The following is a 548,822-nucleotide window of genomic DNA, read 5'->3' on the forward strand; positions in this document are numbered from 1 at the left end:
GAACAAAATAATACTGCATCATCATTGATAATTTATTTATTTCTTGATAAAAAAAATATATATATTTTAATTAATGAAAAATTATATTAAACACGTGACACAAATGATTTTCTTGGAATGAAAATAAAGTTGTAAAATAAATTCACAAATACACAAATTAATTGATTATCAAGTTCCTTGAAATTAAATATAATTTCTTGGAATTTTTATCATATGTCCGTCACTTTATGGTTTATAAAATTGTATGATTGACACTTGAGATTAATTTAAACTGATATGATAATTTAAATATTTTTAAAGTAATAACTTTTTTATTTATTTCTTATTTGTTTTCTATTTTTGAATAATTTAATTTTATATTATTCGAGAGATTAGTATTTAATTATTTAATATTTATTTGTAAAATATTATTCGAGGTGATTTTAGATAACATGCAACCCTTTGAAACGCCTCGAAAACTCTGGATATTACTTCCCGCGTTAACATTGAGCTTTTGTGCTTGCATACTGTCGTCAGGGTAACGAATTTTTTTTTTATTATTCTATTTTTGCGCAAGTGCAAATAAAATTTCAATAATAGTAAATAATTTTAAACTTAAAAATTTTTTTTTTAATGTCTCGTTAAATATTTTTTAATATTTTTTAAATATTATAAAACAGGTTCAAATAAAAGATGAACTCCTTCCCGAGGTGTTAAAATCACTGAACCTTTATCCATTTCAAAAGGAACGACAGTTAATTTTGATGGTTTGACGAGCCATTTCTTGATGACAGTCATAATGCCAAGTTTAATTGGATATCCCGCAAATCTAAATCCTAAAACAATATGTAAATAATTTAAAATGAAATTCAATTAACCATCAACTGTACATACCAATACAATTTTTATTTCCTTGGCCGAAAGCACAAAAAGCCATTGAATGTCTCTGTGCCTTGGCTTCATCACAAAATCTTTCCGGATCAAATTTTTCTGGATTTGGATAATAATTTGGATCATGATGAATTGAATAAACCGGAATTGTAATTTTAATTCCCTCATCAATGACCATATCAGTTCCAGGTATTTTATATGGCTTTGATGTTTCTCTAGCCAGTGTTAGCAATGGTGGATTTTTTCTCAATGTTTCCAATACAACCATATCAAGATATTTCATATTATTAATCACATCCCAAGTTAATTTTTCATCATTATTATCATTCAATATTTCATTAATTTCATGTCTAAGTTTATCTTGAATTTTTGGCTCAATTGCAAGCTCCAATAATGCAAGTGATACAGCCGTTGAAATCATATCCATACCAGCAACAAAAAGTATAAATGATTGAGCAATCATAAAACATTCATCAAATTCACTATCATCATTTTGTGATTGCAATATTAAATCAGTTAAATCATTTTTAATGATATTATTATTTTTTCTTAATTCAATAACTTCTTTCATTGAATTTATAAAAAAATTACCAATTTTTGGATTAATTAAATTAACTTTTAATAATTTAAATAATTCTGGTTGAATTTCTCGTATTAATCTTTTTAACATACCACGAAAATCTGATGCTGATACTTTTTCACAAAATTCATAAAATTCACTGTTTGAATGTGTTAGGGCATTTGTTTTAATACCAAAACAACATGAACCCATTATATCAGTTGAAAATCTTCCAGCAGCATCACGACAATCAATGACATTATTATCAATGATTTTCTTCTCGAGATATTTACCAAAATCATTTGAACATTCAATCATATTTGTAAGCATGTTTTTTAATTTACCTGATGTAAAAGTTGGTGATAATTTAGCACGTACTGCTTTCCATCTTGGACCATCAATATTAAATAAATGCGCTGTTAGAGGATCAGTCATTTCATTCAACACAATACCACGTCCATAAAATGTATCAAAATCTTTGATTAATATTGTTTTTATTAAATCAAGATCATTGATTATTAGTTGGGGTTGATGGCCCTTGTAAACTCCAACGTATGGTAAATTTTTCCATTTTTTATATATTTTATCTACAGTCTCACCGACTGTTAATTTTTTAAAAAATATTTCAATGTAATTACCAAATAATGGCAATGGACGTGGACCTTTAATTCCACGATTTTTCCAATAATTTAATTTCCATTTTATGTAAATGTAGATTGCAATAATTGCTAGTAATAATGATGTTAAAAATTTTTGTTGATCCAAGTCCATGGTAGCGGAGACAATGTACTTGTTACTTGGTTCCCTGAGAAGACTAGATTTAAGACTTAAAAGTGCGCATTTAAATTAATTTAGAACAATGCCATCTGTTTGTTTTTATTTTAGACAAAAAAAATAATTTCTTCAATAACACAATACAGTTTGTTTGACGTATTATATGCGGAAAACTGTTATTATAATAATATTTTTTTATTTTTCATTCATACAAATAATATTTTTTATTTATACAAATAATATTTTTTATAAAATGATTCGTTATTTGGTGCTAATAATTATCAGTTTCAAAATTATTATTATCATCTTGAATATTTGCATTTCTTGCATCATAAATATCTAATATATTGTTTTGAATAATTAGCTCTTAAATTATGACTATACTTAATAGTGATTAGTGCTCTTCCATTAGCTACACTAGTTCCACTAGCTCCAATAATATCATTTTCATTTCCAGCCAAATTATTATTTGTATAATTTTGATAAACACAAGGTTGAAAATAATTATTTGGTGTTGTCATAAGACGATCACAATTTGTATCATCAATATTTAATAAATTTTGTGAATAAATATATTATATTTTGATAATAATAATTAATTATTAACATTACCATTGTTATTATTATTATTGCTATTATTCATTTGTCCAGATGAATAATTATTATATATTTCATTACGATTAAAATTTATTTGATTATTTATTAGTATTATTGGGAAAACAATTCTTTCAATCTTGATTATTTAATCTATAATTGTAACTATTATTATTATTTAATATTATTAGTATCAATTGGATCAATTAAACAAGTGTATGAACTTTTTAATTCATCATTAACAGTAAAATAAACAAAAAAAACCAATATGTAAATAGTTATGCAAATGACTAACAGATGGCCAAAAAAAAAGCATTCTCACATGTGGTGATGTCGCTAATCGTTTCTATATAATGAAGAAATAAATTTGTATCGTCACTAAGAGAGATGAGTGACTACACACCCTTCGCACTTACCGTGGCTACGGCTTTCCTTCGGGATTGGGTGCGTTGTACTTTAATAGTTTAATTGGTTTTGGATTGTAACTAACTGTTACTTTCCGTAGTATGAGGATGTGAGTATTCGGTCTTCTCTACCTGTTGTGTCACGGCCTTTCACGGTTGGACCAGGTACACTCGATAAGTCTCTCATATTTTTGCATTTTTATTTTCTATTAATAGAATTTTTTTTTTCTATTTGTCTATTGAAATTTGAAATTACAATTTACAATTATGCGGCTACCATATGTTTTCAACACCAACTTTATTTTTGTTTCACTATATTTAAAAGAGAAAAAGAGTTACAAATAGACACTTATAAATAAATAAGCCTAATATCTAATAACAACATTTATCAATAAATATATATGTATATAATTTAAAATTTGAAAAAAAAGAGATAAATAAAATAACTATTAAAACATATATGAAAAATTTATATTTATATTTGTTTATTTAGTTACATTTTATAATGTACTAGTAATATTATTTTATTCTTAGATTAAATTGGTTCAAAGACAAGATGAATACCATTTTTTGGAGATAAAAAAAATGAGCCTTTATCAATTTCATATGGTACCACTGTTGACTTTGATGGTTTGACTCTATAATTTTTTAAAACTTTAATAATACCCAGTTTAACTTGATAATGAGCAAACCGAAGTCCTAAAAGTAAAAAAATATTTCAAAATAATTAATAATACAATTTTTTTGGTTATTGAAAAAATAAAGAAATAAAAATAAATACCTATGCAATTTTTAGGACCATCCCCAAAAGCTAAAAGTGTCATAGGATGTCTCTGGGCCTTGGCACTATCAGTAAAACGTTCAGGATCAAATTTTTCTGGACTTGGATAATAGCTTGGATCATGATGAATAGCATAAACTGGTATATTAACGTTCGTTCCTTTTTCAATTGTCGTATTTGTTTCCGGTATTTTATATGATCTACAAGCTCTCCTAATGAGCGTTAAAATTGGTGGATTTTTTCTCAGGGTTTCTTGCATTACCATGTCGAGATATTTCATACTGTTAATAGTATCATAACTTAATTTTCCATCATTATTTTTCAATGTTTCAATAATTTCACTTCTTAATTTTTCCTGAACCTTTGGCTCAATAGCAAGTTCATAAAGTGACATTGAAATTGAAAGACTACTAGTCTCAAAACCTAAAAATAAAAGTATTTATAATTAATTATAGGGGCAAGCGGGGCAAAATGGAACACTTAAGGAAAAAATATAAATCGATGTATGACAATAGTATTTTCCGATTAGTTTTTCTCACTTATTAATAAAAAAAACAAATAATTTTTAAAAATTAAAAAAAAAAAATTATTATCATAAATTTATTTATTGTTGTTTAATAAAATGTGATATTAATCACAAAAATTAACTTTTTTTTATTTCTCTTCATGTATAATTACGAACAATGGCTTTTAAATTAATTTATCACCATTTTTCTCGACGAACAAAAAAAAACATATGAAAAATAATTTTCTTTGTTCTTAAAAAAAAATGCTCAAAATATTTTCAAAAAAAATTTTTTTTTTTATTGCATTTATTTTCTTCCGGCTATTTTAATAGAAGAGTGACGAAAAAATGAAAAAAAATATGAGTCAAAATATTTTTTTGGGTGTTCCATTTTGCCCCACTTTCCTCTATAAAAATGATATTTAAAAAACATAAATAATTTTACAAACCTCCAACAAAAAATACAAATGCCTGAGCCGTCATTAGACTATCAGTAAATTGAATTTCATTATTATTCTCTGTTTTCTTAATATTAATAAATAAATCAATTAAATCATTTCTAACAATATTATTATTTTTTCTAACATCAATTGTTTCATTAATTGTATCCATAAAAAATTTACTTATTTTTGAATCCATTAAGCTTATTTTTAAAGATGTAAATAACCACGGTGAAATTTCTCTTAATAAAAGTTTTGCCATCCTATTAAAATTTGATTCCAATACTTTTCTACCAACTTTACGAAATTCACTTTCATCATTTGACAATGCATTCATATTTATTCCAAATGCACAAGAACCTATGACATCAGTTGTAAATTTCGCAGCAACTTCTCGACAATCAATGACATTTGATTTTTTCAATTGATTTGATAAATATATTTCAAAATGATCAGCACATTCTACCATCAATTCAATCATGTGTTTTAATTTTCCAGCTGTAAATAATGGTGTTAGTTTAGCACGTATGAATTTCCATCTTGGTCCATCAATATTAAATAAATGTGCTGTTAGAGGATCAGTCATTTCATTCACCACAATACCACGTCCATTGAATGTATCAAAATCTTTGATTAATATTGTTTTTATTAAATCAAGATCATTGATTATTAACTGAGGGCTGTGACCTTTGTAAACTCCAACAAATGCTTCATGTTTCCATTTTGTATATATATTTTGAATCACTTGACCAGCTGTTAATTTTTTCAAAAACAATTTAGTAAAATTACCAAATATTGGCACTGGTTTTGGACCAGGTACACTAAGATTTTCCCAATAATTTAATTTTCTTGTTATGAAAAAATATATTGTCAAAATAATTGCAATAAATCCTATGATATATGTTTGTATTTGAAATTCCATTTTATCTTGTTTACTCACTATGCAAAATTTTATTTTACTCACTTGAAAGAGAATATAATAATGAGTTAAAATACCTGCTAACGTTGACAATATATAGCTTCCACCTGATGTAATATTCACAAAGATAACGTCTTGCAAAAATTAAGTATAAATTTATCAAATACATTTTAAGTACTCGGAAATAAAAAATGTGAATAATAATCTAATGAATATTTAAATACATAATTTGCATACAATATTTATTCTGTGCATATTAATTTCTGAATATATATATATTTTATTTTTACACATTAATTAAGATAGTTAAAATTGTATAAAACTCAAATTATTAATTACAAGGAACGCGCGTAAGATGAACACCTTCTTTCATATAGAAATAGAACAAGTGATATATCCTTTGAAATCATATCCATAGTAGCAACAAAAAGGATAATGATTGAGCAATCATATAAAACATTCATCAAATTCACTATCATCATTTTGCGATTGCAATATTCAATCATTACCATTGTTATTTGTAGTATTATTATTGCTGTTATTCATTTGTCCAGATGAATATTTATTATACATCTCATTAGTCATTACGATTAATATTTATTTGATTATTATTTTCAGCAGCATCATTCATTTTTGGTGTAGTATTATTGGGTTATTGCTACTCTCCCGTAGTTAAGAAGACCATCCAGAGTCTTCTAAGGCTTCTATAGTCTTCTAAACTCTATGGTCTTCTCTGCCTGTTGAGTCATATGATCTTTCACGGTCTGACTAGGTACGCTATAACGTCTCTCATATTTTTGCGTTTTTATTTTCTATTATTACAATTTTTTTTTCATCTATTTCTAATTTCAAGATTTGTCTATTAAAATCAGTTTGAATTAATCAAACTTTCAGCACCAACTTCATTTTTGTTACGCTATATTTAAAAGAGAAAGAGAAAGACAATTATAAATAAATAGATAATGTAAATAAACAAGCCTACAATCTAATGACAACATTTATCAATAAATATATATATATATATTAGGGTGGTCCTTAAAAAGGCTATGGTGGAATTTGATCACTCTCACCCCCTCATTTGGTTAGAAATATATTAAAAAAAATTCTCTCAAATTTTCAGAATTTTTACTCAACATTAACCCGTGCCGCAAAAGCTTTTTCTATTTTCGATTTCGGGATTTTTAGCAAGATTACGATATTCATAGAGACAAGATTTTATGAATAATATTAGAACGTCATTGCAAGCAAAAAATATTGGTCGCAACAGAACTTCGATATCTCGAATACTTTTCGAGGTATCGAAGAAACATGATATTGAATTTTTCTTTTCGTCATTTTTTTAGTAGATAAATAGTTTGGTAAAGAAAAAAATTTTGGAATCGCTTTTACTAGTATTTTTTACGAGGAATATTGTGGTTCAAACAGAAATATCGTACCTTCAACTGTTTTCGAGATACTGAGCTTTGAAGGTAAAATATATCGAAATATATTACTAACTTTTCATTGATTTAATATTTTTAAATAATTATAAATTTAAAAGAAATCAATATTAATAATGATTCTAGTAAGATTTCTTACGGAGAAAAACAATAGTGATGATAAAAATTTAATATCTCTATCCATTTTCGAGACATCGATTATTGAAAATTAAAAATATCGATATATTTATAAGATGACGAGTTATAACTAGAAAAAACTAGATTCCAAAGTCATATTCCAACTTGGAGAAAGAAAAATGTTTTGCTTACAGCCGCTAGATCTTTTCCCAGCTATATCTTGACCTTTGCTATATCATTTATTTAGCCTTAATTATAGCTAAACATACAATATCTACATCATTTTACCCGCTACGTTCTTTTCTTTAGCTACATCTTTTCCTCATCTGGATTTTTCACTTAGCCGCTAGATCTTTTACTTAGTCTTAATTATAACCAAACACACCCTTGGTAGAAATAATCTCTCCGGATTTTCTACGTAATTGAGACTTTCGGAGATATTATTCCAGAGTTTTTCCACATTTTCTCCGGATTTTTTCAGACAAAATTTCTTTTTTATTTTTCGTAGGTAAACTCTTATTTCTAGTTTTTTATTGATTTTTCCGATTTTTTGTGTTTGTTTTTAAAGCGAAAATTCCGGAAAAAATGCGGAGATATTATAGAAATAGTCTGGAGATTACTCCATAAATATCTCCGAAAGTCTCAATTACGTAGAAAATCCGGAGAAATCATGAGAAATCCGGAGTAAATCTGGAGAGATTATTTTCACCAGGGACAAAATCTACGTTATTTTACCGGCATAATTGCTTCCTTAGCTGCATCTTTTCATCAGCTAAAGGCCGACTGGCAAGAATTTATGGTGGGCAAGCATAGCTCTTACTCACTCAATCTGGTGGGCTCTTATGAAAAGAAATGTGGAAGGGGCAGCTTCACCATCATGAACTCTTGCCAGTTGACTTTTACATTATTTCATTAAAAACGAAAGTTATATCCTTTTATTCAAGTTGTAATATAACTATGGAATCTAGTTTTTTCTAGTTACAACTCGTCATCTTATAAATATATCGATATTTTTAATTTTCAGTAATCGATGTCTCGAAAATGGATAGAGATATTAAATTTTTATCATCATTATTGTTTTTCTCCGTAATCTTACTAGAATCATTATTAATATTGATTTTTTTTAAATTTATAATTATTTAAAAATATTAAATCAATGAAAAGTTAGTAATATATTTCGATATATTTTACCTTCAAAGCTCAGTATCTCGAAAACTGTGAAAGGTACGATATTTCTGTTTGCACCACAATATTCCTCGTAAAAAATACTAGTAAAAGCGATTCCGAAATTTTTTTCTTTACTAAACTATTTATCTACTAAAAAAATGACGAAAAGAAAAATTCAATATCATGTTTCTTCGATACCTCGAAAAGTATTCGAGATATCGAAGTTCTGTTGCGACCAATATTTTTTGCTTGCAATGACGTTCTAATATTATTCATAAAATCTTGTCTCTATGAATATCGTAATCTTGCTAAAAATCCCGAAATCGAAAATAGAAAAAGCTTTTGCGGCACGGGTTAATGTTGAGTAAAAATTCTGAAAATTTGAGAGAATTTTTTTTAATATATTTCTAACCAAATGAGGGGGTGAGAGTGATCAAATTCCACCATAGCCTTTTTAAGGACCACCCTAATATATATATAATTTGAAATTAGAAAAAAAAAGAGTGATGGATAATTAATAAATTAAAGCGTATTAATATTCTTTTTAAAATACTTTTATTTGTTTATTCAGTTACATTCTATATTATACTTGCGATGTTATTAAATTCCTTAATTAAAGTGGTTCAAAGACAAGATGAATACCATTTTTTGGAGTTAAAATAAATGAGCCTTTATCAATTTCATATGGTACCACTGTTGACTTTGATGGTTTGACAATATAATTTTTTAAAATTTTAATAATCCCCAGTTTATATTGATACTTAGCAAACCGATATCCTAAAAATAAAAAATAATATTTCGAAATAATTAATAATACAATTTTTGGCTAGTGAAAAAAATAGAGAAATGAAAATGAATACCTATGCAATTTTTAGGACCATCCCCAAAAGCTAAAAATGTCATAGGATGTCTCTGGGCCTTGGCACTATCAGTAAAACGTTCAGGATCAAATTTTTCTGGACTTGGATAATAGCTTGGATCATGATGAATAGCATAAACTGGTATATTAACGTTTGTTCCTTTTTCAATTGTCGTATTTGTTTCTGGTATTTTATATGATCTACAAGCTCTCCTAATGAGCGTCGAAACTGGTGGATTTTTTCTCAGAGTTTCTTGCATTACCATGTCGAGATATTTCATACTGTTAATAACATCATAACTTAATTGTCCATCATTATTCTTCAATGTTTCAATAATCTCATTTCTTAATTTCTCCTGTACTTTTGGCTCAAAAGCAAGTTCATACAAGGAAATTGAAATTGTAGTACTACTAGCCTCAAAACCTTAAAAATAAATAAATAAATAATTTATAATTATACAAGTACAATAATTATTAATTAAATAATATAAAATAATTTTACAAACCTCCAACAAAAAATACAAATGCCTGAGCCGTCATTAGACTATCAGTAAATTTAATTTCATTATTATTCTCTGTTTTTTTAATATTAATAAATAAATCAATTAAATCATTTCTAACAATATTATTATTTTTTCTAACATCAATTGTTTCGTTAAATGTATCTATAAAAAATTTACTTGTTTTTGAATCCACTAAGCTTATGTTTAAAGAGGTAAACAACCACGGTGAAGTTTCTCTTAATAAACGTTTCATCATCTTATAAAAATCTGATTCAAATAATTTTCTACCAACTGTACGAAATTCACTTTCATCATTTGATAATGCATTCATATTTATTCCAAATGCACAAGAGCCAATGACATCAGTTGTAAATTTTGCAGCAGCTTCTTGACAATCAATGACATTTGATTTTTTCAATTGATTTGATAAATATATTTCAAAATGATCAGCACATTCTACCATTAATTCAATCATGTGTTTTAATTTTCCAGTAGTAAATATTGGTGTTAGTTTAGCACGTATAAATTTCCATCTTGGTCCATCAATATTAAATAAATTTGCTGTTAGAGGATCAGTCATTTCATTCACCACAATACCACGTCCATTAAATGTATCAAAATCTTTGATTAATATTGTTTTTATCAAATCAAGATCATTGATTATTAACTGAGGGCTGTGACCTTTGTAAACTCCAACAAATGCTTCATGTTTCCATTTTGTATATATATTTTGAATCACTTGACCAACTGTTAATTTTTTCAAAAACAATTTAGTAAAATTACCAAAAATTGGCACTGGTTTTGGACCAGGTACATCAAGATTTTTCCAGTAATTTAATTTTTTTGTTACCAAATAAAATGTTGTCAAAATAATTAGAATAAGTCCTATGATATATGTTTGTATTTGAAATTCCATTTTATCTTGCGTTTACACACTATGCAAAATTTTATTGTCGCCTACTCACTTAAAAGAGAATATAACAATTAGTTAAAATTACTGCAACGATGAAAATATATAATACGTAGCTTATACCTGATGCAATATGACTTGCAATGATAATCAATTATACATTGATAAATGATAAGTAATTATCAATATTCGCAAAGTTAAACTTAACTTTTTATTCAACACGTTTTGCAAAAATTAAGCATAAATTTATCAAGTACATTTTAAGTGCTAACTCGAAAATAAATAATTCTAATAATAATTTAATGAATATACCTATTCAAAGACATAATTTACATACAATATTTATTCTGTGCATTTTCTGAATATTTATATATTTTATTTTACACATTAATTCAGCCAGTCAAAATTGTATAAAACTAAAATTATTAATTGCAAAGAACGCGCTTAAGATGAACACCTTCTTTCATATAGCAATAGAACAAGTGATACATCCTTTGAAATCATATCCATAGTAACAACAAAAAGTATAAATGATTGAGCAATCGGTAAACATTCATCAAATTCACTATCATCATTTTGTGATTGCAATATTAAATCATTACCATTGTTATTTGTATTATTATTATTTCTATTATTCATTTGTCCAGATGAATAATTATTATACATCTCATTAGTCATTACGATTAATATTTATTTGATTATTATTTTCAGCAGCATCATTCATTTTTGGTGTAGTATTATTGGGTAAACAATTTTTCCAATCTTTGTTATTATCTAATCCATAATTGTCACTATTATTATTATTATTACTAGTAGTATCAAATGGATCAATTGAAAAACTCTTATGAACTTTTTAATTCATCATTAATTTTAATTTTTGAATCTTCATGATCTTTCATGGTCGGACCAAGTATACGCTGACGTCTCTCATATTTTTGAATTTTTATTTTCTATTATTAAAATTTTTTTTTCATCTATTTCTAATTTTAAGATTTGTTTATTGAAATTAGTTTTAATTAATCAAACTTTCAGCACCAACTTCATTTTATTTTCGCTATATTTCCGAGTAATTACGTCTAATAACTTTACAATGTTAATTGTTTTATTAATTACATGATGTAATGAACCTGTGGTCAAATTTTCATCAAGTTATTCCATGTATTAGCCTGTGTAAATAATTTTCCAAGTTGTATGTGTAAGTGTGTATAAATGCATTGTCCCGCTGTATTTTTATTTTTTTCTAACACTAATACATCGAATAACTTTTTGAAAATTTGACCAGAGGTTTATTATTACATGACAATGATAAAACAATAAATATTGTAAAGTTATTAGACGTAATAGTTTATAATAATAATTATTTAAAATTAAAAAAATTAAAAAAAAAAATTTTTTTTTTGCTTTTTTTTTTTTTTTTCCGAGTAATTACGTCTAATAACTTTACAATGTTAATTGTTTTATTAATTACATGATGTAATGAACCTGTGGTCAAATTTTTATCAAGTTATTCCATGTATTAGTATGTGTAAATGATTTTTCAAGTTATATGTGTAATTGTGTATAAATGCATTGTCCCGCTGTATTTTTATTTTTTTCTAACACTAATACATCGAATAACTTTTTGAAAATTTGACCAGATGTTAATTATGATATAACAATAATAAAACAATTAACATTGTAAAGTTATTAGACGTAATTACTCGGAAAAAAAACAAAAAAGCAAAAAAAAAATTTTTTTTTTTAATTTTCTTGATTTTAAATAATTATTATTATAAACTATTACGTCTAATAACTTTACAATATTTATTGTTTTATCATTGTTATGTAATAATAAACCTGTGGTCAAATTTTCAAAAAGTTATTCGATGTATTAGTGTTAGAAAAAAATAAAAATACAGCGGGACAATGCATTTATACACACTTACACATATAACTTGAAAAATCATTTACACATACTAATACACGGAATAACTTGATAAAAATTCGACCACAGGTTCATTACATCATGTAATTAATAAAACAATTGACATTGTAAAGTTATTAGACGTAATTACTCGGAAAAAAAAAAAAAAAGCAAAAATAATAATAATAATAATAATAATAATAATAAAAAAAAAATTTTTTTTTTTAATTTATTGAATTTTAAATAATTATTATTATAAACTATTACGTCTAATAACTTTACAATATTTATTGTTTTATCATTGTCATGTAATAATAAACCTCTGGTCAAATTTTCAAAAAGTTATTCGATGTAGTAGTGTTAGAAAAAAATAAAAATACCGCGGTACAACGTGGTCGACTATACATACACATACAATTTGAAAAATCATTTACACAGACTAATACATGGAATAACTTGATGAAAATTTGACCACAGGTTCATTACATCATGTAATTAATAAAACAATTACCATTGTAAAGTTATTAGACGTAATTACTCGAAAAAAGAAAAATTTTTTCAATTTTTTTGATTTTAAATAATTATTATTATAAACTATTACGTCTAATAACTTTACAATATTTATTGTTTTATCATTGTCATGTAATAATAAACCTCTGGTCAAATTTTCAAAAAGTTATTCGATGTATTAGTGTTAGAAAAAAATAAAAATACAGCGGGACAATGCATTTATACACACTTACACATACAACTTGGAAAATTATTTACACAGGCTAATACATGGAATAACTTGATGAAAATTTGACCACAGGTTCATTACATCATGTAATTAATAAAACAATTAACATTGTAAAGTTATTAGACGTAATTACTCGGAAAAAAAAAAAAAAGCAAAAAAAAAATTTTTTTTTTTAATTTTTTTAATTTTAAATAATTATTATTATAAACTATTACGTCTAATAACTTTACAATATTTATTGTTTTATCATTGTTATGTAATAATAAACCTGTGGTCAAATTTTCAAAAAGTTATTCCATGTATTAGTGTTAGAAAAAAATAAAAATACAGCGGGATAATGCATTTATACACACTTACACATATAACTTGAAAAATCATTTACACATACTAATACACGGAATAACTTGATCAAAATTTGACCACAGGTTCAATACATCATGTAATTAATAAAACAATTAACATTGTAAAGTTATTAGATGTAATTACTCGGAAAAAAAACAAAAAAGCAAAAAAAAAATTTTTTTTTTTAATTTTTTTGATTTTAAATAATTATTATTATAAACTATTACGTCTAATAACTTTACAATATTTATTGTTTTATCATTGTCATGTAATAATAAACCTCTGGTCAAATTTTCAAAAAGTTATTCGATGTATTAGTGTTAGAAAAAAATAAAAATACAGCGGGACAATGCATTTATACACACTTACACATACAACTTGGAAAATTATTTACACAGGCTAATACATGGAATAACTTGATGAAAATTTGACCACAGGTTCATTACATCATGTAATTAATAAAACAATTAACATTGTAAAGTTATTAGACGTAATTACTCGGAAAAAAAAACAAAAAAGCAAAAAAAAAATTTTTTTTTTTAATTTTTTTGATTTTAAATAATTATTATTATAAACTATTACGTCTAATAACTTTACAATATTCATTGTTTTATTATTGTTATATCATAATTAACATCTGGTCAAATTTTCAAAAAGTTATTCGATGTATTAGTGTTAGAAAAAAATAAAAATACAGCGGGACAATGCATTTATACACACTTACACATACAACTTGGAAAATTATTTAAACAAATTTATTTGAAAGAAAGAAAAAAGAAATATTTCTAAAAAAAAAATAATATTTTACATTATAAAAATTATAGAATGAAAAAAAAAAAGAAAATCTATCCAATTTTTTTTTTCACTAAAATCTTGGGGCAACGGAGTCTGAGCCGGCCCTGCTAGAGCGGCCGATTCGGCGGCGAGCTTCAGCGTCATTTTCGCTATATTTGAAAGAGAACGACATAGTTAAAAATAAATAGATAATGTTAATAAACAAGCCTACAATCTAATAACAACATTTATAAAAAAATATATATATAAATAATTTGAAATTAGAAAAAAAAAAGAGTGATAGATAATTAATAAATTAAAGCATATTAATTTTCTTTTTAAAATATTTTTATTTGTTTATTTAGTTACATTCTATATTATACTAGCAATTTACTTTAATCTTCGATTAAAGTGGCTCAAAAACAAGATGAATACCATTTTTTGGAGTTAAAATAAATGAGCCTTTATCCATCTCATATGGTACCACTGTTGATTTTGACGGTTTGACTCTATAATTTTTTAAAATTTTAATAATCCCCAGTTTATATTGATAACCAGCAAACCGAAGTCCTAAAAATAAAAATAATATTTCGAAATAATTAATAATACAATTTTTTGGTTATTGAAAAAAAAAGAAATAAAAATAAATACCTATGCAATTTTTAGGACCATCCCCAAAAGCTAAAAATGTCATAGGATGTCTCTGGGCCTTGGCACTATCAGTAAAACGTTCAGGATCAAATTTCTCTGGGCTTGGATAATAGCTTGGATCATGATGAATAGCATAAACTGGTATATTAACGTTTGTTCCTTTTTCAATTGTCGTATTTGTTTCTGGTATTTTATATGATCTACAAGCTCTCCTAATGAGCGTTAAAATTGGCGGATCTTTTCTCACAGTTTCTTGCATTACCATATCGAGATATTTCATACTGTTAATAACATCATAAGTTAATTGTCCATCACTATTCTTTAATGTTTCAATGATCTCATTTCTTAATTTTTCCTGTACTTTAGGCTCAACAGCAAGTTCATAGAGTGACATTGAAATTAAAGTGCTACTTGTCTCAAAACCTTGAGAAGTAAATAAACAAATAATTTATAATTATACCACTACAATAATTATCAATTAAATAATATAAAATAATTTTACAAACCTCCCAAGAAAAATACAAATGCCTGAGCAGTCATTAGACTATCAGTAAATTCAATTTCATTATCATTTTCTGTTTTTTTAATATTGATAAATAAATCAATTAAATCATTTCTAATAATATTATTTTTTTTTCTTATATCAATTGTTTCATTAATTGTATCCATAAAAAATTTACTTGATTTTGAATCATTTATGCTTATTTTTAAAAGTGTAAACAACTGCGGTGAAATTTCTCCTAATAAACTTTTCATAATCGCATAAAAATTTGATTCAAATACTTTTCTACCAATTTTACGAAATTCACTTTCATCATTTGATAATGCATTCATATTTATTCCAAATGCACATGAACCTATAACATCAGTTGTAAATTTCGCAGCAACTTCTCGACAGTCAATGACGTTTGATTTTTTCAATTGATTCGATAAATATATTTCAAAATGATCAGCACATTCTACCATCAATTCAATCATTTGTTTTAATTTTCCAGTTGTAAATAATGGTGTTAGTTTAGCACGTATGAATTTCCATCTTGGTCCATCAATATTAACAATATTTGCAGAAAGTGGATCAGTGTCCTCATTTATAAGAATTCCACGTCCATTAAATGTATCAAAATCTTTGATTAATATTGTTTTTATCAAATCAAGATCATTGATTATTAATTGAGGACTGTGACCTTTGTAAACTCCAACAAATGATTCATGTTTCCATTTTGTATATATATTTTGAATCACTTGACCAGCTGTTAATTTTTTCAAAAACAATTTAGTAAAATTACCAAACACTGGTACTGGCTTAGGACCAGGTACACCAAGATTTTCCCAGTAATTTAATTTCTTTGTTATCAAATAAAATATTGTCAAAATAATTAAAATAAGTGCTACGATATATGTTTGTATTTGAAATTCCATTTTATCTTGCGTTTACACACTATGCACAATTTTATTGTGCACCTACTCACTTGATAGAGAATATAACAATGAATTAAAATACTTGCAAATGATGAAAATATATAATACGTAGCTTACACCTGATGCAATATGACTTGCAATGATAATCAATTATACATTGATAAGTAATTATCAATATTCGCAAAGTCAAACTAAACTTTTTATTCAACACGTTTTGCAAAAGTTAAGTATAAATTTATCAAATACATTTTAAGTACTCGAAAATAAAAAATGTGAATAATAATTGAATGAATATTTAAAAAGATAATTTGCATACAATTTTTATTCTGTGAATTTTCTGAATATATATATATTTTATTTTACACATTAATTCAGCCAGTTAAAATTGAATAAAACTCAAATTATTAATTACAAGAAACGCGCTTAAGATGAACACCTTCTTTCATATAGCAATAGAACAAGTGATACATCCTTTGAAATCATATCCATAGTAACAACAAAAAGTATAAATGATTAAGCAATCATAAAACATTCATCAAATTCACTATCATCATTTTGCGATTGCAATATTAAATCATTACCATTGTTATTTGTAGTATTATTATTGCTGTTATTCATTTGTCCAGATGAATAATTATTATACATCTCATTAGTCATTACGATTAATATTCATTTGATTATTATTTTCAGCAGCATCATTTATTTTTGGTGTAGTATTATTGGGTAAACAATTTTTCCAATCTTTGTTATTATTTAATTCATAATTGTAACTATTATTATTATTATTATTACTAGTAGTATCAATCGGATCAATTAAACAACTGTATAAACTTTTTAATTCATCATTAATATCAATTTTTAAATCTTCATGTTGTTCATCATTCCAGTAATTATTTTGATAATCATTATTATCTGAATTGGCTGTTAATTTATCAGAATCCATTATCATTTGTTATTTTTTCATTTGCTGATATTAATTTATAAATATTATTAATATATTTGATTGTTCATTTATGTTTTTATCTGTTGGTGCTTGTAGCATTTTTATCAACAGAACTGTTCACTTGCTTATATCCAATACTTGGTTATTTAAATTTTCAACTTCAGATACTTCTTCTTCTTTATATGTTTTTGGTGATAATTTATTTGCATGTGGACATATCAATTTCAATAGCATGCCACTTGTTATTGATATTTTTTTATCATTTATTGATGGACTTTGTCTTTCTGAATTATTAATAGAAATTTTATTTTCAACTAAATGAATATTATTTTTATTTGAAAATATTATAAATTATCAAATTATTTTATTTTTATCTTGAAAATATTTTAAATTTATATATTTAATTGAAATATGAAATTAAATTATTTAAAATTTAAGACAATCGAAATATTTCGATTCGATCAATTACCAAAAATTAAATTTTAAATTACCAAAGAGAAATTTTTAATTTAAAAAATATTCAATAAAAAAATATTATTTAATTTTAATAATAATTAAACAGTAATAAACAAAAGAAAACCAATATGTAATTACTAATTAGTTATGGAAATGACTAGCAGATGGCAAAAAAAAAAGCATTCTCACATGTGGTGATGTCGCAAATCGTTTCTATATAATGAAAAAACCAAGTGAAATTTTTACTAAGAGAGACGAGCAAGTACGCACTTACCGTGGCTACGGATTTCCTTCGGGATTGGGTCCGTACATGCACGGGATAGTAGTAGATTGCTACTCTCCCGTATCTTTTAGAAGACCACCAGAGTTTTTAAAGACTTTTCTATAGTCTTCTAAACTCTATGGTCTTCTATGGCCTGTTGAGTCATGATCTTTCACGGTCAGACCAGGTCGCTGCTGACGTCTCTCATATTTTTGCATTTTTATTTTCTATCATGACAATTTTTTTTCATCTATTTTTAATTTCAAGATTTGTCTATTGAAATGAGTTTTAATTAATCAAACTTTCAGCACCAACTTCATTTTTGTTTCGCTATATTTGCAAGAGGAAGAGACAGGCAGTTATAAATAAATAGATAATGTAAACAAACAAGCCTACAATCTAATAACAACATTTATCAATAAATATATATATAAATAATTTGAAATTAGAAAAAAAAAAGAGTGATAGATAATTAATAAATTAGAGCGTATTAATTTTCTTTTTAAAATATTTTTATTTGTTTATTTAGTTACATTCTATTATACTAGCAATTTATTTTAATCTTAGATTGAAGTGGCTCGAAAACAAGATGAATACCATTTTTTGGAGTTAAAATAAATGAGCCTTTATCAATTTCATATGGTACCACTGTTGACTTTGACGGTTTGACTCTGTAATTTTTTAAAATTTTAATAATCCCCAGTTTAAATTGGTAACCAGCAAACCGAAGTCCTAAAAATAAAAATAATATTTCGAAATAATTAATAATACAATTTTTTGGTTATTGAAAAAATAAAGAAATAAAAATAAATACCTATGCAATTTTTAGGACCATCCCCAAAAGCCAAAAATGTCATAGGATGTCTCTGGGCCTTGGCACTATCAGTAAAACGTTCAGGATCAAATTTCTCTGGGCTTGGATAAAAGCTTGGATCATGATGAATAGCATAAACTGGTATATTAACGGTTGTTCCTTTTTCAATTGTCGTAATTGTTTCTGGTATTTTATATGATCTACAAGCTCTCCTAATGAGCGTTAAAATCGGTGGATCTTTTCTCAGAGTTTCTTGCATTACCATATCGAGATATTTCATACTGTTAATAACATCATAACTCAATTGTCCATCATTATTCTTCAATGTTTCAATGATCTCATTTCTTAATTTCTCCTGTACTTTTGGCTCAAAAGCAAGTTCATAGAGTGACATTGAAATTAAAGTGCTACTTGTCTCAAAACCTTGAAAAGTAAATATAAACAAATAATTTATAATTATACAAGTACAATAATTATCAATTAAATAATATAAAATAATTTTACAAACCTCCCAAGAAAAATACAAATGCCTGAGCAGTCATTAGACTATCAGTAAATTCAATTTCATTATTATTCTCTGTTTTTTTAATATTGATAAATAAATCAATTAAATCATTTCTAATAATATTATTTTTTTTTCTAATATCAATTGTTTCATTAATTGTATCTATAAAAAATTTATTTGATTTTGAATCATTTATGCTTATTTTTAAAAGTGTAAACAACTGCGGTGAAATTTCTCCTAATAAACTTTTCATAATCGCATAAAAATTTGATTCAAATACTTTTCTACCAATTTTACGAAATTCACTTTCATCATTTGATAAGGCATTCATGTTTATTCCAAATGCACAAGAACCTATGACATCAGTTGTAAATTTCGCAGCAACTTCTCGACAGTCAATGACGTTTGATTTTTTTAATTGATTCGATAAATATATTTCAAAATGATCAGCACATTCTACCATCAATTCAATCATTTGTTTTAATTTACTAGTCGTAAATAATGGTGTTAATTTAGCACGTATGAATTTCCATCTTGGTCCATCAATATTAACAATATTTGCAGAAAGTGGATCAGTGTCCTCATTTATAAGAATTCCACGTCCATTAAATGTATCAAAATCTTTGATTAATATTGTTTTTATCAAATCAAGATCATTGATTATTAATTGAGGACTGTGACCTTTGTAAACTCAACAAATGCTTCATGTTTCCATTTTGTATATATATTTTAGCCAAAACACTTGGTTTGCGGCTAACCCTCAACAATTTATTTTATTTTGATATGTTATTGTCCTAAAAAGACCCATTATTTTTTTTTTTTCTTCAATTTTTATTGGCGCCACCGTCAGAATTTCATGATATCTCATAAGAAACGCCTTTTTTTTGCTGAATTTTTTATCACAGATTCATATGCAAAACAATTATTTAAGCCCTTCAATAGTTGGCAATCAATTTGTGAAGTATTTTTTTGATTTTTGAAATTTCAATTTTTTAAACTTTTCAAATAATTTTATTTTTTTTAAATGTAAAACGAAAAGCAAATTTATTCTTATGAAATTTTCAATTTCTTTTTTAGTTTTCGAAAAACCACATAACAATTCAAGCAGTAAAAAAGAGCAAACTATATTATTTCTCAAAACTAAAAAGATTTGAAAATTTCATGAAAGAACAAGATTTTCTTTTCATATTCTACATCTAAAAATAAAAATTACGAAAAAAATTTTTTTTCAAGAATGATTTTAAAATAAAAAAAACTATTTTCCCAATGATTCATTTCAGTGAAAGGCAAAATACTTGTTTTGCGTCATACCAGCAAAATAATTAATAATATTTTTTCAAATTAAGAAAAAAACACAGTGACAGGAAAATTTTGTAAAAATTAACGAAAATGCAATCATCTATGATTTTCATGCTATTTTGAATCACCGACCAGCTGTTAATTTTTTCAAAAACAATTTAGTAAAATTACCAAACACTGGTACTGGCTTAGGACCAGGTACACCAAGATTTTCCCAATAATTTAATTTTTTTGTTACCAAATAAAATATTGTCAAAATAATTAGAATAAATCCTATGGTATATGTTTGTATTTGAAATTCCATTTTATCTTGCGTTTACACACTATGCACAATTTTATTGTGCTCCTACTCACTTGTAGAGAATATAACAATGAACTAAAATACTTGCAAATGATGAAAATATATAATACGTAGCTTACACCTGATGCAATATGACTTGCAATGATAATCAATTATACATTGATAAGTAATTATCAATATTCGCAAAGTCAAACTAAACTTTTTATTCAACACGTTTTGCAAAAGTTAAGTATAAATTTATCAAATACATTTTAAGTACTCGAAAATAAAAAATGTGAATAATAATTTAATGAATATTTAAAAACATAATTTACATACAATTTTTATTCTGTGAATTTTTTGAATATTTATATATTTTATTTTACACATTAATTCAGCCAGTTAAAATTGAATAAAACTCAAATTATTAATTACAAGAAACGCGCTTAAGATGAACACCTTCTTTCATATAGCAATAGAACAAGTAATACATCCTTTGAAATCATATTCATAGTAACAACAAAAAGTATAAATGATTGAGCAATCATAAAACATTCATCAAATTCACTATCATCATTTTGCGATTGCAATATTAAATCATTACCATTGTTATTTGTAGTATTATTATTGCTGTTATTCAATTGTCCAGATGAATAATTATTATACATCTCATTAGTCATGACGATTGAGATTTATTTGATTATTATTTTCAGCAGCATCATTTATTTTTGGTGTAGTATTATTGGGAAAAAAATTTTTCCAATCTTTGTTATTATTTAATTCATAATTGTAACTATTATTATTATTATTATTATTATTATTATTATAAACTTTTTAATTCATCATTAATATCAGTTTTTAAATCTTCATGTTGTTCATCATTCCAGTAATTATTTTGATAATCATTATTATCTGAATTGGCTGTTAATTTATCAGAATCAGCTCCATTATCATTTGTTATTTTTTCATTTGCTGCTATTAATTTATAAATATTATTAATATATTTGATTGTTCATTTATGTTTTTATCTGTTGGTGCTTGTAGCATTTTTTTCAAGAGAACTGTTCACTTGCTTATATCGAACACTTTGTTATTTAAATTTTCAACTTCAGATAATTCTTTTTCTTTATATGTTTTTGGTGATAATTTATTTGCATGTGGACATATCAATTCCAATAGCATGCCACTTGTTATTGATATTTTTTTATCATTTATTGATGGATTTTGTCTTTCTGAATTATTAGTAGAAATTTTATTTTCAACTAAATGAATATTATTTTTATTTGAAAATATTATAAATTATCAAATTATTTTATTTTTATCTTGAAAATATTTTAAATTTATATATTTAATTGAAATATGAAATTGAATTATTTAAAATTTAGAACAATCGAAATATTTCGATTCGATCAATTACCAAAAATTAAATTTTAAATTACCAAAGAGAAATTTTTAATTTAAAAAATATTCAATAAAAAAATATTATTTAATTTTAATAATAATTAAACAGTAATAAACAAAAGAAAACCAATATGTAATTAGTTATGGAAATGACTAGCAGATGGCAAAAAAAAAAGCATTCTCACATGTGGTGATGTCGCAAATCGTTTCTATATAATGAAAAAACCAAGTGAAATTTGTACTAAGAGAGACGAGCTACTACGCACTTACCGTGGCTACGGCTTTCCTTCGGGATTGGGTGCGTACATGCACGGGATAGTAGTAAATTGCTACTCTCCCGTATCTTTTAGAAGACCATCCAGAGTTTTCAAAGACTTTTCTATAGTCTTCTAAACTCTATGGTCTTCTAGGCCTGTTAAGTCATGATCTTTCACGGTCAGACCAGGTCGCTGCTTGACGACTCTCATATTTTTGCATTTTTATTTTCTATTATGACAATTTTTTTTCATCTATTTTTAATTTCAAGATTTGTCTATTGAAATGAGTTTTAATTAATCAAACTTTCAGCACCAACTTCATTTTTGTTTCGCTATATTTGCAAGAAGAAGAGACAGGCAGTTATAAATAAATAGATATAATGTAAATAAACAAGCCTACAATCTAATAACAACATTTATCAATAAATATAAAAATAATTTGAAATTAGAAAAAAAAAGAGTGATAGATAATTAATAAATTAAAGCGTATTAATTTTCTTTTTTAAAATATTTTTTTTTGTTTATTATTAGTTACATTTTATATTGTACTTGCAATGTTATTTTATTCCTTAATTAAAGTGGCTCAAAAACAAGATGTATACCATTTTTCGGAGTTAAAATAAATGAGCCTTTATCAATTTCATATGGTACCACTGTTGATTTTGATGGTTTGACTCTATAATTTTTTAAAATTTTAATAATACCCAGCTTGAATTGATAACCAGCAAACCGAAGTCCTAAAAATAAAAATAATATTTCAAAATAATCAATAAAATTGATATTAATATAATAATAATCAATAAAATAAATAATTATAATACAATTAATTAATAATAAATAATAATAATACAATTTTTTGTTAGTGAAAAAATAGAAAAATGAAAATAAATACCTATGCAATTTTTAGGACCATCCCCAAAAGCTAAAAATGTCATAGGATGTCTCTGGGCCTTGGCACTATCAGTAAAACGTTCAGGATCAAATTTCTCTGGACTTGGATAATAGCTTGGATCATGATGAATAGCATAAACTGGTATATTAACGTTCGTTCCTTTTTCAATTGTCGTATTTGTTTCTGGTATTTTATATGATCTACAAGCTCTCCTAATGAGCGTTGAAACTGGTGGATTTTTTCTCAGAGTTTCTTGCATTACCATGTCGAGATATTTCATACTGTTAATAACATCATAACTTAATTGTCCATCACTATTCTTTAATGTTTCAATGATCTCATTTCTTAATTTCTCCTGTACTTTTGGCTCAATAGCAAGTTCATACAAGGACATTGAAATTGTAGTACTACTAGTCTCAAAACCTTGAAAAATAAATAAATAAATAATTTATAATTATACAAGTACAATAATTAAATAGTATAAAATAATTTTACAAACCTCCAACAAAAAATATAAATGCCTGAGCCGTCATTAGACTATCAGTAAATTTAATTTCATTATTATTCTCTGTTTTCTTAATATTAATAAATAAATCAATTAAATCATTTCTAACAATATTATTATTTTTTCTAACATCAATTGTTTCGTTAATCGTATCCATAAAAAATTTACTTATTTTTGAATCCATTAAGCTTATTTTTAAAGAGGTAAACAACCACGGTGAAGTTTCTCTTAATAAACGTTTCATCATCTTATAAAAATCAGATTCAAATACTTTTCTACCAACTTTACGAAATTCACTTTCATCATTTGATAATGCATTCATATTTATTCCAAATGCGCAAGAACCTATGACATCAGTTGTAAATTTCGCAGCAACTTCTCGACAGTCAATGACATTTGATTTTTTCAATTGATTTGATAAATATATTTCAAAATGATCAGCACATTCCACCATCAATTCAATCATTTGTTTTAATTTTCCAGTTGTAAATAATGGTGTTAGTTTAGCACGTATGAATTTCCATCTTGGTCCATCAATATTAACAATATTTGCAGAAAGTGGATCAATGTCCTCATTTATAACAATTCCACGTCCATTAAATGTATCAAAATCTTTGATTAATATTGTTTTTATCAAATCAAGATCATTGATTATTAATTGAGGACTGTGACCTTTGTAAACTCCAACAAATGCTTCATGTTTCCATTTTGTATATATATTTTGAATCACTTGACCAACTGTTAATTTTTTCAAAAACAATTTAGTAAAATTACCAAACACTGGCACTGGCTTGGGACCAGGTACACCAAGATTTTCCCAATAATTTAATTTTCTTGTTACCAAATAAAATATTGTCAAAATAATTAGAATAAGTGCTACAATATATGTTTGTATTTGAAATTCCATTTTATCTTGCGTTTACACACTATGCACAATTTTATTGTGCACCTCCTCACTTGATAGAGAATATACTAATGAGTAAATTACTGCAAACGATGAAAATATTTATCTTATATACAGCATAATTATGAAATAAATTTTCAAGGTTGACAAGGATAAATTCAACTTTTTATTCAACACTGACGTTTTATTATTATTCTTTTACATTTTATATCATCATTTTTATTCAATAAATAAAAATAATCACAAACCTGTCTTTTATTTTTCTTTAAATTATTCTTATTTATTTATTTATTCCAATAATTATGACCGTGAATGATTTTATATTATTCGTATGTATCACAAACTTGATATTTTCTAGTAATTATTTTCTTTTATAATCAAACCCAATGAATAAAATATTTCTACGCCTTCAAAAACTCGTCAACTTAAAATAATTATAGAAAATTAAATTTGTCCAATATTTCTTTTACCTAATTTAATAATTAAAATTCAGAGTGATAGAAATAAGTGAGTTAAAATAATTCAATGACCGTTTCATATCATATTGATATAATCAGGTGAGAAAAAAAATATCAGAAATATTTTGAAGTAAACAATTAACAAATTTTTTTTTTTTAATTTTTTTATCGATGTTTCAAACATTTTTGTTCATTTATTGCTATAGCTAAAACAATAATTGATAATGCAATTATTGAACGTGCACTTCTAAGTTATAATTCAGAAATTTTTTCAAGTGTTTATAATTTATATGTAATATTAATATTTATTATAATAATTATTGCTATATACTAATGACGTACAGTTACTTGTTTCTTCGAGAAAAATTGTGCATTTTAAAATAATATCAAAGAGGCTCAAAGACAAGATGAATACCATTTTTCGGAGTTAAAATAACTGAGCCTTTATCAATTTCATATGGTACCACTGTTGACTTTGACGGTTTGACTCTATAATTTTTTAAAATTTTAATAATCCCCAGTTTAAATTGATAACCAGCAAACCGAAGTCCTAAAAATAAAAATAATATTTCGAAATAATTAATAATACAATTTTTGGTTCTGGATAGAAAATAAATACCTATGCAATTTTTAGGACCATCCCCAAAAGCTAAAAGTGTCATAGGATGTCTCTGGGCCTTGGCACTATCAGTAAAACGTTCAGGATCAAATTTCTCTGGACTTGGATAATAGCTTGGATCATGATGAATAGCATAAACTGGTATATTAACGTTCGTTCCTTTTTCAATTGTCGTATTTGTTTCTGGTATTTTATATGATCTACAAGCTCGCCTAATAAGCGTTGAAACTGGTGGATCTTTTCTCAGGGTTTCTTGCATTACCATGTCGAGATATTTCATACTGTTAATAACATCATAACTTAATTTTCCATCATTATTCTTCAACGTTCCAATAATTTCACTTCTTAATTTTTCCTGAACCTTTGGCTCAATAGCAAGTTCATACAAGGACATTGAAATTAAAGTACTACTTGTCTCAAAACCTAAAAATACAATTATTTATAATTATGTAAATGATAATTAAAAAACATAGATAATTTTACAAACCTGCAGCAAAAAATACAAATGCCTGAGCAGTCATGAGACTATCAGTAAATTGAATTTCATTATTATTTTCTGTTTTTTTAATGTTAATAAATAAATCAATTAAATCATTTCTAATAATATTATTATTTTTTCTAACATCAATTGTTTCATTAATCGTATTTATGAAAAATTTACTTATTTTTGAATCCATTAAGCTTATTTTTAAAGAGGTAAACAACCACGGTGTAATTTCTCTTAATAAACGTTTTCCCATGGTATAAAAATTTGATTCAAATAATTTTCTACCAATTTTACGAAATTCACTTTCATCATTTGATAATGCATTCATATTTATTCCAAATGCGCAAGAACCTATGACATCAGTTGTAAATTTCGCAGCAACTTCTCGACAGTCAATGACGTTTGATTTTTTCAATTGATTTGATAAATATATTTCAAAATGATCAGCACATTCTACCATCAATTCAATCATGTGTTTTAATTTTCCAGTAGTAAATATTGGTGTTAGTTTAGCACGTATAAATTTCCATCGATGTCCATCAATATTAACAATATTTGCAGTGAGTGGATCAATGTCCTCATTTACAGCAACTCCACGTCCATTAAATGTATCAAAATCTTTGATTAATATTGTTTTTATCAAATCAAGATCATTGATTATTAACTGAGGACTGTGACCTTTGTAAACTCCAACAAATGCTTCATGTTTCCATTTTGTATATATATTTTGAATCACTTGACCAACTGTTAATTTTTTCAAAAACAATTTAGTAAAATTACCAAATATTGGCACTGGTTTTGGACCAGGTACACCAAGATTTTTCCAGTAATTTAATTTTTTTGTTATATAATAATATATTGTCAAAATAATTGCAATAAATCCTATGATATATGTTTGTATTTGAAATTCCATTTTATCTTGCGTTTACACACTATGCACAATTTTTATTATCACCTCCTTATTTGATAGAGAATATAACAATGAATTAAAATTACTGCAAATGATGAAAATATATAATACGTAGCTTATACCTGATGCAACATGACTTGCAATAATAATCAAGTAATTATCAATATTTGCAAAGATAAATTTAACTTTTTATTCAACACTAACGTATTATTATTATTTTTCATATCTTATATCATCATTTTTTTTTAATAAAAAAAATAATGACAAACTTGTCTGTTATTTTCCTTCAAATCATTCGGATTTATTTCAGATGAATAATTATTTCACGTTTTTAATACAAAATTGCTGAGCAAATATTTTCGGGATATCAATTTCTTTTATAATTAAATCTCAATGAATAAAATATTTCTATACGTCTTTAAAAAAAAACTCACAATTTCGTTGATAAAATAATATTGGTAATTGTAATTTTCTATGACGCATAAATTTTTATTTTTCTCACTATTTCTAAGAATTAAAATATAATAAAAATATTGAAAAATAATTATTTAAATTTCATGCTTTAATTGTTCAATTAAATAAAATACAGAATTTTTTTTTTTTTATTAATTTTTCCTCGTCATGTCTAGACACCACTAGACATTACGATTATTACTATAATTTTTTTGTTTGATATTAATAAAAAAATATTTAAAAGCTTGATTAATTTAATTTGCAAAAATTAAGAATAAATTTATTAAATACATTTTAAGTGCTTTTATAAATTCATTAGCTTTATTTACCAAGTACACTTGAAAATAAAAAATGTAAATAATAATTCAATGAATATTTAAGAAACATAATTTACATTTAATGTTTATATTCTGTGCATATTATTTTCTAAACATATATATTTTATTTTACACATTAATTCTGATTGTTAACTATTTTTTAAAACAAAAATTTTTAATTGCAAGGAACAAGCTTAAGATGAACACCTCCTTTCATAGCAAGAACGAGTGATGCTTTATCAATAACATATGTTTTTTTAGTAAATTCCGATGGTTCAATTATAAAATTTTTTACAATTGATATTAATCCTATTTTCGTTTGATAATTTGCAAATCTTTCACCTGTATAAATACAAATAAATTAATAAATAAATTTCAATAATATAACTGATATTATTTACATACCAATACAGTTTTTTGGTCCATGTCCAAATGGACTATAAGTTCCAGGAATAATTTCTGATTTTCTTTCTTCACTGAATCTCAGTGGATCAAATACATCGGGATTTCTAAAATATTCTGGATCACGTTGAAATGAATGTATAGGAAAAAAAACTTTTGTTTTTTTTGGCAATGTTATATCAGTTCCTGGAATTTTTCATGGTGCTACTGATTCTCTTACGAGTGATCCAACTGGTGAATTTTTTCTCAATGTTTCTTAAAAATAAAACGACATTTAAAATTGTATTAAAATTAAAAAATTATTATTTAATTATTTACCTTTTATAACCATATCAAGATACTTCATTTCATTAATAATTTCATAGCTTAATTTTCCTCCAAATTTACCAAGAATTTCTTTAATTTCAGCTCTAAGTTTTTCTTGACAATCTAATGCTTGTGCAAGTTCTCAAGAAGCAAATGAAAGTGTTGTAGATGATGTTTTAAATCTATTAAATTATTTAAAAATAATTATTTATTATCTGTATTATTTTTTGTTTATAATTAAATTTAATATTTACCCTGCTGCAAAAAAAACTACTGCTTGAGCAGCTAAAATATTATCACTCAAATCTAAAAGGAAAAAAATATAAAAATTATTTTAAAAAAATTACTGATAATTTATCAGTGATAAATATTTATGCCACCTACTTATATCAATTTCATTTTTATTATCTTTCATAGCCTTGAGTACATCCACAAGGTCACCACGAATAATATTATTTTTTTTTCTATGATCAATTGTTTCACTAATAATATTAACAAAAAAATCTAAAAATTTTGGACGACGTATATTTAAAATAACTCTTCCAATACCAGGTGCAAATTCTCTAATTATTTTTTTAAAAAAACTTATTCCATCTGTTGGAAATATTTTTTTTCCCATTTTACGAAATTCACTATCTTCATTTGTAATTGAATTTGTATTTATTCCAAATACACAAGAGCCAATAACATCAGTAGTAAATTTAGCTGAAAATTCTCTTATTTCAATGACATTATTTTTTTTAACTTCATCAATAAGAAAATTTTCAAAATTATCAGCACATTCAAGTATCAAATCAACCATATGTTTTAATTTTCCACTTGTAAATAATGGTGTTAAATGTGTTCGTAATACTTTCCATCTATGTCCATCAAGTGCAAATATATTTGACTGTAATGAATCATCATTTTCTGGTACATAAATACCACGACTTGGAAATGTATTAAATTCTTTAACAAGAATTAATTTTGTTAATTCTGGATCATTGATAATTAACATTGGATTTAATCCTAAATATACACCATAGTAACGTTCATTTTTCCAATTATTATAAACTTCATCTACATTTTCGATCAATGATATATTTCCAAATGCAGCTTTATAAAAATTTCCAACAATTGGCAATGGTTTTGGTCCAGGAATACCCAATTTAATCCAATAATCATTACGTAAATATTTAAAATAACACCAAGTTAATACAACACTCAAGCCAATTAACAACTCAACAACACCCAGCTCCATTGCAATTATTTAATGTACTGCGTGGCGCTTGAAAGGTAGTCTTTAAGATCAATGATAAATCATCTTATAATAATGCTTTGTTTATATAACAATCTACGTCGTTGTGAGTGTCATGTGACTTGCACAAATTACACTTGAAGATAAAAACAAAAAAAAAGTAAATGTGTTTTTAAATTATTCTTGAATGTCATCATTGCTGATAAAACATTGTATTTTGAATGACAACAATGATTTGAATTAAAAAATTGAATAAATTTAATTTAACTAATTTTTCTTTAACTTAATTTAATAATTAAATTTCAGTGATAAATATAAGTGAGTTGGAATAATTCAATGACCATATCAGCTATTGTTTATTGTAACATAAGATTGCTATTGTTATTGTTACTTAAATAATCAATAACAATAATAAATCAATGTCATAGTTGCTTCATATATTGTTATTCCATAACCAGTTAGCCATAAGATAGCTCTGTATGGTTGTTTAGCCAACATTGCATAAAAAATTGTATGAAATATTCTGGCAATAACAAATGTTCTTATCAACCAAGGTGATACAACAGAACATGGACCAGTTGTTAGCCAAATTGCTGTTATAATAAACCAAGGAAAAATATTTTCCATGTCATTTCTATGTGCTCTTCTTACTCTTTCAACATTTTCATCAACATCACAACGTAATCCTGATACTAATACATCCTCTGGATTTGCAACAACCTTTAAATTAATATAATTAATTAATTTTATTTTTGTTAATAATGAAAATTAAACTCACCTTTCTAACAGCACGTTGACTAACTGTTAATAATGACATGAATAATGTTTTTATTATTAATATTGATCCCCAAAAACCAAACTCTTTCATCAAGCTTTCATTTATAGAAATCATTATTTAAATGTTTTTTCGTTAATTAATTTTATACTTAAATATTTTTGAGCATTCAAGTTATGCGTGTTATGAAATATTATACAATCAGGCTACTAGGTTGACTGTAAAGGTGTTGTGGGTGTTTTGCTTTTTATTCACCCTATCATAATATCAATAACTACTTAGGTATAGCCTAAACTATATCTTGATTTGTCAAAGAAAACAAGTCAAGTAACAATGATGACTAATCAAATTTAAAACTCATATTTACGTAATAATAATTGAATGACTTGCATAAAATAAAAAAAGATGTTTTCAACTGTTAATAAACAATTTATTTATTACAGAATTTTTCACTACAAAATTTATTACCCAACCCAAAAAAATATTTAAAAAAATGAGTAGAAGAAAATGATAAATTCATCTTCATTATAAAAAATATAATTAAACAAAAAATTTTAGTTGAATATTAATTATTGTTATTGTTCATTTGTTTGATAATTAAAAATAATAAATTAAAGTTGAAATTGCTTGATAAATTGTGATTCCATAACCAATGAACCATGCAATTGCTCTGTGTGGTTGTTTTGCCCAAATAGCATATACAAATGTATGAACAATTCTAGAAATAACAAATCCTCTAATCAAAATCATAGCTGTCCAGTAAGATGGTCCAGTTGTCAACCAAATCAATGTCATGACAAACCAAGGAAGAATATTTTCCAAATCATTTCTATGTGCTCTTCTTACTCTTTCAACATCCTCATCAATAGCAGCTATTTTTGATGTTTTAGATTGTCTGTCTTCTGGATTTGCAAATACCTTTAATTTAAAATATTATTTAAAAAATTAAACTTTGATCTTTGATCATTGATCACAAGTTAAAACCGGTTATCATGCGTAAATATATATTAATTTTTTGATGACTTACATTTTTAGCAAAACGTTGACGAGCTGTTAAAAGTGACATAGCCAATGTTTTCATCACCAAAATTGATCCCCAAAATGCAAATTCTTTGAATAAATCTTCACTTATTGTAACCATTGTTAATTTTTTATATTTATATTCACTTGAAGAAAATATAAAATACTCTTTTACAATAGTTTAAGTAATATTATTGTATCAAGTTAACAAACAAGACTTGTTTATGTCACACAGATCAACAGTCTCTATCACCTGGTTGTCTCTTTTTATTTATATTTACTAAAGTAAAAAAATATGGCCACGAAAAAATACGTGGACAGTGGACACTCATCATCATGCACCATCAGCTGGTAATGTGAATCACTAGCTCCAAGACTTGTTTGAGTTAGAGAAAAAAATAAAAACAACAATAGTCATGATTTCTTTGGTAATCGAAAAAAAAAAAAATCTTTCGAAAAAAAGAGCAAAACAAGAAGATAATCTGTCTCTCTTTTGTTGGCTACCGCGTGATATTACTTGAGGGGTTTGTTGGGATGTCAAACAAGGGTTGTCACAAGGCGGGGATACAAAAAAAATCAAAAAAAAAATGAGACAGCTGAAGCAGAAAACTCCAGTTTGCTCCAATACGACGCCCCAGTATCATCCAACACCCTGCTGATATATATTCTTTTCTCTCCAGTTTATTCATCTCGGTCATCATCATCTTCATCACACATACATTGACATCTGTCCCTTTTACAACCATATGTACATATTCAACAGTAATCTGTACTTATGTTTGTATTAACAAAAAAAAAAATCAGAGTATGTGTACATTAACAGTACAAACATCACACAAACTAGATGTAATGTCAAATGCATTCATCTAGTGCATTCATCAACTAGTTTTTTTATTTTTATTTTATTTTTTCCAATATAAAAATCATATTTTTTTTTTGTTAATTTTATTAATTATTGTTGATGAATCATGACAGTTAAAGTGGTGTTGATTATTTTTTTTGTTTAATATATTTTTTTAATTTAGAAAATGTCAATTGGAGCATTGACATTACATTGAAGGATAAATAATAGGAAGACATTCACTGGAGTATAATCTACAAGGACGCCATATGTAGATTTTTTTATTTTATTAACATGAAATTATGACTCATGTTTTGTGGAATATATATATATAAATAAATTAAAAATACAAAGAATTAATTAATCATGGATTTTGTAATTATTTCGGTAAGATGATCATTTATTAAATCATTGGTAATTGTTTAATTGTATTTTTATATATAGCTATATGTATTTTATTTTTTAATGAAAAATAGATAAATGGTAGAGATGTATCAAATTCTAGTCATGAAGAAGCTGTACGTTATTTTGAAACAGCCCAAGAACCAATAACAATACAAGTACTACGTAAACAATCAAATCGTATTAATCAACAAATTGATACCAAATTAAATAACAATGAGCCAAAAAAATTATTAAATTATACAACAACAAGTGTACAAACAGAACTTGTTGGTTTAATAAATGATGATTATGTTGATAATTATTATGTATTTGAAGATGGTGATGATTATGATGATGATCAAGATAATGAAGATGTTGAAGTTGAAGAATATGATGAAATGACAAATATACGTGATTTTAAATTACGTGAAGATGTTTATTTTGAAGAAGTTACATTACGTAAAAGTACAAGTCAAGAAAAATTAGGTTTAACTGTATGTTATAATTATTCATGTGAAAAAGATAATAATAATTCTGATACTGCTGAAGTATATATATCAGAAATATTAAAAGATAGTTTAGCATCACGTGATGGTAGATTACGTGAAGGTGATCAAATATTACAAGTTAATGGTAAAGATATTGAGAGTAAAGAACAAACTGAACGTGTATTTTCACAAACTAAAAATACAGTTGTTATACTTGTTAGTAGATGTTTATATCAATCATCATTACAAAATTCACCTGATAATGTACCAGCATATCAAAATAGTATGATTGAATTATTATTGCAACATCAAAAACGTCAATATGAAAATACTGCATTGAATGATAATAATAAATGTGATACTGGTGTATCAACAACATCAACAACAACGACAACAACAACAACAGTATCATCATCACCACCACCACCAGTTCCACCACATATTGGAATAAATAATTCATTATTATCATCAACATCAACATCATCATCATCACACAATTCTCATACATCAAATAATAAAGATACAAATGAATCAATTAAAGAATCAATTAAAAAAATTGATGATTTAACGTTAAATATAAAAACAAGATCAACATTACATGGAATAAAAAATTTACAAACATCAAGTGATACTGAACATATTTATGAAACAATACCAGAAAGTGATAATGAGCCAATTTATTCATCACCATATGAGAGTAAATTAAATATACGTAAAAATGAAACATCAACAACATCAACATTAACAACAGCAACAACAACAACAACAACACAACATGAACATCGTAGTAGTAAATCATCAAAAAGTAATAGTTCAATTGAAGAAAAAGATTCATCAAGTGCTTATAATACTGGTGAATCATGTCACAGTAATAATCAACTTGTACTTGAACTACAAAAATCAACAGATTCACGTGATATACGTGGTAGTACATTGGTACTATGTACATCAGATAATAATACACCAACAACACCAATTAATTATAATCGTCCACCAAATTGTGATATTGCTGAAAATCAAATTGTTAGATCACTTCAAGCATCATTATCAGCACCACAATTTAATAATTCACATATTATTGACAATAAAAAATTAACAAATACATGCCAATATAATTGTTATCATCGTCCACAATCACAATATCAATATTATTATCATCAACCACAATATCAATTAAATACAATCAATAATAAAAATTTAAATACAACATGGAATAATAATAATATAAATAATAATCATTATGATAAAGATACAACAAGTATTGGTAGTAGTGTTATGTATACAAATGTTGATAATTTAGAACAAACAATGATGCTACAACAACAAATATTTACACAAGCATTAAATCGTAAAAATATAACAAAAGATGAAATAATTGATGATAATAATGATAAATCAAAAGGTAAATTTAGAGCACCAAATTTAACACAATATCATTTTATTGGTAGTCAACAAGTTAGAAAAACAAATACATTAAATATGCCTGAGGATAAATGTGATCCAAGAATGGAATGGAAAGTTAAAAGAAGACCAGATGGTACAAGATACATTGTTAGACGACCAGTTAGAAATAGATTATTAGATAATCGAACACTTGAAATATCAGAAGAAAGAGCTGGACAAACAACTGAAGATGACACTGTCTCGGAAATTAAAGTAATAAAAACACTTACTATTGTTATTGAGTTAATCATTGATTATGTATAATATATTTTTGAAATTTTATTTTAGTTGGGACGTTATTGGACAAAAGAAGAAAAAAAAAGACATCTTGAACAGGCACGTCAACGTAAACAACGTCATCAAGGATTACTACGTCAACAATTAAAACAACATGAAGTATTAAATTGTGATCATGTTGTTGTTGTTGATGATGATACAACACGTAAATCAAGTAGTCAAGATACTAGTGTTAATATTAATCAAACAAATCATAATAAAATTGATGATAATATAAATTGTGGAGGAAATGGTAAGACATCAATTGGTCTATTATCAGTAACAACTGTTTAATTATTTATTCAAATACACATGGTGTTTTTATTTTTTTTTCTTTTATTATTATTATATTTATATATAATGTTTTTTGTCAATCTTGGTATGTATAACATATACCTATATCAATGTACATAATAATACATAATATATATAATTATAAAACAAGCAAGGAAAAAAAGTTTAAAAAAAGTATATTAATTTTTTTAGAATAGAAAATATTTTTAATTATTGAAAAAATGATTGATTAATAGTTAAATTACTGAGTACTTTACGTTCAGAATCATTTAAATGTTGTATAAATGCTGGAAAACAATGATGACTTGAAAAATTAGTTAAAAAATCACGTAAATAATGATTTAAATTTAAATGATATATAGAATCTTGCATTAAATCTGGATCATCATCTTCTTTTTCTTCTTCATCATCAATAATACTCATAATAAATTCAGCATTATCACCAGTATCAATTAAATTATTACCATCATCATTATCATCATCAGAATCATCAACATCTTGTTCACCAGAACAATGTGCTTCAATGTCATTTGATAATTCATTAATAATTAATTTAAATATTTTAACAAGTATTGGTATATTTGTCCATTGAAATGGTTGTGATTGTGTTTTACTTCTTGTATGTATACCAGAGTTATTTGGAAATATTTGATCACCATTAACTGTTATTTCATTTAATCTTGAATCATCATTTGTAACACCATGTTCAAGAATTTTAGCTAATGCAACAGTTGTTACTTTTCTATCATAACTACCAAAAAATAAATGTTGTCTTGTAACCCATTCAACAAGAACAAATGCTAATGCACTTTGACCAGTTGGACCAGGTACTGTTGATAAAAAATTTAATACAGCATCAAATTCAGTATTAATTAAATGTGCATATACCATTAATAAACTTTGCATAACAGTAAGTGTTTCAGTTCTTTGCATTTTACTAAGTACAGCTTTAAGTAATAAATCAAGATTTTCACCTAAATTACTACCAACTTGTCTTATAAGTGTTGTTACTAAACGTCCAACAAATGCTGCTGTAAATTCACTTGATTGTGGATTTAATAATTGTGCAACAATTTGTAATATAAAATGTAAACCAGTACGTCCATCATTATCACGATGATCAATAACTTGACGTGCACCAATTGATAAATAAGTTCTAATAACTTCACCACCACTTTGTAATGTACTATTATCATCTGAATTTAATATACAATGACATGCTGCTGGAAATCCAGTTTCAACTAATACATGACTAAGTGGTCTTGGTGAATATTGTACTAATACTTGTAATACATCAAGTGCAACAGCACGTATACCATCTTCATGATTTTTTTCCAACGGATTTAATGACATCATACTTACAAGTGTTGGTATAATTCGAGTTTGTAATGATTCAATACATTGTTCATTTTCAGTTAACTCTTTAAATATATCATGACAAAGTAATAATATATCTGGATCACTATGATATTTTATAAATATTGCAATTGTTAATGGACATATTTTTGATTCAACACTTGCTGTAAAATCTTTATCAAGTGCTATTAAAACAACATATGCCTCAAGTATAAGAGTTAAAATTTCAGCTGTTGGTTGAGTTGCTAATAATGTAAAAAGACCTTGAAATATTGCTGGTAAATGTGATCTAACAATATTAACAATTCCAGTATTTGATGTTTGTGCTATTTCACAAAACCAATATACAGCTCTTGTTGAACTTATTCGTATACATATTGGTTGATTTTCTTGTAAACCATTTACAATTGCTTCTAAATATTTTGACATCATTTCAGGACTACCAAGACCAGCATATCTTCCAACAAGACATATACATCGTCCCAATAAAAATGGATGAGCACCTACAACAAATAAATTTATTAAAAAAATTAATGAAATTCAATTTATTAAATGTTTGTTTTTTTCTTTCTTACTTGGATCATTGAAAATTCCAAGAAGTACACGTTCTAAAAATCCAACAAGATCAAAATGTAAATTTCCTGATTGTAGCTTAGCCATGACAAATTCCTTGGAGATACTTAATCCAAGAATTGATGATTCACAAAGTTTCCATGAATTTTCATTTGTTGAACGTAATCCATTTGCAGCTTCAAAGTGTCGTGTTATCACTTCACATACTGCATTGACTGAACCATCATTATGTTGAACAAGAGCCTGTAAATACCATCATCATCATCATCATCATCATCATCATCATCATCATCATGTTCTTTTATATTTAATCTATTATTCTATTTAACTTACAGTCAATAATTCTTGTGCTGATATTCTGACATTAAATGCAAATGTTTGATCATCTTCTTCAATAAATTGACTTGGATTTGTTGTCCATAATTCAATTTGTTCATCAGTTATTTGCATAAATATCATTAAATAATACATTGTTTCTTGTATAAAACTTGATAATAGATTTGAAAAACGTTTATTTTCAATGATACTTGTGATAAATTCAAAAACAGCAATTATTAAATTATTAAAATTTATAACTTCACCTGTAACAATAAAATAATTAAGTTAACTATTATTTTAATTTAAAAAATCAATTAATTTACCATCTGAATCAACTTGTTTTTCATCAATAATATCATTTCCATTAACTGTTTCTTCTTGATAAAGTTTTGCACTTTGTACAAAAATATCCCAAATTGGTACTAATATTTGTGGTAAATAATTTGTTATATATTTTGGTAATTTACAAATAAGACAATTTATTGCTTTAATAATATCTGTTTTTAATCCAGTATCAGTTGTTTGTCCATTTGGTTCAGCCAATGATTTAACAAATTTTTCACAAAACATTGGAATAACTGGTTGTAAATATTGTTCAACAAAACCTTTTTGATAAATACCAGTTGATGCAACAAGACCAGTTATTGTTGTAAATATTTCAACAGCTCTACCACGTGTTCTTATTGAATATTGGCTATCACTTTGATATATTCTATACATTTCTTGTAGTATAACTGGACCAACATTTGGCAATTGTGTATCAGTTAAATCTCTAGTAAATTCAGTAAGTACTCTCATTGCTCCATGAACAGCAAATTCACTTTGACCACTTAAACAATTAACTAAAATATCAAATAAACCTGGCCAATTTTCTGGCCAATCCCAGTGTGCAATTGCTGATATTGCATATGCAACTGATGATCTTACTTTACTTATTGATTCATGAAGACCAAGTGGTAATAATTCTTTAATTTTTTCTTTTGTTGTATGTGTTAATTCTGGTGAACGAAATTTTTCAGCTGCTGGATTCCAATGTACTTCAACATATTGTTTTAATAAAACTGATGATAATTGTCGTATTGGTAAATGACCATTTCTATCAACAACAAATTCAGTTAAATGTATACCAAATTCATCTGTTACTTCAAGAGCTTGAATTTTTTGCTCAGCAGCTTGTCTTGTTTCACTGTGTGGTGATAATATTCCATTTAATGTTTCATAAAGTGCTTCTTTTAAAGAATTTTGTATTTCTTTTTGACTTGACATGTTGTTTTTTTTTTTTTTTTTATAGTCTAATTTTCATGTAAAAATATATTAAAAATTAACTCAATATTTGGCGGTTAATCTCTGTATAAAAAAAAAAGAAAACACATCAATTTTGAGGTTATTCATTGTTATTAATAAACAAATTATTTTGTATATTGTTTTTTATAGATAAATTTACTTACCTAAATTAACTGTTTTAATTTTTCCAACAAATTTTTTGTCAATTTATTGACAATAATATTTTATAAACAATTAAATTATTATCACCGCAAGTTGATGTGTCATGTGTGTGTCTGGATGTGATGTTCCAACATTCAGTAGTTGAGAACCGTTTGGAACCGTTGAAAACTTTGCCGGATATATCAAAAAAAAAAAAAACACGCTAATAATCACAAATGATATTTAAAATTTTTAACACTTGATAAATATTGTGCTAGCTATTTAATTTATTTAAACAAGTTAATTGAATGTCTTTTGTTGTTATAGAAATTTCAAAATAAAAACATATAATTATTTATTTTTTAAATAAAATCTGAAATTGTATTAATTATTAATTGTCATTTATAATTAAAAACCACGAGGTAGTCTACACGTGGTAATTACAAATAATTTATTGAAAAAAATTTCGATTGAAATTGGTCTTGTTTTCTTCATTGGATTTCGAAATCTTTGTTGGGTCCTAGGTGAATTCAGTTCCATGGTACCCCATGGTTACCCCCTGGGCCTGCCCTGGGCAATGTTTTCCGACCGTTTATATACATTACAATGTGTACCTGGTCACATCTGGTGGAACTGAATTCACCGTTTCCCCTTTGTTGTGTATTTTTGTGTTTTCGAAAAGAAAATTAAATTGCAATTTAACCTCAGCCTTTATTTTTATTTTTCATCATTTTATAATAACAATTTTTTATTACATATTGTATTTATTCATTAGGCACATATTGTTATGTACAATTAATAATTTTACATTCTCTTAAAAAAAAAAAAGAATATTATGAACGATCATTGTATATTAAAAATATTTTGAGCTCAGGATAATGAAATCCTTTTTTTTAGGCTCTATAGGCTACTTTTAGGTATTATTATTGTCTATAGTCTTTATATAAATTTTTTCAAGATATTTTATACACATTGTGAGTAGATTTAATGAAATTAATTTCACAGAAAATTATAAAAATAGTCATCATCAATCAGAGGCTGAGATTTTTCAGTAACATGATCATTTTCTGTGAGATGAATCCCATCAAATCCATTCCAATATGTTCAATAATCTTTACAGGAAGTATTTTTCTATTTTTATTTTAGAAAATTATATTTCTTTATAAATTTTTTTAGTTAGAAATCCAAATAATTATCACACCCCTTATTTAACTGGGATTATTACAATTGATTTTAAATAATAAAGTTTTAATTGTCATTGCAAAAATAATAATAATAATAAAAACAAACAATTATATTCAGAAATTAATTATCTGAAGTTATAGGAAACAAAAATTTACATTTAATTAAGTAAAACCCATGTGTAACATTTAAACTACGATTTTGTTGTTTTACATTTTTTTTTTTTTTTTTCGTTTTCTATTTTTCACAATTGATTTTTTTGTTTTTTAATAACTAATAACATGTAGTGTGTAAATAAAAAGTTAACTTGTTAATAATGAATTAAAAAATATTTGAATGTAATTAAAAAAAAAAAAAAAACTTATCAACACGAAATCGTAGAAATTTTTTAATTCTAATGGACGTGCTGAAATTTTCACTGCTTAAAAAAAAGAAAAAAAAATATATATAAATATTAATGAAAAGCATTACGACAGGTACAATACTATTAAGTGTTTTATTTACGTTTTTTTTTTTTTCTTCTCTTTTTTCTTTTTTAATAATCACCATTAATTTTACGACCAAAAAAAAAAATATATATATTTATATCTTATACATTACGATCGTAATTTATTTTCAAATTTTTTAATTATTAGATTTATTAATATTAATAATTAATATTTATTTTTTGAATACTAACAAGTTAAAAATAGAAAATATTGACCATTTAATTTCAACAAGACCATATTTTTTTCTAAAACTTGAAATTTCATTTTATAATTTCAAGAATTTTTAAATCTCTTATTTAAATTTTTGTTTTTTTAACTTTTTTATGTATAAAAATTGTAATTATATAAAATACTTGAACGTTATTAAATTTTAATTATTTTGTAGAAAAAAATATGCATTATTTCGTTGCAATTTTTAAATATTAAGTCCCAATTAATGCCAAATGTTTTTTTTTATTTAATTTAACAATAATTATTGTATTATCTCTTTTTTTTCTTTTCTTAAAATACAATCAAAAAATACTTGTACAACATTGTTAGTTGTTTTAAATTCTTATAAAAATTCACGTAATCGTTTTTTAAAAAATATTTTTTATTGTTACTTTATTATCTAATATTTTCAATTAGATGTTTGTTTTATTTATTTTTTTTTTTTCATCTTAAAAATTACTTAACTCTTAGGTTACTCCCCTTATTGCACAAATAACAATTGTCATCCCATTTGTACGTCTGAATCAGACTTGCAGTCTTGCATACCAAGTATGAAAGGCACAACACTTGCAACGCTAGCCCTACCAATAAGACCAGCAAAAAATAAATCTTCAAGTACACGTGGATTTATTGAACGTAATGGTGCAAGTCTCATTAATAATTTTGGTAGTCTTTCATTACCAACACGTTGTTGTAATTCTGTCCACGCTGCTTCTTGAAGTACTTCAACTTTTTTACGCCAATCATCAGTCAAAACATTATCTAAAAGCGAAGAAAAAAAAATATAAATAACATACTTATAATATTTTTAAATTAAAAAATAAATACACTTACCAGAACTAAATAAACATAGAGCTTTAAGATATGCATATTCCCTAGAATCAACTTGCATTTTATGAAGTGAACTAACACTTTCTTGTAGTCTACAAATATGTTCAGTTATCAATTTAACTCGATTTGGTGTTATTTTTTCATGTGCAATGCTTGCTTGTAAATGATTTATAATTGATGACAATATATTTGGAAGAGAGAGTGTAAATGCACATTGTGCAAGACCAAGTGTAAACATTTGTCCCCATGAACTTCTTACAAGTGTCGTTTGAACCTCAGCACTAAAAATAATTTAAATAATAATCATCAATAATATTGTTATTGTTGTTACAAAGTCGTTTTATTTCAAGTACTCACGGAAGTGCTTGAAATGCTGGTATTCCTCTGGCCCAATGAACAGTAAGAAATAATAACCTTGCTGCACTCTCACATATATAATGTATAGATAAATATGATGGAGTTGGAACTGGACTTGGTGCTCTTAACTCAAAAACAGTATTTCTTTCTAACAATACTTGACCTGACCATTCTTCATCATCAGGTTCTCTTGCTGTATGAATTGTCTAATGTAAAAAATAAATAACAATAATTATTATTATAATTATTGATAAAAAAATAAATATATAAATAATAATTACATCTCCAATGAGTTTTGCCATTCCTTCCAATGCATGTGATATAAGTAATCTTTCTCTAGCAAGTGTAAGTGCATCACTAAGATCACTATCACTACTTTGTTCTTCAACACTTAAATTTTCAGGTGTTTCCCAAATTGGTAAAGTTTCTTGTGGTACTTGTGGTGGTTCTTGTTTCATTTTATTAGCTCCACCACGATTTTGTATTTTAGCACCTGCTGTTTCACCAATAACCGGTTTACGTTCATGCTGTACAGCTAAAAAGCCCCAGGCTTACTTATTTATTTATTTCATTTCATTATAATTAATAATTATATATTTAAAAAAATATAATATTTAATGTAACAATAATACTCACAGTCACTACGCATACCCATTGCTAAACATTTTTGTAAACGACAATATTGACAACGATTACGATGATGTTTTGTAACTTCACATGATTTACTACCACGACATTGATAACCAAGTTGTTTACGTATACTACGTTTAAAAAAACCTTTACATCCTTCACAACTTATTGCACCATAATGTCGACCACTTGCTCTATCACCACAAACAACACAAAGTTCTAATGATAATCCAAGACCCAATGAACCACGTACATCTCTTGATAATTTAACCTTTAATTAAAAAAAGAAAAAAAAACAATGTTATTTATTAATCATAAATAAAAAACACATATATAATTTAAAAATAAATTAAATATATACGATAAGTAAAATCCTTGACATCAACAAAACAATACACAACGCATAAAAAATAGATAACTTTATCATCGACAAAAGAAGACATGAAAATAAAAAAAAACAAAAGAATTGTATTTAAATTACCTCAACATCAGTATTGTTAAGATGTTCTGTTGTATTATGCATGTGTACAATATTACGATGATGTCCAGGTATACGATAATCTCTTGCAATTTTATAATCAACTTTATCATCAATTAAATGATCTTTATGACTACCTGGATTTCGATTTCTTGATCTCTAAAAATGAATAATAATAACAATTAAATTATAATAATATTTGATTTCTTTATTTGGTTTGTTGGACCAAGTCCAGCCTCCAGGTGAAACTCAATATGCTTTTGGTCGAGCATGGAGGTCAACAAGAGATAACTCGTTCAACTTACTTCAGTATCCTGCTCAACCGTACAATCCATTGCTCCACGCAGCCTCAGGTCACTCAAATCTTCCGCTCTGTGTTCCATGTCAGCTTCCATCAAGATGTCACTGTCACTCGCCTCGACTTGACTGTCCATAATTTTTCCTACAGTATCAAACATAATAACAAAGAAATTTTATAACTTTGTATATACAAAAAACTATATAGAAACTGTTTTTTCTTTTTTGCATTTTTTTAGTGCGTTTTTTTTTTTTTCTATATAAAAGATATATTATTACTAAATAATAAAAATATAATATTCTTTTATTTTTTTTTTTTATTAACGTTATGGTCTTGTTGTGGTGTCCCGGATATGTTTTGCAACTTGGTGGAATATCGCGGGGTCGATGGGGAAATTGTTTCTTCGACCATGTAAAATCCTGCTCGAACTAGACATTTGTTGTGTTCTCCTTTCGTCGTATAGACCAACACACTCTGTTGAGTTTAAACTTTTAAGTTCTCTCTATTGCACTTCTCTTAACTATAAACCTCAATATATAACTATCTCTTTTTTGCTCTGGTCATTTAATCTATTCTCTTTCTCACTCAATCTCAAATCAAACTGTTCCCTTCGCTCTGATTTTCTCGCTCCGCTGCCAACACTTCGATCCACCTTATTACTCATTTTTATATATAATATTTTTTTTTTTTTTCTTCTTCTTCTTCTTCTTTTTCTTCTTATTATGATTTACCTCCCGCCCTCCCTCCTGCCTTGTATACTGATGACTTTTTGCCTTCTGTTTTCATTCCCTCCCAAGACGAAATATCATTTTTTTTTTTTTTTCGAAATTTCTTTTAGAAAATATTTTTTTTACTAATGTCATATTACGTGAGCTAATAATTTTTTTTTTAATTTTATTATTTCGTGGACCATGAGCAAGTTATTCTTGCTAAACCAGTAAAAAAAAAAAACATTAATTAATAATAATAGTAAAAAAAAAAATTAAAATTATGAGGAAATGGGCGGATTTATTTATTTTTTTTTTTTTCTTTTTTTTTACGAGTGACCTGTTACACCAGCTATCCGTGCGTTCTCACCGCGCCTAACCGCGAAAAGGTCACTTCTCGTGAGTTAAAAATGTTTTTGCCGGAGTAGCCATTTCGTGAGTGGGTTGAGTCTCGATGGTATGCCAGTTCAGCGGGGCAAGCGTCTTGGCTTGAGATAAAGTTTCGCTTTACCTCGGAAAAGAGAGCAAAAAGAAGAAGATGAAAGAACAAAAAAAAAACATATATATACGAAGACGACGACGACGACGACGATGAAAAGAAAAAAGTATTGAAAAAAAAGGAAAAAACGAGAAATAAAAAAATCTGAAAACTGGATCGGGTCGAGCAAAACCCGCCCAAGAACCACACAACTCGACAATAAAAATAATATAATAATAATAATAATAAATACACGTATAAAAAAAAATAAAAAAAATTTGTTATTTTTATCAATAGATTAAAGTATTAATATAGAAATTTATTTATATAAATGATAATTAATAAAATAAATATTAAAATTTTTAATAAACATTAACGACAAACCATAGACAATATAATCTCATATCAAAGACAATTATAATGACAATGAAGAGATACCTGTTGTGCCTAATTTACATCAACTTGTATTTGCACATTAACACTGATACAATTTCCGATCCACACACTCTCTCGCTTGATCGTCGTTGTCGTCGTAAACTGTTTGCTCGCGCGCACCAGTAGCAACTCAATTTATTCCGCCCGATATATACATATACACATACACACATATAAAAAATACATAAAAAGAAACAGGTAGAAAAAAAAAAAAAAAAAAATAACACAATTCACCGATAAATACTCCAAAAAAATAAAAAATTCCTAAAATTTTGAAAAAACACACACAAATTAATATTACACTGTCAATTTAAAAAATGAAAAAATTTAAACGTAGTTTATAAAAAAATGAATCCAAATATGTCAAATTTTACGATGAAAAAAAAAATTAAAAAAAATTTATAAATAAAAATTAAATACAATTAATAAAATGTAAACATATTTAAAAAAAAAAAATATATATAAATCAGTATTAATAATTTACCAACATTTTTCGGTGTGACTAGGGAGAGAACTCGTGAGACTCGTTGAACTCTTGACTCCGTTGATTTCGTTGATAATCGAAGGGGGCCAGGCCTTCGCAGTCGAGAGAATGAAGAATGAAGGAGGTGAGGCAACCTTGCACACACAGGCCCCGACACACAGGTGAACGTGTAGAGCAACAGCAGCAACAGAGCAACAGCAGGCGACGGTTTGTGAAGTAGGTGGTGTGTGCGGTGAAAAGAGGGAAAAAAAAAAAAAAAAACAGAGAGATGCTGTGTGGTCAAATTAAAGATACGAGAGAGATACCGTGCAAAAAATGACAAGGTAGATGATGAGGGGAATAGTAGAAAAAAAAATGGTGGTGGTGAATGAGCACGGTGAGCAGCAGCAGCAGTAGAGAGAGAATTATATTGTGCGAGGGGTAAGAGGAGAAAAAAGAAAAAATAATAAAAAAACCAAAACGAAATGAAAAAAAAAAAAAAGATATAGAGGGAGTAAAAAGATGGGTGAATCGGTGGTCGCCACTGTTGGTAGTCCACCGTCCGCACAGGTCACTTCTGTGTGTTGTTTGGCGTGTCGGTCGAGTTGGCTGGAGGACGGGGGCCCAGGTGCATTCTCGGCCTCTCATTTCAACTATATACATTGCCCCTTTTGCCCTCACTTGTATATATATAAATCCTACTTGAAGCACACACACATATACGCATTAATTGTATTGCCTCTGGTTGCCGCCACCACCACCACCTTCGTCATCATCGTCATCATCATTATTATTATCCCCGATTACCCCACCTGTCCCCTTATCTATTCATGCCACATGAATTACTGTAGGTGGTGCACACCAATATATACAATAATAATATCAAGACAACATCCTCCACCTCCTCCTCCTCCTTCATCATGAGTTGTTTTATCAAGTCACTCAATTCTCTCCTCCATGTGTACCTCTCAGCTACAAACAACTGCTCTACAAATCACTCCACATATTTACTCATTTTTTCGAAAAAAAAAAAAAACTACTATACGTGGATTTTTAAAAATTTTTTTATCATTTAAAAATGCACTTTTTTTTATTTCTTCTTCTTCATACGAATGGATTAATATATATTATTATATTTATCATTTTAAACGTATACATAGAAACATGCACATTCCGCTATGTATCGCTTGAGCGAGCAAGGTCGTGTCATTTTTGTGTCACAAAAAAAAATAATAAAAAAAAATAATAAATATGATAAAGAAAGGAGTAAAAAAAAAAACATGGATAATGGATAAATAATTTTCTTTTTTTTTTTACTATTTATTGATACGGTATTTTAGATATATTATATTTTTTTTTTCATTTTTTTTTTATTTTTTATTATACATAAAATATCTAGAGCAACTTGCTGGACTTGTGTTTTTTTTTTTAATTTTATTTTGGTACTATTTTATTATATAATTTAATTATAATTTATTGTAAATAGTTTTTTTTCTCTGGCTGTTAATTTGTAATTATTTATTTAATATATTCTGATTCTTAATTGTAGAAAAAACAAAATTGGTTTGTTATGCATTGTTACACCCTCGGTACAGTCAATGCAAAATATATTTTTTTTTTTAAATCTTTGTTGTTATTATTATAGTGTCTTTATATTTTTTTATTATTATTAGTCTAATAATGAACGTGGAACGTGACTGATGATTAAATTAATTTTAATTAATTCGTATTTTGTGTTGTTTTTATTTTTTTAAATCTAGTTCATTCAAATTTTTGTGGCTAATTTTCATAACGAATTATAAAATATTATTTGATATATAATTAATTGATCATTTATTATTACAAATTTGAAATTTATAATTATTTATTTAACGAAATTATTTAAATACTGAACTTTTTTTTTTAAATATAAATTTTATTGTTGCTTTAATTAATTATTCATCGAATTAGATCCCAGTTTTTTTTTTTTTTTCATTTTATTTATTTAATAGGTACTTTATATTGAACATTTAATTATATTTTAACATAAACTCAAACTTATATTTAACATTTATATTCTATACCTTAGGCTTTAACATATTTAATTAAACTTATTAAATTTATTAAATGAGATTTTTTTGTCAATATTTATTCTTAATTTAATCATGTATTTAACCATATGGTTTTTTTTTTATCAGTCGTACTAATCTCATCCATCACTGGAAGTCGAAAGCTTTACATTCAAATAAATTTCTATCAAAGAAATATATATTTTATATATTTTTTTTTCTTCAATATGCAACCACAATTATTATCAACATCTACATACACGCATTGTCTAGGTTTTGTAATTTAAACATTAATATCACGTAACATTGTCATGATGCAGATGAAAACCATCAGGAAACATAAATAATTGTATATATACTCAAGTGAAATATTATATAGTCAATGATGAGTAATTTTTTTTCAAACCATTCTCATCTAGACAGGCTTTTAAATCATGTTTTTTTTATTTGTGCAAAAAGCCAAGAAAATAATTTAAAAAAAAACAAAAAGACACAGGTAATAATAATTTGATAATTAACACCCAAATACTTCTTGACTTGCAAAGACCATGTAGAGAAATCCATCTTCATCTTTTTCACGTTGATACAGCTGAGCCATTGTCATGCTTCCACTTGCCATGCTTCTTGAGTTAACTAGCACAAAGAATGCTTGTGTTGGATGCAGCTGTAGTCGTCGTCTATAATTTATTTTAAAAATAAAAAACCGTTTATCATTAATCAAAACATTCATTATCACAGGTTGATTAAAGATAACACTCGCAAATTGCTTTTGAGTTGATGGAATTTTATTATAAATAAATTACAACTAGGATTGATCAACAAGCTGAGAAAATTATTCTAAAAAAGATTACATACTCCAAAAAAAAAAAAAAATTAACAAGTTAATGATGTTTATTTATTTTTTCCTTGATTTAAAAGCTAACGGTTATTGTATGTGTTGTGTCTTTTAAAATATTTCAAAAATTAGCAAGATTTTTTCTTTTAGTAATAATTTTCTCACTGTCAAATGTTCAAGAAAGCAAAACGTTACTACCTGATCAACCATGACAATATTTTCATTAGTAAATATATTTAATTCTTTCATTTTTAAATTAACACTTTTACTTGTTTTTTATATTTTTTTTTTCATTATCATTTTAACAACTAAAATTAGTCAAGTTCATGAATTTCTATCTCTTTCTTTCAACCTCCCCACCTCAAATAACCAAAGTAATATTTAAAAAAATTTCATCATAATATTTTAACACTTTTTAAGATAAATAAAAATCATCTCATTAATAATTCAATATAAATGATAATATTAAAAAAATATAAACAGCGAGGTTAATAAAATAATTTTTAATAACAGTTCAATATTTTTTATATCAATTGATAAATTTAATCATTATTCTCTTGAAAATAATAATAAAAAAATTATTGATTAATCTAAAAATGTAAATAATATATTGATTAATAATTAATAGTAATTTACCTTATTATTTTAATTAACTCAGCAACAGTTAAATGATCAGGTACTAAAAATTTTGATTTATCAAGTAATGGTAATTGTCGTTCACCATAATATCTTTCAACAATTATAGGAATTTTATTTGGATGTCTTTCACGTATTACCTCAACATCAGCTACTCTTTGTGCTGTAAAATAAAAAACAATAACAAATAAATTACAAATTAATAAATAAATTAACTAACAATATTTAAATCATGATGAAAAATTATATAGATCATGTAAAAGAGAAATAAAAATGCAATTTTTTTCTTTATTGTTAAACATTTTTAGTCATGGTCATTGTTCATCTAGGTTTATTACAACAATTTACTCACCAAATGATCGCTTTTCCTTGAAGGATTTCGGTGTCAAGCTCATTATTATTAATTTTATAAAAAAAAAAAAAATATATTATATTCACTTGTATGTACTTTAACACAACTGCGACGCACTTTTTTTATACAATTTGATTTGTGTGTTTTTATTTTTTAATAAACTCACGACGTCAGCTGTGAGAGCAAAAGCAAGCAAAAGTATGCCCCTGTCTTGTGTGTGCAATGAAAAATATTATTCTACGATCAAAATAAAGAGAGAGATAAATTGTACAATATGATACAAGTTAAAATGAATAAGTAAATATGACGCTAGATAGAGAGAAAAATTATTATCCGAGGTTTGGTTGGGTCATTTTACAATCAATAATCATCAATAACACGACCTCAACATTTTACAAAAGGTTATTGACCCAAAATAAAATTTAAAAATATTCTGCAAATTAATAACTATTATTATTAACAATATAATAATATAATATAATAATTATTATTAATTTTTAATCATTTAATTTTACTCTTTTTTTTATAGGTATATATTTTCATTTCGAATTTCGAAATGTGTCATGGTGTCTCAAAAAGTTACTCCAATTTAACGTCAGATAGCACTAGTGTTATATTCTTGACATTGTTGTTGTTTTTTTAATTACTCAGTAATTTTTTTTTTTTTTCTATTCTCTTTGTTTAATTTTGTCTTGTTGTCTTGCTTTTGTTGTCTTTCTTTGTCGACAAGTCGAACATTGTCGAATTAAAATTGGCTCTCTTTCTTCTTTTTCCTGTTCAACCACCCTTTCGGGTTTTTTATATACACTTAGTTGTATATATTTTTGTGTTCATATATAAAAAATATATATCTTGACAGAAAAGAAATATATATATGATTAAAGTGAGTGAGTGTGCGCGTGGGTGTCGTGTTCACTGTCGTCTACCAGCTTTGTCCATAATAAAATTAATAAATAAAAAATTAATAAATTAAAAAAATATTATAAATAATACATACAATAAATTTACATAATATTTATCAATTAAATAATTATACAAATAACTCATTCATCAGGTAAATAAATAAATATATAAAAAAATTTTTAAACTCAATTTACAAGTGATTGTGTGTGTGTGTTATTGTTGGAGTAAAAAAAATTTGTTGCTCTTTTGCCTTGTGTCAAAAAAAAAATAGCAATTATTATAAAAAATTAAAGACATTTTTCAATAATAAAAAAATTATTATGTTTATGTTAAATTAGATTAATAAATTTTTTTCAATCAAAGCTTTTAAAAGTGTCTCTTCGTGTGTGTCAAATTTGTATACGTATACAGTTAGACGAAGGCGTATTTTTAAAATAAAAAAATAATAATAATTTGAAAAAAAAAAAATATATACAAAAAGAAATTTAATAAATATAGATACCCGGAAACAAAAAATTACTGTCCATGAGATGATTGAATAAATTGGAGTCTTTTTTTTTTTTTTTTAATAAATTTTTTTTTCTTTAATTGCTTGATTTTTTGTAATAAAAATTTAATGAATTCAAGTTCATTGACATTTGTTGAGAGTGAATCACAAGAAACAAGTATTTATTATAACTTGATTAACATGTTTTTTATTTTTTTTTAACTATTAATTTATTATTTAATTAAAAAAACAAACAAAAAATTAAATTAAATTTTTTCCATCTATTTAGCGGCTGCAGTTTGATGAAAATTTATTATGGATAAATATGAGTATTGACAAGATGACACTGCCTTAAAATCTGGAGTAAAAAAAAGTTAATTTAATATTAAAAAATCTGCACGTGCTAAAAGACATTGTTGATTTCTTCAAGAAAAATCGAAATAGAAATAAAATGCACAGTGAAAAAAATGAGCAAAAGACCAACTTAAATGGATGATATAAAAAAAGGAGTAAATAAAAAATACATAATAACAATAATAAGATAAAAAAAAAAAATCTCGGATGTGCATCGTTACTTCTGCTTCTTTCCAGTCAGTAAAAGCAGGCAAAAGCAAGTAAAAGAGTCAGATATTTATCGTCGCGCCGCTGGATTACCGAGGACAACATTGTAACTAAATAAAATGTTAATGCAAGAAGCTGAACAAAGCCACTTCAATTTGTAATTCAACCAAATTCAACTATTCACAACAATCAGTACATACACAAAGTCAAATTAAAAATAATAACTGTGTTGATGAATCAATAATTACCAACTCATATTTGATTCTCTTTTGACACTTGTCTGTTTTGTTTTTGTCAAGTTTGACAATTGAAAAATAATATTAATTATTACAACAATTAATATATAAAAAAATGGTGATTGTGTGAGCTTGATAAATGTGTGAGAGATAAATAATTTGTGTTAATTGCGATGTTTTTACAAAAGCTACATAATAATATTGTTGATAATTATAAAATTAATTATTTAACATGTGAAAAAGTAAATAAAAAATTTCAATAATGATTACAAAAAATAACAGATAAAACAATGTGATTAATTAAAATAATATTGTGCAAATAAATCAAGGAAGAAAAAGTTGAACAAAAAAAAAAAAAACCACAACATTTGGTAATTATTGTTTTTTTTTTTCGTTATAAATATTATTTTATTTTTTGATTTAAAAACATACAAGAAAAAAGACTGAAAATAATATTGAAAAATTATTTAATATTTTGATAAAATAATGGAGCAAAAGCAGGAAGAGAGTGTCGAATGAGTTGGTGTCATCAAACTTGTGTTCGGCCAAGTGCCAACAACCTCACAAACATACTGAGATTAAACTCATAATGTGTTTGTCCTCGTGTACAATTGACTGTAATAAAATTAGACGTACAAAATCACGTTCAAGAGGTAAAAAAATTCAACGTATCAAGAAAAAGTTTGATATAAAATTGACCTGTTTAAACCAATATTAATAAATAAAATTTAATAAAGAGAGAAAGAAATATTAAAAACATTTTCTAGTCCATGTGCATTTAAATAAAAAAAAATAGAAAATCTTCACTCAATTGTAAAGAATACTTGAAAAATTTATCTATCGTGATATAAAAAAAAAAAACTTTCTGAATAATGAGATACAGTTTATTACAATTATTAATAAATAATCCATCAATAATTATTAAAATAAAAAAAATATTAACAATAAAATTTGTTAAATTAACATGACAAGCATTTAATTGTTTTATGTAAATTAAAAATATATTTACAACAACAACAAGTAAAAAAAAAAAGGAAAAGAACAACACAATTTATAATATACATTATTGTAAAATAAATAATAATAATTATTATTTATTATATTTGTTGTATTTAAAAGTACAAATGTCTAGTTTAACAATAACAGCAAGTAAAATCGAGATGCCGTTGTCACTACCAAATCCATTTGTGCCAATGAGCACAATAACAACTCAAAACTACATAACATCAAATGAAAATAATCATTTACCACCATTAAAAACAGTTGTTAATAATAATTATACAACAAAACAACAACAACATGTTGATTCATCACCAAGTCATTTGACCCATTCAAGTCACAGTGGTAGTACACATTTGCCAAGTTTAGGCTCAAGTGGAAATAATAGTTTACAAAATTTAACATGTAATTCTGATAATTTAAATATCAGTTTAAATTCACATCATTCAACAACAACAAGTGGTCATAACAGTCATAATTCAAGTAATCATAATATTCATTCAGCAACAAATAGTCCAATGGTTAATAAAAATAATAATCATCATCATCATCAGCAACAGCATCATCATCAACATCGTACATTAATATCATCAGCATCATCAGTAGTAGCAGCATCAGCAACAACATCATCAACACTAACAAAAACTACAACAAACACATCATCATCATCATTATCAACAACACCAATAACAACAACGCCAACAACAACAACAACAAATGATAAAAATACAAGTCGTATTATACCAAAAATTGCTGTTACACCAGAAATTGTTATGAAATTATATATGAGTAAATTAACACTTTATGAACAACATGAAATATTTAATTTTCCACAAATATATTTTATTGGTGCAAATGCTAAAAAAAGACCAGCAATTATTGGATTACCAAATAATCATAATTATGATAATGATCAAGGTTCATATATACATACACCACATGATCATGTTGCATATAGATATGAAGTATTAAAAGTTATTGGTAAAGGTTCATTTGGACAAGTTGTTAAAGCATATGATCATAAAATACATGAACATATTGCACTTAAAATGGTTAGAAATGAAAGAAGATTTCATCGTCAAGCACAAGAAGAAATTCGTATATTAGCTAATTTACGTGAACAAGATAAAGATAATACAATGAATATAATACATATGTTTGATTCATTTACATTTAGAAATCATATGTGTATTACATTTGAATTATTGAGTATTAATCTTTATGAATTAATTAAAAAAAATAAATTTCAAGGTTTTAGTTTACAATTAGTTAGAAAATTTTCACATTCATTATTACAATGTTTAGATGCATTGTATAAAAATAAAATAATACATTGTGACATGAAACCAGAAAATGTATTATTAAAACAACAAGGACGTAGTGGAATAAAGGTAATAATTAAATTAAATTTTGCATTAAATATTTTTAATATTAAATATTTGTCTTTTTATTTGTTTTCCTAGGTAATTGATTTTGGCTCAAGTTGTTATGAAGATCAAAGAGTATATACATATATACAAAGTCGTTTTTATCGTGCACCAGAAGTTATACTTGGTGCAAAATATGGTATGCCAATTGACATGTGGAGTCTTGGTTGTATACTTGCTGAATTATTAACTGGTTTTCCATTATTACCTGGTGAAGATGAAGCTGATCAATTAGCATGTATTATTGAATTACTTGGTATGCCACCAAGAAAATTAATTGATAATGCAAAACGTTCTAGACAATTTTTTAGTTCAAAAGGTTATCCAAGATATTGTAAAGCAACAACAACAACATCTGGTACAACAATATTACATGGTGGTATGTCAAGACGTGGTAAATTACGTGGTCCACCAGCATCAAAAGATTTAAAAGATGCATTAAAAGGTTGTGAAGATCCATTATTTCTTGATTTTATTAAAAAATGTTTACAATGGGATCCAGAACAAAGAATGTCACCAAGTAAAGCATTAAGACATGCATGGTTAAGAAGACGTTTACCACGTCCACCAGATGATAAAGTTGATAGTTTAAGTGTACAACAAATTAATACATTACCAGCATCAAGTAGTAGAAGTTCAAGTAAAACAAATTTATTAAGTTCAACTGGTCTTACTAATAAAATACGTGAAATAAGTGATCAAAGAGCAACAATACCAACAAGACATCCATCATTATCACATGCCATTACTACAAATCATCATCATCATCATCACCATCATCAACAACAACATCAACAACAACAACAGCATCAACAGCATCAACAACAACATCATCATCAACAACAACAACAACACAATTCAATTCATAATCACAATGGCTCACATGAATCATCACATGATAGTCACAGTTCATCTGGTGGTTCAAGCAGGTTTGTTGTTACTAAAGAAACTCTTATTGATACATGGCGGTAAAGCTTAGCCTTTTCTCGGTTAACCGAGTACAATATTTATTGCAAAAATAATAATAAATCATTTTATATAAAAATTGAAAGAAACATAATTAAATACTTAATTATTGACGCAGTTTTAATTAAAACTCAGGAGAGTATAAATATATTATTATCATTTGCATTTAATGTGAATTTATTTTTATTTTATTTTTTTAAGCAAATGCTTTAGAAAATATTAAATTCTTATTTGCATTAACGTGATGATAATGATGATTTTAGAAATTTAGAAATAACGACTGCTTTGTGGTAAAAATTTTGTGAATTTGTTTTTTTTTTTTTTTCGTAGAATCTATAGAGCCGTGATAAGGAACACAGAATGTTTTGTGATATAATACTTAGGCGTTTAATTGTAGTTTCAATGTTAATCAATTATGATAATTGAACTATTAAAATCATTATTTTAATGCGCTAATTATTAGAATAGTTAACTCAATAATTAATAAAAAAAGAAAAATGAAAAATACAAAAACAACAAAAGTATATATATATATTATATAAATATATAAGAGAGCAATTAAAAAATAATAATACATATACGTTAGTTTGCAAAGAATAAATAAAAAATAGAAAAAAAAAAAAAAAAAAATTGTTCTTAGTGATGTAGTTGAAGCGTAGTCAAGTCGGAAATAAGCCGAATTGACCGTGTAAGAATTTGTTGTATGAGCATCATCGTAATGTCGCATTGCTCAGTAGTTCACTAGCATATTTTTTTTTTTTTTTTTTAATTGTTTTTTCTCTTAGAATAGAGAATTAGAAAAGAAAAAAAAAAAAAACACTTTTGACAAAGACAACACATTATTGACGCATTTATAAGCATTTGCTTTTTAGTAGAAAAAATTATTTTAGAATGAAACACTTGAATGTTTTTGTCACTGCCAGAACCAATTTTTTTATCATTTATATTTTAATGTTATATAGCTGCATACCGTAATTATCAACATTAATAAATGTTTGAATTAACTGAGCAATATAAAAATGAATTTAATAGAAAAAAATTAAATAAAAAAAGGAAGAAAATTATTTATGCTGCGTTGGTAATGTGATGTCAAATTCGAGTTCGATAATGTCTTCTTGACATTGTGAAAAAAAAAAAATAATGTGAATTTTTATTAGATTAAAGAAAAAAAACCATTACACAGAAGTGTAGTAAAAATTTTATATGTATTTCTACTGACGAAACAAAAAAAACAAAAATGAAAAAAAAAAAAAAATTAATCAGGATTTGTTTAAGAGAAATTTGTACTGTCTTTGTTGTGGACTAGGTGAAAATTATTGTTCAACTTTTAATTTGATTATGAATACTGGATCGAAGATATATTCTTCCTTTTTTTTATTTCGTTGAGAAAATTTAGATTAATCATTACAAAATTGAACTGACTTTGAGACTGTTAAATCAGGTCTTGATGTACTATATCACGTGAATATTTGTAACATAATATAAGTCAATCATTAAAAAGAAAAAATTATAATTAACAATTACAAGAAAAAAAAACATCACAATTTAGAAAAAAAAAAACAAACATTATCATGTACTTTTATTGTTTTATATTTTTAAATTGTCCAAAAAAAAAAGTCTGGAAATTTTAATAATTATTTTGTAAAATTATCGTCCAAGCTCAATATGCGTATTATTTTATTATTTAAATTTTATTGTTTTAAAATAAATAAAAAAAGCTATAAATTTTAACTTCATTTTTCAATTTTATAACTGTGTTTTTTAATTTAATATTTTATATATTGTGAAAATAAAAATTGGACGACAAACCAGCTGTGAAATAAAAAGAAAAATATTTACTAATAAAATATGCACAAAATTGGATTAAATAATTGAGCGTAGACTGCCATTATAAATTTGTTGATTAAAAAGAAAAAAAAATTAATAATAATTATTAATTTAAAAACAAATATTACAGCCGACCAAATTCATGACATTTTTATATAATTATTTTTCTTTTGCACATGCCTTAGTTACATTGATAATCAGCTTTATAATAAAATTTGTCAATCACCAGCTGATTTAAGATGAATTTTTTTTTGCAATGAAATATGTACAGAAGAAATTATTATATGTAACAAAATTATGTTTATATTATTGTATTTATTTCTAACTGAATTGATATTAATGAATCATAAAATGACATTAAAAATAATTTTAAAATGAAAAAAACAAACTGAGCTTATTATTAATGTGAGAGAGTGTGTTGGCTCATTTGATAAATTAATTTCTATTCTATGTGTGTGGTGTATCAAAATCATAATCAACATTGTATATAAAAAATTAATGATTAATTTTTTTTTTTTTGTTTGTTTAATTATGCAATAAATTATCAGTTGGACATGACATTGTTGCTGATAAATAATTAAAACCAGTGAATACACACTGCTAAAACAAAGGCTGCTAAATGATGTCTCACACTCTCACATATTTATCTGCATTTTTTTTTTTTTTTTTATAAATATTATTAATCATTGATGAACAAAAAAAAAAACAGCTGTCATGAAATTATTAATTTTACAATGTAGTCTTATTATTTTTAGTAAATTAGATGATAATTTTAATAATTAACGTGATCATATAATCAATAATTTTTTTCTTATGTATTTTTAATTTTAAGTCAACAAAAAACATGGCTAAAAAAAAAAGTAAATACAATTGTAATATTGTTTTTTTTTTTTTTTAATTTCAAGTGATTAAATTTTATCATTAATTATAATTAAAATCATACTGTAAACAGTAATTTAAAAAAAAAATTATTATTTTTTATTTCTAAAAACAATCATGACAAGAATGAATGAAGTTGATAATTAATTAAATGGCAATTTAAAAAAAAAATTAATAATTATGTATATAATTGCCATAAAGTCACAAAATTAATGTGAAAAATTTTAAGTTTATTTTCTTTTTGTAAAACAACAATTTAAGAAATGAAAAAATAAATATAAAATACTGTTTAAAACAGTTTTAATAATAAAAAAAAACCAATTGATATTATTTAATTTTATTTTCTTTTAATTATAAAGCAGGGAATAATAATCCACCAAAATAATTATAATTTTTTATTATTATTTTTATCAAATTTTTTGTTTTTTACAAAGTATATTATTAAATTACTCAGTTCATTAATGAAGAAAAAAAAAAAAACAAATGTAACTGATTATGGAATGAAGCTTATTACTAACACATTGAAAAATTATAATTATTGAGTCCTCGTTGAAATATTAATAATCCATTGACGAAATATTATATTAATCATTAAAAAATGACAAATACTTTGAATAATATTAAATGTACATGCTTATTGACTTGTAATAATATTTTTTTAAACAATTGACAAGTATTGCCAATTAATGAACGAAATTGACAATGAATTTTTTCTTTTTTTTGTTGATGAAATTGAGGTAATTATTAAAAAAATGTAAATATATAAATTAGTCAGCTTTACGTGGTTTACGTTTTCTTGCATTTGGACTATTTGCAGCTGATTTTTTATCATTATCATCAAGTTTTTCTGAATCACTACCATCTTCATCAACCAAATCATCTTTAACACCTTCAATATAATCTTCATCATCAGATGTTTTATCCTTGTCATCTTTACCTTTGCGTTTTTTATTACCAGATATTTTAACTGGTTTTGGTGGATATATAAAATCAATTATACAAACAATAACCAAGCCAATAATTGCACCAAATATTATTGTTGCAATTGCAAATATAAGATAACTTCCCCATGTTGGAAGACCAAATTCTTCCATCAATTTATTATGAATTGCCTTTAGAAAAAAATGAAAAAAATATATAAATATAATTAGAATAATTATTATTATTAATTTTGTCATTTAATTACCCTTAAAACTTGTGACATTTTGAAAAATTGACTAATTACAGACATCTGAATAGATGTAGGACTTTTCCAGCTTGGTATTGGCTCAACTTTTGTCCATGTTTTAGCTCTGACAAATTCTACAAGTGAGTCTTTGTCTCTTGGACTTTTGTACTGACGAAATAAACCATCTTTAACACTGAAATAAAATAAATTTTTACATGATTGTTTTAATTATCCTATAATTCATATGTATTTTTTATGACTTACTGGTATATTGTAGGAAGTGCAGTGACCATAAATCTACCACTTAATCCAGGTGAATCAGTGACATCAACTTTACCAACATTAATACCAAGATCTTTTTTTATGTCTCCAAGATAATTCCATGTTGGATTTAAATCTTTACATGCTGGACACCATGGTGCATAACTGAAAATAATTATACATCAATTAAAAAAATGAATAGTTGTTAAAATTTATAGGTTAGAATATGGTTACATTATGTTTTTGTATTATTTATATATGAAAATTATTAATAAAAATGTACTTACAATTTAACCATCCATTCTCCAGTTAACATACGATCCCAATTGTCTTCATTGAGCTGGTGAACATTTTGAATTTGATTTTTTTTTGTTTGTAATGAAGCATTTGTCAAAATAATACATGACAATAGCCCAAATAAAATACTCTTCAAAAACATTTCTTTTTAATTAAAAAGTAATGAATTATCCTAATGAAAAATATTATTTTAACAAATTATCAAGTTTAATAGATTGTTTATTATTACTACAACAATAACAACAACAATTATTGGAGAGATAGAGTTGCAAATCAAAGCAAACCAGACAGCTCAGTTGCCAGATGCAGATGTTGGGGAGTAGGGGGAATGGGGATGTGCGGGGTACTCGGCGAATCAGCGATATATTGGATATTTTTAATCGATATATCGAGTGATCGATATTTTTTTTTTAAATCGTAATATGAATTAAATAATCCCTTGATGTTATGATTTTTTAAAATTGTTTTTAATGAATGGTTCTAGACTTCTTAGAAAAAAAAAAAATCAAAGTATCTTCTTGATAAATCATTGATGCTCATGTAAAATTATGATTCATATAATTTTACATGAGCATCAATGACTTATCGAGAAGATATTTTGTTTTTTTTTTTCCACGATTTATAATTTATGTACAATACTCACAAGCTTAATTGAAATTTATTCAAATTAATAAAAATTGACTGGTGTTATTTATTTCAGCCAATATTTGAGCATTGCAGATCTCATTCACACTAGGATCCTTTTTTTTATATAACTTATAAATTCTTTTTGACATAGACACTGTATCATTTTCATATGTTATTTTTGATGGCCACTTAAATTACTATAAACAATTTTATTTTTTAAATGATCTTGACTGGCAAGTAAATCATATTTTACTTCTCTCTTTGAGTCCAATTGTCCTGCCAATGCATTGTTACTTGTGTCTCTTTCTTTCTTTTGAAATCTATACCAGGAGGATGTTGAGCAACATCCTTGAGAGTCAATTCTCAACGTGGTGGAAATATTTCTCCATTATTTCTCCGTTGTTTCTCCACTTTTTCTGAAAACGATCCATGATTGGAGAAATCATAGAAATATTTCTCCACCATTTCTTCAACTTTTTTCCAGGAGAGATATTTTTTCGACCAGGGTTTTAATTATCTATTGCAAATATTGAATTACATATTTTTTCTAAATTCATTATTTAAAATTATAAATAACAAGATTTGTATCTAGTGAGATTTTTTTCCATGACCAGCAGTGTTTTTTTTTTTATTAATGTCTTTAAAAATATTTTTATAAAACAATTATTTCTTTAGTTTAATTTAGCAATAATTTCGTTGGCAATTTAATTCTTAATAAATAAAAAACATTTATACAAAATAATTAAAACACTATAATTTTTAAATAAATATTAAGTAAATTCATAATGTATATTAATTGATAAACAAAAAAATAGTTTTCATACAAAAAAAAATTAAACAGATTGATGCAAATATGAAAAAAATTAATTAATAATACTTGATAGTACAATTAAATTGTTTTACCATCTTTTTTTAACTTTTTTTTTACTACTTTTTGTTGATTCCAATGCAAATTGTTTTTTACATGATGATTTATCATCAGAATCACTAGAAGAATCAACAACAATTGCTCTTGATCTCAATTTAAAATTTCTTCTTCGATTCATCAAACGTAATGATGAATCAACCTTGCTGTCTTCCACAACATAACTTTTACGTGTTTTTTTAAATTGAGAATGTGATGAATCACTGCTTTCTGATGACTCTGAGTATCCTGCAATATTTAAAATGCAATTATCAACAAAAGTACATGATAAAATAATTATTAGAAAAATAAAACAATGTATATTTACTTTTTCTTTTTCTAATTTCTTGTGAATCAATCATCATTTTATTTCTCTTTTGTCGTTCTTCATGTCTTTTAGCACAAATATCTCTGTATGATTTTTCAAGTAGACATGTCGATGAACCATCAATCACACTTGTTGGATCAAAATCTAAAAATAATATCACAAATTTAATTATTACTTAATCAAAATATAAAATTAGATTATTTATTTTACCAACCATAACACGACAATTCATCACTTGCAATTGATGACTCATTTAAATTGACTAATGATTTTAGCTTAATTTGTTTTTTTTTACTTGTTTTTTCTTCAGCTTTTGAAATGTCAATTATCTCTTTACGTTTTGATAATGTTGATTCATGATTTTTCATTGATTTACTACCAGAAATTACTTTATTTTCTTTTACATTACAATTGTATCGATTTGGTGTTGTTGATGATTTATTTATTAAACGACGTTTTTCACGATATTCTCGGCGTTTTTTATATTCTTCAATACAAGCATTAGCTCTATCATCAATATCTATTGATGGAGTATTATTTAAATTTTCCAATTTCTTTTTAACTTTATCTTCATTTGATAAATCATCAACTCCAGTTGTTTTTTTAATAGATCTAGCTGGTGAATTTGTTAATTTAGCTGGCATCGAATTGGAATTTTTAATGTTACAATAACCATCATCATCATCATCTAAAATAACAAATTAACATTACTAATTTAATTGACATATAATTAAAATTATAATTAATATAAAATAACCTCTTTTATGACTGGGATTTAACATAGAAACATTTAAAAAACTATTATTTGTTTTGTTGAATTCATCAATGACATCAGGTGACACAATAAATCCTCGACGTCTGTGTCTCATGTCTGAAATTAATTGATAAATAAATGATACTTTTAAACAATTAAAATATCAAAATAACATATATATTTATTAATAAAATTAACCATACCAACGCTTAAATTGAGTATATCTTGAATTGATGATGCTCCTGAATAATCAACAGAATATTCAAAAATACTGTTGTCATTCTTGGCATTACTTGAATTAATATCATGCTCCATTGTTATTGTTGTTCTCTGTTATCAATCAATTGTTGTTATTTTAATTTACCATCCATTTGTTAAAGGGTAGACACACACGTGTGAATTGTGATGATAATTTTTACATTTGATAAAATAAAATTTGTTGTTGATACAATCCTGGTTATCACGTGATCCAAAAAGTCTCTTCAGTCTTCACATTTACTAATTTAATTTTTCCTTTGGATTTTAGTATAAATAATTGTTAATAAATATTATTTATTATAAATAATTAACTGTATTTAATTAGCTATATCCTGATGTTTTTTTAAATAAAAAAAAACGAGTAAATTACTCAAATTTTTAAACGTTCGAGGCGCCACTTTGGGGTCTCTGTCTCTCCCAGGTCTCTCCCGGATTGTTCAGTTGAGCCGCTACTGAAGTGTTGTCACGTAGTAGAAAAATCATCACCGCAACTCGATACCATGACTCATACACATACCACACTCTTACAAGTTATGTACAAGTATATAAAAGATATTAAAATCTCTCCACAAAAGATTAAATAAGAAAAAAAAAATTCATAAATAAAATATTAACAATAATAATAAATAAATCAACAACAATTAAGTGAAATTAAATTTTTTTTCTTTTTTAATTTTTAATTTATAAATCATATTGTTTATAATTATTATTAACAAAAGTGACAGTTTAAGTATAATACTAATGTGAAAGCGTTGATGAGAAAAAAAAAAAAAAATGTAAAAAAAATTTTGTAATACTCGAATTTATTTAATAAAAAAAAAAAAATTGGTATTATTATTATTGTGAATTAATTGAGGTGTATTTTAACAGTGATTATAAATATTTATTAAATTTATTTGATGAATATTTTTATGTGATAAATGCGTTTAATTGATTAAAAAAGTTATTAAAAGTTGAATAACCCTTTCAGGTATGTAACTATGTACATTGTAATAATTATCAATAAAAAATGAAAAAAAAATTTTATTGATTTGTTTTGAATAAATAAAAATGATTTATTGCAATTATTTATAGTTTTATTTATCAATATTTTATCAAGGTTGATTGCAAGGCTCACATGGAAGCTAGATCAAATTATTTATTTTTATTATTTTTTTTCTGTAATTCTGCAATTCATCCAATGATTACGTAGACACTGCAAATAAATTATAAATTATACTTAAAAAAAAAAAAAAAAAATCTTCTTATTAAATTTATATTATCTAATTTTTATTTTAATTTTTTTTTTTGTTATTTAATTTAAAACAAATATCCAAAAAAAAAAACTAATTTATTTTTAATTTTTTGGCTTTTTTTTTTCTCAATTATTTATTTTTTTTTTTTTCAGCTTTTGATAAAACCCAAGTGCTTAAAAAAAAAAAAAAGATTTCAAAATAAATATTTATTATTAACAAATTTTATAATTTTGAATATTTTGATAATTAATTTGAGTTGAGATAAGGATACTTCAAAAAAAAAAAAAAGCAACATCAACGATGCCTATCACTAGATGGTCCTTATGGAGGTCAATTTTCCCTATTAAAAATAATAAAATTAAAAAAAATTTAATATCTATTATTTCCATTAATACATTAATAATATTAAATAGTTATTTTTTCACGTTATCTTATCAATTAACAATTTTAAAAACGCTTATGACGTCAAAAAAAAATCTATTTTAAAAAATTATCTTCGCTATCATCACACATGCTTTATTTGTTTGTCAAACATATTTCATAAAAATTGTCAAGTTAAATAACGTATCTCGTGAATATTTAAAGCCATGATTTGTGTATTAATTAAAATAAATTTTAATTTAATTAATGTCTTTGTAATAATTTACAACTAAAATATTAGCTAACATTTTTGGTGATTGGCCAGCTTAAAGAAAAAATTAATCATCAAATTTAACAACATTTATAACATCATTGTTATTAAATAAAAAATTATTATTTATTATTATTATTAAATTTTATGTACGCTGATTCGTTACACTCTAATCTTGAGTTTAAATAAAAAAAAAAAGCCATGATAACAGTTCGATAAAGTAATGTCTTTCAATAACGAGGCAGTTGTGTTTCATTGTCATGCTCGCCAAAAGTATTTACGTATATAACAATATTTAAATATAAAATTAACAATTAAAAATATATAATTTACTGGATCAGTTAATTAATAATAACAAATAATTATAATGAATATTATTTTTTTGGGATGCAGGAAGTGTAAAAGACTGGATGTGACTGTTGAACAAAAAGATAAACGTAAACGTTCAACAACAATTGTAAATAATAGTGAAATTAAAGAAGAAGATATATCAAAAATAAAAGAAGAAAGAATTAAAATTAAAAAAATGGATTATCCATTAACAAATTTTGATGTACGTGTACCAAAAGAAACACAAATTATTGATGATTATGAAATTAGTAATCATGTACTTGGTCTTGGTATAAATGGTAAAGTTGTACAGTGTTTCGACAGAAAAACCAGAGAGAAATATGCATTAAAGGTGATTATAATAATTTATAAATAATTATCATGCTTTTTTTTTTTTTTTGGTAATGATACATTAAGATAATCATGATGATGATATGGCTGAAGCATGTTTCAAGTCTGGGCCATGAATCGTCATCATCTATTTATATAACACAAATATAAAATATATGATGATTATTCATCAAACAATTCTATATTTAATACCGGAAAAACAAATAATCTTCAATGACAAATTTCATGATAAAATTAATATTTATTTATTAATAATATTGTTAAATAAAATCAATGATAATTAATGGAATTTTTTTTGTTTGCTAATATTTATTTTTAGGTTTTACATGATTGTGTTAAAGCAAGAAGAGAAGTAGAATTGCACTGGAGAGCATCAAATTGTAAACATATTGTACAAGTTAAAGATGTTTATGAAAATACATACAGTGGAAATAAATGTTTACTTGTTGTTATGGAATGGTATATTTATTTTAAATAAAAATTATTTAAATATTAAATTGAATTATTAATTTTTTAAATTTTTTAGTATGGAAGGTGGTGAATTATTTCAACGTATACAAGATCGTCAAGATAGTGCATTTACTGAGCGTGAAGCTGCTGAAATAATGTATGAAATTTGTGTTGCTGTAAAACATCTTCATGACATGAATATTGCACACAGAGATCTTAAGCCAGAAAATTTATTATACTCTCGACAAGGTAAAGAAAAAATAATTTGTTTAAAAAACTAATAAATCTAGATTAATTTATGTTTTATTTTTATTTTTTTGAAGATCATTTGGGTATTTTAAAGCTGACTGATTTTGGATTTGCCAAAGAGACACATTTAAAGGATACATTGCAGACACCTTGTTATACTCCTTACTATGTTGGTAAGTTGATTAATAATATAAAGTAATGATTTTTTAAATTGAAAATTAATTTTTAATTTATTTAGCACCAGAAGTATTGGGTCCAGAAAAATATGACAAAAGTTGTGATATATGGTCACTTGGTGTAATAATGTATATATTACTTTGTGGATTTCCTCCATTTTATAGTAATCATGGTCTTGCAATATCACCAGGAATGAAAAAACGTATACGTCTTGGACAATATGATTTTCCATCACCAGAATGGACAAGTGTTAGTACTGAAGCACGTGATTTAATAAAAAGTATGCTTTGTACTGATCCAGCAATACGTTTAACAATTCATGATGTTATGAAAAATAAATGGATATCAAAACATACTGAAGTACCACCAACACCATTACACACTGGACGTGTACTTCGTGAAGGTGAAGAATTATGGCCAGAAGTACAAGAAGAAATGACACGTTCATTAGCAACAATGAGAGTTGATTATGATACAGCTAAACTCAAACAACTTGATCATACTAATAATCCACTTTTAAATAAACGTAGACGTGCTAGAGAACTTGGCACTGCTGTTTCATTTACTACATAATTATCTAGTTAAATATTTTATTTTTTTTTTGCAGCTTATGTCATTATTTGACAATATAAATATTAGATAAAATTATATTAAAAATTAACTGCTTTTTCATTACAAATGAAACACAAAAAATAAGAACAAATAATTGCCTCAAAGGTTTTTCGATAATAGTTTATATAAAATATTATTAAACGACAATAATTGTCAATAAATTAAATTACCTCATTGATAGTGTTAACTTTAAAATAAAAGAACAAATTATTTTTATTTAAAAAGTAATTTAATTACTAAATGAACAAATATTAATTTGAATTATATTAGATTTATAAAAAAAAAAAAAAGATAAAATTAATCATTGAGGCCTTAGAAATTCGAACAGGGTTTTTCTTTATTTTGTTTTTTTTTTATACACTTATTCATTAGCTTATAAATTTTTTTTGCCACTTATTTTATATACACACACTTTAATGATAGATTTAAAAGGAACAAAACACAAGAGAATTTATTTGTAGAATTTAATTGACATATAGGTATTGTAATATTACAATTAAAACAAAAAATTATTGTTACAATATCAACAAATTATTAAGTATATTTATGTTAAATATTGATATTTAATTAATCAATTAAAAACAACAATTGGTTCTCCAATGTTTACCACTTTTCAACCGTCCAATAATTATCTATTTTTTTCTTTTTCTTTCAACATTGTTATTTATGCTTAAAAAGCATGAAAAAATTATTAAAAATAATTGTGAATTTTATGAAAATATCACATTTAAAATATTGTATTTCATAGATATATTGTTAATCAACAATTTGAATTATAAAATATATATTTTATTGGAAAAAAAATATATATAAATAATTAATTTTATGTAAATTTTTCTTTTTTTTTTTTTATGTAGAATACCTTGATAGGTAATCATTATTAATTACCATATTGTTAATTAGAAAGTAAGACAAAGAAATAAATAATTACAAAATGTTATTGTATATAAATTTTTTTTTTTTTAAATATATTCCATTAAAATTATGTCTTCAAGGATATTTTACTAGTATTGATGATGAAATTATGAACTGGAAATTGTCTGACAATGATGCTTTAACAAAGAATACAAAAAAAAAAAAAAACATCATGAAAATTTTAATTGATTAATATGACAAGTGTTAATTGATTTTTCAAAAAAAATAATTATTTAAAATTTGAAAAAAAAAATATATATAAGGATGTTTCTGTTGGCGCCAAGTCATTTTACAAATAGAACTCAATTTGATCAAGACCAATTGAGGTGAGTTTAATATATTAAAACGCTATAAAATATTATTTATTAATTTATTATTATATTTTTAGAATGAAGCTGAATAAATTGTTGATAATAACAAAAATAATTTGTTATTTATTTGCTGTTATTGATGCTAAACCATGCAAGTATTGGTGTAAAACTTCAAGAGAATCATTTTACTGTTGTCCAGATGGAAATAATGAAGACATGAATATTAAAAAATGGAATGAACATTCCAACTGGCCATTTGGTATTTTTTTACTAAATATATTTGCTTCAACAATGGGTTTTCAATATGATCATGATAAGCCATCTTCAACAGAAGTAAAATATTGTCCACCACAAAGATCTCACTGTACTCGTTCGTATGACTGGGATCCACCAAAATATTGTGATAAACATAAAGACTGTTATCATTCAAACGAGGCATGTTGTTATGATGTCTGTATTGATCATCGAGTCTGTAAATTAGTTGAACATTAGGACTTTGTACTGTCATTAATTTCCAGTCATATAAAATCATCAATATATATTAATTTTTTTAAATATGTATTATCATCACTAGACTTGAAAAAAAAAGAAGGAAATATCCCAATTAATATTTGATATTAATCTATGAGAATGCAAATATGAACAAGCTCAAAGTTTAGTTTGATAAATGTTTGGTGGGAGCATTATACCATTCACTAGAAATTTTTCGACCTCGTCTTATAAACGCGCATGATTATTTACAGTATGATTCAGTTGTGTTTTTAAACTCTCACTGTTCGAACATTAGCGGTAAGTTATTATATTTTTAATAACACACAATATTATACAAAAAATTTAAAAATAATAAATAAAAAATCATTGATTAGATATTTGTTATGGCTATTTAATTTTCAAATTAACATTGTAATTGTTTATAAAAATAAATAAAGAATAGAGGATTTTAATTTGTCTTTGTTTTTATTATGTTTCTAATAAACAAAGAATGCATTTAATATATTTATATATTTTTTATATAAAAAATAATTTGGCAATCATTCAACTTGTTTAAAGTTCATTTTTACACCTGACAAATGCGTAGTTTGATTGATGAATAAAATTTAAATAATACATTACTGATGCTTTAAATTTCTTTGTGATGATTTTTTTGTACTGTAAACAACTCTCGTTTTTATTTAACCTTGTACTAAAATTATTTTATCAACAAATGTCTGTCTAACTGTCTGTTAAACTTGATAACAAAAAAAAAATATTAAAAGTCAATGTTCTTAGAAATTAAATGCAGCACAAAGTGCAAATCATTATCGGTGTTTAGTCTGGTATTATGAGCTTCTTACTTTTTTTCTTTATAGAAATTTTTTTCTCATATTTTATTGTTTCTAAAACAAGTCGTTGATAATTATCAATTATTTGCTCTATTTTTATATTTAACCTTGAGATTTTATTTTTAAATATATATATAGAATTTTTAATTATTATTTTTTTTAATTTTTATGGACATATTAATTATCTCATTATTTTTAATTTGAAAATACTCCAAAGTATTTAATTTTGTAAATAAATTTTCGAGTAAATATTATTGTTTTTGTGGTAATTTTTTTTTGCAAAAAAAAGAACAATTTTGTATTGATTTTTTTTTTAGATTTGTTTTTGTGTTGTGTGAATTATCAAGTCACGATTTTTATAAAAAATGACGCATTATACTAATGAAAAGTTCACGAATTAGAAACATGATATTGAAATATTGACGCATAGATTAAAAGTATTAAAACAAAAAAAAAAAAATTTCCACGTTTTATTAACAAATAAAAGTCATTAAGCAAAGTAGTCAAATTACGAAAGAGATAGATAATAAAAATAGTTAAATTTATTTCACAATAGTAACAAAACAGTAAAGAAAAAATAAAAAATATTTCAGTTAAAATTATTAAATAATTTAAATGGAATATAAAAAATAAAAAACATCTATGAACGCCCAACACTGCCCAACACAAAATGCAGCTCAAAGTGCAAATTCATCGTTGTTCCATTAAAAAGTCACGTGTCCATGGCTTGATGCCAATAGTATCTGTAGTTTGACCGGTTTTCCCAGTCATTTTCTCTCAGTCTAATATAACCAATGAATAATTATTGACAAAAAAAAAACCAATCCTTCAAATATATTTTCCACTTGATTTATTTGATAATAAAAAACAAAAATACTCATCAACTTGTTGATACAATTGTCATCAACATCATGAGCTATTGACAATAACATTCTCATATTAAAAAAATTATTAAAGTTCAAGGTGCATAAATTAGTTTCAATTTGTTTAAATTATTATTCCATAATTAAGACTGATGAGAAAACAATAGAATGATTAATCATTGATCAATCAATAATACCATTCAACAATATTTTCTAATAACAAGTGCAATTATTTATTAACATTATTAAATTTTTTTGATTACAGATTAATAGTATGTTTAAAGGATTCAGAACCAAGGACATAATACGTGACTACTGGCAGTCTAAATTGCTGGACAATTATCCAAATCATTTCTGGGAAGTTAATAACAAATTTTTTGTAAATAATTCATAAGGAGAAAGTCAATTTTAATAATTATTATAAGAAGTATATATAAATAGTTTATTGTCCATTTTATGGACACTTGTAGATAGTGTAAATATTGAAAAATTATTTTTATAAAAATCAATTAAACATAATAAAATGAAGATGGAAGTACAAAATGATATTTCACTTGGAAAAAAACTACTAACTGCTGGAACAGCTGCTTGTATTGCTGATCTAGCAACATTTCCACTGGACACAGCTAAAGTTAGAATGCAGGTGAGTTAATAAATAAATTAATTTATCAAAAAAAAAAATATTTATTGCTATTATTTGAATTTTTAGATTGCTGGTGAAGGTCTTGTTGTTCTTGCATCTGTTGGTGGACCACAGTTGTCTTTTAAAACACCTCAACCAGGATTATTTCAAACAATAACAAATATTGTTAGACTTGAAGGAGCAAAGTATGTTAAACAATAATTATTATTTATTAATTAACCAACAAGTGAACTAATTGAATTGTTTTTTTGTTTTGTTTATAGAAGTCTTTATGGTGGTCTATCAGCTGGACTACAAAGACAAATGTGTTTTGCAAGTGTTCGTATTGGTCTTTATGATACTGTTAAAGTTTTTTATACAGATATAGTTGAGGGTAAAAAAAAAAGTCTAAGTGGTGCTATGAATTTTGGTGTTTGTATTGCTGCTGGTATAACAACTGGTGCATTAGCTGTTGTATTTGCTCAACCAACAGATGTTGTTAAAGTACGTTTACAAGCTGGTAATTTAGGTAAAAATTCAACAAGATATCATTCAACATTTGATGCATATAAATCAATTGCTATGAAAGAAGGTGTAAGTGGTTTATGGAAAGGAACAGCACCAAATATATCAAGAAATGCAATTGTTAATGTATCAGAAATTGTTTGTTATGATATGGTTAAACAAAGTATATTAAATACTGGTTTATTAAATGATGGTATACCATGTCATTTTAGTGCAGCACTTGGTGCTGGTCTTTGTACAACAATTGTTGCTAGTCCAGTTGATGTTGTTAAAACAAGATTTATGAATAGTGGACCTGGTGAGTACAAAGGTGCAATTGATGTTGCTGAAAAAATGTTATTTCAAGAAGGATTTATGTCATTTTATAAAGGTTTTATACCAAGTTTTTCAAGATTAGTTTCATGGAATATTGTACTTTGGTTGACATATGAACAACTTAAAATACTTGTACAAACTAAAACTGTATCAACCAATAGATATTAATTTTAATAATCTATTTGTTTCTTTTTTTTAATAAAAAAAATTTCTTAGTTATCACAATTTGTGTAGATAATGCTTTGAAATAATTTAAATGAAAAATAAATAATATAAATTATCATTTGATGAGAAAATTTAATTAATCACTACAGCTTGAATCATCAGAATCACAATTGGATGATAAATCTTCATTTAAACAATTTTCTTCTTTTTCAATTTTCTCATTTACAGGAATTCTAAAAAAAAAAGAAAAACATTAAAATAAACTTGAATGAGATTATATTTAATTTTTATTTTAGTTCAAGATTTAAATCATCATGAGGTAATTAGTAAAGCAAGAAATTGTTAACGAGTTACTTTAGATTAAAACACATGCAAATTAAATAAATTATTTAAAAGATAAAATAAATGTGATTTAATCATGAGTATTCTCGCCTATGATATGTTGCCCAGCATGTTTATCCTGAAGGCATTTAGGTAGTTTACATTTCCTCATGATGCAGTTCATTGGACAGCATGATTTAACAGTCGATCTACATTTATCCAATGAATGTGAACAATAAATAATAATATGTAAAAATAATAAATATATATTAAACATACTTGTCGTATGTCCATTGATCATTGGACTCTTTCATCAATCCAATTGCCAGCATCAAATCTCTTCCAACATTTTTAAGATGTATTGTATCAAAATGCAAACCAGCTAATGATCCCTGATCGCAACCACAGAAGCTGCTTTCCATTGTATAACTTCTGTTAACAATACAAAAAAAAAATATCAATAAGATAACAAAAAAAAATAAAGAGCTACATGTGATATTATAATATATTTTAAAAAATAGATTATAAACATGCACATATAGATAGAAAAAAATTTTTTTTTTAAGCCAGTTATCTCTTCTGTGTCTGTGTAAATGTGTATGGTATTTGTGGCTTGCTATGGAGATGAAAAATATCAAGGCTTACCTCGCAACACCAAGGCGCCATATGGCGACCCTGGCCGTAGACTCACGGCTGCGATTTTCGACCTTGAAGGAACACAGTGGGAATGAAAAAGCAGCCGATGTTTTCTGCATGAGTCTCGGCAGCATCTAAAGATTCAAATAAAAAATATATATAAATAAATCTAATAAAAAAAAAACAACAATAAACAGTAATAACAACAACAATAATCATGATTTTAAAAAATGATGAAGATGATGAAGAAGATGATGATTATGAAGAAAAAAAATAAAATCTATACAGCCTGATGAAACAAGAATTCTATTTTTAAAATAAAGAGATGAGTATAATATATAAATAAATTAAATAAATAAATATAAATTTTTTATTAAAAATAAAAATATGAAATTAGGTATTGATTTGTTGTTATTGGTTTGGTGTAAATACATACTAGATATTGAACTGGTTGATCATTTTTAGCTCTATCAACTGAACTCCATGATGCTGATTTTGAACAACCAAATAAAAATACATTTTTTCTTCTTGAATGTCCATGATAATCAACAAATATAAATGGTGGATTATTTAATACACTTGTACAATATTCAATGAGTCCTTTTGTGTTGAATATTACTGGATGAATTAAACGATTGGGATTACTCCAACGACGATTAAGATCCTCGTTTGTAAGTCCATACCGGTTACTGGAAATTTATATAAAAATAGACAACAATTTAATATCTCATATATATTTTATTTATTTTTCATATAGCCAATCTGACCAGTACTCCCAAGTTCATTGCACGAATGCTATGCAGTTAATTTATTTTTAACTATAAAATAATAATAAAAATATATTTTTTTTATTTATTCAAATTATTATGATAATATAGAAGAAATAATTTTATTATTAATTTACTTTTTTATTTATTTAACGAGCACATTAGCGCCTGTATCCATAATTTCTAAAATTTTTATTGTTTATTATTGTTATAAAAAAATGCATCAGTAGAAAACCACAAAAAAATATGGTTTAATTCTTCAAAATGTCCTTTATTTAATGGATATTTCATAAATACTTTGCAACAAATATTTATTGTAAAAAAAAATATTGAAAATAAAAAGACCAGTAGAAAATTATGAAGTTAAAATTTTTTAAAAGTTGAAACAATTTTTTTTACAATAAATATTCGTTGCACAGTATTTCTGAAAAATCCATTAAATAAAGGACATTTTGAAGAAGTAAAATATATTTTTTTGTGGATTTCTACTGATGCATTTGTTTATAACAATAATAAACAATAAACATTTTATGTGTCGCGCGGTCTATCAAGCTCTCGTATATGTTATCGATTTAATCCTTCGAAGATCACTCTTTGTTTTTTGATTTATTTCGTTAGCAACAAAAAAACAAACTATGTCTCACTCACTCTTTTTTTTTTTTTTTGTTTTTTTGTTGCTAACGAAATGAATAAAAAAATAATAGAAAAAGGCAAATAGAAAGAAATTCATATGAGAGCAAGTGAGAGAAAAACAATGACCAATCAAATGTCCGGAAGACCGATGATGTTTGTCCTTTTTATATAAGGATTGTTGTTGTTTATTTATTTTTTCATGAATATAATTAACGAGTTATTTCAAGTGTATCAAGTTGAAATACTCAATGAAATTTTCATTCGTCATTTAAGGATTCAGTAATTGTTTAAAGGACGTTTCCGGTGACAGGAAGTCAACAAATAAAGGAAATACAATTTGCATGTGTTTTGAATATTAAAAAAAATAAAACAGTATACTGATTTGAAAAAAAATTATTTTAGCTATTTTTATTTAATATTATTCATCAATTGAAATACAATAAAAATATAAAATGATCAATGATCAATATTTACATTTTGCTGAGAATTTTATATATTTTATCATCATGATTTTGAGAATATAAAAATAATATTTTAAATTCAAATGAAAGTAAAAATTAGGCATCAGTCAAAAAAAGAATTTAAATAACTATTATAAAATATGTATTTTTATTTTCTAATAGTTACACGTAGAATGATGAATGCCATCATATTATTATTATGATAAAAAAAGTTAAAAAATATTCTCATGATTTTGATAGATACATTGTATAAATATAAATATATACTGTGCAAGAGTAGTTTAATTTTAAAATGATGATGACCAGAGATGATGTGGATAAGAGGCAAATAAAATTGGAATGAATATTGAGATAGAGTGGAAAATTGATTTAGCTAGTGGCAATTTTAACTTGCACCACGACATGTATCTCGAGTCAATGTACCAACATTCATTTTACATCTATCCCTGTATTTTTATTTTTTATTTTTTTCATATCTTTCAATGTCTCCCATCATTTCCTTCAACTATCATCATCTTTACCTCTCTTTATTATTATTATTATTATTAAAAAAAGGATAAAAATTTTTCTAAATAAATAATTTTTTTATTTTAAATTTCTCTTAGGTAAGAGATGTGATGTCAATGACACCAAGGTAGAGAGAAGCCTTGACCGCGAACTTTGACTCACACACTGTACAAAGAAGCCATGAGCCAGGTTGTCGTTTTTTTTTTTTGTTCCTTCAGGCTCTCTTTACCGAAGAAGGATACCTTCTTTACACTCAAGAATAAAATGTAAATATAAAAAAAAAAAAATCAGACAGACACCTAAGCAACGTGAGATCTTGAAAATTTATAATTGTTTGATAGAAAAATATATTCAATTATAAAATTCATTGGACGTGAACATTCAGTGAAAGTAATACTCTTTCTTTTCTACTTTTTTTTTCATTCATCATTGTATTTTTAATTTTTTTAATTTGTTTCTATTTATGTACTATTTTTTCAAGCTCATTTTGACTCTTGGCTCTACTCTTGAACGATCCGGCTCATTAGACTGGAGAGAAATATACACACATTCAGGGGTCAACCAACACACTCCTCCTTCTCCTCCTCTTTTTTTTGTTTAAATAAAAAAAATTTAATCTAGAAATATAAACTCGCTAATAATAATAATGATGATGATAAAAAAAAAAAACAATTTCAAGATGTTAAAAAAAATAGTTAAAGAAATAAAAAAAAGGTTAAAATAGTTGAAAGAAATAAATATATATATAAATAATAATGATAAAAATAAATAAAAAAAAAAAAAATTTGTATGCTTCAGGGCATGGAAGGTGAGTTGCGTGCTGTCCTGAGGAGAGGAACTCTTAAATTACGACGTGCAACGTCACGATGTGATTTCTCACAAGTTCCATAATCCTCTCAACGAAACAACGAGATAAGAGAGAATAAAAAAAAAAAATAACAAGAGAGTGCAAATAAAAATTGTAATCTTTAAAAAATAAGATTAAAAAAAATGGGAAATTAAAAGAACATATTGAATTAAATAAATTTCGTGGTTCAAAAGAGGGTAAAAGGGTTGAAAAAATATATAAAAAGGCAGGTTCATTAGTGATGAAGAAATACAACGTGCTTGGTTATTCTATTCATGAGTACATTCTTGGAATAACAAAGAACACCGCAAAAAAAAAAAACTATAAAAACGAAACACAAATTGTTCTTTTTTTGTGATCGTAAAGAACCACCTTTAGCAACCTTCACTATTTTATTTTATGCTGATTTTTTTGTCTTATTTTATTCAAAGATTTCCAAATAATAGTAATCTTTAAATTGTATAATATTACTCCAATTTTATTTAGTTAAATTTTCAGAAAAATAATGAATTTTTTATCTAAATAATTTCTATCAATTTTTTTAAAAATATACCTATGTAAAAAAAAATATAATAAGGATAAAAAAATTAATTAAAAATACGAAATATAAACTATAAACGAAAGGAGAGACCCCAACTCAAACGACCCATGGGTTTTAGAATCTAGATGATTTTTAATAATATTTTTTAGCAAACTAAAAAAAAAAAAAATAGAAAAACTTGACATCAGGCAATTATAGCTGGTTGGCCTTGGACAAAGCATGTAAATCAAATTTACGATTTTAAAATGATGACTCTTGAATTATACTTAAATTAATAACTGGTATATAAAATTATATTTGCCATGTCTATGTGATATATTAAATAAAGTAAAAATTCAATTTACAAATTAGCTATACTTGAATTAAATATATATTTTTTTTTATCAACAAAAAAAAAAAAAAAATAGTTAATATAAAATTGTATATAAATAATATGAGGACCAGTGTTCTCATTCTAGGCATCTAAAAAAGTGTTTGAATAAAAAAAAAAAAATATATATAAAAATAAATATAAATAATAAAAAAAAAGGCAAAGAATGCTGAAGGTCCTTGGAGACCCTTGTGGTTGATCTTCTCGTCCTCGACCGTGACGCTTTGTGAACTAGAATTGAGAAGAACAAACCAGGTTCTTATATATATTTTTGTTGTTTCTTCATCTTGTTTTTATATATTATTCTTATTATATTTCTTCTACTTTTTCTACTTTTTCTTCTTGTACACAGTTTATATACATGGAAATCCATGTGGCTCTTGAAATAGACCTCGAGACTTTGATATTCTTCAAGTCAAGCTCTATAGCTTTATGAGGTAAATATAAATCCTTCCTTCATCCAATGGAATTTCCGTTGGGGCCCTTCTTACTAGCCGCTGGCGTGAATTGCGCTTCTCCATTTAACATATTATATATTTTTTTTTTTACCATTACTTAAATTGCAAATAAAAATAGATAAAAATATATATTTTTTTTATTGTCTATTGGTTAATTTTAATTTAAAAAAAAAAAAACAATATATTTGTTTTATTTTGGCGCGATAATTCAAATGACTAGATAAATTTATATCAGCAACGCGAAATTCTTACGAAGAAAAGGATGTTCGTGTATACACGATGTGATGGTAAATAATAAAAATAAATAAAGAAAAAAAAAAACAATATATTGATAGGAAAAAAATATAAAAAAAAAAATGTTGAGAAGTGGCTCTAGCCCGGAGGAAATAATCGGAATGAAGAGGACGAGAATGCGATGCGGAGAAGATGGGGGAGTAAAAAAGAAAAAAAAAGAGTTATTTTTTTTTTTTTTTTTTGCAAGGGATATATTGCTTTTTGATTTTTTTTTTTCTGTTTTTTTAGTTAAACCACTGTATGTTAAAATAAAAACAAGAAGCAGTTTATGTACCTACTACGTGTACTTGTATTCGTATACTACACGATTCTTAGCTTATCGATGAAACAAGCATGCATGTACATAATATGTATACATAAATATATATAAATATATTTTTGCATTCCCACGAGAGTATTAAACAACAACTATACAACTATTTATAACCAAACATTCATTTCACATGTGTATCGATTAATCTTTTAAATATCTTTTATTTGCGAACATTCATTAACAATATTCAAACACTTTAAACTGGTTTATCATCTTTGCTACTTAATAATAGCTTTGTTTTTTTTTTTTTTTTTTTAATGAATTATTGTTTATTTGATAATTTCATTATTTTTATTATTGCATTAGATTTTTTTTTGGGTAAAAAAGTTAGTATTTCTATAGAAAATATTTGTCGAAATTTCTACAGATTTTTTTTCTATTTATCGGGGGTAGTTTAAAGTCCCTATAAATTTTTAAAAAATTATATAGTTTTTTTTTTTTTTCAATTTATTTATTTTATTTACATCATATACCGGTATTTTTATATTATGTAAAATATATTAATGATAATTTCAACACACGAGGGATAAGAGAAGTTGATAATTTTTATTTGATAATTTAAAAATTTATTCTCACGGAAAAATCAAATGATTAATTTGATCAATTTATTTATGTCTGTCTATTAATAAATAATAAATAATATTTATGGCTTTCCGGTAAATAATGCAGAAAAAATAATAATTAAATAAATAAATAAACAACAACGAAATTAAAAAACAAATTTAAATTTTACCATTTTTTTTTTTTTTTTTAATTTTAATTTTACATAAAATAAAATACATAAAATATAATAAAATAAACCCTTTGAAAATTTCATGACACGGTAAATAATAAAATAAATTTAAAAAATAAAAAAAAAATATAAACCTCTTTGTATATAAATAAATGAAAAAAAAAAAAAAAATAAACTTCAAGTAAATTATTCGAAATGAAATTTGCAGACGTATTTTTGGTTGAGCCTAATGATGTCAACGAAAAATATAAATTTTCAGTAATATATTAAATTAAAAAAGACGTAGAAATATATATATTAAATTTATTTATTATTAAAAATTAAATTATAATAAATAAAAAAAATGTTATATATAAAAAAAAGAAGAGAGAGAACGAGAGAGAATATTGTGTGTCTGGAATTTCTCACGCATCATGTTTTGAAAAAAATAGTTTTTTATGTATTTTTTTTTACTCTAGGTATTGGTCAAGTGAATCATCTTCAACGACTATGCTATAACTAAAATTTTCCCCCTCTTTTAATCTCATTCCATGCACACCATCTTCTCAGCCAGAGGACTCTTAAGGGAGCCCACGACGCTACGCGAGGCCAGTTTGAGAACGCGACCCTAAACACTAACATCCGGTACTTGTTTTAAATTTGAAAAAAATATTATATCATTTTTTTTTTATATAATATACAAGTTTTTATAATATTAAATTATTATTATCGGTTTTGTTTAATAATTATAAACAATTTTTTTAAATAAACGCTGATATCATGAAGATTGCATTGCTGCTACTCGCTATTTCGTGTCTTGCCTCAGGTTTGTAAAATATTATTTAATTTTTATCATAGAATAATATTAATTTATTATTTTTTTAATTAAAATATAAATGTGTATTGTTAATAATATATTTAGAAATATTTTTAATACCCACACCGACTTAAATTGTAAAATTTTTTTTAAATTTAAAAAATTATTTTTGGAAGACACTGTACTGTCTAGCTTTCTTGGGGTCTCAGTTTATCTTTGTATCAACATGTACTCTTGTGTGTGTATAGAAATAAATTTAAAAAAGAGTTTAGATAAAAAAAGAGAGATTGTAAATATAATATTTGAATGAAAATTAAATGCGTTGTTGGGATAACTCAATGACATCAACAGTTATACTGAATGATGGGTGAGACACATAATTTCGAAGGTGAGAGTTTGAAAGAAAAAGTACATTGAGGATCATTGACCTCAGAAAAAAAAAAAAAATAGATCATACTGATGAACAATTTGTTGCATTTTAAATTACATTCATTGAAAGGCATGCCGACGTTTCAAGGCCTTCAGGTCATTTACCACCTGTAACAATCTCAACTCGTCTCAGCCTCACTTTAACAGCAATTTATTTTTTTTATTTCCTCCGCTATTATTTGTATTCTTAAAATCAATTATATATTTTTTTTTTTTGTCAGTACAGTGTCTATCTAAAGAATAATAAAATTGATATAATAAAAAAAACATCTGGATTTATGCGGTTGATTTTATTCAACAAGTTGATTCAATAAAAAATATTTATCATCATATTATTTGTCGACAAGTATATTGAATACATCAATTAATAAAATAATGTTAAAAATAATTTTTTATATATATTTTTTTATTCAATGAAATTTTAAATAAATATTTAGTAGCTAGATGATGTTTGATGATATTTTTTTAGACACAAGTGGCTATGAATTACAATGCACAATTCATTGTCACAAGTCACAGTAACGGTGACTCGGAAGTAGCCTAATGTACGTGCCCTGACAAAATAATTTATCCATGACTCATTCATATTTTATTCAACATTAAATTCATAATATATATCGTTTTTTTATTTAACTATTATTATTATTTTTTTTTCTTTTATATTTTATTTTTGTTGCGTGATTGACATAACACATATCTTACGTCTGGTGTTACTAAATAACGCGATAAAAAAAAAATCCGGTTTTTTAAATGAACAAAAAAAAAAATATATATTAATATTAAATATTACAGCGCAAAGAATAACGACAATTCAACTTGATGGAGTACAATATTTTGTATCAAGAATGAATCCATACAGTCCAGAATTAAATTATTTTCTTGCTTATCAATATTGTCGTTCACTTGGTCTTCAATTAGCATCATTTGAAACAAGAGAAAAAGCTGATACAATGTCACAATATTTAAAAAATGCTGGTTATTCAAAATATGATTTTTGGACGTCTGGTAATAAACTTGGAACAAATATGTTATTATGGATGAGTACTGGTTTACCATTTAATTCAACATTTGATTATATGAAAAGAGCAAATAGACCATCAGATGTACCACCTGGTACTGAACCACAAAGAGTAGCACGTGAAAGGTAAATATTAACAAAAAAAAAACAATAAAATAATACCAAATTTTATTTAATATTTATTTTTAATTATTATAGTGGTGATAGTGGAGCAGCTGATGGTTGTGTTGCATTATCAGCACCAACATTATCCTGGGATTCACATGATTGTACATTATTGAAAGATTTTATCTGCGAGCAGACACGATGCTATTATTATAATTACGGTAGCATACCGGTTTCGGCAACTCAGGGGTAAGAGGTGAGACTTTTTATCAACAAAAAAAAAAGCCAAATGAAAAAGGCGCACGCCTGTTTCGAATCATCAAATTTTATTAATCATTTTACGTAGGTAGGACGCTTCGCTTCGCGTCCCACCTACGTATATTAATTTATTATTAGTAGTTGAATATTATTATTACTTTGTAGTTTTGTTTAACTTTTTGGATTTTTTTTTTTTTACCATAAAACAGCTAAATATTATTTACAATAACAGTATTCAATTTTTTAATTTAAATATTAATATTATTTAGTTTATTTAGCTTGTTTTTTTTTTTTCAATTTAAAATTATAGGGGTGCGCACTTTTCATCTGTTCTAACAATTCTAATAATATTGAAGATAATATATATATCTTCATGTAGATTTATCAATAATTAACTAACAAATATTAACAAAAAAATTAAAAAATTTAATAATTATTGTATTATTGATTGCTAGTAATTTGTTTTTTTTTTTAAATTTTAGAAATCGTAGATCATATGTAACAACGACAACAACACCAGAAGTTAACCAAGCAATTAATGAAGAAGTAGTAGTAGTAGAAGAAGAAGCAGAAGAAGATGTAAAAATAGAAGAAGTTGACAATGACAAGATGGTAACAGACGATAAAATGGACAAGATTAACGATGAAATTCACGAGACTGAAAATAATGATAAGACCGAAACAATTGAAACAAAGGATCCAGTTATTGGTAGATTAATGTCAACATCATCATCATCATCATTATTAAATAATAAAAATAAAAATGATGATGATGATAAATTATCAATAATTGATAAAAATACAAGACCAATTGATATACCAGATATAACAAGTTTATTTACAAAAGCAACAGCTGATGTTAAAACACGTATTGATCCAGTATTTGAAGGTTTAAAAACACATGATATACGTGCATTACAACGTAATAATCAACAAAAAATAATTGAATCAACATCACATAATCAGGATACCCAAGACTATGATAATGGTGAAACTGAAACACCAGAAAATGATTTACATGATTCTAAAACAATTGGACCATATGAAAGTATGCTTGATGATTCACAATATGTTAATGATCAACCAGATACAACATCTGATCATAATAGTAATAATAGTAATAATAATAATAATAATAATAATAAAGAAAAAGATGAAGAATCAAGCACAACTTTACCTGATGATAAAACCTTCAGGTACAACATTAAAGTTCGCTCAAATGGCAAAGTATTAGACCCTCCGTCCAATTAATTTTTTTTTTTTTTTTTAAATTAATATTTTACTATTATTAATTCACATTTTTTTTTTTAATTACTAGTATATAAATATAATCCCTAGAAATTTAGCTTTATCATAAATATTTTTTAGCATTCGAAAAAGAAAAAAAAAATTGTAGAAAATTGATTATTATTACTGGTTAGAGAATACAAGAAAAAATTTAAAGAATTTAAAAAAAAATTAATAACGTCAAAAGGGTAAAACAGTATTAGAAATTAGAAAAAAAAAAAAAGAAAATACTGTTTATTTTTAGGGTGACAAAGGGATTTATTAAAAATAAAAAAATTACGATTGCAAGACATAATGTTATGTGGATTATAAAGAAAAATAATTTTTTGTATAACATTAAAGTCATCCATTCGTATGATTTCTAAATGATATTTTTTTTTTTTTCTTTATAGAAAAATTCTCAATGAGACAGTAATAATATTTTATATTTTCATATGATAATATTGTTTATTTTCATTATTATATAAATGTATTTGTGCGATGAAGAATGTTGAGCTTTCGTATGATTGATAATAAAAATAATGATTAAATATTTGTTAATTTTTTAAAAAACTTACCAACCATTGATGACACCTTCAATGTTGAGCATTGGAACAATTTTAAATACATAATCATCACGTAAACTTTTGGCATAAATTGTATCACCAAGAAGAGTTTCAAGAGTTCCTTGCATCACCCAAGATGCATTACTTTCACCAGGATGTACCCTGGATGTTAAAAATATCAGCTTTCTTTGCTAAAATTTTAAAAAATAATAATTACCTCTAAATTATAATTTTAAACAAAAGTATCATACTTACATTGATTGGATTTGTTTTGGAATTAATTGAAGTTATTGTTAAAATTGGACACTCATTTTTATTAAGTGTATTACATAAATTATCATATTTAAAATAAATATCATTGCTTTTTGTTGTTGTTTTGGACCATTTCCATATGTGTCTTATTAATTGACTATAAGTATAAGGAAAATGATATGCAAGATAACAAATATCATGTGAATGTGGAAATGTAATAGTAAATGATGTTGTTAAATAATTTTTTCCTTTATTTTTTTTTCTATAACAATTTCTATAGTAACAAATATCAGTACCAGTTCTTGTCCATCCAATTTTACCTAATTGTGATTCAATAACACTAAATATTATTGGTTTCATACCAAAATTAAATTGTGAATTTGGTTTTTCACAATTAATTATATTAAATGTATAAGGAATATTTGAATCCATATTTGATACTTCAAAATAAAACCATTGATGTCGTGATGCACTATTAACATCTGGTGTTAATATTAAATCATATTCACGATTATTAATTTGTATAACTTTACGTAAATTACCACTTTCAAAACGTGATTCAAATTGTAAACATTTTGTATCAACAAAACGACAACCAATTCTACTTTCATCAATATTTTTTAATAATTTTGATTCACTTGTTGTTGTTGTTGCTGTTGTTAATGCATCAAGATCATATATTACATCTTGTGTTATTGAACAAGGTCTTAAAGATCTATCAATATTCAACATTAATTTAGCACGACATACTTTTCTATCTTTGTTATTTAAAGGTTCTGATAAACCTCGACAATCACAACCAGCTAAATCTGGATATGCTACTTTAACAAATGGAAGAACACTATTAACATTACTTGCAATGTTACAGTATGCTGTTTTATCATCACAATTATCATAAATATTATCAAAAATTTTTAATTTTATTCCATTATTTAAACTGATACTTTTTTCATCATTTATTTTTTTATGTATATTTATATCATAAAGTTCTTTAAAAAATATATTATACATTAATAAATCATCAGTTGTTCTGCTAACACCAGCTAAAAGCTGTCTCTCCTCAACATCAGATGTTAATTGTAGCTTTTTATTATCATCTGATGAATTTAGATCATCATCATCTTCATCATCTTCATCTTCCTCATCTTCTTCATCATCATCATCATCATCCTCACCTGAATCTGAATCACAATTAATACTGTTTGCTTGACTATCAGCATCACTACAACTATCAATACTATTTTCTCTTTTATTTATATTATTTCCATTTGGTATAATAAATTTAGCTGGTGACAATTCAAGTACTGGTAATTCTTTTTTTTCTAAACATAAATTTATAATACCACATACTTTTGATATAAGATAATCATATGATTTTTCTTCTGGACAATTAACACAAAATCTATATAATAATTGTAGTCCATTGTTAGCCTTGACAGCACGTCTTCCTGATTCTAAAAAAATATAAAAATAGCAAAATAAATATCTGTTTTTTAAAAATGCTAATGATAAAAATGAATAAAAAAAAAAAAAGAAAGATGCTGAGGTTCGTTCAAGATATGAGTGTGCGTTGGTTGAGGGGAAAACACTTTTGTTGCTTGACAATGATATTCAATGAATAATTCATTATACAAGAGAACAAAAAAAATACATAAAAGACCACCTCGAGTTGCATCAAATGCATGTGAGCTCAACACAAAAGCCAGAGAACAAAAATAAGATAAAAAAAAAAAGAAATAGTAGCTCAGGGCACACCTTCAAGTGAGTATGATTATTATTTTCATTGTTATAAAAAATAACTTACTTATTGAACACAAATGATGAAGAGTACAAAGTGAATAATTTGCTATTTTTAATCTTATTGAATTGTCATATTTATCCCATCTTTCAAATATACGAGTTAACGAATGTACCATTCCAACTTTGACAAATTTTGCACAGCATAAACCTGAAGAAAAAATTGATTGTATTGATTGTTCTTTGTCATTGTTTGATGATTTAATTAACTTACGATTTGATGTAAAATTTTTAAAACATTCAAGAAGTATTTTTAGTTTAAGATGAGGTGTATAGCCAATTGTAACAAATGTTTTTTCTAAAATAGAAGCAATTCCATCTTTGGAGAGGGTTTGAACAGTGTATGAATTTTTAGCAAGACTTCTAAATATTAAAAGTAATGGTAATATCATTCTTGAATCAGTATAATGTTGTTTCAATAATGTATGAAATACTTTAATGCCATTTAGGTATTTAATTTTAATTGAAAATTTTTGATCTTTTTGGGCAATTTGACCGAGTATCCATAGTAATTCTTGAACGAGAATTTCTGATGTTATTGTATCAGTATGCTGGGAATTTAATAGTAATTTTAATAATATTTGTGTACCACCGGTATTAATTATTTGTTGTATTGTTAAACGACTTGATGATTTTTTAGAATTCTTTTTCTTTGTTCCTTTTGTTCCAATTTTTAATAAACGTGGTGATATACATTCATGAAGAATTCCAGCTATACTACAATTTGATGCGTTATCTCTACATGTCTAAATTAATCAAAAAAAATACATATTAACAATTAATTAATATTAATATTAATAAAATTTTATTTACTTCTAGTATCATGATGAAAAGTTCAATAGCCCCGGAATCTTTTAGCCACAATATATCCAACACTCGTTCTCTTATTTTTTTGTCTAAAATAAATTATATAAATTTTAATTTATCACATATTAAAATTGGCAAATAAAATTATTATTTTATAAAAAAAATATATTGTAATTTTTTGAGAATTAATTGGATGAAGCTCAAATATAAATACAGGAAGACTTTTTGAAAAAAAAAACAACGTCGTAGATTAAAAATAAATTTAGAAAAAAAAATATAGTTAAAATATATACACCTGTTTAGTGATGAAAAAATATTTTAAAAAATATCTAATTTTAAAGGAGAAAAATTTTTTTAAATTTATTACCAGATGATGTGACGCGAGCATGAAGTTTCGCCAGTATGCTTCTTATCAATTCGCTGTTATCTTGAATTTTTGGTAGACATGATTTGAGCTTTTCAAGTAGTACCTCGTTAATTGGATCATCCATGTTTTTATTTGTCGTTGACATTGCACTGTGAAAAAACAATATTAATTAAATTTTTTAATTGATAAATTGTCTTTTTTCATTTTGAAGATAATTTTATATTTAAAAAATGTTCAAGATGCGAAATAATAAATTAATTTAATTGGCAAATAGACAAAATTTAAAAAAACATCATTGATTAATTGTATGAATTTATGACTGATGTCAGAGACCTTCTGAAGGATTTATTTATTTACTTATTTATTAAACAAAGATTATTATTTTTATTAAATTAATTTAAAAAATTAATTACATTTCGGTATTTAAAAAATTGCTATTTAGTTGATGCTTAATGTAATTTTCTTTATCACTGTCACGTGTACTTTTCATTGGAAAATAATTGAAAATTTATAACTCAAAAATTTTTTTACTTCACTTGGATAAATCCTGAAGTACCAGAAAGTAATTAATTTATTCTTACACAATTAGAATACACTTATCGTAATTTTATTCTACAATGTTATGACACTATTTATAAATATTTTTTTAAAGCTCAACCACTTTGCAAATAATTTACTTGAAAAATAATACACAAAAAAGTATCTCAAGATTATTAAATTAACACTCAATTAATTTAAATATTAATAATAAATTTATTAACACAAATAAACACTTTGAAATTATATATTTTTTAACAAAAAAAAAACAAACCTTGAGAATAGAAAAATAAAAACAAACAAATAAAAATTTAAATTTAAAAAAAAAATGTAAAGCTATTTATAGAAAAAAAAAACAATTTAAATATAATAAAAAAAAATTAATATGTTAATTAAAAAATTAAATAGTGTTTTGTGTTAAATATTAAAATGATAAAAAAATTTAACGAAACACTTGTGTCGGCTAGTAGAAACAGTTTGACGTTTGTCTCTGCCAAAACTATGTTTAAATCCCCTCGAAAATTTTGCTCACATGCTGCTAATGCTATTAATAAGATCTTGGTCTTTACGGAAATTCATATTACTTTTCAAAATTTACTTAATTTATTTTTATTTGTTTATTTATTTATTTGTCCTTGTATACCTTCAAGTTCAACAACCTCTATTTTAACATGAAAAATATAATGATGATGTCGATGATGATGATAATAATAAACAAAAAAAAAATAATAAAAAAATCAAATAAATAACCAGAGCAAATGTGAAGAAAGGCCACCAAGAACATCAACACTATCAAGATTATATTCTTGAACCACATAAACATACAAAAACAAATTAACTTTGAAAAAAATAATGAAACAAGATAAATAAATAATGGAAATATAAATCTAAAATTCAATTTGTAATATATATATTAAGCGAAAAAAAATAGTTGATTATTAAATAAATTGTCCATAACATAAAGCCAAAAATAGTTGACGTTATTATTATTTTAATAAACGAAATATAAACATTTTAAACTATTAAAATTATAAATTTTGACGCAGTTATTTGCTCACCTGGCAAATGTTGATCAAGATGTTTATCTATCATAAATGCAAACTTGACATTGAAATTTTTTTTTAATAAAATTTAGCAATAATTTATCAATATATAAGGATTATTTAAATTTATTATTTATTTTTCACTTTAAAAGTTTAGCTAGAAATAATTAATCCATATTGAAAGTGTCATCAATGATAATTTTCAACGAGAAAATAAAAAAACAAAACAAAAAAAAAACCGTCACACGCAAGACTAACCAATTTAATTTATTTTTTTTTTGTTTAAAAAATTATAAAAGTTTTAATAATGACATGCTGTTATTGTCGCGTGACAACACTTTTAAAATGATTCATAATTTTTTAAGTTCAAAAATTTTTTAACGCTAAATTAATTTACATACAATGTGAATTTAATTTTAATTTGTTATATTGTCAATTTGATGATTCATTGGTTATGGCACTTGTTGATGATAAAAATTTTGTTTATAAATATTAAAAGTTTGTTTTTTTGATAGAAAATATTATTGACGAGGTCATGATTCAACTGAAGAAGCATTGCATGCTGAAAAATCAAGTGAAAAATAAAAAAAAAATTTAACTATGTGTATAATCCATACATACATTGGTTATTGATTTTTCCTTGAAGTCGCAACTACTATGTAATATAATAAAACTTGAAAAATATTAAAAAACATATCTTAAATATTTAAAAAAACAAAAAATAAAATTTTATATTTTATAAACAACACGTGGCTTACAATGTCATCAAATAATTTCATCGATAAAATTTCTATCTTTCTATTTAAAAAAAAAAAAAAACAAATCAATCAAGTTAAATGATTTATCATTATTTAAATTATAATTTAAATGATAAATATAATTTTTGAATTACTCACTAACATGCTCCAAGAAAATGACAGTTAATTCTGATGATTTTCCTTTGATTTTCAGTTCGATAGATAATTTCTTGTGCACCAAGCATTTCTAGTCTTTTTCCAAATCTTTGCATGGTTAAAAAAAATTAAAATTTGTGTTGATAATTAAGTCTATTTAAAGAACAATAATTACAATCAATTTTCAGTTTTTTTTAAATTTAATTAGTGGATTTATTTGACAATAAAATAATCGAAATTTTTAAGGAAATTTTTATGTAAATCGAAATAAAATGAAAAAGAGAAAGACACGAGTTGATGGTTGTTGTAGAAACAATGAACAAATGAAAATTTATACCTCAGATTTTTTAGATTCACGTGTATGTGAATTGTGTATTTTAGCACCCTGATACTGTGCATATGCATAACTTTTAAATAATGTTAGTAAATACACTGATAAATTTACATTTGTATATATATTTTTACATCTTTGTGTGATGCATGAATCAAAGTACTTTGGATTTTAGTTGTTCGTACACGGTTTAGTTTTATCACGAAAATTTTAAAGGGTGCATTGCTCCAAATTAATTTCAATATATACATATATTTATATATTGAATTTAAATAAACCGCATTGTATAACTGCAACGCCATCGGGTGTTCCCATCTTGAGCTCTAATTTAAAGTAATAAAAAAAAAATAATAACAAAAACCAATTTATTTTATTTTAAAATTGATTTTTTATTTTATTAAATTGATATATATTATTTTATTTTTTATTTTTCAATAATCAATAAATCAATTTTTAAAAAATACAAGTACTAAATAGCAGGAGGGGGGGGGGGTAAACTTCCGTTGTTGCACGCCTGGGGAGGTCAGAGCACTGAAAAGTGATCAGCTATAGTTTATGCATGCTCTTGTAATTAGATTCTACAAATTACAATTTTTAAATTATTAAAATTATATTTATAAAAAAATAAATAAATAATATATTAATATACAAATTTATTATTTATAAATATATAATAAATCATTTGAAAATGTCTGACTCAGTGTAAGTTATTATAAATTATAAATTATCATTATCAGAACAGCGTGGCGGGGCGTCGTTATTTTTTAGGTTAGTTTTAAATGTATAATGTAAATTTTTTAATTTTTTTGATTATAGACAATATAATTCAGAAGATGCTGAAGAAAAAAGACAAAAATTGGTAAAAGAACTTGAAGAACTGGAAAAGAAAAGAGAAGAAATATTAAAAAGAAAAAAAAGGGCACTTGAAATTGAATATCTTGAAAAATCAATTGAAGAAATCGATGCAAAAAAAAGAAAACTAGATGATAGAAAAAAGAGAGAAAGGCACAATATAAAAACCTGCAATAAAAAAAAATTAATCCGTGAAAATTATGTAAAAATGATTTTAACAAAAATGAATGAAATGGAAAAAAAACTTGTTCAAATTCATGAGAATCTCGAAAAAATTCTTAAGGAAGTCGAAATAATTGGTAAAGTTCTATTATTATTATTATTATTATTATTATTGTTGTTACATGAATTAATTTTTTTTTCAGCTAAAATTATTCATGAACAACACAAAGTTGGTTCCAAAGACGCAAAAGTCTAAAGAAGGATGTTGAAGCTTAAATCATCAACTTTATTTATCATTTATTTTTTCATCTAAACATTCATTTAATCATCATCATGATAATAATAGTGTGAAAAATCATTGAATGATGTTTTTTTGTTCTATTTATCTAAACTCGAGTGTTAATTTTATTATAATCTCTTTTGTATTTTTTCTATTAATTAAACATTATTGTACGTCCATTATAATCACATAAAAAAAGAAAGAATAATATGGTTGTGATGTAAATAAATTACAACTAAATAAATAAATTACTCAGGTCAATAATTAAAATTAAATAAAACTTTGGTTCATTTGTTATCCTTTTGAGTTTTTAAAATTACTTTTTAATAAAAAAAAATTGTTATTTCAATGTTAAAATACTTGTTGTTACCTCTCATTAAACATGTGAATATAATTTTTTTAAATCCTTAATTATATTGAAGGACAATGTATTAATCCCAATCAATATTTAATCCAGTATAATATTTTTCCTTAATTATTTTTATTATCTTATCATAATTATTTAAATTTATAATAAAAATACAAAACTTAAACTTGAAAAATTCATTTTATGGATATTTTATTTGTCGAATAAAATATATGAAAAATTGTAATAAATTTAATCAATCGTGTATCAATTATTGAAATCGACAACAAGTCAGTATGTCATCATGGGATTAAATTACAAGTATAAAAAAAATTCACACCGGTCATACAAGCTTTTAATTATGCACGTCTCAATTGTCAATATACATTTATCCTTCTATATTTTTTAAATTTTTATTTATTATATTTTTAATGAATAAATATTTTTATTCTTCATTGACTTTTAAGCTTTATTAATGTTGAATTTTATCAACATTAGTTGTTGATTTTTTTAACTCACAAAACATCCAATAATTATATTTTTATTTCACATATTTTATAGTGTAATAATTATAGTAATAATAAAATATAAAGTTATTACACGCATTTTATTGCTTTGAATAATAATATTAAACGTCCCAAGATTTTATTTTGACAAATGTTAATTTGATTAGTAATATTATATAGACATGATCTACATGTGCCTTCTGGGTGTTAAGGACAAACAAGGAGTGTTCGTAGCCTTCAATTTTATCCATAAAAAAAAAAAAAAAATAAGTAAAAAAAAATATGTATATATGGAGAGAACCATACACACTTATATACTTGAATATTTTTTCTTGGGCGTTGAGCCTCCAAATGATAAAAGCCAAGAGATAAAAAAAAATAAAAATTTAAAATATAATAAAAATAAAAAATTCAGTATAAGATTATTTGACGGTGGGGAGGGTTTGGGTTCAGTTGGAATATATAAACCGTGTGCTAAAAGAAATTCCGGTTAGTGAAGCCACTAGAGTCATCAACAAGTTGATCAATTAAAAAATTAAAAGTAAACGTAAGTAATAAAAATAATAATGACTTAAAAAATGAAAAAATATTTCTTAATAAATAATTGTTAATTTAAATTTTTTATTTTTTAGAAAAATGTTGATGTTATTGATGATACTATCCACTTGTTCTGCTGATAAATTGCCAACAGAAATTGTAAGAATGCCAAAACAATTTGGTGATTTAACAATGAAACACTCAGACAGCTCATTTTATTCAACATTATTTCCAAAATATTTTATTATACAGGTATAGTAAACATATAATTATTATTCAATATTAGTTATTTAATTTAAATTTTAAATAATAGTTTGACAGGCCAATTGTATCACCAATATTTACAAATGAAGGACCAGGATTGTCTCATGTATCAACAACATCATCATCATTTAGCTACGGTGGTAGACCAATTTACGACTACAAAATTCATTTGAAACCGGTAATATAATTAATCAATTAAATTTTCAAATAAATATTTAAATTATTTATGTTTTTTTGTTTCATTTATAGATTTATAGCTTTCCAAATTTAAATCCAGTTTATCATCCAAGTTACGAGCCTCAATATCCACCTCAATTTCCACAGTATCCACAGTATCCATCTGTTCAAATTCCACAAATACCACAACGACCACTGCCACCATTACCACCATCGTCAACACCACCACCAACTCCGGCTCCAATGTTACCACCATTTAACAATGAAGACAATGATGATAATGATGATCGTATTGAAAAGCTAGATGAAAAAGTTGATCCATCAAATCCAAATGTTGAAAATTTCGATGACACAGTAACAATTGAATCAAGTGATTAAAATATTTTTTTTAAAATAATAAAATTTAAAAATTAAATTTTTTGTATATTACAAGGGCGATAATTAAAATTTTTATCAATCTCGTTTTTTATTTTTCATAACTCATTATATACCTCGAAGTCTGTTTGTATCACCGAGCGTTAAAACTTGCACAAAAAAAATCTATATTATCTTCTACTTATTGTATAACTTTGAAGAATTTATTGTAATGTATACTCGACGGAGGGTGAATGTCAACTGTACTACCAAGTGTACGACACACGCAGTATTTTTCTACCCCTTTTAGTATATGCCTTATTTCTTCTCTACTGCTGTTTAAATATTAAAAAATTAAACGCCGTTTATTCAGCTAAATATTTTCCCCTATTTTAGCGAATATCAACTATTATTTTATCCCCTTAAAAAGTACTTGTATGTGAATATAAAATTACTACTTAAGAAACATTGTATTATCGGAAAAATATTTTCCATACAATGTCACAATATTATTTTTCTATGTTTAGTAAATATATATTTTCACCCTTTTTAAACTCTGTATGTATACCAGTCAGCATAATAAATTAACTGAATGAGAATTTTTCCAGGTGTATTTAATTTTGTCCAATGTCATTTTGTCATTTTTGCAACTACTGCATATACAAGATAATTATTTTCCCAGAAATATTTTTCTATATTGATATTTTTTAAATAATTTTTCTGTCTTCAGTAAATATATATTTTCACCCTTTTTAAACTCTATATGGATACCAGTCAGCGCATAATAAATTAACTGATAATAGCGGATGAGAATTTTTCCAGGTGTATTTAATTTTGTCATTTTTGCAACTACTGCATACCCAAGAAATATTTTCCGTGTACTATTATTTTTTAAATAATTAATGTCAATGACATTATCAAGCATTATTTTCATATCTCAATTCTCGTGGGTGTTTTTTTTTTTTTAACTCACGTAATAGTAAATGTCGTACATTCATACAGTAACATACTCTCTTGAAAAATAATACTCGAGCTAACACAGTGAGTTGTAAAATAAAGAAATAAAAATTCAATACATCAACAATATTGTATATGAAAAATAATCAAGTACAATATAAAAAAAATAATAATTATTTATCGAAAATGGCAAAATCAAAAATACCGTTTGAATACCGAGCACTAGTAACAACAGTTGAATTTTTATTAAAATGTGTTGCAATTTGGCCATTAAGTGACGACAATTTTTATTCACGATTTGGACCATATTTATATATGTTTACACTTATTTTTACAATGTTTGGAATTTTTTATTCTATGATGTGTAGCTCTGGAAATATTGGTTTTTTAATAAAAACTTGTTTTTGGCTAACAGGTGATGCCAGTGTTTTATTCAAGGTATATTTTTAATATATTTATATTAATTAATATGTATATTCATTAATTTATTATATATTGATATTTGATTATTATTGTTAAAATAGATAATGACTATTCATTTTAATCGTAAAGAATTAAAAAAACTGTATGAGATACTAGAAACTAAACATTACGTTAAATTGCTGAAAAATTCAAATTTTAAAGAAACAATTTTGAAAGGAATGTATTGTAATATATTGCATGTACTTACAATATTATATAGTCTAAATTTGTTATCTTTTTCAATGCCATTGTTTGATATTATACGTCAATTTATTAGTGGTGTTCATCCAATACAATACCAATATTATTTTCCACTAAATTATCCTTGGTATCCAATATCACCATATGGATTCATGTATAATATACATTTTTTAATTGTATCAACATCATCTCTAACATTATCATTTGCATCATCTACTTGTGATGCATTATTTTTTTTATATATCATTAAAATAATTGGACATTTACGACAACTAACTTATGACATGAAAAATTTTAATAATAATGATGATGATTATCATGTTTTTACTCGTAAAGTTGTCATAGAACATGTTAATTTAATATTTTATTGTCATAAACTTGAAAAAATATTTGGACCTCTTATATTGTGGTTTACGATAACAAATGCTGTTATGCTTGTTGCTGCCACATATATGATAACACAAGTATGTATAATAATTTATTTTATTATTTATATTCATCAGGATAAATTAGTTTTTTTTTTATTATAATTTTAAAATGATTGATTTTATAGTTGAGTCACTTGTTATCATTTGGTAATACAATACAACTTTTTGCATATGTTTTAGTTAAATTGTTACAAGCATATATATATGGATATTTTGGATCATGTTTACAAAAAGAAGTAAATATATTTTAAATGTATATTATATGTTAATAATAATTATAAATCTTTTTTTTTTTTTTTTTAAATTTTAAAAGAGCGAAAATTATAGTTTATCAATATATTTTTCAAATTGGCTTAGAAATAAAAAATTTATGTCATCAATTGTGATAATGATATCACAAAAACCATTGATTTTTAATATTTGCAGTTTTTCAGTTTTATCTGTTGAATTATTTTTTGCAGTAAGTATTTTAATATGATTTATTAATTTTTTATTAAATAAATAACATAATATATCATTATTTTTACAGACTCTTAATACAACAATATCATATTATTTTTTATTGAAAACTCTTGATAATTGACTAAGTAATTTTATTTCGTTATTAATATAGTTTCATGTCGTATACATGTATGGTGTAATAGATCGTATAGTAATATGTAGTCATTGGTAGTTAAACCGATGAAAATTATGTGATCTAAATCACATGCACAACGAGCAACTAAATTTAAAAAAAAGAAAAAAAAAAATATTTTTTGACACTCTGTTTGTAAAAAACGCCATTACGCACCAATTATAGTGCGTAAAGAAATACTTTTACGCACGATTTTTTAACAAGAAATCGTGTGTAAAAGTATCTCCTTACGCACTATATTGGCGCAAAATGGCGTCCATATTACAAACCACGTGTCAAAAAATATTGTATATAACTCGTAGGTGAAGAAGGTGATCCTCCACGACTTTGAAAGTGTCAATACGAGTCACCAGGAGTTGAGAACGAGCCGAAGGCGAGTCAAAGCGACGAATCACCTGCTCTTCAACGTGACTAGTTATATAATATCGTGCAGTCCCAGGGTTATTATATAGTCATGGTGTTATTCATCTGAGATAACCAGTCGCATGGTGTAGTTAAGGTCTAGTTATGTAGTACTTGTAATTTTTTGACTACAACTTTTGTAGTTATTTCACAAAGTTATTTGTAGTTTTATGTAGTATGGTGTAGTATTTCGTAGTATTATGGAGTCATTCGCAATAATATAAAGAAAAAATAAAAAGAAAATGAGATCACAGTTCAAAAAATAAAACAATATTTTTTAAATGACATTAAAAAAAAAAAGTACAAATATTTTTAATGAAAAGTATTAAAATATAAAATCAAAAGAATAAAAAATATGTACATACATTTTCTTGATGAACACTATAGTATATATTTGACATATAAATATATAAAATGATATCTATATAAAATATTATTTGATATTATTGAATATATAGAATAAGAAAATAAATACATTCCAATAAATTTAATTCTATCATTAACACCCCTCATAAATAATCCCATCATATTATAATAATAATATTAATGATAATAATAATAATAATAATTAATAATAATTATTCAATAATGATAGTATTAATAATATTAATTAATATATCAATAATAATAATAATAATAACTTTAAAAGTGTAGTTATTGTAGTAAATGGTGTAGTCATTGTAGTATTGTAGTCATCATATTTGGTTGGTGTAGTCAAGGTGTAGTTATTGTAGTTATTATAACGTGTAGTAGGTGTAGTATTTGTCTTTTTTGAATTTTGACTACATTATGTAGTCATGGTGTCACTAAATCTGGCCGTGAATAGCCCCTCGTTTTTTCCAAATGTATGAAAATTACTATGTACTACAATATGAGAGAGAAAACAATAAAAGAGGTAATTATAAACAAATGCTAAAAAATTTTGACCAATTAGATTACGAATAAAATTCAGCCAAGTGTTCTTTTTATAAACGAGAATATTCAATATTTTCTACCTTAAGAAATAAATTTTTTACATTGAAACTTACTTTATTCTATTTATATATTATTATCAAAAAAATAAATGATATTTATTGTAATTGTTATTGAGTCAAGAAACTTATCAAGTGACTTTAACAAGAGGTCACATATGCATCAAGTTTAATCAACAGTCTTGTAGACTTTTCAGCGCAGTTTAATTATTGCAATCACTTTGAATCATTCTACAGTAAAAAAATTAATATTAATTTAAAATACCAATTTAATTACAATGTTTATTGTAATAAGTATTTTTTTATTGGGATTTTTGGTTGAGTTACAAGGACAAAATTTAACAAGTGATATGTCTTTTATTGAAAAAAATGAACGAGTTGACAGGATGATGGAGAGTAAGGATAAACCACAAGATAATTTAACATCAAAAAAGACAAAAATGTTTGGTAAAAAAAGCTACATAAGAGCTGGAGGAAATACTAATGGAACTGTGAAAAAATGGAAAAGAGAAATATCTGATTTTCATTCGAAAAAACAAGAATATGATAGGGCTATTAATCAAACAATTGATGATTATTATTCACAAAGAAAAGTTGCAATGGATAAATATTATGCTAGACAAAAAGAAATATTTGAAAAATTCAAGGCAAAGAATCAAGATGATGTTACTGGTGTTACAACAATTAAAACAACAACAACAAATGATGAAATACAGACAACAAAACAGCCAATTGATTCATCAATAGCACCAGTAAGTAAAGACTTTAAATTTTATAAATAACATTGATAATAATTGATTGTTTTTCAAAGGAAAATAGTGTGCTGGGTTATCATCGTGTTGGTGAAAGAACACATAAAGAAAATGAGAGATTATTGTATCAGCATAATCTTGGTATTGGTTTAAAGGGTAAATCTGAAATTGATGCTGCATTTGAAGTTATATTGGATAAACAAGTATCAATAACTTGTGTTGAATTAATTCCTTACAATACAAATTCAACTACGACAATGAAAATTTTAAAAGGTGGTGTTAAATATCATTTTATTAAAATTAAATTACAACCTGAAGAAAATCATGGGCTTTCTTATGTTATTAAAGTATGGGGAAATGATAAATAAATTAATTTTTTTATATTTTTTGAGATATTAAAATGACTAAATAATATATTCTCTTATTGATATTTTTATATTTGTTATTGTCACTTGATTAATCATCAACATAAATTTTATTTTTTCACATAAATTGACGAATGAATTTTATTTTATTATTAAATAAATAAATAACATTGTGAATTGAATTTTTTATCAATAAATATGACTATGAAATTGTTCGAAATTTGTTCTTAATTTATTGTGCATTTTTTTTTTTAGTTAATAATCAACTTTAATTATTTTTAAATGTAAAATATTATTAAGAAAAATATATGAATAATTTTAATAGATGAGGTGATATTTATTTATATACAAACATAAACATCTAATCACCTGATGACTCGTTTGTTGATGATAAAATTTAAAAATATACTTTGTCGACAATGGTAGCCAATCAGCGAAGCCCACGTTGATGAACTCTCGTTGATAATATTTTTCGAACACCTATAAATTCAGAGGTAATTTAACGGCGGTAACAGTTGGTATATTGTTGTGTCTCTCCCAAGAATAATCAATTTAATTTAATTTGGAAGAAGAAAATAAAATACTCAAGATGTCGATTCAAATAACAGTGTTGTTATTTGTGACGATTACTTTACTGGTTGCTTCACCAATAAATGCAAATTCAACAAGAGCTGATTATGAGGTTTGAGCTTTTCATTTAAATATAATTTTGCAAATAATTTATAAAATATAATTGTACTTTTTTATTGATATTTAAGTGTTTTTAATTTTTTGATAAACACGATTTTTTAAAATTTATTTTCAGACGACAAAGGATGATTATTATTCTGGCAATGCAACTACACTTGGATCTACAACAATTGATTCAGTAAGTTTTTTAAATATAAATTATCAATGACTTTTTATTGTTTAAAAAATTTTACGTTATTGTTTATTTGATTTATTTTATGAAATTTATTTTTAAAGATTAAAAAATATTCAGTATTTTCAATATAAATAATTGATAAATTCCAAGAAAATATTAAAATAGACTGCTAATGACTTGACGATAAGTTGTGTGTCCAATATTATTTTTATTTATATTTTTCGAAAACGAATGAGTCTCTTTAGCTGATAACAATACAAAGATAAAAATTAGAGTGTAATTTTTTTTTCTTCTTGGTCGATATAATAATTAATAATATTTTTCAACAATTCAGTTGCTTATTTCCCAACTTAATTTCTTTGTAAATTCATTTTTAGGGGAGAAATGGAATCAGTTATTTTAACAGCACCACACTTTCAACTCCAACCGGCAATTCATCAGTGAGTATTACAAATTTATATTATCAAATGACTGATTATTGATTACAAGATTTAACGTAATAGTTTTCATTTTATAAAATTTATTTTTAAATTCATTTACAGATTATCAATGGAACAGTTGCATCAAAAAAAAATGGAACTATACTAGGATCATACTATTATAACACTTCAACTACACTTCAAACTCCAACAGGCAATTTTTCAGTAAGTATATTACAAATTTATATTATCAAATAACTAAGAATCCACGTAATTTTTTATTTTGTTTTATTTTATAAAATTCATTTTCAGACATTCAATGGAACATCTGTACTAAACAGAAATAAAACTTATACACCATCCTATTATCACACTTCAACAACACTTCAAGCTCCAACAGGCAATTTTTCAGTAAGTAATGACTGATTATTGATTACACAATTTTACGTAATAGTTTTTATTTTATTTTATAAAATTTATTTTTAAAAATTACACAGTTATCAGTGTTTTTATTGAATAATTAATAATTTCCCAGAAAATTTTAAAATAGCCTGCTAATGACTTGACGATAAGTCGTGTGTCCAATAATATTATTTTTATTTATTTTTTTGAAAACCAATGAGTCACTTTAGCTGATAATAATAGGAAGATAAAAATTATAGAAATTTGAAAATATAAAATAAAACATAGAAAATAGTAGTTGATATAATGACAAGTTATTAATTTTTTTTAAAACTCAATTTTTGGTAATTTTATTTTCAGACAATCAATGGAACACTTGTACCAAAAAGAAATCAAACTTATTATTACACTTTAACACCCAATTTATCAGTAAGTATTAACAATTTATATTATCAAATGTCTAAAATTCCACGTAATTTTTTTCGTTTCATTTTAAATAATTCATTTTTAAATTCATTTTCAGGCAATTAATGGAACATTTGAACCAAAAAAAAATCAAACTTATTATTTCACAGTAACACGCAATATTTTAGTGAGTATTACAAATTTATATTATCAAATGACTAATTGTTGATTACAAGATCTTACATCTTGTTTTATTTTATAAAATTTATTTTTAAAATTTACACATTTATCAGTGTTTTTACTAAATAATTAATAATTTCCCAGAAAATTTTAAAATAGCCTGCTAATGACTTGACGATAAGTCGTGTGTCCAATACTATTATTTTTTTTTTTATTTATTTTTTTAAAAACAAATGAGCCACTTTAGCTGATAATAATAAAAATTATTTATTAATTTAAATACAATTTTTATAGTCGTTTAGTTTATAAGTCAATTAAATTTACAAAAATTAGAAAAAACTAATCGATAAACAATAAAACAATGACAAAAAAATATAAATGATCTTGAACAATCAAATGATGACATTGACAGTAAATTATAAAAATAATATTAAAAGTATTGTTATTAAATTTTTAATGTTTTTATTTTTTTCTTGCAAGTCTGCTGAACCAGATACAACAACTGCCCAGCCTCAATCAACTCCAAGTTTTGGTAGATACCAAGTAGAAAATAACAAAACCGACGATGATGAATATAACGAGAAAAAAGCTATAATGGAGGTTTGAAAAATTTTAGATTTATTTTTTAATTTTTTTTAAATAATAAAATTAAAATTTTTATATGTATTTTATTATTTTAGAAACGTCTGGAATCCTTGTTAGAACGTAGTCAATTTCCTAAGTTCATGAATGATCCATATGGCTATAATAACACCTCAAATGATACGAAAGACGTAAGTTATTTATTAATTTTTTTTCTTTTGATAATAAGCTGTATTTCAAACTGTAATTAAAATATTAAAAATTATATTTTTATAGAAATTCAAGCCAGAAATTACACTCGAACATCGTATTGAATTCGAACCACAAGAAACAACAACAGCAACTCCAGATTTTAGCGATAACCAAATGTTGAACGAAACAATCAATTCAACTGGAAAAGTATGTAACTTGTTTAAGAAAAAACTTAAAAAATTTTTATATAAATTAAATTAAAAAATATGTCACAATAAAATAGCAATAATTAAAATTAATTATCAACGAAAAACAAGTATTAATGTTAATTTTTGTTTCAGCAATACCCAAATAAATTCCAAGTTTTATTTGATCTTTGGTTGCTTGATTCTGGAAACGGTGATGTAAGTATATTTATTTTAACTTTGATATTTTAAAATATTTATTAAATCTATTTTTTTTTTTCGTTATTTAGAACATGGGCAAGGTTGATTGGAATAATCTTTCAATGAGTGAAATACCTGAGATAATATATGACGATTATACACTTGTTCAAAAAAAACAAACAATCTTAAACACATTTAATGTTTTGAGTAAATTTATTGAACAATATGTGAGCACTGATCAACCAGGTTCTGGATCATTATTAAGATTTTTCAATGGAAGTACCACAATGCAAGATCTCGTTATGATTGCCAATGTAACAGATTTTATTCAGCTCAATGGAACAACTGACGAAACTACTTCCATAACCAACTCAGTATGTTGTTTGTTGATTTAAAAGATTTTAAAACTTTTCATAATTATAAACTTGTTTTTTCTTTTTGTTTTTTCATTGTAGGATCAAAAAGAAATGGAAAAACATGGACAGAAAGTATTTCGTAAAATATACACTTACACTGAAGAAGAAATAACAACACAATAATAAATTTTAAGTTTTTAATTCAACTAAATTTATAATACATAAATTTAAATATATAAAATAAAAAGAAACAAACAATGGGGCAAAACGGTGGGCAACGTCCCAAAACAAAAATTTATCAATTCATAAATGTAATTAAAAGTAGTAGTAAATAAAGATTCATAATTAAACAATAGTAAAATTAATTATTACTATGATTTTTTATATGCCTGGCTAGTGGGTACTGGTGGTGGTGGAACATCTGGTATTTTATCATGTTTCTGTTGAGCTTGTATTACATGATTATTCTTCTGTTTATTAACATTATCACCATAATTTCTTGATGACAATGAAGCATCATCAAGAAAGGGCTGTTGTTCAATTGCCATTTGTTCTGGATAAATTGTATTTCTTTGTTGATGATAATCAACATAATAATTACCTGGTGATGTAAATACCGATGGCATTTGTTGATATGGATTATATCCATAATAATATGGATCATAATATGTTGAACGATAATTTGGATAAAAATTTAATGGTATTTGTTCTTTTTTTGTTTTCTTTTCTTCAATATTATTTGGTTTGTTTTTACATTCAACTTTGACATCATCATTAATACTTTCTTTGTTATTATTATCAGTATTATCATTAGATGTTGATTGATTTTGTTCATTTGAAACTTTTTCTTCTTCTGATGATGATGGTGATAATGATGATGCATCTTGTTGTTGAATATCAATTTTTTCAGCATTTGGATTATCAGTTACAAATTGTGTTTGTACTGCTCTTGGTTGTGGTGGTGATTCTGGTCCAGGAAATGGATTTCCATAACCACCATATGTTGTATAAGTTGGCTCATAACTTGGATTAATTGGTGAATAATAAAATGGTGGTACATAACCAATTGCAGTACGATGTACAACTGGTTGTATCACTGGATAAGCTCTTGATGGAGCTAAATTTTGATCAGTTGTCACTACGGCATTGTATATCTTGGGTATTTTACGTAATCCTGGATCACAATTTATAAATCCAAAACATCCGAGGACAATCCACATCTAACATTGTTTATAAATAAAATACCATGTTATTATTTTTTCTTTGTTTATATATTATGTATTTTCAAGGATTGATGATGTGATAAATAGGTAATAAATAGTTCAAGGATCCATAATAATATTTCAAGTTTTGAGTACACAAAATCATTGATGCAAAAAGAGGCGGTGATGTACTGTATCCGGTTAATTTATCTTAGCTTTTTATTTAAAACGATAATAGACATTTTTTATAGATCATATTGATTTTTTATTTTTTCAATGAATTTTCTTTTATTTAACATTATTATCTTTAGATTGGTCATGAATTGTGTCAAGGTAATTTGCCACTTACTCCTTAAAATATTTGAAATTTAAATTGTCTATTAAAGACAAATACTTGATATTTATTGTTGCATATAAAAATTCTATTGCAATGATTTATATATCGGTCACGTTGACTTTTTAATAAGGAATTCAAAGACCCGGATACAGTGAGAAAAAAAAAATAAAATAATAATTTTTTTATGGGAGATATTTAGTTGAGAAAAATGATAAAAGTTGATATAATTTAATGTCTTGTTTGAGTTTTAAACTTACCAGTGGAAGAGCCATCCTGGTGTTGATGAAATTGATAGAAATCGTTGAAGAACAGGACAAACAATAAGCTGATATTTCAATCTGATGTCTACGTATATGCCTTGCCAGGATAATTTATTTTTAAGAGGGGACCATTGCCATGTTTAACATGTTGACTAACTCCCACTTTAGTGTCTCCAGCGAAAGTACACCTTTCAGTACACCCTGTACACTCAACTTAAATTATTTAAAAACAGTACTTAACAATATTTATCCTGATGATTTAAATTATATTTATATGATACAATAAAAATTATTATTTTTTTTTAACAAATTCTACAATACACATTATCATGTAAAATTAATTTTTCATATTTAAATTTTTGTCAATAATTTTGGTATAATTTTAACAAATAATAATATATAGATAATTTTATAAAGTTTTTTCTTTTATTTACAATTTGACCATCATTTAGCCTTGACCAACTTGACACTCGTATTTATTATTTTTTAAAATTTCGATTTTTTAGTTACTTTCATCAAAAAGCCACAAGACAACTTGTGTATTTCAACTTGTCTTAAAAATTAAATGACATCTTGAATTTAATTATCATTATAAAATTATTTGTTAACTTTTTTTAATTTTATATTGACTCGATGGGAATATAACACATTCGTCGTAATAATAAAAGTGGAAAATTTGGTAAAAAAATAACAAGAATAAGGACAACTGGTGATAGCATTAGTAATAATACAGCGTATAATATTAGCCACCAAATTGGTGATAATCCAAGAACTGGAAAAAACATATCTCTTGATAATTATCCAGTCAAATATAATAAATATTTTCAATTGTCATCACAGAACAACATCAATATTATACTCAGCATTTCACCGTCTCTAAAAACATTTATACTTTACATTAATAAAATAGAATAATAATATATTATTTATTTAATTTATTGTGTGTTATTTCAAGTTATAAATAATATGTTTACTGTTGAAAGTATTTAAGATGCGGTTGTCCTTGTAACATACCATATCGTTGTCTGATGAAATAATGTGGCAACAAGAGCAAATCGTGATGTCAATTTCTAACAAAACAAAAATTAAAAATATATATACAATACTTTTGTGAAATACTATTGTACGTATTGTAGGTGAATTTTTTTTATATTTTATTTTTCATGACAATTATATATGCGTGACCAGTGTGTGTATATATAATTGTCTTATTTTTTTTTTTTATCATTTTTTTCTCTCTCTTTTTATTTATGTTTGAGGTAATAAGTTGACGTCATAATCGCACATCATGGAAGAGAAATTTTTCATTATTGCATAAGTGCAATATTTATGGTATTATTCAATATGCCACAAGACGGTAGTTTGCGGTTCATAGATTTTCTCATATATTTCCTCAACGAAATTATAACAAAAACAAATTTCGACAGTTATATTTTTTAAAAATTCAAACTAATTTTTAATTAATTTTAATTTGTATCACTCACTATTTAGCAAAGCTAATCAATGCACAATTTTGTAAATTTTCTTTTGAATATTTTTGGTATTTTTTTAAGGCACTCGTTGAGTTTAGATTAATTACTTGAACTGTTAGTAATGAATCATTACTACTGATGATAAATGAAATGAATTATTAATTATTTTAAATTGTTTAAATAATAATAATAATAATGTTATATAAATAAACAATGAGATTCAAATGCCCACGTGAGACTGAGTTTATAATTTTTAAAGAGTCTGAATCCTTCAGTGCTTTCCCTTTCTTTTCTGTGATTGGAAACCATTCCGACAAACAAGTCACTCGACTTAGGGTACACACGAAACTGTTGGTCACTCATTTTTGACCAATGCACACTAACATCAGACTCGTTGACATTGACCAGAATATTTTTTTATTTTTATATACCTGTTTTCCCTTTTTTTATACATTTTTTTTTTCTTTTTTCATACTTTGTTATCAAGAAAACACATTAAATACTGCAAGCTGAAATATCAATAAAAAAAAAAAACTCTTAAGTGTATTATAAAATTCAACATTAATTTATTTACATTATTATTATATGAAATTTATTTTTAAAAATTCAATAAACTGTAATAAAATATATTGCAGTTATAAAAAAAAAAAGAGATAATATAAATTTAATTTTTTTTAAATCAGATAAAAATATATAGGAAAACAAAAAAAAAACCTTTGTAATAGAATTTATGGATTTATAATTTTTCTGTTAATTCAGGAACAGCCTTGAAGAGATCAGCAACTAGACCATAATCAGCAACTTGAAAAATTGGTGCTTCTGGATCTTTGTTAATGGCAACAATTGTCTTTGAATCTTTCATACCAGCAAGATGTTGAATTGCTCCAGATATTCCAACAGCAATGTAAAGTTCCTTTAACAAAAATAAAATATAAATCAATTTAAATTAAATACTTTAAATGAAAATATAACAAGTATTTACAGGTGCAACAATTTTTCCAGTTTGTCCAACTTGTAAATCATTTGGTACATATCCAGCATCAACAGCAGCTCTTGATGCACCAACAGCAGCATTAAATTTATCAGCAAGTGTATATAAAAGTTTAAAATTTTCACCAGATTTAAGACCACGTCCACCAGATACAACAACTTTAGCTGATGTTAATTCAGGTCTATCTGATTTGCTTAATTCTTGTTTTATAAATTCAATTTGTTTTGATTTATAATCACCAGCTGGTGCATTTTCTTTAGTAGCATTACCACCATCAAGTGGCGCTGGTTCAAATGACGTACCTCTTATTGATACAACTTTAACATTATCCTTTGCTTTAATTGTTTGTATTGCATTACCAGCATAAATTGTTCTAACAAATGTGTCTGATGAATTGATACCAATAACATCACTAACTGGTGAAACATCTAATTTTGCTGCTACCTGTTGATTAACAAATACATTTTATTTTTAAAATTTAATTTACTATAATTATACTTAATTACTTACTCTGGGTAATAATGCTTTTCCAAAGGCACTTGCACCAGCTAAAATATGACTAAAATTAAATTGTTTTTGTGTTGCAAGAATTAATGGTGTCAATGATTCTGGTGTTAAACCATTGAATGCATCACTCTCAGCAATCAACACTTTGCTAATACCATTTGCCTTGGTTAAAGCTTCAGCAGCTGGTCCACATTTTGGTCCAGCAATTAACACAGTAATTTCACCACCAATTTTTTTTGCAGCTGTCAATGCAACTTGTGTTATTGTTGACACACTATCATTATTATGCTCAGCAATTACTAAAGTTGACTCCAAACGTGAAATTGAGCCAAACTTTAATTGAAAAATATTACATAACAATTAATTTTTCATAAATTAAATAAAATTTTTTTATAAATAATTCAACAGTAATTTATTATTATTGACATTAATATTTTACTCACCTTGGCGTGACTTATGACGGACTTTGAAATATTTGCAAACATTTTTAATATAATTTACTTAATATTAAAATATAATATTTATTATGCAGATAATTATCAAAACATACGGACAAAATAGTCAGAGAAAATATATTAAATACAATCTTATATTTGGAATAATTTAGAACGGTCCAAAGTGCATTCCAATTACAAAAAAAAAAAAATATACAACAAGCTAATAACAATAATAATATTGACAAGTTATTATTTTCATCCGAGAGACAGCTCTGTGTGTTGCTGCAGGAATTTACATTATCAACAAGAAACATAACCTCAAAAAAATATACAATAATGTCAATAATCAAGAGCATCCAAGTCAAAATAATTGTTGATATTGTTTATTAAATAACTTGGTATATTTATCATATTTTATTAATACAATAACAATACTAAAATTGAATTTAAATTAACAACGTGAATAAGTATGTATTGTTGTTTATATTTTTGAAATATAAACAGTGCTAAAATACAAAAAAAAAGTTGAATTTTTATGTTGTTTATTGTTGATAAAATAATAAATAAATAATATGGCTGATGTACGTGATATATTGGACATTGAGGGTCCAGCAGCAAGTGAATTAACACGAGAATCAATATTTGGTGATAAAAAAGTAAAACGTAAATATGATAATAATAGAATGCCAAAACGTCCAGAGGGTATGCATCGTGAAGTATTTGCATTATTATGTAAAGACAATAATGATGTACCACCAATGTTTCCAACTGATACTGGAAAAGGTTATAAACAAACAAAAGCTAAATTAGGAATGAGAAAAGTTAGATCATGGAAATGGACACCATTTACTAATCCAGCACGTAGTGATGGTGCTGTATTTCATCATTGGAGACGTCCAACTGATGATGGAAATGAATATCCATTTGCTAAATTTAATAAATCAGTACCAGTACCTGTTTATACAAATGCTGAATATAATGAAAATTTAGTTAATAATTCATGGACACAAGCTGAAACTGATCATCTATTTGATCTTTGTAGAAGATTTGATTTAAGATTTATTGTCATTCAGGATAGATGGGATTCAACTAAATTTCAATCAAGAACTGTTGAAGATTTAAAAGAAAGGTATGTTGATAATTTTAATGATGGAAAATTAATAATTTAAATTAATTTTGTTTATTTTTTGATTTAAGATATTATCAAGTTTGTGCAGCATTAACAAAAGCAAAATCTCACAATGAAAAAGTATATTTATTTGATGCTGAACATGAAAAACGTAGAAAAGAACAATTAAAAAAGTTATTTGAAAGAACACCAGAACTTGTTGAAGAAGAACAAACATTACTTACTGAATTACGTAAAATTGAACAAAGAAAAAAAGAACGTGATCGTAAAACACAAGATTTACAAAAATTAATAACTGCTGCTGATAATCAAGCTGATTTAAGAAAAAATGAAAAAAGACCAACAAATAAAAAAAGTAATACAACATCAAGAAGTAGACCAAGTAAAGCTGATACATCACATGTAAAAAAAATTATTATTTTTATATTTAATTTGCATATTTCTAATTAATTAATAAATCAATGCTTTTTTTTTTCTAGACACAAAAATTACAAGTTGTTGAATCAGCTGGTATTAAATTTCCAGATTTTAAAAATAGTGGTGTTAGTCTTAGATCACAAAGAATAAAATTACCAAGTAGTCTTGGACAAAAAAAAATGAAGGGTATCGAACAAATGTTGACTGAGCTACAAATTGGTAATACAAATTAAATTTTTAATCAAATAAATAATTTATACATCAATTATTAATTGATAAACAATTGTGTTTTATTTTTTTTTTCATTACAGATTTATCACCACCACCAACTGAAAAAATTTGTCAACAATTTAATGATTTACGAAGTGATATTGTGCTGCATTATGAACTCAAAGGAGCACTTGCAAATTGTGACTATGAATTACAATCACTGCGTCATCAATACGAGGCACTGGCTCCTGGCAAGGTAACAAATTTAAAATTACAAAAAATATACATTTCAAATGAGTATATATTAATTGTTAATTATTTCATTTAGACACTGACAATACCATCAGCATTACTTGCTAATAAAGAAGAAACAAGAGGCGATATTATTGATGTTGTTGGATCACCAATGACTGCCAATTCATCTCAATAAATAAAATAAAAATATAATAATTATTACAGATTAAAAGAATATTTGAATTATTTTTTTTTTCTTTTAATTAATACTTGTACTAATAATTAAAATTTAGTGTTCAGGTATCAAATGTAAATATCAATAAATACATCAACTAATTAATTACTTATAATATATATGTGTGTATTTTTATATTGTCGACAAAAAGTAACAATTTACGGTTAAACCGTATAATTTATCTACAACAATCTACAATAGATTACATTTTTTTTTTTGTTTTTTTCTTTATTACGTTTTTTAATTATATATATATTTTTTTTTCTTTTGTTAAAGTTGGATAGAAAGAAGACAAAGGTTGAGAGAAAAAAATGAAAAAAAAAAAATAAAAAGGACTCTTCTGTTTTATAAGCCAGTTTATCAGAAAGAAATTTTAATTGTTTTTATTTTTTAATTAGTTTATTTTCATTCTGTGATGAATTATTTTATATAATGTGTTTGTTATCTTGAAATAATCGATTGGATTCATTAACCCGGCATTGAATCTATTTTTATTTGAGTTAAATTTTTGATATTATTAATTTTAATGAAGAAATAAGTAGAAAATTTCGCCAATAATTAATTGAATGATAATTTTAGTAAGTATATTTTTTTATAATTTATCATGTTTTTTTTTTCTTTCAAATTTTATTGTATCTTTTACCGGGTTAATTTATTATCATTAATTTTTCAAGTCAGTCAATTGAATAGATAATATTTGATACTTTTATTAAACGAGATTTTAATTTTTGTTTTTTATTTATTTGAAAAGAGAGAAAGAGAAAGAGAAAGGAGATAAATTGGAAGCAAAGATATGTTTATAATTTATTGTGATTTTGATCTATTCACATTTATTATTATTAATATTTTAGTTGTTAAAAATTTATTTATTTGAACTCTATAATGTAAATAATTTTTTTAGAATATTATCCGCCAATTTTATTTATATTTTTAAATAACATTTTTATTTTTGAGTATTCATTTTTATGATAGGAGGGATATGATTGAATAATCTTCGATATGAATTCGATATAGAAAAATCTTTCAATAATAATTATTAATTAAAAATTGATCATTACTTTTGTTTTCTCAACTTGAAAATAATCGTATAAATTTTTTTTTACAATAATAAAATGTCTTTTTTCAAATCAAATGTTAAATATTATTAATTTTTTTTTTTTTTCACTTTTAATTCTACTTAATAAATAATAAATTTTTAATGATCATTTATATTTTTTATCGCAATATATTATTGATTTTTTCTTTAAAGAAAAAGTATTTTTCAATTATTTTCTTCTTTTTTTTTCATATCATTTTATTTATCATATAAGTTGGCAAGTTATCAACATAATTTATCGTATGTGTATAATAATTTCAAATAAATATATATTTTAATCAATAGACCAATAATTACGTTATTTATTGTTTTTTTTTTTATCATTTTTATCAAGTAATTCAACATGTAACATAATAAACCGTGTTCCACCACCTCCAACAACTTTTTCCCATCATTTTCCATTAAGAATTTTTTATTTTCCATCAAACACAACCAATTTTAAATATATATATTTATATTATTAAATATTAAATTTATTATTTCATATAAATAAATCAATTAATGAATTATTCCTCAATTTTTTCTTTTTGATATGTATATACAAATATACACATACGAATATGTACAGAATCAATTACATATATGTATATGTATATGTGAATATATGCATATATTTACAGAACACAATTTTTTTTTTTTTATTTAATAACTAATCGCAGCCACTATTTAATTACTATTATTAAAATTCTTCATTTAATATTTTCTTTATAATTTTTATAATACTATTTATTTTGCAAATTATTTTTCCTTGCTTTCATTTGTTTTTTTTTTTCGTTTTATTATTATTTTTTCTATATGCATATATTAATTTTACATATACATATATAAATTTTGTTAAATAATAATATTTTTCTATGATAGACAACAACAATTTAATCCTATATTGTATCTAAAATTTTTTTTTTTTCATTTTGTTTATATTTTCTTTTTCTTTTTTCGTATATGCCGTAAAAATTTTTTTGTATATAAGGATATATAATAAATGTTTTTTTTTATATATTTTTAATAATTATTTATTAATTTTTTTTTTGTGGTTTTTCTTGTTTTTTTTTTTTTATTAGAATTCGATCGCGCACTTTGGTTTCGCAGTGGGGCCAGTATCATAAATTATACGCGAATTTTTTTTTTTTTTTTTTTTCAGAAGATACTATGTAATTTAATTGTTGTTATTATTATTTTTTTTATTCTATTAGTTTTAATTGAAATACATGGAAACAGTGCTAATAATAATTTTGTGCTTTTTTTTTTTTCGAATAAAAAATACGAAATTGAATTAGCTAATTTAAAAAAAGTAGGCTAATTTTGAAATTTATCATTGTTATTGTTCTTTTTTGTTTGCGCTTTTTCTTATTATTATTGTATTTTTTTTTAGTCTGGGACCGATGTCAGTCGTTTTTTAAATTTTATTAAAATTACTAAAACACCTACATGTGTTTCTATTGTTGTTTATTTAATTATTTATTTTATGTTTTAATTTTTTGTTTGTTAAAAATTAAAATTGAAAAAAAAAACTATTAAAACAATGAAATTATATAAGTATAGGCAGTATTAATTTGTTACAATTTATGATGAAAGTTTTATCCGTTTTCTATACCGGAATTTATTAATAATTTACTCGACTAATCTACAAAATGATCATTGACCAGTCTTGAGATATTTTTTTTACATATAATATATTCGAAACAAGGAATCGCTTTGCTATAATATTATTTATGTTTTTCATCAAATAATGATGCTAGTATATATTTAAAAAATAAATAATAATAAAAAATACATTCAAATAAAATAAACAATTTTTTTGTTTATCAATAACAATGATAACTATACAATTATCGTTTGAATTTTTATTTCGATACTGACTCCGTAAACGATCGCTCTTATTTAAATATTTTGTTAATTATTTTTCAATTTAAAAAATGATATTTAATATATTTATTTATGTAATTTAACTTAATTATTTATTCAATGACCTTACCGCGTGATATATTAATTATCATTCTAATTATTATATTATTTAACTGTCAATTGCTAATATCCTCCCAAATATATTTTCAAGACCCGCGGTAAATCTTGAACAATATTATTTTCGTGGGTAATATTTTTTGTTCGTTATTTCACGGTTTACGAGTGGTCATTTATTTGATAAAATAATAATAAATATAATTATTATTAATAATCCTTTAAATTAAATAAAAATGAAAAAACTATTGTTTATTTTTCAATGTTTTTTTTTTTTCTTTCTCGTTGGTTCATTTACCATTAGATTAAAATAACAATTTTTAACGAAGCCTACAGAAATGTGTCACTCACATAACAAATGTTTTACATTACTATTTTTATTATTATTATTATTTTACATTTTAATTGCACTCTATTTTTTTTTTTTTTAATTTTCTTTTCTTTATATAATTATTATTAGTTTTTTTTTTTCAACAACATTGGTGGACGGGGTAAATTCTATTTATGCAATTAAATTTAACTTGAAAAAAAAAAATTAATTAATTAATTTTTAACATTCTAAATCACTTATATTATTTATTTATATAATATTTAATTAATTTTTTTTTATTTCGATACAATAAATTTTATTATTTTTACCTAACTACTGATAATTTTATTAATTTTTTATTTATTTTAAAAATTAATTTAAACGCAACGCTTTGTTTTGTATATTGTGCACATCATTTTAATTTTTTTGTGTCTAATTATTTTAATATTTAATCAATCTTGGAAACTTTAACGTTTAATAATATCTATTAATAAATATACATGTGGATTTCTATGATATATCGTCGTATTTAAAATTATCTATTTCTAAATTAATACGTCTCTCACGATATGTGCGTTCATGCCTTATAACGACAAATAAAACTGTTATTTTTCGTCTTTAATTTAACTATTTATGTTTGTTGTTGTTTCTTTATTATTATTATTTATTTTTATTCATACAATTTTGAATTATTTTTAGTTATCTACTCGCAAGTAACAGTGTTAACAATTTGATACTTTTGCTAGATGTTATATCGAAATTTTTCGGGATAGAAAAATCATCATCTTTTCGATTGTTTTGTTTTTTAAATATATAATATTTTTTTTTTTTTTAATTTTATTAATATAAAGTAATCATTTTAAAATTCATTATCACTATCAGCTTTTTTTTCTGCTTCTGTTTCGTGTCTTTGATATGTTTTTTTTTTTGGTTTCTAAATGCTTTATTCTTATTTTCTTAAGTATTTATTTGTTTGTTGTAACATTAATTAATTTTGTTTTTTCAAGTAGTTTATTAGACATCGTTAATGATGGGGCATTTGATGTGTCATTTATAAAATGTAATTTAGTGGTGAGTAAGTCACGCAATGAAAAACACGAAGCACAAGCAGTCGCACGTTTACTGATTTTTAAAAATATTTTTCGATGGTGCTATTGGTACTGTATACGGAGAAATTTACGGGGAAAAATAGAAACATATTTATAAAGGTTACAGAAAAAATTACAATGAGCTTGAGATGGTTATATTGCCAACCCCCTAAATATCCTCGTATTTTCCGTGAATTTCTCCGTATCAATTGATTAATGCCAATAACAATTTCGAATATTTTTTATAAATATTACATAACAAATTATGTAATATATTTAAATTATTTATTTATTCGTCTGAAAATTTTTTAAAACAATTTTCTAATACTGAGTTTTACAATATAATTTTTAAGATATTTTTTTCTTTTTATAATATTTTTCTTGCGATATACTTCGGGAAGATCTTATTGTGCATAATAATTTTTTAAATTGTTATTAAATAGTAATAACGATATTTTAGATATTTTTAATAATTATTTTTTTTTGTTAACTTGAATTTAAATGACGTCAATAATTTTTATTATATTTAAATTTTAAAATTTACTTTTTTTAGTATTTTGATAATTTTTTTTCCAACGTAATAATTCCTTCCCGAAAAATTTGATGATTTACCGAGCATCGCGACATTTTTTATTGATTATTTTCATTATTCATATTCGAAAAATCTTTCACAAAAATATTTATACATATTTTTTTGTTAAAATAGACGCCGACGTTTTTTTTTCTTTTCTTCAATGAACTTTATTAATAACCTTCTTTATTTAAATTTTAAATTTTCTTATTTTCCAATATTCAAGTACTATTGTTTATCATAAATAATATAAAAAAAAAATAAAAATAAAACACTGAAGTTACAAGTTGAATATAATATGTGTGTTACAAGAACGAAGGTCGAAAACATCGTCAATATAAACAATGTAAAACTTGAATAATAATAATATCATAAACTTTAAAAATTTTTTAATTAATAATTTAATATTTTTCTGTATATTTTTAATATATATTAATTAAAAAATAAACTTTAAATAAACTTTAACAATTTTTTATAATATATTTATGATTTTAAAATAAGACCACAATAATTATTAGGCCTGTCAACATTAATAATCAACAATATTTAAATTTTAAAATGAAATTATTGTATCTTTAACAAAAGTAAGGTACATTGTAAAATTTTAATATACATATATTTTTTTATAAACATTACTAACACTCGATGCACAATTAAATAGTCAAACGAATTTTTCATATAATTCTACAAAAATTCTAATAAATTTTACAATATATATTTTCTTAAATAATCAATGGCTCATTTAAAATTTAATAATTACTAAATATAAAATTGCGAAAAATTTATTTAAATATTATTTTTACCAGCTAATAATAATTAAATATATATTAGATATATTGTTCAACAGGAAAAACGTAAAACATGATATATCGACTTCATGACAATCGAGTGTTCTTTTATATTATTTAAAATATTTTAACCGGGGGCAGAGTATACTTTATAATTAAACAATGAATTTTTTTTTTTTTTTATATTTAAATATAACCCTTTTATTATTATTATTATTCTTTTATTTTATATTATCACGATCTACTGGACAATTCATGTTGACCTATTTGAACAGCAACTGTGTAACTCTCTCTAATGTAAAAAAAAAATAATTAAATTCAAGAGAATTTTAAGTAAATATTTGAGTGTTGATGATAACACTAATGTTAAATATAAATATAATTTTTTTTTTATTTTAACAATAGTTAACGATGGACCATCATTCTTGTAAAATATATTTGAAAATTAAATGAAATAATTGTCGTGGAAATTCATTGAGATTTGATTTTTTTTTTGAATTAATTTTGTTAATTTTTTATGTAATTTAATAATTCAATTGGAATAATTATTGTCGGCGTCTTTTGAATTATTTATATTATTTTCAATTTGCGTTTTATTATTATTTATTGGTGTTTGAATAATTTTTTTTCTCTTAAAATTTATTTTTATTTTGTTAATTTTTTAAACTGGACAAGTTATTATTTGATATTCAAACATAAGTGAAACAGCAACAAATACAAAATACAGTAGAAACATAGTAAAACCAAGGCCTCTATTCATTCGCCATTTGAAAAATGCAATACTCATTATCACAAATATCAGCATACCGAAGAGTATAGCGATGCTGCAGACCATTCCGACCGAGTTGACTTCGACTGGTTTTTGGTAGATTATACCATAAAGAAGCCACGGTACCGGAAGCCTATGATAATTTTTTTTTTTTTTTTTTTTTTTTTTTTATTTACATAATAAATAATTAAAAACAAAAAAATCTATATTTCAAATTAATATTTACAAATAATACAAGTAACTTGTAATTTGAAAAAAAAAAAAGCAAAAAATCAATAACTTAAATATTTATCATTCAAAATGAAAAAAAAAATTATCAATTAATATTTTTCTACATGTTAATTAATTAATAAATATATAGTTAAAAAATATTAATAATTTATTTAGCAATATAATTTATTCTTAACGAAATAAATTTTTTTTTTTTTAAATTTTTCTCTTGATTTATTACTAAAACTCGGCTAAATAATAATAAATAAAAATAATCCAGTAAATATAATTTATGTAAAATAATAAAATAAATAATAAAAAATGAGTTTAATAATTTTCGTAATAAAAAATATACATGTTACAAGTATTTTATGTATAAATATTAACTTTTTTTTAAAATAAAAATACTAAAAATTAAAGAGAATTATTCAAAAAAAAAAAATTAAATTATTACTATTAAATTATTATTATAAATTTTTTTAAATTATTAATAATAATTTTATTGTTAAAGTATTTTTTAAATTTATATATTTTGTATAATTATCATTGTTGCTTACCCAACAGTTACGTCGAATATATTACTACCAACGGAACTTGATACAGCCATATCACCAAAACCCTTACGTGCAACAATAACACTTGTTATTAAATCAGGTATACTTGTTCCAGCAGCTAAAAATGTTAAACCCATAACTTCTGGTGGTATTTGTATTGTATCACCAGCAACATTTGCCCACCAAACCATCAAATATGAATACGCAGCAATCCAAATAATTGATCCAATAAATGTTACTGCAAAAAACTTTTTACCTAAAATTTTATAAATAAATTAATTAAATTTTATTATTTATATTTTTTTAATAGATATTCTATTTTTTTTTTTCATTTTTTACCTCGTGGAGTTCGTGTGTCAGGCAAAGTCAACCATAGAGGAATTAAAATTGGTGCAACTAAAATATAAGTGAGTCGTTTTTTTGAACTACTTGGCCATGCCATGTCCAGTGCTTCTGGTGGTTCATCTTCTTCACCCTAAATTATTTCATAAAAATAATAAAATAATTCATTTAGTGTGTTAATTTTTTTTTTTTTTTTTGATGATAATAATTACCGATTCAAGACCAGCATCAAGACCAGATGATATTCCACCATTTGGAAGTTCTTGACTACCAGAATTTGTACCAGTTGTTGTTGTGGTTGTTGTTATACCTTGTGAACCTTGTTGTAATTGTAATGATGTTTCTTTTGCAATTGTATTTGCATAATGTGCTGATGTTGTTGTTGCAGCACCATTTTGTGATTTTGTCGCATCCAATAATACTTTTAACGATGCTATTGCATGCAATTGAGTTGCTTTTTCATCCACTTTACCTATTTTTATTTTTTAAATTGAGAAAAGAAAAAAAAAAACAAATAATATTAATTATTTTGTTTTTTAAAAAGATCATTTTTTTATTTTAACAAAATATATATTGTTTTATTATTTTTAATTACTTTTATTCTTTGAAATTTACAATATATATTTTCCACTTCATTTCGAATACTTACTTTAGTGTTATTAATTTATTTATTTATCATATATACACATAAATAATTATTGAATTTTAATTATAAATACAGAATAATTATTACATTTTTTTTTACACATGCAAAGCAAATAAATAAAAGTAAATTAAAACCAAGAAAATTGTTAATTTCACTTGATGAAATTCTCATCGTTTAATCCTCATTTAAAATTCTACTAAACTATTTAAATTTATCTCTAACATAATTAAAAAACCAAAATAGAATTTAAAATATCATTATTTTAGATATTAATTTTTGTTATTTTTATTATCTCACAGTTTTTGGCTGACAACCAAAAGAAAGAAAAAAAATCTTTATCAAATGATGAGTTGATGGTAGAGTATACACTGTGGGAATATCGAAAAACTATCAACGACATATATAAGATGTAGTCTCAAAGGATCAAGTAGAACAAGTCGTAAAAAAAAATGTAAAATAATATCAAAAATATTATAAAAAAAAAAAAATAGCAAAAAAATATAAGTCAAGGTTTGAATTAGGGCTATTAAAGTTGTAAAAATAAAACATCTCAAAAATAATCTGATACTATAGCAATAAACTCAGTGAAAATAAAACAAGTAATAAAAAACAATGAACAAAATATTAATTATTTTTTTTTTGTATGATTTAACACAGGGTTGTCGTGTCTACTAGTGTAAAATTTAAAGTTTGTTATTAACTACCCATACTACCCTTAAGTATTAACCAACCACCAAGTTATTTTCTAACAACGACAGTTAAACTCTAGCTCAATCAACTTCAGCACGAACAAACTCATCAACGTTAATTTATTTTTATTTAAAAAAATTAAAAAAACATAAAAATCATGTAAAATAAATAAATGATTATAGATTAAATATTAATTTGATAAATAGAAAAAAAAAAAATACAATTAAAGATTGATGAAAATAAATAAAAATTATATAAACGTTGATGAATTGAGTAGTTGGTAAATGGCATGATTGATATCTAAAAAAGAGGGTAAATTTGTAGGTATAAATGGTGAATAGAAAAAATAATAATAAAAATTTAAAAAAACACAAACGATGGGGCTAAATTGTAGAGGCGACACATGGCTCGGAGGGTTGAACCGTCACGAGGTGACCTGATATTCTCTTGGCGCATTCCACCCCCTCAACTTGAATTTCATACCTCAATTTTTTTACCCTCAATTCTTCAAAATCTATTGTATATTATTTTTATATTTTTTATTCAAAAATATAATGTGTATTATATTTTTAATTTACATCTAAAAATTAATTTTATTTTGCAAATTAAAGAGATTATAAAATCAAAAAAATAAATAAATAAATAATAAAGACAGTTGATTAATAATAAAAATAAAAAAATTATTAAGAAAAATAAATGTTTTATATTATTTAAAAAAAATATAAATATAAAACAGGAAGGAAGACTAGAAGGAAGCTTCGCGTTCACAAAATGTACAGTCAGTATGACTAGTCACGAAATCGATAGAGCAGTTTGTAGGTCAGGGTCTCGATACACTCGCTCCACTCACGACTAGGTACGTACTTGGATATACACTAAAATTTTACAAACATATATACTCTATATATATTTACATACACATATAAAAATGACAAGAAATTTTTCAAAGAGGGTTGTTGGTTGGTTAGAGAGGCAAAAGGGGTTCAGTCAATTCGTTTTTGCAAAAAGCATCAAAAAAAATATTTAACTATATATATTTATTTTTTTTTTTAACCCAAAGAGTATATAGATATACTATTTTTTTAATTTTTATTATTATTTTTTTTATAATATATACAAAGAAATTTTCACCTTCAGTTGAGAAGCTCATATGAGCCACACATTGACATCATACACGTCACTTGCCTTTTGTCTTTTGACCCCAAAGAAAATTGATTTTTTTTATTTTATATATGTACTATTTTTTTTTTTTTTTTGCTGATTTAATGTGTATATTACTGCTATTAATTTAAATATAATAATAAATTAAAAAGAAGCAAAAAAAATGAAAATAAAATTAATTTTTTACAGTGTTTTTTTACAATGATAGATAAAATATATTTAATAAATTAAAAATCACATGAAAAATTAATTTTATTTAAATAATATTAGCATAATTATAAATAAAACATGAGCGTGCTTGCAAGTAAACAGGCCATAGTGATTAGAGTGTTAAGGATATACCGGCATGGGACTGACCATCGTGGAGAGGATCAATCGTATGTATCATCAATTGTAAAAGACCATGACGAAATTTAGCATGACTTTCTCTTGAAGTATGAGATGGTTGTTCATATCCTTGTCCACTACTACTTCCACCTCGGCTACTGCATCCAGCATCATTATTTATTGCAACACCACTACTTCCACATGCACCAGATGTACCACCAACACTTGTTTCACTGCTGTTTGTTGCATTTGGATGCTGTTAAACAAATTTAAAAAATTATCATATTATTATTTTTTAATTTATTTGATATATTATTTAGATTTTTTATTTGTTAATATTTATTATTATAATCAAGCATGCAAAAAATTAAATTATTTATTTAAAATTGATATTAAATTTTTATTTTTATTCTTTAATTATTTAGATTGAGATAAAATTTAAAAAATATTATAATAGTTGATTAAAATACTGAGGTTTTGGGAGGATAAGTAGTGAGCTTGTTGATGATGGTAACTGTAGAATTGTAAAAATAAAAAGTAGGTAAAATCTCAAGTAAGTTGGGATATTTTTTATTTTTATTTTTGTGGTTTAATTGCAGTAAGTGGCCAAGAAGTCGGTCAGCTGTTTTTACAACACACTGACGTACATTGTAGATAGCTGATAACTGTGTTTCTTTAGTTCAAGTATATTGATTTACCTATAACTTTATAATAATATTTATAAAAAAATAAAATTATTATTAATTTAATTTTTATGTTTTTTAATACTCAAGTTTAACTATTTTATGATTTTTTTCTATGAAGATACAAGGCTTATTGTTAATGTCGATTAAATCAAGCTGACATTTTTTTTTATTTTTATATAATAACTCTTGATTTTTTTGGCTCAAGGATTTTATAAAATTTATAAGGAGAAAAGTTCACTGTTCATTGGAACAGTAGGTCGAGTGAGCTTTCAACCTTCAGAGGGGTTCATAAACGTGATCAACGTTGAATTACCAAACCAAGTTGAATAAAAAGAAAAATATAAAATTTTTTTTTTTTTTATAATTTATACTTACTGAATGATTGCCAAAAAAAAAAATAAATACTTTTTGCCTTTTTCAGATGGTCATCAAACCACAAATAAAAAAACATGAAAAATCTATTTAGAAAATGTACAAGTATATGCACAGATAAACTACTCAAAAAACCACTTGACTAAAATGAGAAAATTTTTAGAAAAAAAACTATATATCAACAATACATCTCATTTAAAAAAAAACTAGAAAACTCTCTTTTTTTTTTTTTGGCAATTAAGAATATGTTTTTAATTATTAACTTTTAACAAATTATATTTAAATAATTAATTGATGGAGTATTTAAAACAAGTGGTATGTTCTTGAAGATGAGTTAATGAAGTGTCTTGATAAACTGGCGAACAATGTATTATATTTATTAAAAAAAACAGCTTGAATTTTCGAAAAATTTTTGTCAAAGTAACTCTTGTTTGTAATTATTTTAAATTGATTGTCATAGATACACAGTGTCAACATAAATTTATTTATCAAAATAATACGAAATAATATATTGACAAAATAATAAATATAATTTTGTAAAATTTATGATAAGCCATGTTCATGCAAATAACTAAACAAGCAAGCAAGTGTAACTAATTACTCACGATAATTATGTCGCATTTAGAGATAAAATTAAAATTTTTTTTTTTTATTAATTTAAATATTGTTTATAACAAAAAAAAATATACACATGCAACTCACCAATGCCTGGACAGCGCTCTGGTGCTGCAAGCAAGAAACACCAAATTACAATTCAAAACTTTTTACGAAGGTGGGATAGACGCGAAGCGTCCTACCATAGTATTTTTTTTTCTTTTTATATTTGACTTTTATTCATCAAGCATTGTGCTTTAAATTTTTAAAAAATTTATTCTTTATTATTATTATTTTTTTGCACTTAAATCATTGAAAAAAATATAATATTTTTTTTTATTTTTTTGTTACTTTCTTTATTTCTTTTTGAATTGTTATTATTTTTTTTTTGAATGAAAATTTATGAAAGCCATGATAAAGTGTGCAATTAATAAGTTAACATGTGTGCAATTTTACCTGTTTATAAATGTTGTATATATGTGTTGATATTGTTGTTGTTTTTGTGTTGTGTATGTGTGGATATGTGTCATTGTAGAAACAATTTAATGATGATAATCGAACATTTTCTCAAATGCTTGTGGATACTTTATCGATCAGGAAAATCCAGTTTGTAATATTAACTGTGTGCACAAATAATGCGTCATTATTATTTACAAGTATATGTGTGAAAATTTTATATACTGTGCCTAGAACAATCGTTAATGCCTTAGTTTAAATTTAAACAATATTATTATATTTCCTTGAATTAATTAACTTGAGATTTTCTTTGAATTTTATTTATAATATCTTCTTGACATTAAGATACATATCTTTTTGACATGAATATTATTTTTCAAAGTTTTTCCTTAATTTTCAACAGATGTTACATGCATTTTTAATCAAGTTTTATGTAAATTTTCATTTTATTTTCTTCTGAAATTGTATAGATTTTATTTTGAAAAAAAAATTCAAGCACATTCTCACAGTTTTACAGTAAATAAATTATTTAATACATTTATGAAAAATTAAAAAACATCAATTACATAAATTCATATTATGTGTGTGTTGTAATTAAATTATAAAAAAAATTTTTTTCATAATTTTCAGGCATGTTAATACACATAATGTTAATTGAAAAAAAAAAGTGTAAAAATTAAAATTTATTATAATTATGAAATATATACTTGTATGACCGAATAAAAAATAAATATAAATTTTTATTTTGTTATAAATAATATAGTGTATATATTGTCAATTGAAAATTTTAATAAATATTGAATTTCAATGATATATTATAGTTTGAAATAAAGTAATTCAACTTCACACGGTAACTTGGCCATAGTCCAAACGATGTTCACTTTTATCGTTTGATTTATATTTTTATTTTCTAAAAATCTTTGAATATATATATTTTTAAAAAACTGTCCTAGACATATTGTGTGAAAAATAAAATCTGGGTTATCGATTTGAACAATTGGCCTGTTCAGTTGAATGATGATATTTGAAGAGTAAAAATTGTTGATGGGACAATTTTGTTGATGGAAAACTTGATTTTATAGGTAGCATATATAAAAAAAAAAAATAAAAAATAGATATATAGATAAATACCAAGAGAGAGAGGGAGAGTGAGGAGGGTTGAGGGTTGAGGGTAGCATCGAAAAGCAAATCGATTTGTCGTGCCACGGTTTTAGACATTGCCAGAACCAAGTTGCTGCATCATATGAAATTACAATATATATTTTTTCCAATTGTATAAATATAGCCTTATAAATTTTGAATCATAAATATATAAATTTGACTCATTCAAGTCATTCAATGTCTCACATGATCAACAAAAAGATTTATATCAAAGTTGTATATATGAAAAATATCTTGATGATTGATAAAAGATAATAATAAAAATACTCATTGAATAATAGATACTAATATATTTGAAAAAAAAATAATAATAAAACAACTTACTGATGGCATCAGCTGATCTGTTGATCTAACTCTTGTAACTTTATTTCTGTATAATATTCTCTTGACTAATTTTTCAGTTGGTTGATTCCATTTCATAAAACTAACATAGGCCATATAAATTGAAAATAATACAAGTGCTTCATACCAATGTATTTTATTATCACGAAAAAAATAAATAAGTGTTAATAAACTAATACTATAAAATGTACAATCACGAAATAATGGCCACCACGTTAATGTTAATACTGTTTTTGAAAATATTGCACACATACCAATAACAAATAATATATTAAATACTGCTGAACCAACAATAGTACCAATACCAACATCATCAAATGATACAAATACACCAATAACAGATGTAAATAATTCTGGTGCTGAACCACCAGCAGCCATAAATGTTGCACCAGCAACATCATCAGCAATATCAAATTTTTCAATAATTACATCAAGTGATGGTACAAAAAATTCATCACATACTATTGCTAATGCAACAAACATATATATTACACCAATTATATGAAATAAAACAGCACCATTTCTACGTTCTTCTCTTGTAAAAAAATCTTCTGGAAATAATGGTGTTTTTTCTGATAATTCTTCTGTATTTTTATTATTTATATTAAAACGTGATGAATTTTGATTTTTAACAAAATGTGATAAATGATGTAATGTTTCATTGTAACTATTGTATATATTATTTTTTTTATGTTTATTTATTATTGTTGAATTTTTATTATCATCAATTATATTTTTTATTGATGATTCTAATGATGTATTATCATCATTATCTTGGGCTTCATTTGGAAGTGGACGATGGCCCCTCGTGGGTAACATTGTTGTAAAAAATAATACAACTAATGTTACCATTAATTTAAAATTTAAAGACTTCATGCTTATTTTATTTTTTTAACTATTCACTATATATATACACTGACATCATCATCATCATCTTGATCATTCACATGATATAATAAAATTTAATCACAGACACAAAACAACACCCTATTATTTTCGTTAATCAATTTTCACAAATCACTGTATTTATTATTTAATATAATAAATAAAATAAATGAAAAAAAAAAAAAAAATTAACCAATCACTTTGTTTTTTTCGTTATTTAATGGTTTTTTTTTTTTCTGGCAATTGTGCCTGAAGCTTTTAGTTTTTGTGATATCAACCGCAGTAATGCGGACCCCGTGATCCTTTATCAGGGAGCCTCAGGGCTCATGTCAAGTCTCGGTAGTCGCATCTTCCTCAAAAGAGTACAAATAGGTGCGGCAGCTCCCTCTTTTATTTTAAATATTATTATATTTTTTTTTTATATTTTTTTCATACAAAAACACACGAAACCTATTCATTTGTTAAACAAATTTTCAGCAATTTTTATTTGTTTTTTTTTTTATTATATTTATAATTAATTTTTGAATTTATAATAAATATATTTATTTATTTAATTTCAACAACTGATGTTAGATTTGATAATTAATGTAATTATTAATTTTTTTAAAAATTTGACATTATTTACAGGAGCAGCAATACGACGGCACTGCCGCCGCGATGCCCGCCCGCTGCACACTGGTAATCATTTTCGTTAAACGTCGTATATAGTTTACTTTGTCAACGTTATCATCTACCACCTCGTACTTCCATAAACCAACTGTCCCTTTTGAATACAAAGCTCTCACTAAATTTCTATCTTTTTTTAAATCCACTGGACTTGGCATTACCCCCAACCAATATTTTTCAGCAAAAAAAAAAAAGCCTTTTTTGCAATCCAAGTGTGCAATATGAAAACAAAGACAATATACAAATATAATATATACAAGAGAGAAATGAAAAATTAAAAATATTATTTAATGCGCAAGCGTTATTCTGGACATTTTATATATCAAAAGTATTATCTATACAACTACTGGCTTTGGAAAAACTGCAAACTATACAAAATGAGGCAAAACTGGTGAACAAAAATGAAAAAAAAGCCCTTTTTTTTTAAATAAAAAAAAAACAATTTAATGCGCATGCTCATGGATTGGTCTATGTGCAAAATGAGTAACCCCTTTACCTCCTACCCTCTGTCTTTTAGCTCGAGGAGCCATTCGCTCAATATTGGATGGTGTATGCTTGTGTGTTATGTGGGATAAGGTATATTCTTCTTCAACAATATCCCAACAAACTCATCTCACACATGCAACGACAAGACTCTTTAATTATTGCTTTTTTTTTTCACATTCCCAATTTACTATTTTTTTCTTGCCCTCTATCATAATTATACTTTTTTTTTTTTTTTCAATCAATGTGTGTCAGTTGTAATTCTTGAATCATCCAAACAGAAGCAATTATTTTCGAGCTTTATAGATAATTTATCCTTCCAGATTTGTTCAATCCCTTTTTTTTTATATTTTGGGTCACACAAGGGACAAATTTCCCCAATTCATTGAAAATTTTTTTATATAAATTTTGTTTATTTTGATATTATTGTTTATCAGATAAATAAATTACAAAAAGCGATTAACATTGTCATTTTAATACCAGTAAACGAATAAAATAGGATAAAAATTTGGAGGGTTGTTTTTATGTATTGATGATCATGTGAGTGAGTGAATAAGGGATGATAGTATACAGAATGGTATAAGGGTAAGTGAGAAAATCATATCACTTGAAGGAGGGTTGAAGGGTGGATTGAAGGTGAATGTATATGACATTATATAAAATATAGAAAGGGGAAAATAAGAGAAGGAGAATATACAATCGATACTTGTCATTGTCAACGCAGTTATGGAAGCGCGTTAACCTAAGAAATCATACATAATAATTTGTTGTATAAATTGATGATATAATAGGTGAAAAAAATAAATATACTCAGTTGATGTATTTGAGAGATATTTATTATCTTTGACATAATTATGATGAGGGGAAAATAAGTTATTATATTGTTGACAATAGGGGTGTTATTGCTGATCAATCAATTGATTTATTTTGTTTATTTTGTCAGTTAATTAATTTATTTAATTTATTGATTGTTTTTTTTATTTTTTCAGTGGGGTTTTTGTGATTTTTATATATAAACTGATGGATTTTTTACATGCGATTTTTTTAATTATTTATGATAGTTATTTATTTTAATAATTAATTTTTTTTTTTTTTATTTTCATTGTTTTATTATTTATATTGATATTGTATTATATAGTTTCTTGTTTGTAAATAGGGATTATGGATAATGTAAAATTTTGATTATTTATTTTGAAGAAAATAATTATAAATTTTTGGGAATTCATTATTTAAACATGATAAAGAGTTATATATTATTTTTTTTAGTTAACATAAACATACTCTGTGACCGATGCTCGATAAGGGATGATTCTTTTTACAAGGGTGCAAGCTGAGCTTTAAGCGCCATCTCAGAGAATAATTATGACAATTTTAAAATCGATTTGTTGATAAAACTGTAATAAATATTAATTATATATTATTAAAATTTGAAACCGATAATCAATTGATAATTTTATTTATTAATCAATTGAGTTAATCAAATAAATAATTCATAATGATTCATATAAAAAAAGATGAAAATAAATTACATTTTTAATGATTATTTTTATTTGTTTCTTCATATTTTAGTCAAGATTATTTATATATTATTTTTAATGAAAATAATAATATTAAAAATTAAATAATTTATGAAAATATAAAAACATTTATATCAACAGCATTAAATTATTATTAAAGAAATCTTTTGAATATTATTTTTCACTGGTGACAGTTCATAAGAGATCATATATCAAAGCCACTGCTGGTCGTTATGGTAAAAAAAAAATAATAAAAAAAGGTCGTAAGAGCACCGCGGAATGGGCCAGCAATGGGTGGAAACTAGAACGATTTGAATTTGCATTTATTCCGGATTCCCCGGACAATTCGGTCAGGAAGTACGTTAAAATATATTACACTCTATATAATGCTCAAATATGAAAAACATGAATTTTTTCTAAGAGGTATATTAAGAACCAAAAAAAAAAAAAAAAAAGAGTTAAGCATTTTAGGAAATTTTATTTTCCGTTTTTAACACACACAGACAAACGGGGAAAATTTTTGTAAAAGCATCCGTCTTCGCCTTGATATTTGGCAATTTTTTAAAGCATTTAAAATGTCAAGGATTAATGATCTATACAAAAAAGAGCTTTTCCCTTGAATGATTTGTTTTTAAAAAATTTAATATTTATTGAAAAAAATATATTATTTGATTTAAAATTTAAATGCTAAAGTATATTAAATATTTAACAGCTGTTTTATTTTGAGTAGCATATAACTGACACACATGTTTTTGTCTGTCTCGTTTAAATTTTTTTGACCCCACACGTTGTGTTTTATATTTTACAACGATATATATTAATATAATCCATTTTTATAGTTTTGTAAATTTACTAGTACTCGTATTGACTGTCATCAAACACTATGTAATATAAATAATCAATATGTTTGGAATAGGAAATAAAAAATAATAAAAAATTGATTTATGCGTATTTGTTTTTACAATAAAAATTTTGTACAAAATACCGACGTTTGAACACAACTTTATATTTATGTTATATATAATTTTTATAATACTCAAAATCAAGGAAGCTTTCAATGTCGATTTCCGTTGTGAGTGAATACACTCTGTCTCGCAGATGAACGACAATATAGTTGGGATGTTCGTGATACGGAATAAAACGCCAACTTGAAGTGGAAAACGTTGCTCCAATTCAATAGTTTATTTTTTTTTTTTTTCCAATCGTCCGGGACCAATATTCGTTGTCGAGATAAAATGAAGAATTTTATTGAAACCTTCGAGTGCTTGGTAGGAAAATAAGAAAAAATAAAAACCAAAGAAACAAGAAAAGCAAACAAATAAAAAAAAAATTTCACTTTGAATGAGCAACGATCTTGAGTAAAGTTATACATTTGCAATACTTGAAACACAATATCACAATTTTTTTTATCAATTAAATTTATTATTTTCATATAATAAATATTATTGGTAACTAAAAAAATATAATACTTTGATGATAAATTCCAAACGAATAAAAAAAATAATTATTATTAAATTTTATACCAACCAATCGAGGATTTTTTAATAAAATATTTGATTTTCAAAAATTTGTACGAATAGTTGATGTTTTAGCCCCGAGCAATTTTAAACTAACCATATATTTTCCCTGTAGAATGTATAATAATATTATCTATACGATAATATTTTATTTTTTTTACTTTTTTCAATCACTAATCAAACAATAATACAACCAGTTTAATTTTCAACGAAAAAAAAAACCGAGAATAAATTGTTTTTCAATAATTTAAAATGAAAAAAAAATTATATTACAAATGATTCTGCATTGTGGACAAAATTCCAGCTATGAAAAAGTAATAAATAAATAAAAAAATGATGAATGAAGATGTGTAACAAGTGTAAGTGACAACGAGAATGATGAGATTTTTTAAACAAAATAAAATAGACAATTGATGTGTCATGTTAAGCATATAAATTAAAAATAAAACAACAAAAATAACAAAATAATAGTATACATAGTTAAAAGATATAATCATGAATATAATAAAAAAAAATTTATATAAAAAAAAAATGATAAATAGCATAAGGACATGGAAGGTTGAGATAAGACAACCGGTCGTGTATAATATGACGGTTATTCAAAAATTCTCTTCGACGCCATGACGGTATGAAGGGGTTGAAAGTGGATGAATATAAAAAAAAATAAGTCTAGGCAAGAAGAGTATACTTTTATAAGAGGGTAATGTTAGTGGTAGTGGTAGTGATGGTGTTAAAAAAGATGAGTTTTTGGTTTTTGCATGGCCAAACAACGAACCTTGCAAATGCTTGGCTGAAGCTGCGAGTGAGTTTGTGTCCACTGAATATAAAAAACATTTAAATAAAAAATAAAAATTTAAATGAGAGAATGAGGTCTTTTTTGTCTTCACATGTGTCATGCATAATATATGTACATCAAGGGTTCGTCAGTTGACGCAAAATATTTATAAACGCTTTTATTCTTTACCACAAGACTTGTAATCGTTCTCTTGAGAAAAAAATTTGTATATGGCCTTCAACCCCAAGGCGATCTTTTACAGATTCCCAAGTGAGACGCTAAAACAAGTCGATAATCATAAAGCTTCATTATATAAACACAAAAGCATTTTTTTTATTTTTTTTTTTTTTTTAATAAAGTAAACTGTTTTAAATAAAAAAAAAATTGAAAAAAAAAAAAAAAATGGAAAATCCATTTTCATCAAATATATGAAAGTATTAAATTTTTTTTTTTTTTTTTTTATGAAAAGTCTATAGCTTTTAAATATAATGAAAAATTTTTATAAAATAATATAATTATTATTATTGTTGACTATTGTATAAAACAAAAAAAAAAAAATCAACAAAATTTTTACACGAAATAAAAGATTAAATTTTAAATTTCATAAAAATTTTGATATATAAAAAATATAAGAGATGAATAAATGTAAAAACAATTAAATAAAGTATGAAATAAAAATATTTATATACGCATCTTTAGTAAAATATACAAAACAATGTTAAATTAGAGTCAAGTGCTGTGAAAAGAGTCTTGATAAACCAAGCGAGAACTCTTCAACTAAAAATAGACAAAAAAAGAAAACCAGTAATAAAAAAAAAAAAAAAAGTAAATGTAATAAAACAAAAATGAAAAAAAGAAAACCAAAAAATTAATGATAAGTTTTTGAAAATATATCATCTAGTTGTTTTGAAAAGTTTTTTCTTACAATACCCGAGGGCATCTTTTTCGCGCTCTGAGAAATTTCGACCATCACCCTATCTCTCCTCCTCCTCACCCAACTTTTTTTTCTCTTACATATCTCTTTCAACAAAAGCTGCACATACATAAAAAAAAACTACACCAAGATATATATATATTTTCACATAACACGAGTGGAATTCATGAAACACAAACGGGTGAGAATGAAAAGGCGAAAAAAAAACAACTATATGGAAAGAAGAAAAAGGCTTAAAAATAAAAATAAATAAGGGGGCAAGATGAAGAATATAAACCAAAAAAAAAAAAATAGAAAATAAAAAAGAAAAATCTTGTACCGCCGCACTGGAGCCGCGACGGCGCGAGTTGTGGTGGCACGCGGGGGCGTCATAGTTTTCGTTGAAGAGAGAAATACCAAGGGGGTTTTAGTGGGTGACGAGAGAGAGAGAGCAAAAAAAAAAAAAAAAGGGGAAACTCCGGGTCGGTGTTGGGCATGCTTCTGCGCGCACCAGCATCATCACCAGCATTACCAAAAAAATATCTATATATATATACAGATGTACATCACTGTACATCCTCAATATATGTATCTATATATATACATTTGGATTTGAGATGATGAGCAACGAGAAGGGAGATGACAAAATGAGGGACAAGAGGAGAGAATAATACTAGGAGGCTGTGGACTCAAGCGACGGCGCAAAAGCTCATGCTTAAAAACCGCTTGTTCGAACACTGAGTTGTCGCGGAGCACTTGTCCACGACGTATCACGTAAATAATTGGATAATTCATTTTGGATATTTTTTTTATTTTTTTTTCATTCATTTTTTTTCACAATATATATCCTTAAATATTCCCACTCTAAATATAACACAGTGTGTAAAATCTTTGTCTCATAGTGTTGTGGTGCTTTTTTTTTTTTGAAAAGTGTATGTGACATTTAATTTTCTAAAAAGAAAATATATTAATTTATAATTTAAAGCTGATTTTTAATTTGTTCAGGTGAATTTATTAAGTGTAATAATATTTTTTAAATTGACATAAATTTGATGAATATTAAGGAGGCAATGTATCCACTGGGTTTTGAATGAAACTGATCGGTACATGGAATTCGATATGTCTCGACATTTATACTCGGGGGACAATACGTATTGTATGTAGTGTGATTCGTGCCAGGTTACCACGAGTATAGTCACCAGGATTCCCATGTGTCATACTAACTGGTTCAACAAATGAAAAATAAAAAAAAATAAATAAATCACCAACCAAGAGAGGGAGAGACAGAGGATCAAAAAGATGAAAATTGTGGAAAATCTCTTGAGACTTGAGATGTGTTTGTAATTTTAAAAATCACTAACACACAAAGGGCTTAATCAAAACATAAATAATTATAATCAAAATAGTGCGTTAATTATTATAATTTTAAATAAACAAAAAAGTGAAAATGTGCACTAGTTGGATATGTGTTTAGTATATGTATATTTGTGACATGTTATAAAGTGAAAATGCAAATTAATTATGGGTGTTAAAACATTCTGCAGATGGATGTACAAAAGCTACTGTGAATGACACCAAAAACATATTGTTAATGTATATATAAATTAAATATACAAAATTATATTCATGGTATTTATAAATAAATATTTTTTTGTTTTAAAAATAACTCACCCCTACATACGCACTGTTCTCTCTGACATTTTTTTTCAATCTTTTAATCTCCGGTTCAAGTTGTTCATAGTTTCCTGAAAAAAAAAAAAATAATAAATAAGTTATATAATGAATCAGACATCAGAATATTGATGATAAATAAAAAAATTAAAAAAAATGAAACAATAGGTGATACAATAAAGGGTAACATGTCGAGCAAAGATTTTTGTTATGATTTTTTTTTTTTCTGCGGTATGGTATTCGACGATTTGAGGTATTTTCAATTGTTTCTGTAAATTGTAGAAATTCAACAAAACGGGGGTTGAGAAATTTTGGTGGAAGCATTATTAGTTGTGTTTGCTGTGGGTTAAAACGATAACCCCAATTTTGTAGCATGTGCTGCTGTTGCAACTATAGAGATTTTACTTCAATATATGTATGTAATATCAAGCCACGAAACTCTGTATTTCAAAGCTTACAAAATCTCGCTAAATTAAACTCACAAAGTTCATTCGTGCTTTTTTTCATTTTATTTTCTATATATTTTTATTTTTATTTTTTTTGTTTAATAGTGTCTTCAACAGACATGTAAAAAAAAATTAAAAACAAAGTGAAAATAACGATGTCATTACATCTAGAGTTTGTTAACGAAGGCAAACAAAATCCTCCTCATTTTTTAACTATTTCTTTTTTTGTTTTTTGTATGAAAATAAAAGTAATCGTTAAAATAGGATTTTACCCGTGTAGGAATCGCCAAGCATGGAAACATGGCCATACACTGGCCGATAAACGGCAGCCCATGATTGGTAGCCAAGCAAGGGCCATTAATGGGATATACTTGGCAAACGATCGGTCCATTATTGTGTTGCCAAGATTGGCAGTCTTGTCTTGGCCAACGTCTATTGCATTAATTGGCTGGCCATTTTAATGGCTGCCGTTCATGGCCGATCCTTGGCAAATTAATGGCTGGCCATTTTAATAATTCATGTAGCAATTCATGGCTGGCCATTCAATGGCTACCGTTCATCGGCCAATTCATGGCAAATTCATGACTGGCCATTAATGGCTGCCGTTCATCGGCCAATTCATGGCAAATTCATGGCTGGCCATTTAATGGCTACTGTTCATCGGCCAATTCATGGCAAATTCATGGCTGGCCATTAATGGCTGCCATTCATCGGCCAATTCATGGCAAAATCATGGCTGGCCATTAATGGCTACCGTTCATCGGCCAATTCATGGCAAATTCATGGCTGGCCATTTAATGGCTGCCGTTCATCGGCCAATTCATGGCAAATTCATGGCTGGCCATTTAATGGCTGACGTTCATCGGCCAATTCATGGCAAATTCATGGCTGGCCATTAATGGCCACCGTTCATCGGCCAATTCATGGCAAATTCATGGCTGGCCATTTAATGGCTACTGTTCATCGGCCAATTCATGGCAAATTCATGGCTGGCCATTAATGGCTGCCGTTCATCGGCCAATTCATGGCAAATTCATGGCTGGCCATTAATGGCCACCGTTCATCGGCCAATTCATGGCAAATTCATGGCTGGCCATTTAATGGCTACTGTTCATCGGCCAATTCATGGCAAATTCATGGCTGGCCATTTAATGGCTACTGTTCATCGGCCAATTCATGGCAAATTCATGGCTGGCCATTAATGGCTACCAACCATCAGCTAATTTTTGACAAAAAAAAAAAGAAGACAATAGAAAAAAAAAATTCAACAATGGAGCATTAAAATTAAATGAATAAATAAATATATTTGTATTTGAATAATCATCTTCAAAAAAGTCTACAAAGTCTACGAGTGAACTTAATTACTACAAGAGAACAAAAAACTTTCGAAATATATATATCGCGCTCGTGGCTCAGTTAGTTAAAGCATAGGTTTAGTGTAGGTTTAGGTTTTCGGTCGAGAGTTCGCGCCCCGCGAGAGGCAGGAAAAAAAAAACATTTATTATAAAAAAAAACAGAGTTGGACTCGATAATCTATATATGCAATTGAAAAAAAAAATATTTTTTTTATTTTTATTTATAAAAAAATTGATTTCGCAAGTAATGGGCCAATCTTGGCAAATGTTAATGGGACAATCTTGGCAAATTTTAATGGGCCAATCTTGGCAAATGTTAATGGGCCAATAATGGCAGCCAATATTAGAATGGTGTAACGCGCCAGGCCCGGCGTATGAGTGGCCCATTAATGGCAGCCCATTAATGGCAAAATTTCGCCATGCATCGGCCGTTACATGGCCGTGTTGTAGTCTCCTACACGGGTAGCTCAATATTGCAATAATTTTGTTGGATTATATACTTTGATACAATCCTTTGATGTCAGCTAACAATCAATACGCAATCCAACTAGTATTATGCTTCAAAAAAAAGTAAAATATAAATATATTTCCAGTATTTTATGCCTTTTATAAATATTAATCCAAACAGTTGAATAAAATTTGTAAAATCAAAGATAAACAAAAAAAAAGCTCTTTAATTACTCGAACCAGTAAATTTTTATCTGATTTATTTATTTTTTTTTATCAGGTATAATAATATTCATCAAATGCAAAATAAAAAAATCAACTATTCAGCAAAAAAAAAAAATGCATTATTTTTTATGTTATAACCATTGCCCACTGATTTGTTTATTCAAACCGTTGAATTAATTAAAAGCATGAAAAATGAAAAAATTTAAAAAATGTCAGAGCACAGAATAAAAACCATCAGACCAAATTAGCTAATTGTTAAACAAAAAAATTGAGTAGAATAAATATCAGCCCCACTAAAAAAAAAAAAAAAAAAACTCATGATTTATTTTAAAATTTACAGAAAGAAAAATAATAAAAATAAAATGTGAATCATGGTCAACGTAGGTTGACTTGCAGAGAAAATATATAAAAAGAAAAAAGCACCCTGTGGTATATTCAAAAAAAAAAAAAAGGTAATAATAAAAAGAAAAAAAAAAAATAAGTTGTCACGTCGTAACCAGAAGCGAACAATTAATAGGTTCAAGAGCAATCAAGTAAATCTACATGTTAGCAATGTCAATGCAAACTCGACACAGAAGGTACTTCATTATTCAAAAGTTGATTTTATATAAAATAAATTACTTTTAAAAAATCAAAAAAAAAAATAAAGATAATTGTCACTCATTGAATTTTTTTTTCTACAAATAAAATACATATTATTGTTAATAATGACAAATAAATAATAAAATTTTATTTTTTAAATTTATATAACAAAAAAGAGATAAATAATAATTCAAGTTTGTTGAATTATGAAAATTCCGTGGTATTTGAGTTTACATAGACACTTGTGTATTCACGAACCAGTTGAAAACGAATACCTTGTGAGAAACAAAGACGATATAAAATTGCTAGAATACTGTAACAAGTGTGAGACAATAGCCAACGTGAAAGAGTGTGTGTCCAGGGTTGAAAAAAAGCAGAGACATTTGAAAAAGTAAAAGAAAAAAATAGATATATAAAAAGTTTAAAAAAAGGAGTATACCATCGTGTTTGAGAAGGGGTTGGTGTATAAGGGATGAAAAAGAGAGAGCAGGAAGGAAAAGCCGTGAAAAACATGACGCCACGAAAGTACGTAACTTATGGCCTCGCATAAATAACCTGGCTTGAGCTCATACAACGCTTTGGGATCGATGCTGCTTTTCGGTACGTTCGCTTTTCGTATAAGCCCCTATTTATCCCGAACAAGAGTGCATATAATATACGATGAAAAGCCTGTGAATATATATTAAAAAAATAATAATCAAAAAATTAATAAATAAAACGCGAAGCGTCCTACCTACGTAAAAAATCAAAAAAAAAATAATTCAAAAATTGTCATTAAAAAACAAATATATAGATTAAAAAAACAATAATAAAACATTGTGATATAGAGTGAAAATAAATAGAAAAAAAAAAAATAGATTCAAGAAAAGTTTTATATATATAGTTGAAAAGGAGCCTAAAGTTTGTCGACATGGGACTGTTGATGTTGCTGGCTGCAACGGCCGTTCTCTTGGGTTACTGCCAGACGGATGAAAAAGGTAACGTATGGATATATGAACTTAAGACATACACATCGTTATGTACAAGTAAACGCCATTTTCCTCAAAGCTTATGTACACATAAATATAATAGATCCATATATAACATCTAGATAGTTGCAAGTTATATATTCTAACATACGCGAAGTTCAAAATTCAAAAAAGAATTTGAAAAAAAAATATTATAAAATCACAAGATGAGGTCAAATATATATATTATACCGTCAAATAAAATACGTGAAAATTGAAATTATACTGAATACCCACTGGCTATGTTGGAAGAAAATAAATAGATCCATGAATTTTTACGTTAAAAAATAAAAAAAATAAAAATGTAATTATTATATTTCTTCTATTTTTTTATCATTTCATTATTTTATTTTTTTTTCTTCACTTCAGTAACCTATTTTATATTTTCTTTTAGTATTTATTTATTTATTTTTTTCTATATCAAGTTAAGTTTTTTCTCTTTGCAGTGCATTTTATACTTACTGAAAGTTATAACGGCCACGATAACAGTCACTTTTCTTTGTATATATTTCAACGGTTTCTACGCGACTTTGAACAATACTACTGTATATCCAACACGAAGTATAAAATAGAATAAATAAAAAAAATAAAAAAAAAATAACCCTTGTCTAAGCCTTCTGGCTGCTTCTGGCTTGCTTTTCTCACTACAGATATATATAGTACCACTTTTGCTTAGTAAACAAACATTCGAATATAATTCGTTGAATCCTGAGAGAGCTACAAAAATATATACAAACACAAACATACTGCAAGCTACATTTGTTCAGCTCTCATATTGTTGCCTTTTTTTTTTTTTTCGCTACATTCTGTTTTTCCTATTTTTTCTCTCCCTTTTTTTTCGCGTATTTAAACATTATTTTCTACATTTCTGTTTGCCTGTCTAACCGAACAATGTGTGGCTGGTTTTTTCTGTATACAAGCATGTTTTTAGAGGTGCCAAACGAATTTTTATGAACGCAAAAAAATACAATAATAATATATAAAATAGACATTGACAGAAAGAGAAACGAGCTGTCATTTGTTTTCTATATTTTTTTTTTTTTTTTTTAACATTACTTTATACTTGTTTTACATTTATTTATTTACTTTAAAAAAAAATAGTTTTTGAGGTTTTTTTTTTTTATTCATTTCCTGGGCGGAAACTAAACATTGGCTGGACGTTTTGGATAAATTCACTGATGCGGAAATTTGAGACTGACCCTGCCCATATAACTTTCTTCTTTCTTTTGATTTTTTTATCTATAAATTTTCATTTTTTTTTTTTTTTTGTTTATGTATTTACAATACCAACAGTCAAGTTTCATTTTTTATTTTCATTTTTCGTTACAACACAAAAGTATATTTAATTTTTTTTTTTTTTTCATTCAACTTTGTTATCTATTGCCTTTTTTTTATTATTATTTTGATTTTATATATGCCCGGGATAATCTGATGGGGGTTTTTTGATAGTCGGTCAACCTGAAAAAAGGTCTTCACAGCATCAATTTTTATATTTTGTTGAGTCACTATTTTCAATTCACAAAATGGATATATAAATGTATTTGTAAAGTGTATATATAGTGGTTAAAAATAGAATCAATATTGGAGCCGGACATATTGCTACTGGTAGATGATGGAAACTCGTAAAATAAATATTCCCACTTCCTACTGTTATAATTGAATTGAGAAAATCTCATGTTGTTCACGTTCAAACGCCAATGTTTCATATAAATAAAATAACACACAAGTGCTTTATTACTTTTCACGTAATACTCAATAATATATATCGAAAAAATAAACAAATATTTATTCATAAAAATATGCAATACAAGTTATTAGTAATATTTATATAACTTATTACATATTTAATCAATTTTCATTTGCTTCTCAGTATTTAAATTTCTCTGAAATTATTATTTATTCATCAAAGCTAATAAATCCAAGCTTTTCGGAGAATTTCTTGTTTCGAAATAAATCAATAAATTTATATAGAAAAATGCAATGTTTAATTTGTAATTTTTTTTTGATCATAATATACCTAATAAAAGTCCTACAAGAGAATTAATAGAAAGCTGTTTTTTAATAAAAAGTCAATGGCAATAGAAAAACAAGATGAAAAAAAATTCAAGGAATGAGGTACAAAAGACGTGCTGTGAATGAGCCAAAGGTTTTTGCAAAAAATTCCAAACAATTGAAGAAGAAAGTCGTTGTTCGTTTATCGACTTTCAATGTCGTGGTAGGACTTGAGTCACTTCACAAAAACATCTAACAAGTCTGCATTTGAACGGTTTATCGTTGTATATACTTTATTTTCTCATAAAAAAAAAACAAACTTCAAAACCATTCAACAAAAATTCCCATATAACAATAATTTTTTATACAAATATAAATTTTGTTTTTTTTTCTTTCAATAAAATATATCAATATAAATGTTTTATGATTATTGTTATTTTGTTTTTGTATTTTAGTGTCATTATTTGGAGCAAGCTACATACATTTTCCAGTACAAGAAGCCAAAGGCAGTACCGATATAAGTTTTAGATTTCGAACACATCTTGCCGATGCAATTCTCATATTGGCAGCTGGAAAAACTGACTATTGTTTAATAAAGCTCGAGGCTGGCAGACTAAAGGTACGTTTTTTTTTTCTATATTTTATTTTACTTATTTTTTACTTTGATATGACTACTTTATTTTCAGTAAATTTTTCGAAAAAAATTCCCTTGTCGCCGATAGGCTTTTTGTTATATATTTTTTTTTTGTATATAATATATATACAGTTGAAAAACTCGTTTGTTCTTCATCACTGATGATGAAACGTGCCTTTTAAAAAATATTTTTTTTTATATTTTTTCATGTTCACACTTTAACATTACCATTATGGTTTTTTTTTCATTTTTTTTTTGTTACATGTTATTTTGTTTTACGTTTATTTTATTATTTATTTTTTTTTTTGTGAGTGGTTTTTGCGTCAGTAGATATGCTTGAAGACAAGCTCAAGCCATTCATAAACCGATATTCCAAGTTGGTATATATATGGCTGAATGGTTACTGCCTCAGTGCGCAATTACATTCACAAGCATTACCTTATACTTGTGCGGTTTGTATGAGTGCAACTTGAAATGACTTTAAATCGCCATCAAATATATATTCACAAAATCGTTGTGGATTACCATCACAAGTTATTAACTTGCCTTGCAAATAATACAACACCCCTCCCCCTCCCCATATACATATTAAACTTATTTATCAAAAAAAAAAAAAAAAAAATGACTTCAAGTATAAACTGTTTGAGAATAAGGATAAAAGTCTCATTTCATATTATCCTGTATATTAATGGTATATTTATATGTGGATACAGGAGTTAGTGACAACATAAATCCAAGAGTTGGTTGGGATTAGCTGGTTGGTCCGTGATAAACGATATTTGGTCGACGTGCTCGCCAATTTCGCATACTAGTTCAACACAAAAACGTATACTAAAAAAACAAAAAGGGATAAATAAATAGAAAAAAAAAAAAGGTGACAGAGAAAAAAAGGAGAAAATTGACAAAGGACAAAAAATAAAAAAAACCCAACAACAATTGGACAATAAAAAAAAATTACAGAGCAAATGAAAAATAAAATATATAAAACGAATGCGTTGATATATATTGGATTGCTGAATAGACGATACAGGTCAATTGGATGAGAAATAAATGGGATTTAGTGTTTGAGCTTTTTGGTAAAATTGAATTTCTATAATATCTGATGTAATTAGAGTAGAGAGAGAGAGAGGAAGAGTGAGAGTGAGTGATTTTGGTTATATTTACACAAAAAGATAAAAGGTAAAAGAAATTACTAAATACATGTACACCCTACACCTACACAGAGAGAGAGAAAATGATGTGGATGTGTTGGTGGATTTAAGCTTGATTCAAAAGTTTAACAGTAATATAAATCCTCTGGTATATCTGATATCCTTTTACAAATGTTCAACAACGACAATAGTTGAAAAAAAAATAAATACATATATAGAACATAATGTGTATGTGTTTATAGTGGTATTATAGTATTGAGCTAGCTGTAGGAAAATGGTCTAGGGATAGATATAAGGATATACTTTTCGTATACGATAATTAACTCTTAACGATCTCAGTTGGCACAGGGTCAAGCTGGTGCAATTCTAAAACGAATATCACGCTTTAAATTGACGTAATTTTCAAACTAAAATATCTTGTTCTTCTTCTAGGTTTATCTATCTTTTTTTATCTCACAGGATAATTAATCAAGCAGTGGCGTTAGTCATCCTCATCATCTATCCTTCTTTATTCTATCACAAATTATATACCTTTACTCATCTCACTTTTACAGCTCAGCCAGTTAAAGGAAGAAAGATTGAGTGAACCATCACAACGTAATGATACGGCTATCGAGCTTTCGTTAACTTCAAAATATATACCATGTATTTTCATCGTTTTTCTTTTGCTTTATCATCCACTAACTCTCTCTCTCTTTTATCACGTCATTCTATATACTATTTCCAATTTTCTCTATATACACAAATTAATATCAAATGAAAAATTAAGTAAAAAAAAAAAAATGCTAAATAGTTTAAAAATATGTAAAATACTTTTAAATCGTTACCAACTTTTTTATACTCTAAAAATTTCCTGAAATCCTTTCATCACATTTAGCCTTTTTTTTTTTTTTAACTAGAGCTTTTATTATTATTTTTTTTTTCATTTTTTAGGAGAAAACTTTTGCGCTATTCTGAACAAAAACTAAACACACATGCCACCTGGATACCAATCATCACATGGTGTATATAAAAAAATTGTCCATATAAAATCCAGATATAATTTTTTTTTTTTTTTTTGTTTTTCTGCAAGATAAATCGACTAGACTTTTTCACTCACTTCGTGAACATAAGAGATTTTAGTGGAACTAAATAAAAACAAAAAATAAAAAATATAAAAAAAAAAAAAGAAAAATCCTGTCATTTCCAGTTGGCAGGTTGAGCTCATTGAGTATATATGCCGATAACGCGACCAAATCGAATCGATTCCAAGCGATTTACTCAGCTGTCTGTATCTCTGTTTGAGAATAAAAATATATAAATAAATAAAAAATAAAATGCTATCATACTAGCACACATACATACTCAATATGTTAAAAATTTAAAATCATTGATTGTTTATATATTGATAATAAAATATAGATGTGTGTTTGTGTAAACATATCAATGATAAATTTACCAGTGAAATACAATACATATTGTTTATTGTAAACTAAATTCAATTGTAGTATAAATTAATCCACTGAAAATGTTGACAGCATTGTTATACTTGGTAAATGAACAATGACATGTAAAAAAAATGAAAAATATAATTGTTTTTTATTTGAAAATTTTATGTAAAATAAGAGTTATAATTAAATTGTACTTTGAGAAAATTTTATTTGATACAAAAGGGTTTTAATACACTTGAGACATGTATACATGAAATTTACTACATGTGAATGAGTGTATAAATGAAGAGGAATAAAGAGGAAAAGAGAGATTTTCCTTGACACTTAATATATATATGTACCTTTGAAGTTGTCACCACAACATACTCACAAAATTTCACCTTTACAAAGCCAAAGTGTATATAGTAATGTATTAATCTTTTTGCAAAGTGTTGGAGTGACACAGCAAGTTGGATTTGGCGCAAGCACAACTTTAAACCTATATATCCTTTGAAATGTTACTAGTAAAATCCTCACAACATTTACGTTGAATCTGCATAGCTATTCGCGTGAGCTCTTACAACTGTACCCTTAAACTTTATTCTTTTACTTCCGCCAAAAAGAAAAATAAAATACAAAAAAAGAGGTCGAGATTTTAAGCCTGGAAAATAAGAACTCTCTTCGTGAATTATTTATTTATTTATAACTAAATAAAGGTATTATATTATTTAATTTTTCTTTTTCCTTTTTTCAATTCAATTTGTTGGTTTTTTTATTTTTTTTTTTTTCTATGAACTATACAAGATAATAAACACATAAAATAACCAATATTCACATTTACGTTATCTAAAATATATTCAAAGAATAATCAATACTATTGAAAAGCCATTTTCACTATATAAAAATCGAATAAATTTTTGTCTATTATTACTATTATTTGTGTTGCTAAAATATATATTTTTAGCATCAAGTAAAAGTAATTGATTTTGAGTTTTTTTTTGTGTTTTAGGTACATATTAATTTAGGTGCTGGTGAGAGTGAAATTGCTGGACCAAAAGGATTGACACTTAATGATTTAAATTGGCATGAAATTAATTTAACAAGAAGAGAAGCAAATATGACATTGAAAATTGATGTTATACATACAACAAGAATATTATTACCAGGAAGATTTTTTGTTCTCAACATATTGTATGGTGTCTATATTGGTGGAAGAGGTGATTTCAACGAGCTATTTTTAGGTAAAATATATACACGCACATATACACTTAAATTTTATACTAAAGATTTTATAAATATGTATATAATGATGGTGCTAAAGCCTCGTTCAACATTTAGCTTTGGTGAAAATATATAAAAATAATGTGGGGAGGGATCGTGAGTGCATTAAGGGACTCGAGATCAAAAAGATCAAGCCAAAATTTTTTATTTTATATATATAAAAATTATTTATTTTTAATCTATTTATACTTTTTTTTTATTTTGTTATATTATTAGGGTAAAAAAAATATGAATAGATCATAAAATGAATAGAGTATATAGCAGTTCATTTAACTCTGAAAAAATCAATGACAAAATTATTGGAAAATTGTCGTTCGTTACGGGATTTACACTCCATTAACTATCGATGTATTTTTTATCACTTGAATTGATTTATAAATTATATATTTTTTTTTATTTTAAATTAAATATATTTGATAAATAAATATATAAATTGAAATTTGTCTTTTCTTTTTTTATTTTTGTTTTGCAATTTCCCAAGCGAAAACAGGCTCGTTGAAAAAGTAATCTTACCCAAGTGATATAGAAAAATAAATAAATAAAAAAAGACCTAGAAAATGAGATGGAATGAATAGAAACTAAAGAAATAAAAAAAAAAATACAAATGGTCCTCATGGTGTCGCGTTCTTTGCCGTCTAATTCAGCTACCCAGGTCAACGAATTGAATACGATCAGTGCAAATAGCAACTTTTTCTATATAGCACACAATATTCTCTTCTCAACGAAACAGCAAAATTCAATTTACATATTCATGATGATTCATTTGTTCATGGTCACAATGTACAAGATCAAAAAAATAAAAGTAAATTACTTTTTCAATTTTATTTTATACAACAAAAATAAATTATAAAAACAATATTTATCATTTATTATAAATCATTATAAACAAAATTAAAAAATTTATTAATATTTTTATAAATCATTTCTGTTTACTATTTTAATCTTCATTTTGTTATTATCATCAAATCACTAAAGCAAACAGACACTGTACTTAAAATATTCAACAACCAAAAAAAATAAAAATAAAAAAAATTTACAAATGTAAATGTAAACATAGAAATACAATATATATTAAATAATGCAACTCTGATATTCAGCAACAAAATGCATCAGATGCAATGTTTTATCAACCCCCCAAAACTTTTTTACATTTACATATACTTTTTTTTTTTTTTGTGCTATTCTTTTATTTTATTGTTAAAATAATTTTACATTTATTTTTGCCTCCATCATGCTCTGTTTTGAATTAACATTTATAAATATTTGATAAAAGTTTTTAGGCAGATAGTATAATATACAAAACGTATATCCCCATAACAAATACATAAAATAATCTCAGAATTATATATTAAGATACTCTATGAGAAAGTGAAATTTATACAGTAGTTTTGAAATTAATACATTTTAAGTAGTTTCTTTTTTATTAATTTTAAAGTTGACAACTTTTACATTTTATATATTTTTAATCCATTAATCCAATATTAATCGACAATATGACATCATGAAAACTATCTATAAATGAAAAGAAAATATAAAATAAAAAAGTAAGCAGATAATTAAAGATGAAAATGATTTTATGAGGAATTATTTCATAGAGATTTCGGATGTTTTAGAAACAAATGAGAAAGACAAAAAAGAGAAGGTCGAAGTACTCAGTAGTGTTGTAAATTTCAAGTAGTTTCTTTTTTTTTTCAAACTTTACATTTTTTTATGCTTAATCCATTGATCGTTTAAACATACAATGTAAAAAAAAATATAATAATAAAGTGCAGAGAATTGATGATAAAATTTTTTTTTTCGGAGGAAAAAAAAAGAGAGAGAGGGGTCGAAGAGAATCTATTATACCTTTACATTTATTATGCTTGGAGATTGGGGCTAATATTTATGATTACACTAGACGAGAAGGTACTGCACGTATACAAATATATATAAATATACGCTCCCTCGTGTAAATTATTCAGAAAGCTTATTACGCGAAGTAGCCATGGTGGGGTTAATGTGTACCATAAAAAAAAAAGTATAAATAAATAAAAAATTTAATGAAATGGTATATATATAAAAAAAAAATGGAAATATGATAGAATATAAACGATAATAAACAAAAAAAAAAGAAACAAAATGAAATGTTTGTTTGAATAAGATTAACGTGTGTTTATTTAAAAATTTTTATTTCAGTGTTTTCAATTTGAATTAATATTTATTAACTTGGCTATTTATTTATCCAATAAATGTGGGTAAATAAAAAATTTTATAAATTTAATTATTTATTTTAGGTCACACTGAATATATGAGAGGTTGTATGGCTGATATATTGTACAATGGTGCAAATGTTATTGAATATACTAAATTGAGAAAAGTTAATTCAGAAGCAACATCAGTAACTTGGGGTTGTTCTGGTGAATTTGATGCAACTGAAAAATCCGAAATAAGTTTTATTGAAGAAGGAGCATTTATATCAATACCAAAACAAATTCCACGTTCTGGATCAAGGTAAAAAAAAAACTCATTCTATTTAATATTTTCAATCAAACAAAAAAATGAAATGAAAAAAAAAATAAAATCAATATTAAAATATAAAACCACAATACATACTGATAAAAAAAAATTTTTGTTATTTTATATTTTTAAACAAAGACATCACTCATATGTCTTTTAAAATTATTTCATCTCTTTGTTTTATGAAAAAACAAAAAAAAAAAAAACTAGAAAATAAATTGTAAAAATAAAAAACCAATAATTGGTTTTGTTTGTATATTTTTTTTATTTTTATTTTTCATAATTTTCAATATGTCATATTTGAAATAAAGTAATGAAAATAATTTAATTTAAATAATTCATATTTACAGATGGGAATTTGAATTAAAAACAATATCAGAAAGTGGTTTATTATTATACAATGCTGGACAAGCATCACATGCTGATTACTTGGGTATTGAATTGATTGACAGTAAAATACGTTTATTAATGAATAAAGGTAATGGTGCAACTGAAATATTACATAAAATGTATGTATCTGATGGTAAATGGCACAAAATTATAATTGAATTTAATCCAAATTTTATTGGTATAACAATTGATGAAAATAGTGAAAAATTAAATCTACCATCTGGTGGTAATCGTTATCTTGATTTAGCTGATATATTATATATTGGTGGTACTGAATTAAATAAACGTGCACGTGCTATTGGTAAAGGTTTAAAATCTGGTGATCATAGTTTTATTGGTTGTATTAAAAATATGTTACTTGATAATAATGAAATTGGTTTACCAAATGTCAAGATAAGCCAAGGTATTGTTGTTGGTTGTATATGGACATATCCATGTTATAATATTAAACCATGTATTGAAACATCAACATGTACACAACTTGGTGTACATTCATTTCAATGTATTTGTGATCAACCACATTGTGTCAAGACCGGTTATGTTGAACCATCAAATGTAAGTTTTGTCTTTATAATAATATAATATCAACTTGTACAATATGTATACATGATAATTAGAAATTAATTATATATCATTGATATATTTGCCACTTGTATGTTCAACTTTTATCATGTGTGAGTGAGTGAGTGTCTCTCAATACAAATAGGTAAATTAATGTTTGTGGGTGTGATTGAACTTAACATGAAACCAATCAGTCCATCAGCAAGTATATATGCATATATTATATCCTCTGCATATAAACTTTATGTATATACATAAAGTTGACTGGCAAATTTGTACCAACGAATGGCTCTTTGAAATGAGACTGAGTGAGGACTTTGACAATGGCTGTATGATTCTCTATTTACCTTGCGTGGTTTGTGGTCGTTGTTGATGGCGAGAGTACTGATTTGCAAATTCCCCTATTCATAAAATCACTGTGTATATATATATTACATATATTACTTGACGTAAAACGGACGTCATCTACAAATTGATCGGTTCACTCAAAATACACACATGAATTTATTTAAAAAAAAAATATTATTATAAATTCAAGAGCTTTTATTTATTATACAAATGGTTTTATATATTTTTTTTTTTTTGAATATTGGCATTGTATTGCTGGAAAGAGGAAAAGATCATGAAAAGTCTATTATCAGAGTTTTATAAGATGTAGTCGTTGAGAGTGCTTTCAACGAGTACATATATATAAAATTATCGATAACTGATATCGAGTTCTGTGAATGTCTATCTGGTTGATTGGAATAACTCCCATTGGACGAACAAGAAGGCTAAAAAAATTGTTATTTTATTTTTTATTTTTCATATAATACAATATATGTTGTATTTTTTTTTTTTTCTTTGCAAACGAGCAAAGTAAAAGAATGAAGTGTAGTTTTCGTCTGACTATATGTATGTTGTACTACTTGTCTCGTAGGAAATCAAGCTATTTTTCGTTAAATTCTCTGGAGATAAAAAAATATAGAAAAAAAAAAAAAAGGTAACTTGAAAAGATTCTTCAAGTATTTATCAAATTCTTTTTGATGTAAATACTTGGTAGAAGTTGTAAAAACAAATTTTCCTTTAAAAATAATTTTTAATGATTTTTAAAATTGTTTAATGGATATATAATTAGTTGAGAATAATTTTCTATTTATTTTTATTTTAACAGATTAACGTTAGTCTTGCATTAAATCTTGAGATTGTAGCAGTGAAAAGCATTGTAGTGCCAGAAGGTGAACACACGTTGGTCACCACTAACAATATTGCAATGGTACTGGACATTGCCAAGTATGGAATGAACGAGAACGGGGTCATTTTCACTATGGTAGAACAGCCAAAACATGGTAAAATCACCTTGGATTCAACCACAACTACCACATCTTCATTTACTCTACACGACATTTACAGTAACAAGGTATATACATACACATATTCTTTTATCTAACAATTTAACTTTTTATATATATATAAAAATAGAAATACTTTTTTTTTTTTTTAAATAGAAAAAGAATAAATTTATTCTACAACATCTGTATTATATTATATTTCTCAAAGCTTGCTTCCTTTCTACAATTTTCTCTCATTTTTTTTTTAATTTAATTTTATTATTATATATATATAAAATATATCATGAAAATTCTAAATAACTTTATATATTAATTTAGTTTTAATTTAAATTTATCAAGCATTAAATTTTACAATTAAAAAATACTTGATTTTATTATTATTATTCGTGAAAATGATGTTGAGCTTTGAGCGCTTTTTAAAAAAAAAAAAAAAAAAACAGCTGGCACAATAAAAAAATACCATTCGAGATATTATTTATAAAATATATTAGTAAAAATTAATTATTTTTAGCTCGGAAAAATTCAATAGTATTTTAATAAATATTTTCATTTCATTGAAATTTTTTTTTTGAATGTTTTATCAAAGTGGTATATGAATTAATTAAAAACATCAATATATTTTTTAATTAAATTATTTTTTTACATTTTAACAAAGTAATAATATATTTAGCTTTAAATTTTTATTAATTTCTGGCTACATAATGTCTTCCGGCTAAATTTTCGACCAACCGGAAAGCATTAATTATAACTCACGAGAAATCATGTTATGCGTATATTCACGAAAATATATTAGCCGGCTATATAAAATACCAAGTGAGACCACATGAAAAATATATAAAAAAAAAATAAAAAATACTATATGTGACACGTGACATTAATATAAACTAATAAAACATAACTCTAATAAAATATAAAACTTGACTTTTTATAAAGAAAAATATATAATAATTGAAAAAAAATAAATTTTTTATTCACAATGCAAACGCAAGTAGCTAAGGAATAAAAATAAAAAAAAAATAAAAAAAACTATTGTACGTAAAGATAAAAATAAAATAAATAAAAAAAAGTAAAAGAAATAAATTCTCACGAATATATCAAAGAGTTTAAAGTTATATGAATATATACTTGGAGCTTGGGTGTTGCGGTTGGCTACTTAAACTTTGAAATGAAACTTGAATTTCACATAGCCATTGCCGAATGCATCGTGTGCACAATTGTGGTACAGACTCAAACAAACTTTGAATAACAATCCCAGTGATATCGTTTTCACCTAACCACCCTTTTTCCTTATTTCATCGTATTTTTTAGTCCCTTTTTCTTTATCCATTGTTCCCAATAACTCTAAAGGCTGAAAAGAAAATAATAAAAAAAAAGGAAAACACGTTCGATTTGTTCATGCCTCAATGGAATTTACTCGTTCAAGTATCTACAGTTATAATGTATTTTTTTCTTTTCATAAAAATATATAAGAAATTCGGCTCCAAGGCAAAATCGATAGACAAATTTTATAAAATATGCGGAGAATCATAAAAGACACTTCGGGTCATTGATATTTAAACAAATAAATAATAAATATATATACAATATATAGCTAACTATATATTTTTTTAATATTATTTTTACGAGATATTAACAAAAAATAAAAAACCAAATGTCTGTGAAATCCAGCCCTTCTTATATGGAGGTAAAAAAAAAAAAGAAAAAAATTTTTTAATATGTAGAACATAAACCTTATTTTATTTCTCACAAAAAAAAACTTTAAATTTATGTAAAATGTTAAGAAATTGAATTAAAATAAAAAATAGCAGTTGAGCTTTTTTATTAAAAATATTTTTTGCTAAAAATTGAGAGTGCAAATGTTATGAGAGTGACGAGATGTCTGACGTCTTGATAAGTCTCATAGTTGTCAGTTGGGGTGAAAAATCACGTGTTTAAAACTCGTCCAATGTCGTATACACATTCACAAATGGATATATACTAGTACTACGTGATGTAGAAAGTACCCAACTTTAAGAAAAGCTATATATGACAGAAATAAAAAGGGGAGAGATAAAGAGAGAGATCCAGAATTCATGGATCGTTCATCGAGGATAAAGTCTTGTAACATATACGACAACCAAAAAACGAATTTCTATATATGAACTACTTCAAATAGATGAAAGTTATACCGATGCTCTTTGAGTCGTCCAATCATTCCCTTATAAATTTTATTGCCATTATAATTTTTTCTCCAGTCAACTTCATCACAATTATATTTTATTTTTTATATATATACTTTTTTTTTTTTCATTACCATTCTTTGAATTATTTTATTTTTTTATTACTACATCGAAATTGTTTTACTAGAGTCATTTCGTGTCCTTGGTTCGTTCACGAGGGACTTATCTTATCACTTCCCCGGCTCTTTTTTTTTTTTTGTCTCATTCTACTTACTTTTTTAAGGAACTTTCATCGTCCGACTTTGAAATTAATTTTCTTTGCAGCTTTATTGCCCTGCACCTATAGACGTAAACCCCTTTTTTATTTTTTTTTTTTTCTTTAAAAAGTCTTCATCTCTTGAATAATTGAACTGGACAAGCCTTGTGGTATGCTAATTGTCACAATTTTAATGAATAACCACGACGTTGTCCCACAAGCACCGATAATCGTATACTTTTTTTTTTTTAAAAAGACTTTTACAACAGTTTTACAATTTTTTTTTAGCATAAAATAATAACTTGATAACAAGTTTTAATTTTTTTTTAAATTTAATACCCAAAAGGAATTATCATTTTGTAATTTAATTAAAAAAAAAAAAAATAAATTAAAAAACAATAGATGAATATTTAATATTGAATTTATATATTTAGGTCCAGTATATTCATGATGGTAGTGAAAATGAAGAAGATTTTATGATATTGGAGGTAAAGCTGACAGTTGAAATTGGCTTCACGCTTCCTGAATATCTACAGAGTCGTCTGAGATTTCCCCTCAGTGTCAACGTTACGCCGGTGAACGACCCGCCTATTCTAGAAATACCAACAACCAAAGTCCTCAGGCTTGCACAAGTAAGTAAGCAAAAGTAAAGTGCCAACGAAAAAGTTAAATATAAAGACTCCTTGATGCGGCATTGGCTTGTACAAACTCGTATATTTCATTTGCCTTGCAATTATACAAAAACACAGTCAAATAATAATAATTTTCATATTTTTTTTTTACATTTAATTTTATTATACGTGTGTGTCCAATTTGATAATAATATTACATCTAAATTTTGTTTTTTAAATGAAATATAAATTGAATTTATTTGATGTTGTCAATGTTATCATTGATATTAATTTTGAGATAAATTGGATTGAACGCTATGGTCATTATCAATTATTTTAGTTGATTAATACATGTAGGATAAAATTTAATTATTATTAATAGGGAACGAGAAAAATACTTAACAAAGAATTGGTATGGACTGTGGATCCAGATACATCAAATGACATGTTGATTTATACTGTTTTACGTGCTGATACTGATGCTGGACATGTTGAAAAACTCAATCATTCATCAAGTAGAATTGAAAAATTTACACAAGCTGAACTTTCACAGGGTCTTATATCTTATGTTCATCATGGAAGTGGTAATTTTTTTTTCCTCTCTTTTTCTCTTTACTTTATTCATTTTTTTTTAATTTTTTTCATTCATAATTTTACATTTTATTTCAATCCATCTCGTGAATAAATTTTATTCCATATGATCCAGTTGATTCAGCTTGGTAGATAAAACTCGAATAAATTGGTAAATTTTATTTTTCATCATTTTTTTTTTTTCACTATCTTACGGGTCATATGAATTACCATTTTTTTTTTATTATTAGTTTTATAAAATATTTTTTTTTTTTTCCTCTTTATTCAGTTCTTTTCATCATCATCAATTTTTATCATAAAGACAGATCTCTGTCTAGTTGTCATAGATATTCCCACAGAGATTTTTAAAAGCAAAAAAAAAAAAAAAATTGAAAAGAAGAAGAATTAAATGAAATAATTATTTGTTTTTTTAGCAAAGCCAAATGCAATGCTGGGACTTCAGGTGAATGATGGAAATGAAAATAGTAAAAAAACATTTTTACGAATAACAGCATATCCATTACAAATAAAATTAAAACACAATACTGGTATTGTTGTTGTTCATCGTTCATTTTCATATTTAACACCATTTAATTTATCATTTGCAACAAATTCTGATGATACAAGTATATTAATACTATACACAATAATTGTACAACCACAATATGGCATATTAGAAGTTCTAAATTCATCAACAAACACATGGTCAAGTGTTGAACAATTTACAAATCATAATATTGAATTAAAACAAATTAAATATTTACATACAATTGGTAGTCCAACAAATGATATATTTAAATTTCAAGCATCAGTACGTGAACTTAAAACTCAACAAATTTTTGATTTTAAAATATCATTTATTGATATGGAACTTAAAGAAATAAATAATAAAAAAATTGAATTTACAAATACAAATGAAATAATAATAACAAATGACAATATAAAATATCAAACAAATCCATTATTAACATCAACAAATATGATTGAATATAAAATGCTAAATAATCCAAAATACGGTATTATTTATAACAAAAATAAAATATTGAATAACAATGATATATTAACACAACATGACATTGACAATGGATCAATAAAATATCGTTTATACAAACGTGCATATTCAAAAATTGATGATGAAATTAATTTTTTAATAAATGCACCACAATGTCAATCATTAACAGCAACATTAACAATTGAATATTTAACTGGTAAAAATACACGAGTAATACTTGATACAATTGAATCACTTGAAGTTGATGAAGGCTCAAAAGTACCTTTAAATATTGCAAAAATAAATCCAAAAGATTTTCAAGTTAATGATGTAATTTATAATATAACTGAATTACCAAAACATGGCTGGTTTATTTTACAATCAAATAATAATAAAACAACAACAACATTTACATATAATGAATTAATGAATAAATCAATATATTATATTCATGATGATAGTGAAACAACAAATGATACATTTAGCTATGTTGGAATATCAAATGATAATAGTAATAATGATTTTATGTATGTTGGAAAATTTAATATAACAATTAATTTAAAAAATGATAATCCACCAATTAGATCAGGTATAACAATATTTGATGTTGTTATTAATGGTGAAAGAATAATAACAAATAACGAACTTAATTATATTGATCATGATACTGGCACAAATACAAATGACATAATATATACTGTATCACATATAACAAATGGTAATATTTATAATAATTTAAATGAAAAAATTGACAAATTTACACAAAAAGATATTAATGAACGTAAAATTATCTTCAAACATAATGGTGATGTTAATGGACAGTTTGAATTTGATATTAGTGATGGTCTGTTTAAACATAATGATTTCTTAGAAATACATGCTAGTAAACCATATATTAAATTTCATGAAAGTAATGCAACAATTGTACAATTTAATAATACAGTTATTCTAAATATAAATGATTTTAATATTGATACAAATATTGATATTAATTATAATGATATTATATATAACATAACAAGTCAACCAAAACAAGGAAAAATAATTATGAAAAATAATAATGAATGTTATACATTTACACGTAATGATTTGTTAAATAAATTAATATTATATAAACATTTAGGTGGTTCATTAACAAAAGATGAATTTCGTATTAGAATAAATATAAATGGTATTTATAGTGAAACACGTATTATGATTAAAGTATATCCAAAATGTTATTGGGAAACATTAATTATTAAAAATAATAATATAATATTTGTTGAAGAAGCAACAAGTGTACTTATTAATAAAAGAAGCTTAGAAATATTACATCCAAAAATATCACCAACTGAAATAACATATTTAATACGTGAATTACCAAAAAATGGTTATCTTGAAATGCAAAATATTAATGATGGACATAATATTAATAATAATGAAGAAATAAAAGATGATTATGAAATAAATCAAATACGTCATTTTGATCAAAGTGTTATTAATGAAGGACGTTTGTATTATGTACAATCAGTTGCTAATCAAACAAATGATAATTTTATAATTGACGTTACAAATGGTATAACATGGATTCGTGGTATTGTCATTAATTTTATTATAATACCAGATAAATTATATATTGAAAGTGATAATATAAGTGTTATTGAAGGTAATAGTATATTATTAAATAGAAAAAAATTTCATGTTATAACAACATATTACAATGATAAATTAAGTGATTATAAAATTATTGAAAAACCAAAACATGGTTATATTATTGATGTCAATAAAAATAATAATAATATTAAAAAATTTACACAAAAACAATTGGATAATAATTGTATTATGTATAAACATAATGGTGATGAATTTTTATATGATTTCATGAAAATAATTGCAATTGCTGGTGATAAATCAAGTCAACCAATTGATATATGGATAAATATACAACAAATTAATGATGAGTTACCAGTTATTATTAAAAATAATAATATTAAAGTATGGCAAGGTGGTAATGTTGTAATAACAAATGATAATTTATTAGCAATTGATAATGATACATTGCCAAATGATTTGTTGTATAATATTAGTATTATTAAAAATGGTTATTTATCATTAAAAAAATTTCCAAGTATTGAAATATATAATTTTACACAAAAACAAATTAATGATTTATCAATTATTTTTACTCATACAAATGGTACTGATGCTGTTATTTTTTTTACATTGTATGATGGTATACATACAATTACTGGAAATAATATAACTATTGATACAATACCAATTAAATTGAAAATTATTGAAAATAATTTACTTAATATATTTCCATTAACAAGAAAAATTATTGTTGATAAAATATTATTAACAACATGTACGGATAATAGTAGAAATGTATTTTATATTATACGTCGTTCACCAAATCTTGGAAAGATAATTATGGAAACTAATGAGGGCACTTGGCATGAAGTTGACAGATTTACGCAGAAAGATTTGAATGAGAGTAAAGTTACTTATGAACACACCAAGCAGTTTATGGACTTGTCTACTAATGATTCATTCGTATTTGATGTTGAAACATATTTTGCTGAAACTATCAAGAATCAGGTATTTTCTATTTTCATTTAATTTATATTATCATTATTATACAAGTTTTTCTTTTGAAGAAAAAAAGGATTTTATTTTTAAAAGTAGATGAGAAATATTACTTGAAACTTTTATTAAAAAGTTTTCATTTTATTTTATTAATTTATAGATGAATATATATTTTTAATGGTTTATTAGATTATAAATTTATTTGATGAAATATATATTTTCCCTTGTTATTGTCAAGTTACAATAACAACAAAGTTGATAATTTTTTTTTCTTTTAAATTTGATCAAGATTGACATGAGAAAATTAAATTCACCTAGTTTTTTTTTTTTTTTTTTTTGTGTTTTGTCTTATCAATACTTTTATTTTTTTAAATTACTTTAAAAGTCTTGTCGTCTTTGAGAGAAATTAATTAAGTTGAAATAATAGCTGCTGATATAATCTCATGTATTACTGATTTTTATTTTGTAGATTTTCCGAATAGATGTGTCAGTATCAAGTGGTGGACTTGGAAGATATATTGTATCATCTCCAATTCATGTTGAGGAAGGTGGTTCAACTGAGATATCAATGAATATTAGTGGTATAATTGGATATTTACGTACAAAAACAGGAATTGAAAATCCTTCAGTAATAACAACATTAACAAATCAACCAAAACATGGTCATGTTATGTTAATGCCTGATTTAAATATAACAAAATTTTCACAATCACAAATTGAAGATAAAAAAATAGCCTATTATCATGATCATTCAGATAGTATTGATGATCATATTGATTTATCATTATACCTAATACCAGGTTATATTATGTTATGTAATACAAGTATACAAATAATAATATCACCAATAAATGATCAACCATTTAAACTTGTTACAAAATCACCATTTATAACTGTTGTACAAAATCAAAGTCAAACAATAACAAGAAATGATTTATTAACAATTGATCCAGATACAACACCAGATGAATTAATATATGATATGATATCTGGTACAACTGCTGGACATTTATTACTATTATCAATTGAACAAAATTCATCAGAAGTACGACAAGTTAATAAATTTAGTCAACTTGATGTTGATTCAAATAGATTAATATATGAACATAGTGGTTCATCACAAGCAGCATCATTTTATTTTCGTGTATCTGATGGACGTTTTACACCAGTATATACACTATTTAATGTACATGTTATACCAATTAAATTAAATGTAACAACACCCAGTTCATTGACATTACAACAAGGTATTAATATGGCAATATTAACTGAAGATAATATTAAACTTGATACAAATGCTAGACAAGAACATGTTATATATACATTAACTAAATTACCAAAATATGGTACATTATATGTTAAAAATTTAGAAGCAACAACATTTAAACATACTGATTTATTATCAAAAATTGTTGTTTATGTACAAACTGATATGTCATCATCAAATGATAGTTTAATTTTATCATCACGTATTAGTGATTATATTATAAATGATATTAAAATTATAATTAAAGTTATACCATTAATGTTAATACGTCAAATGACTGTATTTTCTGGTGAAAAAAATCAACTTAATTTAAAATATATGGATGCAACACCACTAGCTGAAGCAACAAGCAGTAATCCAATATATTATATTACAACAAAATCACGTTATTGTAAAATTAAACGTATTTTACGTAATTCTGGTGAAAAACGTAGTACACGTGAACGTGAAATATCACGTTTTTCACATAGTGAAATAATAACTGGTGTTATATTTATTGTATGTAAACGTATACCAATAAATGACATTGATGGTTTAAATGATAATTTTGAATTTAATTTATCTGGTTCAATTTATCAGCCAGCAAATGGTATATTTAATATTAAAATTAAAATTGATCCAGATATTAATAATAATACATTAGAAGGACCAATGGATCCAGTTGGTCATGAAGGTGAAATGTCAATTGCTCCAAATATGTCACAAGATTATATTATATTATTAAGTATGTTATTTGGTTTATTTATATTAAGTATATTAGTTGTTATTACAATTAAATGTCGACGTAAAAAATATAAAAATACAACAACAAATAATAATATAAATAATAATAATAATAATATGTTAAATAAACAAAATGAAATGACACCGACAATTGGTGTTATACCATTACCAAGACCACCAGATCATTTAATGCCAACAACACCACATTTAAAAAGATTTGTTAATGATCATATGGATATGACATCAAGTACACCATTACCAACACATTCAACAATGACAACATCAACATTACCACAATGTAAAGTTATACCATTAAATCAAATTGAAAGTGTTGCTAGTTCAGATGCTGATGTATCAGCAAGATATCCATATGGTGTTGCTGATAATGATGATTGGAGTAGTTTTGATACTGCTGATTTACCATGTTCACAAAATACTGTTAGACGAACAAATCCATTATTAAGAAGAAATCAATATTGGGTCTAGCATACACCATCAACAATTGAAATTAGACAAGATTTTAATCAAATTCACTATGAGCCTGGATAATGCTAAATACCAAATTACATTTATTTTTTTTATTTACTCATTATTTTTCAATTTTTATTGTCAAATGACTCATGAGTAAAATAATAATGAACAAAAAGACTGTAATTTAATTTTTCTTTTTTTAATTCATTCGCAATTTTATATATATTTTTTAATCATTTTTTTTTTAATGATAATCAAAGGATGAATTATTGGAGGTATAAAGTATATATTTTCAAGTTAATTTAATAATAATTTTTAGAATTTAAAATCAATCAAGTTAGATTGGTCTAATGAACTTTTAATTTTATATAGAGATGATATTTGCTATTTTTAATTTCGATTATTTCTATAGAATAATACTTTTTTTTAATAAATAAATTATTAAATTTTTGTTTTTTTATATTCCATAATGCTACAATTAAATATTATTATGTTTTTTGTAAAATAAATTGTCTATAAATAAGATATGCATAAATATCAAAAAAATAAATGATAAAAATCAATTAAAAAAAATTTTTAAAAATATGATAAATAATTGTAAAAATAATTAAAAATGGCTGTTTTATAATGCCAAATAATTAAAATATATAAATAAATGAATTATAATTTTTCAATATATATTATTTAATTACATTTTTTTTAGATAAGTTTAGTATTAATATAAAATTTATTGCATTTGTTGTATAGAAAAGTATAATTAATATTGTCAAAACATTTAAAAATTATATGTGAATTCAAGATAAAATATATGTTTAAAGATGAAAATTAATTTTATCTAAAAAGTATGTTTGTATGCAGAGAATGTCAACTAAATAATAGAAATTAATTTAATAATAAAGGATAAAAACATACATATATAAATATATACGCGTGTTTTTTCAGTATTAAAAATAAATTTTAAAAAATAAAAACAAAAAATATATAAATTTATGAATGTTGATTGGTAAATGCGCCCAAATTCGTTGGTTTTTACACTAATAAATAATTAATATTAATTAAAAAAAAAAAAACAAAAACTGTTAGAACATTTAGATGTGTAAGTTGAGAAAAAAAAACAACATAAAAAATGTATAATTAATTAAATAAATGACAATGACTGTTGATGATATAAAATTTAAAAAAGCACTAACAAAAAAAAAAAAAAAAAAAGATCATTATAATTAAATTGTCCAGAATACCATAGTGATATTAATGAATTTAAGTGTAATAAAATAAAATGCACTTTTGATGAGTACACGACCTCAAAAAATGACAAAAATAATTACCAATTATTTCATTATCAAGAGGATGAATAAAAAATTAAAAAAAATAAAAATAAAATTCTTTTGTATTGTCAATAAAGACACACAATTATTAGGCCATTTTTTTTTATATCCCCCATGCCAAATATGAAAAATTAAATGATAAGAATATGTCTATTAAAAAATCAATAAAAAAAAAAAAGTATGATAAATTTATAATAGTAATGTATTTTTCCCAATTCAAACTTAAAAAGTAAATAATCTGTAAACTTTTAATGCTAAATAATATTGGATGTCCAATGTTTACCTTGTTTTATTGATGATTATTATCCCATCAAGCTCCAAATGATCCAGAATTATAATTATCAGTATGATCAAGCACAAATTTATTTTGACAGAGTTATTCAAGTTCATTTTCAATTGTTCATTGTCAATCAATCAATCAATCAATTATATTAAACTGAGCACTAATAGACACAACAATACAACAACAATAACAATAACAAACTGGAGTTAATTACCATCAACATCATCAACACACCAGGACACCAGTCACCACAAATCCCGCGCGATCTTTTCGTTTTATTCAACAACGCCATTTCGATTTTTATACTCGTTAGATAGCGCTGTCTGCCTTGTCGGTAATATCAATATCAGCAATATCATTTACAAATTAAATTACTCTTTTTTGTTTGTTCATGTACCATGTGGTTATAAATATTTGTTGTCAAATTTATTATTGAAATAAAAACAATGGCAAATACTAAAGATTTTTTTCATGGAGTGGCACAAAGAATTTTAAGTAATTGGACAGCATTAAAGGTAAATATTAAATTTTTATGATTTTTTTTTTTTGTTTAAAATTAAGTAGTTAACCTATAATTTAATTGTTGTTTTTTGACAATTTATATTGTATATTTTTAGATAGCTGTTGAACATGGTTTTGGAGAAAGAGATTATGCTGTTGAACTTCCTTCATATATGACAGAAACATTTTACACAAATGGTAATTTAATACATGTCAAAAAAAAAAAATTTGTATTGTTAATTTAATGAAAATAAAACTATTTTAGATAATCCAACAACTGATGATATTGCTGGAGTATTGGAGGAGTATATGGATAATTATTTCAATACTGAATTAGATGACAACAGTTCAACTCAAGTTGCTGAACATATGTGTAAATTTTATCGTTATTGTTTAGAAGGTAATGAGACAATTGCCATTGCTGAAAAAGAAAAATTACCAGCACTACAAACATGGATACTCAGCAGAGATGAACTTAGACAAATGGGTGTACGAGAACCAATAATAATTGTAAATGAAAGTGATGATGACAGTGAAAGTGACGAAGCTGATGAAGATGTTGGTAATAAAATGGAAGACGATGACTGGGTTGAAGTTAAACCAAGAAGGAAAAAGTAAATAAAATATTTATTTAAAAAATCTTTATATTACTTCATTCAACAGAGTATCCTTTAACAACCTGTTTATTTTTATAATAATTTATTAGCTATAATAAATTTTATTATTACTCGTAGTATAAAACATAAAAAAAAAAGGATTTACAAGTTGAAACATGAATTTTAATCAGTTCCCACGTTATGTGATCTAGTTTTTTTATTTTTGTAACTTGTTTTTTGACATACAGCTTATTGGTTGACTCAACAAATCATCCAACAATATCAATTCATGTTGGCTTAAATACAACACAAATATTTTCATAAAAGAAATTAATAAAAAAACAAATTATCAATATTAAAATCAAGTGAATGATCAATCTCAATTTATTGATTGACCTTTGTGTTGAAAAAAAAATAACATTCAGCAATGAATGTCGATAAATATAGCCAATATTTATATTAATATTTTTTAGTACGTACATAACGGTTGAATTATCGTTTTATGTGCACAGAATAATCGACAACATGATACATAATAGAATCATAATACTTGAAGAAATTTCAATGGCAAAACTTCAGCAATTCATTGAACCCGTAATATCAATAACACACACCAACGAGAGCACAACAAATTATTCAATATTAAATTCATAAATTTTATCATAATAGTTACTCGTATAAAAATAATTTAATTAATTATTTTATAATTTTAAATAAATCATTTATTCAAAGTTTCAAATTTAATAAAAGCAAATATGAATTATTCAATTTGTTATGAATTAATCGTGAGAAAATATTAAATTCAATTTATATTTTTATGAAAAATAAGCTAATGTTATATTTTTATCTAGACTACAAACGTTAATTGAAAAAAATTTATTGAATAATCTTTGATAAAAAGCAAGCAAGCAAGCAAACTTTGGGATATTGAAAAAAATAATTTAAATAAATTAACATAGTGTTTGTCAAGCTGTAATGAAAAATGTAAATTACTCGTTTTGCAAATGAAGTAAAAAAAAAGTAAAATAAACATATGAATGGTTAAAAAATAATTACCAAGTGTATAATGGATAAATTGCGTGAGTGTACATGACTAAAGACAAACCGTTAAGTTATGCTTGAGAGTTTTGCGGGTCAAGTTGTGTTGATTATAAAAAATAATATTTAAAAATCTAGTATTTCTTGATGAGATTAGCCAGCTAAGATCAAGTGTATATTAAACCACAAATTCAAGGTTTATTAATGTAAAAATTATACTACAAAATGTACTCATTAAGTTTGATAACGTTTCATTGTCCTCGTAATGTTCAACATCATTAAGATAAATGTTTCTACATTTGCTATATCCTTGGAAAATACTCGACAAGCTTATTGTCATATTAAACTTGATAAGATATTCCTGGACATTTATTATATTATAATTTACAAGTTGAATAGAAAAAAAATCTAAATAATTTAATTAAAAATTTGTAACAATTTTTTAAAAATTTAATTTATTATTTTTTATTAATTTAATTTATTTATTTTCAGTTGACAAGATGAAAAATTAATTTTTCTTATTTTTACATAATAAAAGAATAAAAATTTATCATTGCAATTGTGCAAAATGAGATGAAAAAATAAAATGGGATAACTGTTGTCACGGCAATTGGAAAAATAAAATAAATAATAATGACTGTGAAGGATGTCACCCGTTAACATTCTTGATTACTTTGAAGTCTTGACTATTTTTTATTTATTTATTTAAGTTTAAATAAAAAATCGTAAAGTTAATGATAAATATGTCACCGACCCTAATAACAAGTAGGAAATTTACTTAAGTCATTCTAATTTTCGTTTGGCAATTGAGAAATGATTGAATATTTTATTCTTCAGTTGACAATATCATCATAACAAAATAATTTTATTTTGCATAATGTAATAGTGATGTTACAGAGTATAAATTTTTATTTGATTTTTAATATTCTGTAGTAAATTAGTAACCCTTTTTTATAGATTTAAAATATTCACTTGAATTGAATTCATTTTTTATTCAATTAAAAAGAGTGACAATGTTTTCGATCTAGATTAAGTGGTTCATCCAAGTATTAACTCAAGTTCCTTTAACACATAAATATTATTAAGTAGCAATAAAGCAATTAAAAATTTAACATTTAAACTTGAAAAAAACAAGAATAATAACATGTTTTTTAAAGATAAAAATAATTTTTTTTTCCTTTTAATTAACGTCAAGTTACATTGTTACAAACTTTTATTATAATTTTAATTAACACTCAAAACAATGAGCTAAATATTTAAGGTAAAAAAAATATAATATTTATATTAAATTACATTCATTAGTTGATAAAAAAAAAAAATTGTTTGTTATTGTATTTTTAAGTATACTTGTATTATATTTTACAGTACCATCAATGCCACCAATTTATTGTGCAAACAAAAAAATGAGTAAATTTTTTGATGATCGATTGCACATGAAGCGAAATAAAGACCAAATAAATAACGATAAAAATAATAACAATGTACAGATTACGTCATGTATGAATGACACGAAGATTTGACTCATTAAATTCAGTTATAATGATCCTGTAAAATGCTCTATGACTCAAACAAACTATCAGTTTTAATTAGAGATGCTCAAGATAAAAAAGAAAAATAAACAATAAAAATTGCCTCGAGCTATAAATAACTAATAAATTCTCATCCATATAGTAAAAGTGAATAAAAAAAATGAAATACACTTGTTTTTATATAAATAAATTCATCTGAATTGAGAACGAAATTAATAATCAATAACTTTCTTCGTCTCTCTATCGTATTTTTTTTTAGTGTGTCATTGTAATAATGATAAAATTTTTACAATCTATTATTTTAAATGGCGATATTTAAAAAAAATTTTTAAGAATTATATCTCAAGACATTATCAAGAATAATCTTAGGTCTTAAAAAAGAAAATTTTATGACAAAATGCAGTGATGAAAATGCAGATTACCCGCATAGATTTTCATAGATTATAAATCCTTTTTTTCATTGCTTTTCTTTATGACAAAAAATAAAAATAATCACTGTAATAAAAAAATCACAAGATAAGAAAAAACAAATTAAATACTTTTTGGATTTTTTTAAAATATATTTTTTCATCTTAGCTACAAGATGGGCCAGTGAAATGAAAAAGGAAAGGCTAAAATATAACGGTAATCCAGCTATCAACACGCATACAAATGTATACCAAGTGTTTAAAATTCAAAAGTTCAGCTTTCACGAAATGAAAAAAAATAAAAAAATATAATAATTTTGTCAACGAATTATTTGATAATTATTGAGATATAAAACTTATCAATAATTATTATAATTAATTTAAAAGAGGTGATGTTGCATGTCGTATAATTTTTTTTAATTCAAACCGGTAATTTAAAACCACATTAGCATCGTCACGTGCCACATATGAGCTTCAACATTTATTATTAATTCATAGATAAATAAAAAAAAAAAACGTATAACACACACAGAATAAAATAATGAACGTAAAAACATTTGGAAAGTTGGCGACAATTTTCAAAAGGTCAGCCAAAAGTTTGGCCTTGTCAAGAAGATCCGGAAGGCCTTATAATTCTTGATAATATTTATTTGGCTTACACACGTAGACCCTGACCATGAATGTAGGTGAAATGAGGAAAAAAAATAATAGTGGGATATATATTTTTTTTTTATATATTTACTTTACGGTTTTTGGTTCAATCAAGTTTCAAAAAAAAAAACATTCATGACTTTGGTATATCGCGTGTGGCCCACGGCAGTCTTAAAAAAATTGTACATTCTTTGCTGAAAGAGTAGGTATATATATTTTTTAAACAAAAATTTTATTTTCAAAGTAGGGAGATTTTAAAGGTGAATGCCTTTCTCATACTTAAAGTATTGTCAGTGTATCTCGCACCTTTTTCCTCGATGGACGCGCAGAAATTATTGTTTCAGTCGTATTTTTATCGATTGTTCTACCTCGAATCACCAAATAAAAATATCAACATTGTTAATTAATTATTATACATAACATAAATAAAATTTAAACAAAAAAATATAAGCAAAATTTTGATAAATATTTGGATCAAAAAGTAATTTATCATGATGTGTTATATTGACCATCACAGCATTAATTTAGGGTAAGTGATAGACGAGGTGTTATGATACTGATATGACTACAAATTATGAGACAAACATTGGATATCAATAATCAACAAATTTATAATTTATATACGTATTGAACATTTGTAATATATACCGCATGATTATAATTAATGATCAACTCATTGATTTATAAATTTATTTGTCAAAAGTTTTTTTTTTATTATTAAATTATACTGGTAATTATAATTATTATAATTATTATGACAATTGTTAATTGTGTGTATAACGGTTTGTAGAAAGTCATTGACAAATCAAGCCGGTTTGAATAGGTCAACTATTTGTCTAGTGGGTCATCGATTTTAGTCATCGTGGACCACAAAAGTTCAAACATCAAATACGCGCATATTAAATTTACATATAATAACGGTGTTGCTATTTATTTTAGCTCAAATTTATATTCAGTATTTTAATTTTATTATATTTAAACAGATGAATTGATGGTAATTCATATTTTTTTTTTTAATATTATTTAATTAATATATAAAACGGAAGTTGTAGATCGTTGATTTGCACAAGCTTTGATTACTCTTCCGTGTTATAAAGAATAAAAAAAAAACATTATATACACTGAGTTAGTTTATTTTATTATTTTTTTCCTTTTGAAATATAAATGGATCAAAGTAATTTATAGTTGAATGTATGAGGTTGTTATTTTAACTTGAGTAAATCATTGAAATTCATCATATAAATGTGTAAAATAAATAACATAAAATTTTACTATTTTTATGTATTTTGATTTCAGAATAATGTGGAAAAGTATATTTATATTGACTTTATATATATCATGTTCAAAAAGTCAACTAAACTATGAGGGTAATCCTCTCACTGAGAATACAGAATACACTGCTGAAGAAACTCATTATAAAACAAGACATGATAGTAAAAGATCAAAAAACTTTGATGAAAAAAGTCAATTTATGCAACCATACAGTATTGAACAAAACAAATTTAAAACTATTGACAGTGAAGAATTTATTTCTCCTGGTATGACATTACCAACATCAATTGTAGAAAATTTAGATAAATCAATTGACATTTTATCATTGGAACAACAGTCATCATCATCAAATGATTTTAATACAATTGACAATAAAAATGATAATAAATTATATTATACAACAAATACAAATAACATAAATAATGAAACACAATTAAACAACAACAAACAAATACCATTACCAGCTAAAATTGCATTAAATGATTTTTTAAATTCAAAAACACCTGAAGAATCACAATGGGCACTAGATAATTTTATTAAAAATCAACAAGCAACTAATGAAATTCAAACAACAACAACAATAAATCCAAATTATTATCTAAAAAATTCACAAGATTATCAAGATTTTACTGAACAAGATAATTCACAAATTAATAATAATAATATGAATTTTAATTATGATAATATAAATAATAATCAGATGATAAATTCATTAGAAAATTATCAAAATATTCAACATACAACATCAGCAATTCCAACAAGAGATAGTTTTAATTCTCCAGTATATCAAAGTTCAAGATTAATACCATGGCAAAAATTACCATTTCAAAATAGAAATGATTATATTCCAATTTCAAGAAGACGTTTACCTCAACAACAATATCGACAAATGCAACCACGTGTACCATCTCGTTATCGTGCACAATCACGTATTGGACCAAATATTATTCACAAGCCACCACATCTATCTTTACCACCACCATCTTCATCATTTAATAATTATCATCATCATCATCCTCATCATCATAAACCAGTTGAAATAATATACACAAAACCACCAAATTTAAATCATCATCATCATGGATCAATTGGAAGCCCTCCAGTTTCTTATGATACTCCTCATGATTATTATCCAAATGATGTACATTATTCACAACTTTGGTCACAATCTTATGATCCTCATTATTATGATTATATTGCTAAAACTGGTAAAATAAAACCATGGTTATATGGTAAATTAGGACATGATGATCATGAAAATAGTGGCTTTTGGAGTGAGCTGTTTGTTAATTTTAAAAAACATGGAATGAAAAATATGATGAATCCAATGTTTTTAATGGGTTTATCAATACCAATGTTGACACTTATGTTATCAGCATTAATACAAAAACGTTCATTTGCAAGATCACATTCAGATTATCATATTAGTGAAGATAAAATTAATGAAATGGTGGAAAAAGTTAGTCGTGCTATTGAGTGCTATAAAAAAAATAATACAAGGTGTTGAAAGTTAACAAAAAATAATATTTATTTATTTATTTATTGATAAAATTATTAGTTATTTTTTTTTCAACTATGAGTGATAATTATTTTCTGGAAATTATGGAGAAAATTGTATTGCAAAATATATAAGTATTGTGCTAAAATTATTGATGCAAATCGATAATGGAATTCGAAGCACGTATAGAAAAATAAAAAAATTAATTGGACAATTGAAAAAAAAATAATTGTTTAGGTCAAATAAATTGAGAATACTTGATTTTTTTTTTTTTTTTGTTTTGTTAATGAGCAATTAAATTAATGAACTTTGATTTTAAAACTTTGCAAAATTAATTTGTTTAATATTTTTAAGTATTAATAATAAAAAAAAGAAAAATTAAAATGTTAATAATTTATTAAATTTTAATTTTTAATTATTTAAAATTCAAGTGGCTTATTAAATAATAATTAATGACTGATAATAATTTTTCATTTTCTCTTTTTATTTAATGACAGATTAATTTTTACTTTTAACAAATTACTATTGTCTTTATAATCAATTCAATGTACAAATATTTTACAATTAATATTTCAATTTATTATAAAAAAATATATTTTCTATTTTGTATATTTTTCAAAATAAAATTGATTATCTAATTTTAATTTCAATACTAATAACAAGAAAAAAAAAAAAAAAAAATTGTTAATAAAAAAAAAAATACACATTTTTTATTGCTATTAATATATTTCGTTATCAATGGCAAGCAACAAATTTTGTCGATTAATTTTATCGACTAGATCACTATTTATTTAATAATATTAATTTTTTTTTTTCAATTATTTAATTTGTGCTGCGTTTTATTACAAAAAAAAAAAAAAAAACAAAATTATTAAGCTACATTATTTTTGTCAACGAATTATTTATCTAATTGATGTAAAATAAATTTTACTCAATATTTTCTTCTTTAAGAGCAAGATCAATAGCTCGAGCAACATCTTTAACAACAAAAGCTGGTCGACACAATGCCTCTTCAAGTGGAAGAAAATCACGTGGACAATGTTCTGATATAAATTCCGAGTCACGTCTATGAACACCAGTTTCAACAAGAATACTAATACAAGCTTTAACATTTGGTGATTGAAGATCATTTCCTAAAATTGATTCCATACCACGTGATTTTGTTTCTTTTCCTTTTGAATATCTAGCAAGATATTTATCATATAAATTAGCACCAAATATATCTGTATTAATATTATCACCAACAGCATAAATTGTATCAATATTATGATCAATACCAATTGTTTTAGCATGTTTCATAATCATATGATTAGCATGATAATATGTTATTTCACTTGGTTTACCAATTAATGCTGTATAAATTAAATCATTACCAGTAACTTTTCTATACAATGCTTCAAGACATGCAAGATATGCACCATGTCCATAACGTGGTATTGGTGCTTCAGATACCCATAACAAGTCCATATTACATGCAAGTATTGGTATATGTGGATATGGTATTATTGATGGTAAATTTGTTGGCATACCATTTGTCATTAATAAATCAACCATTAATTGTAATGGTTGTTCCCATGTTACTGGTTCACTAAACATAACAATACCTTCAATATTAGAAAAATTTTTATCAATTGGTCCACATGTTGGATCTCTACGATCTTTATTAACATAGTCTAAACTTGGAAAATTTTTTATCAACTCATCCATTGTAACTGTATTATGAAAACCTAATTCTTTGGCTATTTCACGTACTTTACCTTGACCAGATATAAGTACACGTTTTTTATGAAATTGTTTAAACATTGTTAATGGTGAATGTGCCATTACAACTTGATCCTCTGTTATTTCATATCCAATCCATTCAGATAAATCTATTTAACAAATATAAAATTTTATTATTATTATTAATATTGTTTAGTTAATAATTGTATATTGTATAATTTACCTTTGGCTTTTTCAGAACGCAATGCATTACCACTGTTTGTTACAAAAACAGTTGGTATACGAAATTTTCCATTGTCATCAAGTAAACGTTTAAAGGCATTTGGTACTGGTGGTAATACACTTTTACCACGTACAATAACACCATCAATATCAAATATTAAACCAAATTTTGGCTTTGTACAATTTTGACTTAGACTCTGTAAATAGATTAGAAAAAAAATTTAAACTTGTTGACTTGACTTTGAATTTAAATCAAGACATAAATAACAATATATTTGTCATTGAATTTTGATGAGTAAAAATAAATGTAATTGTAACTGTTGTTGTGCTTAGACGAGGTGAATGTATTTTTGTCATTGGACCTTGACCCACATTTAATTTTTTCAAACAATGATTATTTTAAAATAAAAAATAATAAATAAATAAATTTAATTACAAACAAGTGTTAAAAAAAAATAAAAATAAATATTTTTTATTAACTATTGTTGTTATAAATTTAAAAAAATATATATTTTGTATAAATAATTAAATAAATAAATGAAAATTAATTTAAAATTTAAATTTTTAATTGAAATGATTATATTTTTTATGTTATGATTAATGAATTTAATGTGTATTAATGACAATTAAATTTGACAAGTTTTTAAAAGACATATGTATATTTTATTTATGTTAATTATTATTATTTTGATAATAATGTACTTACTCTAACTCCAGTTAATCTTCTAATTTCTGGTCGTAGGAGTATCTTCATAATAGCCATTTTGATATTTTAATTGTTTTGTTGATTTATTTGTATTTTAATTTAAAATGATTAAAAACATTTATTTGTTTAATTTATTAAATTTTTTATATTGTGTGGGATGTACCCAGTGGTACCCACACAAACACAAAAGACAGAACCACTGTGAGAGTCACTCTAGATCTTTTTTTTTTTTTAAATGGCCAACAAAAGTGGACTTGGATCAGTTGACTCAAGTCACGGAAGAACGTATAAAATCACGGATAGAAAAAACAAAAATTTAAAAATAGTTATCGCCTCGATTTTTTTTCTAAATGGTGTTCGTAATTAATAATTGTTTATGTAGTAATTACTAATTTTAATTAGTGTTTAGCAATATCTGCCAATGCTCTGTCGAAATTCGAAAACAATCATTTCCTGTATTTCTCTGGTGGAAATATTTCTCCGCTTTTTCTCCACCTAATTACGAAAATATTTCCACCATTACTCCAACTTTTCTTCACCGTTTCTCCGACCAAAAATCTCTGTACTATTTATCTAAATTTTTAGAAAAAAAAAAAAGTGTCTTGTAATATTTAATTTTTTCAAGAAAAAAATTACTATTTATTAATTGTTACGTTACGCAGAGCATGATGATGTATTTTTTTTTTTGAAAAAAATAAAAATTTAAAGACACTTTTTCTTCAAAAAGTTGATATACCTTTATAGATTCGATTACATGACAAAATAAATTCGACAAAATAAATCCGTAGGCAAAATTACCACAAATGGGATTGACGAGACTAAGTACATTTTCACGAATATAGAGACAAAAATGTATTATAAGTTAGAATATTGATTACTAAAAATATCATGCAGTCAAATGGTGTCTGCAATAATAGTTTCTAAAGAAATAGTAATTACTGATCAATCATAATTACATCTAATTACATGTTAATTATGATTGATCAGTAATTACTACTTCAAATTATGGGATCATTATTATATAACATATTAGATACTACTTATATTATAAACAATCGTTGGTAACAAATTAACGCAAATCTACAGAGTAACTTTTATCGATCATTTATTTTTTACATATATAATATAATTAGTAGTATCCAATATATTATAATAATAAAATATAGCCATAAAGAATTGCTTTTAACGATCATTTTTTAAAAGAGTGTAGCTCTCAAGAATTTTATAAGAAATTTTTTTGAGTCTTTATAGAATCTTTTTTAATTTGTTCAAAAGTAATTGAAATAAAAATAAAAGTTAGTAACAACTTCGCTCCCTATTGAAAATTGAAAATTTTCAGAACTTTGGCCAAACTCTTTGATCCTTTCATCTGTTAAATTTCGGTTAAATGTAAATCACATAAGTATATACTATATGCAGTTTTGATTATATGTAATTTTTTTTTTAAAAGTAGACAAGTTTAACTTACAGGAAAAATATATCATTATCTTAAAAGTTATAAAATGTAATTTCAATTATTTGTATTTTTTTTTATCAATTTTAAAATAATAAAAAAAATATATTTCCAAACATAATTTTCATGATACTATGCTTTTATAATTTAAACAACACCTAAAATATTGTTATCCTAAAAGTTTTAAACTTGAATTTCAATTATTTTATTTTTTTTTTTTCATTTTTATATTTTTTAAAATTAATAAAGAAAATTCCATAATTTCGACAACTCATCCCATTTCAAGAAATAATATTTCTAAGCATAAATTTAACGAAATTATGCTTCTATAATTTAGACGACATCTAAATATGAATACATGAATTAAATCTTCAGCATAAAGTATAATGTTCTTATATGATATAATAGATAACTAAGGAAAAGTAAAAAAAAAAAACGATTTAAGACAGAAAGAAAATTTATTTATTTATACAAAACATTATTTTTTTTTTTTATAATAACAAATTTATAAATTTGGCGTATTTTTTTAAATATAATTAATCAATTAATTAATATTCAAACGAGGCATATATATATATCTAAAAATAAAATATATATATACTTCAAAAAGATAAAAAATAGCAAAATTAGCTTAAACAAAATAGCTTATAATAACTGAACAATATTTTTATCGTAACATACGAAAATATATATTAAACAAATTGATTGAAAGATTTATTTATCTTCTGTACAATTAAGATAATCTAAAAATCAAAATGCCTATTTTAAAAATGTATATGATCAATGGTAAATTAATTTCTTTTATATATATTTTTCATCTTAATTATAAAAATTGTATTGTAAACTTTCACATTATGTTTTTTTTTCTATAAAGAAAATATAAATTAATTGTAAAAACAAAATATGTAAATAAAAATTTTAATAAACGTCATGGAAATTTAATTTTAAACAAACTTGGCATCAAGAATAAATTTGTCTATTTTAGAAAGTCAATAGATTGGAGCTTCATCAGCTGATGCTGATATATCTTCATCACTCCATTCACTAATTCCAAGATTCATTGGTCCATGAAAACTCTGTGATCTTAAAACACTGAAATAAAACAAAGACCAATTTTAATTTACAAACATAATCAATTAATTTTAAATAATTTTTTCAGTGTGTGCAAAGCCTTGGAAAATTCTTTTTGTGAAGAAAAACCAAAAAAAAAATATATAAGCTGTGAAATAAATTAAGCATCGACACTGTAAAAAACATTGTTAAAATTATTAAAAATAATATATAAACAAAAACCACATATGATCCATCAAACAATTAATTTTATAAATAAAAAAAAAACCCATGATTTTTCAACAATTTTCATACCACTTTTCAGATGATAATTATAATCTCTATAATCGATCGTAAGGTATCCTAATAAAGAGTGAAATTTCGATTTAAAATGATAATTAAAAAAATTCAAACAAATCATTAATTAAAAATAATTAAATAAACAAATAAATTTTTTTACCTAGAAGACTCGTTTAAATTTTTTTTAGCCATACTGGTTTTTCGTTTAGCATCCATCATTGCAGCTTGCATTGGATTATAGCCTATGAACAAAAAAAAATGAATAAATATACAAACAATAATTATCATTAAATAGAAATAACAAAAAAAATTATTATTAATTTTCGTACTTTTTCGTCTTTTCCAATTTTGCATTTCTTGTTCTTTTAAATGTTGCTGCATTAATTTTTTCTTATCTTCTTTTGTTTTTCCTTTGACATTGTTAACATTATTATTTGTCTTTGATGCTCTCATACTAAATCTCCCTGAATCTGTTCTAGCAATTGTTCTAGTATTATTATTATTTGACAAATTATGTTGATTTTTAATTTGTGGTATTTTAATATCTGTATCATGAATTTCACGTCCACGTCGTATACCAAATGATCTATTAAATTTTGTTAAATTTTTACTATTAATAGCTTGTTGATCATCACTACTTTCTGTATCACTAACTTGATTATGTATTTTATTATTATTATTTCGTAAACTATGACTTGTATCATCATCACTTTCACCACCAGAATCAACTGGTTCATTTGAATGATGATAAACATTCATTCTAGCAGACATTGCTGTTACAACATTGTGCGTTGTTTGTAAATATGATGATGTATCTAAATCACTATCACTACCATCAAGTGGACTTGATGGTGGTGGTATTTGTAATATCTCATTTGAATCATTAAAATTATTATCATTATCAGACCAATCATCACCAGCAAGTGATAATGTACCACGTGTACCATGGAAACTAGCTGATCTTAAAACTGAATTATCACGACAATCATTTGTTGTATCATCAATATTTTTTTTTGTTATATCTTGGGGTTTTTTTTTTCCCTCAGATGCTGCTAACATTGGATTATAATTTTTTCTTCTTTTCCAATTTTGAAATTCAACTTCTTTTGATGTTAATGTTGAATTACTACGACCACAATTTTTATTATCTTTATTTATTTTTTGATTTATTCTTGATTGTATATTTTGTGTATTGCTATTAATATTATTATTTAGTTTTTGTCCACGTATACTATATCTACCACTTTCATTTCTTGATAATGATGGACCTCTTTGTTTGTCTTTTGTTAATATATCAGATTTTTTAAATGTATCTTTATTACTAGCACCAGCACTATTTGTTCTTTCACGATGATGATGATGATAATTTTGTTGTCTTGCTGATGTTGGAGCTGATTTAATTTCTGATTGACCACGACGACGTCTTTCTTCTGGTGTTGTTGTATTTGATGTTGTATCTGAATCATTATTTAAACGTCCACGTCTTATGCTAAATGCACGATTTAATTTAATACCAGATGATATTGGTGGTACATGTAGCTGTTGTTGTTGTTGTTGTTGATGTTTTTGCTGATGATGATGACGATGTATTTCACCAGTTTCACTACTACTATCAGAACCAGATATTTTATTTTTAATTTTACGATTAATTTCACAATGTTTATCATTAAAACTATCACATCTAGTCAATCCTTTAGTATTACGAATACTATTATTACTGGAAGAACGTTTTATTGAATTATTACGTTGAAGCAATGGACTATTATTTATTTGATAATTATGATGATGATAATAATCATTTTTATCATTTATTATTTCACGATAATTTGATGTACTATTTGATTTTCTAAGTATATAAGAACTTTTATCAATATTTTTACTTTTATTATTATCATAATTTGTAAATTTTTTTTGACAATCAAAACTTGGTGATTTAATATTATTTTTTGTTATTTTTTTATTATCAAATATTGGACTATTTGTTAATTTTGATGTTGTTAATTTTAAACGATTTAATATTGGACTATTTGTATGTTTTATAATATTATTATCATCATTACGTATACTACTACGTCTTGATGAATTTGATTCTTGTGTATCAGAATAATGATCTTTTCTATCCAATGAATTACAACGTTCAACTTTCATACGTGCTAATACATGTGATGGACTTTTTGGTATATCAAATGTTATTTCATCTTGATATTTTCTCATACTACGACGACCATCATTATTATTAACACGTTTAAATAATGCTTCAGTTAAACTACCACGTCGTACAAGTGTTGAATGTGTTGATGTACGTTGTGAAGTTAATGGTGGTGTTGGATAACTATTACTAGTATCATCATCAGATTCACCACCTGAATCAATTATATTATTATTTGAATTATTTAATCCACATTTTTGTTGTATATCAGCATCTAAACTACTATCACTTTGTTCATATCGCGATTTACTTTGTCTTCTTGAATTTGAATATATTGGTGATGGTATTTTTGTTGGACTTGATGGTGTTGTACGTCCATCATTTAAAACATCATTTTTTGGTACTAAATTATGTACAGCAACTTGTGTTGCCCATTCTTTAATCCATGTATTATTATCATGTGTACAACGCATATTAAATTTATTATTAATATATAATTCATTATTTTTTTTTTCATCTTCAGTTAATATACCAACACTAAATTCTTTATCAATATCCATTCTTGCTTTTTCTTCATCTGTATAATCTTTATGTATTGTATATGTACCAGTTTCACTTATTGTATCATCTGAATTATCATCAATATTACTAACATTAAATACATCTAAATTTTTATTTGATGTTGAACTATTTGATACATGTTCACTTGTAAAACTAACACTCATTATTTGTGTATTTGTATGTTTTTTTTTTTTAATTTTTCTTTTTATATTATTATCATCATTATCAGATAAATAATTTATATTTGTTAATTTAACATTTTGTATTATTTTATCATTATTATATTCATGATTAATATTAATATATTCAATATTTTTTGTGTATATTTTTTCTGGTGAATATTTAACACAATTTGAGCGTTCATTATCTTCAATACTTGAATTTAATTTTTGTATTCTACTTAAATCATTCATTGTTGCTGAATATGTCATTTCTGGACGTATTTTGTTGGACGTTTTTTGCTGTTGTTGTTCTTCTTCTTCATCGTCATCATCACAATAAGAACGACGTTTTATTATTGACTTGTTTTCTGTCAATGATCTTGTCATTATGTCAGTTTTTTTTATAGCACCTTTTGTATTTGTTTTTAAACCTAAAATAAACAAAAATTTAAAAAACATGTTAACAGTATATAAGTATATGATAAATTTTAGTATTTGGAAGGTCACTGGGGAACCAGTGTGTGTGTTACTTGGTAAGGAGTTATTTATCTGGAATATTAATGAGCACAACGACGCCATGAAGATGACTTCACCATGACTCACCGGATATATGTATAGTTATAATACAATATATACTATTGTATTTTTTATTTATTTTTTTATTATTATTTTTCAATATTTATCTTGTTCAAAGTCTCAATATTATATTTTTATTATTATTAAAATTAAATACTGACCTAATTCTTGCAATTTTTTTGATAATCGATCGACTTTTCTTTTGGTATCATCTTCACTGCTAAAATATCCCTCTGAATTAATGCTCATTGGTTTTTTTTTTTGTATAAAATTTGGTGATAAATCATTGCTTGATTTACTATTTTTAACTTCAAGCTGTAATTATTTTTTAAAAATAAATTAATTCATTAAATGACATTGATTAGTTTTATTTTTTGTGCAAAATTTACCTGAGAAGTTGAAAAATTTCTTCTATGTCTTGCATTAAATCTTTGAAATAAATTTTGATATTTAGCTGTATCATTTTTATCTTTTTTTTCATCACTAAAATCAATTGTAAATGCAAGAGCTGTTGGACTCTGTGCACCAGCAACTGAATTTAATTTATCAATTGATTCTGTTGTATCATCTTGATGATCATTATCAGTAGTATTGATAATTATATCTTTTTTATTTTTAACATCATTTGGTGTTTCTTTATTTGGACATGTTGATGATTCATTTTGTATATTTTCTAATGAATTATCATCGTTGTTGTTGATGATGTTTTCTATTGACTTATCACACTGACCAGTTATAATTCCAACATCATTGGACATTTGTTGGTCATTTATTTCACTTATTTTTTTCACCTCCATACTCGTTACTACTGTTATCCACCTGACATTCCCAACTACATATATAATTAAATTTTTCAACTCCAATTCATCATCATTTCGCAATCAAATTTGCTCCACTATTGTTTCTAAATTTCAATTATTTATTTATTTAAAAAACATTAATAACAATTAGGTCATATTTATGACAATTTAAAAAATGTTTGTTAATTTATTTACTTGATGAGTTTACAAAAAAAAATATATACAGCAGGATGTCTATTGTAACGAATTTATTTGTTGAAGTATCAAGTTTGTATTTTTTTGTGGTAAAGACAAGGAAACAGGTGCGGCGAGGTAGAACACACGAAACACTTGTCAAAAGGTATCAACACACATATATATACAACACTAATACAATTTAATCCAACTATCTAAGATGTTTATTTATTTTATTTAACTTTTTTTTATCTCATTATTTTTTATTCTATTGTCTTGCTTAAACTTAAAATCAATTTACAATAAACGATTATTATGTGGTTTATTTTATTTACTGTTTTTTTTTTTTATACTTGACAATTGACATTTTCAAGAAAATAAATTTGTTTATTAAACATGTTTTGTAATATATTTTTATTGGTAAATTAATGGGCGGATTTTAAAAAGTTCTATTTTGACAAAAGAGACCTCCATAATCCATATGTGAATGTCGACTTGCTACTTTTTTATATTAAAAATAAAAAGAGAAAAAATAAATATATTTTACTCTTTTTTTTTATGTTGTGTGTGGGGGGGTTTTTGATATCGTAAAGATTTCGATAGGTCGATTGTATCGATATTTCGATTAAAGACGACAAATTGTAAAAAACAAAACGTAAAAATCATCAGAAAATTTTGTACAAATATTTAAATAAATAGCATAATATTGTGTTATTTATTTAAAAAAATATATTTATAATTTAAATATACAAATTATTTGAAAAAAAAAGAAACATTTAAAATAAAAAATATGGATACTAATTTAACTCAAAGTTTGGAAGATGTTGGGTAAGAATTATTAGGTTATTAATTTGCTTGTCAGTTGTGCTCTAATTATTAAATTATTAATGTTGTTTAAAATTTAGATATGAAGGTTATTTACTTGATGAAAAAAAATTAAATCAAGCACTAGAAAAAGGTGCAAAATCACCAGATTTTACTGGACTCGTTGCTTGGTTTGCTGATGAATTTGTACTTTATGAAAATATTGAAGAACGTATTAATCCAACAACATCATCTGATGATTCAAGTATTTTTCTACTAGAATTAAGTTCATTTTTAAAAGAACTTGGATGTATTAATGTACAGTTAACTTCTGGAAATGTTAATCAAAGACTTTCAACAATTGATCATAGAATTTTGTTGATTGAATATTTAATAATGGAACTAATGTCATGTAAAATAAATAATGCTAAAAAAACAAATATTCCATCAATCAATAATCAAGTAACAATTGTAAGTATTATTAAAACAAAATGAAAATATTATCCTATTTTTAAACAAATTATTTTTCATTGCAGAATGAAAGTGATACAGCAAAATGTCTAAAAGACATACTTGTAACTCTTGAAATAGCTAAACCACCTGATACAATAACATCATTACAATTATTTAAAAAAATTGAGGATAAATTAATTGTCATATTAAAATCTGTACCCAAGGATTTACTTGGTTCACCATTAATCATGGGAGAATTATCAAAAAAACAATGGGATGATTTGGATAAAATCCAGGAAGAAATGAAGACTGAATATAAAACACGTAAAGAAATGTTGCTCAAAAGACTAGATGTTACTGTTAAATCATTCTTGGTATAAAAAATAATAACAAAAACTCTATTTTTAATTATTAAATATAATATAAATAATAATGATAATTAATTTTTATTACAGTGGTCTGATCGTATAAAAGCAAAAGAAGATCAATTAAATGCTTGTTATTATGCAAAACGTGAAAAAATGTCAACAGAGCCAAATGTAAAAATTTCAAATTTATTATCATCACGTGATGATTTGGCAATAATTGAAAAAACAAGTAATGCATCTGTAAGAAAAAATACACGTAATGATGTAACAAAAGTTATAATTGGTGATGTACCAGATAGAGGTGGTCGTCCAAATGAAGTTGAACCACCACCAAGAGAAATGCCATCATGGCAAAAAGATAGACAACCAGATTTACCTAGAGGTGGAGGTAGAGGTGGTGGTAGAGGTGGTAGAGGTAGAGGAGGTGATGGTGGATATCAAAATCGTAAAGATGCAACAGCAAATTTTGGACAAAATATTGATAATTATGACAATAAACAAGCATCATATGATCAGCCAAGTTATGATAACAGAGGAGGTGATTATGAACGACGTGGTGGTCGAGGAGGTGGTGGTGGTGGTTATCATCGAGGTCGAGGTGGACGTGTTCAAGGAGGCTGGGCTCAAGGTGGTCATGCTAGAGGAGGTAACAGATCACAATATTAGTTTAAAAAATTAAATAAATTAGTCACATCACATCACACATTATACGTAATGAATTTGTTCAAATTGTTTAAACTGAACAAGTAGTCAAAAAAAGTGTTCTCAAATATATATAAATATCTTTTACATTATTTTATATATATTTTTTTCATTAAACTTAATATCAAAATATGAATTTTGTACATTTAAATTATATTCATTGTATTTATTCATTTTTCTTTGTACTAATTCAAATAATAATTAATTCATATGTTTAAAATGAAAAATAGTAATATTAGTTTTATTTTTAATTTATTAACAAGGTAGTTATTTATAATGATTTTTATATTTTATTAAAATATGAAAGAATTGTTTTAGTTTTTTTATGAGAATCAGGAGGACTTTGACTACTTTGACGATTTCTTTTTTGATTATTTTCTAATTTATTTATATTTTTTTGTAAATTTTGAGCAATATGATAGTCACAATGTTCAAGATATTTTTCACCATCAATAATTGCACTGCACTCATTGCATTTAATCCCCGAAATTTCATCAAAATTTGTTGTTTTTTTTATGAAAAAATTTTCAATTGGTTTTGTTTTTGATTTAGGTATTTTTTCTGATGTTGATTTTGATTTATTACCATTTGTTTGATCAAGATCTTTATCATTTGACTTGAGATAAATTTTTGCCTCTTGTTGTAATTCAGATGGTAGCAGTTCCACAATTGAACTGTCAATATTATCCAAGTCAGGAAACAACTCTTGAAGTTTTATTGAATTAAATGATTCATCAACACTGTCATTTTTATTTACAGATATATTTGAAACATTTAAAATATTTTTCTCGTGTTGTTCATCATTCATTTCATTCAATGTTTTTTCTTTTGATTCACCCCGAGGCTTAACTTGAAAATAATTAACAAAGCTTGAATTTTTTTGGTAATCAATAAATTTGGTAGCAGAAATACTCAGATATGAAACTGGTGTTTGCATTGTTTTTTTAATAATATCAAAAGCATGACTTGATATCTTTTCAGCTTTATAAGAAGTTAAAGTTGATGTTCGTGATTGTGATATATTTTTTTTATCACGTACATATTGATAACTTACTGTCAAAGCCGTTGCTCTTCTGCTGTTATCTTGTAAATCTTGCTCAAGTCTTTCAGAAATATCCTCTGATAAAATATCAATCCATGCTTTCAACTGTAAACACAACAACAATTAGAAAATTAATTAATTCATTAATTTAAAAAATATATTATTACCTTTTGTATTTCAGTTATAACTTCTTCACCCCAAAAATTTTTACTAGCACCAATTGATTTTGAAATTAATCTTGATTTAACTTGTTCATGATCAATTCCCCTGGCAATATTAAACAACCACATAGCAGTTTTTTTATCAAATTGTTTTTCAAGTTGATCCATAGAAAAACATAGCAAATCAGACATAACATTACAATTTAATTTTTCAACAATAGCCATACCAATTTTACCACCAAGATTTCTAATTTTGTTAACTGATAAAGTTGAAAATAGCTCAGGTACAGATGACATTGATAATATTGTTTGTTTATTTGGTTTATGTAAACCACAAGCAAGTTTTGCCAATACTTTATTATATGAAATACCAGCAGAACATTTAAATTCACATTTTTCATAAATTTCACTTCTCAATTCTTCAATAATAATAGCACCAATTGCAAGTTTCCGTTCTTGTTCACCACCCATATTATCAAATGATTCATTTATCCATTTTTTCATTCCATCATATCTTTTATCTTCATCATTTGTTGTATCACAATATCCAACTACAAAAGTATTTGTTAAATATTTTTCTACATTACTTGATGATATTAAAGTTGATTCCATTCTTCTATCAACTAAATCTGTTATATCTAAAAATGCCTCATCAATACTGGCACGTTCGACAATTGGACAATGTTGTTTTAAAACATTTATAACTTCAGCACCAGCTGATCTATATCTTTAAAAAATAAACAAAACATAAATATTATCTTGATAATTAATGATTTATTAATTTAATAATTATATTTACTTTGAAATATCTCCTTTACCACGTCGTTCTGGAACACTGACAACATTTACATCTGGATATTTTTCTTTTGCCTCATCACCTCGTACAAATCTACTTATACCAAGATCTCTAGCTTCATAATTAACAGCAAGAACCCTGAAAAATCATACAATTAAATTGATAAATTTCAAACAAATGATAATTATTTATCACTCACATGTTGAATTGTGAAACAACCATTGGTTTTCCTTTCAACTCTGGCTTTTCTCTTGATTCTACTTGACAAAAAAAACAATCCATGTCAATTAAAGCAATTATTCGTTCCTCAGATTCTGACATTATTGCTGAAGATTAAATATATTTAAACAAAAATATTATGGTTATTGTGTTTACATTAGTGCAACGTTGACATAGCCAAAAATATTTATGACGTGAAAATAGACAACAATTATAATCAAGAAATTAAACAACTATTTTTAATGAATGAAAAATAAATTTTGAAAGCAGAATGATGATGATGAATGATTAACAAATTACCACAATATTTTTTTTATCAAAATTATATATTTTTATTTAAATTATTCAATCAAGTATACAATAGTAATTTTTTTAATTAATATTTTTTTCGAAATTTAATATGGACAAACGTCTATCAGTTGTCCAGCGATATTTGCTGATACCAGTTTTTGGCAATACTCGATGACAAGGAATAACATAAGCAATTCTATTAATAGCAATGACTTTAGCTGTTGCTCTAATTGCATTTGGATTACCAATAAGTTTAGCAACATCTGAATATGTAATTGTATCTCCTCTTGGTATGTTGATCAATTCTTTCCAAACTTTAACTTGAAAATCTGTACCTTTAAGAAACACTTGAAGATTTTCTTTGTCATCTTCAGAGAATGCCATTTTAGCTATTTTTTCAATTGATTTATTATCTTTGATAAGTTGAACACCAGGCCATTCATTCTTCATAAATTCAAATGCTTCTTTAAAATTATCATCAAGAAACCACAAATGACACAGTGATTTTTTATCTCCAGTTAAACCAATTAAACATTTGCCAAATGGTGATAAATATTCTCCATAATAAATTTTAAAATCAGATGATTTGAATTGTTGATTACTCATTGATGAAAACTTGACCATGATTATAGTTTAATTTGTTTTTGAATGAATAACAGTTGATGATTGAAAAATAAAATATTATTCTTCAAGTTGTTTTCTTTCGTATTCCAATAAAAGTGGACGTTTATCAGTTCTCCAACAAGTTGCTGATAATTTTGAAGATTTTGAAACGGTACGATGACAAGGCAAGACAACACAAACACGATTTGATCCAATTATTTTTGATATTGCTTGTATGGCTTTTGGACTGTTGACAGCTTTTGCAATGAAATCGTAATTAACAGTTTCACCTTTTGGTATTGTTGTTAATGCTTTCCAAACTTTAACCTGAAATTCTGTTCCCATCAAATAAACACAAATATCATTATGATCTTTTGAAAAAATTTTATCAACAATGTCTTTTGTTTTTTCTTGATTTTTGTTTAGTTGTACATTTGGCCATTGATTTTTTAAATCATCAAGGTCTTTTCCAATTTTTTTATTTATAAAATGTAAATAACAAACTGCATTTTCTGGAATTTTTACTCCAATTAGACAATCACCAAATGGTGTTTTATGTTGACCATATATTATATTAATTTTTGAGCATGATAATTTATATTCTGCTGGACTTATTGATAAAAATTTGACCATTTCTGTTATCAACTGCTTAAAAATGTCTTATGAACAAATGAATTTTATAAATTTCAAATTTCTTTTTATTATTTTTGTTTATAAGTACAGAGAACTTTTTTTTTTTTTCCATCAACTTTTATAATAATTCGCCATTTTTAATAATACTTTTGGCGGGAAAATATTTTTTTTTTCAAACCTAAGCGCACTTTGAATGAAAAATAATAAAAAAACACAATGAAAAATATGTATTTATACATTTTTTTTTTTTTAAAGGAATGAACCAGCAATTTTATAATTTATTTTCTTTTTTTTTTCTTTTCCTTTTTAATAATATTAATAATATGTATAAAAATATCAATTAAATAATCTAAAAATTATGGCCTTTTGGATGATTTAAACTTTGCAAAATTAATAATAGAATAATAATATTTCAATTATCTTTTTGAAATATATAAAAAAACAAAAAAAGAGTTTCAGAAAATTAGTAATTTTTGAATTAAGTAATTCGTTATAATAAAAAATAATTTTGCAAAGTGATAAATGTTTATCCAACTTAAAGGAAAAAAAAAAAAAAAAGAATATAAAATTTAGTTAGTAAAAAATATACTATATACAACACCAAAAATCTGGTATAATATACATAAAAAAAAAAAAATAGAAATTAATTTTTTATAATGTGTTTTCTTATTTCATCAACACTTGCTTTGTAGCTTGTGTCAACATAAACACCTCTACTTCTTGCATCAGTTAAAAGAGTACTCCACATGTAATCACGCTGTAAATAAAAAGAATAAAATAATTATTAAATAATTGAAAAAATAAATGATGATTTTGTTGAATAATAATTACCTCAAATGTATGAAAATTACCACACAAATAAAGTGCATGTTTAGCTCTTGTTAATGCAACACATAATCTTTGTTTATCTGATAGAAAACCAATGCCACTACTTCTAACACATGACATAATAATAATATCTCTTTCTTGTCCTTGAAAACTATCAACAGTATTAACTTCCCATTTAAGTTTATTTTTAATTTCATCAGGTACATGACGCATTTTATCACGTAATTTTGTTGATATAACATATTTTTGATTATTATATGGTGTTACAATACCAATTTTTAATGTACCATCAACTTTATTTAATTTTTCACATGTCATCATTGTATAAATTAAATTTGTAACATATGTTGCTTCATCTAAATTAGTATATTTATCAGTATTTTGTATTGATTCTAAATTTAATACACGATAATTTTCAAATGGTAATAATATTTGTAATGATGCATTTTTTAATGCACCATTATAAAAATATATATTTGGCCAATATGATATTGGATATGCCATACGATATTGTGTATCAAGAAATACAACTGGACTATCTTGTGTTGATTCAAAATAACCATTTAAACGTGAAAATAATGATTTATCAAGACCATATTTTTTAGCTTGATTTGATAATACTGTTGCTGGTAATTGTTGTGGATCACCAACAAGTACCAATGTTTGTACACCAAGCATTAATGGAATAAGAGTTTCAGCTTCTGTACTTTGTGTTGCTTCATCAACAATACAAACACTTATTTTTTGTTGATCATTAAAAAATGTTTCCATTTTTGTTGTATAACATGATGATAATGTACAAGCAATAATATCAGCATAACGTAATATATCTCTTTCTGCATCTCTATGTAATTTTCTTGTACAACTTGAAGTAATATTATTTGGTGTTTGTTTATTTGTTAATAAATCATATTTTAATTTTGTTGTTGCTAATTTTTCTTTAAGTGTTTGTTGAAATAAATTATCTGATTTTTTTGATATTTCAAATTCCATTTTTAATTTATTAATACGTGCTAAAAGATGACTTTTTTCAGCTTCAATACTTTCTAAATTTTGATTAACATTATTTGTTTTACTTGATACATAACGTTTAGCTAATTCTTCTAATGATATTGATTTAACAGCTTCATTTATTGTTTCTGAACGTCCAAGTCTAACAAGATTAAATTTTTTTTTATCATTTATATTTTTTCTTATATCAATTAAACGTAATACAATTTCATCAATTGCTGCATTTGATGGTGCACATACTAGAATTCTTAATGGACCAACACCATCTTTATAACGATCATTACCATATAATATTTCAGTTAATATATTAACAATAACTTTTGATTTACCAGTACCAGGTGGTCCTTGTACCATACAAATTTTTGGTTTACGTTGTACAACTATTTCAGTTATTTTAACAACAGCTTCAAGTTGTTTTTTATTTAATAAATCATTTGTTTTAAGTTTATAATTTTCATAATCATTTATTATTGGTAATTTATAATTATCATGTGATGGTGAAAGTATTCTATTTAATAATGGTGATGCTGGAAGATATTGTAGTGCTTGTACCATTCTCATACTTGAACGTAAATAACATAATTTTCTTAAACGATGTCGTCTATTAACAGCAATATTTTTAATATCTAATAGTTTTGTTGTTATTGTATACGTTATTAATGTATGTGGTTTATCAACATTTTTTGCTAAATCTTTATTATATCTTGTAAATGGTGCAATAATATTAACATGTATAGCATTAACATATGCAAATAAATTACATGGTATTTTACTATTATTAAATGCCATTTCAAATATTATTAAATCACCATAATCTGGATAACCACGTTTTGTTGCTTCATCTTTTGTTAATACTAATTCAAGCATTAGCTGTGTTAAATTTGTATTTGAATTTGGTGATGTTGGTATTATTGATATTGAACCAGTTACAATTGATGCAAAAAATGGTGGACGTTTTGTTGAATCTGATGTATCAAATTCACGTGTTATACCAGCCCATACTTCAAGTGATAATAATGGTTCCATAACTTTATAATAATCATCATATGATGAATATTTTGTTAATAATGGATATATACTATTTGGTTCAACAATTGGTGGTGGATATGGTCTACTTTTTTGTTCATCAAGCCACATTGGATTCCAATTAAGTATATGTAATAAAAATTCTTCAAGTTTTGGTGTTATTAATGTATTTTCTTTACTTATTTTCATCATATTTGCTGGTAACATTGCATCTTTAGCAACACATTTTTTTAAATTATTACCTTCTTCAATTTCATAAACACGAATTGTTGTTAAATTTTTATTATTAAATGTTACACGTTTTTTTGGCTTTTTTTTATTATCATTTGTTGTTACAATATCATCATTTTTTATTTCATTTGGTGATTCATTTTCTTTTTCAATTTGTTGTTCTTGTTGCTGTTGTCTTGGTGATGATTTTTTTTGTTCTTTTGTTGTTATGAATTTTTGACAATCAACTAATTTAACTCTTGGACTTTTTAATAATATTTTTTTCATATTTTTTAATTTTTCATCATCATTATTAATTTTATCATTATCAGATGATTTGTTTGATGCTATTGATTTATCAGAATTATCAGATTCACTTGAATCTTCATTTGAATTTTTAGATTTATTATCGTCATCATCATCTTCATCTTCATCATCATCATCAATAATACCATTTTTTTTTAAACTTTTAGCTACTTCAGTTGTATTGGAAAGTAAAAAATCACCACGTGATTTTGTTGATATTTTAGCTTTTGGTTTAACCAAACGTTTTTCCACTGAATCATCATTGTTATTTAATTTTTTTTTAGCTTCTTCAATTTTTCTTAATTTTTCTTTTCTTTCTTGTTGTTGTTCTTTTGTTAATGGTGAAGATTTTGCTTTACCACTTGGCATACCAGCAATAACTGCCCAAGGATATTTAATTGAACGATTTTTTTTGTCAATTGAACGTCTTTGTTCATCTGTTTTTATTCTTTCAATAATTTCTTTTGATTTTGATTGAAACTTTGGTATTGGTGGTGTTTTTTTTAATGACGATAATTTATTATCATCACTTGATGTTTTATTATCATCACTTGATGTTTTATTATCATCACTTGATTTTTTATTATCATCACTTGATTTTTTATCATAAGTTGTAACTGATAAAGAGACACTTTGTCGTCCACCTTTTAGAAGAAATGGTGCTTCAATTTGTTGTATTTTTCGAACAGCTTTTAACTTGCTAATTGATGACGATGATGATGATGCCCTGTCTATACTGGTATTTTTTATTGAACTGGAAGACGTGTCAATTTTTTTTGATAAATTTTTATTTTTATCAACACTAGATAAATGTACTTGATTTGATATTTTTGTCTCATCCAAATCAATTGATTTTTTAACACTACTACTTGAACTACGTTCATTACTTTTTTTACTTTTTGATTCAATACTACTTTTACTTTTTTCTTTATCCTTTCTTTTATCTTTTTTTTTATCCTTTTTATGTTTATCAGCTTTATCATCAATTTTTTTAGCTGATTTTTCACTTGATTTACTCTTTTCTTTTTCACTTGTTGATTTTTTTTTATCTTCAATAATAACTGATGTAGTTGCTTGATCAACTTCATCATCTAAATCTTTAAATATATCATCATTTAATACTTCACCCATGTCATCTAATACATCATCATTAATTAATTCATTTAAATTGTTATCAGGTTGTTCATTAACTTCTTCTTTTATTTGACTTTCATTTAAAATTTGACTTCTGTAAATTCTAGCAAGCCAACGTTTACTATCATCAGCAACGTCTTCATCCTCATCATCATCTTCATCATCAGATAATTTAATAACATCATTATTTTCTTGAAACATATTTTTTTCAGATTCAAATGAAAATTCATCACTCAATTCATGATTATTTTTTTCAGTTTTAACTTTAAAATCATTTGGATCTTCAAATAATTGTGAACATGGAAAAAAATCTTCTTCTTCTTCTTCATTTTCTTGATAATTATCATCATATTTATCATCAAGATTAACAAAATGAATTTGTGAATAAGTACCTTGCATTTCTTCATTTCTAGGACTTGGTAAATATGATTCATCATTTTGTTTTTTTTGTGGTGATACACGTAATGGATCAGTTTCATATTTTGAACTAAAACTTGTGTCTGGTGTTATATTTGATATATCACCAAAATGTATATCTATACTATCAATACTTGTTGATGCAGCATCTCTTTTTTGTTTCTTTTTTTTATTTATTATTTCACGTAAATCTTCATCATCATTATCTGTTTTTTGTTTTTTATTTATCACGATATTTTCAATTGATGTTGATGCATCAATATCATTATTTTTACTAGATGGATCAGCTGTTTTGTTTGTTGTCAATTTTTTAGTAATTTGATTTGTAAATTCTTTTGTTTTATTTTTATTTTCTTCAAATTCTTGATTGTCATTTTTAGAATTTAACAAATGAGGTAATAAATCTGTTGTTGAACTAACTTGGCTTAATTCTTCAGTCTTATTTTTAGATTTTTTAGCATTATTATTTTCATTTATATCATTAACAATAACTTTAATAACTTTTGCTGGTACTTCATCATCAGTATTAATTCTTTTTCTTTTTTTTGATGCTTTTAATAATGCAAGTGTTGTTATTTCATAAACAAAATCTTTTTCACTTGTAAAATCACAACAACCAATACCAATAACATCAGATATATTTAATGCAAAATTAATTTTTGGATCAATTCTATTTTCATTAACATATACTCCATTTGAACTCTAAAAATCATTATCAATAAATATTATTAACGAATATTAAAATGATTATTAGTAGCTTATACTCACAGTCAAATCAGTTACAGATAAAATTTTAGTTTTTGAATCCAAAAAAAATATGCAATGATTCCTTGAGACAACTGGACTAGGACAATAAATGTGACTATTTTTTGCTCGTCCACAATTGTACTACAATTAATAAACAACAATTAATATTTAAAAATAATAACAATCAATTATAATTCATAATAATAGAGGTAAAAAAAAATTATTACCGCTGAACCCCTTTCAATTGTGATATATTCATCAGATTCAGTATTTCGTCTTTTTAAAATTATATCTTCCATTGTTCTTCTTGATATATTATCAATAAAATCAACAACACATTACTGACTATAAATAATATAATAATTATTATCTATTTTTCTAGCAAAATTAGTTTTTTATATTGAAGACAATAGACAGATAACAACAAACGTCAGATAACCTATGTTTTTTTGTTTTTTTTTTTGTTTTGTTTGTTGTATGATTTCACGTGAGATTTAATAACGAGTATGATGATTGTTGATAACGTTAGTAAATAACTAACTTGTACTATAAGTTATATAAGAATGCATGTGAATTTGATAATAATTATTTAACAACAATCACAATCTTGATCATGAAAATATTTGGATAGCGCATGTGCGATTCCGGGCAAATTATTTTGGAGAAAGTTTTTGGAGTAAACAAAATGGCGAACAATACAACAATGGAAAAAAAAAAAAAAAATGATGAATCAAAAGACGTCATAATAAATTTATAATTTGAGTGATGCTATGATGAATATTGATAGTATTATCAATCAGCGGAAGATGATATTATTTTTTTTTTGTCAAATAAATCAATTTCTGGAACTGATTCTAATTGTTTTGTTGTGTTTTTTTTTTTAAAATTAATATCTAGTGTTTATATTAATATCGATAATCCAGTTTACTGACAGTGGTAGTGCAGTTGTCTGTATTATCGATAACGAAAACTTATTTGAAATTTGAAACTGGTTAAAAACTATGACGAAGATTATAAATTGTAAATTATGCTTACGTTGTTGGTGTATGACTTTGTTTGGTGATTAACTAAATGCAGTTACTGTTGCTGGTAAATTATAATATGATTGTAAAATATATATTGAAGATTGTAAAAATATTACAAGATTATTATTGAGACTTGGTGACAGTATTTCGTGGTCCGGGCAAGACTAAAAATCAACGCAAAAATACTGAGTTTATAAAAAAGCTTCAATGGTCATTTAAATTCGGGTCTACTAATTTTTATTGCTTAAAATCCAATGAGAATAGTAAAGGCCAATTAGATATATATTTATTCTTGGAATAGCTATAAAAATAAATTGAAGAAAATATAAATTGATATGCGGGTCTAGAACAATATTAAAAGTTTCCATACGAAATTATAATTTTACGACTTTTTTATGAGTTGCATTCGTTAGTCCTTTAAAATTGAATTTATCTATTGATTATCTCAGCCTTGGGTGACAATTGAGTCGATTTGAGAGAAGATGAGTGTGTGATCAAGGGGAAACAACAAGATCCTCCCGCATTTGTTGACACTTATGCTTTTCTTTTTTCATATACAAACGTCTTATATTTTATAAAATTCTTGTTTGAAAAAATCAAATGAAATGAATTATAAATAATGAATAGAATTTTTTTTTTGAATAAAACCTGTTACCTCGATGAGTAAATCATAAATGACAGCTAAAAATATAAATAAAATTTTAATAAAAAAAAAAAAAAAACAAAAAATTTTCTGTAAAATTATTGTAGCTAATTTCATATTGAAAAATAAAAAATTTTTAGTCTCTTATTCACTTTTTTTATTTTTCATAATGTTACGTATTCACATTTGTGGTACCTAGATTAATTAATAATTAATATATATTTTTTTATGTGTATAAAAAAAATTATTATGTGTGTGTAGAGAAGTATTTTTTAGCCCAAAAAAAATTTTTAGTCTGCACTATATAACTATGTTTTATATTTACTTTACACATTACAAATACCCCATTTCTGACACCAATTTTGTTATGAACCAAGTTGATAATTTAAATTAAACTATGAAATAAAAGAAGAAAAAAAGAATGAACAAAGAATTTGAGAAAATAATTATACTAATGAAAATTGATCAACTATTATGAGATGTACCTGTTTGTTAGAATATTACAAAACTAAAGTTGTTGAAGAGCGTGTCAATCTGGATAGTCACCTTGTTTGATGGTAGTAGCAACAAAAAACACCCCGGAGAAATTTCGAAGTTTATATTTGTAAAGAAATAAGTATAATTCTTCACTAGGATTTTTAATATTAAATTTTATTAATTTTAAATATATTGATTGTGTAAAAGTTGTCACAAGAATGAAGCTTCTTAAAAGTAAAAATTAAAAATTTTCTTGAAATTAAATTAATTAAGAAGGGATGATCCACAGCGAGAACATCTCTATTGGCCAATGAACATCTATGGGCCTCATAGTAGTCAGCATAATCAAAGTTGCTGATGATATTCGCTAAATTCAACGAATGTTTAATATCAAGTTGCTTTGTTAAAACTGCAACTACGACTTGGAAATAAATATTAAAAATAAAAAATAATAATAAATGATAAAAGAAAAAAATGTTTTAAATGTCAATGATGCTAAAATGAATAAAAATTATGAGTTTACTCATAAATAATTAAAAATTTACCTCTTTTATTTTATAAACCCTCAATTTATTTTTTTAATGATAAAAAAAAAAAATAATTTACGGTACGTTATTGGTATAGCTTGGTTGTTCTACTCTGCTGATACAATCCATGTTTCATTGCAATCTAAGACTCAGAATAGAGAATTTAAAAAAAAAATTATTTTATACTAGAGTATTATTAGGATTAATATTTTATTAGGAATATTTTATAATTGTAAATGTTTTTTAAATGTAAATAACACAATATGGAATAAATGTTTTTATTAGATACCATTAAGTTAATTATCATATATTAGTTATTTTATTTCTAACTACTACTATTATGAAGTATTTAAGTTAAAAATATATATTTATATATTTTAATTTTACCTCAAAAATATCAGTGGCAATTTCATCATTTAAATTTAATTTTTCAGAGAATAAAAACTACGGATCTTTAATGAATAAATATATGCAATATGTTTTGCAAGTAAACAATCAATTCTATTTTTCAATTCTTAGCTATACTTATATAAAATTATTGATAGAAAAGCTGAAAATCAATTTTATAAAAATTTGTAGTTATTGTAAATGCCATTGTATACTAAAATTAGTTAATTATTATGTAACATGAATTATGATATTTAAACACAATTAATTTAGTGATTCGAACGATAATAAATTATTGAAAATGGTAATTTATATATAAGGAAAAAAAAATATATAAGGAAAGAAAAAAAAATCGATTCTGATAATCTTACATTGTTGAATTAAATATGTTATTCGTCACATTAATGATGTTGAAGTGGAAATATTTATAAATTATTCAGAGATAAATACATTGTATCATTGAAACTTGGATCGAGAAAGCAACAAGTTGTGTGAATTTACTTTGAAAGATAAAAATTAATTATTTTAAAATGAATTTTAACAGCGTTGAAATATTTATTGGCGTTGTGTCAATAATAATTGGTATATATTATTATTTAACTGCAAATTTTAATTTTTGGAAATTACGTGGTGTACCAGGACCAAAACCCATACCACTTGTTGGAAATATATATGATTTATTATCTTTAAAATCTTCGATGGGGTGTTATCTTAAAAAAATATATGATAATAATTATTGGCGAAATGAAAAATTCGTTGGAATATTTACAACAAGTGAACCAGTATTAATATTGAAAGATTTAGATTTAATTAAGACAGTCTTAATTAAAGATTTTAATTTTTTTACTGATCGTGGTGTTGAATTTAATGAAAAAGTTGAGCCATTTGGTGCTCATTTATTTAACTTGGAACCAAAACGTTGGAGACCATTGAGAACAAAATTAACACCAGTCTTTACATCTGGTAAATTACGTGAAATGTTTTATTTATTAAATGAATGTGCTGATCAATTGAATGATTATTTAAATAAATTTAATGATAAAATTGTTGATATGCGTGAAATATCTGCTCGATTTACAACTGATGTAATTGGTGTGTGCGCATTTGGATTACAAGCAAATTCACTTGCTGATGATGACAGTATTTTTCGTAAAATGGGAAAAAGAATATTTAGTTTCGATTTTAAAGCAACAATAAAAAACAGATTACGTAGTTTTGCACCATTTTTGTTTAGATATTTCGGTAAATATGTTGCTGATAATGTTCTTAATAATTTTTTTGTTAATTTAACTGTTGACACGATGAATTATAGAAAAGATAATGATATTATTAGACATGATTTTATTGATTTATTAAAAACACTAAGAGATGAACCAATTAAAATTGGTGATATTGGTAAGTTTAAATATAATTTGGTAATTAAATAAATTGATAACTAAACTATTTAATATTAATTTATATTTTTGTGTTGATTAGAATTGACTGATACACTTTTAGCTGCTCAGCTATTTGTATTTTTTATTGCTGGATTTGAAACGAGTTCTTCAACTATGAGTAATTGTTTATTGGAACTTGGTATGAATCATCAACTACGTGATAAATTACGTCGAGAGATAAAAAATGAATTGGATAATGCAGATGGTAAAATAACATATGAAGGAATTAAAAATATGAAATATCTTGATAAAATAATTAAAGAAACATTGAGAAAATATCCACCCGTTACAACGTTGATGAGAAAATCGACAGCTACATACACTTTGGCTGGTACCAATGTTACAATTCCAACTGGTACCAAAGTTTGGATACCGATATATGCAATACAACGTGATCCAACATATTTTCCAAATCCAAATGAATTTGATCCGGAAAGATTTAATGATGCGGCTGTTAAAAATCGTCATCCAATGTCTTTTCTAAGGTTTATTTTTTAATTAATAGTTTTTTTTTTTTAATTTATTATATCACCTTATTTAATAATTTTAACGTTTTTATTTACAAAATAGTTTTGGAGATGGGCCGAGGAATTGTATCGGTAATTATATTTATAAAAAAAAAAAATATTTAACTAAAGTTTATTGCAATAATATTAATTTAAATTTATGTAAAATTCCAGGTGCAAGATTTGGATCGATGCAAACTAAAGTTGGAATTGTCAAAATACTTGAAAAATACACAATTGATATTTGCGATAAAACTGATAAAGATTTTAAAATAAATCCACGTGGATTTTTATTAACACCACAAAATGGAATTTTTCTTAAAATAACAAAAACACCAATTGTATAATTAAAAATTTATTTATATTTAAATTTCAAGTAACAGTAATTTCTTTGATTAATAAAATAAAAATATATTAAAAAATTTACGTTATCAATTTTTATTCTAATAAACAAATATAATATTTTGAAAAATGTATAAAACAAAAAACAAAAATCGTACGAAAAAAAATATGTAAATAACAATAATACAATGATGACAAATGCACTATCGGTTTGATGATTAATATAACAACCATGTATGCAAATAATCATATAATAATTTTTTATTTGTTAATTAAAAAAAAGTAGTAGCATTCATCAAACACATCAAGTACGTACCATTTTATTAGGGTATAAAATAAAATCTACTACTTAATCTAAACTAAAAAACAATGTTGATAATAATAGTTTCAAATTGAATGATAATGTTTAATGATACAGCAAAAAAATATATTATTTTCGACGACAATTATGACAGACAATATTAATAAAAACAATAAAAACAGACAATGTCAATATTATTATCATGAATTTATAAATTATTCCAGATGATAATATTTACAATCATACAACGACAAGATAAATTTATCAGTAATATCATAATCAATAGAAGAATTCATCTACCTATTATATAAAATTAATAATAAAAAAATGGAAAATCAATTTTATAGAAATTTGTAGTAATTAAAAATTACGTTGAGTAGCTATTATTTAAAATCAAATAAATTATGATATTTATAATATGTAATTAATTTTTCAATTTAACCAATAATAAATCATTGAGACGATTGAGACGATGATTGAGACGATGATTTATAAACACATGTATAATTGGATAAACTTGTTTTTAATTTACAAAGAAATATGATAATAAAGAAAGAAAAAAAAAATCTCATCTGATAATCTTACATTGTTGGATTAAATGATATGTCATTCGTCATGTTAACGATGTGAATGAGGAAATATTTATAAATTATGCGGAAATAAATACATTGTATCATTCAAGCTTGACACAGTAACAAGTTGTATAAATTTACTTTAAAACAGAAAAATAAATTATTTTAAAATGAGCTTAAAATAACAAAAACACCAATTATATAATAAAAAATGAATTCATATATTAATAATTTTAAGTAACAGTTATTTCTTTGAGTAATCAAATAAAAATATATATGAAAAATGACGTTATGAATTTTCATTATAATGAACAAATATAATATTTTTAAAAAAGTATAAAACAAAAAACAAAAATTGATTGTTATTAAAGAAAAAAAATATGTAAATAACAATAATACAATGATGACATTGATGATTGATATGATGACCTTATTACAAATATAATCATATAATAATTTTTTATTTGCTAACGAAAAAAAAGTAGTAGCATTCATCAAACACATCAAGTACGTATTATTTTATTGGGGCATGAAATAAAATTTACTAATTAATTTATACTAATAAAAACAAAGCTAATAATAATATTTTTGAATATATTATATTGAAAAAATAACTCAATTCAATGATAATGATTAATGATACGGCAAAGAAATATTTTATTATCAACGACATTTATGACAGACAATTTAAAAAAAAATAAAAACAGCAATGTCAATATCATGAATTATTTATGAATTTCCGGATCATAATATTTATAATCATACGACGACAAGATAAAATGCGGTCAAGTGTCCTTTTTATAATAGGAAAAAAAAATATGGAGCTTCTCACAGGGGTTGTAAGAAGTAGCGAAATTTAATTTATAAATAATAATATATTTCAAATCGTTTGGCATCAAATAATTTCGACTTTAAAAAAAAAAAAAAAAAATTGAAACATAGATTTAAAAAAGTCATTATCATAAAAAAATTAGTAGGCATAGTTTTTTATAATTATAAATTATTTTATTTTTTAATATACAAATTTATAACTTTCATTAGTAAAGTTGATAGCTTTTTTTTTGAGCAGCCATTTCTATAGAACTGTTTTAGCTTTCATCAATTTTTCAAAGTCTTAATAATTAAAATTTTTCTCTTTTTTATTTATAATTTATACCTACCAGCTGCTTTTATCGTAGGTAAATAATTTTTTTAAATTCATTTTACCAGTTGCAGTCATAAAGTATAAGAAAAATAAAGAAAAATTTAATGAACATTATAATATGCAATTACACAAATTGAGAAGGGTAATTAAAATTTTAAAAAATCAACTAAATAAAATAATAGACAAATGTTATTGTTTTTTGTTTTGTTTTGTTTCTTTTTATTACAATAAATTGATGTTGTATAAATTAACAAGACAAAGTCAAGTTATTTTAAATTTATTATTTTTTTGAATATCGATATGTTTTTCTATTTTCAGGTCTATTTATCTCGGAATGATTAATACGAGTGCTTCAAATTGTACCCATAATTTATTGTTATTTTTACAAATATCTAATGACTTTTATTATTATTTTATTTCAACTTTTTTCAAATCAGTCATTTTAATAATTTCATTTCATTTTTCATTGTATTAAATAAACAGCTACCATTGTTTTATATTTTTATATATTTTTTTTTCAATTTTTAAAGCCTGGAAATTTCAATTGCAATAGAAAATATTTTACAGGCTAATTTGTTTCTTTTGTATTTCAATTGAAATAAATATTAGTTAATGTTTATTTTATAATTTTAATTAATTGGCCAATTATTGTTGAAAATTTACAGAAACTCTGCTTAATTAATTTTTTTATATAAGTTTTTAAAACTGAGTAAAAAAAATTGTTTAAAAACGAAATATTAATTTTTTATACATTACATTTTAGATAATAATTTTGAGATTTAATATCGTTTGTCATTTTTAAAAATTTATGGAAGTTTGACACGATATCTCGAGTTATTTACAAATTTATTATTAATTACATATGAATTATTTTATATATTTTTTTATTTATGATATATTAGTCAACGTTAAAATTCACCCTGCATATTTTTACGATGAAAAATTTATCTCTACTTAACTAACTTTAGTAGAAAAAAATTTCTCTCATAAATAGGCAAATTACTGTTGAAGCAAATTTAAAAGAAACAAAAATTATATTAAATAAAAAAAGAAATTCTCAATGCAATAATATGATTAATTTAAAAAAAAAATTCATTTATTATTATTACAACAATCAGACTAATATTTATCAAAATTATTGCTGATTGTAAATTGAAAAAAAAATAATAATATAATTTACAAATATATGGCATTAAAAAAATTGGCAGTTTTCAATCGTTCGTTGGATTGTATTTATTTTTCATTTGTATTATATTGTTAATGACGCACAATATTGCCAGTCTTTTTCATAAAAAATGACATTAATAGTTTGAATTTTAATTTAAATAATAAAATTGAGATTTTTCTTTTAAGACAAAATCATGAAAAAACTTCTTTTTCTTTTTTGCTGTTTTTTACAGTAAAAATATTATCATACAGAGTTAAATTATTTTCATTCATATTTATATATGATTATATAAACATTATTATCATCACAGTAAAAATATTTTATTCATCTCTTTTTTAAACTATAATAAATTGTTGTTACTTGATCATCATTTATTAATTTCATTTTATTGCGCATCATCATACGCTTTATTATTTTTCCTACATTATCTAATTACATTATTATTTTCTTTATTTACGATTAAAATATTAATTATTAAGTTCATTCAAATTCATTTAACAAAAAAAAAAAAAATTAAAAAACAAATTCATAATTAATTACTGTCAATAAATATACATCAATTAGTGTTAATACATTTTTTTTTTTCTTGTAAAAATTAATCTATCGGAATACATTGGCATTTTTTATTTGTTTACACAAAACAATAATATAAAAAAAAAAAATTATCATCATACTAAATAATAGTCATTGGTCTATCAACATTATTGCATGATTATATTATCCATGTAATTTTTATAATTGCTATTGATGATAATAAATCACTTTGCAATTTCTTTTTTTTTTTCGAAATAAAAATTTTTTAAATTTTCTAAAATAATTGTTTTATTTTTTTAATTATAAAATATTTCAATTATATTTTTATAATAAGTGTATTAAATACACGATAATTAATTTGATGTTTTAATTTTCCAATGATGATTAAATATTCATTTAAAAATGTTCAGTCTCGTAAAAAAGCTGCCGGCAGAAATTATCTACACGATCATGATTTTAAATATCATTTATAATATATTTACAGGAGATAAAAAAAAGCATATATTTAAAAAAATTATAATAATAGAATTGTCTATTAACACACAAGACAATAAAGCAAAAGATAAAAAAAAAAAAAAAAACAATGATTCATTCATTACAGCATCGTGTGTGTGTGTGTCGTTAATATATATAAAAAAATAATAATTTATCAAACAGATGTTTGTGTAACACCATTACCAGACAACCATAAACGACCATTTGTTTTTTGTTCATTAATTTCATACTCTGAATCATCAATTTCACATAAATTTGTTGATAAATCACTGTTACTTGCACCAAGAAGTGAATTTCTTTCTTCAAGTGTCGTTATAACTGAACTAATATCATCTATATCGTCGCCTTTACATCTGTTACGTCTTATGCTTGGAAAACCATAAGGCACTACATCGTCTTCTTCTTCTTCTTCTTCTTCATCTTCTTCATCTGAATCCAGTGTACTTAAACGACCATTCAATGGATTCATTTCATTTTCTGTATCAGTATGAATATTGTAATGTGGTAAATATGAATTTGGATGTCTCAAATAACTGTCTTTATCTTTATATTTATATTCAGTTTCACCACCACTGTCTAGGGGATTCAATCTTTGTGTCTCAGTACAGTGATGATATTGTTCGGAGAAATCAGTTCCACATTCAGATTCACCAATGTATTCAGACTCTTGATCCTCATTTAGAGTTGAAATATCTCTTGTTGGATCAATTGTACCGTGCACTGTTGAATAAAATTAATTAAATTTTATTATTATTATAAACAATTATAATAATTATTATCTTTTGTGAAAAAAAAATATATGTATAATGATAATTCACTTGAAAAGCTTTCAAAATAATTTTCTTTTAAACTCATAATAATTTTTTTTTTATTTTTGTTTTTTATATATAGAATAAATCAACTTGTAAAATTTTAAAATTTCACTATCTTAAAACATCAATTTTCATGCTTTTTAGCACTTACAAATAATCATACTACATTTATCAAATAATTAATTTTACTTTAACAAGTTTGTATGAGTATTAAAAAAATAAAAAAAAAATATGTCAGATGAATTTTTTAACATTTAACTTTCAATTGAAGTTAAAAAGTTTCAGTTTTCAACAGAATTGTAATATTTTTTTTTATTATTATATTTCGTATATTAAAAGATAAGAATAATAAGACAAACTTTTAAGTATGAGAGTCGGATTACAAAATTTCATTATCTCGCTATTCATTTTTTTTTTATTAAATTAAATTAAATTTTATATTTTTTATTTTTATGAGCATTTGAATATATGTATATATTTAAATTATATATTTTTTCTTGATTGAGTTTAATTAGTTCTTGATGAAGTATGGAGTAAGAAAAACTTGTGAAAATAATAGTAATAATATTGTTACTAACTTGATGGTAATTGATGAGTGTTGGATTCATTACTCTCATTGCTATGAAAACTTGATGAATCTGGAACTTCACTGCCTGGCACTTCAGTTATATTTGGAAGGGGATTTTGATTTGGTCTAACCCAGTCTGAGCAGTCCCAGTGATATCCTAAAATACATTATGAAATTACTAAAATGTCGAGATACTATTTGGAAAATCTCATTCAGATTTCAGACTAAAATTAATATGAGAAATTTTTTTGTTATTTGAAAATTTTTAATGGTTTACTTACCACCGACCATTCGAGGATCATCCTCAATCGATGATACTGATGCAACTGAAGTACCACCTATATGTGGTGTATTACGTCGTGATGAATTTAGTAGTAGGCTTCCAGAGGTCATCTCTGGTACCACTGGACTAGCTCGTTTGAGGTCTATCAAATCATAAAATCATCATTTATTAAAAATAGATAATTATCTTTTAAATTATTTATCAATTTTTTTTTTTTTTTTTCATTCTAAATAAAGACAACAAATCGAAATATATTTTTTAAAAAAACTAGATAAACTAGGACATGTTTTTTCCTTTTTTTTTTCTATAAAATAATTTAACTCTAAACTTTTATAAAAGTAAAATAAATTATTTTAGCTTTTGAATATCTAAAATATATTGAATTTACTTCCACTAGTTTACGACATTCAAGTAGTTTCAATTCATATTTTAAAATTGACGATTGGAAAGGTCGCTTTTCAAAAAAATATTCAAGACGATATTTATTTACATTTGAATATATAGTTATATAGTCGAAAAATATTTTCACAGCATTTCAAATATGCGGAAAGGATTTGATATTTGTCCACTGGTTTTAAATTATTATTATTATTTTTTAACATTTCAAGAATTTTTCAATACTGTGCCTTTAAAACATGAAGGAAAAAAACACTTGGTTTTTCTTTTCAATTTGTTTTACTTTTTTTAGAGAAAAAAAAAAAAATGAAATAAATAAATAATCATAACATAAACATGCTACAAGCAAAATTGAAACTAATAAAAAAAGCAATAATTAAATAATAATGATGATGATGATAAAGATGAGATGATAATGATTTTTTTTTTGTTGTTAATTAATTAATCTTACCATTTTTAATTTTCGTCGTATCATTGATAAATGAGGCAAGATGAATTTGTTCTTGCCAATTTGGTTTGTGAAGACTATCAGTGTCACTTGAAGTTGTATTTCCACAAACAGTATTTGTATGTGCAAGAGTTGTATTTGGTACTGGTGTAGTGCGGTTGAGATTTCTCAAATAATCTGGTGGAAAGTTTTCTAATTCATCACCAGCACTTCCATAACTACGTAATGTATCAAGATTATTTAATGCCACTGCTGCTGAATTTCCATATGACATAGGCTCGTTGTTTGAACTGGGTGTGTAGGATGCAGGTCGGGGAGGACATTGTGGGGGTTCACGCTGTAATTATCAAAGAAAATAATAAAAAATAAAAATAACAACAAATCACCCACACGCAACTTATATTATCAAGATGACCCGTAAATGATTTAAATTAAAATTAAAAAATAATAACTGCCATTTAAAATAGATAAATTAAATTATTTTTTTTCAAAAAGAATTAAAAGAATTACATGCATGAGAAAAAAAAAAAAAAAATACATTGCAGCTAAACACATGACTTGAAAATCGCATGAAAATTAATAGCAATAAATCTATTTAAAAAGTAAAAATTTTTTATTACCTGTATGACTTCTAAATTGCTGAGTTTTGAAGTTCTTTTAAATTCATGATCATTTGTTCTTGTTGAATTAAGAACAGCTTGTTTGCTTGTTTCATTATTAATATTATTATTGGCACGTGTTCTTGTACGTTTTTTTTTAAATTTACGACAAGTAATACATATTATAATAAATATTATAATAATAAGTATGATAATAAATGCAATACCAATCAATATAAGTTGTTGTTGTGTTATATTAAGATGTTGTGATAATAGAGGATTTGAAAATAATGAATGTTCACAATTAACACCAGACATACTTGTTGTACATATACATCTATAACTTCCAATTTCATTGACACATGTACCACCATTAATACATGGTTCATTTTTACATTCATTAATATCTGTTTCACATCTATCACCAATAAAACCATGACACTTACAAATTGGTCCATTATTACCCTCTTCACAAATACCACCATTATAACATGGATTTGTACCACAATATTTACCAAATTCACAACGTTTACCAGTTAAATTTTGTCCAATACAATCACATTTATAATCACCATTATTTGAAATAGCTTTACAACGACCACCATAAAGACAAGGTGATGATGCACATGGATCAGTATCAATTTCACAAACAATACCAGTATATCTTGCATGACAATGACATTCATATGTATTATCTTTATTATTATCTTTACATGTACCACCATTTTGACATGGTTGTGAACCACATATACCAGGTGGTACTAATACAATATCAGTATTACAACTAAATTCAACATTTGCAAAACGTTTTAATATTGCAATTGTACTTGCACCACTCATATGTAATGGTACTGATATTTTATCAATTTTAACATCATCCATACAACCAATAAAACCACGTTGTACATCTTCAAAACCTAATATTGTTGGATGTTGACGTACTTCAGCACCAAGATAAAGATCATCTGATTGTAAATTTAATATATCATTAATACCAGGTGCTGAACCATGTGCAACATGTTTACCATCAACAGTTAAACGTGCATTATTATTATCTCTTTCTAATTGTATTTCATGCCATTGTCCATCACTTATATATACACTATTAACTCTAACAAGTCCTTCACCACTACCAAGATCAAATTTATATTGTGCAGCACCATTTACAATTTCAAGTATATTATAATCAATTTTACCAGATGCATACATTAAATTACCAGTTGGTTGTACAGTTCTTATTTTCAATGAAAAACTTAATCTATCTTCAATTGTTTCTTTAATTTTACTTTTATCAATTTTCCATGCACCATAACTTTTACCACTAAATGATATTGGATTTCTTGGTGTATAACATGAATCATCATGACATTTTGTTATATCAGTATTACAAGTTGAACCAGTTAAACCCTCTGGACATTGACAAACATATCCTTTTTTTGATAAATCTGGTATACATATTTGATATGAATTACAATTATTATTAGCACATTCATTAACAATAACATCACAATGATTACCAGCATAACCCTCTCTACAATGACATTCAATTTTATGTTTATATTTTGATGTTACAAAACTTATAACATCTGTTGATACAGATATCATTTGACTTTTATCAACAACAATTTTATCACGACATTCACCATTAATACAATAATCTTGATTATCATTATTATTATTGTTACATTTAAAACGTACAATTTCTTCAACAACAAGTTTTGTTGATTCTTCAAGTTCTTCAATATGTTGATTTAATGCTTCACGTATATTTTCAGCTGTATAATAACCATTAGCTTTTTTAACAGCAAATATTAAATCAAGATCATTATGTATTGTTTGTCTTGATGTTTTTTTATTATTAATAATATTTCTAACATTACGTGTTTTAATAATATTTATTTCATCAATTGATGGTTGTATACCAATAATAATAATATCTTTTGTTCGACAATTCATTGATTTTCTAATTGTACGTAAAAATACTTTACGATGACTACGTATAAAATCATCTGGACTAACTTCACGAAAACGTATGATAATTGAATTATCAAGCATTTTATCATTAATAAGTTCAACATTAATATTAATAATAGCATGTGAATAATATTTACCATCAGATACAGTAACATTAATACGATATTCACCAACATCAATACGTGGTTGTGCTGTTAAACTACCATCATTTTTATCAATTATAAAAAGATCATTATTTGATATAATTTGTGGTGACATTAAATCAACAATATTATATTGTAATGTATCATATTGATCACGATCATTTGCATATATTTTACCAATATTACCACCAGGATATTCATCCATATATGAATTAATAATAATTTCAAGTGGTGTTATTGCTGGTGGATATTGTGATTCTTCAATAATTTTAATTGTTATACATGCATCTGAATATAATGGTTGACTACCATTATCAAATACACGTATATGTAATATATATTGATTTTTAATTCTACTATTAAATTTAATAGCTGTTCTTAATGTACCATCTTGATCAAGACGAAATGCATCACCATCATTACCTGAACGAAAATCAAATGTATATGGTTCAGCATTTGGTGATATATCAGCATCAGTTACAATAAATTTTATAATACTATGTCCAATTGGTTTATCTTCTTGTACAACAGTTGTATAATTTGTTGTTGTAAATAATGGTGGATTATCATTTGCATCAATTATTTCAATATTAACAATAACAAAACTTTCAAGTATTGGTTTACCATTATCACGTGCATGTACTTCAAGTGAATAACTACTAATACTTTCACGATCAAGTTTATTAGCAATACTAATAATACCAGTTTTTTTATCAATTATAAATTGTTTTAATCTATCACCACGTTCAATTGTATATGTTATATTACCATTTTCATTACTATCAATATCATTTGCAAATACTTGTAATACATGATCATTAATTTTAGCATCTTCATTGACAATTGCACGATATGCAATTTGATTAAAATTTGGTGGATTATCATTACAATCAGTTACAGTTATATTAGCTGTTGCATAATTTCTTAATGGTGGTATACCACCATCAATTGCTTGTATTGTTAAAAAATATTCACGTGCACGTTCATAATCTAATTGTTCAGCAATTGTTATAATACCAGTATTATTATTAATAGCAAATTTTTTATGTTCATTACCACCGACAATTGAATAATATACCATTGCATTTACACCAGTATCTTTTGATATTGCAACAACTTGAACAACTTCACTACCAATTTGATTAATTTCTGGTACACTTGCATAATATGATCTTGTTGTAAATTCTGGTGGATTATCATTGATATCTTGTACATCAACAATCATTATTGTTGTACTAAATAATTGTGGTATACCTTGATCAATAGCTTTTATTGTTAAATTATACATATCTTTTGTTTCACGATCAAGTGATTTAGCAAGTGTTATTATACCACTATCTGATGATATTATAAAATGTCCATTAGCTGAATCAATAAATTCATATTTAATTTTACGATTAATACCAATATCATTATCAGTTGCATGTACTTTACCAACAAGTGTACCAATTTTAACATCTTCTGGTAATGCTGTACTATATGATGTCATTGTAAATACTGGTGGATTATCATTTAAATCAGTTATTATTATTTCAAGTTGTGATGAACATTCCCAATATGTTTTTTCTCTATCTTGTACATGTGCTGTTAATAAATATTTTGATTTTTTTTCACGATCAAGTTGTCCAATTGTTTTTAATACACCAGTATCTTTATCAAGTGAAAATTTATCATCATTATTATTATCATTATTATCATTTGTTAAATAAAAACGTAATTTTGAATTTGATTCATTATCATAATCAGTTGCTTGTACAGTTAATACATATGTACCAGGATGTGTACCTTCAGATAATATTTCACGATAACGATATTTTAAACAATAAGGTGGATTATCATTAACATCAATTATTTCAATAGTTACTTTAGTATCAAATACATATTTACCATCAGTACCAACAATACTTAATTCATATTTATCACGTATTTCACGATCAAGTGTTTTAGCAACATATATTTCACCAGTTGTACGTACTTGAAATTGTGATCTTGTATCACCAGATATAATATAATATTCAACTGGTGTTATTATATCAATATCTTTATCAATTATTGTTAATTTAACAACAACAGTACCTGGTAATGAATCTTCTTTAACAGTAGCATAATAATTATCATTTGTAAATACTGGTGAATTATCATTATAATCACTCAACTTAATTATAACTGATGTTCTTGAAAAATGTTTAACATTACCATTATCAGTTGCAACAACTTGTAATTTATATTCTGATTGTTTTTCTTTATCTAGCTGTACAAGATTTGTTATCCAACCAGTATATGAATCAATTGTAAATACATTTGCCAATTCACCAATATCACTACCAAATGAATAACGTACTTCACCATTACTACCAAGATCATTATCATGTGCAATAATTTTTATAATTGACGTTGCTTCTTGTATATTTTCAGCAATTTTAATATTATATGGATTACTTTCAAATTTTGGTGCATGATCATTATCATCAAGTACTTGTAATGATATTTCAGCAAGTGATGTTAATGATGGTGTTGAATCAGTCTCAGCTAATACAGCAATTAAATGATTATCTTTTAATTCACGATCAAGCATTTTTGCTAATGTTATTTGTCCTTGTTCATCAATATTAAATAGCGGTGAATCAATACTATCTGATATAATACGATATTTAATTTTTGTATTATTTAACATTGATATTGTTTTTAATGTTGTTATTGGTGTACCAATTATTGATGATTCAGATATAAAAAATTTATCATCTTTATGTTCAAATTGTGGTGGTGTATCTTTTAAACTCATTATATAAATACTAATTGGTACATCAGCATAATGTGGTGTTGTTCCTTTATCTGTTGCACGTATAAAAAATTCAAATAATTGATTTTCAAATGATACGGCATTTTTAATTAATGATATACCACCAGTTTTTGAATCAATACTAAATATATTTTTAATATTTGAATTTTGTGGTTCATAAATTGTATATTCAATTAATGATGATTCATCTTCATCAATATCAATTGCTTTAACTTTAATAAATGGTATTTGTATTGTTGTATTACAATGTATTGATATTTTATATTCACGTAATAAAAATATTGGTGCATTATCATTTTCATCATTAATTTTAACACGTACTATTGTAAAACCTAATCTACCACCATCATCACTAGCCATAACAAGTATTTCATAAATTTTTTTAATTTCTCTATCAAGTATTTTTTTATTTGTTATTTCACCATTATCATTATTAATATTAAATAATTCACGCATTTCCATTGATGGTATTGTATATGTTACATGTCCATAATCACCATAATCATCATCAATTGCTAATACAGTTGTTATTAATTTACCTGGTAATTGATTTTCCATAATACTAACTTCAATTAATGGATTTATAAATTTTGGATTATGTTTATTTGCTGGTAATATATCAATTTTAACACGTGTAAAACTAGTATATACACCATCACTAACTGATATATTTAATATTGTTAATTTTTGTTCACCAAAATTTTGCATATTAATTAATGTTATAATACCAGTTGTTTGATCAATACTATAAGTTTGTTGTTCATTACCACCGACAATAGTATATATTAATTTTTCATCAATATAATCTGGATCACTTGCTGTAACAATTGTTACAAATTGTCCTCTTTCAGCATCTTCTGATAATGAACATGTATATGATGGTTGTTCAAATTTTGGTGGATTATCATTCATATCAATAACAGTAACCCATACATGACTTGTACTTGATAATGGTGGAATACCACGATCAGTTGCTATTATTGTAAAATGATGTGATTCATGAGTTTCATGATCAAGTGATCTTTTTAAATAAATTATTCCTTCATCAGTATCAATGTGAAAATAATCATTACTATTAACACTATCATTTTTAATTGTGTACATGACTTTTTGATTTATATCTGTAAATTAAATTAAAATTTTTTTCTTTTGTTTTACTATCATTTTTTTTTATTTAACTTTATGTTGTTTTTGTTGATTAAAAGAAAGGAAATGATAATAGTAATAATAATGACTTACCAGTATCGTTGTCTCTTGATGATACTTTTAATATTGAAGTACCAAATGATGCTGCCTCGGAAACAGATACATTGTAGGAATCTTGAGTAAATTCAGGTGGACAATCATTGACATCTTGAACTAAAATACTGACAAGTACCTCAGCGTAAACACCTGAAATACTATCTGTTGCACGTACAGTCAATTCATATTGTTTTTTTTCCTCGTAATCCAATTCATCTACGACGTAAATTGTACCTATTCAAGCAATTAATTTACCAAATTAAAATATGTTAATTTAAACTTTCCTAAATTAATTTATGCATTGCATGAATATTCTGTGATTATTATTCTCTCTTTTTTTTTTTTTTTTCATATCAAAGCACCAGTGAATTCAATGCTTGCAAAGTGAATAAATATTTTTTTTATCTTTTAAACATTCAAAGCAACTAAAATTATTTATTTTACTTTTTTTTTTTAAATAATAATGCTTGATGTAAAATAATAAAATCAAAATAACGAAAACATAAATTTCATAGATGATAGCGTGGAATTTTTTTTTTCAACATGCAAAAAAAATATATAATTTTATGAAAATGTTAATGATTTTTTTTCTTTTGTGCAAATAATGTAAAAATAATTTTTCTATAGAAAAAAAAAATTTAAACACATGACAATAAATAAAAAATAATAATTGATAAATAAAAAATAAACGAAAAAAAAAATGTGTAAATAAAAATTGTGTAACGTGAATGTAAATATAACAATAAAAATAAAAAAACAATACACAAAAAATAAAATAAAAAAACAGACAAAGCAAGCCCATATAACGTTTTCAATTTAATACTCACAAGGACCATTGTTATTGTCAGGGGCTGCGAAACAGGATAGATACAATAATAATTTAATAATCTAATATTGTTCAATGTTAAAGCATTATTTCGTTGTAATAAATTATTTAAAAATAGTATAATTGTTTTGGTAGTCAAGAGAAGGGCTTAAAGGACTTACTGGATTTTATTATTGGTAATAAATAATAGAAAAAAAAATATATATAATTTATTATATCAATATTGAATTATTAAATAAAAATAAAAAATAAATACTAACCAGTATTAAAGTTGAGTGCAAATTCCTCAAAATCATTTCCTTTTGTTATGCTATAGATGAGTTTACGATCAAGATCAGATTTAGCTTGTATTGACAATGAGAGTGGTGTGTCAATAGCAATATTTTCAAAGACATTATCTGTATAAAATTGCTTGTCAAATATTGGCATGGAACGATCAATGACTTTGACATTAACTGGCACTTCAATGGAACACGGTGTAATAATACCTATACATAATTCAATTTATATAAATATATAATCAATGATTATTTATAACAAAAATAAAAAATAAAATAAAAAAATACCTCCATCTCTAGCTGCAATTGTAAGATAATATTCACGATTGGGACCTTCAAGATTTCGTTTTAATAATATTTCACCATTTTTTCTTGATACCTTGAATAATTCACCGTTTCCTTTTTTTAATTCATATGTTACTTCACCGTTATCACCACTGTCCATATCGATTGCATGAACCTAAATTTAAAAAAATAATAAAAAAACAGTTTTTTATTTTTTTTATTACACAAGTTTGCCAAGTTGTAATAAATTTTATTTTAATGATGAAATAAAAATCCAAAGATAAGATATAAAATGATGAGAAGTAAAAAAAAAAATTATATATAAAAACAAATAATTTATATGATTATTATTGGTGTTTTTACCTTGGTAACAAGACTGCCTTTTTGTGCATCAACTGAAACAACAGCATAGTATGGAAGATTAACAAAAATTGGACAATTATCATTAATATCCATAATTGTAACATTAACAATGACATGTGCAACTCTTGGTTTTTCACGATTATCTGAATGACTTTTAGCTTCAACAATAAGTTCATAATGATCATTTGTTTCACGATCAAAACGTTTTCCAACTGTTCTAATTGCACCAGATGTTATTCCAATATCAAACATATCAGTTGGATTTAATATATTAAATATAATATTTTCATTTAATGAACTACCAAGTACATTAACAACAACAACAGTCATTATTTTTGTTGAATTTTCAATAATTGTACCTTCATATATATTTTTTTCAAATACAAGACCAGAATTTTCTGATTTTTCAACTTTAATATTAACATGTGTTACACTTGAATATTTACCATCAGATACACGTACATGAAGTAAATATTTATTAATAATATTTTTATTATCACGTACAGTTATAATACCACTTTGTGAATTAATAATAAATGTTTGATTATCATTACCATCAATAATATCATAACGTAATGGTGTATTACTTTTTGTACTATCAAGATCAGTTGCATCAACTTTAATAACTTTAACATTTTTATATGTTGGTAATAATAATGTTACATTATAATATTGTTTATTAAATTTTGGTGGACAATCATTAATATCTGTTATTTTAATAATAACTTTTGCTGTTGTTTCAGATGATAATTTTGGTTTACCAAGATCAGATACTTTAACATGAAATTTAAAGCTTGATATTGTTTCATGATCAAGTATCATAACAGTACGTATTGCACCAGTACTTGAATCAATATGAAAATATTTTCTTGGTAAATCTTCAATAATATCATAACTAAGTAAAGCATTTAATTCAGAATCAGCATCTTCAGCTTTAATAACAAGTGGTGTACTTGAATTTGTTAATACTAATGAACCAATAATTGCACCTTCACTTATTTCACCATGATATATTGCTTGTAAAAATTTTGGTGGATTATCATTTATATCTAATACATGAATAATAATATTACATGTTGATGATGAACCAGCCATATTTGTTGCTGATAATGTTAAATTAAATATTTTAATTTTTTCATAATCTAAATTTTTTTTAGTTATAATAACACCAGTTGTTGGATTAACAAAAAACATATCATCTTTATTACCATTTATTAATTGATATTGTAATGATGATGTTGATCTAACATCAACATGTTTAACATATGTACCAATTGGTTGATTTTCATATATTTCAGCAGCAAGTTGACGATTTATAAAACGTGGTGGTGCATTATCAGCCATTGTAACAAATATATCAACTGGTATTGTATTTGTTTTTGGTGGTATACCATGATCACTTGCTTTAACTACCAATATATATTCAGATGTTATACTTAAATCAAGTTCACGTATAATACTAATAATACCAGTATTATAATCAATTGTAAATACATTACCAACATTACCAGATATTATTGAATATGATAATTTTGCATTATCACCACGATCACGATCAATAGCATATATTTGTACAACTTCACTACCAATTGATGATGTTTCATATATTTTACCTTGTACAATATCAGTTATAAATTCTGGTGAATGATCATTATGATCATGTACTGTTATTATAACTCTTGCATAATTTCTTTTAGCTGGTGTACCTTGATCTCTAACCATAACAGTTAATATATGTTCTTCAATTGTTTCACGATCTAAACTATCTTGTAAACTTATTTTACCACTAATTGAATCAACATGAAATATTTCTAATGAACGTTTATTTTGTGCATTATGAAGACTATAAAAAATTTTTTTATCCTCATCACGATCATTTGCATCAAGTTGTAATATTATTTCACCTTTTTCAACACTTTCTGATATTTCAATTTTATATATATTATCTGTAAATTCTGGTCTATGATCATTAATATCCAATACATTAACTAATAATTGTGTTGTATTTAAATATACACCATCTGTTACTGATATTGTTAAATTATAAAAATTTTTTTTTTCCCAATCAAGTTTTTTAGCTAACAAAACATTTCCATTATCACGACCAATAAAAAATTCATCATTTTTATCACCATCAATAATGTCATACCATAAAATATCACCATCTTTATCAGTTGCTTGTACAAGTGCAACAAGAAAACCAACTTCATCACTTTCAGTAACAGCTGCTGTTTGATTATTTAGCTTAAATACTGGTGAATATTTTGAATCTTTTGGTATTTCAATAACTTGTACTGATACACGTGTTTGATGACTACGTTGTGGTGTACCATTATCAGCAGCACGAATCATCATTTCATATTCTTGTCCAACATCAAAACCTTTCATTGAATAAACCATTCCTGTTGTTGGATGAATACGAAATTTTCCTTTACCTCTACCACCTTTTATACTGTATTCTATTTTTCCATTTTCACCAACATCCTTATCATTTGCCAGTACCTATTTTTCATTTGAAAAAAAAAAAAAATATTATAACAATTTTTCATATGACACTCGATGCAGTGATAAATGTTTTTTTTTTTTTTTTTCCTTGTACCCAATTAAATCATTCCAATTTATATCTATATGTTATTATTTTTTTTTAATTATCAAAATTTGTTAATCATGCTCTAAAAAATAATAACAACACCAGCAAAGCAAAGTTATATTTAATTCATCATGCGTATAAAAATAATAATATCAAAATAAAGAAATTTCATGTAATAAAAAAATAAAATATACACATTTGATCTTTTGATATTATTATTAAACATGCATTTAATTTTTGATGATAATTTTATTTGCGTGCTAGATATTAAGTGATGTTTTTAATAACATAAAATTTATTATTGTAGATGGAACTTGTCACGATTTTAAATGATTTAAAATTGATATATGAAATTATAGTATTTTTAATTTTAAAAATGTAATAATTTAAATTTCAAAAGTATTATTTAATATTAAACTATTATTATGATTTAAATCTAGCTATTTAAAATTAATTATTATTCACATAAACACGAGTATATATACTGACAGTTTAATTAAAAAAATATAAATGTTATTGACATAAATATATTTTTGTTTAAATTCTTTCTCGACGTGCTAAGAGATATCTAATTTGTTTTTTTTTTTTCTATCATATTCTTACCCTGAAGATACGATCTCCTATCATTGTGTCGGGACTATATGTTTCCCATGATCCATTCTCAAGCAATGCATCGTTATCACTAGATTGATCGTATGCCATTGATTGGTTCCATGATTTCTGTCGGAGAAATCAGTAAGTCTCTTTAACGCTCTATTATCATTTTTTTTTTTTTTTTTATGTTTGTAAAACCGTGACACTGTCCCTTTTTCTTTTCAAGTTTAACTATCTACTTTTTTTGTGTTTACAAATTTATATTGTATGGATTTTAAATTTTGTATGATTTTCAATAAATCTTTTTTTTTCATTTAGCACAATTTTGCATACAGGGCTTTAACTACAATTTAATATTCCACCAATTATTTAAATTTATAATGTGTACAATTGTGTGAACAAAAATAATCAAAAAACACTCCACACCACCAAGGCATTTTGGATAAAAAAAAAAAAACAAAGAAGTTTATTTATTAAAAAAAAAATTGTCTAATGTGTTAAATAAATTTTTGGTCATTTGAAGGTAAAGATAAAATTAAACAAAAATAAAAACTATATTGGGATAAAATTATTATTAATATATGTATTTGCAGTATACACATATTGAAATAAAACAAAGCTACTTGAAAAAAAAATTAAAAAATATTAAAAAAATGCTAATAAAGAGTTATGATAGATTTTTTTTTTACCTGAAACAATTGTTTATCAATGTCTGGTGTTGCTGGTATACGAACAGTATAAAATTTTTGTTCAAATTCTGGTCCATGATCATTGATATCATCAACATTAACAATAACACGTGTTGTTGATGATAGTGATGGTGTTCCATCATCTCTAAGAGTTATCTATAATCAAATTACAAATGATTAGTAAGAAAAATATATAATTTACATGTTTATTAAAAAAAAAAAATGGATTATAAAAATAATATACATAAATAAGCAGTTAAATTTTTTATAATAAATATTAATAGAGGTTAACAAAAAAGTGGGCGAGACTCTTGAATCGATTTGAGATATTTAAAAAATTATTTAAACTATAAATCATGAGATTATGATGGCTGGAAGTTTCTTTGAACTGAGATAAAATAAAAAAAATAAATTAATATTCATCAATTCATATGGTCATGTTAAAATTATTTTCTGCTAGATTGATCAACAGATAAAAATTTACGTTATAAATTTGGATTAAAGCAAAGCAATTTAGACTTTATGTTATTTTTTTTTTTCATTAAAATATATAAAAAATATGAAATTTAATAGAATAGTGATTTTCATTGCACTTTAAAGTCTTGAGATGAGATTTCTTGGTTTATTTTTGAGTTAAATGAGAAAAAAATAAGGAGGGTCTCTTGATAATAAAATGGAATATAAAACCATGATTCATAAACAACCCTTGTCATTGAAACCAATTTTTGGTAAATATCAGTTTCACTCTGTTGAACAACGACATAAATTAAAGCTCGTATGTCTCAAAGGAGCCCTTACGATATATATATAACCATTCTACAATACCATATTCATAGTCTTGTATACATGCAACTTCATATTACACACATTCATGAATTCATGACATTATTTGGAGTGTGTAGCACCTGTAGTAAATTAGGACTACCAAACTATGTTTTATCCGTGTGGTGCTTCTGTGGTATTACTGTCGTGATGGGTACATTTCACGGTACCCGTCGGAAATTCAACGTAGAAAATATATTAGTCTTCGTTATATACGACTCCAGAAAGTTGAAATAGCCTATATAAGCTCAACTCTAGAAGCTTTAACTTTTACTATAGTATATGTCACTCGACCAATCTACGAAAATCTCTTGGGACTATTTGAAAATTGTTCAAGATTAAATTGTCTCTGAATTTAATAGTAAAATAATATCAATTTATAATTTTTTTTTCATTATGATTTATCAATTGTATATATCAATTTAACAATATTCAATTGTTCAGGATTATAAATTTATTTCATCTAGAAAATTGAGCTTTTATGAAGGATAAAATTTTTGATTGAAATAGCTTGAATTAGTGTCGTAAAATTAAATTATTTTGGCTAGTGTTAATTAATTTTTTTTTGCGTAATAAAAAATTACATTGGGGATTTTTTAATTTTATCAAATTTTATTGTATCGTTTTAAGTTATTTGAACTATGTGTTTTGCTATGAACAAGTCATCACGTTATTTTTAATTTAGCTTTTATTTTGCAGATAATATAGACAGATTTGAAACCAATGATATTCGAAAAATTTCCATTATTAACTGCAATCGAAATGACGATTCGACAATTTTATTTCGATTTTTTGTCAACTTGATTCAAGCTTGATAAGCTTTTTCCAATTCAAGCTCAATTTATAGATTGAACATTAATTTAAAAATATAATATCCATCAGTCAGATAATTTAAAATAAAAATATGTTTTTTTTTTAAAAAAATATATTTATATTTCCTGCATATGCATATCAGCATGTACCATTTAAACGTTAGTTGATAAAGTTTATCTATGCACGAAGGTGCCATTTGCTTGATCAAGATCTAGCTACATGCATAGGCTAGAAATTTTTTTTATTTATAAAAATATATATACGAGAAAAAAAAAATATATATGATGTTAGAAGAAATTAAGGGCGTAGCACGATGGCCGAGCTGTATTTTTTATGGCTTGCATTTTCCTCCACGCAAAGGGCCTAAACACGCGATACCAATTTAATAGGAAGAAGAGAATGTATTGGATTAAGATTGCTGGAAAATAGCATGTATTTTCAATTTTTTTAATTGTCAGATTCTTGGATATATACTAAATAAGTTGGTACGTCACTTGAAAAACAAAAAAAAGAAAAATTAAAAACATAAAATTATATGTATATATAAGGAGAATTGTTTTAATGTTTTTTAACATTCGTGAGGAATAGCAAAAAAAAAAAAAAATTAAAAAACAAGTGAGGTAGTGATCATTAATATGCAGACTAGAGTAAAAAGAGTCAGTATATATTTGTGTTCTTCTCTCTTGAATATGGACGTTGGTATTTTTAAAGAAAAATGTTGAAATATAGCAACGATTAATAAGACTGCGGTTAAAAGGCCCTACAGTGGTTTGTTGCAGGCTATAAAACAGCTTCTACATACATATCTCTTGAGCTTGTTTGGTAAAAATAAAAAATAAAAAAAAAAAATGAAGAAGGCATTAGACACAGAGGTACTTGAATATTTGTAGCTAAAGCTTTTTTTTATTTTATTTATGTGAGAGTAAAGAAAAAAAAAATAAAGATAAAACAACAAATTGAAAATGTAAAAAAGAAAATTGGTAGTGATGGGTTATAAGAAGGTCAAAATAAGGTCATAACTATAATAGATGTACTTCTATATTACGACGTTTCACACCTTTGCAATATAAAAGGTCAAGAGTCTTGCTGTCTATGATGAGCTATTTCTAAAATCCAATTTCCATGAGCTTATGTCGAACATAGATGAAAGAAGCCATTTTATTTTTTTTAAATTATAATTTGTCTCAAATAAGAGTGTAATAAAGACGCATAGTTTCATGTTTATGACCTGATATATAATACTCTAACATCGATTGAACTTATGAAGAGGAATCATTGGCTTGAAAATTTGTTGTATAAGCTCTTGAGATTTTAGTGACAATACACAGTACATAGCACATTACTACAGGGTTGTAAAGTTGTCTGAAAGAAAACTTTTTTGATCAAAAGAAATCGTTAAGACTGCGATGTGTATTTACTTCGGTTATCACCCCGCCCAGCTAACTTGGACAAGAAATCTCTTGGCTATATAACTTGAATAGATTTTTAAATTATTTTCTTTGTAATATATATAAAAAAAAAAAAAAAAAAGCTGTGTTACTACATGATTCGAATAAATTAATTCTCTTAAGAAATATTTTTTTCTCGCGACGCTTCATGATTTTAAATATAAATTAAAAGAAATTTCTTCTTTTTTTTTTCTCTTAATTGCATGCATTTGGCAAATTCACAATTAGCTGGATTTTTAATATTACTCTGACTTAATTATTCTTACTATATATAAATTTTTTTTTTGCATAATATTAAAGCTTGAAATAGTTGACAAGATAAGTTGAATATTTAGTCAACACTTGGTCGATATATATTGTATACAATGATCAATAATTTAATTTAAAAAAAATATAAACAAGTTAAGAAAAAAAAGGGATGCAACTAAATACCCGAAGCCCTGGGAATATAGTACGGCCATTGACACGTAGTAAAAAGCTTGGTATATAAAAGCCGGAAATAACTGGCATTATGCGCAACAGAAATGGGGAGTTTTCGTTGACATAATTACCACCGAGACATCGTCAAGGCACCAAGTGTCTTGAGCTTAACCAACTAAAGCTTCTATATTATTAGTCAACACCACCCACTATATTAATTTTTATTTTTTCTTTATCTTATAATTCACATACATTTATCTATTTTTATAATAAAAAAATAAATGACATTTTAATTTAACTCGTTATAAAAATAGAATTTTTTAAAAATAATCATTTTAACTCACCTCGAGCACATGTTCTGCTTGATTTTCACGATCTAATTTTCTTCCACTTGTTGTTATTAAACCTGTAATTAAAAAATAATATTAATTAATAATATTCTTTTTTTTTTGTAACTTTTAATATCTGTCGTTTAACGTGAATTTAAATTATTACTATTTGAAATTCAATTCATTCAGCTAAAATAACATTAATGCTAGAAAATTTGTACGACAAATTTAAACTATAGTAGTTTAGTTATTTAATTTTAATTATACTTTAATTACTTTAATTCATTTCATTTATTTTATTGTGAATGAAACCTGAATGCTAACATTGTTAGCTTTGATGAAAGCATAATAATATAGATTTTTTAAAAAATCTATATAATGTTTCTATCTCGACACGCATGGTTGTTTGTTTTTAATTTTACCAAAGTATATACTTAATGAAATTGAAAATTTAAAACTATTATTATTGATAATATATTTTTATTTTTCAATTATAGATTATGAATTTCTAAAAAGTCAATTATCATATTAAATTTTTATTCATTATTTTTCTTTTGTTGTTTTTTTTATTTTTTTTATTCAAAGTATTGTACCATATGGTAAGCACACGGTGTTTCGACGTCTATTCAAGATGACATGCGCATGTTTTTAAAAAGCAGAATGTCATGTATATTTGAGCGTAATAACAAGATTTCGTTTTATCGACAATAAAATTGTATTTTATTTTTATTATATCCTTTTATCTTTCTAAAAAAAACTCTTGATTCCACATGTTACATTTCCATCACATGTATATATTATTTAAATTGTATATAAACAGACAATTTTTCAATTAAAGATAATTTTAACAAGTGAAATATTAAAGCTGATAATAACTATTGATTAGAAGAGGAAAAAAAAATTTATTTTTCTGTTTCTTTTTTACGGTTTAGTGAGAATTTCCAATTACGATACAAAAATAAAATAAAAAAAAACAATAATGATGAAGAAAAGAAGAAAAAAAAAATGATGCTGAGAGAAAGTGACAAGAAGTACGAAGTGAATCCAAGTAAAGCCAAGAAATTGACTTACCAGTAGTAGAGTTGATGAGGAAGTAACCCTCGGGATTGCCACTGGTTATAGAAAATGAGAATTCTTGAGGGGAAACATCACGATCAAAAGCTTTTATGTGTAATACACTGACACCAGCAGGAGAATTTTCAGCTACAGACGGATTGTAAATCGGCATTTCAGTCAGTGGTGTATTATCATTTTCATCCATCAACTCGATATACATCTGTAATAACAACACATAATAATTATTATTATCATCTAGTCAAAATAAAATATATTATTTAAAAAAATGTAATACCTGAAGTTGAGAATGCAGTGGAACAACACCTTGATCTTGGGCATAAATTGTTAGCCAGTAGCCGCTTTTTGATTCAGCATCAAGTACAGCATTTGTTCTAACATTGCCTGGAAAAAAAAAATAATAAAAATTATTATTATTTGTAAAATTCATTGTTGAGAAATAAATAATTCGTCAACATTTGTTCTAGTATAAAAGTCAATAGATATTTATTTTTTTTTTCAATATAAATGTCAGCCAGTTAATATGACATCCTGCATCAAAACTAGTTTCAATTTCATTGTTTTAAATATTTTTTTTTCCATTTAAACTATACCTAAAATATAATTCCACAAACAAGGTTTTTCTCAGTTGTTTTTTTGGTTGTTAAAATACAGAAAATGTTTATTTTAATTCAAAAAAATTATAGTAAAATTAATAAAAACAATTATTCAGAATATATTAATATATTTACATGAATAATAAAAAATGTAAATATAATCAGCTTTAAGCTAATTGAAAAATTAAAAAATTCAATGAAAACAAAAAAAAAAGGAATATTTGTTTCGTGTTTATATTAAATTTATAAATAACTAAAAATAAAAAGCTAAATCAAAATACAAAACAAATAAACATATAAAATTTCAAGTTTAATTAATTTACCAACCAGGTGTTTTATTTCACCCTCGAGGTTTTGTTTTCATCAAATTTTCTGGTAGTAAACAATTAACTAGATCAAACTTTAAACCCTAATATAACTCAATTTAAATATAAAAATACTTTTCTAAAATTATATTTAATTGTTAAATAAACATTATTATAATAGCTGCAAAAAAAAAAGTACAAACAAAAAAACAAAACTTTGCAACTTTTATTTTTCCAGTTGTATCATATTTAAATTTGTTTGTAAAAATTTTCACAAGTTAGATAAAATTATGTGGTGCATTGTAAATGACAGAATCATTTGTATATATACAGTTAGTGTATTTGTAATTAATTTACTTTGAAATTATTCCCAAGACACAAAGATTTAAACAATTTATTGTTTAAATTGATGATGATGTACCATCTGGCACACGTTGTTTTGCATGATTCAATAAACTAATATGGATAGATATCTTAATTTTGTTTTAGAATAATATGTATATACGTGTATATGATAAATAATAAAGAAGAGAAAGAGAAAGAGAGACTAGGCAGGTGGCCAAAGCCATAGTAGTGACCTAAAAATACCAATTCAACAATGGAAGATTGCGTCCCTTGAATTTTTGGCAACTTGAACATACACATCATATATACATTCTCAATTTACCGCATCTGGCATTATACATTTTGTATATACATATATAATAATATATGCGAAATAAAATACCCCAATGGACCTTGTGTCTCATATAACATAAATCAAAAATCATTGCATGTTTAGGGGATTAGTCTCATTCTTTTTTCTGAATGGAAAAGCTTCGAAAAATAACAAAAAAAAAATAGTAAAAATAAAAAAAGTTTTCATTCGAGTTGGTTTGAATTATATATATATGTTGGTGTATGTTGGAAGTTGAATTTAGAGTGTGTGTGTGCAATTTGAAACTTGTGTTTACAGATATATAGGTCTACCAATTTCTTATGTACCTAATACCTTCTAGTTGTTCCTACATGTTACATAAGGACTCCAATTGTACCACTGTCCTAAAGTCTCTCCCTCGTTTCTCTCGTTGATTTTTATGAGGTGGTTCGTTATTTATTATATACTCTTGACTATACATATGTAGTAAACGAAATTTTATAAATAAAATACTTGAAAGAGTTTCGACGAAATAGATTTACCTTTTTAAAAATTAATTCAATTTAATATTTTTTAAATTCATCAAGTGAATTATACAACATTTTTCAAAGAGATTTGATTTTTATAACATAAAATATTATGATGTATTTTTGTTGTTAAACAAACAAAAAATTACTACATATGAATAGAAAATTTTTTAATAAGCCCAAAGGGATATGAACTTTAACTCGTACTATTTTGCTTGACATATACAATACACAAAGTTTATTATATCCTTGAAATATATACATTTAAATAAATGATATTATTTTTTTTTAAAAAAGTATTTTATAATACTTAAAAGTATTAACTATATGATAGAAAAAAAAATATAATAACTACATGATTTCAAGTATTATTAAAAAATTGAATTTACTTTTATATTTTTTTTTTATTTTTTCCGGAAGTATATTTATAAAATGAAATTTCCTAAAAGGTTATGTTTCATATATATATATACTATTATTTCCTTTTTTTTTTTTTTATATAACAAATTTTATATATTTTTATTTTCATTTTAACCATATTTTGATTTCTCTCAGAGGGCAATTCTGTCGAGACGTTTTATCTTATATTTTTTATTTTTTTAACCTCTTGGGAACCCTTTAGAAAACCACGGGATTTCGTTTGCCATGGACTCTTGGTTGGCAATATAGCTGTATAAATATAAAAAAAAAAAATAAAAATATATATAGATGGTCGTCGAGGCACAGTAGCATCAAAGCTTTTTGATGAAATTATATATAATGGTCACTTTGGTGTTTGTGTGCTTACCCTTATTTCGCTTATAGTTTGGCCAATGTTATTTTCATAAAATTTTACTTTTGTATAAATATTGAATGTAAATTTTGAATAATGAATAAGGTCAAGTTTAAATTTTCATCAATTTTATTGGTAAAAACCCACGATAACCTTAAAGATTGAGACTATTTTTCGATGTTGGATAAAAAGATCTCATTCAAGATTTTATTACTCAACCAAGCCGTGACTTGAATCGTTATTATTATTACGATTACTATATTTTCTTTTTTTTTATTTTTATTTAGTACTTACTTGTATTTAAATTTTTTCATTTAAAGATATTTTTTTTTTTGTATAAATATAAATGAGATTTTATTTAATTTAAAAATATAAAAATTTCAATTATATTATTAATATATACGAGTAGAGGAAACGACTAAAAATCAACGAATTAATTATTTTAAAAGTCAGAGACTCAGAGTCGAGTGATAGAACAAGTTCCATTGCCATCATGAAGCACTGGCGTGACCAAAGTATTTTATTTTTTTCATTTTTTTTTCTGTCTATATACGCGCAATTCACTCGTTTCATTCTATTCCATGCCAAAAGACACGTTGTGCTTTCATTTTCTTCTTTAATTTTTAATTTTTTTTTTTTTTTTAGTTAATAAAAATCTGTACAATATTCACAGACGCTTTTAGTCTTGCTCATTATTTCTACACCAGTAAATTTTTCATTGCCAACAAATTAGAAATGTCTATATTTTTTTATTTATTTTTTTCATATTTGATTACCACTATCCAACGTCAGCTTTTTTTTTCTACAAGTATTTACAACTTTTAACATAATCTTTTTGTTTTTTTTTTTCATTAATTTAAAAATTTTTCTCTATGTACATATTTACCAAAACTTTAAAAATACAAAGTGTACTTTAAACATAAAAAAAAATTTAGACAAATTTAGACAAATATAAGTACTTTAATTTTTCAAAAAAAATTTATTGATTCTATTGTAAAATATTAATTAGAATAATGTTTATCAAATGAATAAATATTTTATTTACATCTCAACTTTAACTGTACACAACCAGTAAAACCGGAATGTTCCAAGTACATTAAAAAATAAAATAAAAGTCTCTAAAAGAGGCAGAAACTTGCTACGTTGAGGTCATAAGTTTGAAAAAGTTTGCGGCAAGCCACAGAATATAGACACAAACATATATATATATGAAAAATCTAATAACTTTATTCTTGAAAATTACGAAAAACTTAAAAAGCGCCTGTTACTACTATCATTCACAAACTATATACATATTTTTTCAAAAGCTGGTGAGATGGTACTTTATATTCACAATATTCTCATAAAACCTTTTCTCAATTTTTCCCGAGGTAGCTTCTAATAAGAAAATATATTCCTATCTAATGACTAATTTTAAAAAGAAAATTAAAAAAGAGAAAAAAAACTACATCTATTTAAAACATAGTTTTATTTCTTTCTAATTTTTTTTAATAAATTCATCAGCCACTGGCGTTTTTTTTCATTTGCAACTAAAATTAACGACAACTCTACTCAGACATTCTCAATTGTCTCGTATATACATGTCATATTTTTATTCGTCAACAACACACTTGGAGATAAAGCATAGATATTAGACAGTGACATTTGTTTTTTTATTTTATTTTATTCCTTGACATAAGGAACAGAGAAAATTAAAAAAAAGAAAAAAAAAAAGGTTGTATCCAATTAGAACGGAAGCAATGGTGTACATAATTCTTGAACACAAAATTCTTGGATGAAAAAAAAAAACTTGATGAACGGAAGTTGACTGATGAGTGTGATGTTGAAAAAAAAATTAAAAAAAAATAAAATAAGGAAAAAAGAAAGGACCATTAAGAGAGTCAAAAAAATCCAAGCGAATGTCATAATGAAATTGTCACGTGCTCTCATTGTTATTTTATTCTATGCATGTACACACATTTATGACGGGTGTGGTATATATTTTTTATTTAAAAAAAAAATTATAGTTTTTCAATTGTATAGTTGCGAGCTTTATAGTTAAAATTAAAGCAACAAACACCTGTATTTATTGTCAATAGTATAATATTACATAAAGTCGATATATGTTTATGTTGACTATTAAAAATCATTTTGAATATTTTACTTTGAATAATATACGTAAGAAATTCTTGATAATAATGTCGAGAGTTCTAGAAATAAATTAAATAATTTGCCTGGTACTCTCGTCACATACCGTCCAGGTCAATGCAATTAACCCTTTAATTTTAACAGAGACAGAATAATTTTTTGGTATATGTGCGAGTCGAGAGAGATTAATATACATTTTTTTTTTACAATTTTAGTGGGTGTGGTTAATAGATATCTATAATGTCAGACTAAATTATATCAAATTGTTTAAATGGATTCATAATAATTTCTTTGTTTTGAAAATCATTGACTAGATTTTCTTTAACACAAATTTAAATTATAAAGAACTCTCTAATCAAGGGGCTTGTCATAAGTTTCTTGATAAAAAAAGTTTTTATAATTAGAAATTATTGCAATGAATATTAATCAAATTGAGAAACAGTACGAATATAAATAAAAAAAGTGCTAATTTGATTTAATTTTTTACTTTTAAAAATGATTTATTTAACAATATTATTTTGTTGTTGAGTTTTGAAGATCATGATTGTAAAGTTTTACTCTCCAAGGAAGCTATGAAGTTTGCTTATAACTGTGCAACAAGATGTAGACTACGTGCTTCATATATATATACGTCATATTAAGTATGTACTCTACATTGAAAACGTTGTATTACGCCCTTTGGCAGAAAATCCAGACAAGCGTCAAGCTTGATCCAGCCTTGGGCAAATTATCGCCAGTAATATATTGCCGAGAATATTATATGCTCTATTTTGCAACCTTATAGTTATATTTATTTTCAAAACAACAACAACAACAACAAGCTTTCATCAACATTGCCAAATAATATGTACAGCTATTTTACTGTGTTATGATACATCAAATTCATGTCACACAATGAAACAAGTATTGAAAAATTGAGTAGAAAAGTTTAATACACAAAAAATATTGTTGAAAAAAATAATGGCAAAAATATTGAACCCAGTTAAATTTGTATACATCACAAAGCAAAAATTGTTAAATATTAAAAAAATTGTTTTCGTGTGTATAACAGTATTTTTTTGTCGGCAGTATGTCAAATATCATATGAATTTTAACGATCGACTCGTGAATAGTGATTTTAACAATTTAAATTTTTTTTTTTTTCACCAAGCAATTGGATAGTTGAAGCTATATGTTTTTTTTTTCAAAATTTAATAGCAACAATTGGCTGATTTTTTAAAAAATTAGAAAAAAATAAAAAAAACTATTATCTTATATATTTTTTGTCTGACTTTTTTATTTTCTTTAATTTACTTTTTTAAAGCCACCTTGAAAACGAATTACTGGTGAATTGGTAGTTTATTCAGAGAAGATATTTTATTATATATAGACATATATAAAGTTGAGTATACTTTTTGTGCCAGACGATCTGAAGCATAAATTAAAAGTTTTTCAGGTTTTCAAAGTGGTGGTAGATCGTTAATCCATAGTGTCAGATTCTAACCCATACAATCTTTATATAGTTAAATTACATTTATATATATCTTGTTGGGGTAGAGCTCATTCAACTTATCGTTTTGCTCTTTATCCTTACACTTTCGTGTTCGGACAAAACTTATCAATACTCTGAAGCTTCTGTGTACAACACATACACTAAACACAAATCAATATTATATTTTAAACATTTAAAAATATTTATAAACTATTACCTTACAAAGCCATCTGTTATTTTTTATATATAATTAATAAATTTCTCAGTAATTTAATTTACAAAATAATATTTCAAATATTTATAAAATTATTTAATTTATGTAAGCTATGAAAGATATTTTTAATATTTATTTACATCAGAAAATTAAATCTAGTTAAAGAATTTTATTTTGCACAGTATTATAATTATGAAAATACATATTTAAAGATAAAAAAAAAAAAAAACTATATGCAGTGTCATCATCGAAAAGTTAATTTCCTGATGTGAAAAATAAATACTAAATAGATTTAAATAATGCCAGTAAATACCAACAAACATAAAACAAAGTTAAAAAAAAAAACAAATTCATTGATGATGAAGTTATGTAGTCAAGTTTTTAGTATATAATAGGGGATGATGTTATATAGAAGAGAGAAATATATATATACATCTCTCGGGAAATGATGGTTTTAGGCGCGCATATATATATATTGCATGTGCATATAGTGAAGCATGACACAAACGAGACGCAAAGGATTGAAAATGTCCCGAAGCCAGACAGGGACTATTCGCCCGTAATGTCCAGTGTCGTCTGTTTGTTTCGTGAAGTCAGCCATGTAATGAAACCTCCGGGGAGTTACCAATGTATACATAGATGACTCTCTTATTTTTCTTCTTCGTATATTCATGCACTGCTTGAATGCAAATGTCACACATTGTGCATCAACCTCGTTATATTTGCATTAAACAACAAACTGAATTATCATCATAAAAAAATTATTTTTAAATTTATATAAAAATAATAATAATATAGTTGATGGATAGTGTGGTATGCAATTGAAAGAGAGAAAATTCCAAGAGTTTTTGCAGAGCTATATTGGAAGTTTATTTTTTTTATGAAAATAAATTTTTTATTTTTTTTTTCGTCACTTGGATCTTATAGCTTTGAGAAAAAGGATAGAAGAAGCCTTCTTGGTATGCAGATATCGTGTTCACAGGTGGATTTAAGTACCGCGTAATTCAGAACTCACGCTTGGTTTCTCTGTGCCTTCTGCATGTCGCTCCTTTTGCCCTTTATCTTTATACCATAAATTTAGTGCTTCTTCATCGTACTTTTACTATAAAATGCCAGAAGCATACTGTGTGTGTGTGCTGTGTTTTTTTCAGATTTTATTTTTTAAAAATAAATATAAAAAAACTATGAAAATATTGTATTTGTGCTATTGCTCAACGAAGCGGCAAATAACATTGGTCTATAGGATATTTTTTTAAAAATATGAAATATCAAATGTTGATGTGAGCAAGTTTGTGGGCCATGTAATATATATCACATGGAATCATTTGTATTTACGGATCATCCCGATTTATTTTTAACATGAAAAAATGATGCATAAATTATATTGAAAGGAAAAAAAAATATATATATCACGTTTTCCATTACACATGAAGGCAAAAAAAAAAATATTAAATTAAATATAAAAATAATATCATGTTAATTTTTTGCTTCAATTTCTTTATGATAAAATAATTTTGATGTTGAATATTATTACAATTTTGTAACGAGGTGTCAAGATGACGACAAGGCGTAAATTCATTCACAAAAAAAAAAAAAAAGGTTATCATATTTAAAAATATAAAAATGATTAAAAAAAAAAAAAGGAGACTGTTATATAGAAAAGAGAGTAGTAATAATGTGTGAGTGTAAGTTCGGACCACGTCCGCCCACGGGTCAAGATCCCATTCACAGAATATACTGCATATACGATGCAACTCATATAAAGAATGAATGGAAATTCTCATTCCACTTTGCAAATTTGAGTTCTTCAGACACTGACTTGAATTGCGGGGGCTAACGGAAAACTTTTCAAAAGAGATATATATCTTTGTATATATTTATTATAAATAATATAAATGTAAAGTAAATAATAATATATATTTTAGTCGCAATGTGTCTGTGTGTACTGTATATAAAAAACTTTTGCATATACATTTGTATACATTTGATGAAACTTTGGACTTGGACGCTAGGCATATTTTTCAAAATGAAAATATGAAAAAATAATATTATTGATGCTTTATATACATTTTTTTTATTCGCATTTTATGCGACCAAAGATCAAGCATAAATAGCTTTCTCATAATTCAAATGGCAAAGAAAGAGGCAAAATGTATATCTTGATATTTATTTTGTATGTATTTTAGACACAACGGGGTATCGTTATAGAGCTCACTGGCAAACTACACAACACAAAGTGCTATCCATTTATACTCATGCCAACTTCACCCCTACTGTGTTAATATTTTTTTCATAATATAAAAAAAAAAAATAAAATTAACAAAAGTTTTCTAGATGATGGTTCCGTTTCTGCAGGATAATAATACTGTGCAGTATAATAAATAATAAAAAAATAAAATAATAACTATTGTTGTTGTGATGAAAAACAAAAAAAAAAAAAATAACAATTTTTTTTTTTTTTTCATTTAATTATTTTTGTTTATTTTTAATTATTGAGATTTGATATATGAATTTTATATATTTTTAATATGAAAAAAATAATGTAGAATCAAAAGCTGATTAAAAAAAAAATATTTATTTATATATATGTGTATTTTTTATTAATGAAAAAAATAAAATATGGTTAGAAAAAAATTTAAAAAATATAAAAATTGCTAAAGTACGAATGAATGAGTACGCGCTGGAGGCAACGTGTCGGTGGCTCGATACAAATTGAGTAAAAGCTTTGTGATTCGTATATATATAAAACAAAATGAAAAACGCCCACTGTGGGTACTCGACATACGGTTCGATGAACACACCTTCGTTACTTTCAATGTACATGAAAATTGTGAATATCTATATACAACTAAGCAACAAAACGCGTACCCAAGCAACCAACTTCCATATTTTTTTTTTATTTAAACAATTATACTATGCATGTTGGTATGTACAAATTTTTTACCATCAAACTCATCAACGTTAAACCACAAACCTCTCAAATATATTTTATTTATATATTTTTATTAATTACAAAATAAAAGATAAAAACAAATAAACAATCAAATAATTTTTTAGATTTTTTATCACTAAATATTTTCGTTAAAATAACATTAATTTTTTTACAGTTAAATTAATAAACATTATGATAAAATAAATTGATCTTAACTGCCAATTAATTGATGCATAAATATATTGCATTATCCCAAAAATTTATACTGAAAATTATTTTGAATCCATTAAGATATTTATGTTGATTTTACAATCGTTTTAATTAATAATTTAAATTTCGTTGCATTTGATTGTAAAATGAAATATAATATTGATGAATTATAAATTAATTTACGAAATAATAATTTTATTTATTGATATTTTGATTTTTAAATTATGAAAAATTAAACGTCATGAATTTTTGAGATGTTGAGGATGAAAAAAATAAATAACTTTTGACTGATATTAGCGTTGAAGTTAACCGCGACAGAGACTATTCGATGTGGACGGTTTTTGAGGGCAATGAGACGTGTTTGAAAAACCACGTTGCTATAACGAACCCAACGAAGCGACGATAACTTGGCTTAATTGCATTCTTTAGAGTTGGCGAGTGATGCTGCTGCTGCTGCTGTCCACCATGGATAACAATAAATGATCATTAACAAAGATAACCATAATGAATTTTGATGGGACATTTATTATTTGTTTATTGTATAAATATATACACATACATACTCGCAGCAGTTGTACATATATTTATGAAGAACCAAAAAAGAAATTAAATCAATTGAATATTTATCAATGAGTCAATGACAATTATTATTATCTTTTTTGTATTAAAGCTTTTATCAATAAAATTTATCAATGATTAAAAAAAATATTAAGATAAACAAAGAAATTAATTAATTAAATTTTCTAAATTTAGCTTTGATGTTTAGTATTTTTTTAAAAGCTTTATTTTTTTACTATTTGTCGTTTTGATTATGAAATTTTTTGAACATAGTTATTCACTCTTGGACAGTTGGGATTTATATGTACAAACAATTTGTAATATGTATTTTCATTTGACTGGTTTTATGAGTGTCTTTAATATATATTATTATATTCACAAGGGTATTTAATTCTCGGTCATAATTGAATGAGAATTCTCGTCGTCAAAGTGAAGTGGTGATAACAAGATTTTACACCAGGTTTTCTATTTTTTTTTAAAATGACTCTTTACATCTTGGAGATAAAAAAAAAATGTAATAATTATTAAAAATATTGAATTTTAAAAGAAGAAAGTTAAATAAAAATGAAAATCCAATTTTCTTCCGTGACTATTTGGTCTCTTCGTGAGGTATTATCAAGTTTTATCGACACGAATAAATGATCAACGATATCAAGTGTATATAAACTGTAGCGTTTGCACGCCAATTCTTTTGATCAATATATATATACCACTACATTGACTGTACCGATCTCGTTAAAAACAAATTTAAAAAAACTTTTTTGTTCTTTCAGTGGTTGAGCTTTTCCATATTGAGCACACAAAATGATCGATAACCTCTCTGAAAAACTTTTTTATATACTTGTATATAAAACTTTCAGACAATAAAAATATATTTCTCGATAATCAAACCACAATTATTTATGATTATTATCATATTTAATTATTTATATTTATGATAAATAAATATGTAAATTTAATTGTCATGAAAATTTTATAGATTTTTTTAAATTTTATAATATTTACTTGTTAAACGTGACTGGAAAAATTAAAATAATTTTATATTCACATTAAAATCATGTATATATATTTTTTTTTTTTTTGTTAACATGAAAAACCAATAATAAAAAATTAAAAAAAAAAAATATTCAATAAATGAATAGTCTACTTTTCGTGTGGGTACTTTTTTTTTTTGATTTTTATTTTTTTATTTACTAAAGTTAATATATTGTAATTTTATTTAAACTTTTTTGTTGTTTATATTATAATTATGTGAAAAAAGTTTTTCAAAAAATTTCTCTATATATGAATTATTTTAAACGTTAAAAGTTAAAACCAATAAATAAATAAAAAAGTTAATTTTGGCTATGAAAAAAGTTTATTTGTTAAAAAAAATAAGAAAAAATATATATTTTTATTTTTTAATTTGTAATTCATTGATCTTTGAGGTCTGTATTTTCATTTCGATAATCTATTAAACCATATATATGCATATAGTATTGGACTGTTAAACCGCAATCGATGTAACAACGTTTGAAAGCTTAATTAAAGCTGCTTTTGCGACTGGCATGTATATAGTTCGTATAATCATTTTGAATCTTGTTCAAGTGTGAATTTTACTGATTTGTTTCACTTTGACTTTGTACATTTTTAGTAGTAAATTTTTTTTTAAAAAGCAATACCGTGTAAACGAGAGAGAGAGAAGAAGCAAAAAAACAAAGAGAAAAAGTTAATATAAAACGAAAGAAATTAAGTATAAAATAATGAATAAAATCTAATAAAAAGGTTGGAAAATGTAGTTTAAAAAGATGAAACGATATATAATAAAAAAAAATTTTATTGACATAAGGTCAAAGGTTCATATATATATAAAATGAGGTCAACCAGTAAATCACAGTTGCTGATTACAAATTTCAAAATGTGGCTACTACATAAATGCATTTGATCTATCGATGGTTTCATAACTCGGAGGTCATATACAATAATCAGAGAATATCTGTCCTAAACTAACCACAAAATTTGTATCCTCTACTTGATATTTTCATCATTCAATTCAATGTCCATCTGTCTGTTTACATTTATCATAAATATACCTTAATAATTCATGAAAAAAAAAGCAGAAGCTACTGATGCTTTTTCAATGTCAAAAAATAAAAACAACAAAAGTAAAAAGTTTTAAGAGAATACTGTCGTCTTTTTTAAATTCTCCTGAGATTTTTTTTTTTAGAAGACAAAAATCCAAACTTGCACAAGCACTAGGGAATAATGCTTTATTTTTCAGTGTCATATTCGTACGTGATAAATTATGATAACATTACATAAATAATTTATTTCTTTGAAACAATATAATATTGATTTTTTAAATATTTATCATATTTTTTTTACATTAAATTTTATTCTTCATGTTTTTAATTATATAAATTAATTTTATTGAAATTTAATATGTTGTTTTTATCATCTCAGATATTATCAATTACATAAATAATAAAATTTTAATTTTCTACTATTTTTTTTGTATTTATAAATAAAAGCAAATGTTGAATTTTATATTCCACGAATTAATGAATTTTTTATTATTCAAGTTATTGATTTTTTTTTTAAGTATATATTACTGTTTGAAAAATTGTTTCACAAAACTTTTTGGTATAAAATATTACGTAAAAAATAAATAATTGAGTAGATGGATAAATAAAAGAGAAAAAAAAATGAACTGTTTTTTTTTTTAAATTGTAAACATGATGCACGAGTTGGTACCGAGTCAGTTAAATCGTCGTCAATGTGTCTCACCTGCATATCAATGCAACAACCCTCCTTGTCCCGATTTGCATACTCACTTTACCTCAAGGCACTGACTCTCGTACATCTTTTAGAAAAGCCATATTCAGCACACCTTTACCAGATTATTTTTATTTTATTTTTGCCATCAAATCTCTATCTCTCTCTCTGTTTCAAGAGAACCCCCCATCGATATAATTGAATTCAAGTGTGCAAGATAAAATGAAAAAAAAATCAAAAAAGCTAAAAGAGAATATCAAGAAGTGCGACAGTCTGAAAGCTACTAAATTTTACAGAGAAGATCCTCCAGAAAGTCTTGTAAAAGAAAATTGATATTGAAGGATAAAAAAAAAAAGATGAAAAAAAAAAAAATTGTAATTATCTCGTCAAGTTTAATTTATAATTAAACTTTTTTTTTTCAATTATAAAAAATTAAATTTTAATGAAAATAATAATACATCTATGACACATTAAAATGAATCTATTAAAAAAATAAAAAACGAAATAAAGATTCAATAGAGAGAAATTATGATTCATAAAATTCGAAACATTTGTAATTCATCTACACCACAATCACCACCACCTACACGTCCTTAAAACGTCCAAATTTTAGAGGCAAGTGTTCAAGACAAACTTGAATATCTTGTAATGAATTGCACGACAAACATACGTATATATATCTAACGGTAAAATAGCTTGGGTACCATTCTGCGAGTGCTTGTTCGTGCCAGAAAATTCGAATGCCATGGTCGAGAGACGCCTCTATACAATAACAATCTATACAAAACAACAACACAAAACAAGTATCGTTTCAATGTAGACCATCGTCCAGATACAGACTTGCAGTATCAAACTTATATATACACACTTTTACACTCACAATTTAATTCACCAAACACGAAAACGACGACTGTGTGTCCATGCTACATGTCTGACTATTCTTGTGCATACCACTTAAACCACAATCACCATGCAGCCTTCAATATATATATTTCAAATAAAAATACTAAAAACATTACACTATATTATATATTACTCCAACAATCTTACCAACAACAATAAAATACTGCTCTTTATATTAGACATTGCATAAACTAAGTTTAAAAATATTTTAAAATAATTTTTATTTTTTCTTCATGTTTGTTTAATTAAATAATTTAAACAATCATTGTAAATATTAAATAATTATTGTTAATGATAAATTTGCATTATTTAAATAAAATTAAAAAGTAAATACTTGACTAGAACAAAGAAATATTTTTCAATATTAATTATGACGTTGAAAATTCAGTTGAATTTTCCGCAGTGATTTCCAGAATAATTAGTGATCAATTACTTGACAATATAGGAAAATTTTTTTCAACTGTTTGTATTGTCTGTAGATGAATAAAAAGGTCTTTTTTTTAATGCAGGAAATAAAAGAAGAATAAAAAAAAAAATGGTGCTAGCCAACAGGATATGTACCTATCAACCCTCAGTCTCGCATTTTTTTTATTTTCGAAAACAGCGTCAATGGCATCTGTGTACTTACTTGCTGACAAACACATGGCTTACAACGGTATGTACACTTAAAAATGTATATGTACAGGTACCTTCTCAAGAGTATTAAACAGACTATATGTGTATAGTAAGTGCGATGTAAAATGAAAGCGTTTGAAAACCGGTTTCGAATGATTTTTTTCATATATAAAACTGCCTGCACATCGGATCCGGGTAATACACACTACACCCGCAGAATCCTTAGGGAATTTTTATAAAAATTTTTCCTATATTTTCTCTATTATACTTTCGTGAGTCACGGGTGTATTCCCGATTCTTGTTTTAAACTATATATTTTTTTTATATTTATTTTTTTCTTTGTTCATGTCGACGCGAGAATCTACTTGCTTTTAAATTATGCAATATTTTTTTTCTCTATTTTTATTTTATATTATTTAAAAAATAGTCATAATAATAGTATATTTAAAAAGATGCTATTTCATTTATTTAGTTTCACTTTTTTTTTTTTTTTTTTCTACCACCTGAACGAGTTTTCTTGTCTCAAGTAATATTACCATTTTTTTTTTTTTTATAATTTAGTGTGTTATTTATTTAAGTTGAATTTCTAGATTGTCGTTTTGATCATCATCATAGATAAATACATTTACACCCACACTTGAAAAAAAACCAACACATTGAATGTGTTATTGTCGTCGACATCATCCTACACTTTATATATATATACCATTGTTGAATATTGCTTCACTTTTAGATTATTTTTACTCGTTTTTTCGCGCGTTTTTTTTTTTTTGCATTTTCAATTTTTATTTCTAGCATTGTAGTTGTAAAATCAGTATACGTATTTTTTTTTCTCGTTAACGGATTCACGCTCCATTAAAAAGGACAATGTATTCAGCAAAATTCTTTGTCCACACTTGTACAACATATTTTTAAATCTATCTCAAAAAATAAATATACTTTTTAATCTTCATTTTAAATCAAAATAAACTTTTCTATTATGTAGAAAAAAAAATATATAAACTTGACATTTGTTAATTATTGATAAAAATAAAACGGTAAAGTGCAGGTAAATGTTGTGTCGTACTATCTGTAATATATATTACGTGTACAAAATATATGTACAAGGACAGTTACTCATGTATACAGACAAACGAGTGGCTTTGCTTATGAATATTTACACTCTTGTTTGAATATGCATCAACAACTGACAATGTCACTATATTATTATTATTATTTACAATGAAAAATCGACTTTTTGTTTTTAAAAAATATATATGTGTGTGTATTGGTCGCTTATATTATTATGATATTGAAGAGTAATGTGTAGCATCGTTTTGGTAAAGTATGGGAAAAGCTTTTGGACGTGACCGATTCGTGGACGATGGGCTCGCGGTCTATGTCCCTTCATTCGTTTCTACTGTCTATCTGTCTTTTTTTTTTTTTTTTATATTTTATTATTTTTTATTTTGTACTTTATCGCATGAAATGTACGACTGGGATATCGAAGCGTCGACCCGATAAAATTTATTGTTCGTATACTGGATGAAGGCCCATGATTTTTTTTCTCCTCTCTCTCCCTCTCTCTATTTTTTCATGAGCTTTTTCTAACAAAAAAAAAAAATATAAAAAATTGAAATCAAAGTTTAATTTTTAATTTCAATTATATATTTTATATAAATTATTATATTAAATGAAATTATTAATCGTGATAAAATCACTTGATATGTATTACGAAAGAGTAATAATGTTTAAGATAAGTCAAGAGAGTTTCTTTGAGACAAGCCCATTTCCCTACCCATATAATAAATGTATCTTAATCTTGCTATAAATAAAAATAATTTGATATGTCTAGAAGCAAACAGTTGCACTTAATAATATTAATCTTTGAGGCAGACAGAGAGAGAGAGAGAGAAGAAGAGAGATAGAATTTTAGATTATATGGTATATATGAACTCACCTTCATCGTCAATCGTAAAAAGACCAATTCCATCACCACCACGTATACTATATCCAATTTTTGAATCTCTTCCAACTGGATCTTTATCAGTAGCTCGTACAGTAGTAATGAGTGATCCAATTGGTTGATTTTCAAATACACTTGATGAAATTATTGAATCATCAAATACCGGTGGATATAAATTTTCATTAACATCAATAACTTCAATAATTAATGTTGCTTCACTTGTCTTAGATGGTTCACCATGATCTTTAGCAATAATTACTAATGTATGAACTGGTCTTTGTTCAAAATCAAGACTTTTAATTGTACGTACTGTACCAGATAGAGAATCAATTTTAAAATAACCCTCATTATCCATTGAATCTGATAATATATATTCAATTTCACCACCTGCATTTTCATCTGGATCAGTTGCTTCAACAACAGCAACAACAGACCAAATTGGTACATCTTCACGTATTTTAACTGAATAATTTTGTAGTGTAAATTTTGGTGGATTATCATTAATATCTTCAATTGTAATACGTATTAATGCATCAGAATATAATGTTACTTGTTCATTATTATTATTATGAGCATTATTATTTTCCTTACCACCATTATCACTTGCACGTATTTTTAATTCATAAATATTTTGTTTTTCACGATCTAATTTACCATTAACACTTAATACACCTGTTATTGAATCAATTTTAAAATCAATTGTTTCGGTAACTAAAGAATATATTATATGTGAATTTTCACCAAGATCAGCATCAGTTGCATTTGCTTGATATATAATTGTACCATTTAATATATTTTCTGGAATACGTATACTAACAAGTGTTTTATAAAATTTTGGTGCATTATCATTAACATCAAGTATTGTTATTGGTAACATTTTTGATGTTGATTTTTGTGGTTCACCAAGATCATAAACAGTTATATTTAAAAAATATTCTTTTTCTTTTTCACGATCAAGATAACCAATTGTTGTTAAATGACCAGTTTCTTGATTAATACTAAATACTGAATCAGGATCACCACTTGATATACCAAATACAAGTTTACCATTATAATCAAGATCACGATCTTTTGCATGTATTTGAATGATATTTGTGCCAATTTTAATTGATTCATTAATTTTTATTTCATTTGGAAAATCAATAAATTCTGGTTCATGTACATTACCACGATATCTTCTTGGTGTTAATGTATCATAAGTTGAACGTTCATCATTAATAATTTGATTATTTCTTTCAGCAAGTTCTGAAGCATCAGTTGATTTTTTAACAACACCAGTATCACGACATTTAAATGGACCACCAATACTATTACTACCATTATCACTATCAGTAACAGTATTAATATTTTTTTTAGCATTTATTAATTGTACACTTATGACATTTAAATCAGCAAAATGTGTACCATCAGTTGCTGTTACATTAACATATATATCTGTTAATGGTATATCACTTAAATCACATACAATTGATAATACACCAGTTATTGAATCAAGTGAAAAACATGTATCTTCATTTGTTGAATCAATTCTATAATTAATAATATTATCAGAATCAAGATCAATTGCTGATACAGTCATAATTTCTGAACCAATTGGTATATAACGTGGTACACGTAACATACAATCAATTTTTTCAAATTGTGGTCTATTATCATTAACATCACGTACTTTAATACGTAATAACATTTCAGTTTGTCGTCTATATGGTAAACCCCAATCACTTGCTCTTATTGCTAATAAATAATCACGTTTCATTGTTTCATAATCAAGTATTTGTTTTGTTTTTATTAATCCACTAAATGGATCAATTTCAAATGGTATTTTTTCAATATTATCAATGGAATATGATATATATGAATTTTCACCAGAATCAAAATCTGTAGCTACAACTTTTATGACATCTGTACCAGCTGGTTTATTTTCATCAATTTCAATAGTCATTTCTGATTGTGTAAATTTTGGATCATTATCATTAGCATCAATAATATTTATTTTAACTTTTGCTGATGATTGTTTTCTTGTACCTGTATTACCTTGATCAACAGCTGATACAGTTAATGTATAAATTGCTTTTTTTTCAGCATCTAATTTAACAGCAGTATATAACATACCAGTTTTTGGATTAACATAAAATTCATTATCTTTATTACCACCAACAATTTCAAGTGATACAAGTGAATTTTTACCTTGATCAGCATCAGTTACTTTTAATTTAATAACTGGTGTATTAATTGGTGCTGTTTCTGGTACATTAACATCATAAATTTCATGACTAAATACTGGTGCATTGTCATTAACATCAGTTAAATGTACTGGTATAATTTTATAACTAAAACGTTTTGGTGTACCTTTATCAATAGCATGTAATGTTAAATTATATCCTAAAGGTGATGTTTCTTTATCAAGTAAATCAGCTATTTCAATACGATATTCACCATTTTTTTGTTCATTTTTTTTAATTTTAAAATGTCCATCTGGATCACCACTAATAATATTTAAACTTTCAATTTCTCCATTAATACCATCATCACGATCAACAACACGTACTATTGCATAAATATCAGTATTTGAATTTTCAACAATATCCGGTAATGTATTAACATATATTTCTGGTGCATAAAGATTTACTTGTTTTACTCTTATTGTCACTGGTGCTGTACTTGCACGACTTTTACCACCACCAAAACCTCTAAATAAACCACCACGATCTTCAGCAATAACCGTTAACTCATGAATTGGATTTTCAGAATATCTAAAATAAAAAAAAAATAAAAAACAAAAATTAATAATTATAATTTATAATAAATTATTTTAAAATATACTATGTATAATAATATATACACTTGAATAATAATTATAGCACCACCACCACCACTACTAGTCAATGCGGAAGTTATTAACACAATTTTATGATGATTTATGGCTTTTTTATATATATATATATATTAAATAATTTTCATACCTGAGTGGTCTTGTAAGCGTGATGATTCCACTGACTGCATGAACAGCAAATTGTTGAGACTCTTCAGCAAATCTATAATATATTTCACCATTTCTACCCAAGTCAGCATCTTCAGCAATAACCCTTAATATACTTTTATGTAATGGTGTATCTTCACTAACAATTTCTTCATATTTTGTTGGATAAAAAAGTGGATTAAGATCATTTGTATCAAGTATATTAACAATAACTGTTGTTTCAATTTCATAATTATCATTTAATAATTTATTATGTCTTATATTTTTCCATATTATTGTACCACGCACTTGTAAAACATAACGATCTTTACGTTCACGATTTAATACATCAACATTACCAGTACGTGTACGTAATAATAAAAAACAAAAATCACCAACAATACGTTCTTCAGCTTTGAAAAATTTATCACGATCACCATTTATAATACGATATTTAATTTCAGCTATATTATTTTGTAATGATAATGGTAAATATATACCAATTTTTTCTTCACTTGTAACATATGTTTTACCAATTGAATTTTCTGGTATTGTAACATTATAACTTTTTGCAGTAAATGAAAATTCATTTTCTATTAATTGTGATTTTATTGTTGTTGATAAATCATCATTTGTATTATTATTTTTAATGACAATATTACCACCTGAAGATGACGTACCAAGTATTATTATAAACCATAACCACAGCCACATATACGGCCATGCTAAAAATCCATGCCGTTTTATATTACACATTTTGCTAGCTCATCATTTTCATATTTTTCACACCTGCAACATAAAATTTATCCGTCATTAATAACAAATCATATATATTACATTTATTTTATTCTTTTGAATATATATTGTATATAAATTTATTCCTCCTCATCATTTTGTATATGTTTATCTATTTTTTATTTTTCGTCTTTGGTATTTTGTATACTATTTATAAAGTCATATCTTATACCAGACATTTGGGACTATTAAGAGACTATTAACTATTGATTTTTTTCGGCATAAATCGATTAAATTGCCGAGTTAAAAATATAAACGAATGAAAGAGGCCACTATACTCTGATGGTGGTATACAAAATTTAAGCATAAAATGTATATATATTGATAGTGTCAGTCGAAAACAAGTTACACGGGAGCTTCAATATTTTACGGCGATCGTTAAATCGTGAAACATGAAATGTTAAAAGTGAATGCACGAGCTATGTATCTTTCTGGTATTCGAGACTTTTATCTTTTATTTATTTTTTTTCTTTTTGACCTAGCTCAAAAATATAATTTACATTTAATTATTAAAAAATTATACAACAATTGTGGTAAATTCACTCAAGTACTACTTGTTATATATATATTTTTTTTTTGTAAAAATAAAAATTCAGATGCTTTTAATGGATGCAAGATGAACAAAGACAATTGAAAGAGAGATTAACAGATAGTGAAGAAAATGACAACGACCACTTCCATTGTCATTTTACTGAATAGACGTATTAAAACAATTAATCGTTCAAAATTCAATTGTTAAAATTCTTTGAAAATATATTATCCATTGTTGTATGACAATGTTATAATCAATTTCTTAATTCATTTAAAAAATTAAACCAAGTAAATAAATATAAAAAATTTATATTTAATTTAATGTTATAATTTATTTTATATAAAATTTACACAAAAAAAAAAATATTTCAAGTATTTATGAATGAAATAGAGGACACATACACACACAACCTGTTGAAGTCGATAAGTAAAGTCGATAAGTGAATCATTAATAATAACAAGTATAAAAAAAAAAAATAAAATAAATAATTGTGATAAAAAAAAGTAAATACAAAAGATAAGAGACCCAATGAGATAATCAATAATTCAAGTAAATAATAAAAAAAATATGAACATTTGATATAAATCCTTGATAAATTTATGCTGTATATAATTTCCTCGACAATAATAATGACAATGATATAATTGAAGTTTAATATAGACAATGTTCAGTATATATAGAGTGTTTATAAAATATTCAATAACAATAGAGACATGTATAGCAGATGTATATATATATCTATATATGTACTTGATGTTTATAAAAATTTTTTATTTTGAATACCATAAGCAATACGTGCAGCAGCTGCATGCGTACGTTGAATATTTAACATAACAAATACATGTGAAATAAAATATGTGTTGTAAAACACATATACATGTTTATACCTTGACAGTCTATTGCTTTGTGTGTAAAGGGTTGAAAATTTTAGAGAAAGGGCAATATGGATAATCAAGGCTTCATATTAAATAGAGGACAAATCTAACGACACGATTATTGTATATATGCACGCGCATGACATTAACAATTCATGTCAATTTAACGCATGTATGAAATCATATCGAAATGAGAATTTAAAATATATTTTTTAGTTATTTATTGTTGTTGTTTTTTGGCTGTAAGAAAAATTAAAATCATATATAACGAAAATTAAAATTTTCAATACTCCGGTGGGTTATGTGCAATTATTAGTTAGTGTAATTTTTTTTTTTTCAAATAAAATGTCATATTGTTTAGTCACAACACTACGAAATTTTATCATAAACATATGTTCATCTGTGTGAGTGAGACGAACTAAGCAGGGCTGCCAACACTGCGCGTCGAATCTCCACAAAACATGATTTTGTTGGGTTCCAATGTAAATCGGGAAAAAAACAGCCACATCAAATTTTTCTATTAGAATTTTAATAACTCCGTGAGTTTTAAAGATATCGTTTTCAAAATAGCGGCGATTTAAAGATCAAAATAAAAGGAAACTTTTGATTAGTCGGTGCAAATCGATCACGCTTACAGATAAAAAGTTATTTAAGGTACATTCTCAGCTACCTTCCGAATATAAGAATTTCTTGAAATTTATACAGTATGTAATTGAAATATTGATAAATCATTTCGTGAAATAATATATTAACAGACTTATTTTTTATAATAATTAATTAAACTTGGCTACTTTTAGAGAGGTTAAACATGCTCTTATGAGGGATGTTTGAAATTTTTTGATCATAACTAAATTACATTTCTAAATATAGATTTTATTGAAAACTGATAGATAATAGTAAAAATAATAGGAATTTTTTAATACCTGGTTTATATGTTAGAAGAACTGATTTCGTTATTTTAATTAAAAATATGTGGTAAACTTTTACTGATTTTCTAATGAAGAGCCATAATAATCAGAAAATTTAAACTTGCATAAAAGAATTTGATTACAAAATAATGAGCATCATAAATGCAAACATTAATGAAAATATTATTAAAAATGTTTTACAGTAACTATATAAAATTGAGATTGATAATAAATATTAATAGTGGATATAAATAAAAACTATACTGATACAAATCAGTGATGCATATAACAAAAAAATTTTTTGTGTGCAATATTGAAATGAATAAATATTATAGAATAATTGTTTTATCAATATATAATTGGTTTATTGGAATATATTGCATAAGATTAATTAATAATGGAAAAAATAAATTGTTAACACAAAAAATGATCACGAATTCAAACTTTTGGTTTTTGCAAAATCTCAATGTAAAAAGCATAGTTTTATTTAGACACGACAAAATCTAGCTGAAAATGTACCTTAATATTAAAAAAAGAAAAAAAGGTTTTTAACATTTTTGGCTCTGGCAACTGTAATAATTATTTGAGAAAAAATCGAAAATATACAAATTAAAGAGATTGAAAATACGCTGTTTTTGGTTCTAATACGAAGTGTCTCTGACAATTACTTAAGAAATGAGAGCGTTTTTTAATTTTCGGTAGACAAATCCAATACGTAGGTGACGCGAAGCGTCCCACCTACGTAAAAATTATATGTAGAAATTTGTGATTTATTTTTGGCTGGAGTCTATTAAAAAGTCAACTTGATTTTGGTATTATTAATTGTTAATTTGATATTTTTTATTTCAATTTTTTTAGTGTAATTAGTGGGCCTTCTTTTTAACTTGAAACGATATTAAACTAATTATATTTATTATTAGTTTTTTTTTATATAACAAATTGAGATTAAAAAAAAAAAAAAAATAACACAAGCCGAGAAACGCAAATAGTGTCACATTATTAAAGTTTGTTGTAACTTTTCTTGGTAAAAAAAAATAATAATAAAAATAAAAAAAAAAAAACTTTGTAAAAGTAGAGAAGATACGGATGGAGCAAATTACGACTGTGGTGGCTATCTGGCTTATAGTCAAATTTTATATACGAATAGAAACGTGTTTCAAAGAATTTTTTTTTTTTTTTTATTTCTTTCGTTCTTATTAACTAAAAAAAAGAAAAAAAAATAATAATTTTACTTAGTCGTCAGTCAGCGTGTTCACGCGAAGAATTTATAATTCAAAAAATTGTAGAAAAAATTAATCTTGATATTGTAATTAGTTAATATTATTTGTAAATATGTCAAAAATAATATAAAAAAATAAAATTTAAATTTAAATAAAAAATAGTCATAACAGTATTCTATTTTTAAAAATAACAAAAAGCTCAATTTATAATTTAATTGTTTTTTCTTCAAGACAATGAAGAACAAAAAAAAAAAGAGTTTATTATTTCAATAACTTTTTAGTTTTTTTTTTTTTTTTTGCCTAGTAAAAAACCAAGAGCACTTTATTCTCTCATAACATATTTAAACGATTCATATACGTATTTTAAAAAGATCTTACATATACTTTCTTTTTTATAATAAAAAGTTGATTTTTTTTTTCATTTTGTATTAAATATGACACACAAAAAAAAAAATGATGATAAAAAAGAAAAAAAAAAATTTACTTGCTCTCTTTTTTAATAATAACTTGTAACAATACATGCCATTTGCCTCTTGGTAATAAACTCTAACTTTTACTTTTTTTATTCATTTAAATTGAATCTTTTGTTATAATACGAAAAGAAAATTTACGTGTCATCATAATCTTTCGTGCTGACAGTTTATAACCAGGCTTACTTTCAAGACGAATTTACTCTTTTCGATTGGTAAACTTGTTTTTTGCCACTCCATCATTCAATACTGAATACACATATACATGTACAAGATTAAGTGAGACATTTACCTACATGTATTATTTTTATTATTATATATATAATAGATTATGCATGTACTGCTGAATGAGGTGAATTACTACTTGACCTAATTTAATCGAGCCTCTTGTCTCCGCCACTCATGAGACTAAAAGAACAACAACAATAGCAAGCTGTTATTTAAGAATACATTATATATTTATTCTTGTGTTTCTTTTTTTTTATTATATCAGCCATCACGCTAGATTAATTTTAATTATATATATTTTTTTTTCATACTCATTTCTCTGTTGTATAGAATTTTTAAAAAATAATTTTCAATATATATTTTCAAATATATAAGTGCAAACATAGATAAAAAATTGATTTCTCTTTGTAAAGATGAAATGTTTAAGGATCAAAATTGTAAATGTATATTGAGAAAAGGATTGAAGAAGGGTTTTGCCTCATCGTTCGAGAAAGCACGAAGAGGTACGGGTTCAATGTTCTCCAGACGGTGCATTGCCTTGCAAATACAAACTGAAGAGAAATAAAAATGATAAAGAGAGAGAGGAAGGCAACAAGCAAGAGCATCGCAAAACACAGACGAGAGAAAAGTAACTGAGTGGGTTAATCGACAAGAATACCTCAGTAATAAACAAGGATAAAATGTTTGTATATATATTATTACAAGTGCATGTGTATTGGTTCAACTTTAAATGTGCACATGCATATGTTATTTAGCGTCAAAGGCTGATTGGAAAAAAAAAAAAAAATATATGAAAAACTACTCGACAATAATATAAACTGCAGACAGGTATATACAATTTTACACAAAGATCAGTGTGAATATGATTAAAAAGAAAATAAAAAAAATAAAAATTATCACATGGATATAAAATAAATAATAGTTACTTATCACAATTACAGCAGGTGCATGAATATTATCATAGAATTAAATATTAAAAAAAAAGATATATTTATAAAATTATTTTTTTTATCATCATTATGATTTAATCAAGGATGTATTTATATTAAAATTTTGTTATATATATTTAGTATTAATAAAGATATCTGTATAGTATTCATTACATCGCACTTTCTGGCTAATCAAATTAACTCTTGTATATTATTATACCTGAAAATCGTGTAGAAATAGCAAGTAACTTTATTAAATTTATATATAAGCATCACAGTGTGTACAGTTGAGTGCTTGTATAAAAGTAAACATTTATACAATTTTAAAAACTTTATACTGTACAAAAATATTGAGAGTATAAATCTTTCTTCAAAAGTTTGCTTGTTAAATACTATTGAATTTGGCTTTGTATTATAGAAAAAAATATATATATATTAAAACTAATAATTACATCAATTGTTTTTATTAAATAGATATTTGTTTTTTTTTATTTTTAAAAGTATTTTCAACGGTATAGATATGAATTGTTTTTGTGTTGTTTAACAAGGATTTATCGTCATGAGAATTGTTTCGAGTAAATAGATATATATTTTTTTATATTATAGTCTGTGGTAGTGAATTTAAAAATAAAAAAAATAAATAAATAAATCACGCAGGAAATATAAAAAAGGTAAAACAGCAGGGGTAGGTTAATATTTTTTACTGTATGCAGGTCAAAGATCATGGGTAATACGCTACAAGGAAATCACGAAATAACAACACACGTTCATGAACGAATTTACCGCATGTGAATATATATATTATAAAAAAAAATAATAATAATAGATAAATAAATATAAAAAATGTAAAACGAGGTATTGCGTGATGTGTGTAATGCAGAATATCAAAGACATGATTGAGTTGAGGTGATACTTGCAAAGCTTGCAAGGTGACCGACGTTGCTAGCGGCGCCTTCTAACCTTCTACTGGGTATTTCTACCTGTTTCGTCGTCATCGTCATCATCATCATCATCATCATCGTCGTCGTCGTCGTCGCTGTTCATCCTAAAGGAAGTAGTCTCGATAAAACTGGTTTTACGGGTAAACCTTGGCTTTATATATACATTCTCCTTTATCTCCCCTTCTTCAACATTTTTTTATTTATTTTTTTTTTATAAAACATGTACACATACATATATGAAATAAAAAGTCGGGCAAACAACAACGACCAATACATTGTGCACAGACTATTGACAATACAATTTTATATTTTTTAAATTTTACATTGAAAGTATAAAGATATTATTATATGTATAATCGATTTGGATTTTTTGAGATATCATACATTCAAATGACAATACATTTCATTGTATTATTCATTTTTTTATTTTGATTTTTAAATTGATATTTGGTAAAAAGAAAAATACAGAAGAAAAAAGAACTTACAAGATGAAAAAATATGTGTACAATTGAGCTTGAATTATTTATAATAATTTCAAGGAGAAATTCAAAGTGGAATTGATGTTAAAAATTTAGCTTCGAGGAAGAGAAAAGTGTTAAATTAAATTTGGTATTGGGAAAAAATATTTACTTCTATATATAGAAATATATTTACTATTTTGATATAATACAGTTTTTTTTAGATTAATTAATAAGGCAAATGATGTGTATTTTAATGGAACATAATGGGTTATAATTACACTGAACGTTATTTAATTATTTTGATTTTTTTTTTTTTTGCTAGAATGATGTTTAAAAATATTTTCCGAGGATAAACTTCATAAAATTATAATTCCAGTATTTAAATAACAGTGAATTGTAATTATCCTACAATTTATAGAATTTAATTTCAATTATTTTTATATTTTTTTGAATTTTATATTTTGGAGTAACCTGTAGGCAAAAGTCAGAAATTTTCGCTGCGGGTCATGTTTATTAAAAAAATATTTCTAAATGAAATTTTTAGGAAATTATGCTTCTAGTATATAAACAATACCTAAATAAAGTTATCCAAAAAGTTTTGAAATTTAATTTCAATTATTTTTATTTTTTTTTTTTGATATCAATTTTATAATTTTTTTTTTTTCTTGTATTTATTTGGGATGACGTTTGTTTGAAAATATTCTTTCATGTATACAAATTTCATGAAATAATACTTCTAATATTCCCATCTACATCAAAATAAAATTACCTTGTGATTTTCAAAATTCAATTTCAATTATGTTTACTTTTTATTCGTTCAACCAATGACTGAGTGAATAAAAAGTCTTTAAAATTATATTTTTTTTTTGTAAATAAATGAGAGATTTAACACAAAACTTTTAGTTGCTACTTTAAGTATAGTTAGTAACATTAAATATATGAAAATAATTTATAGCATATTTACTCAACAAATACTTATTGATCTTTACAACCGTACTCAAAATAAATATTCATTTAAAATCCAAACAATAATTACTTAAAATTTTATAAAAATCAACATTAAACAAGAGTTTATAATTTTCAATTTGTTAAAATGAAATATATATAATAATATCATAATATTAACAATTAAGTAACAAACCCAGCATCTAAATGTTTTTAATAATCTAACGTCAAAGAAGGTTTCATATATGTGTATAAAGTGAGTGTTGGCCTGGCAATTCATATCTAATCTTAACATACAAGCATATGGTGGCAGCCTGGGGCAAACCAAGTACTCCAATGCACAATAATATTACGAAGCAAAAGGCCTGGTATATGTTTCTTATAAAACATCTATGGGACTTGAGATTAGTGATAAGACTATAGACTATAGAATTTAAATGTGTGCGCACAAACCACGAGGTTATCAACGCCCCTCTCTCTTTTTCTCTCTTTTTTTTATATATTTATATACTCTTACATAGCAATCTATATACACAATTTTGTACACCGAGACCGGATGAACGTTAAATTATTTATCATCCAACCTACCCTCCTATTTTTCTCTGTCTATTTTACTATCTTTTATCTGGATGTTCGCATCCAAAACTATATAAAGTACTTCTTGTAAATGTCTAGTTTATATTTATTAATGGAATTTTTTTTTTTTATCTTTTATTTTTCTCCCCCCTCAATTTCTATTACGAAACAGAATTACTAACAGTATATATATGATTTAAAAGAAAAAAAAGATTTTAAACAATAAATAATAATCATGAATAAAAAAAAAGAAAAAAAAAAAAAAATTGCAATCAGTATATGTCATTGAGAGCTTTCAACTGAACTTTGAAAAGTACCCTTTGGCAAAGTTCATTTCCTTCTCATTTTACTCGTAAAGTAAAATAGATCAAGTTAAGACAAAAGACAAAATCCACGAGAATAAAATTTATTTGGTTTTATACTTTGTAGAAAGAGCAACAGTATATACCAACGACTGGCATATGACTTTCTCAAGTTTGTGTGTGTTAAAATGAAAAAAAAAAAAAAAAAGTAAATTAAATAAAGTATATGTATTAAGTTGAAGAATGCAATTGAATGTATTCTCAATTTACTTTTGAAGACTTTATCAAAGTGAATTGGCACGAGGCATTCGATAAACTTGATGCATTTTTGAACGTCAATTTTATCTTGCTTCAAATGGTCTGTCACTGAAAATAAAAAAGGCAAGACTCCAAACAATAAGTAAAAATAAAAAACAGAAGCAAAGTGGCAGATAAGATGATGGAATTTTATATACAGATGAAATCAAATTGTAACAAGGATATATACTCTTTAAGTTAAATCCTTTTGCTAACGATCAAACGACACGTATATACAGAAGTTCAAAACAACTCGTTACGACTTTGATCTCAATGGTATATTGAGGAAGAATTCTTAAGGCGATCTTAACGACACTTTCGTGTTCAGAAATCACCAGCTGTTTGTGATTGTACCTGTTTACAAGCTTATAACTGTCGTTAAATACAAAAACACACGTGGGTGTTTGGAAAACGTGTGGGTTGTGATGTTAAGTATTGATTTTATATATATCACAACTTTTTATTTTCATCAAAAATTCAAATGATTATAAACCTAAGCCTGTATACATGTGCGGTTAGTTAAAACTACTCGAGAGGAGAGAAATTGCCAATCAGAAATTGAGATTGTGCAAGGGTAAAGAAAAAAAAAAATATATTTATATTTGTTGTTGTTGTTGTAACAAACTCAGCAAAGTCGGTTAATTCAATGCTAATTTGACATTACTAAATTCAGTGGTTGTTGTTATTTGTTGGATTATTATTATTATTCAAATATTATTTTATATTATTTTAGTAAAAGTTCATAATAAACTATGTTATATATTGTGAATTATAAAAACGTCATTTTAATGTCATATTAAACGTCAAAAGTCAATAAAAATCGTAGTCGTGTTCACAAAAAGAAAGTCAAATGTTTGTAGGATGAAATTTATCACGTATTAAATATCTTGAAAGGATTAAATGTTTTTTTTTTCAGTAAATTTGTTAAATAAAAATGACAACAAAATAATATGTAAAATTGAATTTACAAATAATTTTTAGAGTACATGATTTAAATGTCATAAAAAAATATCTTGATGATAAAGATCTAATTGTTTTTTTTATTTTTTTATAAACGACAAGCTTACTTTTCAATTTTATGTATTTGTATTTAACTGATGAGACATCCCAGTCTGTTGGCAAGGTTCAGGTAACGATGTGACAATTAGCACATTTTCCCCAGCAAAAACAACGTGTCATGTTGACACACTGTATACATGCGCATACTAAATATATATATACGACAAATTTGATAAACCAACTTTACATTAACATGTCTAATAATTCTGGTTGTATTTTTTTTATATTTTTTAATTTAAAATCTCAAATGATAATAATATTATTTTTTAATAAAGTATTATTAGTAGAATATTACTAATGAAAGAAAAATTTTCATAATATATATGACTATATTCTTGAAAAGAAGATGAGAAAAAAAAAAAAAAATAAGATAGAGATGAAGGAAAATTAATTTGGTGACAAGTCTGGTAATTAGGAAACCGTCGAGTGCAAAAAACTTTTAAAGTCTATATATCTTACATTCTGATCTTTCTTGACGATATATATAAATGTCTAAATATCATGGTAGAAAAAAAAAAACATTTCTTATATATCAACATTAAAAATAAGACGACAAGAAAATTTAATTTAATTTTAACGTCAAGTTCGTGAGCATCACGATGATGCCACTCGTTCATTGCACATGAAATTCACGTGAGATATTTCATGTTTTCATGTTATCACTGTAAATAAGACAAAGGAATTTTAAATTATTATTTTAATCATTATTATGCATTTAGATATATACAATGTTATATGCACAAAATGTTGAAAGAAAGAGAAAAAAAAATAAAATAATAAAACAAGGAAAAGAAAAATTAAAAAAACATGTCTCAAGTAATAATTAATGACAATAAAATATAAGTGAGTGAAATTCCAGTTGGACAGAAAGCAATCCCAAAGAAATCTGATGAGTCATCTTCAGTGTGTCTCTCGCGCGTCTCGTTACTCAGCAGGGTCACTTCCCAGCATACTACTACACTCATTGGCGACACAAATGGAATACCAATGAGCACAGAAAAATAAATAAAAATAAAAAAATTATCTGACACTGGGATTCACAGAATCGATTTTATATCTTGATTTTGTCTCATCGTGTTGTTTTTTTTAATTTATTTATTTTTTCAAACAAATGTTCACACAGTTTATTCTATTTTTTGTCATGATCTACATCAATGTGTTTACCATGTGGTGGACAACAACAAAAATTTAGATGTAATATTTTGTAAAAGAATTTTAACAATTTCGAATGATTGTAGCAATTAATTATTTCTAAGTAGATATTGTTTTGAAAAATTTAATAATTAAATTAAAACACTTGTTTGACCTAATGCATCAAATGCTTATTACATCAATTAATTAGTACTTGTATAGTTGTCGTCGTATGTATAGATTTTCATCAGTGCGAGCAATAGGGATCAAACGCCTTGGCTGTTGTCATGTAAATTTTGTGGTATATTGTAAACCAGTGTATGCTTTGTGTGTTGTATATATTGTTCTGATTTTAGCAATGAAAATTATATAGGACTAAAAGCAATACCGACATACGTGTATCATGCTTTCGACATTTCATTTCATACCTACATGTTAATTCAAAATAATCAAGAGTAACTTAAAAATATATAAAATATAATCACGTTATTTTACTACGTGATATATATATATTTTTTTTTGTTAATTTAAAATTTTTATTATTACACATATACAAGTTTTCTAATCATCAAAAATAATCAACATTTTAAATTAACTATTTCATAATAAAAATAATAATTTAAAAAACTTGAAATTTCAATTTCAAATAAACAGATAATCTTTTTTTTTTTTTTTAAATTAGTATTATTGTTTAAATATGTAAATTTATTGCAAAAAAAATTATAATATATTTTTTCTTTATCTATATTTAATGTTCAAGGTAACATAAATTTCTAACAAGTAGAACATAAACACACACAGACACAGGCAGAGACATATTGGCTTTGTTGTTTGGCCAATCGGTTCTCTTATATTTACATTGTCTACCTAAACATCCCACGTATATATACAGCTCAAATTATTTTGACCATGTGATTGAATATACCCTGTTCAGTCAAAGTACACGGAGAGAATTTTTTATTTTTTTTTACGAAAAAAACATAGCAAATTTACAATTTTTACATAGCTGGCAATTATCTTTCGGTTTTCATGATATTTTCATATGGGGCATAGCAAAATCATTCGTGTGGGCGTGGCTATTTTTTATTGGCCACCATAGTAATTTTTGTTATCGTCAAGCCGCAAGAGAATTTATTCCATTTCTGAAAATATTATAAAATTTTTTTTTTGTGTCAATATCTATATAATTTATTTATTTGTTTTTTGCTTTTTTATTTTATTTTATTTTTGAATTTATTAACGTAAACCAGGTTGAACCCAAACCTTCCGAACAAATTCCTACGCGTTATAACTGCGCCACAACAACATTTACAAAGGCTGGCATTTTGTTTGTTTTCATTAAACATATAAGCAAAAATTTTTGCCTGCGCAGTTAGCTAAAAGTGGGGTGGTTGACATTTCTGTAGTCTGTCATTGCTTTTGCTATGGCCATTGTAATTTTAACCATGTTGCTTTGTATTTATCAGTGACACCTATAGGATTTCTAAGAAGAATTAAATTTTTACTATGGCACATTATTAAATTTTGAGAGGATCATTTTAATCATACATCATCAACAATAAATCATATGAATAACAAAGCAAAAAAATATACATATTTTGCTATGGTACAATGTAATTTTTAGGCTGGATTATTTTAACTTTTAAATTTGGCCTTCGTAAAATTTCTTTTATGCTGTAATTTTTAATCTGAACGCAAAAAAACATTATATAAATTGCTATGGTACATTTTAATTTTTCAAGACAAAAATTGTTTTTTTTTGTTAACATAATAGTAAATATTTGAATAGTCAGAAGATAGACCCTCAATGATATGGCGCCATAGCAAAATTTGCTGAAAATTTTTCTCCGTGTAATCATCCAACAAATTCATATATGGCTTTATGTGCCATTAGTTTGTCAACCAATCAAATAATTCAACAATTTGTTCAAGTACTTTTAATCTATTTTAATTTTTTATAAATATATGAGATGGCAAAAAATATCGACAATTAATTCAAATATAAATCATTCATCTATATATATTTGCTCTTTTTCAAACTTGCCCTTATTCAATAGTAAAAAAAAAAAAAACTCAGAAGAAGAGAAAAAATACAGCAATGATAAAATAATTTATCGGCAAAGTCGTATACATAAAAAAATTTCTGCCTCTGACATATCTCAATTGAGATATACATTTTTTTTTTCTCTCTATTGTGTATTTGACTATATTTATTTGTACATAGATTTGTATATATTCATAACATTTCTCCATGGAAAAAAGAAGAAAAAAAAAAAAAACCAACAGGCGTGCGTAACTTTCTCAATAATATAATCTGTTCTAAATCTATTTAACCGGAAGTATGAGACTTTGGAGAGATTGACTATCATTGATATTCAAGAAAATTACATAAGAAAAAACTATCATCATGAAAATATCCTATGAATTTTGGTCTCCACCTATTTATTTTTCTGAGAATAGTGCAATTTTAAGAGATTTAAAATTTCCAAGAAATGTCAAGAAGAAGAAAATACACGTCTTAATTTTTTTATTTAATTTTTTTTTGATTCTTTATAGTAAGTCGTGTAAAAAGTGAAGGGGGTAACACAGAGACACCACACAGAACCCACGGCTCGATTTACGGCGGTTCCGGGACATCGGTCAAAATAACTCTGGCGTCTTTCAAGCAAAGTCTATGTACAATGTATACATGTGTATATATATGTATATAAAATTATATTCACGTGTCAGAATGTATAAGCATCGGCTTTAAGCCATTTATGTCTACTATATTTTGTTCATGTAAAAGATAGGTCATATATAGAAAAACTCCTTGAAAAAAATAAAAACAAATAAAAAAAACCAAATGATAAATTGAGAAATAAATTTGTAAAGCAAAGTGTAATCATTTTATATGTACAATTCTGATCTTACTTGTTTTATTTCATCACTATCGCATAATATTATAAATATAAATGACAAAAATTTAGAAAATATAAGTCAAGAATTCACTTGAGCACTTGGAAAATTAATTAAAAAAATATTTGATGTATAAAACTTGATGGTATTTATGTTATTTTACAATATTAACATATAATTTTTATTAAAAAATTGTTATTATATTAAATTATGAATTAAAAAATATAACAATGTTCTTTGTTGTCTCGGTTATCATGTTTGTCTGGGACTAGACTAAAAAATGCGATCAAGCAAGCAAGCAAAAAAAAAATGATATTAAAAGAAAAATAATAATAAAAAAAAAAAGGTAAAGATATATAGAGTAAGAGTAGTGTAGAGAGAGGGTCATATACAAAAGAGGAACGGACGCAACGAGGCGTATAAGAACAGGGCGGAAGTCGCGCAATGCGGTTTTCGTTGGTTAAAAAAAAAAAGAGTCGTGTGGTGGACCTACGATGATATGCATAATATATATACATGAATATTAATACATAAAGGCGATGAAAATAGCAAGCTTTTTCCTGTTTTTCCAACATACTATTTTTCACCTTTATATTATATATATACATTTTTTTTTTTTGCGAAAGCACCAGCAGCTCTTGGGTCCTCCCATACGAAAGCGCGAGTTGCCTAGAGCATAACATAATTCGCTCGATTTAATACGCAATAACCGTGTAGAAAACACTCCCTTCTTTTTTCCACACTACAAATTGAAAAATGAAATTATTTCGTGCCCCTTTTATATATATCAAAAAATAAAAAATAACATTATTGACTCATCTTGAAAAAAAAATAATAATAATCAATTGTGTTAATACTTTAGTCTCGATTTATCACGCACTTCAATCTTGATTACTTTTTCCTCAAAATTCCACTGACGACTACTTTATAATTCCCCTCGAAAAAAAAAATTTTTTCCTTTTCTTTTTTCGCTCCGGAATGACAGACAAAAGAGTAAGTTTCTTTTCGAAGTTTAACGTATCCTACTCATCATCAAAAAAAAAGTCGGGCTTTAGTCCCGCACTCAACTGTGAACAAAAAATTGAAATAAAAAAAAATTTTTTATTTCAAGATCGTCGATGATAATATCACTTTTAGGGGCTGTACATGTACCAACCACCAAGAATGCAATATATATAATTTTGTTATCATCGTAGAATCAGAAAATAAAATACAAAAGAGCAAAAAAAATAAAATAAAAAATCTTCAAAATGATATGTCAATATCGAATGAATAAAAAAAAAAATATGTTACATAGCACGTGAAGGAAATTCAAGTCGTTAAAATTATATTAAACGCTTTATTATCATTTTTTTTTTAGTTGTTGTATGTATTAATATTTTAAAGGTGTAATTTCTCTTGCACTTGGAGACAATTTCCGATAACAAAATGTATACATAATATATCCATTATATAAAGCTGCATATAGTTATAGTCAATTTTTATAAATAAAAGATGATACTATTACGAGAACACTTATGCCTTGATATTTGTATCTATCTCAATATCTATATTTTTTTAAAAACATGGATGGAAAATATATGCAGGGGATGCAAAACACATGCATGACCTCATGAATGAAAAGCACCCTATGACTCGCAGATTATAGCTTAGCAGTATGCATTTTGAGTTTTCTTTTCTGCGTCCAATATCTTTTATGTATATAACAAGAATCCATACATTTCTTTCTCTATACATTTCATTATATAAAAAATAATAATGCAAAAAAAAAAAAAAGCTCAACCCTGATGATACTGCTTTTCCATTTTATACTTTCAGATAAATACGTGAGTTTATTATTATATCGAAAAAAAAAATAACACATTAAATTATATAAGGAAACAATTTTTATAATTTTTAGATAATTTTTTTTCATTGAAAAATGATAAGACACTGATAAGATGTGTGTATGTAAACATAAAAGGCGCCAGCATAAATGGCACAAAATATTTATAGAATATAATAAAAAAGCAATAAAATTTAGGTAGATTACAAACGATATGACAACTTTAGATAAAAAAAATAATTTTTTTTTATTCTGTCAAATTAGTAAATCTATTATTAAATATTGATTTTATAAATTCATTGGTACAATGGATGTACATAGTGGGTGATATGTGATCTTTATTGTGTATATGAAAAAATATACACAATGCAAAAAAAAAAAAGAAGAAAAGTTGTTTACGACCCCCTTCAAAAATGGGATGAATCATACAACGAGGACGATGACGATAACTGCGGGGCTATACACCCTTACTACAATTGCGATGTATTTTGTTCATTCGTATATTTTTCGTTCATTCGATCGTGATGTCGACAGTGGGTTAGGGTTGTTGTAGGGTAATAAACCTGACACCCTCAAAAGACGACTGATTCAACTAGGGAAAAGAGAGGATATAAAAATGAAAAAATAAAAATGAGTTTCAACCGATGGATATAAACGAAATAAGGCAATTTAATGGGTGCACAAAATCGTGGTTAAGCATGGAAAAATTCAACGATTGTATATGTTATTTCCATCATGGGGGAAAATATAATATATAAGAGAGAATTCACAATGGAAATATGCTTGACGAGGGGTTACACAAATCTCTCTTGGGTGCATAAAATAGAGCTATACACTATTATACCCCCAAAATGCATTATATGCGGGCAAATGTCAAATTATATTTTCAAAAATTACTCAATGATTTATAACGTGTCGTTAATGTTTTATGATAAAATTCATCATTCAACCCATGATCTCATTTATTATTTTCATAAATTTTATATATATCTTTAAACATTTGAAGAAATTAATTTCTATTATTATTATATTGATGATAAAATCTGTATAAAAGCTTTACCTTTCAAATTTTTCATACAGAACTTTTTATTTTCAATAAATTGTAAAACCATCAAAAAAAAATGTCCAGACGTCGTCAGGAAATTTGAACGATAAAGATGCAATATCTACAAGTATTTATTCATCAAAAAAAAAAAAAAAAAAATACTCATAGAAATCAGAATGAAATAAAATTCTTTTTAAAAGAGAAAGTGAATTAATAAAAAAAGCACTAATAAAAAAAAAAATAGTTTATATAGAAAAAGAGGTTAAACTGGCACATGAAAAAAATAGTCACAAAAAAAAAAAAATGAGGTTTGATAAAAGTGTATATAGAGAATGGAACATTGGAAAGCTCAGAGCTCAAACGACCTGGCAAAATCATCTCTTCTTTTATACATACACACATACACTCATTGTTAATATACGTATAGACATTTTGAAGATAAAAGCTACATGTATAAGGATATCTAAGGATTTTTTTTTATGTTTTTTTATTATCAACAGAAGATGTCTATTCCTTTCTAACCCCCCAATGAATGACATACATATACATTTATACAATGCTAAAGACAGAAAGTAGTCTCAACATTCGTGAGCTTTCGTGAATATAAATGAGACTAACGAGCTATGTAATGTCAGTAATGACACTAGATTGCCGCAATGCTCATGGCTACTCTCCTTCTCTCAACAGTTGCAAGTCCAACGGTCAACTTCTTCACCTTTATTTTGCTTCACCATTTCACGTACATTTAACAACATATATATATCATAAATGTTTTCATCATACACACATACACATACGTCAAATAAATTCACATAAATGTATTGAAAACTTTTGTGTATCAAAAATTACATATATAGTAATTGCTTTTTTAAAAAAAATTTAATTTAAAAGAAAAAAAAGAAAATTGATAAGAATAATAAATAAATGTACATTTAACTATTTAAAAATTAATTAAAATTAAAATAGAAAAATCATATATAACGAAAATTAAAATTTTCAATACTCCTGTGGGTTATGTGCAATTATTAGTTAGTGTAATTTTTTTTTTTTCAAATAAAATGTCATATTGTTTAGTCACAACACTACGAAATTTTATCATAAACATATGTTCATCTGTGTGAGTGAGACGAACTAAGCAGGGCTGCCAACACTGCGCGTCGAATCTAAACAAAACATGTTGGGTTTTCAATGTAAATCGGGAAAAAACAGCCACATCAAATTTTTCTATTAGAATTCTAATAACTCCGTGAGTTTTGAAGATATCGTTTTCAAAATAGCGGTGATTTAAAGATAAAAATAAAAGGAAACTTTTAATTAGTCGGTGCAAATCAATCACGCTGACAGATAAAAAGTTATTTAATATTTAAAAAAAAAAAAGAAAAAAAGGTTTTTAACATTTTTGGCTCTGGCAACTTTAATAATTATTTGAGAAAAAATCGGAAATATACAAATTAAAGAGATTGATAATACGCTTCTTTTGGTTCTAACACGAAGTGTCTCTGACAATTACTCAAGAAATGAGAGCGTTTTTTAATTTTCGGTAGACAAATCCAATACGTAAGTGACGCGAAGCGTTAAATTTTAATTTTATTTGTGTAACTGATTTTTTGTTAATTGTACAATGAGGAAAATAATAAAGAGTTTGTTTAAAATATATATGCGATGATAAGCTAATTAAAGTCAATATAAATGTGAATATAAAAAAAAAAAGAGGGTGTATAATACACGTGGCATTGTCTACTTACGAACCACCGCACAACGTTGTTCAGAAAAGCTTATTAACGTTGCAGCAGCTGTGTCCCGGTCGCGTGTATAATCCCAACTACATATCCAAAACTTAGATATAACGTAAAGCCACCACCACCACCACGAAGACCACATAGTTTCGTTCTCTCAGCTTCTTGAACAACATTATACTATGCAGTTATTATTGTTTCATAGTCGTAGTTGCTGATGATGTATATATATGTCTTTCTCTTTTTTTTTTTTTTTTCTCTATATGTATATTCTCTCTCTAATTTAAAGCAACAATTTCATGTTATACAATACCGCGTGGCACACACTACTACTGTACACAGAGTATAAATGTATACTTTAAAATATTAAATCACATTTGTTCAAAGGGTACTACAATTATAATTAAACTGTATATTAAATATATATATTCTATTGAAATATAATTTCATTTGTATTTCATATTTACACGGGGTTGCACAATAAATATTATTTAAAATTAAAATTTCCATTATATTTTTCTTGATAATTAATCAATTTTTTTTTACTCCAAAATGTACATAAATAAGTATGTATATTTTTAAAATTAAATAATATTAATTATTGATTGCAAATATTTGTTTTTTAATAAAATTAATGAAAAATATTTTAATAAATATTATTTTATTAATTGAATTATAAAATATATGTATTTGTCTTTTATCTTGTGAATAGTTTAACTAGACTGATTATTATTTATTTTATATGATATTTATATAACTGAATATTTAATTGAACAATGTAAATATGTTGAAAGTAGCAACAGCAGCAGTGCCACATTAATTAACAAAAATATTATACAGAAAAGATTAACATTTGAGATTTTGAATGCTCCAGAATATTAAACCGTTATTATTATTATAATTTTTTTACGATCATTAATTCTTCAAGCACTTCCGACTTGAGAAAAAAAATAAAAATGAAATGTTATTATAAAGTATATAGTTTATTAAATTTTAATATATAAATAAGCATAAAATAATGTTACTCGCGTTTAAAAAAAAAATTATCATGACGAAATAAATTTGAAAAAAAAATATATATTTTATGCGTGAGAATTGAACATTTGAATTTAAATATTGCATCTAAAGCATGTCACCTGGTTAATTCACACCCAAGTGATTATCATTGATAGCACAAGTTTGTTTTCTAACATTTCAAATGTAAATGCTAAAGAAATACTGCAGTTATGTATTTATCTAATGCAAATTAACTCATATGAATTTTATCTCGAGTATGTTGTAAGTGAAAATAAAATATCATCAAACTTTTTAATAATAAAAATTAATATCTTAAAATTTCAAATAATAAAATAGATACAAGTTGCATCTCAAACAACCAACTGATGAAAAAAAATTGTTAAATATATTCTCCTCCATAATCTTTAATTTTTTTTTTTTTTTTTAGAACCAATTACAGTGCCTGTGTATTTCGAGGAAGAAGAAACCTATAGGTCGGCTAATAGCGCCTCTCTTTAGTGGACGAAATTCAACACCGCTGGTCGTGAATTTACCCAGCCACACACACGCAAGAGAATGACTGGTATGAAATAAATATATATATGTGTAGATTGTGTGCAACATCAAGGTATTATATGGCCAAACAGCCGCTGGTTACCCAGAGTAAAATCCTCGCGATCAACTGAGTGTGTGTGTCTGTTGAAGAAGAAACTGAACGACTCTTGGGGCCCTAGAGGAGTACAGGTAGTTATAAAAAAAAAATATACGAATCCCACTTAAATACAAACTGGACTCCCCTATTCTACTCTTTACCTCCCCGTTATTATCATTATTTTTATTTTTTTTTATTTTACTTCATCTCAGCGCCTCCAAGACCTTGGCATACCTGCCAGATATTTTCTTCTCAACAAATTCGAGTTTTTTTTTTTTTCCTTTTTTTTGATTATTTATTTTTCTTTTTTTATCTCTATAATTTTATACGTTATTATTATATAAAATGAAATATAAAAAATTATAAATAATTGAAACTATAAAAATATATGAAAAAAAAAAATTCAATAATCCATAAAAAAAAAAAATCTTTTTAAAAATTTAAATTTTCATTTACGTATATATGTTATGTATATATATTATTATTACTAATACTATATATAGTTACATTGAACTGTTGGTTGAATGGTTATCCTACCAGACTTTATTTTTTATTTTATTATATATTTTTTTTTACTCTTTCGCGGTTCTTTCATGCTCTATTTGCCTCAACGACTGCTCATGTCGAGTTCATGCCAACGTCTGCGACTTTAGCAAACTCTTATTACTATACTATGTATCAACGAGTCTAAACGAATCCAGCAATATCAACTGAAACTATATATACATGTACGCACAAAAACTTCAAAATAATTTTTTTTTTCTTCTCGAGTATTTACATCACGAGTCAACCGCGAGACGAAATACTTGAGTTTAAACTTTGTCGTATATTATTATTTTAAATTTTTATTTTAATTATTATTATTTTTCTTTAAAATACTTTTGCAAACTGGTACGGCTTAGCAGTTTAATGTCAAACGGTAGATATTAATGGAATCCACCCATGCACTCTCTGTTGACGACAAAAAAATTTTTCCTTTTCTCACAAAAAACAATTTTTATACTTGTTTTTTATTTTTAATTATTTTTGTACATTATTTTAATGATTACTGAGAAATATTTTAAACACATAATATTGTTTTTAATTAGTACATGTCAATGTGTGTTCAATGAAGAAAAAAAAATTGAATCTGCCCGGGTCATTCGATGCTTCCTGACACAAACACTGTGTGCCTGCATATTTATGTTATTCGATATTTCCCACTGGACTTGAAGGAATATAAATACCTTTTTTTTTACATTTTTTTTCAATTTATTCTATTCGGTAATTTTTTTTTTACCTCGGGGGAAATTGGTCTGATGTCCATAGGATATTTTGTTGGAAAAAAAAAAACACCCTGGGACTTTTCACGCATTTTCAGAGTGGCTCGGTTGCTTTCAGCATATATATCCAATATCAAACGATCTTTCAAAGGTAAATCGTCAAGACTCCTTTCACAAAGAACAACTAATAATAGTAAAAATATAAAAAAAAAAAATAAAAAATATATACGACGACAAAAGAGAGTAACGGGAATCCGTCAGAATTAGATATTTGACAATGAACGTGAATATTATCTGACGGAGGTTCGATATTATTTCATTGAAAAAAAATGTTAAAAATAAAAAACAGGATGGGCAAAGTAATTTTCATTGTTCTAGACATCATCTGTCTGTATGTATTTCCAACATTTATCAAAAAAAAAAGAATTCAATAAAATAAAATTAAAAAGAAATAAAAATAGAGACAAATTAATTAATCTTTAATGATTTTGATATTTTTACTTTGATTATTTGTGTATGAATTAAAGCTGATTATATTTTACGTTAATCCAATTGTATCGCAATTGATAAAGCACACAAATTTTCAACAACCGCAACTAAAAACCATTTAATCACCATGCATAATCATCTTCTCTTTTCCCCCATTTACTTTTCATGATGATTCTCAACTGAATAGATAAATAAATGATAAATTCTTTGATTATTATCATTTTTTTTTTTAATGATTAATAAAGTAAATAATGCAATACACACGACCACACACTATTTTACAAAAAATAAATAAGTTTATTATTTATTAAATGACATCACTAATCTGTGTACATTCGTCATCACATAGAGATTGTTGACACTGCTTTATTCCCCCACGTGCGCGCCATTTTATTTTTTTTTCTTTGGGTTCGTCAGCAAGTAAAGAGATGTAAAAAAAAAAAAATGAAAATTCTCAATTCCGGCTCCGAAAATCCATCATCATAAAAATAACAAACAAACGGATGCTTTATGAATATTTTATTATTCCCGGAGGTCTTTGTCAGTTTCTTCGATTATTCCGGATATTTTTTAGGACATAAACAAAAGCATTTTTTCAAAAGATATAAAAAAAAAAACAATATTTATTTACCTCATTCACTGATGACATTGTATCCACAAAATGTTATTAAGCCAAATTAATCCAAAAAAATTATCACAAAAAACTTTTTTAAAAAAAATTATATTTAAAAAATAATAAATTCACACGAGTTTCACAAATTTTCACTAAATGAGAACCTTCACATACTCCAAAAAAAAAAAAAAAAAAATACTTATTTCAAGGTTACGAAATTCGTCTCAAACTCACGCTTGACTGTTTCGCATTTTTTTTTTCAACTTAAAAATTTCTGTATTCTCAGTACGATGAGACTGGATGAAAGATACACAAATACACAAACAACACACAACACTATACATATATACTTGCCGATAATTGTATTTGGCAAATAATAATTTTTTTTTTTGAGGTTAGATTATTATTTTTTATTACAAAAAAAAAAAAAAAAAGAACCTTTATAATTATAGTATTCCAAGAATAAATAACTTGACGATAATAAAATTAGTTTGAATTAAAAAAAAAAAAAAATATCAATTACAGAATGATGAAATAATAATATTAATATAAAATATTATGTTCAAATGAAACATCGCGTTCGAAAGACAAACCGTAACTGGCGGCAGCTCAGCGTCGTGCGACCGGCGAGAAAGGCAAGCCTATGCTCCCCCTCAACAGTCGCCCCTCTATTCTGTACCACCAACCACACACACACACACACACACCCATTCACATTACCGGCTTCTCCATGTAACTGTGTGTATTTTATGCTTGTGTATTTTGATGCCATGCCGCGAGTCAGAACCCCCCTCGCCTCTCTTAAACCCCCCTTCATCCCTCATGTACCATGTTGCCGCCCCATCGGGGGGCATCGTACCACACTCTCTACATATACACTACTGTTTTTCGTCTTTAAAATACATAGTAGTCAAAAGGACAAGACAACCAAAAAATCAAGTCAACCCTTTTTTTTTTTTTTGAGTATTTTTGCAAGTATTTCTACTGATTTTTGTTAAGTCTGCACGCTATTCTTTTCAACTGCTACCACTTTATGAGATAAAGGTCTTTTTTTCATTCTACATTGAAATACATATAAGTATACTTTTCTGTTTATAAACTGGTGCTTTTAACAGTTTATACACAATTTTTGTTAGTATATCAAAAAAAAAAATTAAAAGAAAATTTATCAAATAAATTATGTACTTGTTTTGTTGTTATATTTAAATGAAATTTATATATAAGGCTATCATTATTGTTTATTTATTTATTTGATTATTTAAATGTTATTTGGGTTATTCTGGGTGATTTAAGTAGAGTCGTTGATCAGCAATGGTAAAGGAGCACTTGAAAAAAAAACCTTCCACATCGAAATGTTCAATCACGCTTGAGCACCGTCTCTTTCAAAAAAACTTTCGATGAAAATCGTGTGCGACTACCTACACTTTTTTTTATTTAACTTTAAACTCCAACTTGTTTCTTTGAGACTGACGTCATTTATCTCTTTTTATTTTTTTTTTTTTAATTTATTTAAATTTTTTATTATATTATTTTGCGAAATATATATACAAGTATTAGATCTTGTTTTACGGCTATTTATTCATTTATTTATTTTTGTTCTTAACATGTTTTAAAGCCTTTTTGTTGAAAATTAAATTGTCTATTTAATACCTCTAACTTCTTATAAATGTATACATTAAAAAAATAAAAATTAATCTCGTTAATTTATTATTTATAAAAATTTTAAATACTTTTTTTTAATGATAATATTTAATTAACAATTTTGATGTATATTAATGATGAAAATTTAAATTAAAACATTGATATTTTTGTATTCGTATCATATAAATGTGAATAACAATAGAAAGATTTATGCTCAAGCTATTTTAGAAGTTCATTCATTTGTAATTTCTATACAAACTGGAACATTTGCCAAATTATCGATGATTAAAGTTCCATCGAAACACTATAGAAAGTTTAACAAAAAATAAAAACAAAACTACCCTACATTATATATAAAAAATAAAAATAAAACTGTGCTACTATTTACAATCATCCCTTGATTTTTTTCTAAACAACTATACCAAAAAAAAAATAATAATAATAAACGAGAAATTTTATTGAAAACATATAAAAACAAAAAAGGCAAGAGCAAGTATAGTAAAACTATAATACATGTCATTATAAAAATGAACGGGTAAGTTGATTTTTCTTTTGCTTTTTATTAACTGAATTTTGAACATAGCATTAGACCGTGTGTGGCGTTCTAACGTTGCTAATTAGATATGTCGACAAAAAAAATAATTAAATGATTTGATTGTAAATAATCAGTAAAAGTCGTAAGTTTAAATTCATCGGTCCATCAGTAAGTGTGTGTATGTGTTTCTCGAGCTAATCATTATCGAGCCGGATGATCAAATAAAATTAAAAAAAAAAAAATCGTATAGGTCATATAACGGTTATATCTGTTTCCGATACTCACGGATCTTAATCTCTATGTGCATTCTATAAACATATATTATTCATAGACACCGGATATATTCAAGCAAATATATCGCGATATTTCAATTTTTATTTTTTACTTTTCATCAATCCACATTGTGTGACAATATATGTATACAAACAAATAATAAAAAAAAACAATGAAACAGGAGTATAATATAAAAAATAATAATGGAACAAATACAAAAAAATGATGATAATAATAATGGTTAAAAAAAAAAACTTTAGGAAGGAAATGATAAATAATAAATATATATATAGAGAGATGAAGCGAGCTTTTATGATTCGGTATATATATATACATATTTTTGATGGCCAGACAATTATTGTGGTCATCAAAATTGTTGTGTAAAATTATACTTTTTGTGTATGTATATGTATTCGCATTGATGCTTGTATTTTTGGTAAAAAAAAAAAGAGAAAAAAGCTTCTTTGTGGCGGATAGCAGACTGTTCGGATCGCATTGAAAGTATGACCACTCAGAACCACGTTGAATTGTGGTTAAATTCAACTGTGATAGCAGTAATGCACTCGAAAATATCAAAAATATATTTTTATATATATTTTGATATTGAAAAAAAATTATACAAGTTAATTGAAATAATAAATCACCAAAAATATATTCAACTTAAATTTTTTTAAGATAATTATTTTATTTATTTATTTATTATTAATTATAGTAATTTATTTATAATTTTTTTGATAATAATTTGTTGATTATTATTTTTTGAAATATATATTAAAAGAATTTAACAACATTTTGCTGAAATTTTAGTACAGTTTTATGACAAAATTGAATTTTTAAAATTTAAAATTTTCATATTTTAATATTTAATTATTATTTTTTTTTGTTTATCATGTGTATATATAAATTTTACTAGACATTTTTAGTATATTAAAAATTTTATGTTTTCTACTTGACAATTTTTATAGTGTTTTTCAATAAATTTTGTCATGTAGTACTTGAAATTTTAACATGGCCAAAAACCATTTAATCGACTAAACAAGTTTTTAGCTGACCCATTATTTTTGTTACATATATATTTTTTTTTCTATTTATAAAACAAGTAAGTTGTATGTATTCAATGTAAATATAAAAAGCTTTCGACAAAAGCATGCATTGAAATCCAAAAATTTTTTTAAAGAGACAAAATTGATTTCGACTGCAGAAAAGTATAAATTTCTATCGGTTTTTCGAAAACCCAAGTTAAAGTAAATGAGGTCTGACGGTTCGATAGACATTTACTATACATATATTAAACATCAATACCTTTTTCATTCAAAAATCAAAGTAAACACTAAACTCAAAAAAGCTTGTTTTTTTTTTCATTCAAAAATATACATTTCTCTACGTACTTTTATATATTTAAAAAAAAATAAAATAATAATAATTCACCATATGTGCAACATACAATTTTTTCAAGTAAAGAATAAACACTTAAAAATTTTAAAAATTATTTAATAATATTAAAAGCTATATTTGATTAGACTTTTGTATAAAAAAAAAAAAAACAAATTTTAATGTTATTAAAAAGATATTTACGATTGCATTTAATAATCAAAAATCATTTGACAAATTATTAATTAATTAATGTCAAGCTATAATTTGATAATAACCGCAATCATGTGCAAAATATTTCCTACTATATATAAATCCATAATTTTATCCATGTGTATAGATAATTATATTTTTATTATTAAATTATAAATCAATCAAGTAAATGTTGCAGTTATAAAATGAATTTAACCAGTTAAATAGATAGTTTTTATTTAAGACTGAATTAATCATTGAATTAAAATTCATCTTGGTATAAATTTATAAGCATCATACAAGTATTTATACTTGTTCACAGTATAAAGTATTTTTTAATATAAAAAAATGACATCGAAATATTTTTGTATATAACCTTTGTGTTGTGGAATTTGATTTATATAAATTTTCATATACATTTATGTATATATATAAATTCCATCGAGCTGGTTACCTAGTTCACCTGGCAATGTCCATTTTCTATATCGTCAAAATTTCATTGTCGGTACTTACCAAGCTATGCACGTACCTTCCGACAAATCGATATGCCAACTTTATATATTAAGATATAAAATTTTGATTTTATTATTTAAATATTATTTTTACTATCTGTAATAACGTAATAAAAATTATACCCATTATTTTTAATTATATCAAATTAAATTTCTTTATATTGTTTGGTAGAAAATCAACCAAGCATTTCTATCTAGATAATTTATTTATTAAATAAATTTAGGAAGGATAATAAAGGATGGTTTAAACAAAAATAGTTTATTAATAATCACTAATGTTTATTAATAAATTATACATTAAATTTATTCAATTGTTTATAATTTTATGAGGTGATTTAGCGACAAACCTTTGACAAATAATTATTATAAACTCACACAATAATCACGTGACAAATATATACCATGACTTAAAGTTTAGTCTACAATAGTTTAAATACGAGATTAGTACTTATTTTATATATCGCATAATTCCCTTATCAGTTTATAAATATATGATAATTATTATTATCATCATCAACAAGTGTTAGCCATGGCATTATTAAAACTTCAACAATTGATGTATATTTTTTTTAATTATTTTTTGTTATAAAGTTTAAAACATATTTAAAATAATAATATGCTATAAGTATAAGCTTAAACAATTTAAACACTTTGCCTTTATGGATACTCGATAATTAGGGTATACAATTGTCGACATACTGCTGTACTAGTATATATAACTTTAGACTTACTTTGATGATAATATACCGAGCTATTTACACACTCACATCAACATAAACAAGAGCCAAATAATTTTCCAACAAATCATGCAAACATTATATATAGTGTAATTATAAAACGATTAGAAAATCATCTTTAGAATTCATTCCATTGCTTAAATAAATATGCACTCATCCATAATTTATCAATATTTATACATGCTTTTAAATTACACAGTATAAATTATATTTTTGTTTTTTATTTTCTGGATATTTTTTTTGTTGCTTGTAATTTTATAATAGAAGGATAAAATGATAATTGAAGAAAAAAAGGATAAATGTTATTAAGAAATGCAATAAAATGTAAATAAAATGAATTTAAAAAAGAAAGAAAATGTAATAAAAAATTCGAGTAGCATTACGTGCCGATCGAAGGTGATAATTCAATGAATGCGAGGTTGAACATTTGTGTGTTGGTTATGCAGTAAAGTCGAGAAGAGACCAGATCATAGATATGTACTGTACCAAGTAAGCTTTATCGCGTATTTGTGGCTTGGTATATATATTATTTGAATTTGACTAAATCTTATTTATGTAATTTCATTGAATATTCATATTAGCTTATGCTAAATATATTTAAAAATTAAAATTTCATTGATTGATTTAAAATTAATTTATTGAAAATTCAATTTTATTATTCTACGTTGATATATATAAATTGTTTTTTTTTTTTTTATTATTCTTGTGTATAGTTATTTGCGACCTCTGAATATTTGTTTTTTTTTTTTTAAATAGAAGGCTTAATTGTGACCTTTAATTTAATAGTTACTCAATATACACTTGTTTATTTTTTTTTTTTATTTTAACCAGTTTGATATTTTAATATTCATTTATCGTCACGTTCATTTATGTAATCATTCCTTTTACCAAATTTTATTTTAAATTTAATTTTTTATTATATACCAACATGGTGTATTTTATGACTTTGTATTTATCTTTTTGTACATTAACAACTTTAAAATAATCTTATATATATTCACTTGAAATATTGACAATAGCAGTGAATATAAAATTTTTTTAATATTCGTACATGAGTATTTCATTGCAAATTTTAACAAACTACTCATTTAAATTATACTCATTTTTCCTTGGATTTTAATTTACTTTCTCCAATATTTCAAAAGTATTTGCTAATTTAAAAATTATTATTCAAAACATTTGTCAAGTTTTCATTAACAATTTAATTTTTAATGATAGTTTAAATATTTTTAATAAACTTACTTGAATTATATTTTAATAAATAAAATATATATAAAAATAAATTGGAGGATTCATCTCAAACCAAGTACCAATGTTTGCCATTTATTTTGCCAAGTATATATGAGGCTGGCTCGATGCCACAAACAGGATAGTTGCGTTGATAATTCATACAGCAGCCTTCGGGCTACGGTCAGTATGATGCTATTTAAAAAAATATATATTACGGTATACATATACGCAAACAATCACACTGAAATATACAAAGGAATATATTCAGTTCAAAGCTATATATAATAATTTATTTGAAAAAATATTGATTATTAAATTTTTTTTATTTTCAAATGTGTAAAATAAATAAATTTAATTGCTTTTCTATATTTTCAATTATAAAAAAAAACAAAAAAAAGAAAAACAATTATTTACTTTCTACATTATCCAAACTTCAAACAATATAATTTTTTATTTTTATTCATTTACTGTCACTGAAAATAAAAAAAAAGAAAAAGAGTTTACAATTAATAGAAATCATTTATTTTATTTTTATATTTGCTAAAAGATTGAAAAATGAAAAATAAAATAAATATTTATTATTAATAAATAATTTCTTCTGTATATACTACTGATTTTATTATTATAATAAAAATTTATTTTAAATAAACCCATAAAAGTCAAGTATTTTAAAACAAAAAGGAATTTAATTTAAAAATTTCATTATTTTCCATTCATAGAAATTCATTTAAAAATAATTTTCATACAAACTTATGTATATATTAAAATACAGTGTGAAAACAAGCATAATGTTCATGTTATATTCAATTCAAGTATTGTTATATCAATACAATATCAATGTTTATCATATAGCTCACACTATATGCGCGCATATTATCAATTTCTCAAAGCCCAAAGGCAAGAATTCAAATTGAATGTGTACATATATATAAACACATAACGCATAACATACATATAATTGTGTATAGATTCAGGACCTTATCAGAGCTGTGAGGATGTTGCCCAGTATCACATGAATGCCTGATAGAAATGTTATTCTCATTCTTAGTTTCGCACTTCCGTGTGTACATACAAGTTTGTTCAATACACTCTTTTTATAGTCTTTACCTGCCAATACTTAATATACACTGACATAGATATTTATGAATACATATGTATATAAACATAAATATGTTTTTTCTCTACTTTATATACATATCTATATCTATATATAAATATATACAATAAGTGTCTTACATTGTCGATACCATGTCATTCTATTTTCTTATCATTTCAATTAAAATGACACAACAAGTATAGATGCGACTAATGTATATATGTCTATATGATATTACCTATATTAAATCCAGTTTGCAGTCGATGTATTATATGCACATGTTAATGCAATGTGGCCAGATGAGGATTCAACCACAAACCACTTGGTGGCAAGTTCTCTAGTTATGTTGAAAATGACACTGTCGATATGTAGACCACAAGTATATATAGGTTTGTAACTCATATATTCATTGGTATGCTTGCAAACTAGGGTGCCAATTCATGACTCAAAATATACAGACAATTTCTAATGACCATAATATGTTACTTGGTTATTCCCCAAAGACGCATGTCAATTGGTTTCATTTGGTCTCTTTCCGCATTTATATAATATTTAATTTATTTCTTGATGGTTTTTTATTTTTTATTTGTTTTTAATGAACAATCTGTATTTAGTGGTTTTTATTTGATTATAAGCTTTTTTTTTGCATTGATAATTGGATCTTTAAATTATTTAAGTAATTTTAAAGAATTGCATTTTATTTTTCATTTGAAAGTTTAAATTTAAATAGCTTTGTTTTTTTATTTTTAACTATTGTAAATTTTAATTTTCAACGTTTTATATAATAATATTATTACAACCCAATTTACGCATTTGTCTAGGTAAAAAAAATATTTAGTTGATTGTAATGTCAGGTGAACAGATGCACTATCAAAAGTTACGAAAATATTCTACACACGTATTTCAAGTGTCAACCATTGAGATTGTAAAAAAAACATATATAAAAAAATAAAAATTGCAAAAAATAATTTCCGGAAATTGTAACGGGAAACTGTCATGGCAGTCAAGCACTTATTTTCTGGTTGTCTGATTTAAAAAAAAATATATTTATTTCATTTTATAAAACAGCTATTTATATTAATTTTTCAATTTATCAATAAAAATAATCAAATTATAAAAATTAATTTATAAAATAAAAATAGCCAATAGTTCAAATAATATTTTTATATATATATTTTTAAATTTAAAATTCATGTTATTTATTTTTCAATTTAAATCTCTACAGTGAAAGCACTATTCAGAAAATAATGACACGATACAAACGAATGATTCGTGGGAGCCTATATATTTATTTAGCTGTAAATCCATTGTTTGTATCTATGAAATTATTAAAAAATTGTACACTGGTCAGATAAGAATATTATATTTAAGTGAAGAGTACGTAGATAAATGTTCAATAATATATGTTAAGCATAAATATGATTTTGTAAATAAAAAAATAAATAAAAAATTACAAGTTAAATTATTATCAAAAGTAGGACATGTACAATGTAGAAAAACAATCATCCAGAAAGTTGCTTATTGACCATCACGAATCATGTTAAATCTAGTCACATACTTACATATAATTTTTAAATATAAAATACTAAAATAGTAATTTTCAATAAATATCATGTAGATATGTGTTAAAATACATGTGTATATATATTTTTTTAAATTACTCTAATTATTATTTTGTATCTTGTATTGATCAGTTATTAATATGAACGGTATATTTTATCATAATAATAATTTATTTATATATTAAATTAAATGAAAAATAGTATTTTTTTAGTGTTAAAATTGATATTTATTTATTCAAGTTAGGCGCCATGATTTTAGCACCTTTATTGAACATGCACAGTCGTTATTATGTCGTTATGATTTATGAACAAGATACAATTCTTGGCACTTAAGTTGCGCGTGACTTGATGCCGTTGTAATATCCAAGAGTGTTTGAATACTTGTATCTACTGTCACTGTTACTTTATTGTAAATTGTTAAATACATACATAAACAAATGATATTTTTTATTTTGTTATTAAAGGTTTTAACCTTCTGAATTCCACCAATTCCTATCAGCAAGATTAAACATTAGCAGAAGGACAATGGAAAGACAGTCATCATCAATTTTGGCACAATATCAAGAATACCAAAGCCTTGATCATGTGGATTCTACCATCATATTTATCATTCTCATCAGGATACAAAAGGGTTGTAATATATATCACAAATCATTGTTTCATACTTCTGTCAACAGCCATTTATTTTATATTAAATTTCAAAAAATTTATTCATCGTGTAATTTGATAATATTAAATGAACAAAAAGTACCTTATTGATATACTTGCATCGTTAATATATTTTTTTAATTTTTTTTTCTCAATTTAAAATGTCACTGAGTTTATTACACTCGACTGTGTAATATAATAAAAAAGTTATTAATAATAAATGTCGAATTAAAATGTAAAATGGCAAAAATTCATATAACGAAAACTCGACCTATTTACCGTTGAATATTGATCCTGTCCAGAATTCCATACTATAATTTTATTAGACTCAAATTAAATATAGTATAATTAAAACAAAACCATACAACTAGAATATTTATGATCCAATTTTTTTTTTTTTTAATATAAACTTGGTCGATTAAAAATTCTTTTTTATTCATTTCATCTGTATGTACTGTTGGCAATATTGATGTATAATTTTCACTTGTTATTTTATAATAATGATTATTAATAATGCATATATAATTAGTGGAAAAATATATATGACATTATGCTTTTATAATAAATAACAATATGCTTTTATAAAATTCGTAACTCTTTATCATATTGTTATAAATGTCATTGTACATTGAATACAATATAATTCATCATAAATTTATATTTTATGGTTAAATCAAAAATTTTAATATTTTAAAAAATTATATATAATCATGTGTTTTAATTAAAAATTTAAAAGATAATAAAATTAAATTGAAATACACTTAACATACTGAATGAAAAAAAAAAAAAATCAAACAATATTGAGATGAAATTTATGACCCATTTTATTTCTACAAGAAAAATCAGTTGAAATAAAAAAAAAATACATATGAAAGTGTTGGAAAAAGCAATTTTTTTATACAACAAGAAATATATATATTTTTTTTTCAAATTTTCTATTTTTATTATTATTATTACTATTTTTTTTTACAAGTTTTTTTCAAATTCTTGGTGTGCTGACAAGTGTAGAATGGACCTTCGGGAATAGTTTTCCATTACTTTGGTCAACTTGGGAATAAAAAGGTGTTGATGTGATTGTCCACGTGAAATAATCGAGAAAAAATTTCAAGTAGCAGGTGAGCTTTTAAATTGTTTTATAATTTAATGTCAAAATGACCTATACTCATTGCAATAACTAGATTTATTCACAATTTATTTTAACCGATATAAATATAATTTTTTCGATATACAATATCACGTACGACATTGGATGTAAAATAAAATCCATAAACTATATATTTTCCATAATAAAATTGTAAATTTTATCCAACTTTTTATATCTTCAATAGAAAATCTCTATATACTTTTTCTAAAAATAATTATAAACTCATATAAATTGTAAGCTAAACTTTTTTTTTTCTAATTTATTTTTCATACATAACTTAAATTTATTAAAAAAAAAAAAATTTATATATCATTAATCAAATAAGTGATTATTAATCTACATAATATACACACGTGAATGAAAAAAAGTTTAATTGATTATTGGATTAAAATAAAAGTGCATCGTCAACAAGACTTGACTGTCAAATGATAATTTATTATTAACCACAACGTCAGCAAAGTATCTTAAACTAATTCACGTAGGTAAAACTAAACTTGATCTCGGTAATATATATATCCCTTGATCGTCTCTCTGTTTCTAAATTATACCCCTTTACACTGACTCCAATCTTTGCCGCATATATATATTCGTGGGGGGGCGATTGCTGCTTTAATTAATAGCCGCGTGACATGAACGAGGCTGGTCGGTTTAACATTTAAATCATTCCGCCGTTGGCTTCAACAACTTAAAAGTACTTTCGATAAGGAAATTATCACTTGTTCAAGTGCCAAATTTTAGAACAATACGAGGGGGAAGTCACTCCAAAATTTAGTGATGATTACCGGTAATCATGTAATCTTTCCATTGATTACACAAGATTACTTTTTTTGTAATCACAAAGAATCCCAGTAATTTTTTATGATTACACTTAAAATTCAAAGATTTCAAAAAGATTACACGAGATTATTGAAGATTATTGAAGATTACACCAGATTACAGATTACCTGTAATCATGCAATATTCCTAATGATTACACAAAATTACTTTTTTTTTTTGGTAATCACAAAAATTCCCTGTAATCTTTTATGATTACACTTAAAATTCAAAGAAGAAAAAAAAATTAATGAAAAACGAATAAAGAAAAAAAAAATTAGTATACTATACATGTGCATGTATACACGCGCATGCGCGATCTGAAAACAGAGAAGGGAAGATTACTGGGATTTTCTGTAAGCATTCAAGATTACAAGAAATTTTTGCAGATTACAGATATACGACGTAAGATTACTGGTGATTTCATAAAATTTTTAAAGATTATTGATGATTACAAAAGATTACAAGAGTAATTTAGATTACATCGATTACAAGATTTTTCCGTAATCATTTCTGTAAGATTACAAGAGATTATTGAAGATTCTTCTCCCGATGTACACCAGATTACACAAGTGACTTCCACCTCGGAACAATATTATATTATATATATATACAAAACAAGTGTACTAACTTTATCAATGCATTTATACTGTTAAAAAAAAATAGATAAATAAAAAATCTGAATTGATATTAGATTTATAAGAAAAATGTCATTGACGTTGAGTCAGCATTTACGAAAATTTTACTGAAACAAATTTGAACTTTCAGTAGAAGTGCTGATTAAGTTTAATCAAACTTTAGATCCACTTGGTTTAAACTTATATACGCATTGATGCTCTATTTTCATTCGACACAACCAAACATAAATTAAATGGTGATTTAAGTTGGTTAAATCATTATCATATATGTATATATATACTATATAGTGAATGCGTGTTAAAAAAACATGTAAACATACATTTAAATCGTATAATTAACGTTTAACTATTAAAGAAAAAAAATATATAGTTGTATATAGTAGAAACATAAGATCGACAAGTACGATTACATATATATAGTCCAATTAAAATCTTTGTATAGTCTTTGTGTGTATAGTAAAAGATTGTATTATTCGTCAATATGTCAATTGTCATATGCTAAATTTTATTCTATAAAAGTATTTGTTGTTATTTGTGAATTTTACTTTTTTTTTTCTTTATATAAAACTAGTCAACACGTGAAACCTTTTTATTTGCGTGATAAATTTTTCACCGCAGGTTGAATTTAATGATCCAATGAAAGTACTATTTATTCTTTATTTTTTTTTTTTTTTGACAAAATAATAAATGAGAGGTTTGATAAAAAAACTTTTAAAAGTAATTTTTTTTTTCTTTGTCATTTTTTATTGTAAGTTTATTTATTTTTTTTTTATTTAGTTGAGAAAATTTATCAAGTTATTTAGCTGTTTTTAAAATTAAAGAATAATTTTTTATTAATTTGGTTGGAGAATTTATTTTTTAATTTAATTATGAGTCAGCTTTGTTGTAACTCATATACGCAGTTGAATTTTTCATCAAAGAAACCATTTTACGTCTGGAAAAACTTTTTTAGAAAGAATTGTTTTTTTAGTTTGTCTACATGTCTTATGTAGATTTGTTTGTAAAAGTATCAAAATAATACAGTATACATACGCATTGGTAAAAAAAAAAATATAAATGGAATAAAATAAAAAAATGAAAATATGTAAATGGGCCTTTGAAAAAACTTTTAGTTTTCCTTTGGCTTGATGCAAAAATAACGTAGTAAATTTGAAACAATCCTTGAGAAAAAATTTAGTTTAGATAAATAAATAAAAAAAGTCTTCAAGTACACTGTCATTAATTAAAAGAAAATTGAAAAATAATTATTCAAATATTTTAGCTTTTGATGAACACATTTTAGAATTAAAATTTTTTTTATGAAAAAAAAAATTATATATATTTTTTGAGCTATTAAAGCTATAATATATTTAATAAGAAAAAAATTATTTAACAAGTCTTAAATAATTAAAAAAAAATGAAATAATAAACAAAAAAAAAATATATATTTTTACGTATAATATATTACCACATTGTTATTAATTACATACAATTTAGTAATTTAAATATTTTCAAACACGACATATAAATTTGCGCCAAATTTCTTCAAAGACACACCTATATATCAGCTGAACAAGTACAAGTCATTCAACTAGTTTATGATTTTTTCTCGAGAATATATGTATAATTTTTATCTATAAATATATCTGTGCGTATAAATTTCAATAGTAATTTTTTTCTACTAAAATATTACCTTGTAAAATTTCAAAAAGACTAACATTTCAGATGGCCATAATTTTTATTTTTATTTTACAGTAAACTTTAAATTAAAAAATAAGACAAAAAGAATTGTAATAAATATAAAAAAAAAGTATTTGTGTTATTTCAAAACTGTTCATGGATGACAAAAGTACACATTTATTTCTGGATAAGTTTTATTTTTTTTAAAACAATTTTCTTTTGTTTTATTGTTATTTTTAAAATTGACAATTTAAAGTGTCCAACACGATGATTAATTTTTTTTATTTCAACTTTCAAAAAATATTTATATTGGAAAAGAAGAAAAAAAAATTAAATTATTGTAAATGACTTGGTGTAATTGGAATTTTTCGCTTGTTGTATTATATACATTTAAGCACACTGCATAATGTAAAAATTACTGTTCTATAGCATGGTCAAGTACCGGTTCAGGTGAAAAAAAAAAAAAGTCACATATAAAAGTACAGTATAATGAAAAAAGAAAACTAATAATAAGTAAAAAAAATTGACACGAATTCTATGCTTTGAATTAAATACATGGCTTTACTCTGTTTACACTGAGTTTTATTAATAACAAGTTTTAAATTATTTTTTATTTTATTATCAAGTATTAATTTATATCATCATAGAAATTCCTATGATTGCATGAAAAATAAATTATTAAATTAAACAAAGACATATATTGTTGTCTGTTGAACGATGAAAAGAAGAAAAAAAACTATAATTAAAAAAATTAAATCAGGATTAAAATGATATAAAATAAAAATCAATATATAACTCTGAGAAAATATATTAAAATTTTTTTTTAAATATATTTTAATTAACAAGTTATTGATAACCTCATAAAAAATAATTAATAAAAAAATTTAAATGATTATTTTAATGTTTTAACATGAATATTTTCTATAGATAAAAATTATTAAAAAAATTAAAAATTAAATGAATTTTCAATGTGAATATAACAGCTCTTGCTTATTAAGCTGATGAAATATTGATGGTATAATAATCCCAGGTGGCTAAACAAGATGAGATCCGTGAATCTCATTTTCCAGCAAATCTATACTTAATACTAGTAGCTTGTCAAGGCATGCTGCATTATTATTTTTTTAACAACAAAAGTTTTTGCTTTAAAAAAAAAAAATAACAACAACAACCATGGAATTTGATATATTTAAAAAATATATATTTTCATTTACTTTTTCAATATAAATTATTAATGATTTTATAAATGAATTATGCAAAAAAAATATAGTGATAAAAATACAATAGTCTGTTGTACATAGATCATTGATAGCATGTGTTACCAAAAAAGAATTGCCATAAATTTCAAGTAAATATGGTCATCAAACCAAAAGCATCAAAAGTAAAATTTAAAAAAAAAAATCAACTCTACCAAAAACTCATTTATCTCAATTTTTAAACAAAATATAATTTTTTTTTTGTTTTTTCTTTTCTTATCTACACAATCACATGATGTATTCACAAAGAAATACAAATTTTTATAGTTTATTTGTGTTGCAAGTTCTGCATGTATGTGAATATTTTTTATAGACTTTTATTTTAGTTTTTAGCTGATGCTTCTACATACAGGTAATACGATATATAAGCTTGTACAAGAGACACCTTGTGTATAATCCAAGGATCGTAAAGACATTTTACAACAACGTGAAAATAAAAAAAATAAATAAAAAGTAAAAGATGAAGAAGAGAAAAGAAAAGAAAAAAAAAATGATTAAACATAAAATAAAAAAGGGCAAGAGAAATATATATTTTATAAAAGTAAAAAAAAGTAATAAATGACATAAAAATGAACAACAAAAGTAGAACGGTAATTTTTGCAAGGTAGCATCGATGAAAGGTGGGATATTGTCATTTTATGCTGGGAGAGACTTGAGAGAGTTGGCCTAGAGTATACATGTATTTTGAGTTTAGTCATAAAATAAAAAAAAACATCACGAACATAAACTTACATAGCATTTTACCAATATCCAGATATATTTTTTTGCATTGAAAAAAAAAAAATATATTTTATTGTTTCTTTACATTGATGATTTTTTGTGTGTAAAAAGAAAAATGAATTTTCTTTGATCTTTAAACAATAAAAACTGTAAATAAATTTATTTGAAAAATGAAATAAAAATTTAAATAGCTAGTTTATGATTTAAAAAGCTGACTGATGTACATATAATTTGTATAAATGAAAATAAAAAAAAAAAATATATGACAAGAAATCAAGGACATTAGCACTGATTAGTTTCATCGTACAAATACTTGAGGGAATATATATGTGGCTGTCCCACGGAAATCACAATTTCCCTCGAGTCGTACACTCTTGCAATTAGCACAATTGTCCTCATTGGTCGTTCATCTCATTGCCATTTGATGCCGACTGATGTTGCGTGTTGCTTTTACCAAATGATGACGACGACAACAACGACAACAACAACCACAAGTTCACAAGTGATTGGTCTGCAAATACCCAGAAGCCGGATGAAACATATTGATATGCTAGATAAATTATTAATTTTCTAATAATCTATCTATCATTAACATTCTTTTTATTAAAAGAAAGCCAAAATAAAAAATTAAACATCAGTCATCATGAAAGCATGACAAAGCCACGCAATGATTTTACAAAACTGCTATGACTTTAACATGTCATACACTCATCATCATTAACATTATATTGTATTTAAATATATTTTTATTTTTTATTTAATCTTAATTATTACAGATTTATTTTTATTTTAAGTAATTATTTTATATTTTATTTATTACTTTAATTATAAATTATATTGTGAAAGTGTCGTGTAAAAAAATTTAAGGTTTTACCAACCAAAAAGTTACTTGATTGAAGAAAACACAGAATTCAAAAATTAAGAAAATATTAACTTCTTGTAAATATCTGCGGCTTTGATCGAGAAAGAATATCGAATTCTTAGTGATAAATTACTTCTATTTTCGCAATTTTAACTTAAGGGATTTCGTCGATTTTTTAAAACGAAGAGTGAGACAACATTTTTCCTCTGTTTTTTGTCTTTTTCGCACTCATAGAAATATTGTGTTTCTCAAAGTCATCCGCAAGAGGTCTCTAGTGATTTTTCAATAATTCCTCATAAAAATCAATTTTTTCATACTTTAATTATTAATTGTAAAAAAACTAAGCTCCAAACCTCTTTTATTTTTTTTCTATACGTTTTGTTTTGTCTCATTTTATAACCCGATCGTTTTTTTTTCACAATGTCATATTGTCGATTAGAGATATTGGTATTTTAATGGACTTTTTTTTGACAAAAGAGCCCATGTTAAAAGTTGTCAACTTTGAAAATTAATAAAAAAATAACGAGCTTCAAAACAATTACCAAAAAATTACATAAAATGTATTAGTATTTCAAGAATCTACTGTATAAATTTCAAAGCATTCTCATATTCGGAAAAAAATCGACGAAATCCCTTAAGTCAAAGTACATAAATATAGAGCAAGAGAATATTTTACTGTAGTAAGGATATAACTTTCTCCGATGAAGAAAAATGTCTTTGAATTTCAGTGATACTTGTTAGGTTGAAGAATTTTTTCTTCATATCATATCAAGAATTCTCAAATATCAAAATAATTTTCTAGTGAAAAGTAACAAAAGTAATCGGTGAATGCAGAAAAAACTGGTTTTCGACCGCTTTTTTTTTCACTCAAGAAAATTTTGGCTTAATATTTCTGATTTAGTTCTTGGCGGAGGAAATATATCTTAAATTAAGAAGTTATTAGATTTTTCCACGAAAGCAGTTTTTTTTTATAAAATTGACTGTATTTAGAATAGTATAAAAAATACCTGAAGTAATTATTTTATATTTTATTTATTACTTTATAATCATAAATTATATTGTGAAAGTGTCGTGTATATACAGCATTATATGGTGTTAATAATTAAGTATCAAGAATCACGAAATAACAAGTGCCGAATGTATAATCAAATTAACAAAACATATATGTAAATGGACGAGTTTTTTTTTAATTAAATTTTTAATGATAGTATTACTATGTTCATCATAGTAATACATACATATTTAAATTTACAAAAATATATATATTTATACCCAAAAATCAAATATAATAAATTCAAATGATTTTAAAAATTAATAAATAAATAAAATAATTTTTTATCTTTTATTTAATTTATTTATTTTTCTGCTTTAAAATATTTTACAACATTTATTTTAATACAATATACAACATAGTTATTTAAAATTTAATAAACACAATATTTTCAAATTCAAAAATAATTATTTAAAATTAAAAGTAGTACAGTTAATATTTACTGTAAAAAAAATTAATTAAAAAAAATTAAAAATATTATTTTAAAAGTAATTATAGATTATACTTGTCAAATTTATTAATAATTTATTGATAAATTTACAACTTAAAAGTGTAGAGTTAATTAACAACACATTTTCTATATTGAACTGGTTGTTTTTTTTTTTTTTTTAATAAATAATAGTAATTTAGTATGTGTATATATATTTTGTGTTATTACCGTCACTTTCACAAGCATTTAATACCTTACAAACGATATATCCTATAAATATTTTTATTTTTTTTAAATAACAAATTGATGATGTTGTTGATATGCGGTTGTTTGAAAAATATATTGTCGAGTCAAGAGAAAATGAATCACTGCTATTTATTGAAATATTTATTAATTTATTATTTATTTATTAATTTTTTTTTGTTGTTTTGAATCATCACCGAGGTATATTTGACAAAGGAGCGAGGCAAGTTTGCCAAACTCAACGAATTATTAGACTCGAGGGACAACGTTAATAATTTTCATCGTTTGGACGGTACTTTTAATCAAGGTATGGTCAAACCAACCGCATGTGCGTTATTTATTATAAAATATGGACATTTATATATACAGCTTCACTAAAATGCAGATGTATTAAACGAATGCGCCACAAAATTAATTGCATTCAATTAAAAAACAAATAAATAAATACAAATAATTAACAAACTTACAAAATTACCGTTATTTTTTCTTTTTTTTACATACAGTTTTTTCTTATAAAAAATATATATATATATGACAATTTTATTTATAATAACAGAGTTTTAAAAAATATTTAAAAAATTTAAAAAATCAAAAAATTACATGATTACCTTGACCTGCTACGACAAGTACTTAACTGCATTCAAAAAAAAAAAAAAAATGCATACAGTGTTTTTAAAAAGATGATAATAAATAAATTTTATGCCAATTTTTTATAATGATGCGTAAAATTTTTACAAATGAAATGATTTATTAAACTTGTTGAAAATTCATGGGAAAAAAAAAATTTATTTACAGTGTTTATTTGTGATATTGTGAAATATATTTTTAGTTTTATAAATTGACAAAAAACTCAACAATAACACAAACATCATCAAGCATTTGAACAAAAAAAATCTATAATAATAGTTATAATATTTTCAAAGAGAATAAACAAGTCTTTCATTTTATATTTTCATATTTTTTTTATGTTTTTTTATTCTCTGTATACCAATCCATTGTTTAGCCTAACAATGCAACTTGGCAAGCCCTTATTATTAATTTTTTTTTGTATATTTTCAAGATCTAGCTAGCGTGAAACATTGAAAGGTTTGAATTGTGTCAATGACTGATAAAAAAATGAAAAAAAAAAAATAAGTAAAGATATAAAACATTGGCTTCATCAAAATCATTGATAAAATCAAGTTTTCACCAGTGAGAAATTTAGCCTGAGGTATTTTATTTACCTGGGCGTGTACTCTTTGGTCTGATAAAAGACCAAACTGTCGATTATGATGTTTATATCTTTTATCAAATCAAAGTGTGTGCAAAATATTTTGATATATACAAGATATTCAATGATGCAATTATTTATTACATTGAAAATGTTTTAATCTCAAATACAAATAGTATTTCATCAAGTATAAATTATCTACAAATAAAAAAAAAATTAAAAAACTCATTTGAATATTTTAATTTAAATCAAAATTATATAGATAATTAAATGAAAAAAAAAAAAATTAACTTTTAACTACCAAAAAAAGTTGGATAAAAATCGAAAAAGAGTTAATTAATTTTTGGACTAAATTAAAAATAAAAAAGTAGTGATAATAATTGATTGTTTAAATTGGATAATTGTATAATTAATTAGTTCATTCAATGTCAATATGTATTTTGATTTTAGTCACAATATTAACTCGATAATTATAAACATAATAATAATATTTAAAATATAGATATATTGTCAACGACACACACAAACACATTTTAAACATGATATGGATGTATATAAATATTCATAAATATACTTTATTAAACAAACTACAAACAATATATTTACTAAACAATTAACTTTTAGTGTAGTTCTCTCTGGCACCTGTCACAAACAATATACATATATATTGTTTGACAAAATAAAGCTTTATTCTTGTACCAACAGTATTTAAATATACATGATCATAAATGATCACTAAAGTTTATTTATAATAATAAAAAATTTAAACTTAAATATTGTATAAGTATACTTTTTTTTTCTTTTTCATAAATATTTAAATGGGTTGAGTCAATATATTTGAAAATGGAATAATGCGATTGATAAATATTTAAGGGAGAGACAGGATGAGACTGATTTAATTAAAGAAAAAAAAAATAAAATTATCGAATTATAGTGCTTGGTGATTATTCATTTAGAAAAGATCCATTGTATTTTTTTTGTTTTAGACTTTTGAAAATTAATTGTTCATCAAATTTCGATATATTAAATTGAGATTGAATTTCAATCTGAAGCAAAGATAGCTGTGAAAATTATAAGCTCAGATTAGCTGAGTTAATGTAATTGTAAACATAAAAATTTGAGTTTTTTATTTTCATTGAGACCAACAATTGAAAGGTCTGTTGAGTTATTATTACTAATGTATCTAAGGATTTAAGATTAGACAAGCTGTAAAAAGTAATAGACTAAAGATTTCCTAGATTGTTTTATTATCCATTCATTCAAATATTATTGTTTGACAAAATAAAGCTTTATTCTTGCACCAACAGTATTTAAATATACATGATCATAAATGATCACTAAATTTTATTTATAATAATAAAAAATTTATATTTAAATATTGTATAAAAATATGCATTTAATATTTATTTATAAATATAATATTATATAACATCAAAAGACTTTTATAAAAATAAAATTTGTTTAATTTATAATAATAAAGCTTTACTTTTAAAAAAAAAATACTAAATTATTATTTTATTATTTAAAAGTTAATTTTTTATATTTTTTATTTATCAAAAAAAAATTAATATGATGAATATTAATTTAAAAAATAATTTATATCATCATTTTACTAATAAAAAAAGCTCAACCATAAAAAAATTTTGTAATTAAAATGAAAAAGATAACAACATGTTTTTAAGTATTTAATAAAAAATAAATACTAATTACTTTTTATTACATGTAAATCAAAATAAATGTCTCATATTTTTTTAAATATAAAAAGTTAAAAAATTATTACGTTTTATAATATAATCTTATTGGCAATCTCATTATCCAATTTAATCAGTTTAATGAAAATTGTTCTAAAAACAAAAAGTAGATATATTGAATTTAGAGAGAGAGTGAGTTTGAATTGTGGATGATTTACTTGAGAGGTATACATACAAAGATAGATATACTTCTGTCAACTGAAAAAGCCAAGTTTCATCTTGGGGATGATGCTGATGATGACATCAAGGGGGTTTATGAGAAAGTTGGCTTCCTCGGATGTATACACTTTAAGCTCATATATATATGTACAATCAAGAAATCCTATTTTAGAATATATCGACGTGACTTTTCAGTGACACTTGAATAAGATATATATATTTGTAAAGTGACTGTGAACTTATATCCTCTATTATACATGCGTATTTTAAATTTAAAAGTTTTATTTATTTGTTTATTATTTTTATTTATTATCAAGTATATATATGCTTATAAGATATGAGTTTGTTTTAAATTATTAATATAATTTTCATGTATTTTATGGGGATGGATGTGTTGATACAAGAAACATAATGAATTAAAAGCCCGAAGGCTCAATTCAACGTCAAACAAGTGGTTCTATACTCAACTTTACTAATATAGCTAAACCCGTTGCTCAACATTTATTTTATAAATATATATTTATTATTTTTTTTTTTTTTTAGTTTGTTTTATTATTATTATTTCATTATTAACTATTATTCATTTATTTTTTTTATTTGTAATGTTTCCTTTTTTTTTCTAGTTTTAAATTCCTATGTCTATCATCATCGTTATTTATTTATTTATTTTTTTTTCTTTTTTACAACTACCGTTTTGAAATAATTATTTTTCCACGTTATTAGGTGTAACTAGACACAACTTTATACTTTTTTTAAATATTTTTTTATCAACTGTAAATCAATTCAGGTTGTTTTTTTTTAATTTTATGAAATTTAAATTAATAAAAAAAATTAATAAAAGTTTTTATATATGTGAGAATGTAAATTATACTTTTATTATACTGAATTTTATATTTATTTTTTTTTAAAAACTTTTTCTTTGTATTTTGCATTTTTTATATTTTATCTTTCGTGAGGATACAGTTGTTTATTTCGAGCTATATGCAGACTAAAGTTAATGAGAATTACATTGCCACAATAAATTTTTACCAACACTAAAATAATTTTTTATACAAATATTTATTTATAAAAATTATTATTAGTATTTATTAGTATTTATAAAAATTTTATTTTTAAAACACCTGTTTTTTTTTTAAAATAAATTTAATTATCCAATTATTAAAGTTTTCTAGTTGTCATAGAGTTTTTTCCAAGTATTTTTTCTTTGATCATTCAAAAGCTTACGACTAAAATTGTAAATCTCTTGAAAAGTTAATTGACTTTGATTTACTTTACAAAAAAAGTTGAAAAAAAAATACAGAAAAAGAAAAATCTTTATTTCGCATCTAGATATTTTAATATTCATTAGTAAAACACTAAAATGATAAAATATATTATTCTAAATATTTTAACATTTATAAACTTGATAATATTTAATTCATTAAAATTATAATCATTTATAAATATATTCTTAATAATTAAAATAATAAGTCTAAAAATTAATATGTATATAATTTTTTTTCATACAATATTAACTTTTTTAAAAAAAGTAATTCAAACATTTGTATATAATTAAACATTTTAAATATTTTGACATTAACAACATAATATTTTTATCATATGAATAATAATAAATTATAACATTAAAATATATATATTTGAAAAAAAAAATTAAATAGTATATGGTGTGTACAAAGTCACGTAGATGACCGTGAGAAATATGTTTAACCGTTATGCAAATTCTGATTACAAGCGTGCATCATTCCCAATCTCCAGGACAAAATGATACGCCACTGTAAAGATTTACGACTAGGCCTAATTACCAGATTTAAACATAGTCTAAGCAAAACCACCAGTGTCAGAATGATCACCTTTACCAAAACATTAGATATTATCAAATAAATAAATAAATGTCGACATGGTATTTAAAACACCATCATCAAACACTCACTTAACTAGAAAATAATAATTTTTTTTTAAATATTAATTTCAATTTATAAATTGAAATTTTAATTAGCTTTTATTTTTTACAACTAGTTGTAAATAATTAATTCATCAAAACCAAGTATCTAAATTAAAATTAGTTTATCCGTATATAATAAATTATTTAAAATTATTTATACATCGTTACAAATAATGTTTAATTTGTTTTTCTTATTTTTTCATGACATTTATACATTTTATAAATTTACGTTGATTTAATTTAAATGATAAAAATAAAAAATTTATATATATGCTTTCTAACGCTATGTGTTGTATCTACGATGACCTAATTTATAAGTTCATTCATTTCCCCTGAGATACAATCTTTTTTTTTCCTGGTTTTTTATTTCATTTAATTCTTCAATTAGAATGGTATTTTAACAGAAGATGATATGGCATAAATATACGTGAATCGTAGCAGATTGAATTGAACAGTTACATCAATATATGTATAGATAAAATTTCTTCGTATGCACAGATATACATTTATACTAATGAAAAAAACTTCAATCGATTGGCCTAGAGGTATATATGTATGTTAAAAAAAAAAAAAACCTGTCAAAGAACCCGGCAATGATCGTGCCTGGATAAATTAATCAAGACGCTCAACATCAATTGTGGAATTTTACTTTATCAATATTTAAGATTAATGATTAATGATATTATTATTTTTAAATAATAATTTTCTATATGTTGTAAATGATTATGATAATTATTTTATTTTTCATTCAATGAGTTTTATCAATTGATATTAATCATTGGATTGAGATAAATTATATTATAGACAATAATTATTTGATTGACATTATACATTGATAATTAACAGAAGAAAAGTATGACAATATTTTTAGAGGATATAAATAAATATAATGGCTTTTTTTTTCTGCAAGAATTTCGATGTCTCTCTTGTGCTATTGACAAGAATGGAAATTGTTTATGATTAAATTCGAGCGAGAAGATTTATGTCAATTTAAATGACATTTGATTAAAAGATTGATGAATTTAATGATGAAAATTATTGATTGTAATTCGGAAAATGACCTGGAAGTGCTTTTCAGATAATAAATGTAATTTGAGGCGAAAAAATTATTTTTAATTGAAGGATATAATGTTGGACAAAGGAATGTCATTATTTTTGTGATAAAAAAATATTGTATTATGTTTCTAATTTAATTGTATGGGCTAAAAATTTTTAGTTTCCAGTTTAAAAAAATACTTTGAAAGTGAATCTGTGGGTATAAAAGTATATGTAATATGAAACTTAATCTTAGGTGGTTTTGAGGTTGATATTAAAACCTCAAAACCATAACCAGCAGTTATTTTTTTTTACTAAGATTTAAGTTTTACTAAAAATGTCTAATTTAATAAATTTATTTAGTTGGAAATTTTGTTTTCTACTTTAAAATTGTCGACATATAAAAAAATCATCATGGTTTATAATAGAAACATGATAATTATTTGCTGTTTAACAAACTATAGCTACAAGAATATAACAAAAATTCCATATAAAAATTTCCATATAAACACCGAATACCTCTTGGCTCATTATGTTTTCCTAATATAAAAATCCAATTTTTTCAAAAACTGCCGGACGGATTTTTATTTTTGTCAAGGAATCATAAAATAGAAGAGGTAAACTTCATAAAACACCAAATACCTCTTCGCTCATTCTGCGCTCCTAATAGGAAAATCCAACTTTTTCAAAAACTGCCGGACGGATTTTTATTGTTATCAAGGAATTATAAAATAGAAGAGGTAAAATTTATAAAACACCAAATACCTCTTTGCTCACTATGTTTTCCTAATAGAAAAATCCAATTTTTTCAAAAACTGCCGGACGAATTTTTATTTTTATCAAGGAATTATAAAATAGAAGAGGTAAACTCTATGAAACACCAAATACCTCTTTGCTCATTAGGTTCTCTTAATAGAAAAATCCAATTTTTTCCAAAACTGCCAGACGAAAATTTAAAATAATTAGAGAATTATAAAATAGAGAAAGTAAGCTTTCCAAAAAAAATTACCTCTTTGCTTATTCTATGTTCCTGTTACAGAAATTCAATTTGTTTCAAAAACTGCCGGACGAATTTTCAATTTTATTAAGGAATTATAAAATAGAAGAGGTAATCTTTATAAAACACCAAATACCTCTTTGCTTATTCTATGTTCCTGTTACAAAAATTCAAGTTTTTCAAAATTTGCCGGACGAAAATTCAAAATTATTAGGAAATTATAAAGTACAGAAAGTATATTTTATAAAATACATAAAACATAATATACCTCTTCAAATTCAACTCTTTAGTTATTTTATGATCCTGATACCAATTTAATTTTTTTCTCAAAAAATTAAAGGTAGAATTTTAAATTTATTAGGGAATTAAAAATTACAAAAAGTAAGCTTTATAAAATATGTAATACCTCTTTAAGTATTCTATGTTCCTGATACCAATTTAATATTTTTCTCGAAAATTTAAATGAGGAATTTCAAAATTACTAGGCAAATAAACAGCATTAACACAATTACTTGGTGATTATAAACACACAGCTTAAATATTGAAGACCTTGTACATTCAAAAATTGTTAACAATATAAATTGTATTTGTAATATTGAAATAGTATTTTCAAAAGTCAACTTAACATCATCGATGAAAATGAAAAAAAATTGATTTTTTTTATAATGGATTTTGAAAAGCTTTAGAGAAAAAAAGCTTCTTCACATACAAAAGTCATTTGTTGAGTGCAAAATTCATGAAGAATACATTACTTGACACAATGTATTTCAATACTTGACTGTTTATTGATTTTATCATCCTCATTTATTCAAATTTAGTTTTTAAATTTTATCATATTTTACGTACAATATAATTTTTATATTATCGTAATATCATTTAACAATTTGGACAATACTAATTGGACACGTTGTAGTAGAAATTTTAGCCCAAGTTATCTTTTAGATATACAACTTGTATATTCAGTTTTGAACAGTGAAAACTTTGACAATAGTCTTCATCACCATGGTGACTCTAAAGTAACTTCACCAAAGAATATATAGAATGACCAAAATAATAATAAATATGATTAAATAACAATAAAATTGTTTAAGAATATAATTAACTTATAAATGATATTAAAGTAATTAAAATTAACATTAAAATATTGTAAATTATATCTATTGGTTAATTAAAATCATGCTTTGATGAATTTGTTTGTTTATTTTTATTTAAGACAAAATTTCATTGTAATGCCAAAATGAACAGAGATAAAGAGACAAAGGAATGAAATTCCGTGCAATGTGTTTACAACCTTTCTGGCTTTACCAGATCCAGTTACTTTTGGGTAAAAGGGCAATAATTTAACGTGGCTAACATGCGTGGTAAAGCCACGATGAACTCTGCTCTGCTCTCAAAGCAACATACGAGAAATTCTTGATGTTTTTTTATTTTAAAAATGAAAATAATATACTTAACAATCAAAATTTATAAAGTCACCCTTATCCATATATTATACTCGGCTGTGTTTATTAAATAGAAATTCTTATTTAAATTATTAATATAGTATGATAGATATTTTATTTTTATTTATTTTTCGAAGATAAATTAGTAGAAAAATATTTTCTAGAAAATTGGATTTAAATATTTATCAATGATAATATGATAAATCATTTTCTTTTTTTTTCTTTTTGATAAATATTCAACTGGGCTGAGTCACAATATTTGAAGATGTAATAATGCGATTGATAAATATTTAAGGGAGAGATGAGATAAGACTGATTTAATTAAAGAAAAAAAAATAAAATTATCGAATTATAGTGCTTGATGATTATTCATTTAGAAAAGATCCATTGTATTTTTCTTGTTTTAGACTTATCAAAATTAATTGTTCATAAAATTTCGATATATTAAATTGAGATTGAATTTCAATCTGAAGCAAAGATAGCTGTGAAAATTATAAGCTCAGATTAGCTGAGTTAATGTAATTGTAAACATAAAAATTTGAGTTTTTTATTTTCATTGAGACCAACAATTGAGAGGTCTGTTGAGTTATTATTACTAATGTATCTAAGGATTTAAGATTAGTCAAGCTGTAAAAAGTAATAGACTAAAGATTTCCTAGATTGTTTTATTATCCATTCATTTAAATATTATTTGGCAAGATCTTAATCCATTATACCAAATATTGTAGCACTCAATATTATAAACTTTAATAGAAAACATTTTTGTATTATTTGTTAAATAAAAATTCTATTATTACAGACCGACATTCCTTGACCTTTGTCTATGTTTGCATGTGTGTGAGTCGAAATTTAATATTCGATCCTCATATTTGATATTCTTCGAATTTTTTTTTCCCTCCTCTCATCTACGACAAAATTTTTAAACTTATATAAAAGTTTAATATGTATTTTTTTTTTCTTTTCATATATTGAAAATCTTTTATTTGTAATTTTTTCCATTTTTTAATCTTAATATTCACGTATACAAAGTAAAAATAAAAAAAAATTTAGAATACATTAGTTGATTATATAAACAATAAATTAAATTCACGTGCCAAGATTATATTTGAATATTCAAAGTCGTTATGTAACATGTATAACATGGAGTCTAACAATAATATTTCCATCTTATATGGACAAAATACTAGAAGTAAAAAAATTCTGTGTCAAGATTCAAAGAGAGATTTTAAATAATAATAATAATAGCTGTGATTCTAATGTCGATTGCTAAAACGATTTAACATTGTTTTACATATTTAATGTTAATAATCAACGATAAACAAAAAAAAAATAAACTGTATACATATATTTATAAATTTAAATTGACAAGAGATAAGAGATATACAATATATTATATTAATATTGAAAATTATCAGAGAATCAGCGATAAAAATAACTTAATGTAATTGAAGAAATGTAACATAAGTATCCATAAAATCTCAAGTTACAAAACACACGTGAAGGGTCAAACAATAAAATGCTTATTAAAAATGCTTATGAACATCATCGTGCTTTGCGTTATGTAACAATCAATAATTACTCATTTTTTTTTTGGAAAAATTGAAAATTAAAAAAGTTGAACAAATGTGGAGAAAAGTTGGAGAAAGGGTGGAGAAATTTTTTCGTCGTTTCTCCGAACCAACTTGGGTGAAGAAACATTCGGGAATATTTCTCCGCGAAAAAAATAATTTTACCGTGGAGAAATTCTTCGGAAATCAACGACGAGGAGAAAATTTTTCCACTCATTTCTCCGCATGGGTCAATTTGAGAAAAATTCGGAGTAATCACGGAGAAATTCAAAAAATTTCAAGAAATATTTTCACCAGGTTCTTTACAAAGATCGAAATCATTTTCTTCTTTAATTATTGGCTTAAAAATTTGTTCAACAACTCTGGATTTAAATTGAGTAAATTTGCAATTTTCATGATCAAGTAATTTGTAATTTTTTTCTTTGCAATATTTTTTGAATGCAAGTTCTAATTTTTCATTTGGGCGACTCACCATTGACACGATGTCGCGTTGGCTAAATATTTTACGGTTTTTCTATTTGCATAACTCACGGCCTCATTGACATTCAAACCACAATTATATCCAAAATACCAAGCAAATGGATGAGTAATTACTATAGTACCAGGTTTTTGGATTACTTTTGTTTAGTGTATTTTATTATTAATTAAAAATTGTTCAGTTAGAACAAGTAATTTGTGACCCATTAAATTAGTGCATTCTGAACCCAGATAACAATTTTTTAATATTCCGAATTGCATTTTTTTTACTGATGAAAATCGGTTCCATGTTTTTTATTAACAATGAACCAAATTTCATCAGCGCCCCACAAATGAATATTAATAGATATCAGCTGTCTATCTTCCACGTGACATGGGAAAGTTGATCCCGCACTTCCAATATACACGTATGGAGTGTGGATACCTGGTACTTTATTTCTTTTTTTTTTATACGGAATTCTGGTTAGCAGAATTTTTAGTTCTATTCTATTCCAGTTTTTAGTTATTGTTAAAAAATTATAGGTAAAACGAAAAAGTTAAATAATAATTGATTATTGTAGTTTGCAATATAATTAAATTGACATAGACAGACAATAGATGTTTTAAATCATTGTTTATATTTATATTGAATTTGTTAAATAATTGCCAATAAGTGAAAATATCCCCTGGTAGAAATAATCTCTCCGGATTTCTCCGAATTTTCTACGCAACTAAGACTTTCGGAGATATTAATCTGGAGTTTTTTCAGATTTACTCTGGATTTTTTTGGAAAAAAATTCCTTTTTTATTTTTCGTATGTAAACTCTTATTTCTGTTTTTTTTAGTGATTTTTCCATTTTTGTTTTGTTGGTTTTTTGAAGCAAAAATTTCGGAAAAAATCTCGAGATATTATGAAAATAGTCTGGAGATTACTCCGTAAATATCTCCGGAAGTCTCAATTACGTAGAAGAGATTTTTTCCACCAGAGTCATTATAAATAATCATTAAAAATATCAATTAATTGAGTTTGTCAATTTAATTATACTAGAAGTTTTATAAATCTTTTACAAAAAATAAAAAAAAAAAATTATCAAGATAAAATTTAATGTTTATTTTAATTTTGTAAATGAATGTGGGTGTGGATGATAGAGCTCGTATATCTATTTAATTAAATTTTCATTGTAAGCATGTATGAAGTGTAGTTATCGGTATTTTGCGAGAGATATGATGAAGAAAGGAATATTCAAAGTGGAAAGAGGGTTTTCACATTTTTCTCACTTGCTTCTTCATTTACCATATCGTATCCGATCACAGGAGGTAAACGAACACATCGAGGGCGAAAAACTGGAAAAACTCATCAAGATTCAAGTTATGTGTGAGATAAAATAAGATGAAATTTTTTTTAATAAAACATACATTTTGATATTTTTATTTTTCATGTTATTATTCGAAATTAATCATAAACAAGTTGCTCTACATTCGAAATTGAATATAAATATTATTGATAATAATTTTAATACTGTTTTTATACAAATAAAAATTTAAATTTTGGCGCTTTGATAAAATTAATATGGCGCCAATGATAACGTTGGAAAAAATCCAGCTAGGTGTCACTAGCAACTGATATCTTTTCTCCCTTTTCTCTTTCTTTTTCTTTCTCTTTTTTTATTTCATCATTCAATCAATTGGTTCATCAGTCAATCACATTGATAATTTTTAAAAATGGCTGCTGCTTGCCGACTCCGACATGCAATTATTATTGGAAAATCATTTTCAAAATCAATTAATTACAATACTAAACTTCGTTATCTGGATCCACGACCAAAATTAACATCTGGTAAGTTGATTGAGACACAAAAAGACTGTCAATCAACTGTATTTAATTTATTTATTTATAACAACAAAGTTAGAGGTTACATTTTAATGATTAAATATAATTTTTAGTGTGGAGCAATAAACATGTGAGATTTACATCATCACAAGCTGCTGCAGTTGAAGATAAGCCTGATCCTGATTATCACAGTATTGTAAAAAATACAGAAAAACCAACAGGTAATTAAACAATAATTATTCAAATATATCATCATCATCAACAAATTGTAATATTATTATTATTATCACTATTAGGACAAAGTTTCAAGCATGAATTTCAATCAGAGACACGAATGTTATTGGATATTGTTGCAAAATCATTGTATTCTGATAAAGAAGTATTTGTTCGTGAGCTAATATCAAATGCAAGTGATGCACTTGAAAAATTACGTTATTTAAGATTAAGTAAAAATTTATCAATTGAAGAAGGTGGTGATCGTGGTTTAGAAATTCATATTGCAACTGATAAACAAAATCGTACATTAACTATTCAAGATACTGGTATTGGAATGACACAAGATGAATTAATATCAAATTTAGGTACAATAGCACGTTCTGGTTCAAAAGCATTTTTAGAAAAATTAAAAGAAAATGATGTAACACAAGATTCAACAAAAATTATTGGACAATTTGGTGTTGGTTTTTATAGTGCATTTATGGTTGCTGATAAAGTTGAAGTATATACAAAATCATATGAATTAAATGCACAAGGTTATCATTGGCAATCTGATGGTTCTGGTAATTATGAAATATCACAAGCTGAAGGTGTACAACCAGGTACTAAAATAATTATGCATTTACGTACTGATTGTCGTGAATTTAGTGATGAAACAATTGTCAATAATATTGTTAAAAAATATAGTAATTTTGTTGGTAGTCCAATATTTGTTAATGGTAAAAGAATTAATATAATACAACCACTTTGGATGCTTGATTCAAAAGATATAACTGCTGAACAACATTCTGAATTTTATCGTTATATATCAAATTCATATGATGCACCAAAATTTATATTACATTATAAAGCTGATGTACCATTATCAATACGTGCATTATTATATTTTCCTGATGATAAACCTGGTTTATTTGAACAAAGTCGTGATACAGCAGCTGGTGTATCATTGTACAGTAGAAAAGTATTGATTAAAAGTAAAGCTGATAATTTATTACCAAAATGGTTACGTTTTGTCAAAGGTGTTGTTGATTCTGAAGATATACCATTAAATTTATCTCGTGAATTGTTACAAAATAGTGCACTTATTACGTAAGTATTATTTATATAATACAAGTTTTTTTTTTAGAAAAAACAAATGAATAATTTTGTCCTTATATTGCAGTAAATTGAGAAACGTTTTAACTGGAAGAATATTAAAGTTTTTAAATGAACGTTCAATAAAACAAGTTAATGATTATAATGAATTTTATAAGGATTATGGATTATTTTTCAAAGAAGGAATTGTTACGAGTCATGAACAATCAGAGAAAGAAGCTATTGCTAAACTTTTACGCTTTGAATCATCAGCAAATCCAGGAGAACTTGTTAGTTTACCAGAATATTGTAAAAGACTTTCAGCTGAACAAAAAGATATTTACTATTTGGCAGCACCAAGGTAAATATAAAACTTTTTATTTGTTGTATTATTTTTAATTAACAATGTAAATATGTTAATTTAATTTTTGTTAATAGTCGTGCACTTGCTGAACAATCACCATACTATGAATCATTTAAAAAACGTAATTATGAAGTACTATTTTGTTATGAGCCATATGATGAACTTGTATTGATGCAACTTGGACGTTATGAAACAAGATTTTTAACATCTGTTGAAAAAGAAATGCGTCAAGATACTCAATCAACAGAAGACAATGCTATTGGTATGTAATATAGAATTAAATTTCAATTGTAAATAATTATTAATTAAATTTTTATTATTTAGATTCTATAAATAAAGAACAAATTGATAAACTTCTTGGCTATATCAAAGGTGTACTTGCTAAAAAAGCATCTGAAGTTAAAACAACAAATCGTCTTGAATCACATCCTTGTGTTATTACTGTCCAAGATATGGCAAGTGCTAGACATTTTATTAGAACACAAAGTAATCAATTAAATGAAGAAACAAGATATACTTTACTTCAGCCACGTTTTGAAATTAATCCAAATCATCCAATTATGAAAAAACTTACTGGTCTTATTGATAAAGAACCAAAATTAGCTGAACTTTTAACACAACAGGTATTTTAAATTTTCGTTATGTAATTTAATCAATAATAATTTAATATTTTTAAATGTAAATTAATTAAAAATAATTTATTTTTTAGCTTTTTACGAGTGCTATGGTTGGTGCTGGTCTTGTTGAAGATCCAAGGATACTATTGACGTCAATGAATGAATTATTAACACTCGCATTGGAAAAATATTAAACCTAAATTGTTACATTTTCTATTTCCATTTAGTTTTAATTATTTTTTTTATTTTTTAATTTCTTTGCAAGTTTTTTTTATCCTCAAAATTGATGTTAATCAGTTTAAAAAACAAAAATGAAACTTAATAAATTCATTGATAACAAATGAAGACTTTAAATATACAATTTTTTAAATGAAAATATTAAAACTTTAAGCATGTTTTAAAAGTAATTAAATAATAAATAGAATAATTTTTTTATTTGTACTGAATTATTGTATACTAACATAATTATTTAATATTGTTGGTAAATAAATTCAGTGAAAAATCAATTTTCAAAGGCTCTTCAAGTTGAGGTGGTGGATATACCATATGTAAATTGACTTAAGGTCAGTGCAGTTATAGTCAATGCCCATATCGATTACAAGGTACTAATATTTGACATAGAGTAATTGTTGACAATGTCATTGACAATTTTTATTTTAGCAGCAACAGGTTCATCGATCAGTTGTCATGAGTTACCACTGTGTTCAATTGAAACATTAGCAGTCTAGTTGTCGATTGGATGTGATATAAGTCAAGCGGACATTTGCTTGAAATAAATATTGTCAAATCAATATTTAATTTCATGTTTTTTTTTGATAATTTTTCATATTTTTAATTAATACAAACAAGTGTGATAAAGTTTTGTTTTATTTTAGTAAAATTTCAAGTATATATTTGAATAATTCTAGTGATTAAAATGTCAATTGAACCTTGTGAAATTGTAATTGACGAAGCAAGTCAAACTGATAATGAAGATAATACAGATTCTTTTCATTTTCCACCAAGAAGTCGTAGAGTAATAGACAATGCTTCATCAGCTATTCAACAAAGTCCAGTGTTTATTAATCAAACAACAACTAGAAAAAAATCACACAAAAATTATTTGGTTAATTTATTAAAATAATTATCAAATTGCAAAATTTAATTTGATTAATAAATAATTTTATAATTTTTTTTTTCATTTGATTTTTTACAGAACAATGTTCATGATTTTCATTCAGCTATGGGACCCATTATTACAATTGGACAATATTTTGGAGTTTTTGCAATTGACGGTATTAAAAATCCAACTCCAGAAACAATGACATTTAAAATTAAATCATTTAGAACAATATATTCATGTGGAGTGTCTTTGAATATTTTAATTTTATTATATTGCATTGTGTTTCACATTATCAGAGAATCTATAAATAAAAATAAAGGTAAGCATCAAATTGATTGATAAATTGAGTGCATTTTTAAATTGTTTTTTAATACGTGTAGAAGTATCATCTTCTCTGATTCCATTTGGTATATTTATTGGATTATCATTTTTGATAAATGTTATATGTATTTGCCGTTCACAAATGTGGATTGATCTTCAGATGAAGTGGAAAAAAGTGGAAGAGACGCTGGACATGTTAGTACATAATTTAACAATAATAAACAATGAATTTGTTGACAATATTTAAAAGATAAATACTTGCAGGTTCTACTTACATACTCCACAATTACGTATAAAATTCCAGATATTTTTTTCTCTTGCTGAAATATTTAAACTCGGAGCTCATGTCATGGCTGTAGTATTTAGTGCTAAAAATGCAAATGGAGTAATTGAACAAATTCAATTAAGAGGAAAGTTTTTGGTTGATGCTTTTTATGGAAGCAATGATATTTCTTTTGGTAAACATAAAAACATTTATTTAATGAAAATAAATTTAGTAAATTTAAATATTATTTGTAACAATGAATTTTCTTGTTTTGAAAAGACAGTTGGCTTGGCATCCTAGGAATTTATTTTCTAATTATTCTCGTCTTTGCCAGTTTCATTAGAATGTTTACAGATCTTTTTATTATTTTTGTAAGTAAATTTTGTACATAATTCAGTTGACTTTTTTATCATGTAAAATATATATTTATGTTTGCTATAATATAATAGCTGGCGATTGGACTTACTGAAAGATACAAAGCTATGAATGAACATGTTTCTGATTTGATTAAATCAAATTGTCAACCAATCAATTGGTCTCGACTCAAAATACATTATGAAATGTTGAGTGATCTTGTCAGAGAAACAGATCGTGTTATTTCACCGCTCATTTTTTTATCCATTGGTAGTAATATTTATTTCATCTGTATTTACCTTTTGGATGGACTAATGTAAGAATTTTATTATCTTATAAATTAATACTTTTTGAATATTGACAATTGTAATAAAATATTTTTTGTTTTTCAGTCCACAACATGATGGCATATTGAATGCAATATATTTTTTTGGAGGATTTGTATTATTAGTTATCAAAACAATTGCAGTTATTCTATTTGCAGCCAGAATCAATGACGAGAGTAAAAAACCAATATTATTTCTTTCAAAATGTCCAGTACAAGGTCCCTCATTTGAAGTAAATTAATTTATTATTTATAATCTATTTATAGATTTTCAAAGCTTTACTCTCCTAATTATAATATTTTTCCTTTTAAAGCCTCAGTGGTTACAACTCCAATTATCAATTGACGAAGTTGCACTCACAGCAATGAATTGTTTTTCCATCACTCGAAAATTCCTGATAACGGTGAGATATAATTTTTATTAGATGTCACATTGCATGCTTCTACAAGCAGTGAAAAAAAATGAATAAAAAACACTTGATAATTTTTATATGTTTACAGGTCACCACAACTGTTATTTCGTATGAGATCGTATTGTTGCAGTTCCAAAAATCAATGAATTAAGTGAAATATTTAACCCTAGTAAAAATCAGTCTTAAGTGCAAGTGATAGCATATAAAATTATCACAGTAAATCGTATTATGACTTGATTTTACTGGGCTATGAAAATATCGTATGTGTGAAGTGGTATCAATGCCTTTTTTTTTGCCAAGTAATTTATATTTATTAGTTCATAAATTAAAAGAAAAAAAAATATTTTTATATTCAATTGTATATAAATTTGAGTAAATTATGTTTAAAAAAAAAAACAATAACTCATTAAACTCATCAAAACAAAATGACAATTACTTAAAATATAATTTATAATATAAAAAATTAAATTTCAATTAGAAAATAATTTATATATAAAAACTAAATTAATTTTTCTGCTAGGCGCTGTATTTATATATTATTAGCTCTATAAAAATGATTGTTTTAGTAGGTCAAGAAGTCAGAGAACGCATTTCTCTAATAGTTTGACATGGACATAAAATTTCATCAAAAAATGATTTTTATGCAGAATATCAATCTTGTCCATGGTTGGATGGAAAATTTTGAATTGATCAACAATTGAATTGCAAGTATCGACAGTTGTCCTGAATGTTTAATAGATATTGTCAGAACAAAATCGATTTTCAAATTTTTTAATAATTTGTTATTTTTAATTGTTTAAACAAGTAATTTGTTTGATAAAAAAAATTCTGAATTAGTCAAAAAAAAACAATTTGGAGTGTACATTAAAAAATTAAATGATCAAGATGTCAAGTGAACCGTTTGAAATTGTAATCCACGAAATTGAGAATGATGGAAATTCAAATACTTTTCATTTCCCACCACGAAGTCGTCGGGTAGTAGATGATACTTCATGGATCGTTCAACAAAGTGCATCGTCTGTTAATCAAACATCAACCAAAAAAAAATTACACAAAAATTATTTGGTTCTTTTATTAAAATAATTATTAAATATTAGAATTTAATTTGAGTATAATGAATAATTTTTTGTTTGTTTTTTCATTTGGTTTCACAGAACAATGCTCATAGTTTTCATTCAGCTATCGGGCCCATTATTACAATTGGACAGTATTTTGGAATTTTTGCAATGGACGGTGTCAACAATCCAATTCCAGAAATGATGACCTTCAAAATGAAATCCTGGAGGACAATTTATTCATGTGTAGTATCGTTGAATATTTTAATTGTACTATATTGCGTTGTGTTTCACATTATCGATCAAAAAAAAGGTAATTATCGGCTAATTAATGTTGGATTGCTTTTTAATTTTTTTTCAATTAATTACAGAAATAAAGTTATGTACGTTATTACCATTTGCTATTTACATGGGCTTAACAATTTTGATAAATGTTGTATGTATCTTTCGTTCACAAATGTGGATCAATCTCCAGATAAAGTGGAAAAAAGTGGAAGAGTCGCTGGACATGTTAGTATATACCTAATTCGAAAATAATAAATGATATTCTCATTTTATCTTGTTTTTGTTTAAAATATGTAAAAAATAAACACTTGCAGGTTTTATTTACAATCACCGCGCCTTTATTTCAAATTCAAAATAATTTTCGCTGTCACTGAATTTCTAGATGTCGGAAATCATATCACAAGTGTCATATTCAGAGCTGACAATGAAAATGGAGTAACAAATTATTTAAAATCAAGAGGAAAATTTCTAACTGAAGCTTTTTTAGGAAGCAATACCCTTTTTTTAGGTAAAAAAAATTAAATCTTAAAAGTAAAACAACGTATTTTATATGTTAATCATCGTTATTAAATCAAATATTAAAACACCAAATATTTATTGAATTATTCCCATCATTGCTGCTTTCATTAAAAGCTTTACAAACGTTATTATTATTTTTGTAAGTAAATTTTGTATACATAATTCAGTTGACTTGTTTATAATGTAAAAATATATATTTATGTTTGCTATAATATAATGACAGTTGGCGATTGGACTCACTGAAATGTACAAAGCTATGAATGAACATGTTTCTGATTTGATTAAATCAAATTGTCAACCAATCAATTGGTCTCGACTCAAAATACATTATGAAATGTTGAGTGATCTTGTCAGAGAAACAGATCGTGTTATTTCACCGCTCATTTTATTATCCATTGGCAGTAATATTTATTTCATCTGCATGTACCTTTTAGGTGGATTAATGTAAGATTTTTATTATCCTATAAATTAATACTTTTCGAATATTGAAAATTGTAATAAAATATTATTTGTTTTTCAGTCCAGAACATGATGGAATATTGAATGCCATACACTTTTTTGGATGGTTTGGATTATTAGTTATTAAAACAGTTGCAGTTATTCTATTTGCAGCCAGAATCAATGACGAGAGTAAAAAACCAATATTATTACTTTCAAAATGTCCAGTACAAGGTCCTTCATTTGAAGTAAATTAATATTTTAAACATTTATTATTTAAAAATTTTTTAAATTTCATTTCATCCTTATAATTATAATAATATTTTTCCTTTTAAAGCCTCAGTGGTTACAACTTCAATTATCGATTGACGAAGTCGCACTCACAGCAATGAAATTTTTTTCAATCACTCAAAAATTTCTGATAACGGTATTGTATAATTTTTACTAGACGTATATACACAATTCATGTTTGCTCAAGCTGTAATAAAAATTGAATAAATAAAGCATGAATTACTCTATAATAATTCTTATGTTCACAGGTAACTACAACTATTATTTCGTACGTGATAGTATTGTTGCAGTTTCATAAATAAATAAATTAAATTATTGATTTCATAAAAAAATTGAAATATTTGAATCTTTGTATTGACTAATTTTTTTGCCTGGTGTTTTGTTGTGAAGTTCATGTTAGTATTTATTTATTTATTTATTTATTTATTTATTTATTTATTTATTTGTTTGCAGAAACATGACAAAATAATAATTAAATTAATAATTTTATAATTTACAAAAATGTTCCATATATATGTATATGTTCTATAATATGGATATTATTTTTTTCTTTTTGTTGAGCTTGCATATACTAAAGTTTAGGTAAACAAAATGTCAAATCGAGATTTAATTTCGTCACAGGATTAAACCCTCGTCGATGTTTTATTTTTTGTGTAGTGTTTTTATGTAATTTAATGTATAGTTTATGTAGTTCAATGATATCAAAATTATTTTTAAATAAGTGCATTAAATACAATCAAACATTTAATCCCAATAAAAATAAACAATATTGTTCCTACAACATTACGTACAATAAAGCAAGGTTTTTTAAATAATAATTTATCATCTATGATGAACAAATTAAAGCTGTTTCTTGTTTTATTTACATGAAAATTACTTTAGGTATATTTTTAATTGGGAAAATAAATTAATATGATAACTCAAATAATTTTGAATTATTTGAATCAACCATTGTTATTTAATTCTACTTTTCAGGCATAACAAAGACAGTCACTAATCCACCCAAATGGTGGTGCTTAAAATTAAGCTCTTATATAAATGATTTATTCTTGAGGTCAGAACTCAACGCATATCCAATTTGTGAAATGAAACCATTGTTGACAATTGCATCGACAATTTCATTTGCAGAAAAAAAGGTTATATGGTTTTTTTTTGAGTTACCACTGTGGCATTGAAATATTGTCAGTCAAGTGATGGCATTTAATAGACAGGTTTCACAGGTCAAATTTAGTTTGAATTGACTATTTTTATTACAAATTACATTTATTCTAAAAATCAAATTTGGATACATTCAAAAAAATTAAAAGATAGAAGAGATACTCTGAAATTGTTCACGAAATTGAGAATGAAAAAAATCAAAACTCTCACGAAGTTGGAGTCAAAAAAAAATCACTTCATGGTGGTTTGTATCAATGATTCTCCCAAAATCTGTGTTAAATTTAAAAAATAATTTGTCATTGGATTTTTCTTTTTATTGAATAACATGTAAGTATTGTTTAATATTCACATTATGAATTCATTTGGACAACTCATTGTGGTTTCTAAAACCAATGGAAATCAAGATTTGATTTTTTAACGTTCATTTTTTGCAACAATCCAATTCCAGAAATGATGACCTCAAAATGAAATCGTGGAGGACAATTTATTCAAGTAGTATCGTTGAAATTATTTTACTATTAATGTAATTTTTCAAAATGGTAATCATTATAGGAATGATTTAGGTTTGTGTTATCATTTTTTTTTTTATTAAACGTTTTCATTTCATTTTTTCAATGGCCATTGCATTCTTGATACAAGTTACATTTATTCGCTCATCAAACCGAATAAGACGAGAAAAATGGAAAAATTAAATTAGAGACCTCATCAAAAACAAATATCAGTATGAATGAATCAAATGAAATGTCAAAGCTTGTGAAAAAACACTTGCAGGTTCTTGATTTCTCCACAACGTGTGTTAATCAACTTTTTTCGTCCAAAATACATTATGAAATGTTGAGAACATGTCGGCTATCACATTCAGAGTTCAATATCATGGACAACGCTGATTTTTATCAAACTGAGAGTAAAAATTTTATTTTACGCATTTTTTTGGATGAATTTTATCCGGTAAAAATTGAATCTAATCAATAAATTTAACATACTTTTTGTATATTGACAATTGTAATTAATATTTTTGTTTTATTTCAATTATCATGAAGATTTTTTTTGGAGACAATTGTATTGCTATCAAACAATTTTATTTTATCATGTTTTAACCCAACACGAGAAAACCAACATATTTTCAAAATGTACAGTATATGTCCCTTAATTTTAACGAATAAACGATTTTGAATGATATTAATTTTCTTATAATTTTACATACAATAATTATTCTTCTGTTTTGAGACTCTTGAGATATAAACTATGAATTATCGGATTACTAAATTTGTACCAGCAAATGAAATTTTTTTATACTCACCAAAATTCATTATGAATGTATTGGTGAATTTTATGAACGTATGCAAAAATAATATTTCATATTTATTAATTTCAAAACAAACATTATACTTTATAACCTATGTTTAGGACTGTATGGAAATTATAATTATATGTATTTCTTACAATGGAAAATAATAATATATTTTTTGGAGTTTCAACAAATTATTGTAAAAGTATAATCAATTTAAAAAGAAAAGAATTAATGATTATCAAAATCCAAATTATGAGAGTTTATTCATTTTTGACATTAATAATATTATATAAAATTTTAATTTTATACATATAAGTATATATAATATATGTTTTATTTACAGTTTTTATATCTTTTCAAATTCAAGTTGCAATGATATGAAAATACATATACTTTTTAACGTGGGAGATTTGAAATAATGCTTCTATATAAATAATGAAAAATTCAGTATAATAAATATGTATGTCAATAATTTTTATGTTCACAGGTAACTACAACTATTATTTCGTACGAGGTATTATTGTTGCAGTTTCATAAATAAATACATTAAATTATTGATTTGATAAAAATATTGCAATGTTTTAAACTTGTATTGAATTTATTTTCACGTAGTGTTTTGTAAAGTTCATATAAGTATATGGAAGTTTTGGAAAAAAAAAATGCTGAATTGAGATTAATTTCTACATGGATCAAAAGATTTTCAATGTTTTTAACTTCCATCGATGTTTTACTTTTTGTGTGTTGTATTTCGTGCAAGTAATTTTAGAGTTTGTGAAATAAGAATAAAAAAATTGCACATAAATTTACTATAACTTATAATCATTATCTGTATAATATATTTGAAACAACGATATTCCTTATATATTCCTTCAACTTTGCATAAAAATATCTTGACTTTCGTACAATAAAACATGTGTAATTTTTTTTATAATAAATTTACCATTCATACATATACCTACATATTCTAAAAACCGCAATAAAATCTACTAATTCTTGTTTTCAAAAAAATAACTCATTCACTCGATCACCGAAACGGACTAAAAATTATACTTTAAATATGATTGCAATTAAAAAGTATACTAGAAAAAAACCAGAAACTTAAAAAAAAAATAACGAAGTTCCCCCGCTAAAATAGTTCTGAATTTCATTAAATTATTTAAATTAAGTATTATTATTTTATTTTATTTTCCAAGGGACAAAGCGAGTCAGTGATAATCAATTTTTTGCTAGGTGCTGTATTTTATTACTTTGCATATGAAAATGATATGTTATTTATGACTTGAGGTTAAAACTCAACTCATATCTCAATCTAACAATAGTGGAAATGACAATTGTTGACAATTGCATTGACAATTTTCATTTCGCAAAAAGAGGTATATATATTGATTTTTTTTCTTTGTCCTTAGTTACCACTGTGGTCAATCGACACATTGTCAGTCAAGTAATGGCATTCAAGTAGACGCTTGCTCAGAGTAGATTCATTGAAAAAACAAAATTTGGTTTCGAAATTTTTAAATAATTTTTAATACTTATTATTAATTATTTAAACTGTTTGAACAAGTGTTATAGAAATTTAATTTGTACTTTGATCGAAATTTTACTGAATTAACTATAAGAAAAAATACATTTTGAGTATACGTTAAAGAAAATTAAATGACCAAGATGTCAAGTGAACCGTTTGAAATTGTAATCCACGAAATTGAGAATGAAGAAAATTCAAATACTTTTCATTTTCCACAACGAACTCGTACAGTAGTCAATGATACTTCATGGATCATTCAGCCAAGTGCATTGTCTGTTAATCAGATATCAACTAGAAATAAATTGCACAGAAACTATTCGGTTATTTTATTAAAATAATTATTAAATATTAGAATTTAATTTGAGTATAATGAATAATTTTTTGTTTGTTTTTTCATTTGATTTTCACAGAACAATGCTCATAGTTTTCATTCAGCTATCGGGCCCATTATTACAATTGGACAGTATTTTGGAATTTTTGCAATGGACGGTGTCAACAATCCAAATCCAGAAATGATGACCTTCAAAATGAAATCGTGGAGGACAATTTATTCTTGTGCAGTATCGTTGAATATTTTAATTGTACTATATGGCATTGTGTTTCACATTATCAAGGCATCCATTAATCAAAATAAAGGTAAGCATCAATCATCATATTGATATATTGAGTAACTTTTGAATTTTTTCTATTTGAATAATCGTCGTTTTTTGACTGATTTTCTTTTATTTGATTTTCATTCTTGATATGCATTTTTTTGCTCTTCACAAATGTGGATAGACCTGCAGAAAAGTGGAAAAGTAGAAGAAATGCTGGACGTTCGTATAGTAAATAATTAAAAATAAAAATGAAAATTCTTATTTGTTTTAATTTTAAAAATCATTTGAAGGTTTTATCAACAATCTCCACAACTGCGTGTCAAATTTAAAATAATTTTTGCTGTCACTGGTTTTGTTGATCTCGGAGAACATATCATGGTTGTCATATTCAGAGCTATCATTGGAAATGGAATAATGAATTATTTGAAATTCAGAGGAAAATTCCGATTTTAGCAATGTCATTTTTAGGAAAAAAAAATTGAATCTATAATAATAGTAAAATAACGTATTTTACATGTTAATCATTATTATCAACTATTATTTATTATATAACAATGAATATTTTCTTTTTTTAAAAAAGACAGTTATTGGCTTGGCATCCTCGGAATTTATGCCCTAATTATTCCCATCATTGCTGTTTTCATTAAAAGCTTTACAAGTTACGTTATTTATGTAATTTTTGTAATAAAAGTTGGTTCATAATTCATGTCATTTGATTAATATTATTAATGTAAATATAATGATTACATTTTAAAATGATGACAGGGACGATTGACTCAAAAAATACAGAGCTGTGAATGAACATGTTTCTGATTTGATTAATTCAAATTGTCAATCAATCGATTGGTCTCGACTCAAACTACATTATGGAGTGTTGAGTGATCTTGTCAGAGAAACAGATCGTCTTATTTCACCGCTCATTTTTTTATTCATTGGTAGTCATATTTATTTCATCTGTATTTACCTTTTAGATGGACTAATGTAAGAATTTTATTATTGTATAAATTAATACTTTTCAAACATTGACAATTGTGTGTTTTGCAGCCCAAAACAAGACGGAATATTGAATGCTATACACTTCTTTGGAGCGTTTGGATTATTGGTTATTAAAACAATTGCAGTTATTTTATTTGTAGCCAGAATTAATGACGAGAGTGAAAAACCCATATTACTACTTTCAAAATGTCCAGTACAAGGTCCTTCATTCGAAGTAAATTAATATTTTTAACGTTTGTTAAATTTTCCTTAATTTCTATAATAATAATATTTTTCCTTTTAAAGCCTCAGTGGTTACAACTTCAATTATCGATTGACGAAGTTGCACTCACAGCAATGAAATTTTTTCAATTTGAAAATTTCTGATAACGGTATTGTGAATATTATTTTCAATGACCTATGTAACAAATAATATCTGCTTTACATATATGGAAAAAAATTGAAACAGAATGGAATATATATAAATAATATGTTCTACAGGTAATAATAACTTATTATTTGCATAGGTATTATTGTTGTTTCATAAATAAATAATTAAATTGATTTGACAAAATTAATTGAATTGTTTAAACTGTATTTGAATTATTTTAATGCAATGTTTTTGAAAAATTCATATAAATATATATTTAAAAAAACGAATTTGAGGTTAATTTTTACATTATAAAAGGTTTTCAATTTTTAATTCACTGATTTTACTTTTTTGCTGTATTTCCATAATTTTCGAGGTTGAAATTTTTAATTAAAAAAAATTTAACATAATTTTTGGATTTGTAATTTATAATCAATAAATATATTTTGAACTCTGATATTCCTTAAATTTCTTGAATTAAATGTGTAATTTTGAATAAATCATCATTCACATATTCTTAAAACCAATGGAATCTAATTTAAATTTAAAAATAAATCTTTCATCTGTCACTGAATGTCAATAATTTATAATTTGAAGGTGATTTTGTAAATTTAAAAAGTAAATTTAGAAAAATTGTAAAACTTTCATAAAAATTAAAATTAAATTTATGAAATTTATATCCAATGCTTTATTTTTTCTGTTTCATCAAATTAAAATGAAATTTTATTATGCGTCAATATTTTTTAAAACTTGAAACTTTAGAAAAATAATTGAAGTTTCATGACCAAATTAAATCCTCAGGGTTTTGTTTTCAATTTCACTCAAATTTAATGATCCTTTATGTGTTGTCAAATTTTGTGAAAAAAAAATAGAAAACTTAGAAAAATTGAATTAAGTTATTAAAATAGAACTAAAATTAATTATTAAATTACTTAAATATTATTATTTATTTATCAAGTAATGTGCTTAATAAATGATAATCTAATTTTTCTAGTGCTGTATTTTATTACTGTATCAGGAAAATGATTATATTTTATGTAATTTATAACAAACAACTAATTATATCTCTAACTTTGTGGCTCTGATTATGAAAATTATTTAAATCGTATTATTATTTTCATTTCCCAAAAAGAAAGATATATATTGATTTTGTCCGATCACTTGGTGGCTCACATTTGTTCATCATGAGACGCAGAGACTCGAAGAAACCAAATTGGTCTTCAATTTAAAGAATACCGATTTATGGATTTATTTTGAAAGTTTCGAAAAGGAATGAATTTTGAATTTTAGATTTAAATTTTTTTTCTGTAATGAATCGTATTAAGAAAATGTTTTGCAGTAATACTTTAAAGACAATGAATTCCAAGACAAGTGAACATATTTAAAGCCTTAATCCACTGAATGAAAATTAAAGTTACAACATTTATTTTCCAAACTGAATTTTTGTATCTGATGTTTTGATAATTAGTATTTATTCGTGAAAAGGAAAATCTATTAATGAAGAGATCAAAAAAAAATCAAATTTGTTTATGGAATATTCTAATTTTAAAAATACTTATTAAATTTTAAAATTTAAAGTTTCAACTTTGAACATTAATTTTTTTTTGATTTTTCAATTATTTTAAAACAATCTCAAAATTATTCATTTATAATTTTGTAGTGATTGAATTTTGCAATTTATTAAACAATCCATATCCAAAATGATGAATTAAAATGAATTCCTGGAGGATATTTATTTTTTTATATCGTTGAATATTTTAATTTGTATATTTGCATTGTTAAATATTATCAATTAATTATTTAATTCAAAATGAAAGGTAATCAATTAATTACTATATTCATATATTTAATAACTTTTAATTTCTTTTAATGATTATTCGTTGTTTTAACTGGATTTTACGGTTTTACGAGATTTTCATTCTGAGCATGTTAGATTTTTTGATTTCGGCAAATGAGATCGACCCTGCAGAGTGAAAAGTCGAAGTTTACTCTGACATGTTAGTATATAAAAGAATTTGGATTAGTAAAATAAAATTTGTTTGCTTATTTTATAACTTTTAAAAACAAAAATGATTAGGTTATTTTACTTCACAATCTCTTATAACTGTATCAAATTCTAACAATTTTTTGTTTACCTGGTTTTGTTGATCCTTGAGAAACATATTCAGAGTTATCTATATTCCAGATTTACCTATTGAAATGGAATCAATCGACACATGGAAACGAGAAAACATTTAGTTTAAAGACGCAGCTCAAGTAGATTCATTGATAAAAAAATTGAATTTAAAAATATTGTAAATAATTTTTAATACATTAAATTATTATTATACTGAATGAATTATTTTTAAAAAGATATTGAATTTATGCCCTATATTCCCTGAATTATTTGTTGTTATTAAAAAGGTTATTATTATTTTTATGGAATTTGAATTGTTTTATTAAAACATGGAAATTGAATGATGGCTTATAACAAATGATAGTTGGCGATGGACTACTGAAAAATACAGAGTTTGTGAATGAAATTATGTTTCATTTCCATTCAACCAAATTGTTTCAATCTAACAATTTATCTCGAATTAAAATTTATGATGTTGAGGATCTTATCAGAAATGAATCGTCTTTATTTCACGTAATTTTTGGTCATTGATAGCCAATGATTATTTCATCCATGAATTTTTAGATTGAATTTAACAAAAATTTATTATTTTATAAATATAATTTCTAAATATGAATAACGTGAGTTATAAGTCCAAAATGATGTATTTAATTATTTGAATGTCACAACAATTTCATAGTGTTTGATTATTTAATATTAAAACAATGGTAAAGTTTTGATTTTGTACTTAATGACGAAGGAAACCATATGGCATTAAATGTCCAGCATGTCCTTCAGCAATATTTGAACGTTTGTTCCAATTTAATCTTATGATTGAACAATGGTTTTTTAAATTTTTCATTTAATTATCAAGGATTATTTGATTTGAAGTTGCATTCAATTGATTTTTCAATTCAATTGGAAAATTTTGATGAACTGTTATTGTCCTTTACAAATGTGGAATCGCATGCATAAAATAATGTGCTTTATTGAATGGAATGATTGCAGAAATAGGTGAAAAATTAGAGAAATTTATTGTTTATATATGTTTTCATGAAAAAATAACTTGGATAAAAATAAAATTTTTTGTTTTTCAAAATTTTACTGCGTGTGAAAATTGAAAATATATTCAATCATTGTTTTGTTTTTCTTTTGACATATCATGAGTGTCAATTTTCTAACTTTATTAATAAAATTAAATTCAGATAAAATTACTAGCAAACAATTTTAAAAAATGTCGATTCCTTTGGAAAAAATTGAATCTATAATAATAGTAAAATACGTAAGACATTTTATTATTTTACTATTATTTATATAACAATATATTTTCTTAAAAAAAACAGTTATTGCTTTCATCCCAATTTACTATTCTAATGATTATTTATTATTTTAAAGGTGTGGTTACAAGTCCAATTATTCGATTTATTTTTTGCATACTTACAGCAATGAAATTTTTTTATATCAACTCGAGAATTTTCATGCATTTTTCAATCAAAAACATTAATGCATGCTTCTACGAGTATAATAAATATGTATGTCAATAATTTTTATGTTCACAGGTGACTACAACTATTATTTCGTACGAGGTATTATTGTTGCAGTTTCATAAATAAATAAATTAAATTATTGATTTGATAAAAATATTATAATGTTTTAAACTTGTATTGAATTTATTTTTGCGTGGTGTTTTGTGAAGTTTATGTTAGTATATGGACTTTCCGTCGATATTTCACTTTTTGTGTGTTGTATTTCATGTAAGTAATTTTATGAATTTTATGTAAGCTTATCAAAGTTTGTAAAATAAATATTAAAAATTCAAATTTTTAATTTAATTGCATATAAATTTAGCGACTGTTATAATTATTATCTGTATAATATCTAAAAATAAATAAAAATAGAAAAATTCAATTTCTAATTCAATCGTCAATAAATATGGTTTTTTTTTTATGTTAATTTACCATTCAAACAAGTGAATTCTACTTTTTGTTTTATTTAAAAAACAATCACAGATTGAGCACGATTATCGAAACAGAATGAAAATTATACTTTGAATATAATTGCAATCAAAAAAGTGATCATACACAACAACTAAAATAGTTCTGAATTTTATTAAATTATTTAAATTGAGTATTATTATTTTATTTCCCAAGGAACAAAGAGAGTCAGTGAAAATCAATTTTTTGCTAGGCGCAGTATTTTATTACTTTGCATATGAAAATGATATGTTATTTATGACTTGAGGTTAGAACTCAACTCATATCTCAATCTAACAATAGTGTTTGACATGAAACAATTGTTGACAATTTTCATTTCGCAAAAAAGAGGTATATATTGATTTTTTTTCTTTGTCCTTAGTTACCAGTGTGTTCAATCGACACATTGTCAGTCAAGTGATGGCATTCAAGTAGACACTTGCTCAGAGTAGATTCATTGAAAAAACAAAATTTGGTTTCGACATTTTTAAATAATTTTTAATACTTATTATTAATTATTTAAACTGTTTGAACGAGTGTTATAGAAATTTTATTTGTACTTTGATAGAAATTTTACTTAATTAACTATAAGAAAAAAAAATTTTAAGTATACGTTAGAGAAAATTAAATGACCAAGATGTCAAGTGAACCGTTTGAAATTGTAATCCACGAAACTGAGAATGATGGAAATTCAAATACTTTGCATTTTCCACAAAGAACTCGTACAGTAGTCAATGATACTTCATGGATCATTCAGCCAAGTGCATTGTCTGTTAAACAGACATTACCTAGAAAAAAAACACAGAAAAACTGTTTGGTTATTTTATTAAAATAATTATTAAATATCAAAATTTAATTTGAGTAATAAATAATTTGTTTATTTATTCATTCAGCTATCGGGCCCATTATTACAATTGGACAGTATTTTGGAATTTTTGCAATGGACGGTGTCAACAATCCAACTCCAGAAATGATGACCTTTAAAATGAAATCCTTGAGGACAATTTATTCATGTGGAATATCGTTGAATATTTTGATTTTATTATATTGCAATGTGCTTCAAATTTTCAATGAAAAAAAAGGTAATCATCAACCAACTTATATTGAGAATATTTAATTTTTTTTTCGAATAATTGCAGCAATTTCATCATCTTTTATTTCATTCGGTATTTCCATTGGATTTTCATTCTTGATACAAGTTACATTTATTTGCTCATCACGAATGTGGATAGACCTTCAAAAAAAGTGGAAAAAAGTAGAAGAGACTCTAGAGATGTTCGTAAATAATATAATGAGACTCTTGCTATGTTTGGCTTTTAAAAAAATCATTTGCAGGTTTTCAAAAATTCTCACACAAATCAAAAAAATCCAAAATTAATTTTACAAGTCACTGGTTTTTTGAACTGGAGAATCATACTGAGGCCAGCAATATTCAGAAATTGGTTAATAAAATATGGACAACTCATTGTCTTTTCTCAAACATTGAGGAGTAATGACACATACAACTGGTAAATTTTCTCATAACCTGTATAAATGTCGTAAATTCGTATTGAATTATATAATTATTAAATATTATTTGTATTATAATTGATGAATTTTGTTTTTCTGATAAGACAATTGGCTAGCCATTTTGGGAATTTATGCTTTCGGTTGTTTTGCCATTGTTTCTTTCATTAGAACGTTTGCGAATATTTTCATAATTTTTGTAAGTATTGATACAATATATACAGTTGGTTCTTTTAACTCAACGAAAAGAGCCATTTCAATAAATATTAATGTAAATCTTATATTTGCCATATCAAAAATGATAACAGGTGGCGATTGGACTTACTGAAAGATACAAAGCTATGAATGAACATGTTTCTGATTTGATTAAATCAAATTGTCAACCAATCAATTGGTCTTGTTTCAAAATACATTATGAAATGTTGAGTGATCTTGTCAGAGAAACAGATCGTGTTATTTCACCGCTCATTCTTTTATTCATTGGTAGTAATATTTATTTCATCTGTATTTACCTTTTGGGTGGACTAATGTAAGAATTTTATTATCTTATAAATTAATACTTTTCAAACATTGACAATTGTGTGTTTTGCAGCCCAAAACAAGACGGAATATTGAATGCCATACACTTTTTTGGAGCGTTTGGATTTTTGGTTATTAAAACAATTGCAGTTATTCTATTTGCAGCCAGAATTAACGACGAGAGTAAAAAACCAATTTTATTACTTTCAAAGTGTCCAGTACAAGGTCCTTTATTCGAAGTAAATTCATATTTTTAACGTTTGTTAAATTTTCTTTAATTTCTATAATAATAATATTCTTCCTTTTAAAGCCTCAGTGGTTACAACTTCAATTATCGATTGACGAAGTTGCACTCACAGCAATGAATTTTTTTTCAATCACTCGAAAATTTCTGATAACGGTATTGTGTAATTTTTATTAAACGCGTCGACATGAACCTACGTAAAAAAATAATATCGCTTTACATATTAATTTAAACAGATAATATATGAAACAGGTATAGAATATATATAAAATATTATTTATATATGTTTACCTTAAAAATAATAATAAACTTTTGATGAAAAATAGAATTTTTTTTGTTTTTTCTTGAAAATTTTTGTTTTGCGATTTTGAAAAATTGCGAAAATATAATTAATCAAGCTCTTAATTTTTCTCTTTTTGACATATATATTCTTCAATTTATTTCAAAATCAACGTCATATAAATATATATTTAAACAATTCCAAAAAAGTCAGAGGTTGAAAATTTTAATGTAAAAATAAGGAAAATTAAGAATTTTATTGATTTTACTTTTTCAGTGTTAAATAGATTTTCCGAAAGAGAAAACACTATATTTTTCATCAAAAACTTAGAATGGTTTATTATCATTTTTCAGGTGTGCATATATAAATAATAAATATACTCTATTTTATTTTTTCCATATCTTTTCTAGCTGTCGAAATTGATATGTAAATAAGATATAATTTTTCTACGTGGTGCATCCTTGAACAAGCTGTAAAAAAACAAAAATAAATAAAACATAAAACACTCGTCAATAATTCTTATGTTTACAGGTGACTACAACTATTATTTCGTACGAGGTATTATTGTTGCAGTTTCATAAATAAATAAAATAAAATTATTAAATTGATAAAAATATTGCAATGTTTTAAACTTGTATTGAATTTTTTTTTTGCGTGGTATTTTGTGAAATTCATGTAAGTATATGGAAATTTTGGAAAAAAAAAAAATGCCGAATTGAGATGTTTCAAACTTCCGTCGATGTTTCACTTTTTGTGTGTTGTATTTCATGTAAGTAATTTTATTAATTTTATGTAAATTTGTCAAAGTTTGTGAATAAAAATAAAAAAAAAATTTCTAATTTAATTGTGAATAAATATCGTTTTTTTTTATAATAAAATTTACCATACCAAAAACCAATGAATTTTACTTTTTGTTTTCTTCAAGAAACAATAACTCATTAAACTCGATCATCGAAACGGAATAAAAATTATACTTTGAATATGATTGCAATTAAAAAGTAATCATACATAAAAACTAAAATAGTTCTGAATTTTATTGAATTATTTAAAAATTAAGAATTATTGATTATACTTTTACAATTTTTTTATAATTTTAAATAATAGATTTTCCGAAAGAAAAAACACTATATTTTTCATCAAAAACTTAAAATGGTTTATTATCATTTTCTAGGTGAACATATATAAATAATAAATATATTTTATTTTATTTTTTCATATTTTTTCTAGCTGTCGAAATTGATATGTAAATAAGATATAATTTTTCTACGTGGTGCATCCTTGAACAAGCTGTAAAAAAAAAAAAGTAAATAAAACATAAAACCCTTATTTATAATTCTTATGTTCACAGGTGACTACAACTATTATTTTGTACGAGGTATTATTGTTGCAGTTTCATAAATAAATAAATTAAATTATTGATTTGATAAAAATATTGCAATCTTTGAAACTTATATTGAATTTTTTTTTTGCGTCGTATTTTGTGAAATTCATGTAAGTATATGGAAATTTTGGAAAAAAAAAAAATGCCGAATTGAGATGTTTCAAACTTCCGTCGATGTTTCACTTTTTGTGTGTTGTATTTCATGTAAGTGATTTTATGAATTTTATGTAAGCTTGTCAAAGTTTGTGAACAAAAATAAATAAATAAAATCTTATTTAATTGTGAATAAATATCGTTTTTTTATAATAATTTACCATACCCAAAACCAATAAATTCTACTTTCAGTTTTCTTCAAGAAACAACAACTCGTTAAACTCGATCATCGAAACGGAATAAAAATTATACTTTGAATATGATTGCAATGAAAAAGTAATTATACACAACAACTAAAATAGTTCTGAATTTCATTGAATTATTTAAATTGAGTATTATTATTTTATTTTATTTTCCAAGGGACAAAGCGAGTCAGTGATAATCAATTTTTTGCTAGGTGCTGTATTTTATTACTTTGCATATGAAAATGATATGTTATTTATGACTTGAGGTTAAAACTCAACTCATATCTCAATCTAACAATAGTGTTCGACATGAAACAATTGTTGACAATTGCATTGACAATTTTCATTTCGCAAAAAGAGGTATATATATTGATTTTTTTTCTTTGTCCTTAGTTACCACTGTGGTCAATCGACACATTGTCAGTCAAGTGATGGCATTCAAGTAGACACTTGCTCAGAGTAGATTCATTGAAAAAACAAAATTTGGTTTCGAAATTTTTAAATAATTTTTGATACTTATTATTAATTATTTAAACTGTTTGAACAAGTGTTATAGAAATTTAATTTGTACTTTCATCGAAATTTTACTGAAATTAACTATAAGAAAAAAAACATTTTGAGTAAACATTGATTTAAACATTAAGATGTCAAGTGAACCGTTTGAAATTGTAATCCACGAAACTGAGAATGATGGAATTTCAAATACTTTTCATTTTCCACAACGAACTCGTACAGTAGTCAATGATACTTCATGGATCATTCAGCCAAGTGCATTGTCTGTTAATCAGACATCAGCTAGAAATAAATTGCACAGAAACTATTCGGTTATTTTATTAAAATAACTGATAATAATTATTAAATATCAAAATTTGATTTGAGTATAATGAATAATTTTTTGTTTGTTTTTTCATTTGGTTTTCACAGAACAATGCTCATAGTTTTCATTCAGCTATCGGGCCCATTATTACAATTGGACAGTATTTTGGAATTTTTGCAATGGACGGTGTCAACAATCCAAATCCAGAAATGATGACCTTCAAAATGAAATCGTGGAGGACAATTTATTCTTGTGCAGTATCGTTGAATATTTTAATTGTACTATATGGCATTGTGTTTCACATTATCAAGGCATCCATTAATCAAAATAAAGGTAAGCATCAATCATCATATTGATATATTGAGTAACTTTTGAATTTTTCTTTATGACTGCAGAGGTATCGTCGCCTTTGACTGATTTTGGCATTTTTATTGGATTTTCATTCTTGATGCATGTTACATTTTTTTGCTCTTCACAAATGTGGATAGACCTGCAGAAAAAGTGGAAAAAAGTAGAAGAAATGCTGGACATGTTCGTATATAAAATAATTTAGATTAAAAGATAAAAATTCTTGTTTTGTTTATTAATAAATTTAAAAAAAAAAAAATCATTTGAAGGTTTTATCAACAATCTCCACAACTGCGTGTCAAATTTAAAATAATTTTTGCTGTCACTGGTTTTGTTGATCTCGGAGAACATATCATGGTTGTCATATTCAGAGCTGACATTGGAAATGGAATAATAAATTATTTCAAATTCAGAGGAAAATTACTAGCTGAACCATTTTTAGGAAGCAATGTCGATTCCTTTGGTAAAAAAAATTGAATCTTAAAATAGTAAAATAACGTATTTTACATGTTAATCATTATTATCAACTATTATTTGTAACAATGAATATTTTCTTTTTTTAAAAAAGACAATTATTGGCTTGGCATCCTCGGAATTTATGCCCAAATTATTCCCATCATTGCTTTTTTTATTAAAAGCTTTACAAACGTTATTATTATTTTTGTAAGTAAATTTTGTATACATAATTCAGTTGACTTGTTTATCATGTAAAAATATATAGTTATATGCTTGCTATAATATAATGACAGTTGGCAATTGGACTCACTGAAATGTACAAAGCTGTGAATGAACATGTTTCTGATTTGATTAAATCAAATTGTCAACCAATCAATTGGTCTCGACTCAAAATACATTATGAAATGTTGAGTGATCTTGTCAGAGAAACAGATCGTGTTATTTCACCGCTCATTTTATTATCCATTGGTAGTCATATTTATTTCATCTGTATTTACCTTTTGGGTGGACTAATGTAAGAATTTTATTATTTTATAAATTAATACTTTTCAAACATTGACAATTGTGTGTTTTGCAGCCCAAAACAAGACGGAATATTGAATGCCATACATTTTTTTGGAGGATTTGTAATATTGGTTATCAAAACAATTGCAGTTATTTTATTTGTAGCCAGAATTAATGACGAGAGTAAAAAACCCATATTACTACTTTCAAAATGTTCAGTACAAGGTCCAAAATTTGAAGTAAATTAATATTTTTAACATTCATTATTTATAAATTTTTTAAATTTTATTTCATACTAATGATGATAATATATTTTTTATTTTAAAGCCCCAGTGGTTACAAGTCCAATTATCGATTGACAAAGTTGCACTTACAGCAATGAAATTTTTTTATATCACTCGAAAATTCCTGATAACGGTAAGATATGGTTTTCAATGACGGAGACATTAATGCATGCTTCTACGAGTAGTGAAAAAAATACAGTATAATAAATATGTATGTCAATAATTTTTATGTTCACAGGTGACTACAACTATTATTTCGTACGAGGTATTATTGTTGCAGTTTCATAAATGAATTAATTCAATTATTGTATTAACAAAAATATTACAATGTTTTAAACTTGTATTAAATTTATTTTTGCGTGGTGTTTTGTGAAGTTTATGTTAGTATATGGACTTACCGTCGATGTTTCACTTTTTGTGTGTTGTATTTCATGTAAGTAATTTTATGAATTTTATGTAAGCTTATCAAAGTTTGTAAATTAAAAATAAAAAAATTAAATTTCTAATTCAATCGTCAATAAATATGGTTTTTTTTTTATGTTAATTTACCATTCAAACCAGTGAATTCTACTTTTTGTTGTCTTCAAAAAACAATAACAGATTGAGCACGATTATCGAAACAGAATAAAAATCATACTTTGAATATAATTGCAATTAAAAAAGTGAACATACATGACAACTAAAATAGTTCTGAATTTTATTGAATTATTTGAATTAAGTATATTATTATTTTTTTTTATTTCCCCAGGAACAAAGCGAGTCACTGAAAATCAATTTTTGTTAGGTTCTGTATTTCATTACTTATAAAATATAAAATATAAATCCTTACTTGTAAAAATAAGGAAAATTAAGAATTTTATTGATTATACTTTTACAATTTTTTTTTAATTTCAAATAATAGATTTTCCGAAAGAAAAAACACTATATTTTTCATCAAAAACTTAAAATGGTTTATTATCATTTTCTAGGTGAACATATATAAATAATAAATATATTTTATTTTATTTTTTCATATTTTTTCTAGCTGTCGAAATTGATATGTAAACAAGATATAATTTTTCTACGTGGTGCATCCTTGAACAAGCTGTAAAAAACAAAAATAAATAAAACATAAAACACTCGTCAATAACTCTTATGTTTACAGGTGACTACAACTATTATTTCGTACGAGGTATTATTGTTGCAGTTTCATAAATAAATAAAATAAAATTATTAAATTGATAAAAATATTGCAATGTTTTAAACTTGTATTGAATTTTTTTTTTGCGTGGTATTTTGTGAAATTCATGTAAGTATATGGAAGTTTTGGAAAAAAAAAAAATGCCGAATTGAGATGTTTCAAACTTCCGTCGATGTTTCACTTTTTGTGTGTTGTATTTCATGTAAATAATTTTATGAATTTTATGTAAGCTTGTCAAAGTTTGTGAATAAAAATAAAAAAAAAAAAAATTTCTAATTTAACTGTGAATAAATATCGTTTTTTTTATAATAATTTACCATACCAAAAACCAACGAATTCTGCTTTTTGTTTTGTTGAAAAAACAATAACTCATTAAACTCAATCATCGAAACAGAATAAAAATTATAGTTTGAATATAATTGCAATTAAAAAAGTAATCATAAATAACAACTAAAATAGTTCTGAATTTCATTGAATTATTTGAATTAAGTATTATTATTTTATTTTATTTTCCAAGGAACAAAGGGAGTCACTGAAAATCAATTTTTTGCTAGGTGCTGTATTTCATTACTTTGCATATGAAAATGATATGTTATTTATGACTTGAGGTCGAAACTCAACGCATATCTCAATCTAACAATAGTGTTAGACATGAAACCATTGTTGACAATTGCATCGACAATTTTCATTTCGCAGAAAAATAGGTATATATTGATCTTTTTTTTTTTGTCCTTAGTTACCACTGTGTTCAATCGACACATTGTCAGTCAAGTGATGGCATTCAAGTAGACACTTGCTCAGAGTAGATTCATTAAAAAGACAAAAATTAGTTTCGAAATTTTTAAATAATTTTTGATACTTATTATTGATTATTTAAACTGTTTGAACAAGTGTTATAGAAACTCAATCTGTTTGATAAACATTTTACTGAGTTAATTAAGAAAATAAAATATTGTATATATATACATTAAAGAAAATTAAATGATTAAGATGTCAAGTGAACCAGTTGAAATTGTAATCCACGAAATTGAGAATGATGTAAATTCAAATACTTTGCATTTTCCACCACAAAATTCACGGCTGGTAGATGATACTTCATGGGTCATTCAACCAAGTACATTGTTCGCTAATCGGACATCAAATAAATTGCACAGAAACTATTCGGTTATTTTATTAAAATAACTGATAATAATTATTGAATATCAAAATTCGATTTGAGTAAAGAATAATTTTTTTTTTTTTTTTTTTTCATTTGGTTTTCACAGAACAACGCTCATAGTTTTCATTCAGCTATCGGACCCATTATCACAATTGGACAGTATTTTGGAATTTTTGCAATGGACGGTGTCAAGAATCCAACTCCAGAAATGATGACCTTCAAAATGAAATCGTGGAGGACAATTTATTCATGTGTAGTATCGTTGAATATTTTAATTCTACTATATTGCATTGTGTTTTACCTTATCAAGGCATCAATTAATCAAAATAAAGGTATATAAGCATTAATCATCATATTGATATATTGAGTAACTTTTAAATTTTTCTTAATTACTGCAGAGGTATCGTTATCCTCAATTGGATTTGGTATGTTTATTGGATTTTCATTCTTGATAAATGTAACATTTACTTGCTCTTCACAAATGTGGATAAACCTGCAAAAAAAGTGGAACAAAGTAGAAAAGTCGCTGGACATGTTCGTAAATAATAAAATAATCTAAAAATAATAATTCTTGTTTTGCAGTTTATTAATAAGCTTTTAAATGAATTATTTGAAGGTTTTATCAACAATCTCCACAACTGCGTATCAAATTCAAAATAATTTTTGCTGTCATTGAATTTTTCGAACTCGGAAATCATTTCTTAGGTGTCATACTCAGAGGTAGGAGTGCAAATGATTTTATAGATTATATGAAATTCTACGGAAAACTTTTAGCTGAAGCATTTTTAGGGAGCAACGTTCTTCTTTTAGGTAATTAAACTTCGACAGTATAAAACAACGTATTTTATATATGCTAATCATCGTTATTAACTATTATTAGTAACAATAAATATTTTCTTTTTTTAAAAAGACAGTTATTGGCTTGGCATCCTGGGAATTTATGTCCTAATTATTCCCATCATTGCTGCTTTCATTAAAAGCTTTACAAACGTTATTATTATTTTTGTAAGTAAATTTTGTACATAATTCAGTTGACTTGTTTATTATGTAAAAATATATATTTATGTTTGCTATAATATAATGATAGTTGGCGATTGGACTTACTGAAATGTACAAAGCTGTGAATGAACATGTTTCTGATTTGATTAATTCAAATTGTCAATCAATCGATTGGTCTCGACTCAAACTACATTATGGAATGTTGAGTGATCTTGTCAGAGAAACAGATCGTGTTATTTCACCGCTCATTGTTTTATCTATTGGTAGCAATATTTATTACATCTGTATTTCTCTTTTAGATGGACTAATGTATGAATTTTATTATCTTATAAATTAATACTTTTTGAATATTGACAATTGTAATAAAATATTTTTTGTTTTTCAGTCCACAACATGATGGCATAGTGAATGCAATATATTTTTTTGGAGAGTTTGTATTATTGGTTATCAAAACAATTGCAGTTATTCTATTTGCAGCTAGAATCAATGACGAGAGTAAAAAACCAATATTATTTCTTTCAAAATGTCCAGTACAAGGTCCTTTATTTGAAGTAAATTAATTTATTATTTATAATCTATTTATAGATTTTCAAAGCTTTACTCTCCTAATTATAATATTTTTCCTTTTAAAGCCTCAGTGGTTACAACTTCAATTATTGATTAACGAAGTTGCACTCACAGCAATGAATTTTTTTTCAATCACTCGAAAATTCCTGATAACGGTAAGATATCATCATTAATAAACGTCACAATGCATGTTTCTATACGAGTAAAAAAAAAGTAAATATAAAACAAAACACTTTTCAATAATTCTTATGCTTACAGGTGACTACAACTATTATTTCGTACGAGGTATTATTGTTGCAGTTTCATAAATAAATTAATTAAATTACTGATTTGATAAAAATGTTGAAATTATTCAAACTTGTATATTGAATTTATTTTTGCGTTGTGTTTTGTGAAGTTCATACAAGTATATGGAATTTTCGGAAAAAAAAATGCCGAATTTCAATATAAACTTCCGTCGATGTTTCACTTTTCATGTGTTGTATTTCATGCAAGTAATTTCGTGAATGTTATGTAAGTTTGTAAAAAAACATAAAAGTTTGTATAATAAAAATTTAAAAAATTAAATTTCCAATTTAATTGCATATAAATTTGTTTATTGTTTCAATCATTATCTATATATTAACTTTGAAACAATAATATTCCTACAACATTGCATAAAAATATTCTGACTTTCGTACAATAAAGCATGTGGTTCTTTCAATAATAATTTACCATTACATCTTATTTTATTTTTATAAATCCAAATTGAAATTAAATGACAAAAATTATTCCTATTCTCTTTTTTGGGATGCGCTGTATTTCATGCGTAAAAACAATATTGCGTTGAAACTTGTAGACAAGATAAAAAAAAAATACTTCATTTATTCAAATACCTTTTTATTCAATTTTTAACTATGCTTATTTTATTTTTATATTTTTTTTAACCAAAAAAAATTCATACTGAATAAAAGTGACAATAAACCAATCGATATTTCAAACAATAAAAAAAAAAACAAACAAATAATAATAAATTTTCATTAATATTTTCTTATTAAGTAACAATAAAACAAGTAAAATTACAAATAAACTATTTTAATCTATTATTTCATAAACGATTACAATCGTAATTTTATATATACACATTTTGTGTTAATCAATTAACTTTATTTTTTTATTAATTATTTTCTTTTAATATTGTATATTATATAATATAGCTACAAGTAAGTATATTTATTTTTCATTAAACCTTTTTTCGTTATTAATATAAATAATAACATAATCCTGGTATTTACAAATTATTAATTATATTTATTTGTATATTTTTATTAAAAAAAAAAAAAAATTTATTCTTGCAAAAACAATGTCCATGATACGTTGGATAAACACACGTTCATATTATCAAATGATATTTTATTTTGGATTAAGCAACAAAATATTGATTACTTTTATCACCTTCATTGGAAACATGATATAAATCTATTATTATTTTATATATAAACTATATATCACAATTACTGAATAATTACAATTGCAGATTTTTCTATTTCATTTTTTTTTTCTTTACATGTTTAATGAGTGGCATAAAAATTTTTTAATGATAATTATAATTCACACTATTATTTTCTTATTTATCATAAATGATTTTTGAACAAAAAAAAATATTACAATCACGTGTATCTATCACTGTATATACTTTATTTATTTTATACATTTTAAAAATTTTTTTTAAACAATACTGATGTATCAATTGATATAAATTTTTCCTGGTATAATTAAGCCAGCATTGTAATTGTTATTATCCATAATTTAAAAAACACTTTTTTATTAAAAGAGTATTATTTATTAAAAAATCAAGATGATGGATGAAGTATGACAATCAATTGCAACACGCCCATATTTTTAATGACACAAAATTTGAATATTTTTTAGTCTTGTTTATCGAAGATAGTAACAGCGAATCGTTGTCATCATCATCATGAAAAAATTAATGGTGAAATGATTTTTTGTTATATTTAAAAAGAGGAAAAACTAAATTACATTTTAATAATATTTATTTAATTTAAATAACAACAAATTGAATATATATTTTTCATTGTTTTTGTTAAACAAATTCAACGTATTTATTTGTCCATTTTTGTGTTTTGTTTTTTTTTAAATACAACAAATGTATCAAGTATGTAATTTATATACATCAATGGAAATTATTTTTTATATATTTTTCATGATGAAGAATTTTTTAATTAACAATTTAACGATTCACTGTAATGACGTTGGTCCCCTAATGCTCATTAAGTTGTTTATTATCATAAATAATTCAAAGAAAAAAATACCAGTAAATTTGTAATTAAATAAAATACTTGTTTTACATGTCAATTTAGCTTTAGATGATAATTATTTTTATGTTTTTATTTTATTTGTAGTATTATTTAATTAATTTTTTTTTGATTTGTATATAATACAAGAATTATTAGAGCACCTGTCTCAAATATTCTAAGATGTATTTTTCATATTTTTAAGATTATTTATTCGTGGCCCCAATATTAACCAAGATTATATCATTTCATCAAAATTCACATATATATTTTGTGGCTCACAAATATTGTATACTGTCATAAATAAGTTGTTCCATCAACTTGAAAAAATTTCTACAAAATCATTTATTATTTATAGATTTATTATGAATTACTATATTATTTATTTCAAACAATTATTTAATTGTTTTGTTTAATTATAAATTTGTTCTATTTGGGTAAAAAAACAAAAAAAATAATAATTGTAATCAAGGATTGATTTTGTGTGATCCATATTTTTTTTTTTATTGAGGATCCATTTATGGAATGTTCAATTATTGGGAAGATTTAGTTATGCTATTTTTTTTTTTTTTTTTTTTTTTTTTTGTATTTTTAAATTAACATTGATCTGGTCATAATACAATTTTAAAACTATTTTATTATTTTAATAATCAACAGAGTATAAATTTCCTAACGTATTTATTTTCCAACGTATCATGGAAATATTGTGACTTTTTTTTAATGAGAGCAGAGTATAGAGAGAATCGTTGAGAAAAAAAAAAAATTAAATAAATTTTAAAGCTTTAACGTACATTGTTAAAAGCATGCAATGTATTTACTTATTTTTAATAATTTTTTTATGTTTACAACCGATTGTTGTACGCAGCATTAAATAACGCATAAACTGCGAATTAGGAAATGTTTATTTTCTTTTTAAAATTCATTTAAATTTGTGCCGAAAAAAAAAAAAAAAAACAGAGGTATATATATTTTTTTTTTTTCTTGTAATTTTAATTAAGCGATACAACGCATTCAAGTGATTTCGCAATAAATTTACATAGTTTTTCGAATGCGCTTTATCGCAATAGAAAAAAAAAAAAAAAAAATGTTTTTTTTAATTTCTTTTTTTTTTTTTTCTATAACAAAATTTGGTGTTAATTCACCATTTAATACATGAACGATATCATTTTTTTTTTTCTAGCGTAACATTAAAATTAGATTGTTTTATTTTTCATTTTATTTTTATATTTTGTTCAAGATAATTGATCTTTTTATAATTAAATTTCTTCTACAATCAATATTGTATGTAAAGTTGATTAATTTTATTTAGTCATGATTGAATATTTTTTTTTTTTTTTCTAAATTTAATTATAATATATAGAGCATAGTAAACATTACTATTTTCAGCAACTTGTAGCCAAAAAAAATGTTTATTCTCGGCGAATAATAATTATCTTTGAATCAATAGATTTTTTTTTCTATCTCAAATGTTTATTTTTCTTTAATTTATAATTGACTTTATCTTAATCAATAATTTTTTTTTTTTGTTTATATAATCATGTACTTTGTATACATGTCAATTGAATATTTCTATAATAATAATTATTATTATTTAAATGGTACACAAAGCTTCATCTATATTTTTTTTTTTTGTATTTTCCTTTTCGTTTTTTTTTTATATAAAATTTAACGGTATCAAATTATTATAATAGTATTTTTTTTATTTTTCATTGATTCATATAAGTAACGCCATTTTCATTTATTCAGTTATTATTTTTAAATATGTTTCTACCTACAGTGAAACTATGGCTACAGTCATAAAGTTGTAAAACAAAAAAAAAACAAAAATAAAAAAAATTGAGTACACGTCAAAGTTGTGTGGCGTCGACGTAGGCACTCTTCAATGCACCAGAGATTAAAATAAAAGAAAGCAAAATCGTACGTACATTAATTTTAACAATAAATTATTTGGAATATTATTATTTTCATAATAATTAATTATGTAGTCGTTTGTGCTTTCTAATTATTTTTTAAATTCTTTTTTCTCTCTGTCATCATAAACTGTTTGATCATAAAAATGATCAACAATAATAAAAACAAACAAACAAACAAATAGTAATAAAATAATAAAATTGACTAAGATGTGATTGCCTAATATATAACAGCCTGCTTAAAAATTCACGATTAGTTTAACTAACAATTGAAAGCCACATTAAAGTGAATCAAGAAAACCCGCCGTTGTATCAAGTGAATTTAATATATCTTGGGCATTGAAATTTGATGAATCACCAGTGGGAAGATTGTCAAGAAATTCAAGACTAAAATCAGTTGCTGCTGATACTGATTGATCAGTTGTTGTGGAAGCTGGTTGATTATGTTGTTGAGGTAAATTTCTAACACCTGGACTACCACCTCCATACTGTTGATGTGGATGTAATGGTGATCCTTAAATAAAACAAATTTATAATATTAATATTTCATCAATATATTACTTTTAAAAATTGTATATTATTTAATAAATTAAATACCTGTTCCAGCATTTGTAACTGAACTAACTGATGAAGTTTGTGACATTTGCATTTGCATGGACATTTGATTATTGCCTTGTTGCATTGCAAGATTTTGTTGTTGATGTTGTTGTGATAATAATTGTTGCATTTGTGAAGTATTTGTCATATTATTACCAGGCATACCACCACTTTGTGAACGAATTAATTGATGTTGCATTTGTGCTGCATTCATTTGCATTCCTCCATTTCCACCCATACCAAAACCACCTGAAATATTATAATTTTATCATTAAATAAACAATGTAATTTATTAAAATAAATAATAATATTTTACCTTGATGTGATTGTTGATTAAATTGCGGTCGCATGTGTCCTTGAAAGCCTTGCTGTTGTTGTTGCTGTTGTTGTTGTTGTTGTTGCATAATAGCAAGATGTCGCCATTCTTGTTGTACACCACCACGCCCAGTAATACTATTTCCAATAACATCAGATGGTCCAACACTAACATTTGGCGGCCGTTGATTATTTGTTCTCGGATAACCTGGTCCTAATCTTTGATGCATTTGATGCATTCCACCAATTGCTGCCATTCCACCAGCTCCACCACTACCAACACCACCATTACCAACACCAGCACCTCCAACACCAGGGCCTACACCACCCATATACATATTTCCACCAGCAGAATGTAATGCCTGCTGTTGTTGTTGCTGTTGTTGTTGTTGTTGTTGTTGTTGAGGTGCCATTTGTGGTCTCATCATTGGACCTATTTAATAATAATAATAATAGAAATTTATATAAATCTTTATTTGATAAAACTATATAAATTTTTTAAATATTATATTTACCAGAAGGTGGCATAGCTTGTTGTGCAACTCTTCTAATTGGTCCTGTATTTGAAAATCTCGTTTGTTGTCCCATTCCAATACCAGCATGCATCATTTGTGCTTGTGCTGCTGCTTTGTATTCTGGTGGTGGTGGTCTAACACCAGCCATACTTGCTGTCATGTGTTGCTGATGTTGCATTGCCTATTTTAAATAAAAAAGACAAACAAATTAATAAATATATATTATTTATATTATTATTTATTAATAATACTTTTAAAAACAAATAAACAAACCTGTGCACGAAGTAAATGTTGTTGTTGCTGTTGTTGTTGTTGTTGATGAATTAATTTAGCATGTTGATGTTGATCAACTTGTCCTGGTGGTACTTGTTGTTGTTGTGGATGACCACGACCAGTTGGTGGACCAGTACCTGGTTGTGGTATACCACCACCAGCTGCAGCACGTTGTCTTAAACTTTGTTGTGTAAAATTAATTGTTTGTGATTGTGATACAGAACAATATGTATCAGTTTGACCAGTTGGTCCTGTTTGATTTTGGCTTTGTTGTTGATTAAAATACATTCCCTGTTGTGCAGCAACAGATACACCTGATTTTAAATCACCCGTCAATTGCATATGCTGTCCAGCTGATACCTTTACCATACAAAGAAACGAAAAAGAAAAAAAGAAAACTATAATTAAAATATTCATCAGTATGATAAATTAAAATATTATATAATAAACAAAATTTTTGACATTTAAAAATACAAAATAAATCGATTCAACAACAGCCACTGTGTACTGTAGATATCAGCAAATTGTTCACAGTTTGCTGCTGCTGTAGCTGCTGATTTTTATTTTCAACTCGCAGACAAGAATTCAAGATCGTATTATTATCATAAATACGTAGAATAACAACATAAAAACATATATATTTGTGTTTTATAAATGTATGATATGTATATATATATAAAACAAGGCATAGATTGTGAGAGAAACTGACATAGCAGTCACGTTTGGCCGTTTGCACGTCAATTATATACAAGCATGGTGATGATTATATCCTGGCTAATATCATGATGTTGAAATTGTTAATCACTGTAAATTCTGACATATCTTGCATTCTGTTGCATATACAATATAGATTCTATATATATATATAATTAATAACATTATTATTATTGTATTATTCTTTTGTTTAATGTTGGATAGCATGTTTGTCTGTCTGTAATACGCAAAAGTCTTTGGATTTAAATTTTACTGTGAGAGGAGGCCATGTAGCGCAAGACTGCGGCCGCTGACCTCCACTCCCACCATCACTACCATCACCACCATCACCACCACTATCGTCATCATCATCACCACCCTTTTTGTTGTTTTTTTTTTCTATTGTCCATATTGCTGTACCATATTCAAGAGAGAGCAAGTGTTTGAACACTTCAACTACTCAATTAATTTTCCCCAAAAAAAAAATCACTTTTCTTTTCTTTATTTTAAAATCATCATCATCTTATTAATCTTTTGTATACATTTTCTTTTATTTTTTTTGATCCTTCTTGTTAATTATTCGATCATTTTACATGATAAATAAATAAAATAAAAATAAATACATGGTCATGATGATGCTCGCATATAAATCTCAATAATTTTTATAATCATAAATCAATTGTTATACATGAAATATAAAATTTTATTATGACATCATGAATTGACAAATTTTGGTAATATTTTTAACTGTCTAAAAAGTATATACACATGATTTTGAATGCTATATTTTTTGATGATGGGAATAAGACTTGGATAAATGATGATGAGTAGCTGAACAACAAAATATTCTGATGGCTATATCTATCTATATATGAGGTTCTCCTGTATCGATTTCCGATAGCGGCATTTAGTGCTTTTGTATATATATTCTGTCTGCTTCCATACGTGGCTGATACGCAAACGTATACTACTATCCGTGACAACAGCAGGCAACGAGGATACTGTGACTATGTAGGCTACTGCAAATTACGTCCAAAAGCTCAACCCACTATTTTCATATATATACTTTGTAAATGTGTATTGTGCAATGATATAATACTAAATCTACAACAAACTAAATTAGTTATTCAATCAACGACTAGTCGAATGATAAATTTTTACTATATATATTCCAGGGAAAAATAAATATATTATTTTTAAACTGATGTTAATATTGTTGTAATATATCAAAGTGATAGTTGACAATAAGACTGCAGTGTTGGTAAATTTATTAATTAAATTTCTATACAATATTGAATGCATTCATGAATTTTTAAGTGGTTTTTTATTTTTTATAATAATTTTTAAATATTTATTTTGATGACAATAAGTTGGCTTTTTTATATTCATAAAAACGGATTGTTATCCTAACTAGATAGATACATGATTTCATGATGAAAGTGTATAATCAAAGTGGTGTGAGCTAGAGCCGCACCTAGTGCCAGATAGTCACTAACATAGAAGCTGGTAAGTAGATGTGGTGATTACGAATGCCAGACCATCGACCCAGCAAGTCGACAACGAGAAGCATCATACTATCTTGCTCCAGGCTGTGTCATGAAAGAAAGATGTGCAAATTTGCCCTAGTTTTCATATTTAAATAATTTTCAACTGTATTTTTCTTTTTTTTTAAAAAAAACTATATTTTGCTTTTTAAATAATTATATCATTATTTAATTTTAATTTATCAATGTATTATTATTGTTTAAATATTTTTGTACTTCAAGTATTTACACTTACAAAAAAAAAATGAAAAATCTGTATGAGCTTGTACAAGACTCTCGCAAGTTTTAACTTTTAATATTTAATAAATTAAACTGTTAATATATAATTTAATAAATATTTTTCGAGTGCCAAAATAAGTACGAATAGAGTACAAAAAAAAACAGAGTAAAATATCAGCAATAAATAAAGTGTAAAATAAATATAAAGAAACAAATATCTGCAGCTCAATCTAATCTTATCCCATCCATGTCACATGGTATACAAAGTTTGTATATATTTTTGTGTATATACACTGTGCACACCTTTTCTTCGAAATTATTATAAGTTTAACTTGCGTCATGCTCATTGGTAACATCAACAACGCACAAATATGATTTAAAAAAAAAATAATAATAATTTTTAAATACATTGAATAAATAAATATGAAAAAAATATATTTTAAAATGAATAAATAAAATAATACCATGACACACTATTCTTAACAACGACTTCCGGTGACCTGAATTAAGATGGTATTATCTTATCGAGAATAAACACAACTCACTGCGGCTAAGTATTAAAATTATGATAAATAAAAAATAAATAAATAAAACTATATATATTTCCAAAAAATTATTGACTAGTTAAAAATAATAATTAATTTAAATTTCAGCGCAAGAAAAAAAGAGGGAAAAAAAAAAAATTATACGAACAAAAAAACCTTTAGTTTAAAGAGAAAAAAAAATAATTAATAATTATAAAATTTTATAGTTTTAAAATTTATATTTGCCTTGTGTTTATTTGGCCTGAATTAAAAGTATATATATTATAATTTTTACGAGTTCCAGAAGGCGCATATTATAGTTCTACGAACTAGTCAACACACCGTCATCATTGTCGTCGTGGTCGTCGTCGTCATCATCATCGACTATGTGTATTACTCATAGAAATTAACTCATCTGGCACACTACAAGTACACATGCATTCATGTAAATTTAATCAATATAATAATATTATTATACACTTAAGCCATATATAAAATTTATCATTAAAAATTAAAAAAAAATAAAATGATAAAGATTATTAGTTTGATAGAAAATAATTGTTCATATGTATATACGTATTTATAGATAGATAATACAAATATATACGTATAAATTATACAAGTTGAATGGCGCGTTGAGTACACCGGTGTCACGGTCGAGTCTAAAATTAGCACGCGACAACAACCAGGACTGTCGAAGAAAACACACTCGACAAATATATATATATACAATTTAAAAAAATAATTATAATACAATTGTTGTTTATTGTTTAAATATATATATTATTGAGTTGATAAAAAAATTCAAAATGAATGTAATGTTGTTAGTGAGGCGAGAAAATTTCGGTCTAGACTGTACGTGGGCAAACGTCGAGTCGATGTAGGTTACAACGAGGGACATGGGTATTGATTTCATCGCGATATTATGGAATGTGCCTTTTAGATTATTATTCTTAAATACGTGAACAATCAATTTGACATATTAATTATTATTTTATTATAAATATTAATTAACTATTTTTAATATTATTTTTGAAAAAAAAAAAAAAAGGTCAAAATGATATTTAAATATTATTTGAATTTAAATATTTTTTTACATATATGCATTTTGAATAAATGACACACAAGGGTTAGCGTCAATCAGATCAAATAGATGGGAAAAAAAAATATATATATACAAATAAGATAAATATCAATTTTTGTCAAACGCATGTTAATGGGAAAATTATGGATAGTTTAATTCTTTTGAAGGAAAAAAAATAATATATATTGTTAATCTGCGTATAAATATTTATGTAAATATACTTAATATGTTTATTGAGAAAATAAAAAAAAATAAATAATGAATGTATAGGATAAAAGTGTAACCTTTGAACTAAAAATTGGAGGCCACCAAACGCGCCTAACAACGACGACATCGACTTCCGGTCAAAAATAATATATAGAAGGGTGTTTGGACGATCAGAAAATAACAAAAGATATATATATGTATTAATATAATTATCATAAATACGTAAATAACAAAAAAAAGACTATTGGTTGTTGGTATAATCAGGACATTTGCATCTTTGATCACCACAAGTTGGCATATATTATAATATCAGTAGTCTAACCATACGTATGTGACGACATGCCCTCAATTATCATCATTACGTAAAATTTCATTTAATTAAAAATAATAAAATTAAATTTTATTAATATATATTTAAATTACTATAATATTATTATTAATTTTTGTAAATTATAAAAGCTAAATTTATTTTTAATGTCTAAGAAAAATCTATTTTTTTTTTTTGATAAAGACAAGATTGCTCGGTCGAGTATCATACAAAGAAAGTAAAACTGTATATAGTGTATACATGTATATATAAAAAACAACTTGTTGCGCATCGATACTGTGGCAACAACAAAAAAAAATAAAAATAAAAATAAACAACAGCAACGACTATAATAATTTTACTATACAATTCAACAGATGTTTAGATATATTATTTAAATTAAAACAAATATATTTATTGAAAAAATTAAATATAAAAAAACTTACTTGAATTTGATGTCCTGGATTTGATATATGAAGTTGTTGTGCTTGATTAATTTGTAATGTTGATGTACCAGAACCAGATGATGGTCTTGGTGGTGTTGAATTTGTAAATGGACCACCTTGTCCAGGACCATTTTGATTTTGTCCACCAGTTTGTGCATTACCTCTTGGTGGTAATGGATAACCAGGACTACCATGATTTGGCACTGAACCAGGACTACCATAAGGTGAATACTGTTGTTTATAACCACCACCAGTGGGTCCAAGTAAATTTGGTTTTCCACTTGTCTGTTGAGGCCTTTTCATATCAATATTTGAAAATTGTGTTTGTGATGCAAATATATCACTTGTTTGATTTTGTCCAACAAAACCACCACTATTATTATTATTGTTGTTGTTGTTGTTATTATTATTACTATTATTACTATTATTATTGTTACTATTACTATTACTATTATTATTATTTTTATGATAAGCATTTTGACCAGGATTTTGAGCATTTTGATTTTGATTTGTTGTTACATTATTTCCAGGACTACCCAAGTATCCTTCATTATTATTATTATTATTATTACTATTAAATTGTGAAAATTCAGCGTATGGTGAACGTGATGCTGGACCACGTGCAACAGCAGCAGCTGCAACAGCTGCTGAATTAAAACCAAGACCTAATTGTTGACTTTTATGCTGATGTTGTTCAGCCATTTGTTTTAATGTTTGTGCTGCTGGATTCATTTCTGATTTAAAATCAAGACCAGAATAAGGCATACGTGCTGGTGAATATTGTGATGATGTTACAATATTACCAGGACTTGAATTTGATCCAATATTACCATTACTATTATTTGTACCATTACTAGTACCACCATTATTATTATTGGTATTATTATTAATATGATGATGAATATTATCTTTGTCATCTTCAATTTTTATTTGACCATTTATTGGTCCAATATTATTACCAACAACAATTGTATTATTATTTGTACCAACATTATTATTATTTGTATTGTTGCTATTATTATTATTGTTGTTGCTATTATTACTATTGTTGTTATTATTACTATTATTATTATTATTGGTAGTATTTAAACCATTAACAATATTATTATTATTATTATTATTTGAATTGACATTGATATTGGCACTTGTATTAACACCAGATAATGGATCAACATTTTTATCTTCAAAATCAAAATCTTTCATAAATTCTGGATGAAAATCAGATATTTCAGATATTAAATCTTTTAATGCATCTGGTGTTATTATTTGATCACCAGCATCATCACCAATAAAATCTGGAAAACCAGGAAAACCAGCACCATTTGCAGCAACATCTTTTTCAAGTGCAGCAGCACATTGTTCAAGATCAACAAATTCATTATCTGGTTCTTGTTTACATTCAACAAGATTACCAATATCAACACAGCCAATACCTCCACCACCATTTGATACAACATTATTACCTCCACTAGGTACACCAACACCTCCACCAACACCACTACTATTTCCACTTGATTGAGTTCTTGATGATACAGTTGTTGAATTATCCATTGTTTTTGGTGATGATGTTGTATTAACATGATCACTTTTAACTGATGTATTTGTAAGTGCTTTAACAGTAACATTTGTTGATATTTGTTGTGCTTGTGAATTTGCTGCTGATGTTGTAAATTCAAGTTGTTGTACAATTTCAACTGAAAATTTCGTTAATCCTTCATTTGCATTATTTCCATTACCACCATTTCCATTTCCAGGTCCATTATTATTATTATTATTATTGCTGTTGTTGTTGTTATTTATATTATTATTATTGTTGTTGTTATTATTATTATTGTTGTTACCAACTCCAACACCACCAATTGAACCATTGTTTCCAATTTGTGGACCCGATGAATTTGTACCATTGCCAGTTTGATGTTGACCATGTCCAAGATGTGGTACACCACCAACTGGACCAATTGGTCCTTGTTGATGTTGATGTGGTACTTGTGAACATTGTACTTTAACTGGTGGTTCACCAAAACCACCATCAACTGGTCCAGCACCAGTTGGCTCCAAATCCTCGGCAGTTCTTTTTAAAAACTTTTGCTGCTGAAACAAATTTTAAAAATAAAAAATAATATTAATTAATTAATTTATAATAACTAGAATTAGCATAAATTATTTTCGTTTTTTTTTTTTCAACATATTTTTTAATTAAATTAATTAAATATCGACCAGTCATTCACAATAGTAATTACAGAAAAAAAAAAAAAAAAAAGTTAATGAATTACAAATATACATGTATATATTGTTCAGAGTATTGGATCAAAGTTCATTGCCTTATCCAGGTTCCCTTTGAAAGTATATATACCAATTTCCATAATTACAATAACAAATATCAGGACAACAAAATGATTACGCACAAAATATATTTTTAATTAAAACAACGTAAATTTATTTTATAATTAATGAATAAATGAGTAAATTATTTTTGCCACAAAATAAATACAATATCACACACATAAATATAAATATATAACAATAAAAAAATAATAATTTACATTTGTAATATTAATATAAAAGTGAGATGGAATATAATATACAGACGCATAATAGTGTGTGCATATATATGTTGGAAGTACATACTGCATTATCAAACAGCGCAGTGTAGATGACTATGTGTGTATATATAAATATTCTATCATGCAAAATATTTAAGCACATTGGCATAACTCCCATTATCCGTCGAATTGACTATTGAACAAACAATTGAGACTTGCATGTGCTTGTGTGTTAGATATATTGCATTAACTTTAAGAATATAAAATTGTATACATGCTAATAGAAAATTTACAATATATAAAAAAAAAAAATATGTTTTATTATATGATGCATATAAAAGACCTGATTTTTCTCTTAAAAGTGTTGAATTTAAATTGACCCAAACTGTTACCAAAATGATATACATAATTGCTTTTCACGCGGTATATATGGATTTTGTGTGTGCATGGGGAGGGTTATTGGCTGATGTTCAGAGGGAGTGAAAATTGGGAGTTAAAAAAAACAGATAGATAAGTAAAGTTATATGTAAGAGAGTGTAAGAAAGAAGCTTGATAAATTTTGTAGGGTTAAGAGAGATGTATATATATATAGGGCCTGAGGGTTCGACTTCCGTGACACCGTGGTGTGCCGCCAAGGTATCGATTGCCACCCCACACGGTCTGTACGCGCGGGCGTAAGTTTATATATATATGTACATCAGGTAACGGGTAGAGTACTTTATAGATATATATGTATATGTAGCCAAGCGAATGAGCCAAGTATTAAACCGTACTGTTGGCTGTGTCGGTAGTTCACTTTTTCAACTCTTTTGCACAGCTTTTTACCACTGTGTGTGCATTTCTAGACATTGCGGACACTGGCTTTTGGATTTTCAACGAGTCTCTTTCTCTCTCTCTCTCTCTCTATCATCTTGCTTTCTTTTTTTTATTTTCTCATCATGAATTTTACTATGCGCTTCGCTGGTACGGTATGATGATGATGGTTCCCGTCCACCCCGGCGCCACCGGAACAAACTTGACGCGCGCGCCTTTATAACATTTCGCGGCGCCGACTCTCAAATCGATTCAACGGCGCATACATATCTTCTCTCTACCATCTGTCCAACTGCCGATGGATATCTACCAAAAGAATCGATTGTAAGTTGAAAAATAAAAAACCAAAAAAGCTTTTCTTTTTTTTCATGTTAATTGTATATGTATACATATAGATAAAATCTTCATTTCAATATTCAACTATGTACAAAAAAATAATAAACTAAGGATAAAATAACTTAAAAGTTTGTATTAATTTATATGTATATGGCTTCTAATTCTTGATCGATTATACTCAACGGAATTATTACACTTTGATGTTGTTCTATTTAATATTGTTTAGAACAACAAAAGTGTACATCAAAATTACATTCAGATAAAAAAACAACAATAATATAATTCAATGTAATTATATTTACATTGACAAACATAAATAATAACTTGTAAACAAAAAAATGTATGTAATATTTTTTTTTCATCATATCTGTGTCGTGTTATTATGATTATCATGATTATAAGCAATGACTGATATAAAAGTATCCGCAATCTGCCTGGGCCCTTTACCCTCTACATTCATCGAGGCCTCGATTTCGTATGTACTATTATATAAACTAATACGCGCGCGCACACACACTATATATATTTGCAGATTGTATATTCAACATATAATATATATGTATAACAATCTGGTATATATATTTTGATATGTATATATATCTATGTACATTCAACCCTCCGGCCTTTCTATCGATCCGTGGCGAGAGGTTTTACACGCCCTCCCTCGGCTCGCCACCTCGCCAGTAAAATCCTCGCGAGTAAGAGGTAAAAAGAGGTGAGAGTCCCGTGTCGTGTTCTTCAGTAAATTCAACCCCCCTCTCTCTCTCTCTCTTCTATAATCATCCCCCTTAATTTTTACATATAGATAAAACTATTCTGCATCAAATCAACAATCAAAATTAAATAATATATATTTTTAACATAAAATATTTTTTAATTTATGTTTATTTATATGTATATAAAAAATTTTTGTCTTTATTTGAATAAAAATAATATCTATATATGTATTGCAAGTCACGAATAACCATTATTTCCGCACGAGCTTGATACCCGTCACGAGGCTAAATATAATACACTCATACATAAACACACATAAATATATTATCACACATGAGAATATATATGGCAAAATATATAAAGAGTGGAAATACGTCGATGCTAAAGGAGAGATATAAAGAGAAAAGTGTAGGGAGAGAGAAGAGACAGGGAGAGACAGGGAGAGACAGGGAGAGAGGTATTTATTCACCTAAGAAATTATATACACATACAGTAGAATATCTTGAGTGCATATTTATAATTTTAATTTAAAAAAAAAAAAGTATGACTTTTTATTATTAAAACTTTTATTTTTTTTTATTTATAAATATTTGTAAGTATTATATGCAGTAGAGGATTATTAGTACAACGGCTGCTTTAGTTGCAGAAAAATGTTTTAAAGACAAACCGGAAAGTTGTGGCATCGTTGTGTTATCTCGGTGTGGCCAGTTAGAAATTCCGTTAGACGGACGTCCCGATCCATTGTCGTGCATTTGCTCGTTTTTCTTGCAGTGCATACATACACTTGAATGTATGTGTATATTTATAAAATATAAATGAAAAAGAATTGCAAAAAAAAAATATATACAATTCAGCAAAAAATGCAAGTGGGATATACAATTAAAAATATATTATAATAATTTTTTTTTTAAATCAAAACGTACCATCATTTTAATTATCAATGTTGAACAATAATTTTACTCCAAAAATTGAAATTTTTGCCAATTTTTTTCGAGGCCATTATTGATGATTTACTAAATTTTTTTTAATCTTTTTTATTATCACTTTTGTGAATCACTTGATAAAAATTTAAAAAGTACAATTTAATATATTTTTTTTTTGTTTTTTAAAAATCTATACACAAAATACACAAGCACAAATTTAATTTATATTATTTTTTGAGGTATTATTTGTTATTATGATAATTGTTTTTTAAATTTTTATTTAAAACGTGGGATTAATTTGTGCGATTTAAAGTTCGTGAGTAGTTTGCCACCGTGTGACCTTTTTTTTTTTTATTTTTTTCACTGTTTTCCGGTATGTGATTGGAATTTGTTGTTGTTTTTTTAAAATATATATGTTGTTTTTGATAAATTACTGGTTTTATGATTTTTAAAATTTAATTTTTATCTGGTGTGATGGAACAGATATTAGTTAACGAGTTCGATAGCGCCTCATTCTAACATGGGGAATGACCAATGGGCGGCAAGTTGCCCACTCAAGCATCGTTGTATTGGGTGACGAGTCCAGTGTGTTTGACATTCCACTCGATTACAATCCAAGTATCGCACGGAATCCCTTCTCAACTTTGCTATGCGTCAATATTTTCACATGCCAACTTGACTTTATTATTTATCGTGTTAATATATAGACAGACATTTTGCTAGCATCATCATGATGAACCAGTCAATCAACTTGTTAATGAATCATTCATAATTCAATCATTATTTTTACTTTTTTTAAAATTCTTCTTCTTCTTTTTTATCACATTATTATGTATAAATAATTTAGTTTTTTTTTTCTCTTCAAAAATTAATAAATACACTTGACCAACTACTCATCAATTTTCCACTCGTAAATTGTCAACAGGTGGTTTCAAGCAATCTTTTAAATGTCGATGTTACTTTTATCATTTATATTCACAATAATTTTTTTTAATATTATTGTTTTGTTCATTTTTAAATATATCAATTTAATTTACAATCAATAAATCAGTATTTTCAATTAAAAAAGTTTTATATCTTTGATAAATCATAAAATTCAAATTTCACTAATGGAATTATATTTCTACACTTAACAATAATGAAAAAATAAAAAAAAATAAAAAAAACACTGTAAAATCCTTGTTCCCTTTTTTTTTAATGTTTAAATTATCTTACTACACTTGTTTTTTTAAATGAAAAAAAGTTTATCATAATAAAAAACTTAATACATTATTAAATTTCAAAAAAAAAAAATTTTATAAATGTTTTTAAATTAAAAGAAGGAAGAAAAAAAATTGCAAATTATCCGAAAAAAAAATTGATGGAAGAAATTCGAAATGAGCTTTAATTAATAGGATGAACTTGGTGTTCGTCCAGTCGAAGACGAAGCCCACGAGCGATTGACTCCTGCGCGTTGTTCCGAGTTGAGTGAGTCTCACCGTTGTTGTGTGGCACGCGTATAACGACGCGCGAGAGAAGTAACAGTGGGAGGTATGGGAAATGTTGTCCCACTGAGTAGGGGATATAAATATATATATAAAAATATATACAGATAATACGACTGTAAGGAGGAAAGGGAGTCAGAGGGCCATAAAAGAGGGATATAGACGGTTGATGGCGCGTGCCACAATACATTTGCAGGTGGAAAGTGCGCGTGCTCAACAGTCACCTCACAATCTAACCATGTAGACTACTCGATGATGCCAAATACCGATGATGCTGTATGTCGATAGATCTCTTGATGCCAATGTCCTTTTTTTTTTGTATTAATTTATCGGTTTTTTCATATTTTTTTTGTCCTTCATTCACAAGTGATTTCTTTGGAAAAACCACTTCATGATCAACAACAATAACCACTTAATTTTACAATATACCATATACGATTATTATTGTTATTGTATATATATTTTTTTTCCAGTTTGTTATCATTTGTAATATTTCCTGTTGATAATATGTGACTATATTCATTTAAAATTTATAATCAAATTGATTTTTCTTTTTAACTTTGATATATGCAATTAATTGTTTATTATAAATATCACTTGTTTATTAAGTGATCATCACATGAGCTAATGTTGTTTAATATTTTTATTTTGAATAATTATTTTATGACATAAATGTGTAAATTTAATTTATTATTGTTGAATGATATATGAGTTACTAACGGAAGAGCTTTTGTTTGTATTTGCGTGTGTCATTGATTCTTTTGTATATATGAAATTTATAATATTTATGGTTATTATAAAATATATTAAAATAATCAAGTAATATGATCATTGTACTGTTTTTTTTAATGAAAAAATTTTTTGTCTAATTATCATGATATTTTTAATAAATATAAATTAATAAAATTATAAGTTTTCTTTACTTGCATGTCTTATCGGTTGTTGAAATCTTACATCAATGATGACTGTATGTATATATTAAAATATCGATTGTTTTTAAAATAAAAAAATGAAAATTTTCTTATCAATAAATTTATAATTGATAATAATATTACGCGATATTAAAATTGCCGCGGACAGAGTACAAATATATAATATAATAAACTTTTATCAACTGTCACGCGGCACACGTGTTTTCATGCAAGTACATAGCAATGTATTTGAAATACAAAAAAATAACATTTTTTAAATTTAAAAATAAATAAATATAAACATAACGAAGTTAACGCCTCAAAGAGTCGTCAGTCACTGACTTGTTTCTATACTCATTTTTATCATCCAATATAACTCGAGTTGAATTTATACATACTTTGCGCGTCGACTCGTATCAACTCGGTACAATTCGACCTGTCTCGTGTCTCATAATATCATCAAAGCACAACTTACATATAATGCATCACAATAATAAATACGTATGTTTATGCATATACTAATATAAAATAACTGTGGGCGCATGTATTTACAGTAAAAAATGAACAATAAGCTAGTTACCGCATATATCAGTCACCAATCACCGACATACTACTGTTGATTATCATTTCATGACTCAAAAAATATACTACAATATATTCCAAAAATTATAATGAAAATAAAAAAGCATCTAAATTATAATTTAACAATAATATTATTAATAAAAATGAATTTAAATACGTAAGTGACGGAAGCGTCCCACCTACGTAAAAACAAAAAAATTTTCATTGATAATAATTTTGTTTGTTACTTTGACAACAATCATTGATTAAGTTGATAAATCCAGATTGAATTATATATATTTTAATGCTTAAAGGTTTCAAGAGTTCATTTAATTATAATATATACACAGCAAGTTTTAGTTTGTTATTATACATGTTGAAAGAACAAAATGTAATATATACTTTTGTGTGTACGTTGGTATTTTTTTTCATTTATTATATTGGATAAAAGTGTGTGGGTATAATTGCACATGCGGGGGGGAAGGATATTGTCATGTCAAGTTTTGCGCAAACTCAGTACTCAAGTCATTGCGTCATCGGGGTTCATGGTGGTATTGTATACTGGATAAAATACGCGCAAGTAGTACTACCACTACTATAGTCAGCCACTGCCACTGGCCGTCACTGGCACGGCAACGCATCTCTCTATATTATTATATATATATATTTCAACTCTTTACAATACAGTGGCTTAGCTTGTTCTACCTATACAGACATGATCTCAACTTGTGCTTATCCTTACCACTAAAGCCACTACCCAGTGATCCTCAATGACATTCAAAATACATTTTATTATATTTCAAATTTAGTTTTTTATGTATATCATTTTCATCAATTAATTAAGGTTAAATTATTATTGTAATAAATTATTTACAGTCATGCAATGACTAATTGTATATAGAAATTTATTTACCAATTATTGGATGATAAAAAAACTAATCCAGTCAATCATTAAAAATTTTAACAATAAACAAATAGAGCTTTTTTTAATTTCTTGGAAATAAAATAGTTTAAAAAAATTACTCCATTGTTTCTGATAATTTTTAATCATATATAAACATTTTCCCATTCATCAGTATTTCATTTTATCATTAAAAAAAAAACAGCCAAAGAGATTATATCCCGTGTAGGAGAACACAACACGGCCAAGCATCGGCCGATGCTCGGCGAACATCGGCCAATAATCGGCAAACATTAATGGGCCTTTAATGCGCCAAGCCTGGAGCGTTACGGTAATTTAATATCAGCTGCCATTAATGGCCCAATAATGTTCGCCAAGATTGGCCCGATAAATGGCCCATTAATGGCCCGTTAATGGCCCATTGATATACCAAGGGTAAGCCAAGAGTAGACCAACCATCAGCCATTATTGGCTTGCCATTAATGGGCCATTAATGCGCCAAGCCTGGAGCGTTACGGTAATTTAATATCGGCTGCCATGAATGGCCCAATGATGTTCCCCAAGAGTAAACCAAGTATGGCCCATTTATTAATTCCATTGAAAAAAAAAAAAAATATTTTTTTAGATATTTTTATATTTTTTTTTTTTTTTTATTATTTATTATTTAACAATCGGGCTTTTATTATACAAGCTATTAATAATCAATTGAAGAAATTATCATTAAAACACTATTCAGATTTGATTCTACCTGGACTTGAACTCAGGTCTTCTGTGCGACATCCTGAAGCATTACCACTCGGCCACGGTGACTATAACGAAAGTCATAAATAAATTTTTGATTTGAATCAAATCAACAAAAGACCAACTCTTGGCCGCCCGAGAGTCAGCCGAAGCTTGGCAGTGATGGCAACCATGCGTTGGCCATTTGGATTAAAAGATTGGCCGATGAATGGCAGACAAGCAACGGCCATTAATGTATGAGCCAAAGATTGGCCGATGAATGGCAAACAAGCAACGGCCATTAAAGTCTACCGAGACTTGGCCAATGAATGGCAACCAAGCAATGGCCATTAAAAGTACCAAGACTTGGCCGATGATCGGCTACCAAGCAATGGCCATTAATGTATCAGCCAGAGGTTGGCCAATGATTGGCAAACAAGCAGCGTATTAAAAGTCTACCAAGACTAGGCCGATGATCGGCAACAAGCAATGGCCATTGTATCAGCCAGAGATCGGCCAATGATTGGCAAACAAGCAATGGCCATTAAAGTCTACCAAGACTAGGCCAATGATTGGCAAACAAGCAATGGCCATTAAAGTCTACCAAGACTAGGCCGATGATCGGCAACCAAGCAATGGCCATTAATGTATCAGCCAGAGATTGGCCAATGATTGGCAAACAAGCAATGGCCATTAAAAGTCTACCAAGACTTGGCCGATGATCGGCAACCAAGCAATGGCCATTGATGTATCAGCCAGAGATCGGCCAATGATTGGCAACCAAGCAACGGCCATTGAACGTCCATCAAGGCTTGGCCGATGATCGGCAACCAACGAATGGCCGTTAATGTATCAGCCAGGCTTGGCCCATGTATTGTTGCCAATTATCGGCCATTTAAGAATCAGCCAAGGCTCGGCCGATGCATGGTTGGCAATCATTGGCCATCTAAGAGTCAGCCAAGGCTCGGCCATGAATCGGAACCATGAATTGGCAGTACAAGAATGGGCCAGTTGTTTGCCAATGATGAACCATGAATGGCCCATGCCTGGCTACCAATCATTGGGTGCCATTGATGGGCCAATGCATGGCCGTGTTGTGAGTCTTGGCGATTCCTACACGGGATATTATCGAATAATAAAAGAATTTTTTAAAAAGCGATAATAGTATTGAGGGTGAGTAGTACGAGGGTCCCGACAAAATGCGTCAATATGCAATTTACAAATAAGTAGAAGCAAGAGGATTCTTAACAGTGTATATATATATTTAAAACCACCCCCGTGAAAATTAACAACGCATGCGCTTAAATGCACAAAGAGTGAGTATATTTACGATTTGACTTGTCTGACTTTCAGCTATAAAATGCGACTGGTAAATAATACTTGAGGGGAAATTAACCCCTTCTACATAAACTACTATGTAAGAATATTGTATTATGAAAATTTTAGTAGAAGGGAAATATATATTTCTCCTCAGCTAACATTCACCAGTATAAACCCCCCACACTGAAAACCACCCTGTCAAACCCACCTGACTTTGAGTTTATTGCTGAGAATTTAATACCCTGATCAAAGTCACACACATCATATAAATGAGCTTTTTATAAACTTGTTTAATTAATTCATTTAATTATACATTAATTTTAAACATACACTCTTCTATTTATAAATAAATATATAAATTCTAAACTCAAATTTAATATAAAATTAAATTAAATATATTTTTATGTTTAATTGTATTTTTTTTTTTTAAATATTACTTAATATTGAGCACCACTGAACCGCGTCGCATTCCCCTTGTGCAGTCATTGGCGTAGTCTGTGTATTTTTGTGTTTATTTCTTAAACATATGTGAATAAATATTTGCAACATTTATTATTATGAAATTTACACTATTATTATATAGCATTAAAAAAAAAAAAAAATTACCCAGTAAAATTTAAAATTCTTTATAAACGCGAAATAATTAAAATAAAAAATTATCAAATTAATATGGTTTAGCTTTTTAATTGACATTATTATTATAAAATAATTTTAACAAATTAAAATTAATGAAAATAGGGTTAAATATTTAAAAAAAGATTAAATTTTTGTTTTAGTGGTTAATATGTACGTGATGATAAAAATACAATATGAATCTTTACAAAATAGTAATATTAGAGTCGTTGGTCTCTTTGGTTAAAGTAGTAGTAATGTTGGGTGGTTGGGTGGGTGGATGGGTTGACGATATAATGGTGTCTTCACACCATATATACAAAATTCTCGCGCGCGCGTCATTTATATCCCCCACTATTGGAGCAACACTATCCTGACCAACCGGCTGTTTACTGTTTGGCCTCCCGGGATATCGATCCCAGTGGCGTAAGAACCACACATATATATATATATATTTACACACTAAATACATACATATACACAATGCTGGTTGTTACGCGGTGAGTAGAGACAACGTGGATTATATTGGCAGTACAGAAAGACGAAAAAAAAAAATAATAAAATGTGTAAGAGAAAAAGAGAAAATATATATATATAGAAAATGAAGTTGAGGGTAGTTGAATTTTGGAGAAAGGGAAAAGAGGCGTCACTGACTCGCGCGTCGATGCTCACCCCAACGACCCCAATAGCTTTGCACTCGAGTAAATAAACTTCTTGTATACAGGGGAGTATAAATTCACCATCTACCTTCACCATTATCCTACAAGCTAGAAATAATCTTCCGGCTATTATCTTATATAATATGTATACACACATTTATACTAACAATCACGACACTTTTTTTTTTTTTTTGATTTGATTATTTTGTTTATTATTAATCATGTCAAAAAAAATTATTTAAATAAAGGTTAGTAGAGTAAAAACTTTCACCTGTAAATTGAAATTAATTATTTATTTTTTTTTCAATCTTTACTCGTGATGATCATCTTTAAAAAAGAAAAATTAATTTCAATGAAATTTTTCATTACACAATATATTTTTTTAAATTTGCATATTTTAAAAAAAAAAATTTCATTTAGAGAGAAAGGAAAATAACAAAATTTTATAGCGGAAGATGTTAAAGTTTCCGGAAGATTTCACAATCCATATATAGATCTTACGAAATTTTCAACAAGTTATATTTTGTTATGCAAAAAGAAATTTTATTGAGAAAACAATGGAGTGTTATTTAAATAGTGTAAAATTACAAAATGTATATATATTTTATATTTATGTTGTAAATAATAAATATAAATATACAAAATACATTGTTAAAAAATATAAGAGTTATTATTAATAAATAACATAGAGGATATTATACTGCAAATGAGAGAGCAAAGATGAGACAGGTTTTATAAATGTGCATATATCTTTGGTAAAATAATGTTGAATTTTATAAAATATTCAACGACTGGACCACATTTACTACCATATCTATATGGCCATGTTGTTTTCCAGCATGATGAAAATGCATTCATCTACTATGCAACATTTTATGAGCCTTGACTCTGACTGAATATATATATTCTCATTTTGTCTGATGTATTTTTATTATAGTCTCTTTTGTCGTTACTCATATTATTATATTTTCTTTCCATTTTGAAAATTGAAAAGTTTTTAAAAATACTATTCAAAAAAAGTATATATCCATGTACTTTGGCGCCAGACAAATAAAAAGAAGGTCGATTTATTGTTGCGCCTATTATATATGCGACACAAGATTACGCAAATATTTTTGCTATACATACAACTGGTTAAAGTGTATAACAAAAACCTTGGTTAAAACCTACAAATTACTTAGTAAAATTGTGCAATATATATAAAAGAAAAAAAAATATTAAATATATGTATGTTGTTAGTTGCGAGGACGTCCACAAGTCCATATGTGATAAAAAAGAGAGAGAGAGAAATAAAATAATATTTATATCGATCAATTTTTATTTGATATATACTTTTATAATTATTTTTTTGGAAAAAATTAAATCTGCTTTGATATAATCAACAGTTTAATGTTAAATAAAAATAAATAATAATTGAGGATAGTGTAATCAAACGGAAGCAGCTGATTAGATAAATAAAAATTTGCTAAAAAGACAATAGATCAAAATTTATAAATAGACTGGTTAACTTGTTGCCTATAAATTGTCTATAAATATATTTTAAAATATTGAAAAATGAGTATATAAAATTGTGAATAATCAAAAATGAATATATCACGTTACATATTGTGTAAAAAAAAAAAAAAATTGCTTTCCTGTGTATAGAGAACGAGTGTCGTTGTTGTTATAAAGTAGAGGGGCATAAAATTACCCCCACCTGTAACGGATCTTCATCATCATCCCCACTAGTATGATTGTCATCAACCCTTCTTTTTCGGTCACGCGCACAGTGCCGTAGAAATCCAAGTGGGAGAGAAAGTCGCATTGAAATTTTTAGTGTGGGTGATACACATTTGAATTGATTAACCTTCTCCAACCAACCCCCTTTTTTTTTTACTAATCTATGCATATTTAAAGGTAAAATGGACCCATGTTTTTCGTGTTTTGTTTTATAATTTTTAATTATTTAAGTGCTTGTATATATTATTATTAAACTTGTGTTATTTAATATATTATTTATGAAAATATATTATAGTGCGTTTTTGCCTTGAATGTTTTTTTTTCTGCATGTTTTTCGGAGTAATCGATAGAAATTTTTTGACTTTTATTTCGATAAAATTAATTAAAGTTAATCGAAATTCATCGGGGATAATTATAACACAATATTTTCATTTTAAAAAGTCAATAAATCAAGATTTTTTAAAGATTTACTTGTTATAAATTTGTCACTTGATAAAACGACCTTATGAAGTCTTAAAATCTCAATTTTTTAGTACAAAAAAATAGAATATTGATCAATTATCAAAAAAAAAGGCAAAATAATTAATTTTTATCATTTTAATTAAACAATTATATAATAAATATAATTAAATTATAATAATTGTTTAAAAAAACGGTTTTTTAATTTAAAAAATACAAAATTTTTATATACAAACTCAGTGGTGTCATCTCACGGAAATCTTTAGATCTTTCTGGTTTATTTCGATAATCGTATCGAGTGTGTGTTTCGATCGTTGTGGCGTCAGGGCGTTTCGCTAAGCGTAGTAGTAGACTCGATTTACTTCACCTTGTCTCACCTAACTTGATGAGCGCATATATACACAAATGCTTTTACCCCTACCATTGGTCACTATACATATAGTAAGCCGCAAGAGAGATCGTCGCCTTCTTTTTAACTCAAAATAAAACCCAGGGCTCGCTTGCATATATATTGTTATTTTTTTTTTTCATTTTTGTTTTACTACTCTCTTTCTACTACTACTACTATTACTATACATGTACTCCTACCTAAATGGCTTTCATTATACTTCACCATAGTGTCCACTCCATAGTCCCTACAAAATTGAACACGTTGAAAAGCTAAAAAAAAAAAAACAAAGATACCCAATTGGCTAAAATGGTGAAAGGAAAAGAGATGATGATCCTTTACAATGTTGCCTTGCATTGCTATGTCTTTCGCTCACGGTCACACCTGCAGTGACGCTCAATTAATTCTATTATGACAAAAAAAAATTAAAAAAAACCTTAAAAAAAAAAGCTAAATAAATAATTATAAATATTTTTTAAATATAACTTGATTTAACTTGATTGAAAAAATCAATAATCCAAAAATAGAAAAAAATAATTGCCTAGTTAAAAATTTGGAGTAAATTTTAGAAATGCATTTGAAATTTTTAGTGAAAGGAGTATATATAGATATAACAAAAAAAAAAAAAAACAACTTATTGGATTCCGAAGATTGAGAATCACGGAGGATACACAGTATCAGAAATGCTCCACCTAAGATATATACATAGTGAACGGTATGGGAGTTGTTGGGTGTACGTTGTTGGTTCCTTTCCATAGAGTTACTTGTTTCTTATTATCATCACATGAACGCGCGCGCGTCTTATGTTGAAAAAAAAAAAATTATAAATAATATATAAATACGCATGCGCAAATTCAACGGTGCTTACTGTGTACGCAAAACTGGCAATATAATGTTGATTAAATGGGTGGTGGGAGTATAGACAACAGGTTGACTCGAGTGTATACGCGAGTCAACTCAAAGCATGGTAAAACCAAGTACATACAACCAAGTAAAGAGAGACAAAGACTCAAGATATATATCGTATATCGATGCTGACGGCTGCTCACTATACATACAGCTTTTTTTTTAACTCTCCCTCTCCCTCCCTCGCTCTCTCATAACTCTCAGTTAAGCCGCGCGCGCCTTTGCGTGGCAAAAGAAAATGTAAAAAAGAAAAATCACCAACATTTTCCAAAGTGCTAGTACTGCTCCCTGCATATAACACACAAATAGAGAGAGAGAGAGAGAAATAAAGAGAGAAAAAAGTTTAAGAGGAAAAGAGGGTTTGCGAAAAAAAAAAAAGGGGAAATATATGGAAAGAAAAAATTACTCTGCGGGGGCGCAACATGGAAGGGAAAGACGTTGCCACGAATTATCATGATTTTTTTTTTTTAAAAACTTGTCGAGTTGTATGCGACTATATACTAGTATATATATAATATACATATAGCTCAAAAAAATTACAGGCGTTTGTACTCGATCTGACAGTTCATGATTTCACGATTTCTCCTCAATCTCATTGGTTCTCATTATGTACTTTTCTCTCATTGCAATTCATTCTTTCACTTCATGACACACGAGTCTATATATTACATACTCGATTTCATTATTTTTCTCAAGTACATATATTTATAAATATAATGACACACTTATATTTATTAAATTTTTGAATATTATTGTTAATCTAACTTGCATGTAAATAAGATGCATTGCTCATATTGTGTCATACATTTTATTGATAAATAAAATTCCTAGGATTAAAATATCATCAAGTACATATTATACAGAATATTATTTTTATAATTTTATGATTAAGAATTGAAGAATTCATATAACGCATATGGAAATTTTTAACTGTTTGACTTTGCGGATACAAGAATCATCATGGAAAAATGAAGATATATGTTGTGGAAAGACAAAAAAAAAAATTAAATTAAAATTACTTGATTATATTAATAGTTTAATACATGTAGATATAAAGTTGGGAGGAGTATGATGTTACTTTTATATAAATATATCTACTCGGATGGGTCATATATGCGAATACAAATATCTGTAGGGTTTCTACAGATACTGGCAGCTTCCGCGGATCATCAAGGTTAATGCCTTCGAGGCCGATACGATCCATTCGCTATTGGATACATGTATATATAAACTAAAAGAACCTTGCATTTCTGAGAAGTACATTCAAGCATAACGGTCCACACGTTATAAGAATGGCTCAGTCAATTATTCATTTAAACCAATTATAATTAATAATTATCATAATCATATATGAAGGTTAATATTTAAATTTAATTTTCAATATTTTTGATTATACAAACATCAATATAGTTTGACCTAAAAACAATCAAATGAGTGATTTAATATTTATGGAATTTTCTTTTTTTGCTACCCTTTGATGAGGGCTTTGTACTGGACATGATGAGTTGACTGGTTTTCAATGAGTTGCGACTTTAAAATGATGGAAAAATATAGTCATGATGGCTTACAAATTTTGACAAGTAAATTAAAAAATATATTTTGTAAATTAATTTGCAAGATGACAAGTTGTAATGGCAAAAAAAATAATCAATAATTATACAAATTTTTTGTTTTAAAATTGACTTTTTTGAAAGGTTATTTTTTTTGTAATAAAACGCAGTTGAAGTTGCTATTTTTGAAGATTAATTTTCATTGTTTATTACACAAGAAAATTTGTATTTTATTCTAGCTATTGCAAAATAAAATTCAAACGGAAAAAGTTGATTTTTATGAACCAAAGACAGTATAGATTAAAAATTATTTTATATTTTAAATGTCACATTTATTCAATGTACAATATTGAATTATTTCTGACATTTTTTAGATAAAGCCCTTCATGTTTAAATTTCATTGTTCTCTTTATGCCTCCCTGCTGATTTCAAGCAAGATCGTCGAACTATAAAGCGATTATTTGTTAAATAACTATCTATATTTTCTTGTATTAAATATACACATGCTGTATTTTGTAACCACTTGGAAACTTTGAAATTATGTAGCAGAAAAAAATAAAAATCTAAGCTTATGGAATTTCGTTTTTTTTCTACCTGTAATATATATTTTGAATTTTCAAAAACCATATACGTTAAAGAGAAAATAAAATGCTGGGAAACAAAAAATATCTGTCATTTTATAATACCTCAATATTGTGAGGTGAAGATTTTCATGAATGCATTCTTCAATCTACAAGGACACTTTCACCCCCAAAAAAAAACGAAATACCTTTAAGATGTCTCAAACCCAGCACAACCCCTGTGGTTTATTGCAGATGGGCTATTTTAGAGTGGGGAAAAAAAACCTGCTTACTGTTTAGCAAAGGTCTTACAAAGTCAAAGAGCAAAACATTTATATTATATCTTACAAAATATTTTAAATATTTAAAATCTTGTTAAATATTTTTTAAAATCAATAATTTCTTTTTCTTTTGTCTCCCTGTAATTATTGTCTATTTTTTCTCAAAAATTTCACTATAAATTACTATATTAATTGCTCTATATTCAAGCCAAAGATTTTAAGACTTTATAACATCTAAATATTGTGAAAATAATTTAGAAAAAATTAACTAAAACTAACAATTTCAAATTTTTTTCATCTGGAAAAATTACAAATAAAAAATCCATTAATTAAATTGAAAATCATTCTTAAAAAATGATCACTTTTTAATGAAAAAAAGCTCTATAATAATAGTACAAACATCTAATTTAAAATAATTGAATATTTTCACGAATCAACAAAATCTTTCCACGCCCTTTTATTTTTTGTATTATATATAGTTATTTTCTTATTTTTTTTTTTTTTTTGTTGATTCAAGTAGCTTGAGAACCTCTGATTATTTTAGGGGTGCGTAAACCCCAAGCATATTATTTCGTTTATATATATATACATGTAAGTTGTATGTGCGACGACAACAACAAAAGTGAACAGAAATCTTGATGGGCCCATATAGATCGACAATTCTTGTCACACATACTTGTGTTTTTATTATGTTAGTCATAGACAACACATCTAAACTAGTATGTATATATATAATACCATTAAAAAAGCACCGTGACGATATATATATACTAACATTTATCGTGTCCCCAACTCAGACACAGCTGTTTCATATTTATCTCACTCTAAAATATACAACACACATAGACAACTCATTCGCATATATATAAATTTGTCTTTTTCTATTTTATTTCTACTAGGGCCTTATGATTTTACTACTGCCGCATCATCACCATACTACCCTCTCTCTTTATTTTTTCTTCATCACCCCCTTAAGTTACTCTCATCTTGCTCCTTATTACTTCTTCTCATCGTCCCTTATAACATTTACAAACTTTGATGGATTCTGAATAACACAAGTCGGAAACTTATATAGCAAGCCTCTTCTTCTTCATCATTCGATTTTAAGATAAATATATTTTAACCCTCACAATGTTACACCATAAAGCTCCATTAATGATTTTTTTTGTTTTTTTTCGTTATTTTTTATTTGTTATACTTATAACATTGACTACATTGTAAAAAAAATTACTTCAATCAAGATGCACACGACTCATCTTTGATGTAATTCAACTTAATAGTCTTATGTACAACATGTTTGTGTGGGCACTCTGCGTAAAGGCTAATTTAACTTTTTATACACTTCACGAAGTAGAAAATTTTTAATTTTACATTAAAAATCTTTTTTAAATCTGTATATAATTATTGACAATTATAAATATATACCAAAAAAAAAATTAGTAATTAATTGAAATAATAATGAATAATAATTTGTCAATATTTATAATATAATAAAAAAAATTAATGATAAGTGTATATGAGTGTATTTGTGTATTGAGAACCCTTGATGCATGTGTAAACGATGTTTGCGGGGCGATTAGTAGCTGTCGGGTGTATACTGTCTGGCTTGCGCACATCAGTTTGTCAGCTGTCGTATGTATATATATGAACAAATGGTGTAGCAATGTGAGATGATGATAGTAAGAGTGGTGATGGTGATGGTGAATATGGTCGCGGTGGTAGCGGTGGTGGTGGTTGAGACGCGTCCGGTGCAAAGCAAAACCAACGACCTTGTCCGCCAGTTTGTCTTCTCGCTCCGCTTTAGCTAATTAAATGTTGTAATGTTATGCTATTCGGCTACATGTATAAATCCCCAACGACAATAAGAAAATCATTGACAAAATCAATTACGAATATTAAAAATAATCATAAATATTATTTTTTTTTATCAATTATAATTTAATATTTTTTTTTTTTCCTTTTATAATTAAATTTTTCAATACAAAAGGGGTCATGCGAGATTCATTGTCGAGTTTATAATGACAATAAAAATGACGTAAATTTGATGATTTTTAATTGTGATATCAGTCCAACAGATTTTACAAAAACAATAAGATAAATTATTGTTAAAAATATGCTTTTTTAAAAAAATCAACAATGTTTATATTAAGTTATTTAGTACATAGTATAAAATTGCTTATTTAGAACGTATATATTTTTTATTTTTAGATATAACTGAAGAGTATATAATGAACTCGTTGCAGACACGATGAAACAGAGGTGAAAGTACGCCCAAGCAGTGTCGCACAACATATACAAATATAAAAAAAGAAATGAAATTTTAGTCGTTAAACATTTTACAATATTTCCTAAGGTGCTATAGTTTCATTCTTAATATTTCAACAAGCTGATTATATACAATATATAAATTCCCAGAAAATTTTATATATTAAATAAATATAAATGCTATATTCGCAGAAATTTTGAGACGGTCTCGATGAATATTATTATTATATTTTCAAATTTTTTTTTTTTTTTCAAGGCAATGAGATTATTGCAACCAATATTGTACACACTGCCACAAATAAGATACCAATTTGACATAGCTTTTGTACTTGAAAAAATATGCGATAAGAAAAAAAAATTTATATTTTCAAATATAATATACTTATTTACATGCATGAATGCATAAATTAAGACAAATTATTATAAAAAAATAATCAGAAAAAATTATTTATTTTTTATTCAATTTTAAAAAAAGAACAATATAAAACAAGTGACATGCAATTATGAAGAGTACATAAATGTATGTAATGTAGTATAGAAAAAAATATAATTCAAGGCGATAATATGTGTCTGTTGTTTCGAGGTATTTAAATTGAATTGTCAATCGGGTGACAGGAAGTAAATATACAGCAATAGACAGTAAATTGTATGTATGCAAAATGAAAATACACATGTATAAAAAAAATATATATATAACGAATGGAATTTTCTGTAAATGACGTAAATAATATATGTATTAATTTTAACTAGCTATGGAAAATTAGTGGTGTTAGATGAAGTCTTGTGTTGCATGCGTACAGACATCAAATTGGAGCTGAAAATATTGCAAAAAGGTGGCGCACCACAACAGCAGCACCATCACCACCAATAATAATATTTTTTTAAAAAATGCTATGAGTCTGCGCTCTTTGCTGTCCTGAAAATTATATATATATACACACATTTTGCTCTTTGTCCGCTCAAACAGCCTCCTGTTCATTGCAATGTGTGTTCATCCATAACAGAGGTTCACAATCTCAACCGATTACCATGCAATATCATAATTTTATTATTTTTATTTTCATTTTTATACAACAACACTTGATTATTTTTGAGCACACTCAAATATCATCTCCCCTTCTTTATCTAACTTTTACCCTTATTTTATTTTTAACAGTGCAACAGTAAGAGACACCCTATGTCATTTTTTTTTTTTTCTTTATTTCAACTCAATTATTGCTGATTCGATTGCACGGTTATTAAATCGACCAACACCAAGAAACCTTTCCACGCATCGTCCTCGACATATTTTTATATTAACTGATTGATATTTTTATAAAATAAATATATTTTTTTTTATTTTTTTTGTTAAAAATAACATTGACAATTTTGTTTATTAGGCGCCACACATTGATGAACCAATTATTTGAATATGACGTCGTCTTTAAAATCCAAAAATAAAATAATGTATAAAGTTTATTTTAATTTAACTATACAAATAAAATACTTGTAATAATGAAAATTTAAAATATTTTTAAAAAAATATATATAATAATAAAATAAACATATATTTATAATGAAAAAAAAAAAAAAGTGCAAAGTAAGTTATTTAATTTGTATAAATTTTTTTTTTCGATTTCACTCTCGCTGTCATTGCCGTTTGACCTCATTGTCAATGACCATCAATTTTTTCATGATATTTTTTTGTTTAACTTGAATATTAATAATAAATTAAAAATAATAAAAATATTATTTAAATTTTTAAACAATAAATTCAAAGAAATTAAATTTTTTTTTTTATAAAATTTACAAATTAAATTAGTTTGAATAATTTACAAGATATTTGACAATGGCATTAGGGATAAATAGATTTGAGAACCGCAGTAATATAGCCAGCTGAGAGAGTAAGAAATATATGAATCCTGTCCTGAGGAGGAGGTGGCAACAGCGCTGCTTGGAGCATCCAAGCTGCTGCTCCAAGCTGTGAGCTCAACGTACAAACAACACAACATCCGTAAACTATATGAATTTTAATACAATATATATTTACACATATACATATTATTATTTATCATAATATGTACAAGATGCTGAGAGCCCGACAACAAAAATTCAGGCACGCGGCAAAACTGCGGGTGTGCCAACGTTATATTGTCGCGCACGCTTCCACCACGTTGCAGGTCCAGAACCACGCGCGACTTTAAATACTTCAACTCAAAATAATTCATTTATATATCATTTTATTATCTAAATTTGTTTTATTTTTATTGTTTTTATTATTAATGATAATATAATTATGATGAAATTAAGAAAAAATAATGATAAAGATGATAAATTGGGTAAAACCAATTTCACTCGCACAAAACATTTAAATTTATATTTAAAATTTTTACAACACAAACATAATAATATCATACATTGTTTTAAAAATACAATGATATTTTTATTTTAAAAAAAAATCTATATACCGGCTTTCTCATATCTTTGAGAAGTTCCAGATAAATATGCGTCATTCGTTTGGAATTTAAACGTGTCTTTGGTCAGATCTTTGAGAGAAAAAAGCACAAAGACCGACACTCACGGTGAAACTTATATAGTTTTATAATTCTCAATGATTTAATCATCATCATTTTTATTTTACTCTTTATTTTTTTCATCATCTACCTTTATAGTTTTTTTTTTTTTTTGACACTTGTACACAAGTGTTGGAAGACATATAAAGTTTGTATGACATGATATGTAAGAGAGTGTGTGTAAATCGGCGGTAAATAATACAAAAGATTATGTGAGTGAGTGAGACAAAGATTGAGATGAAAGTATATTAGATGTTTACAGACTTGCCGAATGCCTGAAGAACGCCATTATACGATGGATGGAATTCACTCTGGTTTGACCACCCAGAAGGTACAGCCGGACATACCACCCGCGTTAAACAAGTCGCCTGTCAAATTATATATGCCTGGATATATTGATGATCAACTTACTAATTCATTATTATATTTTAAAACAATGTATGATTTTTTATAAAATATTTGTACTGTAAAATTAATTTGAGCTTTTATTTTCAACAAGGGTAGAACGATGAGAAATATTACAATGAAAATGTAACATCAAGTTGTAAATTGGAGTACAGTGAACGATTCAAGTAGTTGATTTCAATGCGAACCCTTTTTCAACAAACTATTTATCTATTTATATCAATAGCAATATTTTATTTCATAACTATTATTAATTTTTTAGCTAAGCTATTAAAATTAGAACTAATACAGGATGATGATGATGATGTCAAGGGTTTAAATCTAGATCAAATAATTTTAATAAAACAATTTAACTAATATTGCTGATATAATTTTAAAACTATTTATTTAGATAGTTTTTTTTCTTTTCCAATGAATAAGAAATAAAAAAGATGAAGAAGAAGATGGCTTGATTGAGTTGAATGGCATGTTCTTCTAGCAGGTAAGTTGTAAAAGATATTTGAGTTTATATAGTCTCAGTATATTTCAGGACTGGTTTAGCATGACACCACTGGATAGTATACACCATTGGATAATGAAAAGAAAGAAAAATGAAATATTTTTTTAGTCTGTGAAACGACACAAGGGAAAAAGAAATCAGTGGCGTACTGAATTGGGCCTTTTTTTTCGTTCAAAAACACACAAATTTGCTCCGATATAGTTTTATAAAATTAATATAAAACAAACTACTTAATAATACAAAAAAACATATTCAAATTATGTTGATAATATCAATAAAAGCAATAATTAATATAATATTATTAAACTTACCACATGAATATTTGAAAGTCCAACATTATCATTTTGTTTTTTATCAGTTTTCTTAGGTTGTCGTTTAGTTTTATTGTCATGAAAACGTTTTCTTAATATAAATGTTTCCTGTACATTTTGTTCACATTGACTTTGAAGAGCATGACTAAATTTTGGTACACATTCATTTTGATGTCTACGATAACCACCTATTCTTCTATTTAAACGATCAAGAGATTCTTGTTTTTTGGGGGTGATTGGTTCACCCATACCTGGTGCTTGACCCATTTGTTGTTGTAATTGTTGTATCTGTTGTATCTGTTGTTGTTGTTGATTTAACTGTAATGTTGAATTTAAATGTTCAAAACCTTGATTTATTGGTGAATGATTTGTAACACTACGTACACGATTTATTTGTAATTGTTGTTGTTGATGTTGTTGTATTGATAAACCAATATTATTATTGTTAATATTATTAACACCAACACCACCACCACCTATACCACCAATACCACCACCAACACTACAAATTGTATTATTATTATTAATATTATTGCCTGGACCACTACCCGTGCCAATGCCGGGGGGGCCTTGCGAAGGCTGATGAGGCACAAGCCCCCCGGCCTCCATACAGCCCCCTAAATCCACTGCAGAATAAGCCAGTTCAGTTGTTACTTATCAACAACTAAATTATATTATATCTTTAATAATAACAATGATAATTTTTAAATATAAATTTTTTTCTTCATTAATCAACGTTTTCACACAAGTTTAATATTAATTTCCTGTTGTTGTTTTATGACATTTATTGAAGAACACTTATGTGTCATCCACTTGATGCTTTTAATTTTTTTATATATCATTTCTTGTTATTCACTCTATATAAATATATATGCTACTAAAATATAAACAGTTGATTTTTTGTTTGAAAAATCTTAATGGAACTTTTTTTTTTTTTTCTCTCAAATCTAACAAGTTATGGGGGGAAAACAAGTCCCATGAGATAACTAGTAATGTCAATTTAAAAAATTTTTTTTTTTTTGGAATTTTATTAATAAAAAAATACGGGAAAATTGTAAAATTGGAATAAAAAAATTATGGCACGGGGCACGAGCGGAGCAGTTGAACTAAAAGTTTTTGTATTTTCACGATAAGAGTGCCCCACAGAGCAGCAGCAACAGTCCAACGAGTATTTTACTTGTTGTGTGAGTTGTAGAAATAAAAAATTAAAAAGAGGATAATGTAGAGGAGGAGGAGGAAGAAACTTTAGAGTGGGGCATGAGACCGGCCGCTCACTGCCTTTCGCTGGTTTTCTACCAGTTCAATTCCTCTTACAAAATTTTATACACTCCAAATGTCATTATTTTAAAAGCAATGACATTACTCATGCTTATATATAACTACATTGAAATTTCATAATTATAATATAATTACAAAATGTATCACAATACAACTCACGTTATTTATCTTAAAATGTTGATTAACTTTTTTTAACTTTTCAATTTGGAGTATTTCGCTGATAAAATGTCTTATATTATCAAAAAAAAATTATATAAAAATTTTTTTTTTTCATGTCAACAACAGGTAGTTGTGTCTTGTTTATAAAATAATTTAAAAAATGCATTAAAGACGCCAAAAAAAAAACAAAAATGGAAGCACTTTTTTTTTTTTTTGAAAATTTATAAATAAACAAGCAGCCCCCCTTTTTGATTTATCACTCAAAAAAATAATTTACATATGAATTATAAATTTAAAAACTCCAAATATTAATAAAATAATTTTATAAAATTATAAACTTGTTTAAATTTTTCTCACAAATGATTAACAAATCACTATAAACAAAAAAAAACATCAAAGTTACTTAACATGTCTAACTCCAAAAAATAAATAATATAAATATTTAATTAACTGTCAATAATACTTTAGTATAATAATAATAATATAAAATATAATAATAAATTAAAATTAATAATTAAATATTAATTATGTATTATTATAAATGTTGTTTATATTATTTATATTTATTGGCCATGTCGAGCGCACGGGGCCATTAACAGAACTGCGCGTGGGTAACAAACATCAGAGTGTGTTAGATATATAATACAACATAAGAGAGTAGTCCCCCTGGTTTCAAACATTGAGAGAGCAAAATGCTCACAAATGCTACGGGACTCGAAACCAAGGCATATGTCGTGTTTTAAAACAGTTAAACCATAATAATATGATCCAAAAAAAAAAAATACACCAGCAACAACTTTTATAAGCGCTCTCTTCTGGATAATTTGTTAACTTATTCATTTAAATAAATATATAACGATAATTTAAAATAATAAATGTACATTATTTATAATAATAATAATGATGATAATAATATTGAAATCATGCAAACGCACATACACTTTTGCAGGACAGATGTAAATTCAAGCTGTGCCATCTAGCGGTTATTATGATTCTGTCTCATCTCATTTTAGCTCCAAAATACTCCAATAAAATTTTTTAATTAATTTTTTATATTATTGTATGAAGCTTTTTTTGTGATTTTATTCATCCAGAGTCGAGTCATTGTTAATATTATTTGCTGCAAGTTGACTTAACTGAGGATGAAAAAATCTAGCTGCTCTTTTTTTTATTCGACAATTTGAATATTATGGTAATATTTATATATGAATTTTATTTAAACAATATTTGAATATTTTTATGATACATATCTATCTGTTTTATCATTTAGTCACAATTTTTATTATACAATTTGAGATAAAAATATGTTTATCAACTAGTTATTCGTAATTATTTAAAGAAAAAAAAAAACGCCAATTTTTTTAAGTTTGCCAGTCTTTAAATTTTTTGAGCTCAACTGTTAAACCTTTTTTTTTTTTTTAATGAAATTTTGGCAGTGTAAACTAATAATACAGTCAGCAATTTGAAAATTGTTTAATGTTATTAATCTAATTGTCAATTGATTTTTTTTTTATTACATATTTGCCAATACTTTTTTAGACGTGCATTATCATTCATTATTTTATTCAAACATTATAGACTAGAACGCGCTGAATACATAATTAAAATTAAAGAAATATATAATTTTTTTTTTTCATAATAATAAGTGCAATTTTGTTTATCAATTGTTTATTTTCTTTTTTGTTTTTGAATAAATTTATAAAGGAAAATTGATATTGTTTAGATGGAATTTACTGGGCTATTTTTTTAAAAGTATTTAATTGGTTTTCGAAAATTAAAATGAACACTAGCCTATTTATTAATTATAATAATTAAAATTTATAATAATCAATTGGCCTAATGCTGTACTGTTATGTACAATTTATTATATTTTTTCCATAACAATGGATGGTTTTTTTTAAACTCGTTCTAAAATTACAAGCAAAAAAAAAATGTTAAATTTTCTCTTCTTTTTTTCATATGCGATAAAGGCGTTTCTATAATTCGTGTTTTACAATGTTATCTCTAAAAATAAAATTGACATTAATAGCTTTGTTATTGTTTCGATTTGTTATTTTATTAATCAAATCTATTTTCTTTTTTGTCTGGTATTTTTACCAATAATGAGACTCAATTTAAAACAGTCTCAATTCTACAAATTATCAACTATTTTGTCCAAAATTTGGACGTTATTCGATGCATTATTTATTTAAATATTTATAATTTATTTATTTATATTCACAATGTCAAAAGAATATTATTTAAAATAATTTACATTATTTTTTTCATTTAATAAGATTAACAGATTACAATGTTTAAATGAATTTTTTAATAAAATTTACAATCACATTGATAAATAAAAATTATTAAAATTTATAATAATTATTAACGTTATTTAAATTATAATTTTATTTGAAATTTTCTGTTTATTTTTTCATATATTTCATTGAGTTTAATAGTACGGTTATTATCATTTATTAATTTAAAAAGAAAAACATAAAAAAATAATTATTTACCATGCAGTATTTTAATAATTATATATCAAATTATAATTAATTTTCATTATGGTAAAAAAATAAATTAAATTAATTAATATTAATAAAATAAACTAATGATAATTATTTATTGAGTGCAAATAATTTATCAATACGTATACTGCAAGGCCCTTCAAAAACTCCCAAATTTATTTTTAAAAAAAATCTTTTTTCATCGGGTATTTCGTTAATGTAATTTAAAAAAAAAAATTACTTAAATATCATACGAATTTTATACAAAAAAAAATCTTAAATTCATACTCATTCACTGTACATTATTTAAAATTTTATGAATATTTTTTTTTGTCATATTTTGATTATTACGATTGAAGTTAATAATTCGAGTACTTCATAATCCCCATGATTTTTAAAAACATGTTTATTTACAAATTGCACATGGGATAAAAATTAAAATTTAAATAAAATAAATAGTCAATTATAAAAGACAGCAAAAGCTTATCACTGTCATTTTTATCTAAAAAAATTTTTCTTCATTTTCAAAATAATAATTAACAACAAATATTAATGATGGTATAAAATTTATAATGAATTTTATTTAAATCTAAAAATGGACGAAAACTTAAGTAATAAAAAAAAAAAAAAAAAATTGATATGCCCATTTATAAAATAAATTGCAATTTAAAATAAATAAAATTAATACACTACGTGCATTATATAAGTTTGATTAATTAATTAAAAATTAATTACTTAATAACGAAATAAAAAAAAAAAAAATGAAAATATATGTCAAGGCAGTCACGATTATTATTATTTTTTTTTGTTCATAAAAATAAAGTGTAAATAAACGATGACTAATAAAATTTATAATAATATATCTTAATATTTATGAAAAATATATAACTTTATGAAATGAATAGGTCATTTTAGTTGCTCTCTTGGTATTGCAATGAGGGAAAAATAAAAAAATAAAATAAATAACACTGAATGAATGCACAGATGGTGAAATAAATCTAATTACCTGTTTAATTGTTATACTACTGCTAAATGCAGGTTGAATCTGGATGTTGACTGGCTGATTTACGTGTTTTTTTTGGTTCTTTTGCTGTTAATTCTTGTGATGGTCTTCTTGGACTACCTAATGTAACAAGTGCTGATGCAACTGCTAAACCAGCACTTTGTCCAGCTGGTGTATAAAGTTCATCACCAGTTGGAAGTCTAACAAGTAGAGATAAAACTGCTGCTCTATTACCACAACAAGGTTCTAATGCAATGGGACTTGGTGCATCTTGAAAATCCTTAAATAAATAAAAGCAAATTCACATTAATTTTTGATCATTTTAAAAATAATATATATTTATAATTACCTTTTTTTTTTTATGTCTTGTGTTACCATTAAGTTCTTGTTCATTTTTCAATACTTCATTTGATACATCACGTATATTTATTTCAACAAGTACTTGACTAAATGCACGACTAGCCATTTGTTGCATTTCAACAAATAAACGTTGTCGTCTACGATACATGTCATATTTTTGTTTTATTTTCCATAATATTGCAGCAACCATTAATAATGCAAGGAAGCACCTGTGTGGAGTCATATAATCTCTAGTTTACAAGTTAGTACTGCCTGAGGTTTATAGCAATTAAAAATATGTACTGATGGTACAACATACTTGCTATTATTTATTATTAATTTATTATTATTAAAAAATAGTAACGATTTTACTTACGTAGAAAATGTTATGAAAAACTGCTGTAGATTTAACTTTGAATATTGTGAAAATGATATTTGTATCCATAATGGTGGTTGAAAATCATAAACATATACATAAAATGTTGTATTACTTTCACCAGTTGCAAAATTATAATCAGCTTTACTAAAACGATATTTATATGTTGTACAATTTGCACCAAGTAATAATGGTTGTTCTGGACGATTTGCTTTTCTCATTGTTATATTCATTTTAGCAAGTACTGAGCATGCTATTGAAAATTCAGCATCAACATCTGGTTTTGATGGTGAATTTTTAAAATTAATTGCTCTATAATGACGATCTTCTTTTTTACTAAGATTAAATGTAAATTGATAATCAATAGCCAATTGATCTGTAATATAAAGATAATAATAAAGAATAAATATAAATAAAACAAATAATATACATATATATAAATAAATAAAACTTACAAAAACAAGAACCCCTTGTTGGATCACCTTCATAAAGACTAGATATATCGCAACGTTCACAATGATCACCAATAATTCCTTTAGTTGTACAATAACATTTACCAGTTTCACTAGTACATTCAGTACCTTGATCATTGCAAGAACAAGGTTGACATGTTGCACCATTAAGTGGACTACCATAATAACCAGGCATACATTTATCACAATGTATACCACGTGTTAAATTACCACATGGTTTAATACATTCATTACTATCACCAATACAAGTACTATGTCCATTACATTGACATACTGGACAACTTGTAAAAAACCATTGATTTATTTTACAATAATTATTTTTTAAATTTGTATTTGGTCCTTTTGAACCACCAGACATACATTTACCTTTGCCTGTTTTAGAACCATCATCACACCAACCACAACCAGGATCAGATCTACAATCTAAACATGAATCATAAAAATTACACCATTCTTTACCATTATTTGTATCACGACAACTTGATTCACTTGTTGTCCATTCACGACATTGTCCATATGGAAAACTAACTGGATATGCATTTTTATCAACACATTTATTTTCATTTTGACACCATATACAATCAAATTCTGTACAATTACGACAAGATGTCCAATCAACACATGGTGTATATGTTTTACATGATTCCATTGTCAATGGTTGTGCTTGTATTCCATTATTATTATTATTATTATTATTTAAACTATAATTATTATTGTTGTTGTAATTTTTCATGTTGTAATTTTTCATATTATTATTATTACTATTACTGCTGCTATGATGATGATGATTATAATTGTTATTATTATTATTTAATATAAATGTATCTTTAATTTTCATAAGTGGTTTACATCTGTCATTACCATTTGGCCATGCCCACATACAATGTGGATTACTTGTACATGCATGACATGTATGTAATTGATAACATTCAATACCAGAATATAAATCACATTGTTCTAATGTTGTTATACCAACAATTGGTGGTTCATCACCGCTACCACCACCACGTCTACATATTTCATATGCACAATTTTTACCACACCATGAACAATCATATGAATTTTGTACACATGCTGAACAATCTTTAAATAATTTACATAATTCTTCTGGTGATGTCATACCACGTGGTTGTTGATTATCATCTGGACAACGTATATATGTATATGTTGTATCATAATTATCAATATGTATAATTTTTTTATTATATTCAACACAACGATCTTGTCTTTTATCCCATATACATTTTGTACCAGTTCTTGATATAAGACATTGACTTTGTGTTAATAAATGTTGACAATTACCAGGTGTATATTTAATCATATCAGATAATATTTGTCCATCAAAACCACCATAAATATATATTGATTTTTGAAATACATTTGCACTATGTCCATATCTTGGTAAATCTGACATTTCACGTGGCATTGAATAATAATGCCATGAATCACATGTAACATCATATGCAATTGTATCTGCTGAATAACAACGTGCACCATGTGAATGTATTGTATCATTATGTGTATTACCACCAAATATTAACATTAAACCATCACTAACAAATATACCAGTATGAAAAAAACGTGCTGATGGTGCTGATGTTAATAAACGCCATACATGACTATTTGGATTATATGAATATATACGATTTGTTAATGCTTGTGTACTTTGTGATTCAGATACATAACCACCATAAACATATATTAAATTTGTTAATTTATCATGTGCTGAACTATGTCCATATCCACCTTTTACTGGAAAACCAATTGTATCAATTATTTTCCATTCACGTGTACCAAAATAATATTCTTGTACTGTATTTAAATAACCATATTGTGGTGAATGACCAAATATAACAACCATTTTTTCATTTTTATCATGACTATCATGTATTAAAGTTGCTGTATGTCCAGCAACATTTAATGGTCCACACATTGTCATTGACATTGTTTTATTAGCAGCAATATTATTATTATTATTACAATTACTTTTAACTGTAACATTTTCCCATATTTTTGCTGATATATCAAATGCCCAAATTTCATTAGTAAATGTTGTATTATCTTTAACACCACCATACATAAATATTTTATCACCAAATAATACACATGAATGTGCATAACGTGATAATGGATATGTACCTTCAATATGTGGTGTTTCCCAAACATTACCATTAAAATCATAAACATATATCATTTTTGATTTATGAAAACTTTCACCACCAACAATATATAATGAATCACGCCATACTATTGAACAATGACTTGCTGAACCATCTGGTAAATAATCATCATATGTTATTGTTTCCCAATAACCACGTTCAATTTTTTGACTACAATCTGGTCCTTTAAAACCAGGTAAACAATCACATTGATGTCGTTCTGGATTACATTCACCTTGTTCATGTTGATGTGTACAATTATTTGGACATACTGGTGAATCACATGCTTCACCAGTCCACATACCATCACATGTACATGTACCATCAATACATGCACCATGACCAGAACAATCAGTATGTGAATATCTAAATAAACAAATAAAAAATTCATGTATTATCTTTCATTATGTATTATTATTATTATTAAGATTTAATTACCTGCTTGGACATGCATTAACTTTGTATGATATATTAAAACCACTCATGTTATATGCAACATCAGAATAAAAATGTAGGAAGACAGTACCAGATTTTGCAATGATTTCTGGTACACGACGTATGTGATAACCATCTTTATGCATTAAACCAGTAAATATACCAAGTAATGGTGCTTCAACACTATCACCATCATAAATATATAAATGATCCCAGCCACATTCTGTTGCAAATTCTTCAATATGCATTCGTATTGATGAATTTGGACTACTCTCAATTAGCCATGAACATTTAACATCTGTTGTGTAATTACCAACGCCATCATGAATACTTCCTGATGGTGCTGTAAGTCTATGACATAATAATATTTATCATATTATAATTAAAAGTATAAATTAAATAACCTTGGTGTTATAAAAATTAAATATAATTTAATTTAATTTATGCTATTTAACACTAGGCTTGAGAAAAAAAAAAAAGAAAGATATGTTGTCTTCTTCTTCTTCTTCTTCTTCTTCTTGAAGAGAGGAAAAGAGACAAGTACCGTTATGTACTTCTACTACTACTACTACTGTAAATGATAAATATTGCTTTGATGATAAATATCAACAAAAAAATAAATAAATTAAATAATTTAAATGACATGTAGATATTAATATTCACGATATGTGATTGTAATATATAAAATGATGGGATCAATGACTCCACATGATTTGATATGTTTATTAATGAGCTGATAGCTCAATGTATACATTAAAAAAATTATCATAATGTAAAAATTAAATATATATAATTAGTGTCAAAGTAATGTAGATTTGTGGTTTTTTTTTGTAAACTTACTTGACTTTACCACTGCAGTGTTGACATGCTGAACCTTGCCATCCATCATGACAAATACAGCTACCATTGACACAGTCACCGTTGATACAATTGTCTAGAGTACAACTTATAATTTCTAGACCGGATGTTGTTGATGATGATGATGATGATGAAGATGATGATGCTGCTGTTGTTGTTGTAATAACTCCAAATAAAATTAACAAAACAATCACAGCCCATAACAACGGATAGGTAATAATATACTTGGATATATTATCATAATGTGACAGATATTTTCGACGATATTTTGATTTAAATAGAAATAAAAACATCTGCACAACTTCTGCCATTTTGCTGGGCTTCCATGTCAGAGACAATGGCCAATGGCGAACACGAAAAATTGACTCGTTTTCAATCACTTGGCTTTTTAAGTCGAGAATGATGAAGAATTTAATTGTCAACTATTTTTATTTACTATAAATATAATATTATTATTATATCATATGTTATATGTCACTTTATATTGGATCAATTTTACTTGTTGTATTTTTTATTTTTTCGTTGATGATATTAAACAGTTAGAAAATACAATAAACTACCGTAAAACTACCTGTCAAAAGATTAGTAGAGATATTCTCACACACCAGTCCATAGACTTGTCCAAGTTTATATATATAAAGTCCTCCTCTTTTCACCCACTTTTGCTTAACCCCCCTGAGCCGTCAAAAATCACCGCCATGTTTTTTTTTAAAGCCAATTTATCATATAATTTAAATTAAAAATATTTTTTTATAACAATTTTAGAGTTAAATTTTTACATCTGTTTGTTAGCATTTTGAATTTAATATAAGCATTTTTGTTATTTTGAACAGCTTATAAGTTTTATTTGAATTTTTATTTTCATTAACAGTCGGTAAAGTAGAAAGCATTAAACGCGCGAAAATTTAAAAATGAATTTAACTTGAATATAAAAAACAACACAATGACTTGATTATTATTAAATAAATAAAAGTTATATTGATAAAAAATAATCAAATTAATAATTAAAAATTATATAATATTATTTTTTAAATAAATTATTAGTTTTTTTAATTTAAAAAAAAAAAAAAAAAACAGTGTCCTGCGCGTCACGGGTGATATGATATATATAAAATACGAAACAAACGAAGGCACGGGACCCACTCTTGCAGATGCTCAAATGCATTCAATGTGTAAAGAAATAAAAATATTTTTGTCTATAATTTTAAATTAATTTAAATATTAAAATTTTCTAAATAAAAATTCATAAATGTATAAATATTAATTAATTTTAAAAGTTTTTTAAGACATTTCATTAATTCATCAAGAACAAAGGTGCGTTGATTTTTTTTTTTTTTAATTTATGTTTTGTTTTTTAATGAAAAAAATAATTGCAATATAGATGTATTCAGTTTTTTTTCGTAAATTTGATTTTCTACTTTTTTAAAAAAAATTTTTTCATTTTTTTTCTGTATAGATTTTAAGTTATGATTGGACCATCATCAGGTGTTAATGATGTTAAAAATCATGATGAAAATCCAGTGCGTATTAAAAGAAAAATATTTGAAGAATTGGATATTGATAGTTTTTGTGACGAAGTGTGTCAAAGTGCTAAAAAGTGTAATTCAATGGAATCTCAAATATTAAATATTGACACAGATGATATTGAGTTATCATTGTCATCAGTATCACCATCACAATCACCATTAATACAAGATACAATAAATAATGATTCAGTAACGAGACTAGAAGTTCTTGTTGTTGATGGTACTTGGGATGTATCAAATCTTGCTGGAGCAGATTTTATTGATTTTTTACCAGGCCTTAATCATGAAACAGGAATAACAATTGGTCATAATAATATTGATAATATTGATAATAATTATGGTACAATATTATCATATTGGGAACCAGAAACAACAGAGACAAGTGATTGTACAAATATACTTGATAATCATGAATTATCATCATCAGAATTAACACAACCACAACAACAACAACAACAACATCAACGTTCATCATCAGTTGTTAATTATGAAACACAAATATCAACTGGTAATCAACAAGATGATCAAGAAAATGCTAATCTTTCATGGCTTATTGATTTTAAATTAGATAATTTTATTGAAGCACCAGAAGAAAAAACAATTTTACCATGTACAAGAACAAATAATAATGGTAAATATTTTAATCTTAAATTTTTCATTAATTTAAATTTAAAAAATATCATGTATTATTTCAGTTAATAAAAATCGTAATCAAGCAACAACAACAACAACAACATCAACAACAACATATCATAGTGATAATAGAAAATCATACAACAGTGAAAATAATGAACAAGTTATTAAAACACAATCACAAATAACAACTAGTTATATTCCACCAATTGATAATCGTAATTATTCATCATCAGTACGTTCAGATGGACCAAAAAAACCACCATTTACATATACAGAACTTATTGAACATGCTCTACATGAAAAAGGAGAATTAACAGTGTCTGCAATTTATCAATGGATATCGTAAGTATTAAAAAAAAAAATTGTAATATATAATGTAGGTTTTATTTTTTCATTTATTTTTATTTTTTGAATGATGCATTTATTTTGAAATATGTATAGTATAAAGTTTTTAAGATTTTAAATTTCCATTTGGTGACTGTATATATATTTGGTCGTCACAAAATGAGGGTGCAAAAATATTACCTGGTACTTGATGGTACCACTGCCCCCAATGCACGGTACTACCTGGTACCACCTTCTACCCTCATCTGACTGTTTCAACTTTTGTAGCATTTAACTGAGCTTTCACTTGTTCAATTGTTTAAAATATAATATTTTTTTATTTATAAATAAATAATGTTTTTATTTTTTTTAATTTTAAATAATTTCATTAATCAAAAATATATATTTGCATTAATCAATTAATAATCAATAAATAAAGTAAATTTTTTTGCAATTAATTATCAATAAATTAATTGATTTTTTACAATTGAATTGATAATCAATAATTTAATACTTGATTTTTACTATTTAAATTACATTTATCAAATTTACAGATTAAAAAAATCAAAGCAATAAATTGAAAGGTCAATCAAAAGTAGAATCAAAAAAAAAAAAAAAAATGTCAACACTCTCTAAATGTCCTGTGATTATAAATGATATATATTTTGACATTAAATGTATATTATTATATTGAAATTATAATTGATTTATAAATATATATATATGTAATCACTGGGGCGTGTAAAGAGATAGTTTATTGCGACAAAAAAAAAACCTTCTTCCCCTCAAACATAAACGACTAATGGCATATGAATTTTTTTTTTTTTTGGGGGTGGGTAACACGCCGTGACATCGCACGAGTTAAACCAGGTGAACAGGTAAAGTAAATTACAATTGAGGGGTAGATTTGAATTGTTTTTCAAATTTTTAAGATGACATGATTACAATAAAGACAAAAAAAATAATCACAAATGATTAAAAAATACAAATAAATTAATGTATCCTCTGTTAATTTTGGTGCTGACATGTGCCTGTTACCATTAAGTCATCATCTTTTTTTTTTCCTTGACAGTGAACACTTTCCATATTACAAGAGTAATGATGATCGTTGGAAAAATTCAGTTCGACATAATTTATCGATAAATCCACATTTTCGAAAAGGATCAAAAGCACCACATGGAGCTGGACACTTGTGGGCAATTGCTAATCGTGAAGACATGAGACCACGTCAATTAACAGCAATGCAAAATTTCATTTCCAACTCAACGTTAAAACAGGGAGTTAAAAATTCTAGTGAATTAAATTATACACGAAAAAATAGTACAGAAAATACAACAAGGTTAATATAATTAATAAATAATTAGCTAATAATTAGATAATAATAATTTAAATAATTTATTTGTCTAGACAATGTGTAGCTATTGATGAAGTTGCAGCAGCAACTGCAAGTATTAGTCAATCAACTGATGAAGATATTTTATCATCATCATCATCATCAACACTTGAACACTGTGCTGAACAAATATTAAATGGTATAAAAAGAGAAGTTGAAGTACAGTATCTTGTACCAATGACACAACAAAATAATTCAAATAATGATCATCAATCTCAATCAACTGATCAAACTTCAATTGACAAAGCAACAGGTTTGTATTTAAAAAAAAAAAGCTACATTATTATAATAATAAAAAAATTAAGTTAATAAATTAATGATAATTATTAAAAAAAGAACGTGACTGTTGGAACGTTCTTGCAGATTTTTTAAATCCAGTATCAAAAGAAGTTGTTGCTGAAGAATGTGGTCTTATTGGTGAGGGTTATCTTGTAACTGATTTAAATCCATCAACTTTTGGACTTAGTATGGCTGAATCAGAAATAATAACATCAGAAAATTTATTTGGTGAAGAATTGAGTTTTCAATTTTATGAATTATCATCATCATCACAAATACAATCAGCCTGACATTGTGAAATGAAAAATAATTGTATTCGTATGATATTTTTAGATGATAAAAATATACAAAATTTTCATACAATTGATGATAATAATTCAAGTCCAGATTTTATACTTCCGGATGATATTCCGTTATAAATAATCATGATGATACTGTTTATAATATTGATAGTTGATTCAATTGGCTATAAGTGTGCCTTAACAAAAAAAATTCATTATTTATATATATAATAAATATTAATGAAAATGTTTTATCAAAAAAAAAAAAAAAACTTGTGAGTGTTTGTCGATAGACATGATTTATTACTTGTACTATTCACGATTTGTCTTCTAGTCTTTAATTAATTAATCATGATGATTTTTGTATTAGCAAAGAAAATAAAATATTTACAATTTAAAAAAAAATCAAAACAGCTTAATTATTTTTAGCTTTTAATAATTTTATACTGCTCATACAATATTAAAAAATAATTTTATTCATTTTGTTGTTGTTTTTCTGAGCTTTTAGGTTGTTCTTCTTTTTTTGTTGTAACACTTTTTGATTGTTCCATCAATTGTGCCATAATTTTTTTTGATCTTTCTTCTTTTTTTGCTGCCTTCTTTAATTTTTTATCTTCTTTTTCTTTCATTTCAATCATTTGTTTAAATCTTTCATCACCTATAACATTAAACATCATTTAAATAAAATTTCTAATTTAATTATATAATAAAACTAAGTCAACTTACGAGGATCAATTTTAAATCCAAATTGTCGTCGTACTTCTTCTACAAGACGTTCTTTACGTTCTTTTGCTGCAAGCATTTCTCTTTCTTTTTTATTAATTTTGTCAGTTAAATCTTTTTGCCATTTATCAACCATTGACATATTTTTTGCAATTTCCATTTCTCTATAAAAATAATAGCCAATATTAAAACAATGTTTATTAAATATATAATAGTAATAATAATATACCTTTTTTGTATTTTTTCTTCTGCTTCTTTGTGACGTTGTTCAATGAGTTTCCAACGTTCTTGTACTGACAAAGGATATCCTGTATTTTCATAATCAATTTTATCATCAATTTCTTCTTTTGTTGGCCAAATTGAACCAACTGGTACATCCAATGAATCAATGCCATATCTACCAACAGTTCTTTGCTTAAAACGAACAGTATCATGAATCCATAACATACTTTCTGTATATGGTTTTACACCCATTATTCTATTACGATCTTGTGGTCGTAAATTTGATTTATTTCTTTTTTTTAATAATGCCTCTTGTTCTTCAGGTGTTTTATAATCAAGATATTTTGGAGTCTCATCAGCATCAACATCATCAATTTTATTTACATCTTTTGTTGAATAACATTGCTTTAACAAAAGTCGATAAATTCCAACATTTAATCCAATGCCTTTTTCACTTATTAACACTCTTGAATTCATTGTTAAATATTATTATTAATTATTTTTTTTTTAGACATGTACTATCAACAATAATAATTTGTAATTTTATTGTAATTTGTAACCTTAAAATTTTTATTTTGCAATGTTTACTGGTTAAGGTAGAGTTTCCATTGAAACGACAGTATTTTTCGTCAAATGAAAATTCACTGTCGGTAAACTAGATGTCAATAAAAATGGTATAAATAAATTCATAATAATTATAATAAATATTTAAAATGATTAAATTTACTTTCACATTATTGTTATTATTTGCATCAAGTTATTTCAAGTTAGAATTAATTAGTTTAGTTGGATATATTTATTTATATTGTTATTATTTATCAGAAATCAGCTGAGAGAGAATTGGGCTCCACACAGATAAAATTTAAATTCAAACACACACGTGAGAAGCATGGGTACGACCAATAGAGTTACAGCAAAATTTAACACACTTAATTACAATTAATTAATAATAATAATAATATAATTTGATAATTTATTTTTGAATAAAAATCATTACATGATGCAAGGGTAGCACTGTGCTCATCAAATAACCAGGTGTTTTCTTTATTTCATTTATAAATTATAATTAGCGACTTAATATTTTCTCCGGTATTGATCTGATCATGCCGTTGTATTTTCTCCGATATCAATGAGCCAAAAATGTAGTAATGTCGGAGAAATATTTCCACCATAGAAAATTTATGAAAAAGCGTGATTGACTTTATATTTAAAATTTTATTTTTTATGTTTATTTAATGCTTTGAAATATATATTATCAATAATATTTATTTAGGGAGATGGGGGTAAAATGGACACTTTTTCCTGTCTGAATACATGTAAAATGAGTATTCGTTTTGCCCCCATCGTCCCTATATCAATTTTTTATTTAAGGTTCCATATTATTTAATTATTATTAATTCCATATGAAAATTATCTAAAAAAAATTTTGGTATGAAACAAGTATCCATAATGTCAAGGTGTAACTTCAGCAATGCCGCAACTATCACAATAAGTTCATATTGATTGATCGTCGTCAAATGTTTTAACCCTTTTAAATTTTTTTAGCCCTTTGACCCAAACATAATGAGACTACATTTATTCTGTTTATTGTCAAAAAGATCCTGTAGTAGCTAACAAAAATAAAATTTCTTATACACAATTGCTACTTCAGGATCTTATTGACAATGATCAGAATAAATAGTCTCATAATGTCTGGGTGAACGTTCACATAAAATTCACGTTTATAAAAATTGCTTTGACTCAGGCATAATGAGACTGCAATTATTTCGTACATTGTCAGGAAGATCCTAAAATAGCTAACAAAAATAATTTCTTTTTTTTTTATCATTGTTTAATATCTCAATTAGAAAGTAAATTTCATGTTAAAAATATAATTTTATTTTTTCCATTTCAGTTAGTCCAATTACGTTTTTTAATTTATAAAATAATTATATCTACGTAAGAGAAAAATTTCCTAAAACAATAATAAATAGAGGAAAAGAAAAACATTGAATAAAATAAATAAAAAATGGTTTTATTTTTGTCATAGTGAAATTATAGAATTACATTTTTTTTTTTTTTTTGATGATAATTTATTGCTACTGATATTAATGTTCACAAGATACCCTAGACCAGTGAAATTGTTAGACTTATTGTTTTGCGAGTTTGTTGAGTCTTAAATTTAGTGCTTTTAGACATTTTTAATTCATTGAAAATTCCAAGTAGAAGAGATGTTAAGTTATTATTGCTGATATCAAAAAAATAAAAGTTGAAATATAAATTCTTAAAAGTATCAGAGTAAAGACTTGGCAATTTGTTTAATTTTAATGTTAAATTACAAATTTTGATTGTAAGCTCAAGCGGTTAAAATATCTTAATTCTTTAAAAGTATCATTTGACAATGATGTCAATACACTGCTACTGATAAATATAATATGAACATAAATTATTAAAAAATAAATTAAAACTAGATTATGAATTATTGATTTAAAAAAAAAAACTCTTATTGAGTATACGAGGAAAATATCTCGTTAAACAGCGTATATATATTTAATATTTTTTAAAAATTTTAATATGCAAAGTATACTATTTAAACCTATTATTAATCACTGATAAACCTATTAATAATCAGTCTAATAATTAAATTGTAGAATAATTTTTTACTCACCCCAATTAGACAAGCAATAACTGTACTGGTTGTACATTGAGTCTTTAGGTTTGTCCAATTATTGACTACATAACGTGAGTTTAATTATCATAAATTTAAAATAATAATATACATTAGTTGCCTAATTAATTTAAAAATAATAAATCAATGTTATTTTATTTTAGAATGGTTTCAAAAACTATACCACTGTATTATTAAAAGAGGAATTCCTGTAACTAATAAATAAAAAATTAATTTTAAATTAATTCTTTCATTTAGCTTATTTATTTGCTTTTTTATAAATTCAGAAATTAATTAATTAAACGTAATTATTTTTATTTTTATATTTTTTTTTTTCCTTAATATATATATTTCAAAACGTTAACATTATTCTTTGTAAATTATAATTAGTGATTTAATATTTTCTCCGGTATCGATCTCATGCCGGAGATTCTCCGACATCAATATCATGTCAATGAGCCAAAAATGTATTAATGCCGGAGAAATATTTCCACCACAGAAAATTTAATTGACTTTTTATTTAAAGTTTTATTTTATATATTTATTTAATGCTTCAAAATATATATTATCATTACTTTTTATATATACTCATTTTTCATTTAAGGATTTATCATTCCATATGAAGATTCTCTGAAAAAAAATGTCTGATCCTAATGAGTGGCCTGCAGGTAAAGGTGAGTTGCAAGCCATGTAATTGTTAAGTCTCACGATGTACCTGTAGCAGATCTTGCTTCGTTAGGAGTTGTATGTTTTTGTCAAAGCTTAAAAAGAAAATTTGAATAATATGTAAAAAAATAGTGATAGTTGAAGCTATGATAGAAATTTTTATCTTTTTTTTTGACATAAAGAGACTCGGCTATGTATTCTGCCCATTGTCAAGAAGATCCCGATGTAGCTAACAAAAATAAATTTCTTATACACAGTAGCTACTCCAGGATCTTCTTGACAATGATCAGAATAAATAGTCTCATAATATCTGAGTGAACGTTCACATAGATTGAAAAATTTAAGCCATTACTTGTTCAAGCAATGTTTTCTCTCAATTTCATTGCAAACAATAAATTCACGTTTATAAAAATTGACTCAGGCATAATAAGACTGCAATTATTTCGTCCACTGTCAAAAAAATTCTGAAATAGCTAACAAAAATAATTTTTTTTTTTTTTTATCATTGTTTAATATTTCAATTAGAAAATGAATTTTATGTTAGTTTTTCCATTTCAGGTTTTTTATGGTTGATATTTATAAATTACGTTTTTTAATTAATAAAATAATTATATCTACGTAAGAAAAAAATTTCCTGAAACAATAATAAATAGAGGAAAAAAAAACATTGAATAAAATAAATAAAAAATGATTTTATTTTTGTCACAGTAAAATTTTAGAATTACAATTTTTTTTTTTTTTATGATAATTTATTGCTACTGATATTAATGTTCATCAGTGAAATTGTTGGACTTATTGTTTTGTGAGTTTGTTTAGTTTTAAATTTAGTGCCTTTAGACTTTTTAATTTATTGAATTTAATTCCAGTTAGAAGAGATGTTAAATTGTTATTGCTGATATCCAGAAATAAAAGTTGAAATTAATTATTAAAAGTATCAGAGTAAAGACAATTTGTTTGATTTTAATAATAAATTACAAAATATATTGACTGTATAACGTAAGTTTAATTATCATAAATTTAAAATAATAATATACATTAGTTGCCTAATTAATTTAAAAATAATAAATCAATGTATTATTTTATTTTAGAATGGTTCCAAAAACTATACCACTGTATTATTAAAAGAGGAATTCCTGTAACTAATAAATAAAAAATTAATTTTAAATTAATTCTTTCATTTAGCTTATTTATTTGCTTTTTTATAAATTAATAAATTAATTAATTAAACGTAATTATTTTCATTTTTATATTTTGTTTTTTTTTTTCCTTAATATATATATATTTGAAAACGTTAACATTATTCTTTGTAAATTATAATTAGTGATTTAATATTTTCTCCGGTATCGATCTTATGCCGGAGATTCTCCGACATCAATATCATGTCAATGAGCCAAAAATGTATTAATGCCGGAGAAATATTTCCACCGTAGAAAAGCATAATTGATTTTTTATTTAAAATTTTATTTTATATATCTATTTAATGCTTCAAAATATATGTTATCATTACTTTTTATATATAGTCATTTTTCATTTAAGGATTTATCATTCTATATGAAGATTCTCTGAAAAAAATGTCTGATCCTAATGAGTGGCCTGCAAATGAAGGTAAATTTCTAGCCATGTCATTGCTAAGTCCCACAATGTAGGGTGTATAGAGATTTTTTTTGGAAACAACTTTTTTTTTGTAAAATGTATTCACTAGGTTGAATAAAAGTGGAATAAAAGTGATTAATTAAGCCAAAGTTGATCATATTATTTATGAATAACTTGTGTTTATTTTCTCGGCTTTGACCCAGACATAATGAGACTATATTTATTCTGTTCATTGTCAAGAAGATCCTGATGTAGCTAACAAAAATAAAATTTCTTATATACACAATAGCTACTTCAGGAATAAAGATCTCCTTGACAATGATCAGAATAAATAGTCTCATAATGTCTGGGTGAACGATCACATAAATCGAAATTTTTTCAAAGCCATTACTTGTTAAAACAATGTTTTTTCTCAGTTTCATTTTAAACAATAAATTCACGGTCATATTAAAAAAAAAAAAGTGTTTTTTTTTTTTTAGTTATAATTTTAGTTTTTTCATTTCAGGTTTTTTATCGTTGATATTTATAAATTACGTTTATAAATTAATAAAATAATTATATTCACGTAAGAAAAAAATTTCCTGAAACAATAATAAATAGAGGAAAAAAAAACATTGAATAAAATAAATAAAAAATGGTTTTATTTTTGTCATAGTGAAATTTTAGAATTACATTTTATTTTTTTTTTGATGATAATTTATTGCTACTGATATTGATGTTCACAAGATACCCTAGACCAGTGAAATTGTTAGACTAGAGTTTTGTGAGTTTATTTAGTCTTAAATTTAGTGCATTTAGACTTTTTAATTCATTGAAAATTCCAGATGAAAGAGATGTCAAATTATTATTGCTGATATCAAGAAATAAAAGTTGAAATTAATTCTTAAACGTATCAGAGTAAAGACTTGGCAATTTGTTTATGGTTTTAATGTTAAATTACAAATTTCGATTGTAAGCTCAAAGCGGTTAAAATATCTTAATTCTTTAAAAGTATCATTTGACAATGATGCCAATACACTGCTACTGATACAAAAAGTAAGCTCTATAAAATACAATATATTAACAGCACATTGTGCCTTCATAAACATCTTATAAAAGCACCAAATTTGTGAGCAAAAACATTCACGACAAGCACTTACACTTGCACTAATATCAACAACGTTGTACATTGTGTCTTTCAGTTTGTCCAATTATTGACTGCATAACGTAAGTTTAATTATCATAAATTTAAAATAATAATATACATTAATCACTTAATTAATTCAAAAATAACAAATCAATGTTATTTTATTTCAGAATCGTTCCAAAAACTATACCACTGTATTATTAAAAGAGGAATTCCTGTAACTAATAAATAAAAAATTAATTTTAAATTAATTCTTTCATTTAGCTTATTTATTTGCTTTTTTATAAATTCATAAATTAATTAATTAAACGTAATTATTTTTATTTTTATATTTTATTTTTTTTTTCCTCAAATATATATATTTCAAAACGTTAACATTATTATTCGGTGTTATCGTTTGGTAATCATAAAATTTAACAATTAGAAGTCCTGATTATCAAACCATTGTTCCGTCTTATTTTTTTTTGTATCAAGATTATATTCAAGACATTTTTTCTCAGCAATTCGTTTGCTAAAATAAAATTTAAAAATTAAAAAAAAAATTAATAAAACTGTCTTTGTTATTTTAATTAAAGTAAAGTATACCTATCTTTTTTTTTACAAGATATTATTGGATATTCCAATGCAAAACACTGAGGTCGATAAATATTAAAATATGTGTAACCAATACTTGATGCAATTGGACTGTCAGCTTTTTTTAAGCATTTATAAAAATCATGATCACACAAGCAATTTGATCTAAACATAAATATCATATTAATTAATGATTATTAAATTAAAAAATATAAACCATAATATTATTTAAAGTTAATTGTTATTACCGTGTGACAATTCCATTATTCAAAAGTCTTCCTTTAGATTCTCCTGCATTAATCGTACTAAAACATTGATCATGAGCTGAAATAAAAAATATTATTTAATTTCTTTTACTTGTATTTTGTTTTTTATATTAAATTTAATTTATATAAATATTTATTTACATCGACAACAAGCATCTGTTTTGTCAAATGTACCAAGTGAATCATTTGTTGAAGCAATATTTCCAGATCCACACCATTTAGTTCCTGATGAAGACAAAAAAATTATTAGTATAATTAAAATGCATTCAGCAATAATTACTAAATTAACCTGTTGTTTTTATAATTATTTTTTTTTTACAGTTAATCTCTTTAAAATACCTGGATAAACAGCATGAAATGATGAAAAAAATTTATTGAGTAAATCTCCGATTCCTGTTGTGTTTTTTGAAGCATCATTACCAGTGATATCATTTACAATTCCTTTAATATTACTAACAGCATTTCCAACTCCTTGAAGTCCTTTTTCAACTTCTGTACGATATGTTGGAACTTTTTCATCTCCTTTTATTTCAGAATTTCCAAATATTAAAATAACATAAAATATAACAAGTAAAAATTTTCCAACAAACGAATTCATTGTTTTAGGAGTTTTTTATTTTTTTAAAAAAAAGACTATTTCACAACTGTTATCAATTATATATATGCGTGACAATAAATAAAAATATTATTATTAACTTATTATCTTTTTAAAAAATAATGGCGCAATAATTATTATTGCATGTCATTGGGTTTATAAGTAGCTCTGAATTCAATATCAATCGAGTGATAAAACTTATCGAAAGTAATTTTATTCATGAAGGTAGATGTTAAAATATTTTTTTTTTTAAAAAAAAGGTAAAAAATTGATAAAAATAAAGATGTTAAATATTAATTGTTATGCTGAATAATTTCAGAAAAACAAACTGTCATTTTCCTGAATAAAGCGATAGTTATAATTAAATTTTGAAATTTAAAAAAAAAAAAAAATGTATTTACCATATCAATGTATCAGTTTATTCAAATTTTTCCACACTAATATGTGTAGAAAGAAAAAAAAAATAATTGAAAAAAAATATTTGCATGAATTGAAATTGACAAATATATTTATTTATTATTGATTTATTTTATGATGGTATATAAATTTTTTTTGTTGACTTTTTGTGTAGCTTGTTAAATAGTATTTTATTTAAATTACATATTAATTAAATTAATTACAATTCTTTTGAATGTAGTTAAAAGAAAAAAATATATATATATTTTACTATTGCTGTATTTTTAAAATGAATAAAAATTTATTCAAGTCATTTAATAATAATTATAGTTATTACAGACTATATTAACGAAAAATATTCAATTAATTTTTTTATTTTTATATATAATGTTTATAATAAATACTTATCTTTGTAATTTTATTAAACTAAATTCGGCTAAAATTCAATGAGGATTCGTTGAGCTTTGAAGAAGTGAAGAGTAAAAAACGAGTAAGACATATACGTAAAACCTTAAGAAAAAAAATCACCAAAATTAATCCATTAAATTATAAATAATATCTTACTTTCATATATCGATAAATTTATAAGTGTTCCAGATTTAAATATCACGGGCTTATGTGATTTTGTAATTATAATTTCCAACGAACGTTTATATTTTTTATCAAATTTCCGCCAATTACTTGTTATCAAATGCAAGTGTTTTACTCTACATCATCAACAAAAAAAAAAAAATATAAATTACAATTCATATTAATATAAATAGTCTACAAAAGTATCAATTATTTTTTCATACTTGATTTATTCCAACAGTAAACGTTATACAGCAACGTCATACAGCAATAATTATTATGGCCAATGGTTTTGTATATACAAAAAAAAAAAAGATCCCAGTTACAACAACAAATTATTGTTCTGTTCATTATCAAAATAATTATAAAAATAAACAAATGGACATAATTATCAGGGTAACAATAGATATTAATTACAAGAATAGAAATGCTGTTGATGGTACTGGTCAATCATTTCATCGTGGTAAATCATGCAGATGCTATTTCTCAATCACAGTCACAAATAGTTCATGTTAATATACTCAATTATCATCATCATTATTCATTGCCAATTGGTGGACAACAAACAGTTACAGCTACTTAATATGATCAAAATTATTGTTGTATATTATAAATAAATAGACCCCCTATTTTTTTTTTCAACAGAAATTACATTTTTTATTTAATAATAATAATTACATTTTGAGTAATAAATTTTATGAAAAGAAAATAATTAAATCTTTTACAGTTGGAAAAACGTTAGTGTATTTAAATGTTTAAATTTTGGCACATAATGTGTTTTTAAATTATCCAAAATGATCAAACAAGTGTCTCATCAAACATAATTTAAATTGCAAGACTCATTTTTTATAATATCATATTGAATTGATTCATTGTATGTTTCTTGTTTCAAACTTTTGACAATTGACTTTTTATCTGATTCCAAAAGATTAAATGTATTATTTTCAATGTTGAGCAAAGATAGACGTCTCAAATTAGCAAAAATGTTGGGATCAAATATGCTAAGCTTATTTGATTGTAAACACAATAATTTAAGTTTATTATTTTCATTAAAAATATCAGGTGAAATAACAGTTAAATTATTATTGCTGATATCCAAGTATTTAAGATCAAACAATTTGCTGAAAATAAGAGACTCGAGCCTTGTGAGATTGTTTGATTGTAAATACAAAAATTCAAGTCTTTTGTTTTTATTAAAAACATCAGGAGAAATTTCTTGTATTTTATTATTACTGATATCTAAGAATGTGAGATAAGACAAGCTGTCAAAAGTAGTTGACGGAATACTTGTTAATTCGTTTGATTTTAAATTCAAATAATTTAAAGATGTTAAACTCTTTAAAATGTCAATTGGCAAATATTGTAATTCATTACTACTGACATCAAGGTTCTTGAGATAATATAGTGTCTTGAAAGTATCATTCTCAAGTTTTGTAAGTTTGTTTGATCTCAAATTTAATTTTTCTAATGCAAATAATCCTTTGAAAATATCTTGAGGTAGTGATTGTAAACTATTGTTACTTATATCTAGATATTTAAGATAAATCATCTGGCTGAATGTACGAGACTCAATACTTGTTAAATTATTTGATTGTAAATACAAGCTCTCTAAAGATCTCAATCCTTTGAAAGTATCATTTGACAATGATGTCAATCCATTGCTACTGATGTCAAGGCTCTTGAGATATGATTGGTTCGCAAAAGTATCATTCTCCAGCTTCGTAAGTTTGTTTAATCTCAAACTTAATGTTTCTAGGCTTCTCAATTCATTAAAAATATCTTGTGGAAGTGATTGTAAACTATTATTGCTTATATCTAAATATGTAAGATTAGACAGACCATCAAACGTCATAGACTCAATACTTGTTAAATTATTTGACTGTAAATACAAGCTCTCTAAAGATATTAATTTTTCAAAAATATCATTTGACAATAATGTCAATTCATTGCTACTAATGTCAAGGCTCTTAAGATAAAATTGATTCTCAAAAGTATCATTCTCAATTTTCATAAGTCTATTTAATCTTAAATTTAATGTTTCTAATTTTTTAGATCCATTAAAAATATCTTGTGGGAGTGATTGTAAACTATTATTGCTCATATCTAAATATGTAAGATTAAACAGCTCGTTGAATGTCATAGGCTCAAGTTTTGTCAAATTGTTTGATTGCAAGCTCAAGCTTTCTAAATATCCTAATCTTTTGAATGTATCATTTGGCAGTGATGTTAATTTATTGCTACTTATATCAATAATTCGAATATCTTCCAAGTCAGTAAAAAGACCTTTAGGAAGAAATTCTATATTTTTTTCCTTAACTATTACAGTTACTGGATATGTACAAACTTCATGATTGTAATATACCGAAGTGGGATCATAAAAATATGTTTTGTATGTTGGTCCTGAAACATAATTAAACAGTATATTATATATGAATATTTAGACTTACGACATCTAATCGTTGACATACTTTTTTCTATAAGTTATTAAATTATTAAAGATAAAAAAAAAAAATTGTAACTTACGTTGGTCTTTAGATCTCTTTAGTGTATGTGAAGAAGAAGTTATATCAACTGATGGTCTTTCGCATCGAGACAGAGCTGTAGTAATGGTCATGGTCGCATGAAAAACAATAATATTTTATTAGAAAAATTATAGTATATACTCGTTTTAAAAAAAACTTTATTGTTAATAAAAGTTGAAACAAAAAAACCTGACTTACATGGTGTTGTTTCAGTTGATGTTACTAAAATATCAAGTTTTTCTGAAACACATTCAATTAAAACAATTAAGGTATACCAAAAAAAAAAAATTTATTAATTAAAGTTGAAAAAATAACTTACGATTATTTGTTGATGAGTTGACCGACTGATCAGTTTTGTTCAAAAGAGATAAGGAAGAATTTATTGGTTGAACAAAAGTGTCAATTGTAACAGAAGGAGGATTCAAACGTTTACTACTTGATACTGTCGTTGCAGGTGGTGTTGCTAAAATAGAATTTAATCCCGAAAAACATTAAAATTTACTAGTTAATTAAAACAAAAATTTGGGTTATTAGTTGAAGTTGAAAGAATAAATATAAATTACTTGTTGAAGTTTCATTGGTCTTGTTATTTGTTGGTACAGTGCTGTTCCCTGCAGCTGCTGAATTATCATTTTTCGATTGTTCCATCCACAGGAAACATGCTCCCTGAAATTATTAATTAATATATATTATATATAATACAATTTTATCAACATTGTAATTTAAACTGATATCGAATTAAGTGCCATCAACACATAGCTATAGTATTTTTTTGATCTATAATTTATTAAACTGTTGAAATAAATTGAGCCGTGGAAATATTATTTTATCATTGGACAAATTGTCTTGAAAATTATCTTTATAAATAATCAAAAATATTGTTTGTTTTCATAAATCATAAAAGATAAAATTAGTCGTTAATTATTATTATTCAAAAGCTACAACTTATATAATACAAAAAAAATTATTATAATCTTTTTAAGAGCCAAAAATAGTTCATCATAAATTATATTCAAATCGATCTATTTTTAAAAAAAATTTATTAATTACACAAAAAATTAATTCTCATAAATTATTTCCTATGAATATATTTTTTTTTTCAATTTAAAAAATAAAATATATCGTAAGATTTTTTAATGTGATATCGTCAAATATTTTTATAAAAATAAAATCTATTTACGTGGTGTTAACGCTTGAGGCAATGGTTTTTTTTTTTTTTTTTTTCAAGACGATGCCTTATTATACCTTGTTTTTTGGTGATAAAAAAAATTATCGTCAATGACTTATTGAAAATATGTTCTATGTATCACAAAACATACATGTATGAGTATAAGTTTTAAATTTTATATATAAAAAATAGATTATTGAATGTAAAAACATTATTTTTATTTTTTATTTTAAATTGGTAATCTGTTGAAGTATTGAAATAAACGTGAAAAACATTTTTTTATTAGTAAAAATATTATTTTCCTCAAAACAAATTTTATGAATATATTTTTGTGTTTGTTATCTAAAAAAGATAAGGGCCTCATAGATTTTAAAACGCTGCCTGTTTGAGCCATTGCCTATGACTAAAAAATGCCACGACAACATTAGACAATTTATATAATAAAACTTTTATATAATTTATCAAGTCTATAAATTCATTTATTGAATAAAAAAAAATACAATTATTCTCCAAGTTATGAAAATATTGTTGATGAACAAATATTTGGTATATATATTATTCATATCAAGTTTATGAATTTTTCTTTTTATTTATTGAACGTAAATTATTGAATAGATCTACAATGATTTTCTTTTTATATAATATCAAGTTTATATTCTCATTAGTTAAAAAATTATTTTTATAAATCTACACTATAAAAATAAAATCTACACTATAAAACATATTTTATTTAAAAAAAAAAAAACTGAGCTCACGTTATCAAAGCCACGTTTCTTAAAAAAAATTTTTTTCTAAAATTATCAAATTTATATTAAACAAAAAATCATTATAATCTTTTTAAATGTTAAAAATAGTAAATCATATATATTTCATTAAAATAATTCTGAAAACTCTTATATTGAGTACATGAAAAATATTTAAACAGATGCAGTTTAATATTTTTCTCAAAATTTTAATATACAAATTATATTGCTACTATCAGTTTAATAATTATATTGTAGAATAATTTTTTACTCACCCCAATTAGACAAACAATAACGATTGTACTAACTACCCGAACCGCTATATAGCTGGACTTCTTCATCGTTGAAGTGATCAAACACGACTAGTCAATAGTGGTCGATGACAATGGACAACGAACGAATGAACTTAAGAAAAAAAATACTAATAGGTTTTCGACAGGTGATGGAACTAATTACTAATCCACGTTTGAGTTGAAACAATATATTATTTTCTTTATATCATTGGCGAACAAAGCAGTTTTCTTTTTTCTGCTTATTATAAATTAATGATCCATTATTTTTTTCAAACAAATATTTAAGATATCTTAAGACATTACTTTTTTTTACTAATTAAGAGTAAAATAATAGAAAATAAATCAATTTTTTTATTGTAAGATTTTAGAATAAATTTTTTTTTTTTTTACATTTTGAATAATGAATTTTATGTAAGGAAATTATTATTAAATTTTCAACAGTTTAATAAACGTAAGAATATGTTTTAATGCTTCAATTTTAACAAATAATGTGTTTTTAAATTATCAGATAAATATATAAAAAGAAAGCATATTTAATTTAAAAATACATGAACTTGCAAAACGTCTACAGCTTTATTGCCTCAACTTTTTTTATAAAAACCGCTACCCCATTTTCAGCTATAAAAATTTATGTGATTACATCTAAATAAAATACATAAATTAATTATCATTTAACATAGTTAAATAAGATTAAATTGATAATATACATATTATATCCGATAAAACTCAGCACTTTGTTAACGAAATGGTTTTCTTCATATTTACTAATCGACATTGATTCAATGATACCTAAAAGTATCAAGAAGGATTTTTAATGGCCATTATACGATCAACACTTCAACCTAAATAAATAAAACTTTAATAAACAATTAGTTTACATATTATATATTTACCATAATACATTTAGAAAGAAAAAAAAAATCCATAAAATTTTTTATTTAAACAACATTAAACAAATGAAAAATTTAAAAATAAAACCCGCTTTTTTTAACGACATATATGTATATATTTACACAAAATAAGTACTGTCAAATTAAAAAACAAAATTAATTTAAATTTATAATCAATGATAAATTTGAATAAGTTAAAATATGAATTTTAATTAGTATGATAGTATCTTTGATCAAAAAAAAAGTTAATAAAATATTTTAATTGTTAACTATGATTATTGCTGTTGTCAATTTTTTTTTTTTTTTTTTTTTTCTCTCCCACTCTTTTTCTTTTTCTTTGTTCAACTACTTGGATAAAAAGAGAAAGAGAGAGAGAGAGAGAGAGAGAAAAAAAAAAAGACAAAGGACTTGTGACTTGTAAATCATCACAGTAAGTTGAATCTTAGTAAGAAAATACGCCTACGTAATAAATCACAATAATATTCGCAATATTAATTAGCATGATATTACTAGTGTTAATTAGATAAAAGCAAGTAACAAGATGGCTTAGTCATCAAAAGCTAGGGTTACCATATGGAATGATATATCGGTTTGGCCCCCAATATATATGCGAAATCTTATTAGAACATTTCCTGAGTTGGAAACGAATGTCCTGATCAGTCCTGATAAAGTCCTTTTAATATGTCCTGATTTGTCAAGGTTTTTTTTTTTTTTTTTTCAATTAATCTGATATCCCTGGTGGAAATATTACTCCGCGATTGCTCCGATCGTTTCCTCAGTAACTCCGAATTTTCTCCGAGATCTCTGACGAAGGAAATTTTTTTCGGCCGTTTCTCCAAAAGACTCGGGTGAAAAAATGTTCGAAAAAAATTTCTCCGAGTCAAGAATACTTTTCTCCATTTTTCTCCACGTTAGACTTTTTCGGAAAAAGTTCAAAGTAATTATTTCACGCCAAAAAAAAAAGTTCTCCTCATTTCAATCTCCTCAATCAATTTTGTATTACAGCTCATAATTATGGGGGAGGAAGGTGCTAGGAAAAATGTCTTGATACGAGATTTGGCACATATGATAACCCTATATCAAAAGCTTCTCCCGCAGTAGATGAATGGCTTGACAATCAAGGTTTTCACAGATCAGAAAACAATACAGAAAATAATTCTGAGAGCTTATTTAAGCGTGGTCAAGACTGACTGTGTTAGGTATATGGCAGGGAATCATCAATTATTTGACCAAGTATGCTCATTTATATTTATTTAAAATGTTGTTTCCTATCGTAAAAAAAAAGAAAATATAAAAAAAAATTAAAATCCAGTTACGCCTCATAAAAATTATTGATAAAATTATTAATCATTAGTTATCATAATAATATTATTATCTATTAAGTTATTATACGGTTATTATTTTTCATTTTGATATTTTTTTCCATAAAGCTAAAGTAATTTTCAAAGTGCGTTCATTAAAATTAAAATTAATAATTAAATTTTGTAAAAATGTTTCACGTTTCAACAAAATTCATGTTTTTCAAATAAGTTAATAATTTAAGTTTTGTTTCACAACCCTGGTAGAAATATTTCTTCACCGTTACTCCGGCATGAGTTCGATGGAGTAAATCCAGTCCATCATAAACATGAACCAATTAATTTATTACCTATAAAAATTATTATTCATTTATTTTTTTTTCAAAATAAAAATACACATTAATCAATATTTTCCTCTTTTTTTTTTTTATTTTTTGTTTCATTAAAATTTTAAGTAAATTACAAATAAAACAATAGTCAATACCAATACAAATTTAAAGAAATATGAATGATGGATCAAAAGAACGTGGTATTGATAAAATTTTTGATTGTGGTAAATAAACAACATTTTAATTATTCTGACATGACATCAATGATGGAAAAATTACTCCGGCATGAGATCAATGCTGGATTTTTGTCTTCTTCATTGATCTCATGCCGAAATAATTTTTCCGATACTAATTTCCACCAGGAAATGTTCAGTTGAATATATAAATAAAAGAAAATAATTCAGGAATTTAATTCCATATAAAAAAAAAAATTGAGTTTTTTTATTTATAATCCTAGTTTTATAATTTCAGGTTTTCTATCGTATAAATAAAATTTTAGTAATCCGTTTTTTGTTTTTTTACAATAGGAATAAATTTTTATTGAATTTACATTCTGAATCATTTATTGATAAATAAAAAAAACTGCTGACGTTGTCAGAGCAACGTTTTCAAATATTTAGGTGATGTAACAATTTACGGTAACGCTATTGGCACTGAATACGGAGGAATTTACGGGGACATTTATACAGGTTACGGAAAAACTTACGGTAAACATAGTCACAATTGTGAGTGTAGAACTGATTACATTGTGTGTGAAACCCGTATAAATGTCTCCGTATTTCTCGTGAATTTCCCCGTATCGGTGCCAATAACGATTTCGTTTAATTCATCATCATCATCAATAAATAATGAAAGATATTCCGGACTTTTTGAATTTAAATTAAGAAAAAATTCGAAATCCAATACAAATTAACAAAAGATATATCAAAATCCACTCTATCATCAACATGAATCAATCAACTTATTGTCTATAAAAAGTATTATTCATTTGTTTTTTTGTTCAAATATTCTCCTCTTTTTTTTCTTTATTTTTTGTTTCATTAAAATTTTCAGTATAAATTACAAATAAAACAATAGTCAATACCAATAGAAATTTAAATAAATATGAATGATGGATCAAAAGAACGTGGCATTGATAAAATTTTCGATTGTGGTAAGTAAATATTATTATCACATTATAATTTATATTCTATAAAAATAAAATTATATTATTTCATCAGTCATGTGGGCAGTTGATCAGAGCATAAAACATGTCAACAACGTTTGTCCATCACGTGAAAAATGGACATGGGATAGACTTGTTTCATCAGGATCTAAAAACGATAATAATAATAATAATAACAACAGCAATAAAACAAACAATAACAATAATTATTATAATAAAAATTCAAATGAAAAAAAGCAAGACATAAAAAAGTTTAATCAAAAAAATATTGATGATGAAACAATTGATCTATCAGTTGCTGCCAATGTCAATTGCTGTCATATTAAAATTCAAGTACATAATTTATTTACAAACTTAATTAACTATTTATAAATTTAATTGTTTATCAATGTCAATAAATAATTTTATAATTATTTTCTAAAGGATCCTTGTGCTGCTTGTTGTTGCGAATCAAACTCTCATCTACCATCAACTTGTCCAGATGGACCAAGACGTTTAAAAAAATATCCAAAATGTGGATGTAAATCAAATAATTCAAGTAACATTGAAGCATGCTGTGAAGCTTGTAAAAGTCATCTTCATTCTGTTTAAACAAAATTTTAATTAATTAATTAATTAAAAGTAAATCTAAAAGAAAAAAAATGAAAATAACATGATTTATTATTGTGTCGTAACAATTTAGCCTTGGCCATGGCATCGACGATAGAAATTCGTATTTTAATCGAAAAAAAAAAAAAAAACATTATGCATCATTGTATTGCATGATTAATATTATTACAAGTTAATTAAATTTTATAAAACCAATTTGGTTATTATCACAAATGATTTTTTGTTTGTTTTCTTATTTTTTTTTTTTGGTATTACGTTGAAGGCACGATGACCTTAGTGATAAATGATCAAGTATAAAAACATGTATCCCCTACCTCTCGTAATGATTATTCGAAAGCTAGTGGGGATCTGAATATTCTCTAAAAAAACCTCGTCGTGTCAGACTCGTGTAACCATAATATTCATTATTCACAATTATACATTAAACCGTCGTGTTTTATTCTCAATCATTGTAATAAAATTATTCAATTTATAAATATTGAACACAATTGTAACAATGATTAACAGTGAGTTTATTTTTATAATTTTTTTTTAAATTTAATAATTTTTTAAATGTTGTTTATTATTTATTAAAATATATTATAATCAAATTATTATATACTTTATTTCATACATTTATATATTTTTTTTATAAAAATTTATCAACTCAAAAAATTATCTTAAACTTGCACCTGTTGATACAGAGAAAAAAAATAATTTAATTTATTGATTCATGTGGTCGGTTGGAAGTTAAATAGTGATATTAAAATTGGGTCATAATTTAATCATCAATTTTTATTAAATATTATTTATAATTTATAAATTTAAAATTTAATTCTTATTTATAAATTATTATTGATGATAATAAAAATGTTGAATTTATTTTTTTATTTATTAATTGTTAATATTAAATTTAATAATTATTTTAGGATCAATTGTGATAGGATTGATCATTGTCGTCATCCAGATGATGACTATGATAGAAAGTAAAGATATGAAAAAACGTCAAGCACTTGAAATTGTCTCAACTGGTATCAACCAATTTTCCATGGAACTTTACGAGGTGAGATTATAATTGAAAAAAAAAATTATCATGATTATTAAATGTTATTTATTTTGTTGATAGAGACTCGTGTCAGATGGTAATAAAAATAATATGATATTTTCACCGTTAAGTGTATGGATGGTTTTGTCAATGGCATCACTTGGATCTCAGGGAAAAACAAAATCTCAATTGACAAATGTTCTACATCTAAATGATGACAAAAAAATACAAAATATTGGAGCTAAAACACTTGTTGAAAAACTAAACGTAATTATTATTTAATTTGTCTATTAATTTTTCAATAATTAATAAATTTTTTTTTTGTTTTTAAAAGGCTTTAAATAATGTTGAATTAAAAATTATAAATAAAGTATTTTTGGATAAAAATTTGGAGCTTAAAAAAGATTATAAAAATATAACAAAATCAATTTTTAAATCAACTGTTGATAAAATTGATTTTTCAAATTCAATTAATGCAACAAACATTATCAACAAGTGGATTCAAGAAAATACTAAATCACGTATCCAAGAAATCATTGGTTCTGGTAATTTAAAATTTTCTTTTTAATTATGAACTATTGTATTTTGATTTATATTTGTATTATTTTATCAACAGATGAATTAAGCAAGGATACCAGTTTGATACTGGTAAATGCTGTGTACTTTAAAGGCCAATGGAAAAATAAATTCGACAATTCATCAACTAATTCTGAGCCTTTTTATCTTGATGATGGTGAAATTAAAAATGTATCAATGATGCATACTGAAGGAAATTTTAAAATTGGATATTTACCAGAAGCTGATGCTGAATTTATTGAACTTCCTTATGCAGTAAATAAAAAAAATTACTACTCTAAATTGTCAGTAGAAATAATTAACAATAATTATATTTTGTAAAATTTTTGTAGAGTGATAACAACAGTAATGCCATGAGTATGATCGTGATGATTCCAAAAAATAATACAAATTTAGGACTTATTGAAAGATCTCTGAAAAATATAAAAATATCACGTTTATTATCTGGCAAAATGACTGAAATTTCATTGTCATTGCCAAAATTTACAATTGAATCAAAAGTTAATTTAGTAGCACCACTTATGGACCTGGGTTTAACTGATATGTTTGATGAATCAGCTAATTTTAGTGACATTGTTAATGCACCTGTTAAAGTAAGCAAAGTTGTGCAAAAAGCATTTATTGAAGTTAATGAAGAAGGCAGTGAAGCATCAGCAGCAACTGGTACGTTATTTTATCATCAAGTTTTATTTGCTATGCTTTGATTTTGCTTGCTGCTTTTGTTTTGTCATCAATTGTCTTGCTGCTTTTTCTTTTTTTTTGTCTTGTTTATTTTAAAAAGTACCAAGTGATGATGAACGTTTTGGTGATGCACATGAAGCTGATACAATCAAGGTAAAATAGAAACAAAAAAACAATGTATTTTTTATACAGGATTGGTTGTTGAACTGCTGTCAGCTTTAAGACCAGATGAATTTCGTATTGATCGTCCATTTTACTATGTTATTGTTGATCAATCTGATGATGATATTAATGGTACTGTTGTTTTTCATGGACGTTATACTGATCCCATCTAAAACTCCAATGACAAATAAGGTAAATCCAATAATTACCATAAATATATTTTGTGTTTTTATCAATGTTTTTGTTGCAAAGCTTTTTTGCCATTATCATTTATCATCAAAAAAAAATATTCATCAACATTAAAATAATTTTTAATCACTTAAATAATGTTTCAGAATTTGAAATTGAAAATAGATTTGGACAAGAATACATACCACCGTATGTTATCAAAATAAATCATCCATTTATGATGATTATTATTAAAAAAAAATTACAAATTTTTACAGCAAGAATTTTTGATCCAGCAATTAATACAGAAAAAAAAAATAATTAAAATACAAAAAAATACTGGAGAATAAATCTCTTTATTAAATGGCTCATGTTTTTTTTTCTAAAAGTACAAAAATTTTATTTAAAATTATTGTCTGAAAAATAATAAAAAAAAAAAAAATAATAATAAGAAAGTTTTTCATTTACAAACTAATATCTTGATGATAAAAAAATGTTAAATGATAGTTTACTTTGTAATAACAAAAAGTAAAAAAGAAAAAAAAAATGAATAAACTATTTAATATTTAAATCAAGTAATTATTAATTAATAACGAGTTAATTATATTTTTTTTTTAAGGGGAAGACAATGTTTTGTATTATTATCATCAATTGCACATACTGATTGCAAATTATTATGTTAAATTCAATTATGATTATGCAAATAGATAATAATTATGGCTGACAACTGGCAGCTAAATCAATTGTACTCAAACATCACATAATAAAAAAAAAAAAAAAGGTAAGGAAAATTATGAAATAACACAGTTAGTATCAGTTATTTTTGAGAAAGCACCAGATGTAGCAGATGTCAATGATGTTTTACGATATGGTTTAATTGTTGTTGTTGTATCAAGAAATATATCATCTTCATCATTGGTACTATTAATATCCTGATTACTTTTTCGTTTAAATTTATTATCTCTTTTATCATCTTGACCATAACGTTCAATGTATTCACGACTACTTGGTGGATAACTAACTCTATCAAGTTGTCTATCATAATATTTACGTTCTTCATCAAGAATATCATGTTCACGTGCTCTTCTATATGTTGATAAAAGTTCCTCTCTAAATCCAAGATTACGATCAACACTACTATAAGCTGGCTCATTGTCATGAATATTTAAACTTGGTTTAACAAAACCCATTGGCTGTTGTTGTGATGGTGCAGTTGGTTCATCTTTTTGAGCTTTATTATCAAGAACATATGAATATCTATCATTTATCCATTTATTTGTTTTCATTCGACTTTCACGTTGTACATCAGTTTCATATGTTGATAATGGCTTATTTGAATCAATATAATTATTATTTGTTTGACGTTTATTTATTCTAGCAGTTGCACTATCTCTCCAACGTTGACATTGCATCAATGCACGTTGACGTTGAGAAAATGATGGTTTTACATCATCAACATCATCAACATTATTATTATTAATATTATTATCAATTTTATTATGATATTTTGCTGGTGTTGATGAATCTAATCCATTATCATTATTATATTTTTTTTTTTGTGATGGTAAACGAACACTTAAACGTTTTAAACGTTCATAACTTTCACCTTGACCAGTTAATAAATCATCAGAATCATTCATATCTTTATTGATTTGTAATAATGATGTTAATGTTGGTAAACAATAACGTGATCTTTCTTCTGCATTACGTTCAATATCTAAAAATGTACGTGTTAATATAACAGCTGCTGATGGTTCTTTTTCTTTTTCTTGTTGTTTATTATCATTATCAAATAATTCACGTCTTGCTGTGTTATCTTTATTATCTTTATCTTTATTTTCTTTAGCATTTAAAAATTGTACAGCAGCTTGACGTGCATTTTCAATACGTTCTTCCATTAATTTTTCATTTAATAAAAATTGTTCAGTTTCAAATTTAACAATTTTTTCATCATTTAATGGATTTTGACTTTGTGCTATTCTACGTTCAGCTGATGATTTTGTACGCCAATCATTTAATGCTTTAGCATAATCACTTGTTGTTGTTGTTGTTGTTGTCATTTGTTGTTGTGCTTTGACAAATGGTGATTGTGATACTGGACCTAATTTTGTATGTATACTACCAGGTTTAACTGTGCCTGGTCTTGTTTGAATTGGATTTTGATTAATTAATTCAATATTTGCTGATGGACTTGTGCATGGTATACGACATGGTTTTGGTGGTACAAGATCAAGTTTTGGTGGTCTATTACCTGGTTTTGGTGGTGGTGAAAAACATAATGGACCAGATGGTACTGATGGTAATAAATTTAATGATTGTAAATCATTAGTTGAATCTTTTGATGAACCACTTTTATTTAATACTGTTGCATGTACAACATTCATTAATTGATCAAGACGATTTTCTAAACGTGATTGACGATCAGCATCACGATCTAATAATCTTGATACCATTGTATCTTGTGCAGCAAGTATTTTATTAACAACTTCAGTTTGTGATGTTATTGCATTTAACATAAGTTGTTCTAATTTTTGTGCTTTTTTTTTTCTAAATGGTGCATCTGGTGGTAATTCAACAAATGAATCATCATTTTTAGAACCACTTATTGGCTCATTATCTGATGGACTTTGTGAATCATTTACAAAATCAATTGATAATGTTTCATCATTAAATGTTGCATTATTTGTAACTGTTGTTGCATTAATACAACTTTGAAATAATTCATTATCTTGATCATATGTTTCATTTAAATTATGACTTTTACATTTTTGACGAAAACCATCATTTAAATTTTGTCCAATATCTGGTGAATAACCAGATGATGATGTGCTTTTATATGGTTTATTAAAATTTGTATTTATACCACCACCGCCATAAACACCAACACCACCAACACCACCAACACCTGGGTAATCAACAAAATTACCATACATACCACCAAATTTTTTAGGTTCACTTTTTGTTGTTCCAGTATTTAATGCATACTGTTGTAATTGACCTTGTGTTCTTGCACAATTTGATGATACCAAACGTACTGGTTGTTGATACAATGAATTATACATTTGTGTTTCACGTGGTATAGTTGCATGACCAATATTAACACGATATTCTTGTTGTTGTGGTGGTATACCAATGTATTCTTGACCAAGTTGATTTCTCAACAACATATTTTCTTGTATCAATTGATTTTGTACATTTTGTACATTTTGTACTCCATTTTTTAATGGCATTTCAGAAAAACGATTATTTTCAAGAATATCATAACGATATTGTTGTTGTTGTTGATCTGGCAATGATCTTCTTGATGATTTTGATGATACACGAAGTGTATCTGTATCAGTATTTGTACCAACATCTCTTACTGGTGACATAGAACGACGAGGACGTGCTAAAACAGTTTCATTTGATTCTGATGAATCAGCATAATCACCTTCACGATCTAAAAATTATTTTAAAATTATAATATTAATATTATCATTAAATTAAATTTAAACAAAAAAACAATAATAAATAATTATACATACGTGCTATTTTCCAGCCTTCAGGTGTAACATGAATACGTCTTAGCAATGGCTTAACTGGTTCTTGAAAACCATTACCTTTTACTCGTAAATTAACATTTGTTTTAATTTCTTTTATTGGTGTTTTAGGAATATGCCTTGAATCAACAGTATCAATACCATTATTATGTTGATTATTAATATTTTTATTATTATTGTTGTTATTATTATCATTAATCTCATTTTTTAAATTTCTTTTAGCTTCTAATACACGATTAATTGAATCATAATAACGTTCAACACCACCACGTGTACCATTTCTTTGAGCTTCACGATAACAAAATAATACTTGTTTCATTCTTGATCTACATTGTCTTGCTGTAACTTGATATCCTTTATTTTTCATATATTTTGATATTCTTGTCCATGCTAATGCTGGTTCAGGTTTAATTTGGTCTAATTTTGTTTGTATTTGTTCATCAGCCCATACTGATACAAGTAATGATGTACTTTCTGTAGTCCATTTATATTTTATAATATCTCCAGGTTCATCCATTTTTATTATCTTATTAAATTATTGCTTAACTCCAAAAAACGAAAATTCTATAACAATATAACAATATAATGTTTAATTTAATACTTTCGTTTTAATAGTTAATGTATTTAATGATTATTTATAATTACCTTGATTGCGTTGTTAATGTTGAAATAATAATTATAGTGGGTTATATTTTAAACCCACGATGACCGTTGATTGCTTACATTTCATCTCAAGTTTTATATGGCGTCTGTGCAACAACTTGTTGCATCGTAGTATATAATTTATGTTGTTTTTTTTTTTTTTATATTAATTTTATTTTATTCTCAATGTACGTGTAAGTTGTAACCACATCGGTACCACACATATCTTGGTTAAACATACAGAACCAAATTTCTAACACAATACCCAGCAATGCCAAGTGTACCTTTTTGGTCCTTTTAAACCGGTTTTTTTGTTTATTAAACAATATAAAAATGTGTTTAAAAAATTCTCTCTCTCTCTCTTGCTAAAGTATGCACATGATCAACACGCCCCCAAATACAGCTTCCAGGATTTTACGGAATAAATTAAGAGGCAGCACTTTTCACTTTCTCTCTTGCTCTCTTTTTTTTTTTTTATCCCTCATCATGCAAAAATATACACTTACATAAAATAAATGAACACAATAATTTAATGAATTAATTTTATAATGCAACAATGATAATTGATTGAGTATTATTTTTATTTAATTATCTTTATTTACCACGACTTCGAATGACTGAAAACATTGACAGGAAGGGAAAATAAAGAAAAAAAAAATGCAACAATTATAATCATGATACATTTTTGTTTGTTGGTTGTTCTTTTTTTTTTCTTTTTAAATCTTTGATATAAATTAAAATTAAATTTGATACGTGATTATAATTTTTTTTATTCTTTATCTTATTTATTTTATTTTATTATTTCTAAATCAAAGATTTAAGATTAAAAAAAAAAAACATTACAATCAATTGTTTTTTCTTATGAATTAATTTAGAGATGCAATGTGTGTATTTTTTTTTTTTTTTTAGTATTATATGACAATAATACATGGCAATTGACTAGTGCCAACAATAAAAAAGAAAAAAAAATAATAAAAAACAGAGACAACAGGAGTTGATAAATTAATTCTAACATTACTACCACATGTGCGTTTCTCTAATTTCACTTATGATGTGTCCAGCTTGTGTAAGTGCCTGTAATAATAAAAAACAATTATTAAACTTGAAAATAAAAGCAAAAGCAAAAAAAAACCTACCTTCAACATGTCTGCAGCTTCCTTACGTCTAACAGCAATATGTTCACTTTCATTTAAAAGTGATTCAGCATGATCAGATTTATATAAATGCGTAACAAGTTCACTTTGTAAATTATCTTTAACATAATTAACAAGAAAATGCATAACAGCTTTTGGTACACTGTCTTGAATTGATTTACGAACAATATAAAAATATGATTTAATGAGTCTTTCAATGACATCACAATCACGTTGTTCACGTTCACTTAATTTACGTGTACCTTGAATTGATGGAATTTCTGATAATAAATTAACACCTCTTGTTGTTTGTGAATTTGTTGATTTTGTTATACCATTATTATTTTCATTGCTATTATTATTATTATTATTTTGATAAGGTGATATTGCACCATCACGTTGTCTAACTGGTGAATTATCAGTTGTACTTGATGAATCATTTTTTCCTTGTGGCAGTAAATTGCTTAAAATCCAATGACTTTGTTGATCTTTATTTTGTTGTTCATTTGTTATTGGTATTTCATCTTTATTATTATTCATTAATTTACCATGTGCATCATGATTAACAGATATATTTCCATTGATTGTTGTTGTTGATGATGTTTGTCGTTTACGATTTCTAGCAGTATCATCTTCACATTTTAACATTGATGATACAAATGCAGCATCTTTATGAAAATCAGGATGTTTTGTATTAATATATGCAAGTTCAATTTGTACAAGATTTTCAACCATTGAATTTGTTGTTGGTAATCTACGACGTAATAAATGTGTAACAACATCAACAATTCTTTCATATAATTTTGGAAAACGTAACATTTCTTGATGTACTTCAGTACCACAATGTTGTATAATACCTTGCATTTCTTCATGTACCAATTCAACACAACGTAATGATGGTTCTTCAAGTCTACGTATTTGTCGTTTAACTAATAATTCAAATGATACTTCAGGAACAAATAAAGCTGGTCTTGGTCCAGTTGCATTTCTAATTGCTGTTAAAATATCCATTTTAGCTAAACCAGAAAGTGGATGTATTGAATCTAATGCTCTACCAAATGTTTCATGAAATATATAACAAATACGTGCACCACCACATAATTCAGTTGTTTCAATATTTCTAGCAGTACCTTCAATTGTTGAACAATAACTACTTGCAAATTTTGTTATTATTTGTAATAATGTTTGACTTTTATCTGATACATCATCACCATATGAATTCATTAATGTTTGATATTGTGATACCATAACATTAACACGTGTTTTTAATTCTGGTAAACAATCTCTAATATGATGCATCAATAAACGATTTAATGTTTTAGCAAGATATGGTGTACCATTTCTATTAGCAAGTGTTGGATATTTACGTTGTAAAAATGCTGATTCATCTTTTAATGCTTCATGAATTGTTTTATTATTCATAATATCTTGTTGTGAACGATTAACAACACCAATAATACCAAGTTTAACTGGTATAACACGTCCACATAATATATCAATAGCATCAGTACCAGCATCCATTAAATCCATTTTAGTTACAACAGCAAGTGTTCTACGTCCATCTGGATCAACATCTTTACTAAATTTTAAACTTTCACTTGTTGCCATATCAGTATTTGCTGTACAAACAGCTAATATTATTGAATTTGGATTACATATATATTTTAATACAAGACTACGTATTTGTGCTTCAATATCTTCTGGTTGATCACCAACTGGTACTTTTGTTATACCTGGTAAATCAACAAGTGTTACATTAACAACACTTGATGAATATATTTTTAAATTTATTGGCTCTGGACATATTCCTTTATTTCCACCAGCCATACGTGTTGTTTCATCCTCAATTTCACGACGTATTTCATCAAAATTTTTAAATACACGATTTTTAGCATGTAAAAATACACCCCATTCATCACAATCAAGTGTACCATTTTCAGCACAACGATATTCACGATCATCTTTTGGTGTATATACCAATTGTAATACTAATGGACGTCTTGTTACAATACCAGTACCTCTTGGTAAAAATGATCTACCAACAAGACTCTCAATAACTGATGACTTTCCTGAACTCTACAAATTCAACAAACAAACAAAAAAAAACGATTAAAAATCAATCAATAAATCAATCACATTCAATCACCAAGTGAGTCATTTAATCTTTTTTTTCTTTATTATTTTCATTTCTTTGTCATTGTTATTATTGCTCATATGATTAACTAGTTATTTTTATTTTTTTTTCATGAACTAACCTGAGTGCCTAGGACAACAATTTGTGGTAGTTGTATTACATCAGCTCCAATTGTATTAAAAACATCCTGGAGTTTATTAACAACGGGTATCAAAGCCTCCATTTTGTCTGGAGTAATTATTTGATAAAAATAAGTCTGTAAAAAAATAAAATCAAATAAATTAAGACAAAGGAATTAAAAGATATGAGGAAGAAAAAAAATAAAATAAAAATTACAAGTCAATTGGACAATTATGGAGATTAAAATAAAAATAAATTGTTTATATTGTTTTTTTTTTTTTGATTGACAATGTTTGTTGTTTAAATGTTGATGATGTTATTTATTAATTATTGTTACTTGCCTTTAAATAATGATTCACGTATTTATCTGGGTTATTATGATGACAAATGGAGATATTTGATGTAATAAAGTCAGTGAGTTGCGTTCTCAACCGTTTTCCAATAATCAAAATAATCCTCCATTGTGTTGGGCAGCTGGTGGGGCTGGTGGTGGTGGCTATTTGGGAAACCAAGATGAGCGGCTCACAACGGTGTAAATAGAAACAATTTGTTGGTTTGATATTCATTTGTGGAAAGATGACGTTTATGATAGTTTCTTTTAAATATTATTTGAAAATAATATTTTATAAAATTTTTTGCATTAAAAAAAAATATTTTCTTTTGTTTTTTGTTGACAGTTTTTTATTTAATTAACAAATATTAAAATATTAAAATCAATAATTGTAATTTCATTTCGAAATTTTCTTTTATAATTATAATTCAGAAAATCAATGAAAAAATAATTTAATAATAAATAAATAAAAAGAAAATTTCGAAATAAAATTACAATTATTGATGTTAATTTTATTAGAAATTTCTATTGAATTAATTTGATTTAGTAAAATCGAAAATTAATCGAAAAAACAATATAATTCTAAATTTAATTAACAATTTTATTTTTCATTTAATATTTTTTTTTTTATTCAAATACCTTGAAGTTATATAAATTTTATCATTCAATTTAGATTTTTTAATTTATTGTTAATATTTTTAAAACAGTTTATTACTAATGTAAATTTTAAAAATAAAAATAATATAAATATTCATTTAAAAATCATTTAAAACAATGAACGTTCATCTAAACTTTGAAAATCTGATAGAACTTTAATTGGACTTTGTTCCATTTTTTGTGATTCCCTGCGAATGATATTTTTTTTTGATGATGTCTCTCGACGTACCAGAGGTTTCTTTTCTGGTGCTTTCATTTTCCAAACGACAATTGGTGTCTATAATAACAAAAAATTACAAAATAATTAGTCAACATAATCAAGATAATATACAAAAGATAATTAAACTTACATTTGTATCAGTTCTTGGATACTTTGTTGATGCAATGTATGATGCTTTAACAGTATGTACAACAGCATTCATAAGATTTTTAGATGATTGAATAAGTGAAGTTGCTGAATCTAAACCAGATACAAAAAGTTCACCATTTATACTTTGTACAACATCAGCTTTAACTTTACTTGTTATATTCATTTGATGACAATGAAAATATATTCTTTGTATATAACCCAATAAATCATTTTTAGTTGTACTCTCTGGACAATTTTCAATAATTTGACTTATCAACTCATTTAATTTTGTTCCATTAACTGATATTTTTTTAGCTGCATTTATAATATCCATTGTTGTTTTAAGTGGTCCACAACCTCTTGTAAAATCAATCATTTCCATCATAATAATACACATTTTTTTAGCTAATAATATTATATCATTACCAGAATCATCCCATTTTTCAACTTCTTTATCAAATTTAATTTTTTCATTTTTAAAAAATTCAACTTCTTTTATTATTTTTTCTTTATCTTTATCATTCATTATTTTCATAACATCACGAGCATTTTTAATACAACCAATATTTGGATATTCATCAATTAAATTATTTTCATTTGATTCAGAATTATTTAAATCAATATCATCATCATCATCTAATTTATTCATCAATAATGCACGACGAATTTCATGTACACCATTATAAACAATATTTGATGAATCAATAAATAAATCTTCATCTTTTTTTTTATCATCTTGACTCCTTATTTTATCAGCTGTAATATTATCAAGAGCTAATTTAACTCCTCTTAAAAATTTTGGCATTATTTTATCTTGAAGAACAACAACAGCATCAAGAATTCTTTTTTTATAAATACTTGGTTGATACATTTCTTGTGTAACATGTCCATTAACAACATTAGAAACACGTCGTGAACGATTTAATATTGCATCAGATGATAAAACAAATGCTAAACGATCATTTTTTTGTAATGCAATAACACAATTATTTATATCTTCAAGTATATGAGCCTCAGTGACACCAAGAAAATCATCAATTGTTGTTATATCATCAACAGCATCAATTAATATTTTAACTTGTTTTTCCCATGCTTTATGAAATACCTGCATATTTTCTTTTGCTGGTATTGAATTTGAATGTACAACTAAAATTTTAGCAGCATCAATTACTTTTGGATATAGTTTACTAATTTGTTCAATACAACAATTAACCATTTTAATACCATCAATATTTTCAGACATACAACAAGCAAGATGTCCAACTTCAATTAATTTAACAGCATGTTTTTCAAATGCAATTGATGCATCATTAAATTTATCCTCATCACCATTCTCTGCAGCAATTATCATGTCAAAAAGTGGTACACCAGTATCTAAAAAACTATCAGAAATATTATCAACAACAGCTTTACGTATATTATCACGAAGATCCCAAGTTTTTTTACTAATATCTTCAATAGCATTGTTTAAATTATCAGGTTGTTTTTTATCATTATTTGCATTATTTATATATTCAGTTAAAAGATTTTGTAATGCATTTTTAACAGCTTCACATCCTTCAATCATTTGATTACGTCTATTAATTCTTGTACCTGATGAATCACCAATATAAACAACTTGTGCAACAATATCATCAAGTTGTTCTTGTAAATTTGGTTTATCTTTTTCTAAATATTCATGAGTTGGTGATGATCTCAAGTATGTATTAACATCAAATTTCTCTAATGCATCAACAAGTTGACCTGGTCTATCAACAGGTTTAACATGTTCTTTACTCAGCTTTCCTTCAGCAGCATTTTTAATATTATCAAGAGCTTCATTAAGTTCATCCAAAACATTGTCATATATTTTTTTAGCAACAGCCATATCTGGATGATTAACATATACTTTTGTTGATGACAATAAAAATGGTTGATTTTTTTTAATAACAGCACGTGCACCAGCAATTTTATCACGTAATTCTGGATTTTTAATTTCACATTGACGCATGTTTTTAATTCATGGCTGTTATTTTTTGGCTGCATAATATCAAACCGGCATTCAGCTGGAACCGGCAGCAATGCCGCCAGCAAACATGCATTGCAAGTATAACAGTGGGTTATCACGCTTTCAGCCTGATTTTGATTAACATTCAACATTTTAATGTGGACTTGTACATTTGATTTATTTTAATGTAATTTCATTTGGTTTGGTTTGTAATTTTTATTAAATTTATAAATATATTTATTATTTTTACCTCAGTTTCAATGTGAAATGACCACGTCACTTATTTTTTTTTTTCCAGGGAGTAAAATAAAATTTGACCAAGCACACTGACTCACAGTTTAATAATAAAATAAAATTTTTTATTTGAGATAATATATTTTAACGAAAATTATATTTTATTTGATAAAACTTCATTTGTTTTTGACGATTTTCGTTGGAGTATTTTTATTGGAAATTTTTTTGTTTTATTTTTTTTCCTAATTCTATTAGTCATTGATAAAAGTTATCACACATTGTCACACGTGGTAAAGGTTTACTTTAACAACATAAGACTAATAATTTATGAAAAAAAAAAAAATAAATTTTCAATGTAATAAATATTTACTTGAGCAATTGCAATTAATTTATATTTTTTTTTTTGTTATTTCATTTTAAAAATATATTTCTATTATTTGTTATCCAATTAATATAATAAATAATTCAAAAATATTATTTTTTATTAAACTAAATAAAATTATTAATATTTAAATAATATTATTTGCAACAAATTAACAAAATAATTTCGAGTGCAATGTCGCACAAATTTCTATGCTGTTTTTTCGAAACTCGGTTTTTTAAATAATCATAATAATAAATTCATTACATTATTACATTATTCAACAATACTATTTGTTTATAAATAATATTATTAATTGCAATTAATCCCAACTTAGTTAATAAATTATAAATTAATCAGATGTAATGAGTTAATTGTTTGCAATCGCAATTGCAATAAAAATTTTTGTAATTTAATTGAGATCATTCATGGAATTCTTTAATTAAAAACTAATCAATGAAATAATTTATAATAATTTATAATAATAAATTATAAAAATAATTTATTATTTCTATCATCTGCTAATTATACAAGTCATTTTTTCGCGGGTAAAAATAAAAAACTAGGTTCTAGTGACACTAGGAAATTGGGGAAAATGGCCGCTAGAAAAATGGCTTTTTTTTTTTTGTTTTCATCATAATATAAACAACAATAATAACAAATTCACAATCACTGTATTATAAGTTATAATTTATAACAAATTAATAAACATAAAAACAAATTAATATTTTTTAATTATAAAATTATAAATAAAGAGTGAACAATGCCTCTTCCAGCTGCTTTATTAGCAAGGCTATCAAAAAGGGGTCTTATAAATCCATCAGATACTAAAAATGGTAAGTAACCTTTTATCACTCAACTATCAACAAAAAAAAATACAATTGTTAAACACTAAGAACATACAAATAATAATATATTTATAATTATTTTAGAATCATCAAAAAAAGAGAGTAAAAAACGTGTACATGAAGAAGTCATTGCTGAGGATTATGACACTGGAAAAGATGAAATTAGTGAAATAGATATATCTCAACAATTTATGGTAATGTATTATTATTTAATAATAATTAAATTAGTTAATTAATTAGTTGCTTGATTTTATAGGGACATGAAGGATGCCCAAATAAATATAACATTTATCATGATTGTACAAAAAAATGCAAGGAACTTTGGGGTTCAGGTCATGCTCAACCATCAGAAAAATATTTAAAAATTCAAGCAAAATTATTGCAAAATTATCCATTACCTGAAACATGGAAAGCAGTTTATGATCCTGGATCGTAAGTAAATTTATTATTTATTTTAAATCAATTAAAAGTCTGTTGAATAATTTAATTTATAAATTTTTAGTGGTGTACATTATTACTGGGATTGGTCATCAGATTTAGTATCTTGGTTTCCTCCTGGACATCAAAAATGTCAAATATCACAACCTGCATCTCAACTACGTGAAGAATTAAGTTGTAAGTTATTGATAATTAATATTTTAAAACAAATAATAATAATTTTTATATTTTAATTTAGTAAGAGCAAGTGATCAAGTTGATCAAGATGATAATATATCAAGTGACGAGAGTGGAAGTGATCAAGAATCCATGGAGGTAAATTAAAAATTTTAATACCAATCAATAATCATAAATTAATTAATGTTTTTAATTAACAGGTTGATCAAGTAGAAAAACCAGAACCAAGAAAAGAACTTAAAATAACAGTACGTGAAAAATTTAAAACACCTGATGTTCGAAGACCACCAAGATCAGAAGAATCAAAAACCAAAAAAGACAGAACACTTGATCCAATGGATCCAGCATCATACAGTGATATACCAAGGTAAAAAATAAATAACAATCAACCAAAAAACAACTCTAATATAATCTTAATTTTTATTCTTCTTCAGAGGTAAATGGTCTGATGGTTTATCACGTGATAATGAACCAAAAACAGGTGCAGATACAACAGCAAGTGGTCCACTATATCAAATGCGACCATATCCAAGTCCTGGTGCTGTTTTACGATCAAATAAAACAACAAAACCAGATGAAGAAACACCAATTAAATCAATTGTATCTTTTCCAGAAAAACCAGAATAATATATATTAAAATTAATTAATTAAATTAAAACCAAGAAAGATTTTTAAACAATAAAAAAACATGAAAATTTTATCAATTTTTTTGCTCTTTTATGGTCCTTTAAGTATATAAATTTTAATGAATAAAAAGGTCATTGACAAGCATTGACATCTTGTTCTTATTTATGTCTTTCTTGTCATAATAATAATCATTAAATTTTTTATTCCAGTTGTATTTTTTTTAATGTCATAGTTGTGGTTCATCTTGACGCTGTAATCTGTATAGCGCTTCAATCGTTTGATTATCCCTTCTCTTATTTCTAAATAATAATAAAAAAAAACATTAATGTCGGTTGACGGGTGTCTCTGCACTTGTACACCCGTCGTTCATTTACAACAAGAATTATAAAAAATTACATGTGTGTGTGTTAATCACAGATCACGGCTGTCCACCAAACATCAATAAGAATTTTATCAATATATTTTTACACAAATAATACTACAAAAATTGCAATGAATAATAATAATAATATGTGTGTCATTTTGTATGTGTGTATGTTTTATTCTCAAAACAATTTTAAAAGCTGAGTGTGCAAAATAATAATAATAATAATTTGCAATTGGAGCAAAGGTAAAGAAATAATTAAAAAATATAAATAAATAAATAAACAAAAAAGGAAAGATTATTTTGTTCTATTGATAAATAATATGATGTTTTTAAAATATGGAAAAAAACAAATCGTGAAAGCGCGAAATTAAACGTGAGTATTATTTATAATTAAAAAAAAAAAAAAAAAAAAAAAATTGTTAGAATGGTGGATAAGTGGTACATATAAAGTTATGTTTTTGTCGTGAGAATTTATTTGTCTATAGTTTAATTTTTTTTATGGGATAATCGCGCTTTTCTCGCCACCCTCCGGCTTTTTTTTTTTTTTCTTTTATCCTTTATTTTCCATGAAAAGACACTGAGATATGTATTTATACCTCTGGGAACCTTTCACATGTTGAGAGAATGATGAAGAATATATAAAAAAAATGTTTGAAAAACGAGTTGAGAAGACATTCATGTCACCGAGTGAGTTTTCACGTTTAACTCATCCAATACTTGACATTTTCTCATTTTTTTTTTCGAAAAAAAAATCTAACGGATTATTTTCTATTTTTTTTTTTTTTTATTGTCACGGATGCGGAATTTTTTACTCAATTACGCCCATTTGATTGTGCTGATAGAAAGTTTACATATTGCTTAATAAATAAAAAATAATAATCAAGTTATTTTTTTATTCTACGTTTAAATTATGAGATTTTTTTCTACACACCTGCCTAAAGTAAAAAATAATTATTATCAAGTGTTATTGATTTTTATTAGTCACCCAAAAGTATCATCATTTTTTGGGGCTTCAAATGATACCTTAAAACAAAATATAATATTTACAATTTGAATTTAATACCTAATGTAAGGCTTGTAATAAAAACAAATAATTTTTATATGTTTACATTGTTTCTATTAATATGTACACAGTGTTAATGTTGGCTTAAATTATTTCTACAGATTACTTCATAGAAATACTGTAATAATGGCAAGCAAAATTGACGATTCATTGTCAATTGACAATGTAACTGATGGTGAGTATTAATTTGATAATAAAAAAAAAATCTAAAATGATGATTAATCATTGCTAAAATTGATAATGATTTGAATGATTTAGCTGGAAGTATGGACAAAGAAATGCTGACAATAAATGGCATTGATAATACAAACAATCATCGTGTACCACCAGCCTATCTTTATACAACAAATTCTGATCAATGTAGTGATTTATCTGATCACAATAGACACAGTAATCATATGAGAAATAATCCAACAAGTGATATACAACTTGGACCATTACCAACAAATTGGGAAAAAGCATATACTGATACTGGTGAAATATATTTTATTGATCATAATACTGGTACATCACATTGGCTTGATCCACGTTTATCAAAATTTCAAAAACGTTCACTTGAAGAATGTCAAGATGATGAATTACCATATGGATGGGAAAAAATTGATGATCAATTATATGGTACATATTTTATTGATCATGTTAATCGTCGTACACAATATGAAAATCCTGTATTACAAGCTAAAAGAGCACAGTGTCATTTAATTGAACGTAAAAGTCCAAATTTTACACGTAATCCAAAAAAATTAAAAGGACAAAGAATACGTACAACATTATTAAAAGGTTCAAGAGGTCTTGGTTTTACAATTGTCGGTGGTGATGATACTGTTGATGAATTTTTACAAATTAAAAGTGTTGCACCAAATGGACCAGCTTGGCTTGATGGAAAATTACAAACAGGTTATTAAATATATATATATATAATTTTATGTTAAATGATTGTATAACTTTGTCTTTTTTTCTATTTGTTATATAGGTGATGTATTGGTATATGTAAATGATACATGTGTATTAGGTTTTACACACAATGAAATGGTTAATGTATTCAAATCAATTGGAAGTGGTGAAACAGTTACATTGGAAATATGTCGTGGTTATTCATTACCATTTGATCCAAATGATCCAAATAATGAAGTTGTTACAACAATTGCTGTATCTCCACCAGGTGAGAATAATGATGTTAATCATATACATGATAATATCAAAAATATAATACCTATTTCAACAGAAACAATGATGACTGATGAACATCCAAATTTATATATGGATCTTGATAGAAATATACAAAATAATAATAGAAGATTTGGCTTTATGGATAATTCATTTTTACCAGTACATTTACATAATAATAATATAAATAATAATGTAAATAATAATAATCATGTTGATAATTTAACAACAACATCTGTTAATTCAATGCCTGATCTTTGTATATCTGATAAAATAAGTACAATTAAAAGACCAAATAGTACTGATATATTATTATCAGATAATACTGATTTTCATGATCATCAACAACAACAAAAAATATTATCATCATCATTAACAACAACAACAACAACATCATCAACATCAATAACAAATAATTTATCAACAACTGAATATTTTAATATATCAATTGTAAAAGGTAGTATGGGTTTTGGTTTTACAATTGCTGATTCATCATATGGACAAAAAGTTAAAAAAATATTAGATAGACAACGTTGTAAAAATTTACTTGAAGGTGATATATTAATTAGTATTAATGATATTAATGTTAAAAATATGTGTCATTTAGAAGTTGTACAAGTACTTAAAGATTATTCAACAAATCAAGAAGCAATGATACATGTACAACGTACAAATAACAATAATAACAACAATAATTCAGCTATAAATAATAATAACAATACAACAAATGATAATAAAAATGATAAACCACAACAACAACAAGATTTTTATCGTAGTAAAACACCAACAGCTGATATTTATAGTACTCAATCTAAAACAATAATACCAAGTAGATCAAAAACACCATTAATTGATACAAGAAATTGTACAAAATCATCAATTGATTGTATTGAAAAATCCGATTGGCAGTTGAGTACAAATGATACAAGTGATAATATGTGTAAATATCAACAAGAATATAATCATGAAATGTATTATAATGATCCATATAAAAATAATATAACAAATATACCAGATAATTTTGGCAGAATGACACTTGATGATAATTCATTGAGAAATCATAAAAAATATGATTCTAAAAATGACATGTATAGTATTGATGATGTACGTTATGAACAACAAATGATTAAACAAGATGATAATATACATAATGATATTTATAAAGATATTTATTCAACTAAAATACAATCACAAGATTATGCAACTTATGGAATGACACAAGAACAAAATATTGATACAAATGAAATTTGGAATAAACAAAAAGAAACAACTAGTTTTGAACATGAACAACCACATTCAAGTTCATTTACAAGGTAATTAAATATTTAAAATAATAAATTATATTTTATTTTGTTATTTATTCATTTTTTTTTTTTCAAATAGATATCATCAATATGGTGCAGAAATGGTTTGTCCAACAATTCCAGATTTTGAATGGATTGAAACACTTGTTACTTTAATGAGACAAAATACTGGATTTGGATTTAGAATTGTTGGTGGTACTGAAGAAAGATCTCAGGTTAGTTGTATTTTATAAATAATATAATAATAAACCATTATTAAAATTGAAATAATAATATAATTGAGCTCAATTAAATAAATGGTTAATTAAAAAAAAAAATTGTAAATTTGATATATAAATGATAAAATGGTCAGCAGGTTTCAGTTGGTCTTATTGTACCAGGAGGAGCTGCTGATATTGATAATAGATTAAATACTGGTGATTTAATAATGTCAGTTGATGGTGAAAGTGTTATGAATTCATCACATCATCATGTTGTACAATTAATGATTGCTGCTGCTCAAAATGGACAAGTTACACTTGGTATACGTAGACGTATTAATGCACAAGATCATCATCATAATAATCATCATCAAGATAATCATTTATCATCATATAATAGACAATTAAATCAAATGAATATACAATATCCATATGATGTAACTGTTACAAGAATGGAAAATGAAGGTTTTGGATTTGTAATAATATCATCAGTTAATAAAGCTGGTTCAACAATTGGTAGAATAATTGAAGGTTCACCTGCTGAAAGATGTGCAAGACTTAATGTTGGTGATCATATACTTGCTGTTAATCATGTTGATATAACAAATGTTTGTCATAAAGATATTGTTAATTTAATTAAAGATTCTGGTTATTCTGTAACATTAACTATTGGTTATCCAATTGATGACTGTAGTAGTACCACGTCAATGTCACAAAAGGTTTGTTTTTTTAAAGTTTATTAATTATTTAATTTTGCTATTAGACAATCTTTTTTTAAATGTTTGAATCTTTGACAGGATGAATCAACTGGTGATGGTGATGGAGGACAATATCATGCTGTTGAATTAACTCGTGGTACTCGAGGATTTGGTTTTAGTATACGTGGTGGTCGTGAATTTGAATATATGCCACTTTTTGTACTTAATATTGCTGATAATGGACCAGCATCAATTGACAATAGACTTCGAGTAAATATTTAATCAAATTATTATTATAAAATCAAATAATACAATTATTTTAACTATTTTTTTTGTTGTTTATTTGTAGATTGGCGATCAAATTATTGAAATTAACGGTATTAATACAAAAAATATGACTCATGCTGAAGCTATTGCTATAATCCGTAATGGTGGACCATCTGTGAGACTTTTAGTTCGACGTGGATGCCAAATGCCAAGGGCGGTAGGTGAACCATCACACCTCTACGATATGAATATATAAAAACCAGTACATAAAAAATAATGAATAACAAACTAACGGAATTTTTTTTATCATTATTTTTTTTACTAACATTTTTTTATGATTGCTCACAAACTTGCTTATTTTTTTTTTTTTTATAAATATATGTATTTTTTTATTTTATAATTCCGGTAAAAATACTAATGAGCATTAGAATTTAGCCGAAATTTTTTTAGCTTTTACTGTGCACAATATACAAAATAAAAATAAATTCAACAAATATTTTTTATATATTTACAAATAAACATTGACTATTTTTATGTGCACAGTGAAAAATTTTAACATTATTTAAATTTTTATGAGCGCAAATACATCAAGCAATTATCCAAAAAATAATTAGAATAATTTACAATATAATTAATCATTTAATGATTTTTGTTTGTTTGTTTTTTAATGATAATTATTATAGTACTTAACAATAATAATTTTTAACAAGTGTGGCCTTGGAGAGTGAACGAATCTCTTGATTAAAAAAAAAATTAACTCATCTATTAATAATAATAATAACTTGAATATATTAATCAAAATAGAATTTATATAAATATAGAAATAAAATTTACTCTTTTTTTTTTTTATTAATGAGACTCGTGAGATATTTAAAAAAATAAATTTTTTAATCAGTTTGTAGCATTTGTATTTAACACGAAAAATAATCATTGATTGTTCAGCTTGTTCAGTGAGATTTTTCTTTTGAAAATTAATAAAATTTGTGCCTTGCACGTGATGAATGAACAATGGTTTTATGTCAATATTTGATAATTGACATTTATTATAGAGTGATTCAATAATCGATGATGACACCAGTGAGAATACACAAAATAATTCGAAACGTAATTCATTAATTTGTTGCTGTAACTCGGAAGAAAAAAAAAATATCAATCATGAAATTGTTTACGATTAAAATTAAAGTATAAAATTAAATAAAGATATTAAAATGTGCCTTGATATAAAATAACAAAAAGCATCGAAATAATATTACGAAAAAAACACGAAATTTCTAAAGTTAAAAATTGATAAATTATATATATTTTTATCATATAAAAAAAATATAATTAAGTTTTTCAGTTAACCAAAGAAGAGATTGTCCTTGTTCATTGCTATTATATCAAGCCAATAACGGAATAAAATTTATAATCAGTTAAATTTTATAATAAAATAAATCAGCTTATGTAAAAACACAATTCCAAGGAGTGGTAGCTAAAAAAAAAAAAATATTTTTATATATCTTTAGATTTAGATTAGCCATTGATTTATAAATCGTGACGATTTTTTTTTTTTTTTTTGAATCTCAATGTTGACTACTTACATCTAAATAACTATTTTTTATATAAATTTAAAATATCACAATTTATAAATTTTTTACTGTGTCATTTCACGAATAATTTTTATCTACAAAAAATTGCGTTTACAAAAATTTGTTTTTTAAAAAAATCTATAAAACATTGTAAATACATTTTTGATAATATTAATTTGTTAAATTAAATTTAACAAATTAACATGTATTTATAATAGTAACATATTTTTATAAAAATTATCTTGCCTATCAGTCTTCCAATTGGATTTGACTTAACGACTGCATTTTTATTGTATTTAAATAATTGTTTTTTTTTTTAATTTAATTTTAGTTTATAAAAAAAAACAGAATAAAATTTATTTTACATTTATTTTTAAAATGTATAATACATCAATTAATAATAATGATGATAATTATAATTATGTGTTGAAAAAATAGTCACATAGATATTGTTAAATGATAATTATCATCATTTTTATAATAAATTTTGTAAATCATAATTGTATACATTTTGTTGAACTATGTAATAAAAATCCTATTATAAAAAGGACACTTGACTGCTTTTTATTCGTGATATCACATATGTGATTGATCGAAATTTTTTTAGCATTTGTTTATAACTAATATTTTATTATTTTCTCTCTCATACTAATACGTTGCTACGGGTTGTTGCATGGTTGTTATATTTGTTCATTTTCGAAAATTAATTTATTTGAGTTGTGTCGTTCCTAGATCAAAAGTCATATTACAGCTCTTCATTAAGTTTATCAAAAACCTCATCGTATTTATTAATATTACTCAGTTAAAATAATATATAGATTTAAATATTGTATAAAGTATAAATATTTATATAAATGAGTAAACAAGTTGAAAAAGTTAGTGTGTGGTTGCTACGTACGATTGCTAATCATATTTTTTCATCAAAAGTAATAATACAATTGACTTTATAAAAAGCTGCAATATGACTTTAATATAATTTGATTGAACAACAACACAACTAGAAGATTTAATAATTGTTTATAATTAGATCAAATGATATTTTTATTCATTAGATTGATAATTAATACTTCAAATAAATATAGTAATTCATGGAAATGACAGATAAGAAAAGTACTTCACGTGATGAATAAAAATTATAATTCTATGTATTGAAATATAATAAAATTTGAAATAAAAATTATTATTCTTTGTATTGAATAAAAAAATTAACATTCAAATGATAAAGTCTGCCAATTTTCGTCTACCATTATATTTTCTTTGAGATTGTTTGAATTATTTTTTGGAAAATATAATAATAAATTATTTTTTTGAACCTAATCTATTGTATTATTTATATAATTGCTTCTTCTTTAATCAAAAAAATAAGCATCACAATTTGTCATTAATTACAATTAAAATTTTATTTACCAGTTTTTGTACTGTCAATTATGTGATAATAAAAATTATACAATCATTAAATAATAAAGAAAGTGTGTGTCAAAATGTTGAAACTATTGATCAATTTCATACTCGAGATATGTGTTGTGTTACATGAAATTACATAAAAAAAACTTCAGTGTAAACACCCAACTTCATGATATACTTCAAATAAATAATACGAAAAAATATGATTTATACAAAAAAAAAAAAAACATGCAAACACACATTTGGTCTCGTTAAAAGAAAAAAAAAACAACACATTTAATTGTCAAGTAATTCATAAAAATTGAATTTATTTATTAATTTTATAGTCAATAACTTTTAATAAAAATTTTAAGAAATAATAAGAAGCTAAATTATTTAAAAATATTTACGCCTCTTGTCTCGATCATCTCTTCGTTGATCTCTGTCATCTTTACGTTTTGATGAGTTAGAAGATGATGGTGTTGTAGCTGATGTAGCTGATGTTGTTGATGTTGAATCACCTGCACGTTTGGCATTTTGTAAAAATCGATCCAAACCAAATGGATCCGGATCAATTTCTTCGACTGGCTCCTCTTCGCCTTTTTCAAACTGAACTGGACCAGTTCTTACAACAGAACGATCAGTACCACTGAATTCTTTATCAGGAACAAATTTATTTGTTTTAACTAATCTTTCTAAATCTTCACCATAATTATCTTTATCAATATTTTTACTAGGACGATATATTTGTGATCCAATTGTATTTGGACGCCAAGGTTTATCATAAACTGTATACTCATCATCATGCCCAAAACCAGAATCCATACCCTTTGAAATATTAAATAATCTTTGATCAAATGCATCTCCAGTATTTGATATATTTTGAGCAGGCATTCCCAAAGCAACTTGTTCACTAATATCTCTTTCACGCTGTTTCTGAAGTCTTGATTTTTTATCAGGTGCAGCACGAGCAATATTTCTATCTCTAGCTCTGTCTTTGTGTCTTTCTTGTCTGAGCTGATCTCTTTCACGTGACTCTTCAGCTTTATCAAGAGCAGCAGATGATTTTAAACCAGCTCTTTCATCTCTAGCTTTTTGTGCCAATTGTTTCAAGTAATCTTCTTTTTTTTCTTTATCCTTTTGAGCTATTTTTTTTTCAAACTGTGCTCTCGCTTCAACAGCCTCTCTTGCTTTTCTATCAGCAATATATAATGATTCAGCTAGTTTAGCAAAATTTTCATTAATATGAACTTGTTGAAGACCACGACCATCAGCAGCTAAACGTTTATCCAATGGTATTGTGTAACCTTTTGCATTTTTCCAGTTGCTAATGCATGGTGGAATTTTCCATTCTTTTTGTTCTTTAACAGTGACTTTACGTGTTGGTGAACGTAGCACTGGTGCTGGTGGTGATGGTGGTCCACGTGGTATTTTTTTATTAATGCTAAATTTAGGTGGTTCAATTGGATCTATCTGTGCTTCTACCATTCTTATAACACGTTGTTTAGCACCAGAATTATATGATTCACCTTGTTGAGATGGTGTATAACGTATATATTGTGCTGGATTTAATTTTTCAGCACAACGTACTGGCATTGCTGCTTTTATTTTAGATGATGTTATTTTTTCCAATGCTTTTCTTGTACGTTCAGTTATATCTGCTATTTCTTCTTCAGATGGACGTTGAAGACTTGGATCATTTTCATTCGTTATTTCTGATGGTAACAAATCACTTAATTTACTATAAACAATTTTGTCTTTCGAATGTCCTTGACGAGCAAGAAGATCATATTTAACTTTGCCATTTGCATCTAATTGTACTGCCAATGCATTGCTAGAAGAGTCTTTTCCTTTGAGACCCATACCAAGAGGATGTTGAGCAACATGAATCTCAGGAAATGCACCACCATCTTCAAAATCATCATCAGTACGAGGTGTCCAACCTTTTCTTTGACCATATGGTGGAGCAGATATAATTGCTTTAACTAATGCTGATGCTGGTCGTTGACGAAGTTTTAATTCACGAGCCTCATCATCTCTATCCCATATCACTTGACTTGGTGCAGGTAGTAAGCTGTAACAATAATTAAATATCCATAATTTAAGTATCATTATCAATTATATCAATAAATTAATAAACTAAATATTAATAAACTTTATTTACCTTGTCAACGTCATTTTATAATCCAAAGGTGATACTTTAAATTATTTAACCAACATCCAACGTTTGGAAACGTTTGCACTGAAATGTACGTGAACGTCGAACGATGTGAACTGATGTGAACTCTCGGTGCTCTCGGGTCATGTGTTACACGTGTTACAGGTAGGTGCATGGTGATTGGTGCATAGTGAGTGATGGTGATTGGTGAGCACTGGCCTTGTCCAATTGTAAACATCAAATACATGTGTGCGTGTGTATGTATATCAATGTATATGATGTATATTTTTACCATGTCACATGTGTTGGTATTTAACATGACATTTGACAATAACACTCTACAAGTTAGGTTATAAAATTAATTTTTAACAATTTTTAATAACAATTTGGATGGTTCAATTAACAAAAATAATAAGAATGTCTGAAATTGCAAAAAATATAAAACTTGTTGAAGAAAAAATATTAAAAGCATGCTCCAAACGATCACCAGTAAGAAAAATTAAAAATACTTGTTAATTATTGTTTGTTGTTTATGATAATAATTAATAATAATTATTTATATTTTAAAGGAATTTGAAAATATAAAACCTCGTTTAGTTGCAGTGTCTAAAATAAAACCTGCAAGTTTAATTATTGATGCATATGAAGCTGGACAAAAGTATTTTGGTGAAAATTATGTCAATGAATTGGTTGATAAATCAAATCATCCTGATATTTTAACAAGAGACATACGTTGGCATTTTATTGGTCATTTACAAAGAAATAAAGTTAACAAGGTATTATCAGTGCCAAATTTATTTATGATTGAAACAGTTGATAATGATAAATTAGCAACAGCAATTAATTCAAGCTGGCAAAAATATAGAAAACAAGATGATCATAAAATTAATGTCATGGTTCAAGTCAACACAAGCAATGAACCAGGTAAAATTTGTTTTATTTATTGAAAGTGATTTTACCCACTAAATTACTTGATGATTTTTTGTATATTTATATAGAAAAAAGTGGTTGTAAAATTGAAGAAACATCTGCTCTTGTTAAACACATACTAGAAAATTGTAAAAATTTAAAATTTTCTGGATTAATGACTATTGGAGCTTATGGATATGATCCATCAAATGGACCAAATCCAGATTTTTTGTCGTTAAAAAAATGTCGAGAAATTGTATCAAATGAACTTAGCCTTGACATAAATAACATTGAATTATCAATGGGAATGTCAACAGATTATGAACATGCTGTAAGTATCATCATAAAAATTATTATTTTCCAATTAATAATCTATAATTATTTACAGATTGAATTGGGCAGTACAAATGTTCGTGTTGGAAGTGCAATATTCGGTGAAAGACCACCAAAAACTCTGTAAATTAAAAAAAAATAATACAAATAAAAATTAACCCTTCTTGAATTAGCTAATATTTATTATTTCTGTCTAAAAAAAAAATTTATTTTCAACACAATTTGAATTTCCCCGCGTTTACAAAATGGCTGTAATGGCGTAAAAACAGCGGCAAAATTTAAAAAATTATAGCGTTTGCATAAAAATAAAAAAAATGGCTGAGTCTCTCCCCCACTGTTTTTATTTCCAAGAATACCACCAATGCCATCTTTAAACTTTGTTGCATTCAATGACGTCAGTAGTTGAGCAACTTCACAGAATGATACATTATATCTCTAAAATAACAAAAAAAAAAAGTCTATTAATATTAATAATATTAAAAAATCATTAATCACAATATAAAACAATAAAAAACATCATTATCATAGTCTCCAAAAACTCAGTAGTATAAAACAATCGTCCATAAAGTTTCTAAATATCCAAAAAACTTTAATCTTTTTTTATTTAAATAAAAACAATAAAAATATAATAATAATAAAGTTTAAAGTTGGCTATTCTGACAATTGATTGGTATATTTTTTAACCAGTGTTTTGTGTATGTGTGTCAATTTGTGTTGAAGTTTAATTCTCGCAATCTTACATACCACATATTGTAAATATTTTTTTTATTTACCTTATTAAAAACAACGTGACAAAATTGTCATTAAAACAATAAAAATTAATTTTTTTATGACAATATATTAAGTTTATTTAATTAATAAAAAAAAAAATTTTATAAATAAATAATAGTGTGTGTATATAAAAAAATTCAAGTGTGTGTGTCAAGTGAAAAAAATATGCAGCTCTCTTTTTTCATCTTGGACCATTAAAGATGATTTTTCTTTCTCTCATTCGTTGATTGGGGGCCTTTTTTTTTTTACTACTAGTACTACGCATACAAACACACACATATATGTAGCTTGTAATAATAAGCGGTAGTAAAAAAAAGAAGGAGAGAAAAAGGAATAAAAAAGTTTCAGAAGAAGCACAAGCAGCAAGACCAAATGGAATAAAAAAAAAAGGAAAAATAGGACGGGTTCTTGGTTTAAGCTGTTGCTTCTGCTGATGCTGTTTCTTTTAGCTTGTGCTGTTTATCGTTTTCTTGTGTATTAACTATATATATTTATAATATTGTGTGTAAGATTGTGTAGACTTGGCTGCATTGCGGCCTATAAATTCATGGAATTGCAATGTGAGATATTCTTTAAATATTTATCATCATATTATTCATAAGGGTAAGTTAAATATTTAAATTAAATTTATAATAATATAATAATTTAATTAATTATTTAATTAAAATTTTAAAAATGCTTATGAACAAGTGACTGGTGAAATAAATTGACGCCCAGCGCGTTTATTTGCTTGTGGCGTTTTCACAAATTCCCGGAAAAAATAATTCATCCATTAGGGAGAAATACAAATTCGCCCTCTCTTTTTTATGGTTTTTTTTTTTTTAACAATTTTTAAAATTCAAAATTCCATGTAATTTTAGATATTATTTTTATCATTGTTTTATAATTACAAATATTTTACAGCTTATTCTTGTCGACAGTGTATCAAGACGTCATAAAAAATTTTTTTTTATTTTTTCATATTTGTTACAGATTAAAGTATAAATTATTACTTGAAATAATAATAATAATTATATTGTATATTTTTTTTATTATTATAATTTTAATGTTGGGGGATTTTTCATGTGTTTTTATTATTTATTTTTTACGTGGCTGTAAAATTGCATGCTTGGTTTTTTTTTTACAATACATTTATAGACGCAAAAAAAAAAGTAAGATATTTATCTTCGGGTTTTTCTTTCTCTTTTTCGCTCTTGGTATTTTTAGTTGTATTATTGCATATGTAATATGTATGTATAGAGTAACTCGAATAACAAGTGGATATGTATTTAATTTACGAAAAAAAAAAATAATAAAAAAACACAACACATTGGTAAAAAGGACATGTTTGTGTTGGCGATTCGAAACAACTTTTCGAAACGATTTAAACCTTAATTAATCAGATTTTATTTGGTCTTTTTTTTCTTATCTCTTTCTTTAATTTTGCAGATTTTTTTTTTTTACATTATGCGTGGAATTTGTGCCAGCGTTAATCGAATAACAGCGAAGAAAAAAAAAAAAGATAAAATTGAAGAATTAAAATTTATAAATAAAAAAAAAAACTTGAAATAATAAATCTGATGTTGCTTTTTTTTTTTTTAGTCAGAAATATATAGTATTTAATGCTTACCGACTTTTAAATCATTAACACATACATTTTAAATTTCTTAGAAATATTGATGGTTAAAAAATATTTTTTGTCACTTTAATTCCCATTTAAGTTTTATTGACTGTAAAAAAATCATGAATAATATATTTTTTAAAAACACGTTTTTTATTTTAAACGTATCTTAGGTATGTTTGATTATTAAATAATTTTTATTGATAAAAAAAATTATAACAATTCATGTATTAATTTATGATTGAGTTTATCGAAATGGTAAATATTTTCTTGGTATTTATGTATTTTTTTCGAAGGGAAAAATCATGATAATTTTTAGTTTTTTGCTTGGGAATTTATTTGAAAAATTGCATATGAATTATTCATTTGTACTTATCCAAGTAAAGCATCTTCATGATGTATTATTTCATTTTTTTATTTTCGTTTTACTATACTTAAATATATACCAATGTTTTTTTTTTTCTTTACGGTTTATGTTTATAAATTTTTTTTTTATTGTTCAATATGCAAAGAGTGTACTGCTAGTTCAAAAATACTTTAAACCAAGTGATGTACCACTTGAATATTTAATAAAAAACCAACAAAATAATTTCTATATATTTTTTTTTCTTTCATTTTGTTAAATTTTAAATTTAACAGGTAGACAAAACGAGCATCAAATAACAACCATTGTTCATACTCAAACAATGTATTAAAAAAAAAAAAAAAAACTATTTTTTTCTATTTAAAAACAAAATGAAAAGGCTATTTTTAATAAATATTAATATTCAAAAAACATAACGTGTTTATTTTAAATAAATAAAACTGTGATTTCGAAATAAAAAAAAATATAAAAAAATAATAATTCTTTGAAAAGAGTTGACACAATGTTATATCGAGATATTTATTTTAATATTTTTTTTTTCGATAAGTTGACCAATGAAAATACTGTTATTTGTTTTTATTAAATCCCCTCCATAAATCTCAAGAGTTGATACTCATTAGCTCATTAAAAATTCCACTTTAGTCTCAACGAAAACATCATCGGCAATCTTTGACTTTCTTTTACTCTCCACTCCGTAAAAACCAAAAGAAACAAAAAAAAAAAATAAAAAATAATGCTAATTAAATTGTAATAAATTATAATTAATTTTTTTTATTATTTAACAATAATAATAGCATTATCATCAAGTGATTTATAAAAAAATTATTGCTTTATGTTTCAGTGATAGATAAAAAAACAGAGAAAATAAAATGGAGTCAATGATGTGTTCTGATAATTCATCATCAGTCAAGGACACAATGCCATCAAGTTGGCAATCAAATGATCTCAAATCAAACAATGAAATTAAAAAAAATAAACATCGAAAAGTATCATTAAACTTAAATCATGATAATGCCAATAAATCGAAATTAAATAATCACTCGAAATACTCTGAATTAAAGAATAATATTCATCACAACAATGACAAGTATCATGTAGCTAAAAAAAATAAAATTAACAATATAAATTTTATTAAAAAAAATAGTAATAATCATACAAAAATGAGTAATCATATTTTAAATATTAAAAAATACTTGACATGTTGGCAATTTGTTGTGATTTTTTTTATTGGTCTTTTAATAAATGCAACAGCTGAAAATTGTTCTACGGGTATCAACACACCTGGATGTAAGTAAAAAAAATAAAATATATTTATTAATTTTTAATTTACAATATATTATTTTGTTCATTTTTAAAAATTATTATCAGACTATATTTAAAAACTGTTCAATAGAAAGATATAAATTATTTTTAAAAAAACATTTAAAAATGATAATATCGATAAAGTATTTGTATTTTTATATATCGATTATCAGAAAAAGACAAAAAAAAAATATATTCATTAGCTTTCCGAGAAATCCGATATTATATTTTTTTATAAAAAACTAAAATGATAATATAACATTTTTATTTCCAATGAATATTATTTAATTAATATTTCGATAAATCAGAATAAAATTTCATAATTGCTCATTATTAAAATATAAAATGCATGAATTATAAACTTGCATAAAACGAGGGTAGATAATAAAATTAAAAAATGAAATTATTAATAATATTTTTTATGGATTTTTTTGTTCAACAGATACTTATCCATTTGGTGATATACTTATGAAGTATGGAGATGATTTACAAATAACTTGTGTGTTGAATGTCACAATAAATAGTACAGCAAATTCGAAATATTTATTTTTCTCTCGAAATGGTGAAGAACTTGATCCGGCATTTACTAGAATAATAAATGACTCAGCAATTGAATTGACTGTTAAAAAACCACCACGTTCAAAGGACATGTATTACTGCAATTTACGTAAACCATCATCAAGTGGTCACACATTTCTTTGTCTAAATCAAGTTACTGTTGGTGGTAAGTTAATCAATAATATTTCTAATAAAACTATAATTATCCTAAAATATAAATCATAAAAATATTATTTTTAATTTATTCATTGAAAGAAAATCATTGAGTTTTAAATTACATTATTATTTTAATTATAATTATTAATAATCATAGAAAATAATAATAAAATTAAATTGAGATAAAATGTTTTTTTTTTTGTTAAATCATTCAGGAAGTTATTGATAAACAGTTTATATATTTATCATATCAAGGGCTTCAAGTGTTAATGTTTATCAAATGATCATTGTGAATGAATGAATGAATCAACACACTATAAAAAAAAAAATAAACAAAATAATAATATAAACCGACAAATGATACTCTTGATGAATAACAAATTTTTATTTATTTTTTTATTACTCTTTGATGATTTTATTTTTGATAATTATTCTACGAATTGTAATATGATAGTTTTATTTTTTTTTCTATAATAAATATGTCGAGGTTTTTTTTTCAAATTGAAACATTTTGTTTTATAGATTTTCCAGGAGAACCAGAAACTTTTGATTGTGTATCACCAAATTGGGAAAAATTAATATGCCACTGGAAACCAAAACAAAATTATATTAATACACAATATTCATTGGCATTTAATGTTGTTGGTAGAGGTGTTAAAGTCTTATTTAAATGTCCAGCTGCTAAAGAAAATATACCATTAGCACCAAACACATGTATTTGGGAAGCTGGTAGTGATCCAATATATCGTCAACCTTATGAATATTATAATTTTTATTTAACTGCAAGAAATATATTTGGAAATGCAACAATACCATATAGATTTGATCATTATGCAAATGTCCTACCAAATAAACCAGATAACCTAACTGTTATTAGTAAAACATCATCTAGTGCTGAAATTTATTGGGCTGTTCCATTTCCATTACAACAATTTCCACCTGGTATTCATCATCGTATTATGTATCAACATCAATGGTCAAAAAATTGGACTGTAAGTATTATATTTTATACAATATTATTTTTTTTTAAATTTAAAAAATAGAAAAAACGGAAATACAAAGATAATTCATTTTTTTTTTATGACAAGTTCAAGGCTTACTTGGTATTTTACTTTAACCACTTGATAATAATATAAATGATAAATGATGCTTTGTAATAATTTATAAATGCCAAGTATTTTATTTTTTTAACTGTCTATAAATTTTATTGAGTAAAAAATTCCAAGTAATTTAATAATTTTGTTGTTTAAAAAAGAAAATACAGATAATTTTCTAAACTTTTTTTCCTCATTGATATGATTCATATAAAATTAATTAAAATATAATTTTTTACATACAACTAGATGATAATGATAATAATAAATTTCTAATAAATGTTTTTTTTTTATTTCTTTGCTTAAAGATAATTGACATCAAGACAAAAACTCGTGAACCTGAAAAACGCTTCAATATAACTTCCATGTATGCAAATACAGTTTATGATGTGAGAGTTGTCATAAAAAGTGCTACAGCTGATCAGACAAAATGGAGTAATTTTTCAAGTATAACATTCCGTACACTTTCAGCATTACCTGGTAAAGGACCACGTGTTGATGTTGGAAGTTTTGAAATTGTTGATGATGGTCCATTAAAAAGAGAAGTATATATTTATTGGCAAACAATACCACAAATATTAGAAAATGGTAATTCATTTAAATATCAAATAGCAAGTATCAAAGAAGATGGTAATATAATAAATGACGAAATAATAAATGAACGACCAATTGAATTAACTCGAACATATGCTAGATTTGATAAATTAAATTTTGGTGAATATCATATTGGTATAAATGCAACAAATCAAATTGGTTCACATCCAACAACAGCATGGATAACAATACCAAGTAAAAAAAATTTACCAATGCCACCAGAATCATTTACAAAAATAGCATTTGACGAAGGTGTTTATGAATTATCATGGAAATTACCAACAAGATCAGATGGTATAATAAATTATACAATATTTTGGTGTGATAATGATCGTGATCGTCCATTTTTATGTGCTGGTTATTTAGATTGGATACATGTTTCAAATACAACAACAATGTACAATATGACTGTACCAAATCCAAATAAAATATATCAATTTGCAATATCATCAAATACTGCTAATTCAAGTAGTGGAATGATATGGGCATCATGTACAGTTATACATAATCGTATTGTTGGTAAAGTTAAATCATTATGGATTGATAGAATTGGATCACATGATATTGAAGTACGTTGGAATTTAGAATGTTCTGATCGTGTTGGTATTATTTTAGGCTATAAAATATATTATTGTCCAATTAAATCACCATTTAAATCAGAATGTAAAGAACCATCTAAAAATATAACAGTATTAAGTTCACAATATGCTATGCGTGGTATTGTTAATAATTTAAAACCATATACAACATATAAATTAACATTATCAATGTTAACAAAATATGGTGAAGGTTTAGAAAGTGAACCATTACATAATACAACACTTGAAGCATCACCAGATATACCAAATAATTTAAAAATAACAAATATAACAAATACAACAATATCATTATCATGGTCAAAACCAGTATCAACAAATGGTGTTTTACATTCATATATGTTATATTATAATGATAATACAATTACACTTGATGAAAAAAATCAAACAGCAAAATTAGTTGATTTATTACCATATAAAAATTATAGTATTAGTATAACAGCATGTACTGTTGCATGTAGTGAAAAATCTCCATCTATATATGGACATACATTAATTGGTGTACCAGGTAAAATTAATCATCAACCAAATATGCGTTATGTTAATGAAACATTATTATTTATTAATTGGAGTAAACCAACATTTCCAAATGGTAATAATGATTATTATGAAGTGTTACATGTAAATACAAATGAAATTATAAATTCAACAATATCTGAATTAAAATTAACATCTAAAATATGTGAAAATCCACGTAATATAGGAAGTCAAAAATATCAAATACGTGCTATTAATATTAATGAATATGGTGAACATTTAATTGGTCCATGGTCTGATATTGGTGAAACTGTATGTTATGGTTATTTACCATCAATTAAATATCATGTTATTTTGAGTATATTATTTATAAGTTTATTTATAATATTTTGTATTATTTGTATTAAATATGCACGAAGATTATGGCAAACATGTCAAGCAATGCAAGATGTTGAAGTTAAATTACCACCAGGTTTACAACGTGAAAAATTATTACAAAAACAAAGTGATCAAAAACATATTAGACATTCATCACCAGATTCAAGTGGTTGTTCAATTGGACATGAATCAGTAACATCATCATTAACATCTGATTTACATGGTTCAACTGATAGTGGTACAGAAGTTGATCCAGTATTAAATGACAGTAAACATAATGAACAACAAACACTTGCATGGGAATCAAATTTACGTCAACGTAATGTTTGTAATAATTCAAAATCAACAATAACTGGTATTAATGATGCTCATCTTAAATGGGATTCATATGTTAAAATACAAAAAAATGATGATAATATTGATGATATACAATCACTTGCACGTTCAACACCAAATTTAAATGATAATTCAAGTGATTTTATGATACCACAACAAGCATGGTCATCAACTGGATATATTAGTATGCCATCATCACAAGATTTAAGTTGTGATAGTAATCCAAGTCCAATACCAAAAGAATTTATAAATTCATCAGCTGCATATAGTGTTGTTGGTTTATTACCAAATGCAACAAGTTCGAAAATTAATTTACATCAAGATGATACTAAAACAAATATGCCATATGTTAGTCTTGCATCATTTGATGATAAAAATAAACAAAAAAATATTGATGATAATATTATACAAGTTTATAATATAGAACAATCATCACCATCATCATCTAAACCATATGTACAAGCTGGTATATTAGATTCAATGAAAAAAATTGATAAACCAACACGTGAATCATTGAAACAATTAACTCCAAGTAAACCAACAGATTCATGTTATAATAAAAACATAACATCACCATTTTTAAATAAAAAAAATATGGATACAAAGCCATATGTTACAATTGGTGATGTTTCTGATATTAAAAAATCTCCAAATACAAAATTTGGTGATAAAAAACAATCAATAACAACAAATTTATCTAAAGTTAATGAGCCATATGTAATGGCATCAAGTATTTATCCAAATTTACAAGATATTATTAATGATCCATCAGCATCATCATCATCGTCAACATTAGCAGCATCATCAACAGATGCTAATGATTATGATGATTTACAAAAAACATTAACTGTTAATTATCCTCCAATATCTTGGGATGATATGGACGATCTTGATCATAGTATCGAGGATAACATTGATAAATCAGTCAATAAAAATACAGCTGGCTATGTTGCTGTTTCTGATCTTCCAAAAAAAAATGAAAATCTTAAAACAAGTGATGGAAAAGCTACTTCTTCATATGTACAACATCATCAATTAAAAAAATAATGCTAATAATATTATTCTATTTATGAATATCATAGCAAAACTCCTGGTGGCATCTTCCATTATCCAGGTAATTTTTATTTTTAAATAAAAAAAACTAAGTGATAGTAATTGTGAACTTATCTGTGACATACACAAAAAAAAAAAAAAAGAAAAACAATTTTTACGTATAAGGTATATAAGCAGATTTATTATTTTTTTTTTTCTCTTGTATGGTTTATAAATTAGTATTAAAAATTAATTATAACTTATGCTATGGCAACAGTGCACAAGTGCTTCTTTTGTGCAATTTTTAAGATTTTTTTTTTCAATTTTTTTTCGCCATCTGGTTGGACACCAGTAAATTGCAGTAATATTTTTGTTTTTTTTTTTTAATGGCGAAAAGAAGAGACAATACATAACGATCAAACTTTTTTTTTTTTTCTTATTAATATATAATTTAAACTATTAATTTTTTTTTGTTGATAAATTTATTGATGTAAAAAAAAGAAATTCGAAAAATATAATATTTGGAGTTTTTTAAAATATTTGATTGCTTAATAAGTTAAAGATAAGTGTACAAAATCATTTTTATTAAAAAAAGAAATATAAAAAAAAACGAAAAAAAAAAAAAGGGAATAGTAATTTAAAGAGATAGGAAGAGAGTTATGATAAGATATTTTTAAAAAAAGGTGTTGATATGTTTAAGAGAGTTTTAGATTTATAAGTTAAAATTAATTATTGCATGATGCATATACTCATGAAGATATGTCAGTGTTTAATAATTAATTCATCAAGCCTGTATGATTATTAATTTATTATTTTATTAATTATTCATTTTGAATATCATTGATTATATTATTAATTATCTTAAAACAAAAAAAAATTGCATATACACAGTTTTTGTTTATATTTTTCAACAATTGTATTCTCACACACACATATTTTATATGTGTGTGTTGTATAGATCTATATGTTGTTTAAAAATTTCGCTATTTTATTTTTATATAAAACATTAAATTTTTATTGATTTTAATTTTTTTTAATTGCATGAAAAAAATTAAAATATATAAAAAATTTCGTACACAAATTTATCACGTTTAAATAAGGACTTTTAATTTGAAAAAAAAAAAAATTCATAACAATGTTTTATTTTAATTAAAAAAGTAACACTAATGATGATTGAAAAATTAATAAAATTTTCAATAAAAAAAATATATTATTATAATAATTAAATAGAGTAACTTCCTTTGCCATTTTATACTGAAATTAAAAAAATTAAAAAAATAAAATAATTACATTAATGTATATATATATGTATGTATGTATGTGTATGCATAATATCCTAAGCTAGTCATTATGAGAATACATCAATCTACATAAAAAGATTTAAAAAAAAAAAATAATAATAGTAAACCGATTACTAGAATTTTATTTACGAAAAATAAAATAAATCATTAACTTCAATTTAAAAATTGAATAAATAATAAAATAATAATAAATTTTAATTAATAATCATGTAATGAATTAATTAGTACTTGTAAAACAGTAGATGATAATTTTTTTTTTTATTAATTTAAATTTGAAACAAAGTGCCGATAAACTTACCAACATCCAAAATCATACGATGTAAAATTAATTATTTCAATACAGACTGACGTGTTATACGAAAAACAACAACAAAAAAAAAATTAAAAATTTTTAAATAATATAAAGCTAATCATGATGACAACAAAAAAACAAAAAAAAACAAAATGTAAAAATAATTAAATGATCAATTAGCAGGATAATTTAATTTGTAGCTAAAAATGAATTTTCGAAATGAGAAAATTTATATAATTATTGTTGAGTTAACATTATCTGTAAATTATTTGAATCGAATTATTAACGAGTGGCTCTGTAGAGAAATTTGGATTGTTGATCCTGCTTTTGGATATGAAAAACGAGCTTACATGTACACTTACATTATCGAAAATTATGTAAAATAAATAAAAAAATATACATTTATAAAAGTATGATTAAATTGTTTAATGTTAATTAAATATGTTATAAGTTTTCGTAGATTAACAAATCAATATATTGAAAGTAACAGAAAAAACAATTGACATAAAAAATTGACAAGCCTTTTTACAATGATGAATTTAAAAGAAAGTAAAACGAAATAAATTGTTAAAGACAAAAAATCATTGTGCTTAAAAATATAAAAAGACTATGAATTTAATTGTGCCTATTATTAATAATTAATAGATCAAAATAGAAAAAAAAAAAAAATACAACATAATTACGTGTGAATTAATAAAATGATAAGTTTTTATAAATTTCGAAAAACACCGGCTTATCGAAAAAAAAAAAATGAATGAAAGAAAAATATCTAAATTCAAAGTATGATAAGTTTTATGGATTTTCCATTGTATATATGCGTATTATCATATATTTTTGTTATATATTTATAAATAATTGCACATGATAGGAAAAAATAAAAAAAAAAATTAAATAAAAAATTTAAATGATTGCTGTATATTTAATAAATATGTGGGATGTATTTTTTAAGTGAAGGTTTTTTTTTTTTATCAACAAGTATCATTGACATCATCATCATCACCATCATCATTATCATCATCGTCATCATGATTTAAAAGTCCTAGATTAAAAAAATAAATAAACAATAATTTTAATTTTTAATTTGTGTCTGGTGCTGGTTGCTGCTGCTCATGTCTGCTTCTCGAAATTTCGATAGTTAATTTCCAAAGTTAGCAACAATTACTACTTGATAATTACCACTTTAATTTGGACATCATAGCTTTACTAACAAAAGGACGTAATCGTCAAAAAACATCGAATCTAAAAGTAGAAAAATTCATTACAGGAAAATCTAATTTTTATGAACTTATTATAGAAAATAAAAAAGCTAATTATAAAACGGCATGCATTCATGGATAGAATATGAAATTTTTTATCAGCAACAGAGAATTAATTTTATTTTTTCCCAGAATAACTAGGATAAATCATTTTTATAACATGAGCTCCAGTATAAAAGGTCAAACTATTATTATTAAAAATATCATGTCATAGTTAAAAAATTTAAAATTTGCTTTCATTTATTTAATCAATTTTTTTATTTATATTAATATACAATATTATATGAATATTTAATTTTTTTTTAAGTGCTGATTCAACATATATAAATTTGTAAATTAATTATTTTTATTTTTCAATAATAAAATGTGCATTTTTTAAAATACAAATTCATTATTACAACACTTATTTTTATAAATTTTTACATCAAATTTTAATGATAAATTATAGGCTGCTGTTGAATGACTGTAATTAATTTTCTTTCAGGTGACATTATTAATTTAGGCCAATGAATAATATTGTTTCGAAAACTCCAATTAATTTTAGTTGTAAAAAATAATAATGTTGTTTGCATTTGCATGTTTTTTTTATTTATTTTACTTGTGTCCTTGAAAGAAAATTATATCACACTTCGACTTGTGTATCTACAAACTCTATGCATTTTAATATTTAATAAAAAATATTTATCCAATTGGTGATAATTGTGAGCGATAATTTTTTGTCCATATATATTAATTTTCAAATCACAACCAAGGCTTTAGCCATATTAAATTCACAAATTTTATTAGTTAACATTCACAATTTAGAAAACAAAAAAAAAAATATATATTTATCATCTTGTTTATTTTGTATTGTATAAGTTTGTTTTATCTGTTTATTTTTATGAACTATTGTGATAAAGTATACAATATTATTTTGTTGTGTCCTTGATAAATATTCATGTGAAATTAAAAATATTTTCTACTAAAAAAATATATGAATATCTTACTATGGCCATGTGTAAATTTAATTTTAAAATGTTAATTCCATTATGTAAACATACTTTGAAGGTCTATTATCTTTTTGTTTCAAACAAATTTTGCGCTTATTTACATGCAAAGTTTTTGTTCTTTTTTACAATACAAGTATAAATTATTTATAACTGTGTTGACATTGTTTAGTTACTTGCCTGAGTAATCAATTATGTACTTTATTTATTATTATTCATTTGAATGTTATTGATTTGTTTAAATTTCTACATTATACATTTATTCGAAAAATCCAGATCTTGTTTGTTTTTTGTTTAAATATAAATTGTCAATTAAATTTTATTCAATTTATTAAAAAATAAAATGCATCACACTGTCGTAATGTTATTGATTTAATTTATTTTCTATTTTTATGAATACGTGTGTTATTTAAAAGTACATTTATTTCAGATTGCTTAATTTTTTTTCGTCTCAAGCACGATTGCACATGGGGTGTTGATCGATCGACAACGCAACCATGTGCGTTAAGCTTTACCTAGTAACTAAAAATCATTAAAAGAATAAAAAAAGATAATTAATAAAGAAAAAAAAAAACAGAGTAGTATAATAGATAAAAAAAATATATATAATAAAACAATTGAAATCAATTTAAATAGAACTTTTTACCGATAGTAATTAGGCTTGAATGGTCCAGCTTTATTGAGGCCCATGTATTTAGCTTGTTCATCAGTGAGTTCAGTTAAATGAGCATCGAATGTAGGCAAATGCAATGATGCAACATATTCATCTAAATAAAAAATATTTTAATTATTATAATACAAATTTTAATTGGCTAAAATTAAATAATGAATAAAAACAAACCCATTTTTTTAGGCAATAAATAAACATCACTCTTGTAACGTCCAGATGGTGCATTAAATAATTCAATAAGTGCAAGTGCTTGTGTTGCAGCAGTTATTGATACAACAAATGATGGAATACTTGAACATGATAAATTAACAAGTCTACCTTCAGCCAATAAAACAATTCTTTTTCCATCAGGCCATATAACATGATCAACTTGTGATCTAACTTTTTCCCATGTTAAATCTGGTGTTCGTAAACTATTCTGTAACACACGAAAAAATAACAAATAAATCAATTGAATACATGAAATTTTTATGTATAAATTTAAACATACAATATCTATTTCTGTATTACTATGTCCCATGTTACAAACAACACATCCATTTTTCATTTTATCCATATGTTCACGTGTCACGACATTTTTATTTCCAGTTGCTGTTACAACAATATCAACATTTCGTATAACTTCATTGAGTTTCATTACACGAAAACCATCCATACTTGAAATAATAAAAATCATTAATTATTATTTTTAATAATGATAAGATTTACTATTATATATTTATATTAACCTTGCTTGAAGTGCACATATTGGATCAATTTCAGTTATGTATACAATACAACCAAGTCCTTTAAGTGCTTGACAACATCCTTTACCAACTTCACCATATCCACAAATAACAACTTGTTTACCACCAAACATAACATCTGTTGATCTTTTTAAACTATCAATAATACTTTCACGACAACTATATAAATTATCAAATTTTGTTTTTGTTACTGAATCATTAACATTCATTGCTGGTACAGTTAATTTACCAGCTTTTGATAATTGATAAAGTCTATGTACACCAGTAACACTCTCTTCAACAATACCTATTATAAATTAAATTAAAATTTATTAAATTTGAATATTTATTTATTAATTTTTTTTGTGTTTACCTTGTATCATTTTAAACATTGTATTATATTTTTTAAGCATAAGATGAGTTGCATCACCACCATCATCAAGTATCATATTTGGTTGCCAATTTTCAGCAGCAATACATTTATCAATACACCACCAAAAATCTTCTTCAGTTTCACCACGCCATGCAAATATTGGATAACCAGCATGTGCCAATGCAGCAGCAACTTCATTTTGAGTTGAATAAATATTACATGCTGCCCATCTTATTTGTGCACCAAGTTCAATCAGTGTTTCAATTAACACTGCTGTTTGTGCATTTATATGTGTACAGCCAACTATTTTTGCATTTTTCAATGGCTTTATTTATCATTAAAGAAAAAAAAAAACAATAATAAAATATTGTAAATTGGATTTTTTTAAATGTTTTATGTTTAATTTAGAAAATACCATATCATCTGCTGCTCGTTTACGTAATGCCATTATACCAGGCATTTCTTGTTCAGCAATTTCAATTTCTCTTCTTCCAAATGCATACTGATTAATATTTCTTACACAAAAATCAGTAAATCCTTTATCTGTTTTTTGTATTTTTTCACGTGGTGATACATCATCTTCTTCTGATGAGCTTCCTGTATAAGATGCTAAAAAGTTGAAAATAATGCCACAAAAAATTTGATGATTAGTTTAAAATGCATGATAAAAAAAAAGCTATGATAGTGAAATGGAATTAGAAAAATTAGCTTATTGAAATTATCATACCAGAACTGTAACTATCATTGCTGCTTGCTGATAATGAACGACTTCTATAACGAGTTGATTTTTTTAAAGCTCCTGATTTCGATTCCTAAAAAAAATTAACAGTAATAATTTTAAAAATATTTATTTACTTTAAATAACTACAAATAATAAAAAAAAAATATTAAAACAAGCTTAATATAAAATTTGTGTAACTATGTGCATTTTATTTTTTATATTTTTATTATTCACAAGGAAAAGTGAGGTAACAATGACAAAACAAGGACATATTTCTTTACAAGATTATTATTTTTTTTAAAAAAAGAGGATTTGTTCTATTTGTGTAAATAATTGGAACATTTATTTATTTATTCTATTTTTATTATTGAAAAAGCTTGATGGATTTTTAAGACAGGATAGGACATGCAACAATGATAAATTTTAAATTGTTTATTTACCTATAAATAAATTATGTGCTGATAAATATAAAACACAGACAAATAAATTATAAATAATAAAAAAATTTTTGGATATCAAAAAAGCGATTCCCAATAAATAAAACGAGCAAAGATATTTATTTTTAAATAATTATTAAAATATTGATTATTTACTTTGTTGTTTACTTCTTTTTTATTTATATTTTTTTTTTTTTTTTCATACACAAATAATCTCTTACTTACTAATTTTGTTCTCGGGCCGTGAAAGGCATTATTTGATGCCTCTAGGCTCTGAAATCACAACAACCAAAAATATTCATAATTTTTAATTAAAAAAAAAATAAAAACAAATCATTTTTTAAATTCACGATACCTTTTTAAATATCCCCACGAAATTCATAAATAAATAAATTATATTTTTATATTTAAAACACGTTTAAAATATACAAAAAAAAAAAATTTCCTTTTTTTTTTCGTGCAAGAAAAAGAAAACTACCAGCTAATTTTTTTTTTTTTTTTTAATCTATGTGCATTAATTAATCGATAATAAAAAAAATAAAAAAAAAAAATTATGCTCTATATTTAAAAAAGCCAATAATAATAATTTGTATTTTTTTTTTTTAAATTATTTCTCTGATAGTAATTGATAATAATTTTCAAGTGTACACATGCATATTTAATTTTTTTGTAATAATAAATAATTCCGATTGATTTTGGAGCTGTGGGTCTCATTGTTAAACATCTTGGTAATAAAAATTAATCAACAAGGGAATTTAATTCAAACACTAATTCATTCCAAGTTGAATTTACAAATTGACTAATGAAAAAAAAAACATTTTCAAGATGTTGGCAATGACAATAACAATGCCGGTTAATAACATCTGTTGTTTGGCATTTTAATTATCATCAATACCCGAATGGCTTACGTAATTGTTTGCATGTGACAGTTGAATATCAAAAAAAAAAAAACAATAAAAAAAAGTGACACAAGGTTTTTTCATCGACGCAAATTTACTCACCAATAAATTGACTAAAAAAATAATAATTAAATTTATAACGTACTTATTTTATGAGCTCATAATAAATAATTTAAAAATTTTATAAATAATGACACTTGTCATTAAAACCTGATAACAATAATATTTATTTTTTTTATTTTTTAAAAACCCACACCAAGAGACCAATAAAAGCTACGAACCAACAACAACGTCAATGACATATATCATTGATTGTCATTTAGAAAAAAATAAAATAAAATAATGGTTTTGATGATAAATAAAATGACTTTATTGTTAATTTAATAAAACCAACCTTTGTTGATGATGCTGGATCAGTAACCGGTGTATCAGTCACATTGTTTGTTGACTCTTTTTGCGATGATAATGTTTGTGGACCATTGCTGTCAGCCATCTTTACAACACGGCGAATTTGCCCGAATGCTACAAAATAATATTGTTCACGACTTGAACATCAGCTGGTTCAGCTTCATGATCAATTGAAGAGAGGGAGAATCACGAGGCATCAGGGCCGTACTCTAACATATTGACTTAATTGATTTGTCAATTAAATTTAATCAAGCTCAATTTAAAAATATTTAAATTAAAAAAAAAAAGGCAAAAGGTTCTATTAGTATAAGCTCAACTCCAAAATTTTTATATATAAAATAATTGTTTTTCTTTTGTTTATTATAATAATAGTAAATGATAAATTTATAAGTTAAAAAATAAATAAATTAATGACTGCATTTAACAGATACTTTAATCTGTTTGTTAAATTAAAATTAATTGACTGTTTCGATGATTTAAAAAAAAAAAAAAATACAAATTTGTTTGTGGTTTGAATTAATAATTGTCTATTCAATTTTAAAAATCATGTTAACAAATACAATTGATAGATAATTATGCAGTTGTTGTTTGTGCTTCCTTTTGTTCTTTTTGCTCTTCGGCAATACGATCTTTCTTGAGTTGACCCATGAAAGATGATTTGTCGGCAGCAGTTTGGAAACGACCATGACCAAATTTGGAACTGGTATCGATGAACTTGAGGTTGATCTTTTCCAATGCTGCACGTTTTGTGTGAACCAAAAGAGACTGTAAAGACAAATAAATTTTATTAATAATTTGTTTTATTTTAATAATTAAATATATTTTTTTTTGTATTAATTTTTCAGTCCTATCATTCAATATCATGGAAATTTATCATAATGAATATTTTTTGGCTCTATTCGAATTTCATCATGTTAATTATTAATTGAGTTGATAAATGATTAAAAAAAAATTTTTAATAAAATTTACCTTGCGAAGAGTAATGACACGTTTTTTTGGTCCCATGCAACATCCCTTGACCATGATGAAGTCGTTGTTAACCTCACCATAATGGGGGAAACCTCCCATTGGTGTGATGGTTTTTTCAGTCAAATCGTACTCAGTTGAGGCATTGTTTTTGATAACCTAATTATTTAAAACAAATAAATAAAACATTAATAAATCTTGTTTAACAACAATAATAATAAATATATTTTTATGATTGATAAATTGTTGGTGGACGGGAGGCTCAACCAAGAAATCATATTCATGTTGAGTACTATGAGTCCAAACATTTTATTGTAGCCACGCTTCATACCCCCAACAAAACCAAAGGATGCTAATCAAACTCCAAACCATTAAGAGTATCGACTCGCGAAGCGGCACAATTAATTTTTAAAATAATAACATGTTAAATTGATAATTACCCTTCCATCTTTGGTGTGGATTCCTTGTCCAATTCTGTAGATTTTTTTGTTAATCTCAGTACGATGATGATAACCTTTTTGACCAGCACGAGCAACAGTGAATGATACTCTGCTTGGATGCCATGCACCAATACAGGCAACCTTTCTGAGACCCTTGTGTGTCTTACGGGGAAGTTTCTTTGTGTGCCAACGTGAAGTAACACCTGGAATAAACATTAAACAACATTTAATAATTTGATTTTAAACAATTAAAATAAAAATATGTTCAAGTTATTTTAATGGACTTCAGGAGGAAGGCAGCATGAGTGATGTCGTCAAATTTAAAAATCAGAAATGCACATCATGCTTTCATCATTTATCCATGATAAATGACTGAAAATTTATATAAATAAATTGTTAATATGATAATACCTTTTGTTCCTTTTCCCTTGGTAACACCAATAACATCAATCATCTCATCTTGAGCGAAGACATTGTTGACTGGAATTGGTTTTTCCAAATGATCACGTGCCCATTGTACTTTATCAGCAATGGTACCACCGTTCAATTGGATTTCCATGATGTTGGCTTTCTTTTGACGTTGTCTCAAAAGTTTCATCTATAACAATTAATAAAATTTAAATTAACATCATCATTTCTTATTAATGGTAACAAATAAAATAATATTTTCAATTGAAAAATATGTTTACCTGAGTGTGTGCAATAACACGAACAACTTTGCAGTATTTGACAATTTTTTTAAGATCTTTTTCAATTGATTTACGTCCCAAATCATCTTGCCATTTTTTTGATGCCTTGGTAAAAGCCTTCTTCTTGCTCTTGTACCTAAATAATTATCAATGAAGAAAAATCCAAGTGGTTAGATGTTGTTTCTCTAGTCATCATAATAATTGACCTCCAAAAATCTGTAACGTGTCAATCTCGTCATTTGAAAAATGAGAGGAGACTGAGCACATTTTTTGGACAAGCCAATTTATAATACGAGTATTTTAACCTCAATTATAAGGCTTCAATTCCAATTAAAAACTCTCATCTACCGAGCGGAGAGCTTTATCATTTTGGTTAGTCAAATTTGTCAAAAATAATTCTTAAATTAACATGCAATTGATTATAATATTTAATTGATGGTCTGTAGACAGTATGGTTTACTCATTGGCATTGTCCAATGGACTACCAAACAAGGTTATGGAATATACTGACTTACTATACACTCCTACCTAGATAGGGGACAGATTTATTATTCGACGCTGTGATAAAACTATCATGGTTCAATATTGAACTAAGTTCTTTATTCACAACACCTGAAAGACCAGTGTTGACGGTTTTTACACCACAACACCTATCGATCAGGATAAACGTCGTTTAATTTATACAATAAATTATTGAATTATTATCAAGATGCTTACCAATTTTTGTAGAAGCGTCTACGACAATCTTCTGACAAATGTTCAGCCCAGACAGTTGTCAAGGCACGAAGACCATGTGGTGTCTCAATGTAACCAACACATCCAACGATCATCATTGGTGGAGTTTCAAGAATGGTTACTGCTTCAACAATTTCCTTCTTGTTGATCTCTGTTTAATTTACAAAAAAATACATGTTAATAAATTTTGTTCAACTAGTGAGTATTATTTTGTGTTTAACAAGACAAATGCTTCATGAATTTAACAGATGGATTAACCAAGATTTTGGAGCAACACAACACGTTTTCCAACATAACCTCAGTTGATATTTGATTTAATATTCAAGATGATGGATAATGGTGATTGCAATTTGTCTTGGAGTCAAAGTAAATGAAGATAATATTTAATTTGATTACTTACTTGAACCTGGACGATCAGCTTCACGTACAACATGGGTCATACCGGCTTTGTAACCAATGAAAGCAGTTAAATGAACTGGTTTTGATGGGTCATCGACTGGGAAAGCCTTTACTTTACCACGATGACGTTGGGATCTTTTTTTTGGGTAGAAACCCATAGAACCATGACGTGGGGCACTAAATTTACGATGAGACTGGAAATTAATGGTTAATTAAAACATTACATTAATTATTGAAAGGTTGTTTAATTAAAATTCACATTTTATTTTCAACAAAAATAATGAGTTTAAATTGATTTTAGTAATTAAATAACTTGATGTATCAATTGATTAATTATTTAAGAATACAAATTGACAATTTATTTCTAATAAATACTTGTGATGCTTATTATTTTTACAGATTATAATTTAATTATTTAGCGAGTCAGTTGAGCAAGGTACTTACCATCTTGAAATCCCCGGAGTAAATGAGAGAGGCACAGGGAAAACAGTGGTTTTATAGCATGCTCAAAATGGCTGATATCAATGTTGCCAACTGTTGCCCACTTATTTTTTTTTCAGAAAAAAGCGCTGCTAGCGGTTAAATAAAAAAGATTATATTATTTATAATAATTTTTTTTTTTTAATTAACAATTAAATACAAATTTAAATAAATAATAATTTTTGTTTATATTAAAAAATTTTTTTTTAATTTTTTGTCCATGATTGATGTTTAATAAATGAATAATAAATAATTAGAATTAAAAATTATTTGACAATGTTAATTGTTTATTGAATATTATTTATTATTTTATTGATAAATAATTTTATTTGTTATATTATTTATACAAATATTAATAATTAAAATAATATTTATTTTTCTATTAATTTATAATAAAATTGTTAACATGATTTAGTTTATAAATGAATAATAAATTTTTGTATTGTTTATATTATTATTTATTAATTGTTTATTGAATATTATTTATTATTTTATTGATAAATAATTTTATTTGTTATATTATTTATAAATTATAACACTCATATTAAAAATTAATAATTTAATATTTCGATTTTTCTATTAATTTATAATCGAAATTGTTATAAGCATTGTTTAGTTTATAAAAAAACAAACTAAATTTTTGTATTGTTTATATTATTATTTATAAACAAATTAATTTATCAATTGTTCATTTATTATTATTTATTTATTAACAAATTTATCAATAGAATATTAATAAATTTATTTTAACCTGAAAAACACGTGACAAATATTTCGAAAAACAAAATTATTAATAATTAATAATATCAATAAACAAATTCCATTTATTTTTTTTTAATTACGAAAAATTATCGTTATTTATTATTAAAAATATATAAAAAAAAAAGAAAATGGCTTTTTACATATTACAATGATTCTTAATAATAAAAAATTAATTTTTTTAAATTCTTAAATTACATTTATTACTACAAGATAATTTCATTTATGATGTCAAAAATATTGTTGTTTTTGTTGACTTAAAAAATAATTACTTCAAAGTAGAAAAAAAAAAAAAAAAAGTATTAACGTAGTTATAAAATTAAAAATAAAATTAAGTTGATTATTTAAATGAGAGGAAAAAAAAATGTATAATGGTCAACATTATCGTTTACGTGAACGAAGACCAGGTCTTGTTGCAACAGATATTTCATCGTCATCATCATCGTCATTCTGAATATCTGCATCATGATCATCGTGATTTGTAAATAATTTTTTTTTTGATCTTGTTTTAGATTTTTCAGTTGATGGACATACTTGTGCTTGTGCTAAACAACGACGTGTAACTCTTTTAGTTTCAGATCCAGATAATTCAACAACAGACATATCACTATTTTGATCATCATTATTATATTTTGCTGGTTTTTTAACTGTTCTTTTTGTACGTCTTGGTGCTATTGATTCATCATCAGATGTATTATCATCTTTTTCACGACGATTTCTTCTTCCACGATCAGCTGATGGTGCTGTAAATACTTTATCATCATCATCAATAATATTATTAATAACATTATTATTATTGTTAATAATATTATTATTTTTTTCACGTAATGTTTTTATGTTATTTTGTAATTTATCTATTTCACAACTTAGTCTTTTAATTTGTGATTGTAAATCAGCAACTAAACGTTCATATTTTTTTCAAATGTTTCCATTTCTAAATCTTGATACTATTTTTTTTTCATTATATGATTTCTTCATTTTACTAAATCTTTTTAGATAATTCTGTTTTGTATTTAATTTTTCATTATACGTCTTTTCACGTTCAGCTGATTTTAAATCTTTTAATAAAATTTTTGATTCTTTTTCTAATCTTTTTGATTCTTGTTCCATACAAATTAATTCTTCATTTTTTAGCTTCAATGTTATTGAATCTTTACAATTTGCTTCTAAACGTTTTATTTCAATTTCATTATCAGCTTCTTTTTTCTTTGCTTCATCTAATTGTACTTTTAATGATGTTATTTTTTTTTCATAATTATCAATTATATGATGTAATGCATCAACATCATTTTTTAAATTTTTAGTTTCTTGTATTTGTTGTTCTAAATTTTCAATTTTTTCTTCTAATAATAATCGATCAGCTGAATTATTCAAGTCTTGAAGTTGTAAAAGTTTATCTTCAAGTTCACTGATTAATGGCAGATGTTCTTTTTCACATACTGCTGATAAATCATTAATTTTTTTATTTAATTCTTCTTCATGTAATTTTGCATTTAATTGCAATTGTTCAACTTCAATATTCATTTCTTTTATTTTATCTTTGAGGAAAGCAATTTGTTCCTCAAGATCTATTTCATTTTGTTTCATTTGTTTTAATTTATTCTCAAGATCAGAATTTACTGCACGTGATGCTGTTAGGTCTTTAGTTAATGTATCAATTTGAAGTTCATTACTCGATAACAAAGCCTTGAGATTGGAAATACTTTCCATTAACTTTTGATTATCTTCACTGATATTTTTAAGACGAGTTGATTCAATTGAATATTGATTATTTAAAGTATCATAACTAATTTGTATTTTATCAAAATCTTTTCTAAGTTGTTCATATTCTTCATCATCAACATTTTGTGATGATTGAATAGACTTGTCATGATGACTAATATCAAGTTTAACATTTGAAAAACTTGTTTGACACTCGTTATTAATATTATCAGATTTATCATTATTAAAATTATTTTTCTTTAAATCATCAAGATCTTTTGTTACTTTTGTTAAACAATCTTTTGTACTTAACATATCATTCTTCAATGATTCAACTTCAATTGATTTTGCATTTAATTTTTCATATAATGCAACATTTTCAGCTTCAAAATTTGTTAATTTTTCTTCAAGTTGAGCTATTATTTGTTGTTGATCAACTGGTGATGATGGTGGTGATGATGATGATGATGGTTGTTCTTGATTATCAATAAATACTGTTCGATTATTATTACCTAAAGATGATGGTGATAAAATTTCTTGTTTAATTTTAATATTACTAATGTCATTTGTATTATTTTGAGTTAAATTAAATGATAAATTACTTTGTTTTTGTAATTCTTTAATTTTTTCATATTGAAGATTTAATTTTCTTTCAAGTACAATATTTTCTTTACATTTTTTATCATATAATGCTTCAATATCATTTGACATATTTTGTAATTCACCAATTTTTTCATTTGATAAAAGTACAATTGATTCTAATTCACTTATTTTTATATCTTTTTGATGACCATCATTTGTTATATTAATATAATCATTTTTAGCTTCATTTAATATTTGTTTTAAATATTTATTTTTATCTTGAAGTTGTTCTAATTGTTTTTTTAATTCATTAATATAAGAATTTGTTTCTGAATTATTAACATTATCCTTTTGAAATGATTCAATTAATAATTTTGAATTTTCTAAATCTTTTTTAATAATACCAAGTTCATATGATAATGTATTTTTTTCAACTTCAATTTGATCTTTTTCTTTACGTAAATCTTTATTTGCTGTTTTCATAGCAATTAATTTTTCATTTAATCTTTCATTATCAATTTTTAATTCATTAATTATTATGTTATCTTTTTTATTATTATTATTGGCATCTTCATCATCATTATCATCATCAGTTTCACTGTCATCATCATCATCATCTTGTTCATTATTATCAAGATCAATTGTTCTTTTACGTTTTCTACTTTTTAATGCATTTATTTTTTGTTTATAATATTCTTCAACTTGATTAACAGACCATTCAATTGCATCTTCTTGTTGTTGTTCAGCTTCTTTTATTCTATTCATATAATTTGCTTCTAATTTAGCCATCATTGCTGAATGTAAATTAGCCATTTCTTCACGTATATTCATATCTTTTTGTAAAAATGAAGCTTTTAATGATGATATTTCTTTTTTTAACTTATTATTTTCATCCATAAGATACTCATAATCTTCTTGTGTTATTGATATGTCATTATCATCATCATCATTATTGTCATCATCTTCATCTTCTTCTTCATCATTATCATCATATTCAGATGCTGATTCAGCAATACTTAACAGTTCAGTTTTATCATCCCAATCAGTTGTTGTTTTTTGTGTTTGTTCAACAACCAATGAAAATCTTGATGTATTTTTTTTACGTTTAATTTTTTTAGGTTCAATAACAATTTTTTTAGCAATTGCAGCTAAATTTAATACATTTTGAGTTTCAATATATAAATTTGGTATTGGATTAATATTAACAACTAATGCCATATATTCTTTACCTGATAATGCATTTTGAAATAATCTTGTTAATTTTGAATCACGAAATGGACCAGTATGTTCATTTCTTTGTTTAATACATTGTCCATCATATATTGATTTAAGACAACGTCCAAATACCATTAAACTTGTATTAATATTTTGTGCTTCTTTTAATCTATCACCAACATTAAGAGTTTTTTTAAGTCTTTCAGAACCAGCTAAATCACAAAATGAAAATTGACTTATTTCAACAGTATCTGGACTATTTTCAATATAATATTTTAATACTGTTATTTTAAATATACAATGTGATCTTGAACTACGTGCATTTAATGCTGTTGCAGCAACTTTTAAATTATATTGTCCAGCCATTAATACTTGATATGCTTCTGATCCAGAATTAACACATATTTGTTTAAGTCCTTTAATAAATGGACGTCCATGATGATCTGTTGCTAATTTTAATGGTGGACGACGTTTTTGACAATCATTTGATAATAAATCATATATTGTTTCATTATATATTTCAGTAAATGATACCCATACAATATATTGTGCATCTGTTGATTGACTTGTACGTACTGGTGATTCTTCTTCAAGTTTTTTTTGCATTTCTTTATATGCATTAATATATTGTATTTTATCTGGTATATTAAATGACAATAATTTTTGTTTAAATTCAAGTTCTTGTAGTCTTTCAATTGATGATAAATTAACAACATCACAATTATACATTGGTTTGTAGCATGGTGTTAATCTTGGATTAATATTTGCAAATACATATTCAAGACTTCGAGGTATTATTCCAGGACGTGCTGATGTTCCTTGAAGTGTATAAGATTTACCAGAATTTGTTGTACCTGTTTAAAAAATATATATATATGTTAATCAAATAAATATTAATAAAATTATTTAATAAATTGTAAATTACCATATGTCATTGCTGTACAATTTTGTCCAGATAAAAATTTAATTAACATTGGTTTCATAGCCTGTTCAAATATTGCCAATTGTGTTGTTTCTGGTCCAAATGTTTCAGTGAATGTAAATTTTCTAGTAACAGTATCAACTGAATTTTTTTTCATTGACACTGATGTATTATCAAAACATGGTAGCTTAGTTAATAATGTTGTTTGATTTATTATTTTATATGCATCTTCAAGTTCTTTTGTTATTTTTAATTTACTTGGAAATGGTTTCATACGTAAATATACTTTGACAGTTTGTGATGATAATGTTTCAGCATCTAATGATGCAACTGAATCATGACAAATTGATTCTTCACTTTCATATACTGATAACAAATTTATTTTTGATTCTTTTGATATTATTGGACGATGTCCATATGCCAAAATGCTTGGATCTCTGCCATATAAATATGACATGTTTTCTCGTGACATGATGGAACCATCAGATGGTCTTATTGGATCCATCAATGTCTCCTCCTAAATTAAACATATTCATAATAATTATTAACTCATTTTTAATACTCTAAATGCATTTTTATGTTATTATTGTTATTATTATTTGTTATTTGCTTTATTGTCATCAAAGGATAATTTTATTTATGTTAATTTTATATCAAATAAATGCTAGCTTACCTTGGAGGCATCCTCCTTTGTTTCATTCATAATTAGTTAATTATATTTATCAATATTTATGGATACTTTTTAAATAAATTATTCACAACTTTTAGACAGGACGCACATTTAACTTTGCATTCCCTCGCAAATCGGCAAATGTATTATCTTTTTTTTTTCAGCAGTGTTTTTAAGCTGTTGACTGATCAATTGACGGTTTGGTTTAAACTTTAATCATTGCTCTGATTCGTCTTTCTAAAACGTGTACAGGCATGTTTCTACCAATCATAATATTTTTTTTTAATTTATCATTAATTAAATTTTATATTTATCAGTCTTTTAAGAATCAAAATTATTTAATTTTTTAAGAATTTATTGATTGATTATTTATATTTGTTTATTTATTTTTTTAAATATTTAAAGGGCTGTTAATTGTTGTTATGACTCAAGTGGTCAATTATTAAAAGATTGAAAAAAAAATATTTTTATACATAACAAATTAAAGAAAACAATTAATAACAATGTCAAATTAATTGAGTAAATTATATTTTTTAATTAGATTTTAATTTGGCGAAGGGAAATTGTTGATATTATTTATTTATTTTGGATTATTTATTGTTATTTATTTGAATTATTAAAACGCCATTTTGATTTATCATAAGCATAACAAATATACACACACACACATGTACACTTGTCAATTAAAAAAACGCGAGAGAGAAAGAGAGAGAGTTGAGAGAGAGAAAAGTTTTTACATCAACACACAATCGAGGGGGTTGTCTTAACCTTTATTCCCGGTTTACAAAAGTTTGCTCCAGCTTGCTCCAGCTTGCTCCAATAATCTTAATTTGTTTGTTTAATAAAAAACAATAACAAAGAGCATATATTTCTATAAACAATTGTTTAATTTGGAGTAAAATTATACAAAAATTACAATAACAGTGACAATAATTTGACCGGTAAGATAAAAACAAAACAAAAAAAAAAAAAAAAAACGTTAAAAAACACTTTGTTGTATTTATTAAAAATCATTGCTTGTTTTTATTTATAATAATTATAGATATATAATTAAAAATGGGAGATAATCAATTTGTTGGCTGTATGGTATCAATAAAATGTGTAGAACAGCTGGGAAGTTATCAAGGACAAATTATTGATTTCAATCGTGAAACAGTAACAATATCAAAAGCATTTAAAAATGGCATTCCACATTCATCTCCCCAGGTTACAATAAAGTATGTATAAATATGTTTATATATTAAATAAATTATGTATAAATAATATTAATATAATTTAATTTTTAACAGTGCAAAAGATATAATTAATTTGGAGATGATTGCAACTGAAGAAACAGTAACAAAAGAATCAAAAATGCCAAGTAAAGTTACTGTTAAAAGACCAATTGCAAAACGTGCAAATCGTTCAGTATCTGAATGTATACCAACAGCTGTATTATCAGCAGCACATGCATCAACATCATCATCATCAGCAACAAAAAAAGTGAGTGAATTAATACATCAAGAATTATCAACATCATCATCGTCATCATCAAATGGTAATAAATTAATAAATGATAATATTAATAATACAAAACAAAATCAACGTAAATTAACACAACGACAAAAATGGATTGAACGTGATGAACAAGCATTTGGTACACCAATTGATCAATCATTAAATCAAGATTTTGATTTTGAAAAAAATTTAGCATTATTTAATAAAGAAGCTGTATGGGAAGAAATAAATAATTCATCAAAACCAGATGTTATTAAACAATCAGAAATAAATAAAGGTAAATATCGTCATGATGAAAATATAATAATATCAAAACCAACAACATTAAGACAAATAATTGTACCAATATGTGATGATAAAGAATATGTTACTGATGATGGTTTAATTATACCAAGTATACCATTAGAATTACATAGAAAATTAATTGGTACTGCTGATAGATTAGGAATAAGTTGGGAAAGAAGAGTTGAGCTATTAGGTAGAGCTGGTGCTGAAATAATATTACAACTTCTTGGTGGTGCACATAGATTAAATCCAAAAAATGCACATCAATGGCCAACAGTTGTTGCATTATGTGGACCACATCGTTCTGGTGCTGCTGGTGTTAATTGTGCACGTCAATTATCAACTCATGGAATTAAAACAGTTGTTTATGTTGAAAATTCAGAAAATATAAATTTATTACAAGAGCTGTCATTGTATAAAATGACTGGTAATAAAGTTGAAACAAATATTGATAAATTAGCATCATGTGTTGATTTAATTATTGTTGCATTGTGTGAAGAAGATTCACCAAGAAAAATATCACCAGTTGCAAAATGGGTTCAAAATAATAGAGCACCAGTTATATCAATTGATCCACCATCAATTGGTACACCTGGTATATTATCAAAAATAAGTTTATTAGGTGTATTACCATTATCACATGATTCTAGTAATGGTAGACTATATCTTTGTAATTTGGCATTACCAAATAAAATTTTTTCTGATGTTGGTATAACTTATCGATCACCATTTGGACCAAAATTTGTAATTCCATTACATTCTGATGATTCTTAGATAAATTATTTACAACATGTTAATTAAAATATTGGTGATATTTCAAAAATCAGTGTTCAAAATGAAATTTTAATATAAATGACTGCTTATTGTTAATTGTACATCTTGGATTGAACGAGTAACTCAAATTGTTACTAAAAGTCAAATTTTTGTTACTAATTAAATTGAATTCAATATTTTTTTTTAACAACATAACGAAATTTTTTTTTTTTTTGTCTAACTGATATTCAATTATTGTTGCAAAAAATTTACTTTTTTTTTTTTTTTTTTTAAATATTTTATTTAATATAATAATTTGATGATTTCATTAATTGACTGTAAATTTTATAATTAATTTTTTCATAAAATTAAAGAAAGAAAAAGAAATACAATTGAAAAAAAAAATAAATAAAATATTAAATTAAATTTATTTATGATAAAAAATAATGTTTATTAATTTTTTTTTATTAACCATCTTTTTTTATGAGTTAATCATCAATATGAAAGTCAAGGATGACGAGATAAATATTAAAACGAAATAATCACGTGTAACAAATAAACATTTGTGTCTTAAAAATAATCATGAAGTAATGATTATAAATTAAAATATAGTAATTCATTTGAAAAAAAAAAACAAGTTTTTGATGTTTTATTTTGTTTTTTAAATGTCATCATTATTGCTAATTGAGTTTTTAAACGATCTGTTGTTGAAGAATTAAATTTACAAAATATTAGTATATATTTATTTATCTACCGAAAATGAATTATTTCTTTTGTAATTTTATTTTCATCAAATAGCTTGTCATGTGACGTATCTGACTATCAAGTGTTTAATGATTATATAAATATATAAATTGAGTATTGACAATCAGTTTGTTGTAATTGATGAAATATTCATTAACATAATTAATTAATTAAATAGTGATATGCCTGGTACATTGACTTATCCAATGTATGTAGGTGTTGAGAGACCAACTCCAAGGAGAAGATCTAGCTGGAGTTATAGAAGACGATCAAGTGCAACACAAGTACCACCAATTAGACCAGAACGAGTATCTCTTGCTGAACCTTTTGTAAATATTATTCAATAATTATTATTCAAAATAATAAACATCAATTGATAGAAATAAATAAATGCAACTTAATTTTTTGCTTTTTTTTTTTGAGCATAAAAGAAATAAATTAAATAATTTATTTATATAATGTTTGTTTTCTTATTTTTATTTTAAAAACAATAATATTAGTATTTTAAATAAATAAAAAAAAAAAAACGAAGACCCTAAAAGGCTAAAAGAAGAGCCAAATTTAAATAACGAGGGATTTTGTTTATTTACTTTATTTTCGAAATTAATTGTCAGTTATTAATAACGCTTTTCGACATATACACAGTTTGTTTTGATGACTTGTAATTGCGGATTAGACATAGTTCTAAATATCGCGATTCATATTGTTTTATACCAGGTGTTACTGGAAAGCCTAACTGCAATACTTTTTTTCTTTTTTCTGCAATTTCTGCTGCTTTTTTTATAAAATCAAGAGTTACAGCTGATTCTACAATGAAAAAGATCTTCATGTTGGGTGAATTTTCAAGAATTTCCGTGACTGAAACATCAGTAATTTTATTGCTGAATGGTAATTCTAAACCTTCTAAATTTTTAAGTAATTTAATTGAAGAATCAGTGACGTCACTATGGCCGTGAAGAAGAAGAGATTTTAAATTATTCATCTTCGAAATAGCTACTATACCAGCATCCGTTATCCGTTGGGCCGAAAACAGCACTCTTTCTAAATGCTCCATGCAATTGACTATAGTATATATAGAATCATTAGTAACTTGATATTCTATTAAATCTAAATCCTTAATATTTGTATACAGTTCTGTGCGGTACTCAATGTTTTCAAGGTAATAATTATCGTAACTTATGACTAATACTCCAAGTTGTTCTAGATGCATGGATATATTCCTATCAATTTGTATATCATTAATTTCAAATGATTTCAAAGCCTTTAATTTAGGAATAACCTGCGAAAAAAAAAAAAACTAAATTAATAGAGTATATGTAAAGAATAAAAATAATATTTTTCTGAATTTTTTTTTATTGTAATAAGATATGAAGTTTAACTTACACGAGTGAATGTTTTTGGGATTTTCAAGCTTTGACGAAGTTTTTCTTTGTCCCAATTTGACAGAGTCAGCTCAGTTAATGTACCAGCAATGCTTTTCAATGAATTGATTAAATTAACAGGAATATATTGAGTATTATTAATATATTGAAATATAATTTTTAATACTTTCAGTTTAGATAAACGTGAAAACGCATCAACTAATAATTCATGTTCAATATTATACTTGAATCTTATCCGAAGTTTTACGAGATTATAACAAGATTCATTAATAACTGGCACTATATTACAATATCATGGGCTGTCAAATCTAATTCTGTTAAATAACGACCACATTTAGTAAGCAGGAAACTTAAAAAATTGAATTGTCCATCGATTGTTGGATATTCTTTCAAATAACTTGGACACTCATTATATTCCCAATGAGTTAGTTCAAGTTTGTTTACATTCGACCAAGAATAATCGAGAGCTTTTTTCCATTTCTTGCATACTAAAAAAACACAAATTCATTGTCATTACAATATATAATTTAAAAAAAAATCAACCAATTGATATGTTATATAATTATCTTACCCAAAGCAATTTTTGGTCTTTCACATGCTGGCAGATACATGAATATTTCAACCAGGCAATCATCATTAATAAAGTCAATCGACGTAGCTTCATCATCATAAGCATGATAGTATTCCTAAAAAAAATAATTAATGTATATTATTTAACGTGTAATCTTCAAGTATAATGACTACAGTTGTTTTGTATACAAACCTCGTTATCCTTTATGGTAAAACCACGTGTTGACATTTGGCTTTTAGCCTTACAATTTTTCCCACATGTTTTCTTACGCTCATGTAATTTTTTACATTTACGTAATCTTCTGTAATGACTCATTATGTTTGTATTGACTATACAACGAAGTTTTCGTTTAAAGTTTATTATTTTAATTATTATTTATATTAAATTAAAATATCAATATTTTTGAGCTTTCTGATTTTTACCAAACATAACTTTATGATCACGTTTTAGACATAACGACTAGAGTCACTGTTCATGTACATAAACTGGTTTTGAATAGATAAATATAATCTATACAGTCGTGCTACTGAATGACTTCCAATGACTTCCATCGACTTCTCTTCTCCCAATGCAAGAAGACTAGAGAAGAAATAGCAAAAAAACGAAAAAAAGTATTGGAGTTAGGCCTTCCAGAAACACCTGGTATAAAACAATATGAATCGCGATATTTAGAACTAAGTTTAATCCGCGATTTCGATTCGCCAAAAGTAACAGCAAAAAGAATTGTCTATATGTCGAGTAGTGTTATTGATATGTAACTAAAAATTAATTTTTAAAATAAAATAAATCCGTTTTTTTTTTTTATTTAAAATAATAATATTGTTGTTGTATTAAAAGTGAAATAAAAAAAAAAAAAATAATTGGACTTGCATTTATTTATTTATGTTTATTATTTTAAATAATAATTATTGAATAATATTTACAAAAGGTTCAGCAAGAGATACTCGTTCTGGTCTAATTGGTGGTACTTGTGTTGCACTTGATCGTCTTCTATAACTCCAGCTAGATCTTCTTCTTGGAGTTGGTCTCTCAACACTTACATACATTGGATAAGTCAATGTACCAGGCATATCACTATTTAATTAATTAATTATGTAAATGAATATTTCATCAATTACAACAAATTGATTGTCAATATTCAATTCATATATTTATATAATTATCAAACATTCGAACGTAAGACAAGTCACAGGACGACTGTAAAGTGTACGACTAGAGTGAGGCTGGCAGAAGAAGCTCACGACAATTCCATGTTTAATGTTTTATGTATTTAAAAAAAAAAAAAAATATGTCATCATTATTCATCACGTTTAATTGATTGACTAAATCAATATAAATTCTTATCTCAGTACACTCGACCTTGTAAATCAATGGCGCTATTTTCACATTGCTGCTAATTGAGATTTTTTTATTCTTTTGAGTCATGTTACACGATGATGATATTGACTGCAAATTTATCTGACTTTTGTCATGTATCTCTCTATTTTTATTTGCCTCTTTTACTCTCTTATCTCATATGGAATATTAAAAAAGACAAAAAAAATAATTTCATCACACTCAAATCATTGAATATCGAGTGAGAGATATTTCATCATAATTTTTTTAATTCTTCATCAAACTTGTTCCAAGTGTGTTGAATATTTAAACCATCTGTTAGTGAAATATAAAATTTACAAAATATTAGTATTTATTTATTTATATATCGAAAATTAATTATTTCTTTTGTTAATTTTATTTTTATCAAATACCTGGTTCAGTGTCATGTGACGTGTCTTACTTTCAAGTTTCAAGTGTTTAATGATTATATAAATATATAAATTGAGTATTGACAATCAGTTTGTTGTAACTGATGAAATATTCATTAACATAATTAATTAATTACATAGTGATATGCCTGGTACATTGACTTATCCAATGTATGTAGGTGTTGAGAGACCAACTCCAAGAAGAAGATCTAGCTGGAGTTATAGAAGACGATCAAGTGCAACACAAGTACCACCAATTAGACCAGAACGAGTATCTCTTGCTGAACCTTTTGTAAATATTATTCAATAATTATTATTTAAAATAATAAACATCAATTGATACAAATAAATAAATGCAACTTGTTTTTCGATTTTTTTCTATAGCATAAAAAATTCGATTAATATATTTATAAATTAATTAAATAAATAATTTATATACCTAATGCTTGTTTTTTTTATTGTTATTTTAATAACAATAATATTATTATTTTAAATAAAAAACGAAGACCCTAAAAGTACATTTATTATTATTAGGTTTCTTAATCCACAATCTATGTAAATTTTTCTTGACACTTTGCACTATTTGAAATGCCTTGCAACACACAAAAATAATTATAATAAATTTATAAAATAAACATTTATTTTCATTATATATTAAAAAACTTTAAAAAACATTATTTTAATATTCATTACACACATATACACACATACCACAATGTCCAGCTGATCAGACAAAAAGAAATCATTTATGATTAAAAATATTGGAGTATAAAAAAATTCATCATTGTACATTAATAACAAAATATATATTTACAAAATTGTGGATAATATTATATCATTTTAAAAACAATTTATTTATTTTATATTTTTATGTTGTTGAGTCAATCAGTCAAGAGAGTTTTGTCAGCCATCTTGTGATTTGTGAAGTTTCTCTCTCTCTCTGTCTTTCAATCTGTCTCTCTTTTTATAGAGAGCCAATAAAAGGGCAAAGTTTGAATAACAAGAAATTTTAATTATTTATTTTATTTTTTAAATTAATTGTTAGTTACTTATTTGTTGAAAAATACACAATTTTTTTTGAAATATCTGATCGGATGGTTAGAATAAGGTTTAAATAACGCGATTCAAATTGTTTTATACCAGGTGTGAATGGAAGGCCTAACTGCAATGTTATTTTTCGTTTTGTTGTTATTTCTACAGCTTTTTTGATAAATTCAAAAGTTACAGCTGATTCCATAATGTAAAACTTATACATCTTTGGTGAATTTTTAAGAATTTTCGTGACTGAAACATCAGTAATTTTATTGCTGTATGGTAAATGTAAAATTTCTAATTTTTTAAGCATTTGAATCGAAGAATCGGTTACGTCACAACGGCCGAGAAAAAAAATAGTTTTTAAATTATTCATCTTTGAAATAGCAACTATACCAGCATCGGTTACCCGTCCACACTTCATGCTCAATGATTCTAAATTCATGCAATTGGCTACAGTATATAAAAAATCATCTGTAACGTTGTATTCATTAAAATCCAATTCCTTAATATTTTTATCTAGTTTTGTGAGGCCATTGGGACGGTAAAGAGAAAAATAATCGTAACTTAAGACTATTATTCCAAAATGATCTAGATGCATAAATATATTACTATCAATTCGAACACCATCAGTTTCAATTGATTTCAAAGCTTTTAGTCTAGGAAGAACCTGCGAAAAAAAAAAAAAAAAAGTTAAATTAATAATGGATGTAGATGTAAAGAATAAAAATAATATTTTTGTGACTTTTTTTTTGTAATAGATCGAAATTTAACTTACACGAGTGAATGTTTTTGGGATTCTCAAGCTTCTAGAAAATCCTTTTTTGTCCCAATTTGATAGAGTCAGTTCAGTCAATGTACCAGCAATGCTTTTCAATGAATTGATTAAATTAACAGGAATATATTTATTATTATTAATATGTTGAAATATAATTTTTAATACTTTCAGTTTAGATAAACGTGAGAAGGCATTAACTAATAATTTATGTTCAATATTATACTTGAATCTTAACCGAAGTTTTACAAGATTTGGACAAGATTCATTAATAACTGGCACTATATTACAATTATCATGGGCTGTCAAATCTAATTCTGTTAAATAACGACCACATTTAGTAAGCAGGAAACTTAAAAAATTGAATTGTCCATCGATTGTTGGATATTCTTTCAAATAACTTGGACACTCATTATATTCCCAATGAGTTAGTTCAAGTTTGTTTACATTCGACCAAGAATAATCAAGAGCTTTTTTCCATTTCTTGCATACTAAAAAAACACAAATTCATTGTCATTACAATATATATAACATTCAACCAGGCAATCATCATTAACAAAGTCAATCGACGTAGCTTCATCATCATAATCATGATAGTATTTCTAAAAAAAAATAATCAATGTTTATTAATTATAAATGTTTAATTTACAAGTATGGTGACTACAGTTGTTTTGTATACAAACCTCGTTATCCTTTTTAGCAAAACCACGTGTTGACATTTGACTTTTGATCTTAGTTTTTTTCACACACGTTTTTTTACACTTTTTTAATTTTTTACATTTACGTAATTTTCCGTAATGACTCATTATACTTGATCAAATTAAAATTTGGTATTTTCAGTATTTATCAAATTTTGGTTTAATACAGTTTCATATATTTTTTTATTTTAAATATTTGATATCATTAACATAAACATTTGATATCAAATTATCAAAAAAAAAAAATATCTGTTTTTCTTGACTTGTGTAAAAGGGGCTTTAATGCGCATACAATATGCGTAGTTAACTTTTTATCATCAAAAGGTATCCCCTCTCTCTCTCTCTCTCTTTAATCCCCATTAAAAAAAATATATACACAGCGAGAGAGAAAGAGAGAAGAGAGAGACCTTTAATTGTCCTCGTCAAAGTGACGTTGTGGTAGTAGGGATAAACATAAAATCATAAAATAGGTTCTTGAGACTTGAATGGGCACACAAAAAAAATTTGTGATTTAATAATTATTGTGTGTTATTATAATATTCGTAGTTATAAACAATATATTTTAATATTAATGGCAGACGATAATGTGTATGGATATAATCCAACAACCGGTGTTGACGATCAAAGTGTACGTAGATATTTTACATATATTTTTTATTTTTGACAAGTACGGGTTGATTTTTATTATTCATCATAAAATTATAAATATTTTTTTACATGTCATAACAATAATGCAAATTAATTAATTAATCAATTGTTGTTAAATTAATGACATTTTTTTTTTCAATAATATTCTAATGTTATTAATGTAACTTGGTAGCTTTTTTATTTTATTAATTCTCATTTTTTTTTTTCTTCTTTTTTTCCTTTCTTCATGACGTCAAAGATTGTTGTACTTGATATTAAAAAGCAACGACTATTTTAACATCATAAGATGTGTCACACGAGGCAACATGGTTAAACTACGTTCTAGATATATTTATTTTTAATTTCGTATCAGTTGTTGAAATTTTTTTATTATTATTACTCATGATTAGATGGGATAATGTCAATAAATTTCCTGCTGATAAACAATTTTTTTATTCGTGTTATTGTCAGAGTTTAATATTTATTTTTTTGTGTTGTTGATGAGATGTGTATTTATATTTTTTAAACTTGTTAATAATTGTGTGTTTATAAATGTTTTTAGAATGATGAAACAAAAAGGCTGAGACTAAAAGTTATTGCTGGACATCAACTAGCTAAAAAGGATATATTTGGTGCAAGTGATCCTTATGTTAGAATTGATTTGCTACCAATTGATGGTGATGATACAGTTGATTCTGTACTTACCAAAACTAAAAAAAAGACTTTAAATCCATCATGGGATGAAGAATTTATATTCAGGGTATGTATGCTATAATAAATTGATAAAAAAAAAGAGCAATAAAATTAATGCTGTTATTTTAATTAAGGTTAAACCAAGTGAACATAAATTGGTACTCCAAGTTTTCGATGAGAATAGATTGACAAGAGATGATTTTTTGGGAATGGTAGAATTAACTCTTGCAAATTTACCCAAAGAACAAACTGGCAGAACATTACCAGCAAAACAATATATTCTTCGTCCTCGTAGGTAAGTTTAAATGAAAAAAAAAAAAACATAAAATTAATTATAAAAAACAATTTAAAATTATATTATCAATATATTTTTTATTCAAGTCATTCCAATCAACGATTCATTCCAATTCCACACAATTCCAAAGTAAAAGGAACACTGGAAGTTTATCATGCTTATATAACAGACTCAACATCATCAACAACAGCTGTTAACGGTGATGATTCAGTAACAGATTCAAGTAGTTGGGAGCTAGTTGATCAACCAAGTCCTACCTCAAATAACAGCCCTGTTGCACAATCAACAGAGGTAACATCTTGACGTTTTTTTCTGAATGACTATCTTTATTTTTCTTTGGTTTATATAATTGATTGTTTTAATTTTAGCCATCAACAACAAATGGTGCACTTCCAACAGGCTGGGAAGAACGTCAAGATGCCAATGGAAGAACGTATTTTGTAAATCATATAGCTAGATTTACCCAATGGGAACGACCAACATTGTAAGTTGTTTTTTCTTTTAAATTTAAATACTTGTGTTGTTAATAATTTATTTGACTTGTAGACTTAATGGAGCACCAACTGGTGGTGTCACTCAAGAACAACGAATATTAGATACAGCAACAACTGAATTTCAACGAAGATTTCATATTAGTGTTGATGACAATGAGAGTAGAAATTCACACAGAACATCAGCAATTAGCCAGGTAATAATAAAATAATATTTAATAAAAAAAAAAATGCTTTAGCAAATTTTAAATATGCATGCCCAATGCAATTATGTGTGATGACAATTATTGATCAATGTCAAGGCACACGTATAAACACGTTGATCAATAAAAAACAAAACATTTATTCAAACTTTTGCAATGTGTTGTAACAAATATCTTTTGAATATTTAAATTTTAATGAACGTCAATTCATAGCATGTTATAAACTTGAATATAATGTAGAATAAAAGCAAAAAAACAATTGATGCATGTGTGTGTGTGTAAGGATCGGGAATTAAATGAAGAAGATGATGATCATGAAGATAATAACAATGAAGAGTGGTTAAGAAATACGGGTGTTGGGGATGTATCATCTGATTCTGGTCAATCAACTGATCAACATGGTTATACTGCTGAGATTGACGATCAGGTACTGGTACCGCTTGAATCCTCATTTTAATATTTAAATTGCATGATAGATTAATAGCTGATTTACCAAGTAAATGACATTGAAATTTTTCATTATTGTTTTTTAAATATTTATGTTTACAGAGTGATGATAATGTTGATAGTCCAGCTGGTTCAAGAAGAATTTCTGAACAGGTAAATAAGCATTATACAATGTATAATTAATTGTTTATTGTATTATGTATATTTTTTTATAATTTTATAGCCACCAGCTCATACTGAAACACCAATTCCAAATGGTGAAGGACTACCACCAAATTGGAGTATGCAATTAGCACCAAATGGAAGAATGTTTTTTATTGATCATAATGAAAGAGCAACAACATGGGTTGATCCAAGAACAGGAAGACCAAGTCCAATGCCTAATCACAATGTGCCTTCGGCTACTCCAAGAAGTGATTTAGATCAACTTGGTCCACTTCCAGAGGGATGGGAAGAACGTGTACATAGTGATGGACGTATATTTTTCATTGATCACAGTAAGTTTTATCATTAAGCATATTTTTTCTTGTCAACTGTTGAATAACAATGTATTTTTATTTTAAAGATACAAGAACAACACAGTGGGAAGATCCACGTATGTCTAATCCACAAATTGCTGGACCAGTATGTATTTTTTTAAATCTTTGTTTTATTAATTTACATGAATTTTAAATAATTGATTATTTATTTTTTCTCAATTAGGCTGTACCATATTCACGTGATTATAAATTAAAATATGAATATTTAAAATCACAACTAAGAAAACCAGTAAGTAATGAAAATAAATTTTTGTTAAAAAATAATTATAATAATTTTTGTTGAATAATTTTAATTACAGAGCAGTGTACCAAATAAATTTGAGATAAAAGTTGGAAGAAATAATATTTTGGAAGACTCTTATCGTATTATAAGTTCAGTTAATAGAGTTGAAATATTAAAAACAAAACTTTGGGTTGAATTTGAAGGTGAAGTTGGTCTTGATTATGGTGGATTAGCACGTGAATGGTTTTTTTTATTATCAAAAGAAATGTTTAATCCTTATTATGGCCTATTTGAATATTCAGCAATGTAAGTAATTAATTAATAATTATTAAATATATAATTAATTAAATTATATTTATTATTTAGGGATAATTATACATTACAAATTAATCCATTTTCGGGTGTTTGTAATGAGGAACATTTGAATTATTTTAAATTCATTGGACGTATTGCTGGTATGGCTGTGTATCATGGTAAATTATTAGATGCATTTTTCATTAGACCATTTTATAAAATGATGTTATCAAAAACAATTGATTTAAAAGACATGGAAAGTGTTGATTCTGAATATTATAATTCATTATTATGGATTAAAGAAAATGATCCAACTGAATTAGAATTAACATTTTGTGTTGATGAAGAAAGTTTTGGTCATACATCACAAAGAGAATTAAAACCAAATGGTGCAAATATACCAGTTACTGATGATAATAAAGATGAATATATTAGTTCAGTAATACAATGGAGATTTGTATCACGTGTACAAGAACAAATGAATTCATTTCTTGATGGTTTTAATGCACTAGTACCATTAACACATGTTAAAATATTTGATGAAAATGAATTAGAGCTATTAATGTGTGGTATACAACATATTGATGTTAAAGATTGGAAAAAAAATACATTATATAAAGGTGATTATCATGCAAATCATATAACAGTACAATGGTTTTGGCGTGTTGTGTTATCATTTAATAATGAAATGCGTGCAAGATTATTACAATTTGTAACTGGTACATCACGTGTACCAATGAATGGATTTAAAGAACTTTATGGTAGTAATGGACCACAATTATTTACAATTGAAAGATGGGGTACACTTGATAATTATCCACGTGCACATACTTGGTAAGTTTTCATAGCTATTTTTATATTTATATCTACTTTTTCATTTGATATTATTCAAATTATGCTTGACTTTAAATTGTAGAAATTCATGTAGTTTTATAATTATTTATTTTGTTTTTTTTTTCGTTTTAGTTTTAATAGAATTGATCTACCACCATACGACAGCTATCAACAATTACGAGATAAACTTGTTAAAGCTATTGAAGGTTCTCAAGGTTTTGCTGGTGTTGATTAGCGTGAAATACCATTTTTTATGACTATATCTGTAATATAATGTATATATGCATGTAGATATACATATATACAAAATTCAGTACGAACCGTCTTTAACAAAATAATAATACACAGTTTGCTAGCATCTTTTTTTTTTTTCTTTGTTTATTTTAATTTACAATTTTATTAATTAATTTTCGAAATTTAAAATATAAATTTATTTGTGACACGAAAAATCTTGTACATATTTTTGACTTGAGATATTTTTTTAAATGTTTCAATATTGATTAATTCAAAAACAAAAATATAACCAAATCATTCAAACAAAAAAAATAAGAAAGAAAAAAAAAATACATCCAGGAACTCATCGCCGTAGAGTATCACGTTATTAAATTTATTTTATATTTGAAAAATTATTATTATTATTATATAAAAAACAAAATTAACTAATAAATAATGATTAAAAATTGCTACTTTGATAATTGATCGTTTTTATCAATTTAATTGCAAAGATTTCGTCAAAGAAAATAAAATATTGTTGAAATTTTTTTGCTAAACAATATTAATTTTATTTTTTTTTGTTTATAAATTATAATAAATGATTATAATTTTCATTGTTAATTGCAGCTAAAGAGTATTTTGTTAATGATTACAAACAGTGGTAGCAATTATTGATCAATATAAATGTTATGTAAATTAAATATGATAAAAATATAATAAGTTAAAGAAAATAATATAATTAATCATGTTTTAGCATAAAATATATATTTTTGAAATGATTAATGATATTTAGGGTTTATCGGGTGAATCAATATTAAAAAAAAAACCAATACAGTAAATTTTTTTACAAATAATTATCACCGAAATTGTGCTTTTTTTATTTCTCAATTTATATTTCACTAAACGGCGTTTTGAATAATTATATCAGTGCAATATTTAACGATTTTTATTGAACATAATAATTTTTTTTAATATTCGAAAATAATTTTACAATTTGATAATAATAATTACCATTTTTATTGGAATATTAAATGATAAAATTACAAAAAAAAAACATACACTGTCCCGTCCAGTTTTGTGAAATTAAATTAATTAAAATACTGAGAGATAATATTAAAAATTTACAAGTTTATTAAAAATCAAAGTGAGAATAAATTTGTATTTCTAAATAGAAAAAAAAATAATCAATGATAAATGTTTACACAAAGACAAATTGAGCAAAAAAATAAAAAAGACATTCGAAAAATTTCGTCAACGATTTAGAGAAATTTATCTAATTGACAAATGTTTATTTAAAATAAATAATAAAAACAAAACATAAATTTACAATTAATGTCGCCAAAAAGCCTCAATTTTTAAATACCTGTCTATTTATCATACCTTTAATAATCAAAAGACGTGAAATATCCAAAAAAATGTCAAAATTTTGAAGTATAAAGTTGAATAATTTGCTGGATAAAAAATAAAAATTAGGCGCTGCAGTTTTTATTATTATATTATTATTATACCATGTATCGAAAAGCGCCTAATTTTTTATTTTATCCAGCAAATATTCAACTCTCAAAAATTTTGACTGGATATTTACGTCTTTGATTATTAAAAGATAAATAGACAGGTATTAAAATGAGGCTTTCGACATTAATTGTAAATTTATGTTTTGTTTTATTTCACTATTTTGTTTTAAATTAATAATAAATTATATTTGTAATTCGTCTACTTTAAATTGACCGTGAATACCATAATAAATAATAAATAATAATCGAATACTAATTTTCTGGAATATAATAATTTAAACGTGTATGTATACTATATATGTACGCTTTAAATAAAAGGAAAAACAAATTCTGCTATACCATCAATGATAAATAACTAATACATGCGGCTGCATTTTTACACAATAAATATGCAAAAAAAATCAGGAGTAGGGACGCGGGGTATGCAACGTATCGAATTAGACATTTCAGCTTGAAAATTTATTTTTTAGTAAGATTTAATACCTGGCTTTTACTGACTCTTATATCTTTTTTATTATTTGTTGGAAAAAATCGAGAGTAGGCTCATTGGAAAGAGAGGCATCGATATATATAATGAAACTGTTTTTATTTTTTTTTTTTAACAAATAATTAGAACGACATTTGATAAATTAAAAACGACGACGTCACGGACCACTGAATTAAAATACTTATACCCGGTAAAGAGTCTCGCTTTTTAAAAATTGAGGCGAGACTCTACCGAGTCTCTTGATAAATGCGTTCGATATTTAAAAATATAAATAAATTAATGATCGCTGGTTTGTGTTTCTGTATTCATCCCTCGAACAGCGATATGGAAATTAAATATAAATAAATTTTTAAATACTAAACTCTTGTGTCTTCAGTAAAATACGTATTTTGTAAAAAAAAAAATTATATACCATTAACATATACATTCCTTCCTGTTTGAATAGTTTTACTTTGTGAAATAATCAAGCTTATCATGGGCAAACAAGAAAGCGATATAAAATGCATATTACTGTAATTACATCCTTAAAAATTTTATCAACAAAAATAAAAGATCTTTTCTTTAACTTTTTTTTTTTTTATCGCTGAGTTGTTTTTCTTTAATTAAATTGTTATTATTATTATTATTAAACGTGCAAGAATATAATGTAATTTGACGATTTTTAAATAGCCTATTTGTCGAGATGACAATGTGTAATTATAATCAAAATAAAAACAGCAAATATTTATAGATTTTTTTAAGTTTAAGAAAAAATACGATTATAAACGAAAAAAAAAAAAATAAAAACAATAATCAATGATAAAAATTAATAAATAAATTTACAAATAATAAAATGATAAATTATTTATATAAAAAAATAAAAATAATGTTACATCGAATAATATAATTATCTTTTTTTTTTTGCTGAGGTAAAAATATTTTGAGGAAAAATTTAAAAAATTTGTTTTTTTTTTTTTGTAAATAATTATTAAATTTTTATTAATTGATTGAATTGTTTAAAATAAATTTTCTTTCAATTAAATGATTCATATTTTGCGTGTAAAATAGAATTTATAAAGATTTTTTTTTCAAATAAATTGGAGCGATAAATTTTGTTGTACCATTTTCTTATGTAAATATATAAATTTAAGAATAATAAAGAGCATATAAAATAAATAAGTATCGATTTGAAAATAATATAATATTACTATTAAACACGATTATTATGAAACATGGTTAAAATTAATTTTTTTATTTAGTAAAATATGCTTTTTTTCCTTAGTCATTTTAGATTCGTTACGGAAAAAAATATCAGTTTGAGAATAATAGATAATCAGTCATTCAGATTTTTTAATACGTTTTTCCGACAGTGAATAATTTTATGATTTATTAGAGGATAATAATTGAAATTGTAATAATTTTACTGGTAATTTGAGAGAGCTAACTCATTTCGAAATGACTAAAAACCCTGTCAATATAACGGAAAGTAATTTATATATTTTATTTTATGTTGAAATTTGATAATTTTTTATTAATAATTAGACCGTCGTTGACGTCGTGTGGACCTGTTGGGGAACTATTGTGAATAGTACTATTTATTCACTACAAGGATGGAACCATTTGAATACATAACAGTTGGCTTAGCAAGTACGATCCTAATTTGTTGTGTCATTGGTGTAAGTACAAATTAATCTATACAATTAAATTATTATTAAACTGAATATTGTTTAATTAAAATTATAAATAAATTATTTTTTATTTTCTTAATAAGATATTGATGAAAATAATTATTTCAATAAATTTTAATAGATTTATAATTTTTTACTATTCAGAAAATAATAATGTTTTTTTTTTTTTTTTCGTTCAATATAAATTTTATAAATTTAAATTAAATTTACAATACAAACGAAAGGGCTATTCATACTTGAAATTACTCCAAAGGAAATGTATCAGTGGATTGAAAAAATTGTTTGCTATTTAATTCATAAAATTATGACATTCAAAATAATTTAAAAATTGAATAATTAAAAAAAAAATATGGAGTAAATTTTAAAATATTTTATAATAATTTCAGGGAATATGGCTGCTGGTAGACCACACGGAAACAATGGTTTAAAAGCTGGAAACATGCTTGAACAGAACAAGAATGAGACCAAAGCTGATCCAACCAAGATTCCTATCAATAATGCTGAAAATAGTACAACAAATTCTGTTTCTAATCACCAAACAACTCAAAGTAAGTTACATATTTTATTTCAACTTTAATTAATAAGCAAATATTTTTTTTAAAAAACATTATTATGATGTAATTGTTACGATCAAATGTGTTTCAGTTCCAACTACTTTGATTAGTCCTTCAAATTCTCCACTTGTGCATGATATAAAGTCTAATAATAATAATGACAACAATGCCAAAGCTGGCCCAATTAATCAACCAGCAACTCAAAGTAAATTACATATTTTATTTTGACTCAAATTAATAAGCTATCAATGTTTTTTCTTGAAAAACTATAATTGTTGTGATTAAATATGTTTCAGCTCCAATAACATACAAAACATACTTTTGTAATAAAGGATCTGTCTATTACAATCAAATTGTTTGTGATGATCCATCAAACCAACAAATCGATATAAGCAACAGAGCATTAACGTCTTTGCCAATTGATATTTTTAATGGATTGGAAGATTCAACAGAATTGTATTTACAATCAAACAATTTGACAAGTCTTGAGCCGAGTATTTTTCACAGTTCAATTTCTCTTGAATTATTAGATATCAGCAACAATAGTTTAGAATCATTTTCAACAAAAATTTTTAACAAATTACAATATTTAGAGTATTTGTATTTACAATCAAACAAGCTGGCAAGTCTTGAGTCTATAATATTTTTGACGATTTGGGCTATCTCAAATTATTAGATATCAGCAATAATAAATTAACAAATCTTTCAAGTGGTATTTTCAATAGAAATAAAAAACTTGAATTTTTATGTTTACAATCAAATGAGATTGGTCAACTTGAGCCTAAAATTTTCACCAATTTAAAACAGCTAAATTTGCTCAACATTGAAAGTAATAAATTGAATCTTACGGAAGTTTATAAAAAATCAATTTTGCAAAGTTTGAAACAACAAAACTATGAAGAATCTGTACAATATAATATTATAAGAAACGATAATTGCAAACAACCATAATTTTAATGACAATTTTTTTTTTATCTCTGATAAACTAAAGAATGAATAAATCAGTTATTCAAATTTAGTCTTAATTAGTTTGATAAATTTTAATCAGTTTTTTTATTTAAGCTTAATTATTTTCTTTGCATAACTTTGTAATATATATTATAAAGTTATTATTTAAAATTACAAAATCAAAAAATCAGATTGTTAAATAATAAAGATAAATATTAACAAACAATTTTTAAACAGTAAATTATTAAAAAATGCGCGCCAATTATTTTGTGTGTCTCTCTCACACACACACACACACAGTTCAGCAGGAAATTCAAAAATAATTATTTTTTAACAACTCTATTGAAAATTGAAATTTTTGACAATAGCTCCAAGCTATTACTTTGCCTTGGAGTAATTAGCAAATATAAAAATTATATTATTTTTTTTTTTTATACCGTAAAAATTGATCGTAAATAATTTTTTCGTTATAAAGAACACACCGCTACCTTTTATTAGCAAATATATAAATTACTCCAAGATTTAGATCAACTTAGTCCACTTCAAGAGGGATAGGAAGAACGTGCACATAGTGATGGACGTATATTTTTCATTGATCACAGTAAGTTTTATCATTATGCATATTTTTTCTTGTCAACTGTTGAATAACAATGTATTTTTTATTTTAAAGATACAAGAACAACACAGTGGGAAGATCCACGTATGTCTAATCCACAAATTGCTGGACCAGTATGTATTTTTTCTATCTTTGTTTTATTAATTTACATGAATTTTAAATAATTGATTATTTATTTTTTCTCAATTAGGCTGTACCATATTCACGTGATTATAAATTAAAATATGAATATTGAAAATCACAACTAAGAAAACCAGTAAGTAATCAAAATAAATTTTTGTTAAAAAATAATTATAATAATTTTTGTTGTATAATTTAAATTACAGAGCAGTGTACCAAATAAATTTAAGATAGAAGTTGGAAGAAAGTGAGAATAAATTTGTATTTCTAAAAAGAAAAAAAAATATCAATGATAAATGTTTACACAAAGGTAAATTGAAAAATAAAGTAAAAAAGACATTCGAAAAATTTCGTCAACGGTTTTACAATATTTATTTTAAATAAATAATGGATGCGTTCGATATTCAAAAAAAAAAATATAAATAAATTAATGATTGCTGGTTTGTGTTTCTGTATTTGATTCAATCTCTCGACCAGTGAAATGGAAATTAAATATAAATAAATTTTTAAATACTAAACTCTTGTGTCTTCAGTAAAATACGTACTTTGTAAAAAAAAAAAAAAAATTAAATACCATTAACATATGTGGCGTTCTTGCCAAACAGGGTTTGCAAGCTGATATAAACGATTTCATCATTTTTGATATGTTGTAGATTTTGGCCTTAAAAAAAAACACATATTTTTTTTTTTTTTTTCTTCAATTTTTGCGCACCGTAAAATTTCATGATGTCTCATAACGCATTTCACGAATTTTTATCACAGATTCGAGGACGCAAAACAAGTATTTAAGCCCTTCCACTAGAAATTGGGCACTCAATGGGAAGTATTTTTTGATTTTTTAAAATTTCAATTTTTGAAAAAATTTTTCGTAATTTTTATTTTTTTTAGATGTAGAACGAAAAGAAAACAGAAATTTATACTTATAAATTTTCAATTTCTTTTAGTTTTCCGAAAACCACAAACAATTCGAGTAAAAACAAACTATATGGTTTTTCACAAAAACTAAAAAGAAATGGAACACTTCATAAAAGTAAATTTCGTTTGCTTTTTCGTTCATCTAAAAAAATAAAATTACGAAAAAATTTTTTCAAAAATTGAAATTTTAAAATCAAAAAAATACTTCCCATTGAGTGCCACTCTAGTGAAGGGCTTAAAATACGTTTTGCGTCCTCGATCTGTGATAAAAATTCAGCAAAAAAAAGGCGCTTTATGAGATATCATGAAATTTGACGGTGGTGCCCAAAATTGAAGAAAAATACGGGTCTTTTTTAACCATCTAAACTATCAAATAAACGAAATCGCGAAATCAAGCAAAACAATTAAATACCATTAACATATACATTCCTTCCTGTTTGAATAGTTTTATTTTGTGAAATAATCAAGCTTATCATGGGCAAACAAGAAAGCGATATAAAAAGTATATTACTGTAATTACATCCTTAAAAATTTTATCAACAAAAATAAAAGAACTTTTCTTTAACGTTTTTTTTTTTTATCGCTGAGTTGTTTTTCTTTAATTAAATTGTTATTATTATTATTAAACGTGCAAGAATATAATGTAATTTGACGATTTTTAAATAGCCTATTTGTCAAGATGACAATGTGTAATTATAATCAAAATAAAAACAGCAAATATTTATAGATTTTTTTAAGTTTAAGAAAAAATACGATTATAAACGAAAAAAAAAAATAAAAACAATAATCAATGATAAAAATTAATAAATAAATTTACAAATAATAAAATGATAAATTATTTATATAAAAAAATAAAAATAATGTTACATCGAATAATATAATTATCTTTTTTTTTTTGCTGAGGTAAAAATATTTTGAGGAAAAATTTAAAAAATTTGTTTTTTTCTTTTGTAAATAATTATCAAATTTTTATTAATTGATTGAATTATTTTAAATAAATTTTCTTTCAATTAAATGATTCATATTTTGTGTGTAAAATAGAGTTGAAAAAATTTTTTTTTCAAATAAATTGGAGCGATAAATTTTGTTGTACCATTTTCTTATGTAAATATATATTTAAGAATAATAAAGAACATATAAAATGAATGAGTATCGATTTGAAATAAATATAATATTACTGTCAACCGTGGTTAAAATTAATTTTTTTATTTATTAAAATATGTAGTCTTTTTTTTCTCAGTAATTTTAGATTCGTTTAAAAAAAAATTATCAATTGGAGCAAAATAGATAAACTGACATTCAGATTCTAAATATCAAGTTTGTTTTTTTTGATATGTCCTTCCGACAGTAAATACTTTTATCACTTGTTGGAGAATAATAATTAAAATTGAAATAATTATACTGGTAATTTCAGATAGCTGACTTCTTTTAAAATGACAAAAAACCTTGCTGCCAGCAACCAATTTAACTGAAAGTAATTTATATATTTTATTTTAGCTTTAATTAATTAACAAGTATTTTAATTTTAAAAAAACGTATGTTACAAATTATTAACAATGTATGTTATAAATTATAACTCATAATTGTTTAAATATGTTTTAACAGCATCATAGAAATATATTTCGAATCGAAATTCTGTCTATTCTAATAGAAAAATTTCTAATGATTTCTCAACTCTAATAACTGACATGAGCAACGAAAAATTAAGGCATCTTTGTTCTGTACTATTTTTTCAAGTAAATATCAAATTCCAGAATAACATAAAACACATTTAATTAATAAATATAAATTAAAAAACAAATATTATATCACTGTGTCGTTATCTCGACCTCCAAACTCTTTGAAAACTTAGATAGTTTATTTTTATATTATAATAAAATTATAGAATATGATTTAATCTTATCTTTTATTCGTTGACAGAAATTTTTTTTAGAAAAATAGAACTTTATTTTTGATATATATATAGCTTATTATAATTATTTTTTTAAAATGATGATCATAATATTTTAATAGATACATATATCAGTTGGACCAGAAGAGATAAACAGACATTCAGCTATCTGGGTTTTTTTTTTTTTTACACGTGTGTCCGTTAGTATAAATAGCTTCATCACTTGTTAAAATTTCTCATAATTAAACTATCGTTAACGTCGTGTGGACCACTATTGTCAATCATATATATACTATTGAAATCACTGCAAGGATGAAGAAATCTGACTACATAAAAATTGGCGTAGCAAATACGATCGTAATTTGTTGTATCATTGGTGTAAGTACAAATTAATCTATATACAATTAAATTATTATTAAACAGAATATTTTTTAATTAAAATTATTAATAAATTATTTTTTATTTTCTCAATAAGATATTGATGAAAATAATTATTTTAATAAATTTTATATCCATGATTTATAATTTTTTACGATTCAGAAAATAATAGTGTTTTTTTTTTTTCGTTCAATATAAAATTTATAAATTTAAATTAAATTTACGATACAAACGAAAGGGCTATTCATACTTGAAATTACTCCGAAGAAAATGTGTCATTAAATTGAAAAAATTGTTTGCTATTTAATTTATAAAATTATAAAATTAAAAATTATTTAAAAATTGATTAATTAAAAAAAAAAAAAAAAATGAATTAAATTTTAAAATATTTTATAATAATTTCAGGGAGTATGGATGCTGGTGGTAGACCAAACAAGAAACGATGGTTTAAAAGCTGGAAACATGCCTGAACAAAACAAGCATGGGACCAAAGCTGATAATGCTGCAAATAGTACAACAAATCCTGTTTCTAATAAACGAATAAGTCAAAGTAAGTCACATATTTTATTTCAACTTTAATGAATAAACAATTTAAAAAAAAAACATTACTATATGATGTAATTTTTATGATTAAATGTGTTTTATAGTTCAAAATGCCATGACTAGTCTTTTGAATTCTTCACTTATGAAAGCTAATAATCCTGCTACCGAGCAACCATCAACTCAACGTAAGTTACATATTTTGTCTTTGACTTTAATTAATAAACTATCAATGTTTTTTCTTGAATAAGACTATAATTGTTGTGATTAAATATGTTTCAGCTCCAATAACATACAAAACATACTTTTGTAATAAAGGATCTGTCTATGACAATCAAATTGTTTGTGATGATCCATCAAACCAACAAATCGATATAAGCAACAGAGCATTAACGTCTTTGCCAATTGATATTTTTAATGGATTGGAAAGTGCAACAGAATTGTATTTACAATCAAACAATTTGACAAGTCTTGAGTCTAATATTTTTGACCGTTTAATTAATCTTGAATTATTAGATATCAGGAACAATAGTTTAGAATCATTGCCAACAACAATTTTTTATGAATTAAGACGTTTAAAGTATTTGTATTTACAATCAAACAAGCTGGCAAGTCTTGATCCGAATATTTTTAATAAAAAGTCTTTTCTCCAGTTGTTAGATATCAGCAACAATAATTTAACGTCTTTGCCAATTAATATTTTTAATGGATTGGAAGATTTAACAGAATTGTATTTACAATCAAACAAATTGACAAGTCTTGACCAGAATATTTTTAATAGCTCGTCTCATCTCAAGTTGTTAGATATCAGCAACAATAGTTTAGAATCATTGCCAACAACAATTTTTTATAAATTAAGACATTTAGAGAAGTTGTATTTACAATCAAACAAATTGACAAGTCTTGACCCGAATATTTTTAATAGCTCGTCTCAACTCATGTTGTTAGATATCAGCAACAATAGTTTAAAATCACTTCCAAAAAAAATTTTTAATGAATTAATATCTTTAAAGAATTTGTATTTACAATCAAACAAATTGACAACTCTTGAGCCGAATATTTCTGTCAGTTTGATTAATCTCAAATTATTAGATATCAGCAATAATAAATTAACAAATCTTTCAAGTAATATAAATTCTACAAATATTATTTTCGAAAAAAATAAACAACTTCAATTTTTATGCTTACAATCGAATGAGATCAGTGAACTTGAGCCTGAAATTTTTACCGGTCTGAAAAAGCTTGATTTGCTCAACATTGAATATAATAAATTTAATATTACGGAAGTTTATAAAAAATCAATTTTGCAAAGTCTGAAACAACAAAACTATCGAGAATCTAAACAATATAATATTATAAGAAACGACACTTGCAAACAACCATAATTTTGTTGACAATTTTTTTTTTTCGTCTCTGATAAACTGGAGACATAATATCATGTATACTAAAGTTAAATCAGTTTCTTAATTTAATCGTAATTTAATCCATAATTAAAAAATCAAAATATCAGATTGTTTTAAATAAATACAGATAAATGAAGAAAAACCAACAGGAAAGTTCCGCGAAAGTTTTCATGTAATCTATGAACAAAATAGAAATATAATTGAGCTAAAACTGTCGCTACACTATCTTGCTGGTTTCTCTTTTTTTTTGAAACACAAATTGAAAAATTTAATACAAATTAAATAATTATAATTTTTCATTAAAATCAGACATATCATATATTAACCACTTATCACATATTAAATTCGCATCGTAAATTAGTTATTATAAATTAGATAAACTTGGTTCAAATTATATTTTATGAAAACACATGTAAAGTCGGAGGGTGCTCAAAAATTTTTACCATATATTTAATAAAAAGATATAATTTTTTTGGTTTTTTCTCGATATTTTTAATCTTGAAGTTAGCAGTCTTCCAGTGGAAAAAGAATACACCAGTAATATTATTTAATTTTTTTTTTTTTCAAAATCTAAGAAAAATCTGATAAATTATTTTCACTTCATCAAAAACGATATTCCTCTTTACTCCGAGTTTCTTCAATTTTTCTTTGAAATTTTATTCTGGCAAAAGACGGAGAAATTCGGAGTATAGCGAAGTAAATTGGATTAATACGTAGAAAATTGAAGAAAAACGAAAAAATATCGGAGAAAAATGGAGGTATTGGTATAGTGGCCTTGCTGTATTATCAATTATCTAATTAAATGTTTCTTGAATATCAGCTGCTGAAAGTATACTTCTTCTATAGAGCCAGTCCAAGCAGCTTTTGATAAAGCTAAATAAATATCTGATCTTGCCAATTTTTTTATCCAAGGTTCTCTTTTCAGTTCCAAACGTTCTAATATAGCCTATACATATATATATTTATAATATATAAAAAACTTATAATATATTTAAAAAAATACTATTAAAACATTCAATTTTAGAAAAATTATTGAATAATTAACGGCTTAAAATTATAAAAACAATTTGATTTTTTACAATATGTAATAATATTGATTAAAATATGATTTTAATTATTTATTATTACATATTTTAAAAAATCAAGTTGTTTTTATCTGACTAAAGTGAAAATGACAGTGTGCAAATGTTATATTTGTGTGTATTCTTGAACGTGTACGCACTCGGTGGTTCGACAACAACATAATCCTGGTCGTCAAGTACCCGAAGGAACAAGACCCTCTTTCTATTGACGAAGAATTACTAGTTATTTATATTTTACATCTTTTCAATTAATTATATAAAAATGATAAGGTCACAACAATAAATAAAATTGTCTTATTATGCAATAATTACTACAAGCGAGTCTTGTACTGTTTTATTATCTATTTACCATTATGAAATTTAAATTTCATTTCCCTTTATTTTAAATTTGCCGCTTTTATTTAAAATATACACAAATTTCTACATTACCATAAAAAAATCCAAGTCTTTTTTACCGACTATTTTTTAATCTGCAGTTAACTAGCGCCACCAGTCCACCACCCCAATTATCTTAAATTTTTAAAAAATTAGCTCTAAGAAATCAGGCCCTAAATTAATTAAAAATAAAACAATTAAAAGTTAATTAAATCATAAACATTTTTCAATATAAATAATTATATAAATATTTTACACACGCATGCGTATTAATTGCAATTATTGCAGTTGTTAAAATTCACCACTAGATATCGCGTCGTTCGTTGACATCCGCATAATCAAAAAAAAAAAAAAAAAAAAAAAAAGACAGCTGGGAAGTGTGTAACATCACATTGATTTCGTCGAGACCAATCGTGTCGGAAATTCGTGCGCTTGTCGTTGACTAATCAACAAAATATAATATATACAAAACAAATAATAATTGTCTATTAATTACCAACAATAATCAATGAAATAAAGCATTGTTTAAAGTCATGTTTAAATGGATAAATTAGTGAATAAAGTGACAACCAGTGATGTTAACAATTGTGTGTGTTTGATGTCAAAAAATAGTGGATTAAATATGGTGTTATAAAAGAAAGCATAAAATTAAAAAGTAAAAAAATAGATTATTTTTCAAGTTTATTTATTAATATTAGTTTGTTTATTATTATTTTTATATATAAAATTTTTTTCGCGTCTGGTTATGCAGTGCCTGTGGACACAAGCCCCTATTCAACCCTCATATCACGACATTGACAACAGTGGGAAGCCCTGTATGTTTCAACCGTGGATTTTACTGCATTGCGGTTAGTTTTAATATAAATATTTACATTATATTAATTATAAATAATAATATTAATATCAATTATTCATTTAACTCACATCATCTTTACTTATAATTACGTTTAAATATATTTTTTTCTATTTTTCCTTTGATACAGAACATAACGAAAAATAAATAAAAAAAATATATGACAATGACGACGCGACTCCAGGTTCATTACCCCTTGTCGTGTGAATAAAATATATAGGGCATCATTTATTTATCATCATTATTATTATTATTTTTATATTAAAAAAAAGGCATCTTTACTCCAATTTTTAAAATTTTTTTTTTCTCTTTTTTTTTTTTTTTAATTAACAAGACCAGCTGTCCTAAAATTCTCAAATATAAATTGAAATGTTTTTTTTTTTTCTCTCTTTTACTCCAATTTTTTTTTTTTTTTTTTGTACCCCTTTTTTCTCTGTGTTGGTTCGTCTTTAGAGGCAATGTGTCACCCAGTTGGAGATTTTATTTTTCTCCCACACACAAACACACACACACAATGAATAAAAATTTTATTATTATTATTTTATAGTGAATATTATGAGGGTAAATAATTGAGTCTTATTTATCATTTTATTATTGTTGTAAGAAAAATAATAATTTTATTTAAGTTAATAAAATGATATTTGCGAGTTGGCAAATTAAACTAGGCCCTTATTTTATTATATTTTCTTGAGAATAAGAGAATTGAGTTGGTTGTTGTTTTATTTTTATATATATTTTTTTTTACCCTTTAAAGTGCTTTTATTCATTCATTTCATCAGACGATTTAATACACTGCATCTGTGAACCGCAAAGAACTTTTTCAATTGCGCAATTGATGTCTCATTCTTTGTAATTCATTTTTTTATTTTCATTTCTCTTTCTTTATTTCACTTAATAATTTTATTATTATTATTATTCTTTGTATTTTTTATTACTCGTTTGAATAATTAAGAGTGACTGCTTCAAATAATAATATGTAATTCAGTGGTGATTATTACGGATCGTTGATAATACCATTGTTTGTATTAACAAAACCTTGATAAATATTTTCAACGTAATTTTCGTATAATTAATTATCCAGAGATGAAAATTTTTCTTGAAGATTATAACATTGTTATTAAAAAAGAGAGGAATAATACGTTTGATTGAAAAAATATATTTAAAAAAAAATTGGAGTTGATTGAATTGAGAAAATAATTCAAATGAATGGAGTAATTTATTAGTCGGTTTTTTAATTTTTTTTTTCATTCTTTCTTTTGCGTGTCATTGGCCTCGGTATATGGAGAATAGTATAAAGAAGACTTGAGAATATCGTGGGTTGAATAAAAAAGTTTAAAAAAAAATTTATAGAAGAAACAAACCAGAAAAATAACATTGAATCGAAAAAATGAAAAACATTATAAGACAGGCAATGAATTAGTGAGATGATATTTACGAGCAAACTATCTAGACAACAATTGTTTTGTGTCATGAAATTGAAGTACGTGATTCTTCATTTTACTTGATATATAACGTTTGTGCACACGATAAACTTGATGACATCCTTGAAGTTGTTGTTGTTGTTATCTATCGTTGTTGTATATGCGGTTATACTTTGCAATGGAGATTAATGAAAAGGGACAAGATATTATTATTTTTTTCTTTTTAAATTCACGTGTAAAAATATATATAAAAAATAGAAATAAAAAAAGACAGTGAGTTGGGTTTTTAAGTAGCTAGTAGATTTCTCTGCAATGCGGTAAAATTTCTTTTGCAGAAAAAAATCCTCAACGAAATATTTTTCAATGAATGAACATATGAAAATTTTTGAGGTAAAAAAAATAAAGAATTTATTTTTCATATGTGTAAATAAATATTCAACAATGTCGACAAGGATTTTCTTATCGAGCTTATTCTGTATGATGATAAAAAATTTTTTATTTTTTTGTTGAATAATTTGTAAAAAAGGGAAACCATCTTGTAAGAGAGAAAGAAAGTACAACAAATTTTCTTGGTATGAAATCCACAAAAGCACGTTTACCGTTTTGCCGTGTGGCCCAGCAATTTTCCTGTCGAGTGAACGAATTTATTTTTCATCCTGTCTGGCAATTCAACAGAACGACGAGCCTCCAGATGGAATGAACCAAATGTCTGTGTTGTCTGAGAAATAAAATAATAAAAGACATGAAAAAAATAAAATTTAAAAAAAAAAAATAAATTCTCATATCGATGAGTCATTTGCTGTGACGCATTTGTAAAAGCTTTTGGATAATTTTATATATGAAAAATATCAAAAATATATATTTTTGTTTGTTTGAAAAATATATATTTTATTTGTTTTTTCAGTTGTTAAAGGGTTCATAGTGTTAGAGAGAGGAGAATCAGTCGCGACAATGGCGAGACAAAAAATTAATCATCTCGCTCTTCTTCATCATCTTGTTGACTCTCTTTCACTTGCTCCACACATTTTTATAATAAAATAAATAATATTTTTTAATTCCACATATATTCAAGTTTCATTTAATGATTCTTTCATATTTTTAATTTTTAACCAACTTGATTGATTGGGGTTCAACATGCGTTCTTTCAAAAATCATATTCACCTGTCCTAATTTTTTTTATTTAAAATTTTAATTCAACTTTTTTTTTATTTTCTACTCATTTGTTATGCATATACTTTTGAATACATATAGATACATCTACTGTAATATGAGTTTTTTAAAAAAGTTATATCTAGGTATATCCAAAGAGCTGATGTCTCTTGACAACCTTTCATCTTTTGTCCACTTTTTATATTTTTTTTTTTTCCTTTCATTTCTTTTTTTTTTGTATTCCTCTGAGGCTTTTCATCTGATGTAAATATATGTGTGTGTGTGTGTACCTTGTGAATACCTGTTTTATTTTGTGACGGTCTTTCAGGAAAATTATCAAATCGTTTCACGCGTATATACTTAACAATTCCACGGATAGACCCTGACCAAACAGACAAACACCATAATTGACCACTGTAAATTTGACCCCCTTTTTTTTTATTTTTAATACAACACGAAGTTTCGTGTTTCAAACTTATTTTACAACTAGTTTACTCTGTTTTTTTTTTATATATTTATTTATTTTTCATACTATTATTTCATGCACTTATTTTTATTGAAAATTAAATCATGCTTCTCTGCTTTTTTTAATCAGCACAGTATTATTCATATTTTTTTTTTACATATAAAAAATTGGATGGATAGAAAAAGAAAATAATAAAACCATGGCTACTATCCAAATTCAAAATATACAATTTTTTTAAATAATATATAAATGTACATGTTCTATAGTGTGTGAGTATTTGAAAGAAATTTTTTTTTTTTTTTGAATTTATAGTTTGCTAGTCTGTCCAAATAATAAAACAATCAAGTACTGTAATTTTTGTATTTTAATTTAAAAAAATGAATTTATTATTTTGAATAATCATAAAAATAAAAAACATGTAAAATTTTTATATGGAAAGTTTATTATTTTATTTTTTTCAAATTTATAAATTCAAGTTTTTTTTAAATGAAAAATTATATACAAAATATATATTGAAACATATTTTTAATATTTTTTTTTTCAAACCAAAAGTGCCTTTATGGGTCCAGCAGTTTTCGACAGATTTATTGTGTTATATAAAACATGACAACTGTGTGTGTGTGTGTGTGTGTACACCGCAATGCGGGTTAGTCAAAAGTATTTTTAATATTAATTCGTCAACAAGACATTTAATAAATTTTCTATAATTTTTTTTTTTTTTGGTTTCACCTCTACGGTGAGTTTTTTTTTTGTTTAAAATTATTTTACATTTCTCGTTGGATAAAAGTATAAATATTTTTTCCAATTTACGTGATATTTTATTATTTTTTTTAACAAGTAAACTAAAAAATTTTACGATAGAAATAAGAGTTTGATTGGATCAGAGAGAATTTCAATTGTATTTTTCTCTCGATTTTCTCAATTTACCATTACGAATATATAATGGATACGAGATTTTTTTTAACTCTTTTTTTTTTATTCTATTTCATTCAACTTCTTGTTCTCTTCTCTCATACCAAATCGACCGATTCAACAGAGTTAAAGTTGTTTTTTTTTTTATCTCAAAACTACGATGTGTGACTATATATATATTTTAAAAAAAAAGAGGTCGTTTTTTTTATTTTATACTCTTTGCGCATTTTCTCTCGTTTGCCTCCCAATGGTCTTTTCTATATCCGTTTCCGTTACTACTCGTAAATAACATTCAAACATTCGACATCGAAATTCCCGACTCACTATACCCTTTTTTACGAGTACTACCTTATAGAACTGTACTGTCTAAACTAAAAAATATACTCACACGTATGTGCATGTATAAATATAGGGATATAGTATAAATATGGCTATAAAGAAATAAAAAAATAAATGTTCTTTATATAAAAAAAGAATGAAGAAATGTGTGTACACGGATTGCTAAAAAAAAATTGGCAATATATTTTAACGATATTGTATAATATGCATGTTTAAAGTGAGACTTATAGATTTGAATTTTAAAATCATAATTAACAGTTAAATATAAATTTCATCTTGAATGATTTTTATTTTTTAATTAGATACAGAGATAGAAAAATTGTTATTTATTTAAAGTCTTGATAAAAAATTTATTGGATATAATAATAATAAAATTTAATAAAAAATATTGTACAATTTTCTGGCAAAAGTGTTACTATTTTTACAGCAAAAAATTTTTAAAATACATGTTGTATTTGACATAGTGCCCACAAAAAATATATTGCTATATGCTACAACAATTTTTCTAGATTTTAAATTTTTATTTTAATATTTAATAATTTTTTTTTTTTGGTGATGTATACAAATTTTACTGGGCTCAATAATTTTTTTTTTTTACTAAATTTTACATTTTTTGCTTAAAAATTTTTATAGCGTTTTTATAAATATTTTTTTCAGTGCCACAATATTTGTTGTGGTTCTCAATAAATTTTGTCATGTAGCACTATAAATTTTATTGTATACACAACAAAAACTATAATACCAATTAAACCAAAGCTTCAGGTAAATCTCAACAAATATTATCGTGTTTCAATTGGTCCACTACTTTGTTTAACACTCAAAATTTTATTTACTTTGCTAAAAAATTTTGTTCATGTTTTTAACTCTGTGCTTTTAAACATTACATAATTTATTTTGCCAATATTGCACTAGTAGCTTTTGCAAAACAACAACAATATAATTTCAATTTTTAGATTTGTCAGTTAATTACCCACTATATATTCTTTGAATATATTTTGATATAATATATGACAACGTTATTCTAACAAGAACAACTGTCACAATAATAAAAGTTCTTTGAAAATTTATTAAATTAATAATTACTAGTAACTATTATATAATACAGTTTGAGTAAGTCTCAACATCTGGACATTACAATAATCACAAGTCGTATAAAAAAATTCACCCTTTTGTTAACTCCCTTGTTTCATATATTTATTATTTTTTTTTTTTAATTGTTTTTCCTCATACTTTTTATATCAAAACTTTTGTATATCCCATGCGCCTCATTTTTCATATACAAAATTCGATAAAATCGATAAGTCATGCTTGCAAAATTGATAACTCATGAAAAATTACCTTTTTTTATTTTTTTGTATTATATTTACAACAGCGTATTTTCTTTTTAAACAAAAAAAAATTATTTTATTTTACACAAAATTTTATCTTGTCTATACACCTATTTTGCGAAAAATTTAAAATTTATTATTTTATTTTTTTAAATTTATTTTACATTTGTTTATTCATATAAATTTTTTTTTTTTTTTTTTTAAATACACTCTCTTTTACTCATCTCTTTTGTGCTCGGATACATAGTTAGTATAGAATCTAAATATATGAGTATAAAAAAAAGAAGAAAAAAAAAATTAAAACTTTTAACGTCTCGGGGGGTTTTTTTCGTTTTATTTTTGCAGGGAGTTTTGAATAACCGAATGGGCTTTCAACTCTCTGCTTTACTTACTCGATCGTGAACAACATTCTTCTTTATACATAAAAATAAAAAAAAATAAAATTACAAAATGTTTTGTATATCTTTATATTTTTTAGGACCTTTAAAAAAAAAAATTTTTGAGGTATCAAGTTCTCTTGATATCTGGTGCATCTTACCACAAAACTTTTTACATTAAAAAACTTAAACAACATTATTATATCCATAAAAATAATAAAATAAAATTAATAAATATATTTATAAATTATTGAATTTAATAAACTTATTATTATTATTAAACAAGTTATTTTGATGTATACTAGAGATAAAAATTAATTGAGGGGATGAAAAAAATTGATTGAAATAGAGGGACAAAAAAAAAACGAAAGAAAAAATGTTATTTCATAGATAAATTATGTGTGTGTGTGTGTATTTTGAGGGGGTTTGTTTATCTACAATGAAAGAGAGTTAAGGAAAATGTGGTGTAGATTTTGTATGTGTATTTATCGCTTCCGGAAGTTGTGCGGAGCAGTGCAGAGTGACGTTTACAAACGCCCCAACTGTTATATATATATCTAATCCAGCCCTTCCTTATTTTTTTTTTCTATTTTTCTATATAGTCTTGCACTTTTTTGCTCCCCCATTGAACTTACCGGTTGTGAATGTATTCGAGTTTTAAATTGAAGTGCTTGCGCCTATTTTCGACAAAACTACACACGCGAAAATGCCAATGGCTTTTTCTTTTTATATTAAAAATAAATGAGTATATGTATATAAAACTGCCCTATGAAAGTATAGACGATATGTACAAACTTTCAAGAGTAAAGGTGAAATTTTCTTTCTCAATGTTGCAAGTATATATACTTTTATTTTGTCGTAACACCTTTTCGTTTTACTCCTCTCTCTCTCGTTTTATCTCATTTTTATTTTTATATTTCTATATGCTGCACTTGCCAATGTTCTCATCATCCAGCTTCGTGTTATTTTTATTTTTTTTATTATTTAGTTTTTCATTCATTTAATCTACTCCTTTGACGTTTGAAGTTCCTTTTTTTTTTACTTTTTTTATTCTTCAATTTTATCATGTACCTTTTGCCACTATTTTTATATATAATTAAAGGAGACAAAAATTATATGTATATGAAATTCCGGAACACATTATTTTATCACTCATGTCTGTGCTGGAATTTAATAATAAAAATTCAACTGAATAGCTTTTCATTATCATTAAAATCGTATTCAAAAAAGAAAAATTTGTTTATATTATTCTGCAATAAATACAAAACAATTCAAAGTTTTTTTTTTCATTATTTTTATTATAAAACTCAACGGAAAATATTTTCGTTGTTATTTTGCATACATTTTGTATGTGTATGTGTGTTGGGATGAATTTTAATAAGGTTTTTTATAATATTTTATTAAAATATTTTTATAACGTTATTTAAAAAAATTTCTATACAATTATTTTGTATTTATTATTTTTATAAAATAATATTTAATTGAATTAAATGATGAATATGAAATTTAAAAAAAAAAATGCTCAAATGAATTCTTGGTACGTGTGTGTGTGTTTGTATAAAATTTACACACACAGTAATTTAATTTTACAATCAAAAAGATATTACTCATTGCATTCCTTAATGTTTCGATCGATTTGAAACGATTTGTTTCAATTTTACACGGGACATTGCATGTGTACTGAGTATATTTTTTCTTTGTCTTTATTTATTTTTTACTCGATTTTTAATTCCATTTTGCTGACATGCCATTACAATGTACCAACATTTATGCTTAATATGAAAAAATGTAAATAAAATAAATAACAATAATTAAATAAAATTATTTGAAAATATATATATTCTTATTGGTAGAAAAAAAAAAAAACACAAATATGCTTTGGATTATTAAAGTAATTTTTTTTTATATGCGTGAGTTAAAAAATTTGTATGTGCGTGCAAAATATAAATTGCATAAGGAAAATAACACATTGATATACCTTTTAACCCTTATACGATGTAAATGGCTATGTACATAAAAAATATATATATGTGATGAACCTTAGCGATAACCATGAGCCCATTGCTCTGGCCCCACTTTGTTCACTGATTGTTTTTTTTCATTTTTTTTTTTATTTTTTTATTTCTCTCTTTGGTGTAAGCCCCGTACCACTTTGTTCTCGCATTACTTTTTTTTTTTTATTTATTTTCTACCCTCGTTTTGTTTCCCACGTTAAGCTACCCTCACTATTAAATATTAAAATGCATTGCAAGTGAGAATGAGACAGAGACAATTGAATAGAAATAAAAATATATAATTACAAAAAAAATAGAAAAACAACGAGTTATATTCCAATTGATAACGATGAAGGAAAAAAAATATAAATATATTTCAGTTTTATTTGAAAAAAAAATACTCTAATCTATATATAAATTTTATTTTCGATATATATTTTGACCTCAAACTATTTTTTTCATGGCAATTTTTGTTTTTTCTTTTCGTCGTAATTTCGATTTTTTTTTTCATCAATTTCTATTTTATTTTTGGTGCTCTTGTCTGGTCCAGGAGTACACTTACTTGTTTTCAACGGTGAGATGAAATCTCATCGTCACTTTAACACTGTAATTTCATGTATGTGTATTATTTTTTTCTGCATGTGTGCTTCAATGTCTCGAGTGTCCAAGGCGTCGAACAAAGGAAGATATCTTATGCTGTCGTTCGTTTTTGCCACTCCTACTTCCTCTGTATATAAATTTTTTTTTTTTTTTAATTATAATTTTTATCTTTTTAATTTTGTATATTTTATTCTTTCTCAACCGGTCCATATACAGCAGTAAATTGACTCAAATGAAAGACACTCCTGTTTCCTGCAGCTATATATTTTTTCATAAATTATTTATTTATCGAAGTTGGTTGTATTATGTTTCATAAAATTATTAATTTTCCTTCTTTTTTTAACATCAAAATTTTATTCTCTTTTTATTATCGATGATAGATTTTAATGCAATTAAATTTTCATTACATAATATATAAAAAAAAGAACAAATAAAATTGGTAATTAAAATTTTTCAAATTCGAAATTTATTAAATTTTTTAGTACCATTATTATCGAATTTTTATTAAATATTTAAATCATGTATTATTAATTAAAGCTTGTTGAAAATTATTGGTCTTTTTTTTAATTACAATTGATATATTTATCATTTGTAGTAATTATTTTTAGTTTTATTAAATTTTAGTCTTAAGTGATTAAATAAATTTTTATGGGCTTTTGCGTTGAGTACGTTGATGAAGATGAAAATAAAGGAAAATAAAACGATGTTAAAATTACGAGGACATCTATGAGGGTAACTCGTCTGATGAACAACAACCGTTTTTTTTTTTTTTTTGCCACACCCTCAACCAACACAGCCATAAAATCGTTTACTCGAGTATGACATTGTGCTTGTCGAAATTTTTTTTTCATTTTTTCTTATTCTCTTTGTTTTATATATCCTTGGCATTGACTATATTTATCTTTCTTCGTCATTACTCATATATTCATTTTCTTGTTCTTTGAAATTTTAAGTTAGCATTTATTATTCTCAACCACATGTCTACAGTCCGGATGTAAGATTTTATGAATATAATAAGAAAAATTTCGTTAATATAATTTTGTATTTTATATTTTTTTTTAAATTTAATTTTATATATTTTTTCTTTGAACTCTATTTAATAATTAATATACTTTGTTTAATTTATTTCGTTTTTTTTTTTTTTTTTTTGCTAATTAAAGGGCTTTACACGAGCTAATTGAAGGACAGTTCAAAAGAACTTACTGTACATAAAAATAAACAAGCAAAAAGAAGAAAAAAAAAAATTAAATATAAAAAGATAAAAAAAGTTTACACAGTAGATATCTAGAAACTTAATTTTTCAAGTATTTTTTGACTTTTTTAAAAATACTTTTGGCACAAATTTTTTAGTACTTTAAATTGTTTCTATTTTCTCAATGCGACAAAAATATAAAACAATAAAACAATCTTCATATTGTTATTATTTTTCTATTAAATAATAATTATAGTATAATACAAAGTGCATACAGTTGCACATCTTGCCAATTCAATTACAAATATGTCGACATAACTGTATACATTATTTGCAACATCAACAACAAAATACATGATTTTTTTTTCAACTAAATTGGACAGTAATTTTTGTAAAAAACCAATGGGAAATTAAAACTGATTCAATGTCGGATATGAGTATTAAAAATATTGGAAAAATAAATAATGATATTTATTGAATATTAATTGCAAGGAAATTTCACAGATGATTGCAGCGGAAAAACGAATATAAATATAAATAAAAAATAAAAAATAGGAAAGAGAAAATATATTTTTAAATAAAAATTTTCTTGTTATACTAGTGTGTTTATACAAAATATACATATGTACTTAATCTATATATACATTCAAAAATAAAAAAAAAAAAAGTAAATTTTTTATAATTAAATTCGACAGTTTGCAAAAGAGACTATACTCTGGTGGATGAGTTAGAGCAACTATCTCGGCATTGCTTTTCCTTAAAGTCGGAAGTGACGTAACGAAGTTACCGCCTGTGCCGGAAGCGAATCGGTATTTCATTCGGCAAGCCAGGATGGTAGTTGTGTGTATATATATATTATATAATATATAGGTAGTATAGGCTGTCTAGTATAGCTATCTTTTGTTGGCTGTACTTTCGAGATATCTTCTCCCTAAATCCCTCCACTTTTCTTTTACTATTTCTCTTTTTTTTTTTTGAATATGTATACATGTACACAACAACGCAACTACACTTTGTCTATATGCATGTGTATATATGTGTACTAGTATATATATTTTCTTAAACTTGATATTTCTTTATCTCTTTTACTATTTTATTTATTTATTTTTTCATTTTTGCTTCGTTACGGCCAGCCGAGTAACAATCTCTGTCAGAGATAATCACGTATCTTGAATCTTGCACCGCGTGAAAATACATAAAACCCAGTTGCTTGTTGGTTGTAGACTACTACATAGTACATAGGCTTCTTAATCGATTTTCCGGGATTTTCAAGACTCCGTCAACGACCCCGTTTTTCTCTCATCAATCTTCATTCTTATATATTTCTTTTTTCTCTTATCATTATTATCATTTTTTTTTTTATTTTATTTATTATTTTTTTTCCTTTAATATACTTTTTTTTGACTCTACTTTGTAATTAGTTGGATGGAAAGTCCGATGATGATGATGATGATGAGAAATTAAAAAAAAAATTTTCTATTATTTTTTCTTTCCTGCTTCAAATGTTTTATATAATGTAAACAATTTTATATTTATTTATGTCAAAAAAAGGACAAAAAAAATAATAGAATAGTATAGTTTATAATAAAAATATAGCATGTATTTTTAAAATATATTTTAACGATATATTTTTTTAGGTTTTAATTACGCAAGCTATATTATATTATACTTGTAATAGAATATGTATATTTAAGTGATATTTTAAATATAGAAAATTATTATTATTCATTTGATACATAGCTCTCTAAATGTGAAATAATATTATCACCGTTTATTATTATTATTGTTATGTTATTTTTATTTTTTTATATTGGAATTATGTCGTTGGCTGAGTGCGCGTGGCTTTTTGTATATATATATTTCCATTAGAAAATGATTTATATTCCGTTGGATTGGAGAGACTAGAGCATTCTCATTCTCCGCTTTCCGGAATTTCAAAGAGTTTCTTGGAGTATTGGTGTACCCTCTTTTTTATTTTCTATTTCTTTCTTTTAGATTTTTTTTTTTTATTTTCCCTGCAAACTATATCTACAGCATGCTTCCTTCAGCGGAAATTGTCTCGAGCTCGTGCGCGTTCCCTCGACAATTTTGACCCCCTTTGTATTTTCAGCATTTTTATTTTATTCGTCTCGATGACGAAACCTCTTCATACCCTCTAACCATCCAAATGAGTCAACCAAGTTGCACCCAGTCCGAATGACAATTGTTCCTATTGCAACCAGTCACGCGTTATCCGTTTCGTCTTATATAGATATTTCTCAACTCCTCTCTTTCATCCCCATTCCAAACTTTTTATCCTCCAACAACCAACAAACTCGATAATATTCTGATATCGATTTATTTTTTCTTTTTAAATATTATTATATTATTTTTTTTTATATACATTCAAGTGGCTTTATATAAATTTTCATTTTTCACATTTATAAAAGTATAATAAATACGTATATGGTCAATAAGCATTCTAATGATTTATCTATTTCCAATAATAATAAAAAAAATATCTTCCCATTCAATTCGTATATTTATTTCTACATTATACATTTTTTTGAATCTATCCATTTTAATTCTTGTTTAAACTTGACTATTTCAAATATAAAAAAATACATAAATAAATTTTTAAAAGTACATTAAAATTTTTTTTTTTTAGATTAAAATTTTAATAACATATATATTAGTTAATAATTTAAATATTAATTTTTATTTACCATATTAATATATAAATTTATGTAAATATTCAATGACTGCCGGATGTTTATGACACACATGTATTTCCGATTGCGATTAGTCAGTGAGATACGAGTGCGTTTATGTACATATTTTTGCTGTTTGATATGAGATAAAAAAAAGCCAATGAATAAATAAACAAACAAAATACTATTAACAAAAAAATAACAATAATAATTTACATAATTTCTATAGAGAAAATTTTTATTTAGCTTATTTGAGTATGTGTTTAGTCAAGTAAATATATTTTTGTAAAATAATTTCTTGCCTTTCTTTTGATCCCTCTTTTATCCTGAATGAGCCCCTATTATTTTTTTTTATTTTCATTGTTTCATTACTCCCCTTTGCACCCCTGTAGCTAACTTCTATTTTGCTACTATATATTTTGAACATGCGCGAGATCGATGACGCATTGTTTATGGCTCATTAGATGCTTTGAACTTGCTGAAGACACACGCATCCACTGTCGTTTCCCTAAGCTATTCAATTTTTTTTTTTTTTTTCAAAACCATGCAGTATGCATTGTATTTTTCTTTATCTTGTTGTTGGCATTTCTCTATCTCTCTCATTTTCCTCCCCTTTTTCTCCGGGGGTGTAAAATGGTTTACGTAAATTTTCCCTAGACTAACACAACGTGGTAAATGAAGCTGTAATCGTTTCATCTGTACACGAATATGTGGCATACATAAAATGTTGACATTATATACACAAAATTATTTATAAAATTTTTTTTTTTAAATTAAGCGTTGGAGGATGTAATGCATTAGTAAGCCTGCATTTATTCATTTATTTATTTTGCTTGTTTAAATGCTGTAATAATGCAAATAAATTGAAGAATGAATTTTTTTTTTTTTGTGGTCTGTTGAATTTGCAAACATTAAAAGTCATTATTGTGTATACTTTTTTTATCTTTACAATGAAAATTTATTTAAACTTTAATTTCGAAATTTAATATATCGTATATCGATTTATTCTTTTTTACTGGACTTTTTTTTATCTATATATTTTTTTGATGTGTATTTTATGATACTTTTTTTTTTTTTTATTTACTTATTTATTCTTTGTTGTTGTTTATTTTTTTTTATTTCTGTCCTCACACGCTTTAAAATCTCTCTTCATCACAGACGACAATCTCGTGCACGCATTGTTTCACGATAGAATCGAGATCGCGTATTAAACAAGCAAAAAATACATAATAAAATAAAAAAAATATTGCAAAGAAGTATGGCCAGAATTGTTTGGCTCTATTTTCATGCCGATTTTTTTCTTTTTTTGCAACAATATATATCCGCATTTTTAAAATACTTGTCCACTTGTAATTTTATTTTTTCTTTTATTTAATTATATTTTTTTATTTGTCATTCACACGGGCGAATGAACATCAATGAAAAAGTCAAAAAAAAAAAAAAAGAAAAAAAATTGTTGGCATCAAAAAACGCACACAAACATATTATACACTGAGAGAGAGAAGGCTCATCAACAAAAGTCACACAATAGAGTATTGTACGGTTGAGCAGATATGGTTGGCCGGTCGATTACGAATGTATTTTCCAACGATAATTGGAAATTGATTGGTTGCACGTGAAGTCGAGCCGATATTGGCAGATCCTCATGTATACGCGTTATCACGCGGCACTTTTGCCTCAATAGAAAGAGCTAAAATTCATATATATATATTGTAAAAAGCGTCATAGTGTGAATTATTGTTTGTGTATGTGTGTAAGTGTATTTTGAGAGAAGAGGGATGATGATCGGGTGGTGGTATAGGCAAAGAGGAGGTTTCGCATGGTGAACCACATTCCCGACGTTTTCCAAACCAAGCTTATAGTTCCTCGCTAACATCATCCAGCCTACTACTACTATTACTACTATGTACTACTATTACTACACTACTACTACTACTACTACTATTCACCAACTCGTGTTATTCAACTATTGATCCTCGGCTTATAATGTCGTTTTTTTTTCTTCTTTCTTTTCAGGCCCATTTTGATAAAATAAATTGGTATAAATTTATAGAAAGAAAGTTTCTATGATTAGATGAAAAATTAGTACATTTAAATGCATATAAATTCACTGAAAATAAATGGTGATTAATTTAGTTGATAAAAATACATGAAGAGAATGACAAAGCAATTATTTACAGCTGTTTTTTTTTGTTTATAAAGTTTTTAAAAATCGAGAAAAAAAAACACTAGAATACTTTGTTCAATGACTTGAGAATTAAAAACAACTTGAAGACCTTTTGTGTCGATCAAAAATTTGAAAAATTGATAAAACAATAACGTCTTTCAACGTTTTTTTGAAATAATACTAAATGAAAGTCGTTTTAAAAGTCTTTTCTATAGTGTCACTTGAGCAATATCTTTGCCCATCTTTAAAAATAATCTACAAACAATTGAAAATTTTTCAACACGTCATTGTATGCAAATATAAAATTAAGCTTCTGTTTTTGTCTGTTTTTTTCAGTGTAATTATAAGTTGATACTATTTTTTCATACATAAAAAATGATAATAGTATATCTTGAGAAATAACATCAGGTGCAGTGCACATACAGTCAGTCTATTTTGTAGGACATATATTTCTTTCTTTGCTTTTCTTCACTCTATATCTTCATTTCTTATTTTTTTCATATATATTTTTTTTTCATGCATATATACTCACATGCGTCGCTCGATTTCACTTCATCTGCATTCATAGGATGAGCTGACGTTATTCGGCTATTCACGATCCGTCTTCTTAGCGAGAATTTTCACCGAAGAAAGGGTTTTTCATCTCTCCACAGATTCATTCCCCTCGGGCCTCAAACGTTCCCACACGATTTCAATTTTTTTTTTTTTTCCTTTTTTTATTCTTACTCCTTTTCTGATATACATTTTCTTTTTTTTTTCCCCCTTCCTTCCTTTCTTCTTTTCATCCCAAGTCGTTTTACTCAATTTTTTTTATCCTCATTCTTCTCTCAACTTGATTTTTTTATTATTTTTTTTTCTTTTTGCGACGGTTTTCTTGGAAATAGTTAGCCTTTATGGCGTCTTTTGGGTTTGGGTAAGATAACATTGTTATCTTTAGTGACTAATATTCTCGCCCTTCAGAATTCATGCCTTCGTGTTTAGTCAAGCAGATATATTTCATATATCTATATTACATAGATATTATTATTTGAAGGGTCAAAATTCAAACTGAAAAAAAATAAATATAAAATACATAATAAATTCAAAGAAGCTTCATACAAGCAATGACAACATGTCGTTTTTATTTGACTATTTTGCAAAAATAATATTTCCAACATTCACCCTGATATATATATATTTTTCATCTGGCTTATTTTATGACATTTCAACATATAACATATATATTCTCATTTTACATATTCTAAACCACAAAAATTTACACTTCACTGAACTTGAAAAACTAGCCTCAGTTATGATTTATTCATCAAACATATAACCATTTTGAAATTCAAAAGTTGAAAAATTATTACACCCTTGCTTTTCATAAATCATTATGTTTTATTAATTTTTTTTTTTTTACTTTTCTATTATCAAATAATAAATATAGGGTATATACCCCTAATTTCAAGGGAGTGCATAATATTTACATGCAAGTGTTAAATATGCAAAAAAAAAAAAATAATATAAAGCTTCACCGCATTGCGAATTGATAGTAAAAAACATGGGTGTTATGAATCAAGTAGTACGAGTCAATGTGCAAGTGGACATAACAGTGTATTCGCACATTTTTTTTTTGAGGGGATGGATGATTTTGTTGCTATATATTTTGACTGTCTGATAGTTGATAACAGACGCAAGGCCATTTGGATGATCACATTGAGTGTGTAGATGAAAGTGGTGGAGACTATTTGGTCAAAAAGAGTGAGAGAGTGAAAAAACAAAAAAAAAATGAGGGTTTATGTTGGACAAGGATGGGAAAGTGTGGGGTGCCAACCGGATGCAGTAACACTGAAACAGGGATATGGACTTTCCGTCTGATAAATATATATACATAGTAGCTGAGTAGTCGTATGTGATGCGGTATGTGTATACATAGTGAGAACAAAGTCTGATGGTGAAAATGTAGTTGAAACTCGAGACACAAATGCTTTTGATAGTGCTGTTAGATATATATATTTTACTGAAAATTCTCTACAAATATGCGTCCACGTGGTTATATGTTCAGTAAATTCATATACGCACACTGCAGTTAAATCTATTTGTGTATATGCAACTTTAACAATAAGCCATTACATATTTGTATATGTACTCTAAATAAAATTCTATATATATCTACCAAATATGTTTTCTTTGTTCATTAGTCATGTGTAGTTTTGAATGTAACATCATACATATATATGTGGATATTGTAGTGTACATAGATGGACATATATATATTATATTAAATATATATATTGGAAAAGCCAGGACAATGATCATCCGGTCGAGTTTATCGACTTCTGGGGGGTAATATCTGCTAGTACATGACCAGAGTAAACAATAAGCCAGTCTCTCATGCAATGCGTAACATGTACATATATATATATTTATATTTAGCTAATGTTGTATACTCACGTTTCATCTTCCTCTTCTCACCCACCCACATCTCCTTCATTTATATATAACATCCCTTTAATTTTCGCTTTCTCTATCTCTCAATCTCGCTGTCTCATTTTATCTAACTACCTGTTTGTCATTTGTCTTGCTTGTATTACTGCTATACTACTGCGGCATCGCTTCAGTGTATGCATTAGCGTATATGACATACACAAGGCCTAATTTCATTGCCGCATGTTCGACCATTCGTCTCATGGGTATACTTAATCCACGCGTCAAATGTTTAATCAACACATATATCAAAGTGCCTTGGATTTACCCCGTTATATCAACTATCATATATATTTTTTTCACACTTTTTTTTTTATTATTTTCATTTGTTGTTTATTTTTTTTTTTTTACACATTTTTTTGGTTATTTAATTTATTTTTTTTTACACTGTTTTTGTGATTCTTAATGTTGGGAGTGTGGGCATAAATTTCTTGCTCATGTATATAGGGGCTGAATAAATATATAAGATTGAAAATAAAAAAAAAAATAGAAAGAGGGTATTTTAGTTGACGAAATATTTAAGGGATGATGGAAACAATCTCACTGGGGAATAAGAAAATTGCATCAGATTTTCGGGGGATTATAATTTACTAAATTTGATATCATAATAGTAAAAATTTTATTGAATTTATTGGTGTAGATATTATGATATTGATTGATACATGAATATTTTATTATGTATATCTTTATGTATACATAGAAAAATATTAATGCTTCAATTTTCGTAATTGATAATTCATTTTATAATTATTTATAAAATTGTATTTTTATTTTAATATTTTAATTTTATTACAGATCAACCAAGCAGAAGGCAGTTTGTCGTGAGAAGAGTGTCGACAACAAAAAAAGTGTAACGAGGTGGGAAAAAAAATAAAAAAAAAAATTATATACATATATAAAAAAAAAACAAGTAGGATTTTATACTAGTGCCGGTTGAAAAATTTTTCATTGAGCCTCATTTTTTTTCCTCAGTAGTTTAACTCTAAAAGTTTTTATTTTTTTTTATTTGGGTTTCGATTTTATCTTTCATCCTTATTCAGCAACTGTGTCTCATTCGCCGCAATTTTTTTTTCTCGTTGTATGTCTCTCTCTCTCTCTTGTGGGCCATCTCCCGTTACCACCCAAAAGTTCTTCTTCGTGTGACCGCTAGTCTGCCTCATTCTGCCTCTTTGGTCCACCACTTGCGCAAAAGCCAACTGCGTCATATATTTCCCCACTATTATACAACAACCCCTCTCAACATTATTATTATTTAAACTACCCCGCTTTTATTTTTATCATATAAAATCGCCCTCTTGCGTTTGAATAAACCAACCACCGCAGTCATCATTTGTCCTTGTGCGCGTTAACGCCAGTTATCTTGTCGATTTGTCACGGTCTTACCGGGGTTTCGGCCCGCCGTGGCCATCCGGCGTGAATGTGTATTTGTGAATATGTCTTTATCATCTTAAAAATAAAAAAAAAAACTCATTATTATCTTTAATATCTTTCTTATAATTTATCACATCGATTTATTTTCCCAATTGAACAATATACCAAGGATTTAACAGTGTTTTCAATTCACTTGTGAGTGTCATATTACAAAAGGATAACTTGATTAAAAATTCAAACATAATTAACATAAAAAAAAGGTGAAAATTAAGGATATCAGTAGGTTCATGAACCGGTTAGACATTGTTAAGAGCGACCTCTGGATCATCATGCTCAAATATGTCAACTGATAACTCCTAAATTATCAATAATAAAAAATATATTAATATAATTATTATCATCATCATCAATTAATCATTTACATGTATGATTTTATTGAAATCAACAACGAGACACACGCGTGACAGTTATTTCCGTGTGTATTATTTGTGGGTGTATAATATTACTGTGTATTTTTGCGCATGCGTATATATTTTTTTTTACTTATTCACCCTCTTTTTCTCCCAACTCCCCCACATTTTCTTCGAACCCTCTGTGCGCCGCCATATTTATTTATTCGTTGTTTTTCCTAAAAATTTCTTTCATTGACCGGTGTCTGTGTATACATATATGCATATGTACATGTACATATGCATGTATGTAACACCCTCAAAGTGATAATATTACATAAGCCCATTATTAATTTTTATATTTTATTAATAAATTTTTAATTTTTTAATTTATCTTTTATTGTTATTACAACATTATTAAAAATTGTGATTCAAGTTGAAACACGTGTCTCGTCATGAGGTCGACTATGGTGCAGCTTTTTATCTCATTTTGGGTGATAACGATGATTGGATTCACCATTGGTGCATGGCAAGAAAATGTACGACCGAAGATGTATGTTCAACTTGGTAAGTAAAAAATAAAAATTTAATTAAAATTAAATATTTATAATATATAATTTTATATAAAAGCGACAGACAAGTGCGAAATGTTGTTATGTTAAATTAATGATGTATACACTTGATGGGAGGGTCAAGGCTCTTGGGTATTTTGAGTATCACAAACAACAACAACAACATCAACATCATCAAGGTTATATAATGTAAAAAAAAATTTATGGCGTTGACAGAAAAGTTGAATGATGATGAGTAGAGAATATAAAGTATTAAAATAATATACAAGTGCGAAAGAGAAAGAGGAGGAGCAACCCTTGGTAAATATTTTCATGTCACCATTGAAGAAGTCGCGAATGAGTTGAGTATGTTGGATGAAAACTCGTTTTAAAAACGACCCTTGGGTAGCACCCTTTTTCTGACACACATACACACTTGTCTAATGTATCCATAAATATATCAGAGAGAGAGTGTGTGTGTGTGAAGGTTTAATTGCGTATATACACACACATTGTGTTTGTGTCGTGTTATTATTATATACATTATCATCTCGTTAAGAACGTAACACACGCGGTGTGCACTCTAACAATTTTCGTTTGTACCTGCGTTATGATTATACTCCTTTCATCCATACAGACATTAATATGTATATCCTCTTTCACTATATAAAGTTAGCTTGTATAAATATCACAAAACTTTCAACTACTTTTCATATACTAACTATAATATCTTCTTTATATTATATTTTTATTTTTCATCGTTTTTTTTTTTGTTGGTAATCTGTTGTTGTTGTTGTTGTTGACTTTGATGTTTTTTAAGAAGAAATTTTTTTATTTTTTATGTATGAGATTCATACTTGCAGTTTTTTTTTATATTTTTTTTTGTTTTCATCAACTAAGTGGTGTTACAATTTCATACTCAGTTTGATTAATATAGAAATTTAATTATTTGATTGCATGAAAATTTTATTGAGTCAGTAAACAATAACCCTGGCTACTTTTAGTTATTATTATCAAGTTTATTATATAGTAAAGAACCAAAAGAAGATGGATTTTATTTTTTAAAATTTTTTTATTATTTGAGTTTGTCATTTTGTCTTTCAGTTGATAAAATTCATGCCATCGTGAAAGTGATATCATCATTCGTTTATCATATATATAACATTTGCAATATCGTTAAAATTTTTGACTGTTATGATAGCATAAAAAATGATGGTTGATAAAACAACAAAAAATAACGAGAAAAAAAAAATAAAAAACTAAATTCTTTTCAATTTTTGAAAATACAGTATCAATTGGAATTTTTTTTTTTTTTTATTGACAGTTTGCGTGGCAAGAAAAAAAGAGTAAATTGACAAATAAAATTTTATTTTTATCAGTTTTTCATGGGGTTAAAGAAATACAAAAAAATAAATAAAATTTATAATAATAAAAAAAATATATACACGAAGGTTGATTGATTCGATATATGCGACAAAAGTGCCTCCAGAATTGAGACAGTCCTTTGAGAAATATCACGCTGTAGCATTTTTTTTTTGAACCATTTTTTTTTTGGTATCTTTGTGCGCACAGTGTTTTTTTTTTTTGTGCGTCAAGAGAGAGCAAGGGTGTACTTGAAACAGATTGAGTAGTGCTCTTTCATCGTGGGGTGTTTTTTTTTGTATACGTTAGATTTTTCATTTTTATTTATTTTTTCTGTCACTGTGATATAAAAAACGACGTATGAGTCAAACGAAAACACGAGATAAATGAAAAAAAAAAAGTTTGAAAGAAAAATTAATAACGTAAATTAGAAAATTCGTCGATGATATTTGTATAGAAGTGAAAAATCAAGTAGCAATTATCGAGGTGTATCATGAATTATATATTTATTCACCAACAAAAAGTATCTTTGACCTGTGTATCTAATTCCCTTGACTTTTTTTCTTTTTTCACTTTCATCACCCTCATTTTGTATTTTTCATTTGCGCGATAATTTAGGGTTGCATGAGGGATAAAATTTTCATTCCCTTATAAATACATCTAGTGAGAGTTGAATTGCACGTAGTCATCGTCCCTCTTAAACGTGAAATTGTTCGTATCGAAATTGGTTTATTGCTAAGAGAAATAAAAAAAAAAATCAAAAGAAAAGTTATGAATTATTCAGTAGCCAGGCCTCGTGCCTCAATCAATTTGGATGAGGACTTCCTGTGCAAAGTCGATTTCAACAAAGGGACACGTTCATGTTGTGTCGTACCCCAACGAAAAGCAAACTAAACATGAAAAAAAAAAATGAAATATATAAAACGGTAACTGTCTGTGATTTACATGAGATCATTTTTTATTTTTTTTTTTTTCAAATATTTATATTATTTTTTTCCATCTGAAAAGTCATAACGCAGTTATATGATTCATATTTTTATTTGAAATGTACATGCTCTTAGTCATTTGGGAAATATATATTTTTTTTGTCAAGATGCTGCCACGTGGTGGTGATGGCTGACACAGCCGATGTAGGCAAAAATAAAAAAAAAAGCTCGATGGTAGATGATAAGCGCGTGCGCCTCTTTCTAAAGTACCATTTCTTTTTTTTTTTATTATTTTTACATCCATCGGGTTATTGCACTCCACCGGTTTAACAATGAACATGTCTATATGGCTTCTTCAATTTTTCCCTGTCCACAGAATATCCTAAAATCCAACCGGATACTGTCTTTCTTCTCGTCAGTTAAAGTCGATCCACTGGAAAGTTTGAAACGCTGCAATTCTTGTCTAATCGAGCGTATACATTCAGACAACTCGATCGATACATATTCTTTTTTTTTTTTCATCTACGCATATACATTTTTTTTTATCACTATTTTATTATTATTTTTTTATAAATCACACAGTATTTTCTTGACACCTTTATAACAACTTATTTATACTTAAAATAAAGCTCTTTTTAAAAAATTATTTTTACTTTTATTTAAGCTCTATTTTAACAAAACAAAGAAAAAATAAAATTACCTTTTTTTTTTTATTATCATTATATTTATTTATTGTTTGAAATTTAAAAAAACAATTTTCAAGTTTTATAAAACTTTTCATTTTGACACTTTAACTTTTTATTATATGACACTAAAAAAAAAATATTTATTTAGTTTATTTTTATTAAATATACAAGTGAAAAATAGAGAAAAAAAAAATATCGATTACACTTGTCATTTTACTGGAGGCACTCAGATAGTCAGATAAATATCTATATCAAGTCTCATCCACTTAATCCGTCAACTAGATATATAAAAAATTTTCTTTTTCATTTGAAAAAGTAATTTTTATATATTCATAGAATATTTGTTTGTCACGTTTTTGATATTTCATTTATTTTTCTTAGGTGCGAGAAAAATACCATGACTTAAATTCATCAGTTTTTTTTTTTATTTCTTCTTAACTCTTGGTGGTTGAATTTTTATGATTATTTTCATGTTTAAAAAAGATAGAAAATCGTTGTTACAATGAGACACACACAACGATCGTTGAAACGTGAACGAGTTGGTGTGCCGAAAGAGAATAAAGTAGTTGCAAAGTAAAAAAAAGAGAAGATATATATAAGAAACGATCCAAAGCCGAGGTTATCTTTCTCATTGTCCCATTGTCCAGGATAAAAGCATTCGTCCTTCGTTTTTTCGATATGTAGCTAAAAAAAAAAAACCCAATGAAAATAACATTGCAAAAGTGTGCTTAAAAAAAAATATATAATAATGATAAAAATCCCTTAGTGAAAGCAACTCGTTTTATATATTTTTATTATTATATTTATCTTAAAATTTTTTTATTATTTTCATTGTCTATATTTATTTATTTTTTCTCATCGTCGACGAGACTAAGTCTAGGAGCTTTGGCTGCCAACGGAAATACAGCTCAGCAACAACAAAACTTGGAAAATCTTATAAAAGCTCTTGAATATATACATACATGTCAATATTCTTGTCGCGTTTATGACCAACAACGTGATTTCATTGTTGTCTTGATAATAATATCGATATTTTCATGTTCATCTGTAGATAAAGTATTATAAAATAAAAAAATAAATAGAAACACAAAATAACATGCCTAAAAATTCAATATTACGACACAATAAAAGTTTAATTTTCTGATGTTTAAATAGTCTTCCGGTTTTAAATATATATAACATTTTCAAATGTCTATATACTTTTTATTGTCAAGGTTTATCTACCAGCCACATATCTCCTTTTTTTTAAAATATTTATTCAATCTTCTGTCTTACTCACAAGCTTAATACAAACTTTTGTTTATGATGGTCATGAACGGATATAAACAAACTGCACTATTGAAAGCATATATGCATTAAAATTTGTGTCAATATATACAAGTTTAATATAAAAGGATTCAAATACATGAAGAGAAATTTACAAATACATATATGGAAATATTGACATGTTAACAAAAAGCCCAAGCATTCATTTTGTTTGACCTACCCTTCAATGTATATATCGTTGGGTCAATTGCAAATGGTTACATGATATACCTGACTCAATAATATACACAAATACATATCATATATATTTTATATTGCACTTGTGCATCCACTTGGCTTCATGTCATGTAACTCTATTCAATAGAGATAAGTGAATATTTATTATTTAATATTCAACCAATCGCTATTTATAAATTCAATCTTTTCATTATTTAAAAGATAACAATTAAAATTTTCAATATATATATTTTTGTATTGTGTGTAATAATAAATTGAATTGAAAATAAAAGTTGACAAAGTTTTTATGTATGCATTGCATATAACAAAAAGCTCAGCTATTAAATTTTATATCATCAAATTTTCCAATTATATTCTTCTGTTGTTTATATTTATACTCATGAATTATCAAATATCATATGATTTTTATGAAAAAAAAAAAAATGTATTGTTGTATTTTGAACAATTCAGAATTCAATATAGAACAAATTTTTTTATTTTTTGAGCATTGGTTTATTTTTTTAGCCATTGTTTGTAAATGTAAAGAATCATTAGTAAAATGAGTTTTTTTTTAGAAAAAAATACAAAAATTCTCTAGTTAATTATGGCAAGTATGAGAATTTAAGAATGCCAAGTATGACAATGTCTTTAGAGTTTAGTTATTCAAGAAATAATGAAGAAGTAACGTTAGTGTTTCATGTATGTATACACATGTAAATTTTCCATGAACAACAAAGTTTTGATGTGTATATATTATGCATATTAAATATAGATATTGTACATATAAACTTGAACATATCTCTTGCGAATATATATAAACTTGCATATGATTTTACCGAGAGTATACCAGACACAGGAATTGAAGGTATTTTCTGTTGGTCCATATACATATGTCCCAATGGAATTGAGTACCGAATATCGACTAGATAAATTGTGTTCTTTCCAAGCATCTATGTTATACAAACTGGTATTTTGAATCCAATTGGGAATGCTGGACGTACTTCTAGGCCTCAAGAGTAAGAGACTTTATATTTATTCAAATATATATATGGGAATTTGTACATACGCAGACCATATATTATATACGGTACACGATGAGACATGAGGGACAGAACAACGACAAACGAGAATGACAGAAAAAAAAAAAATAATAAAATATGCCATCTCAAAACTAAAAAAAAAAAAAGCATTGCCGAGAGAGGGATAACCCGGAGAATGGTTTTGTACGTGACAGACGGTGAGACAGACGCGGAAGGACATGCCGCGTAGGTATAAAGACAAAGACGGAAAAAAAAAAATGCAAAAAACGATGTCTCGTTCGTACATGTTCTGCGTTCATGTTGAAGATAAAAAAGAAAGGTATTAAAAAAAATAAAAAAACTATCATACAAAGTTTTCCAGACCACGTGACATGGGTAGATCGCCATATTGAGTATGAACAAAAAGCATGATGATGGTTCTCCGCGCAGAAAAACAGAGAAGAGACTCCTAACGGAAGAAAAGTGAAATAGCATATTGGTGAAGGGCAAAGGGTGAGAGGAAAACGAGGGATAGTGGGAATTGATAATATATACAACACGAATATATACGAAGTTTTACGAACACCACGATGGTTTCTCTCGGTTTTTTTGATGGGTGGTATGGGTGGTAGTTGGTTTCTCTGCAAATTGTACGATCAATACTTACTAACACTTGTATTTTTGTATATATAGCATTGAATAAACTCACTGCTCACTACTATTATATCAATCTACAAAGTTAGAGAGAGAGAGTTAAAAAAGGATAAAATATATAGAGAGAAGGTTGGTGGTGATGGTGAGCCAAGAGAGCACAAAGTTATGCATACACCATTTTTGGGGGTCACCCAATGATCGAGACTTTAAGTACATCGAGTTTATAACTAGAGTGACAGAGAAGTAGCAAGTAGTTAATGGAAGGCTAAGACTTTGTTGAATTTTCAGTTAATTTGATGCTTGGAAAAAAAAGTTTAGCATGATGATGATAATGATGTTTGATAAAGCAAAGTGAGAAGAATTAAAAATACAAAAAATCTTTTATAATATTTTAACTTGAAAATTTAATTATTAATATTATTAACATATACCAAGTTAAACAACTATCAAACTTTAATATACATTTAGTTTGTCTGACTTAAAACTGACTTATTCTACTTGCTACATCAATCTTTAAATCTTTTTTGTTTTTTAGATACATTTTCTGTGTTTATGTTTTTGTTTACCCTTATCTAAAAAAATTTCAAATATATTTTTATTTTCTTTGTTGTATATTCTTTCTTATCTCTTATATATGGTTTATTTTTTATTTCAAAAAATACAGTAATGTTTTTTTATTTTTAAATGAAAGTTTTGGACGCCAAGTTTTTTTTTGGTTGTTGCTGAGTGGCGGGATTTAAAGGACGGCAAATGTGGGGGGTATATGATAGTCAGCAGCTACATGTACATTCATATATTTACTCACATTGAGGAAAATTTTATGTGTACACATGAAAAAGAGAGAGGGATAACAAGAAGAAAAGCCGAGGCGATCCGGCTTTACTGCCGCATCATGCAAATCATACGACCCGATGCAGAAAAGGGCTTCGTTGAATATAACTTTATGATGTATACACATATATTTTTTTATAGAATTTTCGATGCGGTGAGAAAATAAAATGAGAAAGAAAAAGATAGATATAAAGTTTCTGATGCTTGCTGAAAAAAAAGGCGTCGAAAATTGACGCTATTGGTACAGCTTGGATGTTATTGCTTTTGCTTTCTTTTTGCTACGTTAAAACCGATAAATTTTATATTTTTTTCATATATTTGTATTGGTTTTTTTTCGTCTATATATTTAGAAAAAAAAATGCCCATGCGTACTTGTGTGATTTTTGTCTTTTGTCTTTTATTTATTGGCATTGGAGTGTGTGTTCTCAATTGTTCATTCGCCATGTGTGCTGATGGCAACGAAGAGAAAGAGAGTTAAAAATAAAAAGAGATTTTTACCCCTATATCTGAATTGGATTTTGTGGTCCGAGGCTCGTGTTAAAATGCGCCAAGGCCATAAGGGTGCCTTCTGCCAATCGATATCACTCCGATCAGCGGTTGAATATAGAGGCGCTGTTAAAGGGACTCGCGGATTCAACTATAGAGAAAAAAAAATAAAAAGAATTTAGAAAAAAACGGTTGATGAGTCCATGGGGTTTCTTCATTTTCAGTTAATGCCTTCAGGGATCATGAGATTTTACAGTTTATACTTTCATCCAATTTTTCAATTTAAAAAAAAAAAATTTTTTTTAAATTCAAATTTATTTATTTATTTATTATTTTCAATGGAAATTAATACTCTAAAATAAAAAAAATATATTCATGGAAATTTAGATTATATGAGCTTTAAAAAATTATCAAAAAAAGTTGTAAAAAATTAGCAAAAAAAAGTTTAAAAAATATATTAATGAAAAATGTGAATAAATATAGATAAATATTTTTTTTTTTTACTTATATTATTCGTAGATGTATCTGTACAATGGGATATTGAATTAAAAAATTTTTTTTTAAATAGAAAAAATAGGATTTTAAAAAAAAAGTGGTGTATTTTTAAATGCTGATTCATATGTGAAAGCACTGCGTCAAGCGAATGGACATTCTGTCTGGTGCTGCTCATTTTTATTACTTTTTATTTTATTTTATATCACCCTTATCCAGGATTTTCTAGGTATTCAAGTCCAACGTTCTTTTCATGTCTTATCCAACAGTCAAGTGTGAGCAAAATGCACCAAAAATAAAAAAAAAAATGTCATTTTTTTTTTTTATATTTTATTTTAACATTCACGTGTACCACGTAAATTCAGGGATATAAAATAGCTTATGTATATATTTTAAAAAATATGTCAGACACTTGCAGTTAAATTTCACCAAGAAAAAAAACTACAAAATAATATTTACATATTTAAATAAAATTTATACATCGCAATTTTGATTTATTTATTTTTAATTAATTAATTCAATTACAAACAAAAAAAGCTACAATTAGTATCAAAGGAATTTTGACCCTTTTTTATATTTCTAATTATTTTATTGTATTACAAATTTATAAAGGGGTGTTGGTTTAATGTATATATAAATACAATATACATGTATACCATCACAAACCGACCTCAGTACTAACTTTTAGTCCCTTTTTGTTTTTCCCATTTTACCCTTATCACCCATTTCTGGTTACTGAATTTTCCAGTAGCAAATTTAGAACAGTAGTTGTGTTTTCCATATATACATGTACACACACACACCCACACAGCCATATATAGATTCAGGTTTTCTCTTGTACATAAGTATTATGGTGGAACTTTGAAGCCGTCATTGTCATTCCTCCATCGGCTTTTACTCTGGTCGTCTTCTTCTCAGTTATATATATCTTTTCTCTCTTTTTTTTATCATATTTTTTTCTATATACAAAACGCACTTGACTCTTATTACTGTCACTTACTTAAAAAATACCGCCAGTTGCATTAATCATCTCATTGTTTGTAATTTAACTGCATAGTTAACTCTATTTTATCTTCAAACAATTTAACTTTTTTTCACAACTTCATTGGTAATTTAAACTTTTAATGATTATTCCAAAAAAAAGGATATTAAATGGAGCTTAATCTATCCTTTTTTTTTTCAAATAATAAATTCATTTTTTTTATTAAATTAATATTATTATTGTTTGATTGAAAGTAAAGTGTGTATTTTTATTTTTTATTTTTTTTTCTTCATGAATTTGATGATGAGTTCACGTTGTATTGAAATTGCTGAATCGACAAGTTAAGATAAAGTATCTTTTGAAGACACTAGTATAAAATTGTGAGAATTGGAAAATACAATGTATATATAGCGTCGATTGAAGCGAAAAGTTTATTGGCAATATTCGAAATTGCGACTGAAGACGTAAATCGTTTATTTTCTCTTAACTCTTCGTTGTCGTCGTTGTCGTACAAGCTCAAGCTTCTACAAGTGATGAAAGATAGAAGAAGATATATGATAATAAAAAAAAAATAATAATAAAAACAGAAAAAAAAAATCAAGTCAGAACAGGAAGCCAAATCTCCGTTGTACTTCCGACCCGGCTATTAGATTCTAAACGTTATACCAATCATGTCCGGATTTGCTAGAATATTTCTTGGATGTATTTTAGAGAGAGTGTACATTTTTTTTGCCAAGGAAATACGAATTGTACATTTATACAATTTTCTATCGATAAATTAGTATTTAATTATCATTTTAATTATTATCCAATAATACGTTTTTTATTTTTTAAACACAAAATTGAGTTGTAAATTAACCATGAGTTGATTAATTATCCACAGGGAAATTTAATAAATTATATACACCTGTTGACATGTCAACAACTTTCAAAAACACATGTTAATTATTTTTATAATGATTTATATAATGAAATAAATATTATTTCATTTATTTCCTTTTTTTTTAACTTAATTTTTTATTTGTTTTATTTCAAATAAAAAACTTTTCAACATTTATTTTATTTAATAATAAAAATACTTTTAATATACTTCTTTTGATCGTTAAAAATTATATTCAAGTGAATATTTTATTATTAAATATATAATTACAATCATAAATTCAATAATATTCAACAAGTATTTTTTATATTTCTTTAACTTGGATTTTAATTTCATTTAGAAAATTATTTTTAAGTGTATAATTCAAAGTAGTTTAATCCACTACTAAATAAATGTAAATCTTGGTTTTATGATTTTCAAGTTACACTATAAAACCTTCGTCAAATAATTTTATGCGTACTCGAAATGTCATTACTTTAAACTATAAAGCTTATTTATTTTATTTTTTATTTTTTTCTACAGAATAATATATATAAAAAAAAAGAAAAACTTATACATTGAGTCGTCGTATTTAATATTTTTAACTGTTTAATTTTTGAAATAAATTTATAAACCAGAAAAATTGAATAAAATAAAACAATTTATATAATTTTAAGTTGAAAAATTATGTAAATTATTTTATGATATATTTAATTTAGGAAAATATAAATAATGAAAATTAATTTTAATGATAATGAACATGAATATATCAAGAGAGACAATAGATAGTCTAAATGTTTGAGTATAAAATACTTGTGTTAGTACTCTTGGCACGTAATGATGTGTATCACGATGTGAAGTGCACTTGAAACTGCATAAATACCGAGATCAAGCGACATTAATGGTCTTGCATGTCGTAATTTTGTCAAACTGACACACACTATCACTCGTCAATTTTAATATAGAAAGCAACTCTTGTGTTGATGTAACCATCAATAGTACTCATGAATAAAATATATATACATTAACAAAATGTACAACAACTGTCAATCAATCAGTCATATGTTTACTCCCAAATGGCTCGTTATAACTATCAAAATAAATTAAAATTATTTTTTAGAAAATTAATTAAACCAATAGACATGTCAATAGTCCTTATATAAAGAGAACAAACATCATCGGTCTTCTGGACATTTGATTGGTCATTGTTTTTCTCTCACTTACTCTTATATGAATTTCTTTCTGTTTGCCTTTTTCTATTATTTTTTTATTTATTTCGTTAGCAACAAAAAAAAAAAGAGTGAGTGAGACATAGTTTGTTTTTTTGTTGCTAACGAAATGAATCAAATAAACAAAGAGTGATCTTCGAAGGATTAAATCGGTAACATATACGAGCGCTTTATAGATCGCGCGACACATAAAATGTTTATTGTTTATTATTGTTATAAACAAATGCATCAGTAGAAAACACAAAAAAATGTATTTTACTTCTTCAAAATGTCCTTTATTTAATGGATTTTTCAGAAATACTGTGCAACGAATATTTATTGTAAAAAAAATTGTTTCAACTTTTAAAAAATTTTAACTTCATAATTTTCCACTGGTCTTTTTATTTTCAATATTTTTTTTTACAATAAATATTTGTTGCACAGTATTTCTGAAATATCCATTAAATAAAGGACATTTTGAAGAAGTAAAATATATTTTTTTTGTGGTTTTCTACTGATGCATTTTTTTATAACAATAATAAACAATAAACATTTTAGAAATTATGGATACAATGTGCTTGTAATTTTAAATAATTCAGAAGTCTTAAAATCATTTACAAATATTTTAAATATTCGCAAATCCATTAGCTGGTAATTAGAAGCATTGAAATAATATATTTAATAACAATTATAATATTAATTTTAAATTTAATTTCATCATTTGTTTAAAGTCATTTTACTTAATATTTTTAATTAATAATTTGATGAATTATTTATTTAATTTCTAATTCATCTGATAATTTATTTAAATTATTTATTTAATTATGTTATTTCTTTTTCATAATGAAAAAATTTTACAATTAAAATATGAGCTGAAAGTAAATAATTCTAACAATAGAACTTTGTGTAGTATTTATTTTACTTTTACATTTTTCATGTACAATCACAGTGTAAAACAATAGAAAACAAACGACAATGTTTTAAACAATGAGAGAGTTTTTTACATCTATGATTTTTAATTCTTTTTATTTAATTTTATATACATTTTTTTTTTTATATAAAATTAAACTTTAAAAGGATAAATTTAATAATAATTTATTGTTTTATATTTTTTTCTTTTCAACAATAATATAATTTTAATTGTTTGTTTATTATTCTTTAGATATTTTTTTGATAATTTTTGAAGTGATGAACATCTGGTTGTGACAGCTTTAGCTTCGCGACTTGGAGATAAAAAATATAAAAGTTTTTTGTTAAAAAACTCGTTTGAACTATATAGTTAAAAATTTGAAAGTAATTTTCATTTTTTTTTTTGGACTTTTATCTTGAATTTTTTAACGCTAAAATGTCGTGTTTGCTTGTCGAGCGAGCAGCGAAAAGGTTCTGTTGACTTTTTTTCTTTTTTTTTTGACCCTTGCTAGTTTTTATTTTTAAAAAATGTTGGATTTTTTTTGGCGATATGAATATTGATAAAAAGAAAAGTTTTGACTCGAGGGTTGTCGAGTGAATATGCGGGGATAAAGTGAACAGGAATAAAATTGTAGGTATACATAGATGGACACAGTGAAGTACCTCGACTAACGAAGCGTAAAGTATAACGTTGCTCCGGGGCGTGTCTGTTGAACGTCACGAAAACGTAACGATTGAAATGTCCAACTGATTTTTTTTTATTTGCTAAATCTATATAAAAAAAAATAGAATAAACATTTTTATCAATGTGTATAATGATAACGAGAGCTTGTGTGCACATGTGGTTTTATAAAAAAAATAAAAAGTAAATAGAAAAAATAGGATGTGGAAAATTACAAGTAGTATAAACCTTGTTATGTCAGACAAACTCTACAGATTTAAATAAAATAAAAAAAAACAAATGTTAATAATACAAAAAAATTAAAATAATTATAATTATATTAAAAAAAAAAAATGAAAAATATATTTTTCATTTTCTAGAAAATGTTTATAAAAGTGTTTTAATTTTCTTTTTTTTCATTATGAAATTTTAATCTCTCAAAAGTGAATAAAAAATGGAAAAAAAAATTATACAAAATTGAAAATAAATTATTTAATTTTCTCATATGATATTTACTTTTTACCTGAGAATGTTGGATGTACTTGTAATTACTGTTGGATGAAAATTATTATATTTAACTTGATGGAAAGAAAAAAAAAAAAAAAAAAATTAAAATAATAATAAAACGTTATTTATTTTTTGATATATAAAATATTAAAAATGAAAATAAAAAATATTAAATTATAAACCGTAGATTAGTCATCGTGAATTGACATAAAATAATGAGATAATTTGACTTTTTTATTTTTCAATAGATTGGTTTATCGGTTTATTTACTATTTTAATTATTTTTTATTTTTTTATTGTTCTTTTTTAAGCCTCTATTTCTTTTCCTTGCTAGTGTCCATGTGTATAAGTGCGCATTGTTGTCTGCTTAAGCACCGAGTGCTTTAAATCCATTACTAATTTTTTTTATTTTTATCTCTTCTATTTCTATTTTCCCCAGTGTATAGCCTTTAACAATTACACTTTGTCGTTGTAGTGCTTTTACATTTAAACATTTTCTTTCATCCTTAAATCCTATTTTGTCAAAATATATATTTTTTTTTATTTATAAAATTTTGCTTTTCAATTAAACTTACTTGCTATTTGAATAATTTTATCATTTTATTTTTCATATATATATTGTCTTTTGTATAAAAAAAAATGAAAGTAAAACAAAATAATTTTTACCTGTAAAATTGACAACTTTTTTGTTCAAGCATATATTCATAATTTGCAGGTCAGCACCCTCGATAAAATATACATTATAAAATATTCGTTTCATTTTGAAAAAAAAGCTATATAAAATATTTATATATTTATATTTTTTTTCTACAGATATATATTACTTGAAAAGATCAAGAAAGTTTTATACATAATGAATATAAAAATAATAAAAAACTTTCATCTCAACTTGTCAAGGATTATACAAATGTGCAGATGTTCTTTTTCACAGTTTTCACTCATTAATTATGTAAAAAGTCTTGCCAGCAGGGATTTTAAGTATACAATACTCTTTTAACTGTACTGTATGTTAAGAAAAATAAATAACAACTGATACTGCTTCTTGCCTGATACACATAAATCCATCATGTTATTAATAATTAATTTTTTCACTAGCTACATATTGCTGTATATAAAATACATAAGTATATATACAGTAAGTTTGCAAGATGCTACTTTTTTTGTAGTTTTTTCATTTACACTTAAAGAATACCAAGAGATATCTCTAATCTCTTGAGAGAGGAAGTAGCAGACGAGTTAGAAGACAAGTTGTCACGTGAAAAGACGATAGTCAATAGTTTCTCTCACTTTCTCTCTTTCTCCCTGTCTTTCTCTCTCTTGTATTTTTGTTCTATTATTTCTATTTCTATCTCTCTTATCACCCCAATACACCTATAATTCGCTTTTACCATTGGATCAAGAATTCAAGACAGTACGCGTGAACAAATTTGTTTCCAAAAGGTCGATTGAACGGTTGTACTTTATACTAAAACTCAACCCTCCAATGACACCCGGCACATTCAACGTCAATTTTGTAATCTGGCATGTGTCCCCCTCACTTGTCAGATCCCTTGCACTTAGTCATCTGTTTAAACATTAGACACGTCTTGTTATATATATCCCCTAAATGAGAAGAAAAAAAAATAATAAAATGCAAATAAGAAATAAAAAAACAAAATTAACTTTTTTTTTTTTCCTTTTACTTGGAAAATCTAAAAGAATAATATATATTTTACTTAAAATAACAAAAATTGACTACTATTATTACATTCAAAGAGATTTTATTATTATTTTAAAAATAATTTATTAATTTTTATTTTGACGAATACAAAGAGAAAAAAAAATTTAATAAAAAATATTGTACAATTTTCTGGCAAAAGTGTTACTATTTTTACAGCAAAAAATTTTTAAAATACATGTTGTATTTGACATAGTGCCCACAAAAAATATATTGCTATATGCTACAACAATTTTTCTAGATTTTAAATTTTTATTTTAATATTTAATAATTTTTTTTTTTTGGTGATGTATACAAATTTTACTGGGCTCAATAATTTTTTTTTTTACTAAATTTTACATTTTTTGCTTAAAAATTTTTATAGCGTTTTTATAAATATTTTTTTCAGTGCCACAATATTTGTTGTGGTTCTCAATAAATTTTGTCATGTAGCACTATAAATTTTATTGTATACACAACAAAAACTATAATACCAATTAAACTAAAGCTTCAGGTAAATCTCAACAAATATTATCGTGTTTCAATTGGTCCACTACTTTGTTTAACACTCAAAATTTTATTTAGTTTGCTAAAAAATTTTGTTCATGTTTTTAACTCTGTGCTTTTAAACATTACATAATTTATTTTGCCAATATTGCACTAGTATAGCCTTTGGTTATTTTTTAAATATATATTAATAATTAAATTTCTTGAATTACATCTTTTAATTAGTAAGCGTGAGTGTGTGTGTCGCTCGATTGAGGTCTAGACATTTCGGTAACTGCATTGGTGGTACTGCAGAACAAACCCTCTGTTAAATACGAGATGAGAAAAAAAAAAATCAAAAAAGTATGGAGATTGGAGAATAGAGAGCTTTGGGGCAGAGGGATTGAGGGAAATACTGGGGTGCCTCATTAGGAACTCTAACGAGCCGAGTGCAGCCCCTATCAACGTTTACAGCTGAATCATTTGCAATTTTATTTTTACTTTTTTTTTATTCTTTATTTTTCTTACTTTTTTTTTTCTTATCGTCTTCCTCTTTGCTTTATCGTCTTCAACCTTTATTCGATGCACGTCACCTTTGTCAGTTTCATTCAACCAACCTTATATTTTTTTCTCATTTTATATATCTTATTTCTATTCGTCACTTGTGTCCTTTCGACCTCATATACGTACATATATATATCTTGATCCGCAAGTCAAATGCTTGACACAACTTTATTCATCCTATTTTTTTTTTTTATTTCCATTATGATTTTTCTTTTCTTATCTTATACTTTTATATGCTTTAAAAATTCTATTTTTCTTATTTCAATTTTTTTTCAACTTTTGGTTTACAATTTTACGCAAACTATGCATATTTTTTAATATTTTTTTTAATTTTTTTTTTTCAACTAGATTTACTACTTAATATATTTTAATACTTTTAAAAGTTTTTTTTACATAAATATACTTTTTTTAAATGTTGAAAAATAATTAATCATGCAATTTTATTAAAAAGCCAACTTATTATTGAGTTGAAAAAAAACCCAAATAAATTAAAAAGATCATAGCTATTAGACAGCGTGAAACCTGGTGATATCACCGAAGCGTGTGGCATCATCATCACCACAAATTTCAACGTCAATCTTCATGTCTTAATGTCAAATGAGCATTAAATAATTTCTCTCTTTCTCTCATGCACGCAAATGAGAAAACAAGTAAGCAAAGCACCAAATAAATAAACCAAGTGTATCACAAGAAAATACAGGATGTACATTGCACCCAAATGTGTGTCCCTTATAGTTCAAACGTGAATATAATCCAAAGTCATCCAGCTGTAAACTACAGCTATACCAACATCACCCAAACATACCTTATCAAGGTATTTATTTTCTCAGTATTATTTCAAAAAAAAAAAAAAATAATCTACCCTTATTTCCCGTGACACTCTTGTTTGTACATATACATTTTTTCTATTTTTATTTTTATTTCATATACACCAAGTTCTCTTTTCTTTCATTCCATTTTCCATTTTTTTACGTAGGTGGGACGCTTCGCGTCACCTACGTATTGGATTTGTCTACCGAAAATTAAAAAACGCTCTCATTTCTTAAGTAATTGTCAGAGACACTTCGTGTTAGAACCAAAAGAAGCGTATTTTCAATCTCTTTAATTTGTATGTTTTCGATTTTTTCTCAAATAATTATTAAAGTTGCCAGAGCCAAAAATGTTAAAAACCTTATTTTCTTTTTTTTTTGAAATATTAAATAACTTTTTATCTGTAAGCGTGATCGATTTGCACCGACTAATTAAAAGTTTCCTTTTATTTTGATCTTTAAATCGCCGCTATTTTGAAAACGATATCTTTAAAACTCACGGAGTTATTAGAATTCTAATAGAAAAATTTGATGTGGCTGTTTTTTTCCCGATTTACATTGGAACCCAACAAAATCATGTTTTGTGGAGATTCGACGCGCAGTGTTGGCAGCCCTGCTTAGTTCGTCTCACTCACACAGATGAACATATGTTTATGATAAAATTTCGTAGTGTTGTGACTAAACAATATGACATTTTATTTGAAAAAAAAAAAAATTACACTAACTAATAATTGCACATAATCCACCGGAGTATTGAAAATTTTAATTTTCGTTATATATGATTTTTTTTTTTTGAATTTTTCTCTTTTTGTTGTTCTTCCCCTGTTGATTTTTTTTTTTTCTTTCATTTTCACAAACTCAATAACACGCCTATGTATATGCTCAGTGTGGTTCACATGAGAGAGTCGAAATTTCGAAAAGCAAACTAGAGACTATCATCCATTTGTCCCATGGGTAACGTTAAGTTCACCCCAAAGTAGAAAAGTACTACCTACATTTTGTTGAGTTGGGGCTTTAAGATACAGTAGAAACAAATATAATAATAATAATGAAAAGATCTTGATTGCGTTTATGGTTTTAACGTTGCTCGTTATAGAAATCCCAAAAATATATATATACACTCAAATGTACTGACAAAGTAACATACACTAATCTACACCCTTAAATACAATCTACCCTCTCTCTATACATACTTATATACCTCCTTATTTTACAGATGTATTTATTTTATTTTATTTCTAATGTTTCTTTATAGTATTTTTCTTTTTTTTTTATACTCAATCTTTTTGAGCCCTCTGATTTTGCGGTTACCAAGGAACGATTGACTCGGGTCAACGAGAAAAGTAGAGACTCGGCGATTGCTATCGTCCGATCGACGAACAGATGTACTTATTCTTTTTTTTTTTCTTTTATTTCTTCCTTCTTTCTCCGTTATTTTTTTTATCCCACATAGATGACGTTTTTTTTTTTTTGTCTTTTACATTATTCTTTTCTTGATTTTAGCGTTTTTATTTTATTTTATAAAAATGAACATTTTATTTTAGAAGAAATAAAAAAAAAAAAGAAGAATTTTTTTGTGATTTCTTTATTCTGTTGAATTATCAAAATGGCTCGGTGATTATGGCTCAAGTGAAAGGTAATTTTATCAAAGATTCTATTCAATGCACAATTGTCCTGAGTGTTTCCATTTGAAAAATAAAAAAAAAATCATTTAATTTTTTATGTTCTTTTTTTACCTTTATAGATACTAAATTAATTAAATTTTTTTTTCACCCCAATTTTTTCATTGATTGATGGTTTTGTTAATTTTGTTTTTTCATTTTTACATTGAGTGAAAAATTCATTGGAGCATTGCGCTGCCTCCCATGTCCTTTGGGAATAAGAGAAATGACGGTAAAAAAGGGGTATATATAGAATGAATGGAATATGTTGAAACACACACATATATTCTCTTGAGTATATGTGTGTGTACATTTTCAAATAGAGTGTATAAGAGTCGAAGGGGTTGCCACACCCGCCCAACTCGATTAGCCCATCAGAGACTTTATTTCGACGTTTAAATCGACGCCCGAAGGTCAATACTCTCGACTCAGTACTCACTTGACTCTCAACATTTCATAATCATCAATTTGCCCTGTTTTTTTTCCCCGATAATCTCAATTCAATCTGAAAATAATCATTTTCTATTTTTAATATTTTATCCATTTATTATTTTTTAATTTAACCCACATAAAAAAAAGTACTACACATAACTCAATATATATATTTTAAATTAATTTTTAAAATTTTTATCTCCTCGTTTATCAATGAATATATTGATAATCGTTATAAAAATTATACAGCACGTTGATAATGAGAAAAAATTTTTTATGTGGTATTTCTGGTGGCTTTTTTCTCTCGCTTATTCTCTTTGTCTATAAATGTTGCTTTATACATATATATATAGTTAAAGTAGCCTATGATAAAGCTTACACCTCACCGGACCGTTAACGGCCACGAATGCGGCGCGTCTCTCTCGTTGCGCTTGAATAGGCGTTCAGGCATAAAACGCAAATTACATGGCTATTCGCTCGATCGAATTCTCAAAGCGCGCGCACGCATATATATATATGTATATTTACAATGATAATAATAACATGTATGTATATAATACAGAAGCAGTTTGTGAATTGTCTATAGATTGATAGTCATAGGAGAAATGAGAATATTGAGATGAGAGAAATGAGAAAATACAAGGTCTATTCTATTTATCCATTGGTGCAGAATCTCGAGTGACACTTTCATATATGCATATAAATATTATAAATATATATCAATGTGTTTCGATGAGTCTATATTTGTTTAGATGTGAAAAATTTTGTTTCTTTGCCAATTTACCATCTATACTTTTTTTATTATACGAGCACATTGGCGCGCCTGTATCCATAATTTCATCATTACATTACATCATTACATTACATCACAATCATAGATGTAAAAACTCTCTCATTGTTTAAAACATTGTCGTTTGTTTTCTATTGTTTTACACTGTGATTGTACATGAAAAATGTAAAAGTAAAATAAATACTACACAAAGTTCTATTGTTAGAATTATTTACTTTCAGGTCATATTTTAATTGTAAAATTTTTTCATTATGAAAAAGAAATAACATAATTAAATAAATATTAAAAAAAAAAAATTAATAAATTATCAGATGAATTAGAAATTAAATAAATAATTCATCAACTTATTAATTAAAAATATTAAGTAAAATGACTTTAAACAAATGATGAAATTAAATTTAAAATTAATATTATAATTGTTATTAAATAAATTATTTCAATGCTTCTAATTACCAGCTAATAGATTTGCGAATTTATTTAAAATATTTGTAAATGATTTTAAGACTTTTAAATTATTTAAAATTACAAGCACATTGTATCCATAATTTCTAAAATGTTTACTGTTTATTATTGTTCTACAAAAATGCATCAGTAGAAAACCACAAAAAAATATATTTTACTTCTTCAAAATGTCCTTTATGCAATGGACATTTCAGAAATACTGTGCAACAAATATTTATTGTAAAAAAAAATATTAAAAATAAAAAGACCAGTAGAAAATTATGAAGTTAAAATTTTTTAAAAATTGAAACAATTTTTTCTACAATAAATATTCAAAAATTTTAAATTAAAAAAAAAAAGCACAATATACCTTTTGAATTATAAATTTTCTTGTTTAAAATATAGCAAGTTTTTTATACAAGTTATAAATTACATTTGTAATATCATATATCAAATGAATTATAAAATACATATCGTATAAATCAAAATTAAATATTTATTTCAAGTTTATAAATGATAAAATTATACTAAACTTTAAAGTAAATTATATAGAGTTAATATAAATATTAAAATGACAAGAAAAATTGTGTAAAATATGTCAAGTATAAAAGATTTACAGGACAAAATCTGTAGACATAGTGGTCCAATGTCATCAAAACCACATATACGATCATGCGGCTTGTTTATATAATGCAACCACATTGTTCACATGGCTACATAATTCTGTCCCTGTGGAGCTTAAATGCAACATTGAAATATACATCTTTCTATTATATTGTTTGACAAAAGACAAGGCCAAACTGATTTCTATATCCTTAAATTCTGATAGAAATATATCAACCAATTTCCAACATACAAACACACCGATCTCAATATCTTTTATGTGTGACAAAACATTACTACCATCAAATTTGATTTTCCATGAATTCTAGGTTTTGAAATGTATAACTATATTTCATGTGTATGTATGGATGGATGGTTCGTGGAAGAGACAAAATGGATTTGAATTCGTGTTACTAATTGATTGGCACAGTTTGTGTATATGTGTGTTTGTAAATATATGGAATATTTGAGTTTGTATTTTGTAGTTATCTTCAATGCATACATATTCAGTGTACTCAATGATTGGTCGTCTCAACTTATTACCATTGAAATGGGTTCGCGTGTCGTATATATATTTGCGTGACACTATATACAAAACCTCACTTCATGTATCCTTCAAACTCTTGCTTGCTCTTGCTGTGTGTTTCTCATGACCAGACTTTATTTTTATTCTTTTTTTTTTTTTGCAAAACTGTACAACTATTTTCTCCCTCAAAATTACATTATAGATATATAGCTATATAAATTTTGTATGCCTCGTGAATTCATGAAGATATACGTGTAGAAATAGTCGACGACGACGTCGCTGCTACTGATGATACATAATAAACTTTACTGTCATACTTGTGTTACTAATGTACCTGGTACGAGATTTTACTGATTTTTTTTTTTTAATTTTCAATGATGAATATAGATATGTTTATTTATTTCTTTTATTTTTTTCACTATTTTTCTTTCATCTTTGATGGAAAAATAATATACATCATGAAAATATGTAAATGAAAAAATTTTTCTCTATATTTATAAGTGATTCTATACATATTTTTTCAACATTATAATATGGCTATTTTTTTTTCTCTAAATTTTATATAAATAGTAGTTTTTTTTTACTTCTTATTTTTTCATATATAAAGTACTTGGATATTTTTTAAATGTAAATATTATGATAAAATTTAAAATTTGATTTTTAAAATAAATATTGTTTATTTTTTTTATTTTAAAAAATACAAAATTGCAATATTTTTTATTTTAAAAATCAAATTACATGGGTTTTTACTAACGTTTGAATTTTATTTGTAATGGCTTTTATTGTTTTTATTGATTTACATCAACAAAAGAGTATTTTAAAAATAAAAATAAAATTATTGATTGACAATAACTGTAAATTATTGTTTAATAAAAAAGTTATATAATCATTTTATTGATATTAAAAGCTCACAATTGACGTTGGAGAAATTTTTGACATGTTAATTCCAACGATTGCAATAAATGATTAATGTTATACAGATTCAGTCGTACTTGTCGTTATAAAAAATTAATGAAGGCAAATAAAGCTGCAAATATTTGAGATGTTGATTTAAATAGAGCTTGCATCAGTAAAATTTTCAATAGTAGAATTTAGAAAAGCAAATAAAAGCTCTATAAATTATTTAAGTATATTTGTTAAACTTACACACAAATACACTAAAATTCAATATGGTAAATGTAAAATTATTAATATCTTATCCATTTCTATATGCTAATCATAAAAAGCACATAATTTGTATGAAAATAATTAAAATGAAGATGAATTTATTTGGTATTATATGACAATGTTGAATTTAATGATTTAAAAATATATTTTTAATATCTTTGTGTGTATATACTTTGAAAATTTTCAACAAAATTTAAATTACTACATACAAATTGAATGGCAATTGCCATTTGAATTTGTCAAATTACTTTTGGCATACTCTATACATGCTTAATGAGTACGTCGACTAAAATATCTGTATTTTATTACCTGCTATCAAATAACGAGTCACTATTCAAAATAATTCATATTTTTCATTCATTTTTATTATCATCAGTTAAATAATGAATCATGTGAGTGGTATAAAAAATTATTAAGCCGTAATTTCATTGAAAATCAATAGGAAAGAATGACTAATCAACTAATTTGAGGCTTGTGTGTTTACCAAAAGGCAGGGCTGCAAACATACGTTTATATTTTGAGAGCATGCGTCAATATTTCACTTCAACATGTGTCTAAAATTGTCCATGTTATCCTAAATAAGTGTATGATAAAAAATTTCAAACATCTATAAATTTAAAAGCTATGAAAAATAATTAAAAAAAGATTTCTAAATTTGATAATTCAAAAAGTTTTTTTGTTTTTGTATAATTTTTAAGTTGGAAAGAAAAAAAACTTGAGAGTTAAGAATAATACGATTGTCAATGGAGATGAGCTAAAATAAGAAAAAGTAAAATAAGAGTTAAAAAAATAAAAATCAAAAATGAAATAGAATATAGATATGTTTGAGTTGAGGCAAGTGTTTTGTTTTTTTTTTTTTTATTTTTCTTTCTTCCTGCAGGGTCAAAACGGCGAAAGTAAAACTTTTTTCCAACTGAAAGATGCAAAGTTTATTGCTGTATCTGTATATATAGCTTTGATGATATAAATTCTTCAGATGATGAGGAGGGTTGGTTAAAAAGTTTCTGTTAATCCCCACTACTTTGCTTAATGTTAGCCGTGAACCTGTCCACATTTTGCCCGCGAGTCTTTTTTTTTTTTTTGTTTGGTTTTTTCTTTTTCTTTTTGCTATCCTATAATTCTTTGCCAACCCACTCGATTTCATAAAATATTCTGGCTATTCTATAAATAATCCGTATGTCAAATTTCTTTGTCAGTGAAAAAGTTGAAATAAAAAAAAAAGGTAATAAAAAATTTTACCCAAGGATAAGGGATCTCGTTGTATGAAAATAATAAATCCATATGAAAAAATAATAATCAAACACACATGGAGAACTAAAAATAAAAAAGAAAAATAAAAAAATAAAATATAGATGTATACTGACAAAACCAGGAGGTCACGAAATATTATCAATTTTTTATTTCAGCACTTTTAAAATCGATGATTTGGAAGTCATTTAAAATACTATACTAGAAATAATCCCGATTGAATTTTCAATTTTTTTTTTTTTCTATAGTTTTTCAATTTATATCTCAAAATTTGACCTAGATTTAAACTAAATTCACCACAATACTTGAAAAGTACATATTAAAGTTTAAAAATTTTCATATGACATTTGCATATCAAATTCGTATTTCAAAAAAAAAAAAATAAATCTAATATAGAAATTTTTTTATATACAAGAAAATAAAGTTTTTACATTTATTATAATATTTTTGTTAAATTAAAAGCACAATAAAACAAGAAAAAAAAAAAACTTGCAGACAAAAGATGAGACAAATAAAAAAAGCGTGTAGATTTTGAGCTTTTTTATAAACCGTTATTCGTATTTTTTATGTATTCCGTGCTTTCGAGTGACCCGCCGTGAGGCAAAGAGTAAAATTTTGCAGACACCATAGCTGTACAGAATACTTTGTACATATTATGATCCATATAATATTTAATATTGCAATATAAATGTGTGTGCATATTATAATGTTGTGTGAATAGTTAAATATAGTAGATATAGAAAGATAAAAGAAGACTGCCTAGTGCCATGGCTAACCAAGACAAAGGGATAATTCTCGCGTCACAAACCATATTAGCCATTGAGCGCATTTTCGTTTGCGGTAGATGGCGTATGAGGTTGGAAAGGGCATCACTAGATGACGCTCACTTACCCTCTCTTCTACTCACTTGAGCTTTCAGTCTAAATTATATTCTGCAAAAGCTCCTTGTAGTTGGGTTGTTGTTGTTATTGTTGTCAACATCAACATCGTTGGTTGTCGTTCCACATTGACTGTACCACCACCCTGCTGATATTCGTACATATTACAACTTTGCCGGCATATATATATGCATTCTCTCTCTCTTACTTTATATATGAGTTGAGTGCAGCACACAATACCAAAATGGAGAGTATTGTTAAGGCCCTTCAATGCTTCGCATAGCTAGTTTCGTGCAAGCTCGACACTAATTGAACCGCCTGCGGAGAGTCTCCGCATTTCTCTTCTTCTTTTTTCTTCTTTATCATCATTTTATATTCAATTGGTAACTTTTTTGAATAATTTTTACAAATGCCTTGTATGTTGTAACACCTTTTTCTTTCTAATTTAAAGGAAACTTGAAGCAAACCAGTGCAAAATTATATTCTCCTGCAATTTGATTTTCTCTTTTTCTTTTTACAATATATGATCTTCTTTTTCTAGCTCATCACCTTTTTCATATTAATATTATTTCACTTGACAAGCTTTTATACAAATGTCCATAATAAAATTTTCTTTATAAGTGTATATCACTGTACTGGTGAGATTAAATTAAGTTGAATATCAAGCTATTTTAGAATTAGAGTTTATATCTAATCTGGATATTCACGTAATGTGTTTCAAACGCTAAAATATATATATATAAATTTAACAAACTCATGAGGATTTGCGTGTGTTAAAACTTAATTAACTTTTTTATTATTATTATTTCAAGTATTTTATTTATTTATCTAGTTTATTATTTGTATAATTCACTGTTATGTATGTGGTTTAGATTATATTATGAGTGTGATTTTGCACCTTTATATGAATATCATGATTGTCGATATTATTAGCTTATACCTCCACTTCTTGAGGGTTAACTTTTTCAATGTATTATTGTCGTTACGTGCGTGTGATATTCGTCTTACATGACCTACTTAAAACTTTAGAGTATCGTATTTAAAAAACTATAACGGGGTTAACTTTTACATGTATATTTTTATTAAAACAACGTCACGCATTCAATGTTTTACGCAAACTTTATATATAATTTACAACTTGTAATATTTTTTTTTTTTATTAAAAGAAATAAAACAAAATAAAATAAAAAAAAACATAGTACTTTTTAAAGTAATTATTTTGAGTGGTTGAATTTTTTCTTTTCAAGTTTACTTTTATCTTTTTAAGAAGATTTTTTTGAGTAGTTTTTAAAGTGTGTAACATTAGCCACTTGAAATCGTTTTTGATTTTGATTTTTTTTTTCGTTATATATATGCTTATTTTTTTCACGTATACTGAGCACATTTACACTGTATAGAAAGTAGAAAAAAAAAATGAAAAAAAAAAAGAAAGAGAGAAATCATGAGATGCCAGGTGCATTTGCGAAATACTGCACCTGCGGGCTCATATTTTATGCAACCAATGTTGCATGAAGATATATATACAAACCACGTAGAGAGAAAGCACTATCCAAAAACCGGGTGTTGAGTTGCCACGCTCTTTTTGGTAACTCATGTTTTTGAAAGGCCAAAATTTAGTCAACAATGCATGAAATTTTAGCAAGTAGTATTTAAAATTGATAACAGTAAATTTTTAATTTAAACATCATAAATTTTGCTATTTTCTTTGAAAAATATTTAAAATAAATTATAAAAAGTTTTAATTATATCAAGTACATCATCAATAATTTATTTTATAAATAAATTATCAATTAAATACATAAATAAATCAATTTTCCAATTATTAATTTGTCAAAAACTTTTTGCAATTTTAAATTCTTATATTATTTTCAGTGAATTAATCAACGAATAGTCAGCCAAAAATTGATATATGAATTTTTCAATTTCTGATATTAATTATTATATTAGCGTAAAACTTTTTGGGAGGAGGGGGGGGGAAAGATAAAATTTTCATGGAGAAGAGTTTGTCATTAATTCATTAAGAAATTCAAGGTGATATTAAAACGTGAGTGAACGTTGAGTCAATTAGTGTAGAAGGAAAAGTTGGCTTGAAACTTTCAGTTGACTTTCTAGACGAAAAAAAAAAAAAAATCATAGAAAAACAAGAAGAAAAATTGTACAGTAAAGAAAAAGTATTGATGGAATAAAAAAAAAAATAATAATAATAAATAATACTAAGGGATATAAAATTGGAAAAAAAATAATAAAGTGAAAAACGTTTTGAATTCTTTTGGCATCCGTTGTTGAACATGGATAATTTTTTTTTTTTAATATTTTTTTCTTGTCGTTGTTATTATTATTATTTCTTATACTTGTGAAAGATCAATCTTTTGTTGGTTAAAAAAATTTGAACCGGGTGTTTGTTCTGGTTTAGATGGCATCTATATCATAAAGTTATTTATTTTTTTTTTTTGTTTTGCCAAGATGGCTTATTACTTTTTACTTAACGCCCACATCCATAACCGCACAAAACTTATATTGTGACGCGTGTCGTCTGACTACCTAACACGAGCCACAAAATTTATAACAACTTAAACTTTTTCCTTTAACACACACACACCACTTATTTTCATACCACATTGTGTACATTGTGTACAACTTTAACAAGAATGAGTCAGTAAATACACCAAGAAACTAATAAGCGCTGATGAAAATTGTCAGCCATTCAATTTGCCCTTATTATATATAATTTAACTCATTAATAATTACTCTTTTTTTTTTATCATAAAACTTTTATTTACACTGCAGTTGTAAATAAATAAATAAAAAATAAAAATTAAGTGTTAAATTTTTCAAACATTCAAGTTTAAATTGCTCAAAATTATTACATTGAATTAAAATTTTTTTAAAATTATTTAGAATATTTTTATTATCACCTACTTCAATATAATTAAAGACTATTTTTTAATTATTTTATATACTTTGATGTTTAATACCATGCAATTTATTTTCATTTGAAATCCATTTATTCAAATTCAAATAATCAAAAAGAAATAATAATAATAAAAATAGATATTTTTTAATTATAAAAAAGTTTTATATTACTAAAATAAAGGAAATATATTATTGAAAAATACCAACAAAATTGATTGACTATTTTTATATTTTTTTTTTCATGAAATTATTCGATTTTTTTTTAGATTTTTATTTAAATTAAGTTTTATTCATGAAATAAAAATTGTGTAATTTATTTTTTTAATACAAAAAATAAATGAATAATAAAAAGTATATAAATAAAAAATTCATTTTAATATATGAATAATGAAAAACAAATTAATGAAGCAGAGACAAAGGGCGTGTATTCATGTTTATATCATCGATTTATTTGAAAATAGGGTTGTATACATGTTGTGAGATAGGAGTCAATTTATCGTGGTACATGATATAATCGAATATATATTGTGTAGAGTATATATATACGAAAATTTTACGACAATTCAGAAGCCGCAAGGTTTGTTGGTATTCGCGCTATACATATATATATAAAAGCGTTGCACAATTTTTCATGTCAGCCATCAGGCTTGGTCGTTTGAAGGAAAAATAAATATAAAAAAATAAAAATAAATAAAATAGAGAGGGATTGAGTGTATATACTGAAAATGAGGAAATGAAGTTTCTACACAGAAAATATATATAAACTCTTTTTATAAAAGTAAACGTCTTTTACACGGCAGCACATGGCACAGATACTGCTTGGATATGACAAACGACGCTCGAATGATCAAGGGTCGTCTTCAACTTTTACTGTCGCACTTTTTACTGTTGAAATAAAAATAAATAAATACATATAATAATAATAGTGTTGTAAAGAAAAATAAAAATTGGATAAAATATAGTTGAAAAACCTTTTGACTTTGAAAGTTGATACTGGCAAAGAGCAAATAGATATGTAACTTGGTTTTTTTTTTTTTTTTTGTTTTGTTGTATTTTATTTGGGCGTAATAATGAATAAAAAAGATGAAAAAAATATAAATGGAATTTAATTAAATAATGAACGGCTTTAGGTAGTGAGTGTTGAACATGATAAAGTAAAAGACAAGTTTGAATTATTCAAATTATACGTGGAAATAGGCGGTTGAGTCGTGGACTACTTACTGCAAATATACACCACCTGACTTGTTCTCTTATCTTTTTTATTTTTTCCGCTTAACTTTTTTTACTTTTTATATACATCGCTGTAATGTTTATATATAAAATTTTATTTATTATTTTTATTTTTAGATGTACTTTGTATATTTATAAATTATTTTTAAAATAGTTTTAATTTTATTATTTTTTTTCATATAGAATTTTTAAAAAATTATAGATTTAACAATAATATATTAATTAAATTTCTATAAAAAATATGTAGTTTAAATTAAAACATAAATTAATACCAAATATTTGATTTAAAAAACATAAAAAGTTGTTTAAAAAAAAAAACCTTGAGTTATGAAATACTAAAATTATTAAAACGCTGATTTATAATTAATTAATTTCAATAACTTATTAATAATTAACAAATATTTATGAAAAACAAATATATTAATTAAAAAAAAAAATTGAAAATATTTTATATAAAATTTCATAATAATATACAGTCCCTATATTCATATGTAAATATAAAATGAAAATTTATTTTTAATAAAATCACTGTACACGTAAAATATACGAGATATTTTTTCAAGTAAAATATCAATAAGATTAGTCAATAAAATCTTCATTAGCAACTCACAAATATTTTTTTATTCAAAAAATATTTACAAATTGCACACAGCAATATCAAATATGAAAAAAAAAAAATATCGGTAATTACAATTTGCAAAAGGAGTGTACACACGCATTTATATGATTGAAAAATAAAAAATTTTTTTTTTTATTTTAACCTAGATACAAGGTATTCATTTATTTAATTTTTTTTTTTTCCAATAAACGAACCCATTGCTTTTGTATTTCTATTTACAATGCTGTACATTGCTGTGCCAATCTTGATTGAATAATATGCAATCACACTTGAAAATTAAAAAGAATAAAAAAATATAAAAAAAAGTCCAACGAATGTATATAAATATATATTCTATATATAAAATATCATGAATCATGATATTCAAAAATGAAGTTTAAATTCTCATCACTGTAATATTATTCGTTGCATTTTCTCATTTATCATTCAAATAATTATTATTGTTGTAAATGCTATTTGATATATCATTTATGACTTGATTAATTAATTAGTAAAACTCACATAGCATATCGACAATGATTTTCACGGTTTTCAATTTTCACATTAAATTTATTTGACTATACCTGAATAGTCACCCTTCATTTTATTACCCCTTTTTTATTTATCCATAAATATATATTAAATTGTCACAATATTTTTAGATATTATATTTCAAAAAAACATACAACTAATGATTATAATTTATAGAAATATTAATTTGTAATTTACAAAAAATACTATCAATTATTATTAATTATAAACTGATATTATTATGTTATAATTTTAATTAATTATTTAATATACAAGACTTTGAATTTTAATGGTAATTAGGGTTGTTAAAAAATTGTTTTTTTGTTTATTTTTTTGTAAATGGTTATTGTTTAGTTGTTTTTTTTGAATAAATGTTTGAGAAATAAAAAAAAAGTTGAGCCATTTTATTAGTAAGACGATGGTATACTTTGAAAAGGCATTGAAATTGTTGTTGTTGTTGTTGAGTAAAATTATAGAAATTGGAATTAAGAGAAGATATTCGTAGTTTTACTGAAACCTTCGTCAGGAATGTCGTTTCATATCCTTTGGAATTCTAGACAAACTTTGTTTGACAAACTATTCATTTTGAATACGAAATATGAATTTCTAGGTAATTGATATACATATAAATAAAATGTTTAAATTATTTTTCTTTTTTTCATAAATAAAAAATATAAAAAAAGTTATGATAAATAATAATTTAATAATAAACAAATTTAATAAATAGTTTGGAATATTTCCAAATATCATAAAAATCCATTTGTTTTCTGAATGCATTTATATATTTTTTTTTAAAAAAACTCAGTAAACATAAAAATAATTTTCATGTAAAATCCTTTTTTATAAAATAACAAGAATTCACATTATTTCAACCAATTTTTGTTTATTTTTTATTTTTTATTCCGTAAAAAATAATATACAACTAAAATAATAAACAAATTTTATTTTTATTTCAATATTTCAATCAATAAATAAAATTTTAAAACAAAAAAAATTCATTGTAAAATAAAATTGTGAAAATTTTTCTCAATTAATCTCTATTTTTTTTTTTTGAATATTTTTATAAAAACCGTTTATTTCCCTTGATAATAAAAATATTGAAATGAAATAATATGATAATTTTTCTTGTTTAATGTTGAAAAATCATATTTTTTATTCAATATTGAATATAAAGAGTGAAAAAGAATCGTTGGTCATTTTGAAAATATAAAAGATCCAATGAAAAAATGAATGATAGGTGGATCAGTGTCGAGGGACGTGTTTTTCCAAAAGAAAAAAAAGAAAAAAAATATATATGCCCAAGTTGTGGTGATGGTAGAAGAAAAATAAGATAAAAAAAAAAAAAAAATTATAAAAAAAGAAGGTAAAAATAAGGCCAGAGGGTATATGAACAAAAAAAAAAAAGAAAGTCTGACTATTCCTTGAGTCACACTACTGTGATGCGCAAAGAACAAGAAATATAAATAAGAAAAAGTAAAAAAAATATAATAAAAAAATAAGAAAAAAAATACAGAATATCATATAGTTGTAAACATATATATGTTTGTAGATAGATACTGCAGCATCCAGTGTAAAAGGGAGTCAAAGGGAGAGAGAGAAAGAGAGAGAATCCATAGAGCGCAACGAAACGTAACAGCGCCACGTCGCGGCGTGTTATTGATCGAGACAAACCTACCCCCCTAAATTTTCACCCTCTCATTCTCTCTCCCATAATATATATATATTTAATTTTACCATCCCTATTTTGGCTTTGCGCGCGTCTGAACACCCAAGTCCCTCTTGGAATTCTACCGCGAGCACGCCACGCTGCCACACGCCACTCGTAGATGGCCTTCAGGGCAAACTCAACCAAGCATACATACCAATACTATATATATAAATCACCCAACCACCCAACCACCCACATCCACCCCTTTTGCATGGTTTTGCCACTATTTCTCAACTATACAATTCAACATCTCCAACCCTCCTTCGGAATTGTTTCCAATCCAATTTATGAATTGATAATCATAATACAATTCTTGCAACTTGCACATACAAAAATATATATATACACATTCACTGATGAAACATCATGAAACTTGGTTTAGTAAATTTACTTGGATTATCTCAACTATTCTATACACACTACTGATCATATACTAAAATTATTTTATTTTATTTAAATTATTATTTTAATTTGAGATTGTTAATTATCAGTCTAGAATTTCATGAAAATTTGACAGTAAATACATAAAATAATAATATGCATAGTTAAAATTGAATGTCTTAATTTTTATTTTTTAAAAAGTTATAAATTTTTATTAACAGGACATTTGAATTGATGAGAATATAGTTGACTGTTTATCTAAAAAATTAAAGTTCTATTTTATCATTTTTTTTTCTTTATTAAAGTTAAATATTGTTATTTAATTTTTTATATATTTAAGTTATTATAGGTAGTTATTTATTTTAACCAAAGTGTTTAAATTTTCCTACATAGTTAATTGAAGTTATATGTGTATATGTATAAAGTTTAAACGATGGTCTCTTTATCTCTCTTGCATATACACCCCTAAGAAATTACAAACTGACGAGGTAAATGCAAGGCTAAACGATGTAACTTTAACATTAACTATCTAGTATTTTGTGTTTAAGAAATACTATGCTAATAACAAAATGACCTGTAATATTATTATAATTATTTAAACACTGTGTATATTTTGATTGCTCTAAATACTTATTTTCAAAAATTTAATTTAATATTTTTTAATGATAAAACTATATTAGTTTATATCAAGAAAATAAATATTATCTTTTAAAATTATTTTTTTATTTTTTGTTGATAAATTCGAGTATAAAAAAATATATTTTTTTTTAGTTTACATGGTGTTATCGATTTTACGATAAAAATGACACTTAGTACCGCTTTATATGATCAAGTCAAGTCTCGTTTAGTATTATGACCTGATGGCAAACTTTACTGTTGATGATGCCACAAAATAAATATATTAATAAAAAAATTTTATCATTTTTTTTTCTATTTTTTAAAAAGGTATATATTGATTATATATATTTTCTTCATCACAATACTTTTTATATAATATTTGCTAAATAATAAAAATAAAATCTGTTATCAAAAATTTATTATGATTTTTTTTTACGGGTTTTGTTGTTGGAGGATATTATTTTGAAAAACCAATATTAACTTGCAAGTCGTCTGGTTTAAGCTGTAAAGAGCACCAGGCAAGTATTCAATATAGTCAGAATGCATTTGTGTTGTATAATACTTTACTGCAAATGACATTTTGGCTTTGGGTGTACAAAACACAGCTGGCCGCAATTACAGAGACACATTTAAATATTCTCTTTGTATTATTTGCCATGTGGTACAAATATATTTAAATTTTTTTTTTACAAGATAAATTATCATTTCTTAATTTAAAAAATTAATTTTATTATTTATTCTACACTGAAATAATATACTTTTTTTGATGAACGAGATATAAATTTATCATCAGTGATTAATAATTTTCTTTCCAATTTTTTTTTATATTTTTTATAGAGCTTTTGTAAACAATTTAATAAATTTTGTGGTTTTTGTTGTCTTTTTTTATTATTTTTTATTCCATTTAAATCAAAGTGTATAAAAAAAAAAAAAAACAGATAATCGAAATTCGAGAAATTTTGTTTTTCTTTTATTTCTTTGACTTGAATTTGTAATTTATTTATTAATTCTCATGATAATGGCTTTTGAGAACAACAAAATAAGAATAATAAAATTAATTTAAAAATATATTTGTGTGTGTGGGTGTGGGTTGTACCCAAAGTCGTAATCCATTCACAATTCTCCGTCTGACCTTGTCATTCAGCTATTTCGAAAAAATAAAAAAAATCTTACCAGGACAATTTCTTTTTGAACGAATCGTTTTTCGCATCTCAACGAAAGAGATGCAAAGAGTCACTGGTAATTGAAAGTCTCTTTTACCATTTTTTTTATTTTTTTTATCTATCTCTTATCTCCATCATTCTTTTCATTCTTTACATTGCATTTTTATTATTTTTTTAAAATTATTTAACTTGAAAGCCACGAATGGCTTTTTTATTTTTTATTATTTTCTCTTTTTGATTTTTTAATATCATTCATTTTATATATCGTTAAAATAATCCATGTTCAGTCGAACGATAAAATTAAGATAGCTTCGTAATATGTAATTAAAATTTTTCAATTTTAAAATATTCAATATCCTTAATTTGTTCAAGTTAATTTTTTTGATATTTTAAGTTTTAATTCAATGATATTGATATTGAATTATTGATAAAATAATTACCATCTAATATTATATATATTTTTTTAAAAATACTACATCGATAATTTTACAGATATTATTTTTTAAATATTTAATAAAATATTCAATTTTAGTTGATTAAATAAAATATCTTGAAAATTAAATTTTAAAAATCCATTTTTAATACATTTCTTTTTGTCAATTTAATTTTCATTTACAATAAATTATTTTTAATAAAATAAATTTTTATTTGTGTAATATTTTTATATTTATCAGTAATGTCTTTTTTTAGAATATAGACAATACTGGCTATAGCCTCAAGGCTTAGATAAAAAAAAAATTTTTAAATGCCGGGGTTTTTTCGTTTTTTTACCTAGAAAATTATCGTCGATAATAATTTTATTTCTTTATTCTTTGAGAGGTCAATAACCAGATTAAAATTATTAATATATTAAAAAAAAAATAATATATATTTTTTTTGGGGAATAACGTTTTTTACCTGATGCATTATCAGTTTTTTTCTATTTAATTTTATTCAGTGTGACTCCAACGTCGATGGTGATAACATCGTAGAAAAATATTTAAAAAAAAAAACCAACTAGCTATTTGACTTGATAAAAATAACAAGAAAAATAACACGTGTTTAAAATTATTTAATGTAAATTGATTTATTTACGGTGTTTGATCAAATTAAAAAAAAAAAAAGTTAAAAAAAAATTAAGTGAATAATGTTTAGAATTATTTCCGGGGATATTAATTCAGTGAACATGAAAAATAATAAATTTCATAATACTTTATCTTCTAAAAATAATAATAAAAAAATATTATATTTGAAGAATATAATTTTATTGATAATTTTGTTGATTGGACACTCAAGATTGTCAAAATTAAATATTAAAATTATGACATTTGGAACGTTATTGAGTACTGCTAGCTCAAATGACATGGTAAAACGAAATGGTCATGATTCAATAACTGGAACTGAGAAAAAATTTATCATGTTTATAAATCATAATTATCTTCAAATATTACCAAATGGCATTGTCAATGGAACTCATGATAAAACAAAATACACAATTTTACAAAAAAAAGCTGAAAAACAAGGAGCAATTAAATTCATTAGCACTGCAACATGTTTATATCTTTGTATGAATCATTGTGGTTATTTATATGGTTCAATAAATGAAACAAAAAATTGTATTTTTTATGAAAATATTGATGCTAATAATTACAATATTTATGCATCTGTTCGTTGGTCAAAAAATAAAAGTATGCTGCTCTTAGGATTAGACGATAAAGGTAATCCAAAAGTAAATATATTTAAATCAAATAATTATAAAGAAGAAAATGAAAAAAAACTTTCACAAACTCTTCCAGTTAAAGTAGAATCACACATACAAAAAACACTTGATAAACGTTTAAAAAAAAATAATATAAAATGTGATAATACTGGCAATGATTTCTCATCAATACGAAAAATAAATTACAATAAAAATGTTGGTAGAAAATTTTGTCATCAAGCAGCTAATAATAAAACAATAAAGATAAAAAATAATTTATCACACAATAAAAATAAATCATTTGATAAAACTGTTGTACCATCAATTAATAATTCAAATGATAGTTCGATTGATGAAATTAAGATGACCAATGAGTCTAATAAACATGACCATAAAACTACTAATTTGATGGATGATGTTGATCATGAAGAAATGATGAATAATAATTTGAATAATGATGCTGATACACCGATGAATCGTTATCGAAGATTGTCATTTCCTTTTGCCAATGATGATTGGAATAATCAATCATCAATTACAAATTCTTCATTATTTTTGATATTGAAAAATTTATATGATACTTTGGCTAATGGTGAAGCTATCCTTGATCATCTACTTGATGAAGAAGATTATGAAAATGAAGAAGATGATCATGAAAATTATAAAAATGGAGATTTTAATATATCCAATATTGCTGCTCGATTAATACCTGTAACTTAATATTTTATTATTATTAATAATTAATGATTCGTTTCAATTTCAAACAGTATCAATAATTTAACTAGTTATAAATTTTTAAAATTCTATATTGAACCATCATGAAATTATCAACATTAATAACACTTTTTTTTTTTTTTTATTATTATAATTAAATTTTGATAAATATTTATCGTAATTACATTCTATAAATTAATATATATTTCAAGCGATTAATATCATTTGAAATTTATATTTTACTATCATGATAAAATTTTGTATCAATTATTATTATTATTATTTTTTTAAATATAAAATTTAATTTTCATTTATTAATTTAAACTATAAAAGAATGTTTCATTAAATAATAAATCAATAATTATAACATGTAAATTGCAAAGATAATTAAAATATGAAATATAAAATTGAAAAAAAAAATATGTAGGATAATTATGTTGTAATAAATTTACTAAATTTGTAGATGACATGAGGCTCGTCAATTTCAGTATGTTATTGTTGACCCTAGGGAGGGATTCACTGTGCTACATCTAATCGTTCTTGGACGTAAATTTATCTTTGTCCTTTAGTTATCCTGAGGATTATTTAGTGTCTATTTAAGCACGCACTTAGCCACATCTCCCTTGTCCATCTCTCACTGTACACTCAAGCTATATATTTATATTTTTTTCTTAATTTATCCTCTTGATGTTTCCTACAATTTATATATTATATTTCTAGATTATATCTATCATAATAATATACAATCCATTGAGAGCTTTCACACAAAAGCTTCTTGTAAAAATATATCTAATTAATTCATATATTTTTTATATAAATGTGAATACATCAATGAGCCGTATTTATTTGTGAACAGATCAATGTTATAAACTCAAAAAGATCAAAAACCTATTCATCTTTTTATTTTTTTTTTTTTGTATATAAATTTTCGTTTGACCGTAATCTTGAATATATATTTTACAAATATTGAAATCAATACAGGAAAATAAATTTAAAACTCTATGAATTTATAATAATATTATAAATTGAGATAAAAAAAAATATACAAAAGTTTTTTTATTATTATTATTATATCTATTTTAAAAATAAATCCATAAATGCATATATAAATTTATTCATTAGTTTCATAAGGATTATTAAAGTTTCTTTATATGTTTTACAAATATATTTTGATATTCAAGATTCAAGAAATTATGAATATATATATTGAAAACTTCAAACAACCTCAGGGCTTTGAATAATAAACAGCTATATCAATAAATTTATTGCACTCAACAACATCAATCTATATTTGAAAAAAAAATATATTTTATATGCAATTAATAAATGTAATAAAGTTTTTTTTTTTTTAATAAACATCATCGGTCTTCCGAACATTTGATTGGTCTTTGTTTTTTTTACACTTTCTCTCATATGAATTTCTTTCTGTTTGCCTTTTTTTATTATTTTTTTATTTGGTTCGTTAGCAACAAAAAAAAAAAAAGAGTGAGTGAGACATAGTTTGTTTTTTTGTTGCTAACGAAATAAATCAAATAAACAAAGAGTGATCTTCGAAGGATTAAATCGGTAACATATACGAGCGCTTGATAGACCGCGCGACACATAAAATGTTTATTGTTTATTATTGTTATAAACAAATGCATCAGTAGAAATTCACAAAAAAATATATTTTACTTCTTCAAAATGTCCTTTATTTAATGGATTTTTTAGAAATACTGTGCAACGAATATTTATTGTAAAAAAAATTGTTTAAACTTTTAAAAAATTTTAACTTTATAATTTTCCACTGGTCTTTTTATTTTCAATATTTTTTTTAACAATAAATATTTGTTGCACAGTATTCCTGAAATATCCATTAAATAAAGGACATTTTGAAGAAGTAAAATATATTTTTTGTGGTTTTCTACTGATGCATTTTTTTATAACAATAATAAACAATAAATATTTTAGAAATTATGGATACAATGTGCTTGTAATTTTAAATAATTCAGAAGTCTTAAAATCATTTACAAATATTTTAAATAAACTCGCAAATCTATTAGCTGGTAATTAAAAGCATTGAAATAATTTATTTAATAACAATTATAATATTAATTTTAAATTTAATTTCATCATTTGTTTAAAGGACATTTTGAAAAAGTAAAATATATTTTTTTGTGGTTTTCTACTGATACATTTTTTAATAACAATAATAAACATTTTAGAAATTATGGATACAAGCGCGCGTATAATAAAAACACCTGAATTATTGAGTTTTTAATATTCTCAATTTACAAAGTTTATAATTTAATTTTTTTTAATAATAAATAAAAGTTATTTTTAATAAAAAGTTTGTTAATTAATTAATGTGTTATAAACTAGCTGAATATAAATTATCAAATTATTATTTTTATATATTTTTTATAACAGTTAATAATAATTTATAATTATTTGCAATATTGTGATATTAATATTTGACTTAAATTAATATAAATTTGACAGTTAATTTTGTGTTTATGACATGGAAAATTCAATATAAATATGATTAATTTATAAATTGACATTTATTAAAATATATAAAATAATGTATAGATAATTTTTTATATAACAATAAAATTGTGTATAGATAAATATTTATGTACTATTGGAAAACATAAAGAATGTATATCGTAAATGACACCTTGTCCGAGTTATTTCCAAGGATACCTAAGAAATTCTTGACACTTTTACCAACAATGCCAAAGTATTCAGGTCAATATTTTAAACTTTCACCCCTTTTATATTTTCAAGCCAAACCTGTCAATGCATATATTGTTTCTATTCTATTCAAAATATCACATTTCAAAATAATATTAATCGTAACACTGTCATCAAAATGTATATGTCATTCAATGTCCAAAATACTACATCAAAATCGAATTCAAAAAATTTCTAAATATACATTATTGATGGATTATTGACAACTTGTTATACACCTTCATTTATCAATAGTTTAATAGACAAAAAAAAATTTACAAAAGCACAAACTGTCAACTACATTGTCATAAACTTTAATCTAAAATTTCTACAAAAGTTAATTAATATATATTTGAATAATATTCTTCTTTTAAACTCATTATTATTTTATATTTTAACTTTGTTTTTAACTTTCATTTCTTTATCATTTATTCTTTTCTTCTCTTTTATCTATATAGTTTTTTTTTTTATTTTTTTTTATACTTGCATGAAAACAAAGGAGATTGCTTGTTTGCTTTTTCATTCCAGCTCAATGCAAGTATTGAGTAAAAATTTATATTGCTCATTTTTTTATACATCATATTATTTTTTTTTTAACATTTTATTATTATCATTTTTATTCCCTTGATGTGTGCTGACGAAAAAAAAAAAAATGCAAGTGTGTGTGTATAGATGAAAAAAAAAATAAATAAAATATATAGCCTCTGGGAATTTTGTTAAAAACTCTGGTCTCTTGTAATTTGGCCCTCGTGATTTCATCAAACTCAGTGTATAGATAGATAAGCACAGAGGGTTGTTGGATAACAAATAAAAAAAAGAAAAATATAAAAATCGATATTGATGGAAAGTCACGCGTAACAATGAAAATTTCAAGTATCATATTTTCAAGCTTGTTTTAGTATGAAAATTTGTTAATAATTAACAACAACAATAACAACAAAATGTAGTCATGTTATGTACAAAGTAACTTTATATATTATAAAGCCACTGGCTAAATAATTTGTTTATAAATTTTATGTTTATTTATTATATATTCAGGCTTCTTTAAATTTTTTTTTTTTTGCAGCTCTTAAACTCGCTCTTTCTCTCCTCGTCTCTCCTCGTCTCTCCTCGTCTCTCCCTTATTTTAACATACTTATATACCTGTTAAATATATATATTTATTTTATTTATATATACAAAATGTTTTGGGTTGAGGTACGTTGGTATGTACACGACAGAAAACGATATTAAAGTAGGTATATTAAAAGCCTTCGCACAAAAACGTCACGTTTCTAGATACACAACCCACAAGTGCATTATAGTCTTGAATTTAATTCAAGTATAAAAAATATGTTGTACAATTTTGTCGTTCAACCATAGATGTTGTGAATCTTGAAATAAATTTAATTTTTTTTTAACCTTTATACCAACACATTAAACAATAAATAAAAAAAAAGATTATTACATTTATTTTTTACATTTTCAAGTCTTTAAATAATCTTTGAATTAAATATAAAATACAATAAACAAAAATATAATTATAATATTAACCAAGACAGCTTTTATTTATTCTATTATTTTCACAACAATAAATTGTATATTTTTTTTCATAAAAATTTGAAAATAATTAAGTATATTTTCAAGCAAGTAATTAAATAAAACTGAATAACTAAAATTTATTACAATGTAAATATAATTTAAATTAAAAACAACTAAAAGAAAAATCATTTTGAAAAAAAATTAATTACATGTAGATAGCAGTTGTTGAATACATATATAAAATTTTCTCATTAACATATTAACAAACATTGTATAACATCAGTTACATCACAAAAAAAATGCATATTAATTTATTAAATAAATAACTCACTTTAAATAAACACAATGTCATTGTTTAAATTTATTCTCATCAAAAAAATCATAATATCATTCAAAAAAGCTCGAGCTTTATAGATCTATTGTTAATATTAATTAAAATATTATTTTTCAATTTAACATAACTATCTATCACAAATCAATTGTCAATTTTCGAGAGTTTATTTATTGACATACATGAACAATACGAATACTAATGATAAATATAATAATAATTAGTATTAATTGATTATCATTTAATGCAACCTGTTGAGACAAACAATCATCATGCGGGTGTTAAACAATTGAGCGTAACTGTCAAGGTTGAGTAGATGAAATGTAACTTAAACCAAATGGATGGTCCATCTAATCTCCACTGTTCTCTCTAGATAATATATATATATAGATAAATAGAACTAGGTAGCAGTCATCCCTGATATCTTGCGTAACCACGTTCATCTGATTGCAGCAACAATGACAGTATTCTCTTCTTCGTTATCTCTCTCCTCTCTCTGTTCATAAAATAACAGACAGGACGATATACAAGATTGGACATTGGGCCCCGAGGGCAACAGTAGCTTGATGGGTTGGGATTTTAAGGGGGGGTTAAATTGTTCTCTCTAGGATAAGGGCAAAGGGGATATCTGTCTATCCACTCGAATTATCATTATGAAGATGTCACCCTGGAGAATGTGTTACCATCGATTTATCCTGTCCAATGTCTTGTTCTGTATATATACAATCGACAAAATAATACAAACTTTTCTTTTTATTTTCTTTACTATGATAGATTTTTTTTTTTTTAAATTTTATTTTCTTGTTCATTGTGTACACTTGTATACATGATAAAATTTTCAGTTAAAATCGAGTCAATTGCTATGCAAACGTCGCGTAAATAGTGAAAACGTGCTTTTTCGAAAATTCAGCTTTTAAATAAATATTCAATGTTGGTTTACAGGTTTTATATCTATTCTGTACAAACATTTTTTTTTTATCATAGACAAAATTGAGTTTTTTAATTAGTTTTATTTTTTATTATTTTTTTTTAGACTGTATTTTTAGTTTTTAGATTATATTAATGTCTAGACTGTAATAATAATATTCCAATATAATTTTTGACATCCACAAAATAATATTTAAAAAAAAAAATATGAAATATTATATTTTAGTCTTATTGATTATTTAATCTTCAAAGTTCATATTGATTATTGAGGTAGAGTTTTAATAAATAATATATTTTTTGTATTTAAAAATACATAAAATTCTACGAAAAAAAATATTAAATGTGATTTGATTTTAATTGATTTATGATTGTGATTTGTCAAGGTTATAAAATGGATTATTTTTAACACATCATTAGTATAAATTAAGACTGAAATCTGAACTTTTTTAATTAGTTTGTGGTAAGCTGTTGAGTTGGATGTTGAGAAAAGCAACTAAATTATTTATCGATACATTGCGTATATAATATAATTTAAATTAATATATCGAATTTATATTCATATCTGAAAATGACATTAACAATGGTTATCGTGTGTTTCTTTGGTATTATTGCTTTTGTTCATGCTCGACCAACTGGAGAATATTTAGATATTCAGAAATCTATTGACCTCAAAGTAACAAACAATTCAATTAATCAAAACTCGATTTTACCAGTAAGTACTTTAAATTAAAAATACAGGATAATTACGTTAATAAAATTAAATGAGAAATAATATTTTTTTTTTAATTTGTAAATCTACACTTTTAGACAAGAATTACAAGATCTTTAGACACACAAAACGCACATTATGTAACTAAAGAAAATGGTGGAAAACAAGGTCAAATTATCGACAAAGATTATGCAGATCCAATATTTAAAAAAATTGAAGAAGGACTTGCTAATATGTTACTGTTTTCGTTGGTGTCATTAGCTAGTTTTGGATAATTATTTTATAAAATTAAACTGAATATTTAAACAAGAAAAAAATATAAATAAAATTATAAAAACCTTGATCTAATTTTGGTCAATCACGAGGATAAAAAATGAACAAAATTAACTCACTAATAGTTTATCAAATATATTAAATTTTTTTTTAAATTTCTCATCAAATTATTACCACAAAATACATGTCAATTTGTAAAAAAAAAAAAAAAATGTCAATTAAATATTTAAAAAATAAAAATACTAACAAAAATTTACAATAAAATACATTTTTTTTAAATATTAAATTTCAATTGATAAAATTTAAAAATAAAAAAAATCCACTTTATCTATTTTTAAAGCACAAGAAAATGTAGATATAAAGAAAAAAAAAAAAAAGTGTCAACAGACTATTTGAAGTAACTTGATTCTGTAAAGTGATAAATAAATCTCTTGACATTTTACATTAACATTGAGACTTCAATAGACATTCCATTTTCATTCTGATAAAATGCGTGCATAAGTTTTTGATACTATATAAAAAACTTCAATGTGTTTTCGTGAATACACAGCTTACTTGAAAAATAAAATTTAATGTTATCTATGTACAAAGTCTGTTGGTATGTTGGTATTCAACGTTTTATTTTTCAAAGCTCTGGGGACCAAAAAAATACTTTTCTCTCGTTACTACACAACCACCAACAACAACAACAATAATAATAATAATTTTATACTTCAAAGTATCTATATATACAGCCTGCATCTTAGATGAAACTTCAAACTGTCTATTTCCGTTACCATAACTGCCACAATATAACCATCTTTCAGTTACAATCAATATTTTTTTATTTACTTTTTTTAACTGTATACTTTTATTTCCATCAATCTCACGTTCCTTCATCAATTTTCAGAGTAAATAAGAAACGATATCTCTTGAATTGTATCAAGACTTTCTTGATAATAATAATATTTAAAAAAAAAAAAATGAAATAGCAATAGAAAGCTCGATTTGATGAAGCGGAAATTAAAAATATTTATATAGATAATATAGATTTTGTTGTTTATGGTTTCTTGTTGGACACAGTGTTAAAATATATTTATACAAGTCAAATGGCTTTGGGTGTGCTGTTGGCAAGCAACATAGTCTAGTGTTGTTTTACGCTAGACATCACGTGGTCAAGTTTATATATATATTCAAAGTTTAGAACGATTCTAAATTCAACTCCAAACAAAGTTAAATTTACCCTTTTACACCCTCTTAGTTTTACTTTATATATTTTCTTTGTTTTTTTTTTTTTTGGCTTTTTTATTTATCTTGTTTTATTTTAACAAGTTCAATTCAACTTCCTGCTATTATTTTGCCACTACATTGTCTTGTTATGCATCACAAAGTCTTTATTTTATATACCAAAAACAATTTTAACAAATATTGGTCTTCGTGTTTATCGATAGTCCTACGACTTTATAAAGTATATACTTGTGAAATCAATACATTGTTTAATATATATATAAATATTAAATATAAATATAGGTCAAGTACTTTTCAACATTTATAAAACAATTTTTCTTTTCAAATTTAAAATATATTTTTTAGTTTTTTTTTTTCTTTAACGTCACAACCATCAATAACTAGAAAATCAAAGTTTTTTTTTTGTTCGATAGTTTATGTGATTTATAAAAATATATAAAATACATCAAACAGTCAATCGTTTTTGTAAATAATTTTTTAATAAAACATAAAAACTTTTGACATAAAAAAAAAATTGGAAAAATAATTTAATAAATGTTTTTTTTTTACTGTTTGATGTTGTTTTAATTTTTATGTATTTTAGAAATTAATCAAATACACATGGGTCAATATATAAATATGAAATTTCATAGTGTAAAATTTATGGATAATATATTTTACGTTAACCTCCAATCTAATCTTCATACCGTGAAATTGAAATTTACGTTTAATCTCTCTTCTCATGTATACCTCTGATCAACTCCCCATCAAAATCCACAATTGTTCAGTCAAAATTTAATCGAAATATAGAAAAAAATATATAAATAAAATAAAAACTATTTTCATTTACTTTTTTTTTTTTTTTACGTATTGGATTTGTCTACCGAAAATTAAAAAACGCTCTCATTTCTTAAGTAATTGTCAGAGACACTTCGTGTTAGAACCAAAAGAAGCGTATTTTCAATCTCTTTAATTTGTATATTTTCGATTTTTTCTCAATCAATTATTAAAGTTGCCAGAGCCAAAAATGTTAAAAACCTTTTTTTCTTTTTTTTTTTAAATATTAAATAACTTTTTATCTGTAAGCGTGATCGATTTGCACCGACTAATTAAAAGTTTCCTTTTATTTTGATCTTTAAATCGCCGCTATTTTGAAAACGATATCTTTAAAACTCACGGAGTTATTAGAATTCTAATAGAAAAATTTGATGTGGCTGTTTTTTTCCCGATTTACATTGGTACCCAACAAAATCATGTTTTGTGGAGATTCGACGCGCAGGGTTGGCAGCCCTGCTTAGTTCGTCTCACTCACACAGATGAACATATGTTTATGATAAAATTTCGTAGTGTTGTGACTAAACAATATGACATTTTATTTGAAAACAAAAAAAATTACACTAACTAATAATTGCACATAACCCACCGGAGTATTGAAAATTTTAATTTTCGTTATATATGATTTTTAATATGTAAATTTATATAAAAAATAAAAATACATTTTCATTATTTGATATAATAAAAATTCATAAATTCATAAAAATATTGATAAAAAAATAAAGCAAAAAAGGAACAAATGAAATGAAACAAAAAAAAAAGTAAATATAAAAATAAAATAATAAAAAATATATATTGAACAAAAAATAAAAGCAGAAATATAAGAAGAAAATGAAAGTACTGATTGCATTTCTAGAAGAGTTGGTTAATGGAAGAGATGGGGTTGAATGGTGAGGGTGGTAAAGTTACCCTCAGCTATACATTATTAATAAATCCCCTTGATGATCATATACATGTATTAGTATATATTGTAGAAAGCAGATTTGCAATGAAATTTTGCATGCTATGGTAGTATTAGGTTGAATGGTTGGTTGGCTGACTTGGTAGTCCTGATGGTTCATATTGCTTTCGCCTTTCATATACAGCCAAAGTCAATTCACCCTTATTCTAGGTAGTACTATAAAATATATATACACTTATGCACGCGTGCAAAAGTCTACCAATCGAAGTTGGGTTTGTTGAAAGTGTTGGCAAAGCAAACGAGATATAGAAAATAATAAAAATGACTTGAAAAAGACATGCACACAGAGTGTAGAGACGACGACGACGAGGCGACTTTCTATCGATGGAGTGAGTGCTAGACAGAATGGCAGTTTGTTATGGGGGATGGTAGTGAAAAAGGGGGTTAAAGAAGTACTAGTAGTAGTTGAAGAAGAAGAAGAAAAAAAAAACATTAAAAATGAGCAAAACGAAGATGGAAAGAGGAAAGAGGACTGTGTCGCTTCGTTCGATATTTTTCAAATCTACCAAGTACAACATCCTCTTTCCCTCTCTCACTCTCTCTTCATACTTTGCTAAAAACTTTATCAACTGAGATTGCTTCAACCGCGCATCTTGACATGTCTTATATCTAACAACTAATTTTCTTTCTCTCTCTCTCTCTCTTTTTCTCCACCCCCTTTTTGTACCAAGCCATTCTTCTCAACACTGATCATACCTCAACTTAATCTTCTCGTGTATCTAGAAGATCAAGTGATCCTAATCCACCAAACTTCAGTCCTACCAATTTTAACAGACTTTTTTAAAAAGCCATCAATATTATTATCTATACTTATTTTTATATAAGATTACTCTGATGGCAATTGGATTTTTTTAAAAATTTTTTATTTGTTCTGATATTTTTTTTTTAAATTAATAAAAAAAAATATTATATTATCGCATGGCTGAATGATTATTTATGTGTCACATTTATTCTCGATTGATGATGATGATAAAATGAATAAAAAAAATTATATAAAAATAAAATATAAGATAAGAGTTACATCAAGGGAAAAATAAAAAAAAAATTTCTCTTGAAAGGTTTTTTTTTTTCTTTTTATTTTTCGATTGATTATAATGAAATTTTATTTGGGTCACTGGTAATTTAAACTAATGATAATTTATTAAAATAAAAAATAGTTTTTTTTTTTTTTTTTAATAATTGTTTGTGTGTGTGGGTGGGTTGGTGGGTAAGCCCAAGGGGCATATGAATATGGAAAATGTTATAATGCCTGTTTAATTTCCGAGACCAATCGTACGTCAGAATAACTTTTGATTATTAAGGGTGGGAAAATTAACAAATGAAAATCAAACTACATTAAACTACTTGCAATAAATAATTTCTTTAAATATTTAATTTTGATAATTTAAATATACACTTGTGACCTAAATATTTATATTGGCAACAAGAATATTTTTATATCTGATAATTGATTTTTACCCTTTATATATTTATAGAGCTCATTTAAATATTTAATTAAAACTTGGACACTTAATTTTGACCCTTAAAATAAATTTTAATTACGTGTTAATTAATTAACTAATTGATTTTTTATTTTTTATTTGATTCTAGGTGCTGAAGATGTCTTTAGGTTCACTGGCAATGAAACACATACAGATTTTTTCCGGCTTGTACTGAGAGAAGGAAATTATCTTCTTGTTGGTGGAAGGTAAAAAACATCAGACTATATTATATTTTAATTTTACTTAATATTTAAAAAAAAAATTCTATTTTTTTTTTTTTAAATTATAATGTATTAAAAAAACGCGAGAATGCACCGACCATATCAAGTTTTCAAGGATCCTCAAGTTTTCTAACCAAGCATAATGGTCGTTATTCGTCGTCCACTCATCCACATTTCACTGTGTTTGTAATGATCTCGTTAAAACTTTGTAATGCATTTTCTGAATCTTTATACAAGTATCCATACAACAAATATATACAAAATAATTTATTATTCAAAAGTATATATTATAAATTAATTTACTCATTTATATGCATATAAAAAATAATTTTATCGATTCATTACAATTATTGTTTATCATTATTGTATCATACAATGTGGCTTTTAAATAATATACAGCCTCGGGGTGGGTGGTGAGTTGAAGCAGAGTCAACCACTGTGGCACAATCAATACCATCTCTATTTCCGGCATTGACACACACACACACACAGCCAACATGCCACTCAATTTTAAAATATACAATATGCATATTGACAAAATAAAAATAAACTCAAAGTTTATTTACCCTTTTTAAGTTTATTTTTTTTTTTCATATAGTTGGGCTAGTGGCAAAAAAGGATCTAACTGTCAAAAAAACTTTAAATAAAATCCAGAAGAAGCTTACCATCCACCAGCTCGTATTTTTACTATTTTTGCATTAAAAAAAAAAAATTAATATAAATAAAATAAAAACAATTAAAGGATTTATTGTTTTTATATTTTTAAGATTTTATTTTTCACGTATTTGATGGCCAAAAAGGCATAACTCCAGTGGATTTAGATTATGGTTGATTTTATTTTTAAAAAATATTAAAAACACTCGAAATTTGTGTGAAAAAATTTATTGATTGGTTTTTTAATTATTGGTATTTGTTTATTGACATTTGTTTTTTGTATTTTTATTTTGTTATAGAAATTTAGTGCACAATCTTAGTCTAACAGATTTGACTGAACAACAAAGACTGACATGGTATTCATCAGATAAAGATGTTAAAATGTGTGTTGTCAAAGGAAAAGATGAAGAAATTTGTCAAAATTATGTTAGAATATTAGCTAAAACTGGTTCATCAAATTTATTAGTATGTGCAACAAATGCATTTAAACCAATGTGTCGTGATTATGTTGTACACAGTGGTAATTATACAATGTCTAGTGAAAAAGCTGGACAGGCACTTTGTCCATATGATCCACAACAAAATAGTACATTTGTTCATGTTGATAATGAACTTTATACTGGTACTGTTGCTGATTTTTCTGGTATGGATCCAATTATATATCGTGAACCACTTCAAACTGAACAATATGATTCGATGAGTTTAAATGGTAAGAAAATCATTAAAATTATTATAAATGTTTATTAGATATATTTAAATAAATCATTTCATCATTTACAAAAGACCTTATTTTTTTTGGCTTTTAAAAAAAGGCCTAATTTTTTTCGGCCTTTTAAAAATGGCTTTTTTAAAAAAGGCCTTATTTTTTTTTGGCTTCTTAAAAACGGCCTTTAAAAAAAGCCTTTTTTTTGGCCTCTTAAAAATGGCCTTTAAAAAAAGGCCTAATTTTTTTCGGCCTTTTAAAAACGGCTTTTATAAAATGGCCTTTTTTTTAGCTTCTTAGAAATGGCTTTTTTAAAAAAGGCCTTATTTTTTTTGGCGTCTTAAAAACGGCCTTTAAAAAAAGGATTTATTTTTTTTCGGCTTTTTAAAAACGGCTTTTTAAAAAATGGCTTTTTTTTTTGCTTCTTAAAAATGGCTTTTTTAAAAAAGGCCTTATTTTTTGGTCTTAAAATGGCCTTTAAAATTAATTTTTGGCCTTTCCAAAATTAAACTTTTGTTTAAAAATGGCTTTTTAAAAAAAGGCCTTATTTTTTTTTTGGCCTCTGAAAAATTGCAAAAACAGACGACCTTTTTTAAAAGGCCAAAAAAAATAAGGCCTATTTTTAAAGGCCGTTTTTAAGAAGCCAAAAAAAATAAGGCCTTTTTTAAAGACCATTTTTAAGAGGCCAAAAAAAAGGCTTTTTTTAAAAGGCCATTTTTTTAGGCCACTTTTCCGATGTACGAAGTTCAGATTGTCTTTTTTTCTAACTCTATTTCACCATGTAGCCATGGTGTTTTCGGCGATCTAAAATAACAGACGAACTTCCCGAGCCTGATTATATAACAAGTATTTTGTTGTATAATATTTTGAAAATTTATGTAAAATAATAATAATAGATTGTTAAAGTTTTTGAATTTGATATTATTGCTTCTCTTTGTTAACAAATGTCATTTTGAGGCTCTTTATATATTAACCATTTCACTCACAAGCTAAATTTTGTTTTAAAACTTTGTTTCTGACCATATTGTCTATGAGTTTTTCATAGTCATTTAGTGTAACTACACTTTAGACCTTTATCTGACAAAATTCTCGCCTTCATGAACCTTTATAAAATAATCAACTGAAATATTTTGTTAATTCATGTGTTAATAATTATTCTATTGTAACTAAATTTATATAAAAAAGTTTTATTAAAATTATACTTATATATATTTCAGCTCCAAATTTTGTCAGTTCCATGACAAAAGGTGATTTTGTTTATTTTTTCTTCCGTGAAACAGCTGTTGAATACATCAACTGTGGAAAGGTATGAATATGAAAAAAGAAAAAGAAAGAAATTATATATCTTTTTTAATAAATAATTTAAATTAAATATACAATATATATATTTTTTTATCAATTTATGATGGTTTTATTTTTTTTATTTTTCAGGCTGTTTACTCAAGGGTAGCAAGAGTTTGTAAATACGATCGTGGTGGTCCACATCGTTTCCGCAATAGATGGACCTCTTTCTTAAAGTCACGCTTAAATTGTTCCGTCACTGGGGATTTTCCGTTTTATTTCAATGAAATACGTGAGTTGAAAAATCATTGTTATATACATATATATATTGACAATCTGTTTCCAAACGGAATTTATATTTTCACATAACATACAAGTTTATTTCTTATTCTACTACTTGAAATTTTATTTTGTTTATTTTAATATATATTTTTTTCTATTTTATATATAGAATCAACAACTGATTTGATATCTGGTCAGTATGGAACAATGTCTGCTCATTTAATTTATGGTACATTTACAACACCAGTTAATAGTATAAGTGGTTCAGCAGTATGTGCATTTTCATTGCAAGATATATCTGATACATTTGAGGGTAATTTTAAAGAACAAAATTCAATAAATTCAAATTGGTTACCTGTACCAAGTGCCAAAGTACCAGATCCAAGACCTGGACAATGTGTTAATGATTCAAGAACATTACCAGATTTAACATTAAATTTTATTAAATCTCATTCATTGATGGATGAATCTGTGCCAAGTTTCTTTGGCCAGCCAATTGTTATACGAACAAGTTTTCAGTAAGTAATAGTAATTCGAAAAAAAAAAACTCTAATTAATATAAATTTAAAACTTTGTTTTTTATATATAGTTATAGATTTACACAAATAGCTGTTGATCCACAAGTTAAAACACCTGGTGGTAAAACATATGATGTATTATTTATTGGTACTGATAATGGTAAAGTTATAAAAGCAGTTAATGCTGATTCAGCTGATTCACATGAACGTGTTAGTCCAGTTGTTATTGAAGAAATACAAGCATTTCCAGCAACAGTACCAGTACGTGGTATTAAAGTTGTACGTGCATCTGAAGCTGGTGATGGTCTTGAAGATGGACGTCTTGTTGTTATTGCTGATAGTCAAGTACAAGCATTAAGATTACATCGTTGTTATAGTGATAGAATATTATCATGTGGTGAATGTGTTGCATTACAAGATCCATATTGTGCATGGGATAAAGAAGAATCAAAATGTCGTGCACTTGTTGGTCCAGCATCAACTGATGCAACAAGATTTTTTCAAAGTGTTGCTACTGGTGTTCATCCATCATGTCCACCAAGTAAATTAATTAATAAAGATGCTGGTAGTGTTGGTGCAATATCAGCAAATCATAATAAATTTCCACAAGATTCAATGATATCTAAACAAGATAGTCAAGGTGGTGAAATTATTAATATTATGCAAGATGAAGAACAAAATAATTCTGGTAATATTTTATTTTATTAACTATAAAATTATAATTTTTTTTTTTTTTCCTATTTTATAAGTCGTTAAATATATAAATTCACTGACATGGAATAATATAAAAATTTTATTATTCTTATAATATCGAAAATCAATAGATGAAACTAAAGTAAATGAATAATATTTTTTTTTTCTTTTTAACTATAAAGATTATGACTTGAAAGAAATTGAATTATTATATTAAATCAAGAGTTTCGTTTAATAATTTATGTATATATTTTTCTATAATTAAATAATTTTATAGCTTCATTAAAATATAATTATTCAATCTTGAAGAAGCTTCAAAACAACAACACCAACAATTCACATTTCTAAAATAAAAAAGCATCAACTCAGTGAGAATAAAATAAAATAAAAAATAAACTATATTTTATTTTCAAGTGACAATTGTAGTTTAAGTTTTAAAAAAAAAAAAAATATATAAAATCAAGACTAAAAAAGTAAATAAAGTATGTGAAGTAGATTTTAAGTTGTTACGTGACTAATGATTTATTTGAAACAGGTCCTGAAGTATCTGCAGCAGATTCACCAGTACCACAATATTCAGTTGAAACACTAGTGATAGCAGTAGTTGCTGGTGCAATAGCAGCATTATTTGTTGGTTTTATATCTGGTTATTTGTGTGGTAGAAAATGTCGTAAAGATGAAGATGATAATTTACCATATCCAGATACTGAATATGAATATTTTGAACAACGTGCAAATGTTAATAGGTAAATAATAATTTTATTTGTTTTTATTTCTATTTTATTCTAATTGTTTTTTTTTTTTGTTAAATAAATTAAACAGTAGATTAGCACCAGAGCCAAAATTATTACCACAAGAAGAAGTAACATATGCTGAGCCAGTATTAGTACCACAACCACCAAAATTACATTCACCAAAAGGTACAATGAGAAAACCACCACCAACACCAGCTGAAACATTATTTCAATTTCCTGATGGTTATGGTTTTCGTGGTACACGTGATAATTTTGGTACATTAAGATCACATCAAGGTGATGCATATCGTCGTAATGATGGTTTTGCAACAACACGTAGTGTTAAAAAAGTTTATCTCTGAGAAACGAGTGAGGAGGGAGGTGGTGGCCGTCATAGAAGTCTTGGACGGCCAATGAGAAATCGTCACAATACAACACAAGGAAGACAACGTAATGTGACAACACAAGGAGGACAATCAAGTCGTGAAATAAATGGACAAAGACAACTTGATACACCATCACCATCCTCCAGTGTCTCATCAAGTTCACCTTCACCTCCCTCCTCAACACCATCACCACCACCATCACATATACCAATGCAAATTAATGATGGTTCACCACCACCACCAACACCACCATGTAGTTTTATTTATCGTTCATAGTCCTCACCCAAATCTGTTTTTAATCATTTTAATTTTAATTATAATTATAATAATAATAATACTAATCATAATTATAATATTAATAATAATAATAACGATAATAATAATAATAAAATTGTACGATCCATCAGTGCTATTACACGTAACATATAGATCAACAAAATTTATCAGAAAAAGATAAATTTCACTATGTTCAAATGACAATGATCAAGTGAGTTAAAAAAAAAAAATAGAATTTTTTCTTACAATTATTCATTTATTTTTCAATAATAAAGCGTATAGATTTGATTAATTTAATTGATAATTTTACATTATTACAAAGCTTTTGAAAAAATAAAATATTAACTATTAAATTATACAACAAAAATAAATGGCTGCTATTATTATTATTATATTTTTAAACGATTTTTTTTTCTCTAAATATTATTATTACGATTATTATTATTATTATTATTTTTATTATTGAAAATGTAAAAAAAATACCTCCGAAAAATGATGAAAAACAAAATATTTTTATTTTTTTTTCATTTTAAATGTAAATTATTGATATATAATTCTTTTTTTATTTTTTTTTTATATAGGTATATATATTTTTTATTATTACGAGATATTTTTATTTTTATTTGAGGGAAAATATTATTGATCGATTGATTTTATCTGTAACAATTAATGTAGGTAATAATTATTTTTTTTTGTATTGTTTTTTTTTTTAAAAAAAAAAAAAACAATATGTATTATTTTAGAATTAATTGTATTTATTTATTCATTGATATTGCCATATAGTTTGGAGTGTCGTTGAATGAACATGTTAACCATCTCGATAAGATTGTTCAGATACACGTTAGCTTTAATGACCGTATAACCGAAAACAGTAAATAATTATATTAATTTAATTTTTTATTTTATATATTATAATATTTGCTTGAAACTTTTAATCGTACTCTCGACTGAAATTATATAATAAATTTAATTTAACGATTTTTTTTTTTGAATAAGCTAGTAATTTATAAAATTACTGGTAGAAAATTTACAATATTAAATGAAAATTAAATTTTCATTTAATAATTAACAAGAGTTTATTATTTTATTTTTTTATAATTATTGATTTTTTTTTACTTGTCGGAGGTATTGGCCAAAGTATTTTCGTGATAATTTCGAAATGGACACAAGTCAATTAACAGTGAATATTAAATCCACGAATAAAAATTAAAAAACAAATAAACAAAAATATACATGATCAATTTTTGCACACCTTATAAAACGATTTAATCGTCAATTGAACTTTTTTATTTGTTTTACTAGTCGTTTTTTTTTTCATTTTCATTTATTCCTTCCAATTTTTTTCTGTCTATTGTACTTTTGTCAAATCCAATCAACTCGTTACATCTGTATTTAAAAAAAAAAAAACAAAAGTCACCAAATAACAAAAACCATACATGATACAGACTAAAACAAAAAAAATACAATAGAATAACACAAATATCGAAATCTCCACAAAATACTTGTCATTCATACCAAATACACAGAGAACAAGCCTGATTCGCATGTAAAATATATCATGCATTTTGTTTTTGTTCTTTTTTTAAATTTATTTTGAGTATTTTTGTTTTAAGCTTGTTTTTTATTTTCGAAATAAACTAATATTACTACGGTAAATTAAACTGGAATATTAGATAAAACAATAGCTAAGAAATTTCAACGTTTTTTTAATGTATATATTTATAAAATTTGTGAGACTAATTATATTTATGTAAAGAAAAAACTGTTACTGCAATAAACAAGAAGATATAGCTTCTAAAACTGATAGATTTGTGTTAAGCTGTACCAAAGCAAGGTAGAAATTTCGATTTTGCATTGAAGTTGTATGTCTTTGTTCGTTACAGTAACAATTTAAATTTGGCAGTCTTCAATGTGACAATACTGCAGTTAAAATCTACTCATGCTTCAACTAATGACACCATTATTATGGCTACCAAAAGTACCCAGTACTTCATCTATATAATTAACGTGTCCATATTATGCTGATAGTTTTGGAACCGTACTTAGGCACATACAAATTTTATATTAATATATTTCAAAGAAAGCTTGTCATTAAATTTCTTAGTTATTAATCAATCTTATCAACATTAAACCATAAATTTACCGTATGATATAATACTCTAAAAACAAAGTGGAGATTTCGATATTATCAAATAAACCATAAGTTTAAATTAAGCATAAATAAAAAAAACAATTTCCACATAAAAACAGCTAAAGAAAATTAATAAATTTGGTGATGAAAAACATAAATCAATTAATAAAAAATAAAATTACTGTTAAATTAATAATAATAATGATAAATCCGATGTTTTAATTTTGTAATTTTTTATTATAACGCGTGTATATTATTTAAACAATCGCATATTAATACATACGTAATAATAAATTGATAAAAATTAATGAATTGAAATTGAAAAATTAAAATAATGTACGAATGGAAGTAACGAGAAATGAAATAATAAAATTAATTGAATGAAAAATAAAAATAATAGTGAAAAAAAAAAAAAAATAGTGTGTGATGAAAATAATGAGGCACGGGGATTGTATATAAAATATAAAAATAAATACATTATAACACAGTATCACTTGCATCAATTGAGAGTTGTTAAAAGTGAAAATAATTACGTGGATAAAATGTGAAAATAATAATGATAAAATTAATCCATTAAATTGGAAGAGGAAAAAAAAAATAAAAGACCCAATAACGTGCGTAAAAAATCTATCTTAAAGTGCTTCTTATTTCAGTGTGTTTAGAAGTAACGCGTATGTGATATATTCTATATGACGAAATGTTTTCTAGACAGTGAATTAAGAATAATGATGATGAACGAAAAAAAAATTAAAAAAAAACAAAATAATAATATTAATAATTAATTAATAAAATAAACAAAGTTCTCACAAATAAAAAAATAAATTTTAAATTTAATTGACACACCCGACGTCAAGCTCTTTTGTTCACAAAATTATATTATTATTATGATTTTAATATCATTTAAAAGTACACTTGAATGATCATTTATTTTTAAGTGCAATTGAGTATTTTATTCGTCATATTCTTTTAACTATTGAATATTGTTTTTTCGATTATTTTTAATCTTCAAAAAATATATAAATATATATTATTAAAAAGTGAAAAAAAAAATTTATAAATATTAGTAAAACATAGATTCATTAACGAATCACCAAGAGTGCCACATTGGATGTGAATTTTTAATTTGAAAAATATTTAAAAAAAACTTATTCGATTGTTTATCGAATTTGTCAAGTAGTTAGGTAGTTTAAAAGTATTTTTTTTTTCTATTTTGATTTTTATTTTTTGATGTTAAATTAATGTCAAATGGCTAATTGTTTGATAAAATTATTATTTTATTGTATTATATATTAGAAATTTAAATGTGAAAATAATAATTGATCATTGTATATCGAAGTTGAGGGAAAGTTTGATGACACAAATTTGTGAACAATTGAACTTGAACAACGTCATGATTTTTAACACACGTATTATCACATGATTAAATCACAAACATAAAATTTAAAAAAATATACAACACATACACTAAAGTTTTTAACGTCTAATTTGTAAAAGAACAAAACTTCTGAGAGTGTTTTTGTTATTGATTGAAAGGTTTTCCGGATAAAACAAAACAGAGAAAATTATAGAAAAAAAAAAAAACATTTCCCTGAAATACAAAGACTGAAAGACTCCGTTTCTGTTGAGTCTTTGTTTGTTATCGATATCTTTTTTTTTTCTAATACAATTTGACAAGAAACTGAAGAAAAAAAAAATAAAAAAAAAACCATGAAATTAAAACGCCCGAGTATTTTTAATTATATTTATTTATTATTTGTAAAAAAAAAAATTGCGCTTTTATTTTTATTGACTGATAGTACAAATTTTTCATCATGTTAATTACTGTTAAATTCGATATGAAATCATTCGAAGTGAAAAGTTTCGTCGCTAATGTTACATCGAGAAATTGACGCGAGTTAAATGCATGAAAAATTGGTAAAATAATAATAAAAAAAATCGACAAAATGTGAATTAAAATCCAGATTAAATTAATATACAAAGAGATTAAATGAAAAAAGCTTTAGCCATGACAAATTGAAATGTCGAGATTAACGGAGGATATAAAAAAAATATTGATTTACATCGATATAAAAAGGTTTTTTTTGTTTTATTTATTAATTTCCATTGAACGATAAAAATAGATAGATTTTTTTATGATAACTTACTTTGTTACACAAAATCTAAAAAAATCGAAAAAAAAAAAAAGTAAATCATTTTTTAAATTTTGATATGTAAAACGTATCTTCAACAAATAAAATTCAATTTTTTTCTTTATTTCTTTATGTAGATTTTTTTAAATAAATAAACTCAGGCATAATACCAAAGATATTTAATTATAAAAAAATTAAGCATGGTGTTTATGATGATTATCATAAAATTTCGCACAAATTTTTTTTTGTTAAATACAACATTAAACAATTAGAAATTTAAATAAAACTTAGCACAAAAAAATTATAAAAAAGATAAAGAAAGTTACAGCCGACTGCTACACACGTACACACAAACATTGGCACAATAAAAATAATAATTAATTAGAAAAAACAAATAAAAATTAAATAATAAAAAGATCCGTCTTGTAAATGAGATTAAATTAATCATGTTGACTGACACACTGGTTAAATATAAATACTCGTAACAACAGCTAATATATTGCATGATAAATAAAATAAAATAACAGCATGTAAACTATGGATAATTAAAAAAATAATAAAAAACATAAAAAGCCATTGTAAATTTAAAAAAAAATATGTCAATCATTATGATGAAAAATAATTAAAACATGTTGTTATTTTATTTCGAATAAAATTATTTATACACACATTATTTAACATTGTAATTATGACGAGGTGTAGTCGGTTATAAATAATGCATAACAAAAAAAAAATTATGAAAATTATATAAACAAAAAATATAACTAAAGAATATAGATTCAAGCTCTTTTTTTTTTTTTCATTATGAGAGCTGTATTCTAGAAAATAATCGTACTAATGTATGGTGGAAAAAATCGAGGGGAGCATAGACATAAGTAGACGATTAGAAATATTAATAACAAAAAAAAATTTAAAAATTAAAAAAAAAAAAAAAAAAGGTATATAGAACGCTTGAAACGTATATTAATAACGATAATAATATTATAACTTTTTATAAATATATTTTTCCGTCGGAGTCTAGCCTAAGTAGATGAACATACACAGTTAAAATGATTACTTTATATCTCATCCGAGATATATTTAAATTATAATAATAATAATAATTATAAAAAATATTTAAAATAAAATTTAATAAAAAGGAAAAAAAAAAACGAAAAAAAAAATATATAAATATATAAATATATATAATTAAGATCTAGTGTTAATTCATCATTTTAGGCATAGTTTTAACGAGTTAAACGAAGTTGTGTACGAATTGTAAAATTCATTATTGACAATTATTATTATTGATTATTTAAAAAAATAAATAAATACGATTAAAAGATGAGTAAAAATTTTTAGTACCTAATTTTAGAAATAATAATTTAGAAGTTGAATGATATATAAATTGAAAATAAGAAAATTTAATAAAAAAAAAAATGAATAAACACAAAAGAAAGTTTTCTTGCAAAAAATTATATTATTAGATGATAATTTTACAACTTCAATTGAATATTTGTTAATTAAACGAAAGTGTAATAAAATATTAAATTTTAAAAATAATATTTGAAGTTGATATAACGTTCGATTTAATTGCGAAAAAACTTTCTCAAGTGATTGTAAAAAAAGAAAACAATAATTTTCAAAAAAAAAAACCAAAAAAAAAATGATGAAAAAATGATTATTATTATTTTTTTTTTTCGTGGATCATCCGCATTGTTTGTAAAAAAAAAAAAAAAAAATTAAGGGTGCAGATAATTCAATTATAGTAATAATAAATATCTAATTAAAAAAAAAAAAAAAAAACAAAATGATTTTGGAACTTGTAGCATTTATCAACCATAAATCATGAAAATGTATAATGTATTTTGCTTCTTCCTTATACAGTGCCGTTTACGCTATTTTTTACTGTAAAAAAAACCTAAAAGAAAAAATAAAATTTAAATAAATAAGTATATAAGTAAATAAATAAAAAAATCATTAGATTGAGCTGAAAAAAGAAAAAAAAAATATTATTATAAATCAGCCATTTGTAACTATAATTATTATTATTATTATCTTGAATGCGACTCTGGTTATTTCAAAAGAAATAAAAAAAAAAGAAAAAAACACTTGCCAATTGTTTGAATAATAAAAAAAAATTTGAAATAAAAAGAAATGAAAAAAACAAAAAAAAAAAAAAAACGAAATTTCATTTGGTTACAGTTTTTTTTTAAATTACCCTGTGAATATAATTAAATACTTGAATAATAAATGATTATTAAATTAAACAAAATTGTCGTGAGACTGGATTATTTCTTATTTTTTTTTTTTTTTAATTAATTTATTATTCTCATGGGGCTGATTCCATGACCCGCCAGAGTCGTCATTTGGGGCCTTGACTTGCATCGAACACAGTGTTCCAGTAAGTTTCACATTGCTAAAAAAAAAAACGACATTGTGCTCTCTATGTAAAATCATTTGAATAATAAGATCACTAATTTGTTCATTAACAAATTCTAATAATCATAGGTTCGACGAAAAGAAAACAAACAAAAAACAAAAAAAGATAAATCAACATAAAAAAGTTTGTCGTTTATTATTGCCACTAATTATTATAAATAATGACATAAAAAATTATATTATACAGTATACTATTTATAATAAAATGAAGAAAATTTTAAAATTAAAAAAAAAATAAATAAATAATATATATATATATAAAAAAAAAATAAATAATGCGCAAGATCGTAGTGGGCTGTAGGCTAAGTTAGAGACGTGCTCCGTCTATTATTAATTTTTAAAAATCTAAATGAAAAAAAAAAAAAAAAAAAGAACAATTTAATATAAAACAAAATAATAATATCATAATGGAAATGAAATAGTGTTTCACTATGGCTGATGTATAAAAAAAACTATTGTAAAGTAAAAAAAAAAATAGTCATACTGGCAGAAAGCCAAACTTTCAATTACACTTTTTTTAAATTCAAAATTAAATTATTAATATTATTTGAAATATAAAATTTTAATTTACATTCAATACCCAACATTCCAAATTAAAAAAAAATAATAATAATATTTATAATTATTATTATTATTAATAATACAAAAAATAAAAAAAGTAAAAATTTTTAATTACAATTAACACCAGTCCTTTGAACTCGTGATACTGCCTCTACCAGAACATACGCGAAATAAAAATAACATTGACCACATGTAATTTTATAATGAAAATTAATTAAAAATTTAAAATCCACGTCAATTATTGATATAATGATCAAAGCAAAAACGCGGATAATGATTAACGTATTTCTAAAAAAAAAATGACGTAAATAATTTTCGAATAAAATTCATATTTCGAAATAAAAATTGTCCATCATAATTTGACGAAAGAAAAATAATATACATATGCATAAAATTACATGTGGAATGGATATTTAAAAAACCAATAAAAATTTAAATAAACAACCAATAAATTATGTTAAACAAAAACCAAAAAGAAATAAAAGAAAAAAAAGCAAACATTCAAATATTTCGATGATTAAGTATTAATAATTGAATGAAAGAATTTATTTAAAAGATAATTGTGCGATTGAATTGAGTGATATTTAATGATGAAATAAATAATTTAAATAAATGATACCGAATGATTGTAAAAGTCGGAATCACTTAAACCGGCGGACTGCTGTTCATAGTGCCCTGTTATAGCGGGTTCCCTGGGCAGAGTACACTAAGAGAAAAGTATTTTCATAAGCATTTAATTATTATTATTATTATTCAATATAACAATTATTTTTGTCTTTTTTTATTTTACAATCATCAATTACTAGACTGACTAAAAAAATAACAAGGATTAATGAAATAATAATATTTGTAAATGTGTCGTCATAATGAACGATCGATCCGAGCCAATGTTTCCGCAAATAGTAACTTGTATATTAAATTTTTTTATACGACAAGATGACTAATAAAAAATTAAACAAAAAAAAAAATAAATAATAGTCAAATAATAATAATAATAATAAATTTGTAATTGATGATATTTAATTAATTTTTATTTA

General features: G+C 25.1%; 62 protein-coding genes and 2 long non-coding RNA genes across 118 annotated transcripts; 29 read left to right on the plus strand and 35 right to left on the minus strand.

The window, feature by feature from the left end:
- Positions 1 to 347: 347 nt before the first annotated feature.
- LOC122851694 (probable cytochrome P450 6a13) lies at positions 348 to 2,227 on the minus strand. The gene is made up of 2 exons (XM_044151096.1): positions 874 to 2,227; positions 348 to 815 (listed from the first exon to the last, which is right to left on the minus strand). The coding sequence occupies exons 1-2, from the start codon at positions 2,198 to 2,200 to the stop codon at positions 649 to 651; spliced, it is 1,494 nt and encodes a 497-aa protein (XP_044007031.1). The 5' UTR covers positions 2,201 to 2,227; the 3' UTR covers positions 348 to 648.
- Positions 2,228 to 3,482: 1,255 nt separating this feature from the next.
- Positions 3,483 to 6,431, minus strand: LOC122853550 (probable cytochrome P450 6a14). Its single transcript, XM_044154051.1, has 5 exons — positions 6,418 to 6,431; positions 5,133 to 5,775; positions 4,937 to 5,078; positions 3,983 to 4,405; positions 3,483 to 3,900 (listed from the first exon to the last, which is right to left on the minus strand). Exons 1-5 carry the CDS (start codon positions 6,429 to 6,431, stop codon positions 3,737 to 3,739), a joined length of 1,386 nt encoding a protein of 461 aa, XP_044009986.1. The 3' UTR covers positions 3,483 to 3,736.
- Positions 6,432 to 9,182: 2,751 nt separating this feature from the next.
- Positions 9,183 to 10,892, minus strand: LOC122853552 (probable cytochrome P450 6a14). The gene is made up of 3 exons (XM_044154052.1): positions 9,935 to 10,892; positions 9,430 to 9,852; positions 9,183 to 9,346 (listed from the first exon to the last, which is right to left on the minus strand). The coding sequence occupies exons 1-3, from the start codon at positions 10,845 to 10,847 to the stop codon at positions 9,183 to 9,185; spliced, it is 1,500 nt and encodes a 499-aa protein (XP_044009987.1). The 5' UTR covers positions 10,848 to 10,892.
- Positions 10,893 to 11,511: 619 nt separating this feature from the next.
- On the minus strand, positions 11,512 to 16,750 carry LOC122853553 (probable cytochrome P450 6a14). The gene is made up of 5 exons (XM_044154053.1): positions 15,931 to 16,750; positions 15,757 to 15,825; positions 15,251 to 15,673; positions 15,035 to 15,169; positions 11,512 to 11,690 (listed from the first exon to the last, which is right to left on the minus strand). The coding sequence occupies exons 1-5, from the start codon at positions 16,667 to 16,669 to the stop codon at positions 11,512 to 11,514; spliced, it is 1,545 nt and encodes a 514-aa protein (XP_044009988.1). The 5' UTR covers positions 16,670 to 16,750.
- Positions 16,751 to 18,830: 2,080 nt separating this feature from the next.
- LOC122853554 (probable cytochrome P450 6a14) lies at positions 18,831 to 21,286 on the minus strand. Its single transcript, XM_044154054.1, has 5 exons — positions 21,081 to 21,286; positions 19,879 to 20,339; positions 19,653 to 19,794; positions 19,145 to 19,567; positions 18,831 to 19,062 (listed from the first exon to the last, which is right to left on the minus strand). Exons 1-5 carry the CDS (start codon positions 21,250 to 21,252, stop codon positions 18,875 to 18,877), a joined length of 1,386 nt encoding a protein of 461 aa, XP_044009989.1. The 5' UTR covers positions 21,253 to 21,286; the 3' UTR covers positions 18,831 to 18,874.
- Positions 21,287 to 23,379: 2,093 nt separating this feature from the next.
- Positions 23,380 to 29,329, minus strand: LOC122853555 (probable cytochrome P450 6a14). The gene is made up of 8 exons (XM_044154056.1): positions 29,152 to 29,329; positions 28,837 to 29,088; positions 26,752 to 28,773; positions 26,265 to 26,687; positions 26,036 to 26,195; positions 24,278 to 25,116; positions 23,779 to 24,201; positions 23,380 to 23,623 (listed from the first exon to the last, which is right to left on the minus strand). The coding sequence occupies exons 3-8, from the start codon at positions 27,662 to 27,664 to the stop codon at positions 23,460 to 23,462; spliced, it is 2,922 nt and encodes a 973-aa protein (XP_044009991.1). The 5' UTR covers positions 27,665 to 28,773; positions 28,837 to 29,088; positions 29,152 to 29,329; the 3' UTR covers positions 23,380 to 23,459.
- LOC122853556 (cytochrome P450 6j1-like) lies at positions 28,607 to 30,379 on the minus strand. Its single transcript, XM_044154057.1, has 5 exons — positions 29,959 to 30,379; positions 29,764 to 29,883; positions 29,152 to 29,280; positions 28,837 to 28,986; positions 28,607 to 28,773 (listed from the first exon to the last, which is right to left on the minus strand). Exons 1-5 carry the CDS (start codon positions 30,377 to 30,379, stop codon positions 28,607 to 28,609), a joined length of 987 nt encoding a protein of 328 aa, XP_044009992.1.
- Positions 30,380 to 30,644: 265 nt separating this feature from the next.
- Positions 30,645 to 31,524, minus strand: LOC122851717 (microsomal glutathione S-transferase 1-like). The gene is made up of 2 exons (XM_044151132.1): positions 31,155 to 31,524; positions 30,645 to 31,096 (listed from the first exon to the last, which is right to left on the minus strand). The coding sequence occupies exons 1-2, from the start codon at positions 31,266 to 31,268 to the stop codon at positions 30,776 to 30,778; spliced, it is 435 nt and encodes a 144-aa protein (XP_044007067.1). The 5' UTR covers positions 31,269 to 31,524; the 3' UTR covers positions 30,645 to 30,775.
- A 31-nt stretch (positions 31,525 to 31,555) lies between these two features.
- On the minus strand, positions 31,556 to 32,453 carry LOC122851714 (microsomal glutathione S-transferase 1-like). The gene is made up of 2 exons (XM_044151129.1): positions 32,179 to 32,453; positions 31,556 to 32,069 (listed from the first exon to the last, which is right to left on the minus strand). Exons 1-2 carry the CDS (start codon positions 32,290 to 32,292, stop codon positions 31,749 to 31,751), a joined length of 435 nt encoding a protein of 144 aa, XP_044007064.1. The 5' UTR covers positions 32,293 to 32,453; the 3' UTR covers positions 31,556 to 31,748.
- A 134-nt stretch (positions 32,454 to 32,587) lies between these two features.
- Positions 32,588 to 36,071, plus strand: LOC122851683 (slo-interacting protein 1). 2 transcript variants are annotated; one of them, XM_044151057.1, is made up of 4 exons: positions 32,588 to 32,976; positions 33,197 to 33,399; positions 33,489 to 35,540; positions 35,616 to 36,071. In XM_044151057.1, exons 2-4 carry the CDS (start codon positions 33,379 to 33,381, stop codon positions 35,895 to 35,897), a joined length of 2,355 nt encoding a protein of 784 aa, XP_044006992.1. In that variant the 5' UTR covers positions 32,588 to 32,976; positions 33,197 to 33,378; the 3' UTR covers positions 35,898 to 36,071. The 2 variants fall into 2 exon arrangements, with proteins under 2 accessions (XP_044006992.1, XP_044006991.1); XM_044151056.1 differs by having other exon boundaries at positions 32,588 to 33,399.
- On the minus strand, positions 35,922 to 39,730 carry LOC122851682 (importin-9). Its single transcript, XM_044151055.1, has 5 exons — positions 39,593 to 39,730; positions 38,468 to 39,491; positions 38,160 to 38,407; positions 37,829 to 38,069; positions 35,922 to 37,756 (listed from the first exon to the last, which is right to left on the minus strand). The coding sequence occupies exons 2-5, from the start codon at positions 39,408 to 39,410 to the stop codon at positions 36,108 to 36,110; spliced, it is 3,081 nt and encodes a 1,026-aa protein (XP_044006990.1). The 5' UTR covers positions 39,411 to 39,491; positions 39,593 to 39,730; the 3' UTR covers positions 35,922 to 36,107.
- Positions 39,731 to 40,607: 877 nt separating this feature from the next.
- Positions 40,608 to 46,704, minus strand: LOC122851691 (nuclear receptor subfamily 2 group C member 2-like). 8 transcript variants are annotated; one of them, XM_044151086.1, is made up of 8 exons: positions 46,148 to 46,704; positions 44,051 to 44,187; positions 43,749 to 43,904; positions 43,274 to 43,538; positions 42,919 to 43,187; positions 42,638 to 42,843; positions 42,284 to 42,561; positions 40,608 to 42,211 (listed from the first exon to the last, which is right to left on the minus strand). In XM_044151086.1, exons 2-8 carry the CDS (start codon positions 44,177 to 44,179, stop codon positions 41,952 to 41,954), a joined length of 1,563 nt encoding a protein of 520 aa, XP_044007021.1. In that variant the 5' UTR covers positions 44,180 to 44,187; positions 46,148 to 46,704; the 3' UTR covers positions 40,608 to 41,951. The 8 variants fall into 8 exon arrangements, with proteins under 8 accessions (XP_044007021.1, XP_044007020.1, XP_044007024.1 ...); XM_044151085.1 differs by having other exon boundaries at positions 46,152 to 46,703; XM_044151089.1 differs by having other exon boundaries at positions 42,919 to 43,172; positions 46,152 to 46,700.
- Positions 46,705 to 47,414: 710 nt separating this feature from the next.
- LOC122851716 (microtubule-associated proteins 1A/1B light chain 3A-like) lies at positions 47,415 to 50,235 on the minus strand. The gene is made up of 3 exons (XM_044151131.1): positions 49,998 to 50,235; positions 49,646 to 49,808; positions 47,415 to 48,851 (listed from the first exon to the last, which is right to left on the minus strand). Exons 1-3 carry the CDS (start codon positions 50,038 to 50,040, stop codon positions 48,689 to 48,691), a joined length of 369 nt encoding a protein of 122 aa, XP_044007066.1. The 5' UTR covers positions 50,041 to 50,235; the 3' UTR covers positions 47,415 to 48,688.
- Positions 50,236 to 50,679: 444 nt separating this feature from the next.
- LOC122851684 (dual specificity tyrosine-phosphorylation-regulated kinase 2-like) lies at positions 50,680 to 56,761 on the plus strand. The gene is made up of 3 exons (XM_044151059.1): positions 50,680 to 51,051; positions 51,677 to 54,574; positions 54,647 to 56,761. The coding sequence occupies exons 2-3, from the start codon at positions 53,309 to 53,311 to the stop codon at positions 55,580 to 55,582; spliced, it is 2,202 nt and encodes a 733-aa protein (XP_044006994.1). The 5' UTR covers positions 50,680 to 51,051; positions 51,677 to 53,308; the 3' UTR covers positions 55,583 to 56,761.
- On the minus strand, positions 56,742 to 60,328 carry LOC122851707 (thioredoxin-related transmembrane protein 1-like). Its single transcript, XM_044151115.1, has 4 exons — positions 59,999 to 60,328; positions 59,715 to 59,876; positions 59,469 to 59,643; positions 56,742 to 59,394 (listed from the first exon to the last, which is right to left on the minus strand). Exons 1-4 carry the CDS (start codon positions 60,148 to 60,150, stop codon positions 59,050 to 59,052), a joined length of 834 nt encoding a protein of 277 aa, XP_044007050.1. The 5' UTR covers positions 60,151 to 60,328; the 3' UTR covers positions 56,742 to 59,049.
- A 474-nt stretch (positions 60,329 to 60,802) lies between these two features.
- LOC122851703 lies at positions 60,803 to 63,309 on the minus strand. The gene is made up of 5 exons (XM_044151111.1): positions 62,825 to 63,309; positions 62,625 to 62,738; positions 62,082 to 62,555; positions 61,868 to 62,011; positions 60,803 to 61,788 (listed from the first exon to the last, which is right to left on the minus strand). Exons 1-5 carry the CDS (start codon positions 62,934 to 62,936, stop codon positions 61,535 to 61,537), a joined length of 1,098 nt encoding a protein of 365 aa, XP_044007046.1. The 5' UTR covers positions 62,937 to 63,309; the 3' UTR covers positions 60,803 to 61,534.
- A 13-nt stretch (positions 63,310 to 63,322) lies between these two features.
- On the plus strand, positions 63,323 to 66,923 carry LOC122851700 (MAP kinase-activated protein kinase 2). Of its 2 annotated transcripts, none has more exons than XM_044151107.1 (6): positions 63,323 to 63,849; positions 65,139 to 65,427; positions 65,746 to 65,885; positions 65,953 to 66,125; positions 66,200 to 66,298; positions 66,364 to 66,923. In XM_044151107.1, exons 2-6 carry the CDS (start codon positions 65,272 to 65,274, stop codon positions 66,873 to 66,875), a joined length of 1,080 nt encoding a protein of 359 aa, XP_044007042.1. In that variant the 5' UTR covers positions 63,323 to 63,849; positions 65,139 to 65,271; the 3' UTR covers positions 66,876 to 66,923. The 2 variants fall into 2 exon arrangements, with proteins under 2 accessions (XP_044007042.1, XP_044007041.1); XM_044151106.1 differs by lacking the exon at positions 63,323 to 63,849 and adding an exon at positions 64,267 to 64,443.
- A 1,317-nt stretch (positions 66,924 to 68,240) lies between these two features.
- Positions 68,241 to 88,209, minus strand: LOC122851680 (cytosolic carboxypeptidase 1-like). 6 transcript variants are annotated; one of them, XM_044151052.1, is made up of 12 exons: positions 86,908 to 87,487; positions 86,495 to 86,643; positions 86,134 to 86,216; positions 85,535 to 86,066; positions 85,328 to 85,471; positions 83,527 to 84,977; positions 83,284 to 83,462; positions 73,346 to 73,598; positions 72,919 to 73,043; positions 72,553 to 72,705; positions 72,385 to 72,482; positions 71,942 to 72,185 (listed from the first exon to the last, which is right to left on the minus strand). In XM_044151052.1, the coding sequence occupies exons 1-12, from the start codon at positions 86,982 to 86,984 to the stop codon at positions 72,175 to 72,177; spliced, it is 3,255 nt and encodes a 1,084-aa protein (XP_044006987.1). In that variant the 5' UTR covers positions 86,985 to 87,487; the 3' UTR covers positions 71,942 to 72,174. The 6 variants fall into 6 exon arrangements, with proteins under 6 accessions (XP_044006985.1, XP_044006984.1, XP_044006989.1 ...); XM_044151050.1 differs by lacking the exons at positions 71,942 to 72,185; positions 72,385 to 72,482; positions 86,908 to 87,487 and adding exons at positions 68,241 to 68,610; positions 88,090 to 88,209; XM_044151049.1 differs by lacking the exons at positions 71,942 to 72,185; positions 72,385 to 72,482 and adding an exon at positions 68,241 to 68,610 and having other exon boundaries at positions 86,908 to 87,510.
- Positions 68,863 to 76,845, plus strand: LOC122851705 (mitochondrial uncoupling protein 2-like). Its single transcript, XM_044151113.1, has 6 exons — positions 68,863 to 68,929; positions 70,591 to 70,968; positions 71,035 to 71,153; positions 71,232 to 73,580; positions 75,376 to 75,667; positions 75,759 to 76,845. Exons 2-4 carry the CDS (start codon positions 70,849 to 70,851, stop codon positions 71,953 to 71,955), a joined length of 963 nt encoding a protein of 320 aa, XP_044007048.1. The 5' UTR covers positions 68,863 to 68,929; positions 70,591 to 70,848; the 3' UTR covers positions 71,956 to 73,580; positions 75,376 to 75,667; positions 75,759 to 76,845.
- LOC122851697 (serum factor response D) lies at positions 79,400 to 82,971 on the plus strand. 2 transcript variants are annotated; one of them, XM_044151099.1, is made up of 4 exons: positions 79,400 to 79,638; positions 80,851 to 81,202; positions 81,275 to 81,430; positions 81,922 to 82,971. In XM_044151099.1, exons 1-4 carry the CDS (start codon positions 79,593 to 79,595, stop codon positions 82,688 to 82,690), a joined length of 1,323 nt encoding a protein of 440 aa, XP_044007034.1. In that variant the 5' UTR covers positions 79,400 to 79,592; the 3' UTR covers positions 82,691 to 82,971. The 2 variants fall into 2 exon arrangements, with proteins under 2 accessions (XP_044007034.1, XP_044007038.1); XM_044151103.1 differs by having other exon boundaries at positions 79,402 to 79,638; positions 81,275 to 81,437; positions 81,922 to 82,019.
- Positions 88,210 to 91,866: 3,657 nt separating the features above from the next.
- LOC122851711 lies at positions 91,867 to 92,885 on the plus strand. Of its 2 annotated transcripts, none has more exons than XM_044151122.1 (4): positions 91,867 to 91,991; positions 92,077 to 92,233; positions 92,295 to 92,423; positions 92,495 to 92,885. In XM_044151122.1, the coding sequence occupies exons 2-4, from the start codon at positions 92,081 to 92,083 to the stop codon at positions 92,798 to 92,800; spliced, it is 588 nt and encodes a 195-aa protein (XP_044007057.1). In that variant the 5' UTR covers positions 91,867 to 91,991; positions 92,077 to 92,080; the 3' UTR covers positions 92,801 to 92,885. The 2 variants fall into 2 exon arrangements, with proteins under 2 accessions (XP_044007057.1, XP_044007058.1); XM_044151123.1 differs by having other exon boundaries at positions 91,883 to 91,991; positions 92,081 to 92,233.
- A 551-nt stretch (positions 92,886 to 93,436) lies between these two features.
- On the plus strand, positions 93,437 to 95,407 carry LOC122851701 (odorant receptor Or2-like). The gene is made up of 5 exons (XM_044151108.1): positions 93,437 to 94,171; positions 94,258 to 94,860; positions 94,950 to 95,060; positions 95,138 to 95,284; positions 95,354 to 95,407. The coding sequence occupies exons 1-5, from the start codon at positions 93,869 to 93,871 to the stop codon at positions 95,405 to 95,407; spliced, it is 1,218 nt and encodes a 405-aa protein (XP_044007043.1). The 5' UTR covers positions 93,437 to 93,868.
- Positions 95,408 to 96,919: 1,512 nt separating this feature from the next.
- Positions 96,920 to 97,987, plus strand: LOC122851709. The gene is made up of 2 exons (XM_044151117.1): positions 96,920 to 97,583; positions 97,643 to 97,987. The coding sequence occupies exons 1-2, from the start codon at positions 97,110 to 97,112 to the stop codon at positions 97,949 to 97,951; spliced, it is 783 nt and encodes a 260-aa protein (XP_044007052.1). The 5' UTR covers positions 96,920 to 97,109; the 3' UTR covers positions 97,952 to 97,987.
- Positions 97,988 to 99,162: 1,175 nt separating this feature from the next.
- LOC122851710 lies at positions 99,163 to 102,004 on the plus strand. 3 transcript variants are annotated; one of them, XM_044151121.1, is made up of 12 exons: positions 99,163 to 99,253; positions 99,356 to 99,457; positions 99,545 to 99,643; positions 99,995 to 100,063; positions 100,158 to 100,226; positions 100,700 to 100,819; positions 100,900 to 100,992; positions 101,078 to 101,141; positions 101,190 to 101,200; positions 101,335 to 101,397; positions 101,469 to 101,753; positions 101,835 to 102,004. In XM_044151121.1, exons 6-12 carry the CDS (start codon positions 100,814 to 100,816, stop codon positions 101,916 to 101,918), a joined length of 606 nt encoding a protein of 201 aa, XP_044007056.1. In that variant the 5' UTR covers positions 99,163 to 99,253; positions 99,356 to 99,457; positions 99,545 to 99,643; positions 99,995 to 100,063; positions 100,158 to 100,226; positions 100,700 to 100,813; the 3' UTR covers positions 101,919 to 102,004. The 3 variants fall into 3 exon arrangements, with proteins under 3 accessions (XP_044007056.1, XP_044007054.1, XP_044007055.1); XM_044151119.1 differs by having other exon boundaries at positions 101,078 to 101,200; XM_044151120.1 differs by lacking the exon at positions 99,545 to 99,643 and having other exon boundaries at positions 101,078 to 101,200.
- On the minus strand, positions 101,914 to 103,735 carry LOC122851706 (myb-like protein AA). The gene is made up of 2 exons (XM_044151114.1): positions 103,532 to 103,735; positions 101,914 to 102,955 (listed from the first exon to the last, which is right to left on the minus strand). Exons 1-2 carry the CDS (start codon positions 103,544 to 103,546, stop codon positions 102,107 to 102,109), a joined length of 864 nt encoding a protein of 287 aa, XP_044007049.1. The 5' UTR covers positions 103,547 to 103,735; the 3' UTR covers positions 101,914 to 102,106.
- A 1,675-nt stretch (positions 103,736 to 105,410) lies between these two features.
- Positions 105,411 to 107,181, minus strand: LOC122851704 (electron transfer flavoprotein subunit alpha, mitochondrial). Its single transcript, XM_044151112.1, has 5 exons — positions 106,948 to 107,181; positions 106,508 to 106,837; positions 105,989 to 106,441; positions 105,721 to 105,919; positions 105,411 to 105,515 (listed from the first exon to the last, which is right to left on the minus strand). The coding sequence occupies exons 1-4, from the start codon at positions 106,987 to 106,989 to the stop codon at positions 105,743 to 105,745; spliced, it is 1,002 nt and encodes a 333-aa protein (XP_044007047.1). The 5' UTR covers positions 106,990 to 107,181; the 3' UTR covers positions 105,411 to 105,515; positions 105,721 to 105,742.
- Positions 107,182 to 107,347: 166 nt separating this feature from the next.
- On the plus strand, positions 107,348 to 109,257 carry LOC122851698 (DNA methyltransferase 1-associated protein 1). The gene is made up of 5 exons (XM_044151104.1): positions 107,348 to 108,070; positions 108,139 to 108,472; positions 108,550 to 108,706; positions 108,799 to 108,953; positions 109,026 to 109,257. Exons 1-5 carry the CDS (start codon positions 107,514 to 107,516, stop codon positions 109,125 to 109,127), a joined length of 1,305 nt encoding a protein of 434 aa, XP_044007039.1. The 5' UTR covers positions 107,348 to 107,513; the 3' UTR covers positions 109,128 to 109,257.
- A 4,235-nt stretch (positions 109,258 to 113,492) lies between these two features.
- On the minus strand, positions 113,493 to 125,121 carry LOC122851685 (sodium/potassium/calcium exchanger Nckx30C). 4 transcript variants are annotated; one of them, XM_044151061.1, is made up of 7 exons: positions 123,271 to 125,121; positions 121,438 to 121,461; positions 119,708 to 119,933; positions 117,066 to 117,325; positions 116,851 to 116,986; positions 116,515 to 116,767; positions 113,493 to 115,880 (listed from the first exon to the last, which is right to left on the minus strand). In XM_044151061.1, the coding sequence occupies exons 1-7, from the start codon at positions 124,162 to 124,164 to the stop codon at positions 115,640 to 115,642; spliced, it is 2,034 nt and encodes a 677-aa protein (XP_044006996.1). In that variant the 5' UTR covers positions 124,165 to 125,121; the 3' UTR covers positions 113,493 to 115,639. The 4 variants fall into 4 exon arrangements, with proteins under 4 accessions (XP_044006996.1, XP_044006995.1, XP_044006998.1 ...); XM_044151060.1 differs by having other exon boundaries at positions 119,693 to 119,933; XM_044151063.1 differs by lacking the exon at positions 121,438 to 121,461.
- A 5,639-nt stretch (positions 125,122 to 130,760) lies between these two features.
- Positions 130,761 to 157,708, plus strand: LOC122851675 (chondroitin sulfate proteoglycan 4). Of its 3 annotated transcripts, none has more exons than XM_044151043.1 (12): positions 130,766 to 131,637; positions 134,529 to 135,370; positions 135,654 to 135,747; positions 138,225 to 138,388; positions 141,973 to 142,204; positions 144,518 to 144,734; positions 145,091 to 145,685; positions 146,845 to 147,090; positions 149,872 to 150,069; positions 150,431 to 150,632; positions 151,053 to 154,189; positions 154,647 to 157,708. In XM_044151043.1, exons 3-12 carry the CDS (start codon positions 135,681 to 135,683, stop codon positions 156,651 to 156,653), a joined length of 7,065 nt encoding a protein of 2,354 aa, XP_044006978.1. In that variant the 5' UTR covers positions 130,766 to 131,637; positions 134,529 to 135,370; positions 135,654 to 135,680; the 3' UTR covers positions 156,654 to 157,708. The 3 variants fall into 3 exon arrangements, with proteins under 3 accessions (XP_044006976.1, XP_044006978.1, XP_044006977.1); XM_044151042.1 differs by having other exon boundaries at positions 134,529 to 134,766; positions 134,947 to 135,747; XM_044151041.1 differs by having other exon boundaries at positions 130,761 to 131,673; positions 134,529 to 135,747.
- A 923-nt stretch (positions 157,709 to 158,631) lies between these two features.
- On the plus strand, positions 158,632 to 161,929 carry LOC122851712 (pre-rRNA-processing protein TSR2 homolog). Of its 3 annotated transcripts, none has more exons than XM_044151125.1 (4): positions 158,632 to 158,761; positions 158,864 to 158,945; positions 159,013 to 159,361; positions 161,747 to 161,929. In XM_044151125.1, the coding sequence occupies exons 1-4, from the start codon at positions 158,693 to 158,695 to the stop codon at positions 161,790 to 161,792; spliced, it is 546 nt and encodes a 181-aa protein (XP_044007060.1). In that variant the 5' UTR covers positions 158,632 to 158,692; the 3' UTR covers positions 161,793 to 161,929. The 3 variants fall into 3 exon arrangements, with proteins under 3 accessions (XP_044007060.1, XP_044007061.1, XP_044007059.1); XM_044151126.1 differs by lacking the exon at positions 161,747 to 161,929 and adding an exon at positions 160,874 to 160,913; XM_044151124.1 differs by lacking the exon at positions 161,747 to 161,929 and adding an exon at positions 159,592 to 160,782.
- Positions 161,930 to 163,127: 1,198 nt separating this feature from the next.
- LOC122851692 (transcription factor mef2A-like) lies at positions 163,128 to 165,986 on the plus strand. Its single transcript, XM_044151094.1, has 2 exons — positions 163,128 to 163,497; positions 164,265 to 165,986. The coding sequence occupies exons 1-2, from the start codon at positions 163,460 to 163,462 to the stop codon at positions 165,745 to 165,747; spliced, it is 1,521 nt and encodes a 506-aa protein (XP_044007029.1). The 5' UTR covers positions 163,128 to 163,459; the 3' UTR covers positions 165,748 to 165,986.
- Positions 165,987 to 165,999: 13 nt separating this feature from the next.
- Positions 166,000 to 168,624, minus strand: LOC122851702 (haloacid dehalogenase-like hydrolase domain-containing 5). Its single transcript, XM_044151109.1, has 3 exons — positions 168,389 to 168,624; positions 167,684 to 167,879; positions 166,000 to 167,609 (listed from the first exon to the last, which is right to left on the minus strand). Exons 1-3 carry the CDS (start codon positions 168,443 to 168,445, stop codon positions 166,666 to 166,668), a joined length of 1,197 nt encoding a protein of 398 aa, XP_044007044.1. The 5' UTR covers positions 168,446 to 168,624; the 3' UTR covers positions 166,000 to 166,665.
- A 1,655-nt stretch (positions 168,625 to 170,279) lies between these two features.
- Positions 170,280 to 176,133, minus strand: LOC122851679 (putative uncharacterized protein DDB_G0282133). 2 transcript variants are annotated; one of them, XM_044151047.1, is made up of 6 exons: positions 175,028 to 176,133; positions 174,800 to 174,953; positions 171,521 to 174,493; positions 171,352 to 171,433; positions 171,207 to 171,254; positions 170,821 to 170,933 (listed from the first exon to the last, which is right to left on the minus strand). In XM_044151047.1, exons 1-5 carry the CDS (start codon positions 175,433 to 175,435, stop codon positions 171,233 to 171,235), a joined length of 3,639 nt encoding a protein of 1,212 aa, XP_044006982.1. In that variant the 5' UTR covers positions 175,436 to 176,133; the 3' UTR covers positions 170,821 to 170,933; positions 171,207 to 171,232. The 2 variants fall into 2 exon arrangements, with proteins under 2 accessions (XP_044006981.1, XP_044006982.1); XM_044151046.1 differs by lacking the exon at positions 171,207 to 171,254 and having other exon boundaries at positions 170,280 to 170,933.
- Positions 176,134 to 176,244: 111 nt separating this feature from the next.
- LOC122851699 (protein FAM98A) lies at positions 176,245 to 178,246 on the plus strand. The gene is made up of 4 exons (XM_044151105.1): positions 176,245 to 176,440; positions 176,518 to 176,887; positions 176,953 to 177,243; positions 177,325 to 178,246. Exons 1-4 carry the CDS (start codon positions 176,403 to 176,405, stop codon positions 177,901 to 177,903), a joined length of 1,278 nt encoding a protein of 425 aa, XP_044007040.1. The 5' UTR covers positions 176,245 to 176,402; the 3' UTR covers positions 177,904 to 178,246.
- Positions 177,971 to 180,259, minus strand: LOC122853557 (DNA polymerase eta-like). The gene is made up of 6 exons (XM_044154058.1): positions 180,138 to 180,259; positions 179,942 to 180,076; positions 179,149 to 179,869; positions 178,852 to 179,086; positions 178,525 to 178,644; positions 177,971 to 177,975 (listed from the first exon to the last, which is right to left on the minus strand). The coding sequence occupies exons 1-6, from the start codon at positions 180,257 to 180,259 to the stop codon at positions 177,971 to 177,973; spliced, it is 1,338 nt and encodes a 445-aa protein (XP_044009993.1).
- A 270-nt stretch (positions 180,260 to 180,529) lies between these two features.
- Positions 180,530 to 181,072, minus strand: LOC122851713 (methylated-DNA--protein-cysteine methyltransferase-like). The gene has a single exon (XM_044151128.1). It carries the CDS (start codon positions 181,070 to 181,072, stop codon positions 180,530 to 180,532), a length of 543 nt encoding a protein of 180 aa, XP_044007063.1.
- Positions 181,073 to 181,414: 342 nt separating this feature from the next.
- On the minus strand, positions 181,415 to 188,202 carry LOC122851678 (uncharacterized ATP-dependent helicase C29A10.10c-like). The gene is made up of 4 exons (XM_044151045.1): positions 187,591 to 188,202; positions 187,385 to 187,504; positions 182,516 to 187,318; positions 181,415 to 182,441 (listed from the first exon to the last, which is right to left on the minus strand). Exons 1-4 carry the CDS (start codon positions 187,660 to 187,662, stop codon positions 182,328 to 182,330), a joined length of 5,109 nt encoding a protein of 1,702 aa, XP_044006980.1. The 5' UTR covers positions 187,663 to 188,202; the 3' UTR covers positions 181,415 to 182,327.
- Positions 188,203 to 190,946: 2,744 nt separating this feature from the next.
- On the plus strand, positions 190,947 to 193,090 carry LOC122851719 (probable cytochrome P450 6a14). Its single transcript, XM_044151134.1, has 4 exons — positions 190,947 to 191,817; positions 191,899 to 192,343; positions 192,429 to 192,457; positions 192,539 to 193,090. The coding sequence occupies exons 1-4, from the start codon at positions 190,953 to 190,955 to the stop codon at positions 192,709 to 192,711; spliced, it is 1,512 nt and encodes a 503-aa protein (XP_044007069.1). The 5' UTR covers positions 190,947 to 190,952; the 3' UTR covers positions 192,712 to 193,090.
- Positions 193,091 to 196,780: 3,690 nt separating this feature from the next.
- LOC122851720 (fat-like cadherin-related tumor suppressor homolog) lies at positions 196,781 to 260,042 on the minus strand. 4 transcript variants are annotated; one of them, XM_044151136.1, is made up of 18 exons: positions 259,445 to 260,042; positions 236,246 to 237,030; positions 233,277 to 236,035; positions 216,994 to 217,100; positions 216,714 to 216,918; positions 215,658 to 215,719; positions 211,811 to 211,966; positions 211,131 to 211,247; positions 207,938 to 210,439; positions 207,578 to 207,749; positions 207,272 to 207,499; positions 207,013 to 207,036; positions 206,183 to 206,419; positions 200,048 to 206,064; positions 199,431 to 199,764; positions 198,582 to 198,725; positions 198,311 to 198,457; positions 196,781 to 197,640 (listed from the first exon to the last, which is right to left on the minus strand). In XM_044151136.1, the coding sequence occupies exons 2-18, from the start codon at positions 236,995 to 236,997 to the stop codon at positions 197,075 to 197,077; spliced, it is 14,529 nt and encodes a 4,842-aa protein (XP_044007071.1). In that variant the 5' UTR covers positions 236,998 to 237,030; positions 259,445 to 260,042; the 3' UTR covers positions 196,781 to 197,074. The 4 variants fall into 4 exon arrangements, with proteins under 4 accessions (XP_044007071.1, XP_044007073.1, XP_044007072.1 ...); XM_044151138.1 differs by lacking the exon at positions 211,131 to 211,247 and having other exon boundaries at positions 259,445 to 260,026; XM_044151137.1 differs by lacking the exon at positions 207,013 to 207,036 and having other exon boundaries at positions 259,445 to 260,026.
- A 30,175-nt stretch (positions 260,043 to 290,217) lies between these two features.
- On the plus strand, positions 290,218 to 293,202 carry LOC122851721 (heat shock protein 75 kDa, mitochondrial). The gene is made up of 7 exons (XM_044151140.1): positions 290,218 to 290,436; positions 290,544 to 290,651; positions 290,727 to 291,735; positions 291,809 to 292,081; positions 292,159 to 292,346; positions 292,409 to 292,707; positions 292,794 to 293,202. The coding sequence occupies exons 1-7, from the start codon at positions 290,322 to 290,324 to the stop codon at positions 292,893 to 292,895; spliced, it is 2,094 nt and encodes a 697-aa protein (XP_044007075.1). The 5' UTR covers positions 290,218 to 290,321; the 3' UTR covers positions 292,896 to 293,202.
- A 76-nt stretch (positions 293,203 to 293,278) lies between these two features.
- LOC122851722 (gustatory receptor for sugar taste 64f-like) lies at positions 293,279 to 318,070 on the plus strand. Of its 3 annotated transcripts, none has more exons than XR_006373735.1 (13): positions 293,279 to 293,806; positions 293,897 to 294,122; positions 294,184 to 294,319; positions 294,389 to 294,582; positions 294,669 to 294,760; positions 294,839 to 295,059; positions 295,136 to 295,301; positions 295,383 to 295,472; positions 295,570 to 295,741; positions 296,636 to 296,849; positions 296,908 to 297,046; positions 297,136 to 297,329; positions 317,980 to 318,070. XR_006373735.1 is itself a non-coding variant. In XM_044151141.1 (9 exons), the coding sequence occupies exons 1-9, from the start codon at positions 293,618 to 293,620 to the stop codon at positions 295,630 to 295,632; spliced, it is 1,377 nt and encodes a 458-aa protein (XP_044007076.1). In that variant the 5' UTR covers positions 293,279 to 293,617; the 3' UTR covers positions 295,633 to 295,775. The 3 variants fall into 3 exon arrangements, 1 of the variants encoding a protein (XP_044007076.1); XR_006373734.1 differs by having other exon boundaries at positions 317,976 to 318,032; XM_044151141.1 differs by lacking the exons at positions 296,636 to 296,849; positions 296,908 to 297,046; positions 297,136 to 297,329; positions 317,980 to 318,070 and having other exon boundaries at positions 295,570 to 295,775.
- Positions 297,428 to 303,998, plus strand: LOC122853558 (gustatory receptor 5a for trehalose-like). Its single transcript, XM_044154059.1, has 4 exons — positions 297,428 to 297,479; positions 297,564 to 297,784; positions 297,861 to 298,026; positions 303,918 to 303,998. The coding sequence occupies exons 2-4, from the start codon at positions 297,585 to 297,587 to the stop codon at positions 303,996 to 303,998; spliced, it is 447 nt and encodes a 148-aa protein (XP_044009994.1). The 5' UTR covers positions 297,428 to 297,479; positions 297,564 to 297,584.
- A 2,601-nt stretch (positions 318,071 to 320,671) lies between the features above and the next one.
- On the minus strand, positions 320,672 to 355,512 carry LOC122851723 (neurogenic protein mastermind-like). 5 transcript variants are annotated; one of them, XM_044151142.1, is made up of 7 exons: positions 353,955 to 355,512; positions 329,560 to 331,650; positions 324,536 to 324,895; positions 324,263 to 324,443; positions 323,749 to 324,180; positions 323,433 to 323,681; positions 320,672 to 323,349 (listed from the first exon to the last, which is right to left on the minus strand). In XM_044151142.1, exons 1-7 carry the CDS (start codon positions 354,561 to 354,563, stop codon positions 323,117 to 323,119), a joined length of 4,155 nt encoding a protein of 1,384 aa, XP_044007077.1. In that variant the 5' UTR covers positions 354,564 to 355,512; the 3' UTR covers positions 320,672 to 323,116. The 5 variants fall into 5 exon arrangements, with proteins under 5 accessions (XP_044007077.1, XP_044007081.1, XP_044007079.1 ...); XM_044151146.1 differs by lacking the exon at positions 353,955 to 355,512 and adding an exon at positions 337,299 to 337,629 and having other exon boundaries at positions 329,560 to 331,647; XM_044151144.1 differs by lacking the exon at positions 353,955 to 355,512 and adding an exon at positions 337,299 to 337,629.
- A 3,274-nt stretch (positions 355,513 to 358,786) lies between these two features.
- On the minus strand, positions 358,787 to 364,127 carry LOC122851725 (attractin-like protein 1). Of its 2 annotated transcripts, none has more exons than XM_044151149.1 (6): positions 363,503 to 364,127; positions 362,666 to 363,013; positions 360,051 to 362,593; positions 359,596 to 359,971; positions 359,230 to 359,449; positions 358,787 to 359,160 (listed from the first exon to the last, which is right to left on the minus strand). In XM_044151149.1, exons 1-6 carry the CDS (start codon positions 363,829 to 363,831, stop codon positions 358,906 to 358,908), a joined length of 4,071 nt encoding a protein of 1,356 aa, XP_044007084.1. In that variant the 5' UTR covers positions 363,832 to 364,127; the 3' UTR covers positions 358,787 to 358,905. The 2 variants fall into 2 exon arrangements, with proteins under 2 accessions (XP_044007084.1, XP_044007082.1); XM_044151147.1 differs by having other exon boundaries at positions 359,230 to 359,470.
- A 547-nt stretch (positions 364,128 to 364,674) lies between these two features.
- Positions 364,675 to 368,371, plus strand: LOC122851726 (pre-rRNA-processing protein FHL1-like). Of its 2 annotated transcripts, none has more exons than XM_044151150.1 (6): positions 364,675 to 364,834; positions 364,977 to 365,677; positions 365,742 to 366,024; positions 367,079 to 367,345; positions 367,414 to 367,652; positions 367,736 to 368,371. In XM_044151150.1, the coding sequence occupies exons 2-6, from the start codon at positions 364,987 to 364,989 to the stop codon at positions 367,966 to 367,968; spliced, it is 1,713 nt and encodes a 570-aa protein (XP_044007085.1). In that variant the 5' UTR covers positions 364,675 to 364,834; positions 364,977 to 364,986; the 3' UTR covers positions 367,969 to 368,371. The 2 variants fall into 2 exon arrangements, with proteins under 2 accessions (XP_044007085.1, XP_044007086.1); XM_044151151.1 differs by having other exon boundaries at positions 367,763 to 368,178.
- Positions 368,372 to 368,432: 61 nt separating this feature from the next.
- On the minus strand, positions 368,433 to 369,470 carry LOC122853559 (growth arrest and DNA damage-inducible proteins-interacting protein 1). Its single transcript, XM_044154060.1, has 3 exons — positions 368,912 to 369,470; positions 368,686 to 368,846; positions 368,433 to 368,617 (listed from the first exon to the last, which is right to left on the minus strand). The coding sequence occupies exons 1-3, from the start codon at positions 369,379 to 369,381 to the stop codon at positions 368,433 to 368,435; spliced, it is 816 nt and encodes a 271-aa protein (XP_044009995.1). The 5' UTR covers positions 369,382 to 369,470.
- Positions 369,471 to 385,618: 16,148 nt separating this feature from the next.
- Positions 385,619 to 386,439, plus strand: LOC122851727 (E3 ubiquitin-protein ligase cblA-like). Its single transcript, XM_044151152.1, has 3 exons — positions 385,619 to 385,732; positions 385,800 to 386,077; positions 386,168 to 386,439. The coding sequence occupies exons 1-3, from the start codon at positions 385,684 to 385,686 to the stop codon at positions 386,333 to 386,335; spliced, it is 495 nt and encodes a 164-aa protein (XP_044007087.1). The 5' UTR covers positions 385,619 to 385,683; the 3' UTR covers positions 386,336 to 386,439.
- Positions 386,440 to 386,689: 250 nt separating this feature from the next.
- On the plus strand, positions 386,690 to 389,539 carry LOC122851729 (ovalbumin-related protein X-like). Of its 2 annotated transcripts, XM_044151155.1 has the most exons (8): positions 386,690 to 386,859; positions 387,262 to 387,395; positions 387,459 to 387,644; positions 387,712 to 387,922; positions 387,994 to 388,208; positions 388,286 to 388,616; positions 388,827 to 388,988; positions 389,132 to 389,216. In XM_044151155.1, the coding sequence occupies exons 1-7, from the start codon at positions 386,850 to 386,852 to the stop codon at positions 388,967 to 388,969; spliced, it is 1,230 nt and encodes a 409-aa protein (XP_044007090.1). In that variant the 5' UTR covers positions 386,690 to 386,849; the 3' UTR covers positions 388,970 to 388,988; positions 389,132 to 389,216. The 2 variants fall into 2 exon arrangements, with proteins under 2 accessions (XP_044007090.1, XP_044007089.1); XM_044151154.1 differs by lacking the exon at positions 388,827 to 388,988 and having other exon boundaries at positions 389,132 to 389,539.
- LOC122851728 lies at positions 389,308 to 393,540 on the minus strand. The gene is made up of 3 exons (XM_044151153.1): positions 393,149 to 393,540; positions 392,489 to 393,067; positions 389,308 to 392,403 (listed from the first exon to the last, which is right to left on the minus strand). The coding sequence occupies exons 2-3, from the start codon at positions 393,018 to 393,020 to the stop codon at positions 389,756 to 389,758; spliced, it is 3,180 nt and encodes a 1,059-aa protein (XP_044007088.1). The 5' UTR covers positions 393,021 to 393,067; positions 393,149 to 393,540; the 3' UTR covers positions 389,308 to 389,755.
- Positions 393,541 to 393,608: 68 nt separating this feature from the next.
- On the minus strand, positions 393,609 to 397,014 carry LOC122851730 (dynamin-1-like protein). Its single transcript, XM_044151156.1, has 4 exons — positions 396,874 to 397,014; positions 396,534 to 396,668; positions 394,282 to 396,354; positions 393,609 to 394,219 (listed from the first exon to the last, which is right to left on the minus strand). The coding sequence occupies exons 2-4, from the start codon at positions 396,633 to 396,635 to the stop codon at positions 394,163 to 394,165; spliced, it is 2,232 nt and encodes a 743-aa protein (XP_044007091.1). The 5' UTR covers positions 396,636 to 396,668; positions 396,874 to 397,014; the 3' UTR covers positions 393,609 to 394,162.
- Positions 397,015 to 397,629: 615 nt separating this feature from the next.
- LOC122853560 (catenin alpha-like) lies at positions 397,630 to 399,859 on the minus strand. Its single transcript, XM_044154061.1, has 3 exons — positions 399,416 to 399,859; positions 397,871 to 399,352; positions 397,630 to 397,797 (listed from the first exon to the last, which is right to left on the minus strand). Exons 1-3 carry the CDS (start codon positions 399,857 to 399,859, stop codon positions 397,630 to 397,632), a joined length of 2,094 nt encoding a protein of 697 aa, XP_044009996.1.
- Positions 399,860 to 401,115: 1,256 nt separating this feature from the next.
- LOC122851732 (polyglutamine-binding protein 1) lies at positions 401,116 to 402,572 on the plus strand. Its single transcript, XM_044151157.1, has 7 exons — positions 401,116 to 401,287; positions 401,384 to 401,493; positions 401,556 to 401,731; positions 401,802 to 401,914; positions 401,976 to 402,052; positions 402,115 to 402,281; positions 402,349 to 402,572. The coding sequence occupies exons 1-7, from the start codon at positions 401,215 to 401,217 to the stop codon at positions 402,539 to 402,541; spliced, it is 909 nt and encodes a 302-aa protein (XP_044007092.1). The 5' UTR covers positions 401,116 to 401,214; the 3' UTR covers positions 402,542 to 402,572.
- Positions 402,573 to 402,873: 301 nt separating this feature from the next.
- LOC122851733 (membrane-associated guanylate kinase, WW and PDZ domain-containing protein 2-like) lies at positions 402,874 to 408,810 on the plus strand. 4 transcript variants are annotated; one of them, XM_044151161.1, is made up of 10 exons: positions 402,874 to 403,151; positions 404,073 to 404,146; positions 404,230 to 404,868; positions 404,945 to 405,133; positions 405,197 to 406,451; positions 406,522 to 406,657; positions 406,795 to 407,361; positions 407,440 to 407,610; positions 407,690 to 407,824; positions 408,657 to 408,810. In XM_044151161.1, exons 2-10 carry the CDS (start codon positions 404,098 to 404,100, stop codon positions 408,780 to 408,782), a joined length of 3,267 nt encoding a protein of 1,088 aa, XP_044007096.1. In that variant the 5' UTR covers positions 402,874 to 403,151; positions 404,073 to 404,097; the 3' UTR covers positions 408,783 to 408,810. The 4 variants fall into 4 exon arrangements, with proteins under 4 accessions (XP_044007096.1, XP_044007097.1, XP_044007093.1 ...); XM_044151162.1 differs by having other exon boundaries at positions 406,798 to 407,361; XM_044151158.1 differs by having other exon boundaries at positions 404,945 to 406,451.
- Positions 408,811 to 410,854: 2,044 nt separating this feature from the next.
- Positions 410,855 to 412,921, minus strand: LOC122851735 (puff-specific protein Bx42-like). Its single transcript, XM_044151165.1, has 2 exons — positions 412,723 to 412,921; positions 410,855 to 412,632 (listed from the first exon to the last, which is right to left on the minus strand). Exons 1-2 carry the CDS (start codon positions 412,734 to 412,736, stop codon positions 410,955 to 410,957), a joined length of 1,692 nt encoding a protein of 563 aa, XP_044007100.1. The 5' UTR covers positions 412,737 to 412,921; the 3' UTR covers positions 410,855 to 410,954.
- Positions 412,922 to 413,019: 98 nt separating this feature from the next.
- On the plus strand, positions 413,020 to 415,265 carry LOC122851736 (pyridoxal phosphate homeostasis protein). The gene is made up of 4 exons (XM_044151166.1): positions 413,020 to 413,205; positions 413,286 to 413,640; positions 413,715 to 413,956; positions 414,014 to 415,265. The coding sequence occupies exons 1-4, from the start codon at positions 413,107 to 413,109 to the stop codon at positions 414,083 to 414,085; spliced, it is 768 nt and encodes a 255-aa protein (XP_044007101.1). The 5' UTR covers positions 413,020 to 413,106; the 3' UTR covers positions 414,086 to 415,265.
- Positions 414,374 to 424,907, plus strand: LOC122851734 (cytokine receptor). 2 transcript variants are annotated; one of them, XM_044151163.1, is made up of 5 exons: positions 414,374 to 415,332; positions 417,535 to 417,980; positions 418,438 to 418,719; positions 419,232 to 419,701; positions 420,112 to 424,907. In XM_044151163.1, the coding sequence occupies exons 2-5, from the start codon at positions 417,563 to 417,565 to the stop codon at positions 423,229 to 423,231; spliced, it is 4,290 nt and encodes a 1,429-aa protein (XP_044007098.1). In that variant the 5' UTR covers positions 414,374 to 415,332; positions 417,535 to 417,562; the 3' UTR covers positions 423,232 to 424,907. The 2 variants fall into 2 exon arrangements, with proteins under 2 accessions (XP_044007098.1, XP_044007099.1); XM_044151164.1 differs by lacking the exon at positions 414,374 to 415,332 and adding an exon at positions 417,339 to 417,440.
- A 1,375-nt stretch (positions 424,908 to 426,282) lies between these two features.
- LOC122851737 (adenosylhomocysteinase-like 1) lies at positions 426,283 to 431,440 on the minus strand. Of its 4 annotated transcripts, none has more exons than XM_044151167.1 (10): positions 431,271 to 431,438; positions 430,203 to 430,250; positions 429,547 to 429,631; positions 429,235 to 429,428; positions 428,820 to 429,144; positions 428,450 to 428,753; positions 428,212 to 428,377; positions 427,893 to 428,139; positions 427,698 to 427,818; positions 426,283 to 427,573 (listed from the first exon to the last, which is right to left on the minus strand). In XM_044151167.1, the coding sequence occupies exons 1-10, from the start codon at positions 431,367 to 431,369 to the stop codon at positions 427,567 to 427,569; spliced, it is 1,596 nt and encodes a 531-aa protein (XP_044007102.1). In that variant the 5' UTR covers positions 431,370 to 431,438; the 3' UTR covers positions 426,283 to 427,566. The 4 variants fall into 4 exon arrangements, with proteins under 4 accessions (XP_044007102.1, XP_044007104.1, XP_044007103.1 ...); XM_044151168.1 differs by having other exon boundaries at positions 426,295 to 427,573; positions 429,235 to 429,416; positions 431,271 to 431,440; XM_044151169.1 differs by lacking the exon at positions 430,203 to 430,250 and having other exon boundaries at positions 426,288 to 427,573; positions 431,271 to 431,437.
- Positions 431,441 to 431,608: 168 nt separating this feature from the next.
- Positions 431,609 to 435,037, minus strand: LOC122851739 (60S ribosomal protein L3). The gene is made up of 8 exons (XM_044151171.1): positions 434,958 to 435,037; positions 434,515 to 434,707; positions 434,097 to 434,265; positions 433,380 to 433,515; positions 433,102 to 433,288; positions 432,691 to 432,893; positions 432,254 to 432,409; positions 431,609 to 432,049 (listed from the first exon to the last, which is right to left on the minus strand). The coding sequence occupies exons 1-8, from the start codon at positions 434,958 to 434,960 to the stop codon at positions 431,858 to 431,860; spliced, it is 1,239 nt and encodes a 412-aa protein (XP_044007106.1). The 5' UTR covers positions 434,961 to 435,037; the 3' UTR covers positions 431,609 to 431,857.
- Positions 435,038 to 436,133: 1,096 nt separating this feature from the next.
- LOC122853561 (kinesin-like protein KIF20A) lies at positions 436,134 to 441,077 on the minus strand. The gene is made up of 4 exons (XM_044154062.1): positions 440,846 to 441,077; positions 440,176 to 440,689; positions 436,736 to 440,104; positions 436,134 to 436,504 (listed from the first exon to the last, which is right to left on the minus strand). Exons 1-4 carry the CDS (start codon positions 440,873 to 440,875, stop codon positions 436,134 to 436,136), a joined length of 4,284 nt encoding a protein of 1,427 aa, XP_044009997.1. The 5' UTR covers positions 440,876 to 441,077.
- A 496-nt stretch (positions 441,078 to 441,573) lies between these two features.
- LOC122851740 (enhancer of mRNA-decapping protein 3) lies at positions 441,574 to 444,523 on the plus strand. Its single transcript, XM_044151172.1, has 3 exons — positions 441,574 to 441,783; positions 441,885 to 442,059; positions 442,132 to 444,523. Exons 2-3 carry the CDS (start codon positions 441,899 to 441,901, stop codon positions 443,396 to 443,398), a joined length of 1,428 nt encoding a protein of 475 aa, XP_044007107.1. The 5' UTR covers positions 441,574 to 441,783; positions 441,885 to 441,898; the 3' UTR covers positions 443,399 to 444,523.
- A 44-nt stretch (positions 444,524 to 444,567) lies between these two features.
- On the minus strand, positions 444,568 to 446,653 carry LOC122851742. The gene is made up of 4 exons (XR_006373737.1): positions 446,267 to 446,653; positions 446,075 to 446,189; positions 445,505 to 445,991; positions 444,568 to 445,400 (listed from the first exon to the last, which is right to left on the minus strand). It is a non-coding gene; the product is annotated as an uncharacterized LOC122851742 (long non-coding RNA).
- A 904-nt stretch (positions 446,654 to 447,557) lies between these two features.
- On the plus strand, positions 447,558 to 455,476 carry LOC122851741 (E3 ubiquitin-protein ligase NEDD4). Of its 4 annotated transcripts, none has more exons than XM_044151173.1 (14): positions 447,620 to 448,111; positions 451,514 to 451,711; positions 451,779 to 451,939; positions 452,026 to 452,230; positions 452,308 to 452,423; positions 452,486 to 452,627; positions 452,917 to 453,060; positions 453,183 to 453,233; positions 453,304 to 453,577; positions 453,646 to 453,704; positions 453,783 to 453,848; positions 453,919 to 454,148; positions 454,209 to 454,970; positions 455,103 to 455,476. In XM_044151173.1, the coding sequence occupies exons 1-14, from the start codon at positions 447,965 to 447,967 to the stop codon at positions 455,203 to 455,205; spliced, it is 2,658 nt and encodes an 885-aa protein (XP_044007108.1). In that variant the 5' UTR covers positions 447,620 to 447,964; the 3' UTR covers positions 455,206 to 455,476. The 4 variants fall into 4 exon arrangements, with proteins under 4 accessions (XP_044007110.1, XP_044007108.1, XP_044007109.1 ...); XM_044151174.1 differs by lacking the exon at positions 447,620 to 448,111 and adding an exon at positions 450,728 to 450,952; XM_044151175.1 differs by lacking the exon at positions 452,917 to 453,060 and having other exon boundaries at positions 447,558 to 448,111.
- Positions 455,477 to 460,925: 5,449 nt separating this feature from the next.
- LOC122851744 lies at positions 460,926 to 461,334 on the plus strand. The gene is made up of 4 exons (XR_006373738.1): positions 460,926 to 460,954; positions 461,024 to 461,082; positions 461,160 to 461,225; positions 461,296 to 461,334. It is a non-coding gene; the product is annotated as an uncharacterized LOC122851744 (long non-coding RNA).
- A 6,724-nt stretch (positions 461,335 to 468,058) lies between these two features.
- LOC122851745 (semaphorin-1A) lies at positions 468,059 to 541,703 on the plus strand. 7 transcript variants are annotated; one of them, XM_044151177.1, is made up of 11 exons: positions 468,059 to 468,521; positions 486,423 to 486,485; positions 487,824 to 487,954; positions 534,905 to 535,001; positions 535,970 to 536,379; positions 537,591 to 537,679; positions 537,805 to 537,946; positions 538,106 to 538,454; positions 538,526 to 539,142; positions 539,683 to 539,893; positions 539,970 to 541,703. In XM_044151177.1, the coding sequence occupies exons 3-11, from the start codon at positions 487,843 to 487,845 to the stop codon at positions 540,241 to 540,243; spliced, it is 2,301 nt and encodes a 766-aa protein (XP_044007112.1). In that variant the 5' UTR covers positions 468,059 to 468,521; positions 486,423 to 486,485; positions 487,824 to 487,842; the 3' UTR covers positions 540,244 to 541,703. The 7 variants fall into 7 exon arrangements, with proteins under 7 accessions (XP_044007112.1, XP_044007119.1, XP_044007113.1 ...); XM_044151184.1 differs by having other exon boundaries at positions 539,973 to 541,703; XM_044151178.1 differs by lacking the exon at positions 486,423 to 486,485.
- Positions 541,704 to 548,822: the final 7,119 nt, after the last annotated feature.

Source organism: Aphidius gifuensis, linkage group LG3, assembly GCF_014905175.1.
Source record: "Aphidius gifuensis isolate YNYX2018 linkage group LG3, ASM1490517v1, whole genome shotgun sequence".
Classification (NCBI taxonomy): Eukaryota; Metazoa; Arthropoda; class Insecta; order Hymenoptera; family Braconidae; genus Aphidius; species Aphidius gifuensis.

Excerpts from the sequence above, each read along its gene's own strand:
- LOC122851741 (XM_044151173.1), top strand. The coding sequence starts at position 447,965 with ATGCCTGGTACATTGACTTATCCAATGTATGTAGGTGTTGAGAGACCA. Across the intron at positions 451,712-451,778 it reads ATGAAGAATTTATATTCAGG|GTTAAACCAAGTGAACATAA; the intron begins GTATGTATGCTA and ends ATTTTAATTAAG. Across the intron at positions 454,149-454,208 it reads CTATTTGAATATTCAGCAAT|GGATAATTATACATTACAAA; the intron begins GTAAGTAATTAA and ends TTTATTATTTAG.
- LOC122851678 (XM_044151045.1), bottom strand. The coding sequence starts at position 187,662 with ATGGAAGATATAATTTTAAAAAGACGAAATACTGAATCTGATGAATAT. Across the intron at positions 187,505-187,590 it reads CAATTGAAAGGGGTTCAGCG|TACAATTGTGGACGAGCAAA; the intron begins GTAATAATTTTT and ends TATTAATTGTAG. Across the intron at positions 187,319-187,384 it reads TATCTGTAACTGATTTGACT|AGTTCAAATGGAGTATATGT; the intron begins GTGAGTATAAGC and ends AATGATTTTTAG.
- LOC122851711 (XM_044151122.1), top strand. The coding sequence starts at position 92,081 with ATGTTGATGTTATTGATGATACTATCCACTTGTTCTGCTGATAAATTG. Across the intron at positions 92,234-92,294 it reads CAAAATATTTTATTATACAG|TTTGACAGGCCAATTGTATC; the intron begins GTATAGTAAACA and ends TTTAAATAATAG. Across the intron at positions 92,424-92,494 it reads ACAAAATTCATTTGAAACCG|ATTTATAGCTTTCCAAATTT; the intron begins GTAATATAATTA and ends TTTCATTTATAG.
- LOC122853558 (XM_044154059.1), top strand. The coding sequence starts at position 297,585 with ATGTACAAAGCTATGAATGAACATGTTTCTGATTTGATTAAATCAAAT. Across the intron at positions 297,785-297,860 it reads TACCTTTTAGGTGGATTAAT|TCCAGAACATGATGGAATAT; the intron begins GTAAGATTTTTA and ends TTTGTTTTTCAG. Across the intron at positions 298,027-303,917 it reads TACAAGGTCCTTCATTTGAA|CCTCAGTGGTTACAACTTCA; the intron begins GTAAATTAATAT and ends TTCCTTTTAAAG.
- LOC122851720 (XM_044151136.1), bottom strand. The coding sequence starts at position 236,997 with ATGTGTAATATAAAACGGCATGGATTTTTAGCATGGCCGTATATGTGG. Across the intron at positions 207,037-207,271 it reads TGCACTCAACTTTAATACTG|CCCCTGACAATAACAATGGT; the intron begins GTTAGTATTTAT and ends CCTGTTTCGCAG. Across the intron at positions 197,641-198,310 it reads CACTCATCAATTACCATCAA|TGCACGGTACAATTGATCCA; the intron begins GTTAGTAACAAT and ends TTTATTCAACAG.
- LOC122851739 (XM_044151171.1), bottom strand. Across the intron at positions 434,266-434,514 it reads AGCTGATCGTCCAGGTTCAA|AGATCAACAAGAAGGAAATT; the intron begins GTAAGTAATCAA and ends TAAATTAAACAG. Across the intron at positions 433,289-433,379 it reads GTGTTATTGCACACACTCAG|ATGAAACTTTTGAGACAACG; the intron begins GTAAACATATTT and ends TAATTGTTATAG.
- LOC122851745 (XM_044151177.1), top strand. The coding sequence starts at position 487,843 with ATGAGGTCGACTATGGTGCAGCTTTTTATCTCATTTTGGGTGATAACG. Across the intron at positions 537,947-538,105 it reads GTTTTATTTCAATGAAATAC|AATCAACAACTGATTTGATA; the intron begins GTGAGTTGAAAA and ends TTTTATATATAG. Across the intron at positions 538,455-538,525 it reads GTTATACGAACAAGTTTTCA|TTATAGATTTACACAAATAG; the intron begins GTAAGTAATAGT and ends TTTTATATATAG.
- LOC122851679 (XM_044151046.1), bottom strand. The coding sequence starts at position 175,435 with ATGGAGGTGAAAAAAATAAGTGAAATAAATGACCAACAAATGTCCAAT. Across the intron at positions 174,954-175,027 it reads GAAATTTTTCAACTTCTCAG|CTTGAAGTTAAAAATAGTAA; the intron begins GTAAATTTTGCA and ends AAATAATTACAG. Across the intron at positions 174,494-174,799 it reads AAAAAAATTGCAAGAATTAG|GTTTAAAAACAAATACAAAA; the intron begins GTCAGTATTTAA and ends TGTTTATTTTAG.
- LOC122851717 (XM_044151132.1), bottom strand. The coding sequence starts at position 31,268 with ATGATTTCTATAAATGAAAGCTTGATGAAAGAGTTTGGTTTTTGGGGA. Across the intron at positions 31,097-31,154 it reads GTCAACGTGCTGTTAGAAAG|GTTGTTGCAAATCCAGAGGA; the intron begins GTGAGTTTAATT and ends ATTAATTTAAAG.
- LOC122853559 (XM_044154060.1), bottom strand. The coding sequence starts at position 369,381 with ATGAATTCAAGAGTGTTAATAAGTGAAAAAGGCATTGGATTAAATGTT. Across the intron at positions 368,847-368,911 it reads GAAGAAAAAATACAAAAAAG|AGAAATGGAAATTGCAAAAA; the intron begins GTATATTATTAT and ends TTATTTTTATAG. Across the intron at positions 368,618-368,685 it reads TGGATTTAAAATTGATCCTC|GTGATGAAAGATTTAAACAA; the intron begins GTAAGTTGACTT and ends TTAATGTTATAG.
- LOC122851712 (XM_044151124.1), top strand. The coding sequence starts at position 158,693 with ATGGCAAATACTAAAGATTTTTTTCATGGAGTGGCACAAAGAATTTTA. Across the intron at positions 158,762-158,863 it reads GTAATTGGACAGCATTAAAG|ATAGCTGTTGAACATGGTTT; the intron begins GTAAATATTAAA and ends GTATATTTTTAG. Across the intron at positions 158,946-159,012 it reads AGAAACATTTTACACAAATG|ATAATCCAACAACTGATGAT; the intron begins GTAATTTAATAC and ends AAACTATTTTAG.
- LOC122851727 (XM_044151152.1), top strand. The coding sequence starts at position 385,684 with ATGAATGATGGATCAAAAGAACGTGGCATTGATAAAATTTTCGATTGT. Across the intron at positions 385,733-385,799 it reads TGATAAAATTTTCGATTGTG|TCATGTGGGCAGTTGATCAG; the intron begins GTAAGTAAATAT and ends TTATTTCATCAG. Across the intron at positions 386,078-386,167 it reads GCTGTCATATTAAAATTCAA|GATCCTTGTGCTGCTTGTTG; the intron begins GTACATAATTTA and ends TATTTTCTAAAG.
- LOC122851683 (XM_044151056.1), top strand. The coding sequence starts at position 33,379 with ATGGATTTTGTAATTATTTCG. Across the intron at positions 33,400-33,488 it reads TGGATTTTGTAATTATTTCG|ATAAATGGTAGAGATGTATC; the intron begins GTAAGATGATCA and ends AATGAAAAATAG. Across the intron at positions 35,541-35,615 it reads ACACTGTCTCGGAAATTAAA|TTGGGACGTTATTGGACAAA; the intron begins GTAATAAAAACA and ends ATTTTATTTTAG.
- LOC122851684 (XM_044151059.1), top strand. The coding sequence starts at position 53,309 with ATGTCTAGTTTAACAATAACAGCAAGTAAAATCGAGATGCCGTTGTCA. Across the intron at positions 54,575-54,646 it reads AAGGACGTAGTGGAATAAAG|GTAATTGATTTTGGCTCAAG; the intron begins GTAATAATTAAA and ends TTGTTTTCCTAG.
- LOC122853554 (XM_044154054.1), bottom strand. The coding sequence starts at position 21,252 with ATGGAATTTCAAATACAAACATATACCATAGGATTTATTCTAATTATT. Across the intron at positions 19,795-19,878 it reads AAAGTTTATTAGGAGAAATT|ATTGATATTAGAAAAAAAAA; the intron begins TCACCGCAGTTG and ends ATTAATGAAACA. Across the intron at positions 19,568-19,652 it reads ATTTGTATTTTTCTTGGGAG|GTTTTGAGACAAGTAGCACT; the intron begins GTTTGTAAAATT and ends TTACTTTTCAAG.
- LOC122851729 (XM_044151154.1), top strand. Across the intron at positions 387,645-387,711 it reads CACTTGTTGAAAAACTAAAC|GCTTTAAATAATGTTGAATT; the intron begins GTAATTATTATT and ends TGTTTTTAAAAG. Across the intron at positions 388,209-388,285 it reads TTATTGAACTTCCTTATGCA|AGTGATAACAACAGTAATGC; the intron begins GTAAATAAAAAA and ends AAATTTTTGTAG.
- LOC122853550 (XM_044154051.1), bottom strand. Across the intron at positions 4,406-4,936 it reads ATTTGTATTTTTTGTTGGAG|GTTTTGAGACTAGTAGTCTT; the intron begins GTTTGTAAAATT and ends TTTTATTTTTAG. Across the intron at positions 3,901-3,982 it reads TGGTCCTAAAAATTGCATAG|GACTTCGGTTTGCTCATTAT; the intron begins GTATTTATTTTT and ends TTTTACTTTTAG.
- LOC122851685 (XM_044151060.1), bottom strand. The coding sequence starts at position 124,164 with ATGAAGTCTTTAAATTTTAAATTAATGGTAACATTAGTTGTATTATTT. Across the intron at positions 119,934-121,437 it reads AGAGCGCTGTCCAGGCATTG|CATCCAAATGCAACAAACAG; the intron begins GTGAGTTGCATG and ends TTTGTTTAACAG. Across the intron at positions 116,987-117,065 it reads TTGATGCTGGTCTTGAATCG|GGTGAAGAAGATGAACCACC; the intron begins GTAATTATTATC and ends GAAATAATTTAG.
- LOC122851726 (XM_044151150.1), top strand. The coding sequence starts at position 364,987 with ATGATTGGACCATCATCAGGTGTTAATGATGTTAAAAATCATGATGAA. Across the intron at positions 365,678-365,741 it reads TACAAGAACAAATAATAATG|TTAATAAAAATCGTAATCAA; the intron begins GTAAATATTTTA and ends GTATTATTTCAG. Across the intron at positions 366,025-367,078 it reads GCAATTTATCAATGGATATC|TGAACACTTTCCATATTACA; the intron begins GTAAGTATTAAA and ends TTTCCTTGACAG.
- LOC122851675 (XM_044151041.1), top strand. The coding sequence starts at position 135,681 with ATGGGACTGTTGATGTTGCTGGCTGCAACGGCCGTTCTCTTGGGTTAC. Across the intron at positions 150,070-150,430 it reads AAGTCCTCAGGCTTGCACAA|GGAACGAGAAAAATACTTAA; the intron begins GTAAGTAAGCAA and ends TATTATTAATAG. Across the intron at positions 154,190-154,646 it reads CTGAAACTATCAAGAATCAG|ATTTTCCGAATAGATGTGTC; the intron begins GTATTTTCTATT and ends TTTATTTTGTAG.
- LOC122851702 (XM_044151109.1), bottom strand. The coding sequence starts at position 168,445 with ATGGCTATTATGAAGATACTCCTACGACCAGAAATTAGAAGATTAACT. Across the intron at positions 167,880-168,388 it reads GAAGATTAACTGGAGTTAGA|AGTCTAAGTCAAAATTGTAC; the intron begins GTAAGTACATTA and ends ATCTATTTACAG. Across the intron at positions 167,610-167,683 it reads GCGTTCTGAAAAAGCCAAAG|ATTTATCTGAATGGATTGGA; the intron begins GTAAATTATACA and ends TTTGTTAAATAG.
- LOC122851730 (XM_044151156.1), bottom strand. The coding sequence starts at position 396,635 with ATGGAGGCTTTGATACCCGTTGTTAATAAACTCCAGGATGTTTTTAAT. Across the intron at positions 396,355-396,533 it reads TTGTTGTCCTAGGCACTCAG|AGTTCAGGAAAGTCATCAGT; the intron begins GTTAGTTCATGA and ends TTGAATTTGTAG. Across the intron at positions 394,220-394,281 it reads AAGCTGCAGACATGTTGAAG|GCACTTACACAAGCTGGACA; the intron begins GTAGGTTTTTTT and ends TTATTATTACAG.
- LOC122851701 (XM_044151108.1), top strand. The coding sequence starts at position 93,869 with ATGAAAAATAATCAAGTACAATATAAAAAAAATAATAATTATTTATCG. Across the intron at positions 94,172-94,257 it reads ATGCCAGTGTTTTATTCAAG|ATAATGACTATTCATTTTAA; the intron begins GTATATTTTTAA and ends TTGTTAAAATAG. Across the intron at positions 94,861-94,949 it reads CCACATATATGATAACACAA|TTGAGTCACTTGTTATCATT; the intron begins GTATGTATAATA and ends TTGATTTTATAG.
- LOC122851740 (XM_044151172.1), top strand. The coding sequence starts at position 441,899 with ATGGGAGATAATCAATTTGTTGGCTGTATGGTATCAATAAAATGTGTA. Across the intron at positions 442,060-442,131 it reads TCTCCCCAGGTTACAATAAA|TGCAAAAGATATAATTAATT; the intron begins GTATGTATAAAT and ends AATTTTTAACAG.
- LOC122851698 (XM_044151104.1), top strand. The coding sequence starts at position 107,514 with ATGGCTGATGTACGTGATATATTGGACATTGAGGGTCCAGCAGCAAGT. Across the intron at positions 108,473-108,549 it reads GTAAAGCTGATACATCACAT|ACACAAAAATTACAAGTTGT; the intron begins GTAAAAAAAATT and ends TTTTTTTTCTAG. Across the intron at positions 108,707-108,798 it reads GTTGACTGAGCTACAAATTG|ATTTATCACCACCACCAACT; the intron begins GTAATACAAATT and ends TTTTCATTACAG.
- LOC122851707 (XM_044151115.1), bottom strand. The coding sequence starts at position 60,150 with ATGTTTTTGAAGAGTATTTTATTTGGGCTATTGTCATGTATTATTTTG. Across the intron at positions 59,644-59,714 it reads GCACTTCCTACAATATACCA|TGTTAAAGATGGTTTATTTC; the intron begins GTAAGTCATAAA and ends ATTTTATTTCAG. Across the intron at positions 59,395-59,468 it reads AAATGTCACAAGTTTTAAGG|GCAATTCATAATAAATTGAT; the intron begins GTAATTAAATGA and ends TTTTTTCTAAAG.
- LOC122851719 (XM_044151134.1), top strand. The coding sequence starts at position 190,953 with ATGAATTTTAACAGCGTTGAAATATTTATTGGCGTTGTGTCAATAATA. Across the intron at positions 191,818-191,898 it reads AATTAAAATTGGTGATATTG|AATTGACTGATACACTTTTA; the intron begins GTAAGTTTAAAT and ends TGTGTTGATTAG. Across the intron at positions 192,344-192,428 it reads CATCCAATGTCTTTTCTAAG|TTTTGGAGATGGGCCGAGGA; the intron begins GTTTATTTTTTA and ends TTTACAAAATAG.
- LOC122853561 (XM_044154062.1), bottom strand. The coding sequence starts at position 440,875 with ATGAATGAAACAAAGGAGGATGCCTCCAAG. Across the intron at positions 440,690-440,845 it reads CAAAGGAGGATGCCTCCAAG|GAGGAGACATTGATGGATCC; the intron begins GTAAGCTAGCAT and ends TGTTTAATTTAG. Across the intron at positions 436,505-436,735 it reads GAATTATCTAAAAAGATTTA|TATTTACAGCACCATCAGCT; the intron begins GTAAAATGAAGA and ends ATGATGATAAAG.
- LOC122851713 (XM_044151128.1), bottom strand. The coding sequence starts at position 181,072 with ATGGTCAAGTTTTCATCAATGAGTAATCAACAATTCAAATCATCTGAT.
- LOC122853552 (XM_044154052.1), bottom strand. The coding sequence starts at position 10,847 with ATGGAATTTCAAATACAAACATATATCATAGGACTTATTCTAATTATT. Across the intron at positions 9,853-9,934 it reads ATTTGTATTTTTTGTTGGAG|GTTTTGAGGCTAGTAGTACT; the intron begins GTTTGTAAAATT and ends TTTATTTTTAAG. Across the intron at positions 9,347-9,429 it reads TGGTCCTAAAAATTGCATAG|GATATCGGTTTGCTAAGTAT; the intron begins GTATTCATTTTC and ends TTTTATTTTTAG.
- LOC122851682 (XM_044151055.1), bottom strand. The coding sequence starts at position 39,410 with ATGTCAAGTCAAAAAGAAATACAAAATTCTTTAAAAGAAGCACTTTAT. Across the intron at positions 38,070-38,159 it reads CAGCACAAGAATTATTGACT|GCTCTTGTTCAACATAATGA; the intron begins GTAAGTTAAATA and ends TGGTATTTACAG. Across the intron at positions 37,757-37,828 it reads TGGAATTTTCAATGATCCAA|GTGCTCATCCATTTTTATTG; the intron begins GTAAGAAAGAAA and ends TATTTGTTGTAG.
- LOC122853553 (XM_044154053.1), bottom strand. The coding sequence starts at position 16,669 with ATGGAATTTCAAATACAAACATATATCGTAGCACTTATTTTAATTATT. Across the intron at positions 15,826-15,930 it reads CATAAATGATTCAAAATCAA|AAAATGATAATGAAATTGAA; the intron begins GTAAATTTTTTA and ends TTAAAAAAACAG. Across the intron at positions 11,691-15,034 it reads TATTTTAACTCCAAAAAATG|TTCATAAGAGTTTTTCAATT; the intron begins GTATTCATCTTG and ends TGAATTAAAAAG.
- LOC122851692 (XM_044151094.1), top strand. The coding sequence starts at position 163,460 with ATGATGTGTTATATTGACCATCACAGCATTAATTTAGG. Across the intron at positions 163,498-164,264 it reads CATCACAGCATTAATTTAGG|AATAATGTGGAAAAGTATAT; the intron begins GTAAGTGATAGA and ends TTTTGATTTCAG.
- LOC122851704 (XM_044151112.1), bottom strand. The coding sequence starts at position 106,989 with ATGTTTGCAAATATTTCAAAGTCCGTCATAAGTCACGCCAAG. Across the intron at positions 106,838-106,947 it reads CCGTCATAAGTCACGCCAAG|TTTGGCTCAATTTCACGTTT; the intron begins GTGAGTAAAATA and ends TTTCAATTAAAG. Across the intron at positions 105,920-105,988 it reads CTGGAAAAATTGTTGCACCT|GAACTTTACATTGCTGTTGG; the intron begins GTAAATACTTGT and ends TTTTTGTTAAAG.
- LOC122851705 (XM_044151113.1), top strand. The coding sequence starts at position 70,849 with ATGAAGATGGAAGTACAAAATGATATTTCACTTGGAAAAAAACTACTA. Across the intron at positions 70,969-71,034 it reads CAGCTAAAGTTAGAATGCAG|ATTGCTGGTGAAGGTCTTGT; the intron begins GTGAGTTAATAA and ends TTGAATTTTTAG. Across the intron at positions 71,154-71,231 it reads GTTAGACTTGAAGGAGCAAA|AAGTCTTTATGGTGGTCTAT; the intron begins GTATGTTAAACA and ends TTTTGTTTATAG.
- LOC122851700 (XM_044151106.1), top strand. The coding sequence starts at position 64,415 with ATGCCTATCACTAGATGGTCCTTATGGAG. Across the intron at positions 65,886-65,952 it reads TTACTTGTTGTTATGGAATG|TATGGAAGGTGGTGAATTAT; the intron begins GTATATTTATTT and ends TAAATTTTTTAG. Across the intron at positions 66,126-66,199 it reads TTTATTATACTCTCGACAAG|ATCATTTGGGTATTTTAAAG; the intron begins GTAAAGAAAAAA and ends ATTTTTTTGAAG.
- LOC122851728 (XM_044151153.1), bottom strand. The coding sequence starts at position 393,020 with ATGGATGAACCTGGAGATATTATAAAATATAAATGGACTACAGAAAGT. Across the intron at positions 392,404-392,488 it reads TGAAGGCTGGAAAATAGCAC|ATCGTGAAGGTGATTATGCT; the intron begins GTATGTATAATT and ends AATAATTTTTAG.
- LOC122851680 (XM_044151049.1), bottom strand. The coding sequence starts at position 86,984 with ATGAAAAGTACACGTGACAGTGATAAAGAAAATTACATTAAGCATCAA. Across the intron at positions 83,463-83,526 it reads CCAAAACAAATCCAATCAAT|CAAAGAAAGCTGATATTTTT; the intron begins GTAAGTATGATA and ends TTAAAATTTTAG. Across the intron at positions 73,599-83,283 it reads GAAGGTGTCATCAATGGTTG|TAACCGGTATGGACTTACAA; the intron begins GTAAGTTTTTTA and ends ATAAATTTCCAG.
- LOC122851703 (XM_044151111.1), bottom strand. The coding sequence starts at position 62,936 with ATGGAGCATGATATTAATTCAAGTAATGCCAAGAATGACAACAGTATT. Across the intron at positions 62,556-62,624 it reads AAATCCCAGTCATAAAAGAG|ATGATGATGATGATGGTTAT; the intron begins GTTATTTTATAT and ends TTGTTATTTTAG. Across the intron at positions 61,789-61,867 it reads AGAAATTAGAAAAAGAAAAA|GATACTCAGAGTCATCAGAA; the intron begins GTAAATATACAT and ends TAAATATTGCAG.
- LOC122853560 (XM_044154061.1), bottom strand. The coding sequence starts at position 399,859 with ATGCGTCAATGTGAAATTAAAAATCCAGAATTACGTGATAAAATTGCT. Across the intron at positions 399,353-399,415 it reads TGATTGAAGGATGTGAAGCT|CAACCTGATAATTTAAACAA; the intron begins GTTAAAAATGCA and ends AATGATAAAAAA. Across the intron at positions 397,798-397,870 it reads ATCCAAGAACTGATACAAAT|ACACCAATTGTCGTTTGGAA; the intron begins GTAAGTTTAATT and ends TTGTTATTATAG.
- LOC122851691 (XM_044151086.1), bottom strand. The coding sequence starts at position 44,179 with ATGGACAGTCAAGTCGAGGCGAGTGACAGTGACATCTTGATGGAAGCT. Across the intron at positions 43,539-43,748 it reads TTAACAATACTGATGTTGAG|GTTAAATTATCAAGAGATGT; the intron begins GTAATTTAAATA and ends TTTTAATTAAAG. Across the intron at positions 42,212-42,283 it reads TCTATGTTTATTTAGTTCTG|ATAATGTTTTGACTGATGAT; the intron begins GTAAGTGTATTT and ends CTTCGCTTTTAG.
- LOC122851694 (XM_044151096.1), bottom strand. The coding sequence starts at position 2,200 with ATGGACTTGGATCAACAAAAATTTTTAACATCATTATTACTAGCAATT. Across the intron at positions 816-873 it reads AGGAAATAAAAATTGTATTG|GATTTAGATTTGCGGGATAT; the intron begins GTATGTACAGTT and ends ATATTGTTTTAG.
- LOC122851725 (XM_044151147.1), bottom strand. The coding sequence starts at position 363,831 with ATGGCAGAAGTTGTGCAGATGTTTTTATTTCTATTTAAATCAAAATAT. Across the intron at positions 362,594-362,665 it reads GTTAATGCATGTCCAAGCAG|ATATTCACATACTGATTGTT; the intron begins GTAATTAAATCT and ends TTGTTTATTTAG. Across the intron at positions 359,161-359,229 it reads CAAGACATAAAAAAAAAAAG|GATTTTCAAGATGCACCAAG; the intron begins GTAATTATAAAT and ends TATTTATTTAAG.
- LOC122851714 (XM_044151129.1), bottom strand. The coding sequence starts at position 32,292 with ATGGTTACAATAAGTGAAGATTTATTCAAAGAATTTGCATTTTGGGGA. Across the intron at positions 32,070-32,178 it reads GTCAACGTTTTGCTAAAAAT|GTATTTGCAAATCCAGAAGA; the intron begins GTAAGTCATCAA and ends TTTAAATTAAAG.
- LOC122851699 (XM_044151105.1), top strand. The coding sequence starts at position 176,403 with ATGGATACTAATTTAACTCAAAGTTTGGAAGATGTTGG. Across the intron at positions 176,888-176,952 it reads TCAATAATCAAGTAACAATT|AATGAAAGTGATACAGCAAA; the intron begins GTAAGTATTATT and ends TTTTCATTGCAG. Across the intron at positions 177,244-177,324 it reads TTACTGTTAAATCATTCTTG|TGGTCTGATCGTATAAAAGC; the intron begins GTATAAAAAATA and ends TTTTTATTACAG.
- LOC122853557 (XM_044154058.1), bottom strand. The coding sequence starts at position 180,259 with ATGTCAGAATCTGAGGAACGAATAATTGCTTTAATTGACATGGATTGT. Across the intron at positions 179,870-179,941 it reads GGTAAAGGAGATATTTCAAA|ATATAGATCAGCTGGTGCTG; the intron begins GTAAATATAATT and ends TATTTTTTAAAG. Across the intron at positions 179,087-179,148 it reads TTATAACTGAAATACAAAAG|TTGAAAGCATGGATTGATAT; the intron begins GTAATAATATAT and ends TTGTGTTTACAG.
- LOC122851722 (XM_044151141.1), top strand. The coding sequence starts at position 293,618 with ATGTCAATTGAACCTTGTGAAATTGTAATTGACGAAGCAAGTCAAACT. Across the intron at positions 294,123-294,183 it reads ATCTATAAATAAAAATAAAG|AAGTATCATCTTCTCTGATT; the intron begins GTAAGCATCAAA and ends TAATACGTGTAG. Across the intron at positions 295,060-295,135 it reads TACCTTTTGGATGGACTAAT|TCCACAACATGATGGCATAT; the intron begins GTAAGAATTTTA and ends TTTGTTTTTCAG.
- LOC122851733 (XM_044151158.1), top strand. The coding sequence starts at position 404,098 with ATGGCAAGCAAAATTGACGATTCATTGTCAATTGACAATGTAACTGAT. Across the intron at positions 404,869-404,944 it reads TGATGGAAAATTACAAACAG|GTGATGTATTGGTATATGTA; the intron begins GTTATTAAATAT and ends TTTGTTATATAG. Across the intron at positions 407,611-407,689 it reads CAATTGACAATAGACTTCGA|ATTGGCGATCAAATTATTGA; the intron begins GTAAATATTTAA and ends GTTTATTTGTAG.
- LOC122851734 (XM_044151163.1), top strand. The coding sequence starts at position 417,563 with ATGGAGTCAATGATGTGTTCTGATAATTCATCATCAGTCAAGGACACA. Across the intron at positions 417,981-418,437 it reads GGGTATCAACACACCTGGAT|ATACTTATCCATTTGGTGAT; the intron begins GTAAGTAAAAAA and ends TTTGTTCAACAG. Across the intron at positions 418,720-419,231 it reads AAATCAAGTTACTGTTGGTG|ATTTTCCAGGAGAACCAGAA; the intron begins GTAAGTTAATCA and ends TTTGTTTTATAG.
- LOC122851710 (XM_044151119.1), top strand. Across the intron at positions 100,993-101,077 it reads CCTCAAATGATACGAAAGAC|AAATTCAAGCCAGAAATTAC; the intron begins GTAAGTTATTTA and ends ATATTTTTATAG. Across the intron at positions 101,754-101,834 it reads CTACTTCCATAACCAACTCA|GATCAAAAAGAAATGGAAAA; the intron begins GTATGTTGTTTG and ends TTTTCATTGTAG.
- LOC122851723 (XM_044151142.1), bottom strand. The coding sequence starts at position 354,563 with ATGGAGGCCGGGGGGCTTGTGCCTCATCAGCCTTCGCAAGGCCCCCCC. Across the intron at positions 324,896-329,559 it reads ATCCAGGACATCAAATTCAA|GTATCAGCTGGACAGCATAT; the intron begins GTAAGTTTTTTT and ends TGTATGGTAAAG. Across the intron at positions 324,444-324,535 it reads AACATTTACTTCGTGCACAG|GCAATGCAACATCAGCAACA; the intron begins GTTTGTTTATTT and ends TATTTAAAATAG.
- LOC122853555 (XM_044154056.1), bottom strand. The coding sequence starts at position 27,664 with ATGGAATTTCAAATACAAACATATATCATAGGATTTATTGCAATTATT. Across the intron at positions 26,688-26,751 it reads ATTTGTATTTTTTGCTGCAG|GTTTTGAGACAAGTAGTACT; the intron begins GTTTGTAAAATT and ends TTGTATTTTTAG. Across the intron at positions 26,196-26,264 it reads TGGTCCTAAAAATTGCATAG|GACTTCGGTTTGCTGGTTAT; the intron begins GTATTTATTTTC and ends TTTTATTTTTAG.
- LOC122851736 (XM_044151166.1), top strand. The coding sequence starts at position 413,107 with ATGGTTCAATTAACAAAAATAATAAGAATGTCTGAAATTGCAAAAAAT. Across the intron at positions 413,641-413,714 it reads CAACACAAGCAATGAACCAG|AAAAAAGTGGTTGTAAAATT; the intron begins GTAAAATTTGTT and ends ATATTTATATAG. Across the intron at positions 413,957-414,013 it reads CAACAGATTATGAACATGCT|ATTGAATTGGGCAGTACAAA; the intron begins GTAAGTATCATC and ends AATTATTTACAG.
- LOC122851737 (XM_044151167.1), bottom strand. The coding sequence starts at position 431,369 with ATGGCTGACAGCAATGGTCCACAAACATTATCATCGCAAAAAGAGTCA. Across the intron at positions 429,145-429,234 it reads AACGAGCAGCAGATGATATG|CCATTGAAAAATGCAAAAAT; the intron begins GTATTTTCTAAA and ends TGATAAATAAAG. Across the intron at positions 428,140-428,211 it reads GTAATACAGAAATAGATATT|AATAGTTTACGAACACCAGA; the intron begins GTATGTTTAAAT and ends CGTGTGTTACAG.
- LOC122851732 (XM_044151157.1), top strand. The coding sequence starts at position 401,215 with ATGCCTCTTCCAGCTGCTTTATTAGCAAGGCTATCAAAAAGGGGTCTT. Across the intron at positions 401,288-401,383 it reads TCCATCAGATACTAAAAATG|AATCATCAAAAAAAGAGAGT; the intron begins GTAAGTAACCTT and ends TAATTATTTTAG. Across the intron at positions 402,053-402,114 it reads GTGATCAAGAATCCATGGAG|GTTGATCAAGTAGAAAAACC; the intron begins GTAAATTAAAAA and ends TTTAATTAACAG.
- LOC122851709 (XM_044151117.1), top strand. The coding sequence starts at position 97,110 with ATGTTTATTGTAATAAGTATTTTTTTATTGGGATTTTTGGTTGAGTTA. Across the intron at positions 97,584-97,642 it reads TTGATTCATCAATAGCACCA|GAAAATAGTGTGCTGGGTTA; the intron begins GTAAGTAAAGAC and ends TGTTTTTCAAAG.
- LOC122851716 (XM_044151131.1), bottom strand. The coding sequence starts at position 50,040 with ATGAGCTTGACACCGAAATCCTTCAAGGAAAAGCGATCATTTG. Across the intron at positions 49,809-49,997 it reads CAAGGAAAAGCGATCATTTG|CACAAAGAGTAGCTGATGTT; the intron begins GTGAGTAAATTG and ends TTTATTTTACAG. Across the intron at positions 48,852-49,645 it reads GAGTTAATTAAAATAATAAG|ACGACGACTACAGCTGCATC; the intron begins GTAAATTACTAT and ends AATAAATTATAG.
- LOC122851721 (XM_044151140.1), top strand. The coding sequence starts at position 290,322 with ATGGCTGCTGCTTGCCGACTCCGACATGCAATTATTATTGGAAAATCA. Across the intron at positions 290,652-290,726 it reads AAATACAGAAAAACCAACAG|GACAAAGTTTCAAGCATGAA; the intron begins GTAATTAAACAA and ends TATCACTATTAG. Across the intron at positions 292,347-292,408 it reads AACAGAAGACAATGCTATTG|ATTCTATAAATAAAGAACAA; the intron begins GTATGTAATATA and ends TTTATTATTTAG.
- LOC122851697 (XM_044151099.1), top strand. The coding sequence starts at position 79,593 with ATGAAGATTGCATTGCTGCTACTCGCTATTTCGTGTCTTGCCTCAG. Across the intron at positions 79,639-80,850 it reads TATTTCGTGTCTTGCCTCAG|CGCAAAGAATAACGACAATT; the intron begins GTTTGTAAAATA and ends TAAATATTACAG. Across the intron at positions 81,203-81,274 it reads CAAAGAGTAGCACGTGAAAG|TGGTGATAGTGGAGCAGCTG; the intron begins GTAAATATTAAC and ends TAATTATTATAG.
- LOC122853556 (XM_044154057.1), bottom strand. The coding sequence starts at position 30,379 with ATGGAGCTGGGTGTTGTTGAGTTGTTAATTGGCTTGAGTGTTGTATTA. Across the intron at positions 29,884-29,958 it reads TTTAACACCATTATTTACAA|TTAAAAAAAATAATGTCATT; the intron begins GTGGAAAATTAA and ends TTATTGATGAAG. Across the intron at positions 28,987-29,151 it reads TCTTGATATGGTTATAAAAG|TTTTTTTTCCTATACATTCA; the intron begins GTAAATAATTAA and ends AAAAAACAAAAG.